Source organism: Sarcophilus harrisii, chromosome 1 (genome assembly GCF_902635505.1).
Source record: "Sarcophilus harrisii chromosome 1, mSarHar1.11, whole genome shotgun sequence".
Classification (NCBI taxonomy): Eukaryota; Metazoa; Chordata; class Mammalia; order Dasyuromorphia; family Dasyuridae; genus Sarcophilus; species Sarcophilus harrisii.
In genome coordinates, this window is record NC_045426.1 from 507,090,477 (window position 1) to 507,620,468 (window position 529,992).

General features: G+C 33.8%; 2 protein-coding genes, 1 long non-coding RNA gene and 1 pseudogene across 3 annotated transcripts; 1 reads left to right on the forward strand and 3 right to left on the reverse strand.

The window, feature by feature from the left end:
• The first annotated feature begins 177,564 nt into the window (after positions 1–177,564).
• GNAL (G protein subunit alpha L) lies at positions 177,565–425,427 on the forward strand. The gene is made up of 12 exons (XM_003760066.4): positions 177,565–178,984; positions 179,339–179,411; positions 180,449–180,503; positions 180,692–180,811; positions 312,245–312,342; positions 403,871–403,925; positions 406,957–407,030; positions 409,614–409,672; positions 410,285–410,405; positions 412,166–412,296; positions 416,558–416,625; positions 421,209–425,427. The coding sequence occupies exons 1-12, from the start codon at positions 178,846–178,848 to the stop codon at positions 421,353–421,355; spliced, it is 1,140 nt and encodes a 379-aa protein (XP_003760114.1). The 5' UTR covers positions 177,565–178,845; the 3' UTR covers positions 421,356–425,427.
• Positions 358,470–363,503, reverse strand: LOC116420614. The gene is made up of 3 exons (XR_004230985.1): positions 363,334–363,503; positions 362,327–362,488; positions 358,470–358,602 (listed from the first exon to the last, which is right to left on the reverse strand). It is a non-coding gene; the product is annotated as an uncharacterized LOC116420614 (long non-coding RNA).
• Positions 423,869–442,579, reverse strand: MPPE1 (metallophosphoesterase 1). The gene is made up of 12 exons (XM_023496248.2): positions 442,342–442,579; positions 440,288–440,401; positions 438,555–438,612; positions 435,246–435,642; positions 433,446–433,554; positions 431,288–431,391; positions 430,324–430,398; positions 427,056–427,164; positions 426,854–426,922; positions 426,634–426,756; positions 425,972–426,112; positions 423,869–424,708 (listed from the first exon to the last, which is right to left on the reverse strand). The coding sequence occupies exons 4-12, from the start codon at positions 435,524–435,526 to the stop codon at positions 424,577–424,579; spliced, it is 1,143 nt and encodes a 380-aa protein (XP_023352016.1). The 5' UTR covers positions 435,527–435,642; positions 438,555–438,612; positions 440,288–440,401; positions 442,342–442,579; the 3' UTR covers positions 423,869–424,576.
• A 47,943-nt stretch (positions 442,580–490,522) lies between these two features.
• On the reverse strand, positions 490,523–492,639 carry LOC116420615 (annotated as a pseudogene).
• Positions 492,640–529,992: the final 37,353 nt, after the last annotated feature.

The window sequence follows — 529,992 nt, forward strand, 5'->3', positions numbered from 1 at the left end:
GCTATGACTTGGAAATAACAGGTAAATATAAATGTCTGTTTAAGTGATGATGCCTACAGTTAACATTTGGTAACATATGTAGTATTTCCATTATTACCTTTAAGAAGAATTTAGTGAGACACAGCACAGAGGCAGAGCCAAAATAGCAGAATAAAGGCAAAAACTCACCCAACCTTTTCTCCCAGCAACTCCAAATTCCTTTAAATAATGATTCTAAATTCATTTTAGAGTGTCAGAACACCCAAAAAGATGAAGCAGAACATTTTCCAGCCCAAGACAAGTTAGAAGTTCAGCAGAAAAATCTGTATCACCAGGGTAGGAGTCCAGCATAGTCCCAGTCCCACCCCCCACCCCCAGTGTCATCTAAGCAGGACCTCTAAATCACTGGCAATACTGGGGTCTTCTAGACCTCTCAGCCCAAAGACACCAAAGAGAACTTGGAAGGTCAATGGAGAGGGTCTGTGGCAATCGAGAAAGAGTCGAGAATGCTGTCCCAGTCCAGGCTGTGCCAGCATAGCTCCGGGCTGATTCCAGCAACAACCTTAGCAAAGCAGGTCTCTGTTGCTTTAGCACATTAGATCTTATAGCTAGAGTGGGACAGGGACACTCCTAACACTTCCAGGGCAGAAAAGAGTGCTTATGGTGAGGTCTCTAGAAGGATGTCTAAAAACAGTTGCACAAAATCCCCAAAGCTTTGGGACCGACTCCATCCTGGAAACAGAGCCCTACTTTAACAAAAAGTTAAAAGCTTAGTAATAAGCTAGGAAAATAAACAGACAACAAAAAAAGCTTCTGACCATAGAAAGTTACTATGGTGACAAGGAAGATCAAAACACAGACTCACAAGATGATAACAAAGTCAAATCTTCTACATCCAAAACCTCCAAGAAAAATAAGAATTGGACTCAGGCCATGGAAGAGCTCAGAAGGGATTCTGAAAAGCATGTAAGAGAAATAGAAGAAAAATTAGGAAAAGAATTGAGAATGGTATAAAAGGGAATACAAAAAGCCAAGGAGAAGAAGAATGCCTTACAAAACAAAATTGGACAATTGAGATAGGAGGTACAAAAGCTCACTGAGGAAAATAATTCCTTAAAAATTATAATTGAGTAAATGGAAGCTAATAGCTTGACTTTATGGGAAATTGAGATACAATAAAGCAAAACCAAAAAGATGGAAAAACGTGTAATATCTCATTGGAAAAACAACTGACCTGGAAAAATAGATCCAGTAGAGATAATGTAAAAATTATTGGTCTATTTAAAAGTCATGATCAAAAAATGTGCATTGGAAAACTGTCCTGATATTGTAGAACCAAAGGTAAATTACAGATTAAAAGAAATCATCTCCTGAAAGAGATCCCAAAATAAAAACTTGTAGGAATATTTTAGCCAAATTCCAGTACTGTGAGGTCAAGAAGAAAATATTTCAAGAATCCAGAAAGAAACAATTCAAGTATAGTGGAACCACAGTCAGGATAACACACAATTTAGCAGTTTTTACATTAAAAAACTGGAGGATTGGAATATGCTATTCCAGAGAGCAGTGGAACTAGTACTACAACCAAGAATCACTTACCCAGCAAAACAGAGTATATAATGCTTCAGAGAAAAAAGGTAGATATTCAGTGAAGAAGAGCATTTCAAACATTTGTGATGAATGTTGAATGGAAAACTTAATTTTTAAATACAGGAAGCAGGAGATTCATAAGGAGGTAATCAGGAAAGTGATATCATAAGGGATTTAATTAGATTTATTTCCTTACATTCCTACATGGAGGATGATACTTGTAACTTATTAGAACTTTTTCATTATTATGGCAACAGAGGGCACAGTTATGAGTTGAATTTGAGGGATAATATCTAAAAAATGATGAAATTAAGGCAGGAAAGAAACATTCATACTAGGAGAAAGGGAAAGGGAGAAGTGGAATGATTTTAATTATCTGCCACAAAAAAGAGAAAAGGAAAAGCTTTGACAGTGGAGAGGAAGAAGGGGAGGAGATGGGGAGTGAGGGAACCTTGTTCTCATCAGAACTGGTTCAAAGAAGAAATAATATAGACATGCAATATAGACATAGAAATCTATCTTACCCTGAAGGATAATGGGAGGAGAATGGTGTTATGGGCCAGAACTCTGAAACAAGGATTCTTACAAAATGTTAAGTCAGTGGAATGAAAGGGATTACAATGGAGAGAATATAGGCTTTTTAACCCAACAGAAGGGCAGTGTCCAGTTCAAGCAGCTCCAATGTAATTGCCACAAGAATAGCCAGGTGTTAAAGTCCAAAGTCTTTATTTTCTCCTTGCCTGGGGCTCTGCTAGCTTTCTTAGAGGCCTTCCAGACTCTTGGTTTTGTTGGAGAAGCTAAGGAGGAGAGCCTGCCACCCAGGAGCCTGACTGAAGATGGAATGAATCTCATCCAATCCTTGTTGGCTATTATATACTCCTTTATCATAGGTGTGAATCTTGTGGAACTATATTAAGTACTAAGTACATGTGCTGAAGTATTAATCCCCATGCTAAACTAGATAACCATTGTCTCATCAATTCCACTGACTTAACATCTTGTAAGAATCCTTGTTTCAGAGTTCTGGCCCATAACAGAATGGGATATGGGAAGGGGGAGGAGAATTTTAGAAAAAGGGACTATTGGAGGAAGGGGGTAGTCAATGGCAAAACACTTTTGAGGATAGACAGGATGAATGGAGAGAGAAAATAGAACACATGGGGGGGGAACAATTGACAATAGTAACTGTAAAAAGAATTTTGAAGCAAGTTTTTCTAATAAGGCCTCATTTCTCAAACATAGAGGGAACTGAGTCAAAGTTATAAAAAATGATCAAGAGATATGATCTATCCTAGGGGACTATAAATTCATGCATATCCTTTGACCTAACAATATCAATATTAGGCATGAATATCAAAAGAGATTTAAAAAGAGGAGGCAGGGAGAAAAATGCTTTTTTTTTTTTTTTAATGTTCCTCCTTCTTTACTTCTATGAATATTTGACATAGTTGATCATTCTTTGGTTTTCAACATACACCTTTCACTTCTCTTCAGTCTCCTTTCCTGACTGTCCATTCCAAAATACCTTAAGGTGGATATGCTCCAAGGTTTGAAACTTTGTCCCTCTTCCTTTTGCTTTCCTTTTCAAAATCTTGTTCATTCCCTAGACTTCAAGTTTCACATCTCAGCAAATGATTCTTTTGTCTATGAAGCCCTGGTTTCATTTTTTGATGTTCTTTCTGTAACTAAAAGCAAGCATTTCAGTTCTACTGCAAAGAGCACAACTCCATTGAGCTGGCCACATTATTTGAATGCCAAATATACATTTTCCAAAAAAGATTATTTTATGGAAAGCTCACACAGAGCAAGCATTCACAAAGTGGTCAGAAAAAGCAAGAGAATTGATTATATAATATGGGAGATGGACATAGGAGATGCTGGCACAGAACCATCCAGCATGGTATGCACTTATTAGAGAAGGTGCTGTGCTCTAAGAATAAAGTAGAATTCAATTAGCTCATAAGAAACGCAAGATGCACAAAGTTAAGAGAAGCCACCCCAATTGTTCACAGGAACAATTTGGGTCCAACCTGTGGCAGAGCATTCTGAGTTTGTATTGGTCTGATCAGCTACAATTGGCTACACTGTAACTTGACTATAACATGGTGATATCATCACAGTCCTTTTAAAGAACTAAGGACAACAACAAATAGCTATAGAACTTATAATTGTATATATTGTATTCCCCAAAAAATTGGCTCCTAGGAGGCAAAGACAATTGTCATTCTTTTCTATGCATTCCTAGTGCTTTGCACATAAATGTTTAATGAAATGAAATAATAATCGCTCATTAACATAGCATTGTAATAATACTTCTAAAATGCTTAAAAGATTTTGCTATGGAAGGAAGGAACTGGCTCCCTAGAGAACATCATCCTTCACTGAGTTAGCTAAAGACAGGACAGTATTAATTTAAAAGATCTTAATATAAAAAATTAGACAAGAAAGGAGTGCATGCATGTGTGTGTGTGTGTGTTTGAGCTTTGTTCTTCTATTTAAGCCAACAAGCAGTTTGTATCACAGATGAGAACAAGGTGACAGATGAATGTAGGAACCAGAATGTGTCGTAATTTTTTAAATGAAAATTTTTGTGTGTCATAACTGTGGGGGTTGAAACAAAACTATCTGTGAGAGATTTGAAATGCCAAAGATGTATTATTCATTGTTTTTTTTGAAGACCTGTCAAAAGAAGTCTGGGAGTCTCAAAATTTAAAGATATAGATATCTTATTTCATGAAGCTGATTTTCAAACCTTGTCATGATGCTAATATTGATTAACACCTAGATTATCATTAATAATTATATAATAGTTTATGAAGTGTATGAAACTGAATCTAGAATCCAAAAACCTGAATTTGAATCCTTACTCTACTACTTACTAGTATCATTTACCTGAGACAAGTAACTTTGCATTTCTGCATCCTAATTTCTCTTATCCATAAAATGAGGGAATTGGAATAAATGAAACACTACGGGTTTAAAGATTAATATAACATCTGTATTCTGCTAACCAAATGTGATGACATACAAGTTTTGATTTGTGAATGTGAAAAATATTAATTCATGATTTACTTTGTTATTATGTATTTTGGGAAATTAAATTGAATTTTAGGAGGCAATTATTTTCATGAAATGAAAAACTGAAATTAGTGGTAGTTTATTAAACAGCAAGTTCTCTTTTTTTGTATTATTTTACTGGGTCTGAAAATTGTAGTACTATAATAACTTTTCACTTTTATTTCTGTTTTAAACATCACAATAAAGTTGGCCAGATAGCTAAACAGATATGGTTTGCACAAGACACATTTCAAAAAAACAAATCATAACTAGAAATCCCTTTTTGCAGCAAATTATTAGGTCTTAAAATTTATGGTATTATGATACTGTTAAATTCTTATCTTTTATTTCTTTATAAAGTACATTTTAAAAAATTTATTGGTACTTTATTTTAATTTTCAGCACTTAATTCATCCCCTCCTTCCACTTGCACATGAATCATGAGGTATCAACTATGTGCCAACTACTATGTTGGACATTGAAATATAAAGACACCCCTCCCAAAAAAAGTCCTTCTAAAGAGGCTGGTTTACATTATTTCAATGATGTCCAACATCCCACATTTCTAAGATGTTAAGCAATACAGTGTTAATTTTTTTTATTTAAACTGAGAGAGATGAGACTATCAGAGAGTGAAAAAGGTGGCAACATTCCCAAAGGATCTGACTGGACATAGTGACACATGACATAAGCAAATATAAAGTGACATTATATTTCAGTATCTAAGAAGCATGGGAAACTCAGCCCTAGAATTAGGTAGGACATAGTAGAATCTTTGTAGGCAAAAAGAAATCTGCCATGGCTCCCTGTATTTCCGAACTTTGAGGATAGGAGAAAATACATCACCACTGGTTAGAACATTTTTATATGATTCTACCTAATTGTGATTGAGAAAGAAGAAAAGAAAAAGGTGATCTATTAAAATACAAAGCTGTTTTAATAAAATTCCCCTTATAAATGTATCACCAGTGATGAGGTCCTGAGTAACTAGGTGGTTTGCAGAGAAAGCCTGACATATTAATAAAATTACTCCCTGAAACAAGCAAAGAAAGACAATTATGATCAGTCCCACCCTCTGTGGACGATGTAGGTATGTCAAACCCCTGAGATTAAATTTCCCCTATAAATCTGTCCATGGGTCATGACATCTTTGCTGATTCCTTTGGGTTATAGCCTGCCATAGTACTCTGTCTTTTGTCTTTCTTTCCCCTCTACCATGCTACATGGGGTCTCTCTCCTCTCATTCCCCTACCATGTCTCATGGTGTCTTTTCTCCTTCTTATAGCTAACTTACTCTTTTAGAGTGTTAAATACCTTTTAAATTTAGCCTGTCAGTTAATGGCATACTCTTACCTCGGGAAGTATTTCCTTTTTCCTGATTAATTGTGAGTTCCACTAAAAAATTTGTCTTTTCCACCATTAATTGTTAAAACCCCTTTCCTTACTATATATTATCCTAACTCTATTTCATATTTACCATTCCTGGTATCTATTGTTTCTCTTCCTTTTGTCTGTAACCTCTTCTTAAATAAACCTACCTTTTGCTTAAGAGAATGGCCAATGTGAATTCTTCACAGCACTGGAACCCAACATTGGGTGTGTGGGTCAGTGACCATTACTCAAATTAAAAACAGACTCTCAAGGCAAAAAGCTAAAAAGAATTTACTACAATCTCCTGAGAAAAGGCAACTCTCAACAGATAAGGAAGGTGTCAGTAGAAGAGTGCAAAGTACAAAATACAAAATTATAGAGACCCTGATTAGAAGCCCCCACTCTCCCTCTTCTGACATTTTCTCCCATTGGCTAGGGAGTTCTAATTTGCCCAGAAACTAAATATCACACCCAAAATACACTTTACTGTATTAGGTACTTAAATATTAATGAAAAGGTTGGGGGAGGGAGGAGACGATAGGAGAGAAATATTTGTCTGTCTGTCTATCTATCTATCTATCTAAGAAAATGGAACACCTGCAACTTTTAGTTATAGCTCACTTTGCTATTACAAAGTCTCAAGTTACAATTAAGGCAGAGTGTCAAAGCTACTTTATTATGAGAGATCTTTATACCATTCACACAGTTTATACCATTCAGTCCCTCCTTCTTGTTTCTTAAACTTTGAAAATCTCTCACACCATTCTTAATACATTTCCTCTATCATCTTGTTCTCACTCTTGAATCCCCCTGAACCGGGTTTGTCCTTTTTTTCTTCTGGGGTCCATGCTCATCCTTTTAATACTCCAAGTATAACTGGATCTCCCCTCCCAAGTTGTTCCATCTATCCATCCTGACCAGTGAGGTCTGTACTACCCTTGTGAAAAGGTATATCACACAGAGAAAGCAGACAGGGAGTAGTATGACTCCACTAAAGCTATCAGGAGGAACCAAAAAATCTGTTTCCACCAACTGCCTCCAGACAAAGACCACCAAGAGGTACTAAATGATGAGGACCAGGTCTGGAATGAGACATGGGCCAATTTTCTGATGTCTTTGGCAATTTCCTTCACTACTTGTCCATTATCATCAATATTCACACAGTAAAAATTTTATTTCCCACAAACTCTACCTTCTTCAGCCAACAAGTAGTCTAATACTAATCTATGCTGGAATACTGTTTTTCTAGTCTGATTGGCCTTGTCTGCTAATAAATCCAGTGCCTTTGTCATTTGATTAGTAATTATTTCAACCATGACCTGATGTCTAATGAGCTTATTCAGCATACAAATTGGGGTTCTATACCCCAACTCCTATCTGGGACCATCTATCACCCCAACCATTTGTGTTCCCAATAATTAGAGTGGGTGACTCTTCACAAATAAAGAAATATCAGCAAAGTCATCAACAACAGAAATGCTAAAAAGAAACAGAAAAACATAAGCATCTAACAACAAATACTCACCTACTTTTTTTAGGATATACTGACCACATATTTTCAGATAGGAAAGTACAAGATCTTATATACTTGAATTGTGCTCATAGCTTCTACTGAACACTCGCCCTGATTATAGAAATTTGCTATAAGAAGAAAAAGCAGGGAATCAAATACTGACCCTTTAGGCCTCAGCCTGAGAGCATACACGTGAAAGGATAAAGCATCCTTAGCTAAGTTTAACTTTAGGTAATTATATGGAATAACAATTCTACCTTATAGCCAGACTCAGGAATAATCAGGTAGGTTCTTATTCAAAGGAATATCACTGGGAAACTGAATCAGAAGATTATTCTTCCAATTATTACCCAGATACTAACTGTCACTTGTAACAATTCAGGAACACATTCCTTTGGGTAGCTTGTGGCATATTCCTTTCAGATGGTGGATTACTGGCTTGATGATTCATGAGACAATCATACCTGAATTCAAAGCTCCAAATAATATCAGATACAGTCCCAAGAGATTTTATCTCAAATAGTAACTGATTAGTCAAAGCTTTAAGTGAATTTAGCTCTTAAGGATCACGTATCCTAAATAAGTATTGACTATAATCTTGTGTTGATAACAGTAAGAGATTCCTCCTAGAGAGTTTAGAGCTAGATGGGTTTTAGATTCAACATTATACAAATCAGTTTACTTTAAGATGCTCAATAACCAAACTATATCAAAACATGTTTAGGTATTAACCATATTCAAAAGGACAAAGCCATAGACCACTGTTCTCAGAATCTCCCTAAACAATGGGAACAACTTTAAAATGACTCAGTACAGTTGATTAAAACTCATAAAATATACTGTCCTAATTTCACATTAAAGAACCCTATCAAAATTAACATTAATAATTTCTTCATCCTAAAAAATGTTAATTCAACTTCCTCCATTCGAGGAGTCTCTATAAACGTTTCTGGAAATATAAATAACAGGTACAAAACCAATTTTGTTAAAATTCCTCTAAGCACAATTAATTTCCCCTCCCACCAAAACATTTCTAATTACAAAGTCAATTTTAGAAGTTATACATTGTCCTTAACAATCCATTCTTGAAGTTTCTCCACAAGTCCTTTAATCCTAATGTTCTCAGCCTCCAGACTGTAGTCTCAGTCATGTGTAATGTCTGGTAAGGTCCTTCCTACTCTGCTTCTTCCAGGACTTAGTAAGCACCCACTCTTCTGGAAAAGTGTTGTCAGGCCAGCAATCCTTGCTTCCGAAGGGCTAAAAAGGATAAGGACACTGCCAGGATATAATTCCTTAAAAACTTATCCTTTGTTTCAAAAAAAGGTCTTTCCCTTTCTCTTCCCAAATAAAATAAATTAATCTCATAAGGGGAAAGTCTCAGATCCCATCTGAGGACAGTTCTAGTTCCTTAACAAAGCAATAGACAAACATTTGGTCCAAGGCAATTTAGTCTCTAACATCAATTTAGTAATCAGTTTCTTAAGAATCTGATTCATTCTTTTCACTTTCCCTGATGAGTGCAGATGCCCAGGTGTATAAATACAGAAGTGTGTTCTGGAATCGATTTATCTGATCAGAGAGGGAGTTTCTGAGCCTTGTCCAAGGACCACTGGAGAACTTTCCAGAGGATGCCTGCCCAAGGATTCAGTACAGGAGAGACCCCTCACAAATAGGAAATATCCCAGAATGAGTGCCTAAAACCGTGTGGGAGAGGGACCCAGACCAAAATAAAAGCAGAGACTCTCGAGGCAAAAAGCAAAAAAAGATTCATTACCATTTCCCAAGAAAGGGCAATTCCCAACAGAGTTGTCAGTAGAGGAGAGCAAAGTGCAAACTGCAAAACACAAGACTGTATAGACCCTAACCAGAAGTCCCCACTCCCCCTTTTCTTACCTATTCTTCCTTTGGCTGAGGAGTTCTTATTTGTCCAGAAACTAAATATCAACCCCAGAACACACTTTACCAGAACACATTTTTACCTTATTAGGTAATTAAATGCTAATGAAAAGGGGGTGGGGGGTGGAATGAGGGGCCAGAAGGGAAATGTTTGTTTATCTAAGATAATGGAACACCTGTAGCTTTTAGCTATAACTCAACTTGTTATTGCAAAGTCTCAAGTCACAGTTAGGGCATGGGTCAAGGCCACATTCTTATGAGAGTTCTTCACTCAATTTATCCCCTTCGGGTGCCTACAATTTTATCATTTGGTGCTAAACCCCAAACACATCATTTGGAACTAAGAAGTGCTACTCCTAGATTACATCACTGGGATCACTTTAACTTTTCATTTCCTGATGGCTTAGTATCAAGAAAAAGTAATGAATATCGTTGTAGAAAAAAGGGAAAAAATGATTTCTGCTTAGTATTTGCAGGACATTTCTGGACAAATTACCAGTGATGAGGAAGAAAATAACAGGAGAGAAAGTTCTTGTAGGGTAGGGGTGATGGGAGGCCCAGCCCCAAGGCATTTATTATTTGCATTGGCCCTCTTCACCTCTCCCTGGAGGAACTTTTAGAAAACTTGCCCAAATGTTTTTGATAAATAAAGTACTTAGGTCATTTTCCACCCATTCTAATGGGGTAACAGTTTTGTCTTTGTTTCTTCAAATATTTTAAAAATAAGCTTTTAATTGGCCAGTAGAGAATCATAAACTAAAGATTTTCCCATATCGTTTACAACAAAAGAGGACTTAAGGGACTTTTCTGGTGTGTTTATCCCCTATACCAGGAATTTCCTCCCTCTCCCTTTTTAACTTTTGAATTCCTGCTCATCCTTTAAAGCTTGACTTGAATTGCTTTATCTAAGGAGCCTACCCTCATCCTGTCTCTCCCATTCCCAAACAACCTCCACCCCCAACTCTTACCCTCTGAAGTCTTCACATATAGCAGCATTTGGATCTGTAAAACTTTGTATTATAACTCCTTGGTGTACTTAACAATGTAATATTTGAAGGCAGGATTGGCCCTTTTTTAAACCTTCAGAGAACCCCTGTTCTCTCAGAATTCAAAGCAGTGTTTTCTCAATACAAGATCATAAAATATAGAGGTCAAAGATTAGAAATTATCTAGTCCAACCCTGTGATTTTACTTATAAGGAAACTGAAATTGAGAGAAGTAACTTGCTGAAATTCACCCAGAGTTACCAGTAGGTCCAGGGTTCACTTAAAAGTTTATGGTTGTTTTTTATTTAATTCTACACTTACTATTTCTCCATTCTTCCCTCATTACTTTGATACTAGGTCAAAAGTTGCTTTAGCCTTAGTGTGAAAAAAGTGTCTTTACAAGTAGTGGTGTTCGTTTGGCAAATGATCCTTATAATATATATGTTTTTAATCTTCATTTTGATTCTGTTGTCTCCTCTCTTTCCTTGCCACCAACCTCTCCTATAGGCCTTAATGATTTTTATTACTATGTGACTGTGTCTCTTTATTCTTTCTAATTCCATTGTCCTTCTCTTCCAGTAATTCTTAAATGATTCTCCTAGAATTTTTTCCCTTTTTTTTCAATGCTGTGGACTTATGCCTCTTGTTTCAAATTTTTCATTGGAATTTGGTAAGCAAAACAAATATTGTTTTACTAAATTTCTACCAGTTTCTCTAGTCCCATTTGAATTAAGTCTGCATGAAACAGCAGAGATGTAACTAAGAAACAGTTTTCGTAATCCTAGAAAGAGGAATGAAAGAATTTAAGAGGACTGAGGCATTAGGTATTGAATTGGGTTATAGGTTAAATAGCTCCTACTAAATTTTGCCTATAGTTTCCCCCAATAGGCAGACACAGCAAGTGGTAATATCCAGAACTGCCCCATACAAAACAAAGAAACATTTTTGTGGTAAGAAAGAAAAAAAAAAAGTGTGACAGTAGGAAAGAGGATGTCAGAAAATACTTTTTTTTAATTTAAAAAAAAAGTTTTAAATTATATTAGGAGCTGAATAAGATGAGGATGAGATAAAAGAATGGTATTTTATGATTCATAATATTTATGTGATACTGGAAAAACTTGAGCTCAAAGTAGGCAATCAGTATTTATCTATATGGAGAGTCTCATCTGTCATGTTGAAATTGAACCAACAATTAATTTGTATCAAGTCATCATTGAAAAGATTGGTGGTAAAGAGGAGGTGAAAGAGAAATTGTAAAATAGGGGGGAAATTCAAAGGACAAATGTATGTCCAAACATGTTCAGCCTTGATTCCTTCTTGCCATTCCCTGAGTTTGGGTATCACTATGAAAAGATATACCAAAATTACACCAAAATTAATATATACAATACACTGATACAGGGTTAACTTTTGACAAACTTTTCAAAGATATCCATTATTTGCCAAAATTACCAAAACACATGGAGTTCTCCTTTATCAGATAAGTCCTTGACTCTTCCATGCTCACCTCATATAGGGTATCATTAGCAGATAGTCCCAAGTTATAAATACTATTAAAATTTAGTATTGTCAGTTTTCAGAGGGAATGATCTGAGAGAATGGCAGAGAAGTATAACCTGAGTTTTAGTTTTCTAGTTTGTAGAAAGTATTTGTAAGTATTTCTAAGCCATAGAAAGGGAAGGAGATCATGTGTGGTAACCTACAGTAGATACAGATCATGGGGTATCCCTCCATACACATTCCTCAAAAATATTTCCCTCCTATTCCAGTAGTTATTCATTAAGACCTAAAAATCTTTTAAAATACAAATAAGCTCTGGGGGCATAGTTAAATCTATCTTTCAGATATAGCTTAGTATAAATTAATTAGATATTGTTCTTTTCCTCTATCACATTGCCAAATCACAGAGGATGTGGAGAAGGACATAAACATTTATTAAGCGCCCATTTTATGTCCTAGGCACTGTGTCAAGTGCTGGGGATTTAAAAAAAAAAAAAAAGTAAAAAGACTCTTCTGACCTCAAGGAATTAACAATTTAATGTAGGAGGCAACATGCAAATACCTATATACAAATAAGTTATATGTAGTATAAATTCTAAATAATCAAAAGAAGGAAGGCACTCTAGAATTAAGAGAAGAGATATTATCATTTGGTTTCATTGCCTTCCTCTCTCTCTACTCTGAGACTCTCCATCTCTTCTTCCCCCTCCTCAGATCCTAGCCTATTTTTAAGGGAACTTTTACTTCAGTTTCTGATATTGTCACAAGATCAATTGAATCTGAAGCCACTAATGTGGATACTTTAATGATACAGATCATGACTCATCCCTGCCTTCCTGTTTTGTGCGACTCTTGTCTAAGTTTTAGCATAAGTTAATAATAGAAGATCATTATCTAAGGACAGTATACTAATGATCTTCCTCAGTTTCTCTTGACTACAAAACCAATGGGGCACAGACCTGCAAACAGTTCTTCTTTCCTTTTACTGTGACCAGCCTCTTTTTCATTCATCTATCACTTTAATGACCTACTTTACATGACTTCTTCATAACTCCATGTTTGTAAAATGGTGTGATCTACTTATATCCATCTTTCCATCTTTCTGCTTTATGACTTTTTTCATAATTCTATGTTTGTAATATTTTGCAATCTGTTTATACCCATCTTTCCACCTTTCTGCTACTATCCATTGCTCTTTGGATGATCCTTTCTCTCTCTCTCTCTCTCTCACCACTACCTCCATTCAGTCAATTCCAATGACTCCCTATCACCTCCAGGATCAAGTACAAAATCTTCTGGCATTCAAAACCCTTAATAATTTCACCCACTAGGCTATCTTTCCAATTTTCTTACATCTTAAATCTGCCCACCTCTTCTATGTACTCTCTGATCCAATTAGACGAGACTCCTTGCCATTCTTCAAATAAGACATCGATGTCTTTGCTCCAGGCATATTTCCTGGCTCTTTCTCCTTCCTGGAACTCTCTCCCTCCTCATCTCTGCCTCCTACCTTCTTTAAAATCCTAGTTAAAATCCCACCTCCAAGAACCTTTCCCAATCCTTCTTCACTTTAGTATCTTCCCTCCGTTGATTATTTCCTATTTATCCTACACAAAGCTTGTTTGTACATATTTGTTTTCATGTTGTCTCCTCAACTAGATCATGAACGTCTTGAGGTCAGGGAGCATCTTTCAACTTTCTTCATGTCCTTAGTCCTTAGCATAATACTTATTAAGCACATGATAGGTTTTTAATAAATGCATTAAAAAATTACTACTTTAGTTCACTGGTGATTATTGTAGTATGTGATTATTTTAGAAGTATTATAGCTAAGTAGGTAAAGGAAGATCTAATTTAGAATAATCACTAGACACTCCCCCACTGCTTGATATTGTAAATAGTCTTTTGTGCTAAAGTGACCCAGAAAGCAATGAGCTAACTTGAAAATTCGAAAAATAAAACTAAAAAATCAGAGATTGTGAGTTATTCATATGTCCATAGTCATAAATGGCAATCAAAATGGTAAGAATGAAAAAAGGAATACTTCAGAATAATTGTGCAGCACTGATTTTCCTTGGATTATTCTACACCTTGCAATTGACCCTATTCACTACAAGTGAGACAATATTGAGGGAATAACAGTAGCATTGGTGTAAGGTCTTGCTAAGCTCTTTTCAGGAGTGTTCATCCATAAAAACATCCATTAAAAACAAAATCCCCACAAACCCATACAAAAACCTCAAGAGTTAGGTGTTGATTAAACTTAACTGACAGATAGATAGCAAATAAATATTTTCTACTATGTTCCTAGGATTGTATTAAATGCCAGGGATACCAATGTAAGTAAGCTTAATAGCCCCTACAGTTAAAGAATTTACATTCTAATGGGAGAATTTGGCAGGGGAGGGAGGGAGTATAGTCAGTAGGATACACTATGTATCCTACCATATTCTAGTAGGATAGGCAATGCAATACGAGAGTGGAAGGAAATGAAATATGCAAACAACATAAGTAACAATGAGGCAAAGCATGACAGCTCTCCTTTCTCTAAGGAAGAAAACACTACTAAGGAGAGAAACCTTTTCCCAAGATACCAATGTAACAGAAGAAAAGAAGATGAAGTCTGGGCTAAAAAATAATTCTACCCCTGTTTTCAAATATTATACCACTATAACTGAAAAGAGGGGAGGAGAGGTAAACAGGAGTATGAACTATTTTGTAATGTATTTTGTTTCCTACTTTGTTGTGGCCAAAGAATTCATCCCCTAAATGGTCAATTAATGGGCTTTTCTATACATAATGAAGCTGATTCTCCGAGAGCAGTTTCCATCTTTCTCCAGAACTCTAATCAGAATATTTGCAACGTGGTAGAAGCAGAAGAGACTATTTAAGAGAAAGAACACAGCAGCTAAAAGACTGACATTCAAATCTTGGCTCTACTATTCACTATGTGATGTTGGCCAATTAACTTAATGTCTCTGAGCTTGGAATTTTTTTTTTTAATGTTTGATTTTGGGAGATTGTTTGGGTGGGGGAGGGTTGTCTATAAAATGAGGGAATGCACTAGCTGATTTCAGAGTCCCTTTTAATCTTAACATAGGGCATGTATAAATCCTTTATGTGCTAATATGCATAGATATGGGGACAATGATCTACCTGTAGAACCTCCTTGGGTTGAGGCTCTATCAGAAGTTAACAAATACTTATAAATCACTTACTGAATGTCAGATTCTATACTAAACACCAAGATTATAAGGAAAGACAAAAATACTGTCCCCACTTTCAAGGATCTCACACTTTTACAAGAGAGATAAGATGCGAACAACTGTATATATGAGTTATATATATTGTAAGTGGGAGGTAATCTCAGAGGGAAGGCATTTGGGGGAGGACTGTGAATCATTTCCTGCAGAAGGTAGGATTTCAGCTATGGCTTAAAGGTAGCTAAGAGATAGAAGTGAGGAAAGAAACCATTCTTGTGATAGGACACACCTAATGAAGATGTCTGGAGTTACAAGGTAGAGTACCTTTGCCATGAAGAACAAGAAGACCAAAGTCACAGGATCATTGGAAAACAGTCAGAAGATTGGAAAGGCTGGGGGAGAGAGGGTTGTCACATCATTAAGAGTTTAAAAAGTCATGCAGAATTTAATATTTGATCCTAGAATTAAGTCACTAGGGTTTACTGAATGGGATGTTTTGTATAAGATGATTGGATCTGAACTTTAGGATTGTCAATTTGACCATTGAATGGAGAATGAACAGGACTGGAGAGAGACTTGAGGTAAAGCTAACTGAAGACTATTGTAATAGTTTAGGTGTGAGTTGATGAGGTATCACTACAGCAGAATCTGAGGAGAAAGGGGGATCTCTTTGAGAGATAATTCAAGAAGCAGCAAGCCTTCATAACTTGGTAAAGAGTGGATAAGTGAGATGAGTAAGAGTGGGAAATCAAGGCATTTGAAACTCATTCCCCCTCTATATAGAGGACTATGAAGGAGTCTTAATGAGTTTCTAATCTGCTCAGTAAAGGTCCAGAAGTGATTTTGTTTTGTCCCACATTGTCAAAGAAGCTGCTGCACCTACCCAATTGTTTCCCGATGTGTGTGCTAACAGGGAGGGGCTTCTCTGAGAACTGTAAGGGCTCGATCTTTGACATTCTCTACATTTCCACAGAAGCATCCAGAAAGGGGGGGGGAGAGAGAGAGATGGGGGGGTGACGTATGAAGTGGTTGTTCCAGTAAACACCAGTAAGCCGGGCAGGAAAGTAAAATTGGATGTTTTTTTTGCTTCCCCACAAAGTTGAGTAAGGAGAGCCTGCACTTCATTCTTGATCCTGAGGATGGCAGCAAATACTAAATGGAAAAAAATAAAATCAATACAACTTCAAAGTGACTATGAAGAACTTAACTGACAGCCACATACTGCTTTCCATAAGTATTTTTAATAACTTAAAAATACTTTATCTTTAAAATATCCATGTTTGTTATTTGTTATTCTGCTGTTGAAGCAGCATAGTATGAATTAAAAAAAAAAAAAAAAAAAAAAAACAAGGCTAGCACTGAAGTCTCTGCTTCCAAAAACATGGAAAATCTCTTTCCTTTTCAGAGGCCCCTGAGTCAAAATGATTAAATCACTGAGATTTAACTTTTATAAGGTACCTTTATTACAGTAACTTTGTATATGTGTAGATAGTGCAAGAAATATTGTCCTCATTTTATAGGTGACCAAACTGTTCAGAGAAATGAATGGAATTTCCCAGTCAGGATTCAAAAACCCTTTTTTCCTCCCTCACTCTAAGTCCTTTATTCTTTCTGCCAGTATCCTTTTGGGCAAAGATGGTGTTAAAGGTGATTATTAATAAGCTACATCAATTGAGTGTTTATTTTGTGCAAGGTGCTATAATCTGGAATAAGATTTGCAGATGTGGTTGAACAGATGACAGTTTATTCTTCTGTATAAATAATGGCTTACAGTTGTAACCATTCATTCTAAAGTACCAATGGCAATAAGAATAGCATCTCTTTTCTTCAATTTCCCACATACCCCCTTCTGAAAACAGTCATACTGTCTCTGATTATTCTTTGGATTTAGTTCAACAAAGATTTATTAAACATATGCTCAATAAACTATTAAATGCTACTTTATAGTGAAATAGTAGAAATACTAGTACTTGAGATCTGCACTGGAGTCCACCGGCCATGACTGGCTGTGTAACTTTGGAAAAATCTTATAACCTCATTAAGGCTCAAATTTTTTTATCTATTAATAAGAGATACTAATACTTTAAGGAACTGTTCTGAAGATTACATAGGGTATGTGAAAGTACTTTGTCAATGTATTCCTTAAGTGAACCATGGTCATGCTATGTGATTTTAAGGTGTGCTTCTATATTTATATTAAGACACCTACATATCTACCCTGACTACTTTTCATTCCTCCCCTTCATCTCATCCATCCATTTTCTAGCTTTGTCCAATTCGAGGAAATTGAATTAAAGCAAATATTTGGTGTAAGTAGGGCACTGGTGTTTCTTTGTCACTTTATGTGTTTCATAGATGTCATTGGAGAAACTATTCAGGAGATTGTATTTGAATATAAGAGCAGACTTTAAAGTGCTTTAAAAGAGCACTTGATATTCCTGATGTTCACTAAGTGTTCTTTTTATATAAAATGCAACTAGTACTATACTAATGTTCTAAATATATGTTAGTCTTCTTGGTTCATTTTTGTGTTTCCTTGCCTTTTGCTGGACCACATTGCTCCCTTGAGAGGGACAGTTTTCAGTTTTTTAGTATAAGTAGAAAACAAATCAGCCTTGTACTCTAATTTATACCTCATCAAGCATGTCCTCCACAATATACTCTGCAAATCATCTTTCAGCCTCTACTGAGAATTTTCAGTAAAAAGACAGAGAGAGAGAGAGAGAGAGAGAGAAACTCAAAAACCATGAATTCTTTACCTACCCATGTTGCTGAGGGAAACTCTGGTATAAATAACAGCATTCATCTTCATGTTATAATTAAGGGTTTTTCTAATGAGGAAGGCTGATGGGTTACCTGCTAAAGATATTGAAACTGAGTACTCTCAGACGGCTTTTCAAAAAGATTCTATAAGCTTATGGTTTCACCATACTTGGACTAGTAAATCTGTTCTCAGCAATAAGTTCTTTTGCTTTTAAATATTTTTTGATAATTTAATAGAATTATCTTCTATTTTAGATAAGTAAATTTGGGGACTATACCTCCTGACTTCCAGGCCAGAATTCCTCCCACTTTAGGTCAAATGATGCCCCTAATCCACCCTTCCATATTTTCTTTCATGGTTTTTCCCACTTTTTTAAGTGCACAATTTACCCCATTCTATCTCTTCCTTCCTTTTGCTCCCAGTGGACTTTTTTCCTCATCCTTTAAATGTTTTATGGCATTCATCTGAATTCACTTTATACTTGTATTCTCTGTCTACTTACATTTTTTTCCTAGCTGTACTATTAGTACTACAGTTTTTATGAATTAAAAGTTTCTTCTTCCCATGTAGGGCAGTAAATAGTTCAGTTTCATTGCATCCCTTTTATTTTATTTTCCCTTTTTCCCTTTCTTTCCTTGAGTCAATATTGGAGACCAATTTTTTTGTTGTTCAATTCTTGTGTTCTCTTTATGAAAGCTTGAAATCTTTCTATTTCATTGAATGACTTTTCCCCCTTATTATGCTTAATTTTATTGGGTAGGTGATTATTGGTTAGATTCCTTTGTGTCTACTAGAATCTCCCACCCTCAAAAATTACCCTGCATTCTTTCTGTGTATCTATTCAAATAGATGTATGCATTTATATAGAAATACATTGGTTTTAGTGATGGAACATCAGCTCCTAGAGGGCAGGTACTGTTTCAGGGACTTATCCCCACATCATGAACTTGAAACTCTGTACCACTCTGGGTTAATATGTTCTCCACGAGACTTACATGAACTGATGCAAAGTGAAATGATTAGAACCAGAAGATCATTGTGCGAGACAACATCAATATTATATTGATGTGGTTAGTGGCAGTGCAGAGAGTTGAGGTGTGAGAATCTCCTTCTGGTCGGTACAGGTTCAACATGAAAGAATTCACAAACCTGAAATATTAGTGGCAAAAAGGAAGTTTTATTGTTGGCACTGCAGAAGTCAGCTTTGCTAGGGAGACTGACTTTCTCAATGTCAAGGTCCTAGCAGAGAAATCCTGGCAGAGAAAAAGGGGTTATCACAGAGAAGAGAATGTCTGCAGAGCAGGCAGAAGTCCTGGCAGGCAGCTATGCCAAGGGTAGAAGTTCCTTGACAAAACATAATCCTGCTTCAGATAGTCTGCAAAGAAATGAGTTTAAAATTGCCTTTTAACAGGAAATCTGAGACTTGAAGTTTCAATTGAATGAGATTCCTTCAATGTTGTCACTGCCCCCAGGCCTAGATTTCCAGTTGAATGAGATCCCTTAAGTTCCAGCTACTAAGAGTGTTCCTGGACTAATTTTCAACTCAATAGAGGGTGCAGCTACTCAACAGAGATATCTGGACCAGATCTCCAGCAAATGAGACCACTTAAGTTCAAGCTAAGTAGGGAGTGGTTCTGGGCTAAATTTAATGAAACTACTTAACTGTCTGGAAGGATCAGTTCCTGTCAGAGGAGAGTTTCAGGGCTCACCCCAAAAGTCAAGGAGTACAGTTTCAGGGATCCCCCCACCATCAACATGATGATCAATTCTGATGAATGTGACTCTTTCCAATAATGAGATGATTCATGCTAGTACCAATAATCTTCTGATGAAGAGAGCTATCTATACTCAGAGTATAGATGTGGGGGAGGGGGGGACTGGATGTGGATCACAACATCATTCTCACTCTTTTGGTTGTTGTTCACTTGCATTTTGTTTTCTTACTCATTTACTTTCTTTTTTTGATCTAATTTTTTTGTGTAGCAAGGAAATTTTATAAATGTGTTAATACATATTGGATTTAACACATATTTAAACATGTTTAACATATATTGAATTGCTTGCCATCTAGGAGAGGAAGTGAAAGGAAGGAGGAGAAAATCTGAAACAAAAGGCTATGCAAAAATCAATGTTGTCAAATTATCCATGCATATGTTTTGAAAATAAAAAGCTTTATTAAAAAAAAAAAAAAAGATATTCTCCACAAGTAGTTCTTAAGATTTTCAGAATTTTTCACACACATTCTTCTTTGTGGGTTTTTAGGTATCATTAGTATTATTATTTCCAATAAAGATGAGAAAACTAAGGCACAAAGGAATGACTTGCTTATATAAATGTGAGGAAGAGCACACGTTTCTTTCCAACTACATAGATCATAGATTTAGAGCTAAATAGGACTTCAAAGGTCACTTAAGGTCCAATGAAATTTGGCTTACTCAAGGTCATGAAGATAATCAGTGTCAAAGACGAGACTAACACCCAACTCATCTGTCTCCAGAGCCAGTGCTCCTTCTACTCTGCCAAGTTCTTTTCAGTACATCATGCTACTTCTCTGAAAGAGAACAAGCAGATTCTATATTTCATTAATAAAAAGGAAAATCAATTTTACCTGTTACAGTGACATTTTGGCATTTACCTTTTTATTAGTAGTAGAAAGAAAACACCTAAAATTTTTGTTTCTTTTTTATTTGCTGTTTTTAATTTTATTTTTAATTTATGGAATAAAACAAGCATCTCCATAAAATAATATAATAAAAAAATTGAACATAAAACTACAAATTTGTTATGTACAACTTTTAAATATATAATAAATGTATTTAGATATTAATTTAAATATAGAATAAAGTTTCTTCTATATAGTGAAACGATATAATGAAATAATGATTTTTTCCTTTGTTTTGTGCTGAAGTTAGAATACATTTACTTCAAAAGGCATTTAACAATATGGTAAATAAAGTTTTTTTCATAAAGGAAATTATTTCATTACTTGAAATGCTTTCATTGAATGCCACCTAGATCACAGCATAGTATTTTCACCATTTTTATTGTGATTGTTTTCTTGCTTGTTTTTTTCTTATTCTTTTCCCCTTTTTACTGATTTTTCTTGTGCAGCATGATAAATGTAGAAATATGTTTAGAAGAAATGCCACATATTTAATCTATGTTTGGATTACTTGTTGTCTAGGAGAAAAGGAAAATGGGGAGAGAGGGATAAAAATTTGGAAAACAGTTTTGCAAGGGTGAATGTTGAAAACTATCTTTGCATATATTTTGAAAAATAAAAAGGTATCATTTTAAAATGCCTTCTAAAATTATTTTAACATTGGTAGTCTATATTATCTATATTATTGACTCATGATTCATAATCTACCCAAGAAATAATTAAATACAATAAATACATGATGAGGAAAATAATTCTATAAGAAATATTTGAAACTTTTGAGATGTAGAATATCTTTTTTCCTTAAAGTATTTTGGGTTTAAAGCCACATGACCACTTACATAACATGGAATTCTGCTTAATAAGAACTTTTGGCAAGATTGTTGTTTAGACTAGTTTTAAGAGTAATGGGAAAACTTCAAGGCAAGATTTGCAACATGAATAAATGCTAATTCTTTATGGACCTGAAAAGGAGTCACCCTATAATTACTACTTAGACCACAAATAGTCTTTTTTCTTTTCCTTTCCCATTCCATTTCTTTTAGTTTTTGCTATTTCTGCTCTCTCTTCTTTCAGTTACCTCCCTGTCTTTCCACTTTTCTCTTTTTTCTTATATAGTACAAAATTTCCTCTTTTATCCTTCCCTTGAAAGAGAGAAATCTTTTCAATGCAGTTGTAATTGAGGAAAGAGTTTCTTTCAGTTGTTATGGTCAAGAAAAGAGTTTTACATGTTCTCTCTCTATTTGTCTAGGACTAAAAGATAAGTGCTATTTTTCTACTGCTGTTAACTATGACATGATATGATGCTAAAAATATTGAATGGGAAAGCAGGCCTTAACTTTGTCTTTCTATCCCACTTCTGGCTGTGGTACATTGTACCATGGGTAGCCCCTTCTATTATTACCCAGTAATGGAAAACAGGTAGGAAAGTAAAGGAGAATCACCTTTACCCTGTATTCCTTACCTTTTAGAAACTATAATCTTCTGGATGACTTATTTATGATATAAAAATCGTAGGCAATTATTGAAAGTGCTGGTTGTTATTAATAAGCTTCACTATGGTAAGTGTATTGGATTAGGAGTTCAACTCCCTTCTACAATTTACTATCTGTGTTATCATAGTCAAGAAGCAACTCTTCTGAGCCTTAATATTCTTATCTGTAAAAGGCAGGATCATATTCTCTGTAGTATTACTAAATGCCTCCTATATCATGGAGCAGATCATAAAGATATGCAAGATTTCACCTAGAAGAAGAAATAATTAATGGCCAGATGATTTTTCACTGGGAAAATGAATAATAATAACTCTCTGTGATAGAAAGATGGAATAAATAGGGAAGGTGTTATGCTAATGGAAGCATCCATATCAGGTAAATTACAGGGGATACTGAATAAACTCAGTAAGCTTTGGTATTGTTGATGGATCTGGGGTTTATCCATTCTGTAAAGCAGCTTGAAATTATACCCAGAAAGTTATCAAGCTGTGTATATCCTCTGACCTAGGTATATCTCTACTATGCCTATACTCGCAAATAAATCAAAGAAAGAACAAAAATAACCTATATGTCCAAAAAATATTTAAAGCCTATTTTTTCTTGACAGAGGGTGGCTAAGTGGCTTATTGGATAAAGTGTTGGCTCAGAGTTAGAAATATCTGACCTCTAGACACTTACAAGCTCTATGACCCTGAGTGAGTCCCTTAACCCTGGTTGCCTTAGTTTTCTCATCTGTAAAATTATCTGGGGAAGGAAATGCCAAACTACTCTAGTATTTCTGCCAAGAAAACCACAGAAAGGGTCACCAAAAAAATCAGACATGACTGAAAATGACTAAACAACAGTCTTTCTTATAGCCCAAAGAAGAGGGTATTCTCCTATTGGAAATTGGCTTTATGAATGTAATGGAATGTTACAGAGTGCCTTACCTTAATGTTGATGACTGCTGACTGGTCAGGATGGTGATTGCTGAAAGTTGGGATAGCCATGTTAATTTCTTAAAGACAATAATGAAATATTTATTTGGCCTAATTTCCATATTGTTGCATCTTAGGGAATAGGGAAACCTGAGGAAAAGGACAGTGATTGGAAATAAGTTAATGGAACAGTCAGAACACACACTTACTCAGTTTGTCATCTTATAGGGACATAGTTCTTTTAGGGACATAGTTCATGGCACTCCCAAACAATTACAGTAATAATAGCAAAGGTCAGGAATCATAGATTATTACAATAGACTTAAAAATAATGAAAAAGATGGAAACATTGAAAGATCCACCAAAATAAGACACAAAAGCACAATGTGAACACATGCTGTTGGAAAAATGGCATCCATAAATTTGCTCAATGCATTGGTGCCACAAACCCTCAATTTGTTTATTTAAAAAATCTGTGAAATGCAATAAAACAAAATATGCCTGTACACAAAATGTAAAATATTTTATACAGAGAAATCAAATCTCAGTGAGGCAGCTAGATAGTTAAAGTGTAATGGAATAGTGTTTTCTTATAAGAAAAAAGAAAAAGGTGATTTTCAATGAGACATCAAAAGACTTACATGAAGTCATCACTTGTTATTGTTGTTTGTCCTTCATTCTTAAAGGAGACCATGATATCAAAAAGGTGATGCCATGACATGCAAGTGAATTGAAAGGGCTGTGCAAGATCACCTGCCTCACTTTTTCCTCCAGAGCTATCTAGGTCCAGGGGTAAGATAATGAACAGAACCAAAAGAACAATTACTATTATATCAATAATAGAAAAATGAGCAATTTGAAAACTTGTATAGACTGCTAAAGAATAAAATGAGTAGATCCAGAACAATGTTTTAAGAACAATTGTGAAAATTGTAAGAATTCTGATCATTGCAATGACTTTTCATTATACCAGTACAACAATAAAGAAGCATCCTATTCACCTTCTGACAAAATAATAATGAACTCAGGGCAAAGGAAGAGACAGATATTATTTGGTCATAGCCAAAGAAAGAATTTGTTTTGCTTAATATGCATATTTATTACCAAGAATTTGTTTTTCTCTCCTCTCCCTCTTCAAAGTTATAGAGCTGAATAAGAAAATAGATTTCTGTCGATTCAAAAGGAGAAAATTACAAAAAAGAAAAATGCTTCTATCAACTGTCTTAAAAGTTTTTGGCATTGGTGGCTTCTTGAAATACTTAATTTAAGTAATGCCCAAATTTATTGATCCTTTCAGACATATGGAATAATTCTCTTGCTTCCAGAGAGGTAAATAATTTATGCAAATACTTTTGTTGTCAAAATTCTACTATATTGTTTTATATAATAATTTACATAATAATTCAATTAAATCAGAAGAGAATATGAAGTTGGACCATATATGGGGAATTGTATAGTGCTTTCAATGATCCCAAGAGTCTTCCTTCCTCCAAAAAGTTCCTTTTTAGTTTTTATATCAATGTTCTCTTGGCTATATGGTTTAATATAACAGAATAGCATCATCTGAGCAAAATCAGAATTTTAGATGATCCAAGAAACACTATAATCACAAAGTAGATGTAAATAATAGACTAAAATATTGCCAATGATATCTTATGTTTTTGAAGTTATAAAAATAAAAAATATCTTCAAGAAACAAAAAACTAGAAAATGAGGTAGGTGGCAGTGTAGGTAAAATGAGTGAGAAATTACTTTTGGACAACATGAATATTGTATTATTGGTAGCTGTAAAATTTTAAAAGACCTAGAGAAAGTTTGCTAGCATATTGGGCAGATTCTTTAAAGAGAATGTTTCAAAGGACACTTAAAAGAACTACACAGTATGAAAAGACATTGATGGATAAAATTTTAGAACTTAAGAAAATCTTTAGAGAGAATTTTTATTCTTTTCTTCTCTTATCTTCATATTTTTAGTCCTATCTATAACCATTTCATGAGATACGGAGGGTAGGCAGATTATACATATATATATGGATATGGATAGATAGATATAGGCAGATAGATACACACGCATACACATTTACCTATAAAGATATATAGATATATAGACACATACATACATATCTCTATAGAAACATTTTTTTGGTCACTCAGTCATATCTAACTCTTTTTGAGTCATTGTACTATAGCACACCAGGCGCTTCTATTCTCTACTATCTTTCAAAGTCTATCCAAACTCATGTTTCTTGCTTCCATAATACTAGATTTTCCATCTCATCTTCTGCCATCCCCTTTTCCTTTTTATCTTCAAGCTTTCCCAACAACAAAGTCTTTTCCAGTGAGTCCCATCATCTCATTTTGTGACCACATTATTTAAGCTTCAGCTTTAGTATTTGACCTTACAGTGAATATACTGAATTAATTTTTAAAGTATTGCCTGATTTGACTTCCTTGCTTTCCAAGAGACTCTCAAGTTTTCTCCAGCACCAGAGAAAAAATATGTTTATAAGCTAGATTAATGAGATAGTCTATTTCTTGAGATTTTCTGTGTTGTGCAAGACAGTTTTTATAAATTTGAAATGAATCTAATATTTTTTCTTAAATGATGTATTTAAGATATGAAGATGATTTTGTTACCAGTAGCATCTATTTGCTCATGCAGCTTTCCTTCCTGCCTTCCACTCTTCCATTCAGACTACTATTTTTCCCTATCCAGAAGTAGTTGTGTTAGTTCTTGACATTTTTAGGTGAAATATGATATTCCCACCATTTCTCAGAAGACCTTTAGTTTAGAGTCATCATACATATCATTTTTTCTTCCCTTAAATAAAAAGTCTATATAGGACTTGGGAGTTCTACTCTACCCTTTTTCAGGAGTGTTTCAGTTACAGCCACCAAATATACCCCTGCTGAGGAGATTGAAACTTCCCCTATCCTATTTTCAATGTACATACTCTGAAAAAAAGCAAGGGGGGAAGTAAGCTTTGTTCCCAGGTAATTTTTTAATTAAGATATTAACATATCAGGTAAATTGTAAACTGTTTCAAAATTGAATGATTTTAGATTTCATTGTTTATTCCTTAAACCCTTAAAAATCAGTCAGAAAAAATCTACTCTTGCTTCTTCAGTTGGAATCTAATAACTTATGTTTCCTATGGTGAGGCTGATTAATTAAATTAGCAGTAGAAATGCCTTGAATTGATGTTATAATTTTCACTAGTAAAAAGGGAAGAATATGTTAGCTGATGAATAAAAAGCAAGCATACAGGATCATAGACATCAAGTAGACATTATTTCTAATAACTTCATCAGTTTACAAATTTAAAAACTGATGCCCAAAGAGGCATCTTAGTTAAATATTGTATAAAAGAGGACCTGTGTTAAGGACCATGCTTAGGTGAAGGGGCAGGTTAATTCTCCAAGAGCCTCCATAGCTGTGAACCATAACATCTGAAGGAGTTGCAAAGCAGCCTTTATTGACTCAGGTGTTGTGGACTGGGAATGAAATAAATTGGAGGCAGAGGGAAGAAGAGAGAGGTTAGATGACCCAACAGCCTCTCAGTGAAGAGGTCAAAGAATAGCAACTGCCTCTCAGTCTTCTTGTAACATCATCATCCTCTCACATGAAGAGATCTATTCTACAGGTCTCAGTTACACCTCCAGCAGCCACTGGCAGGTGGCTCCCATATTGCAATAGAGTAAAAATTTTGATTTTTAAAAATCCACAGGTGCTTAAAGCAATAACCTATAATAATAGAATATATTGAAATCATTTCTTTTACTTACATCTATAGACACGTGTAATAATACTTAACTATTCTGTTAATCATAAGGAATACACAAGGTACTATCTGTGAATATAATAATGTCATAAACATTATGACAATTGCATTAGAAGTGGTATTAATAATTTTATGTTTATGGTTGTTGCTTTCTGAAAAAAATCACATTTCAAAGAGATTTGAGATTTTGTAAGCCAAATCTCATCATCAATAGATATTAACTATAGTTTACTTTTTTTTAAAGTACTTTCTTTTGTTTGTAGCTATGGCGGATATTCTGGGCATTTGTTTCAATTAATGATCTATATTCTGAACATTTAGGAAACATTTTTCTCCATTCTGGTCCTCACTCTAATGATATCAACTAATCAAAAAGCATTTACTAATCTCCCACTTATTATATACAAGACCTCTAATCATAAGTGTTCCTCAGGCTTCTGTCCTGAGTCCTCTTCAAAAATGTCACACAGCCAACATCGCAATAAGATGCTCTAATTTAGTAAGTCAGTTACCCCTAGAATAGGAAATAAATATTAAAAAAAAGACTTGCTAAGGGTCATACCACTACTTAGTATTTAAAACTGTATTTGATTTCATTCTTGTTGACTCCATATCCAGCTCTCTATATAGTATATCACCTAACTCCAAGAGAAGAGAATTTGTCAGTTGCTGCTGCAAAGTTGGGAAGCTTAACAATTGAGAAAAGACCATTAAATTTGGTGATTAAAAAGTCATTGGAACTAAAAGTTCTTTAGAAATTTAGCCTGCCTTATGGCATCAAGGATTGATTAGGAACTTGCCACATCTTGCTCCCTAATGGCTTCTTGGTTAGTTGTGAGTTCTTCTAGAATTTTAGTCTTCCTCTTTCTTCTTGTTAATTGCTAAAAATCCACATGGAATTAGCCTGCTGTTAACAGTATAATAAAATTTTGCCTTTTGTTTTGGAGAAGAAAAGATCATTGATAACTTTGGACAGAGCAGCTTCAGTTGAGGGATAAGGTTAGAAACCAAATCATCTGGGATTGAAAAGACAAAGAAGATTAGTTCATACAAATTTAAATGCTTTTTCTATGAATTTTGCTGAGTGTAATGGGCTGAGGCTTGAGTTGATGCACTGAGGTCCCAAGCACGTGAGGCTAAATAGTAATTGGACTATATTAATATATATGCTTGGAGAAAGAATGGCCCCCGCCCACTCTCTGTGCAAGTCCTGTTGTGTTGTATAGGAAATGACGATTTTGGTGGATGGAGGCAGCAAGACAGGAAGAGAGGCTGGGAGAGATTGCTGGCTGGGTTCGGTTCTGGTTGGTCTCCTGGCTTCTGGTCTGGCTAGCTTCTTGACTCAGTTCCCTTTTACCTCTGATCCCCTTCTACCTCCGATTCTTCTTCATTTCTACTGAGAATAAAAGATTGAAGATTTTCCCCTAACCTGAATTCCTGACTCCAGCTGATTTTAAAATATGTGGTCATGACAGCTGAGAAACAGAAGATTTCAGTTGACAGATTGAGAAGATGGTAGGGTCTAGAGAGTTGGGTTTTTTTTTAAGGATAGGGAAGATTCAAAACATTAGAATTGCAGTGGATATTAGACAACATCTAACCAAATCTCCTTACCTTGTAAGATAAGGAAACCAAGAAATCTTAAAAAGTGAGATCATTTACCCATCATCATAAACATTAATATATGTTAATGACAGACAGGTATGTAAATATTCCTTTCCACTACAGTAGAATGACTTTCTTCTAATTAATTACATGATGAAGTGGAAGAGGGAGTTCATAAAAGGATGCAGTGATTTGATAGTGTCAGGATAATTGAGGCCCTCATTGGAGTAGTAGTATGAATTGAGTGGTATGAAGGTGGCTTGGTGTCCAGAGTCCAGTGTCCGAAGAATTGGTGTTCCTAGAAGAAACAAAGAAGTGGTTAAAAAAAAAAAAAAAAAAAGATTCCCACAGCCCTTCGTTTATTCATGATTGTCTTGATGGGATGAAACATTAACAATAATGTAATTCAACAGATTGTGCAGTGTACTTGAAAACAATATTTCACAGTAATGAAGTAAGTGAATTTGAAATTGAAAATTTTTTTTCCTTCTGCTATTATAAGCAAAAAATAAAAAATAAAAAAAAATTCCAGCAGAAATTTAAATGGGAAGAATTGAACATATGTTCAGCCAGCTGGATTGAATTAGATTAGGCTTCCCCAAAGATTTTTCTTTGACCCAACTCAAAACATTTAACCTCTGAATAGAATTTTTCTCACAATTAAATATGAAGAAAAGTAACCACACATATTTCTTCGTGCCACAGGACTAATTATAAAAACAATTCTACAGTGCTTCCTTTATGGAGTCATGAGAGCTTTTAGGGGAGTCAGAAATGTGTTCAATTTAGAGTCAGTAATTTGTCTTGTTTGTGGGACCGATGGCATCTAGAATTTAATCAGGCTTTTTTGACTTGATAGAGGTGGGGAAGAGTAGAAGATGGATGGGCTTCTTTAGCTTGCCATATAACACCCAATTCAATCTGCCCCCAACCTGTCCTTCCAACTTTGCTTCATTTGAAGCCTTTTCATATTCTCTAATTCTAAGTAAATTGAAGTCCTAGTATTACTTAGATCTTATCCAGCCTTCTTTCATCTTTCTGTATTTGCCTCCTCAATCTCTTTTTCAGCTCTTTTCACCCCAAGGGATAAAGCTCTCTCTTCTATGAAGCCTTCTTTGATAGCATAATCTGAAAGGAATCTGTGCTCAAATTTCTTAATAATATTTTGTCTAAGCTTCCTATTTATACTGCTAGACTTTTTCATATATATATATATATATATATATATATATATATATATATATATATATATATATATATATATATATATATATACATACACATATCTGCCTAGCATGTGGGTTAATAAAGTCTGAATTGAATCTCACATTGCCTTTCTGTTTAGGAATTTAAAAGCATGTGTATTTATCAAGGTTATTTCAGACTAAAATTGAAAATTTGAGATTTTTGAAAAAGTTCAGACTATTGCAGCTAGGCAGATCTACTATTTATATTTCATAGTCAAGTTCAGCTAGTATGAGGCCCTATAAACTCAGTCATGCATCCATTCTCCCACTCAAGATGAAGTTGGATTTGCTTCACCAGAATAAAAATTTTGATTCTCCAATGCCAGATTTCAAAGCAAAAAAGCCCTAGACTCCCAACTCCTACTGCAGTTTCTAATTGATGTGTATATGGCCCAGAAAAAGCAGAAACTAAACCTTCAGCTTTTATAAAATGTCATTATTTTAGGGGGAGCAGAGAGCTATTCACTGATCTATTTTTCATACCTGTCAAATAGCAATCTAGATGTTTTGGGTCAGAAACAGAATACATATTAGAGGACTTTTAAGGAGGGCTCTTTAAACACTTTGGTTTTCTTATTATGATTCTGTGTATCAGTGTAATTCATATTCTTTTAGATTTTCTTCTTTTCCTATGAGCTAGGGGTTGAATCCCACAAAGTCTAAGCCAAGTCAGATAATCAAGGTTTTGGTAGCATATTGTGCTTCATTTTTGCCAATAGAAAACTGTCTTTCCAAATGTAGACTCATCTCCTACTTCCAATTCTGGGTCAAACTATTCACTTTGGGAATCCAATTAAATAACTGGAACTTGCTTCTGTTAAGCCCATGACCGATACATTAATCATAAACAAGCAGTCAATACCATAGTGACTCAATCTGGAATTTTATCTGTTTGTAAACTAATGTCTCATCACATCACTTTTTCTTTTTTGTTCCTCCCTCAACAGTTTGAAATTTTTATTTGGCTCCTAATTTGAGGATTGACTTCTTAATTTAAAGCAATTTTACTGAGCCCAACTCTAATCCATTTAGCCCATGTTTAGCCTGTGGTTGGATCTAACCATATTGCAGAGATTCACTAGTTATGTCTTAATTTAGGTCTAGGACTTGAGTTTAAATAACTGGTATCTTTTATTTATTATTTTTATATAGCTGAAATCTAGACAATTAGGTGGCTCAGCAGATAAAACATCAGGCCTGAAGTAAGGAACACTTATCTTCCTGAGTTCAAATCTGGTCCCAGATACTTACTAGCTGTATGATCCTGGGCAAGTTACCTCATTCTGTTTGTCTTAGTTTTTTAGTTTTTTCTCTTAGTTTTCTCATTTGCAAAATCAACTGGAGAAGGAAATGGCAAACTCCTCCAGTATCTTTCCCAGGAAAACCCCTAATAGGGTCATAAAGAGTCGGATATGACTAATGAATGAAGAAAAAGAGTTACAACAACAATATGAGTGAAATCTGATTAAAATTATCATGGAAGGGTATGTGAGAAAACCACTTTAGCAATTAAGTGGCTTGCCTAAAGCCATAAAGTAATAAGTAGATGAAAGGAAGTTCCAACTCAGAATTTCTGCTCATAAATCCAAACTTCTTTCTATTCACTCAGCCTTTCTTCTTTCCCTCACCTCTTCACTTCCCAGCCAAAAAAACCAGAACAGAGCCATGTTGCTGTAATCATCGGTGTTAATAGCCAGTATAAAGGTAATACAAATATTTTTCGGAAAGAAAAGGATTCAAGAAGAAATTTAGCCAATGTAAAGAAAAAATTTGATAAAAATTAGTTTTAAAAACAAAACTCTTCTTATTGCTGAATATTCCTGCTTCCACTAGATTCTGCTACTCAACATGCCCAGATCAGAAGAAGAGTATAATCAATGCACTTCTGATTTTTGTAAGGAACAGATAGTTTGGGAAAGGAATAAGGCTAAATCAATGCTTTTCAGTTTATAGATTCTGCAACATCCTTCCAATGTTCCAGGCCAAGTAGGCCTCCTAGAAGCAGATAGCTCTAGACCTTAGCATGATCAAAGAGTTTATATTTCTGGGAATATGAGAAGTCTAGGGCAAAAGAAAAGAAAATGATCATTAGAGAATATATATAGCTAAGGTAAAGTGAAGAATCGGGAGATTGAGCCACCATGAGGAAGAGAAAAAGTGGATAAAAGGAAGATAATTTTTAAACAAAAATGTGGAATGATATTTTAAGGGGATCTTTTGGGAGAAGCATTTTTTTTTATATCCTGAAGGGAAAAATTAATGGTGGAGAATTTGTGACTGCTTTAATCTAGATTGAAAAAATGGGTTAATTCTGGAATTGTGAAATGATGTTCCAAAACTTCACTGGGAGGGAAAGAAGGTTCTAGACCCACTCCTTTTGCCTTGCATTTCCAGGTTGCTTCTGGTCTAGCCCACAATTCTTGCTTTTTCAGTTCAATATCCCCAAGATGCCAAGAATGTTGTGGCTAGCCGTAGCAGTCACTTTTTAGTAGTAGTGTTCTCTGAATTTTCAGCATTAATGGAAAGCTCTGTATAAGCATGTGATGATTTCTCTGAGTGGGATTGTGTTCCTAAGATACTTTTGAAAATCAAAATTTTGTAAACCAATATTTTGTAAATACATAGAGTATGTGCATGTGAAGAGGAGCTTTCCCCCTTTCTAAAATGTAACAAGAGTAAACTATTTTAATGCCTTATTATAAACTAAAGAATTTCATAATCTCACTTCATAACTTTTACTTTATTTATATATGTTTTTGTCTACCATGCTTACTCAAAGCCAGGTGTCCCCACACTGGCAGAATCAAGTTTCAAATTCCCTCTTTAGAATGAAAATAGAATCATTTTGTAGTTATTTTTCAAATTAAATTTCAGGCGATAAGCTTCATTTGTAAATTTCAAATGAAAACTTGATATTAATTCATGTTGTTCCAATTCCAATCAATTTATTACTCAGATATTTCTGGTTTTTAAATTTGGAGTCGCAAACCTACTGGTCAGCATTTACCAGTTACTTGTGAAGTCTTACCTCGTAGGTCCCTTACTCAGTGTTCTTTCTCCCTTTTCTTTCATTTGTCAAGATTATCATCTAGAACGGGAGGCATGGCTTTATGGCAGTATTCCTCCTGTTCTTGTATGTCTTATTGCCACCTATATTCTATACATTCCAGGACTTCACTTCTACTTACCTCCATTCCTACTCTGAGCCTATTGAGACTTCAGGAAAAGGGAAAGAAAAGGTTTATCCTCCTAAGAAAATTGGGAATCTTTTTTTTTTAATCAGCAGAGGATCACTAGTTGATTCTTTCTGTATGTATACACACACACACACACACACACACACACACACACACACACTTATTTATGTGCTTGTTTGTGTGTGTATGTGTATCTATTTGATTTATCATTTCTAATAACTGCTTCATCAAGGTAGCCTAACACGATTTATAAAGATTCAATTAAATTTAATGGGTCTCCTATTTTAAAAAAGATAAAGTTTTATAATTTTTATCTTCCTTTTTATTTCCTTTGACTCATCTCATCAATCAAGAAAGGCAAATTAGCAGTGAGAGAGAGTGAGAATGAAAAATATGTAAGTGAATAGTTTCACAATAAATCAAGACATCCTCATTTTTTATCCCTTCACATGTCTTTAGTTGCCCCATGCTCTTTTAAGAAACTGAAAAAGTTTAAATAATTGTGTTTAACAAAACCTCATATTTACATGACACTTTGAAGTTTAAACGCAATGACCCTGTGAGGTAAATAGTTTTTACAGAATAGGAAAATTGAGTTTGACAAAGATTAAATGGCCTGCTTATGATTATATGTCTAACAAATATATTGGAACAAGCAAAATCTGTTTTCTTTCCAAGCAACACGGAAGAAAAGTAGAATGTTATCTCTCTCTGTCTCTCTCTGTCTCTCTCTCTCTCTCTCTCTCTCTCTCTCTCTATATATATATATATATATATATATATATATATATATATAGTTCTTTCATTTTAATCTTCATTTTCCCAATGTCTAGCATCCAAGCCTTGCACATAGTAGGTGCTTAATAAATATTTATTAAAGATTTGCTTACACACATACCCTCAAACCAAGACCCAGATCATTTCTCATTTTAGACACACCAATCTTGAAACAATTCCTTTAATCAAACTGGCTATAAAAGAGGAAGTACAAACTTGTAGAAAAGATGAATGTGTGTGAAAGGATAATGTTCTCTTTGAAAAATAATAATAGCCTAGGACATGAGAATTAAAATAATATTTTAAAGTAAAAGTCTACTTAAATTTTTTTCAGGTAAATTGAAGCACAGGATTTGAGTAGGATACCTTAGAGATCATTTAGTACCAATGTCTTTATTGAATATATATATTATACTATTTAATCCTTCTGGTCGTGTTTTATATATATATATATATATAATATATATATATATATATATATATATATATATATATATATAAAACACGACCAGAAGGATTAAATAGTATAATTAATTGTGATTTAATGACTTGTTAAATTATACAAGTGCTTTCAACATCTGTGAGAGTTTGAACTCTCAGGTACTGTGACTCTAAATCTAGTGTTTTTCTGACAATATACTTAAATATTTGAGAAAATTATAAGGCATAAGCATTCTTTTTGTTTTTGGTGAGATGATTGGGGTTAAATGACTTACCTAGAATTACCCAGCTAGTAAATTTTGGATTTGAACTCAGGTCCTCCAGACTTGAGGGCTGGTACTCTATCCACTGCACCATCTAGCTGCCCCTCTATATAGTCTTTGTAAAATACTTTCTGACCTAGTAGATCATCAGCAAGAATTGTAGCAGTCAAAAATTTCATTGCCCCATAGTCAACATAGTAATGACCCTCTCCAAGTTATTAATACTGCAGTTCAGATAAAATAGTACATTATAAAGTCCAAAACTGAAGCTGTTCTAGTTTTGTAGTATTGGTCAGAGATATATTGTATAGTTGCCATATCACATCATTTAACCAAAAATTGAATGAGCTTTTTTTTTAGCAAGTCAAATGATCAGAAAGAAAGTATTTAACATGCAGAAAGGAGTTTGGATGCTGGATTCAATTCAAATAATTTCATATTGTCTAGAGTCCAGGGCTTATATATCAGAGTTAATTTAAGAACCAATCATAACTTCTGTTTGCCAGAAAGTACCAGATCAGAAATGGAGAGCAGGAAGGAATGTCATACCCTACCTAAGGGGCCTCGTATTATAAATCAGACAACTCAAAGCCCAGTGAGGTTATGAGCTGCTGAAGGTTATTCAGGAAAAGTCAATGTCAAAAACAGAACATAATCTTCAGAGTCCAAATTCTTTCTAGTTTATCACACTACCTCCAAGAGAAGGATGAAACTACAGCAGAGATCCTTCATTCCCTCCCTTGCCCTCTATTTTTCCAAGGACAATTCAGTAAATACTTAAGTACCTACTATGTTCAAAACCAAAGAAACAATATGGCAATAGAAAGAATGATGATGGAACTCTCTGAGATTCTAAGTTACAGAACTGCATCTCATCTGCGTCAATAAAGGGGAATTTCCTCTTTGAAAATGTCAATGAAATAAAAAGTACAGATAAAAAATAAAATGTGAAAAACACTATGTTAGCTCCTAAGAATACAGAGACAAAACCAAAACACTATTCTTGAAGAGCTACATTGCATTGAGAAGTTATAACACCTACACAAGTAAATGTAAAATAGCTTCAAAGTATTAAGTAATTTCAGGGCTGTCCAATGGTGCAGTAGATAGAGTGCCAGGCCTGGAGTCAAGAAGACTCATCTTCCTAAATTCAAATCTGGCCTCAGACACTTGCTAGTTGTGCGATTCCCGGGTCAGTCACTTAACTGTTAACCTTAGTTTCCTAATATGTAAAATGAGCTGGAGAAGGAAATGGCAAGCCACATGAGTATATTTGTCAAGAAAACCCAATGGGGTCACAAGAATCAGATCCAATTCGATGGGATTGAACACCAACAACAAAGTAACTTCAAGAGAGAACTGTTCAAAAATCTAGGAGGGTAAATCAGGAAATTCCTCCACTAAAGTAAGACTTAGAATTTGGGATATTCCTGAGGAAGAGGAAGAGCATATACATGGTGAGGTATATGTGCACGATTTTTTTAAAACTTGATTTGTAGTTTCATAAGTGAAGGGAGCTCTTGGTGAGGAACTTTGTCTAGCATGAGGATCAACTCCTGGTCTTCAGTTTATAGTCTTAAATTATTGGCTGGGACCTTAAAAAGTTAGATGATCTGCTGGGGTAGTATAGTTAAGATGTATCAGGAGTCCTCTTGAACCTAACTTTTCCTTATTCTAAGTCTTGCCCTCTTCCTCTTTCTCCCTCCTTTCTTTTTCTTTCTGTCAGTCTCTTCTCCCCACCTCTATCACTACATGGAGGAAGGGGAAGGAGGAGTATCTTCCTTCCAGACATAGAGAATTACATTCCAAATATACTTGGATAAACACTGGAAAGAAAATGGAAAGCATTTTCTCTATTTTATGTCTCATACCAAGATTTAACTAAAGCATTATTGGAATACACTAATGAAGAAGAAGACATTCATTTAAAGTAATTTTGAACTGATGCATGGTATCATAACTTAATGTCTCTTTTTTTGGGATTTTGTTTTTGCCTCAGAGAATCTTTAATTATTTGTGTGAACCAATAAATGCTATTTCTATTTTTCAGTAAATTGAAAAGCACTTTATGGCCTCGTTCTGTGATTGTGGACAGGTGAACATTATCCTTAGGCAGTCACTATTTTATGACTATCCTTTTTTTTAGTCATTTAACATAAAGTACAGTGCATTTATCATACCATTTAGAAATTGATTTTAATTTTTATCAGATTGCTTGTGGTCTAATTAAGTCTTAATTGTAGCATTTACAAAATTTCCCTGAGGTTAGCATTCTGAATTTTAAGAAATGCCTTTTCTCCTAACAAGCAATCATTTCATAAGTAGAAATTTTGGCTTTTCCAGTGACCAATTTAATATTGATTGATTTTACTAGTTCTGACATCTCTGTGACATAATTGTTATAAATCTATTTTAATGTTATATTCATTCTCCATTTTTCAATATAGATCAATAAAATCAGGTGGTAATGCCTCGACTTGTGCATGAATTGTATTTAAGTGAGACAGAATTGTCAGCCTCACTCTCCCAGAGTTATCTGAATTCATTGGCAAGACAAAAGTCAAGAAGCCTGACAGTGGCCCAGGTTGCAGTGGATGATTTTGGTGTCTTCAATATTTGACTAAGTTCTAACTCCTGCTTCAGCAGCCTTCATGGTCCTTGGAACAAATTTTTCCCATTCCACTAGAGAAATTCTTCAGATGCTTGGTACAGACATCCCCCTAACTCACTGGCACATTAGAGACCTATCAGTTGCTTTCAGCCTGGTTTAGCCCATCTGCCAAGGTAGTTTACCAGGGTGTACTATGCTACAGCTTCTTAAGGCCACAAGTGAGAGTTGGTTGAAGGAGAACAACAAAAGTGAATGAGCATTCCTAAAAAGGACTAGGCAAACCCTCACACCAGAGGTACTAATCCTCCTTGAACACCTCATATACCCCCTATTTTAATATACAAAGTAGAATAGTCCTTATAATTTATATGAAATTCATTCAATTTGTGGGATGTTTGCTATGACTGGGTGAATAGCTGAAGCACAAACTTTATGGCATTTTGGTGAACAGCCCACAGAAAACCAAGTAGCCAGATTTCTTTTAAACGCATAAACTGAAGACAAGCAAAAATATCAAATATTGTCACTTTCAGAACTAAATCACACTTTCATAGAAAATCTGAATCTGATATGAAAAAGTAGGGTTGTTTTTGTTTTTGTTTTTTTAGTATTTGATCTTAGAATTTTTTCATCTTGGGTCTCCTACATTTTCTGCATGTTAGCTCTTTAGATATATGAAGTTATCATGTCATCTCCTCAACTTCTATTGCTTTAGTCTCTCCACATCTGGCATGGTTTATACTTCAACATTCCAGTCACCCCTCCCTGGATGCAATCTAAAATGTGGAAACCAGAACAAAACATAATATGTCAGATACAGAGAGGAATAGAAAAAGTACTATAGTAAAGTGCAAAAAGTACAGCATTTGGGATCAGAGATGGTTTCAAATCCCAGCTTGGCTACTTTTTGCATATATAATTTTGGGCAACTCTGCTTCTTAGGGCTTTACTTGTAAAATGAAGATGTTAGATTGGGTGACTTCTAAGCCTTCCATCTTAAAATCTTTGGTTGCCATGTTACACTATTGGCATTCATATTGAAGATAAAGTCCACTAAAAGCCCAAGTCTTACTTTTACTGAGCTTCCCCTATTTCTTCTTTTCCATTTGTTGGCTTTTTAAAGCACCCACTAATAGGACTGCACATTAATTTTACTAGGTTTCTTCTTTTCTTGGGTGTTTTCTTTCTTTCTTCTTCTTTTTTTTTTTTTGGTTAACTTTGATTGACTATTCTTGTTCAAGGGTATTCCTTGTACTCCTTATAAGATAGCAGAATCAGAAGTTCTTTACAAGGAGTACCTTACTCCTATCAAATAACAGGTCTGGTTGTTATAAAAAAGTAAGCCAAAAAGAAAAAGAAAGCACTCAAGTTTTAAGTTTGTTTAAGGAGAGCTAGCACCTCTGCTGTGAGAGTTTGCTGAACCTTTTTTTAAAGGACTGCTTTTCTACCTTTGATGTCTACGTGGTACTCAACTCTCACCTGTGGCTCAAGAAATTGCAGCATGGACAGTGGCTAAGTGTTAAGATAGGAGTAAACTGTCTAAGTGGATAGACTAAACCAGGTTGAGGGTAACAAGCCTCAAACCCATCAGTGAGTTAGAGAAATATCTATACCAAACATATAAATACTTGGGTAGATGAGAGCAGTTTGTTCCAACAGACATGAAGGTGGGTGAAGCAGGCACTGTGGAGCACTTAGCATTTGTTCAGAGACTGAAGACACCAAAATCATCCATTGCAACCTGAGTCATTGCCAGGCTTCTTGACTTTTGTCTTACCATTCGATTTTGATGACTCTGGTAAAGAGAGTGAGGCTGATGACTATATAATTTTGCTTCACTTAAATCCAATTAACATATGAGTCAAGACATTAACCCATGATGTCATTGGTTTGCTTTGAAAATGAAGGACAAGAAACAATACCATTGCTTTTTCTGCAACTTAAGTATACTCTTAGATGATGATTGTAATGTTTGGCTAGCTTTCTGGAGGTCCTCCAGATGGGCCTTAGTCTCAGCATGGGAATGGTCAGGAATAGCGTCTAGAGTCTTTATTGTCTCCTTCATAGTCTGTCTGTCACAGTCTGACCCAGTCTTGATCTGAGTGGAGGAGTGCAGGAGGCAGGAGAGCCACCAGGAGTGGCTGTCTCATTTCCAGTCCTCTCAGCCCTTATGTACCTTGGTACAATTACATCACTACAGCATACTGAATATGTGTGAACTAGAGAAACATTACAAATCAACATACTAAGTACTAAGTATATATAAACTAGAGAATCATCATCTCATCAATTCGACTGAGTTACCACCTTGTTTCAAGTATACTTCTCCAGAGTTCTAGCCCTCTACATCTCCTGCTTTCTTTTGTTTTAGACCACAGGTGGTCATGCCCTCCCTGTGAGGAAGGGAGGTGAAACACCAAAAAAGATATTGTTAGCAATTTCCTCTGGGATGAAGGGTCTTACTTGAAACAGGTATACATAAATCCATCAGCATGGGAGGTATTACACAAGCACCTAGTAATATAACACAGGCTATTAGTAATGTAACAAACATGAATTAACATAGTGATATAACAGACAATATGAATATACATGTACATAAGTTCTAGAAGGAGGGTATATAAATAACAATCACACATACACCTCCTTTAGCAGCCAAGAGATAGTCCAAAGCCAATTTATTGTCCATTACTTCATGTGTCAGGGAATCCAATGATTCCTGCAGGTTTTGAAGTCCTTCAATAGTGTCATCATGTGTAAGAGAATTCAATTATTCCTGGAGGTTTTGAAGTCCTATAGCAGTCTCATCAACAGTTGCCATACACATTGGGTTAGCAGCCATGCTTTTTCAGTGGCACATGTAGTCAGAGATGGAACCACCTGACGTTTCTTGGGTCTTCTTTGTTTCAAGGGTCTGCTCTGTCTCTCTCCAATGGACAAGGCGAATACAGTTCATTGGCACCCATTTGATTCCTTCTCCATCTGAAGAGATACAAGTAAACCCTCCTCCCCAAGCAGTTAACTTGTCTGGTTCCTTCCATTCACCACTTTCTGGATCTCTCCACATCACCTGGCAATTATCTAAAGATAGTGGAGCTGCTCGCATTGGACACTGCCCTTCTGGTGGGTTATAAAACCTGTCTGCCAGAGCCAGTGCATCTTTGTCAAAAATCAAGAAATTAATAATATAAAGAGCTAAATTTAGAAGTTCTCTAGGGTTACCTGTGGCTTCCCCTCTCTTTTGTTTTTGTATTATTATAACTTTTATTTACAAGATATATGCATGGGTAATTTTTCAGCATTGATAATTGCAAAACCCTTTGCTCCAATTTTTCCCTTCCTTCCCCCCACTCTCTCCCCCAGATGGCAGGTTGACCAATATATGTTAAACATAAGTCAAATACAATATATATATACATGTCCATACAGTTTCTCTTTTGTTTTTGGAGGAGCATCTTGACGTCTCTGTTTCTCCTCTCTACTATTGCCTGAACTTGAGGATTAAAAGGTATGCCAGTGGTGTGTAAAATCTGATACTGTGCACAAAAGTGTGCAAAATGTTTAGAAGTATATGCAAGACCATTGTCTGTTTTTATTGCTTGTGGCACACCCATAATGGCAAATGCTTGTGTGAGGAATTCAGTGACCACTCGGGCTGTCTCTTTTGCTGCTGGTATTGCAAAAGTGAATCTTGAAAAGGTGTCTACCACAACATGGATAAAAGACAGACAGCCAAAAGATTTATAATGGGTCACATCCATTTGCCAGATTTCATTGGGTCTCAAACCACGAGGGTTCTTCCCTGAAGGCAATGTAGGAGCGTGGAAAGGAAGGCGAGCCATACAGGCTTTTACTATTCTAGCTTCCTCTTTTGTTATCCCAAATTGCAAATGTAAAGCTCAAGCAGTGTGATAATATCTAGAATGAGATTCTTGGGCTGCCTGAAATAAAGGAGTATTGGCTAACATGGTTAGAAGGCTATCTGCCTTTGAATTACCATCAAAAATAGGACCTGGAAGTCCACTACGAGAGTGGACATACAAGATATAAATCTTATCTGGATGCTTTCTCACTTGCTCTTGAAGTTACTTAAAGAGCTGATATATCTTAGAAGCTACAAATTTTATTTGGGCTGTGGCAATTCTTTGTACCATACCTACTGAATAGGCCAAATCAAATATGATATTTACATCTCCTGGATAATAAGTAAGAGCTAGAATGATTGCATATAATTCATTCTGCTGAGTGGACTGAAAAGGAGTTCTAACTACTCTCTTTATAGTTAAGTCATGAGAGTATACAGCACAAATGTTATGGATGCATCTGTATAGATAGTTGATCCTTTAAGAGGAACCTTAAAAATCTTTTATTCAAAAATCCATTGCCAATCATGTAATAGCTGGTTTATCTTTAATGGAGACCCATGTGTAAAACTTGGAGCTGTAAACAATAAAATTTGCCACTCCGGGATGGTTTTACAGCATATATTAATTTGTGCATTGGTATAAAACATCAGATCTTATCCCAGAAAATTATACTGCTTGCTTAATGGCCTTTAATAAAATTCTAGCCACAAGCACTGGGTAAGGAGTAAGGCTTTGCTCTGGTTGTGCTTGGAGGGTCACCCACTCTATCACACTGTCTCCTTGATGAAGGACTGCTGTGGGTACCTCTTGTGTAGCAAAAACTGATATTTCCAAAGGTTTCTGAGTGACTCTTTCAACCATATTGGATAAAGCCAGTTCAACCTCTCTCAGAGTCTCTTGAGCTTCTTTTGTAAGCTGGCGTAGTGAGTTTAAAGCACTGTCTCCCCTTAAAATGTCACATAATGGTTGTAATTGATAGGTAGTCAAGCCTAACACTGATGCATCCATTGGATATCTCCTATCAATTTCTGAAAGTCATTTAAAGGTGTTCAGCTTCTCTTTTCTTAAGGATACACTTCATAACCTAAATATTGAAAAGGAGGATGTCTTTGAATTTTTTCTGGAGCTATATGCAATTTTTAGTTCCTATGTTTCTATGGCCTTTTGTAGACATGCTTCCAACATTTGCTCCTCAGGTACACACCCCAAGATATCATCCAAGTAATGTAATAACATTACTTTTGGAAATGCTTTTCTTACTGGAGTAAGAGTAGCAGCAACATACATTTGACATACAATAGGGTTATTTTTCATTCCCTGTGGCAAAAATTGTCCATTATATCTTTTATAAGGCTCAGCTAAGTTAATGCTGGGCACTGAAAAGGCAAATCTTTTCATACCCTCCTTATCCAGAAGGATAGAATAGAAATAATACTTAATGTCTATAACCCAAAGAGTCCATTCTCTAGGCAGCTGAGTAGGAGATGGAAGTCCAGGCTGAAGAGTTCCCATAGTTTCCATCTATTCATTTACTTTACTCAAATCAATCAACATCCTCCATTTTCCAGATTTCTCTTTTACAGCAAATACAGGGGAATTCCAAGGACTTAGAGAAGGTTGTAAGTGTCCTTGGTCAAGTTGCTCCTGTACTATATCTAATAAGGCCTGAATTTTTTCACTTTTTAAGGGCCACTTAAACTGGTATATCAGTTTTCCATTGAATGGGAACAGGTGAGAGTTGTATACTCTGTTGTATTTGTTGTCCAATTTGCAAGTACCATAGAATCTGAAAGAAGAGAGTGATGGAGTTAGATTTGCCTCAGACAAATATGATTAATTAATTGTTGGGTTTTTTTTTCAGTGATAGGTTCAGTTTTGCAAACTATGTTATTTTGGGTTACACTTTAGCCCTTTTGCTTTTTGTTGCCCTATTCTGCTTTTTTTTTCCAATTCTCATGGCTACTAAATAAGTTCAACTTATTCAAAATGGTGTTTCTCTATTGGGGAAGACATTTTTCCTAGTTTATTAAGATCTGATTTTTTTTTTTTTTTTTTTTTTTGCTGTTGATTTGAATATTGAATTTTGACTACTATATTTCCGGAAGTTTAAGTGCATGTTTTTTCTCTGGTAGCAGTCTGTGGATATATAGGATTCTAGTATCATAGAAAAAAATAACTATAGCTCAAACACATGTAATCATTCAAGCAAAAAGAGCTTTTTAATAATCAGAAACACAAAGAAAGAGACATGGACCTAAAAATGACATCATTAAGATAATAAATACTTTGACCCTTCAGAGCCAGAATTGGCTGGAGGAGAGCAGAAGGGGTGAAGTGAGACAAAGTGGGCAAGTATAGCAAGAGATATTGATAAGGACACAGACCACCCTGAGAGGTGAGGAAGAGATTCAAGCTGCTTCTATTGTCAGTGGAGAATAATCATAGTGAAAAAATTTTAATCTGGAGTTCATGTCTGCAGAAAATTAGCAGTGTTGATTGAAACAATTTCAAGGAAGTAGAGCTATTCATAGCTTTCTCAAGTTCTCAGATGCCAAAGTTTGATGTTAGGATATTCACAACTTGATAGCCAGTGGGCCAGTGAAACTGTGACAATATGATGAGAAAGTAGGGGTGAGTCATGCATGATAGCACATACCTTTACTTGGGAAACTGAAAGTGATAAATCACATAAGCTTGAGAATTTAGAGCTGTGTAGGGCTAAAGTTGATCAAGTATCTAAACAAGTCTGACATCAATATGGTGAGCTCCCAAGAGTAGATGGTCACCAGGCTTCCTTAACTGTAAAATGAGAATAATAATAACAAATACCAGCTACAAGAACCAAGTGAGATAATATTTGCAAAGAACTTAACATAATGCCTGGCACACACACTATATAAATGTTTATTCTCTTCCCTTCTCCCCCTCCACCCAATTTAACATTTAACATTTAACATTTGTAACATTTAAATATAAATATCATTTATATATTCCTTTAAAGTTTGCAAAGCACTTCAATAATTTTATCCCATTCAATCCTTACAACAATCAGAAAGGTGGGTTGTTATCTCCATTTTCTAGATGAGAAAACTGAAGTAAACAGAGATTAAGTAACTTTCTCAGAATCACCCAGCTAATAAGCATTTGAATCTGTATTTGAGCTCAGATTTTCCTGACTCCAAATCCAGTGCCCTGTCCTCTGTACCACCTTACTACCAAAAATAAATTGATAGGAATAAAATACTTCATGGATGGAAAACTGAAAAATAAAATATGCCACTGTAAAAATCCCATTCCAATTCCAAGAAAATTATTTGTGTTACTTTTGTCTCCAGATCCAATAAAGAGCCTCTATAGCTTAATGGGGGGAAAAATGGGAGATCTGGGAGATGTAATGGTAGATAACAGTAATTAGTTTCGTTATTGGGGTGTTACTTAGATATAGGGAAGACACAACTTTGACCCCAGTATATAAAAATCAGTCAGGAGGAAGATGGGGTTGACCTAGTTATAAAGAGAATGAGCAACTGTGTTGTCCTATATTTGCATCCCAGTAGCAGTGTCTTAGAGTAAGACATCTGTCACAAAAGGATATAAATAATCAAATAGTAGCAAATAGTGAGAGTGTATTTGCAATTTAGTTATATAATAATATATAATGTGGATGTGCTCCCAAACACCAGCAGAGTCTCTTTAGAAATGTATTAAGGGAGAGGTCAATTCTCCAAGAGCCTCCCCAGCTGTGGATCATAACATCTGAAGGAGTTGCAGGGCAGCCTTTGCTGACACAGGTGTTGCAGACTGGGAATGAGATAAATTGGGGGCAGAAGGAAGAGGAGAGATGTCAGACAACGCAACAACCTCTCAGTGGAGATGTCAGAGAATAGCAACTGCCCCTCAGTTTCTTTGTATCATCCTCTCACAAGAGGAAATCCATTCTGGATTGGATCACCAGCAGCCACTGTCAGGTGGCTCCTGTGTATTCCAACAGCTCTCCTATGTATTCCAACAGAAATGTGTATTAGAGATGTCAATTTTCCAGCTCAAATGTGGGGAAAATGGTCCATTTTTTTAGCCTGAAGTACATTGTGTGAGCTGAGGAAAAAGTCAAAAGCATTAAATTCACTGCCAATATTCTCAAAAGACTGCAGCAAATGATAGGAGTTTTTAGGCATTTTGAATGTCTGACATATATTTTGTAATTTTAACATAATGTTTCAGAAATATAGTAAGTGGACTAGAGCTTTGGAGGTCTGCTGTTCTTCTCAAAGATATTGTTAGGAAATATAGACTTCTCAAAATGGAAAACAGGGATTATATATTTAGGCTTGGTTTTCTCCTGGGACTACTCAAAAAATTTGACATTTTATATATCCTGTTTATCCCAAGAATTTCATTCATTGTGGGTTTGGACAATATAGTACTTAATTTTCTGCCTGCTATGAAATTTGGATCTGTTAGACAATATATATTTGTCACCATTAAAATGTATAACAAAACTTGTTTTAAAGTAACAGTAAGGGAAAGAATGATAAACTGAAACAAAATGCTACATAATTATAAATGACTGACCCTAGTCCTAAAGAAGAATTGATTATATGCCTATATGAATTGTTATACATATGTGATTGTTGATTGGTCAAGTGAATTGCTTTTTTCTCTTTCTTTCTTAATCTTTTTCTAGTCTTGCTGGGTAGGAGAGGTGGAGAGGGAGCTATTTAGAAATAAATGCCATATAAAAACAAAAAGGCATCAGTAAAAATAAAGAAATGCTAACAGGACCATTGACCTGATCAAAGCACAAAATCAGTTTTTTAATTTGTCCTTAACAGAGGATCATTTGAAAAGATAATGTTTTCTTTGATATTAATTTAATATGACAATGTCATACATATAATATTTCCTGCATATAAGAAACCAAATGAGATAACTGAACTGACACATTAAAATGCTTCTTTCTGTGAAATAATATGTGGGGAAACTTGTTATTTTTTTTTGGCTGAGGCAATTGGATTAAATGACTTGCCCAGGATTAAATGAAATGCCCATGTATTGTACAGGGCATACAATAAATTCCCTGTATGCCCAGGGTCATACAGCTAGGAAGTAGTAAGTGTCTGAGGTCAAATTTGAACTCAGGTCCTCCTGTCTCCAGGGCTGGTACTCTATCCACTAAAACTTGTAATTTTTTATGAAAATTCCTGAGATTTTGGAGGCTATCATCTCAAACCAGAGAGAGAGGGAATATAGCAAAAGCTAAGAGTTAATCTCTTTATTTTCAAGACTATTTAAGACTCTCTTGTAAAAAAAAAAAAAAGTAAGAATATTAGCCTTAATTATTTTAACATGACATATAAAATTATGTTGAATATTCAGTTAGTCTAAGGAGTTGCTCCCATTTAAAAGCTATATGGATGAGTAGTTCAGGTAATTCTTGCTTTAGAAATCTAACTTCTAGAAACCTAACTTAAAGTTTTGTCCATTTGCATTTATGTTTTGCATCATCATTCTGAATGTTTATCATTCCCTTAGCTCTTTGTTTCTGATATCTATTTTAAAGACACAGTGCTGTTGTCATAGAACCCTAATCTGTCTTGTCTAGTAAGACAGGTAAAGACCATAGATCTTATAATCAGAATTGGGTTTGAGTTTTGATCCTTCTACATATGAGCCATGTGACTTCAGTTAGACAAATCACTGTTCCTCCCATAATTCCAACATCCTTAGGGTAGTACCAAGAGCTGTGGAATTGTAGTCAAAGAATCTGAATTTGAATCTAAGCTTCCTAATTTACTACTGCTATGATTTTGAGCAAATTGTCTGGGATGTTTTGCTTATCTGTATAAACAAAAAGGGACTGAACTACATGATTTCTAAGGTCAAAGCATCATAGAATCATAGATTTAGAGCAGGAAGCGATTTTAGAGGCCATCAAATATCACAATCTTAGTTTTTAGATGAGGAAATTCATATCCAGAGAAGTTAAATGATGTGCAATTTATAATTTCCCCTCAAGGTTCTAGGAATAGGCTGAAGGTCAGTAGGATTTTTCTATTGCTATTGGCCTCCATTCTGGTTTCCCACCATCATCAATCACCAGTAGTTACTGTTCCAATAATTGTCTATTATCTTCTAATCAGTTGATATCTCCTTGATAGGCATACTATCAACTAGCTTTTACAAATGAATATTTACTAAAATTTTACTGAAAAGAACCAAGGAACAAAAACATACCTCAAATGAGGGCACATTCTCCTCTCTATTGCTTCAGTTCCTAAAGAAAGTAGGTGTAAACTTCAGTTGATAGTTACAAACATTCTTTCCACCAGCCAGTTCACTTCTGAGTATGGCATGGCAATCAATCATTCCTTTCAAATGAAGAAATTGGCATCTCTTCTGCTAGATCAATCTACAATTAAATGAGATCTTTCCCAATAAATATTATTGCTATGTTTCAAAGCATAAATAAATCCCACATAACCATGATTTCTCTATTCCTTCATCATTCATGGTTTTGCCTAACACAGTGAGTTGAAATATTGTAGACATTTAATATATAGTGTATATGTATAATATATAATGTATAAAATTCCTGATATTATGGAATTTACAATCCAGAGGAGGTAGAAGAGTACATATGTACATATATAGGCAGTAAGTATAAAATTCAAATAGATTGTTGGGGATATGATAACAATCAAAAGAATATTATATAGCTCAAAGAAATCTCAGAAATCATCTAGTCCATTTATCTCATTTTACAATTGAAGACATGTCTTAGGAAGAAGAAATAATTTGTGTAAGCTTTCAGGGCTAGTTCATGATAGAATCAAAACTAGCCCCTAGACTTATTGCCCCCTAAGCCCAATGTTCTTTATCCTGAACTAGACTGACTCTAAACAAGATTCAAGAAAAGGAAAAACCATTTTCAGATGTGGTAAAAGAAAGTATGTTAATGTGTGTTCATCTACTTTGAAAACTGCTCAGGATTATGCAACATGTAAATTATTATCATTATAATGTTGTCTATAACCCTCTTCTTATGTTAAAATACCATGTTACTCATAAGAAAGCATTTATGAGGTGTTTTTTGTGTTTCTTCTAGTACAGAACTTAAATAAATATTTATGTGTTTGGTACTGAAACACAGTGTATTCCTACTTTCTCTATTTCTGGATGTGTCCTAGTTTGGAATTATGGACTCATTGGAGATTGTGAGTAGAACAGTACTATGGAAAATCATCTATATAAAGGACTGAAGGTGGACAGTAAAATATTGTCTCCCCTACACTTAAAACTTTCTGAGGATCCTTGACTTTCTGATAAACCACTTCTCCTCCAACTTAGAATAACATATCCTTGGAATTTTATTCCAAGTGCTTTTAACCATTTTTGACATCAAACAAATTCAAAACTATAAGTAGGTATATAGAGGTTTTTAGGTTATGAGTAAATCTTACACCTACTCTCTTGCATGGAAAGTATAAGAAAATTTTGTAGAGGAAAGAAAGGAGGAAAAAGGTGTGGGGGGGTCTATAATATATATCATGTTAAAATCAACTGTAAAACTCAGGGTTAATTGTTTAAAGCTAACTGGGTCCTGGGAATAATTCTAATGTGATTAGGCAAGCTCTATAAGGAAATCATACATTACTGTGGGGTGATGAGAGAGAAAAAGAAAATGAAGAAATATTTTATTCTCCAGTTTCCTAAGCTTAGTGTTCATTGGAATCAAATTTCCTGTTCAAAGAATAATAATTTTATTCTTTTTTATATAAATTAAATTTAAGTTCATAAGTCTTTAATTTGAGAGACTATTATGGGTTATCTATTTTCACTGCAAAACTTAAGTCTTTGAGATTTGGAAATAGAATCAAATAGGAGTTAATGACAATATGGCCTAGAAACTGATGAGGAAAAAGCCATCAATCTTGAATTGTCTAATTCTGAATTATAAAGGAAACTAAAATTAAAAAAAAAAAGAGTAGTGCTTCAGTTTAAAAACACATTTCTTTTTTCAGGGATATCAATGACTGAAAGATTCTGTTATCCCTTAGGAGAGATTATGAAGCTTCAATAAATGCTTAACACAAGAATGTTTTGGCAGAGAGCACCATTTTCAAGTAATCATTCCTGTACAGCATGTCAGAGTCATTTTTTTTCTTTTTTTTCTTTTAACCACAACTCTGGCAATAGTATTTACTGGACTGCTAGATTGCCTTTTGGTTAGTGGTTTGGCCTTTGGCAATAGATACGGCATCTAAGAGTCATCTGGCTAACATCCTGGAAGTTTTGTGGGATCATCCATACATAGAGATATTGGGCAAAGCATCTTTATAAAGAAGTAGGATTTTCTTATTTATAAAATGAGAGAGAAAATTTACCATTAAAATGGAAGAAGCATTGCTTTTCATCTTAATTTTAAATAGAGGAAGCTAATCATGTGCTTTTGATGACATGAGACTGTACTTTATTCAATTCCTGGTCAGGCAGGTTCATGAATGTTCAGAGAAGGCTGAATTCTTATGGGTCTGTCTTCTCACAAAGCTATTGAGTAGATAGGCTCTAAAATCTCATCAAGACCTAAAATGTCTATAGGAATAGCAAATGTTATGGAAGATTTTTTTATGAGGGGAAATCTGAGAATTTTTGTAATGGGTAATGAAGCCACTGGATAAGAGAACAGATAAATGAATGGAAAGAGTTTCCAGAAAAAGTAAGAGGTGATGAAACAAGAGTACAAGTATAAAGGAATTGTCTATGGAGTGAAAGATGTAAATCCCTCTTCTGAGTAATAACTATAATAATACCCACAATAACAATGAGCGGACAAATAAGAATACAGAGAAACTTGGAAATGACAGCGGGGAATGGAGATGAATGAAGGGGTAAAGAAGAGACAATAATTTGCTTTAAAGCTAGAAAACACTTTACAGATGCTTAAATACCCCCCCTTTTTTTTTTACAAATGAGAAAAGAAATTGTGACCCAGGGAAGTTAAGTGACTTAAAACCATGCCTCAAAGTCAAGTCTTATGATTCCAATTCCAGAGCTCTTACCATTGTGTTGAACACTGAAGAAGCTTGGACTAGATGAATTCAATCATCTTAGCCAGGAGATTAAGAATATTGGATTTTCAAGTCTGATCCTGACTCAGCCATTTCTAAGTGCAATGAACTTGAGGGAGTCATTTCAACTTCATTTTGGAACTTCAGTTTCTTCATCTATAAAATAGGGATAATGTTCAATTTTTCATTCATATCTGCCTATTTGATATTTTCTTGATATTGTAATAGTTTGTCATTTCTTTCTCCCGATCATTTTATAGATGAGGAAACTGGGGCAAACAGGATAAAGTGACTTGCCCAGAGTCACACAGTGTTTGAGACTAGATTTAAACTCAGGGAGATGAGTCTTTCTTACTCAAAGCCTGGCACTCTGTGCACTATGGCACCATCTAGATACCCTAGTGTACTACCAACTCATAAAATATACTGTGAATGAAGCTCATCGGATTATAGATTAAGAATTTTAAGGGAATTTAGTCACCAATCTTATCATTTACAAATGAGGAAATTGAAACTCCATAAAGTTCAGTGACATGTCCAAAGTCATTTAGGTAGTGACAGAACAGAAATTTAAACTGTACTTTCCCCATCATGTCACTCTTATTAAAAGAGATAATGCATGTAAAGGATTTTGTAAGCCCTAAAGTGCTATATAAATATGAGGTGGTGCTGCTATTCTCACCAAATTGAGAGTCAAGTTCATATGTTGAGGAAGAGACATGTTGGGATTGGGGAGTAGGAAAGGAGTAGGGAAAATTAATTATTTCATATATCTCTGAAGGAATTAGTCTATAGACATCAATGAAGTGATTTCCTGGGACTAGTAGAAAGACTGTGCATTTCAGATGAACATAATCATAATGACTTTTTGCTTTTGCTTTACCACTTCTTGACAAACTAGGAATCCAGAAACCTGACAAGATGGTGATCCAGAGTTGGGTGCAGAAAGGGAGGGTTTGGTATCAGGTTTGCAGAAGGGATGTTAAGGTCTAAAAGAGAGAAGTATGAAAATGGCTGACCATAGAGCCAACACTGAAGTAAAATATCAAGTTAAATCAAAGGAATTTTGAAGAAATTGTACTTTAGGGAGGGACCAAGAGACGGGAACTCACACAGTAAGGAGGAGTTCCTGAAGTGTAATTTACTAAAAGAACTGGAGTGCAGGGAAATTGTAATCAATGAGAATATGTTGTAGGTTGGTCAATCAATCAATAAACATTTTTAAGTGCCCACTATGTGCCAAAGACATTGTAGTAATCGCTGGGGTTACAAATATAAGTTTGTTTCTTTTTTAAAGGATAGTCCCTCCCTTCAAGGAGTTTACAAACTTGTGGGAAAGACAAAACAAAAATAATGCTGAGAAGGTATGGTTGGAGAAAAAAAAGTGGCCATTGTACCTGATTTCTTGGAATAATGGAGAAATCTAGAGAAAGATTGGTGTAGCTAGTGGTAATTGGAGAAAAGACTGTGCTTGAGCCCCTTTCTTAAATAGGACCCTAGACCTCATGACCCTACTTCTGGTGTTCTAAATATTAAATAGATCTGGTGAAAATACTTTTACAAACCACTCTCTTATTCCATTGTTCTTTTTCTTTTCTTTTTCCATGCAGTTTTTTTAAAAAAATCCCAAACCTCTAACCTAGAATAAGTTCAGCTTTATTTCATTAAACAATGATTTAAAAGTAATTTTAGGGCACCACTGCCAAACCTGGTTACTCCAAGAAATACCATAGATTAAGCTATATAATTTTAAGTATTTTTAGAAGAGGAGTAGGTCCTTTCTTTGCTCTCTGGAAAAACTTCAAACAAGCCTCTTGTCTTTGATGATAGCACATTCTTTGTTTCCATCCATCTGCTAGAATCATCCTGGACTAGAAGATCTTTACATTTCTTTCCAATACCAATACTTATTAGTCTGTTCATCCTCAGTATTTCAGCATTGATGTTGAGGAAATTGATAGTTCATCAGTCTTCCCAAGTTGAGTAAGCTTCATTTCCCTTCAGACTTTTCATTCATTTTTAATAGTCCATTGGCATGAACTTTGGTCCTTTCATCACTTTTACTTTACTTCTAAGATCACCAACATGGAAACTCCTCCTTCTTGACTTAATTTCAACAATTTTGGCTTCTTTATATTGATTAAGCAGGGTCTTTATTCTTATTTTCCTACATAAATCTAACATGTCACTTTGGGTAAAATTTAAATTCTTCTGTTCAGCATTAAAGCTCTTCAAAGCCTGAATGCAACTTGCCTTTCTTGCCTTACTAAGCATTACTTCACTTCACTTGGCATAAATAAACTAGTCTTCTGACCATTCCTCATACATGGCATTCTGCCTTGTACCATCACTTCCATGCCTTTATACTGGCTTTCTCTTTGCTTTATGTGCATCCCTTCCACATTTTAGAATTCCTACTTTCCTTCAAGACTCATTTTCTATGTCTTTCTTCATGTGGTCTTTCTTGATTCCCCCAACTGCTAATATTTTCCTCATACAAAATTACCGTACATCTATTACATATATTTTGTATATACCTACATATGAACACATTTTTATCCCCTAATAGAATAAAGGCTCTTTGAGGATAGAGGGACTATTTTGCTTTTGTATTCAAATCTCTGGCACCTCCAGCAATGCTTAGAACACAGTAAGTACTTAATAAATGCTTGTTCATTAATTGATTAAGATCTTTGTTTCACTTTCTCCCAATTAGGCTTGTTATTAGACCCTTTCCAATTACCTTCTATGTTGTTGTTTGTCCTTTGTCCTTTATTTGTCCTTTGTAATTAACCATGACACCTGGGAAGTGATGCCATGACATGCAAGTGAATCAGATTTAAGTGAGGGAGGGAGGGCTGTGCAAAGTCACCTGCTTCACTTTCTTCTCCAGAGCTTTCTGGGTCCAGTGGTAAGATATAGATCAGGATGACTGGAGATGACCTTGGATGCAATGGGAGACTTTGGTCTTAAGTTCTTCAACAGATCTGTTTCATTTCCTATCTTCCTTTCTCCCTTCCTTCGTTCCTTCTTTCCTTCTTCCTTCCCTCCCTCTTTTCCTCCCTTTCTTCCTTTCTTCCCTCCCTATCTTCCTTCCTTCCTTCCCTCCCCCTCTTTCTTCCTGCCTTCCCTTTTTCTCTTCCTTCCCTCCTTCCTTCCTCCATCCTTTCCTTCCTTCCTTTCCTCTCTCCTTCTTTTCCTTCCTTGCTTCCTTTCCTCCCTCCCTCTCATCCTTTTATCCTTCCTTCCCTCATCTTTCTTCCTTCCTTTTTCCTTTCTTCCTCCCTCCTTCCCTTCTTCTCTCCTTTCCTCTCTTACTTTCTTCTCTCCTTCCTTCTTTCCTTTATTCCTTCCCTCCCTCCTTTCCTTCTTTTTTCCCTCCATCTCTTCCTCTGTCCACATAGGATATGAAAGCTTTACCCACAGGTGCTCTTAAAACCTTCAAATCCAGCCTCAGAAACCAAATGATCTTGGGCAAGTCACTTTGCCTCTGCCTAGAAGGCAGCTAGGTGGCTATTAGATAAGAGTATCAGGCCTGGAGTTGGGAAGACCTGAATTTGAATCCAGCTTCAGTAAGTGTCACTTAGCCTTTGCCTTAATCCACTGGAGAAAGATAAGGCAAGCCATTCCTGTATCTTTGCCAAAAAATGACAACAACAAAAAGAACATGAACCATATTGGCATGATGTGGATTTCACAGAGTCATGAGAACTCAGACACTAATAGCAACAACTACACACATAAACAATATATACATGTTCACACATATACCTATATGTGTTTATAGGGATATGTGTATTAGTAGATAGGCATATATATTAGTATATGTATATATAAATATATACTTGCACATATATGTGTATGTATTTAATTATCTGTGTATATGTTTCCTTTCCCCTAAGATGTAAGAGCTTTTTTGCCTATTATTCAATCACAATGAATTTATTGGTCTCTAAATTCCCTGACTTTCCATATTTTCATATCCACCCCTAATTCATGGGCAATTCACCATCCCACCCTGCAACTACCCATTGTCCTAACTTCCCAACTATTATATTGATGGAAAAAGTCACAAAAGCAACTTTTAAATACTTTAAAACTCTAATAAATTCAATGATAAAATCTAAGTTCAAGTTAATGCAGATGTTTGTATCATGTCAACTACCTTATGCCAAAGAGATGATAGCTTTAGAAATGCAGAATGAGACATACATTTTTAGACATGGCTAATGTGGGAACGTGTTTCGCTGAATTATTCACATTTCTTGTGAGAGTGTTATTCTTCATATTATCAAATAGGCACAGTAAAAGGAAAAAAATAAATATTTGCAAAATCAATTAATTGGCAAATTAAATTATTTAGAAAAAAACCATAAAGTAGGCCTTGGCACACAAATCAAAAGTACATAAACCTCATAGTACCCTCCTAATTTTTTAAAGTTCTAAAGAGACCTCAAGAATAGCTAAGAGATGTGAAAAATGTTACTAAAGGGAAAAAGAAAACAGGTAACAGAAAAAAATGTTGAGTCAGTCGGTTCTGGATCTAGCCACTATAAAATCTGGTTGCTATCTAGAGCAACATTTTTGGAAAAATTTTTCCATCAATTTACATTGGTAGTGTTTGGATAAATTAGAATACCACATAAAAGCAATATGGCTTATTTCTCATTATCATTGTGGTATATTTGTGTTGAAATTTTTGAACCATTTAGAGATTTTAAATAGCAGATATTTTAGGGATAGGTACTAGACCAATGATTTAATTGATATAGGTCATTCTCAGATGAGGAAATTTCCTTTGCTAATGTAGATTACTTCTCTGCAATGAATAGACTAAAAGAGTTGCTTACAACTTTGGTATCAAACTCATATGGAAAAGGGGGTCCTTAGGCTTTATTGAAGAAACCCTGAAGACAGCTTATTGGCTTCGAAAAGCCACATGTTAACATTATTTATGCTCTATTACATTTTGGGAGTAGCTAGGTGGCCCAGTGGCTAGACTGCAAGGCCTGTAGTCAAGAAAAATCATATTCCTGAATTTAAATCTGGCCTCAGGCACTTAATAGACTCTAGACACAGTGATTACTTAACTCTGTTTGCCTCAGTTTCCTCACTTGTAAAATGAACTGGAGAAAGAAATGGCAAATCACTTCATTAATTTTGCCAAGAAAACACCTAAATGGGGTCATGAAGAACAACAAATTTTATTTTTACTTATTTTGCTAACTATTTCCCAGTTATATCTTAAATATGTTTGGGTCAGCATTGGGCCTGTTTAATATCTATTGAGAACACTGTGAGTTTAAATGATGTGCTCAAAGTCACAAAACTGGGATGGGTCAGAGAAGGGACTTGCACCTAGTTGTCTTTGAAAACAACTCTTTATCTACTATATCACACTGTCAGTATCATCATCATCATTATTTTCTTTTAATTCAGGTCTAGACTGAATTTGACACTGATGTCATGCATGCATATATGAACCTAGGTCATGGATAAAATGCCTAGTTTAATGAGGTCAGAAATACATGGCAGTTTTCCTGGATTTAAATTTGAAATGGATAGCAGTTTCCATCCTCTCATTTTGTGTTTTTTCTCTCTTCCAGGAATAAGAAAATTCTATTTTTTCTGTGCTAAGAAATTCCATGCCTAGCATTTCTATGTCCCACAAACTGGCTGGCCTGAACATCACCTTCCAGGATCTTAGCCAGGCATCTGGTTAAGAAAGGGAAAGAGAGAGATTCCATCTTGGAAGAGAGAAATCCAAGATTATAAAAACATTCACAAAGAAGTCACTAGGGAAGGCAGGATCCTGATTAAAGACATATATATTCACTTTCTATGTTCTAGGCAGACAAAAATGTTTCTTTTGATTTTTTTAGAGTAGGAAACCTGCCCAAATGGAAAGATATCTGTCTCCCCAACAAAAAATAAATAAAAAAATTTGTTCCCATGAATTCCCAAGTATTCGTTAGCAATCACTTATTGACCATATATAATGATCACACGGGGGCTCTTTTTTGGGTTAAAAAAGAAGTTACCATATTCATCTTCAAAGATCTTAAGAGTATAGCTGGGAATACAAGACATATATGAATGAAAAATAAAACACAGTGTAGCTCCAGCTAAGTGACATAAGAGGCATTGGGATCTCAAGCAGGTGCCTATTTTGGCATTCTTTCTGCCAAACCACACCTCCCAGTCTGTTATGCAGACCTTCTTTTCAGATTTATATATAATCAAATAAAGTTCATATGAAGAAAAACAAGGATTAGTGCTGATAGATTAGTGATGTAACTTTAAACAGTAAATTAGAATTTAAAACCTTTGATAGAGGCAGTAAGTTTTACAGGAATTCATAGGAAGGGGTAGAGTCCCTGAATGATAAGAAAGAAAATCCTAAAAAATAAAGCATCACAAATCCGTTTTGTTTTCAAATAAAATCCATCTCTTAGATGCAAAGATTCACCTTCAGGAAGATATATATTTTGAATCCCCCCCAAATGGTGATATATTTGACCTGAAATGTTCATGCCACCTTATCAAGTTTCCTGTGTGACTGATAGCAAGATGTTAGCATTCTTAAACTCAGTCAGCTATTTTTTGTTCCCCATGATAAGCAATTAAGTTGGATTTTAAAGTGATTGAACTAACCAATGATTGTAATAAAACTTTCTTCATTATTCATTTTACTTCTATTTTCTTTTACCTCTTTAAATAGACTTAAAGCTTCTATCTGAATAGCTGCTCTGCTAAGAATGTGCTTTTTATTACAATCTTCAATCCATAAAGCTAAATTTTCATTCCTCATGGTTGTTTGCAAATAATAAAAAGCAAATGCAATTTTGTGCTTTTTTTTCTGTTAATTATTTGTATTTTCCCTACATGCTAGATATAGTTCACACCATAGATTCAGACATTTTAACATCTAGCATTACTATGACCATATTCATGCCATTCAATCACATCTCATTTTATCTTAGTGTAAAAATAAACCTTTTTTGTATTACAAATGTTTTCTTCTGAAGTATTCTTCCTTTCATCCATTTTAAGGGCTCCTTTAAAAAAACACAACTCAATATATAGCACATCACATCCATATGCCATAATAGGCAGTGTAGACTGGTAACCTAGCAGCATGTTTAAGCCCTTTATTAATTTCACACATCATATTAATTGAATTTGGGCTCATGTTAAATATGACTTGGTATCATTTAATAATTTATACTAAATCAAATTTCACATTATTAGAACTCACATTAATCATGACTTAAGGAGATGAGAAAAAAGCACGGATCAGAGCCTTGAGGGATACTCACAGGGATGACCTATATGAAGCTCCATCAGTAATAGATGTTATTGAAAAGTGGTAAGAGAAGTATGAGGAGAAAAGAAGAGAATAGTATCAGAAAAACCCAGAAAACAGAAAGTACCCAGGAGAAGAGGGTGAGCAACAGGAAGCTAAATTTGGAATCAGGTGACCTGGGTCAGAATCCCAATACAACCACATAATAGCCATAGACTATTTGGTCAAGCTACTTGGTTTCTTAAGGTCAGTGTTCCTCCTTACTAAAGCAAAAGAGCTGGCTTAAATCAATAGTATTTAACCTTTTATGTCATAAACCCTTTCAGCAGTCTGGTGAAGCCTACAGATCTCTTCTTAGCATAATGTGCTATTGCTTATATTAATAAATCTCAAACAGAAGTTAGTGAAAATAATTAGATGATTTTTTCCATCCAAGTACCTGGACTCTTTGAAATCTATTGTGTTATTATTGGTATTATTCAATCATTTTCAGCCACATCTGACCTTTAGTGACCCTATTTGAGGTTTTCTTGGCAAAAAAAAAAAAAATACTGGAATGGGTTGTCATTTCTTTCTCCAGCTCATTTTACAGATGAGGAATTGAACCAAAGAGAGTTAAATGACTTACCTAGGATCACACAGCTGGTAAGTGTCTAAGGTCAGATTTGAACTCAGGTCTTCTCAGCTCCAGGGCTAGCACTTTACCCTTTTGGGGTTCATGAATTCCAGATTAAGAACTTGTGGTCCAAATGATCTTTAAAGTCTCTTTGAGCTCTAAATCTTTGTTTTTCTGTTCCTCCAAAAGTTCAGATAAAGGAAAGTATAATGAATCACTCTATTATAACTATCTCAGTATATTGCAGCCTCCATTCTGGTAGATAAGGTCAGATTTTATAGAAGTATTTACTGCTAGATTTGAACAAAAGATATACCTAATCCAATCCTCATTTTACTGAGAAAACTAAAGCCCAGTGAGATTGTGACTTTCAAAAAAAAAATCACACAGCTTTTAAGTGACAGAATTCAGTATTTCAAGCAAAATATCCTACAGGGACAGGTGCCAGGATGGGGAGGGGAGAGGAGGCAGGAAATGTGATCTTTTGAATCACATTCAATCCTGGAATAAGATTAGTAAAGTTACTATGCATCTCCGTCACAAGCCATGAGACTGAAAAATAGATCTCCAGACCACAATCTTATTCTTTCTCCTCATTTTTTTTTAATTTTAAAATTTACTTGAGGTACTAAAATTATAACAAATGTGAATTTTGACACAATGTAAAGGAAAAAATTCCTAACAAATAATTTCCCAGAAATCAATTTGGCTATCTCAGTAGACAATGAATTCCCCAACAGTGAAGGATTTCTAATGGAAGCCAAATGACCACTTGCCATTGACTTAGAGTAGATTTTTGTTCAAGTGGACTTGAACTAGATGGCATCTGAGAGTCTGTGATTTTCCTGGCAACTTATATGGGCCTGTAAATCCACGTGAAGCTTTTGTTATTGATAATGAGTAGTAAACCATGAAATATGATTATGAGAAATTTTTTAGTCCAAACTCACTGACTTCCTTTTATAACTACACATATTCTTTAAAACATATTGCTTTATCACATTTTTGGTGATGTCTTAAGTAAGATATTGCTTATCTGGAGTTATGTTTTTAGCCTGGAATTGACTCTTCACTTAAGCATCATGGTACAGTGGGGAAGAACTCTGAATTTGGAGTCAAAGATTTGTGTTGAAACTATAGTTCTATGTTTATTCCTTATTTAATCTTAAACAAGTCAGTGTCTTTCCCAAGGCATAAGTTTCCCAGTTAGTAAAATTAGGAGTTTTAAATAAAATATAATTCACATAACTTGTTTCTTAAGGTTCTGAATCGATGATAGTGGATTTTACTTCCTGAATACAAATCAAAGAAATATGTGAACTAATGAATTGTATATTTTTTCTGGAGGCAGGAGCACCAAACATGGAGTCAGGAAGACTTGAATTCAAATTCAGCCTCAGACTCTTACTAGCTGTGTGTCTCTGGACAAATCAATTAACCCTGTTTGCCTCGGTTTTTTCATCTGTCTATGGAGAAAGAAATGGCAAACCATTCCAGTATCTTTGCTAACAAAACCCCAAATTGGATCAAAAATGACTGAACAGCAACATATTCCTTCTGATGACTCAAAATACAACCTGTCTATGCCTTTTCATCCTATGTGATCCTTTTTCTGCTGAATTTGCTACAGGCATGCTATCTTATATCCTTGGATTTGGATACATAACTAACCTATCTTTTTGATGCTTTGTTTCCCTGATAACATATTTTATTTCTGTTTTGATTATTCTTATTTGTTCCTTCTTCATATATGTTTCAGCCTACTCATACTCAGTATCTACCTTTTTATTGTTCTTTTTATAACCATTTTTGATTCTTTAGGCTGTAGAGTTTCCTAATTCAAAATCATATTAATAAAGTTAGAATAGTACTATAAAGATGCATATTTTTCCGTAGGAAAATTTTGAATGAGTTCTAGAACCTCTCAAAAGAATTAAGTTTAACCTTTTACTGATGAAAAACCAAATGGATAAAGAATATTTGTTGTTCGGATAATCAACATTTAGATGAATTATATTAGATGAATGAATTTAGATAAATGTATAGTGCTCCAACTATTGGTATATATATATTTTGGATAAAACAATACAAATGAATAAGTTAAAACCAAAATTAAACTGGAGAAGACTGTATTGCTTTTGGAAAATTGCAAAACTTCTTTAATGACTCCCAGGGCCTTAGAGATGTGTTGTGGTTTTTAAAAGCAGTGAATGTGGAAACATGGGATTTTTTCTTTAAAAAAAAAAAAAAAAAAAACCTGTTTGTATGGAATTCTTAAAAGAAACTAATTCTTTTTACATCTAAAATTTTTAGTTGTATGAAAATTGGATTTAATTGCTTCCAAAATTATGTTCTCCTTTTTAAAATCCTAGCAGTCTAATGATTTTTCTTGAATTTATCCATAGCAAATATAATATCTTTTTATTTACTTAAATAATCTAAACTTCGTAATTGTGGCTTTTATCACCTTCATGCAATTCTATTCATAGAATTGTTGGATTTTTTAGATTATAAATGTAAATCTGGTAACTTGGAGGTCATCCAGGTCAAATCCATCATGTTGCAAACGAGAAAACTGAGGCTCAGGGAGGTAAAAATAACTTGCTCAATATCATGCAGAGCTGAGAATCAAATCCAGATGCTAGAATCCAAATAAAATGTGTTTTCCACAACTGCTCCAAATTCCAAAACTTATATAATTCAAAAATGAAAAAGAAACTGAGGATTAGATAAATTAAGAACTCATCTACCATCCCATGTATAGTATTCAACACAGCAAAGGCTTGAACTCAAATCTTCAGATCTTTGCTTTTGCTTTATTGCTTCATTGATACTTGTTTGCTTTATGTAAGGTGATATCATTCACTGACTGATAACTTACTGCACACGTCAAAATACCAATATGTGAACAACTGTGTCTTCCTGAAATTCTGTGTCAGTGTGTTCAGACACTTTTCCAACAGGAAAGATTATCAATAGACAAGTAGATCTCTGAGGAAAAGCAGATCTCTGAGAGGCAGGGGTATGCCAAAAAAGGAAAGTCCTTTCTTGACACTTCTTCTAACTGCCCCTTCTAACTAATTTAATAAATGTAGATGTTCCATTTAATCAGAAAGTTTTGGGCTGGGTTGCTTAGCATAAATAGTAATGGAAAGTTAATGGTATTTCTTTTCTTTTCTTTTCTTTTTTAAAGAACTTTGAGTCAGATAATTCTATGTGAATTTTCTAGTGGCCATCAAGATACAGAGTTAAACTTCCAAAAGCCCATCTTTAAATGTCATTTTAAATAGATACACACCGGTTATTTTTGGTCAAAAAATTAATAAAAGGGCTTTGAACTTCACACAGTAAATAACAGATCCTATGAACTTAATTTTTTAAAATCAGTATTGAATAAAACCTTTTTTTATTATAGCTTTTTATATATAAAACATATGCATGGGTCAATTTTTCAACATTGACCCTTGCAAAAACCTCTATTTCAACTTTCCCCCCTCCTTCCTTCCATCCCCTCCCCTAAATAGCAGGTAGTCCCTGCTATTTACATTAACATACATGTTAAATATGTTAAATACAGTATATGTATACATATTTATACAGTTATCTTGTTTCACAAAGAACAGATTTAGAAAGAAGGTAAAAATAACCTGAGAAGAAAAAACAAAAATGCAAGCAAACAATAACAGAAAGAGTGTAAATTCTATGTTGTGGTCCACACCACGACCACACTAGCACCCCAGACACCCCCTTTGAGTTAGGTGGTATTATTATCATCTCCATTTTAAAAGCGAGGAACAAAGAGTAAGAAATGTTAAGTGATGTTTAGAGGGCTGAAACTCTTGAGTTGTTGCACTGAGGTCAGTTCAAGTACTTAGGGCTAATTACTGATTGGACAATACTCTATGGGCATATGCTTGGAAAATGGTCCTTCCCACTATCCTGTGCTGGCTCAATGACTGGTGTATAACAGAGGATTGTAGGAGGGACTAGGGGTTGGAATAAGATGAGCCAGGGTCACTCTTTGCGGTAGATGAGGAAAAAAGCAGTCCAGGAGATTCTGCTTCCATCCTGTTCAATCCTGCATCTAAAGACCAAGAATAAAGACTAAGGACTTTTGCTTATACTGACTCTGGCTGATTCTGGTGTGTATGGGGTGCTAGCGCGGTCGTCACAAACCATACTTTAAAAAATATCTGCCAAAATTGTCAATTGATGACTAAATGAAGAATGAATGAAAAATGAATGAGTATTTATTGAGCTCTTAAAAATTCCCCTGAACTATGCTAACCTTAGAGATAGAAATACAAAAGTAAAGGTAGCCTCTGCCCTCAAGGAGCTCACATTCTAATGGGGGAGACTCAGGCAAAGGAGAATGATGGCCAAGGAGGAGGTACCCATGTGGTAGCTAGAAAGAAAATGGCTGGAGAGTAGGTAGTGAAATGAAGTATAGAAGCAATCTTCCTGAAACAATGGACCAGGTGGAGCAATCAAGAGAGTGGATTCAATGAAGAACATTTATTAAGCACTTAGTAAGTCCTAAGAACTATGTTAAATCCAAGTATACAAATACAAAAGGAATGACATCCCTATTCTCAGGAAGCTCACATTCTGGAGGATGGTGGTAGGGACAGGAGACCTCTAGCTGGGGCAGTGGATAAGGCACCTAGCCTGCTGTCAGGAAGAACTGAATTCAAATCCAGACTCAAACATTTATTAGTTGTGTGACCTTGGATGACTCACAACCTTTGTCTTACTTTCCTCAGCTATAAAGTGGGAAATACTAATTATACATCCCAGAATGGGTTGTGAGGAGGAAATGAGATATATTTGTAGAAGTGTTTAGCATAGTGTCTGACACATGGCAGGCACTTAATAAATGCTTATTCTTTTCCATATCCCTTTCCTCCTCCCTCAAACTGTCAAAGGTTAAAACCCTCATGGCATAACTTCCAGTCCAGAAGCAAAGCGATTGGTGAGATTGTTAGGGAGTAAGGAGAAGAGCTAGTCTCCATCAAATCCCAGTACTTGGACATTTCTAAGTTCTACTTATAATCAAACAAATGTTGTTTTTCTAGTATTGGGCTGCTTCGTAAGACAAATTTTAATGATTTTTTCATGAGACAGAAACTGATAGGTCTACAATTGAGAAGCTTTTTGTTTTCACAAAATTGTTTTATTCAACTTCTATTAAACTTAGTAATAAGAGGGCACTTTTTGCTGTGTGAGTAATTGTATTGTCTCATTTGTGGGAGGGTTTTTGTCTTTCCCAGCCCTACAAGTCAGTCTTAAAATATTTACCAGAACCGAAACCCCAGGTTTTTTAAAGAGCCCCTAATGTCCTTTGAGAAAATTTGAAGAATATGTTTAGATTTTGACTCCATTTTGGCTTATATCTTTTTTCTAAAAAATTTTTCTTTCTTCATTATTTGGTATGTTTTCACAATTCCAGGAAACCAGCATTGCTTTGATGATTATTTGTTTACTCCTTTAATAAAGATTCCACTTAAGGGAGATTGAGAGACTAAGAATGCTTGTTATTTTTTAAAGTTCCCACTTTTGTCAATAAAGATGAATTTTGATGTAATCTTAAGTAAGGAAAGCTATAGCATGGGTCCCCAAATATGTACTCTGGACTATCTCACTCAATCTACTCTAATGTCACTAGCAGATATGCACTCATTATCAGTAGTCTAGTAAGTAGTTTGAGGAAAATTCTTGTTTTCAGCTATAAAATGGAAATAATAATCACACCTAGCTCACAGCATTGTTGTGAGGAAAAAATGAGATAAGCTATCATTATGATTATAGTGAGTATGATTATAATATACTTGGAGTACTCTACAAATCTAGAATTATAAAGTGTGATGTTTTGCATCTTAGTTCATAAGGCATGATGTCTTTGCTACTGAATGACTGCTCCTGATTCTCTGCTTCCAAATTATTTCTGTGTTCCCCACTAGTGACTATAGCATCCATTGCTTCTAGTTTGAGGCTTAGATGATACCTTTAGTTCAAATAATGTTATATATATTTTAGAAAAGTTAACATTTATCCTAAAGTTGCTTTAAACCTCTTCTACTCTATCCTTTTGCAGAATTCTTCTCCATGTCTCAGGTGATAATGCAGAGAAAATGTTTTTGCCTTCTTAGCAAAAAGTCATAATAGAAGCCATTTGGTTCAAGACAAAATTAAACAATAATCTACACCATCCCCAACAAATGATCATCCTAATTTCACTTGAAGATCCCTCATGATAGAGAACCTGTGACCTCTTGAGGCTCTTCATTCTACTTTGGGATAGCTGTAATTATTAGGTAGGTTTTACTCATATCAGGTTACAATTTTTCTCTTTACAAGATATACTCAGTGTTCCTAGCTCTGCCTTCAAAGCCATGGAAAAGAAATATAATCCTCCTTTCATATAACAACTTTTAATGAATCCTGTTAAAATTTTAGAGCCAGCAGGTACTTTAGAAATTATTTAGACCAAACTCATTATTTTGTAAATGAAGAAACTGAGTCCCAGAGGTATTATGACTTGCTTAAGATCACAAAGAAGGTTACTGCTAAATTGAGGGAATTCTGGTTCAATCTCTTTTCCATTATATTTGATAATGTTGCTGTCAAAATATCAAAGAATTATCCAGCTATGCAGGTGTTCACACATACTTATACTCTGTTTATTTCCATTTCTGCAGCATGTAGATAAAGTGTCTCTCACTCACAGACTTGCATTTAAGTCTGACAAATACTGATTTTCAATACTATGGTAATTGAATTGCAGAGCAAATACCAATCCGCTTTGGTAGAAGGAGTTTTTTTATTTATTTTGTTTTGTTTTCTTTATTTCCTATATGAATGAAAGGAGCAAGTAGGTGATATAGTGGATAAAGAGCCAATGCTAGAGTCAGGAAAACTTGAATTCATATCCAGCCTTAGAAATGTACAAGTTGTATGACCTTGGACAAGTCACTTAATTCTATCTCAAGTTTCCTCATCTGAGCTGGAGAAGGAAATGGTAAACCACTCCAATATCTTTGCCAAGAAAACCCCAAAGCACTCACAAAGCGTCAGACACTACTAAAACTACCAAACAACAATACCAAGGAAATCACATATCCAGTTCCCTCTCTTCCTCCTCTCCACACACAAAAATTTCTGCTTTACATAGTCATGAATTGTCTTTTTTAACTTTATTCATGTAAGGCCCAGTTTAGTGGCATGTGCTTGTACCCCTAAAGCTAAAATATTTGTTGATGACGGCGTCCTCGTAGGGACATGTGACCATTATCCCAAGTGAACATAATAAATCTATAATTCATAACATGCTGAGAAAATTAGCATTCAAGAAAAATATATCTATTTATTTAAATTGCCTATTACATAAAAAAATTAAATTAAGATATAATGGACCATTGCAGAATAACTAGCTTTCTAAATGTCCTTATTATGAAAAAAAATAGTTTTATATGTTTTATTAGGTATTTACATACTTAGTTCCACATCAGAATCAGATTTATTCTATGTTGTATTATTGAATTTACCAGATTAACTTTTAAATTAAGTAAATGCTCAATATAGAATTCTAAGCCCTTTTTAGAATAAGCCCTTTTAGGACCAACAGTAACAGAAATTCTTAATCTCAAGCTAAATGAGCCTTCCATTTTGTAAAAAGGAAGTTAAGGATCTACCTTGTTTTATTTTTCTTGGGCTCCTGGGGTTCCATTTAGTTGTTGGGACTGTGTCATGTCCAGATTGGGGGGGGGGAGGATTACTTAGGGATGGCAGAGAAAAAAAGATAAATGAAATAGATGAGGGTAGGGTTCCTGGTGCTCAAGGAGTAAAATGATGAGTTAGTGGCAGGTTCAGGGTTCAGGGAACCAAATGAAGATGTTTGGCTCCCCTAGATTCCCCTAGGATTTGGTGCAGGGCAGGGGGTTGTGGGAATCCTCTTCTGGTGGTGCAGAGGTCCTTCATAAAGGAATTTACAAACCCAAAAGTTAGATTGGTAAAAAAAAAAAAAAAAAAAAAAAAAAAGAAGTTTATTATTGGCATTGAGAAGTCAGCTTTTGCTATGGATGAATAGAAAGACTGAATTCCTTGGTGGCAAAGTCCCGACAGAGAAGTAAAGTTTCTAGCAGAGAAATCCCAACAGAGAGTCATAAAGTCTTGTTAAGGAATAGGTGAGAAAGATAAAGAGAGGGTAAGGCTGCAGCGGGCAGAGGGTTGCTGATATGCATGGTATGGCAAGTTAGATCCTCTACAAAGACTGAGCCCCAAATTGGTTCATTTTATAGCTAGAAGCTGGGGGCAGTTCTTGATGGGGGCTGGGTGCAGCCTAGGCTGGAATCAGACTAGAAAATCTTAGAATTGAATGAGTGTCTCTGAGTTGATCTTCAATTCAACGGGAAGCTTAATCAGTAATGAGTGTTATCAATGGGGGTTGTGCCCATCTCTCAGGATAACAGAATGAAGCTATTTATCCTATTTCCCTCAGGCTGGGTCTTTTACAGAGGCCAGGATTCAAGGAGACTTTCTCCTTGAAGGAGTTTTCAGAGAGAGAGAGTTTCAGGGTCCCCCCCCCTTCAGTTTCAGGCTCCCCTCAGCAAAATGACAAATAGGTAGAAATGATAAGATTTAGATACTGAGTGGATGTGTAATTTGAGCTAAAGTAAGGATCAGAGGTAAAAATAATAATAATAATAATACAAATCTAAGAAACTAGAATAACAGTAGTATTCTCAATAGGTCTAAGGAAGTTTGGAAGAAGTTGATTTGGGAGGGGGAATAGTTTATACGAAAAATACTGAATTTGACATACCTGTGGGAAATCCAATTTGACTTGTTCAATAGGTAATTAGTAGAATAACATTGAAATTCATGCCTACCATTGGATATATAGTTATGAGAGTTATTTGTATGTAGTGATCATTAAAACCATGGGAACTTATGAAGTCACCAATCAATAGAGGAAAAAATGGCATAGGTGAGTGCCTTAGCATATACCCAAAGCGTATGATACGATATGTGAAACAAAAAAAAGAATTGAGAAATAGTCAGGCAGGAAGAGAACCAAGAGAAGAATATATCAGGAAAACCAAGAGGTGAATTTGGAACATAAAGTCTTACAAAAATTAATGTTGAAAACTATCTTTACATGGATATGGAAAAAATTAAATATTATTGAGAAAAAGAAAGTCAAGAAGTGATAATTCAGAGAGAAGATGGTAGTCAGTGGTTTCAGATGTTGCAGAGTAATTGAAAAAGATAAAGAGTGAGAAGAAGATATCAGATTTGATGATTTAAAGATCACTAGTAACTTTGTAGAAAACTATTTTTGTTAATTTAATGAAGTCAGAAGCCAGATTGGAAAAAGTTGATGGTAGCAGGAAAGGAAAAGAAGTGGATATAATCATTGTAGACAACCTCTAGGAATTTGGTTTAATAGGATGAGCAAATATAGAATGATGGCTTGGGAAGATGGTTAGAGTCTAGCAAGAGATTTTAAAAATGAAAAAACTTAGATGTGCTTGTAGGTATAACACTGTTATACCTACAATAATTAGCTTCTTTTAAGACAATATAATTGCTACTAATGTTTATGTGGTTCATTCTTTTTGACTTTAGGGAGTTGATTTTAGAAGAAAAGTTGTGAATCCAATCACAGTCTCTCTCAACCTTATGCAGAAGCTGGGCTTTCTGCCTCACTATACATTTTAATTGTTTTTCTTCGTACTTGAGGAGAAAATCTGCTTTATTAGAGAGATTAGAGAGATTTTCATAATAAAACAGTAGATTGTGTTATATTGTGTATGTATAGACAGGTACCAGAAAGACAAATTGGAGAAAGATCAAGATCTCTCCTCAGTGCAGGTCATCTGTTCCAGTATGCATGCTGAGTCAATGACCTCCCTTGATCCTTATATCTCTATCACAATTAAACCATACCTCTTTTCCTCAGAGATGTTACCCCAATGAGTTCTCCTGCTTGTCACTGCTGGAACTTCCTAGCTCCTGCTAATTTTGTGCTTTTTTGTAGGATTCAGGATATGGCAAAATCCCTCTGCCAGTTGGAATAAATTTCCTGTCTGATGTCATTTCACTTTAACAAATGGTTTTCAATTTTTTTTTCAACATTCATAGTCTAAGATCTATGATTGAGATTGAGTGGGAATCTTAAGACTTATTTTAAATAGAGTTGAGGCTAAGTCAATAACTCTAAACTAACATAACAAATAAGAAAGGAACCAAAGATTTTAAGATAAAAGGAGAAAGACAAACAGACAAGTGAGACAGAGACAGAAACAAACAAAAAAAAAGATATAATGATTATGGGGATAATTTGCTGGAAAATGTAGAAAGATAAAATGGGAAGATTAGTTAGTTTGTCTTGGCAAAAAGAATCATCTCTTCATTAGACAAAGGAGATGAGAGAATGAATGATGATGGGGTGATGTTAAAAGATTTTGAAATGTAAAACTAGTACATAGTCTCAGTAAAATATGAACTGAGATGCTTTGCTGAGAGGTTATGAGAAGAGATAATTTAGAAGGCTGGAAGAGAAAAGAAAGTTTGGAATAACTTCTGTGGGGAGTAGGATAGAGAATCAATTAAGGAATGAAAGTATTGTATTGTTTCAGCGAAGGACAATGTTCACATAATACATAAATATGTATGTCTACAGGTATGTACATACAAACACATATGTAAGAATATAAATGTGTATTTATAAATATGAATATATACATAGACTTATAATTGTCTTGGATTCAGTGAGTACATTTTCAGATTGTTCTTCATCTCTGTTCTGTAGCACTAGCAGGAGAAGAGGTAAATATTGGGAGTCATCAAGGGATGAGTTGACAAGGTTTGAGAAACAAGACATAGGGACAAGGGATTTGAGAAGAAAAGAGAGCACGTCATTGGGGAAAGGGACAGGGAAATAAAGAACAGATAGTTGTGACTTTACAATATATTTAGTTTTTCAAAACTTTTCAAAAACTCTAAATTGGATGCTTTTGTTTTTTGTGGCAGTCACAAATTACAAAAGGAACACTTCCCTATGTCTCAAGTCTTTGAAAGAAGGCAAACTTCTATCCCTTTAGGCTATTCTTGGAAAACTCTAATTGTTAGGGAATTTTTCCTTACATGAAACCAAAATTAGCCCTTTTTTTTGCAACTTTTGCCCTTTATTTATGGGCTTTGGGGACCAAATAGAATCAATCTAATTTCATTTTCAAATGAGCTATTCAAATGCCTGAAGATAGCTATCATATATATTCTCTTGTGAGTCTTCTAGTTTCTGGTCTAACACAATACCCTATTGATTCATATTTAGCTTGTGGTAAAACTTGTTTTCAAATGAAGCAAATAGGTGATATGGTGAATAAGGCTTTGGACTTGGAGTCAAGAAGTCAAACCTGGCATCAGATATCTGGATCAGGGAATACTTGCCTTAGTTTACTTATTTGTAAAATAGACATAATAACAGCATTTACCTTCCAGAGTTGGTGTAAGATAATGTTTGTAAATTACTTAGCAATGGTTGGTACATAGTAATTACTTAATAAATGCTTATTACAAAAAAAAAAAGACCACTATCTAACCTTTCTTCTTATATTTTAAGACTTCTGAAGATAATTGTTTTGAGGTCAAGTATAGACTTCACATTCATTCCTATTAATCCTCACCTTATTGAATTCATCGCAGTGTTTTAGTTTGCCAGTGTACTTTTGGTATTGAATCTATTATTCTATTTCTTTCCACTTCATACCATCTTCAAGTTTTATAAGCCTGCCATCAATGTCTTTATCTAAATCACTGAAAAAAAATTAAATATCATATGGTCAAATACAGATTCCTATGGCACCTCACTAAAGACTTCCTTCTTACTCATAGAACAGCAACAACAGATAATAGAATGCTCTAACATTTGCAAAGTACATTAGATAGATAGATGTGTAGATAGAAAGATGCTAGATAGTTATAGATACACACATGCATAATCTCTTTATATTTGAGACTCAATAACCCTGTGAAATAAGTACTATAGTTATCATTATCTCCATTTTACAAATGAGGGGCCTGAGGCTCAGAAAGATTGGCCACAATTACACAAGTAATAATTTAAAAATAAGTAAGTTATAGAGACAGAATTTGAAAATATCCCTTTCTGATCCCTGAGCCCACCATTTTATCCACTGAGACTGTTGTTGATGTTATTGTTGTTTATTCTTTCTTCTCAAAGAGGACCAAGACCTAGGGAGGTGATGTCATGACATGCAAATGAAATGGACTTAACTGAAGGAGGGTTAATCCACTAAAATAAGATGCCATTCAATAATTATTCTATAGGTCTGGCTATTAAGCCCAGTTCTGAAACCTTTTAATTGAAGGGATAGCCAACATCATTCATCTTTCCATAAAAATAGGTAGGTGAAAATTAAAAAATAAAAATGTTTGTTAAAATCTAGGTAAACTACATGTTCAACATTGTTCTGACATACTAATTTAAATATGTATATATGCTTATAAAATAATTTTAGCATTATGCCTATGAATCTTAGCTAGTAAGATCTGCTTATTTAAAAATCAGTGTTTTTGTTAATATTTGTATAAACTGCACAGGGTTTGTATATACTGTTCTTTCAGTAGCTTTGATATAACATTTATTGAGCATCTACTATTAAATTGGGCTGCATATGAACTATCTTAGTATTTATTTTTTCCTGCATTTTTATCCTGAACTTAATGAACACCATGTGCATAGTAGAATTTTTGTAGAAGAGGATATACATGTCTTAGTTTTAATAAAGGTATTAAATCTCATATAAAATATAAAATTTTGCAATCCTTAAAATGCACAAAAAGTTTATGTAAATAAAGTTTTGCAAAACAGGAAATTGTTTGGAAAACACCAAATTAGGCCAGAATTTGAAAGGATGCCCAGCAGTAAAACTAGTGAAGAAAATCCAGGGTTTGTTTTGTGTTTTTTCCTCCTTATTTGCTTAGTTTTTTAAGAAATTGTATCAAAAATGTTTCCCTCAAAATATACTTGCAAATAAATAAATAGGTTATGTTTGCTGAATAAGTGGTTTATTTGCCACCAAACATGTTACAGTTTCTTTTCCATTGTAAGAATATTGAAAAAAGTCAATTTAATTGTAGCAAGAGGTTATTTTTTTTTCTTATTATTGTATTGCCCCTGGAGTTTTATTAGCAGGAGTTAATTTAACAGAAGCAATGATTTGTACAGACCAGTCAATTATGTTATGGGACATCATGCTTTCAAGTTTTTATTGGCAAGATTAACTATTCTGTTTAAATCCTTTGTTAATACTGAGTAATTTCTGTTTAGTCTTACTCCCACTTGCTGCCAGTAGCTAAACAACCACAAAAGAAAGCCTTCTGAACCTAAACATTCAATTACCTCCTTTGCCCCAAGGAAAGCATGAGCCAGAACGATAGTAAATTTAAAGGAATAAACTCAACCACAGAATAGTGCTTTGTGCCGAGGTAAAAAATGGTGCTATCTATCCAAAACATCCTTCCAAGCCCATCTTAATTTCCACTTCATGAAGAGGGGCTAGTGTCTTCATTTTTATAAAGAAGGCAATTCAAATTATAGACCTAATTTTAATTTTGATTCTTGGCAAAATTCTTGTACATTAAAGTTTGATTTGTGAGGATTTAGAGAGGGAAGTAATCAAAACTAAAATAGCCATCAAAAACAGATCATGCCAAATTAACTTCATTTTCTTTCCTTCCCCACAGATCAGAATACTGCAATAGACATAGGGTTACCTGGAGCTTGGCAAAACATTTGGCTGAGCCTCTGTTGCCTCATTATGAAGGATATAGAAAAGTTTGAATTTGGAGCTGCTTAAGGAGATACACACACAAAAAAGATAGTGTACAAATTTATGATCATTACACTCAGATTCTCTAGAACAGGAGTTAAATTAACCTGGGGTTCACAGAATCCTAAAGGGTGGCAAACTTGGCTCAGGGAAAACTATATCTTTATTTTTCTACAATTAGTTTCCTCTTTAATCCTATGTATTTTATTTTGTGCTTTTAAAATCATAATTCTGAGAAGTTTCATATAATTTATCATAGAGCCAAAAGAATTCATGACATAAAAAAGATTGAGAGCTTTTGTACTTAACAAATATCAAGCAGAGTGCCCTTAAAATTTATAATTGGTCTTGTGTGGAAAAGGTGAACTTACAGATCAAGCACAAATTGATCAGTGACTGTTAACTAAATTGATTGAAACCTTAAGGACTCAATTTTGGCTTCTCCGGAGTCACGTGATTTTAGATCAGTCCTGGACTACATTTCATTGACCAAAGAAGGGATGAAAGACTAAATGTGGCCGAAGAATTGTACATCACCTTATCTACTACATTCCACTGGCCAAATAGGGAAATAGAGACTTATGTAACCAATCACAACATATAGAGGGTGAGATTTTGAGGGTTCTTTGTCTGAAATGTATAAAAACTGTGAGCACTCTCAAGGGAGTAGCCCTCCTGCAGTGAGCATTTTTACTGTCCTTTCAGGCTCACAGAACAAGATGGTCTGCTTCTCGGGGTTCTAATAAATTTTATGTACTTCACTTGGAGGACTCCTGAGTAGTCAATTTAGGTAGGTGTCTTCGTCCCAAACAGTCCTATCTGTTCAATATTTTTGTCAATAATGGATTTGGATTAATAACTGGATAAAATATCGATAATAGTTATCAAATTTCCTAAGGACTTAAAGCTGGGATGTATTAGAAATATGCTACAAAAATTAAAAAGGGCTTAGGAGAGTATGAAGTAAATTGGTTTGTTTATGGTTCTTGTAAGAAATTAGTGAGTCCATGAACAGATTTGAACTTATAGAACTGGGAATGAGTCTTTTATTTCTTATTCTGAAGGCCAAAGTCCCTCCCTAGTCACCTCAATTCACTGGGGATGATGAAGTTAACTGACTTCTTGGTCTTCCCATTGCATATTTCTCCTTGATATGTTCCTCTCTCCTACATCTTAACAACCATGTTCAAAAATGGTGGAAAACTCCTCATTTGGGGAGGATAAGTTAATATTAATTAACAAGTTAAGCATGTGCATTCAGTGCTTGCAGTTACCTTTCACCCACTTCTTGTTTAATTATAATAGCTATATAGGGTGCATATTGATGTCTCTCAAAAATTTCCCATATATAAAATTTATATTTCATTTCCTACTACTAGACAAAATTGTATTATCTCTTATTGTATTATGTATATTTGATGTAACATGTAGATGACCTTAAAAATGTTTTGGAACAAGTCTGAGATTTCATTGATATGGAGAATTCCCAGTGATAAAACACCTGTACCAAAACCAAGAGACAGCTCATCTGTAACTTATACTTAGAGTGAGATAACTGAGGCACCAAGAAGTTAAAAACATAAAATTTATCAATCTTTTTAGCTAGACAGAGAAAAAGGAACAAAAGAGTACAGAGAAGAAGAGAAGAAAATAGGAAAGAAAGGAAAAATAAAAAAGGAATGGCAAACTGGCCTGTTGTGTATGAGATGAGAAGAAGGGGTAAAGGAGAAATTAAGCAAAAGTTAGTATCCTGAAATCTACTCATCTCAAGTCCATGTCAGTTAGAGTAACTCATATTAAGTCAAAATCAGGATGTTAACAATTTGGTATAATCTGACCTTTCTTCATGAACTACTAAGTCATAAATTGCCTACTTATCAAATTTTTAATTTCAATTTAATGAACCAGCTTGAAATTCCTACTCTGTGCATAGTGTCAGGCATTATAGGATTCCATTGTCCTCATGGCCTCATCCTCATGTGTTCTGAATTACAAGTAAGGGAACCTTCTGTTTAATTCTTCCCTAGTTTGGACTACTTGTTAGGAAGGAAGGAAGGAAGGAAGACCTTTGTTTCTGTATTGTTAATGATGTCTTTTTTTTCTTTTTTACAATCTTCTGAGCATGAAAAAAGTTATTTCATTACACTGTCAGAAAACATCTAACACTTTTCAAAGGTGATTAGCCTCAAGGGAACATATCAGAAACTAATTTTCTTTATTCTCCAGTAGCAGGAATAAATGCCTCTCATCTAACATAGGACTCCTCAGACCTTGAATACACAGAGAGACTGAGGGTGACTTTTTTTTTTACACCTGAGGGCCAGACCTTAATGAACCCTGGGGTTGCATTTAATGCTGATGACTCAAATTTCATCAGCTCTGAAGGAGTTTCATACTGTAGTTATAAGCTATTTAAGTCAATAGCTATTTTGTAGTTAATATTTGTGTTGGTATTGCTATATTTTATCTTCAGGGTAAGTAAGAATTGTCTCTGCATCAATGAAAGTATATGGCAATGCTACTGTTAATAATCTGATTTTTCTCATCTGGAAAGCAGAGGAAAAACAAACATGCTCAGGGATATTCTGCTTATTCATATTTAATGTGAGATAGTGATGCTATATTAGTGATAAAATGGCTTACAAGTTATCCTGAAGACATTTATTTTTAGTGATGGAAAAATTCTTTTAAAACAATAAAAACAAAAAAAATGAATCACAATCATTATATTCTTAGCATCTTGTTGTTTTCCTTAAATACGATCATACTCTTTGATCTTTCCCTTCTTCTAAAACTGTATAGAAATCTGTTTCATTATCATGTGCTTTTGCTGATAATGGCTAAAATGAATTATTTCATGTGTTTCTTTTCTAGAGGTACATTTGTATCTTTGTTTTCAATGATGTTAAAAGAAAATTACAGTATTTGAGTTAGAAGAGGATTCAGGGATTTCCAAGTACAACTCCCTCATTTTATGATCCTACAGGATAATTCCCATAAAAGAGAAGGAATTGTCATAGTAAAACTACAATTATTTTAGCAGAACATGAACTAGAGCCCATATCTGATTTTCAATCTAGTGTTCTTTCAATTATGAAGTTATATTCAATTGTTTTTTGTCATATCTGATGCTTCATGACACTGATTGGGTTTTTCTTAGCAAAAATGCTTGAGTAGTTTGCCATTTCCTTCTCAAGCTCATTTTACATATGAGGAAACTGAGGTAGACTTAAGTGACTTGCCCAATGTCACACAGGTACTAAGTGTCTGAGTTCACATTTGAATTCATATCTATATTGCATTATCTTTGGTTCCAGAGGGACCATATCAAATCTTTTCACCTCTCTTTGCTTTAGTTTCCTCATCCTCAAAATGGAACTAATAGCATGTTTCAGTGTAAAGAGTACTGACCTTGTCATGAGGAGGATCTGGGTTTGAATGTCATTTTCAGTATTTACTTGCTAATTGATCTTCCACAAATTTCTAATGCTCAGCTTCCTCATCATCAAAATCTATACTATAATAGCATCACCTTCATGACTGTTGGACATAGATCATTATATAATATATATATATATATATTATATAAATATATAAACAAATATAAATATATATAAATATAAGGATTTTTCAAAACCTTAAAGCCTATAATAAATACTACCTATTTTATCTCCAGTATATTGGATTATGCATGGCACATGATAGGTTCTAAAGAAATGCTAAATAAATATAAATTAAATATGAAATTAAAATAAAATATAAATATTTAAAAATACTAAATAAAGAAATATAACATATCTTTTTGCATATTTTGCCCCATGGATGCTGCAGACTGTCACCCTGAAAACTGCTTTTCTCAAATCATCCAAGCATATCTTCTCCCTGAGTAGACTTTGAACCTGCTCCCTGTAACAACTTCAATACTTCAGAGTTCAAGGAAAAAAGGGTTTGCTATTAATTGAAGGGCTACCTTGTTTCTAGAGATTTCAAGAGGAAATCTTTTTACCGCTGCCCACACAATAGTCCTTTACAGCTGCAAGATGAGGCACGGGCAGAGTTAGACTCAGAAGGAGGAAGGCTGAAAACAAACAGACCTGACTCTGGGGACAGAAATTGTGTCTCTGCCACAGGCTCCAGCATATGATTTGTGATGAAAGGAAGAAGAAGAAAGAGCAGAGATTCAGAGTCAAAAGGAAACAAACAGATCAACTAATAAAATGTTTTCCCCCAGAAAACTGAGGAGACTTGAGAATAAGCTCCTTGAGGACAGAATCATGCTTGGCTTTGTTGAAACAAGCTCCAACTTCTGAGCTAATTGTTTAATTTTTACAGTAAGCACTTACATTTCAGAAAATCAGCAGACAGTAGATATAGCACATATTTTCCCACTTTTTTCTTGCCTGTGGTTAAACTGAAGTTAAAGCTTTTGGTTTGGGCACTTCTGAGATAGCAGCCTATCCCAATGTAAGTAGCTTAATCTTGGAGAACTCATAGATAAACTAGTTGCATTTTTAAAAGTGCAGATTAAATACAAAAGTGAGTACAGCATACATTTTTTTTTCTTGGTGTGGGAGAGCCAATTGTTAAATATTTACCTGTACATCCCTGCCAAAATATTTCCTTTTTTTTTAATCTTTGCATCTCTCATACAGAGCCTGGCACATATGAGATTCTGAAATTCTCACAGATTACAAATACCAGGACCAGGGCTCAAAGCCAGGTCATCTGAATCTAAGTTTACTGTCCTTTTTAACTGTACCATGACTAAAACTGAGAGACCTTAGATAACTTCCTTTCTAAATAAAATAAGACTATTAAAAAATCATGTTGACCTTCTCTGATGTCAAGCACCAGGTGTGCAGCCTGGCAAACAACTACAATAGACATTCTAGCACATATATTAACTAGCTACCCTTTACATATATCATTTTTTCAAAGCCTTTTATAAATGTTATCTCATTAAGACTCCTGAGTTGCAATTGTCCATTTTTCTTTCTACACTCTTTTATTCACATTCTATCATGAAAATTTGTTGATCTGCTCCAAAGAGGTACGCTAATGGATTTTTTCTATTATTAATGCTCTCAATAACTTTTATGATGTCTTATAAACGCGTCTTATCTCTTTTATCATTACCAGCACATTAAAGGAAAAAAACAGTAGAGGGCGTTAGAATACTTTCCTAAGAAGCAAAAATTCTTCCAAATAAATAGCCAGATTTAAAATAGAAATAACAGCTCACATTTATTTATTGCTTTAAAGTTTGTTCTCTGTTTTCATTTTTATTTTTTCAATTAACCAAATTTTTAAAAAATCAACCTATCCTTCCCTTTACCCCTTTCACACATACCATTGAGCAAATAAAAATAAAAACTAACAAATTAAAGTCCTCTATACACAGGAAAAGAAGAGAATTAAGTATTTATATAGCACCTACAATGTGTCATGCACTGTGCTAAGAGATTTTTACAAATATTATTTCATTTGCTCCCACAACAACGCAGGGAGTAAAATGCTTCAATAATATCCATTTTACATTTGAGGAAACTGAGGCAAATGATTTTTTAAGTGATGTACTCTGAGTCACAGAGCTAGAAAATGTCTGAGGCAAGATTTAAACTCATGTTCCTAAGTCCAGGCACAGACCTGTATCCATTGTGCCACCAGTTGCCATAGCACATAATCAGGCAAAATGAATCTCCATATTATCAATGTCCAAAAATGTCATATCTCTTTATATATCTGAAAATTAATCACTTCTCTGTGAGGAGGTAAGTGTGCATTTTGGATCATTTTATGAAGTCATTGCTTACCAATGCATTTATTAGAATTTTAAGATCTATAAAGTATTTGTCATGGTATAGATTACTTCTGTTTACTCTGAACATATTATATAGAGATCTAAGTTTCCTCTGAAATTGTGTTTCATCACTTCTTATAGCACTTTAATATTCCATTTACATTCACATTTCTCAACTTCTTTAGCCATTTCCCAAAAGAAGAACCATCTCAGTTTCCAATTTGGGGCTACCAAGAAAAGAGCTACTATGAATATTTTTGTCACTCCTTTTTCTCTTCCCATTCTTTGAGGGTTCAGTAATTTTCTGGGCATGGTTCCAAATTGCTTTCCAGAATATTTGACCAATTCATAGGAATACTTATAGTGCACTTCCCCCCCCCCCTTATGAAATTGAAATTGGGATTAAGTGACTTGCCCAGGATCACACAGCTAGGACGTGTTAAGTGTCTGAGACTAAAACTAAATTTGAACTCAGGTCCTTCTGACTTCAGGGCTGGTGCTCTATCCACTGCGCCACATAGCTGTCCCCATAGTACACTTTTATACCTGCTTTCCCATAGCCTCTCCAGCTTTTTTTTTTTTTTTACTTCTTTTATCATCAGTGTCAATCTGATAGGTGTGATTTAGAACTTCAAAGTTGATTTAATTAGTATTTTTCTAACTATTTGTGATTGAGAACAGTTTTTATTTGATTGTTGATAGCTTGGATGTTTTCTTTTAAAATTTCCTTTCACATTACTTGATCAATTGAAGAACGGCTTTTAGTCTTATAAATATGAACCTGCTTCTTATGTATTTTGGATATGAGACCTTTCTCAGAGAAACTTGTTACAAAGATTTTTTTCCCCATTTGTCTGTCTCCATTCATTTTTTTAAACTATGCTAGATATAAAAGTTTTCAAAGCATTCTCTATGATCACATCATAGGAACTAACCTAATTACTAATTGGTGTGGTACTTCTACAGCAGAAGTTCCAGATTTCATGTACCATTCCTGAATGCAAGCATTTATTCATGTCTGAAATGAGCATAATGAAAGCTAGTAGTTTGTTTCCTTGCTTGTTTTGTTCTTTCTCTTTTTTTTCCCTTTTTGATCTGGTTTTTATTGTGTAGCATGATAAACATGGAAATATGTTTAAAACAATTGCACATGTTTAACCAAATTGGATTACTTGCTGTCTAGGGGACAAGGAGGTAAGGGAGAAAAGGAGAAAAAATTGGAACATAATAAGATTTTGCAAGGGAATGTTCAAAACTATCTTTGCATGTATTTTGAAATATAAAAAAAAAGAAAGAAAGCTAGTAATATAACAGCACACTATAGATTTTGGTATGACACATGATGATCAATTTGACTGATAAGAGAAATTTTTAAAAGGCAAAGATAAACATGGCTAAAGAAAGGATTTATTAAGCCAAACATATTCAATTCTCAAGAATCAGAAATAAGAAAAGATCCTGTCTGTATCTATCCACTCCAGTTTGACTGCCACCTAAAGTTGTGTTAAGATATTAATTCAGTATTAAGAGAGAGGCAAAGATTGTCATGAGGCATTGGTCTTTCACCACATTTAGCAAGCACAGCCTTACTGAGAATAATAGAAGACAGGAATAATGACAGACTTAATTCGGCAATTTGATGTATCCTTGGGTACTCCCTCTACCAATTTAGATTGTAACTTATTTTACACCTCCTCATTCTCTGTGATTCTTATTCAGGTCTTTCCATAAATTCTCTATAGAGGTTTTAATCAATGTTCTGGGAGACTTCCTTTGTTTATTGAATAGATAGATAGATAGACAGATAGATAGACAGACGGACAGACAGATAGATAGATGATAGATAGATAGATAGATAGATATAGCTATAGATATATATTTCATAGGTGTCAGTATACCAATTAGGCTATTCTATATGCCATTTCTCATTCTCAATACATGATTTAACTACCTTCTTTTCCAGTTGCATATGAAATAATGATGAACATTCAAATGGAAAAATGAGGAATTTTATACCCATTCTTATAAATAGATAAATAGAAGGTTGGTTTCATCTGTCTGACAGGATTGTTAATAGTAGTTTTTGATGCAGCAAACATCTGTCCTTCCTCTCCCTTCACTTTACTTGGGTCCAGGTTTCTCCATAATATGTGAAGCCAATGGAATATTATTGCCTTTTGGATTACTTCTGATTTTGGTGCTATATTAGTGATCATAGTGTTGTATAATTCACCATTATATATCATACTTGTAAAAACATGGTTCTTTCCAGCAATGACTAATTAGGCTTCAATAAAAGCACAGCATAATTTTCTAAAAGCAGTTTGATCTTTCTTATTATCTCTTCTGTGTATTCCTCAGTTCATCTTCAACTTGTTTTCCCTCATAACCCTTTTCTAAGGTACATACATATGTTAAAAATGACATCATTTTGCACGTAGACATGTGCACTTGTACACAAACAATGTATCAAATTTCCAATTTCTCTACCTTTGCCTAAATTGATGATTCTCCCATCCCACTCCCTGGAGTGCCCTCCCTCTATATCTTCCTTTCTCAGACTATCTGGTTTCCTTGAAGAATCAACTCAAACACCATCTCTTATATGGTTTTCTTTTCTAATTTCTCCAGTTGCTAGTGCCTCCCCCAAATTGTCTAGTATCCATTCTATGTCTATGTTCCATATAGTGAAGTATGTGCATGTTGTCTTCTGCCTCTCCCCTCCCCACATTAGAATTAAGCTCTTTGGGACCAAGGAATTGTTTTATCTTTCTTTGTAAGTCTAGTGGTGGGCTCACAGTAGCATTTAACAAAAGCTAACTAATTGATGTATGAATGTCATATTCTGGGCAATATATGATATTTAATCTATTTCATTTTCCTGGAATGGATCATAAGACCTCTTTTTCATGTTTCTGTAAACTTTCACTGAAGAGACTTCTAGAGGTCAATGCAGTTCATACATTGTTATCTGTAAATAAGAATGTTTAGAGAACTTTATCAGCAATAGGGACTCCTTTTGTTAAATTCCCTTTACACATTACATTATGACATTACACATGACACTAGTGAACAACTTAGTAGAGTTCTGCTTTGTAAAGCTAGGCAATGAACTGCATAAAACACCAGACTCAAAGTCAAGAAAATCTGAATTCATATCTTGCTTCAAACACTGTATTAGTTAACCCTTCTTCACCTCAGTTTTCTCATATGTAAAATAGGCATAATAATAACATCAACCTCACAAGGTTGCTGTCGGGATCAAATGAGATAACATATGTAAAGTACACAGTAAACCTTAGAGCACTGGATAAATACTAGCTATTCTTTTTATGTCTTATCTAATGACAGTGTTCAGTTGGTCCTTTTTTCACATAAGCATTTAATTTTTGAATTTTAACAGTCCAAACAAATGTCAACTAGGTAATAAATATAGGATATGTGCACACAATTTTCAGCCACAACTTAGATGCAAGAATAGCAAACCTCACAAGAATGTCAAAGTATTTCAACTTTCATTTAATCAACTATTTAGATATGACTGATGGATCATAATTTTAAAATTCACATATCTAGGGATAAAGACCAAAAAAAAAAAACCTATGCAAACTCCTAAATGATATTAGAGCTTTCAGTTCCTAAAATGATTAGTATGAAAATGAGTACAGAAATAAATGAATAAACAAGAGGGCTCAGTTGGTCATCAACAAGTTTTTCATTATATTCTTGCCTTTGTTCTTCCATATAAAATTTTCCATATTTATCTGATTCTCCCTAATAGATATTCCATTACTTTGAACTGCATCAAATCCATAGATTAATTGATTAAAATTGTTTTGTTTATTATCTAGACTTAATTGATCATCTTTCTTTAATTATTATATTTTTTCTCTATTTCCATAAAAATTACTTTATATAACTTCTTATAAATCTCACATAGATTTATAGCTAAATATTTCATAGATTTAGTTTCTATTGAAATTATATTATTCTTTTGAAAACACAATACTACAGTAGAATGAACCTGACTGAGGAAAATGTGATCCTTTTCTACTGGACTACCTTCTGTTGTGCTGAGGGTCCTTTGATAGATACAATATCCTAACCTCTCTGTGAATGGAGTTTGTACTACCTTACAAATAATGAAGCATTCCTTGAGGCTCTGTTGGTTAAGGGAAATAAGGTTTCAGATTATTGAGGTCACTTCTTCATTATCTGAATACAAAGCAACCATGTGAAACTGGAGGACTCCTCACATGCTTAGCAGGTAGAGGAGAATAATAGCTTTGCTCAGCTGAATCAACTCAGTAGGTTCTCAGTGCCTGTCCTTGGAATATCCCTCTCTTGCTATGACTAAGTAAATTTCCTTTTGTTAACTATCGAATGACCATGAGTGACTCAATTTTTTTCTGATATTGAATGTAAACTAAAGCAAAGTTATTGGAGTAGTTTTCCAGTTCCTTCTCCAAATTATCTTGCAGATGAGGAAATTGAGGCAAAGTTAAATGATTTATTCAGGGTGAAGCAGCTAGTAAATATCTGGAATCAAATTTGAATTCAGGTCTTCCTAAATCAGGCCTGGCATTCTATCTACTGCATCACTTAGCTGCCCCCAGATATGTTTTAGAAGGGATACTTTTCCTGGGATATAATGGATCAGATATACTTTGAGGTCCCTTCTAGCCATGAAATTCTTTGTGAATCTGTGTTCTTTGAGATTTTATTAGTGCTATATAGCCAAATTGATTTTCTTGGCACATTTATCTAATAATTCCACTATTCTTCTTCAAGGTGTTCATTAACTTGATTTTTTAGTCTCTTCTAAATAAACATTATCATTTGCAAATATTTTCATCTTTTCTTTGCTGGAATTTGTTCTCTTGATTTTCTTTTCCTTAATTTGTTTTGCTGGAGCTAGTATTTCTAACATTTTATTGAATATTTAGGATGATAATAGACATTAAACATTACTAAAATTGATGCATAGTAACTCTTATAGTTCCATTAATTTAAGGAAAGGATCAAAATTATAATTTCAAACCCTAATAAAGTTTCAAATGGACTCTTTTAATGGTAGTATAATTTGAAAAAGGTAATAGTTCAACATAACATTACAAGACATATCAACTTTCTCACCTTTATTTAATATATTTGGGGAATTTCAAGATTCAGTTAACTATGTTATAGAGGGCAGGGAACATGAAAGTCAAGGATATATTAATAAAATACCATGCCACATATCAGACAGCATCCTGGCTTACATAAGCAGCCGAACTCTTGCTTATTATATACATGAACCATTTTGTATGTGATTGTAACTTCAAATTGAAGTTTGTAATTTTGTAACATAATTGGGAGTGAGGGGGCATTAAGTCCTCTAAAAAGAAGCAATGGCAAGTCATATAAAGTAAAATTCTCTCCTTTGACCATATTTGACCATAATCAATGGAAAGTCATATAAAGTAAAATTCTCTCCTTTGACCATATTCATTTTATTCTTAACTCTACTATATCAAGTGCCAGTATATTAGAAATTCAGGGACCAGCTCAGTTAGACAAACATTTTAAAATTATATCAAATTTTGTAAATAAAATTCAGTCATAGTTCAAATCTATTGCCAACATATAGTGTTAATAAGCTATTGAAGGGAATTGAGGCTATTAATTTTTTTTGTTGTTATTATTGTAGTTACTGGTGGAGGAGTAAATTCAGATATTATTTCTAAAGTTCTGTGAATCTATTCCCATATTGTCAAAGTTTGGATATTTTGAGGAAATAAGTATATGCCAAAAACAGTAGGTTAATTATATGTATGCATGTGTATATGTATGTACATGTCATTTATGGACCATATGATAAAGAAGATAAAGAAGAACGGTGTCATAATAGATAGCCTACTGTCCTCAGAGCTGGGGAGACCTCTGAAACAGCTTGGTCATTTGAGTCTCTGATAAGGTCATTCATTTTCTCTACATCCTTCATAACTTTCTAAGGCTATAAATTGCAGATTTGTCTTGATGGAGGTAATTTCCTCATCATCAATTCTATACACTAATGAAATCGCAAATCAAGTCCCCAAGATAATAAAAGTAATAACTTTTATTACTTTTTATTATTTTTTATTTTATTTATTTATTATTATTTTATATTTTATTATTATTAAAAATAACAATATTTTACTTTTATTTTCCTTTGCTCAAACTCCTCAAACTTTTTTTCTCTTCTTTAAGTTTTTCCCTAATTTCCTTCTACTCTAATGAACTGATAGCTTCAACCCATTTCTTAAACAAATAATTAAATGCTATATACTTTAACAAGGATCAGGGATTATACTTAATGTTATATTACACACTTGGAATGTTTTGGGTACACTCAGTTTTATTAACATGCCAATAATTAATAATGATAGAGCTTGTTATTTTTCTGGCATTTTCTTGAAATAATAAGGCTTCTTCCAATTCATGTTATCCTTACCTTCTTTACTCTTACCTCTCCAAAAATGTATCAATTCCAAATTCTATTTCTCTTTTCTTTTTGCCCTTTTCACTAACAGCTGTTGACATTTGGTATAGGCCTGAAAGGAGAAAAAATATCCAACAATTCCATCATTCATAGATATTAAATTAGTGTGTTCTCATCCATCCTTCATATGCAAACATGACTCTTCCCCAGAAGGACACCTGCTATGGTTGTTTTCCAGTAGTGTTGATAAATTTTCATGCATTTTCTTTCTTTCCATACTTCTGGCCAAAGACATATATTTTTGGGGGAAACATACTACTTGGTTTTTGAGATTAAAAGAACATGCAGTAGGTACATTTATTCCCTATGTGGATCAAGTAATTTTCACTCTGTTCCATGGCTAAAATATAATAAGTGTCTCCTTGTCTATAAGTAAAACTTCGAGAGAGAGAAAGAAGAGAGTTTCTTTGTGTTTGTAGAGGAATTACTGAGGGAGACCATGTGTGATTCAGCAAACACATCAAAAGTGATATTTTCTATGATTTTTCTATTCTTTAGTTCAGCAAATGCAAATGAAATCTTTTTTCATGGTGATGTTATAGATCTTGTTAATGTTTCTAGGTCATGCTGAACTGAAACCAGTTTCTTTAAAAGAGCCATTCCATGTTTGATTGCTACAGGTTGTGAATTAGTCCTATCCTTATCCTCCACCAGTAAACAAACTTTTCACATTCTTTCTTTAGTATGTTCCTAATTAACACATGTCTTCTTTCCATTTCATTTAAGGTTCCACTTCTATCCTAGTGCTTATATATTATTCTGTCATTCCTGCATCTTCAACCCACCAGAATAGTTTCATAGCATACTACATGATTTAAGTAGTGATAAGCCAGCTGTGATATTGGTGATCCTCTCTTACCATTTAAAGTTTTTAAAATGTGCAAATGATGTCAGGGAAACTGTTTTTAAAAAGAAATATTTAAAACATGTCTAAATCTCAGAGCAATGAAGAAGTTTGGGCATGACACCTGTTCTATAAACCTTAAATACAAGTAAATTTCTAATTGACCACAACCCAAAATCATCATTTCAAGCAATCATGTTCCTGGAATCCAGCTTCCATTTCTAGTCTGGAACTCCACACCTGGGACTGTGGACTTACGATATTGCAACTGGTCAATAGGATAGTTAAAACAAATTTGTATAAATTTATTGAAACAGTATGGGGTAGTATTTAATGAATATGATAAATTCAGAGAACCCCCGTGTATGCAGTGATAGAGGATAAAGTGTATAGAACCAGGAGAACATTTTATACAAGACTTCAAAACTCAAATTATGATATGGGAGGGCTAATGATGAAGTATACTCCCCACCCCTTGACAGAGAGCTGGTGACCTACTAATGGAAAATTGTACTTACATTTTCAAACATAGTCAAATGTTCATTTGTTTTACTCTACAGTGCTTAGAGATTATAAAGGAGGACTTCTACTTGAGGTAAAGAAGAGTTGGTAGATAGCTAAAGAAATTAAAAAAGAAAAGAACATGAGTGAAACATTTTTTAAAATACAAAGAAAAAGAAAATTTAGAAAGGTACACAGACAAGCAGAGCAGTTTTGTTGCTCTCTAATTTAATAAATATTTAACAAAATCAAACTACCTAACAAGCTCAACAAAATTTGATATAATCTTCTTTTCAAAGCTTGTCTTTGTTTATGGGGTGTTCATACCTGTTAAAATAAATGTCATAAAAATATTTTAACAGAAAAGGTATTTAATTTAAGTAAGTTAAGACATACTTGTAAGCTAAACATTTGGCTTTTTGGGACAAACTATAGTGCATGTAAGAGATGATTGTCACTATTGTAAGCAAACTCTACTAAGAAAAGATGCTACCTTGGTCTTGCAGGCGAGATGACAAACGGATTGGATTCCATGGGACTACAACAACCAACCAGGAGGTCAAAAATTTTATGGAGCAATGACCTAGATATTTTCATATACATCATAATTGGTAATTGATCATATAATTATATGTCATTCTCTAATTGCAAACTTACTTTGAAAACTATATCAACTCTTTGAGTCCTCTAGAGTATTTTCAATATTAGAATAATAATTTAATTGTGGCCTTTCATACAACTATATTACCTTTTTCCATTGGGTCAAATGAATATTTCTTATTTATTGAAAATAGGATATAATATTAGTCCTTACCACTATCATTTATCAGCTAATCTCCCTTCTTAGCAGATGGCCTACTAGTATACTTGAAACTTTTATTAAGGATAATGTTACCTCTTTAATTCAGATGAGAATAAATGGAGAAATGAAGTGTTTCTTACAGTAATCCCATTTTTAAATAACCAGAATTACTTATCTGTTGATTAAGTCAGATTTTTTAGAAATTAAAAAAAAATCTTAGTAAAAATATTAGCCTTTGTAAAATACATTTAATTTTTTCCCCCAAAGAGTTGTAATATCTTATGAATAAATAAATAATAAAGGGGTAATATCTCTATTTTAGAGTAAAGATCACAATTTCAACGATAATTCACACTATGAAAAACCTAAGTGGAAGCACATTAGAGCAACTTGATGTACACCCTGAACTTCAAAATGTGCCAGGTGCTATTTGCTCATTCAACAAACTTTTTTAAACATCTGCGCTATGCAAAATACTATTCATTTAGGAGATGGAGATTCCAAAAACATTGATAAACTGGCATAGATATATCTATTAAATAATGGGAATATACCCACTGAGTTTAGAGAGATAACCTAGGCCTTTCCCCTTCCTGTCCAAAAATAATTCCTTATAGTTCTTGAAGACCTTTGTCTTCTGAGAAACAGAATAGCAGCTGCTTATTTCACTCTGTTGTAACCCAATCTTGGGAAGTTTATGGAAGCTTTGGAAAACCAAAAGCCCAATACAAGGAAACATGGAGCTGAAGCAAGCCAGATTAAATGAGGGAAGGTACTCACAAAATGAGAATCAATATAGGGTGGAAAGTTGTGTGTGAAGTTAAGTCCCACTAGGAAGCTGGGTGCCTAGTCTCCAACTAGCAAAACCTGGTGGATTCCTATTGAATGTTTATATGGTTCTAGCAGGAGCAGTATTTGAGGAAGGGAGACCTGGGGCCTGGTGCTGATTCATGCTAGTAGAGGAAGGCAAGACTTAGGGAATTGGTAGCTGTGTGGCATTCAAATTTCCCAGGGAAAGGGCTTTTGGACTATTTTTGCTGATCTTATTGACACAATGACTCACAGGTTTTTGAGCTTCCCTGGAGTTTTTTTCATTTGGTAGAGAGGTTACTAAAGTCATTATCTAGCTGGACCTTTTTGTGGAGCCCAGATGCATTCAGGAGAGATGAGTGATTGCTTAGAATCTGTAGGATAGGATGAGGTTAGGACTTGAACCCTTGAAACACTCTCAAGGTCCAGAATTAGAAGAAAAATGACAGAAAAGTATATTCAGGGACATTCTATTTCTTTGTTCCCCATGAGAAAGTACTGGAAAGTTTTAAGTCTTAAAATATAAATTAAAATGTCAAAATATCTTGTAAATAAAATAATAGAGCAATAATTCTATTTTCCATTCCAAAAAAGTATTGTAATATTTTTAAATGTTTTAAGATGCCATAGTTATGTTTATTTTTAAAATATTACATACTACCAATAAAGGTCTCTAAAATTTTGGTGTTTAGAAATCCCAAAATGTCTTACATTCCTAGGATTGATTTGAAGAATGGTAAATATGAGAGAGACCTATAGTAAACACCTTTCCAGAATCTATGAAGTTTCTCTTACAAGAAGTATGTGTACAATTGAGGAAGTAAGTTTCCTGAAGCAAAATTTCATGGTTATAATTATGAGAAACAAATGATAGGTGAAATAAGGCACTCAATAAACATTTATCAAGCACCTACTATTTGCCAGGCACCATGTTAAGCTTTAGGGATACAAAAAGAAACAAAAACAAAACAAAACAAAACAAAACAAAAAAACAGTTCCTGTCCTCAAAGAGTCGAAAATCTGATAAGGGAAGCCAGAACATAAAAGGAATAAGAATGATTTGAGTACCAGGGTAATGAGATTTCCCAATTATGAGTTTCTTTTCAAATGTATAATAAAGAAGTCCAAAATAGTCCTCCAGAAGGTTAATGTTCACATCATATAAGCTATTGGGGGGATGGGGTTGGATTCTTAAAGGTTATCTTGTCCACCACACATTTTACAAATTTTACAAATGTGTGGACTTCTGCCTTTAAATTGCATGTTCTTTCCTTGGTAGATCGCTGCTTCCAAGTTTCAAAACCCTTCCCATTTGATTATTGCAGATTTAAACTTAATAGATATATATTGTGCAGTCTAATGCTTCTCATTTCATATTTATCAGCTATGGACAGAAATATATGGTTCATAATCAACTATCATTGATATTTCTTATCCCCCTGTCATCAAGGGAAACAGGACTTATTTCACCAGTATAGCATTTCTAAATACTTCAAGCTAGCAAATTATCATCCTCTAGTAGGAAAGCAGTACTGATAGAATTCCTACAAGAATCAAAATATGTTGTATCTGACATCTGATCTAGGATCTCTTTTACTTAAGTTTCAGGTGAAAGGAATTGCTTCTCCATGAGATTTCCAACTAGCATCAGATGTTATCTTTATACCAATAACCAAATTGAGAGCATTTCACTAACATCTTTTGACAAAGATACAAAGGATCTTGATTTGCAAATAGAAAATGAAAAGAAAGGGGAGAGCTAGGTGGTACAGTGGTTAGAGCACCAGCCTTGAAGTCAGGAGGACCTGAGTTCAAATCTGGTCTCAGACACTTAACACTTCCTAGCTGTGTGATCCTGGGCAATTCACTTAACCCCAATTGCCTTGGCAAAAAAAGAAAGGAAAAGAAAGTGACAATCATTTTGAATGCTATCTTACCATGACCTTTTATTCCAAAAAAGGAGGACAACATTTTCCAAAGAAATGCCTTCTTTTATATAAAGACTTAGAAAGTCTTAGAGCACAAAATATTCAGTCATTTATGTAACCTTTTAGGGAGGCAGTCTGGTGTAAAAGATTGAGAGATGGCTTCCAAATTTAGTGGTCTGGTTTCAAGGTCTGCCTCTGACTTATAATGACTGAATGACCCTGTGTAACCTCTCAAAGCCCTGACCAGCCCTCTAAGCCTGAAAAATACAGATAATTACATATGTCTTTTGGTAAAGAAAATTCCTCATCTGGTGCTCTCTACTGAAATGAAATCACAAGTCTGATTAAAAAAAATAGGTAAAATTAAATTATTAAGTGCTTATTATATGCAGTGCACTATCCTAGGGGCCGAGAGAGGCCCCTTATCTCCTATGTATTCCTATTTGGCTGCCTTACTAAACCCCTTTTCAATTTCCACCAAAAACTGCAGAATAACACTGGAATTAAGGAAACAAAGCAGAGTTGGGCTTGGGGACAGAAAGATAGTAATGAGGGTCAAGTTTATCTGTTACTCTGAGGTTGCCAGCAAGTATCAAATAAAAGCAAAGTGAGTCAATCCCTATAGATTGTTATTTGATAAATTGATCATTTCTGTTGCTGCATTTACGAAGCTGGTTATCTTGATAGCAAGTAGAGTTACTAAGGTAGATGGCAGTAGTACAACACAACTCCATTTGTTATTCCTGTCCATCCTTCCCCATATGTCTTTATTCCCTATCCTCGGGAAAATCTCATATGCCAAGCCATGCTGTAATCTCAGCTTGGGCACAGAAAGCACAGAAAGATTTGCTCAATGATTAATTTGAGTAAAAACATTGGCACCAGTTTTACCCTTAATAACAGCTCCAGAATCATTCATTATACTCTCAGGCATTCCTGTGTACAACAGCCAGCCAGAAGCACCACCTCTGCCATCACCTCCATCATTAGCAGTGCCTCATGTTGCTTCCAAAGATGTTGCTTTGCTTGTCACTTTTAGTTAAAGCAGACAGATAGCTGGTTAATGAATAATGCTATGTTGGTGAAAAAAGCAAAATTCTAAAAGTGTTTGTTTTTAATTTCCTTCATGTTAATGATTGTGCACTTATAGCCCAGGACCAGAATGATGTGTTTATAAGCAGTTTGCCAATACCTCATTCTGTTTTAGTCTGTTACTGCCAAGAAGGCAGGTGTCCTTCTCCAACACTGCCTATATAATGCCTGTACAGTTTCTTCATCCTGATAAATAGCTTGCTTCTGATATAGGCAATATTTATCATTTTGGGGTAGCCATATCTCAGTGATAAGTTTGGAAGAATAGTGGGTTTTTTGGCTCATGTGATTTCCCATTTAACTACATTTCCATTTATGTAGTGTACTTATGATCAAGAGGATAAATCTAGACCCAGATCTTTGTTTCACATATGCACAAATATATGTTACAAAATTTCCCTAAGAAACATTGTTTTTGATACATATTTAAAATAGATTTTGTTTTTCTTGTCCTCTTAGTGAGTACAGGGGGGAAGAGTATAGGGAAGGAGAGAATTCAGGAACTAAGTATATACAAATACACACACACACACACACACACACATACACACACAAATGCACAAATATATTTCCAATTAAAAGTATTTTATTTTTTCCAATTACCTGTAAAGATAGTTTTCAACATTCATTTTTATAAGATTTTGAATTACTTTTTTCCTCTCTTCCTCCTTTCTTTCCCCCCTCTCTAAGAAAGCAAGGAATATGAAATAGATTACATGTATATAATCATCTCAAATATTTCCACATTAGTCATATTGTGAAAGAAGAATCAGAATAAAAGGGGAAAAGTATGAGAAAAAAAAGAATGAAAATAGTATGCTTTGATCTGCATTCAAATCAAATAGCTCTTTTTCTGGATGTATTCAATATTTTCCTTCATGAGGTACCTTGGAATTGTCTTGAATCATTGATTGCTGAGAAGAGCTAAATCTATCCTAGTTGATTGATTATTGCACAATGTTGCAGTTACTGTGTACAATGTTCTGGTTCTGCTTACTTCATTTAGTTTTAGTTCATGTAAGTCTTTCCTGGTTTTCCTGAAGTCTGCATGCTCATCATTTCTTATAGCACAATAGTATTTCATTACATTCATATGTAATTCAACTTGTTCATACATTCATACATTCCCCAGTTGAAGGACATCCCCCTCAATTTCCAATTCTTTGCCACCACAAAAAAGCTTCTGTAAATATTCTTGTACATGTGGGTCCTTTCCTTTTTTTATGATCTCTTTTGGATACAGATTAAGTGTTGTGCCCTGCTTTCTAGAACCCCCACACCAGGATGATTAAAATATCTTGCTTTCTAGAGCCCCCAAGTTGGGGTGACAGTGTACCCCACACAAGGGTGATTAAGATATACTTTCCTAGTGGAGAAGTGATGAGGTGGGACTGCTCAGGATGGTGGAAAAATGGAGTCCGTTCATTTCAAGGACTTTCCCCTTTTTATATGCTCATACCCTTATGTAACAAAAACACTGGGCATGTGCCCAGTAGATACTGGCACATGGGACTATATAAACAAATTGCTATTGTATGTAGTTTGCCATCTGGTATCACTTTTCTATCTGGTATCCCTCTGCTTCAATCACAACACAGGTAGTCACCACTCCCTTACTTCTCAGGGAAGCCGAGAGTCCTTAGGGGAGAGGAGGAGTTGAACCAGACGTTGTTAGCAGGTTCCCTCTGGGCTGAAGGGTCTTATACCTCACCCAGAGTTTCCCTACTGTCTATGACCCTCTACAACTAAGTAGTAGTATTGTTGGATCAAAGGATATAATAGATGCATAGCCCTTTGAACATATCTTTGGGAACTAAATATAAAATAGATTTTAAATTTTAAAAAAAGAAAACATTGCTCTAGCCAACATCATTTTTCCCTGGAGTTGTAAATATATACTTTTCAAAGACCACTCTAAGTAAGGACACCCCACAATAGCATGATTCTGCCAATCCTTCAGACCATCTTGGTTTTGAGATACTTGTTCCTAAGTTACAGAGAGAGAGAGAGAGAGAGAGAGAGAGAGAGAGAGAGAGAGAGAGAGAGAGAATGAGAGAGGGGGTGGAGGGAGAGAGTATGTGTGTGTTCTCTGGTTGAAATTCTATAAATAGTCAAAGAAAGTCACTCTAATAGGATTGTTACAAATAGCAAGAGTGGAAACAACACTATATCTGGTGTCAGGAGACCCAAGTTTTGATTCCACTATCTGACATCTTACCAGCTCTGTGACTTAGGGTTTACAAACCAGCTAATGGATTCAAGCTTCAGGTTACATATTTGTGAAACAGGGATAATACTATTTTTTTGTCTAACTTACAGGAATTAGTAAGGAAACTTGCTTTGTACACCTTTAGACACTATAATAACTCAAGTTAATGTTGTAACAAACACAAATAAATAGTTGTCTAATTAATATTGTTCTTATAAGATAAATAACAACTCTATTCACAATAATCAAGTTAATATAGTACTTAGAAGACGAAGGAAAAGAGGAGGCAAGATCTAGGTATTTACATAGATGTTTCCTCCAGGTTTGTGCTTCTAAAATTTCTGGATTTAGCCTAGCTTCTGCAAGTTCAGCTATTGTTCCATTGGTTATCCTACTCTTCCATATCTAGAAGGAATAAAGTGCTTCTGGAAATCTCTAAAGATTGGTTTTTTGGTACATAAATAATAACTGGAGGAGACAATCTGAGTTATATGATTTATTAGCAAAATGAACATAATAAATAAGATTTCCCTCCCAGGAAAAGTATCTCCATTTTATTAACATTGTTGCTAGGGAGTTACCTTTCTTGCACCCCTTCCCAGCACTGTTTTGCTTAAATTTTTACTAAATTGGTTAGCAAAGTAGAGATGTGGTGTGGTTTGGTGTACCTTTACATATTTTCAGGAGGACTCTCTTGGATTATATCATCAACCTCCCATCCAAAGTAGGGCTCCAAAGTAGGAATAACACTTCAGATGTCAAGGAACCCATTACTCTCACAAGACAGTTGAATCAATTTTGAATTCTAGTTTTTATAAAATTTTCCTTATATTGCTGCAAAATACAGCTTTCCATATCTTCTGCTTTTAGTTCTACATTGTAAAGGAAGTCACACAAATGTCTAATTTTTTTCCCATGTGACAGTCTTTTCAGTTTTGCTGCTAAATATTTCCCAGAAATGACACAGCCCCCCACCTGGATCTCTTTTTTCTTTCTTTCTTCTTTCTTACACCTGGGAATTCAAAGAATACTCTTTGCTTAGAATTGTCCCTTTAACTCATCTCTATCACCTTTTATTCTTTTACATGGTGTTCTTCTGACCAAAGTCTGTTAATAAAAAGAGGCACAGATTTTGCTATTCTCACATGCCCTGCCTTGGGTTATAAGTCCTTAGCCTTCCTTTATATTTTCTAAAGATCAAGACAAACTATTTTCACTTTTGTTTTTGTTTTTTTTCTTTCTTATGGTTTTTCCCTTTTATATTGATTCTACTTTAACAACATGATTAACGTGGAAATATTTTTATAATTACAGAAACAAACTGTTTCTGTAGTTTTAAATTTTTAAATTGTAGTTTTAAATTTTTAAAAAACCTATAAGAAATCTTCACAGTGATTTTTTTTTTACAGATAGAAAGAAGGGTCAAGGTCTAAATCTCATTCTCTGCATGCATTAACTGACCCATTTTCTTTTAACTCTTCCTAAAGCAGCCCTGTCCAAGGCTTTTAGTGTCTTTTATAGTGGACACTGTAGTACCAGATCTTCTCTAGCATTTCATCCCTTTTTATCTGTTTCAGACATTAATTGGCCCATTTGTCTCAGGTAAGATTAGTTGGCATCTCAGAAGAGACTAAAATTCAGTTTCCATTCTAAGTATCCCCCACTTCCACACCAGAAAGGTTATTTTCCTCTCCAAATTAAAGCTAAAACCAGACCACGGTTTAATTATTAACATTCACTTTTTCCACTCTAATTAATGTGATCATAACATTTAAAAGTTTGAAGACCTTAAAAATAATTTGTTCCAATACCTTTATTTTATAGATGAAAAAACAGATTTCTGAGGGGTTGTGACTTATCCAAACTTACATATTATTAAGAGAGGTGGGATCTGAATCCAGTTCCTCTTACTCTTATCCAATGCTTTTTTTATCACAGAAAATCTGGGAGATAAATCCTATTGGCATGTTGAGAATATATATAATTGGAATTGCAGCTTTTCCTAGAATTTGACTATCTTTGGGCTTTATTATCTTTTTGAGCAGAGAAATGATGATCACGTAATCATATTAATATTTATGAAGCATCATGCAATAATGAGATATTGTTTCTACTCTTGGTTCTTGAATTTAGAAATTTCCTTGGTATATTTTACTACACCTTTTTCTTGCATCAGTACCAAGATCTCTGAAAAAGAAGGAAGGAAGGAAGGAAGGAAGGAAGGAAGGAAGGAAGGAAGGAAGGAAGGAAGGAAGGAAGGAAGGAAGGAAAGAAGGAAGGAAGGAAGGAAGGAAACACCTTTGTTTGTTTTCATAATATAGGCAGTCAGAATGTTACTACCTATTGAGACTTCCTCTAGTCCAGGTGATCTCAGGATCACATTCTGGCCATGATTGGGCAACAAAGCAGGATTTTGTAGCCCAAAAGTTAGTAAATTAAATTTAGATAACCTTCTAGTATTATAATAGCCAATTATACTTTGTCTTCTGAGGCTATTTCCATTTATCAATACCCCTGAAACTAACTGTAGATTAAGTTAAATAGAGCTTTAAAGACCATCAAGTCCATTCTCCTTCTTCTATAATGAAAATACTGATTCTCAGAGAGATGAAATAAATTTTCCAATGTAATTTAGGTGATAAGTGGCAGAACTAGGATTTAACCTTGATCTTCTAACTTCCAATCTAATGTCCTAACACTTTGCCTCCTATGTCTGTGTTGGCAATTGCCTTAGTAGCTGTCTCTCTCTTCCACAACCCTATCAGATAACATTTCTTGGCCCTGGAGCAGGCATCTGATTTAATGATGGCATGAGTTTTTCTCCTTTCCTACTTGAGTTGGACTGTTCAGAGCCCAGTCACAAACAGTCAGTTTGTCCAGACAACTTGAGATGGCTCCACTTTTACCAAGTTGTAGTAAGGAGAAAGGAATATTGCTGGTTATTTAAAGTGATAGAAATGGCTTAATTTCTCCTTTCTTCTACATTCAACTCACAGTCATCAAGCATCCATTCATTTACTCAGCCATCAATTATTAAGTATCTTCTAAATGAAAAAGTTATAAGTAAGTCCTGACTTGTTTGTAATTTGCTTTGAACTCAGTGAATAATTTTCTTACAATTTTAGCTCTTTTTTCTTTTTTCTTCTTTGATTTGTAATTTTTTTTGACTCCAGCAGTAAGCTACTTTTCCTAAACTTTGTGTTACCAACATAAGAAATTCATATCTTAACATAACTCTCTGAAATATTAAGTGGGTGCACATCAAGTGCACATCCCTGAAACTTACAACTTAAGATGATTTTCCAGGCTATTAATTAAATTAATCAAGAGCTTTTAGGTGTGATTGAGTCTACCTACATAATAACTACTCATGGACCACTCTAGCATGGATCTCTCAATCCTGTCTGAAAGGATATTAAGATAGAATTTCCTAATACCTTACCAACCACATTCTTTCAATATTATAATCCAATAGTCAGTCACAATACCATACATTTTAAAGGAGACTGCCAAAAAAAATTATGACATATATCTATCTTTTCCAAAATTTTCACAAGTAGAAAGCAGGAAATTTCAGAACTCTCTGCTTAATAAATGACAGATATTTCCAAGCAAAGCATGATTAGAAATGTAAAAAGTGAGGTGGGTTTTGAAAATACTGAGACAAGTAGAAAGTAGCTTCTGAAGCATACTCAAGTAGCAGAAAACACTAGATTAAAAATTACCAAGGTAGAAAACATTTAAAATGTCTGGGGAAATAATAACAAGCAGTTTAAGAGTATAATGCTTAGTTAATTTGACATGACCCCCATACAAAGATTGTACTGTTTTTTTCTTGTCTTATACAATTTTCACCCTGGATCTGCAATTAATTAACATGAAGTAGCTTAACCTCTCAGGTTTCAATTTTATGAGGAAAACCTATAAAATGAGCAAGTTTTACTGATGATGTCTAAGTTCTTTTTCATCTCTATTATTTGTTTTGCAGATTTTGTGGGGACAGCCTACATTTACTTGTTTTTACCACCAGATGGTGCTTATGCATTTTAGAGTCAGAGATTACTAGCTCTGCAAGTTTCTAGTATAATCCCCTTCTTTTATGTATGAGGAAAGTGAGTCCCAGAAAGGCAAAATATCTTGCCAGAAAGCATCTCAGTAATGTAAATTAGCTATTTGCTATTCTAGGCTTTATCTGGTAATGAAGTGAAATATTGGTCTTTGTTTTTGTTTTTGTTTTTTAGATAAAGTGAAAGGAATGACTAGATTGAAAAAAAATACAAAAGGGTTTGGGAGAAATGTCCTGGGGGTAGCAATGGCTAGCTCATTTTGGCAAAACATTTACAAAAGATCATGGAGTCAAACAGAAATTTCAATTCATTCATTCTTCTACTTTTTAAAAAAATTGCTTTCTGAGTACCTATAATGTGAAGGATATGAGGGATAAGAAAAAAATGTACTTTATGCCCCCAAGAAGGCTTGCATTTATCACTCTACTAAGCTGTTATGAAAATTGAACTTTATATTATTACCATCCTAATAAACAACAGGCAATGCTTCACCAACAAGGCAATCCATTTCATTCTTGAACAGCTCCAATTTTGACCCCAGAAATGCCAGTGTTAGACATATATGCCCAAAAGGTCAAAAACAGACAGAAAGAAATTCTTTATCTATTTAAACACCCTTTACTCTCATGCCATTAATGGTTCTAATTCTGACCTCTTTGGCCAAATAATATAATAGTTCTTCTATAGGACAATCTTTATGTGTCATCTTCTACCTTAATCTTCTTTTCCTCAGAACAAACATCTCCATGCCCTTTATCTGTGGAATTATTTCAAGTCCCACCACCACCAAGCTGTCCTTTAAGTAAGTCTCTAGCTTATCAATATCCAAATGATACTGAAAAATCAGACAGTTTTGTGATTTAATCTAACAAATTGGCAAATATGACAAAAAAGGAACATTTCAAATTCTAAAAGAATTTCATGAAGACACTGTTGATAGAGCCATGAATTAGGTCAAACATTCCAGAAAATAATTCTTAATCAAGATTGTTGTTGTTTTTTTTTAAGGTGACTAAATGTCCTTTAACTATTGCTACAGAACAAGAGAAAGAGAAGGCAGAAAAAAGATTCAGAAAAGAGGTAAATCAGAGAGTATATAACATATAACCCCCCCCCAATTTATTTGGGTTATACATATGTATGTGCATACGTACATATATGTAGACCTTTTGACCTGAGATGCCAGTGTTAGCCATATATGCCAAGAAGATCAAAGACAGAGAGGTTCCAAATATACTAAAGTATTGCTAGCAACACTTTTTGTGATAGCAAAGATCTGGAAACAAAGTAATTGCTCATCAATTGTGGGGCAACCCAAACCTCTTCACTCCTGATGTAATTCTCTTTTTATTACAACTTCTATTCTGTTCTTCCCAACTAGAATTTCTTCTCTTTTCCTTTCTACTTTTATAAATTCTATTCGTCCTTCAAAGCCCAGGACAAGTACCACCTTCTCCATGAACTCTACCTCAGTTGCTTTGATACTAACTCAATCTTCCTTGCCTGAACTCCTGTCCACCCACATAATATTTAATTACATATTGTCACTTATTCAACTCTACTAGTTTCATGTGCATAGTTTTACCTTCCCAATTAAACCGAGAAAGCTAGAACTTCATCTTATGTCTTCTCTTACAGTCTATGTAGTGCTAAATACGGAATAAATTCATACTTCCAGGTTCTGTAATTTTGCAATACCAATGTTATTTTCCATGTTGTCATGGTTTAACACACACACACACACACACACACACACACAGAGCTATCTTGATCATGAGCTTCACTGAGTTAAGTAAGACTGGTCATCAGACTTCAGACATTTGGTCCATTACCGAAATTGCACCTGAAGCCATTTCTGGACATTAGAACCAACCAGAACTTGCACTCTGGCCTCACCAATACAAATGCACCTCTGTACTGCACAAAGTCATGCTTATTTCTGTAATATCTTCAGGAATGGTCATATATGTGGAGAATTGATCCTGTCGTCACTTACCATTTAGGGAAGGACACTGGATTTATACTTCCTTAATAAATTGCCTTCCTGATTACATTTTACCTCATCAAAAAATAAGCGATTACTCTTTATGGAGAGAGAAATCCTACACTAAATCAAGTTATTTAATAATGAAAGCATTCCATAAAATCCCCACAAATTTTCCCAAACTGTATGGTGCCTGGTACAAATTAAATGCTTAATAAATGCTTATTGAATTAATGAACATTGAATAAATATTTCAATGAATATTTGAAAAATATAGAGCATTTTAACTTAAAATCCTAGATCTCTTTTTAAAGTATAAAATTAAGAGATTTGGGGCTTTTTGAGGCCATATAAGATGTTATCAGTGTTCTTTCCAGGACTCTATAAGACATGCAACTGATGTGTATTTTATAATTGTCACCCAAGTCCTTATGGAAGAGTTGTGACTAATGTTAAGTTCTGATGATAGATAACATCTGGACCAAGTAGAAGAGAAAGAAGGAACAGCATGAGTAAAATCCTGGAAGTAGAAATAAGGAAGGAGGCTGGTAGCAAGAAAGGAATCATGCCGCCTCTCAATCAGAGATGAATATGTTTCTTGATTTGGAGACTTTTAGTGATTGGATACTTCCTGGAAAACATTTTCACTACTTTTGGCTTCCATAGCCTCATTCAGAAAGCAGGGGGAAATGTCTACATTACACTATCTAAGAGACTGACAGTAGTTCTGCCTTGCAAGGACATATTTAATAGTTTTGCAAAAGGAATCTTTACTGATAAGATAAGAGAAACAAAATAGAAACTTAAAATTCCTTCATTCAAAAACAATTTATTAAATGCCCAATGTGAACAGAGTGCTGCAATAATGGGGGAACTATACCAAGTTTAGATGCAATATTAATTACCTAATCATGCCTTCAAGAGGCTTATAATCTATGGTTAAATGAACAGCAAACTCTATGAGGATTCTACAATGTAAATGTCCAGATTCATTCCCAAATTTGAGAATTCCCTAAACTGAGATACTTCTCTCTATGTGTGTCGCTCTCTCTGTCTCTCTGTCTCTGTCTCTCTCTCTCTCTCTCTCTCTCTCTCTCTCTCTCTCTCTCTGTCTCTCTCTGTCTGCCTCTCTCTCTCTCTTTCTGTCTTTCTGTCTGCCTCTCTCTCTCTCTTTCTTTCTGTGTGAGGGTGTATGTGTGTGTATTTGTGTCTCTCTCTCTTTCTTTGTCTCTGTCTCTCTCTCTCCTAATTCACATTGACTATATTTGCAAAGAGGAAATATTACTGGCAAACATTTGCCACAAACTTGTCAAGCTTCCAGGAAAAGTCATTTTTCATTTTCAGGTTTTTCACAATGGTTTCTATCATCAAGTCAGTGCTGTGAACTAGGGATGCTGTATTTGTGCTAATTGATATGCTGGTCAGGGCATTTTCAAAAAATTCATAACCATCCTGAGGCGTTTCTGTACATTTCTTCATGACCCTTCTTCTAAGTTTTCCTTTGTTTTTATTTTTTGTTTTACCAGAATCTGTTCTGACTAGACTATTATGGACAATTACCTGCATGATCCCCAAACTCTCTACACCCCCATTAGCCCCCTATATTGATAGTCTTTTGCTTAATGAGAATCTTTCTTATTGTGGTTCCATTGACCAAGGAAGAAGAAATCCAAGCTGTAATCTAGCATCAGTTACCATGACCATCCTGTGAGCACAGTAAACCTGGCTAACTTCTATCATTTTTTAAATCACTCAGAAAAAAGGGAGGAAGAAATATCCCACCAGAGGCAATACATAAAAGGAATGTAGCCATAGTTAATAAACTGAGTCAGTTGATGGTAGGAGAAGGAATTGAGAGGCTGAGACAGGATAGAATAATGGAAAGAACACTAGTCTGGAAGTCAATTGACCCGAGTTCTTGTCCCAGTTCTACCATTATCTCTGAACCTCACAGTTTTTTAACCTATAAAGTGAAGGGTTAGGCCTAATAATACTTATATAGCTCTTAAAAAAAATAAACATGGTTTCTTGGAGTTGATGGATTAAAAGCTACTACCAACACATAATACAAGACTACCATTAATTAAGAGTACCTTATTATATGGTTGTGCTGTTGTTTAGTAAATATGAAGATTTTCAGAGTTTAGATAGGTTAGATACTTGTGTCAGGAATTCTAAAATATCATTGATATGTATATTAAATTTCCAGAGCTGATCATATAATAGAAAGAAAGAATTTTTCCTTTAGGAAAGATGAAATAAGTCCTGAATTATAGTACAACAGCAGCAATTTGAAAAAAATACCAAGAGGTCATATATGGATATAAAATGATAAGCAATTGAAAGAGGATAGTAATTGTGGATAGGGTCTGGAAATGGTATTGGAGAATTTCAGAACCACAGAATTTCAATGTTAGAACTGATAGTATTAGATCAACTATCCAATCGAAATAAGCTCAAAAGAAATCTTTTCTATTATAGATCAGTGGTCACCTAGCCTCTGTCTAAAGCCCTCTAATGAAGGAAATTCCATCCCCCCTGAAACCACATATCCCATTTGGTACCTGCTTTAACTATTAGATTTTTCCTAAAATCTAGACAAATTTTGACTCTTCACAGTTTCCATCTATTCTTTTAGTTCTGGCTTCTGGGGTGCCAAGAAGAACCAATTTAATCCTTCTTCCAGATGACAGCCCTTCAAATACTGAAGCAAAGCTATCTGGTTGTTTGAGTCTTTTTGTTCTCCAGGCTAAATTTCCCCATAACCCTGTTTGAAGATTGGATTGGTTTTTCTAGGAAAAAGTAAGGGAGAGCGGAAATAAGGTGTCTTCAAGAGAGAGGAAGAGTCATTTTTTTTTTCAGAATGAGGAGTTTGGGGAAAGAAATTTAAGATTAAAAAAGACCTAAAGGAACCCTACTTTTTCTTAAAGAAAAAAATCCTAAGTATTAATATTAGCTTTGTTGATGGCAGCATTACCTACCTCCAACAGCTTTCTGTCCCTTAACACAATTTTAGGCTTGAAAAATGTTGAAAGCTCTCTCCTTAAATAATGCCCTTTCTGCTTTAGCACAGTAAACCAGTGCAATCTTTCTGTCCCATACTCATTACAACTTAATGAAACAATCAAATGTATCAATCAAATGAACCTATTGAAAGAGAGAAACAGAGACAGAGAGCTTGATATTTAACATGCAATATATATGTACAACTTCATTTGTTATGTGTGGACAACTTCATTTGATTTGGCAAATTGTTCCAGTTTTACGATTTTGGAATGTTTGTTATTCCATCCTAAAATCACATTCACTTTAACAATTGATATCTAATGTAGCACATTAAATACCTTACTGAGGGTAATTAATAGCAGAAATGGGGGTAAAAATCACAGAATTTTAAAGATGAAAAGATATTTTGTGATATTCTGGTCCAACCCATACTTAAAAAGATACACATAATAACATATCCAATAAGTAGTCATCCAGGAGGGTCAAGACAATTATTAAGATGGCTTTTTTTCTACAAAACCAGAATTGTTTGTATTTAACTGGCACTTCGACATAACGGCATGAGGCTATCCTTATAGGCAAGCACTTCATCTAAGCTATTTTTGTCTTCTTTTAGTAGAGGGAGTGGGAAGCTCATAAAGTTATTATAGCAGCTGAAACTTTCTAATGCCATTTGAATGTTGGAAATTATTTGTATGCTTTTTTAATAAAGAGGAGCTTGAATAAGGCTCCCCTGATCTATTATAAAAATTTTTTAATGATTACAATATGATTTTAATAAGCATGTTTTGCTTAGGTCACATTGTGCTATCTGTACTGTTCAAAACTAGTTAGGGAATTCCCTCTAAGATGTTTTATAAAGAAAGAGAAGGAGAAGGAGAAGAAAGGGAAAGAGCAGGGGGGAGGGGAAGAGATGAGGGAAGGAAGAGAGGGAGAAAGAGAGAGGAAAGAGAGGAAGGAGAGAGACAGGAAGAGAGAGGGAAGGAGGGAGAAACACATACTCAGAGAGAAACAGAGACAGAGAAGGGAGGAGAGAGGGAAGAAGGAAAAGAGGAAGGAAGGGAGGAAACATATACTTGATGAGGCTGTATTACTTCGATATCTCCTGAGAAGAGGAAATTGGTACACAGGGCAGACACATGCTGCAGTCCCGCCACCAGTGTTGCTGCCAGCACCAATTCTGATTGCAGCATTTTGACTTCAGTTTCCCCCTCTGCCTATTTTCAAATTAGTGACTTCATGTGCCTTTCCTAAGTCTTTATGTTCCTTTTTAAAATTTTAACAGTTCAGAAAAATGGAATTTTATGTCTTGAGTTTCATTGAGAGTTTAGAGATCCTAAGAGCTCCAGTTGTTCTTCTATGTGTCTTCAGAGACCATGCTCACTCTTTACCCCAAAGACACACCTCTTGTGCAGTGCATCTAAAAGCATCCCTAAGCAGTCCTTAAGGCCTCACCCTCCTCTGAGAGAAGCTATCATTTTCCCAAGTGCTTTGTGTAACTACCTCTTCTCTCTGGTTCACAGTGCTTGCTTTCCATCTTTAGAGGTGGGCGAGCCTTCCTTCTCCTGTGTGCCTGCCACATTGTACTGCTTGCTGTTCTGTTGCCTGGTAACCGATGATTGTATAGCAAGTGACTGTCATCCTTTCCTCAGTGTTCTACCTACTCTTGTTGCTTGAGTTGCTTCATTTCAGCCATCTAGTGATCTGAGGTCCCAATCAGATTTTTCAAAACAAGATTGAAAACTTATTTTTTTGGCTAGGTTATGAAAAACATCCAGAGGATAGGTGAATCTTGAGCATGGTGCAGTGAAAAATCCGTGGGATTCTGATTATTAAGATTTGAATTTGAATACTCCTTATGACAATTATTAGCTGTGTATCCTTGGAAAACCTCCTTCACCTATTTGAGCCTCAATTTCTTTAGTAATCACATAAGAGCACTGGTCCACTGGTCTACTATTTTTAAAAATATCCTTTCTATTGCTAATGTTTATGATTCTCAGACTTCTCAATCTTCATATGAAAAAAATGAAAGGGTTGAATGGGATAACCTATAAGGTTTTCAGTTCCAAGGTGCAGCTTTTCCTATAATTGGCTGAGTAAAGTTCTGCTCTTCAGAAGATAATGAATTTACAATTGTGGAAAGATAAGAGGTTTTACTATGTAAAGTTAGGTAAGAGTGCTAATTCACAAGTTATTCTATAGTTACAGCATATTGTATCAGAATACTTGTATTCTGAACATAGAAGAAAACATTTAATTTTAATTGTTAGTCCTGGACTACTGGAAGTCTTAGAATGTGTTGCAGATATAAAAATAATTGTTCCTAGACTACTCTGAAAGTGTGATTATTTTCTAAATTTTATTCTCTTTTTTTTCCCCTGAGGCAACTGGGGTTAAGTGACTTGTCCATGGTCACACAGCTAGGAAGTATTAAGTGTCTGAGGCCACATTTGAACTCAGGTCCTCCTGACTTCAGGGCTGGTGCTCTATCCACTGCATCAACTAGCTGCACCTACTTTATTCTTTCATACATTTTTTTTATGGTGCTAGTAGGAAGCAGCAGAATTTAATGGATAAAGCCTGAAGTGAAAGTACACACAGAGAGTTTTTAGAATCCTAGAATTAAAAACTAAACCAGACCTTAGAGTATAATTTTCTTTTTCTATACATGAAAAAAAAAAAAAAAAAGTCCAGAGAGTATAAGAGACTTACATACATTGGTAATAAGTAGCAGTAATATGATTCAGACCTAACACTACTTTCTACCCATGTGATTCTGGGAAAGTCTAGTCCATGTAAACCAATCTCATTAATCTAGGAATGACTTTCAGAAACTCTTCTCCCACACCCTCCCTTTTCAGTGTCTCCATCTACTAACTGAGATATTTCACAAGAGGTAATCTGTATGACTTACTTGGGTCTTTTTGTGTGGGAAGCTTTGTAAACTCAAAATAATTTTACTTTTATATCATTCAGTGTTTTGTAATCTCTCTGTGTAAGAATATTGTTGCAAGGTCTGGTGCTTTCAGTTTTGGGGTGGATTTCACTTTGTCTTTTGAGTTGTGTGAAACAAACAGGCCTTAGCAAATAAATAAAAGCTAGATAAAATTTTAGTATTGTCTTTCTTAAGAGTAATAAAGTCCTGACTTTAATAAAACCTTAGCAATTAACAGGAGGCCAAATCTCACCATGGCTTTATTGTTTGTTCAATTTTGTTGTTGTTGTTGTTGTTGTTGCTAACTATTCAACATGTTGACTCAGAGGGAAAGTCTTCAGACAATTTGTTTGTTGTACTCATCATCACAGGGCCTATTAGATCATCTAATTGAAGGAAAAAAAGAGTTTGTTGTCTTGGAATTTCTCCAAAAGTTGTTTGTGTCTTAACCAAGCCTTTACTTAAACTGTGCTGTCTTAATTCTAAGATACATTTCTTCATTAGCATTAATTTAGCTAGGTTTTTCTTCCTCATGGGTTGACAGATAAATTTGTCACTTAAATATTGTTTCATAAGATGAAGCCTATACAAGAAGGTCCATTTCTCATTATGTTGTACTAGGTCGGCACTGTATTCTTTACTAATGCAGATTCTACCTTTAATAAAAAAATGAATTAATCTCTGTCCCTCTGCCCTCCTCAAATCTACTTCTCCTTTTGGTTTAGAATTAATTTAAACTGATTCTGCATGGACACCTAGATATGTTTTTTTTTTAATTTTTAAACATTACATATACATTGCTTTCAATGATAAAATATCATGCATAATCATTAAATATGTGAGAGTTGTTGGGGTGTATATTTATTTGATCCAGACCTGTGATACCACTGTTGTAAGGATCCTAGGGTGTAAATTGACTCCATTAATACAAACCTAGAATACAGAGAGTTCTCACTTTATGTAGGTAGACCATACTGCAAACCTCAAAGTGATTTTTTCATAGTGCAAATTTGCCTGTGGATGTGGAGAAAGGAAAAAGTTAGAAAAGGGACTGGGGGTTTATAGAGGCTGGAGGAAGTTTAAAGACACATGAGAACTGGGAAAGAGAGAAGCAAGAGTAGAAGGAACATGTAAACTGGGACCATCCATGTGAGAGCCAGACAGGAACACAGAAAGGAGAGGACAGGTGGGGCAAGGGTAGATGTATAGTTCCCTTAAACAGAAGACAAACTTGGAGCTGGACACTGAAATGGAGAAGGACAAAGACCAACTTTCTCTGACTGCCAGAAGTCTAAAGCCAAGCCCCCATCTGTGAGACTGGTGGAGGTGATCATCTCTTCAAGTGTCCATTCTTCTGATTTCACCTGGAGGTTGGGGGGGAGGTGGTTAGGTCTTAGTTTTGTTTTTTTTTTTTTTGTTTTTTTGGGTTTTTTTGTGGGGGGAGGCCAGAGTACCTAGTCAAAGGGAAGGCATCAAAAAAGAGACAGGTTTTGGGGTGTGGATTTTTTTTTCAGAATTCTCTACGTAAAAAAGTAATGTAAATTTACTTAAAGCAAGAACTATCCATAATCTGTACTTTACAATCATTTAGTGTTGTCTGAGCCTCTGACAGTTTAAGTGACTTGTTCATTAGAGTAAATTAATATATACCAGAAGTAAGAACAGAACCATTCTGATTCCAATAAATCCAGTCTTCTATACATTGCACCATGTAGAGGTGATGAAGAGGAAGTCAGGTAAATAGAGTCAAACTTCTGACATCTTGGCTATTTGAGCCTGAACAAGTCACTTAATTCTTCAGTTAGCTTCTAGATTTTAAATTGCAGAACAATTGCCCATCTGCATTGATACAAAGAGTTTCCTCACCAGAAAACTTCTTAAACTACAGAGGTTTAGACAAACTGCTTATATTGTATGTACATATAAATAATATTAGTTATTTATTTTATACCCACGTATTTCTTAAGTCCCAGCTCCTCTACTTACTATACACGTAACCTTGGGCAACTCAGTTTCAATTTCTTTAACTATAATATACAGGATTTAATTAGATAATCTCAAGGTTCTTTCCAGCTCTAAGGTTCCTTCCAGTTTTTAATCTTATGATTTTGTAATCCTAAAAGCCTTTCCTATATTTTAAATAAGCACAATTTAGTAAACATTTTAGCAAATAGACTTAAAATCAAGAAGACCTAAATTCAAAGCCTGCCTTCTGGTAGTCATTTTTCTCTTCCATAACTTAGTTTCCTCATCTGCAAAATGAGGGGGATGGAGTTATTGATTTCTTAATAGTACCTTTCCAGCTCTAAACTTATACTCCTATAAATATATAGAGAGATACATATTCATGTGTGCTTTTAAGTATTAAACTGGTACCTTAAAGGTTAAACATTCAAATATTGTAGGGATTCCTTCAAGGTACAGATCTGGGCCTTCTCTTCCCCTTTCTATATTCTCTGTTCAATTATCACTTAAGTGCCCTAATCTTTCCCTTTACTTCAACTTGGTGTCCATATATCCCTACTAATTATCTTCACCAGCATGTCCCACTGACACTTCAAACCCAACGTGCAAACCAAAAGTGATCTCACTGTCTTTCTTCCTCTAACCTCTAAGCCTGTTCCTTTTATCTATTTCTCCATTTCCAATTTGGACACCATCATTTTTCTAAGTTATTCAGGTTCAATCCTTAGAGCTATCTTTGACTCTTTCCTCCCTCTCACCTCTCCCTTCTCCGACTCCATCTAATCAGGTGCTAAATCTACAGCCACAAAATCAATTGCATATATTCTCTTATTCTTATTACTACATTCTTAGTATAGACTTTAGTCACCACTCCCCAAGTCTATCTTAAGAGCCTTTTAGTTGGTTGCCTTGGATCCAATCTCTTTCCTCTATAAATCTTTCTTATGGATGCTACATTGATATTTTCAAAGTATAACCCTAATGATATCACTCCTGCTCAAGAACTTCACTCCTTATTGCCTTTAAGATAAAACCCAAAGCCTTCTTATTGCTTTTTAAAACCCCATCCACAATCTATATCCTAGGTGAGTTATCTATCCCTTTCCCCTCACGCCCTTTACCCTACAACTAAGCTATAGAAAGACATTCTGTCTCCCACTGTACACCTTTATAAAGGTTTTTCCTCAGACTTGGAAGGCTTTTCCTCTTCACTTTCACCTCCAGCTCTCTTCAAAACTAAACTCAAGTGAATCATCTTAAAAGAGGTCTTTATTTATTCCCTTTGTTGAAGTGCCCCCCTATCGATGTCATTTTTTGTAGCTCTCCAATATTTATTATCTGTGAGCATGCTGTTTTCCCAACACAATATCAGGGACAAGGATTGTCCCACTTTTGTATTTATTTTATCATCATATAGCACTAGCCTGGCATACAATAGGTACCCAATAAATGCTTTTTGACTGATTAATGTCTTACCTGCTCAGAAACTTTCAGTCTTTTCTCTGTTGCTTCTAGACTAAAATAAATTGCTTTAGCTTGGGATTTAAAGTCTTTGACATTTTTCCTGCAGCAAAATGGCATAATGAAATCAAGAAGATCTAAGTTTAATTAGAGCTTCAAGCACTTACTAGCTATGTGATCCCAGTCAAGTCATTTAAACTGTTTGACTCAGTTTCCTTAAATGTTTACAACTTTCTATAAAATGGGGTTAACAATAGCACCTTCCTCACAGGGTTGCTATGAGGATAGAATGAGATAATATTTGTAAAGTACTTACCTTACCTCAGTGCCTATCACATAGTAAGCACTATATAAAAATTTGCCCCATTATGAACATGTTTCTCCCCTCACTCTTTTGTGAAAAATCATCTTCTACTAGGGCTTTTGTTTCATCAGCAGAGCACGTCACCAAGTGATCCCATGCCTTATCACTATAAAGCACCTTTAAAGCAAGCTATCTCTTATAGTTTTTCTTAATTACCATGAAGAAAGCTGCTCCATAAAAGTATTAAAGGTGGCAACCAGAATTATCTAAGGAAACTTCCAAGGTATTTTTATGCTTAAAACCTGTGATTCTATCTATGGCTCAGCCCTTTATTAATTACATGAGGACTGTATAAAGCCCCAGGAGAAACATCAAAGAAATACAAAAGTAGTTCTTGCTTTGAGAGAGTTTTCATTCTATGTGGAGTCATAAAAATAAAGTACAAAGAATTAGAGAGCAATTAAATGTTAAACTGTGAAATGCAGATGGACTATTAGTTGGGACTAGACAACTTTTTAAAAAATTTCACAGAGGAAGAAGATGGGTTGTAAACTATGTTCTGAAGGATGGATAGAATTTAGATAAATGGATAATATAAGTCATAATAGATAAATAGAAGAGAAGAGAACTTCTATTTTATATTCTAGTTTGGAAAATAGCATAATCAGAGCCAGGTTATTTATTGATAGCTTTGAATGTCAGATGAAGGAATTTATATTTGATTCAATGGGCAGTATGAAACCATTATAATTTCTTAAGCAAGGAAGTTGTGTGATAAAAGGAATAGTTAATCCCATTCCTATACTAAAGGCTTTAAATGCTAAATAATAAAATATCATTTTTTTTATCTTGTAGTTTAAAATGGATAGAGATAGGGAGTAGATTTGAGATTTACCTTAACAAATGAGGAAGATCCTTTTACCAATGCAAAAATTGTCTCTTTCCTGTAACTTAAGGTCCTAGGAAAGTACCAAAGGTAGAGAATTTAAGTGACTTGTTCAGGATCACATGGCCAGTATCTGTCAGAAAGAGGATTTGAGCCTTGAACCTGAACTTCCTGGCTTAAAAGGCAGTTCTCTATCCAATATTATGCTGCTTCTCTATGGTTTACAATATAATTTATAAATTATAATTATATATTTATCACATAACATCACATAATAACTATATGTGTATATATAAATGTATACACACATATATATAACTGTCATTATATATATTATATAATATATTGATATTTTATATATTATATATATATACCTATATATAATTATCATGAGAAATAGCTTTGTAAACCACAAAGAACTATACAATTGTGAGTCATAAATGATTAGAATAGCATTTTTTGCAGTATATGGATGCAGTCTGTTGGTGAGGCCATCCTTGAAGCTTTTCTAGCTTGGTAGAACCTTCTAGAATTAGTATTCCTCTGGAACAATTTCTCAAAGTAAATTTTTTAAATGACATTTTGAATTTTTAAACCTAACTCTTTTTACATAAATTTGAGTTCATCAATCTTTTGAGATTCTAAAATTTTGCCTAGTTTTCTTTTGACTATTTTAAAAAATTAATTTGTCTCAAAAATCATAGTTGAAAATTATGACCCATCTATAACTCTTTCAAATATTTCCTAAGACCCAGGTTGAAAATATTTTCAAATATTTTTCATTTTGCCATTTCAAAGAATACTCTCAACAAGAAGTCATAGAGAAACCTGATGTGAAAGTCTGATGATGATGTATGAAGGGTTTAGTCAATATTGAATTATCTGTAAGACTGATAAAATGAAAATATTTCATTTATGTTACTTGGAACATTCTTTGTGGTTAAGGTGAATGACTTATTAGGAGGCTTCTACAACATGGAGCTTGAAGAGGGACTTCAGGGGTTATCCAGTCTAAATCGTTCATAGTACAGTCAAGGGAAATGAGGCTGAGAGAGATGAAATGATTTGCTAAAAAGGCATAGATGTGTCATTTACAGTGTATCATTTGACCTCAATTGGAGGGTTCAAGGTCAATTGTTCATCCTTTGTTCCTTAGGCCCTTTAAGTACAAATTAAAAACCTAATATAACCCCTTCTCTCCCATTTCATCCAAATGACATTCTTCACGTTTTTCCAAATAATTTTTTTCAGGAGGAGTTCCCTGTTTCATTCTAATATCTGTGCCATAATCTCTTGTCCACACCATTCTGAAAATAGTCATTTTTGTAAGGTGACCTATAATGATAATGTGTTGTTTTTTGGAGAGGAGGGATATCAAAGAATGAATTCTGTTTGCATTTTTCCAGAGACAAGAAAAAATACAGCATGTCCTGTGTACTTCTTACAGATAGAGGACAGTCAGTACCACTGCCAAAATTTAATAAATGCATTCTTAGACTATAACAGGGTATATGAGGGTATTGGAGGTTGCAGTAAAGAAACTTACAAGGAATGAAGAGTTTTAGGTTGCCCTTAGGTAGGAAAGAATATGCAAACTAAAAGGCACTAGACTATTAATCTTTAAAAGAAACTTTGTACCCCTAGCAAGTATTTTGTAAAAACACTAAATACCTCTAGGTTCCATTTAAGTTTTTTTTAATCAAATAAATGATTTCTGGCACAAGTGCCTGCCCCAATTTGACCCTTCTAGATTGCTGACTTTGCAGCTGAAGTAAACAGCTCACTTTTGCCCAAGCTTTCTCTGCAGTCATCTGATAGTACCATGTTAGAAATTCCAAGATTTTAGAAAAATAATCAAATGCATAGTGTTTCAAATGTGATAGGAGTCAAAATTTAAAGTTAAAGCTCTATTTTATGGAGAAAAGAAATTCTAATCGATTGTTTAAAATATTTAAAAATAAAATGTTGCTCACTGCTCATTATTTCCATTGACCTATTTAACTACTGTTAATTTAATTGAGATATTAAAAATTATCAACATTTACTAGTACTTTTTATTTATAAAATTACCTCCTTTGTTATTAAATTGCTTTGAGGGGACAGATATGAAACAGTAAAACTTAGATTAAAAATATTAACCAAAACATATCAACCAAGTAGCATTAATTAAAATGCTTATTTAGGGAAAGAGAAGCAGTATAGCTAATGGATAGAAAATAGGCCTAAAAGTCAGAAAGCCTGGAGTTCCAGGTGTACTTTTAACACATATCAGTTATATGATTCAGGGAGAGGTATTTGACCTGATACATATAGCTCTTAACACTAAAAATTGCCAATCTGAACTTCTTAAACGATTTCCTCAGAGGGAGGAAATCACTATGTTAATGAAATCACAGATCTGGACAACAGATCAGTTAAATAATTGATAAGGCTGTAGACTAAATGCTGAAAAAGATTAAAGTCTAGAACAACCACCTCATTTTACAGATAAAGAAACTGGATCCAGACAGATTAAGGAATATATAATAAATAGCATAGCCAGGCTTGACATTTAAATCCTTTTCACTCCAAATCTAATGCCCTTTCATTGTACTAGACTGCCTTTTTTATCAATAAAAATAAAGGAATAGATCAAATGATCTGAAACATTTCTTCTAGCTTTGACCCTATGATTTATCTTTATTATTTTAGCCTTGAAATAACTGCTCAGAGGAGAAAAGAAAGGGAAATTTTAAAACTCATCTTTCCTTACACTTTAAAAGTCTATACAGGTCAGACAAGGATTCTGGGATATACATGGAATTCCATTAATTAGGTCCCCTTTTCCTTGATAGTAAAAGGCACAATCCTCTCCACTTCATATCACTGTGTTCCCACTTAGTCCTTAGCTCTAGCTTTATTGCAGTGGTCTCTTAAATAATTTTCTCTCTCGAATATCCCTTTGACCTGATACATTCTGTATAATGCAACCAGTGTAATTTTTGTTATATATTACAACTCCTTATTTAAAATCCTTTAGTGGTTTCCTGTTATCCATTGAATCAAGAACGTATTCCTTTGCCTGGCAATTAAAACTGCATAAAGTCTTGCCCTATCCTACGTTTTCCACTTCCTTTCTCATCAAGATACTCCATACACCCCATACTATAGCCAGACAAGTTTGTCCTTCCTCAGACAGGTCCAGCTTGTTCTGATCTCTGTGCCATTGCCTGAACTCTTCCCTTCTTTCCACCTATTGAAATCCCTGTTCATTCTTCAAGCCCCAGTTAAAATGTCACGTCTTCTCGGAACTCAACCAGAAATAGCATCTTAATTTCCTTAACCCTTTATATCGCTTTTATTGAATTTTAACATTATATATTGTATTTAAAAGCAAGCAGTTTGTCAATGAATATTTATTAAGCACCTGCCAAGCACTGTGCCTGTAGTGAAAGTGATTTGTAAACCTTAAAATACTATGCATATGGACATGTAATTTAGCATTTCTCAGAGAATTTTTCTAAACTATATGTCTTAAATTTTGTTACAAATTCCAGATGTTGAGGAATATGTTACATATTTCATATTAAAATTATACTTATACAATTTAACCTCATAAAGTTGTTGTAAAGAAAGCACTTAAAAATGCTAAAGATGTTACTTATCTCATTTTTCTCATAAAAACTCTGTGAAGTATATAAATAAAACGAAGAAACAAACATATTAAGCACCTATATGAAGAATACTGGACCAGGTACTGAGGAAGACACAGAGTTGAGAAGAGACAATTCTGAATACTGGGATTGAATTCAAAAGACCTGGGTACAAAGTTCAGCATTGCCAGTTCTTGAACGACATTGGAGAAAGTCATTTAAATTCTCTGAGCCTTAGTTTCCCCATATTTTCAGTGAAGAGATTAGACTAGATGAGTTCTAGGGTTCTTCCAGCTCAATACTGTATGATCCTCACCCATAAAGATCTAACTGTGTAATAAGAAAAGGACAGCATCACAGATAATTATAACATATACAATATTCAGCTAGTCAATAAACAATTAGTATGCACCTATATATGCCCAGAACTGTGCTCAACACTAAGAATACAAAAAGAAGCAAAATTCAGTCCTTGACCCTAAGGAGCTCATGATCTGATGGGGGAATATAGCAAGCAAATAAATGTACACAATCAAATTATACTCAAGATGAAGCAAAAGTAATTAAAAGAAAGACACTGGAATTAAGAAGACTTGGGAAAGTTTTTCTGTAAAAAATGGGATTTTAGTTGGGACAATGTAGAAGCCAGTGGTCACCTCATCATGTGAGACAGGAGTAAATGGATGTGTGTAGGGAGGAGTAACAGAAAGTATATAAATGATATAAGATAAGGAAAGGGAGAAAAAAAGAGTTCATGAAGAATGGTCTCAATCAGTTCTTAGATGAGAGAGTTGGCAGGAATGGAGGAGGTACTGTGGAAAGTAGGGTAATAAGTTGATTAAACTTTGCCTAATAGCAGTGAGGGCCCAGTTGAGGTTGTATAACATAAATTTATAGTGGATCTGGTCAGAGCAGTTGTATGATTTTTTTACACGTTTATGCATTGTAGATGTGGAAGAAGGACAGCAATATATTGGGGGGAGGGAGGTTATCCAAATCAAAAACTTGGCAGTACAGAATCAGCAATATGACAACAGAATTAGAGGCTCAAGAGAAGAAGACTGATAATAATACATATTTGTCAATATATATATACATACACATATATACACATTTGTAGACTATTAAGTCCATGAGAGCTTGGGTTTGGGCTTTAGTATACCTTCAAAGCTGAATTCCAAAGGGCGGAAAAACAATTACTAATTTTGTTCTAGAGAAAGGTATTTTTAAAAGAATCATTAGAATACAAACCAGAGGGGAAGTCAGCTTTGAAATAAAATAAAATCTTCTATAAATTATATTAAGTATATGAGCAATTAGGCATCATCAGCTAAACAATATGTAACTCTTTCAATAATGACTTCTACATAATAAAAATCAATTTTTAAAATAATTGGAGAGGAAAAAAGCTACAAAGCCGTACCTTTGCTGTTAGGATCAGCTTCGGGTCAAAAGAGACATAAGATAGCAAAGGGGGAGGCCAGAGCTTTTTTTTCTACCTGCCTGATAGGGGAAAGGCCCTATGCATAGACCAGAGGCTAGGTTCTTGTTGACAGGCAAAGGGAAAGAGAAGAAAATAAGCCCACCTACCATATAAGCAAAATGAGATTAAACTTTTTTTTCATATATTCCCCCTTTACTTAGCTTCAACTCTGAAACTGAAGTAGTGTCCATCTACAATGGAAGGTTTCTCAGCAACAAGGTAGTCTAGAACAAGGGAAACTTGGCCCTCATTAAAGGAAGAGTGTTTGAGAAGTCAAGAGGTCTTCCACACTATAGTGTGGTACTACATTAGAACTTTAGATGTAAGGTTTTCTAATGTCAATATGTATATCTGGGAGAATTGAAACACTAATATGCTTTCTGCAAGATAGAAAACAAATACTTCTTTACCATGACTTTTCAATGGGGTAAAAAAACCTTACCATAATTCTGTAACTTAATCAGCTTCAGTTATCAGAGTACAGGCCATTCATTGTCTTCAAAAGTAAACAGATTTTTTTTGCAAATATGGAAATTTAAAATATATCCCAAGTCTGCCAACACTAGTAAAAAAAAGTGATTTGTAAGCAGGTCATCTATCATTTCTATTTGCTGTTCATTTTTAAAGATTTCCAATATCTTTTTCAAATGATACAACAAGATTTTCAAATTATGCAATTTCTAAAAAACACTTCAACCCATCAGAATTGAAAGCATATTTTAAAAAACAGATGTGGTAGTATTAAAAAAAAAAAAACCTATAGATATTACCAAAGGACACCATCTAGATAGGATCAATGATAATATTTCTTTGTTCCTATCTTCAAAACCTCAAAACCCTCAAAAAAATATAGTCACTACTACATAAAACCATTAAATGATACTGGGGAGAGGGGGAGAACAAGAGCAAAGCCTCTAACATGCTGCGTAGATTCTATGTGGAGGATTTTTGTCAAAATGTGGGCAAGAGCTACTTATGACTAATGCATGAAAAAAGGTAGCAATTTACACAGATGGAAAGAATATTTGTATGAATGAAATCACAGATGAATCTGGCCACTGGTGTGTTGGAATAATTAGTGAGTAGTGGAAGTTGTAATGGGCACAAGTTGTATAGAATCAGATCTCAGTTTAATAGAAGAAAAACTTCCTAATAATTGGAGCAATCCAAAAGTGAAATAGGCTGGTTCCATCATTTGAGGGCTACTATGTTTACTATTCCATTTGTTAATTATATTTTAGAGCAGTGGTATCAAAGTCAAATAGAAATGGAAGTCAGTAAAGATCATTGTCAGCCAAATGTTGACTTAATTTTAAAATGTAACATTATGTTTTATTGTTATTTTATTTATTTTATTAAATATTTCCTAATTCCATTTTAATCTGGTTCAGATGGCACTGAAAAGTGTTGTGGGCACATATGGCTCACAGGCTATTTGTGAATGCCTCCATAAAAGATGTTCTTTTTTCAGGTGCTTATGTAGACCTTTACACCTCTGTGATTCTGGGGAGAGTTTAGAAGTGAATCAATTGAGAAACTGATGTTGTAGTTTCCAGAAAAAGTGAAAAAGTGAAACAATAGAAATTAAAAGAAGGAAATGGATATAAGGAAGGTTGGATTGATAGAAACTGGTGACTTATTAAATGTAGTAGGAGATGAGAGGAGTCAAAAATTATTCAGAATTTCAAACTGTTAACTGAAATAATTATGATATCATTGATGGAGGATGAGAAAGGCCAGAAACAGGGAATCTGGATGAATTGAAGAGTGAAAGAGATGAAAGAAAAGGGACAAATGTATTCAGATTTTTTTCATGTATCTTATAAAAGATGAAGTAATCTACTTCTAGAATTTTCCATCATATTCTCATAGATGTATTAATTGATCTTTCAATTATACCTTTTCAGAAATTCAGCCTTTATCCACCATAAATTTTAAATCAAATAATCAAACCAAATCCCTAGGAACAGATTTTATGAGGATACTTCAAAATGACAAAGTTAAGATTGTCTCTAGTCACTTCAGGCAGATTAAACTCAGAAGGAAAATGATATCTTTTTCTTAAATATCACAGTGAAAACTTTAGATACCTTGAGAGATGACAGATATATAAAAATAAAATATGATAAACTATGTAGATATTATTTTTAAGTGAGAATAAAAATCTTTTTAAAAAAAATAATTAACAGCATCAAATGTAAATATCAAGTTACCTCAGGATCAGGATCTTTTTCTTGAACATCAATTAAACTTATACTGCTAATCAAGCCTCCATATCAGAAATATGGGTTAAGAGTATATTATTACGGTACTAGCCTCAGATAGTAGTTTACTCCTTCAAATACATACATACACAGGTACACAGACCTTCTGACTCTTGATTACTAATATAGCTAAGTCTTTGAAAGTGATTTCTTAAGTTTTCTGTAGTCTAAAATGTCTACATAAAACAACTCTTAAGTATACATCTTTCTAGATATATAGTGTATATTTCTAGGTTCATTAAATGAATTTTATATTGGTGTACTAATAAGCCCCAATAGACAGAGAAATAGAATGCTTCCGCTCGTTACCTCTTCCTCTTGAATGTCCTAACTACATTCAGGACTCAGCTCATTACTTCCTACCCAAGGTCTTTCCTGATCCTCTCAGTTGTTAGTACTTCACTTTTTGTTATTACTTTTTCTATATTCTGAATTTGCATATTTTCCCAAAAGAGTACAAATTCTATGAAGGCAAGAACTATTTTCATTTTGTGTTTTTATTCCCCAGGATTTAGCATAGTGCTTGGTACATAGAAGATACTTAATAAAAACTTATTGAAGTAAATCATACTCAGGTGACTCAAAAGTACCTGCTGTTAAATGGCAATAACTATGGTATAGGTGGTGGTTAACTCTGATGTGTTTGTGCTGTCTTCATAAAGGGCTGGCTTGATTTTGATTTTTAATAATAGAACTCAAAGTTTAATTTGCACATATGAATATATTGTACTTAATATTTTCATCAAGAAATTGTTTCAGCTCCATGATCTATATCATGCAATTAATTGAATTTCATGGATGATAAATTTGAAAAAAGTATGCTAAGTGTATATTCTATGTTATATAATTATATGCACCATATAATGATGGAGTATAGCATAGTAAAAAAGAATACTATATTAGTTATCAGGAGATGGAGTTTCAGGACCAGGCTTACAGTGAGATAAATGCATGGCCTTCAGCAGATCACTCCTGTTCACAGCACAGTTGTGGAAAGGGATTCCCTTCTCAGTTAGCACCTCCTGGGATCTTGAGCATGTGGCCAGCCAAGTGTTGTGGTGAGGTAAATCAATAAATCACATAGCTTTCCTCGAAAGAGAGAGGAAAAAAAGGGAGGGGGAGAGAAATAACAAGCCTTCAGACTTTAGAGGAAAATTCTAACTCAATACAAACTTGTATATAAATGCAAGTTCTCTCAGTTGAAAATGTAATGTTTTAGTAACATGCCTAAAAATTTCATATATGTCTCTTATCCCTCAAGACTTTGTGTATTGCTTCATGTCATCTCTCCTCCTTCTTTCCTCTAAGCTTTCTAAAAACAGCACAGGAACATCTTAGAAAATGCTATCTTCAGGTGAGTGATAGGAAATCATATTTGGCTGTTATCATTGATTTTACATACAGGAATATACCTCCTACAGGGAGGGCACTGTGTTCTCACCCTTCTACTTCTTCCCTTTCTAGTTCATTTGATCACTTTCTGTTCTTCATGCTACCATTTTTAACTGCACAGACTCAGGAACTCTAAACAAAGTCTGCCCTTCTTCCAAGCTCCTTCTTTCATCCTACTCAGCCCAGTTTCCGACCACTCCAACCAGCACCAGTCCCAAAACTGCTTCTTGATCTCCTTAAATAGGCCTGGAGAATAACTGGAATGTTCTTCCTTCTTCAGCATTCTCAACCTCTGACACATTTCTGTAAAGAGGACAGAATTAGATTACAAATCAGTACTTCTATGGCTTAGCTGGGCTTATTCAACATGAGTTCATATGGTCTACTATTTTTCAAACTCAAATATAAAGAATGTGATGAAAAGGATAAGAAAATATGTTAGCTAAGGAATTGGTCTGAAAGATAGTAAGAGAAGAATGTCTGCTTTGGCTGACAACCTGGTAAAAAGTAGAGACTAACACCTATATGGTCTGGCAGGAAGCCACACTCAAAGAAAATGATGTAGCATTTTGTTGTCACCACCAGAAAAGAGAGCAAAAGTTCTATGTGCAACACACATATACATCTTTTCTTCCTAGAATGACAGTATTGTACATTATCATATCTGATTTTCAAATAGCTAGAAATTAAAATTTCCATTTCCAACTTTATTATTGAGTCTTTTAAAAGTCTTCTGTGGGCTTCAGATTTGTTTTTGTTTTTATTTGGAGGGGGTGTCTGAAAATTAAAGACATGAACTTAATTATCTCTAAGGTCTCTGCCAGCTTCTTTAAAGAAGCTGTTGTAGGAATAGTGTTATATGATACAGTTTTTGAGCTGGAATAAATCCTAAGAGATTATTTATCCAACCTTAGTATTTTTCTTTTTTAGTGGGGAAGGGGAGAAGGGAATTAAGATTTATGATTTAATTGCTATAGGAAACTGAATGTGTAAGGTATAAAAAAGTTTGAGAGACATAATTTCTTGATAATTAATCATTTTATTAATTATTGCTAGTGGATAATCAATTTTTTTTAAAAAGTCATTTGGCTGTCTTTCCAAACCAAAGATTAATCATAGTGGCTTATAGGTTTATATGGGTGTTTCTTTGAAGAGTGGCAATTAACTCTGATTAGTTAATTAATGAGAAGAATGAATGTGATAATGAGAGATAGACCTTTTCTAATGAGGAGCAAGGGGTCAGTGACTTTGATTGTGTCACTTTTACTCCCATCTAACTAAAGTCTGAATAGAATGTGATGGGCTTCCCCACTTGGTGAAGTCTGAACAAAGTTTGAGGAGTAAATTAATCCAACCTCCTTATCAATAATGTCCTTCAGGTTCTGGCTGACTAACAATTTCTCTCAATTGAATTTCCATAATTTAAAGAGCTGGGGGCATAAAACCATAAAGTGATCTGTATAGGATCCCACAGCTAGTATATATCATATACAGAACCTGCAAGCTTTCTGAATACCTGGCCAACACTTCATGCACTGTAACAAGAAAATCGAGGCCAGACCTACAATGATTTATCCAAGGTCACACAGCTAGTGAGTGGCAAAGCTATGCAACAAAGATGTCATTAAAATGAATTTTCCAACATTTTAATTGTGCCAAGTTACTCCTTAGTTATGGGATTGATTACTAATTTTTCTCTCAAAAATTCAATTATGGAGGTGAAAAAGTACAAAACATGCCCCTACCCCTTACCCTAAGGTGTTTGAGGTATGTGACTTTGGAGCTACATAAAGAAATTGAATATTCTTCACACATATAGTGTTCATGAAGTCAAACTACAGTATTGCCATTGGTTAGTAAATGAGAATAAACTTTTATTCAAATAGCAAGTGATTCTGGAAGATATCCACAAGGAGCAGAATAAACCCTCCCAAATAGAATGAAAGTAATTTTCAGAGTACATTTTCCCCTTAATTCAAATAAGAGAGAATATATCAAATTAATAAGATTGCCTGGAGTTTCTTGATCCTCATTGTATTTATTTTATTTTCATAAAAATAGGGTGATTTGAGCCTTCAAGAAGGATCTAAAATGTCATTTTCATAAACCAACTTCCTTGTCTAAAATAATGGAGATAAAATATAAATATAAAAATTAACTTAAAACAATTTTGTATTAGCTTTGGCATTAGATCACTGCTATATTTAGATGAAATGCTCTCAGAAAGGCTTCCTTCAGCACATATTGATTTGCCTACTTTATACCCTTGTTGAAACTTTACTGTTTTGTGCTAAAAATTAGTTTTTACTGTTTGCAGTATACTTTCTAACATCAAAGATTTTTCCTAATTTTTAAAAAAATTAATAATCACAAAGTTTCCTAAGATTAGAGGAATTTGGCTTAGCATTGGTTTTTGTGTATAATTTAATACAATCTTGAACAGAATGTTTATTGCATTTCTGATTTTGATATTTGATAATAATTTCTTAGTATGGCCAAGAGCTGTTGGCAAAATAACACTGCATGTGAATATTGTGAAGGCACAGCTTGCCTGTGCAAAAGAACAAAGAAACCAAGATGTGCCAGAAAGTTTGTGGTACTGAGCTGGATAGCATACTCTAAGGCAAAAGTAATCTTTGTAAATATAAACAACCTTCCTAGGTCCATTACACTCTGGAAGGGAAGGAAAGAAGGAGGGAAGGAAGGAAGGAAGGAAGGAAGGAAGGAAGGAAGGAAGGAAGGAAGAAAGGAAGGAAGGAAGGAAGGGAAGGAAGGAAGGAAGGAAGGAAGGAAGGAAGGAAGGAAGGAAGGAAGGAAGGAAGGAAGGAAGAAAGGAAGGAAGGAAGGAAGGGAAGGAAGGAAGGAAGGAAGGAAGGAAGAAAACGAAGGAATGAAGCCAACAAGAACTTATTAAATATATATAAACATTATGCTAAGCACTTTACAAATATTATCTCATTTGATCTCCACATCAGTTTTGGGAGGTAAGTACTATTTAAATTTGAGTAAACTGAGGCAGACAGATGTTAACTGATTTACTCAGGATTACACAGCTAGTAAGCATCTGAGGCTGAATGTAGCTCAGGTATTTCTGATAGTAGGCTCATCATTCTGTCTACTGCACTAGAGCCAAATTGAAAAAATGTCATGTAATATAGTGGCAAATAGTCTATCCTTTGAATCAGTCCTTGGGCTCACATTCCTGATTCCACTACCAGCTTACGATACATGGACAAATCATTTCAGTCTCTCTGCAATTCAGCTTTCTCACTTGCCACTCTTATCCAGACGTATTGATTTCTGAGGCCCTTCCAGCTCCCCAATTCTATGATTTTATGAGTCAGGATAAGGGTCACAGTACTCTATTTTTGTTGAATAAGCAGAAGGAATTCCTTTGGCTTTGGTTCCATTTCATAGCTGTTACTGCAAAGATACCTCCCCCTATCATGTAAAGTAAAGATCATGGGACCTTTACTGTAAAACTTAACATACGGCTATTTTTATTTTAGCTTTCTTGATTGTTCATTAGAAATGTAATATAATACAGACGTTAACGTGGGATTTAAAAGCAAACTACAGAATTTTCATTTAATTTAGAAAATTGTATTGTATTTCCAAAATGAAATCTGAATCAAAGATTTAAATTACTTCATAATGTAGATTTAAAATTAGGACATTTATAATGAGTTTCTGTTACATCCCCTTTTTCTCCTTTTCTTCCTCTTCTATCCCTATAGTGTAATTATGGCCTTTTTTTTTTTTTTTTTTTGTATCAGCTGCCTATCTGGGAATCAGAAAAGCCATTTATAATCCATGGAATCATGTAGTATGAGCTATTAATCCCTAGACCTAGAATTTTGTTTGAGAAATCAACCACTAGAATGTCACAAAAATGCAATGAGGAAAATATTAGCTATTAAGATGATAAGATGCTAAAGCCAAGTTAATGATAATAACTAATTTAACTCAAGTGAGACGGGGTTTGAATACAATCTTTTGACTCCAAGTAAAATATTCTTTTTCCCATCTTCTACCTCCCAAGTTTCTTGTCTGTCTACTTTTGTTTCTCTTTTTGGAACTCATCTATAAATGTTCACAAAGCTAAATATGTATTCCCTCACTTGGAGAACTCTTTAGCCCCTGTACCTTCAATTCTAATCTCTATGGGGACAACTCCTAAATCATCACCTTGATTAATGGATTAATGAATCTTTTCTGAAAAAAAAAAGCTTAAAGAAAGTTGGCTATTTGAAACATATTTACACACACACACATACATCCTGTCATAAATAATGCAAAGTAGTATTTTTATATACTATATTTTTGCTGTGATGATCATGCTAAGATAAAAATATATTTGCACATAGCTTCTATTTATCTAATAACAATTGAAGACAAGTGGGGTCTAACATTGGCAAAATTTTCAAAAAAAAGCATAATTTATTTTCAAATTGTCTTTTTGTGTTCATCCTTCCAATGTTCTTCAATAACTAGCTATCCCCTCATTGTAGGAATTCATTGCCCTCCTGTTCATATATGAATTTGTTGATATAAGTAGGAATTTTTATATTAAAACTTTTAGCCCAATTATAGAATTAAAGATTGTTTTACCTTCTCCATGAATATGTTATCTAATGAAGATGGTAATTCAAACATACTTAACTATCAAATATAACACTTAACTATGTCATCCCATAAGTTTACCATGCTGTATGCCTTCTTTGCTATCTTCTGACACTGTAAGGATACCAATAATGAAACACACTGGTTTTCTATAATTTATCTCTTATTCTCCATGGGGTCATCTCATCTTTTTCACAAGCTCTTTTCTTGACTATATTCATCACTCTACCTCTTCTTTATAATACCTTGTTTTCAATGTGTTGTAAGTTGATTCACATCTGCTATCAAAAGAAAGTCATCATCTTCCTCCTAATTAATGATGATTTTGATGCTCATTTTTTGACTTTCTTTCATTAATATTATTATTTTCTCAGTTATACAGACTCAAAATCTTTGTAATTTTTCTTTTTTAAAATAGTATTTTATTTTTCCAAATACATGTAAAGATAGTTTTCAATAGTCATTATTATAAGACTTTGTGTTACAAATTTTTCTCCCTCATTCCCTTACCTCAACCCCTCCTCAAGACAGCAAACAATCTGATCTAGGTTAAATATATGCAATCATTGTAAATATATTTTCATATTTATTATGTTGTGTCAGAAAAATCAGACTAAAAGCAGAAGGAAATCACAAGAAAAAAATCAAACAAACAAAAAAGGTGAAAATACTATGCTTTGATCCACACACAGTCTTCATATTCTCTCCCTGAATATGATTGAAATTTTTCAATCCCAAGTCCATTGGAACTGCCTTGAATCACCACATTTTTGAGAAAAGCCAAGGCCATTACATTTGATCATCACATAATCTTGTTATTACTGTGTATAGTATTCTCTTGGTTCTGTTCCCTTCATTCAACATATGTTCATGTAGGTCTTTCCAGGCTTTTCTGAAATCAGCCTGCTCGTCATTTCTTATAGAACAATAGTATTCCATTATTTTCATATACCAAATTTATTCAGTCATTCCCCAACTAATGGGCATTCACTCAATTTCCCGTTCCTTGCCACTACAAGAAGAACTACTACAACATTTTTGCTCATATAGGTCCTTTTCTCTTTTGTATTATCTCTCCGGGATACAGATGCAGTAGTGAGAGTGCTGGATCAAAAGGTATGCAGTTTTATAGTCCTTTGGGCATAATTCCAAATTGCTCTCCAGAATTGTTGGATCATTTCACAATTCCACCAACAGTACATTGGTGTTCCAGTTCTCTCACATTCCCTTCCAACATATAACATTATCTTTTCCTGTCATCTTATCCAGTCTGATTGTGAAATGCTACCTCAGAGTTATTTTAATTTCCATTCCTCTAATCAATAGTGATTTAGAGCATTTTTCATGACTAGAAATTATTTTAATTTCTTCATCTGAAAATTGTGTGTTCATATCTTTTGACCATATGTCAACTCCAGAATGATGTACATTCTTATAAATTTGAGTCAGTTTTCTATGTATTTTTAAAATGTGGTCTTTATCAGAAACACTGACTGTAAATTTTTTCCCCCAGCTTTCTATTTCTTTTTTAATCTTGGATACAATGGTTTTGGGCAAGACCTTTTTAATTTGATGTAATCAAAATTATCCATTTTGCATTTCATAATGTTCTCTAGTTTTTCTTTGGCCATAAATGACTCTCTTCTCCACAGATCTGACAGGTAGGTTATCCTTTCCTCCATTAATTTGCTTATAATATCACACTTTATGTCTAGATCATAAACCCATTTTGACTTTATCTTGGTTCCTTTTCTATAGCTCTCCATATCTAATCAATCACCAAATTCTGTTAATTCTTTAAAAATGACTCTTGATATTTACAGTGATCAAAGATCAAAGCCAAGTGATCAACACTTATATTAAAAAAATTCTTCAAATCCCTATTAGAGAAGTAGAAAACAAAACGCTGCTGAAGATTTACTTCATATGGTGGCAAATTAGCAACTATGATACACAAATAATAACAATTGTTGGAGGTATATGCAGGAAGACAAGCAAAATGGTACATTATTGCTTAAAGCTTTGAATTTATACAACAATACTAGGTTTTTAAAAAAATACTTTAGTTTTTCCCAATTACTATAAAACTATTTTTAACATTCATTTTTTAATATTTTGAGTTCTAAATTCTGTCCCTTCCTTTTTCCTTTTTCTCTTTTGAGATAGAAAAAAAGTATATATATTTATACATGTGCAATCATACAAAATCTATTTTGATCATATTTTGAAAGAAAACAGGCACCCCCTCAAAAAAAAAAAACCCCACAATAATAAAGCTAAAAATTGTGTGTTTTGATCTGCTTCAGACTGCATCAGTTCTTTCTCTGAAGATGGATAGAATTTTTTTATTATGAGTTCTTGGGAGTTTCTTGGATCGTTGTATTGCTGAGAATAGCTAAATCATTCACAACCATTATATAATAATACTGTTATTGTTTACAATGTTTTTCTCGTTCTGCCCACTTAACTCTGTTTCAGTTCCTGTAAGTCTTTGCAGGTTTTTCTGAAATCTGACTGCTCATCATTTCTTATAGCATAGTAGCATTCCATTACAATCATATACCACAAATTGTTCAATCATTACCCTGTTAATGTATATTCTCTAAATTTCCAAGTCTTTGCTACCACAAAGATATACTTTAAATATTTTTGTACAAATAGATTCTTTCCTCTCTCTCTTTTTAAAAAATCTTTGCAGGATACAGACCTAATAGAGGTATTACTGAATCAAAGAGTATAGACAGTTTTACCCAACCATTCTGGAAAACAATTTAGAATTATGTCCCAAAAGTCACTGTTCTGTGAATAACCTTTGATTCAGTGATACTACTATTTAAGCTGATACCCAAGGAGATAAAAGAAAAAAGAAATAGACTATGTGTTTAAAAAAAAAAAAAAAAGCTCATAACAACTTTTTAAATTGCAAAAACCTGGAAAACAGAAAAGACTGTCCATTAGCTGAGAAATTGCTAAACAAATTATGCTAAGTAGGTAGATAATATAAACAGAAAAAGCATTTATTACTATTTACTATTTCTGTTCCTACTTTCTCACTTAATTTAAGTTAAATTTATTACTTTTGGTTTTGAACATGTTAATTTAGAACTATTACTTATGATGTGTCATACATTTTGCTAAGTTCTAAAAATATAAATATAGGCAAATTAGACAAATTTTGCCCTAAAAGATCTTATATTCTAATGGTAGACATGACATAAATAGGAAAGTTGCAACGATTAATGGAGAGTAGTAAGTATTATTTGTACATAGAACCATGATTAGGAAAGGATGGTCTGAAAGTTATTTGGAGGTCTGGTTCTGACAAATTAAAATAAAACTTAGCTTATCAGAACCAGGATTTCAGATCTACATCATGGAATAACTGTATTACACCACGTGAACAAACAAAAAGCATGAATTCAGATGTATTTGGAAAGATTTTTTATCAGTTGATATTGAGAAAAATTAGCAGAACCAGAACACTTTTTACATGAAAAACATTATTTATAAAGGCAAAAAAAAAATTGAAAGAATTCAAAATTCTGATCAATATCATAACCAGCATGACTCCAGAAAACTAATGAGTAAACATATTTTATAACAGAGGGTTGATGATCCTGAGGTACAGAATGAGGTATTCATTCTTGAACATGACACATGTATGGATTTATTTTCCTTGTCTGTGCTCGTTATGAAAATTGTGTTTTCTTTTTTCATATGGGAGGAGAAAATGAAGAGCTAATGATATTTTTAACCTAACCCTCTCCCTCCAAAAAAAACCAAAGAAATTACAAGCTTTTTAAAGTGCATAAAAAGGAACAAAGGGAAATTCAGAAAGAAATACAGAAAAGCTAGGCACCTTTGAGAAAACAGCATGTTAAATTTATTATATTTTGTTGTTGTTGTTGTTGGGGAAATTGGAGTTAAGCAACTTGTCTAGGGTCACACAGCTAGGAAATGTTAAGTGACTGAGGCCACATTTGAACTCAGGTCTTCCTGACTTCAGGGCTGGAACTCTATTCACTATACCATCTAGCTGAGCTATTATATACTTTTAATAAAGCAAGCTATGCATAAAAGAGATTCATAGTTTCACACATAATACTCCATTTCTCTTCTACTTTATATGTGGAAATATTCTCATTTAAGTTCTTATTTAATTCACTTTTTTTTTTCAAAAGAAAGAAATGAGTCTTGAGCCTCTTTCCTCTCTTAATTCTCACTGCTCCACGGGCCCTTACCTTGCCAGTTATATGACCTGAAAATCAACAAAATTTTACCTTAAAAATCCTAAATATGATGTGTCAAATATATTTTGAGCTACATCATTATTTAAAGAAGCAAATTGGTAGACAGAAATGTCAAAAATAGCTTTTGTGGGGGAGGGGAACATATTTTTAGTCCGTTTTCTACCTTTTTGTACTTTCTCATCTTCCTTTATATGTCATCTCCTTGTTTCAAATTGAGCAACATAATAATTAAATAGAATAGACAATTCATAGACTCATAGGGATAAGGAACTTAGAAATCATCTAATCCTACCCTCTGATTTAGTAGATGAAAAAATTTTAGATAGGTTAACTTTGTTCACCAATATATAGAATAACAAAACTTGGATTTTAACTAAGGCTTACTGACTTCCACTCTATGAATCTTTATTTTACCACAATTCTGTTCCTACTTTCCCACTTAATTTAAGTTAAATGTATTACTTTTTATTTTAAACATGTTAATTTATTTAATTTTGGTGATGGGGTTATGGAGTATTGAAACAGAATTATCCTTAGAAAAATCATAGAGGCAACAGTTGTTTGTTCTCTCTCAAGTGACTGAATCACTACACATTGTCAAGGTAGCAATGAAGATTTCAATCAACTGATTTTTTTTAAATAAGCATTCAGTAATGCTTGTTATATACCTACTATGTGCCAGATGCTGTGTTAAACATCTTACAAATCTGGCCTTATTTTATTTTAACAATCCTAGAAGATTGGGCTATTATTATCTCTATTTGACAAATGTAGAAACTGAGATAAACAACAATTAAGTGGTTCCCCCAGGGTCACACAGCTATTAAGGGTTTGAGTCCTTATTTGAACTCAGGTCTTCCTTTCTACAGATGCAGGGCTCTATTCAGTGAACCACTTACCTGGCTCTGATAATATATAGTTAATCATAATTTACTGCAGGGATATAAATGCTTAAAAGAAGGCAGCAGAAACAGATAGGTTTCAATTGAATACTTTCTTGTTGCTCAATAGATGTGTTCATTGATTGTAAAATTATATTTAATCTAGTGTCTTTTTAAAAGACCTTTATATCACCTTTAAGGTTTGCAAATCATGCTATATATACATTACTTCCTTTGATCCTGACAATATAAACATTATGTCAGTAAAACTTTTCACGACCAAATGATGCTGACTTAGAAGCTGTAATAAATCAACCTGAATTAGACTAAAGTTACTTGTGCATTAAATCTGAAGAATTTGCTAAGTGAATTAAGATTAAATACTAAACTATGCATGACATTTTAAATCCTTTTAAAAAAAAAAAACCTATATTGTTCTTAAAGATCTTGTCTTCTCTGAAAACTATATTTGATCCTTAATTAAAGCAAGTATTAAAATTGAATTTTTATTTTAAAAATAAATTCTAATCTGCCTTAGAAAGGAGATACCTCTTAAGTGAAAATAAAATTCATCCTTCAAATTTCTATAATTCATACTTTTTACTAATTTATGCTGAACCTCTTCTATTCTTTTCAACTTGGTGAAGTTTTATTATAATTTATTAAATAAGAAAAGTATTGAATGTTAATGTGTTTTGTAATATGATGTTCTCTGTATTATATAATGAATAAAATAGATTAACAAAAGTGTTTAGTTTTTTAATAACATATTTGAAACTCAGTAAGAGGCAAAAAAAATAGCACTCTGGTAAATAAATTGCTTTTATTTCCTCTTATTTTATTTTTTCTCAATAATATGTAAATTTTTAAAAATGTGTTTAATATTTAATTTTTAAAATTCTCTCCTTCCCTCCATCCCCTCCCAAGCCTTGACAGACAAGACAAGCCTTGACAAGACAAGAAATTTGATATAGATTATCATACATGTAAAGTCATACAAAATATTTTCCATATTAACCAAGTTGCAAAAAAAAAAAACCTACTAACCAAAAAAAAAAAAAAACCAAGAAAAATTAATAAAGTTTTACAAGTATGCTTCAATCTGAAGTCTAATTCTATTAGTAGGCAAATAGCTATTTTCACCATAAGTCCCTCAGAATTATCTTGAATCATTGTATTGACCAGAATAGCCAAGTTTTTCACTATTAATCATCATACAATATTGCTATTGCTGGTACAATGTCTTATTCACTTCACTTTGCATCAGCATACAAAAGTCTTTACAGGTTTTTCTGAAAGCATCCTGCTCATCTTTTATATAACACAATAATGTTTCATCACAATCACATACCATAAATAAAAAATTTTAAATGTTTTGCATTTTTAAAAATTATTTCTATGTCCCTGCAGATATATTAAGAAACAATGCTTTTGTGATCTGACTATTCTACAACAAATGTTTTCTCTAATCCCTTTCTGAGTAACAAGTGAGTCTCTATAATGAGAGCATAATTATATGCTGTTTACTTAATGTGGTGGGGCTGGAGGCAAGGCTAGAGTTTCACTGAACTCTTCACACCTCTTTTATGCGGTTGTTATCAAGCAGTAATGACTAGTCAATGCAATTTATTCTTTAAATCACCCTACCAGAAAAGCTCAAATTACCCAACAAAATAATACCAAAAAAAATTACAAAAAAACCAAAAAGTTTGGAGAGAAAAGATAGGAATCATTTGTGGATGGTGCATCCTACTCATCTATCTCTGTTCCCCAACTGGGGTAGAAATACTTGTCCAAACCATTTCTTTATCCTTCCTAATATACTCTGGGAGAATTGTTTTGCTACTATCCCTATAGATAAGAACTGTGGTTTTAGAAATGCTATTATTACACTAAATTTCCAGGGCAACATATTAAATTGTAAAGCCCAATTGAGTTTGTTTGGGGGTTTTCCTGTACTCTATTTCCTGTTCCTCTATGATTTTTTTTTTCCATTTTCATTTTGTAAGTCTTTTTGAATGTGGATATAAGTTGACTAATTTAGTGTATTTCCAGGAAGAGGTGAGATGGTAACATTGTTCTTGTGATCTAGAGCAGAGGGAAGGAGTGAGGGCATATTTCCCCAAGGTCTTGCAAAGGTGGATAAAGTCCAGTTTTCAATTCTAAAGTTACCGTCACAATCTTAAATTATCACATGGATTATGGACATAATTACTTTCTAACATCCTGGCAGAAAACTAAACCTCCCCAAGAAATTGTCAAACCATCTCTGAGAATGTAGAGAAATCTTTTGACAAATCAAGAAAAAAAAAAAGTTTTAATTGAGCAGAAGCCACATATGCAAAGTTGAAACCAGGGCAAGGTTACCAAGATATTATAGTCCCCAGGGTCCTGAAATTTCTAGTGATATCTTTACTAATGTGAATGGTCCCTATGCATGAATTTTTGCTTGGGACTTATGTTTAATATGTTCTTCCATAATGACTAAACTCTTTGACAAAATATAGGCTAGATCATTCCTCAAAACCTAGGCAGATGCCTAGTACATTTTTGTTCTCAAGTGTAAATCTCCAATTCATTGATTTGAACATCAATAAAGCTAAGTAAGAAATTTCTTGCTGATGTTGGCCATGTTTCATCTCTTATCCTACAGATATATAAGTGAAGAATAGTAAAATGTATAGGCCTCACACATTCATTCAGATGTTGATGCTCATGACATTCTTTCAAGTCATAGGATTTTAGTCATGTCAAAATTTGCGGAAATAATAAAGAAAATTAATTTTGGCAAATATGAATTAAGAAGCAATGTTAATCTTATGATTCTCAAATTGTGTGACTATGAACTATGTACACTGACCTCTTCATCTTTTTCATATTGAAGATTATAGAAAAGCACAGAAAGGAGAGAAGCATCAAAAGTTCTTTGGGTTGTAAAGCATTTTTGTTTCTTATTTATTTCCTTCTCTACCACTATACAATAGATGTTTAAAATTTTTATTTAAATGAATAATTATGAAGCCAGGATTATAAAGGATGAAATAAAAAAGGAACTCTCTGATTCTCCACTATTAGTAAAGTGAAGTAGGATTGAATGATATAGGTAGAATTTTATCTTAACTAATAATAAACAAATAATAACATCCAGTTTGATATTCTTAAAAAAAAAAAAAACTACTTGCAAATTCCTTTCATAATCGACACTGATATTGCTTTGTTAATGTGGATAAAACAATTTGTGAAAAGAATAACATTGTTCTCTGTCTGTTATAGTTAGCAGCCAATCTTTATTTAGAGGGGAAAATTTTTTTTTCTTTCAATTAAGGATTTGTGTAAAACAAATATTTGAATACTACAGTAGTGTTTAACAGTCTTACTAAGACTAATTTGTTTTACAAGATGTTTTGTCAATGACCAGTTTTTGGTTTTGATAAGACGTTTCTTTTTTTTTTTTAATAATAATTTTTTTTTCAAAACATGCAAAAATAGTTTTCAACATCCATTCTTGCAAAACCGTGTGTTTCAAATTTTTCTTCCTTCCATCCCACCTTTCCCCCTCCCCTAGACATCAAATAATCCAATATAGGTTAAACGTGCAATTCTTTTTTTTTTTTAAATTTAATAGCCTTTTATTTACAGGATATATGCATGGGTAACTTTACAGCATTAACAATTGCCAAACCTCTTGTTCCAATTTTTTACCTCTTACCCCCCACCCCCCCCCTAGATGGCAGGATGACCAGTAGATGTTAAATATATTAAAATATAAATTAGATATACAATAAGTATACATGACCAAAACGTTATTTTGCTTTACAAAAAGAATCAGACTCTGAAATATTGTACAATTAGCTTGTGAAGGAAATCAAAAATGCAGGTGTGCATAAATATAGGGATTGGAATTCAATGTAATGTTTTTTAGTCATCTCCCAGAGTTCTTTTTCTGGGCATAGCTGGTTCAATTCATTACTGCTCCATTGGAAATGATTTAGTTGATCTCGTTGCTGAGGATGGCCTGGTCCATCAGAACTGGTCATCATATAGTATTGTTGTTGAAGTATATAATGATCTCCTGGTCCTGCTCATTTCACTCAGCATCAGTTCATGTAAGTCTCTCCAGGCCTTTCTGAAATCATCCTGTTGGTCATTTCTTACAGAACAGTAATATTCCATAATATTCATATACCACAATTTATTCAGCCATTCTCCAACTGATGTACATCCATTCAGTTTCCAGTTTTTAGCCACTACAAAAAGGGCTGCCACAAACATTCGTGCACATACAGGTTCCTTTCCCTTCTTTATAATCTCTTTGGGATATAATCCCAGTAGTAACACTGCTGGATCAAAGGGTATTGTGCAATTCTTTTAAACATATTTCCACATTTGTCATGCTGCACAAGAAAAATTAGATCAAAAGAGGAAAAAATGAGAAAAAAAAACAAGCAATAATAGCAAAGGAGAAAATACTATGTTGTGATCCACATTCAGTCACCATAGTTCTTTCTCTGGATATGAATAACATTTTCCATCACAGTTCTCTTAGAATTGCCTGAATTACCTCATTGTTGAAAAGAGCCAAGTTCATCAGGGTTGATTATCACATAATTTTGTTGTTATTATGTACAATGTTCTCTTGGTTCTCCTCACTTCACTTAGCATCAGTTCATGTAAGTCTTTCCAGGTATCTCTGAAATCATCCTGCTGATCATTTCTTATAGAATATTATTCCATTAAATTCATATATCATAACTTTATTCATAACATATTCATAACATAATTCATAACATAAATTCACATATCATAACATATGATATCATATATCATAATGGTTATTCAACCATTCCCCAAATGAGGGGCATCCACTCAGTTTCCAGTTCCTTGCCACTATAAAAAGTTCTGTATCCATTTTTATGATCTCTTTGGCATACAGGCCCAGTAGAGACACTGCTGGATCAAAGGGTAGGCAAACCCTTTGGATATAGCTCCAGATTGCTTTCCAGACTGTTGGGATCAGTTCACAACTCCATCAACAATGCATTAGTGTCCCAGTTTTCCCACATCCCCTCCAACATTTATCATTATCTTTTCTTTTCATTTTAGCCAATCTGAGAGGTGTGAAGTAATACCTTAGAGTTGTTGATACAATTCTTGATGTCAAGAATGGAATTACTAACCTTTCTACTTCAGATTGAGTTTAATAATATCAGAGGGATATCATTGGGCTTTAGGTAGGCAGATAATATATAGGTAAGCATCTATGATGAGTCATGATGAGAGGAATCATATTGGTAATAGAAAAAGGAATGTAAAAAGGAGGCTTTAGAAAACTTAGTAGTCTCAAAGGACAGAGCATAAAGTAGACACAAAGGAATTGGAAGGCCTCTTTAAGTTAAAGAAAACAGTATAAAATGATTGGGTGATAAAGGCATATGCCCTAGAGAAAGTCCCAAGACTGATCAAAAAGCTGGGCTTTTAAATTTTATGCATTTTCAAAAAATAAAACACCAACTTCATAAAACAGGGCAAAAGTATGAAATTAAAAGTGTATAGATATTGTACCTGAAAGGATTAAAATCAGAGAAGCATCTGAAAGGAAAGCTATTGAGCTGAGGATTTATTTTGGTGGGGTATAGAGGCAAGAGCAGTTAGATGGTACAGTGGATATAGCCTGAAGTTAGGAAGACCTAAATTCAAATTCAGTCTCAAACATTGCTATGTGATCCTGGGCAAGTCACATAACCCTATTTGCTTTACTTTCCTCATCTATAAAATGAACTGAAGAAGGAAATGGAAAAATGACGCCAACATCTTTGTTAAGAAAATCCCAAATGAGGACCTCAGTAGTTACAGCCTGGTCCCATGAACCACAAGATCTTAACCTCAGAAGGGCTCTCAGACATTAGTCATCCTTCCCCTATTCTAACCCAACAAGTGATCAGTTGATGTCTGCCCAGTGACCTTCAGAGATGGAGCCTGAACATTCTGTTTCATCTCCTTCCATTTCTGCTCAGCTCTTAGGAAATAGTTCCTCATTTCAAGCCAAAATCCACCTCTTTACAACCCCACTCATTCTTCTTAGTCCTCTCCTTTGGAGTCAAGAGCCCTCTTCCACATGGAAACCTTCCAAACACTTGTAGAGTGCAATCATGTTACCCCTATGTCTTTTGTTCACCAGAATAAGCATCCCCACTTGCTTCAATCAATCCTTATGTGTCAATTCAATAAACAGTCATCAAAGGAACTACTTTTTAAGAGTCACAGTGATATTTGGGGATGCTGTTTGTTATCCAATATCATCCAACAGAAAGAACATCAACTCTGGAGTCTAAAAGTCTGGGATCAAATCTCATCTCTGATGCTTATTACCAGTGTGACCTCAGGAAAGTCACTTTCACTTTTCCAGTTTCACTTTTCTCATCTATACTATTCATTTATACCAAATCTATATATACTATATACTATATGCCTTCTGAAGTTCCTTCTTGCTTTAGCTCTGTAATCTTTATCTTTAGGTCATAGTATAGATTCTCTTTGCTATCCAGGTCACCTTTTGGAGACACTCCAGATTGTTAAAGTAATTCTGAAAATGGAAAGCCTGAACACAAATACTCCAAATGGATCTGATCAAAGGACAGTATGATCTTGAATTCTACTTGTTCTGGACACTATTGTTGTTGTTCACTTATTTCAGCTATACCCAGCTCTTTGTGACCTCATTTATAGTTTCTTGGCAGAGATCCTAGAATGGTTTGCCATTTCCTTTTCCAGTTCATTTTACAGATAAGAAAGCTAAGGCAAACAGGGTGAAGTGACTTGCTCAGGGTCACACAGTAAGTGTCCAAACTTGGATTTGAACTCAGGAAGATAAGTCTTTCTGACTTCAGGCCTGGCACTTTGTGCATTGTGATGCTATCTAGCTGCCCATTCTGGGTACTGGGTTCTTATTAGTACTCGCCTAAGATGAGATATTTTTGGCCACCAAGTTACACTATTATCTCACATATTCACAAACCTCTGTTCTGAGAAAGCTTACAACCATGCATCCATCAACCATATGTACATTTGCATAAGAATTACTTAAGACAAAGAAAAATAATTAAATTTATTCACACACACACAAAAAGAAAAGAAAATCCTAAATGGGGTCATGTAAAATCAGATATGACTGAAATGACTGAAGGTACCCCCTTCTCAAAAAAACTTTCCTTAATCTCCTGTCCTCCAATTGTTAGCTTTCTTTTCAATCTTGGATTGTACTTCTTTGTCAACATATTTCATTTCCACAGCAGAATGTAAACTCCTTGAGGCAGGAATTAGTATTATTTTTGTGATGATAACTATTGTGACCATATAGTTGTACATATAGTAGTCATTTATTGAACTCTTATTGAACCAAATAAATTGAACTGGGAATTCCATCACAATCACAACAGACCCAACAGCAACAGCCAGGGAAGCCCTATCTACAAAATCATAGTAATACTCCTCCCTCTCCCTTCCCCACACATATACATATCACTAACACATTTCAAGAAAAACAATGCATTTTATTAAAGTACTCTGGTATATATTCTACTATAGAAGAAACAAATACTAGTACAATAGTAGTTGTATTCTTAGGTGCCATAGTTGTCAACAATATAGTGACCAATATCACAACTTTATTTTCAGCAATTTGATCAGTAATACCAATAAATTATGTGCAATATTAAATGGCAAGACAAAAGCTTCCTAATAGTATGATTTGTAGTATAAACAGTAATAATTAACTATAATTAGCTATTATTGCTATAATTTGGTTCCATTTGTGTGTACCTGTGCAGGAAGACTCCTAAACACTCCTAAACAATTTCCAAATGGTGAACAAAGTAATGTAATTAGAAGAAACTCTCAGGATATTATGGAGCATAGTTTAGTGAATAAGAGCACCTTTGATGATGAAGGGAGGAAAACCCTTGCTTCTATTTTTGCTTTGTCTTCCATATGAGAGAAAATGTATGTTCTAAAAAGTAAATAAATAAATAACCCTGTGAAAATCAGAATTATGAGTTGTGAGGATGTAATTATTCTGATTTTAATCCCATTCCAAGAAGTAAAGGAAGGTCACCCAGACATTGAATATTTCTTCTAGGAATGATTTATACATGTGCAAGAATAGCATAGGATGAAAAAAGGTGATTGGGTTGTTGTCTCCACCAGTGGAGGGAGTACCCTCAATGATAAGCTCAGTCATTTCAGCTGTGTTAAACTTGGATATTCTGTAGGTGAAAGTATTTAATGAGCATAACTTAGTCACAACTGAAAAACGCCTGATTTATGATGTGCTGAGCTCACAAAGCCATTAAAATACTGAAGAAGAGTACTGAAATAATTACTCTTTTTACTAGTACTAAGAATTCCAGGGAGAAGGTAAAATTCCTGATTTGAATTTTTGTTTCATTTTGCCTTTTTTTTTAAATCATTTTTACAGATAAACAAAAATTTGCTGCAAAACCTATAGAACATGATATAGAAAATTCAATATACTTCACATCTCTCTTCTCAACATTCATTCTTTAAACAAATGAAGCAACAGTTTCAACTGACATCTTCAAATTCAACACCATATACTAGACTTGGATAGCATGAATTATAGAACATGGAGAGGGGCTAATTTAGGAACTGATAATCCAAAGCAAATTTAAATTAATTTTAAATTTTCTATGTTCTTTTATATTCATTCCTATTGTTGATGTTTAAAGCTGAGTTAACAATGTCATTTAAAATTTTGTAAAACTTTTTATAAAGATGCTAATACATAAAATTTTAAATCACATGACATTGGATAAAAAATACAGATTAAGTTATTTACACTATACTTAATTGAATGAGAAATGTGATGGCAAGTGATTTTTTTATTATTTTTTGATTACTTTCTTATTATGAAAATTTTTATCTTCCAGCTTTTTGCCTTTGTATGCCTCTTCTTTCCTCTGTTCCTGGGATGTACTCCCCCCTCACCTCTGCCTTTTAAACCCATTCTAATTCCTCAGGTCTCAGACTAAAAAACCTCAAAGGTTCTTAGATGTCCCTAGTTGTTACTTTTACTTTCCTTGAAAATATTTTATTTTTATCTTATATACATCTCAAATTTACTTATTGATTAAACCAATCCATCTTTTTAAACAAGCATTTTTTAAACATTTACTACATCACAGGCACTATAGGAGTCACTGGGGACAGATGCAAAGACAAATAAATAAACAAACAAAGTAATCTCTGTTCTGAAGGAGCTTACTCTATTGAAAGAGATAACAGGAACATATATAATGTTCCAAAAGTCTTAGTGCATTTTAAAATTATTGATGCTTAATCTGTATTATGTTTTCTTTTTAAGATATACACACACACATACATACACATATACAGAGCATATAAGCTTTAATGTTCAAATGGTTCAAATATCAAAAGATATTTGTGATATCTTATATAATTATCATATATATGTTAATATATATGAAAAAATCTTATATTTTGCACATATACAAAATAAATGCAAGATAGTCATTTGTATGGCATATATAGGGTAGGGTAGGCATATATAGGCATATATAGGTAGGAGGGAACTAACAATTGAAACACCAGGAAATGCTGCATATAGAAGGTAGTTTTTGAATTGAGTCTTAAAGGAAATAAAGAATTCTAATAGTTGAAAGTTAGGAAGGAGGACATTTCAGGCATGACCTCTAATTTCATTTCACTGTGTGATATCCCCTGTTTTTCAATTTATTGGATAGGATTTCATGATGGAGATGAAAGTTAAATGCTTTTCAAGATGCAGAGTTTTTTCTATGTACACAAGTTTTTCCATACATAAAACAATACATATTTTTAAGACTTAAGTGTTTCTTCTGGAGATTATAATAGTATCTTCAAAATAATACTTAAGTTGAAATCTTAAAGGAAAGTTTGTTTTTACTGTCCAGAGATTGATTTCCAAGAAAAAAAAAAAAAACTTTTCTTTAAAGATATCGCATAGATACTTTGTCAGCTCCTATTGGACCCTATTTTTTTATCTTAGATTGTTGCAGAAAGCTATGGAAGACCAGAGTTTAATTGGCCTATCACCCATTTTACATCATCTAGTTTACACCCATCATACAGCTTCCCCTTCATAATTTGTCCACTCTTTGTACTCTGTGAATTATAAACCACAGAAATGTAATTTCCCAGCATTCATTATCTTGTTATTGTCTGCAACAGAGAAGATTGTATTTTATATCAATAATACATTCTCCCTCATCTAAAGTCCCCATTTTTTTTTATCTTTTCACCATTTATATAAAACCTGTTTTGATTCAATATTTCTGGTTCTGAAAAGGAGGTAAATTTCTAATTCTTTGTATAAATTTCTCAGTAATGAATAAAAACACTTGGGGTATCTTTTACCCTTTAACTCCTTTCCACTGGCTCTGATCAGTTTATTCTGCACATTCAAAAATAGCAAGGCACAGAAAAGTAAAGCCAGCTGCCAAATTTATGATTAGATATGAATGTCCTTATCAGTACTGAATGTGTTTCTGACCAATTAAGCCATGGAAAATGACAGTAGAGGGGAGAATACATGAAGGACCAATCTATGCCTTATACAAGTAGAAAATCCATGGCAACAAAATGCTGCCCACAGCTAGAGGAATAAGAAAGAGAATCCTAGAAATTGCAGAAGCACCAAAAATACAGACTATGAAGGGAAAAAAATGAAAGCACAATAGGCATCTGTTACATATGGCTAGAAACAAACTAGTGACACTGTGGCCTACAAGAATGAACAAAACAAAAAATATAAAAGTCTCTATATTCAAATTATCCAAAGACTTTAGACATATATCACAATCATAAAAAAAAAAAAAGAAATACCTTTCTCAGGAACTAGGAAGCCATCATCTTTATCATAACTTGGTATTGAAGTTCAAATAAAACTGTTTTTCAACTCTTAAAAAGATCCAATGATTTCATTCATTCCATCTGCTAACATATATCACAACCCTTTTTCTTTCTCACAGGATCAAAGATTTAGAGATCATTTTGTTCAATTTGCTTATATTATAAATGAAAAAGCAAAGGCCCACAGGACTCAGCAACTTGCCCAAAATTACCAATGAGTAAATAAAAGAGATTCAAACCCCAGGTCTCCAGATTCCAATTTTTCTACTCCTTTCATGGTTTTCATGAGTTACTTAATTCTATTACCTGTTATCCAACTGTCTAGCTCAAAATGATTCTTTTTGAACTTAGCTTGACTGGTTCTCAGATTATACCCACTCCAGACTATTCTCAAAGACTTTCTGGGAGAGTAGAGCCTGCCAGAATTGATGTTCCAGTGACACATCATTTGAGACATCAGAATCCTCTTCATATTAAGGCATGGGGACAAAATATCAGCAAAATATATGATTTTTTTTTAACAGTTGTGATATTAACAAAAAAGATAACCATGTCCAATCCTCTGATCATGAATATCAAGGCATAAAGGAAGAAGTAATATGTTCATCAGTGGTGTTTGTCCCTATCTACAGAAGAGATCCATCATAAAAATTAAAATGAAAAAGAATTTCCTGTGGATGGTGAGACCTCATGAATGTTCCTACTTTAGGATAATGTCATGCTGATTGTATCAAGCTCCAAAACATTGTGATCTCCTTAAAAAAATTTGTAACCACTGACAATAAATTACACAGGAAAGAAGTAAATGAAGTCTACCAATTGTTTAAGTTGTTACATACCTATGAAACTCATCCAATAGCATAAAACACACACATACGTATATATGTATATGTATATGTGTGTGTGTGCGTATGCTTATATTTTAGAGAATACAAATGAAGAACAAATTGGGGCCAGAATTATACATTTTGAGAATGGGTTAACTCTGTTGGAGACTTACAAAATTCCAATAATGACCTGATACTTTTTCTTGAAATAAAGGATCATATTTTTGCTACCAGTATTTTAACCAGAGATGCTGTATGGCTAGGAATTTTGAAACCTTACAGTCTCTAAAGAATTAAAAATAAATTTCATTCTGTGTATAGTGGAAAGGCATATGGTTGTTTTAAATAGGCTACAATACATAACAAGTAAAGACCTGAAAAGAACTCTGAGAGTTAAGGATGTCATTGATTAATTGGAAAAGAAAATAGATTGATTTTTGAATGAGTGAAGCATAACTGGAGGGCTGTCCATATGCTTAATTGATATTTTAACCAGTCAAGGAAGATCTCCAGCATCCTGAGTGAAATTTCAGTGGGTAAATTTGTGGTTTGATGTTGGAGTTAGGACATTTATTGAAGTCTTTATATGACAATAACAATGAGATTCATTTTTAGCTACACTGGTAACCATTTGAGTTATGCCAGAAGGTTCCCCTATATGCAGCTATTTATTCTCTGTCCTCTGGTCTTCCCCATTCTCTCCATTCCCTCACTCCCGTACCTTGCTAGAAATCGAACTTTATCCCCATATCAATTGAAAGTTGAAAAAAAAGTGAAAGTTATTTTTGCTATAATATTGGGGGTCTCACTCTCCTGATGGTCTCAAGATTTGAATCCATGCCCTCTGGGTTACAAAGAGATGAGCAACAGTATCACAAGATTAACAAGCATGGATTTTACAAGTTGTCTTTGGAGGCACCTACCACATAAATGAGATCACAAATCCATGTCAGTATTTGAATATTTGTGGGATGATATTAGCTACATATAAGAGACTTAAGCCAAGAGAGTTTTATATCAAGGCTAATATCAAGTTTGTAAATCAGACACAGTAAATTATAATAACTCAAGAGTATAATAAGTAGCTCATGCTAAAAATAATAACAAAAGTGCCTTGCCTTCATCTCACTGAAACTAAAGGAACATGCTTTCAGTTAGTGCCTTTAGGAGACCTATTTGGAAACAATAAAACAAAGTTTAATGAAAAATCTTTAATAAAACTCAGTTCCCCTCTGCCTCTGAAAGACTCTGGAGCAAAAAATATGAAGGATTTTCATCCACAACACCCTTCCTTAAAAGGTATTTCCATCCCTAGATGGTAATAAGGATTTAGGGGGGGAATAGGAATAGCCTAGATCTCCCCTTAATTCCCTGTGCCCCTTAGTAACACAGTCATAATTGGATCCACTTAGCATCTAGAAGAGTAAGATCATAATGCTCATAGTATAATAAAGCATCATCATTTTTGTATCTTCCTAGGGAAGGATTTCCGTCTGTCTTTCCAGACCAAAGGCTTTCAGACAACAATTGGGATTTTAGCTTTTAGTAACTTCCTGAACCTTAATTTTCTTACTAATCTTGTCCTACCTAATCTAGACTACCACTCCCTTTACATGACCCACACCCATTAGATAATAACTTCAGAAAAAGTCACTTCCTTTTTATCTTTCTTGAAAGGTAATTAGAGTCATTCATTCATTCATTAAATAAATACTTAATGGTAACGACCTTTTTATCACCATCAATATTGACATCCAGAATATATAGACTTAAAATTTCATCAGGAAAAATGTAAACTAGGAATAAGAACTTCCAGACAGTAATGAATGGGCCTGATTAGATGAAGTATTTCTCAGTATTGTCACATGATCCCTGCTTCTAGACCTTGGGGAGTTTATTTGATCTCTGGAGGAATGAATTTTGAACCTGGAGAAAGAGGAAGTTGCAGGAAGTGACATGACCTGTGGGAGGCAGCCAGCATTGGTGACCATTGGTCAAGGATGGTTACATCCTTTTAGTCTATCCACTGAGAAGGCTCTATCCTTTTGCTTTTAAATTCTGGACAAGCTGGAAGCTGGCCAGGTTCTGGAGCACATGATGGAGTTGGGATGGCTCCCAGGTGTATCTGGGCCTCTCCCTGCAGGGATTAAATCAACGCTTTCTCTTTGTACCTGATGATGTCCCTGATTAGTTAATTGGGAAGGAGGTCTTGCATCTGACCTGTCCCACACAGTAATAATTATTAAACAAAGACAAATAAGTTACCTTGAAAATTGAGCCATCCACTGCCCTAATTATTCAGATCCAAACTAGATAACCTTCCTTCCTACCCACTCAAGCAAACTAAAGGGACAAGATGGCATTGTTGACCTCAGAGGTATTATGTAATTAATAATTCAACTAGATATAGAGCAGAACTTCTTTAACTTTTTTTCTAATCAAGGTCCCTTTTGGCCAGAGAAATTTTTAAGCAATATAATGCATGATATATATATATATGCAGAACCAATGTTGCAGTGAAGTCAGATAAGTGCTGCCAGAAACACCTTGGATTTATTATGCATTTGATTTTGAATTAATTTTTAGTGGTTGCTTTCAGAAAAATGTGGCAACTTGCCACATTTTTCATTACCTCCCCCCTCCCTAACCCTAACACCCCCCCCCCGGTTTAATTATTGATCACAATCTATAGTTTAGGAAGTTTTAGTATATAGTATTGGCTTTTCACAGCTTTCAGATATGTTGATTTAATCATTTTGGGGGATATACTAAATATCCAAAATCGAGTCAACAAACATTTATTAGGCACCTATTATATGCCAACACAGAACTAGGCTCCAGCATACAAAGAAAGATTAAAAAAAAAAAAAAAAAAGCCCTGAGTTCAAAAATTACCTGATACACAGAACCAGTATGACCTTTAACAAACAACATCTCTGAGCTTCATTTACCTCATCTTTGAAATGAGTGGATTGGACTAAATGACTTTTGAGGTCTCTTATGGCCCAAATCTAGGATCTTATTGTTGAGGTTATAGTGGAGTGCAATCAGACTCTCCTTATACAGGGCCATCAAGATGTAGGGTTACACATCAAAATAATGGGTTACAGGGTGATGTCCCAAAAGTTAGTAAACTAATCCCAAAAAGATATTGGAATTTGGGAGAGTACACCAATGACTGACTAACCCTAAAAGAGACTTAAGAGCATCCTAAAGAGAGTTAGAAAGGACATTAAAGTTGAGTAGGTCTTTTATAAAGGAAATATAAGATCAAGCAGTTTCCATCAACATATTGCCTTCTGATTTGATACCGTAACTGTGGAGTTAAGATGGTTTTATCAATGCAAAGAATTCAGCTAAGAATTCTACAAGAGACTTCCACCTGAGTGGGGCTCTGATAAAAGTTCACTTATACAAAAGACCTAATCAAATTTAAAAAGTCAGTTTATAATCCATTCAATGCTCCTCCCTGTTTGCCTCTGGAAGTAGCTAGACTTCTAGATTATTTATAATAATTCTGGCTCTCTCTGTTGAATGGGACTGATCGGATGAAGCTTTGTGAGTTTATGAGACTAAGTCACACGATTCCTATTTCCAGAGCTGGGAGATCAAGCCTTGACTCTGGGTCCAAGAAGGACCCTGGGAAGTCACATGATCTCTATAGGAAGCTACAGAAAGTGACCACTTGTGAGAGCAGACAACATTGGTGGCCATTGGTCAAAGATGGTTACGTCCTTTGAGTCTATCTAAGGAAAAGACTAGGGTCTTTTGCTTTTTAAATCCTGGACAAGCCAGAAGCTGTCCAGGTTCCAGGGGCACATGATGGGAGTTGGGATGGTTCCCAGGCTCTCCCTGCAGGGACTAAATAAATGCTTTCTCTTTGTACTTGAAGATGTCTCAGATTAGTTAATTTGGGAAAGGGGGTCTTGCACCCATCCCACACACTGTCAAAGTCTATCTAACTACCTTGGACCTCATCAGTATGATCAATAAGCTTTTGAAATTCTATTAAACAAGTGTTTCTCAAACAATTAGGGGTCTGGGCTAGGTGCTAATAGTTCAAAGATGGAACAAAAAACTCTCAAAACACAGGTCTTTGCCTTTGATAGTAGGGTAGCTAACACCCAGAGAGAGGACTGTGGGAACTGAGTGTAGATCACAACATAACATTTGCATTTCTTTGCTTGAATTTTATTTTCTTTCTCATTTTTTTCTTTTTGATCTGATTTTTCTTCTGCAGCAAGGCAATTGTTATGTGTATCTATATTGGATTTACAAATATATTTACCATGTTTAACATATATTGGATTACTTGCTATCTAGGGAGAGGGTAGGGGAAAAGGGGTGGAAATTGGAACTCAAAGTTTTGTAAAGAGTCAATGGTGAAAAATTATCCTTGCATATATTATGAAAATAAAAAGGCTTCAATTAAAAAAAATAGTATGTAACTAATATATGTTGGTTGAGATGAATTGAATGGGCTAAAGAAAAGAAAAACTTATTTGTGAAGGTAAAGGCTCTTTCACAAGTACAACAATATGTAACAGGTATAACAGTGTTTGAATGGAAAATTTATTCAAGTTTCAGTTTGGGATTTCAGGAGCAAATCTTCCATTGTTTCCCTAGAGAACAATTCTAGAGATTCTGCTTTTCTTTTTTGCCTTTCAACCTTTCTGGGACAGAATGCCAGGACCTTCCCTTTCTGGAAATAAACCAGCAAAAAGAGAGAGCCACTGACTGTGATTCTCATGGCCTGGGGCAATAAGAATAGAACTTTGAAGTAGGAAGGAGGAAAATGGGAGACCTTGATGAGGGATCCTGGGCTGAGGAACTAGGGTATTGCAGAACCTCCTATTTGAAAACTCATAAGCCTTTAGTGTTGACTGTCTTTCTTTTACAATTTATCTTTACACTATTTCTGACTAGGTTCTCTCCTCAATCATCCTATCCCTGAAACAACTGCTATTTTCAGGTATAATCCTAGGGATCACAGAGTTCACAGGCTTGTGGTCTGATCAGGTAGATTAAAGACCCAGGTTACTACTAATTCTGCCCTTGAAGTAGAATTATGAAACATATGAATGGATTTTTGGTTCTTTTCTTAATAGCCAAGTTTTCACAAAAATTCATTTATACAAATATTTATGTCAGTGTCATGAAAACTCTAGCAATGAGCTGAAGGATTGAGATCCCTAACCTGTATTGAGAAATGTCAGTCCTTCCTGTGTGAGTACCAAGAGGAGCACAAGGAAATACACAGGACAGAGTTAACTACAACAGGTATTTATAAGAATCAATATTAGATGGGTAAGAAGCAGTTTTTAATAAAAGAAAAAATACTTTAAAAAGATGCAAATCACAGCCATCTGAAATAAAACAATGGAATGGATAAGGATCATCAGAACTTGAACTTCTGTTTTTGCTCAGAATTATAGGTGCTTGCAATTAAAAAACAATTTCACCCATCGTCTCTTCACTTTTGGAGGCAAGAGTTTAAAGAGGGTAACTGTTGCTGATGTACCATATGTTATGATAGCTTCAGAACGTCACTCCTCACCCTATGTTCTCTCCTTTTTCATGGACCATCATTTTGGTTTTACTCTAATTCCAAATTGTATGATATTTTTCTAAGAAGATGAACAAAAAACTATGTCCTAGAAATCTGTGTGCATCTTAAATATTCTTACTGTCCTTTAAAGGAATGAATGTATAGGTTTTCTAGGAGCTTTCCTTGTTAACAGTTACAAAAAGATACAAGCCTCCCTCCACTAACTTCTTCTTGCCATTTATTTTTTAACCTTAAACTCAATTCTTTTTTACCCCCATTTTTTAAACCTAGGCCAGAAAATAGATTAATGGTAGTTATTTGGGTACACAAAAGACTGTACTAAAATTCATCTATTTCCCAGGGACTATCCAGACTCAATGAGTCCCCTGGCTCTTTCATCATAATAATATAGCCTCATAAGATTTTTAATATAAAGAGATCTTAAAGATTATTTTTATCACCACTCTTATTTCTGCAGGAAAGAGAGGTCCAAACAAATTAAATGAATTCTAAAATCATTCTTCTAAAATCACATAGGTTGATTGATTATTGTCCTTCACAGATAAAGAAGACCAAAATGTCATCACTTTGTTGGGGTCAAAATAAAAATATGTTTGACTATGGCTGATGAAACCAATGCACACTTAGAAGGCATACCTTGATCAGGTACAAGTAAGCAGCCATGGATGAATTAGGTCCTAAATTCTCTAAATTTAACTTATGAGCAGCTCTTTGGTTGCCGGGAGAGAGAAACTGATGGAACAAGGGACTGGAATGTTATCTAGATGCCAGGGAAAATAAGAGAAGGGCAAGGATATTCTGACCATAAGCAGCTGGAAGGAAAAAGGAGTTTCTGTGACCACTTAGGAGAAAGGTCAGCTGATCAAATAAATAGTTATTCCAAAGTAAAGAAAATATAGTACCATTTCTACATTGTGACTTTCCCCATCACAGCTTTGGATAAGTATAAGAAATTAAGTGGGAATTTGGAGGAAGTTTTGCAGAAGCCACAGATGACATGTGAAAACCAGCAGATGACACAGAAAGCATTTAGAAACTCAGAAATGTATAAAATGTATGTATTGTATAGAATCAATCCAATGTTGTATTGTATAATATGGATTGTATTATGTATACAATACATAATATGTATGATACAATATGGATTGTATTATGTATACAATACATAATAATGTATTGTATATCAACCCAAATTTTAGAGTAAGATAATGTAAACAGCTTGTGAAAGAAAAAGGAAAAAAATCAGACTCTTCTCTGGTATAAAGGGATATCCAAAAATATTCTGAAGATTTTTCAAGTCATAGGGGCATCACACCCCTAAATCACACAATGTAATGCAAACTTGGTATCTTGCCTTTTTTCTCTAGCATCAAATACAGACAACTTGCATTTAAAGCCTTTCTCAACTTGGCTCTGACCTAACTTTTCAAGCTTATCTCACATTTCCCCCCTTCTTCTCACACTCTTCCATACAAACAAAAATTGACCTTTTTTCTAGTCCTCTTCTATGACATTCTGTTTGTGCATATTCATGCTCTCTCTCTTCTTTTTAGAATCTCAAGTATCCTTCCAAGTTCAGCTCAATTCTTTCTCTTAGAGGAGGCACTTCCTGATACCTTCAATTACTAGTCTTTCCCTTCATTCACCCTTCCCCAATCATTTTATATTTGCCTTTTATATACTTTGCATATTCTTATGTGTATAAGATGCTTCCACCTATAGAATGTAAGCTCCTTGAGGGCACAGGGACTATATAGTTTTATCTTTGTGTGACTAGTGCCTGCAACTAAATTTTTGTGATGGATTGTTCTATTGACACATAATTGACATCTAATGGCAAAAACTGGTTAATTTCAGGTATACATACCAAATATGTTCAGTGCAATATATTATTTCAGGAGTATTTGCCCTGCAGCTTTGTCTATCTCAGCTAGAGTCAAAGTACAATCAATAAACAGAGAGAAATTGCATTTGCAAAATTCAAATAGTTTGCTAAACAACCTTAGATTGCTGCAATATTAAAAAAAAACACACACACAATAAGAAGCAGCAACATGGTAATAGAAAAGGGGGACTGGATTTTCAAGACTCAAGTTCAAATTCTAATTCCTTGCTACTTTTGTGCCTTTGGACTGACCACTTAACTTCTCTAGTCCTTTAATCTGACCTACAGATTAAAGTTTCTTAATGTGTGACTATATAATTAGTAATTCCTCTATTCTATTTAATACTCAAACATGACAATAATTAACTTTATGGAAGAAGGAAAGAAGTCTAAGACCTTAAATGAAGGAAAATATCTATTTGAAATAAATGGAAGTAGAAACTGCCTTCTAAACCTCTCCCCAAAAAATTTCACAAAGAACCACTATTTAATGTGATAGAAATTGTGGCTATCCATTTTTTTCATTTGTATTACTATCTTCTCTTTTCATGTCACATTTATTTGCAAATATATCCTTCTCCCCATTCCCTGATTTGTGACTTGTTTATTCTAACAAAAACTGAGAATTTTGAAAAGTTCAGCAAAACTAACCAACATATTAATTGTCTGACAGTATAGTCTCCCAAAAGTCTTAGTATAATTTTAAGCTCTAATAGCTTAAATTAAATTAAAGCTCTAATAACTTTAAATTACACCAACACTTTTAGAACTCAGACTCTGTGTGTATGTGTGTGTATGTGTGTTCTCCACTCATAATTCTTCATTGTTGCAAAGGAAGGAATAAGATATATTTTCTCAACTCTCCTCTAAGTGTCACAATTCCACAACCTTCTATTTCATTTTTTTTGACAGTATATATATTTTCTTAATTCTGGCTACTTGACTTTGCATCAGTTACTATATTTTTTCATGCTTCTATGAATTTTTCACATTACTCATTTCTTACAGCACAGTTAATATTCTATTCCATTTATGTATTACAACTTGTTTAGTCATTTCCCAATCACTGGGCACCTGCTTTGTTTCCAGTTCTTTGTTAGTGCAAAAGGTGCTATTATGAATGTGAAGTTTTGCACTTCTTGTGCCAAACTTGAATTCTTTATCTAATTCTTTTTTAAATAACCCTCATTTTTTCTCTGTTTTTTCTCAAGCACTATCATTTTGGTAATAAAATATTTTTTTAACTCTTTTGCACTGTTGCTCCATTTCTTCTAAGAATTATAATTGAATTTTTGCCCAGGCTGTGTTTTTCTCTGAGGTTTTGATTGCAGATATTTTGGAGTCATTTCCCCGCCACAATAATAACTCTTTATGCTGGACTTCTTTTTTGTTCGTTTACTCATTTTTCCAGCTCACTTCCTGCCTTCAGACTGCCAGTCAGTTAGGACTAGACTCTGCATATTGAATATTGCCTGATTCCTGAATTTCACAGACAAGCTTTCAGTGTTCCCAGAGTAAAATGATTAAGAACAGAATCTAATTGCTACCCCTCTGGTCAGAGCCCTGAAAATTTCTGATCTGAATTTGAGCCTAAACATCAATAGAGTGCTGCTAGACTCTCCCCCAGGCACCTAGCTAGATATCCATGTGAGTTCAGAATGGCAGAATTGTAGGTTCCCCTTTGGTCTTAGGCAAGTCACTGCTTCTATTTGTCTCAGTCTTCTTATCTGTAAAATGGAAATAATAATAGCACCTATGTTCCAGGGTCTTTGTGAAGATTAAATGAAATAATAATTGTAAAGTGCCTAATGCAGTGCCTGGAATTAATAAGCGCTATACAAATATTAGAAGTGTTGTTTGTTTCAGTGAATAGAGTGCTGAGCTTTGAGGCAGGAAATCCTATGTTAAATTCAACCTCAGATATTCATTAGTGACTTTGACCCAATCACTTAGCTTCTGTTTAACTTAATCTATCAGAAAGAAATGGCCAATTATTTCAGCCAGTATCTTTATCAAGAAAACTTCAAGGATAGTATGGTCCATGGAATCATAAAGAGTTGGTCATGACTGAATAACAACAAAATGTTGACTATTATTTTTATTATCATCATAATTATTATTCCTGCCCTGGTTAATCCTCAGCATACTAGACTAGATGCTAAAAATGAGAACCTCCCTTGGGTCTGAGTCACAGTGCTGTTGCTGCTGCCACGGCTATTAGCCTTTGAACTTTCTCTTATCTCACTGCATAGGGCCTATTCCTAGGAACGCTACTTCCCTTTATAGGTCTCCTTCTTAGCTCAGGGTTGATTTGTGACTGAAAACTAAGTAGTAGATAATAAGGCTTCTGCTGTCACTAGTCCTGACTGCCTGACTGTATGGTAAAGCCCAATATGAGTCTGGGATTCCTCTTGCTCCAGTGCACAGCCTCTCCCTGGGTACTGGAATATCCTAAAGGCATACTTCTAATCTAACCCCATCTTCACAGAGCAAGCTGATGACCTCTCCGATTCCTTATGCCAAGCTGGATTGGAGACATGACTTATTTTTATTTTTTTCTGGAATTTTTTACCACGATTTGGTCTGGTGTATCTTCTAAATCTTTTCAGAATTTTGTTGAGTAAAGCTTGGCCATATTGGTTTCTACCACTCCACCACCTTGGTTCTGTGCCCCCTCACCAAAAATTTTATTTCCACAACGAGGGTCCTTATTGGTCTTTTGTAGTTTTCTCATTTTTTGTAGTCAGACACTAGAATATAGATGTCCTATCCATGGTATGCAAGATGTGTATGTGTGTATTTGATACAGCTCATGTATTTTAAAACTAAAGACTTCAGATGTAATGACCTTAATCTAAGAGTAAATGAGATAGACTAGAATCTTAGAACTAATAGCAAAATTATCAAAATTCATTGTTCTTTTTACTAGATACCAGCAAGGAAATACCTATTTGTTACATGAAAATGTGACAAAAAAGGAAGGACTCAGCACTGCATGCATCTAACTCTTCCCTTACTGCCATAATTGCTATATACAAGGCCTATATTCTTTGCTAATCTGAATCATTGCTTCTATACTTTCCAAACACCTTTACTTGGAAAGTTTAAGGTAGAAGAGTGAAAAGTGAAGTAAAGGAAGTAAAGGTAAAATAAGGGGAGAGGTTCTTCATATGTTTATAGAGAATCAATCTCTTTTGCTCCAATCTCTTTCCAGGAGTACAAATCTAGGCTTATAAGCCCTCTTCCTGGGTACTTTGCAACCTATAAGCTTCTGTTCTCTCCAGATATCTATCCCCATGAAAGTGTAGTATAATAAGCATCGGCTCTATAACGGCTCTGTTCCAGAATTTCACTATTGATCATCCTGTCCTGATGAATAATGTCAAATATGCCTTAGCTGACAGTGATAAAAATGCATAAGAAATCCAAGTGATATTGTGATATGTCTAGTATTCAGTTATGCATTGCCATATAAAGGCTATGCATTGCCAGAATCTTTAGACTTTGTTTTAGCTAGGTGATACCATACATTTATATATTCAGCTCTAGAATGCATCTGTATAATAAGGATAACAAATGGAGTACTTTCCTCCCATAGTCATAGGGATCAAATGAGATGATAATGCTTTGGAAACCTTAAAGACCTGTTTTATAATTATTAGTAATTAGTATTATCTAATCTAAATCTTCCCTCTCCCTATTCCATTTTAAAAATGAGGTTAGAAAGTTCAGGTGAAATGTCTTTCTGGGGTCACTGAGGTAGAAATTTTATCCCAGGTTTTCTAATTTCAAACTCATTGCATTTTCCACTAAATGTTTATTTTGTTTATATTGATTCAACAATCCATGTTCCAGTCTTCCAAGGGACCTATGATCTTTCTTTCTTCACTGAAAAAAAGTGGGTTTGGGAACAGCACACTGGACAGGTTTGTTTGTTTGTTTTTAGACCATAACTGCAAAAGAATGAAAAACTAGCAAACATCAACAACAACACAAACTGAAGATCAATATAACAAAATGGAAATCTAATTCAACTGGCTATACAAAACCAAAACAAAAGAATACATATTTTATTTATTGTTCATATGTGGCTCAGTAATTCCCTTCATTGGGAAAATTACATAGATTGAAGTAAATTTAATTTATTGCATTTTTTCCTCAATATTAGTTTTACAGTATAAGGGCCTAATTTTAAGTATATCAACAAAGAACAGAAAAGTGATGCTGCTGTTTCTTGAAAGTGTAATACTTTCTTTAAATTAGATGAAAATCCATTTGCTTGAGTGTTTTAATGATTCTCTTTGTGTTCCTGTATTTCACAAATTTTTTTTTTAAATTGCTAACCCTTTAGCATGTAAAGTTAACCTAGTAGTTCCCAATGTTTACTAATTATTATCCCACAAATATTTATTAAGTACCTACAGAGTGCAGAATGCTGTGCAACTTACTGAAGGTGAAATAAAGTTCACATAAGAAAGTAGTGATGTCTTATCTGAACTTTATCATAGATCCTCCCTCATGCATAACTCTTCCCAAGCTAGCACCAAGGCCAGAGCTACTGACCTTATTTACCTTTTAAGCAAAAGAGTTAGGAAAAGCAACCCATGTGCAGGGGAAGAAGGCTGCAAAAGACATGCTGATCACACTGCCCACAGTTTAAGATTTGATTATTATAAGAATTTGAACATAAATTTACTCACCTCAGAAGTTCTAGGATTTACAATTTGAGAAACAAATGGGGCACTCATTGAAAAACAGTTAAGCTCTGGGTTTAAATACTTTTAACTACCAATAAACAAACAAATAAATAATATTTCCCCAAGAGATTATAATTAAACATTTTATTATATAAGACTTCCTAAATTAATTTTCCTATAATTATTACATAACAAAAAGTTTCAAACATTTGCTAATATTTTAGATTGTTAAAAGAAAAAAATCAATAAAAGGCATTGTAGTATATAATGAAAAGATTCCAAGATTTGTAGTCCTAAGAAGTGTGTTCAAAATCTAAGTGTCTTATGTATTAGTTGTGTGATTGTTCAGGGAATTTCCTAGACTGCTTCTTCTTCTCTAAAATGATTTCTTACATCTCTTCCCACTCTATAAAGTCAGTGAGTCATCTATAACAACTATTACAACCTAATATGATCCAACTAAAATTAATAAGAACAGAAATAGTGGGAAATACCGATATTCATTGCTAAACTTTCTTTAAGGTAGAGGTTCTTAGCTTTTCTTGTGTCGTGGTTCCTTCTAGCACTCTGGTGAAATCTATGAATTCCTTCTCAGATTAATGTTTTTAAATGCATAGCATAAAATAATAGAATTACAAAGGAAACCAGTTATATTGAAATGTTTATCAAAATACAGAAAACCCCACAACTTTTTTGATGCCTTGAAATCAAGTCACTGACCTGTAACCCCTACTTTAGAGGTTTAGAATATCAAGAAATATTTTATTCCCAAAGCAGAAGACGAGGAGACCGTAAATTGTCTTATCAATACAGAGAAAGCCACAGCAAGATTGGTCTATTTAACAACTGTATCTTGAAATGTTGCTAAGGCTAATGAACTCTTTTTGAAAAGGTGCTAAACTTAAATAATCTAAATGTTGGGGAGATTTTTTAATCTATTAAAATTGTGTATTATTAGTCTAAATAGCTTAAAATGAGGTTCAGAAAGGGTAAAATCTAATGTCTTTTTATTCTACTCCCTACCTCACACACATACACATACAAAATAAAAGTTTCTTGAGAACTGGGACTATTTTGTTGTTTCTTGTTTGGTTTTGGATATCTAGTACCTAACACATAATGGAGCTTAATAAATGTCAGTTGAACTAAATTTAATTGAAAATAGAAATAAAACAGAATGTTTTTGTTCTTTTTGACAGAATGTGCATTCCATTTTTAAATCATAAAAAGACTAAAAAAAATGTATTGTGGTTCTATAGTCAACATCAGAAGTAAGTTAGGGTCTGGTTCCATGGTTGAAGTTTCTCTGATGTTAGAAGAACTGATATCAGAGACAAGTGGGTACCTCAGTTCTCATACAGGCATTCTTTGTAGAAAGCAGTCACTTTGTGAGGTTTCTAATGCTAGACATTGTTAGAATAATTAAGGGGAAAGGATAGATTAAAATAATGCACTCATAATTTTTTTAGTTGTTGATTATCTGAGCATCGTTTAACAAACTTACCCCTCTCCCCAATTCAAGAAAGAGACAAAGAAAACCTGAGGAGATATTAGGATCCAAAAATCAAGGATAGGGTCACCACTTTGAGACTTCTGGGATAGGGAAAGGACAGAGAGGAAATGACATCTGGTAACTTCCTATTTTCACCAACTATCCTGACTAAAGTGGTACTAAATTCACTTGTTTGTACCTGCTAAAATTCTTCCAATGATTGTCAGCTTCTCCAAATTCCACATTATTAAAAGGGGAAGTTAAGAATCATTACTTTCAGAGTAGCTCTCAGATTTCAGTGCAAAAGTTATGCTGTTGTTCCTAGAACTGGAAGTTTCTTATGATCTGTGGAGTCTTCATTGTCTTAGGTATCTGATATGGTATCCCAAGTTCATTTTATTTTATCCTAACATGGAAAGATGAATCATTTCAGTCTGGGAAAGGAATCTCATAAGAAAGATAGATGTCAAAGAGAATTCTCACCTCCTACTTGTTTTCTCACTTTCAAGCCCATGAAGTGAGATTCGGGTTCTTTGTCCTGCTTTATGAATAGAAAAATAACAATAACAAAATGAAAACTGGCACTTTTTCTCAGAGGCTCTGGAGCAATCACGTTAGAATTGGTTTTTAATGAAGAAAGCCTTCTACCTCAGCAGAAAAAAAAAAAAAAAAAGGCTGTGGCTGTGGGCAAATCTGTGTCTGCACTTCAGTTTCTCACTTGGAAAAGGGGGATGATAATATTTGCACTACCTTTCTCACAGGCTTCTTGTGAGGAAAGCCTTTTGTAACCCTTAAAGCTCTGTGTAAATGTGAAGTATAATTTTATCCTCACTCAGGTCAATGAAGGTTCAGAATGAGTCTTTTCAGTCTCCCAGTTGCTTACTAACTGAAGTATTTCAGTTTAATGAATAATACAAAGTAGTAATTTGCCATAGATGGCTTGCACTTTCATGCATAAATGACTTGTCTAAATTGCCCCCTATAAATACATGGAAATTTGCTAAGAAATTTTATAGTACTAATAATTAACCTGGGTATAGACCAATGACAGAAGTGATTCTGATTTGCCAAGATAAAGAATATGTTTCTAAGCAGGGTTGAGTTATTCATTTTGATCAATAATGTTTGGTTTTGTTTTTACATTTTGGAGTTCAGTCATATTTTATGTGAGTAAATGCATTAATCAGGCAAACTGAATACTGTTTGTTGTTTCTATTGTAAACTTAATAGCATCTATTTCAATTTTCAGAGAAAAGTATACCTATGTAAGTAGTGTGAAGATAAAATGGATTTGAATCTATTTTATATTTACACATTTATTTTAGTTCTTTAAAAGTTGACATTATAACAAGTGCTATTTGGTAACAAAACAATTTTTTAAAATCCTGACAAAAATTTAAGTCTTATTATTTCTTATTACAAATTCCCTTGGACTACATTAAAATAACAATTTTATAGTGCACCTACAAATGTTGGCATACAGTGTAGACATATGTTACTATATTATTTTTAGAGTCAATTAGAGATGATAATTTTCATTTAGGAAAGGAGAAGACAAAAAGGGAAAGGAAAATACCTTTGCTTCAAAGTGAGTATCTTGTCTTATATATCCCTACTTTTGCCTAACAAATCCTATCCTCTATTGGGACTGTCCCTCTGCCCTCACACTATTTTCAAGTTCAGTTACTTCTGTCAATAAATTATTTTTTTATACATGTACCCCTCCCCTTATATGGTTATTTGCTTTTGTATAAATTATATATGTGTGTGTGCTTAAGTCCTACTGTACAGATAATTAGGTACATTATAAAATTGACATAAAATCAGTATTTTAAAATGATTGAGATATAGATGAAATAATATTTGCTACTGGAGTCTAGGGAGCCACTGTAGTTTACTAGTGAGAAGAAGACAGGGTTAGATTTGTACTTTAGGAAAACCATGCTGGCAGACTGAAGTGGGGAGAAATTTAAGGATGAAGAAAAATTAGAAGTCAATGATAGGATAAACTTATGGCAGTGACTGTGTGAGCAGAAATAAGGGAACTATATGTAAAAGATATTGTGGAAGGAAAAATGCAACTCTTGGTAATTGATGGATTTATCCCATGACTCAAGAATGACACCCAGCTTGAAAATCTGGGTGACAGAAAAGATAGTAGTGCCCTCTAAAGAAATAGAGAAGTTGAAAAGAGAGATGGGTTTTGATGGGCAATGATTTCTATTTTAGATATGAATCTGAGAGGACTATAGGACTCAGCTTCTTAAAATGTGGTTTGTGAATCTATATGAGGTTTCATAACTGAATGTGAGGGTCATGAAATGATGATTTATTAACAGTAAATGTTTGATTTGTGTAAATATTTTATGTACCTATATATCCAGGGTCACATAAAAATTTCTCGGGCAAAAAGAGGTTGCAAGTGGGAAAACTTTAAGAAGCCTAGCTATATTCATATAGTTTAAAATGTCCAATAGGCATATATACATATTCCACATCATGAACTATTGGACACATACATTCATACATACATATATGGAATTCAAACTCAGAAAGAGATTCAAACCAAATATATAGACCTGACAACCATTTGAATAAAGATGATAATTAAAGTCATCAGGTGAGGGACTCAGGACAAAACTTTGAAGCACTCTTAAAGAATATGATTTCGATGTTATTTTTCAGTATCAGGCTCTTTGTGACTCATTTGGGGCTTTCTTAGCAAAGATAATGGAATGGTTTGCCATTTCCTTCTCCAGCTCCATTTATAGATGAGGAAACTGAGGCAGATAGGGTTAAATGAGTTGCTCAGGGTCATATAGCTAATAAGTGTTTGAAGCCAGATTTGAAATCAAGAAGATTCATCTTCCTGACTTCAGACCCAGCACTCTATTCACTGTGCCACCTACACACCCTATACAATGTAAAATATTTTCTCACTGGCCATGGTCCTGGGACAATGAATCTGCAGCTATTGGTATAACCTTTCCATAGGGCAAAGGTTGCAACAATAGGGAAACGGATTAAGTGAGGAGGTGGAAAATTCCCTGATCATCTTTTTAGGACAGCAGTATCTGGTTCTGTTATATTTTTTCTGCCCTGAGGGGAATATGCCCAGTGCAACTTTGGAAAGCAAGCCAGGGGAAGTGGTTGGGGATGGAGGGAAGTTATATAAGGGTGAATAAGGGTATTATAGTTGTGCTGTAGACACAGACCATAACTAGCGAAGAGAGGTGGTGGAATGTAGTCTACTCACTACCTACTGTGGTTAATTAATCATGCATTCCACTTTAGAGATAACTACTGGCCATCCAAAGCTCCCCACTGTGCCATCTTCACTTCCTATTTTCTTTTGGTATTCTAAACATACTTATTTCTTACTTTCCCTCAATAAAAATTCTAATCTTTTTCCTAATAGGATCTTAGTAAAGAGAATGGCAATCAACTCTAGAAATCCTATTATCTGCTTAAAGTAATTCACCCTAATGCTTTGGAAGTAGAGGGAGTAGTTGCATTTTAAAAGAAAAGCTTATTAACCCTAATTAACCTTTAATTGGTGAAGTATGTCAAGGGATTTTTTAAAGCAAAAAGTCCCATGAGTCACCCTTGTATATTGTGTATACCATCTGCCCCCTTACTACAGATCAGCATCTTCATTTGCTCCTTCTTTAGGGATCAACAACTTGACCTTTCACCTCTAAGAGGTTGCTAACCCTAAGTCAAGTTCCTTCTGGAACTGAAAGGACTCTTATTTTGCTTCTAATCTCTTGACTCTATGACAGCTAATAGAAGAAAGGGGAAAAAAGAATCATTAAAGCTATCGAATTAAACGTTTCTTGATTATTTATTTGATTGAACCATTGGTTCAATAACACACAAAAAAAGGCTTCTCAACTGATAAAGGTAGGGGTGGAGGGAAGAAGAGAATATTTTATTAATTGAGAGACGGGGTTTGAAACTAGTTCATTAGGTCAAGAAAGTCAATTCAATTTAACATATGTTATCAAAGAATTTACTTAGAAACATAGACTTGCATAGCATAAATTCTCTGTGAAACATCCCTAATATATCCAATATAAAAGTGATATATAATCACTTAGAAGGATGGGGAGCTTACAACTCTAAGAAACAGCCTTTTGGACAGTTTTAATGATTAGGAATGCCCATAGGTTCAATATATTTAGAGCTGGAAGTGGCCTCAAGGTCCATTCTCTTTATTTTTTAGTTGAGGAAACAGGTCCAGAGAAGGGAAGTGATTTCAGGACAGACAGATAGTTCTATTGAGCTGAAATCTAATACCTGCCCACTTTCCCTCATTTTTGGCCTCTAGAGCTAAAAAGAATAGGACTAATCCTTTTCTATAGAACAATTCTTCAACTACTTGAAGACTGCTGTCCTAAGTCTTTTCTCCAGCCTAAATATCCTCAATATCTTCCATTTATCCTCTGGTTAATTGAAAATTTGCAAATTTTACCTCTTTAATTAGGAAACTTCAGTGGCTTCCTATTACTTTAGGACCAAAAAATAAAAATACTCATAACCTAACCCAATCCTACCTCTCTAGACATTATAAATGGCTTCCCTCTGTGATACTGTATAGTCTTTCCAAACTGTTTTTTTTTTTTTTATTAGATATTTATTTTTTTTCTCCTTTCTTCCTCTCACTCCAGTTTGGGGGATAGGGTGGAATAGGAAAATAAATTCCTTGTAACAAATATGCATAATCAAGCAAAACAAATTTCTTCACTGACCATTTTTTGTTTCTTTTTGTTTTTAATGTCTTATTCTCTACTTTGAATCCATCTCCTCTCTGTCAGGAAGCTACAACATGCTTCATCATGGATGGTCATTCTATTGATCAGTTTTTATAGCTTTCATGGTCATTTGTTTGGACACTATTGTTATTAGATAACTTGAACTCTTGGCTTTGTTTCATTTGATCAGTTTACACAACTTCCATATTTTTCTTTTTTTCATAATCTTGATGTTATAACATAAATTGTTCTAGTTCTCCTTACTTCATTCTTCAGTTCATAAATCCTTTCTATGTCTCTTTCATGTCATCTGTCTCCTCATTTCTCATTTGTTCAGCCATTACCAAACTGAAGGACATCTCCTTAGTTTCACTTTTTGTTACCACAAAAGAAGGTACTATGTAAATATTTTTGTATATAAAGTATCTTTTTTTTCTTTGATCTCTTTTGCATATAGGCCTAATAGTGGTGTACCTTTTTATGTGTAATTCCAAATTGCTTTCCAGAATAGTTGTACTCATTCACAGATACTATTGGATTGTGAACTCCTTGGGGTCAAGAACTGACTTTTGCCTCTTTTTGCTTAGCATAGTAACTGGCAAATATTTATTGCTTAATAAATGTTTATTGATTAATTGCACTCCAATGACAGTGTTACAACATGCCTGTTTTCCCACAGATCAAACACTTATCATTTTCTTTCTTTTTTGTCATCTTTGCCAAGGTGGAACCTCAAAGATGCCTTAATTTGCATTTCTTTAATATTATTAGGATTAGCCTTTTTGCTGTTCCTCATTCATTGCACTCCATCTCTCATCTTCATTCTCCATGCCTAGAATGTACTCTCTCTTCATCTCTGCCTCTTGGAACACCTGCTCAGTTAGTCAGCAAGGTTTTTGAAGCACCTATTATATGCCAGGAACAGTATTAAGTGCTAGGTGTACAAAAAAAAGATTTTAAAAAAGAAAGAAATAGTATCTGCTCTTAAGGAGATCATGGTCAAACACAGGAGAAAATTGTACAGAGGAAGAAGAAAATAGGGCTCAGAACAGAGCCCAAAAGGATACCTGCTTTTAGCAGGAATGATTTGAATGAAGATCCAGCAAATGAGACTAAAAAGAATGGTCAAACAGGTAGGAGCAGAACCATGACAGGCTAATGTACAAAAGCCTAAAGAAAAGAAACTTTCAAAGAAAAAAGGGTGATCAGGAATGTCACATGCTACAAAGAGATCCTCATTAGGTAGAGGAGAAAAGATCATTGACAACTTTACAGAGAACAGTTTCAGTTGAATGACAAGGTATGCATTCAGATGACAGGGAGCTAAGAGTAAGAGTAAAGAAAGTAGAGACATCTGTTACAGAAAGCTTTCTCATAGGAAGAACAGATATGGGACATAAGTGTGGAGAGAGTTTTTTGAGGATAAGGGTTTTTTGAGGATAAGGCAGATATGACCATGTTTTTAGGCAAAAGGAAAGCAAGCAGCCTGTAGACAGGAAGAGATAATGTGAATGATTGGAGTGGGGGATCTGCTGAAAAAGACAAGATAGGATGAGATTAAGGACCACATAGAAAGGTTTGTCTTAGAGTTATTTCTTTGGAGTTGTAAGATATAAAAAAAAAAGCTAAATAACAACAAATTTTGATCAGATAAGGGAATTGCAGAGTTCATGAAAATGAATGTGGGATACCTGTAAGTGATGACAAACTCAAGAGTAATATCTTTCTGGTGTGTAGCTATGACTTCCTTCAAGTTTTGTCAAGCCTAAAGGTTTTCCTAGGTCTTTTAGTTATTGCTGCCTTTCCTCAAAAGATTACTTTATCGTTTGCTTTCCTGGTTGCCTTAACTGTCTTTTTTTTTTTATAATAGCTTTTTATTTTTCAAAATACATGCAAAGCAAGAGAATTGTATAAATATATTTATACATGTAGGATTTAACATATATTTTAACATATTTACCATATATTGGATTGCTTGCCATCTAGGGGAGAGGATAGGGGAAGGTGCAGAAAATCTGAAACAAAAGGCTATATACAAGGGTCAACATTGTCAAATTATTTGTGCTTTATGTTTTGAAAATTAAAAGCTTTAAAAATTAAAAAAAAACCCAAAATACATGCAAAGAAAGTTTTCAACATTCACCATTGCAAAATTTTGTTATTCCAAATTTTTCTCCCTTTTCTCCCCTCTTCCCTCTTCCCTAGACAGCAAGCAATCCAAAATAGATTAAACATGTGCAGTTCTTCTAAATATATTTCCACATTTGTCATGTTGTGCAAGAAAAATCAGATCAAAAGTGAAAAAACAAACAAGCAAGCAAACAAACAAGAACAACAAAAAAGTTGAAAATACTATGCTTTGATCCACATTCAGTCTCAGTTCTCTCTCTGGATGCAAATGGCTCTTTCCATCATAAGTCTATTGGAATTATCTTGAATCACCTTATTGTTGAAAAGAGCCAAGTATATCACAGATGATCATTACATAATCTTGTTGTTGTGTACAATGTTCTCTTAGTTCTACTCACTTCACTTAGCATCAGTTCATGTAAGACTTTCCAGGAAACCAGCCTATTTATCATTTTTTATAGAACAATCATATTCCATTACATTTATATACCATAACTTATTCAGCAATTCCCCACTGATAGGCATTCACTCAATTTCTAGTTCCTTGCCACTACAAAAAGGGCTGCTACACACATTTTTTGGATATGTGGATTCTTTTCCCATTTCTATGATCTCTTTGGGATACAAACCCACTCTGGATCAAAAGGTATGCACAGTTTTATAGCTCTTTGGGCACAGTTCCATATTGGTCTCCAGAATGGTTGGATCAGTTCACAACTCTACCAACAATGTATTAGTATCCCAGTTTTCCCATATTCCTCCCAACATTTATCATTACCTTTTCCTTTCATCTTAGCCTATCTAAGAGGTATGAAGTGGTACCTCAGAGTTGTCTTAACTTGCATTTCTCTAATCAATAGTGATTTAGAGCATTTTTTCATATGACTAGAAATAGCTTTAATTTCTTCATCTGACAATTGTGTGTTCATATCCATTTATCAATTGGAGAATGGCTTATATTCTTACAAATGTGAATCAGTTCTATATATTTTTAAAATGAGACTTTTATCAGAAACATGATATAAAATTGTTTCCCCAGTTGTCTGTTTCCCTTCTAATCTTGGCTGCATTGATTTTGTTTGTACAAAACCTTTTTAATTTAATATAATCAAAATTATCCATGTTGTATTTTACAATGTTGGCTAGTTCTTCTTTGGCCATAAATTCTTCCCTTCTTCACAGGTCTGAGAGGTAGACTATTCCTTATTCTTCTAATTTGCTTATGGTATCACCCTTTATGTCTAAATCATGAACTAATTCATTTTGATCTTATCTTGGTATAGGGTGTTAGATGGTGGTCAATGCCATTTCTGTCTTACTAATTTCCATTTTTCCCAGCAATTTTTTTTCAAATAGTGAGTTCTTATACCAGAAGCTGGGAGTCTTTAGGATTATTAAACAATTTTTATAGTCATTGACTATTGTATCTTATGTACCCAACTATTCCATTGATCTACTAGCCAATAGCAAATGATTTTGATGACTGCTGCTTTATAATATAATTTTAGGTCTGATACTGCTAGGTCACCATCCTTTGCTTTTTTTTTCATTAATTCCCTTGAAATTCTTGACTTTTTGTTATCCTCAACTGCCTTTTCTTTCCAGTTCTGTGGTCCCATTCTCTCACTGGTAAGTTCTTTCCAGAATCTTCATATTGAGGTTTAGATAAATCATTTTGTAATCTCAGAGGTTTGCTACCATGCCCACCATTCTTCACCTCTTCTTCTCAATTTCTTTTTGCATGTTAACTTCTCCATTAAACTCCCTAAAGATAGAGGATTCTTACTTTTTGCTTGTTTTCTATTTCCAATCTGGTACATTTGTTGTTGTTATTCAGTCCTTTCAGTAGTGTCTGATTCTTCATGACCCCCTATGGGTTTTGGTTTTTTTTTTTTTTTTTTTTTTTGGCAAAGATACTGGATTGCTTTGTCATTTCTTTCTCCAATGGATTAAAAAAGAGAAAAGTTAAGTGATTTGCCCAGGATCACACAGTAGGAAGTGTCTGAGGATGGATTTGAACTCAGGTCTTCTAGACTCCAGGCCTGATGCTCTCTCTGACACATAGTAAATGCTTAATAAATCCTTGTTTATTTGACTTGAATTGAATGTTGAGAAACCTTTTGGCAAGGCTTGGACTGACAGTGTGACCACAACTGTGATAGCAACCCCACATCAGCAGTTGCCTCCTGAAATGCAAGCTTTCAAAGGAAACTCCAAGAAGTGAAAGCTAAAGGGGAAAGTGACAAAATTAATGGCTGTGTTTCTATTTAGGGAGCTTGCTCATTTGGCTATAATGCTAACAGGAAGAAACTGGGTCCTTTTACATTCTTCTTTTATTTCACATGGGTATAACCAAAATCATTTCTAAATGTGTCCCATTACTCTATTAAAGAATGGATTTGTAAGACTGAATTATTTCTATAAACACCTGTGATTGTCCTTTGCATTTCCTTGTGTCCCTTTGCTCTCAGTGAGAGATTGAGGGAAAACCCTGTGAGCCATATAGGAGAAAGTGACTTTTCCTAATGTAGAATACTAACCCTCAAATCCATTATTAGAAAAGTCTGTCTGTCTGTCTGTCTGTCTATCTATCTATCTATCTATCTATATCTCTCTCTCTCCCCCTTCATAATCAGTATAATCAGCAGTCAACCATTTATATATTTCATAATTACACTTCCAAGAGCAAAATTCCTCAGAAATTAAATCTGCCCCCTTAAATCACAAGCTATTTTAACTCCTATGTAAGTAGTTTCATATCTATTTTCTTATTTATGAGACTGTTATGAGCCCATTAGATTGTAAACTTTTATCTTTGAATTCCTATTGCTTAGAACAATGTCTGATGCATTGTACAGTAGATGCTTAATAAATGTTTGCTGATTGTGTTTGGGATCCAATCTATAGCCAGGTCACATTCTGTATATTCTCTAGCTTATTGCCCGAGATAGTACCTGGACCTATGACTTCATTGGTATAGGAACTTCCAGGTAAGGGAACTCTTTCCCCTGAGGTAGGTTGGCATCTTCTCTGCAACACTTAACAGTGAGGGACTAAGTGGTTTGCTCAGTGTCAGCACCAGTATGTAACTGAGACAGTACTTGAGCTCAGATTTTCCATTTTCAAGGCTCTCTCTCCACCCAATACTACATGCTGCTTTGCAGTATTGTTAATATCACTTCTAAAATGTAAAAACATGTATTAAATCCAGCATTTCAGATGTGGTTGGACCAAAGCAGGCAATGGGGCTATCACCTCCTTCATTCCCAATCCCACACTTCTCTCCCTTCCTCAGGAGATTCCTACTAACACTTTTAGCTTCCCTACCACAGTGCTGGCTGACTCACACTGAGCTTTCAGCTCACTAAAAGCCCTCTTTTTTTTCCCTACATACTTTGCTTTCTAGCCATGTCTCCCCCATCCTGTGCTAATGCAGTTGATTTTTTTAACCCAAGTGCAGGAGCTTACACTTCATTTCTCTTGCTGCTCATCTTGTTAGCTTTAAGCCCACTCTTCCATTCTTTCAAGGGCTTTTGGGATCCAATATATTAGCCATCCCTTGCAGCCTTGTTAATCCCAGTTTTGAGATAAGTGTAGCATCTATGCTCCCCTTCAAGGTCACAAATTTTGAAAGGAATAAAATTAAGAACAAAATTATGCAGAAGTCCAAGACAGCCCTTCCTCCAGGCATCTGATGTCCATTCATTAACCCTTCTTTGGTACCAATCAATCAATAAACATTTATTAAGTGTTTACTGTGTGTATTACAGTACACAGTAGTATTAGTAGTATTGGTCAGTGTCAAGTCCAGAATAACAGTACTCCTTGTAGCTTCCTCCACATTCTGGAAAGTACAATAATCATTAGGGCAAGTCAAGGATGTTCTATATACTAATTCACATTCTGCTTTATATTCATACTAGAAGCCCTTTTCTCTGAGGAGTTCTCATTTCAGTAAAGGTTATTTGAGGCTCAAAAGATGGTTATGTTTTTGATTGCCTAAAAAAAACTCACTTAAGTGTAAGGATGAATTTCTTGGAGCTGAATCCAATCATTTAATTGCTAATCAGTTTTAAGAACTGGGTAAGGGTGGATGCTATGCACCAAGCTGGATGCTGCATTCATTATCAGCTGCCACTTTCATCTAACATGCTGTACCACTGCAAAGCTGGATATATTATTGCTGCAGCTTTGGCAGAATATCAGACAAGTAAATAAATACATATCATGACAATACTATATCCTAAGGTAAAGTTTATTGCCTGACATTATAGAGTGAAACGAACATAATGTTGTGGGATCCAATAAAATATATACTATCAAAGTTAATTTATTAAGTAATTACTACCTGTTTGTATACATTTTTAACATATATCAGTCTGGATTCAAAATACTTGGTTACTTGTTCAAAATTCAATCACCTGATTGTAGCCTTCACTTATTGAGAGGTAGTGGGTATAAAAAAATAGGATACTGGACTTGAAATCAAGAAGACCAAAATTTAAATCCCATTTTCTTGCTTAATATTTAATAATTTGTTTGTTATTTAGCAATGATAAATAATACTAGTTAGGATATATATAGTTCATTAAAATTTGCAGAGAGATTTGCAAATACTACTTCATTTTATCCTCAAAACAAGTCTGAGAGGTAAGTGCTATTATTATCATCAATTTATAGGTTAGGAAATTGAGGCATTCAGCAGATAAATGACTTATTTAGGGTCACATAGCGAACACATTATGAGACTGGCTTTTAATTGAAGTATAATGATTCCACATCTACACTCTATTCATAAGCCTTCTTCTATAAGCCTTAATTGATGTTTCTTGAAATCAATTTTCTCCTGAGTACAGTTGGGATAATAATACCAGTGGTATCTATCTCACAAGGTTTTTGTGAGAATCACATCACATAACATGCACTTCTGAAAGCTCATAAGTCTGACTGAAATCTATTTGTTGTTATGATTACTAGTTAAGTCATTTAACTTTATTCTGATCTTTACTTAAATCTTATCTGGATCTGATTTTTGTTAAAAGAGAATTTTAATCCCAAGCAAAATGAACAATTGGTATCACTTTTGTTCATTGTTCTGTTTGTTTTTGTGCATATGTACCAACAAGTTTGTCTTTAATATTATTCTATCCACACCTAGCCCAGGGTCACACAACTAGTAAGTTTCCGAGGCTAGATTTGAACTCAGTAAAATGAGTCTTCCTGACTTCAGACCTGGTATTCTGTACCCTTTGTTATCTAGCTACCCTGATGGCCCTTTATAGTATATGTCTAAATAGAGCCCAAAAGTATATACTCTCTGAATGTTGCTATGTCATTGACAATGTTGTGAACAGAAACTCTGGGGAATGGTAATTTTGAAACGAGACAGAACAGATTAGGGGCACTGACCAATTCAAATAGAACTGGCCTTGAGGCATCTTCTTATGCTCAACCCTGTTCAAACTATATTAGAGTACTGTGTCCTGTTCAGGGCACCTAGACTAAAGGAACACCAATATTTAGAGAGACTCAGAGAAAAGTTCTCAAAAAATTAAAAGATTTGAAAATTAGGCAAAGAAAAGTGTTTAAACAATATAGGAAGGATACAGAGATTGAATTATATTAATTATCATCATTTCCATTAAGAACTGGAAAAGAATAGAGCTAAGAATAAGAGCCTGAATATTTAGGTAATCCATAAATTATTATTTTTATAGACTTTTTTTTAGATAGGGGGGCTACTTTTGGAGGTATTTCTTCATCTGAACATGAATAGATTACGATGTATTTGGGGGTAGTGTTTTAGGGTATAATTTGGCTTAAAGAAGAGGAATTAAATTATTGGTTTCTTAAAGTTCACTTTCAAATCCATGACCCGCTAATCTTTAGTTTATTTGAGTAAAGAAGATGCCATTTCATTATTTTTCATTAAAAATATTCATTTTAACAACTTAAACGATCAGCAGAAAAATTTCTCCCCAAATTAAAACTTTTACACAAAATGACCTCCATTTGGATCCAGTTTTATAATTTGAAATGACTTTAAATTAGTTCAAGGAACAAGCAAAAAAAAAAAAAAAAAAAAGGTAATCCAACATCATTGTCCCTTTAATGCTCTAAATATTCCTAAGATGCATCATTCTTCCAGGATTCACTTTTTGTGTCATCATGTTATTAACTTTGATAGACAGCTATGAGGCAGTAGTTACCTGCTCTGACAAGTTCACTATGTTTTTTGAATGTATGCATTCTTTCACCACCCTGTGAGGCTCCTTGTTGCGTCCATTGAATTGGAGACACACCTAGTCTTATCCACAGGGTTTTGAATGAAACTAGATTCCAACTGAATGTTCCAATGAAAAAATAAAGATTTGAATTGTAACTTAAAATGGAAAGGTTATTGCTCAGGTACCCTAAGAAAATTACTGCTGTTTATATATTCTTTTTTTTTCAATAGTCATACTAAGACCGGAAATATATACATACATAAAAAACATTTATTTAATTTGTTCAGCTATCTAGTCATATAGGTACTGTTTGTAGCATTAAGTTAAAAGCTAATTTGATAAATGTTTCTAAGGAAAGAGATTAGCTTTTTGGCAAACCACCCACATTTGGAGTACTTCCCCCTCCCCAAAACCAACACAAATTAAGATTATGGGTTTTAGCAAATTCAGAACAGCATGTTCTGGATAAACTTAATTTGAATGCGCCTGTGCTAAATAGGTTCACATGGGTTACTTAATGGATAGATAAGTTGTTTATCAGAGCATTCACTGTCACCATTTGTGAGTTATTATCAGCAATGGCAATGCTTAGCTAAGCAATCAGAGGTGGGTGTGGGGAAAGTATATGAGGCTGCCTGTGTTTTGGCTAAAGAAAGCTGTAGCTAATGCCTGAAGAGAATTAGAAAAAGCATTTGATTAAGTTCAGTTCCAATCACTGATACATTCTAGCTGTGTGACCCTCTGCAAAAGATCTAGCCTTTCAATACCCCTGAGCAACTAAGATTATTTATGTTGCAGAGAAAATTGTTGTTCTACTTTAATAGAGGGAGTTTCTTTACTATTCACAAACACATATGTCTATATATATAGATGCTATATACATATATCCATATTAAATTTATAGAAATAGGTGTAGAGAAGAGAAAATAAGGGCTATATATATGAGTGTATGTACATATATACATACATATATTTATGTATATGAATATGGCACATATAGAGGTTATGCTTTTGTTTAATCTGTTCAAAAAGTTAATTTAGTTAAGGATTTTATTCTTGATAAGAACTCTTAGAAAGTATGTTTTGGTTTCTAAATTACTTTATTTCACCTAGGTAATCAGCCACTGGGAAAAAAAAAATTGTAGTAATGTTTCCCAATAAAGTCATAATCCCTTCAGTAAACAATAAGCTTTAGGAATATAAAGCTAAAAAAAAATAAATAACTGTGCCTTAATCTATTGTTTCTTTGCTACTCTAGATATTAGCAATGACCTGTAGTTTACCCAATGCATAAACCTTTTAGGGTCTCTTTGACTTCAAAATCATGTTTAAAAACTTAAATGGGTTTAAATGCTAATCATATTCCTTAATCATAGTTAAAAAGATGGTTCAGTGAGTGTCATGTCATTTTCATCATAAAAAGATGTTTAACAGTTACAAATAGCTCTATTATAGGTATTCAAAAAAAAAAAAAAAAAAAGAACTAAGACCTCAGGAAGAAATGATCTGACAGGACACGTAACAATAAATTTAGTGAACCTGCTCTTGAGGACTCTTTTGGTAGGTACGTAAGCAGTACTAGATCGTTTTTAGTATTCTGATGGAATATTGGTCTGTACCCGTAGAAGATAGAGAAGCATATCTGGAGTAGAGAAGATGTGAATTCAAATTCTACCTCTGACATTAGTTATGTGACTCTAGGTCTCATTTGCCCATTCCACCATCGGAACACTTCACATATTTAGTGTAGACATCCCCCTAACTCATGAATGGGTTTGAAACTTATTCATTACCTGGTTTAGCCCATCTGCTATGGTGGTTTTACTGGGTTATGGCCACTTTGCATATTATAACTTTTTAGAGCCATAAGGGAGAGTTGAGACCAAAGGTCAATGAGTTGCCCTTTCTGAGAAGAGCTCAGTAAACCCTCACACCAGAGGTGCTAGTCATCCCTGAACATCTTATATGTGTGCCATGAAGGCAACTAAAACACTTACAACTTGATCTGATGTGAAAATAGCCAAGATCATCCATCCATTGTGCTCCTGGGCCATTGCTAGTCATTCTGACTTTTATCTTGCCATTGGACTTTGATTACTCTGGAAGAGTCAGGCTGATGACTTTGTGCAACTCTGCCTCCCTTAAATCCAATTTACTTGCAAATCAAGCCATCACCCCATGATGTCACTGGTGATCTTCAAAAATACATGAAGAACAACTAAAACTGTAGGTGTCATTCAGTGTCTCAATCTTGGGTTCCTCATTTGTTAAATGTAGATAATAATATCCTTAGAACTACTTCACAGGATTGTTGCTTAAATGAAATAGTGCATGTAAAGCACTTCACAAACTTTAAAGTTCTATGTAAAGGTAAATTATTATTTATTAATAAGTGAGTTATTACTCAATGCATTAATTTATTATTTATTAAATTATGATTTATTAATGTTATTACTAATCCTTCCAAAATATCTATCACATAATTCATCCATATCTATTTATCTTGTGCAAAACTTTTGAATCATGTCCTATGAATAAGTGACTATGAGTACAACTTCCTCATTTTATAGGCAGGAAGGCAACAAGCATTTAAACGTTTCCTATGTGCTAGGCACTGTTCTCAGGTTAGAAAACTGTGTAATAGAGACAGGTAAACTGATTTGTAAGGTCATACAGTTACTAATTGGCAGAACCTAGACTTTCCTGTCTTCTGACTTAAGGTTCAGTGTCATTCCATTAGTGATTTAATAAGGAGATCAAGATGCCTTCAATAAATAATAAGCTTTAGGAAAGCTAAAAATCTCTAATCTCTAATGATTCTTATCCCAACTCATAGTCACACAGAAGACTGAGGCTACGGAGTACCCTTGAGTATCTTTTTCTACTTTTCTATTTCCTTCATCTTTAGTCCTTATTTCAATGTATTCTCTCAAATCTTAATGGCCAGTAATTAAGCCCCAGTTTCATTTAACCAATTAGCTTTTACAAAAGAAATATATATCATAAAGATATAACAAGAACTAGAACAAAATATTATATAGGCATCAATTAATTGGATGCTTAGGTTCACTAGGTTTCTAAGAAAAAAGTGTCAACATAGGGAAAGTCTGTTCATTGATAGTTATTGATGAGTATCAATCAACTTTAGGCAGGGCTTACTGATAGAAGAGGTTATTATTTTCAGTATACAAACATAATAGAAACTCATGTGACAAAGTCATAAATTAACATAAAAGCATGCTTCAATTGATACCAAAAAATTATAATTTTACTTTGAAATTAAAATGTTCATCCTATCTCTGTTGTCTTTGCTTTGTGGATAAAAATAATTTCCTTTCAAAAAGAATTCTTGAATTCTGGTCCTTCTAGTGTTAAATTTTCATTACTACCTATCATAAAATCAAAGAACTGAAAGCAAAGCTTTAGAGAGCATGAGCATCATCCTAACATATATTATCAGACACTGAGCATCATCCTAATATATACACATCATACACTTACAAATATTATCTCACTGATCCTCACAACCCCAGGAGATAAGTGCTTTTAATATCCTCATTTTACAGATGAGGAAATGGAAACAAATGGAGGTTAAATGATTTCCCCATGATCATAGGCTAGTAAGTATTAGATTTAAACTCAAGTCTTTCTGACTCTAGGTCTGGAGCTCTATCCATTGCAACACCTAGCACCCTCAGCATAAAGTCTGGCTATCTGTCAGTAGGAAGGACTGAACCCAAATCAAAAGGATGAAAGGAAGGTAGGTAGGAAAAAAGGAAGAAAGGAAGGAAGATAGTGATTTTTTTTCTTTAAAAAATAATACATAAAATACTTCACTTATTGTTATTATAATTATTGGCAGCATCAAGCAGAAATATCAAAACTTATTTGTCAGTTACTCCTCAGCCTCTCCTCAGTGTTATACAATGACAAGTCCTATATGATTTTAAATTCTATAATTCCTATTCTCCTTCTGTGAAGGAACTGTCAAACCTATGTGACCCTCATCCATTTCATTCCATAAGGTCCCCACATGAAGGTCCTATCCAATATCCTGAGGGTTTTCCTCATATTCTCTTAATAGTTCTGACTTTTCTTTTCTTATTAGTATACCTGTTTTTCCAGGCATATATTTTTCCCACATAACTTCTCATTTGTAATGTGTTGCACTTGCTTACACTAACTATAATCCTCTTTATAGCCTTTTAGGTATCCCTTCATTTCATTTCTAAAGGGCTATAATATTTCAATACTTGAAGCCATGAAGACTACTCATGTCAAAATAATGAGTTTTTTTTTTAAAGGAACTTGAGGTCATTAAACAAAACTATACCATTTCGCAAGGCAATACAACTATTTTTTCCTCCCACTTCTGTGATAGATAAGAAAAATAGAAGCCATGAGATAAAAGATATCTTGATAGATCATTGGAAAAAAACCTAAAAATGTGGAATGGTTTGGAATGATAGAAGCAACCATGCAGAAAACAATATTTCTTACCCTTCAAGAGGTCATTGGATAGAAATATTTTCCTCCTTTCTTTTACCCTTCACTTAGCAGGAGAATTCCTCTGATTAGTTGCAAATGTCAAAGGACTATGCCTCTAAAGTTAAAATTAAGAAGCTACCACCTCCAACTTTTGAAGGAAATAACAGATTTATCCATTTCTAGCCTAGTGTTCTTAACAATAGAGAAAGGAAAGAAACACTATATCCTCTCCCTCATGTTATTCATACTAGAGCCCTGAAATAATCAACTCTACCCTTTACTGGGGATTTGAGAAAGTCAATTTGGGACAGGAAGATTCAGATACATAAACCCTTAGTCCTCTTGGTGTAAAAATGGAGTCTCCACACCTCTAGTGGAATGAAGAATTGTAAAGTGGGCAAGATTTAGACAATAGTCTCTGGCTAGCCACTCTATGTATGAAATTAGTGGGAAATAACTTTCTGTTCTTCCTGCACATATCAGAAAAGAGGGGATAGATTTTTAAAACAATACTGACAAAAGATAATCATAAGAAACTAAAAAGTAATTGGCAGAATCAAAGACCATTACTGTCAGAATTTAAGCCAGTTCTTGAGATGAAAGAGCTTACAGTTGAACTGAGAAAATGATTTCAACTACAGAGTTAGATAAAGGCCTTAAATGGCAAAATGAGTTTATAAATAAATAAGATCAAGAGTAGTCAGAAAAGGGAAAGATTGAGCTGGAAGATTCTATTCCATTCAAAAAGCATTAAACACTTAAATGTTAAATATTGCTATTAGGTGCAACCAACAAAAATAAAATAATACAGTTCTGTCCTCAAAAGCTTACAATTTTTTGGAAGAAATAAATGAACACAAATTAGCAAATAGAAAATGTAAAAAAGTATATGTAAAGTAATTTTTAGGGCATGAGGATGCTAACAGGGAAAATCTGCTTTGATTTCCTTTAGGTAATAGCAATTGAGCTTAATTTTTAAAGAAGGTAAGAATTTTATGAGATAGAAGTAAAAAGGAAGTGAATTCCAGACAAGGTGGGAAAGCCTTTCCATCCATGAACTGGTGAGAAATTAAATGTTGAGCTCAGAGTTTTGCTGGATCATAGAATGCATGGAAAGCACAAGGTAGTAAACTTGAAAAGGTGGTTTGGGGACAGATTATAAATGTTTCTAAAATCTAAAAAAAAAAAAAAAAAAAAAAAAAAAAAAAAAAAAAGATTTGTCTCTTACCCTACTACTAAAAGAAAGCTGCTGAAATGTGTTTCAGAGGAAAATGGCATGATTAGATCTGTTCTTTAGGATTACCAACTTTGTAATTTTGTAGAAAATGATTTTGGTTTGGAGAAAGTAAAAACTAAAAGATCCAAGTCACAGATGATGAGGACCTAAATAGGCCATGTAAGTGAAGAGATTAATGTGATATATTTCTAATAAAATATGGAGGTTGGAGTGGAAAGACTTGACAAATGATTGGACAAATAGGTTGAAAAAGAAGAAAGAATAGAGATTACCTCTAAGATTATGAAGGTCTAGGTGGTGAAGTAGACAGAGAACTGGGCTGAAATTGGGAAGACACATCCACCTGAGTTCAAATCTGGCCTCAGACACTTACTAGCTGTGTAATCTGTATAAGTCATTTGACCATATTTATCTCAGTTTCTTCATCTCTAAAATGAACTGGAGAAGGAAAACAGCAAACCACTTCAGTACTTTTGCCAAGAAAATGTCAAATGGGGTCAGAACTGAAATAATTGAACACCCAATAACTGAAATTGAGAACCTGGGTGAATGAAAAAAAATGATAGTACACTTCAGAAGAAATAGGAAGTTAGGAAAAGGGATGGGAATTGGGGAGATAAGATCCTGAGTTCTCTTTTGGATATGTTGAATATGTGCCACTCATAGGGAATTCAATTGAAGATGTCAAGCATATGGTAGATAATAAATGTCTGTTGATTGACTATTTATTGATAATAGGCAATTGGCAATATTAGACTGGAGTTCAGGAGAAAAAAATGGAGCTGGATAGTTATGCATGAATCTGATCTACGTAGACTTGATACTTGAATCCAGGGGAGCTGCTTACCTCATTGAAAGAATATAGAGAGAAATGAGAAATCCAAGAATAAACTCCTGGATTAGACTTATGGAGAGAAGGAAGGACAAAGACAATTATCCCACAAGTAGACTGAGAAGACCTAGCTAGGCAGTTAGAGGAATCACCATAAAGCAATAGGAAAAAAGTGTATTCAAAGGAAGAGGGAACAGTGTAAAATGCAGCAATGGTCATAAAAGATAAAGACAGGGGAAAGTCCATCAGATTTGTCAATTAATAGATCACTGATAACTTTTGAGGAAGACCTGAAATTATCAATTCAAAAATTTCAGAAGCTAGATTCTAAAGAGTTGAGAAGTAAACATGAAGAGAGAAAATGGTAGGCATTGTGACTTTGAAAAGCATAAAGAAAAGGGTTGTAGAAAGAATGAAAAATTTTGGACTTGGAGATAATGTCATATGAATGTAGCCTGGGTATTTAACCTGAAGAAAAGACACAATAAGAGACATGATAAATTATCTTCAAATTTCTGAGGGACTCTCCTATGGAAGAAGGATTGGATTTGTCTTGCCTGACAGCAGAGGATAGGACTAGGAACAAAGGGTAGAGTTTGAAACGAAGCAGATTTTGCTTACAAGAAAGCGGGGAAATGCCCTAAAAATTAGTGCTATCTAAAAGTGAAATTGGCTGCCTTGGAAGATAGTAATAGCCCTGAGATTTCATGATTCTAGAAGAGGGACATCTGGAGAAGTTGAAATGTAAAGCAGAGCCTGAAGAAATAAAAAAATAGGGGTAGATGGCTAGGAGTTGAAAAGAGAAGTAGGAATGAAAAAACTATTTGTATGGAGCATAGTAAGTACATTAGTTTGGTTTGGTTCATGAGGTAGTTAAAGATAGAGCTAGACAGAAAAATTAAGACTTAGATGCAAGGGATAGGAGAGAAGCAGTAATTGAAATTTTTTTGAGCAGGGAAGATGAATAGAATCAAAAAGGTTTGAATCTGGAGGAAGAGAGATAGAAAGAAATTTGGAACAGAAGGAAAACAGTTAACATGTTTTTTGTATAGCCCAAACTTCAAGTGATGAGGCAGAAGAGACAGACAGTAGCAGAGAAATAGGAAAAGGGAGAATCAGAAAAGTAAATGAATAGAGTTGTGAGAAATCTGTGTAGTAAATTCATTGTTTTTAAACCTGGATAAGACAATATGGCATTTGGGTTAATAAGGTTACCATATGTACCACATGGGGCTTACTAGTTTTCAAAGAATTAGAATGTAATGAAATATAAAACACTAGAACTGTGCTGAATATAATTAAATAATTAATGATTCAGAAGGCACTTTAGGATCTTGCCTCAGGTCCATTATTATGAACAGCAGTTATTCTTACATGGTATCTATACTTGGAAAGGCTGTATTTATAGAGTGTTTCAGTTAACAGGATACTGACTAAATTAACCCTTTTTGTGTTATATTAAACAATAAAAATACATTTTTTTCTAGAAGGAATATTTAACATTCTTATTGATTAATGATTTAGATATTCAGTTTAATTCAAGAAATTTTTATTTTGCCCCTGCTATGTGCCAGATACTTTGCTAGGCCCCAGAGTTAAAAAGATAAAATTGAAATAGTATTTTGAATTAGTATAAAGTATTAGATGTAAACAATATATTCACAAATAAATTTACTAAGATGAAAATTGAGGAGAGAAAGAGTATTTAAAAGTTGCAGGGACATAGATCATGTCAGAGATCAGTTTCCACATCTTGAGTCATAACATATTAAAATTATTTGATTGACATCAAGATTTTGTCAGTGTAAAGCAAGATATTTGAAATGTGTTCTATGAATTAAGAATTTTTAAATCAATTTTCTATGGTATTATAGATTCCTAGACTACCTTGCATAGAGAACTAGATTTCTACACTTTTGACACTTTTTATCATATGAATGATTTTCAAAAATAGATATTTGCAGTTTTATAAGATTATTTCTGAATATAATCCATCTTATACCTCCAAACTACAATATCATCTGTATCCTATATTGGATCATTTGTTCCTGAGAAATCAAATAACAAAATAGACAATAACTAACAGAAAGTGAATAGTACAAACATTATAATCTATATTGGAAAAATATTGCTTGGATTGTGAATCCAAGAAGTAGAAATATAAAAAAGAGAGAAAATAAAATTTTATTATTAGCCTTATTTCCTTCTAGAGGCAGTATGGCTTTGTTAGCAGGAATATGATTTTGGAGCCAAGATGCCCTGGGTTTGAATCTTAATTCACAAATATGGACTATGTGATCCTGGGCAGTCCTTAACAGCGTTCCTGGCAATTCCTTAAACACGCTTAATTGCATTGAAAGCGTCAGCTTCTATTGATAGAGCTTATTTCCTCATTCTTAGACTTACCTAGAGCTAATAAAATCACAGTTCTGGTCCTCATCCCTATTATCTCCATCCCGAACTTTACTATATTAATGTTTATTAATGATAATAAGAGCAATTTTTTACTATTTCAAACTCTGTTACAAAGTAGTACCAATTTTGTTGTATTACCATTTGCTCCATATATATACATATGTTCATGTATGCATATTTGTGTACATATGTGTGATATGTATATACATGGGCAGCAGGGCATAATGGAAATAATACCAGATTTGGAGTCAGAAAGACTTTGTTATTTAAATGTGTTCTCTAATACTTAAAAGTTAGCTGTGTGACCTATGAAAAATCACAATCTCTCTAAAACTTTGACAATTCCATGACTGAGTTATAGATGAACATAGCTAGGTAGTTGTAGTCTGGGTAGGTCGAGAGATTTAAACACACAACATTAGTGATTTAGAGATGTAAATGCATAAAGATATAGAAAAAACTTTATTATTGGATCAAAGTTCCACATTTTTTTTAAAAAAAGAAGTCATTTCTTCTTAGAAAAAGCAAGCCACTTTTATTACACTCTCCTACACATTTATTTTGAATATAATATCTAACCTCCTTACTGCTCTATCCTTCATCAAACCCATGCTGGGCTAATGTTGTAAACTTACAAACATGTGTGAACATATTCTAACTTGGTCTTTTCCCACAAGATTACATCATTTAACCCAGCTCATAAGTTATATTGTATATCTGCCTATGTCAACTAAGTATTTTAAAGCAGGGATATTGAATCTCAGGTCAGTGAACTTGTATGTATGTGTGTGTGTGTATGTAAATAAATATGTGTATATATGCATATATTTTTTTCCTTTGATAATTTCAATATAGTTGTTTTCTTTGCATTTTAAAAAAACATTCTGAGAAGAGTTCCATAGTAAGCTTTAGCATACTGCCAAAGGGGCCCATGAGATAAAAAAGGTTGAAAATCCCTGATTTATAGTTTGCTGTATGTATTGGTTGTTCATTTTGTTTTGTTTTTTGAGTTATCCATTTCTATTATATGATCATGGATTTAAAACAAAAGGTACTTTTTTTAATAGTATTTAATTATTCCAAATCCATGTAAAGATAGTTTTCAACATTCATTTTTGTAAAACTGTGTCCTAAATTTTTATCCCTTCCTCCCTTACTTCCACCCTACTCAAGACAGAAAACAATCTGATATAGGATAAATATGTGCAATCCAAAAGGTACTCTAAAGACCATATAATCCAACTTCTTTATTTTACAAATAGTAGTAAGTGGTATGAAGCAGAACTGAAATTTCAATCCAGATCCTCTGACACCACACGCAATACTCTTTTTACAGTACCAAGCTGCTTCTGAATTCAGCAAAGAAGGTATAGTCGTACTTCAGTCTTTGACATTTGAAAACTAATTGAGCTATTCCTTTTGCTCCAGGCCTTATTGTCATTGGGCAACTAGATGGCAAAGTGGATTGAATGCCAGGCTGGAGTTAGGAAGTCTCATCCTTCTGAGTTCAACTCCAGCCTCAGACATTTACCAACTGTGTGAGTCTGGGCTAGCCATTTAACACTTTACTTCACTTTCCTCACTTATAAAATGAACTGAAAAAGAAAATGGCAAAAAGGCACAAAGGGGTTTTGATCTCTATCAGCAGAGCAATCTCTCATACTCACCAAGTGTTCTTGGAAGTATAAAAGAAAATAATACATAGGGGAAATATCATTATTCTTAATTTGTAGCTGAGAAGTGGTGACTTGCCATAGATAACTGCTAGATGAATGGTAGAGCCAGGATCCCCACACAAGTGTCCTGATTCCACTCCACAAAGAAACCTCTCATAATATGCTGCTTAGATCCAATACCTGAATATGATAAATAACCTAAACATGTTTTATTAAAATTTATTGTTTATATAATAATTACCAGAAATGCAAAGAAGTTACAACATTGTGATTTTAAAAACAACCCTGCCCTAATGTTCACATCTGCCTGTCCTTTTTGGTTGAGACAAATCGCATCCTCTTGTGGAAGGGTATATTGTAATCCAGTAGGAAAAGAGTACCGATTCGGGCTAGATGTGGTTCTAATTCTGACTCTAGAGCTTTCTAACTGTGGGAGTTTGGGAAGTTACTTATGTCCCCTTGTGTCTTACTATCCTTATCTTTTAAATGAGGGGGATTAAACTGGATCTCCTCCTTTCTAGTTCTGTGTCTGTCATCCTGTGATTCTTCTAAGGCATAAAGGGGTTAATTGACCAGCCTCACACCCTTATTAGCAAAGTTGAACATCAAATTCAAGTGTTCTGATTTCATCCCTTCCACACTGCCTTGGCCATGGGGGCCTATTCCTTAAAGCATTGGGGGAAAGCTGTTAAAATTCATAACGGGAATACACTGCACAGAAAAGATGGGGCATTTAATCAGTGAAGAGCGGAAGGTGGAAAGGGAAAAGTGGAGGATCGGGTAAGCAAAAAGTGTTGAAATTAAGAGAACAAAGGGGTCATGTGACTAGTGAAAATTTTTAAATCCTGTGCCTCTAATACCATATGTATTCCTTTACAGTAGTCATCACCAGTTTTAAAGGTACACTGATTTCTAGGTGGTTCCAGACAGAAGGCAAAGGTGGAGGAGGACGTTAAAGCCCACTCTCTATCTTACTCTGCGGAGAAGATACATCCATCTCTGCCGTCGGGGGCATTCTAACAGGCGCAGGATGGGTGTGGAGGTGCGGATCCCGCACTGCATTTGGTCACCCTGAATTCTTTTCACTCAGCCCAGAATTGCAGATTACTTCCCTTGACCTTTTTAATATCAGTTTTAGAGGCTGGTTTGCGGTTGGTTTTGTTTTGTTTTGCTCGTTTCCCCTCAAAAGTATCCAGACTCCTGGAGAGAATGACACCGCATATCAAGATGCCTCTGTGCATCAGCTGCAGGAGGAGCCCTTTAACTCTGTGTGTGCGCGCGTGTGTGTGTGTCTTTGGCCCCTGATTTGTGGGTATGGATCGGTCTACCTCACACCCGCACTGCACATTGCTTGTGGAAGGCAACCAGCTCCGCCTTTGGTTCTCTGCTTCCTGCTGCTTCAGGGCCACGTGAAGTTTGCAAAGGAGCGGAGCCGAGGGGGCGGCAGCCCCGAGGTGCCCCCGGTGCAGGCGGCGCCCACCTAGTGGGAAAGAGGCGGGGCCAGGATTGCCGAGCCGGGAAGATTCTCCACCCCAACCGCTTCTCCATCACTGTCTGTGGAGACTGAGGACATTCATCGGGGCCTTGACAGACAATCTTCCTCCGTTCCCGTCCCCGTCCCCCCGCCCAAGTTTAAAAAAATATTCTTGGAATTAGCGTGAAATCCTAGGGGAGGGAGAGGCTAGGGACAGGGGGAGGGGAGAGAGAGAGCAAGAGAATGCAATGTTCGCTGTTCACCTCTCCGGCAGCAAGAGGCAGTGCTGAGCTTGGGCAGAGACAGCTAGCGCTGCTGGTAGGGAGGCTGCGTTTTAATTGTGCTCTCATTCACTCACACTGAGAGGGTGCTACCGGGTACGTGTGTGTGCGCCTGTGTACTAGCCGTGGATACTGCCTCTCTGGAGGTGCAGCGGAGCATTAGGGAAAGGGAACGCAGCGGGGGAGAGGCAGACAGAAAAGAACGGACTTTCAGAACGCGAGAAAGAGAGGAGGAAATCTCTGCACTTTGGGGGTCTGTCTTTGGGCCATTTCCTGGTCTCACAGAAAGAGGCAGTGCTGAGTTAGAGGAAAGCAGAAATAGACTTTACAGGGAAATATAGGGAGTGTGTCTGGGTGTGTGTGTGTGCGGTGGAGAGGGAAGAGAGAGGGAGAGAGCGCAGCATTAGGCTTTTTTCCAGAAGGGCCGCCCCCCCCCCCCCATCTTCATTGTATGCTATTTATAGTCCTACTGCAGATTTTTTTTCTTCCTTAAAAACATCCCTCTTCGTGGATCTTCCTTGCATCTCTTTTTTCATTTGGGGGGGTTGGGTGGGGGGTGGGTGAGGGAAAAACCTGCTTTGGATCGGAAAGCACCGAGAGACCATCTTAGCAGCAGGGAAGAGGAGCCGTTGCAAGGAATCTATAAATACCTATAAATCATTATTGCTTTTTATATAAATACATAACTGTATCTGACTGACATCCAACCCAGCGGGCAGACATGGGGTGTTTGGGCAACAGCAAGACGGAAGATCAGCGCCTTGACGAAAAAGAGCGACGAGAGGCCAACAAAAAAATAGAGAAGCAGTTGCAGAAAGAGAGACTTGCTTATAAAGCGACTCACCGTTTGCTTTTACTGGGTAAGGCAGGAGGGGGATGCAACTGCTTGAGCTTCCCACGGCTGTAAATGCAGGGAAGCAATAAGCTAACAGGAAAATTGGATGAGAATGGGGGAGGGTAATTAAGGTGGGGGATTTGTTTAATGCAAACATGGACTTATTTTGTTTGGTAATTAAGGTATCTGTGAGCTTGAAAGCTAGTGGAACACCTCTGGAATGATCTGTAATGCTACTGTAATTAATGTATGTATGTAGGTATAGGTATATGTGTGAGTACGTACATGTGTTGGTTTAGAATACGAATTCTGTTTTGTTTGGAGAAATGTCAATGGTATAAAGACGCATATTGCAATTTAATTTTTTTTTTCTTGGCAGGAGCTGGTGAGTCAGGAAAAAGCACTATTGTCAAACAAATGAGGATCCTGCACGTCAATGGATTTAATCCAGAGTAAGAAGTGGTGATAGTTTTGTTATTTGACTTCAAAACTGCATACCTATTGTGACATTCTTGTATCCTCCTCAGAACTGGTATTCCCAAATATATAAGTTTGTAGTATGGTCCAGGAATTTTTTTTTTTAAGTAAGAAAATTTGTGGTTGTATTTTTTCTCCTTACATCTCCTTACTGTATCTTATATTGTTGCTACTGCAGTGCTTTCACAGGCCCCTATGTAGCAACAACATGGCGACTACTTTTTAACATAGCAAATTACTAAATATTCACTGTTTATATTTTTATGATATAAAGATGCAAAGAAGTGTAAAAGCACATATGACTGGCCAGAATAAATCTTTCTTTCAAAAGGAAACATTCAGTAGAATGTAATTGATTATGATGTAGCCTTAGGGTATAAAGAATGTCAGTCTTGAGGACCTTTTCCAAATTTCTACTAGTCATTGTATATCTTGATAACTAGATCATTATCTTTCAGCCACCTTCTGAATTTCAATTTATTTACACAATTACAAACACATGCTGGGTGTGTATAGATTTATGATAGTAAATATGCTATATATACATACAGGTTGCCACAGAGAGAAAGAATAACATGTTTTAGACAGGTGTTTATGCATATATATGTAGAAGTCTGTGTACTCAATGTTTGCAGCTATAATTATTCTAAGTTAAATTTAGATATATATTCAGGGTACCACATATATATGTGTGAATGTATCTATATATAAAAACATATATAGATACACATACACATCAAAAAATAATCAGCATACATAGGGTATTAAGGAAGAGGGGTGTTATCCATTCTCAAAGAAAAGCTCTTCAGTTAATTGTCTTTGGTGCATTTATCTGACATAATTAAAAGCAAGAAGCTGTTGCTGCACTTGATACCTGCTGCAGAGACAAGGCAATGAATACATGTTGAAGGTTTAAATGCCAAAGAAATAGCTGAAGATTTTGAAATCCTACTCAGTTAATGAGTTGATAGGAGTGGTGAATTAAATTGTTAATAATTCTGTTTTAATACAGAGAAAAGAAACAGAAAATACTGGACATCCGGAAAAATGTTAAAGATGCTATTGTGGTAAGAATACATTTTAATTTTATTTTGTTTAACATCTGCTTATTGGAGAATATATATTGCTTCTTAAGATAATTTAAAATAAAATCCTATCTTATTGTTATATTGGATGAATATATTCTGACTCTATTTTACATTTATCCAGATTAATATTTGGTGGTTTTTTTCTTTTTCTTTTTCTCCAATTTTAGACAATAGTTTCAGCAATGAGCACTTTAATACCCCCAGTTCCATTGGCCAACCCAGACAACCAATTTCGATCAGACTATATCAAGAGCATAGCCCCTCTTTCTGACTTTGACTATTCACAGGTAAGTCTCGGATTAAATACTTCAGGAGGTTGTATTTTTAACTAATATGAAAAAACTTTTTTTTGTGAGAGGACTCACATAAGGTTGTTGAAATACTCTATTGAGAGAGCTTACTGCAGAGAGTTTGTACCTATTTCAATAAAGTTAGATTTTTTTCATTTAGGAAACTTTCAGTGTTCTTTGAATGTATGTAAACATTTCAACAGGAGTTTGGGGGTTTTCTTAAATTAATGTCAAGCTTATTTCTGTTTTCAGAAAGTCTAATTGTAAAAGGATGATTTTATGAAACAGCTTTGTTTCTGTATAAGGAGAGCATACAATTAATTAATAATGACTAAATGCTTAACCTTAAAATTTTAAGAAATTGAAATGTTTTGTCAGGTATTCATTTTGGTAATAAAAGGTTGGGAAAAAAGAAGAATAGGTGAGCTGTTTTCTGTAACTACATAGAATCCACAGCAGGAAAATGACAATCTAGTTTATTTTTAATACTCATATCCATCATTTCAGGTGGAGAAAGCTAAAGTGTATTCTGGCTAGAATTACAATTGGTTTTTGATGGTTTGTAGTAGAGTGCTATTCTAGTTTGGTTCATGGCCTGTATTATTTAGCGGAACTTTAGTATCTGTCATTGTTGATAACTGTTACTGCTTACATAAATAAATTTAAAAGTTTCTTTTTGTGTGATTAACATAAACTTCTTGAATGGTGTTGATATATGAGAGTCTGATAGAATGTATTTTTTTTAAAGGAAATCTGTATCCAACTTGCTTTGTCTAAAGTTGAGTTTAAAATTTTTCCTGTGATACCTTATTGACATTCATTGAATAATTTTGGAAGTTTTTATATTGATAAGATCAGCTGTTTACTGGGTAGCATATTCTGATGTTTTTAACTAGTGTAATGCAGTGAGTGATAGAAGTTGCCTTGATTTTTATTTCATGACTCATATTTCCTAATGTGGTTTGGCTTCTGATAAATCTTCTACTTTGAATGTTAAAGATAAAATAATTCAAACATTTTATGGAGCTGGAATTTAACATAGAACTAGGTTGTACAGAAAGCTGTGACTGCAGAATACACCCACATACATTTTCTAATTGCTCACTTGTTGGGTAAGTTATCTAAAATGACAGAGTCCTTTGGAAAAAAAAGAATTTAAATAATCTTGATTTTGAGATATGAAGTGTAACAGATGAACTTAGTAGTTTTGTTTCTATTTGAACAGATGAAATTGTCACATAAGTTGGTATAAGATCAATAAAGAATACTTTATGGGTGATTCTTACTTAACAAGTGTAAAGATAATTATGTATTTTGAACAAGAAAATGAAGTGACATATGGCTTTTTCTGGGTACTCTACCATGTCTTGTTTTTATGAGTTCAGAAACAGATGAAGATAGCCCTGTATTCATAGACATGCAGATCAAAATTGAGAATGGCAAAGAATTCTAAAGTCTTTGTATGCTAATGAATCTAGAGTACCTAATTTAGAATAATTCTGAAACTACAAGTTTATTTAAAAAAAAATAAGCTGCTTAATAAATTGTAGTTTTTTAGTAGATAAAACTATTTTCATAGAAATATTAAGGTTACTTAAATGTAATGTTTTCAAGTAGTAAGAAAAATAAAAGAAAGGAAAATTAGGAGTCAGTGCAGCTGACTTGAAAATTTTTAGTTCTCTTTGGAAATAGGGTAGGTCCGCCCATTGTCCTATCATTATATACTCAAATCAGGTGAGAATGCATACCTTTGTTTAATTAGTAATGTGATCTAGATTATGTAATCCAAGCAAATAATGTTAAAGTACATTCTATGTAAATTTAAAATGTTTATTTCATCATTTAATCGGTGTAGTGAAGTATTAAAGTGAATTATTATTGGACCCTTCAAAAATTGATGTTGGTAATATTGAGTTGAATTAGCTCCAGAATTTGTCTGATAAGCTTCTTTGAGAGCAATATAAAAGTCAGAGATTTGATCGACTTGCTGAAGATAATTTTTTAAAAATACAAGTCTGTTGTTAGTAGCAGGAAAGTTATTCAAATTTTCATGTACCTAAATCTCATCTTGAATCCTGTCTGGAATTATTGGTTGTTCAGTGATTTATCATGGTTGAAGTAATATATAATTTATGAAATAATAATTTGAGACCAAAAGCTATTACACCATTGTAATAAAATTCTATGAAGGTTTGCTGGTTTGTTTGTTTTCTGTTCTATGGCAAAATTAAATGATTTTTGTAAAACCAAAGAAACTACATTAGTAGTCTTGTACCTTATATTTAGTTTAAACAATAGTTTAATACCTTACATTTGTGTAAAGCTTTATGGCTTTTCCAAGCGTTTTCACACATAAGGATCAAATGTAGTGTTATAGCAACTCTCTGAGTTAGGCCTAGTAGTAATTACCTCATTTGTAGTTGAGAAAAGAAATTTTATATTAAGTGACATACCCAGGGTGATACAACTAAAATCCAAGTTTTATGAATCTGAATCCAGTGGTTCTTGTTTTATTTTTTTTTTCCTTACCAGTAGTCTTAATTTAAAATTCTATGCTATAAAATCTTACTTTTTTTTTTTTTTTTGCAAAATACTTACAGAGCAAAGTTAATTTATTAAAAAATGAAAGTCATCTCTATATTAGAAATTCTGTGGGAATAATAGTGAATAGCTTATTCTACAGTTTACTGCTGTCTTTTATTTTCATTTAAATTTTGTTGTAAATTAAATCTTTAAGAATCAATTGATTTTTCAGACTAACTTAGTGTTGGATATTACTATTCAGTAATGTGGAACCTTTATAAATACTGAATATATTGTTATTTTACAAAGACTTTATTTTCAAATAAGTCAAAGGAAGGTGAATTTTTTAAAGCAGGTATAACTTTTTTTAATGTGAGTACAGTTAGTTGCTTGTTATTTTTGTGGTTATTAAAGATATTTACATGCTGATGTTTTCATAGGATGATAGAAATTCAGAGTTAATTGGATGGTTAAAGATTGTCTAATTCAGTTGTTTCATTTTTGTAAATAAGGAAACTGAGGTACAGAGAAACTAGGTGTTCATTTCCAAGGACATACAACTAATTAATGTCAGAGCCAAATGTAGAACTCAGGTCTTCTGACTCCTAGTTCAACAATGTTTTTCTAAGATATTTCATCAGATGTTGGTTGAAATTTGAAAAATTTGACAGCCATGAATTCTGTTTTAAACCTTTGTGAAGAAAAATAAAAAGACTGAGGGCACATTATACTTATAGTATTCAAAAACATTTTGTATTACCCAAAATATAGTTTTTTGATCTTAGAAACTTGGCATAGATATATTTTTTTAATCTCAATATGTTGAAAAAAAATCATGCTTAATAAAAGGGCAGACTTTTGATCCAAGCAGCCTAGGTTCAAGTTCTACTTCTGAGAGATAATAAATATAGGAAGCAGACAAGTCACTTTGTTTTCTTGGGACCCCATTTGAATCTTTAGAACTGAAAGTCATGGCCAAGTTTCATGTCTACATGACCAAAGTAGCTTTCCTCCCTGGAAACTCCCTACTCTAATGAATCATAGATTCAAAGCTACCAATTCCCTCACCAATTCCCTCACCAAAACAGAACCAAAAAGCAACAATAACAACAACAAAAACAAAAACCTCAAGTTGACATGACTTTCAGTATTTATTACTATAATAACTTTGGTTTTTAACGGTAACAGAACAATTAATTAACCCTTTTTGGTATATAGTGCATATCAAAGAAAGATCAAGGTAGTTATTAAAAGTAAATAGAACTGGAGCTATACAGCTTTAACCATAAGTGTAGATTTCTTTAAGTATATGAAATGATCCAGAGATAATGCAGATAATATATTGAATTTTAATTTTCTTTCTTAGGCTACCTAAAATTTCTTCAAATAAAATGTTTTTTTTTCTTTTTTCCAAACTTCATAAATTTTTATATAAGTGAATGTTTAGTAATTTTGTTATAGTAAATGAAAGCATAGCAGAATATAAATACACATAAACTTTTAAAAACCCTTGTTCTGAAAGATTTTTTTTTTTTGATATTTGAAATTGGACAATGTGATAAATATAACAATAATACATTTGAAAAATTTTACATATTTTTCCATTTATGTTTAAATAGAAATATAAAATTTTATTTTTCATATTTATATAGTTTAATTTAAAAAGTAGCCATGTGTTAGATAGAATATTTTCAAAGATTTTAATACTTCAATTTTAATTTTAAGATATCCTATTTTTACTTTCTGACATAATATAAAAATAATAGCATAATTCTTATATATGAGAATATATGGTCCATTTAAATTTGAATGCTTCTAAAAATCATAGATATATTTAAAATGACAATTCATAAAGTATATAGCATTCAACATGATTTAAAACCTTTTTAAAGTTAAAATGAAATTTTAAATGAATAGTATTACATGTTCAAATGTTGTAATAAACATGACATTTATTTTACATAGGATTTTTACCTAACATGTTCTGTGAATAGTCTTTAAGTAATTGGAAATGAACAGTGCATTGCAATTTCAGGTGAAACCAAATTGCCAAGAAGAGAGTTTTATTTTTTGGTACTTAGTGCCTTAAGAAATGACAACAACAACAACAAATTTATAATAATATTTCATTACTGTATCAATGCCAAATTAACTATTTGAAAAGTGTGTATTTTACCATAGTTCAAGTTAAGGGACCATAACTGAGAATAGCAAACATTTTATTCCATATTTTGCATTTAATTTTCATTTTTTGGTTCCTTAAGTTAGGGATTTAAATAAAAATGTGCATATGTACACACACACACACACACACACACACATCCTTATACTTATATTGAAGGTCCCTCCTTTCTGTCAGTAATCACACATCATTGATTTGTATCCATATGTTGCAGAAATAGTTTTTGAAATAAGGAAAGCATTTCTTTTGCTGTCATTTATTTTGAATTATATAAACAGAGAGATACTTTATTTTTTCATTCTCTGTCTTTTTTTTTGACATTTTGATAAAGGAGATGTTGTTCATTGTTACTGTAGAAAAGTAGTCATTTTTGGAGAAGAATCAAAGAACTGGCAGATGGATAACCTGTCTCTAGACACTGGAGTAAGATTGCTTGGTATTCCCATCTTCAATAGTAAATATATTCATCTGTACAGGGATGGCACAGTATATGTTTGTTATTACAAAGTACAAAATGACTGAGTTCCAAGTACTCTAAATTAGTTAACTCGAAAGGAGAGGAAAAGGAGGTATGGGGGGATACAAGCAAATAATTTTTTTAAAATTCTTAGTGGGGCCCTCTAGCTTGGTGCCCCCTGAATATTTAGCGCTGGAAGGGACTTTAGAAACTATTTGTTTCATTGACTTCTCAGGTGAGGAAACTGAGGGCAAAAGGTTAAAAGCCTTGCCCAAAATACAAGTAGCTTCCCAGAATACCATGTGCTACCTTTTGGTTTTTGTTGTTTTTAATGAGGCAAGGCTTGTATTGCATTAAATTAACATTAAAATAGGATGGCTTAGTTTCTTTGTCATAACCTAACACAAATATATTGAAATATCTATTCAATCATAAAAGATGACTTAGGAATAATGGCCTTTACCTTGTTATTCATTCAGCATTTCATCCCTTAAAACTTACAATAATAAAGCATTAAAATTCCATTTTTTCCGAGTTGATGCGAAACTTGTCGGTTTTACTTCATTTTAAAAAGCCATCATTTTTACTTTTTGTAATGACAAGAACATTATATTGAATTATATCAGAATTTTTTGAATTAAAATTAGTGCTTTTATAAGTTTAGTGGTCACACAAATTAGCAGCTAAAAGAATGTAGCTTTAAAAAATAGCATGGAGAAAAACTTTCCCAGGAGTTTGTGCTTGAGCTTACTTTGACTTAAAATATGCTACTCTTGTGAAGGAAATAGTTGTGGGATACCAAATATAACCACCACTCTATTGGTAGGACAACTAAACCAATAGTCATTATACTTTAAGGAAATAGAGACAGTATATTATTTACTGCCAGCCATAATTCTTAAAGTAATTATCAATGAAGTTAGAGCATTGGAAATATTGAAGGGAGTTGGAAACAATTCTAAACACAATAATAAAAGAATTCATAAACACTATGTATAAATACAGACAGCACTTTATAATACCTGTGAATGAAATGTGGAATTGTAATTTTTCTCTGCTAATGCTTTTAGTGATCTGCTAGATGGGATCTTTTAGTAAATAAGAATAAGAATAGAATAAGTATAATAGTATAACAATATGATGATAGGTATGTTTTTCTCTTCATCATTTTGCTTTTCCATATTTTTTTCCAAGCCTCTGATCTGTTCTGTGTTTTAGAAAATAATTCCACAGTATACATATGCAGGCAAATTTAGAGGATAGTTTTATCTTTGTACTTTAGATGACTATTCTCAAAAAAGAAAATTAAAATGTTCATTCTAGTTTTTGTAGTTTTCAACAAAATACCACTAAGTATTTATTTTATACTCCGTATTGTACTACTTAATAAATATATCTTCCATTATTGTAGTGTTAAAAGAATCTTGGTGGAGAATTTTGGCACTTATTGATAGAGTATTATTTATCTTCAGTACTGAACTTATACCTAATCCACTTGAGAAAAAATCAAAATAAAAATTAGTGAAAAGCTTTAAAAATTTTTCTAATAGAACAAAATACTCTGTAGAGCATATAATGTTGCTAAAATGTTCGATTTTCATCTTATACTTGTAAGAATATTCTGGTTCTGGCACTGTCACCACATGACAAGCCTTAACCCTCTAAACCTCAACAAATGTAAGAAAAGCATTTTGTAAACCTGAAAGCACTATATAAATAAGATTTTTTTTTTGGTAGCGGCATTATTATTATATTCATACTAGAGTATTAAAAATAACATATATTGAGATGAGATGATAATTTTCCAGTTTGTAGGTTATCCATTACATTAAACTTCCAGTGACAAATTCTGTTCATGACTCCCATTTCTGGATGGCAAAGTCCTGTGATCCCAGGGCATAGGTTGTTTACTGCCGTTTCTTTCCTCTTACATGTAAAGTGCAAAAGGTCACTTCAAATCAGACAAAGGCATCATGTCTTCAGAGGGAGGATAGAATTGTCTCAGGAAGCTTGTCTGTATTGCTGAATAGACTAGAAGAGAAGTAAAAATCTTTTGAAAGGTGTAAAATTCTTAATGATTATATGATGTTATTAGAATTACCACATATCACTGACAATTTTCTTTACATACCTTTGGCCTTTTTCATATGCATTCATGACAGTATAAAAAATTCAAGTGATTTTATATGAATGATCAAAATTATATTTATCCTTTTAAAAGCAAAAAATCCTACTTCTAGAAGGTGGTATCAACTGAGTAAGCATATATTAGAATTTGTTTTTAGTCAAGGAATGTGGAATTCCAGACACAAGTGATATTTTGTTTTTATTCAGTGAGTGGGCATGTTAACCAATGTCTGAAAACTGTATAATGTTTATATTTGCCAATTAATATTGTCTTTAATCAATAATGAATAAGGATCCAAAAAATAATGGACACTTGTCATTAATGTTTGCCAAAATTCTGACCCACAATAGTGTTAAGTTCTTGAACATATATTAAATAGTGTCTAATAAACAATGTTTAAATTGAGTAATCTAGTTAAAAAGTTTAGACTCTAATTGTAATATATTTAGCAAGTAGGAAATTGAACTAATTTCTAAGTATATAGGCACCTTTCAAATGCACATGTTGCCTTTTACCAAGAAGACTAAACATTAATGAATAGGGATGTTTATATGACTATTAGGAAAGGTCTTTTATTAACTTAAACAAAATCTGCCTTGAAGATGCATGGCCCTGATCCTTCCTGTGAATACATGAGTGAACTTCAAATGTACTAGTAGGTAAATTAAAACTTAAAAAAAAAATCATGGTTACTAATATTTTTAAGACTCAACATCTTATTTAAACAAATGATTAACCTTGACAATGGAAATGTAAACAGAACCCTAATAAAGGAAATAACTAGACTTTCCTGTTGGGATTTAGCAGGTATTTATTTGGTCTTTAGTCAAAACTGGAATGAACTCTGTGTGGTTAAAAAAAAAAAAGGAGAGAAAAAGGTGAAGGTCACATTTTAGATGGTGATTATTTGAGTTATCTTTTGTGTCATGAAATTTCATTGGAGTTTCATGCCACTTGAAAAGAAGCTAAAAATAAATGGAAACTCCTTTCACTGGCATTAACTCCTCTCTTGAAAGTAGATTTTATCCTAAGAATCCAGCTTCCTCAGTTTTATTTCCCTCGAAATATGATGACAAAACTTTTCTATCATTATATGTTCTATGTGCATTCATTTCTTTTAAATGTAAGGGCAAGGATATTTAAATGAAACATTATAGAAATGATTAAAATTTTGAGATTTTCTTTTACTATTACAATAATAGTGTCAAATAACTTTAAAAGGGAAAAGTTACCCAAGATATTGAACACACCCAAAATATTGCAACAGAATTTTTCTAAAGTAATTTCAAGACAGAAATATAGTAAAACAACAGTCGTGTGGTTTTTTTGATGGAGAGGTTAATATTATTTTCCAGTTAAATGAGGATTAGGCCATGTATATAGTAAAATTTGCCAGAGCAAGTATTCTTTAGCATAGGAAGAAGAGATTTGCTTGCCTGTTGGAGCTCTTTCACCCGTTCACAATTGTATTGGTTGATTTCTCAATTATGTATTTTTAGAAGTACTACACTTTGCCAACCACAAATCTTCAGTCTAGTAACCAAACCAACAACCCACAAAGTCAACACACTTTGAAAGAGGGCTCATAAAAGTACAAAGTTAAGGTTGTTTCTGATGACTTTAGCTAAAACAGAATAAACCCTGAGGGAAAAATAAAGTATCTTCCCCAACTTTACACAAATAGCATGAAACTTAAGTACTCCATAAAAATATGAAGTATTTAAGGCATAAGTTTTAGTTATAAATGTAAGAAACTAGAGATGACACAGAAAAAAATATTGGAAAATGTAAATCTTTCATTGTCCCTGATTCTCCTATCAAAGTAAACCTAGTTTTACTCTGTTAAAGTAGAACTACAGAAGAGTTTCAGAAATTTTGGGGAAATCCATGTGAACATAGCTTTTTTATTAATTTTTAAACCTAATTAATCTTAATGTAATCATAGCAGATTACACAGTTATGGATTGCTTCTTCATTTGGAGGGCATATGTTTTAGAAATGCGCATGTCTATTCTCATTTGTGAGATTATTTTTATGCCAAGGCTTTTCTTTAAATTCTTATTATTTAATTCTGAGAGAGCTTCTATCAGATTTTTTTGCTGTAAATTTCTTTTTTTTAATTTTTTTTAAGTTTTTGAGATTGGGTCTCTTTTTCTCTACCAATATGGAAGTTCAGTAATCTCTCACTTGGACCTGATGAAATACCAATTGGCATGAAAATTCTGACATATTCTGTTTTTTCTGATCTGACTCTAAAATAGTTCACCAGCTTCAGTTTAGTTAGCCATCAGCTCATAGAGTCTTATCTTATTGATGTTAGAAGTAATATGGATACCCCATCAGTTTTAGCTCTACTGCAGTTCAGAACTTCCAGACGCAAAGATTCCATTAGCCTTAGCCATCTCAGCAGTAAAAAATAAATAGGTAGCTAGCTACACATGGAAAAATTTCCCTTTTACTAAAGAATATGTGCCCTGGCTTTATTGCTCTATAGAAGTTGCAATAGCAGCTAGAAAGTTATGTTAGGAATCAAAAAGCAAATGAACACATGTTAGAGGTCACTAATAATCCTAAATTTGCAAATCTGAAAATTTTCCTCTTAGAATGATAAAATCTTAAAATTCGAAGGTTCTTCATAGGTCAAGTCCTGTCCCTACCATAGCATGAAACTGCTCCACAGCATTTCCTACAAGTGGTCATCTAATCTCTCCTAGATCAGTTAGGAAAGGGATAGTTGATTATAATTCCTCAAGGGTATTTCCCTCCTAAAGCATCTGGATGAAAGTAAATTGCTAGTATGCAGTGAGGGAAATGACTAAATGGATTGAGTGTGTAAAGTAATGCTGTATAATTGAAGGAGCTTTGAATTATTTAGCATAAAAAAACTGGGCGAATGTCACAAAGAAGCTTCATAAGCACTGTGCTTAGATCTACTTCTATTTTATCATTATATAATTTGCCCCAATAGGGACTCCAGACTTCTCATATGGTTTACTTATATACAGTATCCTTGAAAATGGGAACAAATAATGACAATCAACAAAAGTGGCTTAATACTGTAGATATGGATCATGAAAGGCAGGTTAGCATGATGGACTGAAAGGTGGCCCTGAAATCAGGAATATCAATATCCTATTTCTTGCTAAGTAACTGAGTCTATTCTCTGACTGAGTTGCATAGAAGATATCTATTAACAGGGCATCTAGGGGATGACGTGGATAGAATGCTAACTCTGGAATCAAGAGGATCTGAGTTATAATTCAACTTTGAATACTTCCTAGCCGCCATGACCCTAAGCAAGTCATTTAACCTAATTTGCCTAGTTCATCATCTGTAAAATAAATTGGAGAAAGAAATGACAAATCATTTCAATATCTTTTTCAAGAAAATTCCAAAAGGGGTCACAAACAACTGGAGACAACTGAAATGACTGGAAAAACAATATAAATACAGTTTTTCCATTTTGAGTTCCCCAAACAAATGGAAAGCACAAATCTGTTCCAAAAAATAAAATCTGGATCATGCCAATTGAGTTTGCTTTCAATAATCCACCTTGAAGGAGTACAAAAGAGAGCAATATATAATCTTGTTGTGTCATATTTTATTGTTAGACCATTAACTCCTTAAGGATAAAGATTGTTTTCCAAGATTATATAATCTCTGGCAACTTGTGCAATATGATTTGTATATGGAAAGGAAAGTAAGCCAAGGTGATGTAGGAGGCTTAAACCACGACCAGTTTTAGTTGAAGAAGTGGAATTTTGGGCATGGAAGAGATAAGGCTTTAAAAAAAACAACATTGTTTAAGTGTTTTCCTGGGATTGGTAGAATACTGGAAGAGCCAAAGGAAGGTCTCTAATATGTCAAATACATTCTTTATAGATGATTTATATAAAACATGAACAAGATTCACAGAGGATTGGAGGGCATGGATAAGTTGTAATCTTCACTAATGCTAGGAGTATCATCTCGGATGATTCATGGATTCATCATAATGAACGTAAATCATGTAGGAGGGGGGAAGAAGTGTTAGTCCACTGACTCCAGAAGACATATCTAGAACTAATAACTGGAAGTTACAGGGAGGAAGATTGGACATCATTAACTATTCCTTTCTTAGCTGATTCTATGTCAGAGAGTAATGATACTGCTGATAATTATAATATCAATTACAATACTGATACTTAAATGATACTTTAACATTTGCAAAATGCTTTACATATGTCATTTTATCCTTAAAACACCACCACTGTGGCAGAGGACCTAACATACCATGCCATGCTGTGCCAAACAATCTCTCTCTCCCTAGCATAGCTGGAATGATATTCTCTTTTAGCGTTACCCTTTTTTAACTCTCTCACCTAAGACTTTATATCCCTCTTTCGGGATTTCGCTACTAGAAACTTTACTTCTCTTTCAGGACTTTGCCATTAAGGAATTCAGTCTTTCTATTCATGCATAGCAAAGGCTGACTCTGCAATAAACCTCTTTTTATCAGTCTAAAAAAAAAAAGAAACCACCACCACTGTGGGGTATATAAAGGAGGAAATTGAAACTATAGCGGAATCTTTCCTACAGCAGAAAGAACAGTATCCACATGTCTCTCCCCTTTGTATCAAGATCTGTGTAGCATAAAAAATAATATGCTGATGGGGAGCATATTAATAATAAATTAATAAATTTTTATTAATAATAAAAAATAATAATTCATAGGATGAGTGAGAGTAACAAATATGATGGGGAGAAATTGTTAACCAAGGAAGATTTCTTCTTGGAAGAAATAGTTATTTGAATCAGAGGATGTCAGTTTTCATTAGGTACAGAGGTGAGAGAGAAGTGATTCTAGACATAGGGAATAGCATGAAAAAAGCCACAGAGTCTGAAAAGCATGGGATATGTTAAGGGGATAAGAACTGGTCCAGTTTGGTTGGGTTACTGAAAATGTGCAAGTGCACAGTAAGAGATAATTCAGGAAAGAATGATATTGATTGTATCATTCCTAAAATGCGACTTCTAAAGCATTATTCCAAATTCTGAAAAGAGCAAATTACCACAGAACTACCACCTGTCTTCCCCATGTATTGAACATTATATTATTATAACTTATAATATCATTAGCTTTTTTTTTGTCTGATTCATTAAGTAGATGAGTTATTGGGTTTAAAACCTTTTAAACTCTCAGGTCTTTTCTCCATTGACTTATGTTTCTAGACTATATTATTTATACTATATATATATTATGCTATATATATGTATATGTATGTGTATATATATACACATACATACATACACTCTGTATTTTTTGAGGCCAAGTAGAGGAATTTACATTCATCCCTGTTAAGCAGTTAGCTTCAAATATATCAGTCTTACATTTATCTAGGTTCTTTAGGGCATTACACAGATTTTATCTTTTCTAATTGCATGTAAAGATAGTTTTTAACATTTATTTTTGTAAGATTTTGAGTTCCAAATTTTTTTCTCCTTCCCTCCGTTAACTCCCCCCAACATAGCAAGCAAACTGATGTAGGTTATACATGTACAATAATTTTAAACACATTTCCATATTAGTCATGTTGAAAGAAAAATTATAGAAAAAGGGAAAAGCTACAAGAAAAAAAAAAAGGGTAAAAATAGTATTCTTCATTCCACAATCAATCCTCCATAGTTTCTCTCTCTGAATGCAGATGGCATTTTCCATCCGAAGTTTATTAGACTTGCCTTAGGATCACTGTATTGCTGTAAAGAGCTAAGTCTATTACAGTTGATTATCATACAGTCTTTCATATACCACAATTCAGTCATTTCCCATTTGATGGGCATCCACTTAATTTTCAATGCTTTGCTACCACAAAAAGAGTGTTACAAACATTTTTGCAGGAGACTTTTTTCCCTTTTTTTATGATCTCTTTAGGATATCGACCTAGTGGTGGTACTGCTGGATCAAAGGGTATTCACAGTTTTACAGTCATTTGGGTATAGCTCCAAATTGCTCCCCATAATAGATGGATCAAAGTTGCTATATTTAAATTCCAAAATTTTACATTTTTAATTGTTAATGGAAAAAAATGACATCCTTTCCTGTCATAATGGCTGTATATCCCTTTGAATTAGTCAACCAGTTGACATTTATTAAGCTGAGCACTGGCTATAGAAAAAGAGGCAAAAGAGTCCCTGTCTTCCATGAGCTTACAATATAATGGGAGAAATAACAAACAAAAATATACAAACAAGCTATATACAGGATAAATAAATAATAAATAACAGAGGGAAAGAGCTAGAATTAAGAAAAGTTGGGAGCAGTTTCCAGGAGATGAGATTTTATTTAAAATGTAGACAGAAGTGAGAAAAGGAGAACATTCCAGGGAAAAAAAAGTGACTGGAGCCAAGAGATGGGGTGTCTGATTCATGGAACAGAAAGAGACCTGTATCACTGGATTGAAGAGTTCAATCGAGTAGTTATTGCCCAATTTGGCCATATTCATATGAGTCATATCACCAAGCAACAAGCATTATAATAACTAATACTCGTCGTTGTTCAGTTGCTTCAGGCATGTCCAACTCTGTATGACTCCATTTGGGGATTTCTTGGGAACAATATTAGAATAGGCAGTGATTCCCAAAGAGAAGACTGTGGGAACTGAGTGTGGTTCACAACATAATATTTTCGCTCTTTTTGTTGTTGTTTGCTTGCATTTTATTTTCTTTCACATTTTTCCTGTTTGATTTTTTCTTATGCAGCAAGATAATTGTATAGATATGTATGCATATATTGGATTTAACATATATATTTTACCATGTTTAACATATATGTGATTACTTGCCCCAGATGGGATGGAAGTGGGGGGAATTGGAACACAAATTGGAACACAAGGTTTTTGCAACAGTTAATGTTGAAGAATTTTCTATGCATGTTTTGAAAATAAAAAGCTTTAATTAAAAAAAGAATAAAATATGATTACATAAAGAGGTTACATGGTTAGACTTGTGCTTAAGGAAAATCACTTTGGTTAGAGAATGGATTGGAATGTGGAGAGAATTCGAAATGTCTGAAAGGTAACTATAGGTACATAACTGGAGGTCAGCAGAGAGATTAGAATAGGAGCAGTAGATTTGAGAATCATCCCCAAAGAGATGGTAATTGAATTCGTGGGCCCTTCTTTATAGTTTAGAGACATGGCCAAAGCCTCTGAGATCAGAGTCAAATAAATATCCACTTTGTGTCAGAGGTGGAGCTTCGATCTAAATTTTCTTGAATATAAAAGCTCTTTATCCACCATATAACACTATCTCCATGGTAATAATTGTTTTAGTTTTCTTTCAGTTTGTTGAATGAATAGAGCAGATCACATAAGCAAGCTTACCAGGATTGTGTGCAAAATAAAAATTGTAAAGATAGAGGGTCCCATGAACTCTCCACTTAATTAAGCATGTGAACTTTAAGTCAATTGACTTTGTACCATTTTCTCAGAGGAAGCTTTAAGAAAAAAAAGAGCTATCAGTTAATTTTTGGTTATGTTTCAGATGTTTGAGCCTACTTGTTAAATGACTTCTAAATTGAAAGATTTTTTTTTTACAGTAGGTTCTCTGCTTTCATATTTTATGACTTGATGAAAGTTTCAAACAGGTAGCTTTTAAATACAGATCCCAAGTTTTAAGATTCAGTCCTGTGAGCTAATAGCTTAAATTTATGTCAGTTATTGAGCAACCCGGTGGCACAATAGTCAGTACTGGGCCCAGAGTCAGAAAGAGTTCAAATTTTATCTCTGACACTTACTGTCCCAGACACAAGTGTGACCCTTGACAAGTCATTTAATCCTTTTGCATTGGATTCTTCATCTGTAAAATGACCTAGGGGAGAAAGTGGTATACTATTCTAGTCTTTCCCAGGAAAACCCCAAATGAAATCACATAGAGTTGGACATGACTGAAGCAACTGAATAGCAACAAATATTAGTTATTATAATGCTTGTTGCTTGGTAGTATGGCTCATATGAATATGGCTTAATGGTCTTCATGTATCTGAATTTTAAGTGATAAGTGTTATCTCATGTTCAGTCAATTTTTAAAAAGATGTTGACTTTTTTATTATTTTCCATGAGAATTTACTTAGAGCTGACTTGTTATGAGAAATTAAAAAACCTAAATCTCCTTTTTTACAGTTTAAGTGACAGAAGCATTTTCACTTAAAAAAAAATGTAGTATTTATTTGCACATTTGAACAATCATGTATTTCTGATCATTTTTTAAATTATAGCTTTTTATTTTCAAAATATATACATGGATAACTTTCAATATTCACCCCTACAAAACCTTATGTTCTCTTTTTCTCCCTCCCCTCTCCTTACTTTCCCCAGTCGGCAAGTAATCCAATATATGTTAAACATATGCAATTCCTCTATACAGGTTTCCACAAATATCATGCTGCACAAGATAAATCTTTCTGATCATTTTTAACAAGCTCTTAATCATTTGCATTTTGAGGAAATTGTAGTTTTTAATCAATTTGAATCTTCTATTTGCCACATAATTTTCTTAAATAGTTTATCAAAGTAAAGTACCATAATTTTTTTTTTTTTTTTTTGGTAACTTGAAAGTAAAAATGAATGTATGTGTACGAAAGATCAGATTTCTACTTTTGTCAGTCAGCTTAATGGTTAGTTCGGTGTAAAATTTGAGCACAATGAGACAACTGACCTGACATAACAGTTTTGATTCAAACATTATTTGTTGTAAGTTCCTGAGGTAACTTTGTTGCTGAATCATCTAAAACTTCACTGGACAAAATAGAGACAATGTATTTTAAGAATAATCTTGTTCTTCTCCCTGGAAAATGAAGAGAAGTAAACTAATGAATCTTTCTACTGAAGTTTCAAATAATCTTAACATTATATATTCCATTGATTGTTATGGACAGAATATTCAAGAATATGTCATCCTGATTCGCCAATGGAAGAAAAATTTAAGCTTGGGTATTTTAATGCTTTATTACAAAATTATTTGAGGAGGAGCAGGCTGTTAAAGAAGATTTTGATATTTATGAAAATTATAAGGAAATAATACTGATTATGCATGGTATATATTTATTTAAAAGTTAAGGGAAAGGACGGGGAAAAGAAGGTTTTTTTTTTCTTTTTATATCTATGGAGCCAGTAAAATTGGACTGTCTGAATACTTCCTAATCTAATGTAAAATCCTACTAGAGTCTGGATTTCTCTGCAAATCCTCTGTTCAAGCTTGATATCCCTTCATTCCTCAACTATGCCTGCATAACAATGCCTCAAAAGTTTCGTTTTTCTAATTTGTAACTTGAGGGGTTTGGACTAGGTGATTCCTAGGATCCCATCCAACCCTCAATCATTTGATGCCTATAATCTAAATCAAAATGTTAGCATTAAATCTAAACCATTAACCCAAGGACCAACATTGATTCTCAAGGTGTGCAACATTGTGAAAAAGAAGTTCAAATTTAGAAATATCATGTAATTACTTAGCTCTTAGCAGTATTTGTATTGGATTGAAGGCAGGATGAAGGCACCTAGATAGCGTCTTCTGAGTTCACATCTGACTTCAGACACTAACTAGTGAGACTTACTGTGTGACCCTGGGCAAGTCACTTTACCCTGTTTTCCTTAATTTCCTTATCTGTAAAATGAGCTATAGGGGCAGCTAGATGGCACAATGGATAGAGGACTTGAATTCAAATTTAGCCCCAGACATTTAACACTTACAAGCTGGGTGTCGCTGGGCAAATCATTTAACCCCAATTGCCTCTCAAAAAAAAAAAAAAAGTCTAAAAATGAAATGACAAAACACTCCAGAATCTTTACCAAGAAAATCTCAGGCAGACATGACCAAAATGACTTAATAACAAGGGAGGATGGTGTTTGAAGACTTCTCCATTGAGAGAGGCTCATAAATTTTCTCTGCTTTAGAAGATGAGACTTGGGACATATAAAAACTCTATTTTTATAGACAGTTTTTTCAGAACTTATAATTTTACTGTATTAGCAATTTTACTAATACAGTTGAGAGGATCATTGAGGAAACAGGAATGGGGGATATTTGACTGCATCATTTTGAGGTCAGTAACCATCTTGAATTCTATAAGTTGTATTCTGACCCCAGTAGCCTTTAGAGTATTTCTAGATACATAAGCTCACAGATTTAAGAATTGGAAGAAACCTTAAATACTCTATTTTACAGATGGGTGAAATAAATCTACAGAGGTGAAGTGACTTGCCCAAAGTTACCAGGGCCAGAATTCAAACCAGGTCTTTGAATTCAAAGCATTTTTTTTCAGTTGTGTTACGATGCTTTATAGTGCTCTGCTTTCAGTTGAAACAGATGGGTTACGATTCATCAGTTATCACTATATAAGAACAGATAATCAGATATTCCCCAAAACAAAAGCTATAAACCTAGAATTAAAAATTTTATATACTTATCAATGAAGTAGCATAATGAGTAGAACATTTGATATAGAGTTAGCTCATTTGATTTTAAATTTTCTTCAGTTTCCTCAACTGTAAAATATGGATAATAGCAGTGTCTACTTCCCAGCATTGTGGTAAGAATCAAATGAGATAGTATTTGTAAAGTAATTAGCATAGTGTCTGACAAATAGTAGGTGATATATAAATGCTAGCTATTGTTATTATTAAATTGAGTATAATTGTATAAGGGAAACCAATGGAATGTCAGTTAAAAAAATATTTTAAACATTCTTAATAAAAAAAAAAGGTGAAAAAGAGCTTGAATATAAATTTGGTAGTCAAAAAATTTTAAAAAGTAACTACAAGTATAGAATCTAAAGGGATTATCAGGATGAATTGTTAATATTCATTAACAACTAATGGGGAAGGAGGGTAAAAAGGAGTCTTTTAGAATCCCATTGTCATAAGGGATCAGAGAGTTGATTAAATCAGAAGATCCATAAATAGTTTTGTTATGTTTTGAAAATGTCAAAAAAAAAAAAAAAAGACAAGGGGGAAACAGAAAATGGTATAAAAGATGGGGAATTTGAATTAAGTAATTGGATTACATAAGTAATACCACTATATACAAAGATGGAAGAAATAGAGGTACTGAGTACCATTTGAAATTCATTTTCATCTAAACTTGTCAAAAGGAGGCAGAACACAGACATACATTAGAGTCTGATATAGAAACATAATCCATTTAATTGGGATAAAGAAAGGAACAGGAAGAAGGGGGGGAAAGGAATATCACAAGTATAATAGATTCAGGGAGGATTAGTTATTACAAAAATAAACCTCAAGATTCGTGAGAGGATAATAAAGAAAGATTAAAAAGGAAAAAGAAGTAATAATATAAACAGCAATAAGGTTATATAGAAAAAGAAAAATATATATATTTATATACATATAAAAAGGGGAATATAATAGAAAGAAAGAAATAATTAACCCTGGTAAATGTGAATGTGAATAGAATAGATTCACTTCTAAAATGGAAGAGCTTGTCAGAATGGATTACAAAGCAAAATCCAACAATATGTTAATTACAAAAAAAAAAAAAACATATTTGAAATCTAGAGTCAAACAGAATTAAGGAATTAGACCAGTTTTAGCTGAACAATAAAAAAGCACAATTTGAAATTATTTCACACTGAGAAAGAGCAAAATTGGACTTAATTAAGAGATGAGGAAAACCACATTTTGCTGAAAGGTAACAGAAAATTTATTTAGTTACTTAATCCAATTAAATAACTATAAGAATTTAAAGGAAAACTTAAATGAATTACAAGGAGAAATAGACAATAAAACAGTAATAATAGAGGATTTCCATTACTTCATCAACTCTAAGAAATGCAAATTAAAATGCTTCTCATATTCTACCCTCTACCCATTTGAGTGGCAAAAATCACAAAACAGGAAAACAATAAATTCTGGAGTGGGTGAGAAAGCAAATATATTGATGCACTGTGGTGGACTATAAATAAATAACAGTATTCTGAAAATTGTTTGGAATGTTAAATAGTTACAAAACTTTTGCCTTAGATATACTGCTACCAGGCCTATATCCAAAAGAGATCAAAGAGACATAAAGGTTCTTTATGTACAAAAATATTTATTTTAGGTTTTTTATGGAAACAAAACTCTGGAAAGAAAGGTGTCCATAAATTGAGGAATGGCTGAATAAGTTGTGGTATATGATGAAGTGAATATGATGATTAATGTCCTGTAAGAAACGAGGCTCTAAGATGATTTCTAAAGGGACATTGGAAGACTTACATGAACTGATGTGTAGAGTGAATTAAGCAGGAACAGGAAAAAAAATAATTATATTGTAACATCAGTATTATAAAAATGAATAGGTATTGTATAAACCTAATAAGTATGAAATCACCAGAACCAAGAGAACAATCTGTACAATAACAAAACACTATAAGAAAAAAAAAATACAACTACTTTGAAAGCTTCAATGATCATAATCACTTCAGTAACTATTCATACTTCTAGAGGGCTGATGCTATTTATTTATTTATGATGCTAAATAACCATGCTATTTATTAAAGAGGGGATGATGGATCTAATGTCTAGTATGAGAAACATATATAGTATGTTTGTGTATGCATTGTAAATATTTTTCTTTTTTAATAACATAGGGATGAAGGGGAGAAAAGATTTTTGTTAATTTTTTTTAGTAGAGAATTGGAGGGATGCTACAGATATAAACAGATACTTTCAGAAGCGATCATTATATTATTAGTTTATTTATCTACTTTACTTTGTTGTAAGATATCTTTCATGAATTGGGCATAATCTTAAGTGTTTGTAATAGAGAAACAAACCATCAATAAAACCTTTTTTTTTTTTTAAAAAGATTTTTCAAACAAAAGAGATAAATGATTCATGTCTACTCAATGTAGGTCTACTCCAAAGTACTATTTTAATTTATTTCCTCTGACACTTACCAGCCTCACAAGTTCCCATGAGGGTCTATTGTCATTTCTGTGTAGATGTTTTTCAAAGCTTTATATACAGCAATAATCTTTCTCTTTAGCTCTAGTCCTGTATCATACATAAACTGCCTAAAAGACATTTTGAACTAGCTATTTTGTAAGCATTGAAGATTTAACTTGTCTAAATCACAACTTATTTGTCTCTCAAACCTAGCCCCTTTCTTACAAAAACTTCCCTTTTTTTGTTGAAGGTATTATTCTTCTAGTGAACCAGTTTTTCAACCTTGATGTCATCTACCTCAGCTTATCCCTTTTTCTTTCTTCCCATATCCAATCAATTGCTGGATTTTTACCTTCTTGTTTCTGTCTCCACATTATGTCTCAAATGTCTCTTTTTCTTAGCTATCCTTCTTCAGGCCTTCATCAAATGTTACTGAGATATTTCAGTAGCCTCCTATTTGTTCCCCCTACCTCAAGTTGCTCCATTCTAATCCATCTTCCACACCGTCTGCCCAAGTAATTTTCTTTCTTTTTTTTTATGTATTTATTCTGAATTTGAGAAATAAATCAAGCTTTTCCACAACATAGTAGAATAGGGGGAAAAAAAGGTGATTTTATATAAACTACATATCTATTATATATAATTTGCTATTATTCCTTTTAAGTAAATAATAAAGTTATTATGTAACTTAATTTTATTTCTTTTTTCCTGTTTTTCTTCCCTTTTGATCTCCTATTCTAGACAGCTACCATTACATAACAAATATTATATATGTATATATATTATGTAAAATTATCTTACACATATTTCTATTTATCATTTTCTTTGGATAGAGAAATCATATGTCCTTTCTAGTTAATTTGGATATTTATAGTATTTATAAAATAAACTTAGGCACTCAAAATTGTTCTTAAAACAATATTATTACTATATACAATGTGCTCTTGGTTTTACTCAAAGTAATTTTTTTCCATTGCAAATTGGACCATTCTCCCTGTACACAATCTGCCTCAGATGAATACCACAATACACAGTAAATTCCAATCGTATTCTTTATCTCTAGAATCAAATATAAACTCCCTAATTCATAATTTAAAGCTCTTAGTCTGGTCCTTTCTACCTTTCCAGTCTTCTTATAAATTATTCTCTTCTTTGCACTGTGTGATCCAATCAAATTAATGTGCCCATTGTTCTGCTTATGGGACTCATCTCCTTTAGCTGTGCCTTTGCACTGATTGTCCCTAATGCCTAGAATGCATTCCTTCCTTAATCCCAATTTTTTTGAAATTCTTGGTTTCTGTCAGGAATCAGCTCAAGTTCCACAAGAGACCTTCCATAAGAGACCCTTCCTAATTCTCTCACACATATGCATATACCAGCTGCTAGTGTTCTCCATACCAAAACTTCTATGCATTTAAAAAAATATATTGGGTGGGAGGGTGTGAATGTGGGGATAGGGGTGCTCCTTATAAAGTAAGGTCTTTCAGGACAAGAACCATTTTATTTTTATTTTTCAACCTCAATACTTAACAGAATGGTTTGCATGTAGTTAGCATATAGAGTGCTAAGCATATAGTTTAAAAAAATACTTGTTGATTGAAGTTTTTTGTCTATCAATAGAAAAGTATTATCAGTGCTGTTAGCTTTTGAGTACCAAAATGACCTGTTAAAATTAGGTTTTTTTGGAAATACATTTAAAAAACCTATTTATGTAAGTTGTATGGAGCTTTAAATATTTTAGTATCAGTCTAGTTAATATTTTAGATAATCTGAATTTAGTTATTTCTCCATCATTCCCCCTTGCACTTTTAAGTAAATAAAGAAGTTAGCTTTCATTTTTAAAAAAAAATAGAAAGAAAAACAGTGTAAAAGATGGAAGTTGTCCACTTCCAGAAAACAACAGAAACTCTTTAAGAATTTCTAAACATGGCATAAGGGAAAATATTGACTTAATTGGATAAATAAATTTGATAAAATAAATAATAATTCAGTAAATTAAATAAATAAATAAAATTGGATATTTATTTGGATAAATAAATAATGACTTTGTGTGTATATATATATTAGTAGAAGAAATTATATTCATAAATGTCCATCTTTTCTGTACTTCCTTGTAAATTTTGTTTTCTGCGGCGCACCTTTTTTACTTTATCCTCTTTTTCCCTTTCATCCCCCACCACCATCCCCAAGCAAGCTATAGTTAAGAAAATTTATATATAGATAGATATATACCTACATGTACATATATACACACACCGACCCCCATACACATAATATTCACACACATATATCTTTCCTATCACTGCTGACTCGGTGCTTTAATTCTTCTTCTAACTTGCCTTTTTATTACTTAACCTTCCCACCCATGGGTCCCTCCCTTGTCTTCTTCCCTCACCCTTTGCTTCCCTATCCACCTATTCTTCCCCACTTATTTCTTTATTTTTAGAGGGTGCTATATATCCTTCATAGTATATATGTAGTGTTGCCTATTTAACCCATCCCCAACGTGAGTAGGGTTTCAGAACTAAGAGCCCTCCTTTTCTCTTTAATGTCTCTGTATCTATTCTTCCTCTGTATCTTATTTGCATAACATAATTACTATTTTTACTTTAATCCTGCTCCAGTCTTTCTTTTGGACTACCCTGTCGTTAATGTCAATTTTAAGCATACGGTATATTAAAAAAAAAAAAAAAAAAAACCATAAACAATTTGTTTCTGTTGAGTTCCTTGAAATTGATCTTTGATATTGACTCTTATTTGTTAAATTTTCTTTTAAGTTCAGGTTTGGTTGATAGAAAGTGTAGAGGGCTGAATCTCTGGAGAAGTATACTTGAAACAAGATGTTAACTCAATGGAATTGATGAGATGATGGTTCTCTAGTTCACATATATACTTAGTATGGTGATGTAATGGTTCTCTAGTTCACACATATTCAGCATGCTGTAATGATGGAATTGTACTAAGGTACATAAGGACTTAGAAGGACTAGAAATGATAACATTCCATTTTTGACCATCCCCGTGGGTCTCCTGCTTTCATCACTTCTCCACTAAGACCAAGGACTTGGGCTGATCCCGAGGACCTCCAGAAAGCCAGCCCAAACATTACAAGAATGTCTTGAAAATCTGCAAGTTCATTAAATGTCCATTTTTTTCTCCTTCAATATTACAGTCATCCTGGACTCAGATCCTAATTCCACAGACTGTGCAGGAGCTGAAAGTTTCTCTGGTTCCTTCTGAGACTCCAGTCACACCCAGCTAGCCCCAGGGTTCTTTCCCCACCCTAGCCTCCTTAGAGCTAGCTGGGAGGTACCTGCACTTTACTTGGGTTAATCCCTGATTAGGGGTCTTTCCTTAGATCTTGGGTTATACATGGAGGATCCCTATTCTGCCCCAAGTCGTCTTGATTTTTCATCAGTCTATGTTCACTCTGAAATGCAAATTTGTTCTATTTAGGCGGGAAATCGGGACAGCTTGATATTTCATCACCCTACTTCATCATCTTCCCAGAATCTTATCCATGTCATTTTCTTCAAGGTTCCGTGGACCATTATTTTTGCTGTATCCACCAATAGGCACCTAGATGGTATAGACTGGACCTGGAATCAAGAAAGACTGAGTTCAAATCTAGCTTTAGACATTTACTAACTGTGACTCTGATCAAATCCTCAAATGTAAAATGGGGGATAATAATAGCACCTACCTCACAGAGTTGTGAAAATCAAATGCAATAAAGATTTATAATTTGTCTGACATGTAGTAGATTCTATATAAATGCTAGATATCATCATCATCATCATCATCATCATCATCATCTTTATCATTTCTCCTGAAAGCAAATGAAAACTGAAACCAGGCTGTGTAAGTTGGATTAAATAGTATTAGAGAAAAGAAATCTTTATAGTATTAGAGAGAAGAAATCTTTAGAAAACTAACAGTTTGATCTGGCTGTTACTGTGCTCCTTTTTATTCATCTTCATGTCTGGGCTCAGAGAGGGAGAAGAAAAGGGAGCTTCTCTTACTATTATTGGTTGTATCTATTTTTTTTTTCTGAAGACCAGTTTTTAGCAAAATGGATAAAGTAAGTGAAGAGATGTGGCAGACATTCAGAATAGTGTTTTCCTCTTTACACCCTACTTTCCTTCCCTGTGCCACACAGAGTGAGAATATGTTTGCTTTTCCCTTTTAAAAGATGGAGAGCCTTTAAAGTAAAGTATCCAGGCCTAATAGGTCTCTGACCACCCCCTCCCTCCCAAAAAAACCCTTCTAAAACCCTATTTTCTAAAACCCTAAATAGCTCAAGAAATTAGTTTTAACCTTGAATTAAAGCCCTGTTAATATTATTTTTATTCTTATATACAAGTCTATATATCTGTGAAATAATATATGTACATACTCCTTTGTATTGACTATATTTTGAGTGTATGATCATCTCTCTTTTAAAATTACAGGTTATGGATACAACCTTCATGGAATAATATTATCATCTTTAGAAATGTTGTATCTTAAGATTAGTATCTTAATGTTAATATCTTCCCTTTATCAATTACCTCCAACTTATCCTATACATATCTTGTTTGTATAAGAGTGTTTGCCAATTGACTTTTCCCACCCCAACTATTAGACTGTGTGTGAGCTCCCTGAAAGAAGGGACTGGTTTTTTTATTTTTCTGTCTACAGAACTTAGCACAATGTCTTGCACTTTAGGTCCTTAGTGAGTGCTTGCTAACTTTTCTGGATTTCCACTTTTTTTTCCCTCTTCACCTCCCTGAAACTAGTAAGAATTAAACCAGGCAGTGTCATTTTGTTTAAGGTATAACTGGGAGGCCATTGGACTTCTTTTTGAAAACTTATGTTTTTTTCTTCTCTTAATTTCTAACTTCCATTTTAAAAAAAATAATTTTATCTGTTAATTAGAGGTCCTAATAAAATAAAAACAGCTACTATTAATAATTGTAGCAAAACTGGATAAATTCTCAAAATTTCGTGAACTTTATAGTTTTCACTAGAAAGGTTTAGGTAATTCTAATCAATGAAAGTGGAAGTAAATAAGTGGTTTTACATATGTGTATGTGTGTGTGTATATATTTATAAATATAAGTATAAATATATATACACACACATACACACACACACACACATATATATATATTAGTCTTTAGTTTTTTCTTTCATATATTATCACTATTAATTGGAATAAGCATTTATGATTTCTGTTCATAAATGTATATTTCTTAGACTAATAGTTTAAAGTCATCATAGATATATATTGCTTTATTTAATAGATATCATTTTCAAAAGATGTTTATATTGAATTGTTGATTATGTTTCAAATTCATTAGAGAAATGCTTTATTTGAAATAATCCTAAGATTAATTCTTTTATAAAATGAATGATAATGGCATCTTAATTTTTTGTGGTATTCTTAACCCTATGTATTGGTGTTTAGAACTGTGCTTTGGCATAGTAAGACATATATCCAGAATTAAAAACTAATTTTGAAGCAGATAGTCATAGAATTTGTGGGGAATTTAAAAATAATGTAGTACAATCCTTTTACTTTAAAAATAAAGAAACAGAAACTGCTCGGTGGGGAAAGGTTAAAAACACAGGGTAGGATTAATAAATGTATGAGAGAAAACATAACTTCATTAATATTCCTAGATCTATAAATCTTGACAAAAAATAAAACTGACTTATTCTGTCTTGAAATGTTTAGTTTCTTTCAGGCTAAGTATTTTGATAGTATTTGTAACTGCCGAGAGAAGGTAATTAGATATTTTTGATATGGGAAACTGGATTAGGGAGGATTTTTACTTTGTAGTGAGATCACTGGTAGGAAGATGTTCAAGATTCACCTTTGTATTTATTTAAATAAAGAGCAACTATCGAATTTGAAATATGTTCACCAACCACCCCTGAATTTTTTTTGTCTGCGATTTTTTTTTTTGCCTCTTGTCAATGCAGTGTTAGTAACCACATTTGTTGTGGAAGTAAGATTGAAGAACTCTCTTTGCTCTCCTAGTTCATAACAGAAGATATTATGCTAGGTAATAAGAAGACAAAGACAAAAACCATATCCTCAAGGACCTTTACATGTAATTAATAAGAATATATTGTATTTTTAATTTTTTTTTTTCCACTTTAACCCACAACCCTATCCAAGACTTCTTTTTTTGTGAGGCATTTAGGATTAAGTGTTACATATTGGTGGTAAGATTTGAACTCAGATCCTCCTGACTCCACCCCCTGTGCCACTTAACTATTCATCCCCCCTCTTTTTTCTACCCCAGATTTCTTACTGCTTAATATATGAAGATTAATTTTGTCATTTGTTACCACTAAACAAAATGTTTCTTTTTATACATTCTATTCAACACAAGTATTATATAGCAAGAGAAAAAAGTGGAATTTAAAATTTTGATGAAGGAACTTTATTTTTTACATACCATTTCCTCTGTATTTATGTGTTTATTCAATTAAGATTTATTAATTGGTTTCTAAGATTTATCTTTGGAATTTTGACACAAGGTGCTTTCCTTGCAAACCTCTTACCAATATAAATACTTGGCCATAAAAAGAAAAACATCATCTCATACATTTGGAACTGTTACTAAAGCTGGAAATGAAACTAAAACAATAGATAGAGTGAATATTTGACATAAATTATATATAAAAATATGAAAAATTAACAGTAACAGTAGTCTGTCTTCATTAATATACTTCAGTTGAAGAATATACACTTGAACTTTAGCATTTCTTTTCCATTAAAGAGATGTTTCCTTGTGTTTTTCTTAGGAAAGTGAACTAATTTTAAGGGGCTGAAAGTAGAAAAGGCAATAGGCTTTTTTCAGTTCTGAGAATGGAATGCCAGTGAATCTTCAGAATGCTTTGAAATATACAGTTTGCCAAGAAAGACATTTTTGTTTTTTAAACTACTCATCAGATTTGGGAGTATTGGAAAGGCTTTGCTAGATTTACCAACACAGAAGGCCATCGCTAAGGACCCTCATTCTTTTTAGAGAAATATGATGTTAAAAATATCATTGTGTCAGAACTTTTTTCTTTACCATTCCTGGTTTTATGTATCACTGAGAGAAAACATTTTGAACTTTTTAGCTCTCTCATGGGGAAATGGTACAAGTTGCAGTGTGTGTGTGTGTGTTATTTTTATGCCAAATTAAGTCTTAAATGATTCAACACATGTGGTTTGTGGGAAACAGTACAGTAGACTATGACAAGGGGTTAAAAGGGGCAGAAATGATAGAATTTCTACAAAGCTGATTCTTCTAAAAACTGCTCTTTTTGTATGGGGGATTTGTATGGGAATACATCTATACTAAAAGTATATATTTTTCTTTTCCCTCTTTAAAAAACAAAAATCATTTAGCTTATAGGCTAGATAAAATCAGTTTTTTTCTTACTACACAAAGTTTTGTTCATAGCAAATAGGATCATTTTAAAGGGTTAATTTGGAATCCTTATAAAGCAGTCTTTAATTTAATTTTAATATTGATCTTGATTTCTTATCAATGTTGGAACTACGGAGCCCATGTGTGGGCCCAATACCACTATTAATCAGCACAGAAATTTTTAATCTGTTCTACTTGGGCTGTCTTATCCCTTCTAAGACAACCCATTTCTCCCTTCCTCTCCAGTACTAGGTTTCACCATATTGGTGCCATACTTAATGCTGACAACTAGTTGGCTAAGTTTACAGTAGTACAAAATTCCTAACTTCACGAGATCAGCTAGTCTCAGCCTTCTTAGGAACTGAGTTTATAGCCATGTGCTACTATGTTTGGTGAAAGGCAAACTTTTAAAAAATTCTTTTATCCTAAAGGTAGACTGAATTTGTTGTTATTTGTTTTTTCCTAAAAAATGTTATTTCTAGGTCACTTTAGACCTAGACGGAATTCTAATATAAAAATATGTTGTCAATAACAATTGAACACAAAAATCAGGTAATTTATTCAGAAGAATCATTAATAATAGAAAACCCATTTCAAGTTTTAGTGATAATGCAAACTGCCCTCGTTATAAGCATATAAATAATTTTGCTTTAGTGTTTTTAAATATCAGTTCAGATATGTTCTTAGAAACTGGGAGATTCCTTTCTGGAAAATACATAGTTCTGCCCAATCACAAATAAACTAGGTTAAATTTAGATTTCATATTTCATGATGGAAACTCTTGTTTGTACTGTTCTGTTTTGTAAGTGTAGTTCTAGCCTAGACCTGCAATAACAAATGGAAATGTATATTGTTATCCTCTTAATGACAATTTACCCGCAATGCACTTTGCATGACTGATCCAAAAAACTAAATATATAGGAAGAGAGAAGGATTCTTGAAATTAAAATGAAAGTAGTGAAAACTGATGAAATCCAAAAGCTCTGTTGTTTAGAGAATAATTGGATGGTCTGTAATGCCAGAGGATTAATACTGTATATCTATATTAAAATCCCTTTGTTGAGAAATCAGGGAACAAAGCCAAGTGCAAATGATGAGTGCTTTTTTCTTTTGACTAGGGTTTGCAATAATTTTAAGTGTTCCTTGGATTTTTTACAAAAACTTAAAATTTTTAGTTTAATCTAAAACATACTATTGGCTATACTTAATGTATATATTCAACATCTAGTTATATTTTACACTCATATTTCTTATTGCTCTCCATTGAAATGAATGTTTCCACTATAATTTATTTATAATTATTTTTTAAATTCATCAAGTAGCACTAGGAAAAATCATAGATTAAGTAGTCATTTATTTTGGTTAAATACTCATTGTTCTTTTATAGATGTTTGAAAGGAAAAAAAATAATTCTAGGAGTTAAATGTTTTCTTTTCTAACTTTAGCTCTAATTCACTGAGACTTAAATTGTTTCTTCCTACATGTAACAGAAATTGTTCATTTTGAAAAGATTTCCAGATAAGAAACTTTGTTTTCAGATATAATAATTTGTTTCCCTATGTAAATTGTTTTGTTACGGGTTAACTTTTATTTCCATTTTGTGTTATTAACATTTTTTGCATTTTTGTTACTGTCAGAATGTATGATGGCAGTTCTGAGTTATGGGCCCATGCATATTGTGGGCCAACACAGGAAACACAAGTTATTTTTCATTGTTTTAATACAGGACATGGAATATAGATGTGGCAGTATTTTTGCTTGAGTTTTTAGCAGTGAAATGAAATATTTGTTTTTGCTTCTGTTTTATATAATGCTATAAGGTTATTTCCAGCTCCATTTGAAGATTGATTAGAGTGGAGATGAGTTTTATTTTTTCGTAATCATTTGGAAACTGTTCGTATTTTAAATACTCTTGAGGTAAATATTTTCATTAATAAATCTTGAATTGCGTAACTAATGTTTGACCTTGACCTATTTCATTGCCCACTAAGATTTGCCTAGTCACTTTGTTTCCCATGCCTTGGACTGATTTTCAGTAGGAGGTCATCATGAGATTTTAGAAAGCAGTAATCATGGTCTGACAAGTTTCTATAGTCTTTCAGGGTCTTGTTTGAAGGAGGGAGAGGAGGAATTTACTTTTTTCTGTTATTTAAAAAGTGTAATTTCTGATATGATGATTATCAATTTTTATATTAGATGGAATTTGTCTTTTGAAAAAAAGTATGTGTGCTTGCAATATTATATACAAATTGATATGAACTCTGTGATTAGAAATTTCCAATGAAATGCTGTTTGAGTTTTGCTACTAAAATATCTACTAGGGGAAATCTCTCCTTTCTAGCATATTACTTTTTAATCCAGGTTAATAGTGTCACCCCATTATAAGTTACTTCTTTGACAAAGATGTGGGCTCTGTACTATCAGCTTTTGATTATCCCAATTTAATAGAGGGCAACAAAATTGATAATCATTGAAGACTCTTCCTCAAACAGCTTCAGAAGAATAATGAAATAACAAGGTAATGTGAAACAAGAAAATAAATCAGAAAGTGATGTAAATTCAGACATTTGACTCTATTAACCTGGAATGCCTTCTCCTTTTCTTATAAGTTGTTAGATTCCACTTTCCTTGATTAGTAAACAAAGAAAAATAACAAGACATCAACTGTGTCTATAGTCTCTTCTCTGAAGCTTAAACCTGAAAGAAAAGTGATTTTGGGGTGTTCTCTAAATTAGTAAAGAAAATGCCTTAAAAGGATTCTTTTGAATTAGTAATGAAAACTGTAGCGGGAAAGTCACTATGGTGAGGCTGACTTTTCTCTGCTAATGATTGATTGATATACACTTCAACATCTCAGTGCATCTGTGATAGCATTAATATTGTACTTCCTCTTCTGTTATAATTTGCAATCCATCTATATTCATCCTGCATAATAATTATGGTTTCCTTTCATAAATTTTTCATCTGGGTCCATTTAGTACACCATGTTCTGTTAGTCTTCTTCTAGGTCTTTTATATTTGGTGGGCAGTAATCTACTACTCTGGTTTAGTATCTAGTTTATCATTCCTTAGTGTTTTTTTTTTTTTATTATTGACTCACCTCATTTTTCTGTCTTATTATACTGAGATTCTCAAATAGATATGATATACATTTGGATGTTTATACCAATGACACAAATAACAATCCATCCTTGCCTAACCCTCTTATGCATTTCTTGCATCTTCCATAATTTCATCAGGTAACACAAGAGGTGTAACTTTCTCTTGAGATACCAATGGAGCAGCCAACAATCCAACTATCTGTCTTTGGCCACATGACCAGTCCATCTTCTTTTCCAATTGTACATTTATTTCCCTTAATTTCTATTCTTTGAAAACCTACATCTATTAAATATTGAAGCCTGCTTTCACAGAAACTGTGTGTTCTATGTCTTATAATCTATGTATGATAATATGATGTATTATAGTCCATTATATAAAGTCTGTGTATGATAATATATAATATGTTATCATATATTTTATTCTGTAGCTTTTAAGAGGGAGTGTAGCATAGTTGATAGAGAATTAGCTTTGAGTTAGAAACAAGGATTCAGATACTGTTTTGTTTAACCCTGGCTGGAGGTTATTAAATCTCTCAAAGTTCTGAGCAATTCTTTAAGAGTATATAAATTTTAATTTGATATGTCTTTATATCAGTGAAATCTTAAGGTCCCAATTCCTACAATAACACTGGAACATCTAACTGCCACAATGTATCTCTCCTCTCCACTACTTTTAAAGTCACCCATAGTTCTGATTCTAATAATATTGTAATGTCCCATAATTCAGAGCCTATACAAAATTACAAGAATATTGGAAAGGGGGGAAGAGGAAGGGAGAGGGAAGAAAGAGAGAGAGAGAGAAGAGAGAGAGAGAGAGAGAGAGAGAGAGAGAGAGAGAGAGAGAGAGAGAGAACGAATGCAGAACTCAGTTTGGAATCATTGAAAACTCTTGTATGGTTTCCAATTGTAACACAGTCCATTTTTTCCATTCCTTTCCATTTTTTTCTTGGAGTTTTCTCCAAAAATTGATCTCTTCAAGGAAGCTTTCTTTAATTAACCTCTTTTAAGCTTGTTCATTATTTGAAAATCTTTTTGTAATTTAATAATATAATTTGTATTGTATTTATAATTGCTTATTTATTAGTTTACAAGTCCTGTTATTTTTAAGACGTTAATTTTGTATCTGCAACTAAACTATGATAGTTCCATCTAGTTCAGAGTTCTGCAAATATTAAGTCCTCAGTGCTGATGGATTTTTACTATTTAAGTCATTGCGGAATAATGGAATCAACTATTAGTAGTTATGAATGTTTGTTTTTTATGTCCTTGTCTAAGGTTTCTGTTTCATTTCTCAATGATCAAATCATGACTCATTGCTTTTCCCTAATATTCTTGCTAACATGTTCCTCTCGTTTTTCTATTTTTAATATATTTTAATCAAATGATATTTTCATACTACTTTGTGTAAAATTCTAGTTTGTATTCCAGAGAGATTTATTGCTCTTTCTAATCTGTTTTTAAGAATTACTGCCCTACAGAAACTTATTCATTCTGTTCTTTGCCTTTATATAACTGTATTTGGCTTCAGTCAAATACATGAATTTTACTGAAATGAAATTTACTGACTCATGTTTTAGGAAATATAGGACTATAAGAAATAAAGAAATTGCCCTGAAGGAATTTACAATATAGGGATTAAGTTTATAGTATAAGGATAGAACAGATACAAATTAAGTTTATAGTGACTTCCACATGTCCATGATAGGGCAAAAACCTTTACAAACATGGTTATAAACAACCATTTACAGAAATAAAAGCAGACCTAATTAATTGGAATATATTAATTACTCATAGGTAGTATGAGCTAATATAATAAAAATGATTAACTTAATAATTATATATTCTAAGAGTTTAAGGAGAGAAGACTGATTAGGATAGAATGGATAAGTAAAAGACTTTATTGAGCAGGTGCAGTTTCAATTGAGATTTTATAGATAGGCAAAATTAAGAAGTGAAGGTATCATAGTTGTAAAGAAAGAATATAAACATGGTCTCTTTGTGGTACAGTGAGGAGACTACATTTCCTAGAATAAAAGTATATGTATTTGAGAGTGATATCAAATGACATTGTTTGGATAGAGAGTAGCCAAATAATGGAGAGTTTATATTACTTGTGGGGTAGGAAACTATTAAAAGTTCTTGAGTAGAGAAGTGGTTTCATGAAAATGTTTGAGTAATCTTCCAAGTAAATTGAATGGATTAGAGACGACTGAAGTCAGGGCATTATTTGATTAACTCACAGGTAAATGATGTGTTAACATTTTTCCCATAAGTCCACAAGAAGGTGTCTCCTCTCCTCCAAAATTTCTCTTGAAATGACTGTCCAGCTGTTAGAAGGATGTAACTATAGATGCTTTGGTGAATGGGCAGGGAGGAGAGAGAAAATCTCTCTTGTCTTCTTTCCCCTGCCCCAAACAGTTTCACTCTACCAGTTTCTTAGTCTTAATCACCTCTCACACTTAAACTGCTAAGTGATGGTTGTTTTGCTGTGTGTGTGTGTGTGTGTGTGTGTGTGTGTGTTGATTCATGATGGTAATTGTTTCTCCCTGTATGGTCTCAATTGCCCTTATCCAGTGGCCATACCCATATAATCTTGTTAAATTGATTAAAGAAGTATCACACCTTGTTAGCAAATTCTAGCATCACAGAATTTGAGAGATTGCAGGGGCCACTCTGTCCAACTCATAACCAGAGGAATCCCTACTATCATCTAGCTTTTGCTAAAGTTTCTCCAGTAAATGGAACTGGCTACCTCTTTAAAATTAAAAATTTTAATTTTAGATAGCTTAAATTGTTAAGGAATATTAACTGAAGTCAAATCTAAATTGGCTTTTTTATATCTACCCTTGCTTCTAAATCTACCCTCTGGGGCCAAACTGAACTAGTCTAATCCCTGATCCACAAATTAATCCCTCCAATACTTGAAATCCTTCCTGCTGTCTAAACATGCATAAGACTTCCTTTTCACTAGCATAAGGTTTGAAAGACTTGGGGAAAAGTTAGGGTTGTAGAAGTAGTGGGGAAGAAAGGGTCAAATATGAAAAGCATTTTGAAGGAAAAAAAAAGATTGAAATCAATTTATAACTACATACTAAGAACATGAAATCAATCTAACTGAAAAAGGAACAGGCAATAAGTTGATAAATCCCTTAAGATTACTACATCCCAATTTTTAATCTTTCCTGTGATTCACACACTCTTTCATCCTAGTATGATATTTTGTTGTTTAGTGATATTTTCAAGAGAATTGTTGTTTATTGGTGAATAAAAACAATCATTAATACACAGTCATCTTCCATTTCCTCAATCTGATAGAAATAGAATATATAGTTGTATACAGAAATTTTGGATGGTATAAGATTAGACAAGTTTAGGATGGTATAAAGATTGACTAGTTTTGTAACCCTGGGTAGATCAATTCACAGACTTACAAAAGTTAAACTATAAATAAAAATACAATATGATATAAGTAATATTAATGTATAATTTTCTAAATCAATATGAGCAGGACAGCTAGGTGGTGCAGTGCATAAAGCACTGGTTCTGGGATCAGGAAGATTCATGTTCCTGAGTTCAAATTTGACCTCAGACACTTAATAGCTGTGTGATCCCTGGAAAGTCACTTGATCTTATTTTCCTCAATTCTTCTTCTGTAAAAACTTACTCCAGTAACTTTGCCAAAAAGAAAGAAACCAACAAAAATACAAATGGGGTCACAGACAGTTAGACACAACTAAAATTACTCATTCGATTTGAGCTTTGATACCACTGCTGTAAACAATTCTCTAAGATAAATTGTAGAGCAGATGCTGATGTGAATTGGTGGAGAAAGCTTCCTCACCTTGGAGTTCCCTAAACCTGTTCTATGATATGTTTAAAATTCAGGCATGAATGATATAAATTACAATGAGACTTCTTAGATATTATTTGGTAATCTGTAAGTTTTCTTAACATTCCTGTCTGTAGCTTTTTGTGGGTCCAGCATTGTATTTCATTCACTTCCCCAAACAGGCCTACTGCTACCCATGTTTCTAAGGGTACTCTATATTCTGTAGCTAATCTTAATAAACCAGGCTTTTTCTTCTTATTGCATTAACACCATAACAGCTTTAGGCTGTTGCTTAAGAGGTTAATAGCCAGTCATGTGAGAGATCAGCCTCAAGTGGTAGTATTTGGATAAGCTAAGGCAAACATAAAATGTCCATGGCAGCTCAGAGAGTTTCTGGTCCTATCATGTCAGTTCTGTGAAATGTGGTGAATCCCTAGAAATAGCCTATGTTATTTCCTTTACCTTGGAGTCCCTAGCTGCATACTTCATGCAAAGTATTCTCACCAGGTTGGAATGTATGAAGCTGCCTAGTCATCCTGGGGACTTTCTCAGAGCAGCTGGTTTTAGTAATTAGATTCACACTGTGGTGCAATACCAAAAAAAAAAAGAAATAAGAAAAAAGAAAGAAAGAAAGAAAGAAGGAAGGAAGGAAGGAAGGAAGGAAGGAAGGAAGGAAGGAAGGAAGGAAGGAAGGAAGGAAGAAGAAAGAAAGAAAGAAAGAAAGAAAGAAAGAAAGAAAGAAAGAAAGAAAGAAAGAAAGAAAGAAAGAAAGAAAGAAAGAAAGAAAGAAAGAAAGAAAGAAAGAAAGAAAGAAAGAAAGAAAGAAAGAAAGAAAGAAAGAGAGAAAGAAAGAGAGAGAAGAAAGAGAGAGAGAAAGAGAGAGAGAAAGAGAAGAGAGAGAGAGAGAAAGAGAGAAGAAAGAGAGAGAGAGAGAGAGAGAGAGAGAGAGAGAGAGAGAGAGAGAGAGAGAGAGAGAAGAGAGAAAGAAAGAAAGAAAGAAAGAAAGAAAGAAAGAAAGAAAGAAAGAAAGAAAGAAAGAAAGAAAGAAAGAAGAAAGAATCAGAGCATAGAGACTTCAATTCTGGCTCTGTTTTTCCCTGCCTACATGACACCAAGCAAGTCATTATTTCTTGCTGTGCCTCAGTTCCCAAAGCTATCGAATAAAAGTGTTGGACTCGATTGTCTCTAAAAGTCATTACATTTTAAAATACTATGAAAATATTTTTATGTCTTGTATTCATATCAAGCACATAGAGTGATTAAATGACAGATACCAAAGTAGTTCTAGTTTACCTCCACCTGTTAAAAACATTAAAAATCCATTTTCATGGCTGATAAAATACTGTTCATGTTTTCCTATTATATAACTTAACTACAAATTTCCTTTTCTCCAAAGCCTTAAATTAATACAAATCTTCTGTCTCCTGTTTTTATTAATATAACTTTCTATCTGTTCTCCTATCAGGACATTCAAAGTTCTTTCATTCCAAAATCTGTGTTCACTTTCCATCTGATGTATATTCTTGCTGAAATATTTCTTTAAAAATGTGAAATTGTATTTAAAAGGGTTTTTTCCTTCTTTGTGCCAAATTTGGGATATAATGTGCTTAAAAAAAAGACTTCCCTGTGTGCTACATGATGCCATTAATGTCCAAAGCTACTTACACCAGTTTTAGAGAAAACAATTCATAGAATTTCAGTTGTTTCACTAAGACTGTGAACAAGAAGAAAATTGGATGCCTAATTAAGAATCTTTCTTGAATAATGAAGATAAAGGGAGCTCAATGGATAGTGTAGAAGCTTTGATCAAGAAACATGAAAAATTTGTTAAAGCAATTAATGGCTAGGAAGAGAAACCATAAGTATATATTCCAAATATCTTTTGTTTTTCATTTTTCTCTTTTAGCCCTATTGATGAGCTGAGCAGAGAGAATATACAGTTTGAGGAATCAACGTTTTTTCTACCAAAATAAAGTTTCCCTATATCACCAAGTACAAAAATATTTTTATCTGAAATCCTACCTTGCTAATAATTCTTTTTTGATATTTTTGTTTATTCATTCTCCATAGTTGTAAACATTTCATCATTATATATAAATTCCTCTATGGAAATATACAGGAAAATTTAAGTCCCTTGTTCTGGGAAAAGTGAATTGTTTATGCTTTCTTTTAATTGGAAGGCGAAGAAACCTAAAGATCCCTGTTCCATATCAATAGATACTGTCTCTACTTTCCTAGAGCACTTTGACAGGATATCTATTTTGCTCCCATTGAATTTGACTTTGTATTATACTTATCTGAGTCATCAACTAACAATCCCCCATTCTGCTCCCTGCAAGTAAAATGTTCCTTGAGATCAAGGAGGATTATCTTTTTCTTTTTAATCTTTGTATGTTCCCCTGTCTATAACACAATGCCTTGTATAATTTTTGTGGGTTTTGTTGTTCAGTTGTTTTAGTCATATCCAACTCTTTGGAATTTTCTTGGCAAAGATCTAGAGTGATTTGCCATTTCCTTCTCCAGTTCATTTTATGGAGGGGGAACCAAGGAAAACAGGGTTCATTCACTTATTCAGAATCACACAGGTAGTGTGAGGTCAGATTTGAATGCAGGAAGATGAGTCGTGATTGCAGGCTCAACATTCTGTCCTACTATACCACCTGGCTACCTTTGCCTTTGCATATAGTATATGGTGAATAAATGTTGAGTTGAATTTACCAATTAATATGCAGGACTCTTTTTAAAAAAAAGGCAGACCACAGAATATATCTCCTATTTACCACCTGGATATATATATATATATATATATATATATATATATATATATGGCTTTTGTGTCTCATGATTTACCATATTGTTATTTTTTATTGTAAGATATTCAGCCTGTCCTAGAGTACATTTCAGATGAACAGAATATCACTGTCATGAATAAATGTTTCTAAATTATTACTATTGGCAATGATGATTTACCCCCTATTTTTTAAAGTATGATTATGGGGTTGTGTGTATTCAGAGCATGTTAGAAATTATTGTTCTTCACTGACTTTTTCACAGTTTACTTTAATAGACTCCATTGTTCCTCATTAAACTAGCTTTGCATGTGTCCACTCAAGAACTGTCTGCCTTCTAAAGTGATACTATGTTTAACTCAGTTTATTTCAGTAATTCTTATTTTATTCTACTTAAATTTGTCAGGTGGAACTTTTTAACATAGCCTGTCATTGTTTCCAATTTCTGCTCCATCTCAGTGTTACTGCACATTAGATATGTTTGCTGTCTTTGAATGTTCCTTTTATTACTTTGGACTGAAAATTATAGCATCTGAGCATCAAATAAGACCTTCAAGTCTGGCTCCATTTCTGAACAAGAATCCCTACTATAACACAACAATGAAATGATCCTCTATTCTTTGTCTGAAAAGCTCCATTGAGGAGGAAGCCATTACTTTCTAATTAAATTCATTTGACTTGTGGAAAATTCAGATTTCTAGGAAATTTTTTTCTCATATCAAACATAAATTTTTTTTAAGTATCTTTACTATTTCAACCTGGTTCTATCCTTCTGGAACCAACAGAACAAATCTAATGTCTTTAGATACTTGAAATTAGCCATCGCGCCTTCCTAGAGTTTCTGCACTATTAACTATAGTGTGATCTTTTGACCAATCTTCCCATAACATCATCTGTGAAGCCTTTTGCCAAGCTGATTGTCTTTTTCTATATGCTCTTCAATTTATCAATGATTTATCACCAGGTATTTATTAAGCACCTACTGTGTGCTAAACTCAGTGCTAGAGATACAAAAACAAAAGTGAATAGTCTGTGCCTTCCTAGTCAGTACATTTGAACATATATATATATATATATATATATATATATATATATATATGCATAAATATCCAAAATTAATACAAAGTTGTTCTGGTGAGGTAATGAACTAGCATCTAAGGAAAGACTTCCTGTAGAAAGTGTTATTTAAATTATTTATTAAGCATTTATTTGTGCCAGACACTAGGGATGGAAATATAAGCAAATCCCTGCCCTCAAAGATCTTAAGTTCTAATTGATAATAATAAAGAGGATCTGGAAGAAGGGAAGAGTGTATGTAGCAAGTCTTGGTCTCCATGGTGTGTAGATAGCCAGGAAGTGTTGAAAAGACCTGGTTATGAGTAAAAAGTAAAAGTTTGTCTATTAGAGCTGGGAGATGAAAAGTCCAGGGCAAGTAATATATTAAGAAAATAGGAAAGGTAGGCAGGGATTTGGATGATAAACACACACATACGACTGGATAAATGGAAAGGAGATGATACATACAGTAGATATAGAGACAGAAATAACAAGATGATTTCCCAAAGTGTGAATCCCAGGAATGAAAACAATCTTCCCAATGTGTTTTAACAAAGATATAATTGAACACTGGCCCTACAAACTGTGGCTGAGAGGTTCCAGCTTACCTTTTCTAAACAGACATCTGTCTACTTATCCTTAATATAACTTAATATTGTTTATCTTTTTTGGCTGCTGTATCACACTGTTGACTCAAGTTTAGCTATTATACTGTTATACATGTAGTATGTTTTTAATCAGTTTTTGTTGAATTTTAAATGGATGCTGATGGTATGGAAATATCTCAAGAGGTACAGGTCCCAAGTCTGGGAACACAGACAAGGGAGTTCCTGAAAACAAGCCAATGGGACTAGTTAATAGAAGAGGGAGTTCCTTTATCCATTCCTAGGGCTTGTGGATTTCCAACTGTGAACTGGAACTAGAAGCTCAGAGTCCAATATTTTAAGCGAGAATGGAGTTTACTGATTATCAGATTCCCAAATTAATGATAAATTTAGTTTTAAGGTTGGTTCAGACATTTAATATTGTTTAATAGAAACTCGATGGCTAATAACTCTGATTAAAAAAAACCTTTAATTTTAAATTATCTATTTTTTTACAAAAATGAATGAAACTCATTTTTGTTTTTATACTGCAGATAGTAGTATCCATGCTTACTGAGAGAAATCTTTATTAGAATTATTTAAAACTGATTTTTCTTCTAGGTTCAAAATATTAACTCACCTTAATAATGTTGGGTAATATTGACATCATGGGTTTACATTTCTACATTCATGCAAACTTCCTTCAATAACTGTTGTTCAAATAAGAAAGTTTGTGATCTCAACATGAGTCAACCATGAGACATGACAGCCCCTCCTTCAAAAACAAACAAACAAACAAAAAACTAGAGCAATTTTAGATTTCATTTATAAAGTATCCATAAGTATTTTAAAATTTGTTTACAATTAAATAGGAACTCCTTTTTGGGTTTAAAAAAAATCTCATTTTTTAATGACAGCATATCACTTAATTTGTCATGTTGAATTAATAATATATGTGTATCAAATAAGTTATACGTAATTTTGGATATTTTCCTCAAGGATCAAAAATCACAACCAAGTTTTATCTAGTTTTTTTTTTTTTTTTCTGTTTTACTGGGTAGAGTTGAATTTGTATAAAAACTGTAGAACTTGTTGATTAGCCAAGAATTTTTTTTAATGTCATCAGTAAATTCTGATGTTGAATATGAGTTATTTAGTCCTTAAAATTAAAGGCAAATATTGGAGTTTTCATGATATTACTCCATATGGACTTGGTATTTCTGCCAATTATGATCCAGTGCATTATGAAGAAAATATCTAGCATTCTTCTTCCTTTTTGGCAAGAAATATTTTGAGGGAGGGGGGCAAATCTGACATGTTGCTATTTTTTTTGCCTCACATGTGTGCATTAAATTCATTGATAATTGTATTCAAAATAATCAGTAGGAAGAAATATAGCTAATGTATATAGAGCTATCAGAGATTTTGGAATGAGATACCCACTTAAATAGAATCTGATAGTTTCTCTTAAAAATATGAACATCTCACATTTATAGTAGTTTAACTGTCACCTAGGCAAAAGGAATGCTGACAGGAAAGAAAATATTTATGTCAAATTTAGAAGAATTTTATTTTTTAAAAAATAAGTGAATTTTATTAAATAAAGAAGCGAGAAGGTGAAATAACTCTTGATAATTGCTACGGGTCACATTTAAACTTTTTCACAACCAGTTTGAGATAAACTGAAACATGTCAAATTGTCTTGTCAGATCTTTTCTACCTATGTATACAGAGTCACACACACCAAAATACTAATCAACATTGAGTATCATACATAATAGATCCCAATATATCAGTAATTCTAAAATCAGTTTTTACTTGTAAAAATTCCACAAGAAAGGGAATGTGCAAAATCTTCATGGGCAAAAGCATCATTAGGATTCTTTTTTTCCAAAGAGAGGGAGATCAAGAACGATTTCCATAACTGAGGATGAGTTTGCTCTGACTGCCTCCTTAATCTTAATAAATCTTACTTTTTTTACTTATTGCATGAATGATTTTTAACCCATCTGATTTCTAGGAAAATTTTCAAGCAATAAGTTGTTAATATTGTGTTAAACATAAAGTTGTTATTGAGAGGAAATGGGCCACTTGTCTCTCTGAAGAATATCATCAAATAAAATTCTAGTCTCAGTTCACTGGAATTATTCAATAAAGAAAAAGGCTGGATTATTTACTATCCTTTACTTTTCTTTAATAGTGTGAATGTTCCATTCTCTCTGACAATGAAAGGATGCTAAACCCTGAAGTTTAATCATAGAATCTTCTCCTGAGTAAAATTTACAGTTTTCAATGAACTTTTTAAGAGGTATAAATAAATCTTCTTGGTTGTTTTTTTAATTAATATTATATTAATTTTAGTTTGCAGTCTCTGAATATGTAATAGCCAAGAAGTTTGGAGTGAGATTTCTTTAAGAACACTGCCAATCAGAAAATTATGTACCTGTGATCAACCTGGAATTTTAAAAATGTATTGAGAAATAAGTTTTAGGTTTATAAAGTAGGCCTTTATTAAAGAGACTGCATAAAAATTAGTTACCTAAGGCATTCTGAGTTACTTTAGACCAATATTCTAAATTTATTCTTATCTGGATGATGATACCAGAATTAATCATTCTGAATGATTATATATATGGATGCATAAATATATATGAATTATTATAAATGATTAAGTTGAAAAATTAAAATTGAATTCAGAGTTATAAACTTATTGACTACATCTTCTTTCTCTATCAGTTCTATGTAATGATTTCATTTGGTACCATTAGTAACATACTTCTTTAACATAATCTGATAATAGACCAAGCCTCGCTTAAACACTTTGCCAGCTAAGATAATGAATATTTTTTTCCCATGTAATAGTATGATATTCAAAATACAGAATGGTAGACATCAGTTTATTGTAAATTTTGTGGCTATTAGAAGGGGGTTGAGTAGCAAATTTTACTTGAAATCATCTTGGAAATGGAAATGACTTATTATATATATACATATACACATATTAATATGAACTTACTATCAAAAATGTCCAAAATGAAAATATGCAATTTTGCTGGTATTTGCCAATCATGATATTTTATTCCTTTTTACAATTTACTTTTCTTCTAATTTTAAATTCTGTGTGCTGTAAACATGTATATGACCATGACCTTTAATGTTGATTACTTTCACAAACCCAAAATAAAGACGTAATTTTCAATTTTTGAGATCACTGTATTCAGTTATAGATTCATTTGACTTTGTGTACATGTGTACAATCTGTTGTCACTAGATCTGGTAAAGGAACAGAAATGATCACTTAGATTAAGTCTTACAACAAAGTGCACATAATTATTTGCAAACATTTAAATGAATTTCAACTATACTTTTGTTATTCAAGGAAAGAAAAATGCCCAAACAGTGACTGAGAGAAGGCATGAGGCAAACATGTATTATGTGCACACTATTTTCCAAGTCATTGCTAAAATCAGGATATGACTTCACTGATTACTATCATCTTCAATATTTGGCACAGTTTTAGGGGAAAAGAGCCAAAAGCCTTCTTACAGCCTCATTCCTATTCTTACTTTTATATTGTACTCAATCCATTAATCCCTAAATGAGAATTTTACATACTCCCCCACCAAAAAAAAAAAAGAAGAAGAAGAAGAAGAAGAAGAAGAAGAAGCAGAGAGAGAGATTGATAAACTTTGGTTTTGATGAATTCCACATTTGCTGCCATAGAAAATCAATGTCTTTTTTTTTTTTTTTTTGAGAGGCAGTATAGCATAGTAGATAAATAGCATAAGTCAGAAAAACCTGAGTTCAGGTACTGACTATGGGCCCAGAACAAGACACATTCAACCAGTAGATTGAGTGCTAGGTCTGGAGTCAAGAATACTAGCATTCATACTTTGCATCAGACACCTAGTAGCTGTTTGAAGCTAGACAAGTCAATTGACCTCTGTCTCCCTGTGCTTCCTCAATTATAAAATGGGGATATAACAGCATTTATCTCCTAGGTAATTTTGTAAAAAGCTTGGCATAGTGTCTGGCACATATTAGGCAGTTAATAAATATTCATTTACTTCCTTATTTCCTTGCTTCTTTTTTTCCTGCCTACTTTTCTTCCTTCCTTCCTTTGTCAGTTTTCCCAGATCTTACTTGTAAGATCAGATGTTGATTTGTGTTGATAAAGAAAATACCTACATCTGGAGTTTCCCACACCACTAAGGCAACAGATCCAGTCTTGAAATGTCACATTTTGGTTGTATCTATACCGCCTCCTCTGGTTTGGGATTGACAAACTCATTAGTGCGTAATTTTTTTCCCACAGTTGTTTGTGTTTCCAGACTGTCTTATTTCAAGGATCTGTGATTTTATTAGATGTTCATATTTCCACTGATGAAGAGAAGTTGTGATAGCCAAAAAATGAATCCTCTCTCCTCATGAACCTCAAGAGACTTCAAGAGGCTAGTGCTTGGGACAACCATTGAAGGCTTTTTAGATGCATGGGGAGGGCCTGCCAGAGCATTTCTTTTCAGTGCAGTGAAGGAACAATAGAGTAAGTTGAGATATTTTTCAAATTTTGAGCCTCCTAATTCAGTAGATCTAAAACTCTTGCTCTTTTGGCATAAACCTTCAAGAACCCAGGATCAGCTTCCTACATATCCCAATATTCCCTCAGATGCTCTTTATTGCCACAGTGGACTACATAGGGAGTGACCTGGATTCTTAAAGGTTATTTCAATAAAGAAAGCTCTAGAAGATCCTTCTGAATTATAAAGGCTTTATTTTCTGTTCAGACCTGGTAATTAAATATAAGGAGGCTCATCACTTAAAGGGTATGTCAATTTACTCAACTACATTTATATTTTTTAAAATATTATTTTGTTCACCTTGCTTACTTCCTATCTTCCATTTTCCACAAACTAATTCCATTTTAATGTTAATGGAATTTTGAAAAAGTAATAGATTTTAAATTAACATTTTAAATAGCACCATCATCATCACTGATATCACATTAGAATATGATATAAATGTGGGCTTTAATATTTAATCCTCAAAGCAATTCTTTGATTCAGTTTCAGGAAAAGAAACTTAATTAAAGTAGCAAATTAGTATAAAGAAGAAGTTCTTGTGTTTTATATGTACTCCTTTGGCAGGCTGGTGAGTCTTATGGACATTTCTCAGAATAATATTTTTAAAAGGATAAAATAAAACAATAGTATTAAAAAGGATATTAATCATATACTGAAATACAGTTATCAGAATAGTTTAAAAAAAACAACAACAACAACAACCAACATTATGAAAAAAAGTTCACAGACTCCAGTCTTTCTGACTCCAAATCTCGCACTATATAGATGTTGTCTTCAAATTCTGGCTCTGATGCTTACTTAGCTATGTGGCAATAAGAAAATCACTATTATTTTAAACATCTATTTGTTTATTTCTAACATGAGAATAATCCTAATTATACTACCTGCCTCAAAAGTATATTGTAAGCAAAGTACAATATAAAAATGAATTTTTAAAATTTCTGTCATTACTTTATGAAATATTTATGAAAATGAGGAAGTTGAGACCCATTTAAGCCTTTTCCTTTAAAACATGATGACTAACCAGACCTTGGAATATTAAATATTTCTTTTTTATAAAAAGCTAATAATACTGATTTATGCCAGGAAGACCTGTGGTGTAATTTTGTTTGTTTTCCACCCTAATAATTCTAGTGATGGGTTCTGCCAAACTACCCTTTTTTCTTGGTTGCCCATGTGACCAGGTCCTTGTGAGGTGGTTGGCTAGGATGAGTGACCACAGTAGAGAGAAAGAAGCCAACAAGGCATTCCGAGTGGGAATTGAACATGCATCCATTCTGTGTTCATTGGCCCAGATTGTTCTGGACAAGAAACATATATGGAAAATAAAGTTGTTGTCTTAGTGAATTATTAGAACTGTGATTCAAATAAACAAAAAAATACAAGTTTTTGTTTATAGTGTTTTTGTTTCTTTGAATCAAAGTTGTAAATAATTTACTAAGGTAGCTTACCATGTGTCAGGCAGTGTGTTAGGTGTTGGAGATAAATGGACAAAGGATTCCTGGCCTAAGAGACTTACTGAAGAGGAAGCAACGTGTACACATGTAGTTAAATACAAATATATATAAAGTAATTTCTTGTGGAGATGGGGGAGTGTTAAAGGAAACTGGAGTTCCAGAGGGCACAGTGGAAAAGTGAAGGAAAACAAGTAGGACTAGGACATCAGAGAGATAGTACAGAAAGAAGAAGCATTGATGGTTAGGGAAGAGAGCTTTGGCTTAGATAGCCAGCTACTTTAAGTCAGAGATTCTTAGTGGAGCCATAAAGAAAATAGATAGATTCCTCTTTCATCTTAGCAAATAATGTTTATTTGTTTTTCCTTACCTAAAAAAGAGATGTAGAGTATGAGGGGAAATAGGAGATAAATAGTTCCCTAGTGATCTGTGCTTGGGTAGGTGGAGTCCTGCAGCTATGAAATCAATCAGCAAGCATTCATTAATGATTGAATAAAAAGAGCATTTATTAAGTGTTTAATATTTGCAAAGTACTGTATTTTGTGTGAAAATACAAAAACAAAAACTCAGGGTTCTTTGATGGGAACTGAGTTTTAAGTACATACATACATACATATATATATATTTTTTTTATATGTGTATATATATATATATATATATATATATATATATATATATGAACACACATACTGCAAATACAAAATAATCTTTGGTGGGAGGCATTAGCAAGTATTCTAGACTAGGAGGGCTTATCCAAAAGATAGAATTAAGTGGAGACTTCAAAGAAAGTTGGGATTCCAAGGGTAGAAGGGAGAAGAGAATCTATTCTAGATTTGGAGAACAGCTAGTGAGGAAGGGATAAATTAAATTAAAGGTGGAATTTGGTTGAGCCATAAAGTGAATGAAAAGCTGAATAAGACTGAAATAAGTCTGAAAATGTACAAGGTCAAGTTGTGAAAGACTTTACCAGAAGTGACAGGGATTCACTAGAGTATGTTCAATGAAATATAACATGGTGAAACACATGCTTTAGAAAAATTACATTGGCAATTCCAATAGATTTGGGATAGAGTTGGGGTACAAAGTGCCATCTGCATCCAGAGAAAGGACTATGGAGATTGAGTGTGGATCAAAGCATAGTATTTTCACCTTTTTGTTCTTATTTGTTTGCTTGGTTTTTTCTCTCTCATGTTTTTCCCCCTTTTGATCTAATTTTTCTTGTACAGCATAATGAATATGGAAATGTGTTTAGAAGAATTGCAGATGTTTAACCTATATCTGATTGCTTGCTGTTTTAGGGAGGGTGGGGAGAGAAGAATTTGTTGAATTTGCAGGGGTGAATGTTGAAAAATATCTTTGTGTGTATTTGGAAAAATAGTGTTAGGGGGAAAAGAAAAATTACTTTGGCAGCAATATGGAAGATTGAAGAGGGGAGAGAATTAGTTGAGGAAACCATTTAGGAGGCTTTTATAGTAGACAAAAAGAGAGGTAATGAGGTTCTGAATAAGGTTGACAGTTGTGTGAGTAGAACAAGAAGCAATTTTGAAGTCCTATATCTCCATTTAAATCTGAAACAGTAACAGGAATGTTTTAACTAGCTCTTGCTTCTTAATGGGAACTAGTTCAAAGGTACCTGTTAGTGTCTATTCCTCAATTTTTACTTGAAAACATAGGACTAGATAATCTCTTATGGTCTCTACCAGCCCTAAAGTTCTATGATTCTATAAAAAGCTGTCCCTAAAATTCTAAGGAAGGAAGTGACAATCTATTCTTTTTTCTCAAATGTAATTCAATGGAGAGCATTAGTTTGAATTCAGAGGGCCTCGGTTCAAATCCAGGATTTTTCCTTTATTAATTGTAATACCATGAGCAAGCTACAATATCAGTGGACTCCTCTTTACATAAAATGAAGGGTTTGGAACATCTTTAAGGGTTTTTCCAGATCTAAATCTAAATTTCTTTGGAGCTATTGTTCCAGCTTTGGAGTTTTCTAATTTGCGGAAGGTAGCATCTATTAAATGTGACAGAGGTATATAACGATTCTGAATATTTACTTGGGCTATAGTGAGAATGACAATCTCTTGGAATGAGAAAGCTGTTTTTCACATAAACCACTTTACTCTTGAGTTATTAAAGGATACAGTAGGGACAAAATTGTCAATGTGGTGTTCTGGATAAGAAACAGTGGCCTACAACTCTGACTAACAGATGTTTTCAGGAGTATGGTACCCAGCATGATTCAACTATTTTCTGTTTCAACCAGGCTTGTTTCTCAAACCAACATCATGGAATCATGGGATTAGAATTCATCTTTTCCAACCACTTCATTTTATGGATTAGGAAATGTTCAGGGTCATTCAAGAAGCAGAGTTGAAATTTAAACCCAGGTCCTTTACTCCAAATCATGTGCTTTTCCCCTTTTTTTCACTATACCATGCTACAGCTCTCCTTTAATTTTCTGGAGTATATGTCACAGAACACTAGAAAGGGGAGAGTTAAGAGAAATAGAGTTTTCATAAAATATTCTAGGAAGTTAGTAAGGACATCTTGATTTTTAAAATTTAAACCAAATTTGAATTTGTGTAATAGCAAAAACTCAGTCTCTCTCTCTCTCTCTCTTGATGGGGGAGGAGAGGTACTGGCTTGTTCGTCAAATAGTTGTGTAACACTGTACCTAATTTCAATAAGCAAACCTAATAAATATTTTGTGGAAAGTCAGAAGAACTTAATTCAGTTCTATTCTGTAACCTTGATTAAGTAACTTCCCTTTTCCTTGATTCAGTTTTTTCTTTGTCTGGATTCTTGCCAGTTATTATGATTTATTGACCTTGTGTGACTTAAATGAGGATTGGCTTGCACAACTATGTATGCAAAGAGGATATGATAACAATTCTTTTAGCTAGAAGGAATCAACTAATTCAACCCTATGATTATATAAATAAAAACAGCATGGCCCATTGAAATGGAAATGACTTGCCTAAAGTCGCTTGGGAAGTAACTAATCTACCCCAAAGTCAAAACCGTATCCTTTTACTCTAAATCAGTGTGCTCTCCATAAAAATAAGCCTTTTATGTAATATATCTCTTTCTTTGTCCATGTGTATCCATGTGGGAAAAATTCTCACTTGCTACCATATAGTGTCATATTGGACCTAAATAGCATTGCCTATCTTGTTTAAGATGCTCCTCCAAGGGGGCAGCTAGGTGGTGAAGTGGATAGAGCACCACCCCTGAAGTCAGGATGACCTGAGTTTAAATGTGAGTTCAAATCTGGCCTCAGACACTTAACACTTCCTGGCTGTGTGAACCTGGGCAAGCCTCGGGGTGGGAGGGGGAAGGGGGGGTTGGAGCTCCTCCGAATTGATAACTAATGGCCAGTATAGTTTATCCCATCTCCCAGATCAGAAATATGTCTGCTATAACCCCAAGGGGGAGATAATAAATAGGACAGATAAGATCCTTTTTGTTTTTTCTAAGTGCTTGAAATGTTGAAGGAAGATGAGCAGCAAGTATTCATATACAGTGAATGAATTAATGGAATGAATGAATTGTTCTTAAAGCACAATACAAATAAATGAAAATCACTATTATGCTGAGTCATAGGGGGGAAATCTCAATTATTTCATTAAACTCTGCTTAACAAGGCAGGGAAACATAACACATTCTTGAAAGATTTCCATCCAAAACATTTAGATTTTCAAGTAATTTGTTATTTTAGAAGATTACAACCTCAACTATCCAGAAAATTCTATCCATATTAAATGAATCATAGCACTGAAGGTTCTGGCTGAGGTTTTACTTTATTAGCTGTAATTGGTAAAAAGAGAAAGACTATACTTAGAAGCTTCAGCTGCAGGTCCCACCCTATAAAAATGTTGAATTCTATGCATCTATTGTTTTTCCACTGCAGTCATGGAATTTCAGTAATTTAGCAGTTTTAGGTTATATGTGTGTTGGTTTCTCAGCTAGAATCTTAAAGACTTTCAAAGGCAAGACTAGAGCATTAGCATTTCTCTTCTAAATAAATCATTAATGTAATTTAAAAAACCAACTACCTATGTCTCAATTTTTGTTCCTGTAGCTTTCATTTTGATTCTAAGAATTATTTGTTTTGGATACTGCCCTTTTTCAATTAGTCCCATCAAAGAAATAATCTGTTGTTGAATGACCCTGGATAAATCATTTAACATCCCACATCCTCACTTTCCTCATATATAAAATGAAAGGCTTGTACCTACTTTCTTAGTTACTTCCCAGCCATAATATTCTACAATTCTCCAACTTGTTATAAAAACCTTTATTCTAATAATGGAAAAATAGAAAGGTCAGCATTTAGAAACAAAGTTTCAGTGTTCTTTTCTTCTTTTTTGGCTATGGTGATGAAGACTTGAAAATCCATTTGTTGAAATTTTGTCCTATATTCATTAATAAAAGTTTTTATTGGATGTGTACTGTAGATCCATTTTAAAAATACGACAAACATCTCCAGCCATCAAACAAACAGTCATTTGTATAGAACAGGAAGTTATACAAGAAAAGAAACAAAAGAGTGATGAAAACATAATCCTAATATAATATTGGTGTCAAGTAAAAGACAGCACATTTTATGACTATGACAGGTCATCTACTAAGCACAAATAAAAGACATTTTGGTTTTACTTAACTATAGGAAACTACAGCCGGAAATAAAACTTGTCATCACCCTCTCTTTTCAATCCTTTCCTATCCTGTCTATTTTTTAAAATTCTCCTTTTGTGTCTCTGTATAAAAATATAAATGTCATCATATCAGTGAAACACCATAAAGTTTTTAAAGGCAAAAAATTAACTCACTCATTTTGTAGATTGCAAAACCTTTTTGTTTTAAGCTCATATAATCTTTTTCAACATATTTTTAGAAGAATCAAATGATATTTAAATTTGAGAGGACTTTCAGAGATAATTTAGACCAACTTATGTGTGAAGCAAGAATTTTTTTTATAATCTGGTTAAAGTTGCAAAAATACAAATTTAGGCCATCCAAAAATGGAATGGATGACTTTGCCTGGATTATTGCAATAGACTATTGTCTTTCTGCTTCAAATCTCTCTTCTGTATAATTCAGGGATTTTTAACCTGCTGTCCATGATCTTTTAAAAAATATTTTGATACCTGTGTTTCAATATAACTCAATATAATATGGAATCTTATATATTTTGGTTATTTGAGATCATTGTTCTGAGACAGAACTTTCAAGGTGTTCATGATACCAAAAAAAAAAAAAAAAAGGATTAAGAACTCCTATGTTAATCTATCTGCCACATAATTGTCAAAATAATTTTCCTAAAATACAAATATAACCATGTCATTAACCTGCTCTGTAATCTCCAGGGATTCCCTATTACCTGTAGGATAAAATACAAACTTTTTTGTTTGGCTTTTAAAATCCTTCAGAATCCAGTCTTCTTATGTGTTGATTCCTTTTTTGTAAGTTCAGCAAAGTTAACCTTGCTGCTTTACATATATTACATTCTACTCTATATCCCCTCCACCTTATCCCTTACCCCAGCTCTTCAGAGTTATAGTGAGAAAAGAGTTTTATAAAACATAAAGTGTTATAAATTTATCAACCATTATAATTACTTATCAAAACAACCCATTCTTCTTTGGGGTAGCTGTAATTATAAGAAATTCTTCCTTACATTGAAATGAAATCTGTCTCTTAATAGCACATATCAGTTATACCACTTTGTGATATATCTATTTTTGTGATTGTATCTATCTTGTATTGCATGAAATGATACCTACAATCAGTTTACCTAACTGATATGGAATGGGCTATTTAGAACCTTAGTAGTGTTTCTTCTCTAAAGGTCAGCATTCTAATGTGAGGTGAATATATTTCATCCAATAAAAATAAGAAATCATGTACCCATTGTGTTCTTAACACTACTTTAATTGTGGGGTATTTCAAAACAATTTTAAAGCATAGTCCTTATGTAAAAGGATTTAGTTTATTTCATAGGACTCCTTGGTATGTCACAATTTGCTGAGTTTGTTTATTTTCCTTTGCCAGTTTTTAACCAGAGTTCTAACTTAAAACGGGGACTATGGTAAACATGGAGGAAAAAGAGTGGAGGAGGATGGCTGCTGGTTATTTGTATATACATTATATAGTAATAGGTGAAAAGTTATTATACGGATTCCTTATCATCATCATCATTCCTTATTATTGCTGTCCTTCAGCAATTTTTATAGAGGGATATATAAAGAAATAATTCTTTCCTTAATCCAAGGCTGGGATGCTTAGGTGTGTCTCATCAACATAAGTAGGATTCTGTGGTGGATTAAATGTTGAATTTGGAATCATGAAAACCTAGATTTGAATCCTGTCTTAGGCACATCAGTGAAATGACTTGCTTATTTTAATTTCTCTAAACTTCAGTTTCCTTATCTGCAAAATGAAGAGATTGGACTCAATGTCTAAGGTCTCTTTCGGCTCTAAAGCCATGATTCTATGAACTACTTACTACCCTTAATAATTTTCATTAATTTTTTTTTGTTTTTTGCTGCCATTTAAAGAAGTGTTTTGATTTTTATTTTAAAGTCAGCAACACACCTGTGAACTTGTTAGGTGGGACCTTAGCAGTATAGTTAGCAACTATATAAATATATAAATAGCAATTTATATTGTTAGACACTTTCAGCCCAAATACTATATCCATACATATACACTTAGCAATCATGCTTTCTCTTTTCTACTTTCTAGTTATGAGTACACTCATGGGGGAAGAAAAAGTATATTCAGTTGAATGCAGTCAAACTCTTATATGAATGACACATCAAGGCCTCCTTTAAAGCTAACTGAAATATTTGAAATATTGGGGTACAGTACTTGGGAAACTTAAAGAACAGTCCTTAGTGAGCTGACTTCAGAATCAGGAAGACCTAGATTCAAATTTCATCTTTGATCCAAAGGTGTGTGACCAGGGGAAGACATTATACTCCTCAGGGTGCTAGGCAACTGTCTAAGATTATGTATTGTATTGGTAGAAGAAATTTTCTCATTCAGAATTTCCCTGTATCAATGAAATAATAAATCTAATCCCTATTCTGTGGCCTATGTAATTAATTACATAGCATTCTTTTTTTAAAATTAAGTGCTCAGCAGTGACAGTGTTTAACAAGACAACATATATCTGTTTGAAAGAGACAGGAGGGAAAGATTTGTATTTTTGAGCCAACAAAAAAAAAAAAAAAGAAGGAAACGGTACTGCTTGTAATACCAGTTGACTTTGGAATTTTTTTTACAATTGAAATTGGTAAGAGATTGGCAGTTGTGTGGCCCCAAGACCAAGACCGAAAAAAAAATAGAAAATGAAGGAAAGTGACAAACAGAAAATTGTATATGTATTGGCTCATTTTCCTCTCTTCTCCTTCAAGGCACTGGGAAGCATCTAGCTGGTTTTTTGGTTTTGGTCTTGCTTATCTGAAAAAATGTACACAATATAAAAAATTCTTCACTGTTATCAATGATGCTGTCCTATAGCAAAACAAAACAAAAAACAGAATAGTGATAACCAAACACATAGAAAGAGGATCTCCTTAATCTGCATATTGACTTAGGATAACACAAATCAGTATTATCTTTGTCATATTATATTTTTATTTATTTTGTTCATCATTTCCCAATTATATTTTACATTAGTTCAGGCTAGGCTATGAGTTTGACACTTCTGATAGAAGGTTCTTAAGGCTGGATATACTTTATAGTCCATTCCTGATTTCTTCTCAAAATGAAAGCCAGTGTAGCATAGTAGATAAAGATCTGACCTCTGAAAAAGAATTGGGGTCTAAATCTATCTGAAACATATTAGCTATGTGAAAGCTACAGGTCTACTCTTTATCTTTTTCTTCTCAATATAGGAAATAGGAAACCTCAAGAGGAAAAAAAATCAGTATATGTAGAATTATAGAAATGGCACTTGACCATCATTTTAAATTCTATCATACAGCTCACACAGATTCTGTGTAAGTAATTTCTTTGTGTTGAGAGGAGCTGTTCTAGTCATGTGCTCCCTGTTTTGTTCATACATTATCATTGCAACTGATTTCTCTTGGAAAGCTGTGTTTTTGAAATCTTTCCCTTCTACGTTAGTTTTTCATACAGATTTCAGTTTCATAGTTTTCCTTATTGTATGAAAAGCCATTGTAAAGACAAGAAATAGGAAAAAGATGGGACAACATCTTAGAAAGAGCATTGGACTTGAAACAGACATTAATTCCACCTCAGCTACTTTATTGCTTGTGACTTATGGCTTATCACTTCTGATCTCATGGTTTCCCAGTGCATTACACTACATTTTGCCATTTGTCTTAGAATTAAAATGTGTATAAAAAAATAAATGCATTGCTGAACAGAATAAACTTGAGACTCTTCAGGGTTACCCTAATTTGGTATCATTCTATCTATCTAGTCTTATTTCACACTACTCCTCAACAGTCTCTTTCTGTTGCAGACAGTTGTGCCCACCTACTACTATCATTCAAATACATCATACTTAGTTCTTTATTCTTACTGGTCCCATCTGCCTACATTCACTCTCTCATCCTATATACTTAGAATCTTCTTCCTTTCCTCTCTCTTTCTCAATTCTGCCAGTCATTTTGATTCCACTCTACCTCGTCCATGAGATTTTCCTGAATGTTTCAGCCCCAAATGAGATCCCACTCTTCCCTACTCCTCTTCATTCTCTGGATACTTAGTATTCTGCTTTGTATTATTACTTAATTCGTTTTTGTTTGTAGTATAGAAAAAATAGTTCTGTCACTAACTTCTTGAGTAACTTTGGGCAAGTCAACTTCCCCTCTTTGGACCTTAGTTTTTTCATCTATAAAAATAGAGGGTTAGGCAGGGTGACCCTGAAAGCCCTTCTAACTCAAGATCTGTAAACCTGTAAGTCTGTGATTCTTTGTATCTCTTGGCTTCTCCCTGGACTAGGGGTTTCTAACCTTTTTAAAAACATGAACTCTTATAGTGTTTTTTAATATTTAAAATATATAAGATTACAAAGGAATGCAATTATACTGAAAAACAGTTATCAAGCTATTTGAAAATAAGATCTTAGATCTGGATTAAGAATACTTGGATTAGAACATAAACTCCCAGAAGGTAGAGTATGGATCATAGTTCCTGAAGTCATATTTGAACTCAGTTCTTTCTGATTTTAAGAACAGTGTTCTATCCACTCACCACCTAGCTGTCTCATATTTTTTAAAGGATAAGTATTTTACAGTCTGACACATCTTTATTTTTAAAAATCCATTATTTAATCTAAATTATTTTGTAAGGAAATTGTTTATTTTTCTTTGGCAACTCAACCTGTTAAAGCAGTGATAAAAAATATATGAGAAAGAAATGTCTAGAATCAAGGATGAGATAATACCCACATTTATCCACCTCGTAAGGATATTTTATTTTGATGGCTCTTTTAGCCCTCATTTCTTTACTTTAAAAAAAGTAGCAGTTGTGATAGTTAATGTTAGGTGATTTCAAAACAAGAAACTTATACACTAAAATGACTCCAAATCCAGAAAGTAAAAACATAGTAACTCTTTGTAGGTGAATGCATAGTTTCTACCATCCATAATTATTTGGTGTTGATGTTGTAAGCCTTTTGGCAACAAGAATATAGACTTGCTATAACCACTAATGCCATAGTGCAAAGTTCTCACATAGCTTAAACTCATGCCTATTTACAAACCTACATGGAAGCAGATAAATGGTGCATTGTGTATGTTTCTGCTTTCGTCACATCCACGTAAATGTCCACTACAATACTGGTTGATCTTTACTTGGCCTAAAGTGTTGTTCCACTAAATTGGCCATGATAGAAGATAGTACTGACATATGATTCATATTTCTAACCCATAACAGATATTGAAATTTCTGTTTATAGTGCTAAAACTGTCACAGGTATTAAATTTTAGGATGATTTACATAGTCCCAAGTTTTTACAATCTGATTTCTGTTATGAAGAATTATTTTGTTAAATAAAAAAGTCCAACTACCTTCTAAATGTTTAATTTTTATTCAAGGGAAAGAGATTCATTTGGATTATAATTTCCTATTTATTTAAATTAATTTTGATATTGTAGTGTAACATTAATTGAACACTATATATAGCTAACACAATTTATTTTGGCAAGGTATTATTTAGCTTTTTTTTCTTGGCACTTGGATTTTCTCTAGGTTTTTGTAGCCTTGCTGATGTAAACAATTTGTTGCTAATTTTATCCCTAGCATCATTATTTCCTGTATGTTTTATTGTACTTAAAGTTGTTCATTCAAAAGAAATCTCTCAGTTTTACCCAAATGTAACCATTTGCTGTTCTACTTTAAAAGTTTATCTCACTGTCCAAACACCAGAAGGAAAAAATGTTAGTTTAAGTCACCATTAAAAATTGCTTTGAAAAATCTTGATATCCATGGGTTTAGCAATTCGTTTTCCTTGGAGATAAGGTAACTGATATGACCGTACAAAGGTTGCCCTAAAAAATTAGTAATCATAAGGAAAAAAGTGGTAGATGATTACCCTAATATATACTTCTTCTGTCCTTTTCAAATAGAGGGCCAACTGTGTAATTATTAGTACAATGAGTCTTAAGTTCGATTTTTGTTGAAGCTCTCCCTCAGAACAATTCATTTAAATCCTAGGATTATCATGGCAGATACGTTGTAAGTTCTTAACATCATTGAATCATCATAGAGCAGAAAGGGATATTGAGCTTTGATCTGTAATAGCCCAGCCTTCCATCAGTGTAGAATTTATCTTAGTAGAGAATCAAATCTTTTTTTCATTGATCCAAAAAATAAACTCCTAGGTTTGTGACTAATTTAAATAAAATGTGTGCAATTTGTATATTTTTTAAGTTTTCAGTTAAAATATCTTTTTAATCTTCATTTTAATAATAATCCTTGTGTATGCTAAATGTATTTAATGTAATCTATAACAGTTGTAGTTGAATAACTTTATAAATATTTTTATGTACAGTCAAATTATAAATGTTTTATTTTTCTCATCAAAATTGCAATCTTCAAATGAACTTGTATTAGAATCAATTTTATGCAATCATTCAGTATCAACTAAAGAACGTTTTCAACAAGTTGAAAAATCAGGTTAGATGAAGTAGAACTAGCTTTCAGTGATCTATGGACAGAGTTTATTGACAGCAAATCTTGCTTTTTTATATGCCATAAATATCTCTTCTACTTTTAAGACCACTTTTAATTATCTACTTTTGCTCTCCTCAAAACACTAATATTTTCAACCCTCTAATGCAAGTTCAAGTTAGAAAATTAAAGTGATTGAGCTGCTATTTTCCATCAGCCTGAGAACCTATGCTGTCCACTGTGATCTTGATATGGAGATGAATTAACTAGTTGGACAATTGGGGAAATGTTTACTTCCTCCTAAGATAAAAGTTTCACAATTAGGATTCATTGTTTTGCTTGAAGGATGAATTCCCAGAATATTGGAAAGATGCTCTCTCTCACTTAATTTGGAAATATTCTGTTTTCTTCCATTGGTGTAGATAAATGAAAGGTAACTGGATCCTAAAGAAAGTAGTGTTGAAACTATAAAATGTTAACTTAAAAAATATTTTACTTTTTGTCATATATGTAGATTCATGTTTTACTTTTGATGTGAATATCCAATATTATTATTACAAGTCAAAGTAACAGAAGGACTTTGTAAGCACCCTATGTTTGAAGTCTTATCTTTTGAACAAAGTCTTTTCCAAGTTAAATAATTACACATATATCAGTCTTACCTCATATTCTGCTTCTCAGTATTTATTTCAGTTATTTTTCCTTGAGCATTCTTTAACTTTCTCTTTTGCAGCACAGGTACAACACACTGCTTTTCTAAGTGATAAATGCAGATTATATACATATGTTATTTCCACTTTCTTTTTGCCTTCTTATCCTGATCTTTATTATAGGGCTTGACCAATGAGGATTGGCAAATCATTCTCTGGCTAGTATTTGCAATTTATTTTCATACTATCCTCCAAACTCTAAAAAGATGTTGTTCTTCTTGTTGTGTTGTTTTGAAAGGATGAGTTTTATTTTGGTGCTAGCTCCATGCCAGAGTAACTATGGTTTAGTAGAAAATACATATTGAACATATATTCTTTTAACTTGGGTTTAGATCCTGACCTGACTCTTAGAAGATATATAGCATGAGAAAATCTTTTAACCTTTCTGGACTTCTGTTTTCTTATCTGTAAAATAAAGAGGTTTTTATCATCATCAGGTTGCCTCATGAGATCTCATCAAAAGCTATATTATATCATCTATACTCATGGAATTTTTTTAAAAGGAGAAAATAAAGTAATATATATGTGTATATATATATATATATAATAAATAGTAGTAACAATAGTTCTTGATATTAGCATAGTGCTTTGGCATTTACAAAGTCTTTTTCTTATTTGAGTGTTGTGACACTCTTGGGAGATAAGTACTAGATATGGCTTCATTCCCTGTTTAAAACTGAAAAAAAAGAGGTTCAGAAAAACCGAGTGGCTTGCCAATGGCCATACTGTCAACTATATCAGAAGTACTATTTGAACATATAGTCTTTGTGATTATAAGTTCGGCATATTTTTTACTGTACACTATATCCTTCAGAGTAAGAGGAATGAGAATCATTTTATTGGATCTGGAGAATTTCTAGTTTGGTGGGAGAACATGACTTGCTAATCTGTAGAAAAGTGATTACATTGGCCAGATTTCACTGGATAGTGACATTTTGACACACAACAGTTTGATGTGAGATCTTCACAAACACTGTCAATTTGAATGGAAAAAGCATGATGTTGGTAGAAAGTGTGCACTGAATTTACTTCTTATCCCAACACTCACTATCAATCTATGTGCCCTTCAGCAATTAATATGTTTTTTGTACTTTATTTTCTTTAGAGAGTTAGACCAGATGGTCCTTCTAAGTTCTAAGTTTTGTGATCATGTATATTCTGGTTTCTGTCTGTCTGTCTGTCTCTCTCTCTCATACACACACACACACACACACACACACACACACACAGATATACACACATGAAGAGACATCCTCCCAGGATTTTAATACTTTTCCCTTTTAAAGCTAAATATCGTATCCCTTGCGTTGCGTGTTAATGTTTTAGTTTCCCCTCATTTGAATATGGCTTAGACATAAACTTGTTTTTTTTTTTTAATGTGAAGGATGATTTTGATTTTTGTAACTAGTTGTCATCTTAAAAATAAAATTTATCAGCAAAGAAAATTTGTCCTCCCTTGTTACATATTATCTATTTTAACATTTATAAAATTGCTAACCTGTAGTGAGGTTCAGAAGGCTAAGTAGAAGTGGAAAACATTCTACTCTTCTGACAACTTATAGAATTTGATGTTTAATACTCATAAATTCTCAAAATTTCAAGAAAAACTTGATATTTTTCTTTTAGAAAAAAGGTGTTGTAATAAATACCATAATTGCATTTACTTTGTTAATTGATCTTTTAAAACTCCTAATATATTTTGACAAAATTCACTAATCACAAATTCTATTTCCCTGTTTTCTCTTAATTGATGCCCAGGCTGTTTGTAAACAATAGAGATTGTAAAGATGTGAAACACTTCCCATTTAGCTCTTTAAAATAATCATAAATTATTTCATTAAGAATGACTTCAATTTCTTTAGTGTGGTAATTTCAGTGAATTCAACTGAATTCCTGTTAAAGAATTGTTATCTTATATCCTATATCATAGCTGTACCAAAAATTAACTGGCCTATGTAACTAGTTACTTGTAAAGTTCTTGTTTGGTTTTCTGGAGGTCTTGGGAGCAGCCTTCATTTCAGTTGAGTAATCACCACAAGAAGAGCCAGGTGTTCAAGTCCAAATTCTTTATTATCTCCTTCACAATCTACTTTCCTTGGCTGGGGCCCAGGCTAGCTTGGTCTCAGTGGAGGAAATGCAGGACAGCCCAGTCGCCATGGGGGTGTGAGATAAAACGAATGAATCTGGCTCTGAGTCAGAGTGCTTGAGCTCCCGCCTCCAATCCGCTTGTTTTCTCTGACTCTGAGTCCACGCTTATATGCTCTATACTGAGTATAAACCAATCATTATATCCCTAGGAAACCATTATTTGTTGTAAGAATAAATCAATCATACTGAATTTAGAAAACTATTAATCACCATGCTAAACTAGATAACCATTGTATCATCAATTCCACTGACTTAACACCATGTAAGAATCCTTGTTTCGGTGTTCTGGCCCATAACAGTTACTAGTTTGGGGAGGGGAGGTGTTTTTAAATGCTGGTAAGTTTTATAGCTTCCTTTATTTCAAGTGACCTCTTCACAGTTGTCTTATTTTGAATTTTAATTTTGTTTTAATTTTGCTGTATGTAGTGAAGGAACACTTAGCAATTTGAGATATCCATTATCATGTAAGTTCCTTAAGGACAGAGGTTTAGGTTTGTTTTTTGGTCTTAGTATTTCTTGCATTTAGTGAAGTGCTCAGCTCAAAATAATCACCTAATAAATCTTTGTCAATCCAAAATGGAATGGGCTGGAATGGAGAGGCTAAGAGAAGATGGGAGAGTAGGATAGAAGACTTTCTCTTCTTGGAGGTCTTCAATGATATGTTGTGCAGGGGACTTACTTTCAGTATAAGTTATACTAGATGGCTTCTGAGGTTGTTTGATACCATAGAAGATCAAGAATTCATTTTTATTTCCTTGAAACTTTTTGGTATACTTTATTTTTATACTATGGAGCACAGAACACTAGGCTTGGAATGAATCTCTGTTTGAAACTAGACTCTACAACTTTACTGATTGTTTGATCTTAGATAAATCACTTTTCTTCTCTAAAATTCATTTTTGTTCTTTGTAAAAATGAATATAATACTTGCATTGTCTATACCACAATGCTGTTATGTGTATTTTGTAAACTTTAAACTACTATATATAAAGGGCGAGGATGAAGAATGATTATCATACTTAAACACTGCTACAAGAGTTGAAATTTTGGTTAATTTGAAGGCAGTAGAAGAACTTGGATATACAGTAATGACATCTGTGGTTTAATGGAGTCAGAAAACTGAGATTTAAGTCTTGTCTTTTCTGTTTCCTGATTCTTTAACCCTGAACAACTTCTCTAAGCCTTAATTTCCTAGGGATAATAATGTTAATGCTATTAAACTTTTGGGATTGTCATGTGAGTCACAGAGATATATATGTGTGAAATTGCTATAGAAATATTATCTATTGTTATGAATAAGACTACATTATAATCTTGAAGCATACATTAACACCAGTGTTAAGAACTTAGATGTTTCTTTTTTTTTTCTTACATTTCTCCTTCAGACAATGATTGTTCAATTAGAAAGCAAAAAATCTATTAATATCTTTTTATATGGATAATTCTAGGGCTTAAATAGAAAAAGAATAGAAATGAGTTTTCCCCTTTTCCTGAAATCTTCACTTTGGCTGAATTCCACACATACACCTTAGGAGATAAGTCTTAGCTTTGGTACAAAAGTTGGGACCTTTCTTCCAGTGCTTTAGAATGATCTCCTCATGATACTTAGTGTTTAAGTACTCAAAACTCTTTTGTCTCTGTTTCATTTTATTTTTGATTCCTGTATAATATTTGCTTTTATTGGTAGAAGGAAAAGAGTATGTAGACCAATTTGCAAGTATACTATGTACATACGCCTTCATTTTATTTGTGTTTCTGTTACTTTTAGAATTTTGAACATTAATAAATTTTTGTTTATTAGTGGAAGACTAAAAGGCTCTTTCTGCATAAATGACAAGCCTGCAGAACAGATGTTAGCCTTATGCTTTTGCAGAATGGGTGTGGTATGATCTAGAGGGGTAATGGGAAGAAATCTCCTGTGCCAAAGTATCTATCTCTCCTCTCTCTACATTCTTTCCCTTACTAATCTCATTCATTCCTGTTGTTTGAGCTATTACTGATATGCAGATGACTCATAAGTCTGTATATCTCTAGTCCTGAATTTCTACTTAGCTCTATACCTATATCTGCAAGTGATAAAGGGACGTTTCTACCATTTCTTTTTGACTGTCCCACTGGCATCTAGAATCTGTTCTCTCTCCTTTTTGACTTTTCAGTTCATCGTTAATTTACCCTATCTTCCATATTCAAAATTTTGAAGGTTATTTTTAACTTATCCCTTTCCTTCTGGTTAGGAGCCAATCACTTTTCAGGTACTTTTAGTTTTTTGAGCAGACTCACAAATAAATAACTTCTTCCTTTTCTTATGACAGGTCTTTAATAGCAATTTCTTAGATTATTATGTTAGCTCCCTTTTAAGTCTTCTTACCTTCATTTTTTCTTCTTTCCAATCCTTCAACCGTAATACTGACAGGAAAACCTTTCTTAAGCATAGATCCAGTCACATCACTCTTATCATACTTACATCACATTCCATATTTCCTCCCAAGTTAAATTCAGACTCTTTTGACTTACATAGACGTCCTTCTATAATCTGGTGCCATCCTACCTTTCTAACCTTATTTCATATAATAGTCTATTCTTTGGCCAAACTGAACATGTATCTGATAATCCTGCTTCATCATGTGTGATATGCATTGTGCTATCTATTCCTAGTGCCTGGAACCCGTTCCTTTCTTTTATTTATTTATTGATTTTCCATCTGTTATTTAAAGAGCAGTTTCAATCATCTTCTTCAATGAAACTTGCCTTGGTCCTTCAAAGTTGTTTTAGATCTTCCCTTTCACACTTCACACAACACTATTTTGTAACCCTCTGGTGCATTTGCCATATAATATTAAATTATGACTATTTGAGTGTCTCCTTAAAGAGTTGGGGACTTTGTCTTGTTCAGATTTTGTATATAGCAATTAGTCAGTTAACAAGCTTTTATTAAGTATTTGTTATATACCTGGCACTGTGCTAAACACTGAAAATACAAATACAAGTAGAAAGACAGATCTTTCCCTCAAGAAGCTTATATTCTAATGAGGAAAGACTCCATATAAAAAAGAAACTGAGACTAAGAGGCTTGGTAGAGAAAGTCTTGAATGCAATAGCCTTGAAGGAATGAGATCTGGAATGGCCTTGGTGCCTTAGTTAAGTGGAGATTTTAGAAGGAACCATCTAATCATAGGGAGAGGTCACATGGAAAAAAAATACTTCCAATATGTAAATTCCAGAGATGACATCAGCATTAAGGAGAGCTGAGATATGGTGGAGAAAGACTGGAGTGCAACCTAGAGAGTAAGAAGCTGCTTGATGATATTTATTGTATTCTCTTTTGTTCTATAACACTGATTATTCCTGAAATTCCTCTATTAGCAATTCATTCTTCTTCATTAAAGATTACCTCTGAATCAATTTTTGCAAATAAAGATAAATTCATTAAGTTCCTAACATCTCAGTGTGAATGAATTTGTCGTGTTTAGAGACTGTTAGACGTGCAGAGTAGATGATAAAGAATGACCATTGCTAGAAATATAGGTCTTTGTTTTTTGTAATTTTACCAAAGGGATTGTCCTCTGTAATTGATAATATTTTTCAGATGCTTAAAGGGAAAAAAAGCATATTGATTGAACAAACCTTCAGGCATTGAAGTAGATTCAAAGCTTTATTAAGTTTTTAGTCCTTAATCTCATAAAATTGATAATCTAATAAGGGGATGAGGCATAGAGATCATTCTATTATATAATATTTGAGAAGTACATTAGAGAAGTAAGGAGAGAGTGTTATGTAAGATTTTGTATATAGCAATTAGTCGGTGGTGATAATGAAATTTGATATCCCATTGATACCAGTAAGAAAGGGCCATCCTCAATATTGCACATGCACGCACACACAGAGTAAAATGTTTTGAAAATTGTTATGCCAAACATATAATAACTAGAGATCTAGAACATTTTTATGCGTGGAAAAATAGTTATATATCTGCTATGTCATCCATAATTCCAACATGGTCTCCATGGTCTTCCATCATTGTCTCCAGAGTTCAAATAGAGAAGAAAAGTGGGCTGACTTGCCTTTGGGAAATTGCATTATATTTTTTAATAATAATAAGCTTTTCTTGGAAACAAAGGTCTATCTTTTTAATGCCACATTCTACTTGTTTTCTTTATATTATCAGTTCTTAGAATACATATCCTCCAAAAAACTGAAGTTAAATATCACAAAGAAGTAATTTATTTTATTATTAATGATTTAGAGCATCCTTTTATATGGTTATGAATACTTAGCAATTCTTCCTTTGAGAAATATTTGTCCATGTAATTTGATCAGTTATCTATTGGAGAATGGCTATAGTTAACACCCTTATATATGGGGGGGGGGTGTTTGCATGCATATATACATATGTGTGTGGGGGATAACGAATCTTTACCCAAGAAATCTGATACAAAGATTTTTTTTCCCATTCAATCATTTGTATTATCTTTTTTTATCATTTATTTATCCTATTTAGCATTCCATTCTATTCATATACTATAATTCATTTAACCATTTCTCAATTGATTATTATCCCTTTAGGTTTTTTGTACATATGGATTCTTTTTATGTTTCTTTTATGTCTATGAGCCCCATAGTAGTATCAGTCTAAGATCTTTAAATCTTGAAGACAACTATCATGTCTTCTCACCTCTTCCCAATTCTTCTACTGAGTAAATATACTCAAATTCTTTCAACAGATTCTCATTTGACATGATCTTCAAGCCTTTCACCATCTCAGTTCTTTGCGTATTTCTTTAGACACTTTGCAGCTTATAAATATAGTGCTCAAAACCTAATACAGTACAACAGATGTGATATAACTACAGCAAAGTATAACTGTCATTTCCCTCATCTTGAACATTGTCTATTTTAATGAAACCAGATACAGAATTAACTTTTTTTTTTGTCTGCTGCTCAAAACATACTGAGTTTTTAATATTCAGAATTGCTACATAGCTGTACCTTCCCATCTTGGTACTTGGGGCTAGTTCAGCAAGACAATGGAGTGAGGAAAAGAAAATCACATATAATAAAGTTAGAAAGGTAGTTTGAGGCCAGTGTTGAATAACTGTGGATATTGAACCACTAACCAGTCAACCAATATTAGTATAATGGATGCACTCTACTAAAAATCATATAACACTATGACTCAATATTCTATTTCTTGTTTTGTACAGAGAGAAAACATTGCCAATCTGACCTTCTGTAGACATGTTTTTAAACCTGCATGCTTAGATTGATGGGCAGAATGGTATGGTAGAGAGGAATATTGAGTCCATATTCTATCTCAGAAGCTTACTGATTGTATGATCTAGAGAAAATCACTCACCCTAAATGCTTTAGGTTTCTCATCTATCAAATGAGAAGCTTATATTTGTTAATTCTTGGGTCTCTTCAAGTTTTAAATATATGATCCTATGACTAAGGGTGCATTATCAAAAAAGAGGGAGATGTCCTTTGTTCCTCACAGAAGATGCTCTATTTCTTGACTGTATTTTCACTCACTGTCCCTTAAGCCTGCAATTTTATCCTTCCTCACCTCTATCTCTTGACTTCTCTGGCTCTCTTCAGGTAAGCTCAATTCCTATTGCTTTCCTCCTAATATTATTTCTAATTTACCCTGTATATGTTGTGTTTTTACATAATCATTTATACATTATATCCCCTATTAGGAGATTATTATTAGAATGGTGGACTTTTTCAGAATGGGGATTCTTTTTGCCTTTCTTTGTATTCCCAATACTTCTTAGAAGACTTTCTTGCATATTGTAAACGTTTTATTTATGCTTATTGACTTGTCTTCATTTGAGACATGTAAAAGATCCATGAAGTGTATTATGAATTGAATAAAATGGTTTTTCTCTACTAATTTGAGAGATTTTCAAGCATATGGGAAATAGTCATCATGGATAATTTTTTTTTAATTGTTCATCTTTATGTAGTTCTTTACTGGATGATGAGTAATACAATATAGGTAGAATATTAGGTCATCAAGAAAGTTTGATTTGAGGGAGCATGGAAGAGACCTTCTTTCTATTTTATCTGAGGAAGAAAGTCCTAAATAACAGGTTATTAATGTATTCTAGAAATAATAAATGGACGAGATCTTGTGTTAAGTGTAGGTAAACTGTATTGGTTATGCATCTCTCTTTTCATCATCATTATAATCATAATCTGAGTAATAATTATCAATATTATTTTTGTATACAAAGAACAGTAACTTGCATATACATACATGTATTTTTATATTTAGGTTGTTTTTTGTTGTTGTTGTTGTTATTTTGCTCCTATTGTTGAGACTCTTTTTTGGTTTTGTTTATTTTTGTCTAGACCTGTTATTTAATTTGTGTGTGGGAACATCCTTATCAACCACCCTCTGACTCTTAATTTTTGAGTTACTTGTGCATTAAACATATAATCAATTTACCTCATATTCATATAAGCCAGTAATATCTTAGAGGCAGGATTTATCATAATACTTTAATGTCATAAGTCCTATCAGATAGGGTTTAACTGTATTATAGAATTGAATAATGCATGTGTGTGTGCATGCAGATTTAAGATTTGCATGTTTTATATTTCTAAACAAGTATATTTTCATCTTTAAGCTTTGCAGAGTGCTTTACAAATATTGTCTCATTTTATCCTTACAAGAAGGGTAGGTGCTGGTGCTAATCCCTATTTTAATGAAAAAGCCAAGGCCCACAAAGGTTAAGTGATTTGCCCAAAGTCATATGACTGCTAGATGTCTGAGACTGGTTTTGAACTTGGGGCTTCCTGATTCTAGGTCTAGCTTTCTATTCATTGTGACATCTAACTATCTCTAGGACCTAAATTCAAGCTTCCCAACTTCAAATTCCACTTATCATGCACTCTAGAACACTATCTCTTGAGTATAAGGGTGAAGATTTATGTTTTAAAAAATTATTGTTAAATAATTTGTTAAAAAAAAAAACTATTTATTGATGAAATTCTTGAGTCTCTGAACCCATTGGTTCTGTGGATAATGAATTACCAAATCTTTGTGAAAAATCGGCCAGCAAATAATCAATCCAGGAAACTGTGAGCCTGAGCTCTTCTTTAATATAATAATTTCCATTTTACTATATACATTTGAATTACTGATCTCAGTAGTTTATGGGGTATTTTCTTCTTCCCCAAATCATTGTTGTTTTATATGAACTGAATTTAAGACAACTGGATTTCATCCAGAAATTTAATTTTATGTGGTGTCTGTTGCATTCACCCGCATTGTGTTTTGTATTGTAGCTATTAGTGTAAATCTTATCTCCCCTTTATATGGTGCTCATAGAAGTTGGGGAATAGGTTTTGTTTTTTATGGATACCCATATTGCTTCCTTTTTAATGAGTAAATAAATGGCTACAAAGAATTGAATTTCTGCCCCCCCCCCAAAAAAAGATAGAGATGTAGAACAGCTGTTTTGTCTGCTAAGAAGAGTGCTTACTAATATCTCTAATGACTTTAAACAATTTGCTTCAGTCTTACCCAATTTTTGAAACCATGGTTAAGCAGAATTGGATTAGTACTTCTTGACAGGCATTTCAGACCTTAAAATTTGAGAGGTTAAGTCCCTTGCCCAAGATCAGACATGCAATGAGTAACAGAAATTGATATGGAAATTCGGCTAATTCCAAGGCAAAAAATTTCAAGAATATTATAAAAGAAATACTCTTTGCTTAAAAGTTCACTTGAGTCATTCAGTTTTTATCATAAGGCAGGTATCTATATTAAAGCAATATTCTACTAGACCTTCCTCTCATATGAAAGAATAATGTTTAGGGTCCTTTTGGGTATGTAGTTTCAATCTTCTTTTCTTTTTCACAACTATCCCAGTTTGATAAAACTTTAATTATTCATTGCTGCTGTGACTTACAGAAATTTTTAAAAATTCCTTTTCTAATTATGTAAACTAATCATTTATTTCACCCCTACTTAGGAGCATGTTACATTACATTAGAAGCTTTTAAAATTTTTGTTCAAATATCTAATATACATACATATCTTTGTACATTCATAAATACATTCATATTATCTAAATAGAACACAAAAATTTAAAAACTACAGCAAAATTTTTAAACATGGAAAAATCCCAATTCATAATAAAGGAACTATAAAATAATTCCTTATCTTTGTTAAGGAACAAAAAATATATCATAAATATGATTTTTGTTCTTAATTAGAAAACTACTGTGATTTTGCAAATACAAAAAGTCTAGTACAAAATGCATATAATGAAAAGTATTGTACATTATAGTTTCAATTCTTGATAGGAAAGAGGTGTTGCTTTCATTGAGTTATGCAATTTAAAAATATTTTTTCTTTGCAGTCTATTTTACAATGAGAATGCCATTGCTTTTGAAAAACAGCAATTCTGCAATATAATTCAACAAAACATGTAATCTTCATCTACTTTATGCAAGGCATCCTTCTTGGCACTAGAAATCCAAAGATAAAACCTACAGAAGTCTCTTTCCTCAAGAAGTTTTCATTTTCCTGAGTAGATATTGATGATAAATTTTTACTAAGAGATAGAACATATATTCAAGGAAAATTGATTTAAAAAACCACTAATAATTTCAGATTCCCAAAATGCTATATGGAAGAGGTAGCACCTAAGTTGAGCCTTGGAGAAAAACAATAATTTTGATTTGTATAGAGCAGAGAGGATGTAATAATTATAGTCAATTTGTACAAGTATATGAAATTGAAGATGGACGGTTATATTAGGAGAGTAATTAATAACTCCAGTTTAAAGAAAACATAGAGTATATAGTTAGAACTGTCACTCAAAATTATTTCTGTTGTTATGTGGATGAAAAATTGGAGAAAGAACATATTGGATAAAAGGGAAGAGTTTAGAAAGCTATTGTATCCAGGTGAGAAATGATAAAACTTGAATTAAAATGTTGGTTGTGCAATGAAGAACAGAGAGAAAGATGCAAGAAAATTTATGGAAATAAAACTGATAAGACTTAGCAACTAATTGGACTCATCTGGTAGTAAATCTGGCATGGGATGGGATGACTGGATATAGGAATTAGAAGTAACCGTGAGACATGAATCTTAGTTCAAACAGGGAATGATGGTTAGTCATGTGTATATAATTTGATGACTGAAGAAGGAAAGAATATATAAGTACTTCAAGGCTCAGCAATTTTTTCAGTTCTAGTACTCTTCCTCTAACAAAGATTTGCAACCTCTTTCTAATTAATAGGTATTTTTTGAGAGTTGTTAGAGTCAAGAAATTCATCACATTCTATAGAAAGCCTGATGCTGGGTCTCTCTACACTTGCCTAAATTAGTCTTCAGATAATGAACATTCCATCACCAGACTCATGTTTTTTAAGGTTGTTGGGGTTTTTTTTTTAGTCTGATGAAGGACTTTCCAGAGATTATACTCTACCGACCCAGATATCTAGATCTGATGGTCATTTCCATGATTCATTGCAGAATGTTAGGGTTTTAGTGGGAGGAGTGAAAGAAACTACACACCATTCTTAATCAAATGAGGAATATTTGTGCACTTTGTCTTAAACATGGAATGATACTTTTTCACACTCTTTCTTTCTTTCTTTCTTTCTTTCTTTCTTTCTTTCTTTCTTTCTTTCTTTCTTTCTTTCTTTCTTTCTTTCTTTCTTTCTTTCTTTCTTTCTTTCTTTCTTTCTTTCTTTTGTCTTAGAAGAAACCAAGGAAGTATCTTATTAAATGATCTTTGGAAATTTACTTAAATCTAGAGGCTTCTGTTTCATTATTCCAAAAATGTGGTTAGAGTAATTTATCTGCAAATGTTCCTCTCAACTCTGTCTATGATCATCATACTGTAGTATATGATATGATAAAATAATTTGTTTTAATGGATAATAGTAGGGTTTTAAATCTGTTTAAGAATCAATTTTTTTCATTTATTCACACTCATACACTATAATATTTCTGAATCCCTTTGCTTTGAATAATGGTGTGAGGTATGCATAAGTATTCTACAGCAGCAGTGTAGTCATTATTCTTTTGTTTTCCATGAAAAAAAAAAAAACTGAAGCTTTACTATTTTACTTTTTTGTGATGAGTGCATTATATAAGTCCCAGTCTCCTGATTGGTAGGTAGCTTCATTACACTTTTCTTAGTTCTTTATCAGGATCACGTACAATTAAATAGGAAAAACACACACAAAATTCACCAGAATTTCTATATATTAGTAACCAGTCTGGTAAGAAGAGATATAAAGAGAAATTCCATTTAAAACAATTCAGGATGTATGAAAACTTAGAAGTCTGTCTACCAAGATACACATTGGGACTATATGAATACAACTATAAAGCATTATAAATATATACCTAAATATTTGGGAAAATATCATTTGTTCATGAGTTCAGAATACTATCTAAATAATTTGTTGATTCAATATCATAACAATCAAACTACAAAAAGGATTACTCTACAGAGCTAGAAAAAATATATAATAATGAAATCAAACTGGAGCTAAATTTAGGTCAATAAGATCAAGAATTTCACAAGGAATAATGGGGTCAAGGGAATGAGCAGAAAGATAGCCTAACAATACCAAGTACTATAAAACAGCATAAATTTTAAAAAAAACAAACTAAAAACCTTGGTATTCTTTAAGAAATGGAAAGGACAATCAGAGTAACAGATTAATTATACAATATACTGAAGCAAATTAAGGTAGTAACCTGGTGTTGGACAAACCCAAAGATTTCTAGTTACTGTAGTAAGGACTCATTATTTGACAAAGTAAATGAATACATGTCCAAGACATAAAAGGTGATATCATAAATAAATTAAAGGAACAAGGAAGAAATTATCTCTCATTTCTATGTCTAGGGAAAGACTTCACCAAATAAGAAACAGGGATCATAGGAAATAAAATAATCAATTTTGGATGTTTTTATACAAACAAAAACAATGCAACTAACATTAAAATGGAATTAATTAGGGAAATATCTTTGCAGCAAATTTCTCTGATAAAGGTCTCATTTCCAAGACACATAAGGAACTAATTCAATTTTATAAGAAAAAGAGCCATTAAGAGCCATTTCTATTATGGAAATATGTTTTACAAGACTTCACATGTATAATCAATATTTTATTTGTTGCCTTCCTAAGGACTGGAGGAGAGACAAGAAGAAGAGAAATTGGAACTCATGTTTGTAAAAATGGATGTTAAAAATATTAATGTAATTGAGAAATACTTAATGAAGTTAAAATATATTTTTAAAAAATAAGAGCCATTTGCCAATTGGTAAATGGTCAAAAAATATAAATAGACCATTTTCATGGGAAGAAATAAAAGCTATATGAAAAAGTGTTCTGAGTAACTATTAGTTATAGCAATTCATATTAAAGTAGATGTGAGATTCTATTTTATACCCACCAGAGTGGCAAAGTTCACCAAAAAGGAAAGTGATAAATGTTGGAAAAGTTACAGGAAAAGAAGTACACTACCGCACTTTTTTGTAAATCTTATTCTGATTTAATCATTCTAAAAAATAGCTTGGAACTGTGCCTCAAAAGTTGCTAAATTGTATGTACTTAGTAATATTATTATTAAATCTATACCCCAAAGAGCTCAAAGAATAAAGAAGAGGTCTGATATGTAGAAAAATATTTATAGCAACTTTTAGTGTAGAGGCAAAGGACTTAAAATAGGTGGGAATTTATCAATTAGGGAATGGATGAGCAAATTATGGCATATGAATATAGTAAAAAAAACTATTGTGCTATTAAGAAATGAACAGACAGTTTCAGATAAAACTGGGGAAAGAATAAGTAAAAATATTTCTGACATGCTTTGTTCTCTACAAAGAACAATTCTGTTATGTAACATAAATTAATTTTACCATTCTACTTGTGAATATAAAAGAATTTTGAATGATTCCGAGAGAAAAGTTTTTTAAAATGTAGAATTTATTGAAATACTCCCCTGATTAGTTCATTTTACCCCCAGAATGGATGAAAAATATTAGGATACAATTATTAGAACTCTGGACCTGGAGTCAGGAAAACCTGAGTTCACACATCAATTATGTGCAATTATCTGCCTTAATTTCCTTATCTGTAAAATGAGGAAAATAATATCACCCACTCCCTTGGTTGTTGGGAGGATAAAATATTTGTAAAAACGCCTTGCAAACCTTAAAGCACTAAAAATAGCTAGTTATTAATGTTAGGTATGACTTTTTAATGAAGCTTCTTTTTCAAATATTTTCTATTAGATATCTTCACTTACTGTATTTTCCTAAAATTCTTAGTTTATTGCATCTTTTGTAACCATATCTTACTGTTTATAAGACCTCTTTCAATCTTGACATTCTATGATTTTTACACATAGATCTTAGCACCATATCAGCATCTGTAAGTGCTTCTTCACTGACTTGAGAAGCAGCTGGAGAACTGTAGGAGAAAATCTAGCTCTTTGAGAAAGGGGAATTAAAGCACCAAATGAGTCCCAGAGTAAAATAAAAGAGGGTTTAAGTGGGTGAGTTAGGGTTTATGGCACTAGGTTTTTGCAGTCACTTTATATGACCATGTGGTCTATGAGCAAGTTCATCTTCTCATATGTATAGTCTCATCTAGCTGTATCAAGAGATGCTGGAGAGAGTTTGGGATGGAAACTTGTTAGACTCTTTAGAGTCTAGAAATTAGATTTAGAACTAGAAACAAACTTACAGAAGTTCCATTGGAACAGTGTTATAAATCTTAAATACTTTTTAGAGAATGGGTTAAAGTGAAATTCTGTGACTTGATGATGGAGTATTTGGTTGTAATGTATTAAACAAAATTGAAGGATGATGAATGATATCCTTATCCAAAAGTTGTTATTTAATCTTGTTTGAGTTGTATCACACTTTTCATGACCCAATTTGGTGTTTTCTTGGCAAAGGTACTGGAGTGGTTTGCCATTTCCTTTTCTAGCTCATTTTACAGATAAGGAAATTGAGGCAAATAGGGTTAAGTGACTTGCCCAGAGTCATACAACTAATAAGGATCTGAGGCCAGATTTGAACCCTCAAAAATGAGTCTTCCTGATTCCAAGCTCGGGGCTCTATCCACTTTGTAATCTATCTGTCCTAGATTCAAATGAAAGTTTCATTACTGATTTGCCTGTGTGACCCATAGGCAAACCTTCTTGCCCTTCAGTTTCTTTATCTTTAAATTAGTATAATAATACTACCATTCTCAACTTTATAGACTTGTTGCAAGGAAAGAGTTTTTAACTTTACATATATACTTTTGTTTTTATATCATCTTCACTTCTAAATGATAGAAACAAATTTATCTAGTACCATACGATTTGATAAACAAAAAGACCCCATGTATCCCACATAAGGACTTACTGTTTGGCAAGAACTGCTGGGAAATTTGGACAAGAGTAAGGAAGAAATTATATTTAGACCAACACAACATTTATACAAAGATAAGTACCAACTGGGCATGTGACCTAGATCTAAAATTTAATTATAAAATAAAGAAACATAGGAAAATTATCTGTAAGATTTTGGGATAGGAGAAAAATTCATGACCCAACAAAAAATAGAAAAGATTGCAAAAAATAAGGTGGATAATTTTTAAAGTTTTTGCACACACAAATCTAATAAAGGTAAGATTAAAAGGGAAATAATTATCTGAAAAACATCTTTGCAAGAGTTTCTCTGATAAATGTCTCATTTGCCAGATATGTTAAGAACTGATTTAGATTTGTGTGTGCGCGTGTGTGTGCGTGCGTGCGTACATGAAAGAGAGAGAGAGAGAGAGAGAGAGAGAGAGAGAGAGAGAGGAGGGGGAAGAGAGACAGACAGACAGACATTCTCCAATTGAAAATTGATCTGAGGGTATGAAGAGACATTTCTCAACGGAAGAAATCCAGTTTATCTTAAAGTCATACAAAAAAATCTCCCAAATCACTACAAATTAGAGGAATGCAGATTAAAGCATTCCTAGAATTCCACACCCATCAGTGTGACAAAGATGACATAAATGGAAAATTATAATAGAGCAACTGTAGGAAATCAGGTACAATGATGCACTGTTGGTGGACATGAGTTCAGTCCCATCAGGATATGGGTACAAGTATTCTGAAAAGCAACTTGAAATACACAAAAAGTTATAGATGAGATCAAAGAAAGAGGAAGAAGCCATATCTTTATTTAAAGAAAGAAAAGAATTTTTGAAAGAGAAAAAAACAATAGAACAAAATTAATTAACATATCAACTGAGTCTAACTATATGTTTAGTGGTATGCACGTGTAGGTCATCAGTCCTAACTCTACTACGCCAAAAAGGAGGGGAATCCAATTTTGTCATTTCTTCTCCAAGGATATTCTTTTTCAAAACAATTCAGTTTTGGAGGTTAGATTATGTTTCTTTTCATTTAAATTGTTATGTAGTACTACTTACTTACTCTACTTACTTCATTCTACATCATGAAGTCTTCCCTTACTTTTTGCAGTCATTATATTTGTCATTGCATATACTGTTGCATTATTTCATTATATTCATGTTTGACAGTGTTTAGCTATTCCCCAACTGAGGGCATCTAATTTGTTTCATTTTGTTTTGTTTTGTTTTGTTTTTTGCTGCAATAGAGTTGCATATTATGAATATTTTGGTGTAAATGGAACTTTTGATATGTGTTGATATGTGTTGATATGTGAATCAAAGAGTTATAGACATTTTGGTCACTTTGTTAGTATAATTGCTTTCTGGAATGACTTGATCAATTCAGTGCTCGACCAATATGCCTATCTGTCCATAGTCATACTTTGGTTTGTATTTCACTTATTAATGAATTGGAAAAGTCTTTCATATGACTGATAATAATTTATAATTCTTTTTTAAAATTGTTTGTTCATATCCTTTGATGATATCCATTGGGGAATTGCTCTTGGATTTATATAGTTGATTTTGTTATCTGTGTCTCTTAGATAGAAGCCCCTTATCAGAAATAGTGATTGAAACATTTTTATTTCCTTTTCCCCCTTTTTATCTTAATTTCATTGTTTTTTTTTTTTTACTGTAACAGCTTTTCAATTTTATATTCAAAAGAAGGAAATACTTTTACAAAGCATTTTAGAAGTATAAGTTGTTGATAAATGGAATTGGTTTTACAATCTTATGTGAGGCATCCCTGCATTCTGACTGAGAGAAATAACTACACAACAGATAATTTTTTTTCAATACAATATTAATCACCTCCAGAACATCCTGGAATTTTGATAAAAATCTAGTTCATTTTCATATGTTCTTTCACATATTAACATACATTTAACATGAAAATGAAAAGCATTGATTGGGAGTAGGGAAAAATTGGATCTGTTTTTCTTTTTTTTTTTTTTTTTAACATACCAGGTTTTCTTTGTATACATACACATTTTCCCAAAGTGACCTCAGATAAAATCATACCATGAGATAATTTACAGAATTAAGACAGAAAATGTCAATATCAGATTGGTGTTTTTGCAGCAATATTAAGAATAGTTATCTGGTAATTTATTGGATTGATAAAAATCATCATTAGCTGGACCTACAACACTTATATATTGTTTGATAAACAGTTGACCTCTCTCTCTCACTAATACCTTTTCTCCATGATTTCCCTCCCCCTTCTTTCTTACCATCTTTGATGTCACTTTTTTTATTCTTTTTTTTTTCAAAAATAATACATTAAAATATCTCTGTGACACAGTTGTTATTAATTTTTCTAATTTTCTTTTAATTTGCTGTTCTTTATAATTAGCCCATAGGAACTTGGAACAGAAGTCTGTTCCCCTTTTGTGAAATGCAATCATGTACATGTGGATTTGTTTAAGGATTTGTTGATGTGTGGTGGTCTGATATTATTAATCCATGATATCCAAGCCCTTCTTTCAGAGCAAAAGTTTGATTTAAAAATAATATGAATATCACATGTGAAAATATTTTATCAAGTCTAAGAGCCAAATTACTTTCAGTTTCTCAAATATTTGCATAAATACAAAAATATTTTAATAGGAATTTGTGAAAACTTGATCTTTATATTAAAAAAGTAAATATTTAAACTTAACAAATAAACATGGCTACTCATTATCACTATTCTAATTAGCCCATATCATATATAGTTACCTAGCAATTTTCCAGGATTATTGTAATTAAAGAGTAGGCTGAAATTACAATGAATGGCAAAATCTAAAATTCTGTCCTGTTAAAAATTCATTCAGGTATGTCCTTAAAATTGTGAAATAAGTGGTTTAGCTTTGGGAAACCCATTCCTCCTTATTATTGTTACCCCCAACCCCATTTTTTCATTATATACTTTCTTCTCTGGTTGTTTCTCCTACTTCCTGAATCTCTTCACTGACACTTAATGATATCTTGAAATGTTGTCAATCCCAGGATGGCTGTATTTTAGTGGAGTTCATATTTTTGACTTAAAGGAATAAAACATCAACAGGTAAAATTTCAGTTCCTATTCCTTGGTTGACAAAAGAAAAACTGGGGGTAAAAAAGGGATTACAGGGAGCTTTTAATCCCCCCAAATTTCTCTGTTTAATGACTATCCTTAGAATCAAACTCTCCCTGGTGGTAATGAGATATTTTGCCAAGTCTGGTACTTTTCTGCCTTTATGAACCCTGTGATATATGCCCAATACTGTAATCTCTGGGTCAAAGGCTATGAACAATTTAGCCCTTTCTTAAAATTCTATTTTTTTTTCCTGCAGTAGTTGGGCCATTTTCATCCACACCAAATATATTAGCATATCTTTTCATTAGTTAAGTGAATGTGGCAGTCAGAATAATTGAGAGTTTATTCAGGTATGTATAAGGAACTTGACTTGAGTTCACTTAGCCTAATAAAAAGAAAACTAGTAAGGATTTAGTAATAGTTATTTTAAAGTAAAAAGAAGTTTATTAGAAGACACTGACCAAGGTCAATTGGTCTTTGTCTTGATAGAAGATTCAATAACAATGTTATTAAAAAAATAAAAGATAAGAAAGAAAGGTTTTTGTTGTTGTTTTTAACTTTGAAATGCACTATGAGGACATGCATGGAAGAAAGCTGCTGAAGATCTTTAAAAATAAGACAGTTGCCTTTCATGCCTTAAAAATGTATGCCTTCTGGATGGGAGGGGGACTGGATTAGCTGACCTTGAAGTCCTTTCAAATTCTTTCTGTGAATTCCATTTTTTTTAAAACATCATATTTTGATGTGCTTTGAAATCTCCTAGATTTGGAGATAATGAAGCAAAGCTTACCAAGAACATTTGTATGTGATTTTTGCCAAAGAAAATCTGTCAAGTTAGTGAATAAGAAAATAAATGTTTCTCTGACTGGGAAGTCTTCTCAACAATTTTAAAGTTTCTGGCAGCTTCTAAATCTTATGTTTTGTGGACTTCAGTATTGTGGGAAGTAATGATTCTACTCATTTCCTTTGAAATCAAGACCCCCCCCTGGATTCACTGGGCACATCTAACATCTCAGGCTTGCTTGGTGACCTACAAAAGTGTTAATTATATGTGTAATTTAGTAAAATATCTCAAATACAAAAACTTTAATGTGCTTAGTTATGTACAAATAGAAATAATTTAATTTTACTGGAAATTAAAATTTCAAATTCAAAATACAGTGGTACGTAGATTATTTTTGGTAGATATTAACCAATACATATTAGCAATCATTATCTTCATTAAAGAAAACTTAGGAGGTGATTAGGATTTATATGATTTCTATATTAATGGATGTTTATTCATATTATCAAAACTAATATGCTTTACAGAAAGACAAATTAGGTTCATATTATGGGAGGTAGGAAATAAACATTTATTAATTACTTACTATATACTATGCACTACGCTAAGCATTTTATCGATAACTCATTTAGTAAATCACTAATTACTCTATTGGGAGTTCAGATAAAAGAAAGTTTGAAGAGAATAAATCTTAGAAATCACCATCAGTTTATATAGAAAAGAAATAAAGGATTTCTCCAAGTATAAGGCATTGTGAATATAAAAATCTAATACAAATTTTACTTATGCACCTTTTTAGAGAAATGAATAGGAGAAATTCCTAAGATGCTATAATTTCCAAGATCTATCTAAATGTATATTGACCCCCTCTGTATTACAAATAAGATTTTTGCAGTTATGTTTCATTTATGTTATATTGAGGAAGTAACATCTTTTAGTGAAAAGAATGCTGGATTTTGAATCAGAGGATTTGAGTTTTAATTCAGGCTCTGTCATTTGCTGCCTGTGTGATCTTGTAGAAGTCACTTAATTTCTCTGTCTCAATTTCTTTCTTCGTAAAATGGGGATCATAATAGTACTTAGTTCATAGGGTTGAACATTAGTTCACAGAACTAATGAGATAACATGCCTAAAGCATTTTGTAAATCTTAAGGCTTTTAATAAGAGCCAGTAGGAATAGTAGTAGGAGTAGGAATAGGAATAGTAGTAGAGTAGTAGTAGTAGTAGTAGTAGTAGTAGTGGTAATAAAGTGGTAGTAGTAATAATAGAAGAAGTAGAAGGAGGAGAAGAGAAGGATAAGGAGGGAGGTAGAGGAGAAACAGGAGAAAAAAGAGGAGGAGGATAAGACTAAGCCAGTAGACCATAAAACACTCATGCAAAGGGATTATTTCTTTTTTGTCTTCACCTTGTACAATTGTATAATATATAATTGTAATGGTGTTTATGAAGTATTTGTGGGACTGAATTAAAATTTTGTTGAGCTAGAATTCCTTGAGGCAATTAAAGTTTGTCTTAGGAGAATTAAATTATGAATACGCTACTAACATGTTAATGAACTATATTGTACTTTAGAAGCCTAACTTTTATTCATCTTGTCCCTGAGACTTTACAGAATAGTGAAGCACAGAGATGGATTTGTTGTGAGAAAACTTGAATCCTAATTTATTATGCATGTGATCCTGGGAAAATTACAATTTCTCTGGGCCTCAGTTACCTCCTCTGTAAAATGAGGGATTTATACTGAACCATCTGTTAAATTGTTTCTTTCTCTAAACCTATGTTCCTATATAAAAATAAGGTAGGCTACTTATTTAATTCATTGAAGTTTCTTTTTTTATATGAAAGAACTCTGGAACTAGATAAATCAATTACCCCATGAAATACAGCACAGTTTTAAGATGTATGTTAAACATTGATCTCTTATTGCTTTAAACATTTCTCTAATAAGGGAATAGCTAACAGATTCATTTATAGGTCTTTTTCTGCTATTTATTTGCATCCTTTCATCATATAAACCAAAATTTAATTTGCCTTTTTAAAAAGCAAGCTATTTTTGATAATGTAAATAAACCCCCACTAATTCATATGGTATATAAATCCTGATCTTCCCATATAAGTATTCTTTCATATGGATACTGATTTTGAATGGGAAAATTTTAATTTCCAGTAATATTAAATTGATTGTTTCTATTTTATTATTATTATTTATTATTGTGGAATTCATTTTTTTTTTCGAAATCCATGATGTAATTATGCCCATGTAGCTAGTTCATAAAAATTTTGAGGGAAAAGTTTGGATTGAGGGCAATTGAAAAATTACTTATATAATATCCATTTTATTAGATTGTCATGGAAAGTGTTGTGTTTATGTTGAGTAAAGCTGTCTATGTGTACTAACCTCTAGAGTCTTCTTTAAGAACAATAAGAGGTAAATATTTCTCAGAGAGATTAGAGCTGGTAATGAGAGCTGAAATGAAGAATAGGAAAAAGTAGGTGTTGATTTTTTTTTTTTAACAATATCGTGGCTTTTTCCAAATCTTTATATAAGGCTACATTAGGATATATGCACATATATCCACATAAAGAAAGTCTCCAGTTTGACAGTTACCATTCAGGTTAACAGTTCTTTAAAAAAGAGAAGTTATAAAATCATGTCTAAAATAAAGCATAGAAAACTATTTTCGATAGCTGACAAGAGAAATAAAAAGTGATCATGTGAATTTATTCAGTTGTATTTAGTGTTAACATAAGCAAATTTTCCTATCCCTAAAATCAAGGCCTTCAATGTATTACCATCATTTTTTACAATAGCACAATATAATGGTTCATTTCTGTAAAGATCGCCCACAGCCCAAGACAGAACAAAGACCAAGATCTCACATATTTATGTCTGAATGAACTATTTTTTCTTCCAGTAAAGAAATTTCTAAAACTAAGACTTCCTGCACAAGTTTAATATAGATACTTTAAGTACTATATATAAATAAAACCTCAACATGATTCTTATTATTTTATATTTCCAGAAAGTGTGGGCTAGATCAATTAAATACATTAACTATCAAGACCTACTATGGGAAATCATAGCAGGACAAAAAATTATAATGGTATAAAAGAATGGTACATTTATTGCTTCCTTTAAAAAATGACTGCTATCCAAAATACATTATTGACTGAAAAATTACATACTATTGTTGTTTTCAAGGGTGGAAAAAAAACTAATTAATCTTAAGCCCTCTGTTGGCAACATATTTCTCAAAAGGAATATATTATGTTTGTAACATTTAGTGAACACGTAAATGTCAGATTGTACTTTTTGAAATCCTACATATATTTACATACCACATAACCATAAAATAATGAATTAAAAGAGCCACCCTAGATAAATGTAAAGGAAAGCATAAGAGGAAAAGATAAATTGACATATAATTGAATTACGAAGCTAAAATGATCTGGGTAGATTATGAATTCTGTCCAACGCATTTAAATAAAGTTCAAGATAGGCTATCATTTTTTTCAAATTATGCTTAAAAATAAAATTAGAATGTATTTCTCTTAGTAGCCACACTTTTTAAAGTATGCTAGCAAAGCTAATTTTTCATTGATTTCCATTACAAATTGGAGATGACTTCTCACAGGAAAGCAATTGATCTCAAATAAAATTGACTCCTCCATTTCATTAGTTTTTAAAGAAGGTATGTTTAAGGGAGAAATTAAAATTCTACAATAACATAATACTCAGAATAAGTTATATATTTTTCTGTTTTTTTCTGATTTATTCAAGATATAAGTAGTTCCTAGTGAACTGAAAATATATAACCCTTCTGCATTATCTAGCCTTGGGAAGTTACCTGAATACATTGAGAATTCACTACTTAGGCTCACATGAGTATGTATCAGAGTCAAGACTTGAACCTCTCTTTTCTAGACTCAGAGACTGGCTCTGTATGAATTACTCTAGATTTCCCCTTTTCAAATGCTTTACTAAAATAAAAACAATATATCCAGACCAACCTTTCTTTAGTTCTAGATCCTGAGAGGAAAGCATGCCCTCTTGTTGCTTGACCCCAAGCTTTCTTTCTTGAGATAATTATCTTGTAAAATTTTAAACTTTCAAAAGTGTTTATATTGTGGGTTATCCCTTCATTGTTTATTTAACAACCCTGATAAAGGCTTTCCCTGGCTATCAGTTATGTGTTGAAAGTTCCTTATAGGTCAAGAAATGTTTTATCTTTTTTCCAAAAGGGTAGAGGTGTCATTAAAAGGAACATTATTAAATTCATTATTCATTCAAGTATGAATTTCTACATAGTGGATTTATTTTAAACAGGATAATAATGTGCATTTATCTTTATTTTAGATTAAGCTAACTCTAAAAAAGAACATTTAAATCTCCTGAAAGCATGTTAATTTAGCTATATTTTGGAATTCAATTATTTTTAAGAGCTTTTAATTTATGGTTTAGTATGTTATTCTTTAAAATATTATTTTATTACTTATATGATATATATAATTGTAATGGAGTTCCTTTTCTCATATTTCTTGGCCTTGTGAGTTTTTGTTATTCCTTTTCTGATGTCAAGATTGCAACTTTTTAAAAAACATCTCCTTTTTTTAGATTGAATGTTAAATTGTATTCCATTCCTTAATTTTTTTAAATGACCTTGCATATAGCAGAGTTGGTCTTTATTATCAATGCTTTCACTCTTTATTTTCTTAGAAAGTTTAATGCATTGATACCTTTAACTTTTCAATTGTTTTCTACATTTTATCATTTGTAATTATTTTAGCCTTTCTTTTGTCTTTTGATAGTATGGCCGTTAATATTAATTTTGTTTATATTAATTTGATTTCAGAATCTTTCATACTCTGGCTTATCAAAGTTTCTTGAATTTCCTTAAATTATTCCTTTATTTTATTTAATTTTTTAGTCTTCCTTTTTCCCAAACCAGTTAAGTATGGTTGAGAATCTTCCTTGTCTTCTTCACATCCCCCACTCTACTTTTTCAACTTGAGTAGCTTTCATTTATAGTACTGAATACTGTATATTAGGTTAAGCTTTTTGAACCTAGAAATGTAGAAATTGCTATTTTAATGTGAACTGTATGATTAAAAAAGGTAAAATCTCTGAAGTTCTACATAAACATTTTTAGAAATTGTTTATTCTAAGATATAAATATTCAGTTTCCTTTAAGAACTTCAAAACATAAATATGGTTTATTATTGTTTAGTCATTTTCAGTCGTGTCCAACGCTTCATTTTTGGGATTTTCTTGGCAAACATATTGGAATGGTTTTCAATTGCTTCCTCCATTTCATTTGAGACATGAAGAAAGTAAAGTAAACAAGGTTAAGTGACTTGCACAGAGTCACACAACTAGTAAGTGTCTGAGGCCAGATTTGTACTCAAATGTTCTTAATTCCAGGTCCTGCATTCCATCCACTGTGCACTGTGCTCTAAATATACTTTGAGTAATTTATTTTTTAAAAAAGCTAAAAGATAACTAACTATTATAAATTCTTGTAGAAAAATATATTATTGTCATTATTAATGAAAGATTCCTCTAAAATAGTTAATAGGGTTTTCTATATCTCTGAGTAGCAAATGTTATTTATTGAGACAAACATGCAAGAACAATTGTGAAGATTAAGGTTCATATAATTGCTTTTACTATAAACTACTGAGTGTAATGAAGGGCTGATCTTTTTTATAGTATGGTATATACTTTAGCATTTTTGCTTCTTGAGAGCTGTAAGAAATTTGGAGAAAGTCCAGAAGAAAGCAATAAAAATGATTAAAGGGTTAGGAAATAAGAAAGGCTAAAGTTATTGTGGTTTTTTAGCCGGAAGAAGAGCTGACCAAAGAGGGACATAATTGTCTAGAAAATATATGAAAATATTGGTGATGGTGAACAGCTGTTCTCCATTTTCTATAAAGGTAGAAGAAATAAAAATGGAAATTCATGTAAAGCCAAAAAAAAAATAAAGTTAGATATTAGAAAAACTGAAACAGAAAGTTATATGAAGTGCTAATATACATTGCTAAAGGAGATTTTAGAATAGACTCCCTTCTCATACATTTTTAAGTATTAGAAAGTTAGTTGTCTTTTTGAGTTGGTTCAAGAATTGGCTTTCTTGGAACCAGGCATCTGAGCTAGATGACCTCTTCAACAATTCCCAGGGCCTTTTTGTGGCCTTAAGAGCTGATAAAATGAGCTTAGAAAATAAAGTTTTTTGATTTGTTAAACCCAGGTTTAAATTTATATTGGCTATATGAAAATAAACTTAAACAAATAAACTCATTCTGAAATTTTTTGCGTGTTGCAATTGTTTTAAAAAACTAATGATAACACAAAATTTAGTATGTGGTATTTTCCTTCAGAGTAAATAAAAATATAGCAAGAGAATACTATATTAACCATAAGTAGTGCAGTTTTTATAAAAGTATAATTCTATATGTCTAAATAGGGTAAAATTTAAAAGAAAAATAATTCAACTCAGATACCAATTTGTTTCCTTCTATTGGTTGTATTATAGTAGAAAGAGCTACTATACTAGAAATTAAAGGAATTAAGTTCAAATTCTGGGTCTGTTGCTTATTATTTATGCCCTTGTGAAACTTGTTTCTTTACCTATAAAATTAAAGGGATTGAACTAGATGATTTCAAAAAGTCCCTTATACTTTCAAATCCACAATTTTAGGTCATTTTCCTATTCCAAATTATACTCTGAATTTTTCATATTGGATTTGTTTCACAATTGCATTATTGCACAAATGTATTATTGTATAATTGCCTTATACAATGTATAAACACATTGGAGACTTGTATCTTTGAAATTAAAATCTTTTGGTTCGGATCATGAGATCATGCTGGTGAATAATGAATTTTTAATTATTTAGTTATTTAGTTGGTACAAGCTTTCTCACCTTACTTGCCAAGATGATAATTTCAAGTTTGTTGGACTTGATGAAATTTTCAATGAATTTAGCATTAATTGTCTGAACAATTATACTTAGCAAATCTTTAGTAATTAAGCTTCTGAGGAAGGTTTACTTTTTTTCTTCTATGTTTTCATTCAGATTCTAATCCATGAGACTAGGCATAATGGAAACTAGCCCTAGAAAACAGACTAGAAAGTATAACATAAATGACCCAGGGTTAGGAACCTCCTTTTTTTAATTAAAGCTTTTTATTTTCAAAACATATGCATATATACTTTTTCAACATTGAGCCTTACAAAACCTTGTGTTCCAAATTTTCACCTCCTTCCCTAGATGGCAAGTAATATGATTTATGTTAAGCATGTTAAAATATATGTTAAATCCAATATATGTATACATATTTATACAATAATCTTTCTGCACAATTAAGTCAAGCCCAACAGTCTCTCCCTTATGCCATAACTCTTAATATTAATACCCTATGATATTACAGTAATCTAGAAAGGCATTGATTTCTAGAACATTGTCATTTAATCCTAAATAAAAATAGAATATTTATTTTCTAAAGTGAAAATGATCCACCCGTGACCTGGTATGTATTTAACTTTGTTCATTTTAGACCTGTATTCAAACTAGGATCGACATAGTACAGTACATAAATTCTACTACAAAGCATTGTTCCTTTTAAACATATATTGTAATCTGACGCTTTAAGAAACTATGAGTCACAGAAATGCTTTTGCATTATTTTTCCTTAGTTTTTTAATACTCATGTAGTAATATGTAAATGACATGTTTCTTAGTATAAAGAAGCTTTAAAGTTAGAAGACACTTAGCATTTGGACAAATTCCTGTGCTTTTGCTTAAACATTTCCACTGAGAAGTATTTCAGTATTTCACACCTTTGGACCAATCTGATCACTAGGAGATTCTACCTTAATATTTAACCAATTTTCACTAGAATTCTTCCCTGCAAATTCTATAATATAGAATTCTTCTTCTCCATGATAGTCTCTCACATATTTATTTTTCCAGTATATTAGGTTAAGTTTTTTTGAATTTGTGCATGAATTTGGCTATGTGCAGAGATACACCTTGCTTTAAGTTCCATTGTTGGAATAAAACCCTTATTTACCAATTGTGAATTCAGTCTAAGTTGATAGTGAATATAATACTTTGAGACCACCTATAATTTATCACAAACAGTAGGAGAATGTTAGTTCACTCAGGAGTATTTTGAAATCATCATGTGTTTTCCCTATAAACAAGTTTCGTACTTTCTGTCTCTTGTGTGTAGGAGACTGCAGTGACAGGTAGATTAGTGGCTGATAATATCAACATAGGTTATCAGGATCAAATTCTTTTTGTAATGCAAATACATGCTATTAAAGAAAATCATTATTTGTTCTTTAGTAACTTGTGAAATATTTATCTTGGTAAAAGTTTCAGGTATATTTATTTATATATTTTTTCTAGACCCTCAAAAGAATCTGTCAATGAATTATTTACTGATCATTACCATATTGGCTTCTTTCTTCATTTCCTAGCAGTAGTAATAGCAAATACTTTACCCTAAAATCCATTGGTGCAACGATACCATACTTAGAAGCCATATGAAAGAGTAATGTATAGATATAATAGAAATAAGAATTTACCCAGGTTACCTTTTGGAAAATAGAGACAAGAAGAACCACAGGGGAAGCAAAGTAGGATATGGACAGTCATTATTCACTCTTAAACATACCCAAGACTAGGGGTAGGAAAAATAAACAGTGATTTATGATGCAATTAGAAGGAAAGTTCAACGAAAGAAACTTGATAATTCTAACTTTATTTTGTTTAATAATTTTTAGTAAAATATGCAAAGAAACCATAGGTTTGACATATGTCAAACTTTTCCAAAAGTACAGTACTTAGGCTAAAACAAAGTATTTGTTTCTTTACTTCGCAATCTTGCTTTTGCTGCCTTTGCTCTGCCTTCTTGACTCTACCTTGGATGTTTGTTTCTTTATTCAGCTAATTCTAATGAATATTTCTATTCAAATATATCTCTGTTTACTTTGGCTAGGATCTTCATCGTGTCATTTTTCTGTCTTTTAAGCCTAAAATATAACAAATTTATGGGCTCAAAATATTCTAAGTAATTTTTATGTGTCTTGCTGTAAATGTAAATTGCAAGTAACTGGGTGATACAGAGGATAAAGCATCAGATCTGAAATCAAATATTGTCCCAGATCTGCCTCAGCTTTCTCATCTGTAAATTGAGGATAATAACAGTACTATATCCCAGGGTTGTTGTGAAGATAAAATGAAATAATATTTGCAAAGTGCTTTTCAAATCTTAAACGTGTTATACAAATGAGGGTTATTATCATTACTGTTGGGTATAACTATAACTAACATATAGCTTTGCATCTTGTTGAGATACATTTCTATGAATAATTATTGTTCATTTTGGGTGATACATGATGCCAAAAAGATTGTCATACAACTTCTAATCTTTTCTTTCATGTATTTTTGTGTTATGGTTTGTGGCTGTACCTTTCAACATATATCTATTATACTGTGACATATTTAACATGTATAGGACTGCTTGCCATCTAGGGGAGGGGGTGAAGGTAGGGAGGGGAAAAGTTGGAACAGAAGTGAGTGCAAGGGATAATGTTGTAAAAAAAATTACCCAGGCATGGGCTTGGTCAATAAAAAGTTATAATAAAAAAAATTTAAAAATATATATATATCCATCTCTAATCTTGTCTCAAAATAACATCATTATTATGACTTGCTATAGTTACCTTTAAGTTATATCTTATAAGTAATTTATTAAAAGTAGATGAATATTTTTTACTCTTGGTCCAAGAGGCTCACATTCTTTGCATATTGCAAAGTGCATGCACGTATGTTCTCATGAATCTAATAGTACATGTTACTGGTACTAAGTAGGGTATACTAGGATTAGCATTCAGCTCCACTGAAAAAAATTACAAGCTGACAATTATTCTCTTCTAAACTATGAAATACAAAACAGGAGTCAAGATACATAAGGTAAACATGAGCAAGAATCAGAAACAACATGCTGTTTAACATATATATTATATAATATATACATATTATATGTGTCTACTAAGACACATGTACCCTCATCAGGATCATATTGAAAATTGTTTTCAATGGTAATGGGGAAGAAATATAGTAGGCGGGAAAAGGATATCAGAATGTACAAGTAGAAGACTTAAAAACAATGATATAAAATAATGGCAGGGGGCATTTGGAACTCATTCTCATCTGAACTGGTCAAAGGAGGAAAGAATACTTAAGCTCATAAATTTCATTAATCAAGGAAACAGGAAGAAAAGGGGAAAGGAAGAATTGGAAATAAAAGGGATAATACATTCAGGGAGGAATTAGTTGTAAGTAAAACACTGAGGATTGAATAGATAGGTTTAAAATAAAAGAAATGAAACAAAAGAATCAATTATTGCACTCTGGATGAGGAAAACAAGAGGGACAGGATAGAACTGAAGCATATAGCACTAAATTTAGAGCATATTCTTTCTCTCTTAGCACTCTCTAATAAAGAAAAAGTGGGGGGAGGGAAAAGGGAAAAAATAAAACGGGGGGAATACCTTGTTAACCATTATAATTGTGACTATAAATGGATTGAACCCACCCACAAAATGGAAGATGATAGCATATTAGATTGGAAAGTGAAATCAAACATTAGATTGCTTACAAGACAGACATTTGAAGCATAATAACAGGCTGGAGAAAAATCGATTATGCCTCAGTTGAAATGAAGACTTAAGAATTTTGCTTAGTCCTTTGATCAAATGCTCCCCCAGTGGTGGAGGGAAGATGCAGGAGAAAGAGAAAACAAAAAGTATTTCAAAATTACATTTTTTTCAAAACTGAGAGGTTATTGATGACTTGGCAATGGACAGTTTAATTTGAGTGCTGCAGTCAGAATTAAAGCTTTTTTCTGTTTTGGAAGGTCCCTCAGAAAATATTTGGTCTACTCTCCTCATTTTCCAAATGAGAAAATCAGAACCCAAAGTTAAGTGACTGCTAAAAGTCACACAAATTATATGTAATAGAGCTAGAATTTGAAATTCACAAATTTCAAATTAAATACCAAATCATACTATCTCCCTCCATATTTAACAACTTTTGTATAAAAACACAGAAAAGAGTCATAAACATCTTATGATAATGATCAATTTACAATGAATATTGAAGGTCTTAAGTTTTTAAAATCTATTAGGATACAAAATGGGGGGAGATCAGTACTAAATTATCTTAGGGTTCCTTCCAACTACACTACTGTGTGATTCTATGCTAATAACTTAAAGACAACACTTGAGTGTAAAAAAATAACCAAAAAGTTTCTGAGCTATTGGGGGTTAATAGATAGGAAAGCTGAATATAAGAACATAATTACAGAATGATTATGTACTTAAGAAAGAATATAATAGAAGGCTAGACTATAGTAGCAATTTTCTTTTTTTCTTTGCTTATATTTTCTTTTATACTACAAAATGAGGATACTGTTGTTAATAATGCTAATTTCTTTAGAAAAAATAAAAAGACATTTATTCTAGTTCCTTACAAGTACATGTAAGAAAATTTAAAGGACAGAAATGAGGAATATTGGAAAGACATGGATTTAATGCCACCTCTGATTGTAAAATTGAAGCAAGAACCCATGAGCTATGCAATTATTATTTTTAGGTATAAAAGCATCTTTCTCTCATTTTTAAAATGCTAGACTGAGTAATGTTTAGGCATACTATTCTGTGATAATTCTCCACTTTTAATATGTATCTATTAATTGCATAGAAGATCTTTGGGAATAAGATTGTTTAATGTAGAGAACAAATAGATTAGTTATTTAAAAGGACATGATTGAACTAATAAAATACAAACTGGAGTTTTTTTTTAATTGGGAATAATAAATTCAATCAAGCTAAGAAAAATAAGCAAGTTGATATTTTGAATAACAGCTTGAAGAAACTTATGTTTTAAGAATTCCTTAGTATGTTTTTTTTCTTTCACATTTTTTGTAATTCTTCAATATTTTTTTGAACACATACTGTGTTTAGTTCACTATGAGTCACTTGCCTTAAATCTTTTTTTCTGCTTGTAGACCTTAGGCAGCCCCGTGTAAAAATCTCCTGGTGTAGTTTTTATGCTTTAGGTGTTTTAATTTTAGGAAACTTAAGAGTTGGCACTGAATTAAGTTAATAAATTAGAGACCTTAGATATAGTCCTGTAAAGTTGCTGTATGGTAAAGCTCACAATAATGTGTATAAAAAAAATTGTTACAGATGTTAGTTTTAACTGATCCAAGCAAAGCCACATTCATTTATCACAGATATTTATTCAGTGAAGATTTATTAAACATATACTTTCAATTAATGCCTCCCTCAAGACTCCAGTGCCAGTATGTTACGAATGTGTAGTGTATTTGTACATCTAAACAGGATGTCCAGAGCAATATACAATTGGAATCATGATGTCATTTAACCTACTGTCATGTTATAGATATTTTGACTCCGGTACAGTGGTCAAGAAATAACCTTCAAATGAGAGAAATTGCATAAAGTATTTTGGTTCTTTGTATCTTTTTTAAATGAGATTCTCTCATCAGATTCAAATATATTATTTATGATATTGAATTTAATTGTTCAGCTCTAGGATCCTGTTTATTGTTACTTCTCCAAGAAAACTCAGCTATTATCTCAGCTCTTTACAGGTCATAGCATAAAATACTTTAACTTATGGCTATGCCAAGTTGCTTTTTCCAGTCTTTAAAGGATTTCCACCCACTTTTCACCTCTTTCTGCCACCCACTTTCTGCCACTCTTCTGACAAGGGCAATATATATGAATTCTTCTCTAAATGGAGAAAGTGATGAAAGGGAAAGCAAATGATGGCTTCCCAACTTTAGGGAAAATAAAAGTTAGGATAGATTCCTACCTTTTGTTATTCCTTACTTTTGAAAGGAAATTATGAAAAAGTGGGATTAAATACTTCAATTCTAGGAAGTTGAGAAACTGGGGAAATTTTTCTATATTTTTGTTTGTCTTTGCTCTTATTCATTATCTAGTCTGCTGTTCTTTAGCTAAACATTTAGTATCTCTCAAAATATGCCCTCAATATATCTTTCATGCCCTATTTCACATTTTTTCTTTTTATTCATTCTATTCTTTAGTCAAATTATACTAACTCTTCAGTTCTCATAATATATCTTGAGCTTTCCTGCCTTTCTGTCTTTGTTCATAGTGTTACCTAACCTGGGATTGCTCTCTTTATCCACTTTAGTTTCCACTTATGGAAATCTTACTCATTTTCCCAATACCAGTTCAAATATTGCCCTATGAATCCATTCCTAATTCCTCCTAACCTTTGTTCAAACTGGAAATGACTTTTGTCTTCTCTGAACTCTATAGGTATTTTATTCTCTTATCTTATATACTTATCACATTCTACTTTGCTTAGTAATTATTTGGGTAGTGATAGTAGCACCACTACTAAATTATAAGCTCTTTTGGGAAACCTTATTTTTTACATCTTATGAGCATAGATAGAATATTCCTTTGGATTTAACTGTTTTGTAACTGGTTGAATGTCAGAAGTAAAATGAAGTGGGTATGTGTTATGGGCCATAACTCTGACTTTGAAACAAGGATTTTTACAAGGTGCTAACTCAGTGGAATGACAATGGTTATTTTGCATGGTGCTTAACAGTTTTCTCCTGCAGTACATGTACTTAGTACTAAATATAGTTCCACAAGATTCACACCTTTGATAAGAGCCCATATAAGCTCAGACAAACTCAGCTAGAATGAGAACTAGGGAAGACAGAGAAATGGTGGCAGGCTCTCCTCCTTCGCTTCTCCACTGAATCCAAGATCCAGAAGGCCTCCAGAAAAACTAGCAGAGCCCCAAGTGAAGGAGATAAGACTTTGAAGGAGACAATAAAGGATTTGGACTTTAACCCCTGGCTACTTGTGTGGTGATTACTGAACTGAAATGAAGGCTGCCTCTAGAGAATCCAAGAAAACCTCAATAGAGAATATTACATTTATACATACATTATAAGTATGTGTAAGGTTTCTTAAAGCATGCCTTTTGATTATTGAGCCTTTCAATAATTTCAGACAATATTCTGAAGATTTCCTGCTTGAAATTAAAAAAAAAAAAGATCTTGCAAAAAGTCACTAAAAACAAATAATGAGGGTGAGACATAATTATATTAGAGAAACATTTCTATCATATTACATGTTGAAAGGGCTTAACATAGCTTTTCTTTCTGTATCTTTGGATATTTGACCTTGGAAGATATAATTAATTTTGGCAAACTGGAATGGTAGAGGCAGCTTATGCAATAGAAAGAGCAGTGGATTTGGGGCCAATTGATGTTGATTCAAATCCCATCTCTTCCATTTATCATCAGAATGACCTTGAGTAAGTCACTTATAATCTCTGAACTTTCATTTCCTCATCTACAAAAATGAAATGGTCATATGTGGTCTTTAAAATCCCTTTGTATATGTTTGCCAAATAAAATGGCATTTGGATAAACACAAACTTGAAAAAGAAGAAAGAGTTTTCCTTATCTGGTTATTTAAAATGTAATTTTGTAGAGTTTGCAAGTCTGTTTTCCTTTAGTGTTTGTTTCCCTTCTTATTTTGAGCAGAGCTTCACCAATGGGAAGAAAGCTAAGTATCTTTTGGCTCCTCTAACAAGTTATAAAAGTCTGTAGTTATTTTCATCAGTAGTTGCTTGGAATGAGAAGACACAGGTTGAAGGATTCCCTTTTCTGTTATCTGAATCCAACAAGATCTTATGTTGTTGAATCATTGGTGATTCTTTTTTTGCCTCTAGAATAGAATACAAAATTCTTGGACTAGCTTTCAAAACCTTCCATAATATTTCCTTCTTTTCCAGTTCTATTTTATATTGGTCACAATCAAAAATCATTCCAATAAAAGGGACCTGCTAGTTCTACTCCATATATAACATTATATCTCAAGTCTTCTTTCTGTTATCTGTTCCTGGATGGCACTCCCTTCTCACCTTTTCACAGAATCTCTAACTTGTAGAACAACTTATGTACTGACTTAATCAAGGTCCTTCTTGATCATTTTTAAAATTTTGCTTTTTTGTTTTTATTTTTCTATCCATTCAATTTTCTAAGATGGTCTTTGTATCTAGAATGCATCTGATATATAAAATTTGATATTTGATTCTCAGAACAACTCTGTAATCTATGTAAGTACTTAATTAATATTGATTAAATTGAAAATCTCCCTTTGGTATCTCTGCAATGGCCTAAAAGTGCTAAAATGATTGTATTTAATCCTCTCTGAAATATGACATTGTTTTCAGCTAGGAGAATTTCTGTAGAAATTCATTAGACTCAATATTACTTCTTTGATGAAAGGCACTTTCTGTTTGTATTTGTATCCCCAGTACTGAGTACAGTGCCTAAAACATAGGAAATGCTTAATAAATGCTTGAGGGACTATACTTATATCTTGGGGGAATTATCCCTCTGTAATCTTAGAAGGATTGTGTTGTATAGTTGTTTTAAACTGGCAATGAAACAATCTTACTTCTTGTCAACCTTATTACTGATACTAAAACTTAAAGACTTTAAGCCAATAGTTGGACCATTTCAGATCTCAAATTCCTCTACTATAAGTGGAAGGGAATAGACTGATAGGGTCCCTTCCAGGTCAGAGTCTGTGAATTGTAAAAGGGTGATAGAGATTTTTGAACCTTTAACTTGCTCCTTGATTTGAATCTTTCTGAGGACTTAACACTAATAATTAAGCAGATAGCAAAGGAAAGAGATCAATGCCTCCAACTTTCCCAGGTCAAAGGTATAAAAACTAAGAAAGGATGTAAGACTCTCAGATATTTATCTCAGATTATAGCATGATAAATTCTAGGCAGTCCCTTCCTTACAGTTAAGGAAGTTTAGGATTATAGATCTAGTGACTTTTCTCCCAGGTCAGATAGCTAGTGTAGCTAAATGGAGTTCACAAATCATTCATACATTAATTTATTTAAAATAATTTATTAAGTCCCTACTGGTTGAAGAGAACAATGTTATATTATAAGTGCATTAAAAATTTTTTTTAATTCTATGTAAAATTTGAGGGGAAAGCCTTACTCAAGTCATTGGGATGGTTTGTTAGAGGAGATGACATTTGAGTTGGGCTTAAGTGAATATATATGTAGGAGAGACTCAATAGGCAAAATGGAATACATAGGACATTCTGAGCTTTAGGAGTAGGCTAAGTACCAACTTGTGAAACAAAAATGGGAGTATGCAGTTTCTGTTCAGGACTCAAAGTAGTTCAGTTCATCTAGAGAATGAACTGCATAAGTGAAATAATAGATAAGATTGGAACACTTGAGTGTTCCATATAGGAGAACCTTAAATTCCAGGCAAAGATGCTGAACCTTTGTTCAATAATTGACAATTGAAGATTGTTCATCAGGATGAAACAACCAGATAAATGCATAAGAACTGTTAATCTGATAACAGTGTGAAGGATGGGTAGGAGTATCCTTGAAGTGGAATTCTATTGTTATATAGATTGTATGGGTCTGAAAAGACTGAAGATGGGAAACTTATAAGGAAACAATCATAGTGATGAAGCCTAATACTAGGGTAGTGGCAATAGGAATAAAGGGATATACAGATTTTTGTGTCACATTTAACTAAGGTGAAATAGATATACCTTAATAACTGTTTACCAATCAAACATTTATTAGGTGCTTATTATGTGCAAGGAACAGTTCTAAGCACTACCTATAGAAAGAAAAATAAAAATATTCCCTTCCCTCTGGGAGATCATATTTTAATTGGAGAGACAACATGGAAGCTAACTGTATTCAAATAGAAACTTTGAGATAATTAATCTTAAAATAAAGACACTAACATGAGGAAAGAAAGAGGAAAGATTTCTTGCAAAAACATGTGATTTTAGTTAAAAGTTAAAGGAGGTCAGGGAAGTCAGGAGGCAAAGGAAATGGGAAGGGTCAGCCAGTGAAAATGTAGTCAGGATGACTGCAAGAAATAGCAAGGAGGACTGAGTCAGTGAATCATCAAGTATGTTGTAGGGTATAAAGTATAAGAAGAATGGAAATGTAGGAAAAGGCCAATATATGAGCTTTCAAAGCTGGCAATGATTTTATATTTGATCCCGGTAATAGTGGAAAGTTGGTGAAATTTACTGAACAATGGACATGGTCAGATCTATGCTTAGGAACGTCACTACCATGAAATGGAAGATAGTTTGGAGTGAAAAGAAACTTAAATAAGGTATATCAGTCAACAGGCTATTGCCAGGAATACAGAGCCAGGAAAAGGGTCTGCACCAGAGTGCAATGCCAGAGAAGAGAATGGGGGTGTATCTGCAAAATGTTGTGTAGGCTGAATCAAAATGACTTGATAGATTAAATATCAGTTGACCAATAAACATTTATCAAGTGTTTATAGAGGATAAGAGATCCTGAGGAGTTTAAGAGAATGGTAAAGTTCTCAACAGAAGTAGGGAAATTAAGACAGCAATGTTTAGTGAAGGTTAAGGGAAGGGAAACAAATGAGTCCAATTATGGAAATGTTGAGTTCAGAATGTCTACAGGATATCCAGTTTAAGATGCCCAGTAAGTGGTTGGAGATGTGAGACTGGGAGTCAGAAGAAAGGTTAAGTCTGGATAAATATATCTGATAATCCTCTGTAACAGTGATAATTAAAAGCATGGGAACTGATGAGACCACCAGGCAAATATAGAGGAAGAAGAGAAGAGAATGGAGCCTTGGAAAGGCACCCATTATTAGTGGATAACTAACTAACTAATACTAACTGACTAATAACTAACTAATCATAACATGGATGAAAACCCAGCAAATTTGACAGAGAGGGAGCACCCAAACAAGTCAAAGGGGAATCAGGAAAGAGTAGTGGCAGAGAAACCTAAAGAGAAAGTATCAAGGAAAGAAAGGTAATCAAGTTTAAGATGCTGCAAAGAGATCCTAAAGAATGAGAATTGAATAAGAGACTATAAGATTTGTCAATTAAGAGATCACTGGTAACTTTAAAGAGAATGTTCTCAGTTGAATTGTGAGGTTGGAAGCAAGAATAAAATGAAAGGAAGGATTTGGAAGCACTGATTATAGATGGTTTTCTTAAATATTTCAGCCACCTAAAAGGTAGGAGCAATATGGGATGATAGCTGGAAAAGAGGGATATATAAGTGAGATTTTTTTATTTTTTACAACGAGGGGGATAGAAGCATATTTGTACGCAACAGGAATACACCCAGCAAACAGGGAAAGGTTAAAAATTAGTGAAAGAGTGAGAACAACATAAGTAGGAATCTGCTGGAAAAGACAGGATAGCATGGGATCATTTGTCCTATAGAAAGCCCATCTTTTCAGATGAGACAAGGTGAAGGAGATAGTGAGTAATATATTTGTGTAGAGCACCAGTATTCAATAAGTCCATGTACAGGAATAGCTATATGAGATACAAGGGGGGAAAGGAGAGCTCTCAGATGAATAAAAATAGTGAGTCACATAATCATAGCGTTTAAAAAAGATTTACCAGGTGCCCCTCATAAAAATTGCTTTATGAAATATATATACTGCACCCATGATTTGATTGATCACAAATAGGAAACTCTCAAATAAGAAACTTTCTCAACCAGTGCAAGTTTATCAGCTTTTACATGTGTCAGAAACAGAACTTGAATCCAAATCTTCCTTGAGCATGATCAGGCTAGTTGTCTCTACTATACCATACTCTTTTTTATAAAGTGTAATAGCGCTATCATTCCTTTATTATAAATAAAGAATACAACAGTCATTTGACCCATATTCACACAGCAAATAGATACTATACTATACTCTGCATTATGTTTGAGGTGAGTTAGAATGGAATGGGATGCTCTCTGATAAATTTTCAGAAGACTTACATTTTTTTTTAGTTGCATAGGATCCTCAATACACTGCCAGAATTCTGTCTGGCCCTGAAAAACTAAATGTATTTCCATGATTGTGTTGTTTAGTATTACTCACTACTTTCCTCCCAAGCTTTGCACACTATCATTTAAAGAAGCTATCACAATTAAAACATTCAGCCTGAGAGAGGCAGCAGTTATTAGGTCCATCACGAAAGTGTGATAAACTCTGAATAATATTGGAATAATGAAAGGATGAGGGAAGGAAGAGGTAGAGGTGGGAGGAAGTTATTCACTAATTTTTTTCAGATGGCCTGAAATCTTTCTCCTCTTTTTGATAGATTTATATCAAACAATTTCATAGTATAAGGAGAAAAAAATCTGGAGTCAGAGTTCAAAGACTAAAAATCTAAGATCATACCTTCGACTTACTTATTATATGATATAGGCTTATCATCTAACCTTTTGATTCTTAGCTGACTCACTTCTTCTAAAAGAATATGATCATATCTTCCCTGCTTCTAAGATTGTTATAATGATCTTTGACAGCATGTCAAAAAGTGCTATACAAATGTAACTACCTATTATCTGGTAACTGATAATGGGCTAATAATTATCTGGTATCTGATAACTATTTGGTATTTTGCACGAAGTAACTGTTTATTTAATATGTTGAACTGAAATGTTTATTAAATCAAAGGAGTTTTCCCAATTGGAATCGTGCATACAACATTCCATTGATGGATATCTCTAAATTTTCTAATTGAAATTTATGTGTAAATATATCTATGTGTATATATATATATATATATATATATATATATATACACATACACGTATTCTGATATATATTTTTACAGATGTGTATATGCATACATATTTATGTATCCTGCATAAATATATATTCACATACACACATGTAAAATATGTGTGTATATATTCAGAGAGATACACATAAAAGCATTCCTTTTCTTTTTTTACCAGTTCATACACTATCATGAAAATGAAAATAATGTAGCACTCTCTCCCACACCACAGTACAATTTTGAAGCCAGAATGATAGTTTTGTCTTTTGTAGTTTTTTGTATCTCCTGCTAATAGAATTAATTTAAAATCATGTGTGAGTGATGACTATAAACAAAGGTACTGCACTAGTTGTTATAGAGATAGAGAAAACTTGATTACAGCTATCAAGAAGCTCATAAACTAGTTGAAAAGCTAAGATATATACATGTAGAGAATTAAATAATATCACAAAACAAGAAATTCAGATTTACATTTGAAAATTGTCCCTAGCTCCCATTGGCTAAAGAACATAAAATAAAATAATAATAATTAAAGTAGTATTTTGAGTTGTATAATAAAGTGCTTTGCTTCTAAACATAGTGAAATAAGGGGTACAAGTGTGAAGATCCTGATATTAGTATACCCATTTAATAGTTGAGTAATCCCAAACTGAAGGGAGGTTAAATCATTCATTCAGAGTCACACAACTAGCTTGTAGATGCTACAGCTAAGGCTTGAGCTCAGGACTCCTGAATCTAAGCCCTATATTTCTGAGCCCTATATTTTCTACTAAAGTGTGCCACCGGTAGAAAATGAGTATAGCAGATTCTGATACAATACAATTTTCCAGGTAATACACCAGTTTCTGTTTGTCATCAGCTCCAGTGGGCTTGTTGGAATATAGGATTTAGGTTTAGAGAGAATTATATAGAATATTTCTTCCAACCTCATAATCTTACTAATGAAGAAATTGAGACTTGGAAGTTAAGTGCCTTATCCAAGGTCACACAGCGAATAAATAGCAGAGACTGCTTAGAAAATATAGGTATTAGAATTGTCTCCTTAGTCAAAACCAAAAGAATGTTTATTTTGTCAACAGCTGAAGTGACTGGAAATGATGGAATGATATTCAGTAACACAGCTGAAAGCTGACTACTACATAACATGCCAGTTTGTGAGTATAGATTAATTAGGAGTCAGGCTGTTTTCAAAATCATGTTTGTAGCAATGCTGAGACTTTACCGCAAGTAATGTTTATATCGTAAGAATGAATTCTTAATGTGGGTTCAGTTTCTAGCAGTATTTGATATCATTTACCAATTGAATATGAAAATCACAAATAGACAGTAAAGACTGCATAGGCAATCTTTCAAAAACTCTCAAAAACAATCTCAAAAAAACATACAAAAAATTCTGTTTGCTTTGTATTTGCAAACAGCTTTCTTCCTCATGGTCTAACTTTCTTAGCATGGGCTTATTTCCTATAGGTGTAATCTTTTTTCATTTTGTGCTTAGAGATTTAGAGAACTTACTTCATGTGATTATGGGAAAAATTCAGTGGTTTAGTGGTAGGAAATTTTTAAGAAGCACTATAACATTTTGTTTCAGCAACTAATTCCATGAAGTCGCCATCTCTATCCACTTCCTTCTTCAAACTGTCCTTTCTCATCTTTCATTTTTCAAGTTCTACATCACCATACTTCCCTGAAGATAAAAAGATGGAAAGCACACCATTTAAAAATTGTCATTTGGATTGGGCTACTTAGAATAATGGTGCTTCAAAAATTTCAGAATTATACATAGAAATTTGACTCTGAACTTGAAGTGTTAGCTAAAACACATATTATTGAGTCTACGAAATCTCAGCACCATTTTATAAAATATCCCAAAACTCACTTGAAAATAACTTATAACTGTGCATGTACAATATGTATTTCTGGATTAGCATCAAAGCCTCTAATCCAGATATAATGCTTCTAATTCATTAAGATTGCCCTGATTATGGTCGGGAGGGGGCTGTTTCTGTTGACCCCTCTGTGATTTGCTTTTCACATCACATTTATAAGACTGTGAAGGAGGACTTGATAGTTATTCCCTTGTTGGTTGAGTTCTTTCATCTTGCTGAGCTTCCTCATCTTATTAGAACTGTCCAGATAGTGTCTCAGAAAAAAATGTATACTAAAGAGAGCATTATACAAATTTGAATGTTAGTTTAGTTCAAGTTGGATACACAAACTAATGATACACACTTATAAGAACTAATATTATTTAGTGTAAAGATTGTTAGTGGCATAAATATTTATATAAAGAATGTCTGAAGTCACACCTTCTAAACAGACGCTTATATTCCTTCTGCCAACTTGATGATGAAAAAAATGAACAGAGCATGTCAATACCATTTCCCCCCATTTTATTATTATTGATTAAACATCAAAATTGACTTCATTATGAAGGAAAGCAATTGCAAATGATTATTAGCCAATTACTGTATGGTCAGTAGTTCACATGATTAGATTTCTGTAAAAGGCTAAGAATGCTAATTCAATAATAAAATAGAATAGAGCTTTAGTTAATAGGTTGATAAATTATTTGAAAATGTGGAGAAACCATATTAATTAGGATTTCTACCTAGACCAAATTGAAGTTTACATTTATACTCTCTGTGAAGAAAAGTTTTGCTAAACAATTAAATGGCTTAAAAATTTGTAAAGGATATGTTTAACCTATTTGAAAGACGTTTAAGTTGCATAAAGACACTGTTTATATGCAACTAAAGTCCTGATTCACAGGGGCCCTGAAATAAGGAGAAGATTTTTTCCTCCAGAATTCTGTTTTCAAGAAAATATTAGCAAATGAAAAGGTTAGAGAGGAAACCTGTACATTCAGCTCAAGTGCCTCTATCCATAGCATAGAGTTTGGCATAGGTTTCAAACTTAAAAGGTCCTCAGAGAGGTTATCTAGCCACAACCATTTTACTGTGGAAGTCTTTAAAACTGAGAAAATCCAGAAAGATTAAGTGATTTGCCCAGAGGCTCACTTTTCAGTGTTTGAAACAGGATTTGGACTCAGGTCTTTCTGAATTCAAATCCTGCACTGTATCCATTGCTAATTGCTTATGAAAGTGAAAGAGCACTACAATTACCCAACTTGATTTTTCTTCAGCAAGTTGTTATTTTGGCAATACCCAAGAATTTAACACAATAGTATTTGTTTTATTGTACAACCCCTTCATTCTAAGTGAGGCTTATTTAGGAAAGCAGAACTAGTACAACTTCCGTTTGAAAATACTATATAAAGTTTCCTTAAAATGGTATAATTATATATTACATATGATAGAGGCTAATATATATAAACATTCATAAATATGTATTACCTCTTTAAATCACACATTTCCATAATTCAGATGGTTTTCCCTAATTAGACTAAATCATTAGGGTTTTACTGTACATTTTTATACAGCATATTTGCAAAGGAAAAATATCAATTTTTTTTCATTTTTTTCAGTTACAATTTCCCTCCCTTCTTCTATCCCCGACCCTACCCATTAAAAAGGCAAGAAATAATATGCCCAGTAGACAAGAGGTACAAAATATATTTTAATATCAGTCATGTTCTGAAAAAAAAGAGAAGAAAAAAATTAATAACATCTTTTGTTATGTCCAGAACTCTGTACCTGAAACAAGGATTCTTACAAGGTGTTAACTCAGTGGAATTGATATGACAAAGGTTATCTAGTTTAGCATGTGATTAATAGTTCTCTAGTTCAGCACATATATTTAGTACTTAATATAGTTCCACAAGATTGACACCTATTCTACAAGATTTACACCTATGATAATGTACTCATAATAGAGTATATAAGCTGGGACAAACTCAGCCAGATTCATTCATTCCATCTCACACCACCATAGTGGCAGGCCTGTCCTCCTTCATTTCTTCACTTAGAACAAGGCTTGTTTGAGCCAGAGACAGGCTCAGAGGGGGCTCGGAGACAGACTCTGAAGGGGCTCGGAGACAGACTCAGAGAAGACAGAAAACTGGAGGCTGCAGCACAAGCTCTCCCACTGAGACAGACGACAAGACAGAAACCATGGTGGTGGCCCTCCTGCCTCCCCCACAGAAACCAAGACACATTCTGGAGGACCTCAAGAAATCTGGCCTGGGCAAGGAAACTAGACTGTGAAGGAGATAATAAAGAATTTAGATTCTATCCCTGGTCAAAAGACCTCCAGAAAACCAACCAGAACACTACAATCTTTTTCTAATAAAGTTTTGGTTTGTTCATCTTCAAAACTTTTAACTGTATATTTGACAGTGACAAATATACACAATTAAATTTTTTTACAACCTCTGAATGTAAAATATTAGTTGTCCTATTATAAACATATGCTTATATTCATGATTAATAATGGGAGAGTGGATAATGTTTAAGAATAATTATGTAATTTTTGCATAATGCTTATACCCTTGTAATGAATATACAGTAAAACAGAAGAAACTCTTACATTGATCAGGTCCAAAAATATTATGTCTCCTTCTGCCTCTTGACTCCATCATCTCTTTGTCAGGAAGTATAGATAGTATGCTACATCATTGAGCCTCTGGAATCATAGTCATTATGTTGATCCTACTTCCTAAAAGCCTTCCAAAATTATTTGCTTTTACAGTGATATTGCTATTATATAAATAGTTCCCTAATTCTGCTAATTTCACTCTGCATCAGTTCATATGTCTTTACAGATTTCTCTGAAAATATTCTATATTTCTTACAATACACAAAGTATTACATTACATTCCTGTGTCATAATTTTCTCAGCCATTCCCTAATAGATGCATATCCCCTCAGATTCCTTTCTTGCTAAAATTCTTGACTCAATTTACAACTCATGTGACTCACATCTACCTAAGGAAATTGAAGAATTTGACAAAAAGCATGAAGGTCCACAAAGAATAAGCAACAGTTACACTAGGGGGACAATTCATGACTAACAGCAGCTCAATCTAACAACAACTTCTTGTTAGGTACTCTTTGGTTGGTAGTTTATATAAAACTGAACTCATCATTCATGCTCAACTTCCCTGTTTCTGTAGAAAATCTCACCATCCTAGTCAATCAGATTGTTCACCAGAGCTTTGTTGTGGATTCCTCATTTGTCTTTTACTGTATATTCAATCAGTTGCCAGATCAGATTGCTTCCTACTTCTCAATCTCTCTTCCTGTCCCCCCCCCCCAATACAATCCACATATAAGTACCCCCGTACTTCAGGTACTCACCACCTAGATTATTTTTAAAACATCCCAATTGTTCTTCCAATCTCAAGTCTTTTCCCAGTCCAATCTATTCTAAATGCTGCTGCTTAATTAATTTTTCTTAAATACAAATCTGATAATGCAAATACCAGCTAATTCCAGTGGTTTCCCATTACCTATAAAATAAATATAAATTCCTGTTTTATTTTGATAGGCCTTCATAGCTTGACCTCAATCTACATTTTCAGCCTCATTGGACTCATTCCTACTGCCCTTAATTCTTCTCATCGTTTCCAAAGCCAAAATGCCTTTTCTTGGTTCTTCACCCAGTCCATGCCTTTGCACTTAGCATGTCTCATGTCTTCCCTACATTTCAGAGTCCTTTTCTTCCTTTAAATTACAGCTTAAGCAATGTCTCCAAGGCAAATAGGAAGTGTAGTGGATAGGGCACTGTATCTGGAGTCAGGAAAACTTGAGTTCAAATATGGCCCCAGAAACTTCCTAGCTACATGAAGCCTTTCCTGATCTCAGTGCCTTTCTTACCAAACCAGTTTGTATTTAACTACTTTGTATATGATTTAATTCACTTTATATGTATATACACACATATATTTATGTGAACACACACATACACACACACAGTGCATGTATTTTTATATGTACTTGTAGTCTCATCTTTATACCATAGGCTCCAAGTATAGCAACATTTAATTCTTTATACTTGTAGCCTCAGAACCTAAGACAGCGCCTGATACTTAGTAACTGCTTAATAAATACTTAATTAGTTGTTTGATTTGCAATTGAAAGAATAAAGAGGCCTTTTATGTTTTTTTTTTTAATTTTGGCTTTTTGTCCATAATCAAAGTTCTAGTTTACAACTGTGTCATGTGTGTATATGCATGTCCCTAAATTAGGAATGGAATCAATTTACAAAATTCTTAAATTCAAGTTTGATTTCTCAAATTTCAAATTATATCTCATTTTCATATAAAATTATATAAGTGATTATTGTAGCACTTTGCTTTGTGCCTCTCCAGTGCACTCAAATATACCTCTCTATGTATTGTACCCCCTCTTAAACTATAAGCTATATGAATGCTGGGACCTACAAACTTTTGTCTTTTTAGGGCATACCCTCAGTTGTGTATACCCAGGAAGAACTGAAAAAAAAGTTTATTGATTTGAATTAAAAAAGCTTTTTAAACTTGATATTGCTGATTGGTAATCTTGGGAACAGAGAACCATGGTATACAACCTGATCATAAGAGAGGAGAGGAAGAGTTTCCTTTTCCTTTACTGAAAACAAAACCAGCCCTCTTTAAAATCTGGAAATTAAACTTTCCCACACTTCCAGAACCCTGCATATATTTTTTTCATTCTCCCAGAATCTCTTTTCCTAAGCAAAAAAGTATCTTATAGCTCTAAGCCCCATTTTTAACAAACTATCTGTCCTGCTTTCTGGGATGTTCAGTGTAACCTTGCCTGAAAGTCATTTATAGGGCTCAGTTGACCTATATGATATTATTTTTCATAGTATCTTCCCTTTTTCTTCTTCCAAATCCACAGATACTTTAAAAATTCAAAGTTAGGTTGGGTTGTTCTGTTCTGTTTTGTTTTGTTTCTTAGCAACTTCCAGAGCAGTCAACATTTGTGCTCTTGTGGAAATAACTTTCATATATGTCATACATGTCACATGTTCATAGGCATGTAGGTATCAGAAATAGCAATAATATCTTAAATAAGTAATACATGGAAAGAAATAGGTGTAACAGTGGAAGGGTGTGTAGAATCAAGAAGACTTGAGTTCAAATTCTTCCTCAGATTCCTCTTGACTTTGTAATCCTGAACAAGTAATTCACCCTCCATTTGCCTCCGTTTCCTCATCTGTAAAATAGAGATAATAATAGTACCTACCTTTCAGGAGATGATAATAGCACCTACAAGAGATAATTGTAAAGTACTTTGCACAGTGCCTGTCACATTAGTGTTAATAAATACTTATTTCCTTTCTTCCTTCTCATGTTTATAAAGTGCCTATTATATACAAGGTGCTGGAAGAACACTAGTTATAGAAAGATTTTATTAAACTCAGATGCTTTCATATGTAAAGATTGGTAAGTGAGAATTAGCTTTTATATAGATATGTATTCCCAAAAATACAGTGTGCTAGAATTTACATTGCATAGGCCTATCGGTAGTTAATTGTTAGAATTCTGTCTTAGAGTAGTTTTCCAAAGAAGGATTTTTATTATATTACAGTTTATTTGGGATTAACTTTTAAAAATTAACCTTGGACATTTTCCCACCATTTCCTGATGTAATTTCAGCATTATTTAGCACCTACTTTTTCATACAAAACATAACAGGCTCATAATTTAAAATTTCTAAATGTTAGTTAATATACTGACACTCCTAGAAATAGTGTTTCAGTTATTTTTCACTTTCAAATGTATTAAGAGTTTTCAAACTTCAAATATGAAGAGCTTTTTGTCTTAAATAGGATTTTATGGATTTTTTCAATTGTTTTAAAAACAAAGTGTCCTATCTTTCCCACTTTTCTATTCTAGACTTTATCCTGGTATTAATTACTTCTGTAGTTTGGAAACCATATTAAGAGGCTATGGAATCTTATATCAATTGGCACAAATAAAGTTTCCTGCTATTTTCAAAGAAACAACACGAAAAGCTTTAATAAGATAAATAAAGAACCTAATTTAAATATTTTGGGTCTGTGTCAATTACATGCTTTCTCCTTTTTGGAATGGTACTAGGTGAATTTATTAATATTGGTGTATCAAGTTGTCACCCATTGGTGATATGTGAACAAAATTTAAAGAAATGTGTTTCATTATTTCTTTGTGAAGCGGGATATTATGGATTTGTGTGTGCATGTGAAAGGGTGACAGAAAAAGAGTCTTGGAATATTGGTAATGAATTCAATCATTGACAACACAGAATTACAGGAAACCAAGTTCAAAGCTGAGACTTCCCTCGTCCCTCTTGCCAGGACTAGAAGGAATGCTATATTTTAAAAATAATAAAATTCCAGATTTATTCAGGAATGAAACTTACTATAGATGATTTGTTCTTATATTTGTGATAATGGAACTCAAAGCTCTTTAAGTTTTGTAGTAGCTTTTATCATTTGTGTTCAGGTGTACATTTAATATGCCATGTTTTTCATCAGGGTTTTGCCACATGATTCCAGATCTGAACTGATTCTCCTGGGAATTGATTAGCTCATCCTGACTCCCAGAGCTTTGACGCACTATGACATCAATATATCCAGAGGGAGATGCTGTTTACCAAGCTCTTCTTACTTGGGCTTAACAAGTGGACTTCATTTTAGTGCACATTTATCAGCTTTTTTTGGAAATTAGAATTATGAAGTGAAATTTAAAACCCTATTTTGTGGATGAAATTACATGATTAAAGTGGGAACATACTTGTTTACATGCTTATTTTTATCTTTCTCTTATTCTCCTGTGACTGACATCTAGTTAGGTATAAGGTGACAGCTCTGGGCTTTGCTTTCTAGCTGTTGATTTGCTTATCAAAATGTTTAGATGCTTAGTAAGATAATTGCATGATCATTACATTCCCAGAAGTTACAAGAGAAAGTGATCCTTGTTAGATGGAGGGAGAAGAACTGTGGAGGTTAGCAGTTCCCAAGAGCTAGTGCCTAATTAGGCTGGCACCAAACAGGTGCAAAAGAAGACTTTGAACATTATCCTTAAGCTGGTCCTCTGGGTATTAGGGTGGCCATTGCTAAACAGATTTTAATGATTCTTAAGCCATTGCTTGGGTGCTAATGAAGGTTTAAATGAAAGCACTGTTGAAAATTTAAAGAGATCTAATGGCCATAATTTATTTTTAAATTGTCTGTCTGTTTGTATCTTTGTTGCCAACTGAAGGAGTTGAAACAGCTGGATGTTTTTCTGTAGCCATAGCAGAATAGGCTCCCTTGTTGAGTGAGAGATACATGCAGGAGTGAAGGATGGGATTGGTATAGCCATAAGGGACACCCTTTGCATCCCAAACAAAAGGCTGATTATCAAGAGATCATACTTGTTTGTTTGAAAATGATGAGGTGATTTTTCTCTAGGGTGTTGTACTTGGTGAAATAATTTTTTAAAAATCTTATGACCAACTTTGTGCTTCCTAAACAAGATAAAAATTAATGCAATGGCATTAATATGCCACCTTTAAGAAAATGTGATTTTAAAAATCATCCTTAATTGACAATCAAGGTAAAATAGTTACTACATTCATTAACAGACATTTATGTAGGGCATCATATAGTAGAGGCAAAGACATTTGACAAAGAACTTGTTATCACAGAGTTTATAGTCTTGTCACAAAGATAGAATCTATCTATGTCTATATATCTATATCTACATATCTATATCTATCTATATATCTAGGATAAGCCAGATGGTACGTAATTGTGGAAATTTTCCAAAGAGCCTACATTGACTCTTTGCTTACTACACCAACTTTAAACTATATTTTGCTTGATTTTCAAGGTTCCCCATTATCTAGTCTCAACTTACTTATTTATCCCTATCAATGATTCAAGATATTAAATTCAAGGTGCTGTTGTGCCTACAAATTGTCATTGCATTAAAAAGCTAAAAATATAAGTGCACAGACGCTCATACTTACACACATACATGCACACGCACACAGACCCTACTTCCTGCCCTCAAGGAACTTAGAAGGTCTAGGGAAATACAAGATCCACACAAATATAATAAACACCTTCTATTTACTTGCATATATGATATAGGGTGTGATCACACCCTATATATTTATATATATATATATATATATATTTTATTTAAAGTATCTTTAAGGTATAGTGTCCAATTCTGGTTGCCACATTTTAAAAAGGACATTGATAACCTACAGAATTCAAAGGAAGGAAGCTAGGACCTCAAGATTATACATAATTCTTGTTCAGGTGTAGATTGGATTCTGCGGCATCTGGAGGTCCTTTTCAAAGTGAAGATTCTCTTGAGATGATTGTAGAGAGGAGAAAGTACTAATAACTATGGGAATTGAGGGAAGCTTCCCTCAAGCTTTGAAAGGAGATATGGATTTGCAAAGTAGTGAATGAGGAGAATGCTAATTAAAAAATAATCAAAGGAGGCTTCATTGGCTTTGTCCCCAATTGTTTCTGAAAAGAGAAGGATTCTGAAATTAGGGGATGAAGAGAGCATTCCATATAAGAGAGAACGTTGTCTTACAAAATGGTCTAATAACTAAGCTTGGCCAAAAGGGAAGCAGTATAAAATAAAGCTGGAAAAGATGGGTTGAAACAAGATTGCAAAGAACCTTTAGTGCCAAGCTAAGAAATTTGTATCTTTTTCTAAAGGCAGTAGGGAAACACTAAAAGTTTTTAATATAATTAGATCTTTGTGTTAGGAAGATTACATGTTCTTCGACATAACATATTGTGTCAATCTACTCCATGAATCCAATATATCTTTTATCAATGTGTAATTCTTATCCTTAGTTTGTGATCTTCCCCTAATAAAAATGTCCTTATTCTTCTCTCCTATCTATCCTGGAAATCAAAGCTCAAGTTTCAATCTCCAACTACTTCAACTTCCATTTTCTGATTTATGATTGAACCACACCATTTAGCATTTAATAGTACTTACATCTTTTGTTTTGTTTCTGGACATTAAATAGGTAATTCCACAATGAGAATTATAAGCTCAGAAAATTTTCTTAATGGGAGTCAGCATGGCATAATGAATGAATTGACTTGAAGTCTGGAAAATCTGGGTTTAAATCCTATCTCAGATACTTTGTAGTTGTATAATTCTGGACAAATCCCTTAGCCTCCCAATGCATCAGTTTCCTTATCTTTAAAATGAAAGAATTGGATTCAATGGCTCCAAAGGTCCCATATAGCTATAAATCTTATTATCTTGTGACTGCATTTTAAGGGAAAGGACTATGACCTATCATAGTACTATTATTTCTTCTACAATGCCTGATAATAGTAAGAACTTGGAAATTGTATAATTGGCTTGCCTGAAAAGTTTTTAAAGAATTACATATCCTAAACTAAAAAACATTATTTTTTGTTCCTTGGCAAACTACAGAATGTAGAGTAGGTAGAATACTAGATCTAGAATCAGGAAAACTAATTCACATTTGATCTCTGAAATCTACTGGTTGTGTCACAACCTTTTTTTGGTCTCAATTTCCTCAGATCTAATGTGGAGATAATAACACCTACACCCTACAGTTAGGATAAAAAGATATATTTGTAAAATATTTTGCAAAACTCGAAACACCATACAAATAATAGCTATTTTCTTTAGATATAGATAGATAGATAGATATGTCAAATGGGAAAAAAAGTATGAAGAAAATTAAAGAGGCTTGCCAATTAATTGTGCATTTTAACAGTTATATAGATTTTCTTTATCATAAGCAGGACATTATTAGTTCTTAAGAGACAAGTTATCTAGAGGCCTTAATGTTTCAGTTTTCTAAGTTGAATATATTAGTTTGAGGAAGGCACTAGATCCAAAATATCTCTAAACAATTTAGCAGAGAACAGCTAGATGGAGTAGTGTATTAGAGCAACAGCTGGGAAGTCAGGAGGACCTGAGTGCAAATTTGACCTCAGACATTTAACACTTCCTAGCTGTGTGTCCTTGAGCAAGTCATTTAACCCCAATTACCTCAAGGGAAAAAAAAACAATTTAGCAGAATATTAAGTTCTCCATCTCATATACACTTACCATTAGGAAAACCTCATTTCCCTAATTTATGGAAAATATTTTATGATAAACTTAATATAATTTATATTAAGCAAAAACATACAAACTAATAGTAAACTCTTACATAATCTTTAGAATTTTACATAGACGGGTATAGTAGAGATAGATACAATAGATGGAGGACTAGTTTTTAAGTATATATTATCTATTTGAGGTTGTCCTAATGGTAATATAAATATCAGAAAGCAAGGGAAGATTCAATTGAGGAAATATAACAAAGCTGGAAAGTGGGGCATAGAGGCCCTGGTTCCTGGGAAGAAAAAGTTCCTTTATAAGGGCCTAGAGTCCCAGGAGCAGAGGTGTATATGAATTAGAGGTAATTAGAAGCATTTCTAGTGTGTGTGAAATAGAAGTGTTGGCCTGAGTTGGAGGCAGCCCTTTTTGGAGACTGGATAAAATGGATGTGCCCTGGAAGCAAATTCCAGGCAAGATCATTTGAAGAAAACAATTATAAAATCTCCAAATGAATTAACAAATTGAAGGGAGATATGCTTTTGTTCTATGTCTCCTTCTATGACTGTAGTAAGTTTTACTACTTCTAGCTTTTGTGGAGTTTTTTTCTATTCCTGTTAGTTCATGTCTATACACGTCTGGATCTTTAGATCTTTGCATTATTTTTAAAGGTCTTTTCATATTTGCTTGTATGCTTTGTATTTAGCATTTTGTGGGAGCATAATATTGAATTACATAAATATTTATACTATACTTTATTTAGCCATTCTCCAGTTATGGGACATATAATTTTTATTATTTTTGGCATCACAAATAGAATAGCTGTGAATATTTTTGTACATATAGCCTTTTTTCTGTTTTTTTGGGGGGGAAGGGGGAGTGGGGCATAGGGAGGATAAAGTCCTTACAATTAAATCAAAGACATGATCATTTTTGTGACTCTTTTTGCATATTATCATATTGCTCTCCAAAACATTCATACTAGTGTGTAGCTACACCAACTGTAGAAGTACATTTTTCCCATGGTCCTGCCAACATTTAATTCTATTTTTTAAATGCTGTTTTTGCTATTCTGGTGAGTGAAGTTTGTTTTTCTGTGAATATTGAATAATGTGGGATTTTTTTTCATTTTAACTATACTTCTTTTTTGTCCATTCATATCCTTTGACCATCACTTGCTTGAAGAAATATTGCAATTAAGAGCACATTAATATATATCACTTCCTTTCAGACTCCATAAGGCTTTCATTTTATATATTAACTAGAATTTTTAGTGTTGCACGAAAAACTATTCCATTACTTCAAACAATTTTGTCTCCAATAATTTCAGCCTTTTGTTTGGCTCAGACCATTTTTTCCCCTTTTTCTTCAAGTTTTTTAAATTGTTTTAAAAAATAATTAGATCTCTGATCCAATTAGGCTTTATTGTATAAAATGTGAGGTATGTATCTAAACGCTTTTTGGGAACCATATAGTTATCTAGTATTCCATACAGTTTTTTATCGAATTCTCAGGGTTTTGTGGGGGTTTATAAAATGCATACCTTTTCTATACTTCTTGTTCTCTTTATTTTTATCTTGTCTTTTTTTTGTCCCATTGATCTTGTTCTCTAATCATTTCTCTGTGCTAGATAATTTTTGTAATTGTTGATATAGTACATTTTGAAATCTAATAGTGGTATTTTCCTTTCACAACTTTTCTTTTTCATTATATTTAATATTTTTGCCCAGTTATTTTATATATGTATCTGTTAAAGATTTTATCTATTTCTATGAAAAACAAGCCAGGGTGTCTTAAAACTGATTACCTTGACTTGTGCATGGCACAATACATCAGTTAAGAGAAACATGCTGTGCGTGAATGTCTCATGTTACTGCAGCCCCCTAAGGCCATATGTGAATTTGATGAAATCAATAACTCACGTCAGAGGGTACAAATAAACAAGATCACCAAGTGACCAAATCCAGGAAAAGGGACATTTTAAAATAGAACTTCTTAACATTGCTATAATATTCACTTAAATAACAAAGTGGAGAAGAGCAACCATGATCTTGATACATGCACAATGGGAATTTGGTGAATTTACAACAGAATCATAGTATTTATAGCTTATATCTTGTTACCAAATCTAAAATTAAGAGTGAATAAATAGGTCTACACAAACAAGACATTTTGTGGTAAACTACTGCTAAGAAACAAATTATTAAAAAATTCTATATCCCTTTTTATGGAGATATATTTTCTGAAATTTTTAGATGGACACATTAGCATTTAATTCTAGGATTTTGCTCATTAAAATTACTCCCCCAAAAATGATATATGCTGTTGGTCCCTGGACACATTTCTAAGATATTCTTTCTACTTTTAAAGTTCTTCATAAATTTGATATTTAAAAAACAAGAAAAAAAGAATCTTTGAAATTGATGCTAAAATGAAACTACCCAAAAATAATTTAATAATTTAATTGTGAATATTAAATATTTACCTTAGAGAAAATCTTTGTATTATACATCTGACTTACTAATTAATATAGAGTTAAGGTTCTGAGATACAAGTACAGTTTTGCTACATTCCATAAATGATGTATCTAAAATCTGTGTAGGAATATGGGATCAGATGATATTGTAGTCAGAAAATAATTTTCTGAAATTAATTTTAATTTTTACTTTGTATAATGTTTTAATTCTAAAAAGAAAAATCAAGTAAGATATCATTACCCAGATTTGTAATTATTCTAATTTTATTTCTTTGTAAAAAAATTTTTTTAATTAACATAATATAATGATGATCATGATGGGTAGAGAACTGAAAAGTCTGGATTAAAGTCCTACCTCTTTGATACATACTGAGAACTATTCTGGACCAAGTCACTTAATAAGGTAAGCAGTTGTACACCTGCTTTGACAAATGCATTTAGTGTTCTCATGGTGGAGCTCCCTATACCAAATAAATCACAAGTGGAAATTTAAAAGAACAAAAACTTAAAGATCCATCAATATTAATATGATGAGTTTGGAATAACAATGAATATGGTGATAAAATAAGCTTGGCAAATTACTATTAAGAAATCCTAAAAAAAAATCCTAAATCCTAAAAAATCCTTAAAAAATAAGTCTATAAACCTTTTTTGTGAAGAATGTTTGCTGAAATTCTTAAGTGAAGGCATTAGCAGTTTTTCTCATGAATCATGAATATCATGATTAACTTTATATGAGAATTTAAAACTATACTCAGGTTCATTATTGAATTTAGATATTCTAAGTAATGAAGGGTGGGAGAAGGTTTAATTGGATTGGAGGAACGGAGTGGAAGAGTGTAACTAAAAGGGAATTCCTTTTCCATTTTAGTACATCAGTGAATTATAGTAATGATGTAATCATGTATTCCACCTTGGGAGTAGAGAACATAAAAGTAAAATCTGAAGTTTCTCAATTCCTCCTATTTGTCTTTTTTTTCATAACATAATAATATTAAATCACATTCACTATAAAAATATTATTGAGCCATTTTCTGATGCAAAGACTTCTACTTTTTTTTTCTCATTTATTTATTAAAAGGTTAGTTACCGTGATTTTTTTTTTCAGTCTTTGATTCTTTGAAGTACATACAAAACAGTGGAATCTCTGGTTAATGACTGTACTTTCTAGTCACTTTTTTAAGAAAATAATTCCATATTACTGTTCTGTAAGAAATGACCAACAGGATGATTTCAGAAAGGCCTGGAGAGACTTACACGAACTGATGCTGAGTGAAATGAGCAGGACCAGGAGATCATTATATACTTCAACAACAATACTAGATGATGACTAGTCCTGATGGATCAGGCCATCCTCAGCAACAAGATCAACCAAATCATTTCTAATGGAGCAGTAATGAACTGAACTAACTATACCCAGAAAAAGAACTCTGGGAGATGACTAAAAACCATTACATTGAATTCCCAGTCCCTATATTTATGCACACCTGCATCTTTGATTTCCTTCACAAGCTAATTGTACAATAATTCAGAGTCTGATTCTTTTTGTACAGCAAAATAATGTTTTGGTCATGTATACTTATTGTGTATCTAAGTTATATTTTAATACATTTAACATCTACTGGTCATCCTGCCATCTAGGGAGGGGTGGGGGGTAAGAGGTGAAAATTGGAACAAGAGGTTTGGCAATTGTTAATGCTGTAAAGTTACCATGTATATATCCTGTAAATTAAAGGCTATTAAAAAAAAAAAAAAAAAAAAAAAAAAAAGAAAATAATTCCAAATTGTTTTCCAGAATGGTTGAACTAATTAACAGTTCAAACAACAGAAAATTAACATGCCCCTCTTGCCAGAACACCTCATGACTGTTTCCACCATTTTCTCATTTTTCCAATTTGCTTAGAGAGAAAACCCAATTGTTTTGATTTATATTTCCCTTTTAGTAATGATTTGGAGCAACTAATCATCTCTCTGTTAATATTTGGCAATTCTTATTAGAATTGCTCATTCATATCCTTTAACCTCTAATCTATTGAAAAAGGATTCTTGATTTCTATATGAGTGTTAATTCTTTACATATCTTGAATTTCATACTTCTAATTAGACTATTTGAGGCAAACATTTTCTTAATGCAGACTCAAGTAATTTCAGAATAGCAAGGAAACTGTAAGCTTATGTGGTTTATTTTTTTCACTTTCAAGATGATGAAACTGAATCAAAGTGAAGTGATTTAACTGAGTTCACCGAGATATGCCTGGAGAAACTAAATGTCAATTTTCTGTTTTTCCTTGTGTTGCTTTATTAGCTGTGTGATCTAGAATAAGTCAAAACTTAACCTTTTTGCCACAATTTTCTATAGTGCAAAATGGGGATAATAATACCCATCCACCTACCTCCCTGGGTTTTGTGAATATCAAGTGATAAAATATTTGTAAAGCATTTAGCATAGTACCTGGCATATAATAGTTGCTATATAAGTGCTAGCAATAATAATAGCTATTATTTATTATTCTCATAATCATTTTCCTATTCTCTGTAATGTATTATAATATTGAAAGCTCATGGATAAACTCAAGGTTTTATAACCTAGCACTAAAAATTATATCATTCATTCTCAATGGATTTTAAATGCCTGTTTAATGGTAAATGCCTCAAAGTGATGTTTATATAACAAACTTTAATTTTTGAAAAGAGGCTTCCATTCTGATTCTCTTAGTTAAATGAAGCATTAGTGGCAAAGTCACACATCCACTGGCTTCCAGGATGCTGTGGTCTCCAATTCAGAAAATAAGGAAGTGCTTAGAAAGTACTGACATACACGGGTATACTTATTGTGTATCTAATTTATATTTTAATATATTTAACATCTACTGGTCATCCTGCCATCTAGGGGAGGGGGTGGGGGGGGGTAAGAGGTGAAAAATTGGAACAAGAGGTTTGGCAATTGTTAATGCTGTAAAATTACCCATGTATATATCATGTAAATAAAAGGCTATTAAATAAAAAAAAAAGAAAGTACTGACATACAAATATAGCAACCTAGTCTTTGACAAACCCAAAGACCCCAGCTTTTGGGATAAGAACTTACTGTTTGATAAAAATTGCTGGGAAAATTGGAAACTAATATGGCAGAAACTAGGCATTGATCCACACTTAACACCGTACACCAAGATAAGGTCAAAATGGGTTCATAACATAGGCATAAAGAATGAAATTATTAATAAATTAGAGGAACACAGGATAGTTTACCTCTCAGACCTGTGGAAGGGGAAGGACTTTATGACCAAAGAAGAACTAGAGATCATTACTGATCACAAAATAGAAAATTTCGATTATACCAAACTGAAAAGTTTCTGTACAAACAAAACTAATGTAGACAAGATTAGAAGGGAAGCAATAAACTGGGAAAATATTTTTACAGTCAAAGGTTCTGATAAAGGCCTCATTTCCAAAATATATAGAGAATTAACTCTAATTTATAAAAAATCAAGCCATTCTCCAATTGAAAAATGGTCAAAGGATATGAACAGACAATTCTCAGATGAAGAAATTGAAACTATTTCTAGTCATATGAAAAGATGCTCCAAGTCATTATTAATCAGAGAAATGCAAATTAAGACAACTCTAAGATACCACTACACACCTGTCAGATTGGCTAAGATGACAGGAAAAAATAATGATGATTGTTGGAGGGGATACGGGAAAACTGGGACATTGATGCATTGTTGGTGGAGTTGTGAACGAATCCAACCATTTTGGAGAGTAGTTTGGAACTATGCTCAAAAAGTTATCAAACTGTGCATACCCTTTGATCCAGCAATGTTACTACTGGGTTTATATCCCAAAGAGATTATAAAGAAGGGAAAGGGACCTGTATGTGCACGAATGTTTGTGGCAGCCCTTTTTGTAGTGGCTAGAAACTGGAAACTGAATGGATGTCCATCAGTTGGAGAATGGCTGAATAAATTGTGGTATATGAATATTATGGAATATTACTGTTCTGTAAGAAATGACCAACAGGATGATTTCAGAAAGGCCTAGAGAGACTTACACGAACTGATGCTGAGTGAAATGAGCAAGACCAGGAGATCATTATATACTTCAACAACAATACCATATGATGACCAGTTCTGATGGACCTGGCCATCCTTAGCAACGAGATCAACCAAATCATTTCCAATGGAGCAGTAATGAACTGAACCAGCTATGCCCAGAGAAAGAACTCTGGGAAATGAACTAAAAACCATTACATTGAATTCCCAATCCCTATATTTATGCCCACCTGCATTTTTGATTTCCTTCACAAGCTAATTGTACAATATTTCAAAGTCTGATTCTTTTTGTACAGCAAAATAACGTTTTGGTCAGGTATACTTATTGTGTATCTAATTTATATTTTAATGTATTTAACATCTACTGGTCATCCTGCCATCTAGGGAGGGGTGGGGTAAGAGGTGAAAAATTGGAACAAGAGGTTTGGCAATTGTTAATACTGTAAAGTTACCCATGCATATAACCTGTAAATAAAAGGCTATTAAATTTTAAAAAAAAAGAAGAAGAAGAAAGTACTGATATGTCCTTAGAGACCCTGAACAACTTAAATGAATAGTTCCAGAGATGTATATGAAATGAGGTTCCTTTTTCCTTTGTGGACTGGTTTGGAAAAGAGATCATTTTCTTCATGATGAAGGAAATTTTGACAAACATTTTGGGGCACCTACTCTCTGTACATCCTTATGTTTGGCATAAACATAGATGAAATCCAGGCTCTTCAACCAAAAACATTCCAGTCTCTTTATTTTACAGATGATGACAGCTAAGACTCCCTGAAACTGTTAGAAATAAAATTCAGTCCTCTCTCAACAAAACCAAACTCTCTCTCAAAAATTTGACTAACTTAATATTCAAAAATGAAAATAGGAAGAAATGTCACTCTTTCAACTAGTGAACTTGATTTTTAAAACTGGATCATATTATTAAAGGTATGGTTTGTAAGGACTTAGAACAGGGAACAGTAATAATTAAAAGCCAACACAACTTCATTAAAAAGAAAATGCCAGGTCACTAACTTATAGTCTGCCATTTCTGCCTTTTTTTTCATTTCTTTAACAGTTGGACAGCATTTAAAATGCCCTGTTCCAGTCTTGTAGCACCTCTGCCTTTCTCAGATTACTGACTGGTTCAGAATCATAATTTGCCAATTATTTGATTAATCTGTAGTTACACCTATAACTTAATATACCTATAAGTGTTTGAGCATAATAATTTCAACTCATTAAAATTACTTTCTAGATTTATCTTTTCCTATTCTAGGTTTCCATTTTTTAAGAAAAAAAATTGATCTAGACAATTTGTATAGGAGCTCAGCACAGATATTTTCTCTATCAATGAAGATCAGCTTCTAATCTATAATCATAATGAATTCCCTGGGACATTAAGACTATAACTAATTTGCCCAGGATTTTACATTTAATGAATGCCAAAGGCAGGATTTAAACCCAGGGTTTCCTCTGTTAAAGAGACTAGAGTACACCTTTCCTTTCTTTCCATTCCTTGCTAAACATTTTTCCTCAATTCATCCCAGTATAAAGATCATTCAAATAATAAAACAGGTCTCCTTTCTCACCACCATCCATTCTCATTCCATACAACCTGAACATGCATCTTATCTTCTAATAATCATTTTTTCCTTTTTCTCCCCTGCAGCATAACTTTTACTTTTAGTGTTGACCTTGACTAAAATGAGAATCTTATAACAAAATTTGCATTTATATAGCATTGCTTTAAAATATATGTAGATTTAAAAGCAGTTTGTCTACTAAAATTCATCTTTCTAATTCTACTTAACAAGACTGCTATTAAAAAAAAACATATCTCAAGGCATTTTTGTAATGATTTTTAGGGCCTCTTTTATGTTCTTGTTGTCACCTTTGCCAGGCAGGCATATATAGCTTTTCTGTGCAATCACCCAATTAAATAAGGCAGCCAGATTTTTAAGAGATAGGGATATTATAGAAAGAGGATTGGATTCCAGGTCATTCCTAGCTCAGCTACACTGACCATATGAACTTTTTTGACTACCTTCCTAGGTCTTACCTTCATCTGTGAATTAAAGAAATTAAACTAATCTCTAAGGTTATACCAGCTCTGATATTTTATGTAGAATTCTAGGCTTTATTTCTTTTTAAATTTCATCAGTATGTGTGAAATAACACATCCTTTATGTACTTAGAATGCTAATGAATGATAATACCAAGAAAATAAGCTTCAATCATCGCAGAATGCTCTGGCTATTTTCTTTATCCAAAATAGAGACAAAGATTGAGTTTCACAGGTCAAGTCCCATGCAATGAATTAATGACAGAGATAGAATCAGAATTGTGATTCTGACTCTGTTGACTCTAAACTGAGTTGGCCAGACTGTTGCATTCTTTTCCTGTCCCCTTTAAGTCAGAAGCTATGTACTCCCCCCCTTCTTTTTTTTAAAGGAAAACTGACATCTACAACTGTAGGAATTTCTTTTCGCTGGAACATGTGTTCCTCTCCTATATTTTTAGGTTCTAATTAACCTTTGGGCTAACAGCAATCATGAGGGTGTTTCTTAAGCTGTTATGTGAAATGTTCTGTTTTCCTAGATCATTGAGGCTTCCCCATGTTCCCCTGTTTTGGGATCATTTTGTCAGTTATTGTAGGAGAATATCTTAATTTTAAAAATTCATCTTCCTCTACCTTGGGCAATTATTTATCTCATACTTAGCCTTTTTCTCCAGTTTATCCCATTTTCCATCCAAAGTGATATCCAAGAAATATAACTAGTGCATCAATATTTTCATATCACTCCTATAACTCAAAAAATTTCTATGGATCCCATTGCCTCTGGAATATCAATTATAGACCCTACCTCCAATGTTGGAGGCATTCTGGCTCCAAACTCTATCTGTGTAGTCTTGCCTCACGACTCCTTTTACATAGTCTATGTTCTAACCAAATAATTACTCTGAAGTCCCTCTTTTTACCATGTATTCCATCTGCATTCCCTAGCTCACATTGTTCCTTAAGCCTGTTCCTTCTGTTCCTATCTCTTCCTGTTAAAGTTTCTCCCCTTTGGTCAAGTGTCAACTCCGAGGATATTTCTTTTATGAAGCCCTCTCATGACCTTTCCCACAGATGAGAATTATCCTCTGATTCAAAATTTTCATAGCACTTTGCCCGCATCTAGTTCTCTTTTGCACTTAACTCATTCTCCCTTCATAGTATAATTGTTTATATATTTGTCCTTCACACTATTAAATGGTAAGTGCCTTTATATCAAGACCTATTTCTATCTTTGCATTCCTAACACTAATTATGGTACTTTGTGCATAGGAAATTCCTAATAATTGTTTATTGAATTAAATTAAATTGAATAATTGATATATCACTTTTCTTTAAAAAGTACATTTACCTCCTAATAGTGTTCTGTGTTCAGAACCAATAACAAATGAAAAGAAAGATCATCTTATAACATTTTCATATCTTGTCAAAATTATGCTCAGATCACTGTCAGGTATTTAATGATAAGAATAACAATGCATCATGCTTTTTTTTTTTAAGTATTTTTAACTCATAAGCTCAGTTGACTGTTCCAGAAAGAAATTAAGAGTATGACGAGGGGCAATATAAGCCCAGAAGTTAGAGATCTCTTAATAGCTGTGTGTAGATCTTAGATTTAAATTTCATGTAGCGAAACACAAGGCGCTGAATAGAAATAGAGAGGCATAATAAGTAGAGTTCTGGATTTGGAGTCAAGACAAACTGGGTTCAAATCTCACTCTTCACATTTAATTATTGTGATCTCAGGCAAGTCACTTGATATCTACCAAGTTATAGAGGTTTTATGATCTGCCGTAGGGGATTGCAGACATTTGAAAGACTGATGCTGAGGTAGGTGACCAAACAGGCATCTTGAGAGTTAACCAAGATTGACGTCTGAGCACTTTCATAACCAAATTTGATGCTATTAGACCAAAGGAAATCTTAAAACTAGTAGTTATCTTCACCATCTCTGAAATAATTGTTGGTTATCTTTATCTTTTGTGCTTCGTGTATAAGACCACTTCCTTCATTTGCTTAAGACCCAGTGCTGATGAGGCCAGATTCATGGTTTTGAGCTCCCTATGAGTCAGCTTCTCTCACTGCCACAGTCACAGATTGTGTGACTCCTAGTCTCAGCCATCTGTCTTGCAAATGTATACTATTGGTAAAAGGAAATGGGCAAGAGACTATTTGAAACAGTGCAAATCTATCAATACTGTTGGAAAATGACTGAAAGCTCACAGAACCTTCTGATTTTGCATGACTAGAAGCTAATGAACAGAAGGGTCACTCTAGCTTCATCTTTATGGACATTATTATGTGTGTATAGAAGCTCAGTTTCTATTAAGAGTGATTTCAATTTTTAGCAAATTCTGACCACACTCTGATATTTGCTTGAAATTATAAAATTCCAAATGTAGAGAATCTATAAAAGAAGTTTCTACTTCTGTAATAGCCAGCCTGACTCCTTGTATCTGAGTCTCCTAAACTAAAGTCACCAGAACTAAAAACTTGAATGTTTATTCTGACACTTAAGAAGACCTATTAAAAAAAAAAAAAAAAAACCCTTTTCCCTCCTACAATTCACAATATTCATCATAACTCAGTCATGTGACTAATTCTTCTGACTGCTTACCTAGCTTCTAGTTTCTGGACTTTTTCTTTATTTATCTGCTCAAGCTTGCTTTCAAAAAATTAACATTCTAATAGACTACATAATAGGAATGTTTAGCTTCAAGGAAGATAGTAGTACCCAATTGTCCAGGGAACCTAAAAGCAAATGGAAAGTCAAGGAATTGTGTCGCCTGTTGATCAGCATCTTGATATTAAAAAAGAAAGAAAGAAAGAAAGAAAGAAAGAAAGAAAGAAAGAAAGAAAGGAAAAAGCATCTTTACTGCAGGATTGAGCTTCTACCGGTTGTAGACAGATTTGCACATAGTACCAGCCCTATGGCTGCTATTTTCTGCTGGATCCTGTTGTCTCTGTCACAGATACCTGAACTTCCCCTGCCACTGGCTAAGGAGAAGAATGTAGTGAAGCTAAAGGAACCAACATTGCATCCCTCACAAAACTGTTACAAGTAACTCAAGCCCACCTAGAGCTCCTCCCATCTCTGGCTGGACAGAAAATATTTTACTTCCACTAGATTTCATCTAATTATGTAACTCCAAAAGATTACAGATTTAAAGGTGGAAAGGATTTTTAAAGTTTTCTAGTCTAGTTTCTGAGCAGCTAGTTGATGTAATGAATAGAATGTCAGGTCTAGAGTCAGAAAGACATATCTAAATGAGTTCAAATCCAGCCTCAGACCCTTAATTAGCTATGTGCCCCTGGGCGAGTCTCTTAAGCCAGTTTGCCTCAGTTTCCTCATCTGTAAAATGAATTGGAGTATTAAATGACAAACCATTTCAGTGTTTTTGCCAAGAAAATTCTAAATGGGATCATGAAGGGTTGGACACGACGGAAAACTGACTATACAACAACATTAAAAAAATCTAATTCATTTTTACAGATGAAGAAAATTGAAACCCCAAATGATATAAGTAGATCATCCAAAGTAGTAAACACTAAAACTGGTATTTGAACCAAGTTTCTTTACTTTCAAATCAAGTACTCTCTCCACTTGTTTTTCTCTAATCCTTGCCTATAGCATAATATAAGCAACATTTTAGTATATACTTTGCTAACTTGTAATATTGCATTCTACTTTTCAGTATATAATGTTTATATAATGCTGTTTTATTTGCTTATTGTTTCACATGAATCTATCTTGCCTTCTCAATTACATTGCAGGATCCTTGTGGGCAGAAAAATATTTCATTCTGACATAATTCAGGACTCATTTACTTTATAAATGCTTGTTATAGATTCACTGATTAAAATCATTCTTATAAGTTCCAAGACATACATTGAGCCTTGTCACCTTTGTATATCAAAAAAAAAAAAAAAAAACCTTAATTCAATATTTTGGGATTTTCTGTCTCTCACTCCCCAGGAATTTATCTCTGATTTTACAAAGGAAACAAAATAGTATTAAGATGATATTAGTATTAATCAGTATTAACATTAGCATGGAATTAATATTAGTATTAAAATAGAAATAAATAGCATTTATACAAATTTATTTTACAGTCTATTTTGTTCATATATGCTATTCTGTAAAGTGTGCTTATATCCTATATGCCTACTGATGTGTAGAGTAACAAAAGTAAGATTAATCAAAAGAGATGATTAGTATTTCAAATTTTGGATAGCTCCAGTTCAGACTGTGTACAGTAAGCAAAATCTTTATGAATGTAATTTAGATGTTACCTTGTCTAAGAAAAAGGTATGAAATAGTGACCTTTGGGATCTTTTTTTATTTGAAAATGGATCATATTTTTATTGATGTTCCCACACAAATATGTTTCTTTTATGGAATCCCTGTGGCCTTCCCCATATGCATAGTTGTTTAGAGAAACAGGATTTGACAGAGTGTCTTGGGTACAGGAGTGGGAGTACTGTGAAGAAAAAAAAAAATCTAGAAGTTGAAATGAAAAATCTAGGAGGGAAACTTAAGGGAAAAGTAATGTGTTCATATTGGAAGTAGATAGATTCCTGTAGTATAGAAAGTTAGGTGAGTTGTTACTAGGCCATTGTCCTTTCTAAAGATGAACACTAAAAACACTCATTTTTCTAATACATTTATAAGACTATGATCAACAAACACTTCTTAAGGAGTTGCTGTGTATTAGGAGCTCTGTGAGGTACAAAGTGATACAAAATGCGTAGCTGAAAACACAGATCTTCCCCACATTGGGCTTATAGTCTAATAACATTGTAAGATTCTTACATAGATAACTAAGGCTCAAAATTAAATAAGAGTTGTAATAAAATTATTTGAAGTCCACAGAAGGTTATTATGGACTGGACAGATCAGAGAAGACTTCATGGAGGAGAATAGTTTTCAAGTTAAAACTTTAAGATTTCCTAGAAATTCAGTCAGCCAAGAAATAAACATAGAGAATAGCTTAAGCAGAATCACAGATGTGGGAGAACACAGGGAATGTTTAAAAATCAGAAAGCCATTCAATTTGGCTAAAGCACAGAATACATGTCAGGGAACAACAAACAGAGAATCAGAATTGTTGGACATAGTAGATGCTTTAGAAATGTTTACTAAATTAAATAATATGAGAGATGTTTGGATATGTTAGAAAATGTCTATTTAAAGCTCTCTGATGGTTGTGAAGACTGTGAATGAAAAGTAGTACAAAGACATAAAACATGATCCATGAGAGGAAACTCAGAGTTGCTCTGTCCCTATACAGATACTTTGAAATTTGGGGATTTCTTTAAAACTCTTAGTTCTACACTCATACTATATATGTCATCTAGCATGGTTTTGTAAGCTTCCTCCATCCTCTTGAGGCAGCTAGACATATGTTTGAGAGTGACAAAGGAAAAGGAGTTCGAATGGAAAATAATGACTCTATGATGTTCAAAACCTAAGAAAAGTTTCATTAGAATCAGGTTTTTTAATCATACTGCCTTTGTGTACAAAGTAGTGTCTTGCTACTAAAGTGCTCCAATTAGACATCCTGTTATCAGGATGTAACCAAAACTTCTTGTCATCAACTCCTTTGATTGAAATACTTTAAAATCCTGAGAAGAAATGTTAAGTAAGATTGGAAAACTGAAAATTGTTCATTGATCCGTCTAGTTAGTTGTAAAGAGTTTAAATTTGCAAGTGTATAAAGTTACCAGGAACTTGGTAGACTTTGATCAGTTTTTGTATTTTCATTAACATAGATTCTGAAAACTAGTTCTGAGCAGTTTAACACAGGAGATAGTTTATGATATTAGAGGAAATACAGAAATTTTAAGTAATAAAATGAGAGTGACAAGATATGATACATCCTATGCAGACTTTTAGCCTCATATTTGTCACAGATATATATATATATGAAAAAAAAAAAAGTAAGGGCTGAAAATGATCCTAATAAAACTTATTGGCTAGTTCTAGTCAATGGGGAGCTGAATATACAACTAGAGTGTAAACTAATCAAACTTTCTAAATCTGAGCTTTAAAAAATTCAATTCAAAAATGGACACTGTCTGAGAATATTGAGTTCTTTATCTGAACAATTTGATGTAGAACATTCTTATGACAATTGCCGAAGGGATTCTGATTGCTTTTATTATTGTCCTTCCAGAGGTATGTCTATGCAAGCATGTGTGTATGAATTCATATGTTTGTATCTGTATGTGTATATAAATAAATGAAACTCCAGGACTGAAAAAGCTGGCAGCAACATTTCTTTTAAAAGTTAATACATAGGCCTTTAAGTTTAGATAAAAACAAAAAGTATATATTCTGAAAACATTTACCAACAATCAATTCTGAGCAAATTTTTGAATTATGGGTATTAGAGAGTGAAGAATCATTAATAGGTCATTTTTCTTTTATTTATTTTTGTTTTAATTTTATTTACTTCTCACTGTAAACAAGTATAAAATATACATATAGGTGTGTGCATGTGTGGTATAAACTGAATATCAAAGTTTGTTTACCTAATAAACATCATCAAGTCTGGTATATATAGAAAGGTAGTCATAAATATAGTAGAACTATAATAAGCCAGGCTGTTAGCACAGATAAGGAAAGACAAGACCAAAGGAAAAGTTTCACACTTTTTTCTTGATTAATCTTTGAATTTTTTTATTTTAGTTGCTTTTTAAATAAAGTTTAGAATTTGTAAGTAGGCTTTCTTTTGGAAGATAGAAACGCAAGCTATGATCCATAAGCACTTTTATGTTTTAAGTTGCATTTTTTTTACACCATGTCAAGAAAAGAAACTGAATCCTAAGGGGGAAAAAAGAAAAAAAAATCTTTAATGCTAGAGATATACATTTAATTATTATATCCACATTTGGGTTAATATACTTGTTGAGCCTAAACCACCAACAGCCTCTCCTTTCAAGGATGATTCCTTAGATAAGATTATATGAAGCCTATTGTGTTTAAATTATTACTTAATTGCCACCATTCATTACCTGCCAAGAGTTTTCATTTAACATTTGGCCAAAGGGACCACCTCAAACTTAGTTTTGTGAGGCTTCATCCTAGTAAGGAGATGATCATGTTTTTTGAAATTTCTGTAAATGGAGCACAGTTGTATAACTTCCATCATGCTGAAGAAATGTGGAACTCCATCCTGACTTTTGAACAGGGGAGCCAGCAACTTAGGTAGAATACCAGCTTAGGTGCCATCACCAGAAGGTTGGCCTCATCCATCCACGAATTTTACTTCAGTGTATTTTCTCTGAATAAACATTAAACATTTATTCAAATGTCTTTTTGAACAGTAACAATTTTAGGGCATGGAGAACAGAGACTAGACCTTATAATCCCTTCTATATATATACCGTAGTCTTTTTGGGAGAGAATGAAGCAATTGGGTTAAGGGTTTTGCCCAGAGTCACACAGCTACTAAGTGTTAAGTGTTTGAGGATGATTTTGACATCAGATCCCCTTGACTTCAATTCCAGTAGCCACCCCTGTACAACTTAGAATCTTTTTCCCCTCTGAGGCAATTGGGGTTAAGCGACTCACCCAAGGTCACACAGCTAGGAAGTGTTAAGTGTCTGAGATCAGATTTGAACTCAGGTCCTCCTGACTTCTGGCTGAGCCCTACAATTTATAATCTTGAGAGACCTGCTGAGACGATACAAAGCCAGGATATATCAGAGGTGGGGCCTTGAATCCAGACCTTTCTGAACCCAAAATTCATAACTTTATTTACCGTAGTAAATCCCTTATAATAATTAGAATAATACCTGACTTTCATGGAAGTATTTCTACACTTTTCCCAATTAAACTTCACAGAATCCCAGTGAGGTAGAAACCTAGGTATTATTATATTCATTTTATGATTAAGGAAACTAATGATATGATATGATAACTAACATTTAAATAGTTTTAAGGTTTTAAAAGTACTTTGCATAAGTTTTATTTTTGCAAACTTTATTTGATTATGATTTCAAGTTCAATATGATTTGATTATTTGCAAATCTCCATTGACTTTCATAGCAATCTTATAAGTTGTATGCTATTGTTATGCTCATTTTATAGATAAGAAAATTGATAGAGACTAAGTAATTTGTCTGTGATCACAGCTGGCAAGTGCCAGGGCCAGAATTTGGAACTGAAGTCTCAAATGAAAATAGAGCTCTTTCTCTTAAATCAACCTAGTGCAGAATCCAATCCAGTTATTAAAATGACTACTCATGTCTTCATATAGTTAGAGCTAAAATGAACAGTAGAGGTTGATTTCAACTCTAGTTTTTAGTAAAGACTTTAAATTACTGAGATTGTTCTAACTAAAAGGGATGTTAAAAAGCCATCTAAGTTAATGTCCTTCACTTATACATGAAAAAACTGAGGCATAGATCTCCATCTCCAAATCCAGTTCTCTTTCCATAGCTTCTTCATAAATACAAACACAATATTATGGAATAAATACTTTGGAGAGATATGAACAAAGTTAACATCAATAGCAATAATGTTCCTAAATATTATCTATTTAAAAAAGGACAGTGGAATGAAGGGAAGGAGGAAGGAAGAAAAAAGAAAGGTGGAAGGAAAGAGTGAGAGAAGGAGAAAGTAAAATTCACCTCAAATTTACAGATAAAATCACAGATGGCTATTAGTCATATTTTAAATTTGCTTGTTTTTTCTGTTCTTATATCTTTACTTGGTGAAAGCAGTAACACTTTTTTTCAATCAGAATGAAGAATGTACTGCTATATTACCTGTCACAATTTAGTTTGAACTGTTTTAAAGTAGAGTGCTTTATCAGCATTACAGTAATCCAAGCATTTCTTCCAAAACACACTTGTCATAGTAAAAAAAGAGTAGCTAGAAAATAAATGATTTAAGATATACCCAAGCTACATAATATAATGTGCATTATCAACAATTTTTCTAAAGTTTTTAAAGCATGCTATTTGTGAATTACCAAAATATTATATGTAATGCACTATGACAAAGTGTCCTTCACTGTAAATCTATGAAGTACTTTTTTTCAGTAATGCTAGTAATTTCATTATATTTCCTTTCCATCCCCATCCCCATGCTTTTGAAGAATCTGTCAATGTCATATACCAAGTGCTCAGTTATTTCAAGGGTGCATCATGTAAAAAGTATATATAATTTGTAATCTTCACCAGTTTAAAGTAAAATGAAGAGGAACATTAAATAATTTTGAATCTTTTTTTTTCTTCTCTACTCCCAGATGTGTGAAAAGCAGGTCTGTTTTACTACATATAATCCTTTCCATCACATACAGACATTGAGATTTGTTTTGATTTGTTTTTGTTCATGTTGGTTGCTAAACTAAATTAAAATTTTTTTTCTGGTTTGTTTCCTGAATGTTGGACAAAGTTCATTTAGAATGTTAATCCAGCAATGGAAATAGGATTTAATTATATCACTAGCACTGGATATTTTTAAATGTAGTTTTCAGAGCATCTTCCTTTTTCAAAGTGAAATTATTTGGCATAACAGTGTCTCCCATACCTTTGTCCCTAAAGTAAACTCACATCCTTTTTGAAGTTTTCTAAGGTTTTTACTGCTAACAACAAATTCAAGAATCAAGGAATAAAGTTTCCCTTTTAGATTCTCTTCTTTTGAACATAAGTGCTAATGCAGTCGAAGCATTAGCATAGGGTTTAGGCTTTTGCTGTCTAAGGAATGAAGTAAAATTTACAGGTATTTCATTGTAAAATTTCTGAATCAAACTATTTTGACATTTTTTAACAAGAACCAGATCAGATTCAGGTTCCTTAGGTTAAATGAGAGACCAAAGTTTCTGAATAGGACAGAGAATATAAGTAGAGAAGTGAGGAGCTAGCTGGGGAGACCACAGGGCAATCTTAGAAAGTACTGGAGGAAGCAACAACTAAAGTAAAGTAACCATCATTCCCTATATTATACCAGAAGCAAATTGAAGAATGAGGTTGGGATGAGTATGTAGTAGGGACTATGGGGAGAAGAGAAAAATAAAGGAGATTGGAGAAGAGAGCTCTTATTTTAAGTGGTCATTTTGCTTGTATACACAATGGCTTTTCCCTCCCATCCAAAAAAATTTAGCTTCCTCTCCCCCAACTCAGCTTCATCTGTGTGGGGACACTTACACACATGCAAACCTTTCTGTGAAAGTGTCTAACATTCTCAATGCTACCTGCCTCTTGGGGACTTGGGGTATACATGTGTATCACAAAGCCTGAGACTTTTTGCTAGTATGTACTGAATGAAGGAAAAGGTCCTGTATCTTTTCTTAGGTTAATGTAGGTTGCAGACTCTCTGTGCCCGTAGTAATTTCTTGCTTCATTCCCACTAAGACTACTGTTATTTTTATTGGGAGTGGGGAATAAAGGAATGAGTAAGAAGTGTTTAAAGAATGCATTAACACCCTTTTATAATAGTATTATCTGTAGTCTTTCTTATCATTTTTTTGCTGAGGCAATTGGGGTTAAGTGACTTGCCTAGAATCATACTGCTAGTGAGTATTAAGTGTCTAAAGTTGAATTTGCACTCAGGTGCTTCAGACTTCAGGTTCAGTGCTCTATATCCAAGATATACCTATCTATAATCTTTTTTAAATTTAATGTAAAATGTTTAAATGTTTGAAAACACTCAGAGAACTAGTTGTTGGTCATCCTTTAGAGAGGTAGCAAAGTAACTGATAAGTTTGTCTTTTGTTTCTTTTTGTTCAGACTGTAGGCTTTGGATGATCACTGACCCCCACCAGAGTTCAGCCAAATTATTATTCTGTTAGGGCAATAGAATACATTTATCTCAGTAATTGGACTTCCATTTCCACATATCCCGTGCCAAACTGTGACTGTTTTAAAAAAACAAAAACCATTCGCCTTTACCACTCAAAGGAGGAAGAGAATCTCTCTGGCCTGGAGTGGGAGGCAGGAAGGGATTCTTTTTATACCCATGTAGAGTCTTCACTAAGTATACTTCTGAGTATTACATATCTGATAGCTGATAGATGAGTTGATCTGTTCTTGAATATAAGTATTTTGACCATTAGTGAAATCAGTGTTGGACTGTGTTAGGTAGATTACTGCTGCTTAAGGAAGACTCCTCACCAGATTCTGCTATTACTGTTGCCTTTGGTTGATGAGCTGACAGTTTTGGTTCTTCTGACCTTTTAAAAATCACAAAAGCATAACCTAGTCTGTTGTCTCATTTGTAGTCATTCTCTTTTTTAAAAAAAATTTATTTAGAAATTAAGAATCAAAACAAGCATTTCCATACCATAGTAGAATTAGGGGAAAGAATATGATTGTGAATAAAATTGAAAATTTATTAAATGCAATTTCCTATTCCTTTCAAATATATATTAATGTTATCATATGACTTTCTTATTTTGCCTTTTTTTCTCCCCCTCTCTGATGTTGAGATGGCTGTCATTAAACACATACATTTATTATGTGTATGTAAAACTACTTTATACATACTGCTATTTATCCTTTCTTTCTTTGAATACAGATAGCATCTTCCTTCATATGTCCTTTGTAGCTAATTTGGATATTTATAATATTCAAAATTATCTCCCTAAAAGATATCACAATATATTATAAAGATTACACATTATGACCAACTGGGATTTGAAAGAGGAAATTAGGGTTGGTTCAAAGTTCACTTTTGATAAAGAGTAAATGCAAAGAAAAAACAACCACAACAAAAAGACATTGGTCATTCATAATAGCATGATAGCTGGATGAGAAGATAAGGTCGCCATGGCAACTACTTCTTCATAGACCTGGGGGGCCTCAACATTTCTTCCTCTTCCTTTGAAAGCTTCCAAAAAAAGAGGCTTCATATTGAGTCTTTTATATGCCAAATGAAGTTCTTCTCAATAGCCAATCATGAATTGCACTACTTATGTTCTAAAGACGCAACCCTCATGGACCAGTCCCTTCCATTATACAATATAGTAGAGAATCCAGAGCATACATTAATATAGCAATTAAATAACTGAAAAACCAAGTTAATATTATAGACAATAATCAATTTAAGCTATAACAACATGAGACCTGCCCTTCATTTGCTTATTTTTCTTTAGGGGAATATTCTGTGGTTTTCTTTATGTTTAAGCTATTTAATTTTTTTATTTGTTTGTTTGTTTGTTTATTTATTTTTGCAAACCAGAATCTCTAGGCAGAAGAATGAGGTTCAAATCCTATCTTTTTTGATACTTGGTCAAATCATTTTGTTTCTCTGGAACTCAGTTTCCTCATTTGTAAAATAAGGAAGTTGATAATGGAGTTCCCTGGGACCTTTGGTCTCTAAATTTATGAGCCTAGGAGAATCAATGAGCCTAGGTGAATCAAATATAGAACTGATATACAGAAATATATTAGGTAGCTAATCCAGCTAAATATCAGTTGCTCATTGCCCACAGAGTTTCTTTTATTTTTGCTCTGCCTGTGAACTGAATATCTGACATGATATACTAACTTAAAAACAAATCCAGAAATAATGATATTAACATGTGACTTCACACCTCAGAAAAGGAGATCATGGAGAACTAGTTAATGCGAAAGAATGTCAGTTTAGAGCAAGAATTAGAGAAGCCAAAATTTCACCAAAAGAACAGAGTGGCTATTACATGTACATGCATAGCATTATGTACTTCTGTTTCAGGATAGTGACTTTTAGACTCAAAGCTAAGGTATTAAAGAAGACTCCACAAGGAATAAGACCTCTGCATTATAGCAGTATTTCCAGATATCATCTTTTTCTATAAGAAACTTTGAGTTTAATCCATAACACAGACTGAACTGGATTGGAATAGCCAAAATAGGAAGAAGATTTACCTGATAAAAGAAAGAGAACTGAAAAAGATAAAATTCATAGTATACTTGGGTATAGAAGATTAGGCTTTCAGTATTGTAAATCTAAAATACTTCCCTATTGCTTAATTTTTCCCCCATGCCAGCTTTCCTTTGGTTTATCAATTTATTATTAAGAGAAGTGAGTGAGGATCTTGTTTTTGTTTAGATTTCCTAATCTAAAGTTTCTTCTGCCACTCTAAAAAGTCACTCAGAAACATCATTATAATTCTACAACAAATTATCATCCTAAGTAATATATCTACATGATTCTAATCAAAGTTATTTTTCCTTATAGGCCTTGGATTGATTATATTGTATGTTTTAGCATGCCACAATATGCATAGCATTATGTATATAATTTTTCATATATACGTAGCCTAAAATATAGGTGTTACTTTTATTTCCCAACCACAACTGGGTGATGGCATAGGTCTGATCAAAAATTGCTTTAAAATCTTCAGAGGCTAACTATTTCCCCTGGGATAAGATATAAACATATTTTGCTTTGCAATCAACTTCCACATGGCTCTGTAGACATATTTCCTATTTCTTCTCCCTTTACACACAATATGCCAGATTTCCCTACTATTTCTTAACATTAGATTTCATTTCCCATCTTTTTTACTATCCTGTCTTTTCACAAACTACCTACCCATTCTGTTGACATATATTGTCTTCACTTCTGCTTCTCAAAAACTTTACCTTCAAGACCGGAGTTCAGATTTCACTCTGTTATGTAGTGCTTTTCAGTAGTTAGTGCCTTCCTTCTCTTTAGTTAGCTAGCATTTACTTATGTGTATACATTTTATATCTTCCAGTAGAATTTAAATTTATCTGGTGCAAGGAATGCTTCATTTTTTTCTTTATGTTCCCTTTTCCCAATATGCTTCCATATTAACATCCTTCCTGTCTCATAGCATAGGTGCTTAAATGTTTATTTTTGCTGTTACTGAATGGATTCAAACTTCCATCTGCAGATTCTATATATTCTTTATGTATATATAAATATATATGTTATTGACATCTTTAAATATTGTTCATGATTCTATGGTTCCTATACTTTTCATTTTTCTCCTAAGGACCTCTGATGGTCTAGGTTCATTTTGTTGAGTAAAATATATTTTCCCTAATTGCAGAAATATAAATCTGTAGCTCTGCCTTTACTCTAGAATTAGAAAAACAATCATTTTGAAGAGTTCTTCATTTTAATTCCCAATTTTATACAGGTGTGGAGAAGTAATTATGATATGGTAAAGAAAAAACTGGCCTTGAAGTTAGAAAAACTTGGATTTGGGTACTACCCCGAATTAGCAATATGATGATGGATTAATTACTTAACCTCAGAGAAAATTGTTTGGAGTGACATCAAGCCATAAGGAACAGACCATTTGCTGATATCCCTCAGCATAGCATTGTGAAGAAACTTTCCACATTGTTAAGTCCTCAAAGTCTGGCTTCTGTCCTTCATTCCCAAAAGTGATTGTTCCTAGTGCTATGACCATTTGTTTAGAATATACAGATAAATACCAGTTTTCATACATTTTTGCCACTTCACCAGGCTGCATTAAATATTCAACATTCTAAGAATATATATTTGGAATGCTTTCTTTCTTAGGGTTATTCTTTTGCAACCACAGTAATCCATCTTGTCTGTGACATAACCATGACTAAGATAAAAAATCTAAATGACAGGAACTAAGGCAGCACCTGTAATTATAGTATATTTTTTTAACTACTGAGGTTGAAATGTTAAGTTACTGATTATTGAGACTCTAAAAGTTGTACTGGCAGCTATATTTGCAGTAAATGAATACCACTAACTTTCCATTTTTTCTCCTTTAAAGTTTGTGTTTGAACCTTGAAAATTTTTTTAAACAATTTTATTCTAAAATTTTATTTTATTCTTAACTTTTTAAAAGATGCAAATTATATGCTTTCTAATTTGTAACTTCTAATTTTCAGGAATTCTTTGATCATGTAAAAAAGCTTTGGGATGACGAAGGAGTAAAGGCATGCTTCGAGAGGTCAAATGAATACCAACTGATTGACTGTGCACAGTAGTAAGTGTTGGTTTTTATGAAATTTATATCCAAGAATGTCATCATGTAAAATAGTTGTGAAGAATAGTTATATTCCTGATTTATGCTGCCTACTTAATCCTGCTCTTATTTTAATATGAATTCATGGGGGAAAATAAGTGAACTTTTTATTATGGGAATCAATAAAAATTTCTTATACTTTTTTGGATTTCTGGCTTAAAATCCAATAATATCTGTATCTTTACTGGGGATACAAAGAGTAAATTCAGTAATGAACATGCTAATTTTATTTACTTTTTAAATTGAGCTAATTTGCTTCTATCAAAATTTTCATTTTCCTTTAGTAAATGATAAATTTACTAATGAGAAATGATTTGATTTTTCATTAAAATATTTAAATTTCATAACAGAGACCTACACTCGGTCATTTAACAACTAGAAAACAAAGTGCTTCCAGAAGTTTTTGAACATTCAGGATTACTAAATATTTTAACTGCTTTTATATCAAGAATTTGTTTAATTGGTTCTTTTCCTCTATAGGTATTTCAATAGCTATGATGTAACCATTTTAAAGTGTAATAAAAACTAAATTTGACATAATAATAGAAGGGAACAGAAGGTCAGACAATCCACAAGCAATTTACATTTTTCTTTGGAATATATTCTCAAGTGTATACTTGAATATGCATTTCACTAATTATCAAGGAATTAATAATAATTCTTAATAATCAAGCCACATTTTGAAGATTGCATCCTGGAAGAGAGAGGAAAATTTCTCCATCTTGGTTCCTTTCTAAACTCTCCCCCTATTCTCTGTTCCTTCTATTCTGAGAATGAATAGCATCATCTTTCAGCTTGATTAGAACATCTAGCTATAATTAGTAAAACAATATGAATTTTATAGAACCTTCTATGTATCAGTCAAAGAATGCTAACAAAAATGAAACTGTCTCTGCTCTATAAAACTAAGCTGATTACTTAGGATAGATGGGAGATAGTAATCAAAGGTGTTAGTAAAAAAAATTTTTTTTCTGTCGTACTAGTTTTAAGAGACACTTATTTTGTTAAGAGAAACTTTATAAGTAACATGGTAAATAACAGCATAAATTGAAACCAAGTTATAGAGTTAAAAAAAATCACAATTAAGAAATTTCACTATTGTGAAATTTATGTTTTTCCCAGGCACATTTGATTTGAGACCTAAATAAGTCAATTGTAAAATAGTGTCTCTGGGAAACATTTATAGATATCTTTCAGTGGATATAATTATGAAATGTTACATGTGATATTTCTTTTTCACTGAATAATCTCTCCATTATTGTGAGAATATTCTTTAGTTTTAGTATTATTTTGTATTAAATGTTTTTTTAGAAATAATTTGTAAATCTAGATCATATTACTATCCTTAAAGCAGAGTATATACAGCCATGAAATACAAAATCAACATTGTATATTTTTAGACTATTAGCAAGGACTTTTGCCCAACCAGATCTTTGTCTGAAAAAGTCAAATAAATAATAAATAGACTGCTTTAACAAATGTTACTTACAAATAATTTTTTAGCAAGATGACGTTATTTTGGTGAGAAAGATGTGGAATTAAGGTAACAACAGGTTACAATTATATTTTTAATCTTATTACTACCTCGATCCTTAAGGAAAGCATTGCAACAAAGAAATAAAGGATTAGTGTGCTAAAATTGCTGCATCTTGGCAACTAGAGTTTAGTTGACTGTAAAAATGAAAACAGATTTCATGCCACAGAATGTTTTGATTTGTTCCCATTTCCCATCTAAAGAACACAAATAGTAAAACAAATAAAACCAGCAAGATTTTGTAGTTTTATAAATCATGACTGACTTTGAATAAGTGGGTTTCATGAGAATCTTTGGATAAACACTTTATAGTTATTAATCTGGATTCAAGGCTCTTCTCAAAGTCAAATCAGATTAATGCTCTCTACTCAAGTGCAAAGTTGATCAGAACCAAGAGGTTGAATGGCTTACCTAATGCCACACAGAATTAGCAAAGAAGTTGAAATTGAAACTAATCTTGGCAAATCCATCTTTTACATAACCTCCATAACTGTGCTTCCAGGTTAAAAATTTGCAAAGTAATTATTCCAAAACAAATTTGAACTCTTTTCCTTCCCCAATTTATGTTATTTTGCTCTGCCTCTTGCTAAAAGATTATTCCTTAGAGCTGCTTCCTTGGTACACCCCCCAGAGAAAGTAGAACTCCTTGAAGCAACTGCAGTTCTAGTGGGCCTTGAGCCATGAGGTTGGGTTTCTGGCACAAGAATACAGTTCTGAGTGAGGACCTACCTTGAAAATAAATATTGAATTACCCATATGAAATGTTAAAAAGGAAAAAAAATCAAAGCAAAAATAGTAGTGAAAAAGTCCCCAGACATACATAAATATGCCATTTGTCTTCAGTTTTTGAAAGTTCCTTCTTCCCTCCTCCTTATCTCACGTCACTCAGACATATTCCCCTACTATTGCCTCTTTCACAGCAATCTTGAATGAAATAGTGACTCTTCTCATTGCCAAAACAAACCCTTCCAGATGCACTTTTCATCTTATTCTCTCACATCTGTAGCACACTGCCCCATTGACCTCATCATTCCCTCTCTAATCTTTATTTTCTGCTTATCTATTGGTTCTTTTCTACTCTCTACAAAGTTAATATTTCTCTCATTTTAAAAAAATCTTTGCTGATACCAAATCCCTACTACCTATTGGCTATTAATTTCTCTTCTCATCTAAACTTCTGGAGAAAGCCATTTATATTTGTGCTTTCACCTTCTCTCCTCATTCAGTTTTAAACTTTTTGTAATCTAGCTTCTGAACTCATCATTTTACTGAAACTGCTTTCCCTGAAGTCATCAATTATCTCTTAATTGCCAATTCCAATGGTCTTTTCTCAGTCTTCATACTTCTTTATCTCTCTTTTTGTCATCCAGACATGAATGTCTTGTAGGCATCTTAATCTCAGGGGGTCCAAATCAAAACTCATTAACCTCCTTATGCAATTCCTCCACTCTTTCCAACTTTCATATTATTACCCAGGGCACTGCCATCATCCAGTTCACAGTATCACAACCCCAGTGATTTTAATCTTATTTTAATTTTTACTATAATCTTACTTACCCCCACCTATTCAAACTTTTGTCAAATTTTGTCATTTCTCCTTTCAGATCTCTCATATCTGTCCCCTCCTTTCTATCCAGGGAATGCTGACAAAAATGAAACTGTCTCTGCTTTCAAGGATCTTTGTATACTGCCATATAAAACTAAGTTGATTACTTATGATGGATGGGAGATAGTAATCAAATGTGCTAATCAAATATATTAATAAACATTTTTTCTAGAGAAACTTTATAGATAACATGGTAAATAACATAGCGCGGACTTCCTATCCTTTCTCCTTATCTCCCTTCCCCATATCCTTTGACAAATTTGCATTAAATAAAAATTGTTTTGCTTAGAGTTTTGTGGAAAGGTTTACTTATGGAAAGTGAGAATTGTCTTTAATCTAATTTAGTCTAAGAACAGTTAAGCTCTACTTGTACTACCTCCAATGGCAATGGCTAAACAGTTACTAAAATCAGTGGTTAGAAATGTAGAAAGAGACCCAGAGTAATGTGTTCTCTCTGAAACCAAGAGAAAAGAAATGGGAAGAATGGTGCAGTTGCTAGTGTTAAAAGGGAACAGGAAAAGTAGGGAGGATTTTGAATTTGGTAATTAGTAGATCATTTATGATCTTTGAGAAAGTAGTTTCTGAATTTTGGAAGAAATAACCAATTTACCAGGAATTAAAAAGAGAGAAAGCAGTAAGAAAAGACTGCAAGTGGGGCAATGAATACTGCCAGCCTGGAGTCAAAAAGACTCACTTTCTGAGTTCAAACCCAGCCTCATACAGATCCTGGGCAAGTCGTTTAACCTTGTTTGCCTCAGTTTCCTCATCTATAAAATGAATTGGAGAAAAAAATGACAAATTATTCCAATATCTTTGCCATGAAAACCCCAGAGGGGGCTATGAGGAGTTAGACACAGCTGAAGAACAACTATGAGAACGTGAAGACATTGATAATCTTTTCAAAAGTTGAATAAATTAAGGAAATAGAAAAATTTGTGTCTGGATGGACTTCCTTTCTAAGTTTAAGAAACTGCTTTCTTAGATTTGGGGAGACCTAAGAATATTTGCTAAAAAATGAGAATCTACCCAAGAGGAAATATTGAAGTTGCATTAGCGTGAAGACATTGCTAGAGAAAATGATGTCAAAAATTCAGGATGAAGGGTTAGCCATATAATGCTGCTAATTTTTTTTTTTTTTGAGCAAAGGAGAAGAAATAAGAGTTCAAGTCTGATCTTTTCTGTGATCTAGGAGGCAAACTTTAGGAAGTTTAGAGTATCATCAATATTAAGTAAAAAGAAGAAAGCATTTGGAACAACTGTTGGGAAAAATGAGATCAAGAATTAATAAAGGCATAGTGGAATTAATGTCACACAACAGTGATATTCCAGGCAAAATTACATGCCATAAATTTGTAATAGAGCAAGTTATGTTATTTTGATTATTTTTCTCATTGAGATCATCAGTCCTAGAATAAGAACAGAGAAATTGAGTGGTGGGAATTTTTCAGAGTTGAAGATTTTCAGATAGAGAGTGACAAAAAGTTAGAATGATGAGACAGTCTGTTTAGTAGTGAAAGTAGTAGACTGTGAAGTCAATGCTAATAAGCAAAAAGTATTTATTAAGTGCTTGTTGCATGCCATGCCCTAAATTATAAACAAAAAAAAACAGTCTTTGCCCTGAGGAGTTTACATTCTAATAGAGAAGATAATATACAAAAAGGAACTGAAAAGTGGTAGGGGAGGGGAAGAAATTGTCCCCAAGTTTACTGGGGACGGGAGAAGGTAAAAGAAGGAAAAGAAGGAGGAAGCCCTGGGGTTGGCTAAAAGAGGGCTTCTTTTATAAATTTGTTATTGGAACTCCCAAATATAAATTTGTATTATGACTCTCTTTCCAGGTCTCAATCACTTAAGGCACAAGGAGTTGGGAGCAGGGGGGGCAGAGGAAGGTATGGTAATTAGCAGCTTATTAAAAGTGGTGCATCAAAAGAGTGATAGGTATTGGTTGATTGTGCTCAACATGGAGTTGCATGCTTCTCCACAGAACCTTTTCTGCCATCTGGAAGTTACCCTTCATTCTTGAAATTCTTATAGTACTTTATTTCATGTGCACATTCAAATTCTGAATATGTTTTCTCTATTTTACTAAATTATTAGATTTTTTTAGGACATGTCTTATTCTTTGTTGCATCTTATCTCAACAATTGGCATAATTCCTTGCACATAATAAGCCTTTCAATAAATGTTTATTGCTTTGGGTGGAATGGAATGGGTTAAAATATACTGTGTTCCTTACAGACACACACACACAAAAAAAAATCCCAGAATTTATGACCTCTTATTTTCCAGTCAAGCACTGACATTTTTTGTTTTTCTTTTATAATAAATTGCTCTCATGATATAACAAATATATAGTAATATAAATGCATATTTATTCATAGTTTTACAGATACACATTTTAAAACACCAGATAAATACTTGAACTTTTATGTTCTCATTCTATTCTAATGATCTCATTGCTTCTTCTTGATTCATTCATCCTTTGAATCATACCTCCATGGTCTATTCATTCCTGCCATACCTCTATCACCTTCTACTTTCCTTTATGGAAGGGAAACACAGTTTTGCACACTGAAAAGCACTGCATAAATAATATGAATGACATAAATTTGTTAATAATAATATTGGTGTGAGTTGTCATTTATCATCAGAGGATAAGCTCCTTAAAAGAGGTACCATCTTGCTTTAGTTATATTTGTGTCCCCATCACTTAGCACAATGTAGTAAACATTTAATAAATGCTTTATCATCATCATTATTATTTCCTTTTCCAAAGCTGTCATCTTTTTTGAAAGCACAGACCATGGATCTGCTCCGAAGACCTAAATTATTTTTCTGTAGCAACGTGTTCTTTCATTGGACGGCTGTTGCAGGAATAATGAAGCATTAAGGCATGAGCTGGCAAAGGAAACAAAAGAGGAATGAGGCTTAGGTGGACTAGAAGGAAGTGGGAGATGATGGATGTTACGTTGTGTGGGCTGTGCAAAGAGCAGAATCTTGAACTTTTTGTAACAAGGAGAACACCAAGAAAGTTTTTAACTAACAGATTTGTGGACAGAGAAGTAGAGGATGTTAGTGTAAATGGGTAATTTTTAGTTGGACTGGAGAAGAGGAAATGTGAGTAATGGAGACAAAATACTATGCCAGCATAAATCTGTATTATGGCCGTTGGGAGGCAAAGGATACATTTTAAAGCTGTCTCTAATTTGGAGAAAGGCAGCAAAATATAGCAAAATGAAAGAAAATGGATATTGATTTAGTGTCTTTAGATGAGTGTATTCTTACTCAAGTAGAAACTGATCCCTGAAGGCCACCTATTAACTTAAAAAAAATTAACATTACTTTTGTTGTCTTGTATTTTTATTTGTTTTGTCAAACATTTCTTAATTGCATTTTAGTCTGGTTTAGTGTGCACTCAGGATTTTATACTGCTAATGATGAGAAATCCATGAGAAAAATGAGAGAAACTTGTACTTGGCAAACAGTAAGCTAACTTAAACATTAGTTTAATGGAATAAAACACACAGGTTCCAGTATTCATATTGTCAGAAAGCAAGTTGGGATGGAAATACCTGAGATGGAGAAAGAGCAAGTATCTTAACAATTTACCTAATTAATATGCTATACTGTTCCCTACTGCTTTAAGAGACAATATATAAAAGAATGGTAAAGGACAGGGTTGCTTTAACTTGAGTTCTTTAATTCTTCTCTAAAATATAGGGGAAACCAAAATGTCTTATTTTCAGATTTTTAAGATCATTTCATCCTCATCAGAGGGAATGAATAAAGGGCCTAATTTGTAGCTTTATCATAGAGACATTGCTGGACAGGAAAATATTTCTGGGTAAGAACATAGCTAGTGTTTCACTAGCACTTCCTACCACATCTTTCTTTCCATGCTATCCTCCCAAATCATCATACCAGGAGGGGGGTGGGCAGGTAACTAAGTTGTCATCTGAAGGAATTGGTGATCAATCTTGGAAGCTAAAAGATACCACAAAGATTATACAATAAAAAAATTGAAGCCTAGAAGAATTTAAATAAACTAGCAAGAGTTTGGTGGTTAGAGATAGCACCAGAACCTAACCCTTTTGACTTAGTGTCAAGTATTTCCGTTCAGGTCTACTAAATCCAGTTATTTGTGTGTGTGTATACATGTATATAAACTATATATACTCACTATACCTTCTTGTTTCTGAAATATTTGGATAAAATAAAGACTGAGCTAGAATAAGTGCACAGATACAGATGTTTTTGTTTTTACTAAGACCTGTTTCAGAGTACAAAAGCAGTAATGCTTGAGATTCAAATAGTTTTGGTGGGAACTGTCTGAAACTTTTCTGTTACTTATTTACAGTATTATTTAGTGCATTTCAGCACGCCACAGGAGTTATTGATTGAACTATTAAAAGGGAAAAGAAAAGAGCAAAACTGCAAGAGTCCAGCAGTGTCACAGATTAGATGATTTAGTTCAGTAGACCCAAAAAAAAAAAAAAAAGGTAAAGAAAAAGAAACCTTTGGTTCCAATTCTATTTCTTCTACTTTCAGTTTGCTTTCATTTTTACCACTAAAACCAAATCTTTGTCACATTCAGATAACTGGAATTTTTTTTTTTTACAAAGGTGAGGAAGAATATTCTTGATTTGATCTGAAAGGTTCAATTTGATCTACAATAAAATTGCTTATATTTTAAGATTCATTACTCCCAAATTGGTCTTTGTTAACAAGACTAGTGATAAAAGTGTATTTTGCAATTTATATTGAGCATCTCTTCTTCCTGTCTTTCCTTGTACCCCCTTTCCTTTTTATATTTTGGGGACCCTTTTCATGGTATCTTCATCAGGGCCTCTGTCCTCCATCCAAGAAATGTTGTTGTCATATTCCCTAATCCCTTAAAAATTGCTTGTCCCACATCTCAACATCTTAGAGTTCTTAAGACTTTCAAAGTGGAATTGATACCCCATAGGTAATTAAATAAACTAATGGCATGGAATCCCTCTCTCCTTCCCCCTCTAAGACCTGGACCCCCCAGTTTTGTGCCCCAACACAGAAGTAGGATGCTAGATGATTGAAGAGGGTTTATTATATTGAGACAAATCAGGGGACAAGTAGGGTTTGGGAGCACAACTCATATCTCATCACAGGCCTAATCACTATAGGCCAGAATTAATTAGATAATTTGTACAGTCTTCCCACCAGCTGGAGAACAAAAAAAAAAAATGAGAAACAAAATTTCATCTTCTTTTTCTCTCCTTATATTCCTTTCTCTTCTTGGCCTTAGCTGTAAGGGGCAATAGAAGGGAAGGAAACCAGCATTTATTAACTATTTACCATCTGCCAGACACCATGCTAAGTGCTTTATAAATATTATCTCATTTAATCCTCACAGGAAGGTTTGGATTGGATCATTTTAACATCCTCATTTTGTAGTTGAGGGAATTGAGACAGAGATGCTAAATGACGTTTAAAAAGTGACACAACTTGTCAGTGTCTGAGATTAAATTTGAACTCAAATTTTCCTGATTAAAGACCCATCATTCAGTCCACTGCACCACCTAGCTATAAAACATCCATTTATATTTGTCCCCTAATTGAATAGCACCTACCAGTGTTTTCAGTAAAGTGATTATGATTGTTTAAGACATGCAGCTGAGCCTATGCCAACTGCCAGCCATCAATGTCAGTTCTAGTTAATTTGACTAATTATATCATATAATTGGCCATATTATAGAAAACTGTGACTTAGAAAAGCCCAAATTAATGAAGTGATTTTTTTTATTTTTAAAAACTCTCCTCAGTAAAGAACTTAGTGCCAAATATCAGATAAGTTATAAATCAAATTTTGAGTTGTGGAAACATGTTGAATAAATTTTCAACATTATCATTCAGAAATCATTCAGTAATTGGTATAGCTGAAGGAAAAAGAGGAGAGACTGTGGTAAAATCAGGGATCTTTGTCAATGATCCACAAATTAAAACTGTAGCTGGTAGGAGAGAAAGCCTCCCATATTAGCTTTGATTTGTCCCCTCCAAAGTATATTTTGAATGTAATCTACATAGTTGTCATATTAGCATATGACAGAAAACTTAGAACAGATAAAAATCCATGACCAAGCTAGATTTTCTTCTTGAGAAAATAATGATTTATAATAGAAACAAGATTTGAACTATTTCTCCTTACAATTAAAATCATGCAACAAGTTTCTGGTTCACACTGAGAAAAGTATTTCACAACTACAAGACTCTTTTTAAGAAACACAGTAAATTCTTGAACATCTGTGAAAAGTTCCCTTCCAAAACCAATAAATGATTTTTTACTCTTTAATTCTCAAGTTGTTATATTTTGACGCAATTTTTGTATTCCTGTTAATAATAATATTTTTTCCTCTGAGCAAATGTTTCAGGAGACTTCTCATGTCCTATGCATTTTATGATTATATAGCAATAGTCTATTATTCTTGACAATTAATTGTGATCATCAGTATGTTGATGTTTAGTCATTTTGAGCTGTGTCCAGTTCTTCATCATCTCATTTGGGATGTTCTTGGCAAAGATACTGGAATGGTTTGTTATTTCCATCTCCACTTCATTTTACAAATGAGGAAATGGAGGCAAAGAGCATTAAGTGATTTGTCCAAGTTCACCTAATGATTATTTGAGGCTGCATTTTCACTCAGGTCTTCCTGATTTCAGGTCTGGTTTCCCATCCCCAACTGTCATCTAGCTGCCCAATCATAAATAGATTATATTCTAGAATTAGAAAAAATTAGATATAGTTTTCCTCTCATTATGAACAATATCTAAGTGGTCTTTAACTTACCTCATAATATGTTTCTAATTGAATAAATGTTTCCTATCATTTGATCTTTCTATTCTGTAGTATAACATTTTATTCTTAGATCACTCATATGGTTTTTTGGGGTATTTGTCCTTTTTAAGTTACTGCTCTGTTATTTCTTTTATTAATAGAAAGAATTGCTTTCAGAGTTGTCCTAGTGACTAACCTTTATAAAAATGAAAATGAATGAAACAGAGGAAACAATGGAGTGTGACAAAAGGCTGGGTTTGAAGTCAGTTATGCTACCTTTGTGACCCAGAAAGTTAATTAAATTCTCTGAGAATTTAATGCTCTGACTCTGTAAAGTGAAGGATTTGGACTAGGTGACTCTTAAAGTCTTTCAATTCTAAATTTACTGTTCTCTGAGGAGCATATGTGTGTGTGTGTCCACAACTACACAAAGAAAAATACACATACATGAAAAAAACCTAAACCTTTGGCTCCAGCATTTAATTGATCTCCTAAATAACTTACTTTGTTTTAAAGATGCTGTCTTCAGTTTATTTCATTTTACCATCAAAGGCAGCTAGATGGAGCAGTAGATGGAATGCTGGGCCAGGAGTCAAGAAGACTCATCTACTGGAGTTCAAATCCAGCCTCAGATATTACTAGCTGTGTGATCATGGGCAAGTCCCAGGATCTCTACCCCAATTTTCTCATGTGTTAAATGAGCTAGAGAAGGAAAAATGGCAAACCAACTTTGTCAAGAAATCCTCAAATAGAGTCATGAAGAATTGGGCATGACTAAAAAGGTAACTAAACAACAACCATTAACATTAAAATTACCCGAAGGCATAAACTAGAGATATTTAATTAAAATACCTCAGAGAGAAACAGCAATAATCAACTTATGTGAAAACCAATTGATTAATCATTTTAAAGAGCCATTTTTATATGTTATATCTAGAAAGTTAGTAGACTTTGACTTCACCAAACAGTGGCACGTAGTAGATTTTACAAATAAGAATCCAGTGTGAAAAATACCATCACCCTTCAATCACTGGAAAATTGAATTTAAGAATGGTCATATTGTACTTTTTCAAATGACAAATATTTCATAGTGCATAGGAGAGGCAGTCATAATTGTATTTTGGATTCAGGGATTCAGGACTTTGTAGACTCGTGTCAGGATCTTGATTTCACATTATAAACAAATAAATGGCAAAAACCAGACTAAGAACACTTGTATGACCAATATTCTAAAAGCGCATTTATTCTTCTAGCACTAAAGCTGCTATGTAACTTTGTTCTATCTAAAGCCTCTGAAGGGTCTTAGGGTAACTTTCCTACTTTGTTAAACTCTGAGGTACAGTAAACTGTGAAATATTATTTTCTTGATTTTTTTTTAAACTGGAAAAATTCAAATATGGATTAGGTAAAAATAAATATTGGAGAATCAGTGAAATTAGCAAAATATTTTAATGATTGGTCTTTGGTAGTATCTTGTAATTGGAATTTACTAGTCTATCCCCATTTTAGAATTAAGAAAGAAATATGGATTATTCACGGGTAAAAATATATGTCCATGTATAAAAGAGATTTTGTGTAATCCATTATATACACCCCTGAAAAGTGTTATCTATTTCTCATGCAGTCATCTACATAGCATAATTTTAAAGATTGGGAAAGGACCTTCTTTCTCCTAAGAAATGCTACCTTTCATCCTGCAAATTTCCAAATAAGAAAATTCCCCTAGATTTGATCTCTTTTAAGAAATAGAAAAAGGAAAAACCTTGAGATGTTGTTTTCACTTAAGTGCAAATTTGTTTTGCTTTGCTTTCTAAGGGTAGATTTTGATAGGGAAAGAATTTAAGAATATGTAGGGCTTATAAGTGAGTTAGGATGCTCTCAGAATTATTTCATGATTTTGCCTAGGATTTGAATTGGGTAAATCCCATTTGTATCTTTAGGTTATCTGAACTTTTATAAGTTGCTGTAGTTTTTCATCATATTCTATATTACATAAAGAAAATTTTAAAGAACTGATATATTACTTTTTTCAACAGCAGGGTCTGAAATTACATGTTTTTTCAACTGAACAGGTATAGCCAATTATATGCAAGCCCCACAGTGCACTAGCAGTTCTTATAATCCCTGAATTAGAAAGACCACCTTGGAGAGAAATGCCGTAATCCAGTCCTGAGTCTTAGGTGTTTCTGATGAGGCTGCCAAGAAGAGTGCTAGTTGTATTTGTGATTTATGACAGCATAAAAAAGTTCTGTACGTCCATGTGAAAGCACTGTGGAATACTTATTTCCATCTTGGTTTAGCTGCCCCTTAAAAATAAATTGATGTTTTCAGAGGAAAGTGAACTGATTCTGTAACCCTTCACTTATATCTGAGATTTACTTTGTAATTTAAAAATTTTACATGAAGTTCAGTTTTATAGTGTACATTAAATATTCCAACATTTTTAATTCTTAACTATTGAAATTCACATATATTATAAAATGTGAGACATCAAATTGAGATGAAGATTGTCTTAATTCCCCAATTTTCTAGTACTGTCCCAATCACTGGTATCCATTTCATATATATGGATATGTTATGTGTGTGTGTAATATGTGTGTATACACACAAACATATATTGTTATTGTTATTTAGTCTTAAAGTCAAGTCTGACTTTTTGTGACCCCAATTGGGACTTTTTTGGCTAAGATACTGGAGTAATTTGCCATTTCCTTCTCTAACTCATTTTACGTATGAGGAAACAATGAGGTTGTTTCATTCAGCAAGTGAGTATCTAAAATGGGATTTGAAATAAGGTCCTCTTTACCCTAATACGTAGCACTCTGTCCACTGCACCACATAGCTGGTCCAAACTGCTTCTAGTTGTGAATAATTTTAACTATTTCTTTAACTTTCTAATTACTTTTGCTTTCTTTAAAAAAAAATACTAATTAGGACATTGAAAGGTGTGTTTGTGTGTGTGTGTGTATATAATATATACTTATGTATATGGGCATTCATATAAGTTATATAATCTATATATCTATGTATTGTGTGTATGTGTTTATATAAGTAATGTAAAAGCATATGTCAGCCTACATTCTATTCAAAACAAAGCTAGTTCTGATAGCTCATATCTGATTGATAAATAATATAAATATTTTTTGCAATGGGCAGCTGAAAGTGTATATAAGTATCAAAGAGATTTAAGCTATGTACATAAAAAAGATATATATGAAATTACCAGGGTTAATTAACTAAATTAATGACTTCCTGAAGAAAATTACTTTGCAGTGGAAAATGGACAAAGATTGAAGAATTAGAAGAGTATAACAGTATTAAGAAGAGTATGTTTTGAAAAAAAATTTCTAAAGTATTATTGGTCTAAACTATTGTTGTTGTTAAGTCATTCAGTTATATCTGACTCTGTGATCCCATTTGGGGTTTTTCTTGGCAAAAATACTGAATTATTTGCTAGTTCCTTCTCCAACTCCCTTTACAGATGAGGACACTGAGGAAAACAGGATTAAGTGAATTCAGAGTTACACAACTAGTTAAGTGTCTGAGGCTGAATTTCAACTGAGGTCTTCCTGAATTCAGAACTGACACTCTATCCACTGTACACAGCTGTCCCAAACTGCTTTTATTTATGAATCAACTTTAATAATTTCTTTAACTCTCTAAATAATTCTTTTTCTTTGATTTAAAAAAAATAATACTAACTGGGACACTGAAAGTTATCCTCACAATGTAGATAGAATGTTTGCCATAGAATCAGAATGAACCAATTTCACTTCCCACCCTTGATATATACTGTCTTTATGACTCTGGTCAAGACACTTTCATCTTTCAGTATTCTAGGGCTCCATGACTTTAAGTTGCAGAGAAAGAAGTTGATTGGCGATGGTCAAAAGAAGTTCACCTTAGTTCTGTTCACTGATAAAATTATTACCCATCAAATGACGATAATTCATATTTATATAGAATGCTAAATTTGACAAAATTTGTCCCCACTTCCACCATAGACAATGATACCAGTATTATTATGTCTCTTTTTTTTCAGAAGACTAAAGCTCAGAAAGCATTCATATGATCTTATTATTGATTATATGATTCATATTACTCGTTTAATAAATATTGAAGCCAAGATTTTAACATCCATGTCTTCTGATTCCAATTCTAACACTCCCACTCCACCATGCTTCCTCTATATCACAGAAGTTGCTCTGCCAATATACATACAGTACTGTATCCAAAGTGATAAATAGCTATATTTTGTTGAGTATTGCACTGAACTACAGAAAAGCTAGGTTCTAGTCACTATTTGACCTGCAGTAAGTAATTTGTTTGCTTTGGACCTTCGTTGCTACTTCAGTTTTCCTAGTTGCAAAATCAAGTTTTCTAATGATCTTAGTCAAGCCACCTGAAAATTTAAGCTTTTAAAAATAGTATTCTGGTTTAAATATTATCTTAAAGATAGACTTAATATGACTTTGGATTCTGAATGTCCAGTGAGAAAGAAAGAGGCATAAAGAAAAAATAGAAATACAAGTATTCCATCCCAGGAGCCAGACTCAACAGAACTAGGGTTACTTGAAAAGGATACTTTATAATTAGAGAAGCTAAAGCATGGAATGAGCTGTTTCAAGAGATGGAAATTTCCCCATAACTAGAAATGTTTGAGCAAAAGCTGAGTTTGTTAGGGATTTTACAGAAAGGATTCATGCTTCAAGTAAGGGGTTGGACTATTCAACATTTATGATTCCTTTCAAATAGAAGAATATATGGGACTGTGACTTTTAAAATATTTGTTTAAAATATGTTTATCTGTATCAGAGTGCTTGTTGTCATGAGAAGCGTGAAGTAGGAAAAGGGGAAGAGGGAGAAAACTTTGGAACACAAGGTTTTGCAAAAGTGAATGTTGAAAATTATCTTTCCATGTTTTTGGAAAAAATAAAATACTATTTTAAATGTATATACATATCTATGTAATTACTTATGAGATCTGATACTGTCTCAATAATTCAAAACAATAAATATGGGCTTCATTAGAAGGATGAACTTCCTTCAGGTGGTCAGTTTTTCAAGTTATATTTTACCTGTCCTTAGAAACAAGACAGGATATAAAATTTAATTAAATAAAAAATGCTAATTATCATCAAAATCTATCAAGTAGACATATTTTATGAGCACAGAAAAGATTAATCCAACCCCTAGTTTTATTTAAAGATCTTTTATTTCTGTGATAATACTTTTTATGATGCATAAAAATTCAAACACCATTGCCACAATCACCTTTTCTTCTTCATTTTCCTCAAGATTCCTCATCCCATTTCCACACTATCTTTCTACTATGAAGAAAAGCAGAAAATTTTCTTCTGGGAGTGAGCATATAAGGGCAGATAAATTTCCTCAAAGTAAAACTCACTATGTTAAGCAAATTTTGCTTTCCAAATTTAGGAAGAAACTCTTTCAATTTACTTGGCAAATAATGGCTCTGCTAGTGGAACACAAACTCTGGCAGACCTTACCAACGTGGACAATTTTCCAGTGCTAGGTCTTTGGCTATAGTTGTCTCATGTTCAGTCCAACTTACTTCATAAAGATTCATCTCTAACTTGGTGATGGGACGATAATTTTTTTTTTACTTTAGCATCTCTCAAAGATCATTTTACTAAGTGAAGAAGGGATACAATTTTACCCATAGAAAGAAGATTCACACCAACAAAATATATACTTGAGGTATATAAGCATAGAATTAATATTTAGAAATATTGGCATTTTGCTTAAGTGGTAGGTAAGAGTGATGCGGAAAGAATTAACAGTGAAATTTAAAGGTTAGGATTCTCTTTAGAATATTTTTTTCTTTCTGTCTTATAATAGTAGCTTTTTATTTTTCAAAATACATCCAAAGATTTTCAACATTCACCCTTGCAAAACTTTGTGTTCCAAAATTTTCTCCCTCCTTCCACATTCCCTCCCAGACAGCAAGTAATCCAATACATGTTAAACATGTGCAGTTCCTCTAAACAGTTACCCATTTACCATCCTGCACACACACCCCAAAAAAATCAGATCAAAAGGGGGAAAAAAGAACAAAAAGTAAGCAAACAACAACAGAAAAGGTGAAAATACTCTGTCCCCACATTCAGTTCCCAGAGTCCCCTACCTGAATGCAATTGGCTTTCTCTATCACAAATCTATTGGAACTGGCCTGAATCTCTCATTGTTGAAAAGAGCCAAGTCCACCACAGTTGTTTACATAATCTTGTTGCTGTGTACAATGTTCTCTTGGTTCTACTCACTTCCCTTAGCATCAGTTCATGTAAGTCTCTCCTCTTTGGAATAATTTAACAAAGAATAATTGAAAATAAATTTAATACTCTAATTTGGATTGTAAAGGACAAGTGAAATGGAAGTGTTTATCAATGAGGGATAGACTAGAGTTCTTTTAAAATAAAAAAAGCATTTTTAAGTATGAAATATTACTAACAATAAAATATTTATTCTCTAAGCACTTGAAACAAAAGCTAATCCCTTTGCCATTTTTATATGCTTGGGAAAAATTATCTATTGTTCATTTTTTTCTTTGAGGTACAGGGATATTAAGTGACTTGACTGGTCACAAAGACAATAAATAGTAGTGTTAGAATTCAAAACCTATTCCTTTCATTTCAAATCTTGTGCTTCACCGTGCCCCTGCTTCCTCCTTCAATCTAGAAAAGGAGACACTTGAAGCACTTGAAACACATTTGGAAAAATGGTGTCCTATGTAAATCTAATGTAGTCAACAGTGTGTCATTAATAAATCTTACACGTTTTCATAGTTTCTGCTCTGAATTCCACCCCAACCTCTGCCTCCTAATAATTGAGTATTATACTGTTGTCAGAGTAGAATCATCTCAAATGAGTTTAATTTTCTTACGTATATACTCTATTTTTCTTAAAAATATGATTTAGAAAAGGATTTAATAATTTAAATTAAATTTTCTTTTATTTATATTATATTCTTAAATTCTTTTGCTAGCTAAAATATTTTTTACTACTAATGTAAATAAAACAAATATCTTTCATTAGAGTTCTCAATTTTTTCTTTTCTTAGACTATCAATATTAAATTAAATGAGTGTGAATGTCATCAAGTCAACAAGCATTTATTGAATTCATATTCTGTGTCACATACAATATTAAGAATATAGTGTGTCAAGGAGAATAAGGTGTAAGAAGACAGGAAAAGCAGGAAGGGGCCAGCTTATAAAAAGCTTTAAATGCCAAAGGATTTGTTTCTGGAAGTAATGGGGAACTACTGGAGCTCAATATGAAATACTTCAAAAAATTACCTATGCAGTTGAGTGGAAAATGTTATAGACAGTGAGACTTGAAGCAAGATTATTAGATTAGCTTTCTAGTTCATTCAGGAGTTAACAAAGGTCTTACTGGATTCTGGTTTTTTGAATGCAAAGAAGAGGACTTTTATAAAAGACATATTGTTAATAGTCAGTTTTCAAAGTTGTTTTTTAATTGGGAATCAAAAAGAAACTAAAGAGTATTGCATGTAATAATTTTGGCACCCTTTTTAAAAATATAAAGTCTGGCTTATATAAAAGATTTGAAATCTTTTTTTAAATAATGGAAAGTGGAAAATAGAGGTTATTTGGAGTTTAGATAGTTTTTTTATCCATTTGTAAAATTTGAAAGGAAGTGAATAGATGATGTTGCTGTCACTTCACTTTTTGATATTGAACACAAGCAGAGAAAATTGGCTAAGAGGCATTATAAATCTCTGTATTGTATATGACTGTACTATTTTTCACTTGTGCAGTTTGCATGTACCATATCTGTTGCACGTCCATCTGCATTCACTGCTCCTACTCCATCATCCTCTAAGATATATTTATTTTTGGTTTATATACAGTAGTCACAGTATGTAGTCTTTATCATGTGAAAAAATATTGTCGCTATTATTTTGTAGTCCCTTCTATTTGTATTCAATATGAAAAGTTAAAAATGTATATATTTTAGATGAAATAACAAAATATACTACTTATCCCTTTAATAATTATAAAAATATAAATCTCTAGACTCTGGCCAACCTCAATGTTCTGTTCTTCATTATTTTAAAAGATTCCAGAATTCTGATATAAAACTGGACATATGTAAAGATACATGTACATATATCCATATGTGTGTGTATATACATACATACATTTCTATATTATATATACATATATAATATATGATATGTACTAGTGATTCTGTGAGTATAGCAATCTGAAACTCCTTCCAAGGTTGCAGACTGATATTTCTTCTGAATATTATAGTTTTAAAGAGTTTCTTTGGCCACTGACAAATTAATTTCAATTTAATAAGCGCACTATGTATGGCATACAGAGGCTGTCACAGAGTGCAGAATTGTAATCAACTAGGAAAGGTAGGGGTGAAGTAAGATTTTGAAATACTTTAAGTGTCTAACATAGATGTTTCCATTTTATCCTAAAGAATTTCGATGTGATTTTTGAGCTGAAAGACAATGTGGTACATGAGGGACTCTTGATCAAAGTGACATTATTAGACCTGCATTTTAAAATTGCCAACTTGGCAACTGAAAGGAGAATATAATGAAGACTAGAAGACTACTTAAGAAGTTACTATAACTTGTAGAAGCTTATTGTACAGATACAAGGTGATAAGGTGGAAGTAAGATTAATCAGACTTAACAAGTTGATTGAAGAGGATGATCATGAGTGAATATTGTGGGATGCTGCCTAATTTGCGAGTCTGGGTGATTCAAAAGACAATGGTGCTCTCAAAATAAATATCAGATTTAATAAGTTAGAGGAAAAAAGTAGCTGTCTTTTGGATATGTTGAATTTAAGATGTCAGTAAGACTTGCCCACAGTTACCCAATTAATGATGTGTCATATACATGATCATATATATCATAGATGAAAAAAGCAAGACTTTCTGACTCAGAGATTCGTCTTCTGATCCATTCAGTTACACTGCTTGCTTGTTCTTGCTATTATTCTCATATTCTGTTTCTGCTTCTTTGTCTATCTCTTTCCATCTTCCATTCTCTTTTTTTTCCTTTTCCTCTGTCTCTCTCTTCCTCTTTCCTTCTTTCCTCTCTGCCCTATCTCCTTCTCTTCTTCTGCTTCCTGTTCCCCTTCTCTCTGTTTTCACATATAAATATGTATTATATTTCTAATTATAAAATCATCATATATTAATTTATTGTATTTAGGTTTGTAAATATCTCTTTAAATCTATAAATCTGTTTATATTTATATATATATATGCATACTAATAATATGTAATAGTGTAATGTTGTATAATAATACCATAATGTTGAGTTATTTGGGATATAGTTATAATAGTTTTTGAATGATTTTGCTTGGAAGTTTTATTGTAATTCATAACATTGTTTTAATGGTAAAATGTGTAAATGGTAAAATATGCCAAGTTTCAAATGCACTTAAATGAACTTTTAAAAAGTAGTCCATTTGAGAAATGGGGAGTTACATATATTTATATACAATATATAATTTTGCTTGACAGGAGGAAAATTTTTATCATTTAATCCTAAATCCATAGATTTATATGTTTTAGGAATTTTAGAAAGAGACCTCAGAGGTCACTAATCCAATACGCTCAACTTGAAAAAAAATTTTAAACAGAAAATCAAGATAATAAGAAACATCAAATAAGATCAAAAAAGATCTTCTTAATGTAATCACCTAGGAAGTTTGTGATCAATATTTTTCATGTCATAAATAATACAGTAATTCACTCAATGGAGCAATAATGCCATCAAGATAAGACTTCACTCCAAAGGTATAGATCACAACCTATCCTCATTTTTTCATCTTTTGTAACTCTTATTGGTATCTACCCATAAATATTCAGAGTCTTTCTAGCATACTTGAAAATCTTTTTAAAGTCTTTGATATTGCAATTCTAGATGATTATCTTATTTGTTATCATTCACAATCATGATGTGACCTATCTAGGTTCTTTGCTCTTCTTAGAGCTTCTGTATAATAATATCTTTTCCACTCAAGAGTGGATGGCATTGTTGATAATGTCCTACAGCCTATTTACACTCATTATGGATCTTTCCACTCTGCCTATGTGTCAACCATTATATTGATTCTTCAAAGATTGTGTTGTACTGTGATTTACTTTTATTAATAAAACTCATGAACTGTTATCTTTTGATTTCTGGCATGTTGTGTAGATTGGTTATTTTAGCAAAGAAAAGTTGAGGAACAAAAATATCCAGTTTTTATTTGGAACTTCAGGATCTAAACAAAACTCTGCTGAGAGCCTGTGTCATACATTCCAATGGTGTGTCAAGGCTCTGTTTATACTAACTGTTAACATGAACCCTAGGTTAGACTCTAATTTTGTGTTGTTTTGTTTTAAATTTACTTCATTTAGAGGGGAGAGCCCTGATTTTTTAAAAAGATAGTTGAGTGTAGGATTTAGAAATTAATGGATAATGAAAACAAAATTTTAACCCTATTTCAAGTGACATTCTGAACTTATGAAAATGAATTCCAAAAGTCACTCTTTCAAAACTTTTCTACTAAATGAGATCAGGACTCCATTACCTCTTACCTGGATCTTAAGGTGAATAATTCTGTGAGCCATGTGAGAATGTTTTTATTTTTATGTTATTAAAATCAAATTTTATAATCTTGGCACTAAAATAATTGCCTAGAAAAAAATGTTATTTGTATATTTAAAGCAGACCAGTTCTATTGTATTCTTATCTCTTTTTAATTCTCCCAAATTCTATTTTTCTTAGGAATATTAATTTATAATAAGATGCTTACTTTCTAGATTTTGTTATAGCTTAAAATTAAGCAATAAGAAAAGAAAAAAATTGAAATATTTATTTTGGAATTTTTCTTATTTATTTGATTCAGAATATTGTTTTGCCAGGCAATGAAAATATTCTTGTGAGGCTATAGGAGTCCAAAAAAAATTTGGTACTGAAAGCTCAGAGAAGCCTTATATTACTTCCTCTTAAAAATGTTTCACATTTACATAGATTTTAGTATTACTGTTATTGCTGTTTAGCATAAATGCCAAGTGTGCAAGATAATCATCTTTTTAGCCATTAAAGTTTAGATTAAAACATATTATAAAACATAAAGCATCCAAGTAATGCTTTAAAGTTTAGATTAAAATATATTATAAAACATAAAGCATCCAAGTAATGCTTTACAAAAAATTCTATGTATGGATCGTGTTTTAACTATGTCTTTATCCTCGTTTCTTTCTTTCTTTCTTTTATGGAGAAAAAAGGTGAATACTATACTTTTTCTCAGACATTTTGTAGACAAGTACATATGATCAGTACAGTACAGTCATAGTATAGCCAGTGTCCCTTTACCAACAATTAATGAAAATGGTAGCTATTGATCTTTTTATATGCAAGAATACTAATTTAACATTCATCCTGTAATATTTATCAAATAGATCAATTTCTTTTATTAGTGTTAATTTTCTCTGAAAGAGCAATGATTGAGATACTGGACCTGTGTTCAATTATACCACTCTGTGTGATCTTACTCAAATCACTTAATTTCTCTGAGCCTCAATACGGTTGGTTGGTTGATAGCCTTCATTCTTAAAGAGGACCAAAATGACACCAGTATGTTGGAGTCAAGTTACAGTGTCTGACCAGTATAAGCTTGGAATGCTTTACCACAGGTCAGGCACAAATTATGAACATTTGGTGGGGAGATTTTTCTAAATTTGTACATTTCACATTTCTTTTGAGCTACTGCAATTCATTTTTTCTCATAAGAGCACAATTCCTTCTTTGATGTGGGTATGCCATACTATGCAGTTCTTTGCCAGCATCTTACATTTCACACAATAAATTTCAAAGTTTTGAGAGATATTGAGAATACTCTGTTGTATCACTTCTTCTGACTATCATGTAAGAGCCTGCCTAGCATGAATTCTCCATAAAATAGTCTTTTATGAAAAATCTGAGTATTTACTCATCAGGTTAGATTAGTTGACTTTCAGGATCTTTTTCAACTGTAGATATAAATTTCTTTGGCTTGCCTAAGGTTGTCCAAGTAAGCCCAAGTACTGAACTGGAAAAAAATAAATTAAATACATAAAAACCAGTTAAGACATTTTTACATGAAAGAGGTTTAGGGCCTGAATTGGGATGTTTGCAATAGGATTAAGAAGGAAGTTTTTTAAATAAAGAATGGATTCAAGAGACTGCAAAGGTAGACTTTTCAGGGCCTCTTACTGATTGGATATGAATAGCAAGGGATGGACTTTGAGCCTTTGTAATATGATTATTGGTACATCATCAAGAGAAATAGAAAAGTTGTAGGGACTGGGATAAATTTTGAAGGAGAAAGATCAGTTCTGCTTTGGACAGATAGAATTTAAGATATCATTTGAAGATTCAGGTAGAAGTGCCAGATAGGCAATTGGACAAGACCAAACTCAGAATTATATCTGTAGAGGTGATAATTAAAGTTGTGGGATTAGATGGGATCAGTTAGACAAAACGTAATAAGAAAAGGTGGAGGGGGACAAAGATACATGATTGGAGGGATATTGTTATATAAGAAATGGATGGTATATGAAGAAAGAGAAAGGAAAAACTGGATCAGTGAAAAAGGTAAAAAGGAAATGACATGTCACGTAAGTGAAGTGACAATAGTAAATCAAAAAGAAAAGCATGGTCTATATCATGAGATGAAAGAAATTATGGGAGAGCACTGGGAAAGGGTATTAGAATTAATGATAAAAACCCTTAAAAAACTTTGAAGAATGCAATTTCAGTAGAATTCTAAAAGTCTTTATTACCTATCACTTAGGCTAGCACTGTGTTGTTGTTGTTCTGTCATTTTCAGTCATAACTGACTCTTCACGGCATGTTTGGGGTTTTCTTGGCAGGGATTTTAGTGTTGTTGGCCATTTCCTTCTCCAGATCATTTTACAGATGAGGAAACTTAGGCAAACAGGGTTAAGATACTTGCCAAGAGTCACACGCTAGTAAGTGTCTGAAGCCAAATTTGAACTCGGGTTTTCTTGACTCCAGACCCTTCATTCTATGCACTGCACCACCTAGCTGTTTTAGACTACTATACTAATCTCTTAACTAGTCTCATTCTAGTTTTTCTCTGTCTTAGCCAGAAATCCTTCATAATGATTTCAAATAATCATCCTAATTCAAAGCCTTGGTAAAATGGGGATACAGCACCATGGAAAAAGACCAGGCTCTTGAATCAAAGCACCTGGATTCAAATCTCATATTTGACATATATTATCTGAATAATCTTGGGCACATTACTTAATCTCCCTGGATCAGTATTCTTATATATAAAATAAGAGGATTGAACCAGAAGGCTTCTGAGAATCTTCCCAACACATCATATAAAATCACATCACTCCCCTGTTAAAGAACTGCAATGATTTCTAGTTGCCTACTTTGCAAATTACTTGCTTATTAATTTTTGCATGTAAAGAATTCCACAGACTGTTATTCAGTTTTTTCAGTTGTGAACCACCTTTTATGATGCTGTTTGAGAATTTCTTGGCAAAGATACTGGAATAGTTTTCCATTTTCTTATCTAAATCTAACTCTAATCTATCCTTTTTTTCATAGTATTTCCCTACTAACACTCTTCTCATACCTCAATGCCTTATATTTACCCATATATATTATACCATCCGGCCATCTCAGTAAAATCAACTGGTCAAGTAACCTCATTTTATAGATAAGTTTGATGACAAAGCATTTGTTAATTACTTGCTATGTGCCAAGCTCTAGGAATACAAATTTTTTAAAAAGACAGCTCTTCCCCAGAAGAGCTTAGACTGTCTAAGAAAAAACAGTATCTAACATAAGACAAATTGTGCATCAAAAAGGTGAACTGAATTACTGAAGCATGTATAAGAGATTGATAATAATGGCACTAGAACCCAGATCTCCTTTCTCTCACTCTAGAACCTTTTCCAATAAAAGAGAGGAACAAGATGCAAGACCAGGAAAAGAAAGATTTCTCAGTGACTCTCCCTGCCAGCCTTTCTTCTACCAAACTTTTATTGTCTCCTGAAATTCATTTAGGGGAATGTTCCTCTGTCATGAGAATGAGTTGTCAGAGTGAAAGGCTGAAAATACCTTCTTGTGTCATATACTGGGACCCGTGCCTGACTTTTTTTTTACTTAAAGACACTGCAGAATCACATCTGTTTATTGTAACAGCAAGGACAGGGACCCAGAGACAGTTATTGCTGTGGGGTAAATGACATTAAACTGAGGTCTGGAACTAGGAAAAAGATACCATTTAGATAAGATACAGTCTCTGCTTTCATGGAGCTCATATTGACAATAAAAACATCAGCTAATATTTATGTAGTGCTTTAAGGTTTACAAAGTATTTTACCATGTACACAACAGTACCAAAATGCCGAAGAAAAGGTTGAGCAGCAAAGTACAATTTGAAATTCAAAAAGGGTGATTAGTTAAGGGTTTTGTTTTTTGTTTTTTTGAAAAGGGAGCATTTGAGGGGTTTTATTTAAGGAGCTTTGAAAATATTCATTCAACATGTAGGAAAAAGAAAGAAAGAAACAACATTCCTGGAATAGGGAACAATGTGAGGAAAGGTACAGTAGTGGGAAAGTACATAGCTCTTGTGTTGGGGTCAACATGTGAAGCTGAAAGACTTCTGGGAGAAGAGTCACATGACTAGATCTATATCTAAAGAAGAGAAATTTAGCAGTGGTATAAATATGGAATTATCACAAGAAAGTTAAAGCACAAATATTTTTGGGAGGCTTTTAAAATAGTCTAGCCACTTAGCTAGCAATATACATGTATGCAAGGATGGTGGTAATAGGAATAAAGAAATAAATGAATGTGAACAGCAGTTAGTAGCTGATTAAGTAAGGAGTCAGTGAGAGTGTCCAATAAAATGTCATCAGAACTTCAGATATGAAAATAGAGTGCTTCTTTCCCCTTATTTCGATGGTGTATCAGGTTACTAAACCCAGTCATCAGATCACTTTTTAGACAAACCATCACCAATTGGTAAATCTTTCTTCAAGGGACCTATTTGTTCTCCATTTAATGCATTCAGGAAGACTACCATGTTGATTAACTAGATTCTTTTCCTTTATGCCCTTCCTATCATCTGCTCTAACTTTGTTTGAGGATCTATAAAAACTATATATATATATATATATTTTTAATGTCATCTTTTCTCTTATTTCTTTCTTTCTAAGGAAGGGGGAAGAGAAAATATGTACCAAAGCAATGCAATTCTGAATGAGATTTACTACCAAAATGCAAGATTGACCAAAAAAAAATTCAGTGCAGAAGTTTTGTTTTTTTAATATCCCTTGCAATCTATTCTTTCTCTTTCTTTTTTTTTTTTCCATTATATTCTACTTATTGAGTCCAACCTCCAATTTGTACTGGCTCTGTGACCCTAGGCAACTATTTCAGTACCTTTCTGAGACTATAAATTGAAAAACCTTTGCTCATTTTCATTGGTAGAGAAAATTTCCTTAACAAAAGTTCCTTACATCTGTGAAATGAAAGGTATTATCTAAAAATAAATTAAAATTTTACTTAATAGTTCCTTGAGCCTCTTAAATTTTGCCTCCATAAATTTTGCCTCCATAAAAGGCAAATTTCAAAGTTAGGACTCAGAATATTAACATTTCAGAGATAGAAAGAATCAGGGAACTTTACAATTCATTTTCTCACTCTTTCCATGTGATAATTGAAAATACAGAAATCAAGAAATGTAGGTTTCAGCTCTTTCCCTGGCTTTAATACAGTTGGACCAGTTGTTTGCCTTGCTGTGATTTCATTTCCTCATTTGTAAAATTAGGGGAGGTGAGTTTGATCTAAAATTACTTCCAACTCTGAAATTCTGATTTTTAATTCCTCCATCCATATTTTCTTGAATCTTTAATTTCATTCTCTTGGAATACTAAGGTTTTAGTGAACATGTTTTAATTCCCTTATTAGATGATTAACTCCTTTAGGTTGAGAACAGTGTCTTATTATATCTTTTTTTATTCCTCGGGCCTATAATAATACCTTATAGATAGAGCAGATACTTAATATTTATTAAAGTTAATATATACTCATTACTTAATGTAATGCTTACATGTAGTGTAGGAAAATAGTGGTTTAAAAACAAGCAAAGATAAATGCTTAATAGAAGTTTATAATGCATGGCTTTTTTTCTACTCCATTAAATACTCAGATTTTTTGGATTGTTATTTTTTATAATAGATTTTTATTTTTCAAAATACATGCAAAAATAGTTTTCAACATTCACCCTTACAAAACCCCATGTTGCATAGTTTTCGTCATCCCTCCACACTTCTTCCCTCCCCAGAAAGCAAGCAATCTAATGTAGGTTAAACATATGCAATTCTTCTAACATTTCCACATTCATCATGCTACACAAGAAAGATCAGATCAAAAAGGAAGAAAAAATTAAGAGAAAAAAATAAGCAAGCAAACAAAACAACAAAAAAGGTGAAACTATTATTTTGTGATACACATTCAGTCTCCATAGTCCTCTCTCTGGATGTGGAATATAATTTTTAAGGTCAATTTAAATATGAACCTTCACTGCTCCTTAATACTGTACCATTGAGTTAACAAAATTTATTAAAATGAAAATGTATTTTTGTTTTGAAGCTAATCATCGATTTCAAACATGCCTTAAGATGATTCCAAGGGACATTTTTTTCTTCTCCACTGCATTTTCTTATGTCCATCTTGCATTCTCAGCACTAGAGTCTACGGAGAATTTCAGTGATTTGTTATAATGTTAACACTTTTTCCATCCTCCCAAAAGAAAAAGAATTTAAATTCAGCAGTTACTTTTTCCAGAATTCTTGTTGTGGCAATTACATTTAAAAAATCATTGGCATTAAGATCATTGTATCTTGTTACAGAGGAAGAGGATGTCCTTTTCAGATAACTCCTAAATATAGCCACAACATGATAAAAGGAGACTGTTTTAAAAATTAACAATGTAAAAATAAGTTGATCTTTGCTAACTTTATCTTCTCCAAGAGAAAACATATTTATTAGATATAGTGTGAAGTTTACATTATTTATAGAACATCATTGTTAGACTCTCAAGAAAGAAGAGGTACAATTTTCTTTTGAGAAGGCCCTGAAAATTTTTTTTTTCTATTTGTTTTCACATAATATAGTGGACACACAATTGAATTTGGAATGTCAGAGATGGAATTCCAATAAAGGATCTGTCTCTTACTACTTGTGAGAAGTTGAGCAAATTCATTCATCCTGTTTTTTCATCTGTAAAACAAGGGGTTTGGACAAGATGATGACTGACACTATACTGAACAAACTATGAAACCTATTCTAGAAGCTAAGAACAGAATTCATTTTGTGAAAGAAGGTAAGGAAGCAGCTGTGTCTATCAGGTTTTTGCTCCCCCATATGACTCTATTGATATCCTTTGGGGAATGGGGAACAACTTCCCTAATTCAGGAAATAAGAATCATTCATAACTTTTCTTGTCCTCGTTTTCTTTTGTTAAAAAAAAAAGTATCCAAAAGGAAGTAATTTTGCTTTTATATAAAAATCTTGGTCTCATTTTTTTCCTCTTAAGATTGTACTATCAGTGAAGAAAATCTACTTTGAAACTTTTAAAACCAATTTAATTGTATAGGTTGCAATATATAAGATGTCTGAGCAACAGGGTTTGTTAGTAATCTTTCAGTTTTATATAACAGCAAGTATTTATACATCACTTTAAGATTTACCAAGTATTTTACATAGGTTATCTGATTTGATCTTTCGAACTACCCTCTGAGGTTTCTATTATTGTCCCTATTTTACAGATGAGAAATTTGAGGCTGAAAGATTAAATTACTTGACCAGGTTGCACATATAGTAAAATATATATATATATATATTCCAATCCTTTTTTTAAAACTTTGCTTTAAAAAAAAAAAAAACATTACTTCATTGTGGATGATGCTGGAAGCATATTTCCCCTGATCTTGTCTCAGCTTCTATAGCTTCCAGCTATCTAGGTGATAAACTTTTGCTACATTATGGTTTTTAGACATGTGGCCCGATAGCTTCTCATTTGAAGATTACAGTAAATGATTTTATTTGTAACTTCTAACCTCATAAAAATTGTACATGATTTACAAATGTATTAAGATATAAATAATGAGAGCCTTGCTGCTTGAAGCCCCTATAATAGTCTCTATTTGAGAATAATACTGAAGGGAATTGATCAGTGGTCAAAGGATATGAACAGGTTGTAAAGAAATCTAAGCTATCTATAGCATATGAGGAAGCATTTTAAATCACTTTTGATTGGACAAATGCAAATTAATACAACTGTGAGGTTCCACCTTACATCTATGAGATATGGCAAATATGACAAAAAAGAAAAATAATAAATGTTGGGAGAGGAGGTGGGAAAACTAGTACTAATGCACTATTGGTGGAGATTATAAAATGAATGCCATTGTCCCCCATGTTCAATGACTGAAAAGCATTCAACCTCTGCGGTCAGAGTCAGGTGTCAGGAACAGTGTTCCCAATGCCAACAAAAGGACTGGACTGCTCACAAGAAAAAATTCCAGAAGAAAGGAACCTTCCAGCAAGAGTAGAGTATCCATACTCTAAATTAGTAGACTTGACCGAATGAAAATATAATAAAGAAAATTTAGACAACTGGAAGAAAACTAGGAAAAAGCAGTGTCACAAAAACTTTGAGAAAGTGACCAGGATAAGATGTTGATTAACAGGCTGCAAAGGCTACAGAAAGGTCAAGAAGAGTGAAAATTGAGAAAAAGCCATTATATCTGACAATCCAGAGATCATTGATAACTTTGGGAAAAGTCATTTCAATTGAATGATGAGGTCAGGCTGCAAAGAATTTTGAAGTGAGAGGAAATGACAATAGCTAGCAATGATGCTAGCTTGAGGGTTGTGGTTTTGAGGGGGGTTTTTTAAAGCATGGGGGAGCCATGAGTGCTAGAGTAGGGAAGACTTGAGATGAGAGAAAAGGAAGAATTCAGTAGATAGGACAGAGATTGAAGATTAGATAAAGTGGATATGACAAAAGGAGGAAATCTAGAGAGAATGGGGTAAGATCAAGGTATATATTGATAGGTTTGCCTTAACAAGGATAACAGGGCTACCTCTTTACACATCTCATATAAGTGAAAGAGTAGATATGAGAGATGAGAAGAGAGAAGAAGGAGCTCTCAACAAATGGTCCCTAGACTTCCCTTTCCTTATATGCCACACTTTTTGCTTTATAAGCCAAAGAATAAAGTAGCATAAAAGTGCTAGCCTACAAGATTTCATCTGGTAGGGATTTCATCAGAAGGGATATATTTCAGGTGCAGTTAACTTTTGTCATTTCTTATCATTTTGTGGTTCTTGTTAGTCTATGCTTTTTGTAAAATTGTATGTATATTTTAACAGAACCATGTCTAGAATCACTGGTGGGCCAATTCACTGTGGAAGTGTGTGTGGAATCCATAAGGTCTAATAATTATTAACTTGGGATCCACGAACAATTTCCTCTAACAACTGTGAATGTGGATAGGAAAAAATTTGCATTTTATTTCAATATAATTAGTCTTCTTTACAATCTTTGTTCATTTAAAGTGTTATGTCTAAGTAATCCAAAGCTTTCACCAAATTGTCAAAGGAATGCATGATGTTTAAAAAAAAAAAAAAGTTAAAAACACTGGTTTAGTAAAAGTGGGATGTTTTGTATTCCTCTAATATATATGTACTTTAATAAATAACTCAGTTTCTTCAATAGGATTTACTTTGCAATCCTGAACTATACAAAGAGTCTCAAAATGCCCTCTAGCATGCAAGCTATTATCTTCTTTTATAGTTATGATCTTAGGTAAAGATTGCTTGTACTTTTATTTGATTTTTATATCCTTTATGTCAGGTACAGAGCAGGCACTTGATATATGCTCCTTGAATTGAATTAACTGTAATTGTCTCCTACATTTGAAAGATAAAATTTAGTTTTTAGATATTCCTCTCTCCCACCAAAAAAAAAAAAAAAAAAAAAAAAACCATATTCAAAGAAGAAAAAAGCTCACAAAATTCCAATGTTTTGAGTCAATAGTAATTTTAAAAAGAAGAAAAGAGAAAATAACCAATTAAACGTACCTGAAGTAGACGTCATGAAGGGTGGGGAGGTTGAAGGAGATAACAAAGAAAATGATCTATTGGGATTGATGTAGTTTTAAGATTGATGAACCTTTAAGAGGTTCAGGGAAAACAACAGGATTGAGAGTTATTTAGAAATGATTGAAGAACAAAATTTATATCATTTATACTCTGTGTGACTTTTTTGATATTTATAATATGCTATCTTTTATTAGAAATATAAAGCATTTAGCAGAGTGCTTGGCATGGAATAGGTGCTTAATAAGTATTCCCTTCTGTGTCCTATCTGTAGTTAGCAAACTTTTACTACAAATTTTTACTGTTAGTGTTACAGAAAGGTAGAAGATTCTCCATCCTCAACCCTCCCTATTCAACTTTTCTCTGATTCTGCTGAGACTTCCCTTAACAGAAAGGGTTGTAATAATCATAAGCTCACATCATTCTAATGCTTGAAGATTTAGAAGGTTATAAGGATATATAGATATAGATATATATAGATATATGTCCTTGTTTGATCCTTATAACAACCCTATGAAAAAGATACTATTATCATCTCTATTTTCAACACTAGGAAACTTAGGCTACGAGATTTGGTTACTTATAAGGGTTATGCAGGTGACCAGGGTATTCCTAATTCCAAATCAGTATTTTATCTACTGAACCTGGTGAGGATATGCCAGAGGCCACATCAGTCTTCAGTCTGATTCTTTGGATACACATAAGAACCCTGAAACAAATTCATCTTCATTTCAGAGGAACCACAAGACTCTCTTAAGTCTTCTACATAATGTGTTTCAGGATCTAAATATGAGGTTCTTGAGTGAGGAAAAGTTAAAGACTACTACCTGTAAAACAAAAATCGGGATTCTGCTCTCTGCAGAAATGGAAATGTGTAGAAAACAAAAGCCAAAAGTGTTTTAAATATGACTAATGTAGAAATGTTTTATATAATTGTGTATATATAACCTATATCAGAGTGCTTATCATTTTGGGGGAAGAGAGGAGGAGGGAACTCAAAATCTTATAAAAGTGAATGTTAAAAACTAAAAAGAAAGAAAAGTCTTGTTTTTAAAACCTCCTTTTCTCTTTCCCCCTACCGCCATGGATCTTATTAGACTCAGTGGGGACTTAGGGGAAGAAGATGAGGTCACTTATCTTATGAAAGAAAGAGTACTATTAATGGGGAGACAATAAACACAAATAAGCACAAATATAGGGACATTTTTTTTAAAATGAAAGCTCATTTAGTTATACTTAATAAACTACAGCTTGCCAGGAATTTTGGTGGTATACCACAGTTTAAACAAACTCTAATGTGTGAAAAATAAATTAGGAGAGCTATGTTTGCTTTAAAAAAAAAACTTCATATTAATATTTCTCTAAATAACAAATTCCTCTAGTACAAAGGTTCTTTTTTTTTTTTTTTAATAGCCTTTTATTTACAGGTTATATGCACGGGTAACTTTACAGCATTAACAATTGCCAAACCTCTTGTTCCAATTTTTCACCTTTTACCCCCCCACCCCCTCCCCTAGATGTCAGGATGACTAGTAGATGTTAAATACATTAAAATATAAATTAGATACACAATAAGTATACATGACCAAAACGTTATTTTGCTGTAGTACAAAGGTTCTTAACCTGGAATCCATGCCCTTTTTCGTTTTGTTTTATAATCCTATGTATTTTATGAATTTAAAAAATATTATTCAGAGGGATCCATGAGCTTTTGCAGACTGCCAAAAGATAGTCTATATGCAGCAATAACAAACACAGTGTTTAGACTGAGGAAGTGACACCAAATAGTTTAAGAATCTGTGCTCTAATATATTTAAATTTTGATTTACCTTCGAACATTTTCATTAATAAAGACCTTTTTGGAGAACATTTAGTCAGGAAAACAAGGTATACTTGTTTAAGTTCTAGTGATTTGCAGTAGTACACATTGCCTTAAGTGGCAACGAGGCACCTGTGTGGCACAGGGTCAAACCTGGAGTCAGTATGACCTGTATTCAACTCTGGCCTCAGACAGTTACTGAATATGTGATGCTGGACAATTCCTATCTGCCTCAGTTTCCTAAATCTAAAATGAGGGATGGGAGAGCACACAATAGCAGCACCTATATCACAGAATTATTGTGAGAACCAAATAAGATAATATTTGTAAATCTTAAAGCATGATATAAATGCTATCTATAAATGTTATCTATCTATTATTATTCAGTGTGGGAGAGAAGAGATTTATTAGAGGACACATCTTTTGAGCAAAATTTTGAAAAAAGAAAGATAATGGTGGATAAACCAAGTGAGAATAGTATGTGTGATGTCAGCTCAGTATTGGAAACACTTGGTTCAATATTTGTGTGAATAATGAATACAATGAAGTATTTACCTGCATTTGAAGTTAGATATAAAATATGAACCATTGGTTCTATCACTGTGTAAATATGCAATTCAAATTCAAATAATGTTACCAATTCATAGGATCAATATATAAAATATAAGTAGATATATATTTGGCAGTGATAAGAATTAGTGTGGCCATATCTTTACATTTTTCATCTTTTAAAAAAAATCATCTGAAACTTATGAAAGAAAAGTTCCAGTATTCTTCATATTAAAGATTATTAAGATGAATCTAGTGATCTCCAAAGCAATTTCAGTATCTTCTACCATCAACTGAAAAGTGGAAGAATATTCTACCTTTTTCATTTCATCCTTTGACTTCAACATAGATTTGGTGAGAATCATAAGCCCAGCTGTGGATTTACTTCAAATTTTGTACTGCCATTGGTAAGCACTTGAATTTCTGCTCACAAATTTCATAAAATTCACTTGCTTGTGTTCATTTTCTCTCTCTCTTAATAGCAAAATTCTAATCTTAGATCGGTGATCTTATCTTTTTTTCTAACTTCCCATAGAGCTTAGTCACAGTAGGTATTCAGTAAATTAACTTTCTTATCCCATAAGATTAGCCTTAATTCTTGATTTCCCTCCCGATATTTCTCCTAACTTCATGGATAAAGGTAACTAGACAAAGATACAAATCATAAATAGAATATTAATTACAATGTTTCTGATAAATAGAAAATCTAAGAATGAGGTAAAAGTTTTCAAGCAATCAATCAACATTATTAAGTTCCTACTATGTGTCAGATACTGTGTTTAGCACTGAGGATACAAAAAAGAAGCAAAAGATAGTCTCTATCCTCAAGCTTACAGTGTAATGGAGAAAACAACAGACACAAAACAAGTTATATACGGAATAAATTGGATACAGTGAAAAGAGGAAAGGCACTAGAATTAAGAGGGGTTGACATGGGATTTTTGTTGGAACCTATGGGAGACCAGGAAAATTGTTAGCAGGTGGAATAGATGGGGAAGTGAGCTTTGTAAGCCTGGAGAACAGCTGTAGAAAATACTCAGATCCAAGAGATAGATTATCTTATTCTTGGAACAGCCAGGAGGCCAATGTCTCTGGAGTTTATTGAGACCTGCACTTTAAAAAAAAAATCACTTGAGTGACTAAATAAAGGATATTTTGTAGTGGAGAGAGACTTGAAGTAGGCAGACCCACTAGCTGACTATTGCAGTAGTTCAGTGTGAGGTGATAAAGGTCTGCACTTTAGTATTGGCAGTGTCAGAAAAAGAGAAAAGGGTATATTCAAGAGATTATTGCAAAAGTGAAATCAAAGGTTTTGGCAACAGATTGTATATAGGGGTAAGATAGTGAGGATTTGAAGTTTATTCCTAGATTATAAGCCTAAGGGACTGAGAAGATAGTGTTTCCATTTACAGTCATAGAAAAGGAACAGTAGGAGAAGGAGAGGATTTAGAAGGAAAGATAATATATTTAGTTTGGGGTATGTTGAGTTTAGATATATGGAAGGCAGGCAAGGAAATCAGAAGTTGGCAGAGAGATTAGGGCAGGATACATTGATTTGTGATTAGCAATGGTAATTAAATCCATGAAAGCTGATGAGATCACCAAGTAAAAATGTGTACAAGAAGAGAAGAGAACTCGGGACAGAACCCTGAGGGACACCTACAATTAGAGAACATGATCTGGGATGAGGGTCCAGCAAAGGAAATAGAGAAAAAGCAGTCAGATTGGTAAGAGGAGAACTAGGAGGGACCTTAGTCCTAGAATCAAGGAGAAGGTGGTGATCATCAGTGTCAAAGGGTACAGAGAAGTCAAGGAGAATGAGGACTGGGAAAAGATCACTGGATTTTCAAAGATGCAGTTATTGATAGCATTGGAGAAAACAGTTACGGTGGAATGATAAAATCGGAAGCCAGATTGTAAGGGACTAAGAAAACAGCCAGAAGAAAGGAGCTGGAGATATTTATTATGGGTGGCTTTTTCAAGGAGTTTAGCCACAAAGAGCAAAAGAAATGTAGGATTATAGTTAGCTAAAATTTAAGGATAAAGTGAGTATTAGCTATAAAAAATACTACATTGCCTTCCTGAATAAGGTTCTAACACCCAGTTTTGGGGACAATCATTGGAACAAGATCTTCAGAATGGATCATTTAAATCAGACCATTAAACCACCATCCCCCTTCACATACTTCCATGTGACTACACTTCAAACACAACACACTGCCAAAAACAAGGAAGTTCAAAATTGGGTAAGATGTTGCAATTTTAAAGTTTTTTTCTGAAATATTTAAATACAATTTAAATTCTTTCATTCATAGTTGCAGTTTATTAAAGAACACATTATTTTTCTTGCCTTGTATACAGAAATAACAAACAAAAGTAGGCCATTTTGTTTATTTCAAATCTTAAAATAGCAGCAAATTTAAATGTTTGTTCAATAAAAGAACAAAATGTTATATCCAAGATTGTAAGATTTTACTAGAAAGTTTGGAAAGTTTGGGAACAGGTTTTGATTCCTAAAGCCTTGTCTGAATTACTTCATTCCTCTACATTTCTGTGTTTGAAGTCTTTTCATCAGAAATATTTATTAAACATCTACTGTGTGCTCAGGACAGTGCTTAGCATAGTACTAGCTTCTCTAGGACTGTATATATCTAAATTCTCTGGTGAGGTTACCGTAAGTTGTTTGGTTTCCTTTTGGTAGAGTTTTCTGTGTTGTTTGTTGTTGAAAAGTGAGTTTTGTGAGTCTCACAATTCACAATTCTAGCATTTATTTCCAAAACCCATCTAAATGGGTAAGGAATGATTTTTGCTTTAACTAGCAAGATTTCTTAGGGCATTTCTTGAAATGTGAAACAAAATCCTTATGCATTAGCTAATAAAGACATTTTTCCGTATTACAAATAATGTACTCTGATGGTCCTAAATTCATTAAAATTTTTAAAACTCTAAGAAAAAGGACAGGAAAAAAAATATCTGTCACAAATTGGCAGGCTATGAAGGAGACTAAAGGATCTCCTACCTTAATACTTTCTAGTATCCTCATAACCTATTCCCTTCCTTTACTATAATCACAAAAGAAGTAGCCTTATTCTTTTTCAAGTGAGGCAAAGCTATGTAGTACCATCAGCTCAGCTCTATAAAGAGCTAAACAAAACCTTAGTAGGCATCTAACCCAGCTCCCTTATTTACATATGAGGATATTGAAGTCAAAGAGGTAATGTGATTTTTGCACAGTTACACATATAAGTAGCCTATAACTTGCCAAGAATTGTATATCTAGAAAGAGGCAAACCAGAGATTTGCATCCAATTCTTCCAACTGGAAGTGGCAGAACTATAATTTGAACTGATGTTCTCTGACTCAAAATCCAAAATTAAGTGCTTTACATTTTAAAATACTACATATGAGATGGGAAAATAATGTCATGAAAGCTAAGGGAAAAGAGACTATCTTGAAAGAGGGAGCAATCAATAGAATCAAAAGTCATAGTGAAAACAAGAATGTTCAGGACTGGGAAAAGACCATAAAATGTAGCAAGAGCCAAGGAAATCAGAAGGATGATGGCACTACTAACAAAAGAATCATAAGATCTGCTATCTTGAAAATCTGAGATATTACTGAGTTATTCTTTCTAAAAAAAATTAACAAATTGATTGTTTTGCCTGAATTAGCCAATCTATTAGTTTACCATTTGAGGAAACAACTAGTTTGATTTTTTTTTTACTATAGTATAAAAGAAAGAATACTAGATCAGAAGCTGGAAAACCTAAATATGTTTCTCCAGTTTTCCACTTAATAGTTGTCAAATTCTGGTCAAGCTAATTGATGAGGTGAGGCTATTCTACTTACTACCTATATGACATTTGTCAAGTTTGTCAGTTTCCATATCTGTAAAGTGAAGGGATTATTTTGATTGATGTCTCCATCTTTTTATCTTATTCTTCTCAAGTCGAGGGAAAAAATGCTCTTGCTTTATTTCATGGTCTTTTCTTAGTTCTCAACCTTCTTGTCCTTCTCATGATACACTCTGCATATAAGTTAAATAAAGTAATAATATAAGCTTTGTTGCACCCCTTTTCCAATCTTAAACCAATCAATGGTTCCATATTCAATTTTAACTTTGGTTCTTGGCCTGTATACAGATTAACCTATAAATCAGGGCTGAGGAATGTTCATCCTATGGAGCCCACAGAATCATTTGCTAAAGCAAACACATATGATGATGAGTTGAAAGAGCTAGGTATATCAATCTCCCACTGCTTGAATTCCTAAGTTAATCATTTTATATAGTCTGACATTGATGTTATAAATATCCAAATGGCTTTTGTCAGAAAAAAAAAAATCCCCACCTCTGCTGTAGATGATCTAGTACTCCCATCTCTTTGAGGACTTGTGACATTTTGTTGTGATCCACAACTCAAAAGTTGTGTAGTCCACAAAGCAGAAGTAGACGTTTTTCTGGAACTCCTTTTTTTTTCTCCATAGTCCAATAAACTTTAGCAATTTGGTCTCTAGTTCCTCTATCTCTTATAAAAAGTCTACACTTCTGGTAATACTAAGTTCTCATATTGCTAAAGCTTAACTTAGAGAATCTTAAGCACAACCTTGTTGGTATGAAAAATGAGGATTGGTAATTTGAACATTCCTTGGTATTACTCTTCTTTAAGACTGGAAAGACTGGGAAAACTTATCATTTCCAATCCAGTGGGCCATTGTTGTACTTTCCAAATTCACTGACATTTGCATGCAGTCCTTTAACTGCATCAACTTTTAGTTTTAAAAACTAAAAGTTTTTATTCCTGGTATTCCATCACTTCTTCTAGTTTTGTTGTTAGCAATACTTCCTAAGACTTAATTGACTTCATTCTCTAGGATGTCTGGTTCTAGATCAGTGGCTATATCATCATGATTACTGGTGATGCTAAAATCTTTGTTGCATAGTTCTTTTATTTGTAAGACTCATAATGGAGAATGCATCCACATTCAGAGAAAGAACTATGACAACTGAATACAAATTGAAGCATAGTATTTTTACTTTGGGGGTATATGTGGTTTTTCCCTTTTATTCTATTTCTTGCTTCACAACATGACTAATGTGGAAATATATTTCCATATTTGCATTTGTATAACCAATATCAAATTGCTAGTGCTAGTGCTAGTGCTAGTGCCACATCTTGGGATGTGGAAAGGGAAGGGAGGAAGAGACAAAAATTTTAAACCCAAAATTTTATAAAAAGTAATGTTAAAACTATCTTTACATGTAATTGGGAAAAAAACGTTTACCAAAAAAAAGTGTTTTGTAATTGTGTTTATTTAATTCCTTTGTGTATCTTAATAGGGAAACAAATATTTTATACTCTCTGTACATCAAGAAGAGAGAGAGTCTATTTTGTTGGTAATATACAGAAATACTAATGACTATTTTATATTCTGCAATTTTGCCCAAGTTGTAACTTTTTAAAATTAGTTTCTTATCGGATACTCTAGTGCTGATACCATGTTCAAAAAAAATGAAGTTTTGTTTCTTTCACTAATCTTGTTTTTTTATTTATTTTTCATATCTTATTGCTCTAAATTGCACAGGAAACTGCAAATCTATTATATACAATGTGCTATTCCATTTAAATATATAAAGTCATAGAAATGAAGTTTTGTTTCTTTCACTAATCTTGTTTTTTTTTTATTTTTCATATCTTATTGCTCTAACTAGCTTTTTATGAACTAAGTTGGTTAGTAATTGTGATAGTAGACATCACTCCTTTGTCTAATTTTTTATTTATTTTTAATTTATGGAATAAAATATTTCTATTACATAGCATTAAAAAAATTGCATAGGAAACTGCAAATCTATTATGTACTATACAATTTGCTATTCCTTTTAAATATATAAAGTCATATAAATGTTTCCCCTTTTCCCTGACCTAGCTACCACTATACACAAATATGTTTATATATAAAGTCATTCTATACATACTTCTATTTATCAGTTCTTTCTCTGGATGCAGATAGTGTCTTCCTTCATATGTCTTTTTGTAATTAATTTGAATATTTAAAATAAGTGACTTATTTGCTCAAAATTAAAAAGACTTCTAGCATTTCCCCAAGACAGATAATGTTGGGTCTTGGTTTTATAAAGAGTTAGATAGATTTATCATTTTAAAGAAAGCTCCCTTGGGTTTCGTTCTGTTCTTTTTTTTTAAGTATGAATGGGTGCTGTATATTGTCAAAAAGTTTTTCTACATCTTTTGCTATAATCATATTCTTTGTTCCTTTTGTTGTTACTAAGATCAACTTTGTTATTAGTAAGATCGATTATGTTTATAGTTTCACTAATATTGAACAAACCCTGAATTCCTGGTATAAATTCATATATATATATATATATATATATATATATATATATATATATCATAGTGTATAATCTTTGTGGGATATTACCATAGTCTCCTTACTAATCTTGATTTTAAAAATTTTAAACTGTGCATTAGGAATATTGGTCAACAATACTTTCTTTTTGACTCTCGCTAGTCTAGTTTTCAAGACCATGTTTGTATTATAAAAGGAATTTGTTAGGATACTTTTTTGTAGCATTTCAAAGTGTTTATGTAGTGTTAGAATTAATTTTTCTTTAAATGTTTGGTAGAATTTGTGAATCCATTAATTTCTACTATCTTTTTCTTTGGAAGTTCAATTATGATTTGTTCAATTTCCTTTCTTAAGATAGATTTGTGCAAGCCCTCTATTTCCTATTTTCTATTCTGTTCATCTGGGCAATTTATACTTTTTGTAAATATTTTTATCCATTTCATTTAGATGGTCAGTCTTATTGACAAATGATTGGGTAAGATAGTCCTTAGTCATTGCTTTTATTTCTTCTTCATTGGTTTTTAATTCACCTTTTTCATTTTTCTTGCTGGTAATTTGGGTTTGTTTGTTTTTTTTTCATTTTTAAAAAATCAAGTTGGTTTAATGACTGATTTATTTTACTGATTTTTTTTAAATCATCTCCTATGAATTTTTTCCTTTGTCTTTTTAATATCTTTTTTGATTTTCTGGACTTCTATTTTGGTTTTTAATTTGTTGATTTTTTTTTATGTTACATGCATAATTCATTGAGCTGGTCTATTTTTTTAATTAAACTGTTTAGAAGTGTAAATATTCTCTTCAGTATTGCCTTGGCTGCACTCCTAAAATTTTGCCATGTTGTCTCATTGTTGTCATTACCTTTAATGAAATTGTTTCTTTATTTGTTCTTTGACCCCACTATTCTTTAGATTGTTATTTAATTTTCAATTCGCTTAATTTTAAACTTTATTTCAAAAGTCTTTTATTGAATATTACTTTATTTCATTATGGAGCAAAAGATGAATTTAATATTTCTACTTTTAGGTAATTGTGAGGTTTTTAATACCTTAATATATGATTAATATTTGTGAAATTAATTTCTTATGTTTCACTGAGAAATAAGTATGCACCTTTCTATTCCTATTCAAGATCTCCATAAGTCTGGTATATCTAACTTTTCAAAAATTCTATTCAATTTCCTCATTTATGTTATATTTATTTTTGTTAAATTTATCAAGATCTGAGAGAAGTAAATGAGGTCTACACTACTATAGTTTTACTTTCTATTTTCCCTGTAATTCATGTTCCTTTAGGAATTTAGATTATGTGCCTTTTGTTGTTGCATGTTAGTATTGTTATGTATTTGCGATCTATGATCCCTTTTAGAAAAAATGTGGTTTTCCAGTTTATTTCTTTTAATTAAGTTTGTTTTTGCTGTTATTTCTGGGATTATGATGGCAACCCTTGTCTTTATACTTCAATTGGAGCATAAAGGAATCTGGTTCAGTTTTGTTTCATATTTGTTTCTTTTAAACAACATACTGTTGGATTTCAATTTCTAATCCATTTTGTTATATACTTCTATTTTATGGGGAATTTGTTCCATTCACACTCACAGTATAATTGCTAATTTTGTGTTTCCTTCTATCATATTCTTGAATACTTGTTCTTTTTTTTCTCCATTCCTTCTAATTTTTTGCTTCTAACATGTTCTTCCCTTAGTCTGCCCTCCCTTGTAGTCCTATTCTTTCCCCTAATGCTTTTTCCCAATTGTGTGTATATATTTTTCCCTCTTTTGACAATTCAGATGAGAATAAGTTTGTGTTACCTTATTATATAGACTCATTGTTATATAGATTTCTACTTTTGAATTCCATTGTGTAAGATAACTTTCCCCATTCTTCCTCTCCCACCCCTTTGCCCAGTTTATTCTTCTTTCACCTTTCCATTAAGATCATGACAACACCGTAGAATCATTCCTAGGCACCTTGTCTAATTACATTCCTAGTCCGATTCTGACTCCTTAGAGATGATTGAGTTCTGAGGAAACACATGTATTATCTGCTGATGTAAAAAAATGTAAATAGTTTAATCTGATTTAGTTCCTATGATTAAATGCTTTTGTTTGCCTTTTTATGCTTCACTTGACTATTATGTTTACATGTCAACTTTCCTATTCAGTTCTATTCTTTTCATCAGGAATTCTTGGAAACCCTCTATTTCTTTAAATCTATTCCCCTCTCTTCATGCTGTTTTGCTGCATAAAGTTTTCTTGGTCTAGATCTTTTATCTCCTACAGTATCATTTTCTAAGCTCTCTACTTCTTTAAATTAAATGCTACTAAATCTTGTGTGATCCTAATTATTGACGCTTGATTTCTTGAATTCTTTCTTCTAGGCTGTTTGCTGTGTTTCTTTAACTTGGGAGCTCTAAATTTTATTACTATTATTATAGAAGTTTTCTTTTTGTAGTTTCTTTTAGGAGGTAACTAGTGGATTCCAGTGGAATGGTATGCTTTGACATATCCCCCCCCAAAGCAAATTCCATCTATGCTAAGCATTAATAGAGGCTTATTCTAGTAGAGACTATGCATTGTAAACAATATCAAGAGGTCTGGTATTCAGGACTAAATAGGGTGTATTGCACCCTATTCTAAAACATTCATTTAGATCTGGGCGCCACATTTTAGGGAAAAGATTGATAAGTGGAAAGCATTTGGGGAAGTGATTCTAGGATAGTATAAAGACCTGGAGATCATATCATTTGAGGATCATTTAAAGGTATAAGAAATATTTAACAGTAAAAAAAAAAAGACTTACAGGAATCATGCTATCTCTAAATTTCTGAAGAAGTTTAATATAGGAGAATGATTACATTTTTTTCCACTGTTCTCAAAGAAAGGAAAGACGAAAAAATAGTAGCCCTAGATAGAAATTGAACAGATGCAGATTTAGGTTTGATATTAGGAAAAAACTTCCTAACAATTGTAATTGTCACTGTAGAATAAGTAATCTAGGAGGTAGAAAGTTCCCATTCACTGGAGCACTTCAAGTAAAGGCTTGGTGACCAATGTTTAGTATCTCATATCTGAGCTGTTTCAGTAGCCTTCTACATTTTTTTTCCCTTACTTTTAATTCATCGTCCCCTTAGCTATCAAAATGTCCTTCTTAAAACACAAATCTGACCATGTCACTGCCTTATTCAATAAACTCCAATGGCTCTTTATTTCCAATATCAAATATAATATATTCTGTTTGACTTTTACAGCCATTCATGACTTGCCCCACTCCCTTTCCTTTCCATTCTTATCCTTATCCTTTTCCAGGTAATCTATAATCCAGTGACTGACTCCCTTGATGTTCTGCTAATTTCCTTTCTATCTCCTTACTCCATGGCATTTTCAGTGTTTGTCTCCCTTGTCTTAACCTCATCTCCTGACTTTCCTCATTTGCATCACGTCTTAGATAAAATCACACCTGCAAGAAGTCTTTCCTGATTCCCATTTAGTGCCTTCCCTCTGAAATTATCTTCAATTCATCCTGTATATATCTGGATTGTACATATTTGTTTATATGTTGTCTACTCCACTAGACTATGAATTCCTTGAGATCAGGGACTATTTTTGCCTGTTTGTATCCCCAGTGGTTGACAGAGTATGTAGCACATTGCTATTGTTCAGTCTTCCCGTTGTGTTTGATTCTGTAATCTTGTGAACCCAGCGCAACAATTCTATTCATGGAGTTTTCTTGGCAAAGAAACTGGAGTGGTTTGCCATTTTTTTCTTCAGTAGATTAAAGCAAACAGATTAAGTGACTTGCCCAGGATCACACAGCTAGTATCTGAGACTAGATTTGAATTTAGCTCTTCCTGCCTCCAGGCCCAGGATTTTATCCACTGAACTACTGAGCTTACCTCTATGTAGCACATAGTAGGTGCTCAATAAATACTTATTTACTTGTTCTTGGCTTTATTTTAAAAGAATTCTTTTTTTCTGAATCAGTTGAATTTTATCATCTTCCAATAGTGAAGTTCTGTGATTTGTGTGTGACATGTGAATATATACATGTTAGTGTATAGTGACATTTTTCTTAGGATGGTTAATAAGCATATGCCATAATTAAATAAAAAGAAAAAATTTTAATCATATATAATATGAGACACTAGGGTTCAGAGGCTGAGATGCCTCTTGCCACCAAGGGTTTCTAACTGTGGACTCATAAGGGCTGGGTTAAATCCTACCCAAAGGAAGAAGATTGATCTTCTTTCAAACTTTCTGGCTCATGTTATACCTTTATCTTTAAAGGCAACTATTAAGAGGAGGGGAACAGAAAGAATTATTTCTCCTTCCTTAAAGCCAATTAAGTGGGTGAATCTTCCTGCTCAGTTACTAGCCATCTTTGACACAGAACTTTAGGGATGGTCTATAGAGACCAGTCAAGAACATCATCATACATATACTTTAGCAAGGGGCTTTGGGGGGAATACAGGACCCAGCATCAGAAATACTTCCAGCCCAGCAGATCAGATATGCTTACCTGATTATCCTGATTACAGAAGTAATACTATCTTGAAATCATTGAAGTCAATAGTTTCCATAAATTATTATTTCATTGATGTTGGGCAGAGAAAACAGATTTGAAGAAAAATGCTCAGGGGTCAATTTGTAACTGTTTTTAAGATATGGTTTTAGAAATGCTTGGTCTAATTTGTGTTGTTTGAAGGAATTCAATCCTACATAAAATTCACTGGATAATTATTATAAACATGAATTATGCTGTAATACATATTCCTATAATGCCATTGATAACTTAAGCAATGAGTATGGTTTTCAGTAATGTTTAATTTTAGTGCTTTCTGATCATTTTCCAAAAAATATTTTCATACTATATAAATGTTACCTATTATCATTATTACTAATAATTATGACCCTTGTTTTTCTACTAAATAATACTCTATTATTTATTGGCAAAAGAAAATTCCTTTGTAGCTATTATAGTATGTTAGTCAAGTTGTTTATTCTTTGAAACAGTGATAGAATTTTAATTGTTCCTTTGGTACCTTTAAAGTCTCTTGTGTTGTGCTTAGCCTGTATGGTGCCAGACTTGCTCCTGGTAGAATTTCTATCAGGGGATGAAAAAAGTTTCCATAATACATAAGGGGTGCAAAATGGCATCATGTAGTGGAAAGAGCCCTTAAATAGGAATCAGAAGACCTAGAATCTTCTTTCAACCTTGCCACCTGCTTGAACAAGTTGCATCAAGCCCAACATTAGGTTGTCAACCTTGAAGTTACTTGGCTCCTTCAGGCTTAGTTTTTTTATTTCTAAAAGTGGTAACACTTTCTGCTCTATTTCACAAGTCTATAAGGGTCAAATGAGATAATATATGATAAAAAAATTTCTAAAATTGTATAATACTATTTAAATATAAATTATTATGATATCAGTAGTTGGAAACATTTAAGTATTCTTTTCATGACCATTTTTCTAGAAATTATGTTTTATTTATGAGATTCTTGGGTGATTTTTTCTTCAATTTATACCTAGCATTTCTTTACCAACCTGTTCCACCCTCTAAAACTTTGGAATAATATGTTACAAAACGAAAACTTCTAGATCACATGTAAATTGATTCTGAGCATTGAATTATTCCTACAAATAGTATTTTATAAGGGAAGTGGTAATGAGGTGGATGATATTTATGTAATAAAGAAACATGAACAAGGAAATGTGGTTCACCAGGGTCATTGTAAAAGTGTGTGCTGTTTCTGTCAGTAAAACAAAAAGTAAAGGAAATTGGCAGGAACTTCTGCTTTGCAAAAAGGGATATTATGATCCTTATTCAATTCCTTCCTTGACCCACAAAATGGGAATACAAGTTATATTGAAGTTCAGAATCTCCATGCAAAACAAAACTCTGAGAAGGGAAAAAGCTGTTGTTTTTTATGATACATGCCAGAAAATTAATGGTAAAAGCAGAGGCAGGCCCTCCACAGCCTGTTGTACATCGCGCACCCACTTGGGGGAAAGGAGGGGGGAGGAGAGGGTTCTTCTCTTTGTGCTTCTATAAACTAAAAGAGGAGCCAAAGCAAGCTGTCACTATTAATAGTACAAGAGCAGTGGTGTAGAACCAAAATGGGTGGAGGGTCACATGGGTCAGGCCAAATCAAAGGGAGGAGTCCAGCAATATAGTGCCCAGGGGAAAGAGTCTATAATAGAAATAAAGTTTTAGGTATAAGAGAAACAAAACAAACAGTGCAGATTGGAAGTAATTATATAATGATCTGCAAGTTATATTGCCAAAAGATTTTGCATCTTCTACAGAGAAATAACCAGTTCACTTTTGAAATCTGTGATACTAACTTTTTTACCTTATATGATATCATTAGATTGTAAAATCAATAGATTTTACACCACCACAAAAAGAGATTTTTAAGTTCTCTGAAAATATATTTGGATTTTTTAAAATTTTTATTGACATTGTTTGTTTTTATGTCAACTTCATATCCTTTCCTCTGTTCTGACCAGAGAACCATACAAAGAATTTTAAAAAGAGGAGTAGCTAGATGGAGCAGTGGATAGAGCACCAGCCCTGAAGTCAGGAGGACTTGAGTTCAAATTTGACCTCAGATACTCAATACTTTCTAGCTATGTGACCTTGGGCAAATCACTTAACCCCAATTGCCTCAGCAGAAAAAAAAAAAAAAAAAAAGAATTTAAAAAAGAGATAGAAGAGGCATTTCCATAAAACTAATCAACATATCAACCTAATCTAAATTTATATGCAATGTTTTATAAGTGTAGTCCCTCTTCTTGGCAAAGAAGGATGCGAGTTACATTTTTTCATCTCTTCTTCAGGGCAAAATCTTCTCTCCCCCCATTTCTCCTTTCTCTTTTTTCCCCCCTCCCAATTTCCTTTCTTCCTTCCCTTTCTCTTTCTGTTTCTTTCTCTGCCTCTCTGTCTCTTTCTCTCTTCCTTTCCCACATTTGTATATATGTATATTACTCAGTTGGGGACTCTTGTTATAATTATTTATATTGTTGTATATATAATTGTTTTTTTCCTGGTTCAGTTCATGTAATTCTTTGTATCAGTTCATATGACAGCTCATGTTTGCCTGTATTCTTCACATTCATCATTTCTTATAACACTAATAATATTCCATAATGTTCATGTAACATAATTTGTTTTAGCTTAATTGGAATGGCTAATTCCCTGTTTCAAATGAAAATCTAGTAGGTTTCCATATCTTTGCTGCTATATATGGTGACAGCACATGAGGTTTTTTTTAATGTTTATTGGTATTTTTTGTGGTCTCATCATTTACATTTCACATCTTCCACTCCCTCCCAGAGAGCCATCCTATAATAAAAAAAAAAAAAAAAACTTTAAAAACTAGTTTAGCAAAACCATCTCACATATCAAAAAAGACTGATATGATGCCCATAGTTCCATCCCTTTCTATTTACACAGAAAAAAGGGGATGCCATCTCACAATTCTCTTTTGGAATACCAAGTAAGATTATCCACTCAGCTTTTTATTGTTGTTATCTTCATTATATTTTTAAATCATTTAGCTTTTTATTGTTATTATCTTTATTTATTTATTTACATTTTGTACATATTTTTCCCAAGTTCTGACTTCATTTGGCACCAGTTCATTTTCCCCATGCTTCTCTGTATTCTTCATATTCATCATTTTTACAGCACATTGATATCCCATTTCACCCATGTACCATAATTTTTTATCTGTTCTCTAAATAATGAGCATCTATTTCATTTCCAATTCTTTGCATCTGTAAAAAAAAAAAAATGCTAAAACTATGGCTTCTTAATAACTGCAACTTGGTATTTTTGTTATCCATCATATGGAAGAAAAAAAAAAATATGTGATGGTACATCTCTTTGACTAAAGGAAAATAGATTTCCCAAGTTAACTGAGGATAATTAGTGTACTTCAGGATATTAACTTTTCAGTGAATAGCCCTATTCAGCCCTATTCAGGGCTCGATATTCAGGATCGTATACATTTCAATACATTCCATCCAGACCATCAGTTTTATTAATGTTGGCACTTTCTCCACTAAGGTAGGTCATGATGATTTCAGAGAACTGCTATGGTCAAAAATTTCATCAGCATGTAGCTTCCCTTGTGACGAGTCTCTCTAAACTTAACTATGCTGGTCAAAATGGTGATATGGTCAAACCTAAGTTCTATACTCAGAAGTCTTTCCAACTTTAATAAAGTCAGGGCTTTCACTCTACCTATGTAGCCCCCCCAAAAAAAAAAATCATCTCCACACACTCATGAAGGATTATAGGATATTAGGGAATGATTTCTTGTACAGTACTTGTAAACAGAGGGATAAACATAGGTATATGGAAACTTCTATCAATGCAAGTCAGTAGCTTCTCTACAGCTGATAATTGTAGAGAAGAACCTAGAATGCTGAGAGGATAAATGACTTTCTCAAGATCATACAGCTAGTAAATGTCAGAGATGGGACTTAAGCTGATCTTTCTGGTTTCTAAACCAGCTTTTTATCCACTAAATCAGTGAGGTCAAAGGATCACAAAACCATACATCAGTATTTCTGTGGGATGCAAATTGACTTTTTAAAAAGTATTAACATTATCTAGGTTTTATTGTATTTTTATTAATTTCATTAAATATTTTCAAACTACATTTTAATCTTGGTTGGGTTCTGCTTGAGAGTGTTGTGGCTAGGATTTGACACTTCTGCACCAGACAGTACTACTTCTACACATTTTGTATACTACATATATATTTGTAAAAATGTAAATTACTGGACAGTAGAGACTTTCTGCTTAATTACAGTGCCTGGAACATAGTAAATATTTAATAAATTTTTACTGATTCCTTTGCCAATCTGTTTTATTTATTTATATTTCTATATTTATGTATATTTTATATAATATATTTATTGATATATTTATAAATATAGTTATAGTAATAAAAATAATAGCTAGCATTTATGCAGTGCTTTATAAATATTATCTAATTTGATTTGCACAAGTACCATAAGAAGTAGGTATTATTATTATTATTACCATTTTGGATGATATGGATGAAGAAACTAAGGCAGACAGTTTAAGTGACTTGCCCTGGTTCACTAAGGTGAAATTTGAATTCTGATCTTTCTGATTTCAAGTACAGAGCTTTACCCATTGCACCACCTAGCCACTCAAATATTTATGTGGAATAAGACATAAATATTTATGAGCACAAGTATTTCATGCAAGTATAAAAGCCAACAAATCTGTTTTTAAAAAACCTAGATGTCCTGAAGTCAGGAGGACTTGAGTTCAAATCTGACCTCAGACACTTAACACTTCTTAGCTGTGTGACCCTGAGCAACTCACTTAACCCCAATTGCCTCAGCAAAAACTAAAAAAAAAAAAAACTAGATGTTCCTTGATACAAAATATGCCAGAGGTTTTATATGTTTCTCAATATTTTCTCTATTTAAATACTTTGTCTCCAATCCTATTGTTCCTAAGACATTGGACACCATAGAAAATTGCTGGGTTTTTTCATCATTCTTTATAATATGGGTATGGTTTGAGATTTATTTTATGTGGTGGTAGACTGGGAAAGGGTGATAAGATTAGACTTATGATTCCATTGTTATAGGGAATTCCAGATTTAAAAATATATACTTTCTCCAATAGAATTCATACCTCATATACAAAATATAATTATCTAGGGTACTCAGGTTAATTGGATTGTCCAGAGTCACAAAGCCAAAATATGTTAAAGCCAGGGCTTAAAGAACCCCAGTCTTCCTGGTCTACTCACTGCACTAGAACGCTTTCACCATGAAATAGAGGAATAATACAAATGTGATTTGTGTTATCAAGACAAAAATAGGTTTTTGACAATTTACTCCTTTTTCTTTTTGAGATATTTATTTGGAAATGCTATTTCCCAAGCCTTTTAGAGATATTCATTCTTAATGATTAGCAATGATGTTTAAATTAATTTTACAGATTTAATATAATACCAATCAAAGAAACTATTGGAAGAAGGAGACTTTGAAAGGAGAAAAATTATAAAATACATTTGGAGGAACAAAAGGCCTCACATTTTAAGGGAAATAAGGAAACAAAGACTGAAGTACATTGACTTATTATAATTAAAACAATATTGTGGAACAATTGTTAAATTTGATGATTAAAAAAAAAGAAACACAGTAGTTCAGTAAGTTCAAGAACGGGAACTTCCAAAATACTAAGGAAAGGACTATGTATTTGAAAAGAACTCCTGGGAAAACTCAAAGTTATTTTGGCAGAGAATTGATTTAGATAACCACCTTGTGGTATTATGATCTCTTATTTCAGATATCAGAATAAGCTTCAAATGAGTAGATAACCTAAATACAGGGTGTCCCAAAATTTTTAGTCCAGTTTTAATTTCTCATAGCTTGAAAGTTTACATAAAAGGTTATCACATTAAAAAAAAAAATGAGAGGGGCAACTAGATGGAGCAATGAATAGAGCAGCTGTCCTGAAGTCAGGAAGACTTGAGTTCAAATCCAGCCTTAAACACTTAACACTTCCTATCCATTGTGACCCTGGGCAAGTCACTTAACCCCAATTGTCTTGTCAAAAAAAAAAAAAAAGATGAAAAAAAAAGAAGAAATAAGAGATCATAATACCACAAAAATTGAAGTATATATCCATTTAAAAATGCAAAATCTTCTCTTAATATCAGTCTCTCTATTAAATGATCAAGTTGGACTAAATAGTTCCCAAAGTGCTTTACATCTCTGACGTTTATAATCATATTTTTATATTGCATAATTTTTTATTTTTTTCTAAAAGCTACATATGTTAAGGAATTCAATGCTATGATTTTTTTCATGAGTAAGATAAAAAAAATCATAGGGAACCAAATTTTAAGTATCTCCTTTTCAAGCAAAATGGTAGTACCAGTGAAACTGAATTTGATACTTTCAGATTGTTTAGAATATATAATATGGAATTATTCTATATTTGAATTTTAAATAACTCAAGGTTTCATTTTCTAAAAAAATGCAGAAAGAATTTGTTGCATATAGCCCACCTTCATGGAGGAGGATCAGGGTGGAGAATCACCAAGCCAGTATGGATTAGAGGCACTACTTGAAACCAGGTATTTTGACTCCAAGACAAGTTCTCTGTCCATTGACCCAGAATATCTCTTATTTTAAATATCAAGACAGACTGTTCTTAGCACAGAAGAAGACTAGAGAGAGAGAGAGATTTAATGTCAGGAGTCAAAAAAACCTAATTCGAAATCTTGCTTCTTGACAAAAACTAGCTGCCTAACCCTGGACATTTAATTTCTTAATTACTCCAGGTGACTATTATAAATTGTCACAGTTGCTGATCTGCTTTGCTAGATGGAATTTCTCCACCAAGAAGTCCCAACACCTGTAAATTGCATATTGAGCACAAAAGCAAATATATACATATATGTGTGTGCATATATATATATATATATACACATACATGTATATATATACACATTGTGTGTGTGTTACAACAGTAAACCGAGAAGGAAAGAGCATTCCAGGAATTGGAGGCAGCTGTTGCAAAGATATAGGGATAGGGGAGACAGAGTGTAATGTGTAGAAGAGGAGAGTAAATGGTAAGAAAATTGATAAGCTTTAAAAGCTAAATGATTTTATATTCAATGTTGAGAGTAATAGGGAGCTACTGGTATTTATCAAATTGGAGGAGGAGAAACATTCAGATCGGTGATTTAAGAAAATCATTTTGAGATCTGAATAAAGGACAGTTTGAGTTAGGAGAACTTTAAGATAGGGAGAGCTTTTTATTGGTACAACCTAAGAGAGAGGTGATTAATGCCTGAAATAAGATGGTTGGCTAAGGGGATAAGAAGGTGGTTGTATACTAGAAATTTGTGAAAATAAAAATGACAAGACTTCTCAATGCACTAGATATGGCAGGTGAATGAAAGCTAGGAACTGAGGATGACACCAAGAGTTGTAAACTAGTAAATATAACCCACATTCAAATATACTAGCTGCGTTGGATGAGGGCTGGGAAGGGTGGAGTTTAGCCTACCTTCAGTTCCATTTCTTGAATAAAATACTTTCCTTTTGCTTCTGTTTGTAACTCTTGTTTTCTTTACTCTGGATTTTCTTCTACTGCATCTTTCTCTGGACAGATTCCAAGCTTTTTCATGATCCCCGTTTGAACCTGTCTTCTTCCTTATCCAAATGACTTTTTTTCAATCTCATTTATCACAAACCAGACCTCTCCCATCCTTTATGTTTGTCATATGCCTCCTGCATTGTTAATCATTTGATTTAATGTTATAAAAACACTGCATACTTCTCAAGATATTTTCCTTAATATGTTGGAAAAGCTGAGTATCTTTTCCTAGTGTTATTTTGTAAGTCAAATATAGCTTCATACAATTGAACATGCCATGCCTTCTATAAATTTGCAAATGGACATGATTTTTCCTGTTTCTGAAATTCAGTTTCTTGTTTGGCAAGTATAACCACTGTAAAGTAGAATATTTCAACTAGGGAGATGGTGTAAGAACACTGAATTGAGAGTCAGGATGCCTTGATCTCAACTCCTAATTTTGACATTAATAAGTTATGCAAGTTTGGGATAGTCATTTAACCTCTCTGTGCCCTCATTTCTTTGGCATTAAAAATGAGAGAATTGGACTAAAACATTTCTCAGGTTCTTTTTCAGATCTAAAATTATATGATTCATTTTTCTGAAATATTTTTGTTGACATATAAACATAGCACTTTAAAACCACTCCATTCTTTTCTTCCATGAAAATCAAGCCCCAGAGTTCAAAAATAAATTGCCCAGGCTTTGAATACAAAGCTTAAGTGCACAGTTTGCATGTATGTACATGTTTACACACCCATTATCTCTTTCTCTGGTGACGTCAATGATTGTCTATTGAGCATAAATTTTCCTTATAAACCACTGTGATGGCCAAATATATAATGTACATAGGAGATTATTTTCCACCTAGAATTGTCCTTGACTAGTTTCAGTGGATATACATCTGGTGAAGAATTCATTTAAAAGGAAACAGACAGCTCTTTATTAATCTCTGGTTTTAATCTTATATTTAATACAGGATACCACTGGTCAGTTATTTTTAGACAAAAAGCTGCTTTTTTTGTCTTTTCTTTTGCTGTGGAATTCTTTTCTCCCTTTTTTTTTCACTGAATCAAAATTATACTTGAAAATCAAAGAATAACTTATGGTAAGAGAACTAAGATGGCTTATATGGAAGATGTGTGGATTGTTAAATGCACACTTAGGAAGATAGCATTTGAAAATAAGAAACTTTTATATTTAAAAATATATATTTTTATAAAATAATTTCAACTAGTGTGCTAGAATTTAGTGGTGATCCAGGAATTTAGCAAGATCTAGGACATGAGGAAATTCAAGTTTTCATTTTAATATCACTACTTTTGTATTTTATTTGTATATCACATGTATATATGTGTATATATATATATATATATATATATATATATATATATATATACATATATGTGTGTGTATCTTCAGCCACCTTTGAAGCAATTTGCAGATGATAGAAAACCAAGAGGGAAAGCAAGTTAAAAGAGCAAATCCAGGAAGATCTTAAAATAATGTTACTGACTAGACCCATATGTGAAATTTTATAGGGACAAATATAAAATTTAATCCTTGAGTTCAAATAGTTCATTTCACAAGTATATAAAATTTGTTGTTCAATGTTTCAGGTCTGTCTGACTCTGTGACCCCCTATTTGGGATTCTCTTGAGAAAGATACTGGAATGGTTTACAATTTACTTTTTCCCACTTGTTTTGCAGATGAGGAAACTGAGGCAAACAATACTAAATGACATGTTTAGAGTCATGCAGCTGCTGGCCATATTTGAACTAAGGCCTTCCTGATATCAGTTCTGGCACTCTACCTGGGCCACCTAGCTGCCCAGCTGCAAAATAGTCTTCCTGAAAATGATCAGGGAATCTTAGTGGACTAAAAACTAAGTATAAGCCAGCAATATGGCATAGAAGCCGATGCAAGATTATATTAAACTGAGCAAGATAGTGCCTCAAAAGAGCGAAGGTGGACATGGATAACTAGAACCTGTGTAGAGAAAGATGGCAAGACTAGAAAATATACTAAAAAGGATCAGTTAGAGGAAATGGAGATGTTTAACCTAGAAAAGAGAAAACTATGGGAGATGAGGTTAGGGTGGGGAGGAGGAATCTGATAGCTGTCTAAAATGGAAATTGGATTAGATATTTGCTTCACCTCAGAGTTCAGAACTAGTGGTAATGAGAGGATTTTGCAGAAAGGCAGATTTTAGCTAACATAAAAAACTTTCCCCCCAGATTATATCTTTTTAAAAGTGGAATATCATAGAGGAAAAGTGAAGGATGGTGAGAAGGAATCAGAGATAAAATAGATCAAAGTAACACTGAAAATCCCTTATGTACTTTTAAAAAGGAAAGCTGCCTGAAGCATAGATCCATGGTTTCATATAAAGTTTTCTGTTCCATTTTGTATGTGGAATGGTCATTTTGGGAGCTAAGTTCCAAATGAAACTTTTTTAATCTTTCCCCTCAAAGTAGACTAGACTACCTCTGTAATCTAGTAGATTGCCTTTCATTGGAGATTTTCCAAATAATTTTCCAAATTACTTGTTGCATATAGTGTAGATTTCACTTTAGACAGCAGGGGATGAAATGACCTCTGAGATTTCTAGTTCTAACATTCCATCACTACACTACTAATCCACATTTTACTCTGTTGGAAAAAGGAAGCATAAATCTAGCACTAAAGTAAAATTTCTCCATAGAAAATGTAGTGTTCAGTTTTGAAAACTGCAAACAAACATTTAGCTCTTCCTTTTTTATTAGCTTGCCATGATTTTAAAGCCATTTGGTCACTCTGGTAGATTTTCCATTCTGTTTGTGTGAATGTTCCCTACTTCTCCCACATGTATTATTGTTTATTATTGTTTGTCCTTTGTTTTCAAAGAGGATCATGACATGAGCAAGATGATGTCACATCATTCAAGTGAATCGGCTTGAAGTGAGGGAGGGCTGTACAAAGTCACCAGCCTCACATACACACACAATAATCTTCATACACAAAAAGGAAAAAAACACATAAATTGTTAACATGCAATTTTTAACTTTTTTGCATTATAATTATTAAAGCACATTTTATGGCACTTTGTGATAAATAAGGCACTTATTACAATTCTATAAGCTAGATAGTTGATATAATACATATATATTCAGTAATATATGCATATGTATATACACATACAATAATATAATAAAGGGAAGGCTGAGAGAGACTTGGTTATTGTCAATTAGTAAATATAAGAACTGTTTTAAACTTAGGACTCCTCATTAATTCTAGCCCCTCTCTACTGTGCCATTCATTTGTAATACCAAGCTTATGATAGGCCTGTGACAGGAGCTGGATCAGTTTGAAAACTGAGAAGGCAGAACTCAATACCATTCCCATGTTAGTCTCTTCCTGAAGATAGCCTCTGAAACAAATACTAGGATTCTGTAAGAAGAATCAGAGTTCAGTCCTGTATTGATAAAACTTAGCAAATATAACCACAGCCTTTCTTTGCCCCCTTTTTAAAAATTGTATGACCTTTTCTTTCTTTCAGGTACCTAATGTCTTTTTCTTATCTTTAGAAAAATGTGCACTCCAGACAAGATTCCTCAGTTACATAAACTTTAGTATAAATTTGTCAACAAGAGTCTCAGAGGTATTTTATATATACTTCTACAGAAACCTAATTGTATAATGGATAGAAGACTAGCCTTGGGATGAGATGCACCTGGATTCAATCCTTTATGTCCATTATAAGAAACCAATCTTGGATTATCACCACCGTCCACTGCTTTTACTCCTATTCATGGGCAGCTGAATGAAGCAGGAGGAAATAATGAAATTGCACTGTGTCCACTATAAATTTTTATTATGCAGACTCAGTTGGACACACACTGCAGCAAAGCAATACTTTTATATCTCCCAGATCAATTCGTTCTCCTACTCATCATAGTAGCTATTCTAACCCATTTGCAAACCTCCTCAAGTCTCCTCAATATCTCATAACTTCACCTCTCAACTTATATTTCAAGGAAAAAAATTGAGGTCATCCAATTAAAAGTCCCTTTTCTCCCATCTTCTTCTCATATTATTCAGACATATTCTACCATTGTATTCTCGTTTGCCTATGTCTCACATAAAGATTTATCAAGGCTGGTAAAAAAAAAATTCCTTAACAGTTATTCTTGATTTCAGTTCCATCTCATATTATCTACCTGATTGACCTCTCTATTATTCTCCCTCTTTTTCTAATCTTTGGTCTCTCTTCCTATCTATTGATTAGAAAACCTGAGCTGGGGAGTGGATAGAGTGCCAGATCTGGAGAAAGGAAGATTTATCTTCCTGAGTTCAAATCCAGCCTCAGACACTTACTTATTGTATGAACCTGGACAAGTCACTTAAATCTGTTTGCCTCCGTTTTTCATCTGTAAAATGAATTGACGAAGGAAATGACAAGCTACTCCAGTATCTTTGCCAAGAAAACCCCAAATGAGGTCATAAAGAATCAGATGTGACTGAAATTACACAACAGAATCTAGTGATTCATTTCCTGATGCTTAGAAAATACACTTGTCTTCCCCACTCTTTAAAAAATCCTTACTCAACTCCACCATCCCTGCAAGCTAATATCCTATTCCTCCAATTTTCCTCCTCTCTCCAATTTTTCCAATTCCTTCTCTCTTACTTGATTCTAAACCCTCTATACTTTGGCTTTTGATTTTATCGTTCAGCTGAAACTTCTTTCCCCAAAGCCAACAGTCATCTCTTAAGTGTCCTTCTCAATCTTTATCTTCTTCACTTCTCTGGAGATTATGAGACTATGGATTGCCCTCTTCTTTAATAGTCTTTTCCTCTCTAGTTTATTATAACATTGCTCTCTCCCAATTCTTGTCCTACTTATGCAACAACAACTATTTTCAAGTCACCTTCACTAAATCTTCCTCTAGCACATATTCATCAACTGTAGGTGTTCCCCAGGGCTCTGGCCTAGGCCCTCATCTCTCTATGTACTCTCTTGCATTGTGATTTCATCAGCTCCCATGGGTTCAATTATGATCCCTATGCAGATGATTCCTAGATCTATATGCCAAATCTAAACTCTCTAGATCCCTAGTCCCTCATCACAAACTGTCTTTTGGACATCTAAAACTGGATGTTCTGTAGGCATTTCAAATGAAACATATCCAAAACAGAACACATTGTTTTTCCCTCCAAACTCCTCTCCCTTCTAAACATTCCTATTACTGTCAAGAGCACCACCATCCTCCTGCTTACTCAGGTTCACCTACTTTGGGCTCATTATTGACTTCTCTCTTGTACTCATCCCTAATATCCAGTCCATTACCAAATTTTATTGTGCCCACCTTCACAACATTTCACATATACTTTCCCTTTCTCTACTCATAGAACCAGTAGCTGTAGTTCAAGCACTCATCCTCTCTTGCCTCCTTATCTCTTATCTCTTTATCTCTTCTCTCATCAACCTTCCATTCAGCTGTCATAGAGATTTTCCTAAAGCACAGGTCTGACCATGTCATTTCCTCCTCCCCATTCATTAAACTCCATTGGGTCCCTGTTATTTCCAAGATCCAGTATAAAATCCTTTGTTTAATATTAAAACCTTTGACAATCTGGTCCCATCTTAACTTTACATTTTTTTTTTTTTGCCTACCTGGCACACAAGTGTTTAATAACTGACACTTGATTGACTTTACTCCCTCCACCTAAATTACTCTTCTTTGCACAAGACCCTCCCTATCCTTACTCCATTATTTAGCACTGGTTGGCCCCCATGCCTGGAATGTTCCACTTCTTACCTTCTGGTGGCTTCCTTCAAAACTCTACATACTGGTACCCACTGCTTCTTTCCTCTGAATTTACCTTCCATGTAATCTATAGATATCTTATACATTCATAATTCTTTGTATGTTGTCTTTCCTTTTAGAATGTAAGATCCTTGAGAGCAAGGACTTGTATTTGCCTTTTTTTTTGCATCCAACCCCAGAAGTTAGCCTAGTTCCTGATATATAGTAAGCTTTGAGTATATATTTGTTGGCTGATCTGAATAAAAGAAACTACTTGATTATAAAACTAAAATCTTTGTATTTTTCAAGCATCTAGGAGCAAATGCTAAAAGTATTTTAGGCAAAAAGATCAGAATAACTTTTCTCCTCAAACTATAACCTCAGGAGGTTGTTTTGTATTAGCAATCTGGGGTAGATAAGGAGAATAGAAAAGTGTATTGTTAGCAGGACAAATAGTGGAAAGAGAATTGCTACTTTGGGAATCTCTAGGTTCCTCCCAACCTCCCACTTACTGAAATAGTCCATTGCCAGGCTTCTGTAGTAAGAACAAGCTCAGCGGGCTCAGGATGACATCAGAAATGCTAATCTACTTCTGATACTGCAGCTACATCCTGGGTCCTCCCTTCACAGAACTATAGATGGATATCTTGTATGTTACTACACTGACAACCTTTCAGTGCCATGACTGTTACATTGTCTAGTTGTAGGGAAGTAGGACATCTCCTTTTGGTACTATCAAGGAGACATTATAATATATAAAGAACATTTTAAATAAAAGCATTTATTTGAACTCAAAAGCATTCTAGAAGAAATAAACAACCTCTAAATACTTTTGCATTACTTTATTTGCAGTGACTTGCTTTATTTGTATGACTCTGGGTCGTGAATATACAGTGAGAGCTCATGTTTGCATTTCCAGGCTTTTCTTCTTAACAAAGGTATCTGATTTTTACTGTGAAAATTAAAAAGCAGAATCTCCACCAAATCCTCCCCAAAATACATTTTCTACAAGCCCTAATAATAAGTGGTTATGTAACCATGGAAAAAGCTTTTTTTGGAAAAAGAAAGTCAGAGAAGGCTTGAACTTTAGAACAATAGCATTTTAAAATCAGACTCTGCTTAATGTAACTTTGAACTATTTATACTGTGCAGCGAGATAGTGCAGGTACTTGTGTTTTGTGCAATTATGTTTATGTAATCAGCTTTTTAAGGAGGATATCCATTTGAATAGTTATTTTTAGAACACAGCAGTGAGAGCAAAAGAACAGAAGTGTGTGTGTATATATGTCTGTGTGTGTGCATGCATGTGTGTGTGCATGTGTGAAAGGGAGAGGGAAAAGGAGGAAAAAGAGAAAGAACAAAATTTTCAGCTGCAGTTCTAAATCTGCTTTTTATATCTATTAGGGTCTTTCTCTGGCCCTATAAACTCTTTGGTACTAATTTATGATCTATGACTGTGAAGTTGATGAATGTTAAACTCTCAGAACATCCTGGCAACTATTAGGAGATTTTAAAAAAAGTTTTCATTTTCCATTTGATTTTTAGCAGGGTAATTTTAATAGGAAAAAAACTGTCCAAACAATTAGGAATTTTCACTTCTTTGTCCCATGGCATTTGATTTTAAGTTTAGACTTCTTGCCAATCTTATTTCCTTATCTCTTATGAAAGCTGTTGTTCTTTTTTGTAAGTTGTGTGTGTGTGCAGGTGGGAGAAGAGAAGATTAAGATAAATATTGTCAGTTTCAATGCAGTAACTAGGCAGCAAAAGCAATCAGAAGGAAATTTGATTATTAAGAATATTGGAGAAAAAAATTTTTAAAGAATTTTGGAGGTAGAAGTACAGAGTCTGACCACAAAGTCATGGAACTGATGCCATGACCTCACACAAAAATCAGTTTTATTGCTTCTCAGTTACACTCTATATTTTATAAAGAAAATATTACTGAGAAGGGTGTGAAGAAGTTAAAGCAACTCCTACTAGTTGCCATAGTAGTCTGGTGCAGAGCTATTAAGGGAGAAATATGGGAGGAAGGGGCATATACAGGATCTGTATATTATACATAATCATTTAATGTCTCCAAAACCTTTTCTTCTCTCCTGCTCTTTACCTCTTCCTTCAAAGACCTTAAAGTAATTGCTTGACATCATCTGATTCTTACAATATCCTATTAGGAATATTTGCTTTTGTACTTCAGTAGCTCTGTGATCTCACTAATATAGGTACTCCCTTCGTGGCTACAAATCTTAATCCAACATTTGCTGTTGTTCTCCATGTATTACCTAGGGCATCCACCCAATATGTGGAGAGCTCCTTTTGAAGTTTTTTATTTTGTTTGGAACAGTAATAACCTGTAAGATAGCTACAGGTTATCCACTGATTCCAAAATGCACCCAATTCATCTCCTTTTCTAGTCATTTATCTCTCTTAAAACTTTCTATTATGCCACTTTTCCCATGCAGTTTTTCACTTACTCTTACCATGGACTTCTCTGTTGCCTTTTGAATGACATTCAAATTTAATTCTTTGACATGTATTATGTTATTCAGAATTATCATCAGATTAATTTGATACTCAAAAGAAAGATGGTTGTCAATTGGGGAAAGATATTCATCAATTTGGGATGAACAAACTATGATACATGAATGTAATATAGTATTGCTTAGCCATAAAAAATGATTTTTAAAAAAATCCGTTTTAGAAAAACCTAGGAAAACTTTTATGAACTTTTAGAGAATGATTTGAAAAGAGAATCATTTTCACAGTAACAATATTGTAAAGAAAAAGTACTTTGAAAATGTTAAGAATACTGATCGCTACTACAATGATCAATTATTGTCATTTGTTCAGGAAGAAACTCAGGGTCATTAAAAACATAACACAGTTTTCTAAATGTAATCATCTGTTTTTCAGTTCTGTGGCAAACTTATTCATTAAAGACATCTGTCCAAGGCATAATATTAGTTCTTTGGTTGTCTTTCCAACTTAATATCATAGTCCTGTCAATAGACATTTTTCATTCTCTTAGTTTTTCTTGGAATGAAATGGAAAAGCATTTATTAAGTGTTTATTATGTGCCAAAAATGGAAATATAAATAGAAAACTGAATCTGTTGATACTGTCAGAGAACTAATATTTTAATTGGGAGAAAACACCTGTTGAAAAGCTTAACTATAGGAGAGATGGCAAAGACCAAGGATCTATAAGGTACAGTAACAGGAAAGATGACAATGCCCAGGAGTCTGGAGGGTATAACAACAGAATAATTCCTTGGGACTCAATAGTATGGCAAACAGTAAAGCCTGGTAGTCCCCTGTCTTATCAGAAGGATTTTAGGTGATGATTGAAAAAGTGTGAATATTGTCTCATCTACCTGCAACAATGACCCAGAGAGGTCTGAATCATAACTTCATATAGTCTGAGCAAGGAGTCAGGGGAAAAGATCTGATATTTGAAGAGTTAAGCCCAACTTTTTATAGTGATCTCATTTTGTATCTGGGACTTCATTCAGTTGCCATAATTTTATCTATAAACAATAACATCTGGAGGACTTTACCATTTATAGAGAATCCCTCTTTCATCTGGAATCTGTTTAGCTAACTCCTTTTATAAATATATATGTTTTACGCTTTATTTTGTATTAATTAAAAATTATGTGGCAAAGTTATTTCTCTTCTTCATGTATGAATGGGCGTGACGCTTTGTTGGAAAAGAATTTTAAGGCAATATTTTACTTTACAAATAATATTCTTTTTTATAGTCAACTAATAAGCACAGTGAGAATTTACTTTATGGTCCTCCCATTCAATTGTATGGCTACAAAGATTCTGGTTGGTTATTGAATATCATTTCTGAAAGCCTGCTTTTGTTACCTTTTCATACTTTAACCAAGTATATCCTGAATCTGAATATGTGTATATATTATTGACATAAGGATTTTGTAGATATAAATATATAGATATATAGAAAGTAAGCATGTTATTGATATTTTCTATCTTTTTCTGTAATAATGTTTTTATTTTTCCAAGTATTTAGTATCCTCCTTTCTTTATGAATTTATAAATAAATAAGAATTTATTGTGTTTACTATCTGCTTATTATATTTTTGTATCACTTTTCACATTTTAAGAGTTGATCTCATTGCCCTCAAAATTATGTTGCCTCAAACACAAATCAATTTGGAATCAGGAAGGCCTGGTTTCTTTTTTTTTTTTTTTTAATAGCCTTTTATTTACAGGTTATATGCATAGGTAACTTTACAGCGTTAACAATTGCCAAACCTCTTGTTCCAATTTTTCACCTCTTACCCCCCACCCCCTCCCCTAGATGGCAGGATGACCAGTAGATGTTAAATACATTAAAATATAAATTAGATACACAATAAGTATACATGACCAAAACATTATTTTGCTGTATAAAAAGAATCAGACTCTGAAATATTGTACAATTAGCTTGTGAAGGAAATCAAAAATGCAGGTGTGCATAAATATAGGGATTGGGAATTCAATGTAATGGTTTTTAGTCATCTCCCAGAGTTCTTTTTCTGGGCATAGCTAGTTCAGTTCATTACTGCTCCATTAGAAATGATTTGGTTGATCTCGTTGCTGAGGATGGCCTGATCCATCAGAACTGGTCATCATCTAGTATTGTTGTTGAAGTATATAATGATCTCCTGGTCCTGCTCATTTCACTCAGCATCAGTTCGTGTAAGTCTCTCCAGGCCTTTCTGAAATCATCCTGTTGGTCATTTCTTACAGAACAGTAATATTCCATAATTTTCATATACCACAATTTATTCAGCCATTCTCCAACTGATGGACATCCATTCAGTTTCCAGTTTCTAGCCACTACAAAAAGGGCTGCCACAAACATTCGTGCACATACAGGTCCCTTTCCCTTCTTTATAATCTCTTTGGGATATAATCCCAGTAGTAACACTGCTGGATCAAAGGGTATGCACAGTTTGATAACTTTTTGAGCATAGTTCCAAACTACTCTCCAAAGGTTGGATTCCTTCACAACTCCACCAAATGCATCACTGTCCCAGTTTTCCCGCATCCCCTCCAACAATCATCATTATTTTTTCCTGCCATCTTAGCCAATCTGACAGGTGTGTAGTGGTATCTTAGAGTTGCCTTAATTTGCATTTCTCTGATTAATAATGACTTGAAGCATCTTTTCATATGACTAGAAATAGTTTCAATTTCTTCATCTGACAATTGTCTGTTCATATCCTTTGACCATTTTTCAATTGGAGAATGGCTTGATTTTTTATAAATTAGAGTTAATTCTCTATATATTTTGGAAATGAGGCCTTTATCAGAACCTTTGACTGTAAAAATATTTTCCCAGTTTATTGCTTCCCTTCTAATCTTGTCTGCATTAGTTTTGTTTGTACAAAAACTTTTCAGTTTGGTATAATTGAAATTTTCTATTTTGTGATCAGTAATGATCTCTAGTTCTGCTTTGGTCATAAAGTAGGAAGGCCTGGTTTCAACTATAAACTCAAAAACCTTTTTTGTATGTGACCTCCAGCAAGTAGCTTAATATGATGCAATTCAACAGTCTTTTAGCTGTCTTTTGGACATCCAGTTTTAAAGTAGTCTGATCAAAGTTATGAGATCCTACATCAGAGCCGTAGGTATGGTGAATGGAAAGGAGAAATAAAGCTGAGATGTTATGAAGCTAGAAATAATAAGACTTGGGAAAGAATTAGATATTTACAAGAAAGAAATTGAGGGTGACATCAAAACTGTGAGCATAGATGACAGAGAAGATGGTGATGTCCTTAAGAATAACAGGGAGATTTGGAAGAACAGTTAATTTGGCCAGAAAATGTAGGGAAATAGTGAGTTCAGGGGGAGATAAAAAAGGGAGTGAGTGGTAAGTGTGAAAAAGGCTGGGTCTGGATAAATTGATCTGAGAAGCATTTGCATAGAAATAATAATTGAACCTAAGGGAGCTAATGAGATCACCAGTAAGACAATATATAGAGAGAAAAGAAAACCAGGACTGAGACTTTGAGGAGACCCACTATTAGTGGATAATAATTGGAGAAAGAACCAACAAAGGAGACTAAAAAAAAAAAAAATCATAATAATTATAGCTAGAATTTAGAAAGTGATTTTAGATTTTCAAAGATCTCTATAGACAGAAAGGAAAAATAAGCAAGTGTTTATTAAGTGCCTACTATGTCCCAGACATTGTATTAAAAATGTTACAAATATTATCTCATTTTATCCTTACAACAACCCTGAAAAAAGACAGGTTTTATTATTATCATTATTTTATGGAAGAGGAAACTGAGGCAGAGAGGTTAAATGACATGTCCGTGGTCATACAAGTTGCAAATATCCAAAATAGAATTTGAAATGAAATCTTTCTAATTCTAAGTCCTGTATTTTATCCATTATGTCACATAGATACAGTCAGACAAAAGAAGGAAAATAAGAAAGCAATGTCACAAAAACCTAGAGAGGAGTTTCCCCTCAGACTTCATGCAATTTGTTTTGCAGTTCTTATACATTTATCATGTAATATGTTGTATAATAATTATCTGGATTTGAGTGGTTGTATCATATGATCCTACTAAATAATTAGCTTTATAGCAGAATGAACTGTCTTAATCTAAACTTTTTTTTCTATCTAACACAAATCCCAATGTTCTGAATTTCACTAGCCAATATTTTGTTTAATTATGTAGAAATTCAGTCAGAAGAGAAGTTTAGAACAGAGATAATAAGAGGGCTGTCAGAATTCAGAAACAACCCCCCCTCCCCTTCAGCTTAAATGGCTTAAAATGTAATTTGGAAATGTTTAACAAAATAAAAATACAACTAAATAATGTAAATTGAAGTCAATATGTGGCCAGCAGGGATGCTTCTGTTTGAGTTACAGGTCATTGGTCTAGACCATCTATCTGATTAAGATATCTGATTAAGAATATGCTTTGCCACATTCTCAGTAAGTGACCATCAAGAATTCTAAGTACTCTTACCAGCTTCCGAAAACACCGGTTCCCCTTATAGACAACAAGAAGTTCAACAGTCTTTAACTGGGTTGATTATGATAGATGTAAATTGTTTTGCAAATCTTAAAGTAATTAATAAATGATGGCTTTTAAATTTGAGAAGTGTGTCCATTGTTTCATTTACACATAATTCATTTATATACAAATTAGAAAAGATCAGTAATTTCATAATTTTTTTTAACTTTAACACTATTATATTAGATGTGAGAACGGCTCTTTTGCTCTGAGCTTTTAGAATGTGGTCTACGAAATTTCAATATTTACTCAAAATATCTGTTACAGTAGTTGTTGTTATAATTGTTTTCCTGGACAATCTAATGGGTGATATTAAAGGGGATACATTGATGAGAAAAATAAAGAAAAAATTTTCATTTGAAAATGTTTCCTTTTGAGAAATGAAGAGAGGTTCTAAATATCCAAATCTCTATCAAGTAGAATAAGCAATTAATTCTTGTGCAAAATACTTAAGTCACTGCATTAATAAAAGATCCACAAAGATTTTGAGGTTTTTCACATCTTAAGATTTTTTCATCATAAAATTATTTTTATTTTGTTATTCTTGTATGGGTGTCAAATTATGAGTCTTTGACATCCATTCTCTAACTGGGTAATGTACAGTCTAGCAGTTTTCAAACATAAATGTTATGGAACAAATCTGATATAACTTGAAAGAGCAGTTCTACATTATTTCCCCCTTCTATTTTCCAGTGAATCATTGATAATGATATTCAGTAAATGAAAGAGCTGGCTAATAACATTGTTACTAATTATAGTATCATAGATTTGGAGATAGAAGGAACCTGAAAAGCCATCTACTGTAAATCTCTCTTGAAATACAAAGAAGTTATGATCTACCTAAAGGCCCACAAGACATAAAAAGCAGAATTTGAACTTGTGTCTCGACTTTAAAACTAGTGCTTTTTTCTTTTTTTTTTTTTTTTTTTAATTTAATAGCCTTTAATTTACAGGATATATACATGGGTAACTTTACAGCATTAACAACTGCCAAACCTCTTGTTCCAATTTTTCACCTCTTACCCCCCCCACCCCCTCCCCTAAATGGCAGGATGACCAGTAGATGTTAAATATATTAAAATATAACTTAGATACACAATAAGTATACATGACCACAACATTATTTTGCTGTACAAAAAGAATCAGACTCTGAGTTATTGTACAATTAGCTTGTGAAGGAAATCAAAGATGCAGGTGTGCATAAATATAGGGACTGGGAATTCAATGTAATGGTTTTTAGTCATCTCCCAGAGTTATTTTTCTGGGTATAGCTAGTTCAGTTCATTACTGCTCCATTAGAAATGATTTGGTTGATCTCGTTGCTGAGGATGGGCCTGATCCATCAGAACTGGTCATCATCTAGTATTGTTGTTGAAGTATATAATGATCTCCTGGTCCTGCTCATTTCACTTAGCATCAGTTCGTGTAAGTCTCTCCAGGCCTTTCTGAAATCATCCTGTTGGTCATTTCTTACAGAACAGTAATATTCCATAATTTTCATATACCACAATTTATTCAGCCATTCTCCAACTGATGGACATCCATTCAGTTTCCAGTTTCTAGCCACTACAAAAAGGGCTGCCACAAACATTCGTGCACATACAGGTCCCTTTCCCTTCTTTATAATCTCTTTGGGATATAATCCCAGTAGTAACACTGCTGGATCAAAGGGTATGCACAGTTTGATAACTTTTTGAGCATAGTTCCAAACTACTCTCCAAAATGGTTGGATTCGTTCACAACTCCACCAACAATGCATCAATGTCCCAGTTTTCCCGCATCCCCTCCAACAATCATCATTATTTTTTCCTGTCATCTTAGCCAATCTGACAGGTGTGTAGTGGTATCTTAGAGTTGTCTTAATTTGCATTTCTCTGATTAATAATGACTTGGAGCATCTTTTCATATGACTAGAAATAGTTTCAATTTCTTCATCTGAGAATTGTCTGTTCATATCCTTTGACCATTTTTCAATTGGAGAATGGCTTGATTTTTTATAAATTAGAGTTAATTCTCTATATTTTGGAAATGAGGCCTTTATCAGAACCTTTGACTGTAAAAATATTTTCCCAGTTTATTGCTTCCCTTCTAATCTTGTCTGCATTAGTTTTGTTTGTACAAAAACTTTTCAGAAACTAGTGCTTTTTTCACTGCATAATAGAAGCATTACCAAAAGTAACTTATTACAATATATTTGTTATTTGTTTATATTTAATTTGTTCTGCATTCACAGGTGATTGGGTAATTTCTGGTATATTTTATACCTTATAAACCTAAGAGATTTGTTTTGTATTATTACTGTGTTAAATGACTTACAGGGCTGCAAACCCAAATGGAGTTTTTCCATTTTAATAATTTGTGGAAAACTTCAGTAATTAAGTACAGCATATGCCTTTGTTTGCATCCCATTTGTAATACTCATTTTATTGCAAAATAACAACTTGAGGCATTTTAGATCTGAGGTGTTTATTTCAGCTTTCCTAAGTGAAATTCACTAAAATCATCAATTTCTTTCCTTATACCAGCTACCTGAGGCTTGAAATAAGTCCTCAGAAACTATTCATCATTACTTATTGCTTAATACACATGGGGACTAAAAATATCCTATTCTAACAAGGGACAAGATTTAACTGATTGTTTTGTCAAAAGAGGGGTGGTCATGAAACTTGTTTATTTGATGTATTCAAGGACATTTTAAACCTCTTTTATATAGGAAACAAAGATAGTATGAATGGAGAATCTGAAGATCTTTTTCTCAATTCTGCTTCTTTTCTGACATATTCTTTAATCCAGACAAGTCTTTTATGTACAACAGGCTATGACATTCAGCTGATTCCTTGGCTTTCACACTGTTGATCATCCTTTTCTTGATACTCTTCTTCCACCTTCTCCAAGAATAGGAATCTTTCCTATTCTTCCTCAATTGTAGTGCTTTCTCTCTGAAATAATGTCTGATTTACTCTATAAAAATGCCTTGTTTGTAGCACCTTTCACATTGTCTCCCCCTTTAAAATGTGAGATCTTGAGAACAGGGAGTAGTTTTTGTCTTTCCATGTATCCTCAGACTTTAGCATAGTTTTTGACACATAGTAGGCTCTTAATAAGTGCATCTTGACTTGACTTAATAACTGTTTATTGGCTTTACTTTTTTCTTGCTGGTCCAAAGGATGTCTCTACTCACCCTAAATTAATCACATGTTTCTATTTCTGGTAGCAATCTGTGTTGGGGGGCGGGAGGGGGTGGGGGGAGGAGAATAGAAGAGCCATAGTTACTGATAGAAGGCTATGACCAATAAAATTTGAGAGGATATGGAAGGGTGTGAAGAAGGGGAAGGAGAAAAATGCCAAAATTCCTCTAATCTGAAGTTGACATGCAATGCTTTCACAAGTATCCATGAGGAACATCTGCCTCAGCCACTGGCTAAACTCCAATTTAGCAAATTATGTTGATTGTTATTAGTGTGTGACTTCTAAACAACTTATTTTATTTCACCCCAGAGGTGTATTTTTTTACTGGTAGAAAGAAGTATAGAGATGATAATAATAATAAGCAGTATTTAGCACTTAAAAAAAACAAACAGCAACTCTAAAGTCTCCGGATATCCCCCGAGGAAGTTAGAAGATAATTATCATTATCCCCAGATTATGCTTGAAGACACTGATTCCAGCTAAGTCATTAACCCTTCCTAAGGCTACAATGCAATAATTCTAAATCTATTAACTATAATGTGTAATTCACAAAAGGACTCTGTGATAATAACAACAAAGGCTCCTTTTGATGGAAAATTGTAACCATGGGATTTTTAGGTTTTTTGATTATAGGTCTGCCAACAAACAGTTATTAAGTACCTACTATATGCCTGTGATTTCATTATTGTTGGCAGTCTTTGGTGACAAACTTATCCTAACATTGCAGAACAACATTTGTACTGCAATTTTAATCTCAATGCCCAGGACACTGAGAAGTCATCAGCCAAGGATTCTGAAGACAGTTTGTGTTGGAAATGGAAATTATTTTGCTCTACCAGGTTTTCACCTCTTATGAAAAGATATGGTGATATAATGTTTATTATAAAATGTCTTAAGAAATAAGTAAAAATTAAGTTTAAAAATGAGAACTCTTTTTGGTCAGTAGAGCCTCTTACTAATAGGAATCTATTGTTATTTGAGGATGTTTCTCTGTTATGAAAAGAAATGATCTGAGAAAATTCATCTGAGGTAAAATCAATTAGTTTTAACAAGCCTAGAAGGGGTATGCTTAGGAAATAATGTCATCTAAAACGGAAGTGAACATCTCCAAAAGTCTAGATGGCTATCTGCTATTTCTTTCAAATGTTAATTTAGAAAACTCACTTTGGCACTATAAGGAACCAGTCCACTAAAAGTAAAGTCAGAATGTTTGATGTATTTTTTTTTCATTTCAAGAAGACATTTAGTTAGAATTGGAAAGAACCAGTGAAGTCATTCACAATATAAAAACATTTAATCTATTTATTATGTAAGGCACAAATAATGAGAGTTTTTGATGTAATTATTTAGGCATTGCTATGATATTCACATTGCTGGTGAATATTATGATGTGGCTCCATTGCAGGGAGCCCAAGACATGCCTTAAGGGAATTCAAAAGTGAGTTGCTGTTCCAGTGTAGAAAATAACAGAAGCCACTTCCTGCCCTTGGTCTACAATGCAGTTTTTAAAACAAACAAACAAACAAACAAAAAAAGGCCAGGCCCTCATGTTCAGATTTTTTTTGAGATAAATTGAACACACCCTAAAAATTCCCTAATGATATAGTAAAACTGACAAATAGTTTAACTCATTCAAAAAAGTTTAAGACAAGATTTCAAATAGGAAAGCAAAAGAGGGCTTTAACAACTTTTTAAAAGAAGATTAAAAAACATTTTCTTAGATTTGATAGCTTTCTAGCAACTTTTTACAATCCCAAATAAGAGGGAATGTAATTGGCCTTCATAAATCTGAAGCATTTGACAATTCCAAATGTTAACAAGGATTTTTTCGTGTTTTAGCCTTTGAAAACAGAGTCAAAGTCCTTTCTATAATAAGCAAATAGAATGATGGGTGGGTAGGCTTGGAAAAGAGTGTGGGTTTCTCTATATATGTCTAAATCAATTTCTGAGGCTTAAAATCAACTTCAGTTTTTATTATTGCTTTTTCAAAGAAACCTGTTAAAATAGTATTTTGTTCCTCTCCAGTCCCAGGTTATTATTATGACATTACTATTAAATAGCAGTTATTTATATTATATATATTCTAACTTGGTTTCACTGGTATCTAGAATTAGTTCTTTATCTTCTGTATGTCAGGTTAATTTAGTGACACATGCTATATGAGTGTAAGGTTATTAGTAATAACTAAGGTCTTTGGCCAAAGTAAAAGAGGAAGAATATTCAGATCACAGATAAAAGATGGATACTGTTTCTCATATATAGACAGTAAGTGAGGCCCATGTTAAATAGTTTTGTCTCTTTATTTAAATCTTTTTAAATGAAATTCATTATCTTTTATCTAGCTGTGAAGATATTTTAAGTTACTGTACAGGAAATATAGCTCTTTTCTTCTGGTATTTATTTATTTGTTTTTGTTGTTTTTTAATGTACCTGATTGTTTTTCTCATTTAAATGTGGCCAGCATACATTTTTTTATTCCGTACAGGGTTAATACTGGCCACTACGGACATCCCAGTGGTTTAGGGGAAAAAAAAGATTTGATGGATTAAGGAACGGTTGATTTACTAAATTTAGATGCCAGAAAGATTTGCACTGCTCAGCAATGCTGTTCCCAAAATTCATATTGCCATCAATGGGAATTGCTGAATAAAATCTCTGGAGAGGAAGAGGATTTTTTTTTTTTTTGGTTATGATTATGATGTCATTTATTCATTGCTTGTGTGACTCTTCAAAATAAAAAAAGAGGAAAATTCTAAACTGTTATAATGGTGAAGATTTACATTTCTAAATACACAGTTAAAAAAAATTTTTTTTCTCTAAGTTGAATAAGTTTGTGTGTATTTGTTTAGGTTAATGGTTAGTCCATGTCACACAGTCTTTAAATAGATGTTTTACAAAAAGGTCAGTCTAGAAAATAGAAAAGCACATAAAAAAATAATGTTTTTTAAAACCTATAAATAAGAAATTAATATTTTCTTGTGCACTCCCTTTTCCTCATTAATATATAGGTTAAATATGTTTTTTGTTTTTTTAATTAGGGAATTCAATTTTATACCATTATCTATAGAGCACAGACTTCAATCCAGTGAAGTTCTTCTAGCTTTTTTTGTGTATGTGGAAGAGTGAAAAGAGCAACTTGACTTCTTGGGGTAGTTTTCACAGAAGCAGCATAGTAAATTAGAAAGAATGTGAGACTAGGAATCCTACCCAACTGAGTTCTTGTTTGAGTTCTTCCACTGATTTATTCTGGGATCTTGGCAAGTTAGTTCACCTCCTTAGACTTCACTTTCATCTCTTGTCAAATCAGAATTAGCCAAATCAATGACTTCTCAATCTTTTCTTTTACTGACTCTAAATTACACTACCTGTATAGTTACAGGGTGATGAATTGTACAATTTCTGAGACTACATCCTGCTAAATTGTAGAAGGGTTTTGATCTAGATCACTTAAAGAGAGTACTGATACCAGTAAAATCACAGATTTTGTAACATTATAAAAACAGATTTGTTATTTATCAAAAAAAAAAAAGTGAAATTCACATGGGAAAGTGACTTTTGCAATCTTTGCATCTCATTCTAGGTTGTAAATTCTCTTTTATCATAATCCCTGGCAGGAAATAAATATGGTATCAGTGGTTAGGTAATCCAGTTTCAGTTTTATTTTCATCTTCATCATGTCCCAGCCCTCATCAAATTTATTGTTTAGGAAGGAAATAAGATAGACACACTGTTAGGTACGTGCATAAAATAAAGTGCTCCATGAGGTTCAAGGGCAAAAGTTGTCAGTGGCATAGGAGAGCAGAGAAAGGTTATTGGGGAAGGTAATATTTAAATTATAATTTAAAGGTTGGGTAAACATTCAAAGGATTAAATTAAGGGTTGGCACTCTAGGCCTATGGAACATTAAGCAGAGATATGGAAACAAGAAAATACATTGGTGCTTCTGGATAAAGAACAGTCCAACCTGATTGTATCATGGAAATCTTAAATAAAGCTGGAGGTGTTATAATGGTAGATTGTGGAGTTCTGAATGTTTAGCAAAGAAGCTTGAACTTTCCTTAGAAGGCAATCGCAGGCTCAGATGAATACGCTAAACATCATGACAAAGAAGAACATAATTCTTCAGAAATGCTAAACCTCTATACTTTTCAGTGAAAACATTTCATGATCATATAAGAAATAACTTTTAATAAAAACCAATTCATATTACAGAACTTTTCTAAAGTTTTATGAATAATTGGCAACAAATTTACTCTCACCCCATAAAATCATAGAACCAGTGCTTTATGATGGGAGTTTGGAGTTTATCTAATCCACTTCTCTCATTTTTAAGATATAAGAAACTATATGTGTCATCTGTTACTTCAGACAACTATAATCCAAAGATACAGATATAGATATATATGTGTTTATATATTTATATGATGATTTTTTTTAAAAGGTAGCATAAAAAGCTTACTTCTTTTTTTTTAATTATTTCTTTGGCCCATGCCAAACAGTCCTATATTTTTAAAGTAAACCTTAAAGTCCTGTGTAAATATCATTTTTATTAATATTATTAATAATTGAATAGTGTATCATAGTACAATGAAAAGAGTGCTGGATTTGAAAGCAAGTTCAATCTGAATCAAAGCACTTGAGCTACTCTGTTAACTAAATCACTTAAAACCTCTCTGGGTTTCAGTTTGTCCATCTTTAAAAGGAGGGTTATTAGACTAAATGAAATCTTAAGGTCCTCTTTAGTTCTATATCTATGATCCTGTAAGCCACATATGATAAATGATAATGATAAATTGATGATTTATCATGATGATAAATGATATTCCATGATAAATGATAAAAAGTATTCCAAAACCAATTGAAAAGAAGGAGCTCCTGAATTTTCTTTCATACCTAGCAGAGCTTTCTTGCTTGCATCCTCCATCTCCACCAATTAGGTGGTTTGATTTGAGAGGCCAAAGGGTAAAATGCATAGAGATCTGGCCTGAGGGTCAGGAAGATCTGCTTGTCCTGTCTCTGACAATTATTGGTTATGTGACTCCATAAAGTCATATAAACTCTTAGTGCCTCAGGCAATTCTTTAAGACTATAAATTTTAGAGAAAATTATTTCTCTGTATTAGTAAAAGAAGCTTTCTCATTAAAAATTCCCTACACCATTTCAAATATAGGTATGATTTCTCTCCTCTACCCTCCCTACCATTTATTAATTACCTCCCCAAAAAAAGTTTCTGTAGATAAAAATGAGGACTGAAGAAGAAATAACCTAGACAAATTACTTGATCCCTTAATACGCCACCTAATTTAGCCACTGTGTTAAACACTAGCAGCTCCAACAGCAAGCATGGCGCCCTTTATATCTGCAACATTACCAACTATGAGTTGTACAAACATTCACAGGCACAAATGGTTAGTATTCCCCAGGCTAGCCATGTGGCATTCTATCCACATTTCACATTAGCCTCAGGGAAAGATTCAAAGTTCCCATAGTCTGTGTTTCAATTCTAAACAGCCTGCTAGAAAAAGAGTGTCAAACTCGGGTTTCTACTTGAAGCAAGAATTAGGAGCCAACTAGTCTCATTTTTTATTCTAGCTCATTTTCACATTTGTAGGTAATCGCCTTCCTCACCATCAAAGCCAGAAACATGTGTCTCATAATAGGTTTAGTATCCCTTGTCTATTTATCTATTAGAAATAAAAACCATTTACAACTTATTAGCTACTTATTAATTAGCTATTAGCTACTTATTAGCCATGTGTATTCCAGAATGCACTACATGAAATTGTCATTTCTGATTTTTGTATAGTTAAAAACTAAAATTGTTTCAGAGACATTTGGTACTATCAACACACTCAATAGGGCACCACCATAAGCAGGTATTATAGCCATTAAAACCAGAATAAGCTAGCAAATGCTGCCCTCTTCAGCCTACTCAGAATTTTTTAAAATTGAAGTTATAAAATCCCATTCTTTTGGATTAGAAATCTGCATTTTGTGATTCTGACACTGTATCATTGAATAGCTGTAGTTTAGAATATTTCTTAGGAAAGCAAATATGGAACATAAAGAACAAACATGGAGGTTGCAAATAAGGAATAGAGATGTGGGATAGAGTTACTGAGCATGTTCTATAATTAATTCATAAAATATTTATTAGATACCTCCTAAGTGTTTAGGCACTGTGCTGGCTCTGTGACCAAAAAATATATATGTCACTAGTGTTGAGGAGCTTACATTTCACTTAGGAGAGATAACATATACACTGTTCCTTTAAAAAAAAAAAAAAAAGTCTCAACTCATCCTTTCCCTCCTCCAGTCCTGTAGCTTTTTATTTTTCTCCCATGTAAAAAAGAAGTATATTTTGTCTTCACCATTTTATTCTAGTATTAAGAAGACTCTTACACAGATTCATTCTGCTTCCTTATTTTGGTCATTCAGTACAGTATTTGACATCTATTTTAGCCGCTTTTCCTTTCTTAATATTAAGTATCATTCCTGGCTCTAAACCAAAGGGATCTATATAAAAATTATTTTGAGTTTATTTTAATAGTCTTCAGTAGGTCCTGATACATGTGACCTATTGTTTGTGGCCTCTATTTTTCTGATATTCTTTCCATTTGAAGGTTCCAAATAGTATTAAAATAAGATCTAATTAAGAAAAATTCTATTATACTGTACAGAAGAAAAGTACAGAGAAAAAAGTGGAGAAAATGAATTTTAAAAAAAAAAAAAAAAAAAGAAATTGTGGTTCTTTAAGCCATACTGACATGTAGATAACAAATGCAGTAGCAGTTCTTCCAATGCTTCAAAGCTGTTTTAATTCTGTATGGGATTATGATACATTCTGAATCAAAGCAATTGCTAGGTTTTAAACCTTTATCCTATTTGCAATTTAAAACCCTTTATTTTCTCTTTCTCCAATCTCTAAGCTCCTCTATCTCTCCCCATCCCATTTTAGGGGGGAAAAACCTCTTTCTGCATTATCCAACACCAAAAATGTACTGTCATTTGCATATTGAATTCACTACTTTTCTCTAAGGAAATAGAATAGCAAGATTTGTAATTGGTTCTCAGCATTCATGGTTGGTCCTTAAATTGATCAGAGATCCTAATTACAGTGATGTTAATTATATCCATTATCCTCTTACTTCAGCTCTCTTCACTCTATATCAGTACATACAAGTCCTCCCGAGTTTCTCTGAAACCATCCCTTTCATTATTTCTTAAAGTAGAGTATTAATCCATTGAGGTCACAAAATATAATTAGTTCAGTTATTCCCCAATTGATAAACAATTCCTTTGGGTTCCAGTTTTTTAATGCCATAAAATGAGCCAAAGAAAACAAAAAACAGAATGTTGACTGGACAAGGTTTCTTCTTTTACATTCTTTATATCACTAATATACAATTCATATAGTCAAATTTAGGTCAATAAAATAATGGTACTGCTCTCTCAACAACCCTCATAACAGTAGAATAGAAAGGGACTGATTACAAAGAAAACTAACCTTTTTATAATCTGTGTCTATTTATGAGTAATCATCATAATCCATGGGTTCTTAATTCAGATTAAATATTCTGTTTTCCTTTGTCTGATCCTTTTCCTCTCTCCAGAAATTCAATGATTCATAATTAATTGTTATCTCCCTTGGTTAGATAGTGAGGTCCCCCAGGGTTTAAATTACAGCCTCGAACATAGTAGGTGCTTAGTAAATGTTTATTGATTGATGGAAGTTGCATTTGATACCAATCATCAAATACCTATGAAGCCTTTACATTTGAAATAAACTGTGTTCAGAGCCTTGGAGATGAGTGATGTAGAGGTTGAGACACAGTGTCATCAAAGAATCTAATCTGTTTAAGCAGGCAGATCTAATGCACAAAAAGATAAATAATAATGTGATATAATAAATAGTAAGTATTAAATGCCTAATATAGACAAGTTATTGCTCTTAAGAGTTCAGAGGCTAGAGCAAATATCGAGAAATGAGGTGGGCAGAAAAAATTTTTGTTCTGTGGAAGTGAGATTTCAGCTGAACTTGAAATTTGGGATTAGAGCTAGAGAAGCAGATAAGATCATAGACCTGGTTCTAGAACTCAAAGGCCATCTAGTCCAATCTCCTCATTTTATAAAGGAAGAAACAGAGTCCATACTGCCTCATGGTACTTCCAGTTATCTTAGATCCACAACACAGTATGAAAATTTTTAACCGTTGTTTTAAACCAGCTTAACAGCACACCTTGGCCAAAATTTGCTTTCAGTACAATTTTCATGTATGTACTTTTTCCATATGTTGCAGAGCATTGAAGAATTTTTAAAATATATTTAAATGCATTAAGAGAAATCTTAAAGTGACTTTCACAAAGTGACTGATTATTCAAGAATCACAGGATCTATAGCTGAAAGAGAGCATCTATTCCAAACCCCCTCCTTAAGATCTTTAATAAATCTAAATTTTCACATATTTAGTTTGTTTAAAATACTATCTCCTATACTTTATTATTGGAGTATAGCCGTCTTTAAAAGAAAGAAAAGAAGGCTTGGTTGTTTTTGATGGCCATTTTTTAGGGAGAAGGTTTGTATTTCTGAAGTGAACCAGTCAGTGCTGATGAACATTACTATTGGAAATGATGTATTGACTCAATAGGACTTTTAATATTTAAACTTATCTTTGACATTGTCATAGAAATTGATAACTTTGACATTGATCAGTGCAGTTACATTGGTAACATCAGTGCAAAAAAGAAATGTTACATTAATGCAATATTAGGTGTCAAATTAAAAAGTCAGGAAATGCAAAAGTTATGGTTCTCATAACAACGTTAACTCGCCCACATTGCACATGCTGAATAATAAAGTATATATTTAACTACATAACTAGTAATCCAGAATTCTGCATATGTACGGTGTGGGCGAGTTAATGTTACTACTTTTATATTTCCTGACTCTCCCTTACTTTAATTTTCAAGTGTTACCATTACATGAACATAATTGGAAGGACAGTAAATTTGCAGGCAGTTTTGCAAGGCTTGAGATGCTTAGGAGGTTTTTAATCATCTTTATTTCTAAGGAAAAGGTAAGAGAGAATTTCAGAGTTTTGTGGTGTTTTATTGTTTTTCCTTTTCCTGAAAAAGGCATAAACAATTATGTCCAAGTGATTATATATACTAGAAGTACATGACCTTTTTATTCAAGCAATGGCATTGCAAAACAGAAATATAACTTAAAATCCTTTTAACATTATACACCAGTGAAACTATTCTTATTTCTTCATACATAGCAAGTAGATCCTTACACCTTATTTAAATATCTGTTCGGTCATTTTTATCTGTCCGCAAAAATGCTTTATGGGCAAAAAAACAGGTTTTTTGTTCTTCCTTTTCATAATGATAAAAGAAATAAATGTCTGAAAACTTTTCTAGAAAATTCTGCCACATGGCCAAAATTTCACAAAAAAACCTGATTTTTAAAAAATTTATAAATAAAAAAGGAAACATGTTTAAAATAGAAATGCTACTGAAACTATTTTAACCATTCCACAGAAAATGTAAAATTTGTTTTGTTTTCTGACACCATCTTTTTCCACCCATGGAAGACATTCATAAATATTACCATGATCCAGAACTTCCCTTTTTTAAGGTTCCATAAACCTTTAGACTCCTAGAAATCAAGAATCAGAATAGAATGACTGTGACCATCTAATCTTTATCACATACTCAAAAAAAGAAATTCTGTAAGTACTATAAAATACCCAATGAATAATCATCTGGTCTCTACTTGAAGACTTCCTGCAATGAAATGCACACCATTTTTCTAAGGAAGTCCATATCATTTTGGGGTCCCCTAATTGTTGGGAAGTTTATTCCTTACCCTCAAACATCAATATGCCTTCTTACATTTTCCACCAAATGCTCCTAGTTTTTCCTGCCAAACTCAAATAGAACAATGCTTAATCCCTCTTGCACATGATATTCTTTCAAATACTTGAACTCATTGTTGGTTATTTTCCTACTTGTCTCCTTCCTTCTTCAGTCTTTTCTTCTGACAAAAAACTGCTCAAGTTTTTTTCACCTGTCTTATGAGATGAACTTAACTTTTGTCTCCATTCAGGTTCCCTTCCTCTTAGTTCCTTCCATCTTTTCAAAGGCTTTCCAAAAATGTAGTGCACAAAACTGAATTTGAATTGTAGATATGATCTGACTAAAGCAAGACTGTGTGAAGGAATTAAGGCCCTCTTATTCCTGAAAACTATTGCCCCTCTTAATGCAGCCCAAGATCATATCAGCTTTTTTAGTCTCACTCCTGACTCACATTGCAGTCTACTAAAGCCCCCAGATCTTTTTAAGAAAAACTTCCGTCTAAACCTGCCTCCCCCAACTTATACTTGTGATGTTGATTTTTTGAAACCCAGAAGAAGATATTTTATTTATCCCTAGTAAATTTCCTCTTGCTAGATTTGGCTCAGTATCAAAATCTCTGAGGATCTTGTCCTCTTTATCCCACATTAGTTATCCTATCCTATCCTATCCCTCCTGCTTTTGGAAGTAATCAGACAATTTAATAAGCCAATATACAAACCATTAGATAAAAGGGATAGTTAAACAGTTTAAGCCAAGCACAAATATCTAAAGATTCTACTTTCTGTTACTTCATACCAAAAAACAAAAACAAAAACAAAAACCCTCCTAATACTCTTAAAGAAATATGAATTGCCAATCTCAATTGAATTTGCATAAGATGAATCCAAGCAAACTGATAAGGATCATAGTTTATAAATTAATAGTGAAAAATCCTACTGCCTACATCTTCCTATTCATGTATTACATATTGGACAAATTTTGAATTACATGTTAAAAAATTTTTGCAAAAACTGTTTTGGTTACACTTTCACTCATAACAAACTCGTTTCCATAGCTCAAGTATCAAACTGAAGCAGCAAGAGAATACTGACATGTCTCCCAACATTTCCTTTACATATGGAAATATCTGATAGGATTTAATAATGGTAACTACATGGCAAAGAATTGGAAATTTGGGGGAATGACTGAACAAGTTGTATATAATTGTGCTAGAATACTATCACACACAAAAAAATGATGGGCAGAATGCTTTCAGAAAAATATGGGAAGACTTATATGAACTGATACAAAGTGACATAAGCAGAGTCAGGTGAACATTGTACACAGTCACAGCAATATCATACAATGATCACCTGTGAATGGCAGCTATTCTTAGCAATACAATGGTCTAAGACAATTACAAATAACTTGTAACAAATAATACCCACCTCCAAAGAAAGAGTTGATGGAGTCAGAATACAGATTAAAGCATATTTCAATTTGCTTTATTTTTCTTGTTTTTTTTTGGCTAATATGGAAATATGTTTTGCATGTCTACATATGTATAATCTATATCACATTGCTTGCCTTCTCAATGAGGAGATAGGAGAGGGGAAGAAAGGGAGAGAATCTGGAACTCAAAAAGTTTTTTTAAATGAATGTTAAAAACATTTCCGTGAAACTGAGAAAACAAAATAGAAAACAGATAAACATACTTCACATCTCAGGTGTGGAAGAAAAAAAAATAACACTATAGCAAGTTAGTAGTGATTCAGGTCAAATAGAGCTCCTCTTACCTTGGAGTTCACTGATCTGAAAATTAACTTATTAACTACATTTCTATATTATTCTTCTAACCAAAGAAAAATGATCAATAAATATAATAATTTGCAAGAAGAAAGGACATGATCCAGTTCAGTGGCTTCCAGAGTTTGAGCTGTGTCTCTCCAAGGAGTTGTAGCATGATCCCAAAGGATGCATTATTAAAACAAGTATTGGGTAAGAAGATGGTCCATATCCCAGCCTCCCCATCATAACCAGCTAACCAGAGGATTGTCTCTGACTACAACTATGTCAGCATTCTCCCATTCTATCCTTTGGATAGATATCCATGTTACCTTTGCTAAGATGCTTATCTTTGACCTCCTAGGGTTACCTTTGCTAAAATGTTTACCTTTGACCTCCTAACGCTACCTTTGCTCTAACCTCTGTGGATAATTATAATCTAATTATGGAAAGTACACATAGCAATTGTTGAATAGCATAATTTTCCCTCTACTTTCTAGATTCCCTGCACCTGTCCCTCTCTCCCAGTTAACCTCATAGCAAATAGGCTCTATGCTCTGAAGCAGTGATTAGTGAAAAACCATTCCCCATCCCGCTCTCCTTTCCTCTTAATGAAAGAATGCACAAGATGAGAAGGTATAGATGAATTATGAATTGCAAATATCATTACAATTTCTTTTTGCAAAAACATATCCCTCTTCCAAACTTCCCTGTTACGGCTGAGAAAACCTTAGCATAATCTTTAACTCTTGACTCTCCTTCACCTCATCTATCCAATCTTTGGCCATAGTAACACTCTCTTTCCTAAAGCCCAGGTCTGACCAAGTATTCCCCTATTCAGTAAACTCCATTAGTTCCCTAATGATTTTAAGATCAAATATTATTTTACCTTTACCTTATCCTTTTTGCATTTCTATTTTGGCAAATTTCACAATTTACATAATTATTGGTATAAAAGTAAATTATTAGTATAAATTAGTATAAAAGCACATGCATATAATTTACAAATAATTAATAAGTAAATAAATATACATTTTATATACATTTGTATACATTGAGAATGCATTCTCAATTTTTTAATTGATGAGCTAAGTGATCAAAATATTTGGAGATAATTGATCTAGTCTAGATTCTAAAGAAAGAGTAGATCTTGAGCAAGTCACCAGTGCTTTTTATCCTTTACAGAATTTAGAGTCAAGCAATTTCAAGTCAGAAGCTACACCTCCATCTGACTCCTACCTCTCCTACTAATTGTGTGTTTACACCTTGGGCAGATCAGCCTCTTTGGGCCCTAATAACCTCATCCACAAACTAAGGGAGTTGGTCTCAACAACTTCTAAGGCCCTTCCCAGCCCTAAGATCTTATGGGCTAAAAACTGAATACTGCCATTACTAATGTGGCCTCAGGCAGATCACTTACCTTCTCTCTGTTTCAGTTTTTTTCATCTACCAGATGAAAATAAAATATATTTTTTCCCCTTCTTCACAGGATTGTTGTTAAAATAAAATGAAGCAGTAGATATGAAAGTGCTTTGGGGGAAAAATTTAATCCCAGGTAGATATAGCAATATTAGCAATGCATGTAAAATAAAATGAATATGAGTTGTATAAGCCTTTATTCTGGTTTTTTTAAGCCAGCAATAATAGTGCTGAATTACTGGACAGATTTTTGATGCTGATCTGTACTATTTTTCTTATTGCATCTTTAAATTGAGAACATAACCATAGCAAGCTTTATTAGGTTTTGGTATAGAGCCAGTCTCCTTCAACTGGATTGAAACTAATCAAATTAACAAAACTTGAAATACATAGTGGCAAAGCTGTCTAATTAGAATACTGGAGCAAATTTAAAAGTACTTCAAAAATAAAAATAAAGTACTTCAAAAGTGCTAACAAAGGGCAAAACAATTCAATCTGACCTACTATATATAGAGACTAGAGCTGAAGTTAGTATTTAGTATAAGTGACTTGAGACTTTGAAATATCCTTTAAAATGATGGCTATATTATTCATCTCTATATTATCTTGTATTTCCTTTAAAATGATGGCTATATTATTCATCTCTATATTATTTAGTATTTAGCATAGTGCTTTAAAAATGGTAGGTGCTTAGCAGATATGAAAAGACCAAATGAACAAGTCTCTAAGATATTATGATTAATCATTTGCTGGATTTAAGAGGCCATAATGATGGAAGCAATTAATCAAGAAGTATAGGACCTTCTTAGTATGTTGGTAACTTTAGGTATCTGATTGGTTGTTGGGGGGAGGGTATTTTGGGGGGTGGGAGGTGGGTGTTGGGGTAAGAGGCAGCATCATTATCCTTGCCTTCATCATCGGGCCATTTGCTTTTCATGGAAGTATCTATTTTATTCTCTCTTTGTAATTCCACAGGTCAGAATTGGGAATTTTTTTCTATTTTGTTATCTCTGTGTTTGAGGCACCTTCTTGAAAGAGTCAAAGTTATGAAGCTCACTGCTGTTCCTTGAATTCCAATTTTTCAAGGGTATAATACACACTGACAGTTTTGATGTGTGCCAGTGGGTGTGGGTATCAGACCCTGCACCTCAATGTTCCCTGCTTGCATAATGTAAAATTCAAATCCAGCTTGTCAAATTAAAGTGTCTCTGAGTTTCCTTGGAAACTCACTGAAGATATTTATAAAACTTCTCATAGAGATAATATCAGCAAGTGATGGTTCTTTTTTATCCAGCTAATCCATACTCTGGATTTAGCTATGATAATTGGGAGTAACTCACCAGTGAGGCAACCACATGATCTGACTTTATTGTCAAAGCATGTTCTAAAGGAATTCTTTCTCGCCTTCCCATGTTAAAGAAAATATCAGAGAAGAATGTTCTGGGTCATGCTATGGCAAAATCTTAACAAAAACAAAATGGTAAAAGAAAGAAAATACTAAAACAGTAACTATCCATCCATTTTTACTAGGAAGTAAGATAATGAGAATAACTCACATTTCTATAACATTTTTATGCTATAGCATATTTCTATAGCATTTTCATGTTTTTAAAGCATTTTACTTGAAGTGGTCCTATGAGATAGATAATAAAAGTATTATCTTCATTTTATAGATCAGGGAACTGAGACTTAGAGAATGAAAGTTATTGGGACTCAGTCCTTAGTATGATTCTTATAAATTTGATGCATTGTCATCTATAAATCCCATGTTGCCAATGCATTACAAATGAAAATAGAGTTAATATCTTGATGATGTTTCTGTTTATCATATTATCTAAGGCATTCCTTAAATTTGAAATTTTTCTCCCACAAAAGTTTAGGTTTTTATTTTACATACAAACAGGGGTCCAGATAGGATCATGGATATATAGCCAGAAAGAAACCTCAGAAATCATGGAATCCAACCCATTACATTCTGCAAAAAGGAAAACTAAGGCCCTTAAAAAAAATAAAGTGACTTCCTCAAGTAGCAACAGTAAGAACTGGGATTTTAACTAGATCCTTCTGACTAAAATCGAGTGCCTTTTCCACTGTATCATAAAGAATTCCTTGCTTTAGTTATTCTTCCTCAGAAGTTATGTGCTAGGCTCTTTTTTGCAAATGTAATCATTTTAAGTACAGTGGAAATTTTTTCTGTTGAGACAACAGTAATTTTTTTCTTAAAATTTTCAAAAAACTACCCAAGAATCTGTCAGTTTTATAAATTAAGATTTTTATTTATTGGATTCTTTTTTAAAGTCCTTCATTGGAATTTCAGGAATAAATGAGATTTTAGAAGTTAATAGTTAAACCATCTAATTTTATAAAGGTGTAAGTTAAACATAGAGAAACTAAATGATTCTGGCTAAGGTCATAGCTATATTTGTGAACACATCAGTTATCGCCTAACTTTTATAGCTTCTGAAATTTTCGTTAAATATATCTCTCATATAGAAAAGCCCCCAAAATATATCACAACAATCATTTTTTTAAATTATTCATTGCTGTATTTGAATGTGGTTCCTATATTTTCTAGCAAGAAATGCTCCAAGGAAAAGAATACAAAGTTAAGTTTTGTACAGAAGGCACTGCATTCTTCCACACCTACACTGTGATCTTTCCACTTAATCTTTCATTCAGTCAGTATAACATAAGAAACATGTATTTGCCTTTGTGTTGCTCTTTGTGCTCTTATTTCTGTAATGTTTCTCATTTGAGGTCACAGGATTCCTTTCTACCCTGACTTATTTGAATTGGCTCTTCCCAAAATTAAATACAATGATATTTTAACAAGACCATTTAGATTATCCATATTGAGGCTTATAATATCTTTGTTTCAAGCCAGCATTGGGGTTTCTCTTACCTTTTTTTCCTTCCCTCTTTCCCCTTAATTTCAAAAAATATGCATATTTTCAAGGGTGGATTTAATATGCAACAAAACCAACTACATGGCATTATTCGAATTATACAAATTTTTTATCTCTGAAACTGTATTTGGTGGTAATGTAATATCCTATTTTTGAAATAGAATATTAAAGAAGGAAGAAACCTTAGAGTTCACCAAGTTCAACCCCCTCATTTTACAAATGAAAAAAATGGCAGTCCAGAAAAGTGACGTGACATTTCCAAATTGTATAACTAATGACAGTACTATAGAGTCAAAACTAAATCCCAATTCTCTGATTCTTTGCCAGGACTCCAGCTATTACCTCCTTTCCATTGTATCTAAGAATTTCTGCCAGAGATAATGTGAAACTTAAATGTAGTGATTAAAAATTATATTTATGGTGGGAACTATTCTGATAACCTGATTGGTATATTCAAATTTTCAGCCAACTAAACACTCATTCTCTTAAGTATGAATAGAAAACTTATCATACAGAGAGCTCATTACTGAAATATGTATTTTATTGGGGGAATTTTCTTTTAATCAGAGGGAATGTGCTAAACTCAATAGTCCATGCAGTTATAAAGAAGGTGAAAGCTAATGGACACAGACCATTTACCAAAATTTCAGGCCAGCTCCCAACTTCTTCATTTCTTCATGCCATAATTAGAATTGTGCTTCTTGAAATTAAATGACTGATAGTCACAAGATGCCTGTAGGTCTTCTCCTATGAGTGCTGTGAAGTACTTTAGTAATTATGATACTTTGAACTTACTCAGATCTAGCAGGTTCTGCATTTACTCTCCCCATGCCCAGTCTCTGACTAGCTAGATCCACTAGATCCACAGATGTAAGATATTACATCTTCCATTGGAGTACTAAAGGCATTCCTAGGTGATTGGAGAGTAGTCTTCTAATATCATACCTCAAATGTCGCTGTGGTTGTGTTGCTTCTCTATATAGCAGCAACAGCATAGCATTTTTATAGCACTTTATGGTTTGCAAAACACTTCATACATGTTACATCATTTGATCCCCACAAATATCCTGTGAGGTAAGTACTGTTATCATCCTTATTATATAGATGAAGAAATGGAGGAAAATAGAGATTAAATGACTTAGAGTGACACAGCTAGGAAATGTCTGTAGCAGGATTTGAAGTAAGTTTTTCCTGACTCCAAATCAGGCATTCTTCTATCCATTTCTTGATCCACCTTTTTGATGTCAATTTATATTGGTCAGTTAGACCTAATTAGCTTTTAGAAAAAGGTATTTTTCACAATGTATGATCAGGACAGTGAGACAAAATACCCTCTCCAAAAAAGTCTTTGATATACTATGATATCCCATCTCTACCTACAGAGGCCAGAGGAAAGTAAGTTTTAGGTTAGACCACATGTGGCAAAAAAAAAAAAAAGTCTTTTTTGTTGGCATCTTTAAGGCTTTCCTCTTTGGTGTGTATGATGTAGCTTTTCTTCTGGGCTCCTTGTACGACCAGAAGCTTCATTTCTGCAACTTAGAGATTCTAGTCTCTGGTCAGACTTCATGTGAAGATACTACATCATCCATTCTAGAGGTGCTGCTAGAACATTGATTACAAAGTTCAGATTCTTCAGACCTCTAACATTCAGAAGCTCTTTCTCTCAACAAGGGCAAATTGAAGAGACCAAGATCAAGTCCAGAGCTTTCCTCCTTCCCACCCTCAAGTTATTACTGTTTGTGTTGGCATTCTGATCTCCCTATTGTCAGACAGTCATCCCTTAAACTAGCTACAGAATATGATTAAGTCCTTTAAATGAATGTGCAAAATAGATTTTCTATTGATAAGATATCTAGGACTTGTTCATACCTATTTCACATCTTCAAATGGTTTATTCAATTGAAACTTGTCCTCATATAACAAATTCCTATTTTAGCATCTGGACAGTTAGTGGGGTGAGAATGATTTCATTGATTTTTTTTTTAATTGACCTCTGCATTTGCCCTTATAATAGCTCAGATAAATAATAAAGTAAAATATGTTAAGTATTGCTCAGTTCACTTTTAGCCTGACTTTTTTCATTTGTTATTTTGTTATTTTTGTTATATTTGTTATTTTGTTATTTTTGTTATATTTGTTATTTTGTTATTATTTGTTATTCTATTGAAATGGATTATTCTATTTAAAAATTATTTTGCAATCGCCAAATTTGACGACTTTTTCTTATTCTTTATCCTTCTCTTCAGCATTTGATACTTTTGCCTTTCTTCCTTTTTGACTGTTTTTTATACTCTCTCTTTGGCAGTTTTTATGACTCTCTCTTAATTCTCCTCCTACTCATTTTACTGTTTATCTGTCTCTTTTTGCTGGATCATCATCCACATTTATCCCCTATCTATTGATACCCCCCAAGGATCTGTCCTCAACATTCTCTCTGTCATTTACCTTAAATGCTGCCATGGCTTTTATTATCATCCAGATTTATCCTTATATATCCCCTGAGCTCCAGCCAGGGGTCATCAGATGTTTAATTTGACATTTTGAACTGACTTTTCCTTTGACATCTCAAAGTCAACATATTTAAAACATAACTCACTCCCCCCACACACACATCAACATTCTTCTCAAATTTCTGCTTCTATCAAGGGTACCATGTATATGTTGTATCCTTCAAAGGATTGTAAAATCCTTGGGAGCAAGGACTGTTTTGTTTTTATCTTTGTTCCTAATTGTGCATCTCATATAGTAAGATATGGTTGATAAATGTTTGTGGTTTGATTGCTTCATTAATCATTTTGTTTAATTGTGTAAATGTTGTGTTCCTTCCTAGTAAAATAGAAACTCCTTAAAGGCATGGACTAGTTTTTCATTTTCGTCTTTGACTCCTGATATTGAGTCCAGTGTTTTGCAAATAGTAGTTGCTTAATTAATACTAACTGATTTAGTGTATATTCCTCTCTTCTTTTGACTAATTCAAAGTTGTGTATAATCTATGTCCTAAAAAACAAAAGTACAAATTATTAAGCCTTGATTCTACAGGAATGAATCAGTATATATGTTGAAGACATGTATATAATCATTGTCAGCTATAATTTATGAAATGCCTCCTAATATACAGCAGGGTGCTAAATGTATGACATATAAAATTTTTAAGATATGATATATGATTTCAGGATCCATACAGTCTAGTTTAAGACATAGCCCATTCACTTAAAAATTGTGGCATATAAGATTAATGTTTGGTCACCCTGAATGGTTTAAATAGTAATTATTTTAGCAGTTCATACAGAAAAGAAATTGTTTAAGATTATTACACTTACAAGAGAAAGTAGAACTTAAGTTGGGTCTTGAAGGAAAGGTAAAACAGAGGAAAAGAAAGGCACTAGGTAAGAAAAATGATATAATTAAAATTTTGAGCACAGGAATACTTATGACAGGTCCTGAGAACTGAAGGTAGATTATAGAAAGAGTGCAAAACTAAGATATTAGCAGGGAGAACATTTTTTTGGTAATCTGTACAAGAGATTTGGAGCAGAGAAGTTGAAAAAGGTAAGATGGAACCAGTCTGAGAAGGCCTTGAATGCTAATTAAAAACTTGCATTGCATTAACCAGAATTCTCAAATTCTTTTTTTTTTTTTTTTATTTAATAGCCTTTTATTTACAGGATTTATACATGGGTAACTTTACAGCATTAACAATTGCCAAACCTCTTGTTCCAATTTTTCACCTCTTACCCCCCCCACCCCCTCCCCTAGATGGCAGGATGACCAGTAGATGTTAAATATATTAAAATATAACTTAGATACACAATAAGTATACATGACCAAAACATTATTTTGCTGTACAAAAAGAATCAGACTCTGAATTATTGTACAATTAGCTTGTGAAGGAAATCAAAAATGCATGTGTGCATAAATATAGGGTTTGGGGATTTAATGTAATGGTTTTTAGTCATCTCCCAGAGTTATTTTTCTGGGCATAGCTAGCTCAGTTCATTACTGCTCCATTAGAAATGATTTGGTTGATCTCGTTGCTGAGGATGGCCTGATCCATCAGAACTGGTCATCATCTAGTATTGTTGTTGAAGTATATAATGATCCCCTGGTCCTGCTCATTTCACTCAGCATCAGTTCGTGTAAGTCTCTCCAGGCCTTTCTGAAATCATCCTGTTGGTTATTTCTTACAGAACAGTAATATTCCATAATTTTCATATACCACAATTTATTCAGCCATTCTCCAACTGATGGACATCCATTCAGTTTCCAGTTTCTAGCCACTACAAAAAGGGCTGCCGCAAACATTCGTGCACATACAGGTCCCTTTCCCTTCTTTATAATCTCTTTGGGATATAATCCCAGTAGTAACACTGCTGGATCAAAGGGTATGCACAGTAATTCTCAAATTCTTTATAACTAAATTTTAGGAATCTTGATAAACCTCCGGTAGTAAGATCTTTTTAAAATATTCATAAAATATTTACAATTACAAATGAGGTAAATTTGATTTTGAAAGACACCATTGAGGATTTGTGCTCCTTTGAAAACTTTTACCAAAAAAAGTTGTAAAAGGAACCTCTTGTCATCACTTCTAAATCTGCCATTTTACTTCCAACCTATTTAGTAAGACATTTTTTAAAAAATCTTTAAGAACCTTATTTGTTTTCAACCATAACATTTCTTCCAAAGAGGTCATTGAGAGAAGATGAAGATGCTAAGATAAGGGAGTTCACTCTAAGTCAATATAGAATCAGAGGAGAGACATCATTTTTGTACCCTTTAGAGTTCATAGCAAGAGAAACCTGCAGACATTTAAAAATGAAAGCCTATAAGTGTTCTAGAGCTCCATCACAACTTTCTTAAAAGGAACAATACTAATCTGATACAAGAACAGTTACCAGATTTTCCAAATCAAAACTAGAAACATATTGTCTAACAAATGTTTAGTTTTTCCTCCTTGTGTGTAAATGGGATATGACGTATAAAATTGTGACTATCCCAGGAAATATGAGACATATGTCACTATATCCATGGAACAATTAACAGGCAAGAAATGTAGAATAAATACTAGAGAATATGATGAAAGATAATTGGGTCTGCTGAAAATATTGTACTTGGAGGGAGTGTATAGGACCTGTGAAGCAAGCAGGCAAGGGGAAATATAATAGAAGCACGAATGAGGCAAAAGAGAAGCAAGAGTTCTTGAAAAGCATAGAAAGCTAGAAGAAGAGGGGATCAGAAATATTCATATTCTGAATGCTCAGAAACTCTCTTTCCACCTTAACTTTCAAACACAAATAGCCCCAGAGAGACAAGGAAATTGGCAGCCTTCATTCTTATTCCTACTTTGTATTTTAACTTCTTGGGTTCTATTGATAACATTTTCAGAAATAGGATTGAGAAGCAGTATTTCAGGGACTTGACTCAACTCATGTCTTCAGTGTTAGATAGGCTCCTATGCCAGGAATGAACTTTAGCTAAAACAGCAATAAAGACAAAAGATAGTTACAGATTTGCCAGGCCCTGGCTGCTTTGGCATTCGTGATTTTAGTTGAAACTACAGCAGTCCCTGAGTGATGGAGTCCAGCATAGACATTGATGTGGATAGTTATGCTGAATGTTTGTTGCCGTTATACTTTTTTTCTCCTTCATGAAATTCCTATAATATTTTATGAAAATTCAAAAGTCTACAGAGCATAGTCTGAGACAAATAGCTTTAAGAATATTATCTACCTGGGGTATGTGTAGGATAGACTTAAATTTGAAATAGATTAGAGACTGCTAAGAGTCTATAGTGCTAGTCCAGGAGTGAAATAATTTTGTTGTTCATTAGTTTCAGTCATGTCCAACCCTTCAGGATCTCATTTTGGGTTTTCTTAGCAAAAATGCTGGAATGGTTTGACATTTCTTTCTCCAGTTTATTTTACAGGTGAGGCAACTCAGGCAAACAAGAGTGAAGTGACTTGGCCAGGGTCACACAGCAAATAAGTATGATTTATGCAAGCAGTTAATGTTCTTTCCATGTCTGTTCTTTTTCTCCTTTCTTAATCAGCCTTACACTGGCCATGAAGAGTCTGAGATGTTTTGGATTTTTAATATGGCAGCAGATTTTGATGTAATATAAATAGTGAATTATTATTTTACACCAATATCCAACAGAAGGGGAAACTAAATGGTGTGAATGAAAACTCTCATGCAAATACAAATATCTTCAACTACAGCAGGGAGAATCAAAATTATTGGCAAAGTAAATTGCATTTCTAGCTTCCTTTTTATAATTTTGGCATGCAGGGAATGATTTCTTTTAGTATTTCTGCCAGGTTTTGTTTTGGGATACTGCATTTGGTTCTGGAGAGAGTGGTTATATAGTATTCCTACATGTATTTGTTTTAGTATTTCATATTTATGGGATGAAGTTTTATATTGAACAGAGAATAGTCCTTGTCCCATATAACTGGTTGTTGCCAAACCATGTAAATATAATTTGAAAGCATATTATTGTGAATTATCACCATTTACTTTTATTATACATTTGAGCATGATCTCAGTAGCAGCAATGGACAAAAATAAATCTGTCCAGAGTAGAGGACAGGTTAATTAGTTTGTTTTTAAAAGTAGTACACACCAAAATTTATTGACCTGTTGAACTCAGCTTCCATCAAAATTAGAGGTAGAAATATCTTAAGGTATTAGTCAATTTATGCTTTGTAAGAGTATTTACTTGTTGAAATGACAAAGGATTTCATCTATATATATTTTCATTATTCCGTATTAAGCCTATCATAATCTGAATAATTCCCCTGACTTCCTTTATAGTCATTTTACTTTGTTTTTACTGGATGTTTTCTGTACTTGCACCACCAAAGTATACATGTTTAGTTCACTTTTCCATTTCCTTAGTGAGTTTAATTAGTGATTATTAAATATAGAAATATAAGGTTTTGAGAATAGAAACCATGCCTACTACTTTAAATCCTGTAAGCCTTATAGTATTTATTTATTGTATTTTACCTTAAAATGAAAAGCATACAAATAAAGTCCTTATTGGACTGTGTACTCTTTTACTAAAGAAAATTATTGCAAACAAAGGCCACTAACAAATATTTTTGTTATAGGTATGAGTAATAGGTTAACATTTATCAAAGTCACATTGACTTTTTAAAATGTCATGATCTATTATATTTACCTCCCATATTTTATTATTCATCATCTTCCTATATGTCTTGGCATTTAAAAATTATCTGGTATAGTATAAAGAAAATTGCATTAGGAATTAAGGTTGATGAACTTTAGCCCTGGCTGTGCCATTAATTCAGCTTTGTTATCTTAAAGTTAATTAACATGTATGGGATTTAGTTTCTTTTACCTATTAAAGGAAGGGATTAGAGTCAGGATCTCCTTCCATCATTAAAGTTCTGTAGCAGTAGTAGCAGTAGCAACAACAGCAGCAACAGTAGTAATCATTAGTGGTTGTGGAGGTAGCAGTAGTAGATAACATTTATGTAGCACTTTAGAGTTTATAAAGCACTTTAAAAATATTAATTCTTTTTATCTTTCTTAGGATATAGGTACTATTCTTACTTCAAAAGAAATTGAAACAGAGATAAACTAAATGACTTGTCCAGAGTCACACAACTGGTATCTGAAGCAGAAAGTCTGAAAAGCTGACCAATAATCCCATACAAATAGCCCTTTGGGTCAAAGGTTCCATAAAAAATCCCTGGCATGCATAACATGGCCCTTTTCTACCTTTGAAGTCTCCTTAAACTTAACTCTCCTTGCTGTACTTTGAATAAAACTCTCCATCTGCCAACTCTATTCATTTTCACCAACAAGTCTTCCATGGCTAGAATGCTCTCCCTCATTCCTTATTATCATCATCTGATTTTTCTTGCTTCAATTCTCATCAAAAATTTCACTTTTTACAGGAAGTGTTTCCTGATTCCTCTTAATTCTAGAGGCAAGCAATCCTTCTCTTAGTTATTTTCATTTCATCTTGTAGGTGGTTTATTGTAGATACTTGTTTGCATGTTGTTTCCCCATTAAAATGTGAATTCCTTCAGAGTGGACACTGTTTTTGGTCTTTTTTGTGAATCCCCTCAGTGTTCAGCATATGGTAGGCACTTAAGTTTATTGACTGATTAGTTCTGTTACCCCAGAGAATTACTTAACTGGTCTAGCTTTCCTCATTTGTAAAATGGGTATAGTAATAACATCTCCATCACAAGGTTTTTGTGTCAAATGGTATAATATGTGAAATACCTTTGTAAACTTTAAAGTACTTTATAAATGTGTTGATATCATTAATATTTATTTTATTTTTAAAATGGACACAACTTCCCCAGGTTTTTTTTAGCTAACCTGTAGATAACAATGATGACGCTTAGATTTTATTTCCATTGTAATTTTTTTTTAAATCAATAGGTTGATGTATACAATAACCTTAAAGAAAAATTAACAAGATATTCCTTTTTCTCAATGTGTGTTGGTTTTCATTTCAGCTTTCTAGAAAGAATTGACAGTGTCAGTTTGATTGACTACACACCCACAGATCAGGTAAGTGAAGTTGAGAACCCGTGATCACCTGTTTTCAAAACCATGATAACTTCCAACTTTGTAGAGAAACCTTTAGAAAGACTAGAGATGATAATAGTTATAATGATTCTTGAACCTACCATGCCAAAACTATTTAAATATTTACAAGTGAGGGTTTTTCCCTTTAATTTATTTAAAATTCAATATTTAGAATTTATTTAAAATTCTATTATTAAAATTCTATCTGGCACTGAAATATGGACTTGTGGATAGAATACTGGACTCCCAGTCAGGAAATCTAGGCTTCTAATTCACTATATGAATAGCGTTATTGACTGTTATCTTATTTTTCTCAAATGTAAAGTGAGAGTAAGAATAATTGGCCTATGTTACAGGATTGTTATAAAATAAGAAAATATCAGTGAACCTATCTTAAAAGTTAAAACAGTACATAAATGGTAAATATTGTTTTATTGCATTTGTCACAAGTATTTCCCAGGCAGAAAATTGAGAATTGTTCTTGTGCTAAAAACAAGTATTTTTTGAAAACTGACATTTCTTCTTATTTTTGTTTCATACCTGCCAACCTCATAAACTGTTAAGTATTTTTTTTAATTTCTAAAACAAGATCAAAGAATCACTGAGCTAGGAGGGACATCAGAAATCAACTAGACCAATCTCCTATTTCTTTAAAGATAAGGATACTCAAAGCAACCCAACTTTTAAAGTCTAACAGTCTTTAAATTCTGTATTATATATGTTGATTTTTCCACTCCAAAAAATGTATTTTAATAAAGCAAAGAACATGATTTTTATCAAAGTAAAAATACCAATGACACTGCAATTAATATTACTTGGGTACTATTCTCTCAGCAATTCCAAATGTCATTTAAATGATTCAAGTGTTGAATTTTCTTATGTTACCAAGCACTCTAATACTCCCAAGCAACAGGTTGAAAATTCCTAATCTGACATCCAACTAAATTATGTAACATTCTCTTTTAGTCAAAGATTCTCTTGACTTTCCTTAGAAATTACATGAGGAAACATAATAATTTTTCCCTGAGAGAGAATTTAATCTCTTTATGTGAGAGCTTTCTTTCTTTTACAGATTTTTCTTGACTTGTTTCTCTGAGAAATAAATTTACTCATTAATTTCCTAAAATAAAAAATAAGACAGTTTCAGATGGTTTTATAAATGTTTATACTAAATAGTGCTTTATTATTTCACCAAAAGAGTTTCTAAATAATAATGCTCTTGCTAAATTTCTAATGCAGAATTTGCTGTTTGTCCTAATAATCCAATTTGGATATTAAATTTTTATTTTCATTTGTGGGAAAAATTAGTATGTATATTTGTGCATTTATTTTAAATATTATAATCATCATATAGTTACAGAGAAATATGCAAAATGGTTAACTGTGTCTGTCAATAGAAAAATCAAAGAAAATGTTTTTTCTCCCTCCTTCTGAAATAAAAGGAAACAGCTTTTAAGACAGATGAATATTGGCGATTTTCTAAGTGTAACTACTGATTATGTCATCCCTAAGAGAGGAGCCAAATGGTGCTGCAGAAGGAACATAAACACAGAATAACCTCTTCTCAATTCAATAAAACTGCCAGAATCAAAATAATTTTCATCAGCAAAAATAGAAATGGTATCACTGGTTAACTCTCATTTCTATTATGGTTGTGAGCAGAAAAGACAAACCTTTATTTTACCAAACAATATAAATTTTCTTTATTTTTTGAGTGTATTGTCTTTTGCCATGGTCCTAAATGTATTTTAAATAGCTACTTCTTTAGGATTTCCATAAAGAAGAACATCTAATGTTAATTCAGTGTTTCTCCACTGGTCCTGAGTAGTATCAGGATCCACTACTGTTTTTGTGAAATGATAGGTGAATATCTCCTAGTCTCTGACCTATATTCTTGAAATAAGTCATCTTCATAGACTAAGGTAACCTCTGGGACTATATTCAGTATCAGGATGTACCAAGGATAAATTAATGTAGTACATAGTCACTTCAAAAATCTCCTCTCTACATCCAACCAACTTTTGTCCCAGTTATCACCCAGAAAAGTCTTTCCCTATCTCTTTCCAAGAAAGTCAGTCTGTACTTCCCAATATCTGTCTTATGTGAATTGAAACATCTAGAATTCATCCAACATCCTCTGACATTCTTCAGCTGAGCTCAGATATCTAGGAAGGATTGAAAAGCTAGTTAGATCAAATGAATAGTGTATATAAAATACTCTGGAATGAAAAATGAGAAAATGTATCCAAATATAAGTTTCATTATTACTATTTTTGTTATTATTTCTTAATTATTTGTTAATATTTCCTAATTCCTTAACCCTAAGCCCAAAAGCTGCCCCAGATCATGGCATACATATATATATACACACATACACATGCACATCTAAATAAATAAGATAATGCTCTTATTAAAGTGTTGAATGTTTCAATAGCACCATAATAGATTAGATAGAAAACCCAGTTTCTAGGGAGAAGAAAATGATAGTATGACAATAGTATGGTGATAATAATATATTTAATAGGTCAACTATGTAAAATGATATGGTTTTCTCATTGATGATTGATTCTTTAATTTAAAGTGACTGTTATTTGACCATACTAGCTTTTTATTCAAGTAGAATAGAAGTGTGAAGAAAGCCAGGCCACAAGACAATAATCAATCACCATCTGCTCCAGGATTCTATATCATCTACAGATGTGGAATTGAGCTTCTTATGGTTTATGCTCTAATTTTTCCTAAAGCTTAAGGTGGAGCCTCTTTCCACTTGTGCTAACAAAACTAAAGCTTTTATATGAGAGGAAAGGAGCTTTTCTGTGAAGAAAACTCATTAATTTAGGCATCCACTGGGGACATAATACCCCATAGGATGTTCTCCTAAAAGACCAAACTTTCAGATTTTTTTTTAATGAAAGGAAATTGAAATAAAGTCATCATTATAATTACATTTATGGTATTAATTTTGACAGCAAAAATCATGTCATATGGTTTACTTATGTTTTCATATTTCTAGGATCTACTCAGATGCAGAGTTTTGACATCAGGAATTTTTGAAACACGATTTCAAGTAGATAAAGTAAATTTTCAGTAAGTATATTACTTCTAATGATAAACTAGTACTGGGATCAGCTTGTTTAAAAAAAAATTTCTGTCATATATTTTCAACCTCTTTTTAATGGTGTGATTAATTTTAAATGCCAGAAATTACTTTAGTTATTATAGGGACTTTTGTTTATGCTGTCCTCCATTAGTGAAAGTCCTAGCCATCCTTTGAGGCTCACCTGACATCCCACTTCCTCCAAGACACATTCCCTAAACAACTCTTACCTCACAGTAATCTTTTAGCTTCATTTAGAACTTTGAGTCTGCCTCTCAGAATATATCACTTGGTCATATTCTATCTTGTATCATTCTCTAGTTAATTTGTTTATGTATGTCCCGTGTATATTCACTAAAATTCTGTTCTACATTTTTTTTCTTTCATTCCCTCTTTACTATCACATTTGGTGATTTCATTGGGTCCTGTGGGTTAAATTAGAATATTTATGTAGATGATTCTCAGAGGTCAACACAATCAAATCAGAAATTATCTTCCCCCCAATAGAAACTTTCCTCTTGTTATCTTTCCCCTCAACCCCCACCACCAAAAAACTTTCCCTTTTTTGAAGTTTCTATCTTATTGTCAAAGCATTATCATCCTCATAGTCACTCAGGTTCTAAACCTCAATGCAATCTTCATATCCTCACTTTTACTCACCCCACTTATCCAGTTCATTGCCATATCTTATCATTTCTATCTTCACATTTTCTTGTAGGTCCCCTTCCTTCCATCACATAGCCACTAACTTAGTTGAAGCCTTCATCAACTCTCTTCTAGGTTATTTCAATACTCTCCTCATTGGTCTCTCTGACTCAAAGATCTCCTCACTTGAATTCATGTACTATTCAGCTACCAAAATGATTATCCTGATATATAGTTATAATCATGTTTCCCTTCCTTCCCCCTACTCAGAAAATTCAAATGACACTCTTCACACTTCATTCAGGATAAAATGTAATAAAGTCCTTTCTTTGGAATTTCAAGCTTTTCACAATCTGGTGATTGTCTTCTTATATTTCACTCCTTTCCACATCCTTACCTATTCATCTTCATTGATTTACTTGTTGTTCCCCCTAAACAATAGTCTATCTTCTATCTTCGGGTTTTTGCCCTAGCTGTCTCTCAATCTCTAGAATGCTCTTTCCTCACCCTTTCGCTTCTTAGTTTCTCTGGCTTCTTTGAAACTCAATTTCACCTTTCACAAGAAGCCTTTTCTGGTCTCCATTGGCTTTTACTTCCCCTTCTGAAATTACCTTACAGCTATAATCTTGGATTTATCTAGTCATTTCCCTTTAAATATGTTTCTTGAGAGCAGGGACTATCTTTTTGTCTTTTTCTTTGTAAATCTTTTTCACTGAAGGTCTCTCTGATGGCTTCTCAAGGGACTTTCCATTTGAACTGGTGATTATCTATATAGAACAGATTATCATATAAAGAAAGAAATGCCTTAAAATTTTAGTCTAGGGACAGCTAGATGGCACCATGAATAGAACACCAGTCCTGGAGTCCGGAGGAACTGAGTTCAAATGCAGCCTCAGATATTTAACACTTTCTAGCTGTATGATCCTGGACAAGTCACTTAACCCAATTGCCATGCAAAAAAAAAAAGGGGGGGGTTTCTAGTCTGCTATAAATTCCTTTTTTCTCCATGCCCTCCTACCTCCTCAAATCAACAAAATATTTATTTTAAAGGATAATCTGCAGACTTTTGAATGTAAGTGTAATACAAGCTCATCAAAGGAGGGGAAATCGGTATAAGTAGAGTAGTCAAAGAAAACTTCATGGAGGAGGAAAAATTTGGCTGGACCTTGAAAATATGGATAAGATAATAAAAAGAAAAAAAGGATTCCAAAAGATAGGAATAGCATTACTAAAAAGTATGGAATAACAAATGATCTTAGCTAGAGTGTGGGAAACTGAGATCACTCTCAGTGACTATAAAATGAGGACCAGGGAATGGTTAAAAATAGGAACAACTAATAAAGAACTTCAAAAATGAAGTAGAAAAGTTTGGATTTGATGTAGTTAAGTATTGGAAGTTTATGCTGATACTTGAACAGAGAAGCAATATGGCACAAGAGAAGGAACACTGGGCTTGGAGTCAGAGGACCTGAGTTCAAATTCTGTCTTTGTCACTTAATCTCTCTGTGCCTTAGTTCTCTTATTTATAAAATTAAGAAGTTGGACTAGAGATGAGCTCTAAGGTCTCTTTCAGCTCTAATCTATTATCATATCTTAAAGTAGCATCCAAAAAAAGGCAGCACTATTTTTAAAATGTTGACTTGATAGAAAGGAAAGAGGAAGTGGAGAGGGAGAGAGAAAGAGCAAGCCAGAGACTAAAGATAAGCAGATCAACTATATCTGTGCTAGTGAGCTAGATACAAAGTGACGAGACTATAGACTAGAGTACTGACAGTGGAGTTGGTGAAAGGGAGGTGGGACATTCCGGAAATGTTTTGAAGGAAGGAATGGCAGGACTTGGGAACAAGAAATTAGAGGGAAAAAACATTTCTTTACAATAGTGAACCAAATTTGCCAATTTAAGATAACATCTTTTTGCTCTTCAACAGTATGTTTGATGTGGGTGGTCAGAGGGATGAAAGAAGAAAATGGATCCAATGCTTTAATGGTAATTTTTAATATGTTTGCTTTAAAACATTACATGTAGTTCTCAGATTTTTTCCTACTACTTTTGTACATTGTTGTCTTATATAGTCTCACTTTTTAATATTTGCATTATTACTTGCTTTCTGTGTACCTCTATGTTTCATATGTTTCTGGTACATAAGTGAATTAAAAATCCCAAATTCTTACGTACACTACTAACATGACCAAATTCCTTATCAATTACATTAAAGCAATCCAATCCTACTAATATCATTAAAAGAAACTGTAGTATGAGAGAAACATTGCATTTGGAGTCAGTAAATATGATTTCAAATTCTATCCATACCACTAACTAGCTCTGTGATACTGAACAAGTCAAAAATCTCTTTAAACTTTTATCTATTCTACCTATCTACCTTACACATTTTATAAAATAATGCAAAATATGTAAAATGTTTTTGTAACTATAAACACAGTTGTTTCTCTAGCTGGTAGTGTTGCTTATCCAGATTTGATAGCTTACCTAGATAGAGTGCAAAATTCACTTGAAATATTTATGGTATGCCTTGTATCCTACAACAAAGACCCATTCTTTCACTGAAGTGCTTCTCCTTTTCTCTTTTCTCTCACAAAGATGTCACTGCTATAATCTATGTCGCAGCCTGCAGTAGCTACAACATGGTGATCAGGGAAGACAATAATACTAACAGGCTACGAGAATCTCTGGATCTTTTCAAAAGCATCTGGAATAATAGGTAAAAAAAAAGAATAAAATCAGCTTTACTATAGTGCTCACTAGCACAGCTTATTATAAATGCTATTTAAAACTTTGTTGGTACATATTAATTTAATTTTTGGGTGGACAGAGGAGCAAAGTCTGTAAAAATGTCTGTACCTGCCTAACCTAGATATACTGTACCTGGTTTAAAAAAAAAAAAGTCAGAAGTAAGGATATGAAGAAAAGTTTCATTTCAAGCCTTGGAAATGCACAAATTTTTCATGGTTAGTACTCAATATGTACAAAGTTTCAGGTGAAATTGATCAGTAATAAACAGAAAGCTACACCCAGCAAAAGAACACTGGGAAATGAGTGTGGACCACAACATAGCATTTCCACTCCTTCTGTTATTGTTTGCATTTTGTTTTTCTTCTCAGGTTATTTTTACCTTCTTTCTAAATCCAATTTTTCTTGTGCAGCAAGATAACTGTATAAATATGTATACATGTATTTAACATATACTTTAACATATTTAACATGTATGGGATTACCTGCCATCTGGTGGGAGGTGGAGGGAAGGCGGGGAAAAGTTGGAACGGAAGTTTTCGCAAGGGTCAGTATTGAAAATTTACCCATGCATATGTTTGGTTAATAAAAAGCTATTTTTAAAAAAGTTTCAGATGAATCTGATATACGGATACCTTTCCTTTCTTTTGTTCCCTTGATTTTTCCATATATCTTTCGTATAGCATTTATCACATTTTGTAGTGTATCCTTATCTGGGGATATTTTTATTCTTTTCAATTTTTTCTTTTTACCATAAGTTTATAAAGAGGAAAGGGTACATCAAGAGAAAATATTAGATCCTTAAAATAGTGAAAGTAGTTAGCAGTTCCTTTGTTTTCTTTTGTATTCAATGAGACTATTCAAGTATACATATAGAAAATGTTATATAAAAATTATACCTTATATATACCTTTATTGTGTATATTGAATTAAAGACATTTTTATTAAGTGTTTGGCTATAAAGACAACAGCAAAACTCTCCTGTCCATGAATCCTTAGGACCTTATATTCCTCTGTGGGGATAAAACATGTACACATATATAATACAAGGTAATTTGAGAAGGGAAAGAACATTAACATATAAAAAACTAAGGAAGGCTTCATGGATAACATAGGATCTAATCTGAATCTTAAAGGAAAATTTGGTATTGAGAAATAAAGTTTACTGTAACAGAACCAGCCAGTTTTTGCACACTAAATAGATTGATTTGAACTAGACCTGTTTAATGACAGGATCTCTGTGGAGGTGCAGAAGAAATATATGGGGGAGGAAGAGGAGGAGCTGAGCAAGTCATGAATTAAGCTTTGTGACTAGCTAATGATTCATACATTTGATTAACTCTTTGAATTCCAGAGTTTGACTTTCCTGATTTTTCTAAATCTTAATTGATCCACAAAAGCAATCTAATTGTTTTCATATCATGAGTAAATTTTAAGTTTTAGCTTTCACACAAATCAACTTATATCACATCTTCCTCCCTTCCCATATTCCATCAGCATGGGCAAGAATTAGCTAGGAATATGAAAATGACATGTTGTCAAGATATATCTTCCTTAAATTTTTGTTAATGTCTTCCTGACTGAACAGGTGATTGGGTTGAAGTGGGGGTGGATGGGTGTAAGAATTTGCACATTTGGAATTCATTTAATAAAAAGTGCTTTTGGCATTTAAAAGTCTATGAAAAATTCAGAAAGATCACAAACAAATTTTTTCTTGTATCTCTTTTCCAGGTGGTTGCGAACCATTTCTATCATTTTGTTCTTGAACAAACAGGATATGTTGGCAGAAAAAGTCTTAGCAGGGAAATCCAAAATTGAAGATTATTTCCCTGAGTATGCGAACTACACTGTTCCTGAAGATGGTAAGATTTCATTATGAGTCTTTCCAGGATTTAGGAACAGATACACAGTTCTGAAAAGTACAAATAATTTTCCCCTCTACTCTACTTCACTTGTTTTCATGCAAAAAATAACTAAAGGCTACCAATTAGAGTATAATTGAATTATGCTTCTTAAGTCTGTAGTTTGGAAAGTTACCTCCCTCTTTTAAGGTTTGTGTTCATAATTATTTCCTATAATATATATATATATATATATATATATATATATATATATTTTTTTTTTTTTATTTTTTTTTTTTTTTGCTTTGGGAATACTTAAGAGTACCACAAAAGAAAAATGGCAGTTCATAATATTCAGATATGATCTGTTGTTTGCTGCTATTTCTGCTTTGAAGTAACTTAGTGCCTTCTGTACCTTCAATTTTGCCATTCTAATATCATTAACAGTACTTCTGAATCACAGAATTAATTGTTAATAGTTTAGAATGTTGATCTATATAACATTTCTTGGGATCATTCAGAATGATATATTAGGAAATTTATTAGAGGAAAAATACATTTATAGAAGAAATGTGGGACCCAAGATTATTAGCAATTCACATACAGCTCTCTATTGTTTATAAAGTATTTCCCCTATAGCAAGTCTATGATAGTACAATTATTATTATTAACTCCTTTTTACAGTTGAAGAAATTCAGGCTCAGAAATGATAAATAACTTGCTCATAATCACACAGCAAGTAACCAATCGATATTGAGTTCATTCTAATGCCATACAGATCTTTCTATTTTTTCCAATTCCACTAAAGATTTATGAAAAGGGAACTCCTGAAGAAGTTACTATTGAGTTTTCTTTTTCTTTTTCTTTATCAATGAAGAATAAGAACAGAGAAAAGGTGCATAGATATAGAGCTGGAAAGAATGCTTGCTATCAGTTTTGTGACCTTGACTGGCAATGTTATAAAATTAAAAGAATTAGAATCAGAAAACCAGACCATATTCTGGTCTTTACTGTCCATGGGGCCTTGAATAATATCATTTTATATCTCTCAGCTTCAACTTCCTCCTCTGTGAAATGGGGTTGAACTCAGTGGCATACCACCTACCCCATCCCCCCAAAACAAACCCTTCTCCCTAGCTGCTTCTAGTTGGACTAATGTATTTCAGCACTGAAGGACTTGGGTGATTTGGGAGACAAAGTCCTCAGCAGTCCCATGATGGAGATAAGAGTTGGCTGCATTAAGAGAATTGATTGGAGGTAGAGCCAGTATGGTGAGCAAACAAGTAACAACACAGCCAGCTCCCTCCAGCCCCCCAAATAAAGCTAGCAAATATACCAGATTGGATCCTGTTGGGAAATCCTAGAAAAAAATTCATGAGTCATTTTTCAGCCCAGTTAGGTAGATAGATCTATAGACACTGGTGACAGTCTGGCCAGAAGTGGACCCAGCACTCCAGCACAGAGAGGAGCTGTAAACCATAGCAGAAAGTTGCAGGCCACGATGTGCTCTCATGCAAAGTGTGGGAATAGCTGCAACTTGACAGTTCTTTTTTCACTGCCCAGTTCTAGGTCACAGAAGCAGGACAGGCTGAAGAGGGGACCTCTGCCCAGCAGTAGTGGGAGCTACTTTAAGCATTGGGTTGTGTTCTAGGGAGGAGAAAGTTCAGAAATAAGCAGCAGCAGTGAAATACATATACACCCCACACACACACACATACACTGTAATGGGCTGAGATTTGAGTTGATGCACTGAGGTCCCAAGTACGTGAGGCTAAATAGTAATTGGGCTATACTCTATTAATATACATGATTGGATAAAGAATGGTCCCTGCCCACTCTCCATGCAAGTCCTGATGTATTGTATAGGAAATTACGATTTTGGTGGGTGGAGGCAGAGAGAGAGAGAGGAAGAGAAGCTGGGGGAGATTGGGCCTGGGTTCCTGATGTATTGTATAGGAAATTACGATTTTGGTGGGTGGAGGCAGAGAGAGAGAGAGGAAGAGAAGCTGGGGGAGATTGGGCCTGGGTTCGAGACTCCGAGCTGCTGGTTGTGTGGCTGCTGGTCGAGCTAGCTTCTTGACTCAGCTGCACACATTGCTATCGCCGATTCTCTTCCACCTCCTATCTTTCTTCACTGAGAATAAAGACTGACGATTTTCCCCTAACCTGAATTCCTGACTCCTGTCGATTTAAAAATACACGATCTTCACAACACACACACACACTCTCTCTCTCATTTTCAGTTTCACTGAAGCTTAGAAGGGAATAACTAGGGCAGGAATCCCAGACCAAAGGAAAGCTTATAATTCTGTCCCCATAAGCCAGCTAAGCTTCCCCACTGACTGATAGTGAATGAGTTCAGCAGCAGTTTGCTTTTGCTCAGACCCTAAGCCGTGTTAGTGTAGAGTTTAGAACAGGGAAGACTAATCAGACTTTCCCTTGAATAAGACTTACTTTGGGAGCACTAACAGCTCACACTGCCAGCCTGTGTGTTCCTGAGAGTCCAGATTAAATACAACAGAAGTAGCTCAGATCTGCCCTTCACAAGTGCACAGATATTTCATAAAAGGATACAGGTTTACACCCCAAAATAGTCTGCCCAGTAAGACTGAGCATAATTACACAGGGGGTGGAACATGGTGAGGGGTTGTAGGGAGGGAGAAATTGATATTTAATCAAATAGAAGATTTCCAGGCATTACTGATGAAAAGACAAGAGCCATGCAGAAACTTTTGAGATCCAAAACCAGGAATTAAGAGAAAATAGGACTAAAGGACAGATTGTTTATATTCTTATATGTGAATCTGATTCAGCTATCCACTTCTGAACATTAACATCATCACAGGGGAACGGGGAAAGGAAGAAAGGGAGAGAGAGAGGAAAGCAGGAAGGAAGCATATTAGGTGCCAAGCATTGTGCTAAGTACTTTACATTTATTTCATTTGATTGTTATAACACTTCTGAGAAGTAAGCATTATTATGATTCCAATATTACAACTGAGTATCCTGAGGCAAACAGGTATAGTGGCTTGCCCAAGGTCACACAGCTAGTATATGTTTGGAGCTATGTTTGAATTCAAGTCTTCCTTACCCCAGGCCTAACACTCTATTCAGATAAAGGATCTGGGAATGTTTCTATTATGTCTTGAAAATCTTAAAAGAATGGAAATTGAATGGAAGAAAATACACTGTGGGTTGGCAGGGAGAAAAAGGTTGGAAAAAAATTATCCCATATAACTCAGTAACATTGTAGGCAAATATTAGTCAATAAAAACAAAGAGAAAGGGGAGGAGCATCTGACTCTTGAACCTCATTCTCTTCTGAACTGGTCAAAGGAGGGAAGAATACATACATAAAGACACATATGTTTAAACAGAGTTGGGCACTAAAATATATTTTACTCACTGGGAAATAGGAGAAAAAGGGGAAGAAAAAGGAAATTAGAGGGAAAGCAAATAAAAGGAAGGATATATTTAGCAAAACAAACTCTAAGAATATACAAAAATGTAGCTCTTTTTAAAGTGCCAAAGATTTGGAATCCGAGGGGATGCCTATCAGTTGGAAAATAGCATAACAATTTATGAAACACAAATATAACGGAATCCTATTGCTCTGTAAGAAATTATAAAACTTCCAGAGAAACCCTAGCAAGACTTGTATAAACTGATGCAGAATGAAATGAATCACATTTATCCAATCACAAAAATACTGTGAAGGCAAAACAACTTTGAAAGACTTAGAAACTGATCAGTATAATTGTCAACCTCTTCAGAAGACTAATGATGAAACGTATTACTCACCTATTACCAAAAAGGTGAAAGAGCGTGAGTGCAAAGATCTTTCTTTTTTTTTATTTGCATGACCAATCTGGAATACTTTTTTCTTGACTATATATTTGTAACATGAGTTTTGTTTTTCTTTCTCAATGTGAGAGATAGGTGGGAAAGTGAGAAGACAGACAACTGCTAATTGGAAAAAAAATTAAACTAAAAAAAAATTCCCACCACCAAAACTTAACAGCTGTTTCCCTAGTCAATAATACAATCTTCCTCAACCTCAGTTTCCTCCTCTGTGAAATGAAGAAAATATTGTATACCTAACTACACATATTGCTATGAGGAAGATCTTTTGTACCTTAAAACATGAAGTAGTTGAGTTCTTGTGTCTATTATAGTTTTTTATACTGCACAGTACCATGCATTGGGTTTAGTTTAGCTTTTATATAAAAATGGTGGTTTATATTTAACTTTATCTGAGTACAATTCTGTGTTTAATTCCACAGCAACACCTGATGCAGGTGAAGATCCCAAAGTTACAAGGGCCAAGTTCTTTATCCGGGATGAATTTTTAGTGAGTAATTTTTAAAATTCTAAATGTTTTGTCCCCCATGGTACTATCATTGAGTGACTCCAACACATTTCACAAGTTGCATTCTTAGGTATCCTCTTATTTGGTATCATTGCTCTTTGTTTTAGATACACAAAGTACTATATTCAAAAGTACTGATAAGCCAGAAACCACTGTATAAGTCAGCTTGTTCATGCTCAAAAGTGTCCTTTAAAAAAAATTAATTCCATTATGTCTATAGGTAACTGTCAATGAATGGGTTTTGGCCAACGAGACCAATCGGCAAATGCCCAAAATTGCTTCAACGCAACCAGAACTATGACTCTCTAAAGACATGCAGAAATAGGAAACTGAACTAGAACTGGATGGGTCATGTTGTAGGTAGAGATTTGTGCAGCATCTCTAGCAGTATCTTTCTTCACTCTCATGAAGTGAAAAACAAAGTCTTCTGGTTGATTTTCTCTTAGAACCTATTTCTCTTCTCTCCTCTTATACACTCTTATCCCCAGCCCTACTCCCTACCTCTGTGTAACCTCCCAGGACCTTTCCTTTCATGGGCTTTATCTTGAACTTTTGCTGAGTTAGAAGGAAATGTACTTCAATATTTCAAGGCTATTTCATTCCATCATTTTATGCTCCAGTATAGATAATCCTACATAATAAATTGTTATAAAAACAAACACATAATCTGCCCCTGGACCCCATACTGATAGGCCATGCCAGAGTTTATGTTCTACTGGCAAAGCCTTTTAAGATCCAGGATCGCTTTCAGGACCCTTGATGAAGCACTAAAGTACTACTAAGGGAAGTTATTTACAAATAATTAAGGTATTTCTATCACCTCATTTTCCAGAATAAATGAATTCTCTTACATGCTGGTGGGGATTAAAAATGGACTCATCCCTGACCCAAAAGTGTGCATTGCCCCTCCTCTCTCATGCCCTGGTCATGTTACTAAAGAAGGGAGAAAGGGATAGAGAGAAAAGAAAGAAAAAGAAACAAAGAGAAAGAAGGAAAAGTGATAATCATTATGATTTTCTGTTAAATGATATTTACACCTTACAAAGATGTTGTAAATCTCATTTCAGAGTTTTCAAGGCTTTGTGTTCTCAAGTAACATCAAACTGGAAAACATACCCAAAAAAATCAAAAAACATATGTTCATCCAACAAATCATTAAAGAATAGGTTCTGGGCTATGGGAATGATAGGGTTAGATTAAGACATAATTTCTGATCTCAAGTATTTTAAAGCCCAATTGAGAAAATAAAATATACATGTGAAATTTACCCTCGGTATCATCTATAAAATAAATTGCTCTAAATGTATGATCCAAAGAATTACAGAAGAATTTCAAGGCAACATGTCAACAAAGAGAAATATGGAATATAGCAGTCCTCATAGTGATAGATGGTTGCTCAGAACAAGGTTTTAAGTAGTATTAAGTCATGGATATGTAAGGTAAAAGTATTGAATTTGGGGGAAATGGCAATCACTTCCCCACCATTAGAAACAGAGGGAAGAACACTGGCTCCCAGATCTACATTCCAGTTTTACTTCTGATGCACCAGTCTGTGACCTTGTGCAAATCATTTCACTAAGTCAATCTTGATTTTCTTATCAGGAAAGTGAAGGGGGTTGACCTAAATGGTTCTGAGGTTCTTTCCAGTTTTAAATCTATGATCTTATTTTTTTTACCTTTTTTTAATAGCTCCAGTCATCTCTTGGAGCCCACTAATAGTGTTGGCCTTTTTACATAATCCCATTGCAAAGATGTATGCATATTGAAAATAAAAGATAGAAAATTAACTTGGCAGGCTTATTTTTTTAATGTAGTTGTTGAAATTACATTACTTTTTTTTCCTCTTTATGTCAATTGACTGTGTTTGTTTTTAAAAGTATATGATTCCCATTTTGTTTGTGAGGTTGTATAATTTCTTATAGATATATCCTACCCATTGGTAGGAAACAAAAAATTTAGAGACTAAGGGAAAGGAATTTAAGTTAGCAAATTGGCAAATCACATCGCTTCTGGGAACTTTCGTATCCAATATTCTCAGATAAAATCTGAGACTCTACATTTGATACTTTCCTCAAAATTCTCAGGAATTTCATAGAAGAGATTAAAAAATTAATGAGCCATTGCACCCACTATTATAAGTTCTCCTTGACAATATATATATCTTCATAGACAAGGATATTAAAGCTCTTGATATTAGTTTATGGATGATTGATAGTGCACTTGTGGCAGAAAAACAGAGTAAATTATTTAGCAAAATAATCATTTTGTGCTTTTCTTACGTCTTCCTACATGTGGTAAAGGCTACAAATACATATCTACCTATAGTGGTATATTAAAATAAAAACAACAGCTATGTAAAGAGTAACTTGATGATAATGAACAGATGCCAGGTTTGGGCTTTGATTTGTAGAAAGCACATAATAAACCTAAGAGTTGGAGCTGTCTAGTCCCCGAATAAGCACAATAATATTGTGATTTGGAAAGATACTAATATATGATTTCTGGGGTTGTTGTGGTAAACATTGTAAATTTTAGACATCCTGCAAATGTCATGATTATGAGCTTTAGTTTTAATATCATGGTCTACGGAGAATTGTTGCCAAAAGAAGATAGTGGTACATTCAATGACCCTGATTCAGTCCCTTCTATGAAGCTCCTGAGAAATTTGTCAGAAATATAAAATGGCAGGATCTTGGCTCTCATGAAAAAAAAAATTATGAAACTGAAGTTCCAAGAGCTTATGTGCTATGCCAAAAGTCATATACAGCTAGGTAAGTATCAGCCAAAATTCAAATTCAGATTGCTTAACTTTAAATTGGATGCTCTTTCCATCAAAACTCCACTGTTTCTAAAAAAAGAAGAAATTAAGTCATCAAGATTCTCCCCACTAGTATAGATTGGTGCCAGGTAGTACTTTTCTAACATATGTCTGAGAAATTAAGTAAACTTTTTTTTCATTTCATTTGCTCCCAAGTTGAAAAATAGGGTTATCCTTTGTTTCCTTACATAAATGAAAATACAAAGAATTACCAGTCAAAAACTAATTCCAGAGCATTAGTACTCTGGAGTTGCGTATTTTTTTTCCAGTGTAGATCACAAGCCTAAGTTTGATTTTTGTTTCTTTTACCACAGTTAGGAAACAATTACAGTCCTATTTCAATCACATTGGTGCTACTTAGGGAACAGGCAGTGATTTTAATCAACCAGTAGTTCATTTTTTCTCTTTTATCTGCTTAGACATGAAAAGGATAGCCCATCTTATTAGAAAATTAGAAATTAGAAAATTAGAAAAACTTAGAAAATGCTAATAAGCAACTTGACCTGTGGTTGGAGATGTGTGCATATATTTTTTATGTGATGTACAGCTTTCTTCACACATAAATCTAGAAAGGCATGATTACTTTTCCCTATAAACATGCTATGTGCATTTAAATTAATTTAACAAATACTTGAAATGCCTATTTTATTTAAACTTTTTTACCAAACCTAGTATTATGATCAGTATCTATCTTTCATAATAATGAACATATATCTCCATGATGATGACTGAGAGAGGTTCTCTTTTGCAGTTTCTTTACTGCTGGATCCTCAGTTTTTCACTCACATTGCTCTTACTTGTTTCTTGTGTGTATGCTTCTTTCTCATAGATTGCAAGTGAATTCTTTAAGGGAATAAAATACACATACACTCATACACACATGCATATAGACATATATGTATTTGTACACATACACACACACACACACACACACACACATAAACACACAGACGTATGTGTATTCTTCTGCATTCCCCATGGGAGATACTGAGCACAGTAATAAGTAATAAGAATTTAAGAGCATTTTTTGGGGCTTAGTATTGAGCACAATATTGACCCCCAAAAAATGCTCTTAAATTCTTATTGAATGATTGAACCTCCTTATATAATTGTTATGGGATCATTATTATATTTAACACTTGCCTACACAAGCAGCCTATTGTAATGAAAAGAACATCAAATTCAGCCAGAAAAGTTGTTTCAAAGTTATGGTTCCAGTACTTGTTAGCTTTCTAACCATGGTTAAGTCCCTCAATTTTTTAAAATTTGTTTCCTTCATCAAAGGAAGATGTTAATACATCATAGCGGTATTAAAAGAAGGAAAAAAAAAAAAAAAAAAAAAACTTTGTAAAGTGTTTTAATCAGGGTCAGCTGTTTGTTGACCAGTGTGGAAATCACTGTTAACTTGGTGTGAGTGTTAAAAGAAGCAAAAATGTATGGAACATAAAAAGGACTCCCTATGCTCCCTCTCTTGATGCAGTGAAATATCCATTGCACTGAGAGAGAAACTTGACCAGATGACCTGGTCAGCTCTTCTCCTTTTATTTAGTCTTCTGGGAGTAAAAATACTCTTAAGAAATAGCCAAAGTACCATCTAAAGTGGATTCTCCAAAAATAAATTTAATCCTAATCTGGTTTTGAAGAAACAAAAACATAGGGGAAAGCCCAATTGGGAATATAGAACCTGAAAGACATGAATTTTCTAAGCCAAAGGACAGAGACTTACATAGCAATTCTTGTTTTGCAGAGGATAAGTACGGCAACTGGCGACGGCAAGCATTACTGCTATCCTCACTTTACATGTGCAGTGGACACTGAGAACATCCGCAGAGTGTTCAATGACTGTCGAGATATCATTCAGAGGATGCACCTTAAACAGTATGAACTCTTGTGATTAGGGTCACCATGGAGCCTGTGGTTTTCAATTATCTGCTCCTTTCTCTTTCGCGCGCACTCGCTCTCTCTCTCTCATTTCTCTGTCCTACCCAACACAGGATGGAAGAATATACTCTAGAATACTTGTTAGCCTCTGGGTCTGTTTACTTTGGTTATTTAGCCATCCCCACCTGTATCCCGGTGTTCATTTCAAGTAAGTTTTTCTTTTATTCTTCCTGCTTCTTTGGGACTAGGTCCAGGCTTTCCTTAGGTATGCCATTCCTTTATCATTCCATTAAGCCTTTGGCTACCTCCATTTTCCCCTAGGATTTTTTTAAAATTTTCAAACATAACCTACTAAATTTTTCCAGTAAGTTATGTTAACATAAACTGGTGACTCTTATCAGATGGCACTACAGTCAAACCTCTGCATGTTAGGGGTCCTTTTTTTTTTAAACATGACACTGAAGAGTACTTGATAGGTGAAAAGAATAATGCACTTTGTATCAGGTTATTAAATACTGTTGAGAAAGCATACACACAATGTAGCAGCACTATGATATTTATTATTCTATCACAGTTTTTAGCATTGAGTTGCAGGTTAACTAATCAAGTGGCCTCCTCTTTTAAGCCGTTTACCGGCATAGGTCGTAGAGTAGAGCCTGAGAGGCATGGGGAAGATAAGCAGTTCTTCTGGGGTTTCATAGCAGAGTGTCCCTACACACCTCAGACTTTTGAATTAAAAGCTACTTCTAGCCTACTGCATCAAGGCAGAAAATCTACTCCTCCCTACCCTAAACTGTTCTTTGTTTTGTCCACAAATGATCCTTTTAGCTTAGGTCATTCTTGGACACAGTCCTCCCTCTCTATTTTTTTTTGTTTGTTTGTTTTACTGCTGGTTTATTATATTGTACAGACTGTAAAATGTAATATTATTTTGTACAACTTTATTGAAGAAAATACTTGTAGAAGATCTTTGTGCCTTGATTATGGCTGTACCTGTAAACTGAGCTAAGATGTAAGTATGTTTTTGATTGCGCTGTACAGCTTGATGTCAGCCTTACCTGCAGCCATGACTGGAGGTAGGAACTTTATCTGTAGAATTTAGGGGTTTTCTGGTTTATATTGAAAAAAAAAAAAGTGGAATACACTTTTAGTAAAAAAAAAAAAAATTATATAAATTATGCAAATTAACCACTTACACCTTTACAAATAAGGTCTTACCCAGTAAGAAGCTGTTGCAGCAACATGCCTTTCCTTTTGGGAGACTCAGCTTTGAAATATCGAATTTATTCGGGTCCAAATTGCAACCAGGTGTTGTCTCTCAATGGGAAGAACCAAGAATTTTTTTTCTCTCTAGACTATATTTCATAATTCTTTGGTTATTGATACTTTTACAATCACATGGTGTGATTGTGAAAATGTAGAGCACCCTCAGATAAAGCTCTTAAATCTTTATAACAACAGCAGATTTTATTGTGCAAGTAAATATAAGATAAGAATATTTTAAAAGGTGTAAACCCATGTCTGACCTAAGAAAATTGCAAGATGACATTTTTATTTCTCTTTTAATAAAGAGACACATTAGAAAATTGTTTTATTTTAAATATTGTAGGATCAAAATGTGTGAATATTTCTCAAACTTGAATAATTTATGCAAATGACATTCTCAAAACAAGTTATGGTACAGTACATTATATAAAAAGCAAGAATTGTTGTAGCAATAAGGCATGTCCTTTTTAGTAACTATAACACTGCTTTATATTTTATACACGGGTGTTTTGTCTGTGTGAGTATATACTTTTCCTGTGTCTGAAATAACCTGTACAAATGTCAAAAAATTACAGTTGCAATAACAGAAACCTAGACAAGTGTTAGCCTACATTACTTCATCAATTTTCTTTACCAATACATGGACTGTCTCCATCCTTTGTTTAGAATTCTAAGACTCACCCCATAAATCAGGTTTTTACAATATATTTTTTAAAAACAATGCTCTCTTTTGCCCTAAAATTAAATGTCAGTAAATGCTCCTATTTCTTCATTTAAAACTAATTTTATGACATTATAAAAGCCTCTCTTGCATCCTCCTGAGTTTTCTCCCATCAGCATATTAACCCTACTGTTTCATAAGATCATTCAGTCAGATTGATAGATGAAAAAAAAAGCAAAACTTATGTTCAAATCCCCTCACACTTCCAAGAAAGAGAGAGGACATGCAGCTATATTCTAGATGTCTCTCAAGAAACCAAAAATAAGGAAAAACTGGAGAGGGGAGAAATTTCTCAAATAAAATAAACATCTATACTGTGAGATTATATATATATACACACACACACAATATTTGCCTCTCTTACAGATTCCTTGGAAACTGTAGTGCAAGATTGTTGCCTATTTATAATGATATTATAAAGAAAAATTCAGGCTGCTTTAAAAAAAAATTATTTCTGGCTCAAAATGAAAAACACGTCAATTTACCTTTTGATAGGCCATTTTTTCCCAATTTTCAGAAGTGTCTTTTTTGACCATTAGATGGGATTAAAAATTGTCTCATAGAGAACTAATTATACCTATTTAAACAATAATAATAATAATAATAATAATAATCCTGTTTCAGCAGAAAAAAAAGTAGAATTCTACCAAACAATATTTTCCTGCTCTTGTAGTATCTAAAGGAGAATCTGCTTCCCCTTCTAGATGTACAGCTTTATAAAATTTAGGAATCTGAGGGAAATGTCATACTAGAACAGAAGCCACACCCACTGATATGTACATACACTACTGCCAGTGTGTTTCTGGGTTGTAAGTTCCATCCGTGGAAGGTAGGAGTTTGTAGTGCATGCAAGTTATGAGGCTAATAGGACTTACATGTTGTACAGATACAATCTGAGTATACATATATTTGATAAAAATTATATAGCAAGAAAACAGTTCAATTTATTGTAGGATACTTGTTACTTTTTTTTTTTTTTTTACAGCATGAAAACATTTCAATCAACTATTTATCCTGTAGTAATTCATATCAATTGTTTAGAATTTCTATGATGTGCATAAAAATGGATGGCCTGCATCTGGACTCGTCCAGTTAGGTCATTCTCTGACATGAATACAGCCTGAAGTTCAGTTGTTTTCCGCTTTGGTATTTGTTACTAAACGCAGAAATGTCCTGCTCTTCACATTGCCTTATGCTTTCTGATTACGTATCAACCGAATGAAATGAGATGAAAAGAAATGGTGGTGTTACAAAGGCTGACAGTGAGTTAATAATAACAAAGCCACCAAAATACCTGCTGTGCAGTAGATAGTCAGGACTGTATGCTCAAGTGGAAGGAAACATTTGGAGAGGGAATAATCTACTGATGTTATGCTGCCCTAAAAAACAAAAAGAAATACAAAAACAAAACAAATAAAAAAACAAGAAACAGAGTCATGCTGTTGTTAGAACACAGATAATTTAGTCTCAAATAGAACAACAAAGCTAGCAGACCACTTGGGTTATTTCTTGACTGCTCCTCTCCTGGGCAAAGGATAGGCTCATCCCTATAGCAGTGCACCAAAGGCATTTCCCTGTCAAGAGGCAAAGCTTGCCAGAGGTGATGTGTGCTGTCTTTTGTCTTGTACAAGATACCCCTGGCACCAGCCAGGAAAGGGAAATTAAGGGCAGAGGAGCACCCAAGTGGATACTGAGATGGGAAGCTAACTTTGTTATTAAGACAACTTCCTAACATGCTAGGCTTCAACTTAAAAAAAAAAAAAAAAAAAAAAATTAAAGAGGGCACACCAGGAACTCAGAGAGGTATATGAAAAGACTTGGACTAGAGAGCTGAGACCAAAGAGCATCACTGAGAGAGTGAGTAAGAAGGTTTTGTTTTTTCATGCCACAAGACACTAAAATAAATCTGTTTACTTAGAAATACATGTTCTGGGGTAATCAAGGAATTTTCCTTGTAGGCATTTTTGCTAAACAACAAACATCTTTTTTTTTTTTTTAAGTTTGTGTACTTTGAACTTGAAAACAGGACATTCCCCATCTCACTATTAAGTGCAAATATTATAAATGATGTATATTGTGCATTGGAACTGGCTGCTGGAACACAACCTTGACATGAGAAGCTCAATTTCAGGTGGCCATTAATGTTAAGCCCTGGGCAGTGGCAAATATGTCAACATGGAAAAGCGACAGCCCTTCACATCTTCTGCAGTGGCAAATGCACCGATTTGGAAAACAAGTGGATGAAATGGCCAGGAGTAAGAGAAGAAATTATCCTTTTTTTCCAGTGGATGAAATCAACCAAGAGAAATAGTCTTTCTGCTGTTCTCAATGCATCTAAAAAAAATTACACTGCACCCTCTTCAAAAAATAATTATGCCACTTTGCTAAAGACTCCCTCTCCTCACTCCCCACTTAAAAACAAAAAATTCAACTTAACTGAAGTTACCCTCTGAATGATGTCAACTGGTTTGGCTCCCAGAGATAAGCTTATAAAGTGGGTGCAGTGTACTAAATTAAGTGTGCTGGGGGAATTCATGGTTTTTGTATATTTTTTACAGGTAGCAACAGTTAAATAGTTGATTACCCATGTTGATTTAAATATTTATGAAAGCTATCAGACAAAAAATAAACTTTAACTTTACCATAATGAAACTGGGGTTGTTTCTGTTTCTCCAACTGAAAGATGGAACACTGATTTCAGGGATTTTTCCATCATGTAGCACTTCACAGGCACTGTGAGTATGACCACTTAAAATTAAGCGAGGCTGAAACCACCAGAGAAGCTATTTTGAAGAAGAAAACAAAACATTACCTAGTGTTCAGAATATTAAAGATGCAAACTCATGGCGGGATAGTTTGAGTTTTAATTCATTAATACTATAAATTTTGCTATTGAATATTATTAAATGATATGTCTGTATCATATTCTTTAGTGTCCTTTTGGGATAATCTAGGCCTCTGGCTCAAGTCACACATTTCTGGGCACAAAAACACATTCATTCTTGGAAAATTCTTTTCAGATCTGACAAAGAGTTTTATGTCTTTATGAAAAGAAGATTGAGAAATATATATGATTTAATATTAATATATCAATTTAATTAGTTCCATTATGAAAAAGATCAGTTCCCGTAATTAATAAAACTTTGACAAACTGCCAGAAGTCTACCTTTCAGTCTGCAAAAAGAGCTGTCCTGCCACTAAAATCTACTTATTACTAGGAAGACACGCTTTTATTTAAAAAGAAACATAACATAATAAAATTTGTGTGACGCTGAATTGGTATCACTGTAGTAAGTTATCAAACCTTTTGGGAAGCCTCTTTAGAAAGTACATCATATCTCTCTTGAAATAAGATGTTCTTTTTCTCTGGAGGAGCAGAATCTTCCCCAGTGCATTCAGCATCACTTCTCCGATACAGAGGATAATGCTGTCCAAAAATTGAAGAGCCAGAAATTACCTCAAGGAACCTTTTCCCAATTGATACACAGGCATAAAAAAATGCTAGACTTTCCGATTCTTATTACCTGGAGAAGGATAGGAGCTGATGCTGAAAGCTGTTGAACACCAAAACACTTTGGGCTGGAATGGTTCTCCTAATGGTTAAATAATAATAATTATGCTAGTGACTGGCTAGAAAAACAAGTTTACTAGGTTTAGAATGGAGTAAAAGCAACATCAGTGAGGAGGGATACATAAGATTATTATGATATTATCATTTTCCCTTACCTGTCTGGAACAATTCAGTAGGTGAGATAGCTTAATGAGTTGGGCTTCCATTGAAGAGCAGATATTACAACCATCTCCCTCCATGGCTACACTATTCACCATAACAAAACTGAAATGGTTAAGAAACAATATTTTCATTTTCCCCAAAATTCTTAGCATCTTTTTGATAAACCCTCCGTTCATAAAATTTTCATAATTGAAACAGCAAACACAGGATGCAAAAATTTAATTTAATAAATGTGAAGCATGTTTTATTAGGGCAGAAAAGAGGCTTATGTATGCTAGCAAAAAGCCACATAATGCTCACCATCACAAAACTGAAATGGTTAAGAAGGAAACAACATTTTCATTTTCTCCTAATTTCTGAGCACCTTTTTGATAAGCCAGTTACTACTAACAGAATTTTCACAACCTAACAACAAATATAGGATGCAAAACCTTTATGTAACAAATGTGAGGCATGTTTTATTAGGGCAGAAAAGAGGCTTACATATGCTAGCAAAAGGCCATATAATATTCTTTCACTGAGAAAAAGGTTAATTAGGAATGATGCTGATTCCTCCCAGGGCAAAACAGTTTCTTTTCTTTCTTTGTTAGTATCATATATACTTTATTTTACTAAATGAGAGATTTAGAGCTAGAAGGGATCTCATACCATCTAGGCGACTCTCATTTTACAACTGAAGAAACTGAGCCACGGTTATGAAGATAGGAAGCATCGGGGACAATAATTAATTTAACCCAGGTTCCCTGACTCCCAACACAGTATACTTTCCACAACACACAGTCTTTTGAAAACCTTTTGGGTTGTTTTCTTTTATTTGGCAGTTGAAAAAGAATCCCTTCAAGGAAGCATTAGAAATTCAAAAGGCAAGAGAAATGGAAGATCAAATTCTAGCTAGATAATTTATTGTTAATATAAAATATTATAAAATATATTAATAAAAAAGAAATAAAATATAAAAAACAAAATTCAGTTGATATTTGTGATTGCTCAATAAAGGAACTATCAACTACATAAAAATATTCTCTTTGAGCTCATGCTGCCCTGAATCTATCAATCAGTTTTTATTTATTAAGGACTCACTATATATTGGACACTCCAATTAGATAATGAGAATTCAAATATAAAAAGGACCCAGTCCCTGACTTCAAGGAGCTTACATTTTGGGGGGAACATGTCCATCGGTTATACATTAAGCATCATTAAGGATACCATTATGAATCAAAAGCTCCCCATTACAAAAGATTTCTATGCCCCAATTAGTGATTTAATTATCCCAATTATAAAATACAGTGAAATCAAAATATACAAAAATTTTTAAATAATTCCTAGAAGTTTGCTAGAATGGAGTTTGCCTTTTCTTTTATTAAATATTCTCTCCTCAAGACAAATTAAAATCTGTTGTTGTTGGGTTTTTTTTGTTTTTTTTTTTTTGCTGAGGTAATTGGGGTTAAGTCATTTGCCTAGGGTCACACAGCTAGGAAGTGTTAAGTGTCTGAGATCAGATTTGAACTCAGGTCTTCCTAACTTCAAGGATAGTGCTCTATCTACTGCACCAGCTAACTTCCCCTAAAATCTATTCTTGAGAGATGCATTGTATGAAGTCTACATGACAAAGTATAAGTTGTAACGGTCATGATATGGAGCTCTTGTATTAACCTGAACAATAAAGGAAAGAGGTGGCTTTTTGTCAGCTACCATGACATGTAGATTGTCAATATTGAAATAGAATTAATCTTTTTCATTTTTTGATCATTATTAGAATGCAGACATCTAGGAATTTATTTAGTAACTGAAGCTATTTTCTAAAATAAAATACAGTCAGTACTCAATTTTGCACTCAACTAGCATAGAAAACTAGTGAAACAATGGATAACTTTAAAATGAATTAGTCATACATAATTTTGTAACCGATTTATATTCCTAATTAGGCTTTTTCTTAAACTAATACTAAAACTAGCTTGAGTTCCCAATCATACACCAACTGGGCACTAGGAGGCTTAGATGCATATTCTACAGTGAGGGGACAGAAGTCTAAAATTAAAACTACTCTGCGAAGAGTCTAGATGGCTAAGTGGATAAAGCAATAGGCTTGAGGTCCTAAGACCTGAGTCAAAATCTAACCTCAGGCACACTAGCTGTGTGACCCTGGACAAGTCACATAACCCTGTTTGCCTCAGTTTCCTCATTTATAAAATAAAGTGGAGAAGCAATAGCAAACTACTTCAGTTATCTCTGCAAAGAAAATCCCAAAAGGGTCGAAATATTAGTTGTAAAGAGCTGGCTTATCCCCTGACAGTATGTGAGAACTGATGACTATCTTAACAGTCTCCCAAAGTCATCTGGGGGGAGGGGGAAATAACCCAAATCATACTTAATAAATGATGGGCTATAAATTGTTATTTCAAGTAAGAAAAAGGACCTGGGGGTCACTGTGAACTATTCCATATCTTTAGGCTCCAAAGTGCTGTTATAGCAAATATTTAACAACATAAAAATCTAATAAATTTCTAGACATAATGAAGGGATGTATTAAAATAGAAAACTTTTATTATAATTTTGGAAAACTATGATGCACTTCTGTTTGGTAAACTAAAAAAATATAATGGATCTCAAAAAAGTCCATAAAAGAACAATAAAACTATCAAGGAGAAGAGAAAACACTATAGATGGATATCAAATATTATTATTATTCATAATAATAGCATACATATAGTCCTTTAAGGTTTACAAAATACTTTACATTATCTCATTTAATCCTCACAAAAAAACCATAAAGTAGGTGTTATTATTATCCCATTTTATGGATAAGGAAACTGAGACTTCGAGATCAAATAATTTGCCTAGACAACCAGTAAAGTGATTTCAGATTTTCCTGAATCTGAGCTTTCTTAATGCACTACCTAGCTGCTTCTAAAAAATGGATATGATCCAAATATATAAAGTCATCAAAAGCTTAAAAAGTTAATCACCCCTGTTCCAGGATATTAGACCTAGTAAAATGTCTCTTGAAATACAGAGATAAATTAAAAACAAATAAAGGAAATGTTACTTTATATAGTGGACACCCTGCCTCATGACCCTTCCCACCACTACTGGAGACAAAATTGGGCTGAATTACCCATAGATTTGCTCCAGTATCAATAGATACTAAGTCCTTACTTGGCGATATTATGCTAGGCACTAAGTAGACCAAGTCTCAAAAGGAAAAGTGAGTTTATAGAAAATAAAGAACTTAATAAATATTTGTAGAATAATACTTACTTAATCCCTTTTATAGAAAAAAATTCCCCAAAGTCAAAAACCTTCTTAAATCGTTGTAGTTTATAAGTGTTCATCCTAAATTCAATTGTTTAAAAAAAAAAAAAAAAAAAAAAAAAAGGAAAGGAAGAAAGAGGGGGAAAAAAGTTATATTTTATCTAGCCATAGAAAAATGTAGGAAACTGATAAATTACATTTCTATGGGATTTTAGAGGTAGAAGAACCTCAAAATCTCTCTAATCCAATATCCCTCTGACTCCCCATATCTCAGAATTCCCAATACATCTCTAGCAAGTGGACATCCAGCCTACCTTTGAAAACAAATTTAATCATTCCATTTCTGATCAGCTGTTATTTGGAAAAAAATTTTTTTTTACATGCAGCAGAAGGAATACGTCTGTAAAAATGTTTCTAATTCTGCCTTTTCTGATAAGGGGGGAAAAAAAGACTAATTTATCTTCTATAAGAAAATCCTTCGTGTATTTGAGTATTTTTATGTGGTTCTCCCTAAGTCTTCTCTTCTCCAGAGTAAACATTCTCATTTCCTTCATTCATTCCTCATGTGGCATGCTCGTCAGGCCTTTGATCTCTATGGAGATTGAATGTGGATCAAAGCATACTATTTTCACCTTTTTTTGGTTTGTTTGGTTTCATGGTCACCCTCCACTCAACTCAATATTACAGATATGTTCTGATTTGAATTGTACAGTGAGAATGACAGCATCACAAGACTTCTATCTGGTACTTTTCAAAGTATTTTCATTTAAATTATTTCATTTCATCCCAAGAAAAATTGCATGGCTTTTAAATGTACATTTTGAAATTATGTTAACCAAAAATACATAACCTCCTTATTTCTTCCTTTTAATAAAATGTATGTATCATAGATGATGCTTTTTGCATAAGTTACCCCTTGTCTCCTCAAATTTCCTGTACATCATGGCACACCAGTACCATGAAAACTTACTCATAATGAAAGCCAATATCATGGTTGCCAACAACGACTATGAGTTGTGTGTGAGGTGGATGTCGAAACATTCTCCGGAATCTTTCCACATCAGCAGCCCAGGCCTGAGGGTACAAGTAAAAAAGACCCAATAATTTGCATTTTGGCTGAGAAATACCCTGTAGAAAATTCTAAACACAACTAAAGGGAGAATTATGGAGATTGAATGTGGATCAAAGCATACTATTTTCACCTTTTTTTGGTTTGTTTGCTTTTTCTCATTTTTTTTCCCTTTTGTTCTGATTTTTCATTTACAACATGACAAATTTAGAAATATGTTTAAAATGATTGTACATGTATAACATCAGATTACATGCTGTCTCAAGGAAGGTAAGAGAAGGAGGCAGAAAAAGATTTGGAACTCAACATTACAAAAATGAATATTAAAAACAATCTTTGTATGTAGTTGGAAAATAAAATACTATTAAGAAAAATAAATAAATGTGATCCTGATATAACAAGAGGACAAACCTGTTGAAAAGCAATCTAGTTTGAAACTCAGAGCTTCAGGGCTTAACTTTTTCTAATGAACCTTTCTAAAATACTTTAATAGCTTATTTCACCACTAGTTCTTAATAAAAAGGTGTTCCTTTGTAGCATTTTTTTTTTAAATGTTAACTAGCATTATTTCATACTCCTGAGGGGACAAAAAAGGTTTGATTCTGAAAGGACTCATAAAATATTAATGTTGTAAAAAGAACAAGAACAAACTCTTAGAAGATGCTCACAGGCAAATAGGTGGCACAGTGGATAGAGCACTGGCCCTGGAGTCAAGAGAAGCCAAGTTCAAACCTGGCTTCAGAAATTTGATAGTCACTATCTGTCTGTTAAGATTAGTAAGTCGCTTAACCCTAAGTGCCTCACCAAAATAGGAGGGAGAGAGTTGCTCAGTGACTAGGCCAAAATTAACTGAACATCTTTCTCTATGAAGCATTAGAATTCTTTTTGTGTATAGTTGTGGAAAAGAGAAACAAGAAGAGTCAGAAGTAAAATGTAGATTGAAGATGGAGAGATAAATGGAAACCATTTTAAGACCATCTTAATACTAAGTTGGGATACTAAATCATGCAGGAATTTTGAGAAGTATAAAGAGTTCCTTTTTTTTCTGAGCCTAAGCAAAAAAAATGAATTTGGATAAACTTCTTAGTATAGACAATATACTTTTCCAAGATGACTGGCACCCTCATTTTAAGGTCATCCACTATAAGAAAATAAAGTTGATTCTTGTGATTTGCAAATGAGTTGTTGTTGTTTTTTAAAACCCACTTTGTCCAAGATGTTTTGTAGGAATTCTCTGAAGCTGAGAAAATGACAGCTTTACATGCACTAGCATCTTACCTCCTTTTACAACTGTAGTTAAATTGCTTAGGGAGAATTAAGTAGGCACAATTTGATTTTTAAAGTTCCTCCAACACATTACTTCTAAACTACTAGTCAGCTCCTTACTGCTCAGCCAAAAATACCAGAGCACTTGTAACATTTACTTGGTAAAGGTTGAGATGAGGTAAAAGTAGGACTATTGGTGCACAACGCTTCTCTTTAACTAAGCCGCAGGAATCATTTTAACATTTACTATGAAATATCATTAGCAAAGTATTCTCTTGCCCACTGTGAGAACAGTTAAACTCAAAACGTGAAAAACGTTTTACCCTGATCCTGCTGCAGAATTTTTTTGGAGTGATTAAATGGATTTTATAGAATGATTAAAAGGAACTGCAATCTTCAATGCATTTTCCTTCTGATGTGGAAATATAAAAGATTAACAGAAGGTAAGACTTGGGAAGCTACTTTTGTAAACGCAGTTTATATCAATAATTAATTATGTAAAAGCCTGAAGTAGAATGTACATTTCACCATGTGCACTGACAAGCTCATCATGGTGCTAGTGACATTTATGTTGAAGAACTCTGTCTCCTGAGGTTTCTTTTTATACTTTACATAGAAACTATGTAAAGTCCAGGTAAGTCATGCACCCCAAATTTAAAAGCCAGTAGGGTTAGAACTAGACTAACCAATCCCATTCAAGTAGATTAGCATTAAATCCTTGTTGTAAGACTCTTGAAGATATCCTTTCCATTTCATGTTATATAACAACAAAAAGTTGAACTTTATGTCTTACCTCAGGGGAACTCCACTTGCCTTCATCAAAGACATCCCCCAGAATAAAGGCAACCTCTGGCTGTAGTAACCATAGGGCTGTCTGAAAGGCCCTTTCCATTTGCCATTCCCTTTGAGAGGGGAAAAATCATTAGCCCATTTTCTAGGTCTAATTTATAATTAAATCCTGAGTTAAAGATCTGGGGAGGATCAGGGGAAACAAATTAATACAATCCAATTACACTTCTACCCTCCCCATCAACTCCTTCCAACTTCAGAATGATGAAAAGGGAAAAGGTTGAGAATCTGATACATCTTATCAGAAATAGGGAAAGAACTAAAACCACCATAAGTAATACTTGACTGCCATAATCTCTTCACCCTAAATCCTGACCTCTACATAGCAAGTGCATACCACACTGTCCATTGAAGCAAAACTTACTAAATACTACTCTTGTTACCTGATGGAATGCCTATTTTAGATTATTATCATCTAATATCTATCAAAATCTGTTTTCACCAAAGAGACCTTTCTTTGTTCTTACTGGACAAAAATAGTGAAAAGATGGTAGAAGAAAGAAATTATCAAGAAACCATGGTGTCAGTACATAAAAAATGCTCAAGGGTACTTTCTCTCAAAGGTCTCTTAAAGGACTTAGCCAATATTATTTTTTACATTTTTTGAGCTCTTCTATATCTTTCTAAGGTTTCCAAATTCTAAGGACTGCCTGACCAGTTTTGCAACAGTAAGGTGCAAATTCAGATCCCACGGTTTGCCAGAAAGACAAATTATTTTGGACAAGGCAATTTGGCCTTTCAAATACCAGCAAAGGCAGCTAACTGCTCTTTCTAGCTACCACACACAGCAAACCATGAATTGTTAGATCAGTCGTGTTGCCTTTCAAAGCTGGTTGTTTTTTAGTATTTCTTGACTCGAGGTTTTCCACACCAGAGAAAAAAAGAACAGAGAAGCAGGATCAGCAAAAGGAAGACTTCCAAGAAATATCTGGAGGAGTTTGTAATTAGTAAAGCAGAAAGTAAAATTACATTGTCCAGCAGAAATATAATGACATTCATTCCCCAGCCCTATCCTAATATACTCCACTTTGGGTACCGTTCAGGACCATCACCTCTATTTACTTTGCTCTTCCTTTCTGTCTTTCCTCTCCCTAAATATATTCTCTACCCAGTAAAAGGCATCAACCACACAGTAAACCCATTATGGAAGAGAAAACAAAAAAAATAAAAAATAAAAAGATCCAGAAGAAAAATATAGCAGTCTCCATCTGGTACATGGCTAGCAGATTTGAGACTGGCAAAAAGTACAGATAATCAAAAAGAAGAAAGCCGTATTTGCTAATATGGTAGTTAAGGTCTCCTCCTAATTCCCAAAACCTCATACTATCACCACCTAGGGATAGGTATTAAATAGATATGTCCGAGAAGCTTCCTCAATTCCTATCCCTAATATGAATTTGGAGATTTTCAGCAGCCGCTGTCTTCAAATCCATCTCTTACCCAAAAGAGAGCAAAATGTAAGCATACTCAGGTTATAAGGAAACAAATCATGACAAAGAACCCTCAGAAATGGTTCTGTTTGTTTCCCTACCAATAAACTCACCCGGAAATTTGAACCCATGAGATAATTAGTGTATTTGTGAGCTGGCAAGGATGTAACTTTAATCTCTAATGTCTAGCTTTTGGAAGGAAGTTTGAGGAGTTCCCTAAAGTCGGAGGTGTTTGACCAGATTGTTGAGAGCACTTAGTGCTACATTCTTAAATTTATAAAATTTCAAAAGGATTTCTGAATTTTTGTTCCTACCGTCGTAATTTGTCCAACCAATGTCCATTTACTTCCCCAAGCAAGTGTGTATCAGCTAAAAATATAACCTTCAGCACAGGTTCAGGAGTCTGTTCTTTGTTTCCAGAAGCTACAGTTTTCACTTCTGGCCAGCGACACTGAAAGATCACTAAATAATAAATTATATATTCACAAAACACAATCAGAGCAAAGACAAAAAATCCAAATTTCAACAAGAACCAGTTCTTCCTCTTGAAGTGAAAAAAATTCAGAGTTCTAGATAGTAATCTATATTTAGTCATTTCATCTGTCCAAAGGAATATGTCTCAGTGACAAAGGGCCAAATCCATTTAGAATTTTCTTTAAGAAAATATGGGTATCCTTGTCGAGATATAGTATCCAGATCTGAACAGAACACCTAAAAGAATAAGAAAATAATTTTAGAACCAGCAATACATGCTTCCTTTACTTAAATGCAATAACTTTAAAAGGACAGAAAAAAAATTATTAACAAGTTTTTCACTAAATTATCCTGTTTTTCACTTTACCATGAACCAAATTACTAGCAAAGAACAATTGGTTTTCTGCTTCTATCTATGTAATAGTTTTTGTATGTATTCAAGTTCCCCAGAGATGGCTCTCATAAGAGGACTGCACACTGTTCTTACATAAACTTGAAAATGTGGCCTATAACTACATTTGTCATACCAAACTAATCATGACAGAAAATTGAAGAAAATACCTCTGCCAGCAATGAAAAATTCTTAGAACCACTTAAGTGGACAGGATGCCATAATCTTTAGTTTCAGAGCATCCAACTTAGGCTTTACATCAAATATTACATTAAATCATTTCATGATCCCTTTTCCTCTAAAGCCCTTTACTATCTGATATAATTTGGGCCTTCCTAAATGCAAGGTTTCATATCAATAAAAATGATAACCTAACATTATCAATTATCAAATTCACAAGCTATAAAGTTTCAATGGCCCAACTGCCCCCAAACACACAAACTTCTTATGGTATATATAAACAGAGATCTTCTTGCTCAATGTCACATAATTAATGAGCTATAATATATACAACATGGTCCCTCTCAGGAGACAATTAAGAACTAAAAAGGGAAATAGTCATAAGAGTCTTCTATAGATCTTATGGCATGTCTCTGGCAATCTACACCACTGTAATTAGAGTGATGCTTTAAATTTCTTTCCCAGAGCATGAACTAATAAATTTGTTTAACTGTGTCTAGAAAGAAGTCAAATGCACAGGTGTCATCTGAACTAAAACACCATTTCTAGACTCACAGCCAGGTTGATGATACACACAAAACTAAGCACCAGCTCATTTGGCAGAACTTGGCTAAGATTGGTCCATGCTATCTTCCTAAGATAACATTTCATTCTGTGATTTCTCCAATCCTGGGCTTTGTCTAACACAAAACTTAACATAAAAGTAAAATAAACTCCTGACAAACATAATCAATAACTAATAGAAATTTCTTTTTACTTATAAATCAAGGTCAAGAAAAAGCTAGCTTTTTTTATTGTCTTCTACTGCAGGTAAAATCAAATTTTAGTCTTAACAGCATAAATCCAAATGACCTGAGGTATGAATGCTCTGACTATTCAATACAAGAACATTAGGAACAGAAAGGGATTGGTCATAAAATTACACAAATTTAATAAAAATACTCTCTAAGAACAAATATCCCTTTTTTCCTACTTTTTTTCCCAAAGAAAATTTTTTTACTTTAAATCTTCCCCCAAAAAAGCCTGGAAACTACTTGAAATTCTGTAAAGAACAAGATTAAAAAAATAAAAGTCCCTAGAATCTTGTGTTTTGGAAGGAATAAGAAGTATTTGAAGCCTCTGGGGCTATTTGTCCTACAGTAGCTTCCATCTCAATCCTTGTAACTTTAGAATCTCGTCTTTCAAAAGGTGATCAAAGAGACAGCAAAACATACAACTTCACTATCTTTGAGGAAAATGTCTTCAGTGAGTTGGTTCTGATCATTAAATCATAAGATTAAAGGATGGAATTGGAAGGAAGAAATCATCTAATACTCTCCCCTAATTTTAAGTATGAGGAAAGAGGTAAAATTACTTGGACATTAAATCTACTCTACTTTGACCAGTCCCTCCTTTAACATTATCTCCCAACACCAAAACAGTTCTCAGATTCAGAAACCAATAATTAGTGCCAGAAACATAACTGAGGAGTTAAAAGTAAAGCAGTCTCCCAAAGTGCTACTCTAAGTTGAAGTATAGGGATGAGATGGAACATATAGATATAGTCTGCCAAATCTATCATAAGACTCAATTGAACCAAAAAGTGGACATATAGTTTACTTACCTGCACAAACACATATATACACACTTACTTCAGCTTCTGATCTAACATCCTAGGCCCAAAAATTATGAGTAGTACCACTAATAAGTGTCCGGAGGGAAAAATAAAATAAAAAATTCAAGAAACTCTGGCCACCAACTCTGGGTTCTTTTAAACAAGTCACTGATGAGAGACTTAAAGGGAACTTCCAAGGTAGAAGAAAATATTGCTATCAGACAAGGATATATTTTAGTTAGTTGTGTTTAAATTCTTTCCTATTTTCCTTGGATACAAGGAAGTTGTTTTTTTTTTTAATCAGTGGGGTGAAGGGTGCTACATGCCAGTTTAAGGGAAACAAATGTAGTATTAAAAACAAAAAGCAAAATTTTAAAAATTAGGGGGGAGAGGGGAAGATATAGAGAGAGAGAAAGAGAGAGAGAGAGGGGGAGGAATGGGGTTCCAGAAGAAGCCAAAAAAGAAGTTCCAGTGAGATTTTTAAATGTCTTCTCCACAGGTCTCCCAGAGGCTTTGAATCTTCAATCTGGACAACATACAACTACACTTACTACAAAGTAAATACCAAGAACAGAATCTTCTGACATTAAAATATGTGCATTTTTAAAGATAGAAAAAATACTGCTTATACAGTATAGAACTGGCACTGGTTAAATGGTAAAATTTAAAAAATAAAAGTATGCATAATTGGCATAAAAGATCCTCAGAAAAGCCCTGTCATTACATAAAATAGTTTTCTGGGATTAACATTACTCTTTAAAAAACTAACCTCAGAAAACTCAAATTCAGTTTCCACATCTTAAAATAGAGATAATACCTGCCAATTCCATTGCCTTACATAGCTTCTTAGAACCAATCTAACACATTTCCCTGAAAGACTGAACACAATTTGCATTTGATAGCACTTATCCAACTCTTTGCTCCCTTCTCCCTACCAGTCTATAATCATCATTCCATGTGCAAAACACATTCATGCTTTATCACCTTAGCAACTTCTATATTTTCTTCAGTGTTCTGGTCCTTAGGATGCTTAGTATTCCCTCTGTAAAAAGAAGAAAAAGTCAAAATCAATTCTTCTTGGAGAACTTTGAATAAGAATGGGAAAGGAAGATTTCTGCTAATAATTGTCCTGCCATGAAGAAATGAAACAGAAAATTTTGGCCGCATGTTATATTCCCAACCTATAACATTATTCATCATTATCAAACTAATATATAAAGAAGCAATGTCACTCCTACTTCATGACTAGTGATTGATTCAAATGAATATCTAAAATTACTTTCTTTCCTGAATAAAATGCAAGCCAAACACTGACAGGAAAACTGCTGCCTCATTTTGGGTCACAAAGTCTACAGAAATCTACCAAAATAAATTCATTATGGAGTGATATGAGTCATGCCAACTTATAGACTTTCTCCTCTGAACAGAAAACAAGGAAAAAAAAAAACATACTTTTTTTTTATTGCAGTCTTATCTAACCTTAAGCAACAGAAAACACCTACTGAACATTAAATTCTCTTTAGATTTTTACATTATTCCAAATTCTCTTCAGATGTGTTTCATGCAAAATTATTTCATAAATACATCCATGTTACTATAATCTGATAATTTTGGTAATCTATCCTTAGGAACAACAAAAAGCAGAGATAATAAACCTATGGGTTTACTGACTTTTATAAGGTTCAATTAAGTGACAGCTAAAAGGAATCATGTGATCTCTTTAAGTTGGGTAAAATATCCTGATAGCATAAGAAAATAACAGCTACCAAACTTTAGACACCCTGGAATTTGTTGCCCTTACTAATGGATTTCTTAGTCTATTGTATGCACCATTCTGCAGGTAGCACTCTCTTAAATTCTCTCCTACCTGAAATGGCTCAGAATCCTAAAATCTAGTTTAAAGGGACTAGAAACGTTAGTAGGCTCATTGTATACATGAACAGAAATCCAGAAATGCTCTTTATAACATTCCCATAGTCATTTCACTTCTACTTGAAGACTTTCAGAGATAGATATTTATCTCTGAGAGATACCTCTCAGAGGCAGTGGATTCCACTTTTAAACATCTCTTTTCCTTAAGTTTCCCTTGTAAGTTTCCTTTTTATTTAGCCTAAATCTATGTATATAATTTTCATTCACTGCTTCTTAGTTCTATACTCAAGGCCAGGTAGAACCAAGTGTCATCTTTTTCTCCCTGAGAAGTCTTAAATCCTTTAAGTGAGCTATCATGTCATCCTCAGTCTTTTCTCAAGGCTAAATACCACCTTTTCTTTCAAGAACTCATTCCAATCCCTTCACCAACTTCTGAATGCGTATCAGCTAATCTAGGTTCCTCCTAAAATATAAACTCCCAAAACTTGTTCCATCACTTCCCTCATTTCAATGCCAATGCCTTCCTTAATTTACAGCTTAATATTGCATTAGCCTCATTAAATTGGTTCTTATGTCACCTTTCCCTGACTTCCCTGGATTCAAATTAAGTAGTATATTCTTCAAAGTGAAAGCCAAGGATTAATGACCCATAATTATTTAGCTTAGCTGAAGCTCTTACCCTCTCCTATCATTAGCTTTATGGGTTAAAATAAAGAAAAATAATGAAATGTCCTCTTCACTATGCCAAGTAATATATGTTTTAGCCTTACTTTTGACTTCTAACAATAGGGCCCTGGATCTGGAGTAACAAATATCTAGGTTTGAATCTTGTTTCAAATACTTACTAGCTGTATGATCCTGGACAAGTCACTTAACTTCTTTCAGCTTCAGTTTTCTCATCTCATCTCATCTCATCTCAAAATAGAGATAATACTTGCAGTACCTATATCACAGAATTGCTGTAAGAAGAAAAGGAAGTAATGTTAGTGCTTTGCAAACCTAAAAATACTATATGTCAAATACTTTTATTAGCTATGTCTGAGGCCAGAAATGACAATCTGCCCATTTCACACTCCATTCCCAAATATAAACTGTTGAAAATAAGTAATAATAAGTACTTTATGTTACCAAAAGAATATAGTATTTATCCATTCTAGCTCACTGGATTAGAAATTACTAAGTAAATTAGAATATAGTAAATGTGCTTTTTTGTATGTTTTATATATATGTGTGTGAGTATATACGTGTGTGTACACATATATAGATGTGCACATACATTACTGCCTACTCCTCCACCCCTCTACCCATCTCTGGTTAAATGAATAATAAATTTTAAAATCACACTTGGTTTTTCAAATTTTCCTTTTTTTTTTTTTTTTTTTGCCGAGTTTGGATAGTAAAAGCAAAATTAATAAAACACAAAAGTTGCATAGGAAATTTAACTTTATTAAAATAACCTTAAAATTGAAAGGCCTCAGTAAGACCCCAAACAAACTTATTTTTTAAAAAATATTTTTGAACTCAGTTTAGGATGCAAGGTTAATATTCATAACTTAAAATAAAATATTATCAACTGCCCAACATTTCAAAATTAAACATAGAAAATTATCATTTTAGACTCAATACTCCTATCTTTTTCCTCAACTCCCACCAAAAAAAAAATTTTTTTTGCTCTTTTCACTTTAATCTGTTTTGTGATCTCTCTTTAATCCACCAGGACAAAGAAAACACAGAATAGAATAGAGGATAAACTTGCAATTATTGCTATATCAAACTCAAAAAGAGTTTCATACACACAAAACTTTATATCTAAGCTACTCTGCCTTTCTTTTACTAACAACGAACATTTGAATTTTATATTTTACTGCCAGAATAAAACTAGCACTGTCACAACTAGGTCATGCTGTTTGGGATTTTATGAACCAAAACAATTTTAATACTGTTAACACAAATCCGACCTAGATTTAGTTTGTTTTCTGATTTATATCAGAAGTTAAACTGTATTCCAACAAAGCCTTAAATTTGGGGGACTAAGGATTTTGCATAGATTTTTGAATAATTAGATGTATTCTAACAAACCTTTGACTTGATTTCAGCTTTTCATAAAACTGCTGTGTTCTTCCAATATACAAATGAGTAAATGAAACATTCAAGAGAATGCAAAAAAAATCTTAGCATAGACAACATCTATACTATTTAAAATATATAGTCAAGTTTAAGGAGGAATGACACAAATTATGGCCAATCCTTAAAAGAGGCAGATTTGGGGACTAGAAAGATACCAACTTTGGAGTCTGGAAAATATTTACTGAGTATTTATTTGATTCTAAATAAGTCTTACTTAGAAAAGGTGCTGACCAGCATGGATAGAGAAAATTCCTTCCTCCAAGAGTTTCTGTAACATTCCCATTCTAATCCCACTATTATCGTTTTATTCCTCCCCCCAAAAAAAAAAATTCAGAAAGAAGACATTCTGGTAAATAAGTTTGTGTGGTTTTGTTTGCTGGATTTTCTGGTCTGCATTAACAATATAAATAACGTTATTAGCTTTACATCTGTAAAAAAACAAGACAATTAAAAAATCATAAGAAATATACTTGTTTTCCTTATTGTATTAAAACAAAGAAAAGGAGAGTCTATACTTTTATGGTCCTCTTCTCCGAGTCTTTTTTTTTCTATATGCTTACAAGATTATTTAGACTCCCTTCTTTCCCCTCCCCCCTTCTTAAGTCTTAGCAGTGCCCTCCAAGAGACAAGAGCTGGATGGAAGAGAGAGGAAAAGGAAAGGAGAAGGAACGGAGGCATTTTTAAGATACCTTAATAATAAAAGAAAGGTAAACGCAACATAAAAGTCAGAAGGAAAAAAAAAAGGTCAACTTGAAGATTAAGAGAAACCCACTACAAAGACCCAGAAGGAAAGGTGGCAGTCATGTGGCTCCGGGCGGCCGCCAGTCTCTGCTTCCCAGTCGAACGGCTGTTAGTAGGCACTGGACGGCTCCGTCCAGGGTGGGGAGGCTCAGTCCTGGGTTCCCTCACTGCAGAACAAATGGTGAGTTTCCGCGTGACCATACCAAGCAGCAACAACCAAATAATTATAAATCCACTTCTGAAGTGCAAGCTTCTCATCTCCGGACTTCCGTATAACTCTCCATTTCATTGGCCGAGTTGAAGGTAAGGCCGGTGCTGACTGGTCGCTTTGTGTTCTTCAGCGGGCCCGGGCGGACTTGCTGGACTCTGATTGGCACCTGGCGCCTAGGCATCCACGCGGGGGCTGGACCACAGAGCTTCACAGGTAGTCTGCCGCTGAAACTAAGAAGCAAACCTTCTGAGGTGCATCGCAGCCTGGGGCGGCATCTTTTTGCTTCTCACCCAGAAAATTGCTAATTAATCAATGTGAGCGCTTGACTTTTCAGACGTACAGGATTCATTCTTCCGATCATTTCGTAAGATCTAGAATGAGCTATTGACTGGAGGACTCACAGAAAAATAGACAAGACAAAGATCGCTATCCTTAAGTTTTACAAGCTAAGTACTAGTCACATAATTATTAGTCATGTTTTCCTTTTGACAATTTAGTATTGACGATGTAGAATTGTGTTGAAAAAATTACACGAAGAAAAACATTGGGAATTTAAGTAACATAATTTCGCCAAATTTTAAACAAAATTATCAAGGTCAAATTCCCCAAATTGTCTAATTGATCTGTGATCTCATTCATGGGAATGTTCCCTCTCATGATGAAAGTTGCAATCCATCTGTGATTGCCTATTTGGGTAAATCCAAGCCTACAGCAGATGAAGGAGCCAGGAGATTTTTACACCATTTGTTAACCTTTGTGACTCTGAAGCAAGTCATTTAACCACATGACTCCCAGTTTCCTCCTTTGTAAAAGGTGGGGAAGAGGGCGTGGGAAGGGGGGTCGGACTAGATAGCCTCTAAATCCACCTCTACTGTTGTACTCTAATATTGAAATTCAATGCAGAAAGTTCACCAAGCACAATGAGGACCTTCCTTATTTTCTTTTCCCTTACTATGGGGGAACTAGGAATCCAGGGGAGTACCTGGACCCACCAAGAGGACAAAGGTCCTCAAAGTGAAATTATCTTCTAACCACATGATGTCATATCTTTTTTTTCCCTTTATATTCTTCATTCCATTTTTCAAAATGACCGTTAAAAATATGAAAATAAATTATGCACAAGCAAAAGTGAAAGTTATCTTCCAAAATTCGCTATTTGCATAAAAGAAATGTTATAAAATGCATATAATTTGCAAACACAACCCAAAAACCCAATGTAAAAGAACAAAATATTAAGACACTATCCAACAGTAAATATGATTTTTATTCTGGAAAGAAATTATAACAAATATGTAAGGTTAATTTTACTTTTTCGTATCTTGCTAAATTTTAAATAGCCATCATGTCAAGAAATGAAAAGCATTCCAATAAAACTGGAAAAACTGCATAGAAATAAATAGAATTAAGTTTGGAAGAGGATGCTAACAAGCTGGGCTTGTTGATACTATTATATTAAAATTTAAGGTATTTTTTATGATTTCATTAGTGTAGCAAATCCCAGTGAATAACTCCCTCTGCCAATGCAAATTAGCATGTATTTTGGAATTTTAAACCTTAGCGATTTTCCTGGGCCATTAAGAGGTGCAATTAGGAGCCAGGAGAGCAGGATTTGCATGAGTATACTTTAAAAATAATAATAATTTTTTAAAAGGCAAACTATAGGAAACAGACATTTATAGTTTCATGTATAATCCTCTCTCTGTTCTTTGTGGAGATCTTCATGTTTACCTATTTTTTTAAAGTCCAGAATAAGTAAATATCCCTTTAAATACTATTAAATACAAAACATTCAATAGTAATGCAAAACATTGAAATGAAATATATATTTTGAATTAATTTAATCAAATAGGTTTCACATTTGATTGTTTGAATTATATAAAATTAATAAGTCCAGATTATATTATAAAAGTAATCATTATAAAATTTATCATGTAATTTATTATTGGAAAAATATTATATATTATGATATTTGCATATCATAACCTTCTCCCCCATCCAGATTCCACTTAGGTAGGCAGCTATGATCCTCTACTCACAGTTGGTTGGAAGAGAGCAGGCAATAAATTATTTGAAGAGATTGCTCAGGACTGGGGCTAACTTAGAAGTAAAAGACATAATCAGAATCCAGATTCAGCCTGTGATTCTAATATTCATTATTTCATTGTTAACCAGTCAGAATTGATTGCCACCCTTGGGAACACTCCTCTTCCAACAGGCATATGCCTTACATAATTCTTTGGTCTAAGAGAGAGAAGCTAAATGACCACCTCTTTATTAAAATGCTAGCATCATTAATAAAATAAAATAAGTATTAATTATCAAATAAATTAATAATTATTAATAAAATTGATACATTAGTTAATAAAAATATTTTTACTAGGTCCTTTTTATTTTTTTAATTTTCCCTTTTTTTAATTTTTTATTATAGCTTTTTATTTATAAGTTATATGCATAGGTAATTTTACAGCACTGACAATTGCCAAAACTTTTGTTCCAATTTTTCCCCTTCTTCTCCTTCCCTTGGATGGCAGGTTGACCAATACATATTAAGTATATTAAAGCATATGTGTCCTAACAGTTATTTTGATGTACAAAAGGAATCAGAGTTTGAAATAGTGTACTATTAGCCTATGAAGGAAATCAAAAATGCAGGCAGACAAAAATAGAGGGATTGGGAATTCTATGTAATGGTTCTTAGTCATCTCCCAGAGTTCTTTTGCTGGGTTTATAGTTTATAGCTGGTTCAGTTCATTACTGCTCTATTAGAACTGATTTGGTTCATCTTATTACTGAAGATGACCATGTTCATCAGAATTGATCATCATATAGTATTGTTGTTGAAGTATATAATAGTCTTCTGGTCCTGCTCATTTCACTCAGCATCAGTTCATGTAAGTCTCTCCAGGCCTTTCTGAAATACTAGGTCCTTTTTAAATGTCAACATAATAAATTCATTCTGAAAATTTTTTTCTCCAAAACTTGAGTCACTCATTCCTCACTGAGACATTATGTCTGGTGGCAAAGGAACTACTTGATCAACAGTTATGCTATAGTCTAAGTGAACTTGAAAAAGTGAATGTTTAATAGAAATCTCTTTAAATTTGAACCCAATATCCTCAGTCACTAAAATGCTATAAGGGATATTGGGTTCAAAGTGCTCTCTTGTTGGGGAGGAGGAGATGAGAATGGTGATATTTTGTAACTTCTTGATATATCTTCTCAACAAATAGCTCTCTGGAAAAACAGATGTTATTTACTTAAATGACTAATGAAGTGTTTATCATTCGGTCAATAAATGATTTTAAAAAAGAGAGAGAGGGGGATAGTGATATTTGAAAAAATACTGGAATTGAAGGTTGAAGCCAATGGCATCGGAAGAAAGGCCCTAATGCCTTAGGAGTACCCCAAGGGCTATAAAAGAAAAATGTGGCTATCTGTAGACTTCAAACCTGTTTCTAAAAATTCTCTTTATATGTATCCCTTTTATGCAAGGAGTTACAGAAGAGCTGCTCAAAAGATAGAATAGAAATCATTAATGCTTTCTGATTCAAGGCTAGGTCATTAGCCTGTGCTAATTCATCTGTGCCTAAGAACTATAATCAGTCAGATACTCTAGATCTGAAGAAAGGGAAGGGTAGAAATAATATGATCAGTAGAGGACATGAAATCCTACCTGGAATTACTAAGAACGGAACAAAGGATGAAAGTGTTGAGTCCAATACTGCTGCACTGGCCTCAGAGGAGTGAGAACAAACTTGCAGGAGTGGCAAAACACCAAAAGAAAAAGATTATAGCAAGACAATGACTGGTCTGTTAGTCAAACAGGGCAGTGGTGAAAATTCTGCCTCTTGGTCTCTTCATTCTGACACTCTCACTGACTTTCACCTTAATAGCTCCTGAAAACTACTGGGAAATTATGGGAAGTGGGACCAAAAAAACCCTAGATACAGCTTGAGGTAACAAAGTTCAGTTATAAATTTAGCAAACAGAAATTTGAAACTTCCCCCTGAGGCAGTGGATGGAGACAAGGAGAAAGAGAAGGAAGGTACATAGGGAGGAAGGAAGGGAAAGAGGAAGGAAAGAAGACAGTGAAAGAGGATGGGAATGAGGAAAGGAAAGAAGGGAAGGGGGACAGGGACAGAGGAAAGGAGGGACAGAAGGAGGGAAAAAAAGAGCAACTATTTCCCACTTCCATATCATCATCCCTGTTTAGATGCAGTTACTTTTGCAGTAACATTTACATTCACAATGTGCATGATTGTTCATTTTAAAGAGAAATAATATAAAGAAGGCTATAAGTGATGGAACTTACTTTCAAAAATAGTCAATATTAAGAACCTACTCTATGTTGGCACTGCACTAAGTTTTGCACATACCAAGAGAAACAAAAGACAAACTCTGTTCTCATGGAACTTGCAATTTAATGGGAAAAACAACATGCAAAAAACTATGCTTAAATAAGCTATATGCATGATAAATTAAAAATAACCAGATGGAAGACTCTGTTGAATTAAACTGGATCAGGAAAGGTTTCTTATAGAAGGTATGATTTTAGCCATGATTTTAAAAAATCCAAGAGGCAGGACAAGGACTGAGATAATTCCAAATACAAGACTGTGTTGTACAAAGAATCCAAGAATTTATTTATTTAGGGAGTAATATGGTAATGTTTCCCTTCCTAATAGATCTTACAAAAATTAAAACAAGTTGGGTCTTTGAAAGGCAATGGCTCCAAGATTTGGACCAAAGTGCCCTTACCTCTCTATGTCACCTGTTTACCTAGATTTGAGGAGGGAGGCCACAAACTTCAGCATCTTCCCCATCAATGGTCTCCTAGTGTCTGTCCTAGAATCTCCTTAGTCCCTTCAAGACAGTATCCTGAGGGGTCTTTTCTATGGGACACTATGGCTTCTTCATTTTGCTCTAACTACAGAATTGCAGCAAGTTCAATGACTACCTGGTGAGATTGAAGTTACACTGGGTGCCTGTTCCATAACCTCATCACAAGATGGCAGAGATGATGCATCCCCATAAAATAACTCACTTATGGGATAAGTACTCAGCTTTTAATCTCTAAATTCCCTGAAGTGCCATTGGTGCCCAGTAATAGAATCATTTATTAATTATGGCATTGAATTCTCAGATAGATGTGAATTCCCTTGAGTACAAGCTTCTTGAATACTTCTGGCTCTTGAGCTTCAAGAGAAATATGAGTCCTTAATGGTGTAGGTTTTGTACTGTCTCTGCTTCCTGGGGCAATATTTTACATCTTTGGGTATTAAAGATTTGAAATTTCCAGATCTAGAGCTAGAAGGGAGGTTGGCACAATACCCAACTAAGTCAGATCGTCCTAAGAGCATTTAAGAGTGAAGTAAAAAGAATGATAACAAAATAGAAAGGATCTTTCACAATTTCTATAATAAATTATATAAATCACATTTGGACTTAAACATTGCTTTCCCTGATATGATACAAGAGGATAAAAAAATGATAGTTAAGAAAACCAAGAAGGACATAGCAGCTGGACCAAACTAAATATAAAGAGAAGAGATCTGTACTATAGACCATAGTTTTACTAATGTTGATGGATTGATTTTCAAGATATCAGTGAATAGGAAAGACACCAATGTTAGAGGGAAAAAACACTCTTTTGTGAGTTATTGAGTACTACTTCCATCTATGCAGATCTGCAAGTGTTTTCAACCAACAGACACACAGCAAATATGTATCAAAAGAAGGTTTTGAATCCAGTTCTTCTTGATCCTAAGACCATGCCTCTGAATTATTTCTCATTGTCTCTCAGACTTTATTTCCACAAAAAAAAAAAAAAAGGCTATCAAGAAGATAGCAATAAATGCCAACCCATTGAGGTATTTTTTTTTCTATCTGTAAAATCCTCTTGTAAAATCTACATATTGAGGATATCCTTAATGAAACTATGAAAAGAATACAAAACTGACTTTTGCAAATGACATTTGGAAAATATCAGACTATCTTCACAATTATACAACTTATCAAAAAACAGAGTGAATTAAGAATTCCACTGTTTATTATTTATAATCTATTTGTAAAAGAATTTTATTCACTAGAGCAGCTAACAATATGTTCTCCTGCACATTAAGATCATATAAAATTCTCCAACGTAAATAGCAATAACTCTGTTCAGTGACGATGTATTAACAATTAAAAATTAAGGTTGACAAAATTAGGAGACAAATCATGGAGGATATGTAGCAAAGAGTAGAAATGAAATATCAATCCTGACTTCCCCCAAGTATTGCTATTTGTAGATGACATTGCTGTTATCTTATTAAGCTCCAGAACATTGTAGGATTTGGAGGCCCTTAATCAAAAGAGATCAGCTTAACTGTTCATAAAATAAAAGTCAAAATATTGAAAAATGTTTACTATCTAGACTATAAGATGCAATTGTTGGACTTTGCACATGGAGTCAGACCATCAGTATGTATACTATAGACAGACACTGGGATAAACATTGAACTAGGACCAGACTTAAATAGGAAGAAAATAGTAGACTGGATTTCAGTAGAGAAGTGGCAGACCCTTGTCACTGGCCCCAAGCTCATTCCTGAAATAAAAGCCAATTTCTCCTTTTTTTATACCAAGAATTGTGTGGTAGGACTAAATGGCTGCAAATCATAGAATACCACAAACTTCAAGAAATCAGATTGGAGGTCATCCAAAGGGCAGTGGAGAGATATAAACAGTGGATATAAATAAGCTGAATAGCTTATGTGTATAAAACACATGAACCAGATGTGAAAAAGAATAATAAGTAGAGAGCCCAAATGATACCCTGGCATCCATATAATATCAAAAGAACTAGAAGACCCTTTCCCCTGAATATGGGCTGATTCCTCTCATAAAACTTTATAAGAAGACATGTACAGAGGAGTTGCATAAGATGAGAAGGGGTGAAAAGTGTGAAATCTTCAATGTTGTAGGAAATACCATATCACTGAGATCCTGAATCTATTAATGTTTTTTTTTTAAAGCAGAGCTATAACACCTCCACTCCCAGTTGTCTATGGCTGATTAAATCTTATCTTTTAGTCCCACCTCACTCTAAACAACCACTACTGAAGGTAGTTTAAGAAGTTTAAGGTAAACAATCTACTTAAAGTGGCAGAATTCTTACAATGGGAAACAAATCAGTCTTCTATCATTACCTATGAATCAGTTGCCACATCTTTTCAATTTTTTCACATACAATTCCATACTTTATTATCTTTTCTTTTCCTTCTGCAATCCATTCATCACACAGTTGCAAAAAAGTAAGCTTCCTAAAACCCAGTTCACTCTCCTGGCCAAAACCCCTCGTGAATACCTCAATTTATTTAAGACTTTCCAAAATGTAGTTCCAACCTACTCGCTCTTTTTTCACAATACTATCCTTCATAGGCTATGTTACAGCAAAGTTACCTATTAGCTGTTCCTCAGTCACAACATGACATATCCTCCCTGTCTGTAACTATCCATGTTCTGCCACCACCTCACATACACACACACATACACCTAGAATATACTTTCTCTCTTCATCTCTTCTCCTTCAGAATCTATTTCTTCTTTCAAGGGATCAATTTAAGCACTATTTTTCCTTTAAATCTTCCCTAATCCCCCTCCCAGATGAAAATTTATAGGATTATAGGATTGTAATACTAGGTTCATGGGCCATAGATGTCATTTAGTCTAACCCCCTACTTTATAGATGAGGACCTGAGGCACAGGGATATTTACACAGGTTAAGTGATTTGCCCATTTCAGTTAATAAAAACAATAACTATAACAGCTAGCACTTGTTGTTGTTTGTCCTTATTCTTTTTTGAGGGGAGGGGCATGGATGATTTCCATATACAAAACAGGATGGATAACCTACATTCCCTTCTGGGTAAGAGAAAAAGGGAGGAAACTAGAATGTTTTTCATTCTTGAAGAGGGTCAATGACATGAGGCAGAGTTGTGCAAAGTCATCAGCCCCACTCTCTCCTCAGTTATCAGAGTCCAGTGGTAAGGCACAGGTCAGGATGCAGAGGCCCAGCAATAGCAACTATATAGCACTTTGAGATAAACTGTATCTGCTTTACAGATACAATTTCTTTAAATCCTGGCAACAATCATAGGAGGTAGATGCCATTATCATCCCCATTTCATAGAAGAATAAACTGAGTAACAGAGCAGTTGACTGACTTGCCCAGGATCATACAGCTAATAAGTGTCTGCTGTAGGATTTGAACTGAGGACTCCCTGGCTCCAAGTCCAATTCTCTAAGCACTTCTTCATTATCAAGTTAGTGATAGAAATATAATATAAACCTGGGTCTCCCTTTATGCTAAATATAGACTTTTTCCCACTATACTCTTATATTCTCTGCTTCTTCAAATATTCTTAAAGCTTAGCCTGATTTTTCTCCTCTGCCCCATCATTCCTTAACCCTTTGTTATACTTATGTGTGACAGATACTCCATTTCCTGAGTCTGTGCTTTTTCTCTCACTGTTCCTAGGCCTATAATCTCTTCACTTTCACGATTTAGCTTCTCTCACTTCCTTCAAGATTCAACTCAAATCTCATCTTCTACAGAAGAACCCCTCCTCCCTCCCCAATTTGTCTTCCTTTGCAATATATTTTGCAATATATTACATCTTATTACATACCTAGTTTTTAGATGTAAGTACCTATCTAAATATGTGTGTGTGTGTGTGTGTGTGTGTGTGTGTATATATATATATATATATATATATATATATATATATATATAATATTGGATAAAGATCTAGTTAGTGACTTGGTCTGCTCTGTTAATCTAATGAACTCCTTAAGGCCTGAGCTTGTTTTTTTGCATTTCTTGGTATGCCCAGCATTTAGCATAGTGAAATCAACTAATGCTTGTTGCCTGATTTATCTATGCACATGTCCTTTACCTCCACATTGAGAATAGGGCTTAAGCTTTTGGAGAGCAGGGATATATCATTTTTCATTTGTGTAATCCAGACCTGGCATAAAACTTTATCCAAATTAGAGTCTATCTTTAGAGTCAGAGAATCTGGATTTAAATCCAGGCTCTGCCAGTCACTACCTGTTGAACTTTGAAAAAGACATAATTTCTGTTAATAAAACCTCAATTTCCTGCTCTGTAAAATAAGGGGGTTGAATTAAACAATCTCTGATATTCCCTAGAGATTTAAATCTATGATGCTATAATGCAAAGTTTTTGAATAAACTGCCAAAAACAAACTGATGATCAGAATTGCTCTTCCATCTAGCTGTAAAGAGACCACAGAAAGAGCTGCAGCTAAGGAGGAGGTGACTGCAGGGCCGCTCCCTCGAATGACTGCAGTGGGTTGCAGAAAAGCAGAATTGAAGGAAAGGAGGAAGAGAAGGGAAAAGACTGAAAGATGGAGAAGGGGTGAGGAGATTACGATTGCATAGGGCTCTTATTGAATAGGTACTAGGCACAAAGGGAGAGGCTCTTATTGAATAGGTACTAGGCACAAAGGGAGAGGACCTTGAACTCTGTGGAAAGAGGGACTGTGGGGAGGAGATTAGAAAGGGTAATGCGGTGTTGGGGGAGCGCGCTCTCCCATCCCGGGGTCAAAATGCTCAGTTCCGAGAATTTAGCCACTGAAACCTTCAGTCCCTCCACCCCAACTTCAGCGCACCAAGTAGGGGCAAGACGAATTTAGGACACTGTCAGTCCAAAATGCCGGACGTCAAGAGTTGCTTGGTCCATCCTCCACTTACCCCACGACTTAGGAGCGTAGAGGAGGAACAGAGGCCAGCAATCCAAGCCTGAGACACTCAACATAGTGGGCTTCCGTTAGTCGCCACATCGTTGCCAGGGAGATGGAGAAGCAGAGTCTCTATCTGTAGGGAAAGGGGTGGAGTCAGAGGGAGGGGACCTCAGTCTCCTCCCCTTTCCCTCCAGTCCTTCGCTCTACTTTTCTGGCATCCTGGGTTTTATCATTCAAGGGAATTTAGAGCCAAGAACGCTAGTCGTCCAGAATTAAAAACTGCATTCAGACACTTGTGTCTGTGTGACTATAGGCAAATCACCATCTGGAAAAGGAAATGGCAAGCCAATCTACAATTTTATGACAAGAAAATCCCAAATGGGATCACTGAGTCAGACATGAGACTGAAAATCAACTGGTAAATACGTTTTATATATATATATAATGACTTCATTTGATTTTGGTAATCACTAAAGATGTGGTTTTGGTCAAGCTTTTGAATTCTTGAGTCTCACTTCTCTCCATATAAAAAATAGAAAAGATAATACTAATCCTACCTGAAAGAGCTATTATAAGGATTGAATGATATAATGAATATAAATCTCTGTGTTAAGGACGAACTTTTATAATCAGACAAAGGATTGGATTATATCTCCAGTTTTGAGATTCCACAAAATGCATTTATGAATCCATACCCAAGACAGAACAGTTGTGTGTTCAATATCTGAAACTGAATTATTTTGAAAATTATACTCAAATATTCTCTATTTGAAAAATAAAAAAGCCTAGAGCTAACAAATTTATAAGAGGATCACTGCAAGTTTTTTTTAATAAATCTAGGGTAAAGTTATTCATTGTCTTTGATATTATTTGATAGAGTTGGAAGCATTCCAGATGTGAGAGGTTCTTACTCTCCCCAACATTCTTTAACCAGATAATGAACTTTTATTAAGTATATTATACAGATAGCTATCATTTTACATAAGTAGAATTTTTCCTTAGACTTCTAACAATTCTAACAATTTTAATGTAATGTGAATTTGCCTAGATATGGGGAAATAAGGAAAGGAGGGAGGCAGGAAAAGGATCCAGCATGTCTATAGAAGGAGGAACCTGTACACAATTCAAATACACATGGGGACTAGGGGCAGAGAAAAGAGAGCAAAAGAAAGAATACCAAGGGCTAAGTCCAGTCACTGGGGACCTGGACAGAAGAAGATGGAGGCAGATATGTGGGAGCTTTTTTGGAATGCAGATTTCCTTCAGAATACTTTACATAAAGTTGAATTTGCATAATGCAAATTTACATGAAGCAAGAATTGTCTAGTATAACTGTCTTTTGGGTTTGAGTTGGCCTGCATGGCTGCTATTTTTCAAATTTTGTAACTCTGTAAAACTAAACAAAAAACAACTCCCAAATAAGGGCATAAAAGTATAGGCAATGATAAGGCAAAATCATCTGCATTTAGAGATGATATGATAGTTTACTTGGCTATAACAGGAGAACTGAGCAACAAGAGACCAATCCTTCGAGTATGTACAATAATCACATAGAGGTATAGTGAACCCTCTTCCAGGAATACTTGATGGAGAAACTCTTTCCCTCATTAAAGAGCATAAACAGGCACCCTGTGATCATTTCTACCTTAATACAGTCATTCTTCAAATTTTTCAGGAACAACATTCCTAGAAAATGGCACAAAAATTTTAAAAAGTATAGATGTTAATACATTGAATGTATGGGAAATAGGTTAGATTCTTGCAATTGTTGAGTTTGGGAAGAACCCCAAAAGTTCAGGGTCACAGATCACTGTCAAGAGGTATCTCAAAAGAATTTGCAGGCTTGGATCCATCTCCTAGTCAAGGAGCAAAGTTTATTGTAAATAATGCCATTACAAAGCTGGTTAGAATTCTAAAAGAATTCAGTAGAGAAACAGGAGACCCATTTATCCATCTTCTGTCATAGATATACTAATTCTATGGCTCATAAGTAAGAAGGAGGAGTGGTCTCCTGAATTTGGTTCTCCTTGACACGCTTATCAGTCTGCAATGAATTGAGGAGTGGTCTTCAGAATTTGGTTATCACTGACCAACAGATTATCTGTCTGAGGAATCAGGCAGATTGTCAGAACAATAGCATTCCTAAGTTGGTTGAGTAAGGGGGCAAAGCCAGAGGACTTTGGAATCAGATAGATTGCTAGAACAGAAGCCCCAAGGTCAGGGCACCCCAAAATCACCACTATATTTCCCTAGAAGCTATACCATATCATAATTGCTAAAAATTATAAATGATAAAAACTTTGTGGATATAAGAATTCTTGGATTTGTTGATACCAGAATTGCATCCAGTATAATCTACAGACATTCCTGCACAGGGTTTATTTAACACTTTTATCTTTTTTTTTTTTAAGGTTTTTAAAAGTTCATTTCTTCATTCCTCAAATTTTAAAAGTTTTCCATTGCTTGCTGCTGATGATACATATTAAATTCCATTTTGCTATCAAAAAAATTTTGCCAAAAAATGTTCATAGTAGTAAACATATTACTTTCTCTCTCTCTCTCTCTCTCTCTCTCTCTCTCTCTCTCTCTTGCTGAGGCAATTGTAGTTAAGTGACTTGCCTAGGGTCACACAACTAGGACATATTAAGTATCTGAGATCAAATTTGAACTCAGGTCCTCCTGACTTCAGAAGTGGTACTCTATCCACTGCGCCACCTAGCTACCCTATCATATTACTTTCAAAAGCCATTTATCCAAAACATTATTTTAGTCCTTTAGTAACACCTTTATTTTCTCACTAAACAAACATCACTAACTGTACATTTGTGTTTAGAGCCCAAAGGTCTTACATTACATTTTAGGGTCATAATTGCAACACAAAATTTGGATTTTAAAGGCAAACAATGAAAATATGCAACAAATCCATAGGAAATTTTACAATTGCAGAGTGAACAAAACCAATGAAGATCTAGTAGGATATCAGTCATTCCTCAAACTTGTATACTTTTTTTTCTCTACGAGCATAGCATGAAAACAAAAATGAGGTTACTAATAAAATCATGAGATTGTATGAAGTCCTGAAAGTTAAAAACCAATGTTGAGGATTGACTGAACAACTTCTTTCTTGATGCTATGACAGCAACACAACTATTGGTTTCCATCCAATAATGGATCCTACTGCATGGTGATGCAACAAAAAAATTTTTAAAGAAGCCTTTTAGTAATCTGCTGAAGCAGACTTCAATGTACATACAGAAGTTGCAAACAGACAAGTTATCTTTTTTTTTTCTCAAATGAGAAAGAAATTCTGTGGGCTTCCAAGTGTGCGGAAGAATTAAAGTCAGCAATAGGCTGTCTCAGCTTCCCTGGCTCCCCACCTGGTCTTTCAATATGTGCTTCTATTTCATGCGCCTCTATTGTGTCCCATTCTTCCCTAATCTTAGGTGGATGAGCATCTGGAGATGTAACACTTTGAAATGTGGGAGAAATAATTAGATAAACAGCAACTAGATTCAGTAGCAGAATCTTCTGATAGCTACAGTAGCCAAGTCAGCCACACTTAAGTGGGCTTCCTTAAGATCTCAGCAAGCAGTACCTATCCACTGGATACAATGTACCCAGAAGCAAACTTACTTGGTAGGGACTCTATAAAGTGAGAAAAAAATATTTAGCAGAGGGAAATGTTTTATAGCAAGCATTATGAGTTAATTTTCCCAAAGGATCAAGGTAAGGGGAGCCAGGTGTCCCAGTCTGGAACATTATTGTTTTTTAGTCCTTACCTTTGTCTTCTAAATTATTTCTTTGTAAATGTTGATTAATATTAATTGGGTAATTTATATAGGAAAAGTTTTAACTCTTTGAATGATATTAAGGGAAATAAAGCATATGGGTGAGGGGTTTGTGAGCAATATTATTTCATCTTTACAATGCCCCTCATGGTTATTTCTAGAACTTTAATGGGAGTAGTATCCTGTGGCCTTCTGAAGAACCATCCTTTCAGCACAAGAAAGAGATTAGGAAAGTGAGCCATAGAACCTGTGCTACATAGGGAATCCCAGAGCTTCTTTTTAAAATTTTATTTAGTGGAGAGAGGCAATTAGAGTTAAGTTGTCCAGGGTCACAGCTAGTAAGTATCTGAGACTATTTTTGAACTCAGGTTCTCCTGACTCCAGTGCTAGTACTCTATCTACTGTATTACCTAGCTGCCTTCAGACATTCTATTTTTTTAAAAAATCAAAACAAAAAATACATTACAGTAAGAGAATATAAAATGAAAACATGAAATCATCCATTTATCTGTATGTTACTAATAAAATAGGTGTGGCATAGTAGATAAGAGTACTGGCCCTGAAGTCTGGAGGACATGAGTTCAAATTCAGTCTCAGACACTTAATATTTGCTAGCTGTGTGACCCTGGGCATATTACAATTCCAATTGCCTTGCCCCCCCCCCCAAAAAAAAAGAAAGAAAAAGAATTAGGGGGAAATCTTCAAAATAACTACAAATGCATAAAATATCTGTCAAATAATAGCCTACCAAGACAACTCAGGATTTGTATGAATAAAATTACAAAACAATATTTCCAGAAATGACAATTGGTTGAGTTATACCAGTATAATATGATGCTATATCAATCATGAGATGTGATAGAAAGCTGTCCTTGGAACCAGAGAGACCCGAATTCAAGGACTATCTCTGATAAATATTGGCTGTGCAGCCAATTACCTCAACCCAATTACTCAAGTCAATTACCTTTTCAGTTCTATAAACAACTTTCTAAGATTCTAAGCTGCAGAAAAGATACTGATCTACAGTGTAATGAAAAGTTTTCTCATCTAAAGAGTTGAAATCACAGGCCTAATACTTAATGCTTTATTATTAATAATTATATTATTTTATTATATACATAATATATGTACCATATAAACCAATACATAAATTGGTTTATATATTCAGTGTTATATAAACCAAACTACCATTGTTTTAATTCACATAGAACTTATGAAAATGATGACAGGTTACATCTGAGTGAATAAAGGATCAGGAATCTCAAGAGAATGGGGACAGCTAAATGGTGGCATGGATAGAGCAGCAGCCCTAGTATCAGGAGTATCTGTATTCAAATCTGGCCTCAGATATTTACTAGCTGGGTCACTTAACCCAATTGCCCACCAAAAAAAAAAAAAAAATCTCAAGGAAAATAATGAGAAGATAGAAATAAAAGTAGACTTACAAGTATTATGTAATACTGAATTACTTGCTATCTGGAGGAGAAGGTTGGGAAAAGGGAGGGAGAAAAAAAATTGAAAAACAAGGTTTTGCAAGGGTGAATGTGAAAACTATCTTTGTATGTATTTTAAAAATAAAAAGCTTTTATTTTTTGAAAAGCACTATGTAACTGTCATTAACATTATTCAAAAAAAATTACTTAATACAAATTTAAAAAACAGAAAAGTTGATGGAGTAGATAATGTAAGCAAAAACTAGAAGATGTTGTTCATAATAAGATTTGTGTTCAACAAATCCAAGAACAAAGACTATTATAGAAAGACAATTCAACAGAAATAGGTTTAGAACAAGCACCTATACATTATACTGTAATGAGTTCCAACTTTAAAAAAATCACAATGAAAAAATTGGAAGAAAATGGAGGAAGATCCTTTGTAGTTATAACTAAGGTAAGGTGAGGTGAAGAGGGAATGATGGTAGACAATTTTGATATCATAAAATTGAAAATATTCTAGACAATAAAATTTCAAAGAAATTTCAGAGGGGGAAAACCTTCAGAGTAAATGTTGCCAACAAAGATCAAATATACAAAATATTTAGGGAAGCTATACAAAGATGTAAGAACAAGAACCATTCCTTACTAGATAGTCAAAGGTTATGAATAGATAATTTTCAAAAAAAGAAAAAATTAATAATCATATTTTTAAAATTTTTTTAAATGACTTGGTAATAACAGAAATACATATTAAAATAGACCTGAAGGGTTTTTAAAAATTATTTTGTATTTGCTAATTTTTTCCAAATTTATTTTATTTGACGAAATAGCGTAAGAAAAAAAATAAGCAATACAAAACAGAATGAAACAAAACAAAAGAGAGCATTATCATGTGCCCAACAGAACATGAGAGGATTCAAAATATATGATAACAAATATCAATTTAAGAAAGTACAATTGTTATATTAATAGAAAAAATTATATTCATGAGTGTACATCTTTTCTTTACTTCCTTGTAAATTGCTCTTTTGTTCTCTGCTGCTCACCTTTTTTACTTTATTCTTTTTTCCCTCTTTCATCTCCCCCTCCCAAAGCAGGCTATAGTTAAGAAAGGATATATTAAGATATACATAGATAGATATCTATACACATACACACAGAGACATCTCCCTTTCATTACCCCCACCATCATTCCCAAGCAAGCTACAGCTAAGAAAAGATGTATTTATGTAGATATATACATACACATACACCCCACATACACACATGTCTTTCCTGTCCCTGCTGACTCTTTCATTAAATTCTGTTCCATTACTTGGTTTACTATTACTTAACCTCCCCCTCACCCAGGCATCTTTCCCTTGTCTTCTTCCCCATCCATCCATCTCTCCCCCGTTATTTCTTTATAGATTTTGGAGGGTACCATACCTGTGGTCTTTTATCATAGCTGCTGATAAATCTTGTACAATTCTCATTGTAGCTCCAGCATATTTGAATTGTTTTTTTCTTATCTTGCAAAATTTCCTCTTTGATCTGGGTTTTTTTTTAATTTGGCAATAATACTCCTATGTGTTTTCCACAGAGGATCTCTTTGAGGTGGTGATCTGTGGATTTTTTCTATTTCTATTTTCCTTGCATGATCTATCACTTCAGGACAATTTTCTAGGATTATTTCCTGCATCATTTTGTCGAGGTTATCTTTTTGGTCACAACTTTCTGACAATTCAGTTCTTGTATTTTCTCTTCTTGTTTCATTTTCCAGATCTGTCATTTTTTATAAGATGTTTCACATTCTGTTCTATTTTCTTATTTTTTTATAATCTGTTATTTCTTGGTCTCTCAATACTTCACTGACTTCTCCTTGCCCAATTCTAATTTTCAAAGAGTTATTTTCATCTTTGAATTTCTGTCCTTTTCTAATTGGTTAACTTTTTTTTTCCATAATCTTCTCATCTTTCTTAGATGGTTTTAATATTTTTCTTTAGTTTTTCCTCATTGTCTTCCATTTGGTTTTTTAAATTCTTCTTTAAGTTCTTCTATAAATTCTATAAATGGCAAGGGGCCATTTCACATTACTTTTTGGGGTAGAAGCTTTTTTTTTTTTTTTTTTTTGCTAAAGTGTCCTCCTGTGAAGATGAACCTTGGTCTTCCCTATTGTCATAATATGTTTCAATGGTGGGGTTCTTTCTTCTTTTTTGGTTCATTTTTAAAAAATAAAATAAGAGGTATTAGTGTAATAGTGGGATGGAGGGATGCCTCAAGCTTCTCTTCAGCTCTTTACTCTGTCCAGGAACCCCAAATCTAGAGTTCATCCTCCTGAAAGTGCCCACAGCCAGCAGTGCCCCTGCCCCATGGCTTTTGCACTCACCAAGTGCTGGTTCCTTCTCACCTAGCTTCCCATCTCAGCAGCATAACTGGGCCTGGTGTTCCCAATTAGCCAAGGTTCACTGTATCTTCCCAGACTAAACTTCCACTGGGCAAACAGTCCAGGAGATGAAATCTCTTATGATTCCTGTTGAGGCAAAGTCACAACCATATAGCCTGAAGCATCCCCATTTGACGTTTCTGCAGAGTTGGCCCAGAAGTGTTTGCACTAGAGACAGGTTATTCTGGCCTGAGCTCGCTCTTCAGATCTTTTTGGGTTGTATCAGGAGGACCCCTGTTCTTCCCCAAGTCATCTTGGTTTTTCACCAGTTTATGTTTGCCCTGAGGCGCAAATTTATTCTATTTGTGGGGAAAATCTGAAGAGCTTGAAATTTACCTACCTATTCCACCATCTTCCCAGAATCCCCACAAGGCCTAAAGTTTCACCACATACCCATTGTATTGGCAAAGACAAAAAAAAAAAAAAATGAAAATGATAAATTTTGGAGGGCTATGGAAAAGCAGGCCAAATAATATATTGGTGGTAGTATTAAAGAACAGGAAATAAAATTGATTCCTATTGAGGAAGAGCTAAACAAATTGTATACTTGGAAAAGCATAGGATACAACTTGTAGTAATTAATGGAGTAATAATATAAAGAATTCAGACAGACATTTAAGAATATATATACTATTGTTGAATTATTCTATATAAGAACCAGATATATATGTGTGTATACACACACACACACACACACACACACACTCATATATATATAAACAAAATAATAAACAATACTGTATAATTATGACAAAGTTTGACCTTGGAGAAAAACTGAAAAATGAAGTTCCTTCTATTCAATATAAAAATATATATGGACTATTATCCATGGCCCAGAACTTCCCCCGAACTCTGAACTTATATGAACCTAATTTAATCTTAATGATTGATGATAAAGGGGGTCATTATCTTTTTTTTTTTACTCTGTGTCCACCACAAAGTAAAACTCCTAGGAAATCTCTGTGGAAGGTTTCTTCATATGCAGGTAAAAGAATACATTCCTACAAAGGTAGGATTAAAATATAATATTAACATAGGATGGAGGATAACTTTTTTATTTCCTCCACTATAGAAAATTCAGACTCACAGTCATGCATGATCAAACACATAAACAAGCCATTACACTTATTAAACCTATAAAATCTCCCAAATGTGCTTTTCAAATTGCCAAAGCACTTGAGACTTTGGCCTGATACTACACACAGAAGAAAAAAAAACAACCTAAGTATTTGGAGAATGCTTATTAAATCAAGACTATAATATGGAGTAGGATAAGCAACCTGTTGAACTGGATGTATATACTATATTAATAAAATAAATTATATGTGTATATGCTTTATACACATACATGTATATAAATATATGTTGGCTGATATATATATATATATATATACACATATACATATGTGGATGTTTATGAGTATGTGTGTATATATGTGCATATATATGTATATACATATATGCATATATACATACATATATATATACATATATATGCACATATACATGTGTGTGCATTTATCTTGGACAAAGACTACACATAAATAATGATCAAGAGCCAGAATTAAACATAAGAAAAGATCAGATAAGATTGCATTTGATATTTGTATAGTACATTTAATTACCTCAAGCTTCTCCCTGAAACAAAAATCTGTCTTTTAATATCAATATTCTTTCAATGTTACAATGAGACAAAATACCAAAATCTCTTAACTAGTCCACATTGTGGGTCACCAAAAGAGATTGGAGAAACATATGGTGCCATATAGTACCAATGATGAATTCCATCTAAGAAATAGCATTAAAAATCAAAGCTGGATAACCAGTATAAAAGGTGAGGCAGTTATGTAGTAAGATCAAGATGAGTAACCCACATAATTTCTTGGCATCCTCATAAATATTAAAAGACCTAGGTGAAAATCTCAACATGTTGACTTCATCAAGAACAGGTCAAGTCAAACTAAGAGTATTTTTTTATGCAGTTACTAAAAACCAATAGAGGGTGAGAATGCTGGAGATGTAGTTTAACTTATATTTTAGCAAAGCTTTTGTTTCATATATATATGTATATATAATTCTTATAGAGAAGATGGAAAGGAATGGACAAAATGAAATTATAAGACAGAATGAAATTATAATTAGATGGGTTCAGAGCTAGTTGTATAACAGGATTTTCTAGTGCAACATCCTAACTATATTTATGTTGTTGAACTTTTTAGGGGGGACTTGAAGGAAAACAAAGGTAGCATGCTTATCAGATTGGCAGAGAAAAAAAAAGCTGATAAAGATGGCTATTATGCTGGATCAGAAAGTTACAGTCCTAAAAGATTTTAGCAAGCTCAAGAGAGAGCATTGGAATGATTATATTAAAGCAAAATTCAATAGGGATAAATGAAAAGTCTTCTTCACAGATACAAGATGGGATAGATATGGTTAAATAGCAATTTGAAAAAGACTCGCAGAGTAGGCTTTAGTGGACTACAAATGCAATATGAGTTAGCAGTATGCTAGCAGCCAAAAAAAGGGGGAATGCCATCTTGCACTGCTTTAAGAGAGAGACACAGCTTCTAGGAATAAGGAGATGATAACATCTTGTGTTCTGTCCTCATAAGACTTTTATCTTAAGTAGCACATTCAGTTCTTGATGCCACAGGACACTGATGAATTGGAGAGTGTGCAGAAGAAAGTAATAAGGTTAATGAAGGACTGAGGCTAATGCAAATGAGGGTTCATTGAAAGAATAGAAAATGCTTAACCTTAAGAAGAGAAAGACTTGGCAGGATGGGGGCATGATAATTGCCTTCAAGTACTTGAACAAAGAATTATACTTGCACTCTTTGCCCCTAGAGAACAAATCTAATTGTAATGAGATGTTACAAAAAAGATATTTTGAGACTGGATGGCAAGAAGAACTGCCTAACAATATGAGCAGTCCACAAGTAGATGGGCTTCCTCAGGAGCTGGTGAATTGCCCCATCCTAGAAGGACTTTAAGCAGACACTGGATGATGAATGATCAGATATTTAATAGTAAAGATTCCTCTCATATTTGAATGGACTAGATCCCTAACAAGTATGAAAATTCTATGATTCCTATTGTTATGTCACAGTTCTCTTTTAATGTCCTGACCCAGTTTCCCTAATTGTCCTATTTAGTTACTCTGCCTCAGGTTATAACCTTTCCCTCTTAATGTCTGATGAGAGAAAGGTCTATCTCAGCTGCTCTGCCCCAAAACCTCAGACTAAATGGTTTCCCTCTTAAATGATTGATGAGATAAAGATTTTATATCTTTAAGCTATAATCATTCCTCCTTAATGTCTGACAGGATAAAAGTCTGTCCATTTTAGACATCATTAGAATATCAATAACCTCTCCAGTACCTCCCTCCATTGTGTCATCCTAGGTGCTTCCCCCCATTAGGTCATCCCCATCCAGGTATTTCCCCCATTATGTCATTTTTCTTGTTATCCTTTAAAAATCTTGCTGTCTTCAGAAAGGCCTGGAGAGACTTACACGAACTGATGCTGAGTGAAATGAGCAGGACCAGGAGATCATTATATACTTCAACAACAATACTATATGATGACTAGTTCTGATGGACCTGGCCATCCTCAGCAATGAGATCAACCAAATCATTTCCAATGGAGCAGTAATGAACTGAACCAGCTACGCCCAGAGAAAGAACTCTGGGTGATGACTAAAAATCATTACATTGAATTCCCAATCCCTATATTTATGCCCACCTGCATTTTTTATTTCCTTCACAGGCTAATTGTACAATATTTCAGAGTCTGATTCTTTTTGTACAGCAAAATAACGGTTTGGTCATGTATACTTATTGTGTATCTAATTTATATTTTAATATATTTAACATCCACTGGTCATCCTGCCATCTGGGGGAGGGGGTGGGGGGTAAGAGGTGAAAAATTGGAACAAGAGGTTTGGCAATTGTTAATGTTGTAAAGTTACCCATGCATATAACCTGTAAATAAAAGGTTATCAAATAAAAAAAATTTTTTTTAATAAAAATAAAAAATAAAAATCTTGCTGTCCTGATACTCAGGGCTGGATTCTTTGAGATGATAGTCTTGTCCAACCCTGGGACCACATTGTTAGAATCCTTACAAGCTATTAAGTCATTAGAATTGATAGAGACAATAATTATCTAATTTAGCATGGTTCAGTATGATTGATCTGATCTTACAAGGAGATGTTATGGGCCAGAACTTGAAACAAGTTACTAAGTGGAACTTATAGAAACAGTGCTTGTGTTCACACCTTTAGAGAGCTCATATAAGCAAGAAGCTCTTAGGGCCAAAGAGCACTCTGGGAGGAAGCCCACAAGCCCACTTTCGGAGGTGGATCCAGAGTTCCATCTTCCACCTTTGTGCTGGCTGGAGGGTGAAGAAAGCAGAGGCAGAAGCAAAGGACAAAGCTGCAAGAGCTCTTGGAGAAATAAACTTTTGGATTTTATCAGCTGGCTGTATTTGGAGTGATTATTACTTGGAACTCAAACTAAGGTTGCCTCCAGAAAACCTCCCCAAGAAACCTGCTCCCAGAGAGAATCATTATATTTTAAAGAAGAGAACACCACACCACATGGATCCATTTGGTCCCAGTATATCTCTTCATTTAATAAACTATTGGTCTCTAATCTCTGTCTTGCTCAGTTTCTCCAGCATTACACTATAGAATACTGTGTGAGAATTTAGATAAAAGTCACATATGATGATAAGGTATTGTTGTTCATTCTTCATTTTTAAAGAGGACCAATGATATCATGGGGTGATAACTTGATTTGTAAGTGAATTGGATTTAAGTGAGGCACAAAGTCACCAGCCTTACTTTCTCTTTCAGAGTCAACAAAGTCCAGTGACAAGATAAAAATCGGGATGACTGGTTATGTCCCAGGATTTAGTGAATGAGCTTAGCATTTTCAATACCTGACCAAGCTCTAAGCACTCCACAATACCTGCTACTTATGCAGTCTTCATGGCCATTGAAACAAATTGTTCTCAGCTGTCCATTCTGATAGGGAAAGTCTTCACATGATTGGGGTAGTCATCTTTCTAACTCACTGATAGGTTTGAGACCTATTGGTCTCCCTGAATTTGATTTAACTCATCTACTAATATGGTTTTATCAGGGTATAGCCACTGCACATGCTCCTTAGAACAGTAGGTGAGAGCTAGATGATGAGTGGAAACCAAAGGTGGATGATCATTCCTGAAGAGGGCTCAATAAACCCTCACACAAGAGATGATAGTCCTTTCTGAACATCCCAGGGATATCTAGTAAACTTCATTGTTGATGAGAGTGCTCATATCATTATGATCACACATCTAATAAAGTATAATCATATACATCATACATCAAGATTCTATAATTTTGTCAGTATGGTAGACTTGCAATCCCTCTCTAACTTAGTAATTATTTTTAGGAGTTTCTCTTGTCCAAAATTCATTACCTTGCAGTCAACTTGGTGACATTTTTCCAAATTTAAGAGTCAAAAAGTCCATTCCTGGGCCTATAATCTTAAATTTTTCTAGCATGTTAGAACTTGTCAAAGCTTGTACTACATTGTCACAATCTTCAGGAACTCAAGGGCATCTCTGGAAGTAGAATAGAACTTTAGTAGAAGAGTAATATATTGCTTTATAAACATGAAATTATTTTTAGTATCTCTGTAAATAATCTTCAGTGTATTACAACAAATCAATAGGATTTATCTATAGAATTTCATATAAACTAACACAACTTGTCCTGTTCAAATTCTGTAGCAGAGTAGTGATTGTCATAGATAATCACTTTTAGACTTGCAGCATAATATATTATCAATTCTGTTAAATATGTAGAACATGAGAATTTGGAGCCAGGAGAACTTGGTCCAAATATGGACCGATATTTGCTATCTCTATGATCTTGGATGAACCAGGTAATCGATGAAACCTCATTTGATAATGTAGATTAAAGAAAGGTTATTGTTGCGGCAGCTAGGTGGTGCAGTGAATAGAGCACAGGCCTAAAGTTAGGATAACCTGAGTTCAAATCTGGTCTCAAATACTTAACACTTCCTACCTGTGCAACCCTGGGCGAGTCACTTAACCTCAATTGCCTCAGCAAAGAAGATGTTTCTTGTAGTTCTCTTTTTAACTTAAAAAACAGGTTAGCTGTAGCTGTTATCAGCTATTTTGTGATATAGCCAAATTGCTTGTCTTAATGCTTGACTGACACTGTGATAAGTATTTCAAGTGGACAAATGGAATAAAAAGAAAATCCAGAAAATGTTTTCTTAAAGATATAGCACTCTTGGTAGGTAGTATGGGAAGATATTTTTATAACAAAATAAGCATCCTGGTAGAAGGGAAATTAATAGCATGGATTGTGCATTTTATTCTGTTGACCATTAAAAGATATTATCTGTACTGCAAGTCAGAAGTAGACTGACAATTTTCTTCCTACATTTAGAAAGAAAAAAGAAGTAGATTATGTTGAACAATGATCTAGTTAAATCAATAAGCATTTATTAAAAAGTTGCCAAGTGCCAGGCATTTTGCTATAGGCTGGAAGTACAAAACCAACAATGCTCTCAAGGAGATTACAGTCTATTAAGAGGAAAATGTGTGTGTGTGTGTGTGTACACACATATATATGTATTTGGAAAGAATAAACAAAATATATATAGCAGGAAGGGTGGTAGATATTAACAGCTGGGAGATCAGGAAGTACCTCATGAATGTGGCATTTGAGCTAAGTCTGAATGAAGATAAAAGATTCTAGAGATGAAGACAAACATGACGAAAAGCCTGAACAAAAGCATAGAGAAGAAGTAGAATGTGGTGCGAGAGGATTAGCAATAAAGTAATATAAAGAGCCAAACTGGATAATCAACTTTTCAAAGGAGTAGATTTTTTATATTTTGCCTGACATTTTTGTTTCCTTTGAATCTAAGCAATGCAAAATTTTTCTAAACCTCATGCGTATGTAGAAGAAATTGGATTGGAGTAACACACCCATTCAACTGTGTGGATGGACCCATGGGGATTACTCCATGGAACACATGCTACACTAACTTGGCTGCTTCTGATTGGTCACATGTAGTTCAGCATTGCAGGTCCTGGGATGATACAATAGTTCCCTCATCAGTTTCTTGGTCCTATGCTAAAGATCAGAGTTTTCTTCATTAGGAGTACTGGTCAATGAGACATTTAGTAAGCTTTAAAAGATGAGAGTTCTTGTTCTCTCCTTTTAACTCTGGATTGTGTGATAAAAAACTTTAGTCTTGGGTTTCCCATGAAGGGTTAGAGAGGGATGGGTACCTTGTCCCTATCCTGGCATGAATATTGAAATGTTTTCACATGGGAGATGATTGAGTTCAGTCTTCCAGGCTGGAGCTTGGGACTCTGGAAGCCTCTTCTTTTTGTCTTTTCCTGAGCACATGATCATTATGGTCATCTGAAAGTAGGAGAAATGTTCAGCAACTGGAGAAAATGACTAAACCGTGGCCTAAAATGCCAGAAAACTTGAAACCTGAGGGAGTTGGTCAGTGTGGTTTGAAGTGAATGTTGAAATTTCACTTCAGAAAGCTTGGAAAACACTTTGTTTTCATGTTGAAAATCAGTGGGAAGATTATAGCAATAGTAACATTATTTCTTCCACTTGTTTTAAATCTGTCAATTCAAACTTGTGAGTTTCTTATGATAGGCAGTGTATATGTGGGATGGGGAAGAGGGAGAGAAAAAAAGGTATCTTGAATCTGACTTACATTGTATATTGATTACCTTTCTACTTCCCCTTGTTATGAACTAAATCTAAGATTTGGGGCTCCAGGGTGAGAGAGGATTATAAAATGCCAAAGACTGTGAGGCAAAGGTTTGACGCTTTTCCCTCCAGCTAAACTCCTTCAGAACTGAAGCTGGCCCACACAGTTCTTGACATAACTAGAAGCTCATTATGGGGGTAGATAGAAAGTGAATACTGTAGCTTGCCTAGCCCCAATAGTGGGTGAGTGTATTGTTTTATATGCTGCGTGTATATTTTACATGAATATAGTGATGTGAATAAATAAAACCATTTTATAAATTTTGTTCAATAGCAATAGAGTATAGTTTAAAAATATACATTCTAGAAATGGATAACCCCACCTATATCCACAAAGATATTTTGGGAATACAAGAAGGTAACAACCATTGACACTTGACATTTTTTCTTGCCCTGGAGATAAAAGAATTCTAGAGGTCAAATTCTTAGACTCTGATTAAAACCTGCACATTCTTTTCATGTTACAAGATCCTCACTGATCTCCAAGAAAATATGATAGGAGATGTTTTAGATGAGTTTAATGATTTGGATAAGGGTATAACAACATAAACTCTGAGATCACTATAATTCTAAAATTCTATTGTTAATAATGGAAAATTATTCCAAATATAAAAAAGTAATATGAATCCATTACTTGGAGTTTGCTCTTAAATTGATACCACTCTAACCATGTAATCATAGAATGCCAGGGACACAATGTTCAAGAATGTCCATTCTAGAACAAGAATCTCTACTACAACATATTTAATATGTGATCATTTAGTCTTGCTTGCAGGCCTTTGGAGAGAGGAAGCCCGTTGCCTCCCAAAATAACTCATTTCACTTTTTCATAGCTCTGTTTGTTAGGAAAAATTTATTTATACTAATAATAAATTTGTCTCTGCAATTTACACCCAATTATTATTCATACATGCCATACTTTATAAGATTGTAAGTAAAAATTTTATAATAAAAAAGCATCCTAATAAAAAGGAAATATAAAGCATAAATTGAATGTCTCACTCTATTGACCATTTAAAGAAATTTGATATCTGGGGCACATATCATAGTAGACTGACAATCACATTTTTCTCCTCTATTTAGGAAGAATAAAATCCCATGATCAGATTTAGAGTTTAGAAAGACTTCAAAGATGATTTATTTAGTCTGACCCAGTTATTTTATAGATAAAGAAACTAGAACTGGGAGAGGTTAAGTCACTGATTTATAGACACAAAAGGAAATAAGCATCAAAGATGGAACTTGAACCCAAGACCTCTCTAAATCTGGTGCTAAATCCTGTCCTGCCCAATTTCACTATAACCACAGATGCTAATAACAATTTCATCTTCCTTTGAAGACTGAAGAGTAAGCCTTCATCCATCTTTAATTCAATAAACATTATTAAGCATCCAAACATGTACATTCCAATATGTCATGGATCTTCATCTTCCTGGATGTAGTTAATCTCTTCCTCTACACCATCTCCTCTGATTCTTTGCATGTCTTCATCTAAATCTCTCATAGAAAATCTAACCTATGGATTGAAAGTCCTGCTTCAGTCATTTTTAACAATCTATGGATGTCACAGTAGCCCTTCAATCTTCCATATGTCCTTACTCTTCCCTCAGTGACCAACTCATCTTCTTTTCACATCAGACACGTGATGTACTTGACATTTTTTACAATGTATTTTGCACACAGACCATCCCTGATAACAAGGTTCAACTAAAACTCTTAACTGAGGGGCAGACATGGCCACTCAGTGCACTCTGGGGCACATATTATGAAATGCAAAACAACTTTTAAAGAGATAATCAAGGAGGAATGAGGAGAAGAAATATATCAGCCCTTGGGACTAAAAGGTCCTGGGCAGGAAAATATATGGTAGAAAAAATTCCCTGTTTATTACAAGATTTATGTGGGGAGAAAACAAGCAATTATTATTCACCTATTATGTGCCAAGCATTATGTTTAATACTTTTAAAAAATATTCCTTACAACAATCCTGGAAGGTGGATGCTATTATTATCCCCATTTTACAGCTGAAGATACCAAGGAAGACAGAAATTACTCACCAAGATTAGGCAGCTATGTAAGTATATGAAATTGAATTTGAACTTAGGTCTTTCTGACTCCAAACTCAGTGCTCTATCCAACATGATGCCAGCTGTCTGGTTAAGAGGAACACTTCCATGGAGAGTAGGTTGGGATAAAGTGAAATTGGAGATCACGTGAGAGTGTGACTGCTATGTTAAAGAACTGAGCCACCTAGAGCAATTTTTTTGAAATAACAATTCTTGATAACAAAGTTCTAAGTTCAACTGTTTCCTTCAGCATAGGAAATATAAATACTATCAATGCTATCAAAGCCCCAAGAGACCCTATGCTAATTATATTTCTTGGTGAAGCCTATTTATGCCCTCCACATGATATCTCCATTGCCTTTTGATTCTTGGGAGATCATGGTGTTCTATGATTTGCAACTGTATAGCATCTCTAGGAGAATATGGTTGCTCAAAAGATGTTTTTTTTTTTAACACATTCAGCATAATGTGAATTATGAATAAAATATGAATAAAAATTCTAAAAATATTAACATTCAAATATTTCCCATTTATTTCTCTTTTTATATTAACAAGAATATAAACAATATATCATTTCATGTAGAGGGGTAAAACTGCCTCCTTTGTCTCCCCATACTAGATATTGTCCTAGAATTATCCCTCTTCACAGCCTAAAGCAAAGCAACATTTTCTTCAAGTATTTATAACAAGTGTTTCCAAGGCTTCCTGAAAGTTGATTGGGGAAAAATCAGTAAACCAATGGGAAAAGTGGGAAATGTATGCAGGGATACATTTTCTTTTCTTTCTTTCTTTTTTTTTTTTTTTTTTTTTTGCAATGCAGTCTTTTTTTTTTTTAACTGTTTCTCACACTTTGACAACAGTTGATAACAAGTTGGTCAGATGGAATTCTAGAACAAACCAAACAAATTAATAGACTTTGTATTATTATAGCAAAGATGTTCAGTGATATTTAAAATCTTGTCCTTAGGATGAACTGATCTCTGTCTGAACATAAAAAAACAGCAGGAAATGAACCTAAAATTGAACAGCTATCCCTCATACTAGTATGAAAATAATGATACTTTTTTTTATTTCCCACAGTGTGCCTTCTAGACTACATTATTTTACTACATCATTTCTCAGCTAATAACAAATTTCTAATCCTCCCAACTCTCTTTATTTATTTGTTTTTTATTATAATAACTTTTTATTGACAGAACCCATGCCAGGGTAATTCTTTTACAACATTATCACTTGCACTCACTTCTGTTCCAATTTTTCCCTCCCACCCTCCACCCCCTCCCCTAGATGGCAAGCAGTCCTATATATGTTGAATATGTCGTAGTATATCCTAGATACAACATATGTGTGCAGAACCAAACAGTTCTCTTGTTGCACAGGGAGAATTGGATTCAGAAGGTAAAAATAACCCGGGAAGAAAAACAAAAATGCAAACAGTTTACATTCATTTCCCAGTGTTTTTTTCTTTGGGTGTAGCTGTTTCTGTCCATCATTGATCAATTAAAACTGAATTAGGTCTCTTTGTCAAAGAAATCCACTTCCATCAAATTACATCTTCATACAGTATCATTGTTGACATATATAATGATCTCTTGATTCTGCTCATTTCACTTAACATCAGTTCATGTAAGTCTCTCCAAGCCTCTCTGTATTCATCCTGCTGGTCATTTCTTACAGAACAATAATATTCCATAACATTCATATACCACAATTTACCCAACCATTCTCCAATTGATGGGCATCCATTCATTTTCCAGTTTCTAGCCACTACAAACAGGGCTGCCACAAGCATTTTGGCACATGCAGGAGGGATACATTTTCTAACATCCTTAAATTTTCTCTTCTCTTTGCCCTGGAATTGTTCAAGGAGAACTAACAGCTCTAGTGTGAGGGCTTGCTGAATCCTTTTCAAGGCCGTTCATCCATTTTTATTGTCTATCTTTGCCCAATTCTCATCTGTAGCTCCAAGAAGCTGTAGTATGTGCAGTGGTCACAGCCTGATAAAACTGTCTTGGCAGATGGGTTAAAATAGGTTGATGATAAACAACAGGCCTCAAATCCTTCAATGAGTTAGGGGATGTCTACCCTAAACATGTCAAGAATTTCCTCACCAGAATGGACAAGTGAGAACAATTTATTCCATTGACCATGAAGGTGGCTGAAGCAATTACTATGCAGCACTTAGAGCTTAGTCAGACATCAAAGAAAAGCACTAAGGTCATCCTCTGCATCCCAGATCATCAACAGTCTTCTTGATGTTTGTCTTGTAACTATACTGTGATGACTCTAGAAAAGACAATGAGAGGGACAACTTTGAGCAACTCTGCCTCACTTAAATCCAATTCACTTACAAGACAGCACCCTATGATATTAGTCCTCTTTGAAAATAAAGGATAAACAATAGCCCTGGAAGAAATATCCAATCTGTCATTCCAATACGTTCTTTCAAAGTTACTGGTGGGACAAGTAGTCAATTAACCATTTACTGCTAGCTAGCTGCTTCCTGAAGCAGCCACTATTGCTGCAGAAAGGACTGGCCATGTTGAAGGATTAACTCAAACAGGTCCCAGAGAATGGCAATTGATAACACAGAGACCTGGAACAACAAGAAGACAAGGATATTTTGGTGATGGAGATTCAGTATGACTCCAAGAGGACAGAATCAGAAGACAAGCCAGAACTACCATGAAATTAGCCTTTTCTGAAGTCAGGTTGGAAGAACAATCTACCCCAATGTCCCCTCTCCTACCAATCCCCACTTTTCCCCAACTATTTGCATGAGTAGATCTTGGTAAGTCTAAATCCTTTCCCTTTTTCTTTTCCCCATCTACTGGGTGGAGGTTTGTTGGAGGAGATGGACAGGGGAAATTACTTTTTTATAGTTTTGCTAAGTGACAATTTCTTTATAATTACTTATGCTACTTTGCTTTAATAAATCATTTAGCCAATAAACAGCAAATTGTTTAAATCTCATAAATAAGTTTAGTTGATTAAGAGAAGATTTTCCAAATATGAGGTTTGGGGGCCTGGAAACACATTGAGATTGCCATAACTCTAATTTTTCTGAGTGATTTTCCATTTTCTTGTTTCTATACCCCAGATCAATTTTGAACCTGGCACATGCTCAGTCTGCTCTAGATCTTTGAGAGTAGAGTCATCTGGTGGCCAATTCATATATTACACTCTTTTGCTTTTTAATTAATTAATTGACAATCTATTTTTCTATAGGTTGCAGAAAAGAATGAAATTATCCTGATGTAATCAGTTTTTGCTGCACCACCACCCACCATTGGGTACTTATAACCTATGCCATTTTGTTACATATTGTAAAAGGAAGTCATACGAGTAGTAATATAGCTGCCTATAATAATGAGAATACTTGATCCTTCATCCTGTCTTTTTTCTGAATCACACATTCTATAAGAGTTGATATGATCAGAAAATTCATTTCTAGAATTCAGCTTGATAGAGATTTATCAATTGACTGTGATATGCAAGTGTCTTTCCCCAGGAAGTTTGATATGTGGAAATGAATCCACACAAATAAAAATGATGGAGAGAAATCCAGACAAAGTATTCTAGGAAAACAAAGGGGGAAAGAGACTGAACACTTTTGGCTGAGGTAGAGGACAGACCAGAAAAGGCTTCTTAATGGAGGTGGTACTTGTGTTGAACCTTAAAAGAAATTTTCTTCTTTTAAGAATAGGAGAGGGGCAGCTAGGTAGCACAGTGTATAGAGCACAAGCCCTGAAGTCAGGAGGACCCGAGTTCAAATTTGACCTCAGACACTTAATACTTTCTAGCTGTGTGACCTTAGGCAAGTCATTTTAGTCCAATTGACTCAGAAAAAAAAAAGAATAGGAGATGAGAGAATTTATTTCAGGTTTGAGAAAGAGAAAAATTAGATTCAATGAGGGGTGAAAGAACCAAACAAAATTAGGTGCCAACTAATAGTATTTGGCTATAATGTAGATAAAGTTCCTGAAGGAGGATAGAATGACATAAGATATATAAATAGGCTGGGACCATATTGTTGAGGGTTTTAAATGTCAGGCTAACATATCTGAATTTTGTCTTATTAACAATAAGGAAACAATAAAGTTATAAAAAAAAAGACATGAAAATAACAAGATCAGCCAATGTTATCTATGTATGATTAAACTAGCAGAGGTGTGAAAATGGATTGGAGGGGTAAGAGAATGGAGATATACTATGTAAGAGGCTATTTACAATAGTTCAGACATAGGAATACAGCTTCTTCAAACACATATAAGAAATGCTTGCTCTGATATAACCCAAAAGTACCTAGCATGAGAGCATATGAGAGTTCTAGAAAAACTAAAAGATTTATTTTTTCTTTAAGAAGGTCAGCCTGTGTGATTCTGTGCTATCTATACCAATTTTCTGCATTTAACATGCTATTTTATATATTTTCTACATTTTATAATAACTTCTTCCACAAATGCCCCGCCATTATGCCCCATCATGGTATAAAGTTGACCCTAGACTCTCAAAGGCTGTTCCAAGGAAATCATAGGCTATAGCAGGTTCTATCAAGCTGGAAAGGCTTTAAATAGAGCCCTGATAATTGACTGTGGTTACTGTCTGAGGACTATCCTAGTCAAGTACAGAGGCTTTACTAGCTGTGTGACCTGAGCAAGTGACTTAACCTGATTGTCTATAGAAAGAGAAAAAAAAATAATTGTAGTTGACATTTAGTTAGTGCCAAAAGTGCATTATTTTGTCTGATCTTTACAACAATCTTATGCAACAGGTACAACAGATAAAATACCCACTTTAGACTTGGCCAAATTTAAGAATGGTGACTTGCCCATGTTCACAAGCTATTTTTAAAAAAACAATAATAGCTTTTTTTTTCAAAATTCATGCAAAGATAGTTCTTAATGTTCACCCTTGCAAAACTTTGTGTTCCAATGTTTTCTCCCTCCCTTCCCACCTAGCCCCATCCCCTAGACAGCAAGTAATTCAATACAGGTGAAACATGTGCAATTTTTCTAAATATGTTTTTATATTTATTATGCTGCACAAGAAAAATCAGATAAAAAAAAGAAAAAATGAGAAAAAAACCCAAGAAAACAAACAATAAAAAAGGTGAAAATACTATGTTATAAATTGCATTCAGTCCCTATAGTCCTCTCTCTAGATGCAGATGGCTCTCTCTAACACAAATATATTGGAATTGGCCTGAATCACCTCATTGTTGAAAAGTCCATCACAGTTGATCATCACATAATCTAAAATTATTAAGCTTCTGAGGCTGAATCAGAACTTGGGACTTGATGCCTCCCTGTCTGGTATGTCTCTGCACCCCTACATTATGCTGCCTTCTACTGTGTCTCTGGGTGATTTAGTCTTTGTATGTGACAAGCTATATGTGCCAAACCTAGTACAAGGTAGATATATACTTGATAGGTGTCAGGAATAACACCTGAGCTATTGTACCAATATAAGCACCCTGCAACAGCTCATGTCTTACCTTCTATAGTCTTAAAGCAAGATGTTACTTTACCAGTAAGAAAATGTACTTTATAATTTTCCCCACAAGAATAAAGGCACAATTGATGACCTAGATCTTGAAGAAATCTAGATTCTGATAAAAAAAAAATTGTCCAAAATTATAAAAACAGAACCATTCATTAGAACCCTAGCCTAGGCTGGAGAAGTTTCCTACTCTCTGATGGTCAAACACCATATTTCTGAGATTCAGGCAAGCAGCATTTATTGTAGCCATTTTATTTACAAAACATTATAAAATTGCATTAAAAATTTCAAGTCTTCACATTTTCTCAATCACTTATATCAGTAGTGTCCAAATTAAAACCTACTTCCCTTGAGTATTCCAGGATTATAGATTTGGGATAGGATTAGTGAAAAAGGACATTGATGTTTAAATCAGAGAGCTAATAGCTACATGCTCCTCTATTCATCTCCCCTCCTCTACATTTTGCAGTAACTGGCAGACTCTGGCACTCTGGAAATATTTTTTTTGGTAGCAATGTTCCCCTCACATCTCAACCGACAGTTTATTACTTTAGGTTACTTTGTTCCTTATTACTGCAGATAGCAAATTGAACCATGACACCAATAATCTGGGAATTCCAATTGCCAAAGCCTGTTGCTATTAGGTTACATGGTAGGGAGATAGCTTAAGTTTGCCCTCTTTCTTCCTAACAGCCAAATTGAAAGCCAGCTCAATAGTCTTTCTCAGGGCAAAGAGAGCACAAACAAAAAGCAAAAGAAAAGGAGCTGACTTCCTCTTTATGTATCTTATGTGTACATAATTATTAACCTGCTGTCTTTCCCATTAGAATGTGAACTCCTTGAGGGCAGGGGCATTATCTTTGTCTTTCCTTAATATTTCAATCACTTATCACAATGCTTGGCACATAGTCAATGCTTCTCATTGATCCTGGTCCCCAAGCATATACTATGAAAGTCCAATTTCATTGTCTGCCCCCGTTTCCCTAAGGACAACCTCTTCTCTCTCTGATTACTATAGAGATTAAACATATTCCAGAATCTATCATACATTATATAAAATGAAAATGCAAAATGACCCTTTGCTTCTGTGTAGTTACCTTCCATTTCTGCTGTGATGATGACAGATCAGCAGAAAGGGAGGTAGAAGATATGAAAACTAACATAGATTTGACTAACTGTCATATTTTCATGTATTTGTGATCTTGTTGATTTTAGCACTTTCTCCAGTGATTCAGATATTAATCTACCTATGCAAATCTTGTCCATATCCTCTAAAAAGTCTCTTATGGGAGACCACTTAACAAGCTGGGGGTCTTTCCCTAGGTTTCTTGACATTTCATGGATACCAGTGGAAACTAAGCTGTTTTTTGGTTATTCCTTGCTCTTGCCATATTTTTGCCCCCTTCCTTTTTTCTGATAATAGATTTGTTTTATGACATTCTTTTTGTTCCTTTATCTGCACAATTTCTCATTTGTAATTTGATATAGCCTGCTACAATCTATCCTATTTTGACTGTCTATAAACATTGGTTTAACTATTGGTACTACTAATGTAAGATCCCTGTCCAACAACTAACAAGTTGGCATATTGGAGGAAATGAATCATATCAATATTGATATTCTTACCATAAGTGAAGCAAGAAGATACAAGAAATACTGTTAAATGAAAGAATGGCTCACTGGTTCTTGGTTTTACTGTTGTGTCACAGTTCTCTTTTATTGTCCTGACACAGTTTCCCAAAATTGTTCTGCCTCAGTTTCCCTGAATTGTTCTTAAAATTTTAACACAGCTCTTTTAACACAACACAAATCACATAGACATAGACTGCACAATTACAATATTAAACAAAACAGAATCAGATCAGAACAGATGTGTCTTAGAAGACATCAAAACAGAGGGTATCATCCATCATCCTGGAATTATCCCTTTCTCAGAATTTAATGTCCATCAGCATTTTATTATTCTGAAAATCCAGATGCTAGCACAGACAGACAGAACAGGTAAACAGATCAGATTATGTCCTAAGACATGCAGACATTCTCCTGTGGCTAAAATGAAAGTGTCCACTGCTGGGCATAGCTGCAGCTGAAAACTGCTCTCTTCTCTGGAAAAAATCCAGAGGGCCAGCCTCTCTAAGACAAGAACCCAGATCCTCAACCACCCCAAGGCCTAAGGCAGAGACCCAAAGGTTTCTAATCTCTAATCCTGCTCTCACTTTCTAATATCTTGGTGGGACCTCCAAAAATGTAATGCCGAAGAAATTGAGGCAAGATAGCAATTAGAGAGTTTTTAATATTTTATTTGAAAGGGAGAGATTAGCTGGAGATAGAGAAGAATCCATTCTGCCTCCAGGGCTGAATGAGACTATCGTATCCAAGAATCCAGCAGCCAATGTGAGTTCTCAATGACATATATATGCATGTAGCTCCAAGTTACCAGGGGGTAGACCAAGGCAGGGGTGAAGTCAGAGCACTGAGAGCAGGAATGGACTATCAATCTGGTTCTGACAGGGTAAGAGGAGGCACCGGACATTCTGATAAGTTGGAATCAAGAAGAATAATGACAGAATGAGGGGAGGTACTGGACATATAAGTAGGGAAGGTCTGGGGTCATGATGTCTAAGAGAGAAGGTCTTTCTCCTTATATGGATCATGATGATTAGGAGGAAGGGGAGTTGTTGCAGGATTGAGCAGAACAATTAGTAACTGAGGCAGAACAATTCAGGGAAACTGAGGCAGGACAATTTTGTGAAACTGAGTCAGGACAATTAGGGAAATTGTGTCAGGACAATAAAAGGGAACTGTGACACAACATTATATGCAAAGCAACCAGAAGCATTATTTCATGGAACCCTTGATCATCTTGACTTGGAGCCCTCGTGATGAACATAAACAAAAAAAGACCAATCTATTTGCTAGCAGAGGATGAGAAGGGAGAAAAATTCCATGAAGAATTAAATTAAATTCTCCAAATTAAATTAATATTTATTGTTTATATTCAATTATTTCAATGAGAAGGTAAAATTTAAAAAGAAGACAAAAATGTCCGAAGACATGGCTCAGGGAAAAATGGAAAAGTGTGACCAAGGTGATCATAAAGTTAAATGGATTCAGAATGGGTTGGATAACAGGACTTTAATGAATCTTTGTCAACTTAGAGTGAAATCTCTAGTTATTTTTCATTTAATCAATGACTAGAACAAAGACAAAGATGACATGTCTGTCAAATCTACAAATGAAATAGTCCCATGAGAAATAACCAATTATAAATTTGAAATACAGAATCCAAAAAGAAGTTGGCTGACTAGAATACTAGAATGAATTTTAAAAAAATTAAAAGAAATAAATATAAAGTTTTATACTCGGGTTTAAAAACATATAATTCCTAAATACAAGATGGGAATAGCTTGGCTAAATGACAGTCCACTTCAATCAATCATTCAGCAATTCAATAAACATTTATTAAGCACATACTAGTGCCAAGAATTGTATTAAACCCAGAGGACATAAATATAAATAAAAACAGATAATGCTTGTCCTCAAGGAGCTTACAATCTAATGGGGGAAAATAACACTCAAAAAGAGACTGAAAAGCTGGGTGGTAATGTCTTTCCTTCTTGAAGAGGATCAAAATGACATCACTTTGTTAATGTCAGGTTAGTGTGCTTGACTGTGATTGATCAGACCAAGATGAGCTCAATCAGTACAATGTCTTCTTTGATGTGGGCACGCCATGCTGGGCGATTTTGTGCCAGTGTCTCCCATGTCATAAAGTTCTTATGTTCTTAAGTTGATTCTAAAGTTCTTAAGAGATACTTTGAGAATGTCTTTGTATCCCTTTTTCTGATCACTTTGTGAGCACTTGCCCTGTATGAGTTCTCCATAAAATAGTCTTTTTGGCAAGTGTCCATCTGGCATTTGAACAATGTGGCCAGTCCAACAGAGTTGTGCTCTCTGCAACAGAGATGGAATGCTTGGCAGTTTAGTTCAAGAAAGGACTCAGTGCCTGGTATCTTATCCTGCCAGGTGATCTTCAGAATCTTCCTAAAACAATTCACATGGAAGTGATTCAGTTTCCTGGCATGGTACTAGTATCCTGTCCAGATGTCACAGCCAGACAACAATGAGATCAGGAAAGCAGTTCTGTAGATCTTCAGTTTGGTTGTCAGTCTAATACCTCTTCTCTCCCACACTTTCCTTTGGAGCCTGCCAAACACTGAGCTAGCTCTGGCCATGCATGTGTCATTCTCGTTATCAATGTGTACATCCCTAGAAAATACATTGCCAAGATAAGTGAACTTGTCCACAGCATTCAAAATTTTATTTGCTGTAACTGATGCTTCTGGTTTTGGTGTGGTTTTGGCTGATGAAGTACCTGTATCTTCTTAGTATTAATTGTTAGACTGAAGTTAGCACAAACAGCAGCGAATTGATCCATACTTTGCTGATCCATTCTTCCCCGAACACACCCTACAACCTGAGTGGCAAGGAAAAGAGTGGAGGAAAGTAAGGGAGGATCCAGAGGCCATGGCTTTGCCTTCCAATCAGAGTGTTCATTCAGAGAAGCAGAAGGTATTAATGGGACTTGACTCCTGAAGCAGTTTTGATCTTTCAGGATAATGAGATTTCTTGCAGATGGTGATACAGTTGATAGAGTGCCAGGCTTAGATTCAGGAAGACTCATCTTCCTAAGTTCAATTCTAGCTCATACCTGTACTAGCTGTGTGACCATGGACAATTCACATCATTCAGTTTGCCTCAATTTTCTCATCTATAAAATTAACTGAACTTTGCCAAGAAAATCCCAAATGGGGTCAAGACTGAGAAACAACAAAAATGAGATTTCCCAGTAGGTTTCTTGGGGAAGGAAGGAAGGACAGAAAAGTCCAAGTAAGTGCAAAAGCAGTATAGTTAGGAGCAACTAGGTGGTGCAGTGGATAGAGCACCATCCCTGAAGTCAGGAGGACCTGAGTTCAAATCTGCTCTCAGACACTTAACACTCCCTAGTTTTCTTATCCTGGGCAAGTCATTTAATCCCAATTGCCTCAGGAAAAAAATGCTACATTGATTAAAAAAAAAAAAAAAAGCAGTATAGTTGGTGGGGAAATGATTTTTCATTTGAAAAAGACTTGCTTCTTTTGGTGTATTAGTGGACTGCTAGTAGACTTAGCTACCATCTGCCAATTGAAAACTCTGAAAGTTCAAAGTGAGAGACTAAAGGCTCCTGCGGCTAGGGTTGGAAATCCAGAACAAAAGAAAGGAAAGGGAGAAGGAAAAAAAAAGAAGGAAGGGAGGAAGGAAAGGAGGAAGGGATGGAGGAGGGAGGGAAGGAGGGAGAGGAGAGAGAGAGAGGAAGACAGATTTGAAAAAAATAATTCTTTTTTTTTTTTTTAATAGCCTTTTTTTTTTTTTGTTTTGTTTTGTTTAATTTAGAAAAAAATAATTCAAAGAGATTTTTTTTTCTGTTTCCTGATCCAGACTCATTCTGTTTTGTTTTCTAGATCTTTTTGAAGTAGCTTGGGGAAAGAGCTTAACTGTACAAATCCTGCTTCTCCAACATCTTGGATGATCCTTCTGCCTCATTTTAGGAATCTCACACTGGTAATATTGAGCATGCCCAGAGTAGGAAGACCAAGATATTGAATCACCCCAATACCCTGCCATTTGACAATTAGTTGAAGAAATTAAGGATATTCAACCTATAGAAAAAAAGGAATGTTGGAAAGTTGTCCTGTAGAAGAAAAATTAGACTTATTCTGTTAAGGATGGAACTAGGAGCCTTGGGTAGAAGCATCAGACAGATAAATTTAACTTTGAAACAAGAAAAAATTTCTAATAATCAGGACCATCACAAAACTGAATGGACTATATCAGGAATTGATTCTCTCCCTCACCATTAGATGTATTCAGGCAAAGACTAACTTGTTGGGAATGTTTTAAGGAGATATTTTTTCGGGTATAGACGGGACTAGATGATTGAAGATCCCACCCATCTTGGAGTTTCTATTAAACCTATATTTCTGCTTGCTTGGGGCCAGGAAAATGTGGAGTAATTTGTAGATTGAAAATGATTCCATGGTTCGAATTAGAATGCTGACATGAATGTGCCTCTGCTGATGGTATTACTCAAGAGCCCAAAATCCAGTCTGATTTGGAGTTAGAACAAGAGAGTCTATAGTAATGATAGCCAAGGAAGCAGAGGTGGCTGAACTTAAATTTCTTGCTCTGATGCTACTATTTTTTTTACACAGTTGGACCAAAGTGAAAACTATCATGAAAAAAACAAATAGATTACATCCATGTTTGGAGGAAACCACTGGAACTTTCCTAAAGTCATCAATCATGTTCCTCACATTCTATTTTCTTCCTAATTCCTCCCACAATTTGAAAGGACAAGGAGGCAGCTAAGTGGTTCAGTTTCTCCTGCAATTTGGAGTCAAAACTAATATTTGAGATGATTCTTTTTATACTATTCATGAAGTAATCAAAAGTTATATTTGGGAGATGAACAAGGAAATACTGTGAGTTTAAGTTATATCCACATTTTCTAGATGGAATAGTGGAAATTATGAACTATTCCTAGAAAGTATAACTATGAAATTACAAGACTAGGAATTCATCACTAATAATCAGTGTCAATAGGGGATTAGGGTATTTTCAAATTTCTGACAAGTTTTGGAAGATTTTATATCATAAAATGGAATTTTAAAACTGGAAGGGATTAGAAAGATCATATGATACAAACTTTCTTATTTTACAAATAAGAACACTGAGATACAGAGAGATTAAGCAACTCCATCGCAATCACACAGCTAGTTTGTAACTGAGTTGAGGCTGGAAAACAAAACTCAATACTAAGTAATGTTGCCTTTGAGACTTAATTCAAAATACTACCATAAGAGAACACTGAGCTCATTTCTAAAGTTTTCATATAGACACAAAAGAAAAATATATAATGACAGTATATTTTAAAGCAAAATGTGAGAAAATGAAGAAGAGAGAGAGAAAACACTGAGGAAAAGCAAGGGAGATAGGAACAAATTACAGGCAAAGAGAGAAATGAAAGAGGTAGAGGCAGAGAGACATAGATTCAGAGACAGAAACAGATGGAGAGAGAGAGGGGGGAGAGGGAGAGAGAGAGAGAGGGAGAGAAGCATATAGATACAAACACAAAGAGACAAAGAGTGAAAGAATAATAGAATTTTTCAAGTATTTTTTCTTTTCTAATTCTCTTCCAGTGACTACTGGACTATTTATTCCTTATTTTAAAGTCTTACAAACAAAGTTAGGGAATAGTGTTTCATTAATGATATCGAGAGAAAAATGATTCATTTGCTTATAATAATGAAGTAATCAATTTGTATATTGAAAAGCTGTTTATGTGCTTAACAGAGTCACTTCAATTGCTGGAAGTTTGTGCAGCTCATGGTTAATATCACTTGCTTCTCACATTTCATAGACACTGAATGTATGAAACAAAAAATGTCTCAGCTCAATGAATTTAAATATTGCCCACTGACAAAATGGGTGTCAGAATTAAATTACTGCAGAACCTTGCCTCACTCTGGGTTTTAGTTACCTTACAAAAAATCACTTAGCCCAGCCCCAAGCTCTTTCTTTATTCTTCTGGACAAAATTAAACCACATCTTTTTCCACCTGTTGGATCTCTCTTAGGATCTTTTAATTGCACTTAATCAATTAGACACTTCAGTCCCTAAACTCTTTCAGGAGCAAGATTCTAGAACTGTTACCTCACTCCTAAACAAAAATATACTTCTTCTTACCCTGTGGCTCAAACAATTGCTGAGCTGTTTGTTACCCAGGGGGAGACTTGGAAGGTTAGAAACTAGTCCTAGGTATATCTACTAACACCTGGTCCAGACTTCCATAAAATGGGCTATTCTCCAGTGAGTTCTTGAAAAGCTAAATAAATAGTTCTTCAAAAAGAATGAATTGGTTGTCTGTTGTGGGCAGCACAGTAAACCTCTTAAGAGTTCATTAGATTCTCCTAGAGAATCATCCTTTAAGGGTTTTGAACCTAATATTTATGGACCTGAACGCTTAAGAACTCCTAACACCACAGGCCAAAATTGTATCCTGCATGGTGGGACTGGTTACATGCGGGACCATCCCCTACCTCACATATAATAGTCTCCTATTGGGCAATATGGAAAGATTTCTCGTGAAACTTAAAGGGGAATTTTGACACCCCCTTTTCATTAGAAGTTTTCCAGGTTTGTTCCTCCAGAGAGGAGTAAGGAACTGACTCATTCTAGCTCCTAAGCCAGAATTTGTCATAAAATACACTTGCCCTGGATAATCCATTTTGTGAAGTAGACATTTTAATATGGTGAATATAAGAAGTGACAAGTAACCTATCCTGAAATTGTCTAGTAGTGTACCTGGATAAAGTCCTATCTTTCATCATCCTTAAATCTGTGGTGATCCTTCTAAGCATTTTCTCAGCTTGTATTTCAGTAATTCATTGCATGATAGATATCCATGCAGATTGCAGAGTTTCAAATCTAGCCTTACCCTACTACTTAGGTGCTAAACATAACCCAAAAATGAAGGTAACTTACCTATTATCATAGATAAAAAGGTCATAACCATTCTTGTTCCTCTTGTATATTTAGATTATTTAGGTTGATCAGTTCCTATATCCTGGTCCTGGCTCCTCAAATCAAATTTCTAAACCACTGAATATTTGTCACAGCTTTGGGAGATTAATGGACACCTAATATTTATTGATTCAATTTTCACCAAAGAACAATTCTCCTAGGACTTTGCACAGTCAAAAACAGTAGATGAATACTTGTGGGGGTGTTCCAAAGCTGGATCTTACCAGCTTCTAAGCAACAATCATTCCATTTTCAGGGAGAGCATGTGTACCTCAGAAATCAGCAAATGCTACAAAACAGGACTAGATTTATTGTTTTGTTAATTATCTAGATTTAAGAAAGTGGTGGGAAAAAGGTTAACAGGACAGTTAAACTTAAAAGTATGTTTTATATACAGTTTGTTAAACATTTACCAGTACACCTCTCTATACCCATGACCCAGGAAACCAAATCCCCAGTCCTAAGTAAAGCAGCATTGTGAAAGACTCAGCTTGAATATAACCTGACCCATTTCCTCCCAGTAGTACTGGGTTCCCATTGGTCTGTGCTGTAAAATTTGATATGGGATTTGGGGAATGTTAAATCCCACTTCCATCACTGAAAAAAAAATCTGCAGCAGACATCCCACATCTAGTTATATAGTCCCTTGAACAACCCTGAACAAAAGCTTCATCCCTAGTCCCAGAATTTTTAGTATTTTTTAGGTGTTAAAGCAGAAAATTAGATGCACATACACTGCTCATCTGTGTACATAAATAACTTTTGGGGATTATCACTTTTCAACTGTCTGGAAATGGTCTTCGATCTAGACTAGACACTGCTACTCTATAAGAATTAGTGAGAGGAAAATACCAGTAGAAGGAGCTCATCCAACTCTCCACTTCTGTAGGATTCCCTTCCATCTCTTCTATATATCTTGTGTGCCTAATTATTTACATATTATTTCCCCAATTAGAAGACATATTCCTTGAAAGTAGAGTATCTTTTTTTCTTTGCCTTTCTTTGCATCTCTAATGTTTGGCAAAATGCCATAATAATCATTTGTTGTTCAGTCATGTCTGACTCATGACCCCATTTGGGATATTCTTGGCAAATATACTGGAGTTGTTTGCCATTTCCTTCTCTAGCTTATTTTACAGATGAGGAACTTATTACACTAGGGTCACACAGCAAGTAAGTGTCTGAGGCTGAATTTGAACTTAGAAAAATGAATTTTCCTGATTCCCAGCTAGGGCTCTATCCATTGTGCCACCTAACTTCCCAGTAATCATGTAGTTATTGTTGTTTGCCCTTTTTTTTGAAGAAGTCTATGATGAGGGAGGTGATACCATGGCATGCAAGTGAATTGGATTTAAGTGAGGGAGAGCTGTGTAAGGTCACCTTCCTCACTTTCCCCTCCAGAGCCATCTGAGTCCAACAGCAAGATGTATGGCCTAGAGTGCTAACATTTGCTTAGGAATACTGTGTATCTGCTCTGTTCCATTGGTCAACCTCTATTTTTTAAACAGTATGAAATTGTTCTGATACTACTGCTTTATAGTTGAAACCTAAAACTTCAAGGGCATCTTCTAGTCTGCTTTTTTCATTATTTCCTTTGAGGTTCTTGACCTTTTGTTAATTTCATTAATTTTTTTAGTTCTATAAAATAATCCTCTGATATCCTTGGGGGGGGGGTAGGGCATTGATTGGAACAACATTATATAATTAAATTAATTTAGGTAATATTATCATTTTTGCTATATTAACAGAGCCTCCCCTAGAGCTTTTAGCCTCAGTTTTCTCATTTGTAAAATGGAGGAAAGAATGGCACCTTCTTCCCAGGGTTGCTGTGAAATCAAATGAAAATTATCACAACCGTAAAACATTAAAGACAGCACCTGGTCATAATAAGCACAATAAAAATGCTATTGCTTCTTTTTCTTCTCTTCCTCCTTCTCCTCTTCCAAAAAGTGAGATTCAAGTGATGCTACTATTTCCTTTATCATTTGTATAGACTTGTCCTTGTGCTCTCCTATTGTATGTCTCCATTGTCCTTCTTTACCTCCTTTTATTCTCCCTTTCCTTTCTGTTTTAATGATAATCAAGACATGATAAAGCTCACTCCCCATTTAATTGCCCAATTTAACTCCTCCATAACTTTCATTATAGTTCTTAGGGGATGCTTATGTCATTCTCCCTTCCCCATTAGAATGCAAATACTTCATGCTTATATAATTTTCTAATTGTTCACTAGAATTTATCTTTTTATGTTTCTCTTTACACCTATATTTATATTTCAAAGAGTATTCTCAACTCCAATAGTTTTATTAGGAGTGTTTGGAAGACTTTTATTTCAATAAAAGTTCATTTTTTCCATTTAGAATTGTAAGTTTTGCTTGATAAGTTATTCTTATTTATAAACTATATCTTTTGTCTTTTAGAATATCATATCCTGTGCTCTCTCCTATTTCAGTGCAGTAGCTGCTAATTCTTTTATGATCTTGACTGGTTTCCCAGTACCTGAACTTTATTTTCAACTGTTTTTTTTTTTCTTGGACCTGGAAGGTCTGGAGTTTGTCTATGACATTCCTGAGAATTTTATTTGAGGTTTCTTTCAGGAAGTGCTCCTTCTGTTTTGCCATCTATTTTTTAATTTGTTTGAGCTATTTTATTTCATGGTTTCCAGAAATATTATGCCCAGGCATTTTTGTCCTAACTTTCACAAAGTCTAATGATTTTTAAATTTTATTTCCCCCATCTTTTTCAAGGCAGCCGTTTTATTTTGTTTTTTCATATGGGATGTCTTATATTTTCTTCTGCTTTTTCCAATGTTTTGACTTTATTTTACTATTTCTTTTTGTTTCATAGTGTCAATAACTTAATTTTTGTCCATTCCAATTTTCAAAGTGATAGCTAGGTGGCATAATAGATAGAGTACTAGGCCTGAAGTTAGGAAGACTCATCTTCCTGAGTTCAAATCTGGTCTCAGACACTTAGTATGTGACTCTAAGGAAGTCATTTAATTCCATTTGTCTCAGTTCCTCCATCTGTAAAAGGAGCTGTAGAAGAAAATGGAAAACTACTCCACTATTACTGTCAAGAAAATCTCAAATGGAGTCATGAAGAGTCAAACATGACTGAACAACAACTTTTCAAGAAGTCTGATATTTGGTTAAGTTTTGTAACAGTTGTGCTGTTACAAATTCTCTTCTCATGCCTTTCTTCCCATGCTCTTATTTATTTTCCAGTTTCTCTATGACTTTCAACTTTTCTCTTTTCTTTTTTTTTCACTTCTTTTGTTATGCCACAGTTTCCTTTTATTGTCCTGACTCAGTTTCCCTGAATTGTCCTGCCTTGGTTTCCCTGAATTGTGACCTAATTGTTCTGGTCATTTCTGCAACCACCCCTCCCTCTTAATCATCAGAATATATGAATACCAGAATGCCTCTTCCCAATCCAGTCTATCATAATATCAGATACTGTCTTATCAAGATGCCTCTCCCCATCTCTGGGGTATCTCCCCCCATTATTCATCCCCATCTCCAGTGGCTCCCCTAACCCTGATTATCATAGTCCCATTCCCACTCTCAGCACCCTGACTCAGCCCCTGCCTCAGTGTATCCCCTAACTCACATTGTTTCCTGGATTCTTGGAGACAATAGTCTCATTCAGCCCTGGGACCAAACCAGGGATCCATTTGGTCCCAGTAAATCTCTCCCTTTCAAATAAATTATCAAATATTTTCTAATCTCTATCTTGCCCCAATTTCTTCAGCATTACACTTTTTTCTGTCTTAAATATTTTTTAATTTTTTAATTGAAGTTTTTTTTTTATTTTTGAAATATATACATGGATAATTTTCAGCATTTACCCTTATAAAATGTTGTGTTCTAATTTTTTCCCCTTTCCTTCTCACTCTTTCCTAGGGAGGGTGAGCATCCCTCTCCTAGATGCAAAGTGATCCAATATATGTTAAACATGCATAATTCTTCTATACATATTTCCACAAATATCATGATGCACAAAAAAAAAATCAGATCAAAAAGGGGAAAAATGAGAAAGAAAACAAAATGCAAAGAAACAATAACAAAAAAGAGTGAAAATACTATATTGTGGTCTACATTCAATTCCCATTGTCCTCCCTCTGGGTGCAGATAGCTTTCTTCATTACAAGACCATTGGAACTGGCCTGAATCACGTCACTGTTGACAAGAGCCATGTCCATTAGAATTGATCATCCATCATATAATCTTACAGTTGCTGTGTATAATGATGTCCTAGTTCTGCTCATTTCACTTAGTATCAGTTCATGTAAGTATGACTTTCATTTTTAAATAATATAATCTTTAACTTCTAAAACTATTTCTTCTAGGAATTCCAATTGATCTTGTGGCAAGCTATATTTTTTGAGGCTCTGTTTGTACATATCTTGCAGTTATTATGCTCTTCTGGATTTGTAAATAAAAATTCACTTAGAATGTGATGGTTTAGCCCTATCTAAAAAGGATGTGGAATATTTATTTGGATGGGTAAAAAAAGAAGAGAGGTATTCCAGGTAGGCTTATGTAGCATGGACAAAAGTACAAGTTGTATTTAGGAGTAGTAAAACAGTTTGTTTATAATGGAGGCTTTATGTTTGAGAATAAGGTAAAATAAATTAGTAATGGTAGACAGATTATGGATGACCAAGAATTCTTTGCTTAAACTTTAGAGTTTAATCTTAACTTAGCTAAATTAATTTAACTGAAGGATTTTGAACAGCTCAGTAGAACAGACTTACCTGAAAGGGGGATATAAGGCAGTATGGAATGAATAGACTGGGGATGGAAAATGCCATTCGCATCCAGAGAAAATTATGGAGACTGAATGTGGATCAGAGCATATTTTCACCTTTTTTTGGTTGTGTCCTTTTTCTTTTTTGTGGTTTATTCCATTTTGATCTGTTTTTTTCTGGTACAACATGACAAATATAGAAATATGTTGAGAAGAATTACACATGTTTAACCTATAATGGATTGTTTGCTGTTTTGGGGAATGGAGAGAGGGAGAGAGAAAAATTTTGGAATTTCTTATAGAAATGGATGTTGAAAACAATCTTTACATGTATTTGGAAAAATAAAATACTATTGGTAGGGGAAAGATAGTATGGTATGAAAAATTAAAGGTAAATATTACTACTGTAACCTTCAGATGAAACACCAGAGGTTTGAATATTGTCTGCAGGGAATAGAAAGGAGAGGATAGCTACCAATAGGTTTTTTTTAAAAAGAAAGAATCAAGATGAATTAATGACTGACTGGGGGTAAAAAACAAAGACAAAAGAAAATTCAGATGACTCCATGATTTCAAATATGATTGGGAGAGTACCCAATGCTAAAAAAAATAAAAAGTAAAAAATAAGGAAGTTGAGAGCAAGAACTCATTTGGAGAAGGGAGAGGAAAATTTTGTTAGATTTTAATGTATTTTAAAAAGTTAAATTATGATATAAGATTGGATTTTTCCAATTTTAATGCTCTTTAAGGAAGAAAGGAAACAAGTATTTATGAAGTTGATATTATGTTCAAGATAATGGGCTAAGCAACTTGCAAAAATAATCTTATTTCATCCTAACAGCAAGGAGCAATTACTCCCATTTTCCAGTTGAGAAAACTGAAGCAGAGAGCAAGATAACTATATAAATATGTATACATATATTGTATTTAACATATACTTTAACATATTTAGCATGTATTGGATTACCTGCCATCTAGGAGAGGGGGTGGGGGGAAGGGAGGAAAAATTGGAATAGAAAGTTTTGCAAGGGTCACTGTTGAAAAATTACCCATGCATATGTTTTGTCAATAAAAAGCTATAATAAAAAAAATAAAATTAAAAAAAAGAGTTTACAGCTGGGTTTGAACATAGGTTTTCTTCAGGACTCCAGACCTAGCACTCTATCAATTTCCTCTTTAATAGTATATGAGAACAATATAATCCAAAACAAACAAACAAATGAAAACCCTTTAAAATAGTAGAAGTATCTTATTTTCTTTTAGTGATGAATGCTAGATAGTTACTGGATTTAAATTAAATATGAACAAGAAGTTCCAAATAGTATAGAATTAAGGGAGTTAGAAGGAAATGCCTTGTGTTGAGGAAAAAGAGATCCTTAGGGAGGTAGATTGATAAATGTAAACAATCAATCAGCATTTATTAAGCACCTATTATTTGCCAAGCATTGTGCTGGGGACTCTCTGAAATATGACTGTGAATCTCTTTTTTTTTTTTTTTTTTTTTTTTTTTTTTGTGGTGGGGCAACACATGGTATTTATTGGTGATGACAACACAATGGCCATGTGGGGGCATGGACTCAGCTACACAACCACATGAGAGGGATGCAGGTAGGGTGTCCAGAAACCAGAAGAGATTCCTCACCTCTATTCCTTTTCTTTCCCCCAGCCTAATTTAAATAGTTGTGTATATGAGCAAGAAGAAAATTTTGGGGTCTGTGACCCTCATTGGTCATAACAGGATAAGGAAGAAATTAAATAAAGGAGCAGATGTAGGTGCTCCCTGAAGTATTTGGCCTTCTTCATGCACCTACTCCTCCCACCAACTTCTTTTTGACTCTGCTTTCTTGCTTGCATTTCTTAAACCCCAGTTATAAAGGGTAAACACTCGGGTCAGAATAATCCTAGAAAATATGAGGGCCCAGCTGTCTCCTTAATGCTTCACCCTAAGATTTTCAAGTGGTCCCTTTCTCCTCAAGAGTTTGGTAATTGTTTTTTCCTCTTCCCCAGCCTCCCTGTCTCCCCTATACACACATCTTGACCATTGAATGAATGAATAGAAGCAAAATCTAGGTGTGGATATGGGATGATTGTCAAATTTCTTATGTGTGATTTCAGAACTGAAAGAAATCTTGTAAGACCTCAAAGTTTGGTTCCCTTGGCTGATGGAGCAATAGGAAGGACCCTTACTCTCTCCAGGACCTTGACATTGTCCCTTGCCATGGCTCCTCCTCACATCCCAGTCACCTTTGGGGGGGGAACATCCCTTTCCTGAGTCTGGAAGAAATGAAAGCCATTTCTACAGGAATCTTGGACTTGAGGGTGCTGCCTAGAGAGGACAGCTTATTGTGCAGGAGAGAGTGCCAGGGTTACCGAACTGTATATAGCTAGTACTTGGAAAGTGGAGAGCATGGAGGTTCTTAACACACAAAGTAAAAGGACCACCTATAGCTCTTGGAATATTGGGGTCCAGAGCTAGGCAAGGGGACTTAGGGGGCTAAGCCTAGTGCCAGCCTAAGGCTAGCTTAACTTCAACCTGCCAATAAGCTCTTGCCCTGCTATTCCATACGTTTCCCCCTCTGCTCCCTTGGACAGACCAGAGCAAGGCAGGAAGAAGTTCAATAACTATCCTTAGGCCATGGCCGATTGCGTTGCCAGTTCCTTTCATTGTAATTATGCTCTGAGTTCCGGGCCAGGAGCCGGTCTTGAGGATCCTGTCCATTGGCACTGGGTAGCCCAGAGGTGTGCTGGCGATGCGGCTGGTACAGATCTCGATAGACTTCAGTGTATTCATCCTCGAGGTGGTGAGAACTGCGCTGAGAAGATCCAGTCCAAGCTTGGTGTGAGCTCTCACTGGCCTCATCTGAAGGCATCAGGCTGTCCCGCTCTGGGGGTGAGCACTCGCCTCCTTGCTCCCCCAGCAGTTGCTGGTTCTGAAGGTCGGGGATGGCACTGGGTGGGCCCAGCAGGCCAGGCCCCGGAGCCGGGTAGTGAGTAGCTCTCCAATACACTTCCAAGTACTCAGCCAGGTGCTCACAGGCATCTTCCAATTGGTTTTCATCCAGGATCACATCAAAAGATTCTGGTGGGCATTGCACCAGCTTGTCATACGCCATCATCTGAACATTCACATGTTTCATCTGGGACTTTCCCCGGGACCGGATCAGGCGATGAAGCACCTTGGGTGAGGACACTTTGACATATACGATGATGGGGGCCAGAGAGGTCTTAGTCAGCTGGGCAGGGTGGTTGATGGTGTCGGCATCCAGCACTACCAGCTGCAGAGACTTGGCCAACTCGAAGATCCGCTCGATCTCACTCTGCACCTCAGCAATGCTGGATCGAGCTGTAGAGCGTTCGATTATAGTTCTCTTGCCTGGGTTGTTGAGCACCGATCTCTTTGCCAGAGAGAGATCGGCTGTAACTCGAGTGATAGAGATCCTGCCATCAAATCGATGCTTTAGAAAGTCAAAGAGCGCCTTCTGCATCATGTCTGTGACCTAGCCTTCTGTTCTTGCTTGAGGCGTATGGTTTCCAGGCGCTGAGGGCTGGGGATGAAGGCAATATCCCCACCTTCCTTCACTAGTCTCCCAATCCACCAGTCATTGTTGTATTTCTCTTTGATATGCAGGAAATCTCTGGCTTCAAAGTTGACTCCTGAGCCCTGGACAGGGCATTCCTCATCCAGCACCCCACAGTAACTGACATTGGTTCTCACAGCAAATGCCACTGGTTTGTGCTTGGCTCTTTCCAGCTGCTGCTGCGCCTGGCTCTCCACCTCTCGACGGGCGCTCTCCCTGTCCTCCTCCAGGGAGAGATCTGAGTCCAGAGACGGTCGGCTAGTATAGGAATCTGCTGAACCCGCCTCCGAGTCCTCAAACCCGGGCACGCAGGAGTCGTCATACATGGGGGAGTCCGGGCCGGGGAGCGGCCAGGGCCGCGGGGCTGGCGGGGGCGCCCGGGGCGGGGAGCGGGGGCGGCCCGCGGGGCGTCAGCGCGGCCGGGAGACGCGGGCGGGGGCCGGCTGCCGAGAGCGCAGACCTCCGCGCCCTCCCGACCACCCCCTTCCCTCCGCGCCCCCGACTGTGAATCTCTTTGGAGTTTGTGGACCCCAAGTTGAAAACCCCTTATATAGAAAAGCCCCCATTTTCTGGAATAAACTCTAATTTTTGCACAGCATTTTGTCTACATCTCTCTTTTGACTTCTTCATTTCCCAGTCTATATCAGTCTTATTTGTGTACATATCTAATGTACCCTATTTAAGGGGAAGGATCACATTGGATTTTATCTTTGGATTATCATCTAGTACAGTGCTTTGTACACAGCAGGTACTCATCCCTTTCTTGTTGAATTAAGCTGGTCTACTTAATTATATATTAATATATAGCTAATATCTTTGCATGTATTTTGAAAAATAAAAAGCTATTATTTTTAATATATTGCCAAAAAGAGTCCAAATAAATAGCTAACATGTATTTGTTTGTTTTTTGCTAAAATGATTGGGGTTAAGTGACTTGCCCAGGGTCACACAGCTAGGAAGTGTTAAGTGTCTGAGTTCCATTTGAAGTCAGGTACTCCTGACTTCAGGGCTAGTGCTCTATCTTCTGTGCCAACTAGCTGCCCAATAGCTAACATTTATATAGCACTTTAAGACTTGCAATGCACCTTACAAATATTGTCTCATTTTATGCTTATAACAGCCCTGAGGAGAAGGTGCTATTATTATTCCCATATATAAATCCCCATTTATAAAGGTAAAGCTATAAGGTTTAGTGATTTGCCCAGAGTCATAAGTATTTGAGATCAAATTTGAACTCAGGCCTTTTCCAAACTTCGTCTAAATCCTTAGCCACTATGACAATTAACTAACTCAAAACTGTTCGCTTTACTAAGAAACCTATTTATAAATAACTCACATTAACGAGTTAAAATATATATTTATACATAAATATATTTTGTAAATATAATATAATAAACATAATATATAACAAATATACTATATTATAAAATATTATAAATATAAATAAAAAAGATTTTTATCAGATCTAAATAGGAAAGAACACTAGAGGGCAGCAAGCGTTCATTAGGAAAAAAACCTGTAGGAAAATTCAAAGTCAAGAGCTGCCATAGTGATGTGGTTTTATTTTTGTCTCATGAACTTTGCCCCACTTCCAGCTGAGCCACACTTACATGACTTGGGGGAAGGGCTGAAGAGCCTAATCCTCGTTACACTTAATCACACTGAACTAGGAAAGGGAAAAAAGATGAATGGCTTCTCAAAAGTTAATGCCATTGAGCCAGAGTACTTTTGCAGAATATTTCTCTTTGGGGCCCTAGATCTAAAAGAGAAATTCCAAACAGTGGAGCTTTTAGGATGGCCTGAAAGCCTACTTATTTAAAACTCTGTGGGTAAAGAAAATAGGCAGAATCAGCCATAGTTCCTACAAAACAGGACATGAAGTACCTTTGCATACAACTTCTCTTTGTCCATGTGCTCATAAACAGAGCATCTGTTTTCTGCTTCCCCTTCCTTTCTCTGAACACTCAGTGTCTTCCTGAATTCTTTTAAACATTTTTAAGGTCTGACTTACAAAAGACCATAGACTGCTGGATTTACTCCTCCCTTTATCTTCCTTCCATGGATTCCAAGACTCCCACATTTCAGAAATTCAAAGCTCATCCTCTATATACTCTCTTTTCTCCCCTGTGCTACCATTTCACCTCTATGTCCATCTTTATCGGAATCCAGCATGGTGATCCTCTAGTTACTCACTCAGGCAAGGTCATTGTGTCTACTTCTGGTTGCCCTTTAGCACCCAGGACTAGGATAGAGACAAGCAGTAATAAGAGAAGCTGAAAAAATACCCTGGGAGTTGCATTGGAAGCAGGAAGAGTTTACGAATGGTTGGGAAGTGGGAGAATAGGAAATCTCAATCCTGCATACTAAGGGGTAAGGGAAACAGCTATTGGGGAATAAGTCCCACGACCTTTTTTTTTTTTCTCTTTGTGAATGTATTTTTTTTTAATTTAATACCCTTTTATTTACAGGATATATACATGGGTAACTTTACAGCATTAACAATTGCCAAACCTCTTGTTCCAATTTTTCACCTCTTACCCCCACCCTCCCTAGATGGCAGGATGACCAGTAGATGTTAAATATATTAAAATATAAATTAGATACACAATAAGTATACCTGACCAAAACGTTATTTTGCTGTAGAAAAGAATCAGACTCTGAAATATTGTACAATTAGCTTGTGAAGGAAATCAAAATGCAGGTGTGCATAAATATAGGGATTGGGAATTCAATGTAATGGTTTTAGTCATCTCCCAGAGTTCTTTTTCTGGGCATAGCTAGTTCAGTTCATTACTGCTCCATTAGAAATGATTTGGTTGATCTCGTTGTGAGGAGGGCCTGATCCATCAGAACTGGTCATCATATAGTATTGTTGTTGAAGTATATAATGATCTCCTGGTCCTGCTCATTTCACTCAGCATCAGTTCATGTAAGTCTCTCCAGGCCTTTCTGAAATTATCCTGTTGTTCATTTCTTACAGAACAGTAATATTCCATAATTTTCATATACCACAATTTATTCAACCATTCTCCAACTGATGGACATCCATTCAGTTTCCAGTTTTAGCCACTACAAAAGGGCTGCCACAAACATTCGTGTGACACATACAGGTCCCTTTCCTTCTTTATAATCTCTTTGGGATATAATCCCAGTAGTAACACTGCTGGATCAAAGGGTATGCACAGTTTGATAACTTTTGAGCATAGTTCCAAACTACTTCTCCAAAATGGTTGGATTCGCTCACAACTCCACCAACAATGCATCAATGTCCCAGTTTTCCCACATCCCTCCAACAATCATCATTATTTTTCCTGTCATCTTAGCCAATCTGACAGGTGTGTAATGGTATCTTAGAGTTGTCTTAATTTGCATTTCTCTGATTAATAATGACTTGGAGCATCTTTTCATATGACTAGAAATAGTTTCAATTTCTTCATCTGAGAATTGTCTGTTCATATCCTTTGACCGTTTTTCAATTGGAGAATGGCTTGATTTTTTATAAATTAGAGTTAATTCTCTATATATTTTGGAAATGAGGCCTTTATCAGAACCTTTGACTGTAAAAATATTTTCCCAGTTTATTGCTTCCCTTCTAATCTTGTCTGCATTAGTTTTGTTTGTACAAAAACTTTTCAGTTTGGTATAATCGAAATTTTCTATTTTGTGATCAGTAATGATCTCTAGTTCTGCTTTGGTCATAAAGACCTTCCCCTTCCACAGGTCTGAGAGGTAAACTATCCTATGTTCCTCTAATTTATTAATAATTTCATTCTTTATGCCTAGGTCATGAACCCATTTTGACCTTATCTTGGTGTACGCGCTAAGTATGGATCAATGCCTAGTTTCTGCCATATTAGTTTCCAATTTTCCCAGCAATTTTTATCAAACAGTAAGTTCTTATCCCAAAAGCTGGGATCTTTGGGTTTGTCAAAGACTAGGTTGCTATATTTGTTGACTGTGTGAATGTATTAATATGTAATGATGATTTTTAAATTAAGAGTGGATGATATCAGGGCCAATTCTATACATCAACACCAAAGAAAGTGGAAAGAGAATAAATAGCATTTGTCCTCCCAGCTTTCCCTTCCATCCCATGTGGAAATCCTAGGAAAATTAAGCTATCCAAGGTTTAAGATTCTCTGTGGGTTTGAATTTACTCAAACAATATTATAGCTCACAAGCCAAGATCACTGTATAGTCTTTTACAATATAACCAGGGAACAGAATTAATAGCTATTCTGTGAACATTTATGAAGCATCTCTTATTTGCCAGGCACTGTGCTAATCCCTGAGAATACAAAAAGAGGCAAAAGAGTTCAAGGGGGTTAAAATAAAATAAGGAGACAACTAACAAATATATACAGGCAAGTTATATATCAGATAAACAGGAAATATTTAACAGATGGATGACAAGAGAATTAAGAAGGTTTGGAACAAGGTTCTGGTAAAAAATGAGATTTTATTTAGGACTTAAAGAAAGCCAGGGACTCTGGTAAATGTAAATAAGAAGGGAGAGCATAGCAGACCAAAGAAAATGTCCAGAATTAAGAGATGGGGTATCGTTTTCTGCAGAACAGAAAGGTTGCCCATGTCACTGGATCAAGAGAAAATGGGAGAGAATAAGGGTAAGAAAAGTATAACAAAGATATTGAATGAAATAGCATAGTAAAAAAGGTAGTAGTAGAACATTTCCCTCATCAGTAGAGAGAGTTGACTAACAGATCACATATGGAGGGACATGTGTGTGGGGAGCTCACATGTAGCCAGGGTGCACATCTGGAGGAACACACGTATAGAAGTGAAACAAGAATACATATAAAGAGGGGTAGATCAAACCCCTAACAATGTCTTCTATGAATGCCCTCCTTTCATTCCCATTGAACTTATTCCCTGCTGTTTTTATATATAGTATCTACTCCAGGGGTCCTCAAACTAGGGCCCGCGAGCCAGATGCAGCAGCTGAGGACATTTATCCCCCTCACCCAGGGCTATGAAGTTTATTTAAAGGCCCACAAAACAAAGTTTTTGTTTTTACTATAGTCCGGCCCTCCAGCAGTCTAAGGGACAGTGAATTGGCCCCCTATTTAAAAAGTTGAGGACCCATGTCAGCTAGACAATACTCTACAAATGTAATGGTTACTGGTAGACATTACTTTGCTGAGCTTATGATTCTGAAGGTTTTTCTATACTTTGGTTGAGGATCTATCTCTTCCCTATAAAAGGAAGTCTAGTCTCTGCTGTCTCATTTTAGAGCCCATAGACTAAAAAAGAAAAAGAAAAAACAAAACAAAACTTCAATTCTTTTAATGAGAAAAGCAACTCTCTATACACTAAATCATTAAGAGCCATTTGCCTTCTTTTTTTCCCATAAGAAAAATAATCTATCAGTTCACAGAGACTTATCTATGGGCAGCCTTTTGCTCTAGAATAGTCTTGAGTCTAGGTGCCAAGCTCTTTTGAACACAGAATACCTATCCAGCTAAGTAAAATTTACAGATAGTTAATGTTTTAATCAATTTACAATTACTTATCAGAAACTGTTATGCTTCAGTTTCCCTGAATTGTTCTGTCTCAGTTGCTTTGGTGGCAACCCCCCCCCCCCTTCCTGGCCATTAAGACTGAGATAATTAGGGCTGTGGAGTCCTGGCCACTCTAGCATTCCAAAGAGTCATAAAACTCCACATGGCTTATCTCAAATGCTTAGGTATCTTCTGGCTCAGACATCCTGTCTTCTAGCTTCTTCAATCCCAACTTATCACAATTTATGATCCTTCTTTCCTTACCCCCAACCTGTCAGAACTGTTATGGTCCTTCCTGGAGTTTCCACTCACCAGTGCTGTGACCACCCCTCACCCCACCCCCGCTTTTGTTTCCCTGATAGCTGGAGTCCTATAAAAGTCTCTAGAATCCCTTGCTCATCTCTAAGTGCTTTGAGACAAGAGTCCAGTCCAGCCAGCTGGCTTTGCCATTCCAAACTCTCCACTATTCAAATATTAAAAACCCTCTAATCTCTGTCTTGCCTTAGTTTCTCTGGCATTACAAAACAATGTATCAGTCCCAAACCTCTATCTGATTTAGGAGTATAAAGTCCCCTCTGACTTCTATCATTTCCTGATTATTAACCTAAAAACATTTAAAAATCATTTGTAGCTTTGGTTGCAGGTCAGTGGAAGTATGAAAACTCCTGTTTGTATGCTCAAAAAGTTATCAAACTGTGCATACCCTTTGATCCAGCAGTGCTACTACTGGGCTTATGTCCCAAAGAGATCATAAAGAAGGGAAAGGGACCTGTATGTGCACGAATGTTTGTGGCAGCGCTCTTTGAAGTGGCTAGAAACTGGAAAATGAGTGGATGCCCATCAGTTGGAGAATGGCTGAATAAATTGTGGTATATGAATATTATGGAATATTATTGTTCTGTAAGAAATGACCAGCAGGATGATTTCAGAAAGGCCTGGAGAGACTTAAACAAACTGATGCTGAGTGAAATGAGCAGGGCCAGGAGATCATTATATACTTCAACAACAATACTATATGATGACCACTTCTGATGGACCTGGCCATCCTCAGCAATGAGATCAACCAAATCATTTCCAATAGAGCAGTAATGAACTGAACCAGCTACACCAGTAAAGAACTCTGGGAGATGACTAAGAACCATTACATTGAATTCCCAATCCTTATTTTGCCCAATGCATTTTGATTTCCTTCACAGGCTAATTGTACAATATTTCAGAGTCTGATTCTTTTTGTACAGCAAAATAATGGTTTGGTCATGTATACTTATTGTGTATCTAATTTATATTTTAATACATTTAACATCTACTGGTCATCTTGCCATCTGGGGGAGGGGGTGGGGGAAAGAGGGGAAAAATTGGAACAAGAGGTTTGGCAATTTCAATGCTGTAAAGTTACCCATACGTATAACCTGTAAATAAAAGGCTATTAAACAAAAAAAATTAAAAAAGAAAAAAAAAGAAAACTTCTGTTCATCAAATTACTAAATACTGTCTAAATCTAAAATCCAGGGGTTTCCTAAATTCTCTCATCACAATATTCCCATAATCTTTTTTATTTCATATGCAAATAAAAAATTAGAGAAATGCATAATTTAAAAAAAATAAATAAGAAAATATATCATCCTTGTCAAAAGTTTATGAATTTAATTCCAAAGGTCAGAGAGTTATTAGGTTCTATTGCCCATCCCCTAGTACTTAACACTAAGTACACTCCAAAATAAAAAGTTATTTGATAAATATACTACTGTATCATTAAAAAGGTGAAAGCAAAATCAAACACACATTCATGTTTATTCCAGGGAAATTTATTGTAAGATATTAATCACAGCTATCTGGATCTCTGATGAAAAACAAGTATAGGGAAGAGAATGCTTTCCCAGCCAGTCACCTTGGTAGATACTTCTATTACAGATGATGGAGGTGATCTTCCAGCCATATAGAATTTCATGTAAAGTGATAGATGCACCAGTATTTATGACTCATTTTATACCACAGCCACCTCCAGACCAACCTTCATCATCATTTTCCCCTCTTCCTACCAGGAATTTTGACTGTCCCTGGGGATACCATGCTCTAATAGATAAACTTCCACTTTATTTTGCTCCAACCATCCTCCAAACTACTTACTATTCACCTTTATGTATTGTCTTCCTTAATAAAATGTAAGCTACAAAAAGTTATCAAACTATGCATATCCTTTGATCCAGCAGTGTTTCTACCAGGCTTATATTCCAAGAGAAAATAAAGAAGGGAAAGGGACCTGTATGTGCAAGAATGTTTGTGGCAGCCCTTTCCATAGTGGCAAGAAAGTGGAAACTCAGTGGATGCCCATCAATTAGAGAAGGCTGAATAAGTTATGGTGTATGAATGTAATAGAATATTATTGATCTATAAGAAAAGATCAGGAGGATGATTTTAGAGAATCCTGGAGAGACTTATATGAACTGATGCAAAATGAAATGAGCAGAACCAGAAGATCATTGTACACAACAATATCAATATTATATGACAATCAATTCTGATGAATGTGACTTCTTCCAACAATGGGATGATTGATGCCAGTTCCAGTGATCTTGTAATGAAGCGAACAATCTACACCCAGAGAGAGGACTATGGGAACTGAATACAGATCATTCTCACTCTATTTGATGTTGTTCCTTTGCATTTTGTTTTCTTATTCATTTTCTTTCCTTTTTGATCTAATTTTTCTTATACAGCAAGATAATTGTATAAGTAGGCTTATACGTATTGGATTTAACATATATTTTAACATTTATAACATATATTGGGTTGCTTGCCATTTAGGAGAGAGGATGGAGGGAAGAATGGGAAAATCTGAAACACAAGGCTATGCAAGGGTCAATGTTGAAAATTTATCCGTGCATATGTTTTAAAAAGAAAAAGATTTTTAAAAAATAAATAAATAAATGAAGTGTGAGCTCTTTGAAGGCAGGTACTGATTTACTAGTTTGTATTATTTATTTTAGCTAACATATAGTATATATACTTAATGAATACTCTGTCAATCTGCCTTTTCATCTATCATAGGTTAGTCTTGAATGACTATGATTTGAGGCTGTATTATTTCTGTTTATGTAGAGAAAAGTTCTACATTTGACCTTGTTCCTCATCTATGTTAATCAAGTATTTATGAAGATTTACAAGCATTAAGTGTCCAGGGCATATGCCTAGCTTATGAACAATTTTCTACCCTCATGGCTGGTTGGAGTTGTGGTAATAGATTTGAAACACAATCAAGACCCTCAGTAGTTTCAGATACAGATCCCTATTGTCTAGAGGGAAATTTATGCTTGGCTGGCTCCCCTAATTAGCCTAAGGATGATATATAGCCAATGACATTGGGAATTGGGAAGTTATCTCAGGATGGGCAGTCTGCTCAGCAGAGGGACTAATAAAAATTCTAACAATGACCTTGATGGAAGCTACTCTAAGAGTATGCTGAGAAGAATCTTTGGCAAAAGTTAGAGGAAAAGAAAAAAACCCTGAAGTATTTTTGATAAGCAAATTTATTTTTAAACAAACCATTAAGTAGCTGTGCTTCAAAGAAAACTATTAATTATCAATATGCATGCAAAAAGGATTATAGTCATTATTCTTAAAACAAAAGTTTCTTCCACTTAAGAGACAGTTCAAATAGAAATATTAGAAAAACACATACTAACATGTTCTATAGTATTTTCCTTTGTTTTGTTAGATATTTTCTAATTACATTTTAAAATATTTAAATCTTAAATCTGGTTCTGGTCACATTCAAGAGCAATGCCCCACCAGAAGTTTGAAACTGCTAATATTGTGGAGAGACCCCTAAATTTGAAGTTAGGATAACCTGATCTTATTAGTTTTGTGATTCTGGGTAAATCATTTAATCTCTCTCAGCTTCAGTTTCCCCACAACAATAGCATCTACCTCACAGAGTTTATTAGGAAGAAAAAAATGAGACAGAATATATAAAGTGTTAAGTTGTAAAGACAAGTAAAATAGATGTTAGCTATTCTTATTACTTATGAAAAGTCTTCCAAAGTCAGGACTGCACTTTCAGTCTGAATAAATGATAATTTGGACAAAGAGAATATTGATGATGTCAATGATGAGGATGACAATGATGATGATGATAATAATATCAATAGTAATACTAGCTTAGTCCATCACTTCAGTTCGGCTGCTAGGATTAGTTGCATTTTGAGATAGATTCCTGATGAAATTCCCAGCACAATCCCTTGCACAGCTAACTCCAAATTCTTGTCTTTATTATGTATATGGGACCAGCAACAAGTCTCCTAGGCTACATAAAAATAATACAAATTACATTTTTATGTTTCATTCTACACCTCTAGCTCATCATCTCTCTGCCATAAGATAGATAGCATGACAGATAGATTGAGAACATCCATCAATCTTCTGGAGTTGTAGTTATTCAAAGAACTGATCATAGTTCTTAAATTTTTCTAGTTGTTTTCCATTATAGAATTGTAGTCATTATCTAAATCAGGGGTCCTCAAACTTTTTAAATAAGGGGCTTTGTTTTGTGGGCCTTTAAATAAAGAAACTTCAAAGTCCTGGGTGAGGGGGATAAATATTCTCAGCTGCCGCATCTGGCCGCAGGCTGTAGTTTGAGGACCCCTGAATTCTAAATTGTTCTTCTGCTCATTTTACTCTGCATCAGTTCATATTAAGTTCTCCCAGGTTTCTCTGAATTTGACCCTTCTATCTTTTCTTATGGCACAATAATATTTCATAACATGGCTGCTGAGCATGCTACAGCTTCTTGAAGACACAGGTGAGAGTGAGAATTAAAGAATAAAATGTGTTAAACCAGATTAAGAGTAACCAATGGACCTCAAACCAGTCAGTGAATTAGGGATATGTTTAACCCAAGCATATGAAGACTTTTGGTAGAAAGGGTGGATGAGAATAATTTGTTCCAATGCCACGAAAGTGGCTGAAGCAAGTGCTATGTGAAGCCCATTAGACTTTGATCAGGCCTCAAAGACACTAAGGTCATCCACTGCACCCTGGGCCATTGCTAATCATATTGACTTTTGTCTTGCACTTTGATGACTGGAAGAATGAGGTTGGTGACTTTGTGAACTCTGTCTCACTTAAATCCAATTCATGTGCAAGTTGAGAAACCACTGTAATGATGAATACGTCCCTAACATTTGTGTGGTACAAGACCACCTAAATTTAGTAACATGTCTCAGATAGAGAGGTAAAAAGGAATTTCTTTCTCATAAGAAAGTTGCTCCCCCGTAAAACCCAGCAATCTGCATGTAGGGAGTACAAAGGAACTCAGCCAAAACAAGACTTTTATTCCTAACACAAAAGCCCCCCATTTTAACCCTCTGTCCCCTCATCCCATTGACTAGGACAATCCAGGTTAAAAAAAAAAAACTCTTCTCCAAAAGCAAGAGTGAAAACCACAGAATGCCTAAGGGCCCTAGTTATCTGAGGTGATAACCCACAGGTGGATCCAAGTTTAATCAATATCAAGCAGAAAACAGGATCTTGTAGTTTAACTATCAGGGTGTTCTGCAAAAATAGTTTGTTGCAAGGTGCAGAACATAGGACCTGTAGTTACTGAGAGGACCTCACTTATTCCTGTCCCACTCTATCATTGTACCATAGTTTGTTCGTCTTTCTTAACTTATGGTCACCTGCTTTGTTTCCAGTTCTTTGCTAAAACAAAGTGTACTTGTAAAAATAAATAAATAAAATAAATTACATATGGATCTTTTCTCTCTCTCTCTCTCTCTCTCTCTCTCTCTTCTTGTAGAGGTATTGATGCTGTTCTAGTCATAGTGCAAAGAGTTGTGAGAATCCCCTTCTTTGGTCAGTGCAGGTTCAACGTGAAAGAATTCATGAACCCGAAATATTAGTGGCAAAAAAGGAAGTTTTATTGTTGGCACTGCAGAAGTCAGCTTTGCTAGGAAGACAGACTTCTGAGTGACAAGGTCTTGGCAAAGAAATAACAAAAGGTTTTTACTGACAAGAGGGTTTCTTCATAGTGGGTAGGAATTCTGGCAGGCAGCTATGCCAAGGAGAGATTCCTTGACAAGGCATAATCCTGCTTTGGACATTCTACAAGAAAATAAGTTTAAAACTGCCTTTTTTTTATAAGACATCAATTGAATGAGAGAGATTCCTTCAATGTTGTCCCTGCCCCTAGGCCTAGATTTCCAATTGAATGAGACCACTTAAATTCTAGCTAAGTAGGAGTAGTCCTATACAATGTTCTTCTCTCTAAAATATAATTGTTCTCTGGGAGCAGGTTTCTTGGGGGGCTTCTGGAGGCAGCCTTAGTTTCAATTCAGACTAATAATCACCCCAAATGCAGCCAGGAGTTAAAGTCCAGTACTTTATTGTCTCTTCCAAAATAGCCCGGTTAGCTTTCTTAAAAGCCTATCTCTGTCCTTGGTTCCAAGAGCTCTCGTTGCTAATCCTTTTGCCTCTGCCAGCTTCAGCCTCCAGCTCTCTCTGAATTCTTCATTCTTCCCAACTGAATCCTAGCTTCTCAATCTCCCAAAAGTCTCTAATTGGTATATGATCTCTTAAGGGTGTGAACTCAAAGGTTGACTCCTCCTCCAAGAGTGAGATTGTGGGAGCTGTGACTTGTAAATCTCCTCCACTGAATTTGTGAATCTCCTGGATTTGTGAATCTCCTGGAGTGCCTATCAATTCCAGTGACTTAGCACTTTGTAAGAATCATAACATCTCCTACTTTCTTTTGATTTTAGAACATAGGTGGTCATGACTCCCTGACTTCTCAAGGAGATAAGAACCCCCCAAAAGAAGGTGATCACATCTCTTCCCTGACTGCTCAGAAAAGGAATGAAAACACCATAAAAAGGAGGTGGTCACATCCTCCCTGACTTCTCAGGAAGGGAGATGAAAACACCAAAGGAAATGGGAAATCAAATCAGATTAGTGGGTTTCTAAAGGGGCTCATTTGAAACAGATATACATAAATCCATCAATATGGGAGGTATTACACATAATTACATAAATTACATAAGCACATAGCAATATAACACAGACTAGAAGTGATGTAACAACATGAATCAACATGAGAATTTATACATGTCCATAAGTTCTAGAAATAGTCCAAAAGGAATCTATTGTCCATTAGTTCATGTGCCAGGAATCCAATAGTTACTGCAAGTTTTGAAGTCCTGCAATAATCTCATCTTGTGTTAGGGAATCCAATGATTCCTGCTGGTTTTCAAGTCCTGAAACAATCTTTGTCAACAATTTTTCATCTCAAGGAATCCAATGATTCCTGCTGGTTTTCAAGTCCTGCAACAGTCTTTATCAACAATTTTTCATCTCAAGGATTCCAGTGATTCCTGCTGGCTTTCAAGTTCTGCAACACTCTCATTATCAGCCATGCTCTTTTAGTGTCAAATGTTTCTTAGATCTTCTCCTTTGTTTTGAGATTTTTCTCCTTTTCTGTCTCTCTCTAGGTGCTCATTGCCATCCATCTGTTTCTTCTCCATCTGTTTCCTTCTCTGTCTGTAGGAATATAAACAAACCCTTTCTCCCAAGCAGTTAACCTATCTAATTCCCTTCTATTTACCACTTTTGGGATTTCTCATCATCATCTGGCAATTACATTGGAGCTGTTTGCACTGGACACTGCCCTGTTGGTTTAAAAGGCCTGTATTCTCCCCAACTATAATCCCTTTCTGCCATCTGATTGCTTTTCTGTTGGTTGATCATGTAATCCCTTTCTGCCATGTGATTACTTTTAGGCTGATTGATCACGTCAGAGTCCTGACCTTCTACAGACTCTCTGGGTGTAAACTCAGCTGCCATCATACCCCATTTGTCTTTTGATTGATATTTTGGAACTTGGCTCTGTCTCTCATTTCTACTTCCAAGGCCCAGTGGAAGCCTCAGTTACATTTTGAACATGGGGTTTGGGGTTTTCTCTTACCCTGTTTTCTCACTCTATCTCCATATCTACAATGAGTTCTCAATGTCCTATTTTTCCACACTGAAAACATTAATGTGTTTCTCTAGAAGTCCCTTGCCAAGAGGGACCCTGTCTTCCCATGTTCATCATAATCTGGGTATAATAAGCATTTGTGCCCCCTATGGCACAGTATCTTATGATCTACTCTAAAGGAGCATCTTTGTGTAGTCCCCATATGATTCTTTTGCAAACCTCCTTAGCATTTTCCTTAGCCAGATATTTGGTCATTATTTCTGTAACTGCATTTTCTGCAATGGTTCTTGTGATAGCTGTTTGCAAACATCCCACAAAATCCTCAAAGGGTTCATTGGGACCTTGCTCTATTTTTCTGAAGGCTTCCCCTCAATCTTTTCCTGGAAGGGAGCCCCAAGCTTTTATAGGCGCAGTTGCGATCTGCTCATAAGCTGTTGTGGGGTAATTAATCTGTTCTGAATTCTCTCCATTCTTCACCAACTAGTTGGTCAAAAGTGACTTGTACATTAATTCCTATTTGCCTATTTCGTTGGGCTTCATTCCTACATAATTCATGATTCTCCAAAAGTCACAACAAGTTTTGTCCAGGTTCTAAGCATGTCCTTGCTATGGATTTCCAATCATTAGGGGTTAGAATTTCATAAGCCAAACTATCTAGTAACATCTTAACATAAGATGATGTAGCCCCATAAAGAGTGCAACCTTTTTTTAAATCTTTATTTTTTTCCAAATCAAAAGGTGTGTATCTTCTCCTTTTTGACCTAAAGAGTCACACTCTTTAATCACAGGGTATGCATTTATAAAATCAGTTATATCCTGTCCTTCATTTTTTGCTTTAATTAATGCCTTTTCTAATCTTGTCACAGGCTGCTTCATAAGTGGTTCTGATTGTGTTACTGCCTCTCCCCCTCCTCCTTCTCCCTTTACCCATGAAGGGTTAATTGAGGGAGGTAGCTCAGGGGGTTGGGAATGATCTAATTTCTCCTGCTGTGAATTCTTACCTGAGTCTTCCTCCTTTTCACTTAGTTTAGTTGGCACCTTCCCCTCCTGCTCTTTCTTCTTTTTCTTTATTCTAACACTTACATAATTTCCTAAAGCCAGTTGTATTAAATTATATGTATTAAGTGTGTCTTTGGAAATTGAGTCAGGTCCATTTTTATTGTAGAATTGACAAAGTTCCTCTCCTACTAATTTCCACTCGTTTAGATCCAATTCTTTTTCCATAGAGAACTAAGGAGCTATATACTGTATAGTTTCTAAAAGTTCAGTGATCTGCTCCCAAATTATAATCAAATCTTGGCTTTTCATAACCCTGACAATGCTCTCTATGCATTTTCCTTGAAGAGAAGGCTGTTTTATATATATATATGTGTGTGTGTGTGTGTGTGTGTGTGTGTATACACATACATATACGCATATACACATATACACACACACACACAGAGTGTAGAGGGTTGAAACTGAATCAGACAAGAAAGCACTTAAGGCTACCTATTCGATATGAGACAATGGTTCTATTAGCATATATTTGGACAATGGCTCTCCTCACCATTGGTGCTTGCTGAATGTTTGGTAGTAAGATAATTGTAGGCAAGGATTAGAGGACAGAGGGAGAAAAGTGAGAATCACTTGGCTACAGGACAAGGAGGAAAGAGGCTGGAGACTCTGGACTCCAGAATCCAGGATACATCTTTGTATCCAGCTTGCCTGCTTCCTTCACTTCTCCTCCTAAAGACCAAGGACTTTGATTTATCCTGACTCTGGCTGACCCTGAGGCCCTCCAGGGAGCTAGCCCATATTTTACAATAGAGAGAGAGAGAGAGAGAAAGAGAGTAGTTTATAATAAAGTTATAATTTATAATATAGTTTAGAGCAGGGCTTCTTTAATTTTTTTCCACTCTCAACCCCTTTTTGCCTGAGAAATCTTTACATTATACATTACATATGGGTATATAGGTATATAAAATACAAATCCAAACATTTACTGATAATAAATCATATTTTCATGACCCTTCACATTGAATTATGTAACCCCATATGGAATCATGACACACAGTTTAAGAAGCTTTGATTTATAGGATAGTTATAGTTTATGGTATGATTTAAAAGATATTATACTTATTTCTAGAGTAAAAGTATTTAATTTAAAGAATAGAGTGAACCCTAGATTTTGATTTTAAAAGTTATATGATCCAAAGCACACTTCTGACATTTATTAGCTGTATGACCATTGAGAAAGCCCTTAACCTGAGCTTTAATTTAGTTTTTATAGATGTTAAATCATGTCTATTAAGCACTTAGACAGTTATTAGTGTTATACCTTGAAACTATAACAGCCAACTTCAGCTCCTTCAACATTCTTCCAAGTGGTTTGTTCTGTCATTGAGCTAGTTTTGTATATAGTACAGTCAATTCACTTTACTCTAAATCATTTCATATAGTTATAGCCTGTGTTTATTGTGTTCAGAAAGAAATTAACATGACTTCTTTGCATAGTATTTCTACATAGTATTCAACAAAGATAATCAAGCAACAAAAGGTCTGCTCTGTGCTAGACACAATTCTAATTACTGAAGCATAAATGCAAAAATAAAGCCTCTCTTGCCCTTAAGTATCTTTCATTTTAACTAAGGAGACAATAGGTGCATATACAAGTATGTCCAGAATATATGTGCAAAATGAATACAAGATCATCATGGGAAAGAAGGCACTAGCAAGTCCTGATGAGTTTGTACATTAGAAATTATTCAAGGATCTAAGCACAATAATTTCAAGTTATGGATTAGGCTTAGGTGGCACATCTGAGTCACAATGGAATCGATTTGCTATTTGTGTAATTGCTTCTAATGCTCAATGTATTGTTATTACTATTAAAGTCCCCAGGAATTGCCTATGCTTTATGATCTAAATTTTCTAAATTCACAAAAAGCAAAACACTTCCATATTTACATTTTGATTTGATGGTATTGGGACATCATTTTGGTCAAAACTACATCTTGTTTTATTAACAAACTATGATCTTGTGGCTTTTGTTTAAAAGTTTCCTTTAGTGACTAATTTCTTCCCAGGAATTTATGGCCTATTGTTCTTTGATCTCTTGGAAATAGAGCACATGCATTTACAATGTAAATATACATTGGGTATATAGCCCAGCAAAGATAGACTGTTTGATTTGATGTATTTTATTGCTAGCATGCAGTAAGTGGGGATTAACATCTATCTTAATAAAGGATTTATGTTGTCATTTTTATTGGTTAAGTGTCTGGGTGAATTATTTAGATACTGGAAGGATTTTTTGTGAATGTTCCTATCAGAGTTTCTTAGACTTAACTTAGTTTTATAATATAGTTATATCCAAATAAATGAGTTGTGAAGTCACATAACTTTGTAGTATGGTATTCCATTCTGGGAGCCACATTTTAGGAAGGATTGATAAATTACAAAGTATTCAGAGAGGGGAGATTATGGACCATAAAAGTATACCATAAAATGATTGCTTGAAACAAAGGTTCTTAACATTTTTTGGTTCATGGAGTCCTTTGGCATTTTGTTGACACCTATGGATTACTTCTCAGAATATCTTTAAATGCATATGCAACTGGGCTTTTATGTTTACCCAGATCATTTAAAATGGAAACATACATGTCAGAAACAGTAGATAAATAATTGCTTTTTTGGAGAAGACATCCTATGTTTCCTGTCACAGGAGTGATAGCATCCTCTTTCCATTGCCTACATAGCCAGAACAGGGTATTTCTTTAAAACTACCAGTTTCTCCTTCTAATGGCATCCCGGGGTGAAAACCATCTTTAACCATAGCATGGGACCCAACTACTAATCTAGGAAAGTGAGAAAGCTCTATTTCTGCTTGTCTCCCTTCACTCCCACCCCTACCCCCCACAAAAGGCACTGTGGCCCCAAGAATTAAGATTGGGGTTTTGATCTGTTTTGTTTAACCCATTTCAGTTTTAGGTACAGGAAATGGTGTCCCTAGAGTTCAATATATGCTAACATTAGAACCAGGATTCCAAGTCAGATATTTCTACCAGCTCTGCAGAAAAATCCTGAGAAACCAAAATTCCTAGATAAAAATGGAGGGGGGTGGTGCTTTGAATTTGGAACTTAGTAGTATTATGCTATGTAGAAATTGAATAAAATTGTGTGCATCATGATCCTTTTCTCCCCAGAGACTGAGTAGGTAAAGAGTGTTAGCAAAAGAAGGGATGTTTGTATATTGTTCTTGCTACATTTTTGGAGTAAATATCCTTTTGTAAAAGCTAATCTGTTAAATGGAACTGAGTTATTAGGAACTCCCAAAATTGAGGGAATAGAATGAGTAGGAGCTTGAGTAAATATCAGAGTCTAGACTGCCCCAACCTCTTTGTTGCTACTGAACAACTCTAGCAGAGGAGTGAAATGTAACATACCTGCCCCTCAGGGATTGGCAGCCAGGTAGTGACTTTTGAACATAAAATACAAAAGGAATGCAAAGGAAACTAAGGTTCTTGAAATAAAGTTGTTATTTCCCCCCCCTAAGTTCACAGATGACCTCAAATCTATGCATGGACCCCCAAGACCTCCTAGTTTAAAGAAACATGATCCAAGAGAAAAGAAGACTTAAAGAGATGAGTAATTTGTGATGTGGAACTGAGGCAATTAATGATTTTCATTAACTACCTTGATTTGCTCAAATTCCCCTAATATCCAGAGGAGACAAGACTGATCTGGGAATTAGAATTAGCTAATTAGGAGAATGCTAAGGAACATTCCTTAAGCTGGGCACATCAGAAATTCCTAGCAGTATTTGAACATCACAAATTCTTTGCAGTATTCATTTGTTGAACCTGGAATTCCCCCGGCTATGCTACAAAACCAACTCAGACAGACCCATGTTGACCAACAAATCTAGTAATCAAACCTGATATAGTCATGATATGCCTTCTAAAAAACAATACAGCTCAGGGACAACCTGATAAGAATATTATGTGATTACACCCCTTGTGATTTTTGTCTTTATAACCCCAGGTGCCTAAGCCCACCCCAAGCTCAATTTTAATTGTGTTCCCATGTAAAAATGTAAACATGTTTGCCTTCCTAGAAGGCATATCATGACTATATCAAGTTTGATCTCTGGACTGTTAGGTTGACATAGGCCTGTCTGAGTTGGTCTTTCTTAGATTGAACTCTAGAAAAAGGTTTGACAATGAATATATGGAAGGCTGTTATGTGTTAGGTTCTATCTATTCTGTTTGACCCCAAAAGGGAAAGCTAGAAACAATGAGAAGACAGGCACATATATTGGATCAGCCTAATGAAATGCTGAATCTCTCCATCATTTTCCTGAATCTCCAGTTTTTGTTATCTTATTACTGATCTGTGCTATCTATGCTCATGTGGCTTTAGAAGTGGGTTCAAATAGGCATAGTTGTTCAATATCTTATAAATTTAGTTGCTCTCCGCAAGGATATCATGAGAGTTCTTTTCATTGATTTCCTAAAATCAAGATGCAGGCATATCCTGCCTAATATAATTATTTAGTGCTAGAAAACAAATAAACATGACTAAGTGAAATAATGTCATATTTGATAGTTCTTCAACAGTGTACATGGAAGATACGGTCTAGGTAGTAAAAAAAAAAAAAATCTATTTTCCTAGAGATCTGAAATTCTAACAAGATTTTGCTGAGAATGGCTACTTTAATATTCTAACAATAGATATTACACCAACAGAGGAGAGTTAAGACAGGAAATGTAACAAGATGGAAAATGAAGAAGGAACAAATAGTTACAAAGAGGCTACTACTTTGTGCTTGAGACCCTCTTCTAATAACTGATGTTAGCAAATATTTTTGTTTAATAGGGCATTTCCAGAAACCGGCTAATTGTAAATAGAAGGTAACTGAATGAGCTAGTATTAAATTGCAAGAAAAGCTGTGTGTGTGTGTGTGTGTGTGTGTGTGTATTAAAGAAAACTTCACTTAAGAGTCCCCAAACAGCAAGTACATGTGACAGGCATCATAGCAGTTCCCCCTTAAAATTAAGTTACTTACTAATAAGACCAAAAGAAGAGAGTTCCAGTGTTTTTATTTTTGCCAATAATATGTAAACATTATGTATACTTAAGTATACCAACGAAGGTAACAAAGCTTAAATGAGGTCTCTTTGTTGCCCAGTTTACCAAGGAAAGTGACTTTAAAAGTAAAAGTATCTGGAAGATAAGTGAAGGACTCCTAAACCATGTCAAGAAATTGGAGGGTGAAAAAATGTGACACAGAAAAGGAAGAACTTTTGAACATTTGGGTCTATTTAATGAGGCTCTCTTTGTAGAAAGGAAGAACTGAACTCTCTCAGCACAAAGAAGCTTTTTGTGTTCCATGGAATGATGGCATAGATGCATAAATGCCATCAGGATAGAGACCATCTAGTAAGGGTCAAAGCAGGAACAGATAGGTAGTCAAAGTGGCATCCTTTATGATACCAAAAAACTGCAAAGTGATGTCCAACAATTGTTGGATTACTTTCTTAAATATGGTAAGAAATGATGAATATAAGGAATTTAGAAAAATGTTATGGGCCAGAACTTGAAACAAGGTGCTAAGTGGAATTGAGGAGACAGCAGTTAAATTTAGTTTAGCATTGATTTAACCCTACAACAAATAATGGTTTCCTAGTGATATAATGATTGGTGTATACTCAGTGTGGAACATAGAAGGAGGAGCTCTCAGGGCCAGAAAGGACAAGCTCACTAGAAGCTCTCAGAGGCTAAGACAGATTCATTCCATCTTCCACCTTTGTTGTGGCTGGAGGCTGAAGCACAAACCCTTGGGAGTCCAGGAGATTCAGAAGCCAGAGAAGACAGATGGGAGCTCAAGCTCCTGGAACCAAGGAGAGAGATAGGCCTCCAGAAAAACTAGCCAAGCCCCAAGTGAAGGAGACAAGACTTTGAAGTAGACAATAAAGGATTTGGATTTTAATCCCTGGCTGCACTGGTGATTACTGAACTGAAATGAAGGCTGCCTCCAGAAGTCCCCCAAGAAACCTACTCCCAGAGAACATTATATTTTAGAGAAGAATATTACAGAAATGTGTGAAGGATTTGTATGAACTAATCCTTAGTAAAATAAATCAAAACCTAAACCAAAAGACTAATATATAACAATGACTGTGAGCACTACTCTTAAAGTGTGCTCTTAGTAGTGTGAGCACTACTCTTAGAAATATTATTTTTTCTTTATTACAGAGAAGTAGAGAAGATTAGTAGGACAGAATACTGTATACATTGTAAGATACGATCCCTATATCAAATATTTCTTCACATATTTTCTATCACAAGGAAGGAGTTAATTTGAAGGGAGTGGGAAATTATACAATGAAAAGACAATCAATCAATAATATAAGAAAAGTACTATATGCTAGGTACTGTGTTAAACACTAGGAATACAAAAAGAAGTATTCTTGCCGTCAAGGAACTTATAATATAATGGGACAAATAACATACAAACAAATATGTACAAGCAAATTATATGCAAGTTAAGTTGGAAGGAATTGGAATTAAAAGGGAATGAGATTTTTGTTGGACTTGAAGCCAGAGAGGTCAGTAGTCAGAAAAGTCAGAGGAGGAAGAGTGTTTCAGGTTTGGGAGAGAACCAGCCAAAAGGCATCAATAAAATATTTTTCAAAAAAAGTGTGTAGCAATGGTTACTGACTCCCAAACAAATTGTAAAGAGGTAGACATTTATTAAACTGAAAAACAACAAAAAAGAGGTCTTCTGTTTTCCTGGGATACAGATCTAGTACACGACAGAGAGCCTCTTGGAAAATATCATATCTGAATATTACTACCCACTGGTGACATATCTGGAGACAAATGATATTACCTTATTGTAATTGCCAGAAAATTTTAAATCCTGAGGGGTAAGCTAAAAACCTTAGAACCCCCCCCCCCCCCCCGCCCGGTGATTTTCATCACTACTGCTGTTGAAGTCTGAGCTTCAAAAGAAAGTAACTTAATAGGTTTGGGAAGGGAATAGCTGACTAAGATCATGCCCAAGGAAAGAAGTTTGAGGTTCCAGATCATAGTTTAAAATGTAGAAATAATCTTTTCTTGGCCAAGAATGAAATGCTGGTAATATATATGTGTGTACACACACATATATGTATGTATGTGTTTAAATACATATGTATGACTCAAGAGATTTTACTAATGATTACCTGGGGAGAAGGTGAGGAGTTTGGTGAAAAGACCACCAAAATTGGAACAAAAACATGATATATATAGTGGTTGATAGGGTCGACTATTTTCTAATTTAAGAAGGGCTAGAACTGCTGCTTTGTGTAGATAAAACTGTACAGTCTGATGATGAAGATAAGGCAGCACTATTCAATTTATATGTTACTTTTGTTTTCTCCGTCAAAGTTAGTTGTCTTTGGAGCAGGAAGCAAGGAACAAGCATGCTAAAGAAGAATCTGAATTCCAAGATATGGATATATTAATAAGATAGTACCTAACTACTCTCAGTGAGAATAAATCAACAAACCTAAATATGAACTAAGTGATGAAATGTTGATGGTGACAGATGTAATTGCAGAGGTGCTATTAGGGACTTTAAAAATTCATTTAGACAGAGGAGATGCTGTAGAACCAGAGTTGAGCTAATGTCCTCATTTCCAAAATGGGGAAGGAAATAGAGGCTTGAAGTAATAAGTCAGTCAGTTAGCTTTTTCCCACAGTTCTGGAACATTTTGTTTAAAAGCTAATTATGATTTGTGAACTTAGAAGTGAAATCTTAATGGCCAGATGGTTTTATCAGGACAGTATCATGTCAGTACGACTTTATTACCACTGTGACTAGGTCTGCTAGCCTGGTAGATCAGGGGATAGTGTTAGATGTTGGATATTTGAATGATTGGATGGATGAAAAAACATTTGCTAAATGCTAAGTCACTGGGAATGCTATGCTCTGTGGGTATAAATACAAAGCTGTTCCTTCCCTCAAGGAACTTACATTCTAATGCAGAAGGCAACACATAAAAGGGAGCAAGAAGGTGTGAAATATAGACCTAGAAATATGGTTTGCAATAGGGTAAGAAGTAGCATGAAGGTCAGATTCTGAACAATATCAAGTGAAAGTTAGCCTATCAGAAGCCAGGGTATCAGGAATAGAGATGACATTCCAATGTGAGACAGATAAGGAAGATAGCCAGAGTACAGGCTACATTGTAGTCAAAATGGAGCTATTTGGGGCTAGAAAATAATAAAGGTGGCTATTTTTTCCATGATTAACCTATAATGTGTTTCTGGGGTTCTGGTTGATATGGACAAGACCAATTTGAAAAATTAAAATGTCACATTTTAAAAGGATGTACCTTTGGTTACCAGTCTATAAATTCCACCATTGGCCTTTCATAGTAAAGTACAGTGCTAAGGGAGGAGTATCTTATTGGAAAGAAGTTCTGTGTGTTAAGGGAAGGAAAAGGAGAAAGAGACCTTTGCAAAGTTCATATCTTTAAAGTTAAAGTTTAATTGTTAATTTTTTTTTAAGTTTGTGAAATTTTAGTTTCTCAACACCTTCCTTCCCACCCTACTCTCCGGGATTTTGTGAATACAAAGTAAGATATTTGTAAAGTGCTTTGTAAACCGTAAAGCTATTATTATTATTATTATTAATTTGAAGAATAAAAAATGTTTTGTATTATCAAGTATTTAATAAACATTTACCTTAAAAAAATCAGCCAAATGGAGATATGTCCCCAGTTAATCAGGTATGTTTTTGTTTTTGTTTTTATTTTGAAAACTCCAAAGGAAGTCTTGCCTTACCTTTTCCCACACCTCTTTCATAGAGTATCTGCTTTGACAACACTTATACACTGATCTATAGAGTTACTTAATCTTTACAAAAGATGGGAATAAGAGCCTAATATTTCAATTCCAATTCAACAAGTATTTATTAAGTACATACTACATGTCAAGTACAGTGTTAAACTCTGGGAATAAAAGAAAGCAAATTAAAAAAAGAAACAGTTCCTGCTCTTGGGGAGGTTAGCTTCTAATGAGGGAAGACAACACATGGAAATGAGTTGAAAGAAGAGAAGTTACCCATACAGAAGGCATAATGGCAAAGTCCAGAGAGTCACTAATTGTGATGAGCTATTCAATGTTAGGTGTGGTTAGCAGAGGAATTGATAAAAATTAATCTCTGAGGCAGGCAGGGAGAAGGCACTGATAGAAATCAGTTTAGCTCTATGATGTCCAGTCTGAAATCCAAGTTACGTCAAATCCCTGAGACCCACCGTCTATGGAGGTCTCAGCTGTAATGGGCTGAGGCTTGAGTTGATGCACTGAGGTCCCAAGCACATGAGGCTAAATAGTAATTGGACTATACTCTATTAATATACATGCTTGGATAAAGAATGGCCTCCGCCCACTCTCTGTGCAAGTCCTGATGTGTTGTATAGGAAATGACTATTTTGGTGGGTGGAGGCAGAGAGACAGGAAGAGAGCCTGGGGGAGATTGGGCCTGGGTTCAATTCTGGTAGCTGCTGGTCATGTAGCTTCTGGTCTAGCTAGCTTCTTGACTCAGCTGCACACATTGCTATTGCCCATTCTTTTCTACCTCCAATCTTTCTTCACTGAGAATAAAGATTGACGATTTTCCCCTAACCTGAATTCCTGACTCCTGCTGATTTTAAAATACGCAGTCATCACACTCGCCTACTGTTACGCTCTGTAGAGCAGTCTCACCTAGCCATGCCCTGTCATGTCAGAAATCCCAGTCAAATCCCTGAGGTTAAATTTTCCCTATAAAATCTATTTATGGACCATCCCATAGCTGCTGCCTTCCTTTGGGTCAGTCCCCCATGATACTCTGTCTCTTGGTATCTTTCTCTTTACCCCTACTCCCCCCTGCCACATGGTAGCTCTCCTAATTCCACTATGCTTCCCAACCCCACTTTTCCTCCTTATAGCTAACTAACTCTTTTAGGGTGCTAAGACCTTTTTAAGATTTAGCCTGTCAGCTAGGGGCATGCCCCAACCTCATGGAATGGTCTCTTTCTACTGGATAATTGTGAGTTCCACCAAGGAACTTCTTTCATATGTTCTCCCACTCTTTCATTCCTGGTGCCTATTATATCCCTTCATTTTGTCTATAACCTAAATAAATCTACCTTTTGCCAAAGAAAATGGCCATTGTGAAATCTTCACATGACTGAACCCCAACTTTTGGTGCCACCCATCATCTGATATCTACATCACATAAATCATTTTGGTGCTCAAACCATATCAGTTGGGCTAGAAAGAAAATGAACCATGGAAAGTTTGAGTTCCACCCCAAAGTGGGTGGAAAGGGAGAGATGGGAAGGGAAGGAGGAGAAGATGAGGAAGAGTATGAAACTGCTAGAAAGACCCTGAGGGGAAGAAAAAGAAATAACTATAAGGGGGGAAAGAGAGATATACATAGAAAGAGCACTTTTCACAAATAAATTTGTAATGGGAGCGAAGTATTGGTACAATCTACTATTTGGAAGAGGCTGGCAAATCTGGTTCTAGAAAGACAAAATAAGTATTTGGCTTCTCAGTTTTGAGTATGCATATAATTTCTGCAGTTGTTTCTGGTCGGCTAACCATGTGGTGAGGAGATGGATTGTTGATTGGCTGCATATCTGGAACTGGAATACATTCAAAAGGCATTAGGCATTCAAGACTAATCTCTTGGCTCTGATTTTTATCCTGGTGTGTACGGAACTTCTAATCTCTGCCTTAGATTTTCTTGAGGTCTAGAAGAGGGATTTTTGCTAGATGCCTAACAATGGTATCTCTGGGTCAAATGGCATGTTCATTTTAATCACTTTTACAAAATTCCAAATACCTTTCCAGAGTAATAGGACCAATTCACAGCTCCAAAAATGGTGTTTAATGTAACTGTCATCAGTCCTATGTTGAAGTATCTTAAATGAAATATAGTTTATTACTTTCAAATACACAGTGGCTTAAACTGTGTTTAAAAATTATAGTCTAAAAGAAGTCACTAAAAGGATCTACTATAAGATGATAACAATTTGTAATTTATGTGTGTATATATATGTAATATAAATTTGTATGTATATATACATATATATATACATGTGTAAATGTATATATCGATATTGTATAAATATACATGCATTTATATTGCCCACATAAATATGTGTGTGTGTGTGTTCCCTACCATGTGCTTTAAAAGTCTTTAAGTTTCAAAGTAACACTGGCAAAGTTAATAAAGACAATAAAATTTAATGCTGGCATATCGGTAGTTAAAAACTAGTATGCCACATAATGTTCTTGTAGCTGTGAATTGTTTCATACTTTTTGGAAAGCAATAAATTTATATGGAAGGATTTTAAGATAATCATGTTCATCACAAGGATTATGTTTCATTTTAAATTAAATTTTATTTAAATCAATGTTCCTCCCACCCCATCTTCTCTATTGAGAAAGAAAGAAAAAATATAATCTTTGTTTTGCTTGACTTTACATAATTGTAACAAACTCCCACACTGGCCACCTCCATAAAAATAAAAATAAAAAGTCTTAATATACAGTCTTAGTCTACCACCTCTCTGTTGAGAAGTAGGTAACATAGGGATTATATTCTAAGGATTATTGACCTGAAAGCAAACACTTATTTGTATAAAACAAATCCCAGAAATACTATTTAATTTAGCAAATAACTGGAAACAAACTAGAGGTCTAATCATTGAAAAAATAATGGCATATAAGTGTAATAGAATGCTATTGGACTTGAAATTTTTATTTATCCCCTTAAAATATTTTTATCACTTAAAATATTTTTATTTATAACTTTTGTTTTTATATCACCTCCATTTCCAAATAAATCCCCCTCCCCAATGCACGAAGCCATCCCATGTAGTTAAGAATAAAAAAAGAAAAAGAAAAGAAGTACTTACACAAAAGCAAGTAACATAATACCTATAAATAACTAAGAGTATGTTGCTTACTCTTCAAAGCAGGAAGGAAACTATATTTTCTCAACTTATATCCAAAGTCATATTTGGTCATTATGATTATGCAGAATTGAGGGATTTTTATCCCTTCACATATATTGTTCTAGTCAAGGTATATATTTTGAGGTAGCTAGGTGGTACAATGGACAGAGTATAAGACTTGAAATCAAGAAGACTCATCTTCCTGCCCAAATTGTCATGAATTCTAAATTAAGGAAGTCACCTAAATTGTGAGATAAATTCATTTTATAAATGGTAAAATTTTTGTCCATCTTTTTAAGTCATTATAGAGCTAAAATATTTCAATTTTTATTATAAAAACAGAGGAGCCCTTTAGTCACTTGTTTTTTCCTTCTGACAGTCACAAGATTTTTTTTTTTTAAGTTATGAAAAAGAATGAAGTAGTGAACAAGAACTGTACTTGGAGCAGATGGGCTGGATTCAAATTCCAGCTCAGCCATTTCTGAGTCATGTGATTTTGAGCCAAACATTTTATTTCCTGGAACATCAGGTTCCCCATATACTAACATAAAGTTGTTGTTAGGAAAGGATTTTGTAACCTTTCAAGTGCTTTATAAATGTGAGTTGTCATTGTTACATCATTTCTAATATTGTTGGAATACAGAACAGTCTTACTTCATCTCAAAAAATGAAAGCTAATAAAATTTCCTACCTCAACACCAATTTTGTGGAAACATTTTTATGCATGACAAGGAAGAAAATTCTCTGAATGTATAGAGAATGAGTAATGTCATAAGGTATCACATCCAGAGTCACATCATTAAAATCTTTTTTACTATTAAAAAACTGTATCTGACCAGGGCTAAATGATCTTGGAAAAAAAGCATTTGAGGCTGGTAGGTAGAATTTCCAAGGGCTTTTGCTACTGCTTACTGGTTTTTCATTCCTTCCTCTACAAACAAATTAACAACTATTCATTTTGATTCTCACATGTAACAAAAAAATTTAACTCATATATAACAAAAAACAAAGTTGTATATTCATTATGTCATATATATCCTCATGCCTAACCTTCACTTTCCACTCTCATGAGAAGTATGGACAGGGAGACTTTTTTTTTTTATGTTAAACAATTTAACTTCCTTATCTCAATATGGACCACACTGTTGCTTCCTTTTTGTTTTTTAAACTGGCATTACTTTTCCTTAATGAAATTATACTTCTAACAGCTTCAATGATGTCTACTTTAGTCTCTAACATTGTGGTTATACTTGAAATATAAAGCCACAAGGGAAAATAAACATCAAAATCAATAATCAATTCATGTTTCTAAATCTTTCTTTCTTCTACTAATATATAGGACAATATAGAATGAATAATACTTATTGGGTGAATTAGTGAAATAGGTGATTCAGAAAGGCAAATGACATTTTTATCTTTGTTTTCCACCAAAAATTTTAGTTTTGCTTCAGAAAGATATTGGAGAAGCAAGTTTTAAATACGATAGGACAAGAGGTTACAGTTGCTGTGTTTGGGGGGGGGGGTTCATTTGTTTTTGTTTCTTTCTCAATGGTATAGGATATCTTTGATCTGAAGAAACCTTATCAGTTCTATATAGGACCTGTGGCTTCAGGTCCAAACCTGAGGCATGTCCTCCTTCCCACCAAATCTCAAACTGGTTACAACTGTATTTTCCCCAAAGCAGACCAAAGCACACATATTCTTCCAGGGTCCTTTGAGGTAGAGATGACTCAGGACCAGAATGGATCTTCTAGAACCACTTCAAGCTGATATTACCCCAAGTAAGAACCTGTATACTTAAGATTCATTCTGATGTTAGCTGATATCTAAGTATCAGGAGCATAATTCCAGGCACATGAGTATTATGTTCTTTAAAGTTCACATTCTCCTTTTCCCACATTTAATCTTTATCCCCCAATAATTGTAGTGATTGCTTTTTTAAATAGGTAGATCAGATGACTTTTGAGATCTCTTACAAATCTGGGATTTTGTGATTCTATCTGTACATGTAGATGTTATAGTGTATCAAATATTGGTAATTTTTTATACATGTTAAACCTTATATATGTAATATATATATATTTACCTATTATCTATACATAACTTCTTGAGGGTAAGAACTATGTCTTTATTTTATTATGTGCTCCTCTAATCTTTCTGGTGCTTTATTCACAATAAAATCATTTAATAACTATAGTTAATTATATTTATTATCTGAGACCAAAGTGTAAGTGGAAAACAATCACACACTATATTGAAAGACAGAATTCAATTTCCTCTGTAACCTAGGATTATACCTAAGAAAGCAATGTATAGATGTTAATCAGATGTGAGTGAAGTGAGTAAACTTTTGTGGGATTTTTCATTGCATCTCCCTATAGGAGGTTGGGTTTGACTCATATCTTTTAAAGGATGGGTTCCACTAATGGGAACTACAGTCAAGATGAAGATGTTAGCTGGCACTTGTGGGAGAAATACTCTATTGGAAAGAGATGTCCCCCCTTTTTTTTCTTTTTTTAATCTTTGAAGAAATCCTGAGAACACAGCAAGTGAATTTCAGCCTCCAAGAGCCATTGATCACTTCATTATGGGAGAGGCAAATATATATTTGCCCATCTTTCCCACAAAGGAAGTTCCTGGGTAATGTGATTTCTGAAATTTAGAGATAGGGAGATTTCCTGGGAAGTATTAATCTCAAGGGTTGCTGTGTAAGCAAGTCCAAGTTTGAGAGTTTAGTGATCCAATTTTCTACCAAGAGAAAAGGAATTTTCTGAGAAGAGTGACTCAGCAAGAGATAAGGATAATCCAATAATCTTATTGTTTGTCCTTGTTCTCAAAGAAAACCATGACATCGGGAGGTGATGCCATGACATGCAAGTAAACTGAATTTAAGTGAGAAAGAGAGGGCTGTACAAGGTCACCTGCCTCACTTTACTGTCCAGAGTCATCTAGGTCCAGTAGCAAAATACAGATTAGGTCATTTGGAGATGGCTCTGTATGCAGTGGGAGACCTTGGCATTTTTAAGCTAATGTCTTTATAATAAGTCTTAGTTTGATTGAGGCCACACCCATCTGATAATTAAGGTTAGTTAGAATTGGTTAGCAAAACTTTTAATGAGTATGAATTTTTTTTTCAGAGAACAATATGGAAAGAAATTTTATCATTAAAACTCGTTTTCCTTTTGACTCAAGGAATTTCCTCTGCCAACATAAACTAGCACCTGTTCTCAACTTACCAAGCAACTTGCCTCAAGAGCTGAAAACAAGCCCAGTCACATGGCCAGCATATATGGCAGAGAAAATACTTGAACCTAGTCTTTCTTGACTCGGAGAGTAGTTACCTTTGGAATAGCATAAAAAGAAAAAAAAGGACCTCTTTTCCATTAATATCAGTATTTATAATAGCATTAAACTGGAAATAACATGTCTAGCAATTGGAGATCAGTCACATAAATTACAATTTATGAAATATTAATGATGACATAAACTATAAGGATACATTTGATGCAATAATCTTAGCCTTGATTTAGCAAGCCCTTTTGATGGACAAAGAACCTTGTATTCTGACAATGCAATAAATTACAGCATCCTTTCCACATTGCATGTTTCCCCATCATAGTTTTGATATATTGTAAGTAGGCATTAAAAATTTAAATAGGAATTTTTTGGTATTTTGCAGAAGCTGCTGCTAATCTATAAAGGCCAGCAGATAATAGAGAAGTTTAGAAATTTAGAAATGAATAAAATATAGTACTGTATCATATCAACATATTTTTATCTCTTAATACCATAGTAATTCAGATTTCTTCTCTGGTATGAAGGGAGGACCAAAATATTTAAAATAGATTTTTCAGATGGCAGGGGTACTGTGCCCTTAACCCCTGTGATATAGAAAGGATAACTGCATGTGAATGGTACAGGACCAGTGAAAAAGGAGAATATCTATTTAGAAACCCAAAATATGTTTCTCTTCCAGGAAATCCCTAACCAAAGACTCTCTGAGGGTCTCTATGAGATGAAAGTAGAACTCACTAGAATGCTAATGTGCTGACTGATAAACCATGACATCCATGTTTCTTTAGGGAATCCAAGTCCCAGTGTTACTCTATATCTGAGTGTGAGATGAGAGAATATATCCCTAAGAAAAGTGTATTGGAATATTGGGTGGATTGCCTCACTGGTAAACCTCAAGTTGAGGTCACTTTCAAGAGTAAGCCAACCCACAAGGTGGTTGAACCTGGAAAATTTTTAATTTTTAAGAACCTGGTTTCTACCTACTTTCCAGTAGGAATCACCAGAAGGGAAACTGCTATGATTATTTATTGGCTATTAGTGAGTTCTTTGTGTCTTTTCTGCATTTGTTCATTTCTTGTAAGGGTGTTTTTCATTTTCTGAATTTTATATGGGATGAAATAAGTTATTTTTCTTACAATATTTGCAGTTTAACCTTGAACACTCTCTTCTCCCCTTCCCAATGAAAGGAACATGTCATCCACAACTATTGAAACCTAGATACAAGCTTTATGACATCTTCCAATAGTATACTCTGGGTGGAGGTATATTGAGCCAAAGAGCTATTAGTATGTTTGAGGTAGCTCCCCAAATTGGATTTGATTCATATGAGCTCAGAAGTTAGGACTCTGATTATGGTGGAAAGAGCAATGGTTTAAGAATCAGAATGCTTGAATTTGAGGTCTGGCTTTAATAGTTACTAGAATGATCCTGAACAAGTCATATGTATTTTTTTATATTCCAACTTACTCACCCATTAAATGAAGGTAATAATATTTGCACTATCTACCTCACAGTTATATTTTTAAAAATCTATAAACCTTAAAGTAACATGTATTTGATTATTAGGTTAATTAAACATCATGATAATTATGAATAAGATTCTATATTTGGTGCCTATATAATGGTCTCCCTCTGGATTTAAGGAAGTAAGAAGCAGCTAACACTCACAGAGAATCTGTCTAGTTATAATGATATCAAAATGAAAGAAGGTAACAAAGGAATATGGACCAATCTGTGATGAAGCTACCCAGTTCCCTTTTGTCCCGTTTCAGGTACTAGCCATGACTTTCATCTAGGAACTAGTTAAATTTATTAGAATTTCTGGTTCTTGATCACTGGAGCTTACATTGTCTTATAAAAGAGAATAAACAAAGAAAATTGCCATTTTTTATATGTAATGTTATGGAGCCCCAAATTTAAAGAGAGGAGCCCCATATGTGGCAAGTCCTGTCCTTGTATAATTTGAAGGAAGGCAGAATAGACATCTCTAGTCTCTTTTTTTCTTTCAGCCTTCTCCAAGGGAGACTTTCATTCTTGTCAGGTGGGGAAGCAAGAGACTGGGGCCAGAAGCCATTCTGTTCTCCTCAGAGAGAGGTGGCTACTGGGCCAGAAGTCCCTTAAATGTTAGTCTAGGGGGTATGATAAAGTTCTAGCTAATTTTGGATTACTTTGTCATTTTTTGGAGGGAAAGATGACCTTAAACTCCATATGGAAGGCTTGACCTTTTCTACTTATTACCATGTCCACAAGGAACACTCAGAGAATAGCAAAGAAAACCATTTTTTCCAGCACTTTTTGTAGCAAAATAGCAATCAGAGAAAGAATATTTTGGATAATATATATCAGACAATAAAAAAATGAAGAAGCTAGACCATTGGGAGCAATGTAACTCGGCTTAAAAAAGAAAAAATCCCAGATCTCATCCAATAGGAAATTCCCTAAAGTCTCTGCAGTAGCAAGCTGGGAATTAGAATATAATAGAGACTCCCCCCTCCTTTTATATCATCCTAGAGTCTTTTCCTTCATCAACAGGAAATGGGGTTGGCTTCTTTCATCTTCACTCTTTAAGGTGGAAGCTTACTGGAAGCTACACTTTATCAAGATTATTTATATGGGGAGTCCTTAAAGGGGGAAATGGGCTGAAAACTGAAGCCCATCAAACTGTGAGCCCTCATCTTCACCAATAAAGAGAGAATACCATTTTACTAGGCTTTGGGGAAAGGACTACATTCAAATATACCAAACTAAAATAAGGAAGCAGCTAAATTTTTCAGTAGTTAAGAGTCAGGAAGACTCAAGTTCAAATCCAGCCTCCCACACTTACTGGTAATATATCCCTGAATGAGTCATTCAATCTGTTTGCCTTAATTCTCCAAGAAAGGAAATGGCAAAGTACTCTAGTATCTTTGCCAAGAAAACCCAACAGACAACATTGTCCATGGGGTCGCAAAGAGTCATATACAACTGAACAAAAAGATAAGCAAGATGCCACATGCCTTTGAAGACACTAACCATGAGTAAGCTAGATAAAGTTGGATACTAGAGAGCAAAATAAATAAATAACATATTCCTTTAGTCCTCAGATGCTGTACCTATGAATTCATTAGTTACTTCAGTTATTTCTATCTCTGAATTTCCTACCCTAGTCCCTATGGTGAGGGATAGATTTAGGGTATCTAAATGAAAGTGGGTTTAATTGAGGTATAGTGGCAGGTTTGGGGTACAAGGAGTCAAACAGAGCTTCCTGCAACCCGCCCTGGATTCGGCACAAGAATACTGAGTTAAATGAAGTCTAGTAGTGGTGCGAGTCCCCAATAAAGGAATTTATTGGCCTGAAAAGCTAGATTGATAAAAGTTTATTATAGGGTTTGGAAGTAAGGTTAAAGTATAGTTAAGGAAATAGATAAAGGTAGAGATAAGAAGAGCACCAGAAACAGAAGGTCCAGTGGACAGGGGTCCTGACGTGCCAGGCATGAGACTGGCATGTTTGGGACCTCTGCAAAGAGGGGGACCCAGCTTGGCCCCTTTTGTAATGGGAGATTTAACTAGAGGGGCCTGTGGGTATAGTCCCAGGTTGGCTTAGATCCCTATCTTCTATTGGAATTCAAAGGGACCAGGATTTGTGAATCAAAAGGTAATTACATTAACTAGGAGGGATTGGGAATCAGAAAGGAATCTTAAAGGGACCACACCTGTATCACCTACTTCACACTCTGCAAGAATCTTGGTCTCACCAGGGTATATCAATGAATTAAAAAAAAAAAAAATCCTAATTTAAAAAAATTCATTAATTATCACAGTGTAACACTTTTGCCTAACAAATGATTTTTTTTCAAGTTACCAGAGATTTTAATTAAATAAACAAAATGTCTTTAAGATGTATAGAATCTTTTTCAAAAATAATTGACAAAACACCAATTTATCAGTAATGATTAATTTAACTGTTTTATTTTTGCTTCTTTAACTGTAGACATAGGAAGAGAAGTGGAATAATCCTTCCTGGAAAAGGTAACTTGTGCAATAAAGACAAGTATATATGTTAGATTGAAGGATCTGTTAGAGAAGAAAGAGACTTGGCATAAAATTACTGCATTCATAGTCATTCTTCCATTCCCTAATTACTAACCAGTTTGCAAAGAAAATATATTTGCAGTTTTTGAATTATTTATTAATGATGATACAGAACACTTGGGTAGATATCCTTTACTCAATTTTATCATTATCCTATTACTTCAAGATAGCAAGTTTTAATAAACTGATAAAAATAGTTTTTCTGATTCCTTTTCTTAAATGTTTTTAGGAAATTGTTAGTAGCATTTTGCTAAGTGTTGTTCTCAAAGAGTACTGTAAAACGTATTTTCACTTGATTTACATTTATGGAAGGGCATCAACCAGTCAACAAGGTTAAAGGAAGTTAAGTCCCATGACATTTACTCAGGTGGGAAGAAGGTTTTACAGAGAACTGACTTCGAACAAAAAAAAGAGAGAAACAGTTCCCTGTGAAGTATTTTATATAAAAAAACACATATTGCTTATTTGAAAAAATTCATTGTATAGAATGTTAGTCATATAAGTGATGGGAATTGAAAGTTCATTTTATGCTTTTGTTCGACACATAGTTTGCTCTCTATAGCTTATTTACATATTGTCTTCCCCATTAGAATTATATTCTATATAGCTCCTTGAAAGAAGAGACTGTCTTTTACCTTTCATTGTATCCACAGACCTTTGCATAATCTGTGGTACATTTTGTAATTGAATGAATGACATAAGAAAAGAAAAGGGAACCTTAGCTGTCTTGAAGAAAAGAAAAATAATAGGCAACTCTAGTGTGTTTGTCAGAATGGGGAAAGGGATGGGCCTGGGGGTGGAAGAGGGGCCAGGAGGATGGATTCTTATTTTATGCTTGGTCATAAACTCTATTTGTTTACAGAATACTGAAAGTCCTGGAAAATAATCACTTATCTGCATATAGTACTCCTTGGACTCAGGAAGACCCAAGTTCAAGTATTGCCTCCAACGTATACTAGCCCTGGAATCCTGGACAAAAAAAACAACTGTTTTACATTTCCACAGGGAACCTTTAGGCACAGCAAGAAAATTTTCAATTATTTATTTATTTGTTTGCTTGCTTACTTATTTTTGGTGATGGTGTTTTTCAGTTGTTTCAATCATTTCTAATTCGTTATTTCTCCATTTGGGGTTTTCTTTTTTCTTTTAAAGTATTTTATTTTTCCAAATACATGCAAAGATAGTTTTCAACATTCACCTTTGCAAAATCTTGTGTTCCAAATTTCTCTCCCTCTTCCCTCCCTCCTTTTCCCCCAAGATAGCAAGCAATCCAATATAGGTTAAGTGTGTGCAATTATTCTAAACATATTTCCATATTCATTATGCTGCACAAGAAAAATCTGATCAAAAGGGGAAAACAAGAAAGAAAAAACAAGTAAACAAACAAACAATAATAAAAAGATATAGTTTTCTCTCTCTTGATGTACATGGTTTCTATCTCAGGTTTATTGGAATTTTCTTGAATCACCTCATTGTTGAGGTGATTGTTGAAAAGAGCCAAGTCCATTACAGTTGATCATCACATTTGATTATTTATTAATGGGAAAAATGTACACTTAGGATCATGAGATATCTGGTTGTATTATGAAAGGGGATTACAAAAGCTTCTTTAGATGTTCAGCTGTTTTATGGGCTAATAGGAGAGCCAGCTTCATGGCAAGGCAGACTAATTGCTCATGGAGTACAATTTGAAGGTTACTGGAAAGAAGATATTTTTTTCAAAAGATACCATCCAGGGTCCTCAAATATCATCATCAAAGATATAGTCCTTTGGGTATTACTTGAAATATGAATCCCCATCTTGTAGAGATAACCAGGATCTTTTCTATAAAAGACATTGAGAGCCTTTGTTGTTGGGATTACATGACTGCTACATGCATTGACCCCTTGTTTAGGGGGTGGGGAAGGAGAAAGAGAGAGACTGTGGGGAACAAGGAGAGTGTAAGGCCAATAATTGTGCCTTTGGTGCTGACTGATGAAAGGACCCAGAACACTCAGAATGACTCTGCTAAACATCTTCATAATGACAATTATGTTACTGATCATTTATCTTCTATCCAACTCAAAAAGTTTCTGAGCAATTCTCATTTAGTTTCAATATTATGTATAGTATTTATTACATAAAAATGGCTAATGCCCTTACCAAATCAACTGTGTTAGAATATAGATGGAGCTTTTAGGGCTCACTAGGGTTCTTTTAAGGCATAAAAATAGCTCATATTTATATAGTCCTTTATAGTTATGGTCATAACAACCATAGGAGGTAGGGAGTGTAAATATATTATTTTTTTTAATAATTATAACTTTTTATTGACAGAACCCATGCCTGGGTAATTTTTTACAATATTACCCCTTGCACTCACTTCTGTTCTGACTTTTCCCCTCCCTTCCTTCACCCTCTTCCCCAGATGGCAAGCAGTCCTATACATATTAAATATGTCACAGTATATCCTAGATACAATATATGTGTGTAGAACCAAACAGCTCTCTTGTTGCACAGGAAGAATTGGATTCAGAAGGTAAAAATAACCTGGGAGGAAAAAACAAAAATGCAAATAGTTTACATTCATTTCCCAGTGTTCTTTGGGTGTAGCTGCTTCTGTCCATCATTGATCAATTGAAACTCAGTTAATTCTTCTCTTTGTTGAAGAAATCCATTTCCATCAGAATATATCCTCATACAGTATCGTTGTTGAAGTATATTATTATTATTATTAGGTATATTTACAGATATGAAAAATAGGGCCAGAGTGGCTAAGTGACTGAATCAATATTATTTCCTTCATTAAAAGATAAGCTCTTTGAGGGAAGGTCTGTTTTTGTCTTTGTATTCCTAGGGCCTAAAACAGTGTCTGGCACACAATAAACATTTAATAAATGTTTGTTGGTTGACTAGACCAAATAACTAATAAGTATCAGAGATGGGATTTAAATCTGCAAGTCTTCCATCTGCACATCTAGTGTTCTTTCCAGGTTTCTTTTGGAAAGAAATACTGTTATTTTCTCAAACTATGAAAATTAACACTTTGATATAATTTTTATGTGGCTAAGCATCTTTCATAAAAGCTGTGTATAGGGCACCTTATGAAATTAAAGTGTTAGAGGCCTTTCTCCAGGCTCTCTGGTGGAAGGGCCTTGCATTTATGCTTAAATGACTGTAGCATCATTTACTCCTCTTGGAGAATTCAAGGTTGAAAAAGCCACTCACTCAATGTGACAAAGAGTCCCAGCACATATTTTTTGGTTCCAAATTTGGGGTTTGATTTAAAAGATAACATAGGCCAATATAGGCTCTCATTTTTTTCTTTGAAGATGACAGGAGAAAAAAAAAATTCACCTTTTGGGGTTGTTTATATTTAAACATCTAAACAAGAAAGGTGTTTTTGTTCTCACCCCACCCCCACCTCTGCTCCTCAGCAGGAACATTGGAGCATTGTGCTGGCAACTGTGGATGCCTGAGAAATAAAAAGAAAACCGATTGGATTGTTTGTATTGTATAAATGGAGAGCTTCCAGTAAACAAACGGAATACACTGAGAAAAACAGATGAAATATTGAGTTTAATTCAAAAGAAAAAGTAAAGAACGCATCAGAATTTCCTTCAAGATGAAATTCTCATTATTTTAGCTGCTAATACCCTTACTACTTTTGTCACTTAAAGTTAGCAGCAGCCAGGAACTAGACTCCAACAAGTAGGGGAATGAAAGAATATGTGTCCAGGCAGAAACATGGGCCAGCCTCCCACCCTAGCCGATTCCTGGCCCCCCCCTCAGCCCTTCCCCCAAGTTCAGGACTTAAGCAGCATGGAAGCTGCCAAAGAACCTTATTTGCAGCCAAAATGCAGAAGAGGATCTTCAGCCAAGCAGGTATTGGACGAGGCGGAGAAGAGAAGCAATAAGT

What these genes read in the sequence shown, in the direction of transcription:
- GNAL (XM_003760066.4), top strand. Translation starts at nt 178,846, where the DNA reads ATGGGGTGTTTGGGCAACAGCAAGACGGAAGATCAGCGCCTTGACGAA. An exon ending in TCACCGTTTGCTTTTACTGG is followed by an intron (nt 178,985 to 179,338) that starts GTAAGGCAGGAG and finishes TTTTCTTGGCAG; the next exon opens with GAGCTGGTGAGTCAGGAAAA. An exon ending in ATGTTAAAGATGCTATTGTG is followed by an intron (nt 180,504 to 180,691) that starts GTAAGAATACAT and finishes CTCCAATTTTAG; the next exon opens with ACAATAGTTTCAGCAATGAG.
- MPPE1 (XM_023496248.2), bottom strand. Translation starts at nt 435,526, where the DNA reads ATGACTAAATATAGATTACTATCTAGAACTCTGAATTTTTTTCACTTC. An exon ending in GATATTGGCTTTCATTATGA is followed by an intron (nt 430,399 to 431,287) that starts GTAAGTTTTCAT and finishes AATTGAATTTAG; the next exon opens with GATGAACACTTATAAACTAC. An exon ending in CAGCTCCTATCCTTCTCCAG is followed by an intron (nt 426,757 to 426,853) that starts GTAATAAGAATC and finishes ATTTTTGGACAG; the next exon opens with CATTATCCTCTGTATCGGAG.